Source organism: Marmota flaviventris, chromosome 9, assembly GCF_047511675.1.
Source record: "Marmota flaviventris isolate mMarFla1 chromosome 9, mMarFla1.hap1, whole genome shotgun sequence".
Taxonomy (NCBI): domain Eukaryota; kingdom Metazoa; phylum Chordata; class Mammalia; order Rodentia; family Sciuridae; genus Marmota; species Marmota flaviventris.
Genome location: NC_092506.1, coordinates 48,991,505 through 49,568,220, shown reverse-complemented (window position 1 = coordinate 49,568,220; position 576,716 = coordinate 48,991,505). Strand labels below are relative to the sequence as shown.

The 576,716-nt window shown below is 40.7% G+C and overlaps 2 protein-coding genes, 1 long non-coding RNA gene, 1 other non-coding gene and 1 pseudogene across 4 annotated transcripts; 3 read left to right on the top strand and 2 right to left on the bottom strand.

Moving 5' to 3' along the window:
* The first annotated feature begins 134,451 nt into the window (after nucleotides 1-134,451).
* Spon1 (spondin 1) lies at nucleotides 134,452-398,633 on the top strand. The gene is made up of 16 exons (XM_027942322.2): nucleotides 134,452-134,689; nucleotides 153,324-153,430; nucleotides 203,071-203,204; nucleotides 243,393-243,466; nucleotides 248,211-248,333; nucleotides 288,779-288,927; nucleotides 372,524-372,588; nucleotides 383,003-383,204; nucleotides 384,344-384,484; nucleotides 384,914-384,989; nucleotides 386,525-386,707; nucleotides 390,093-390,263; nucleotides 390,353-390,520; nucleotides 391,287-391,451; nucleotides 393,407-393,670; nucleotides 396,471-398,633. The coding sequence occupies exons 1-16, from the start codon at nucleotides 134,452-134,454 to the stop codon at nucleotides 396,632-396,634; spliced, it is 2,424 nt and encodes an 807-aa protein (XP_027798123.2). The 3' UTR covers nucleotides 396,635-398,633.
* Nucleotides 267,449-270,239, top strand: LOC139706925 (small ribosomal subunit protein uS5 pseudogene; annotated as a pseudogene).
* Rras2 (RAS related 2) lies at nucleotides 366,369-489,639 on the bottom strand. Its single transcript, XM_071616374.1, has 5 exons — nucleotides 489,489-489,639; nucleotides 425,686-425,773; nucleotides 424,501-424,603; nucleotides 424,226-424,334; nucleotides 366,369-367,272 (listed from the first exon to the last, which is right to left on the bottom strand). Exons 1-5 carry the CDS (start codon nucleotides 489,594-489,596, stop codon nucleotides 367,204-367,206), a joined length of 477 nt encoding a protein of 158 aa, XP_071472475.1. The 5' UTR covers nucleotides 489,597-489,639; the 3' UTR covers nucleotides 366,369-367,203.
* Trnav-cac (transfer RNA valine (anticodon CAC)) lies at nucleotides 439,204-439,277 on the top strand. The gene has a single exon. It is a non-coding gene; the product is annotated as a tRNA-Val (tRNA).
* An 80,127-nt stretch (nucleotides 489,640-569,766) lies between the features above and the next one.
* LOC139706873 (uncharacterized) lies at nucleotides 569,767-575,010 on the bottom strand. The gene is made up of 3 exons (XR_011708550.1): nucleotides 574,622-575,010; nucleotides 571,339-571,403; nucleotides 569,767-570,613 (listed from the first exon to the last, which is right to left on the bottom strand). It is a non-coding gene; the product is annotated as an uncharacterized lncRNA (long non-coding RNA).
* Between the last annotated feature and the right edge of the window lie 1,706 nt (nucleotides 575,011-576,716).

Below are 576,716 nucleotides of genomic sequence, written 5' to 3'. Positions count from 1 at the left end.
CACTTCCCCAACCAATGGGAACTCTCCGGGAGTCCCGCTAGAGCTCCAAAGTAGCAGACCGAGGCGGACAGCAGGGGTCTAATATCCATTTGAATGCAGATCTTAACATAATCATATCATCTCAATGGCTTGCTGGCGTCATCTTTCAACCAAAAATGCCATGCATCATTCCTACTTGGCTATGGCTCTCAGCATCTCCCCCCTTCTGTTTAATTAAGCAACAAGCAATGTGGCTTAGGGACCGTGCCTGTTAGGTTGTCCAATACAACATATGGTACTTACCCGTCATCAGATGAGCTGACCTCTAGGCATCAGCCACCTTTCTTAGGTTGGTACCACTGCAATTGGATCATACCCATCACTGACTACCGGTCCAGCATACAGCCATACTTGTGGATAGGCCTATGTACCAGTGGGGGGGTGAGGTTCTTTGCCTCACCTCTGTTGGCCCCCAAATTTTAGACCATCACTAGTAGAAGGGAGGAGGATACAGAAATGCCACGACACCAAGCCAATTGACAGCTCCTTTGGAAAAATTGTATCACCGGTGACACCATCAGCAAAGATACGCCAGCATTACCACAATTTGCTGCACCAACAGATAGTTCACAATGCATACAAGTGATACATAGTCCAGGCAAGTTCTGCAAGCAGTTCAAAGTGGAGGAATCTATCAATATGTCCATTTCCTCCCAAAATAAATCGACTCCTTGATTGAGCATTACTTGTTGAGTTATTATTCATAGATGCATCAGTTTATACAGTTTACTGTGATAGCTATCAAAGAAGCTGTAGTTTGGTTTTATCTTTGTCTTCACCGGCACTGGGATGAAGGTAGGAATTCTGACAATGATGGCTAAAAAAAAAATTATGTAACATTCCAACAGGCACTAAGAAAACAATTTTCTGAACAATTTACATTATTCTGAACAGAATTATTAAATATAATGAGAAGGAAAGGTGAAAGTAAACAAACAGATCTGTTAACCTCCTTATTTGTTCACATATTAAAACAATCCTCAACAGCTGTTTACCCAATTAAAATTAAACCATTTAAATCATGTGAATAATAAAAAATATTTGGATCCATTTTTTCATGAGTGTTCCTCATAGATGATTTATGGACATACGCACATACAGACATACAACACAAAACACAAGTGTGCACACATAACATACAACACATAAGACAATATAAAGGCCTTGTAGCTTACACAGGTGAAATCTCCATTGCAATGTTTAAAAAGTCCACAGTCAAAAAATAAAACTGATCAGAAAAACATTAACCTAGGTCTGTATGAGCTTAAAAAATAAAATAGAACTTTATGATGTGGGGAAAGGCAATAATAAAATAGATATTGAAAAAAGCATCCTGGTTAATCGCTATCGCAGATGTAAGAATAGCCAAGCTGGAGCTCTGGATATCAGCTGTTATGGATTTGAGTCAACTTGTCTTCTTTTTGGTCTGTAGAAATCGCTTTGGTTAGTCTCTCTGGAATCCAAATCGGCTGCTGTTCTCCCTGTGGAAACACACAAACAGAACCCCAACTCCAGACAATCACTGGGTCAGGACCTTTCCATTGTCCTGTTAGAATATCCTTCCAAAGTACCTTAGGCTTATGTACATTTTTTGGATACATATGCCTTTCCGCAGCACTAAGCCCTCATGAATCCAGATTTTAAAAGTTTAGAGTAAAAAGGGTTATTTTAAGTTTATCTTTGGGGGATATATACCCCTTTCCAATTCCCTCTTTTTGCTTTAATAAGTACATTTTAATAGTTTGATGAGCTCTTTCAACTATGCCTTGTCCCTGTGGATTGTATGGGATTCCTGTTATATGAGTAATGCCAAATGATGAGCAAAATTGTTTAAAAGAGGTAGAAGTATAACCAGGACCATTATCTGTTTTTAGCTGTTTTGGAACACCCACAGTGGCAAAATTTTGTAAGCAATGAGCTATAATATCTCTAGTTTTTTCTCCGGCATGAAGGGAGCCCATCAAAAATCCAGAAGAAGTATCAACTGTAACATGCAAATATTTTAATTTTCCAAATTCTGGCAAGTGTGTGACGTCCAATGGCTTGCTGGTGTCACCTTTTTACCACAAGTTAATCTTGGAGTCAATCCTAGAGGATTGATACCTATCCATATTTGGCAGATGGACGTCACCTTTCAACCAAAAATGCCATGCATCATTCCTACTTGGCTATGGCTCTCAGCAAAGAATAAAATCAGTATAGTCAAAAACAGAGAAGCTTCATTAATTTGGAGCTAATTAAGATTTCAGGGTTTACAAAATGGTGGCTGCATTTACAGCTTTAAACTGCAATGGGGGATTAGTCAGGAATTATGATTGATGTTGGTAAATAATCTGTCTTATAAGAAAGGAATTAGGTGCTGTCTCAGTCTCTAGATAGTTTGGATAAGGTGGCCATTATGCAGAAGTTCAGCAGAGGCTAACAAACAATGTTTCAGGAAACTGCATTTTGGTCCAGTTCAAAGGTCAGCTCACATCAGTGTAGCCAGCCCAGTTCAAAGATTCAGCTTCAGATAGGTGTGAGATCTGATTAACTATGGCCTCCCAATTCCATTTTAAGTATCCAAACCAATACCATTGCATTTCTATTGTTTTGAACCTACGTAGCAAGCTCTTTACTTATTTCCACAAAGTAAAGATAATTAGAGGGTAGGAGGTCAGGAAACTACAGGTCAGGATTTTAGAATGATTACATAAACAGATCTTAAAGTAACCTAAGACTCTGAAGGAGAGTTGGAGGGAGGGACATGGAGAGGAGCCCAAATATGGAAGAAACAAAGTGTGTGGGGGTCACCCAGCATTCAGTGTATAGGCCACAATGATGCACAGCAGCTGATAAAGTAAAAATATGAGAGTCAAAGCCATAACTTTTAGGGGAGGTGAAAGGAGAATGCCTGTGAAAGAACAGGAAGGAATAGGGAGGAGCTACCCCACATCAGCTCACTGATGTGGGGAATAAAATGGCCACCCCTTGAGAGGGCTTCAGAGGAACAGCATCTTCAGGGAAGATCCAGGTTCAGTTAGAGCCGGAAGGTGCAGATAGACCTTAGAGAAGGGTCCAGGGTTTAGAAGATATTGCTTATTGTGACTTGTATTCTTGATGGTTTTACAAATCAAAGAGGGTTATGAGATTGGATCAGAATGTACAGAGCGTCCTGGGGATTAGATCTGGAGGATTTGGGTAAACTGAGGGACCTGGGTTTCTATCAATGCCTGACAAAAGGGAGATGATGGGCATGCTCCACTTAGATCTGGTGTCCCAAGAGAGATGATTGGGGTGAAGTTGTAGGTATTGAAGGGGAAGAGAGATTGAGGATCTTGTCAAGATTTCTGATTTCTGCTACTCCTTTAAGACAAGTCATTGAGGTATGGAGGATCAGTTGTCCAAGAGTATGTGGGGCTCTGTTTTTGTTACCAGAGTCCTAGGATAGACATTTGATGCTGGAGGTGCCAACAAATTTGGTCTATCCCTTGTCCCAAAAGTCTTATGGAAAAAATAATGATGAAAAGCAGGAAAATGTAACTGAAAGCTTGGTCCTCATCCTCAATGCCAATCCAATAGTGAAGACAAGGTCTTGAGAAAAAAATTTATAGCTTTGCTAGCAAAGGAGAAACACAGAGGACTCTGGTCCCAAAGGCTATGATGCTGCCCATCTGCAGGAACAGGGGCCTTTATAGAGGTGATTCAGAGAAAATGAGATTAGGGAGGAGAGATCGGGAATAAGATGATCTGGGAAAAGAAGATCAGGGAGGAGAAGTTTAGGGAAGATTGGGAAAAAGAAAAAAAATGTAAGTTTCAAAGCCACAAGGGATATAGTCAAAGCATCAAGTGAACCCCTGTTACAGAAAGAACTTTAATCAATAGGCCAACATGGGGAAAACAAGGGGACCAGTATTTCCAATCCTATCTTCAGGGTACTGATATAAGATCATAGAGACAATGCAGCAGTTTTGGCCAAACTGTGGCCTGGCTGATGGTTATCTCAGGATTCCTCAGGTGAGGTCTTGTCAGAGATAAGAAAGTTGCTGTTGCCTCAGGGGTGGTTTTGACTCTTATCATAAGGTATTGATCAATCATACTTATCCCTGTAATCCAGGGTAACTCAGAGCAAAGGAGAAAGATGAAAATGGTGGCAAAGGTGCTGAAGTTTTAATCCTGAGAAGGTGACCTTACTCCAAATGTGAAGGTTTCCCATGTTGGAATTAAAAAATGCCCTGTGAAGAGTGCCTCAGTTGCCTCAGAAGTACTACCAAGCCTTGACTCACAGCCACTTAAATGGTTGTTGAATGAATGAATGAATGAATGAATGAATGAATTTTTTCTTTACTATATTGAATACTTAGCATTAGCAATCTGAAGAATCTGTGTTAAAATTACTTCTTGGGTGGATACCTGCCAAACTTCTACACAATTAAAAAAAAAATAACAAAAGCAGAGATTGCTTTAAGGGCAAATTCTAGTCTCATTCCAAGAACGAAGGGAATTCTTACAAATCCTAAAATAATAGATTTTTAAGTCTAATAATTTAAAGATACAAACTGCATAGAGCATAGGGCAATATTATGGAAGAGGGAAGAAAAGACAGACATAAAGCAAGAACAACAACAAACTAACAAAACAAAACAAAAGCAAAAAAACTTTATGGAGGTGGTAAAGAAAGAAAGATGGTGAATTTTCCTTTTTTTAAAAATATATATATATATTTATTAGTTGTAGTTGGGCACAGTATTTTTATTTTATTTATTAATTTTTATGTGGTGCTGAGGATCGAAACCCAGGGCCTCACACATGCTAGGCGAGCACTCTATCGCTGAGCCACAACCCCAGCCCAAGATGGTGAATTTTCAACATCAATTTGAAATAATAGCTGAGAGGAAAGTGACCACGACACTCGAGCAACCCAGAGCTCTGTATTGCAGAGATCTTTATTGCAGCAGTGTCTGATCAACCGGAGAAAAAGAGGAGAGGAAATAGTTTTTATAGCCCTTTGTTGTGCTGCTTAAATCGAACAGGGTCTCTGGGTCTGCAAGCTGCCTTGTTGGAGTCCAGTGATTGGGTAACACAGTAGTTGCTAAGGTTGTCATCTTCTGCCTTCAAGCGGATTGGACATGGGCTAGGCACAGGTTTCAAATTGAAAAACAACAAGAGGAAGTAAAGGGAAAAGGCACCAAAGAATCATCCCAAAAGGAAGGCTAACAAAGGGTGGGGGTTGGGTACTCAGTTTACCCTGCAGCTAACATTTATTTATCCTGTTTTTCAGCTAACAATAGCCAACACTGGATGACGGGTCAAGTGAGACAGGTATTTCCTCTGTTAAAAAATTTAGACAAATTAAATTTAACAGTATTTATTATTTAAGCAAAGAACCATTCATGAGTTGGTCAGTGCTTAGAACCCAAAGAGGTTCTGAGAGCTCTGCCCCAGCAGCGCGAGCAGTGAGCTTGTGCAGTGAAATGTGGACGTGAAGAAACTTCTTGATTGACTACAGTTAGCCATTTGCCTTATGGGGGTATAATTTTTCTAACTAGGAACTCCCTAGAGTTGGTTGGCAATTTGTGCTGGTGAAGGATAATTTTACTGTTAACACTGAATTGGATTTTGATTTGCTTACATAGGAACCCTAGACCCTAGGGCCATCTCAGCCTGATATCTTTCCTATTATTTTAATACCTTTAATCCATTCCAGTCTGGGCCAAATAGGGTACCAGTAATCAAGCACTTCTAATAATATTAGTTATTTCATTTCCCTTCATTCACCACCCCGTGGAATCACTCATCACTACCTAGGTCTTTCCTTGCAATGGCAGCCAAGAGTAACTCCTTCTGAGATGAGAGCGTCCCTGGGAATGTTCTGTTCTAGGCTTCTGTTTGTTCTAGGCTTGTTCCAGATGCACAGCCTTGCAACAATTTCTGAAGAATCTGTATTCTGATTCCTAGTTAGAGTGTTTGCCCCTCATGGCCACATTCATAAAGTGACACATTAAAGGAATTTTAAGGTATTTTTAGTGTAATTCCCTACTTGATGCCTGAGGCCTTTCAGAAATGGCATTCTACTTCAGAGTGACATGACATTTACCACCCCAGAGGCAGCCCATTCCATTTTGGTTCTTTTCAATGAATAGAATGATCAGGGTCATTGGGCAGAAATCCCCATAGCTTCTTTAGAAGCATTCCTGCCAAGATTTGTAATTAGTTTAATAAGTTCAGTGGCTGCCAATTATATACCATAGGCTATATTACTGGTGACCAGAACTGTCTTTTAGAAACAATTGATTCAACCTCATTCAACCTCATCCAATGGGCTTAGGTTAAGATGGAAATAGTTAAGAGGAAGATATTTTCTAATCAATTTTTATATGCATTATTTACAAATGCCCCTCTTTCACATTATTAATTAATTAACTCAATCATTCTTTCATCCTATCCAGCAAGTGTTACCATGTGTCCATCACAGTGGTAATATTAGTAAATGAGTTAGAGAACGTCTCGCTTTCCAAGTCTTTTTGGCTAGAGGGACAAAGAGCCTAAGAACAAGCTATAATTCTCAAAGTGAGCCAACTGCTGTGCTGTGGGACTTATTAGAGTACATTGGAAATTCATGATTGAGCCACCTAATCTAATTTGAATTATAATACTGGAAATCAGGAGGGTGGTTTTTTAGGTGCATCCAAGATTTGAATGTAAACCTTACTCACCTTGGATAAATTTGGGTGGATCTCCTGTTTTCATTAACCTTCATTTTTAGACCATGTCCTGTGGATATATGGATAGATTATTTCTGGTGGGCAAAACCAATGTTGGGCAGTCATAGAAGGGATAAGTGGCTGGTGGGGTGAAGGGAGGAGATGGGCCCTGGGTATTTTTTACTGTTATCAAATGCCCCATTTGCCTGATTCTCTCCAGATAGAGAAACTCACTCTGTTACTTCTCAGAGTAACACAAATTTCTGGGCTTCTGCTGATAAAACAGAAACACATTTTGTTCATTAACCACTCAATGAAGGAGCAAGGTCAGAAACATTAAACACAAATATTTCAAAAATATATATAGGGATTCATTGATTTCTTTTTTCTTTTCTTCTTCTTCTTTTTTTGAGGGCATACACAGATCCAATGGGCTTAGGTTAAGATGGAAATAGTTAAGAGGAAGATATTTTCTAAGGAAACTATTACATATTTCAAGACAAAAGTGATTACTAAATATATTTCCCAGATGTCAAATCACATAAGAGCCTCATTTCCCTGATAGCATTCGGAGCCTCAAGCCATGTTCATAATTTTTACATTTTCTTTAACTTAATGAAATCTGCTCTGATTTAAAAAAATCTCCATAATTATATTCTCAGTTACAGCTGAGGGACAGGGACAGGCAGAGAGCAAGCAGGTGAATTTGCTGACCAGAGTCCAGTAGCTTCCCTTAAGGATGCCTGAAGTGGTGGGCTGAGGGGAATCTAAATAATCCCTGACCACTCCTTTCCCCGGGTTCTGAATTGACCTCTGTTGCCCCCCAAAGAACTTGAGCATTCAGAGATAGGTGGGGACAGCCACAGTTATGCTTAGTCCCCAGACCCTAGTGGCTGGATTTTGGTCACATTTAGATACTGGACCATCAGAGTATAGTGTGACTGTAAGAATCATGATTACCCCACTCAGTCCCTGTCATGTGAATTGGGGGGAAAATCTCTAATTATAGAGATTCTATAAGATTGGATGCAGGAAGGGTCTGCAGGGAATAAAATGGGTTTGGCTTTAATCCCACCTCTTCATCCTCTTGTTTTGTAATATCTAGGAAGTTGCTGAACCTCAGGAAAGGGAGATGAAAGGAGTTATACCCACCATGGGATTGGGGAGAGAATCAGCCAGGTAAACAGCAGGCCACACAAATATGTAAGTACTGAGCACCTACTCTGAGGTCCAGATCATCAGGCATTGTTCTGTGTGCTTGGGATACAGTGGTAAGAAAGACGTGCAAAGATTCATTCTGCCATAGAACTAAACATGGTACAGGGGATAGTGGTAGATGATAAGTATATTAATAGACATATTACATAGAATATGATAAGTACTATAGAAAAAGAAAATAGGACCAGTTTAGAGGAAATCAGGAGAGCAGGTTGAGGCTGTGCAGGTCCCAGTGTTAGGGCAGTGAGGCAGGCCTTGTTTAGACTGAGATTTGAGCAGAGCTTTGAAAAAAGTAAAGGAATCGCATAAGTGGTAGCTAGAAGAAGACCCTAATGAGCTGAGGAAACAGCTAATGCTCAGGACCCAAGGTGGCATGTTTGAGGGTAAAGAAGATAGCATAAGAGAATAAGGAAAGGGACTGGAGGTGGTGAGAGTTGGTGTGTCAGGGGATCACCTCTCCCCATCAGGAAGCAAGGGAAGCTAGCTAGGAGGCAGTCATAGAAGTAAGAGATAATGGTGAACCAAGGTAATAGGAAGACATGGTAGACTGGAGGCACAGATGGCACAATTTCCTGTCAGATTGGATTCTGAGCCTGAGCATGTATGTGGAGAAATATCAGGATCTCAAATTTGTTACGTGAGATATCTATTAGATATTAAAGTAGAAAGGTCAACAGTCATTGTACATTTGATCTACAGTTTGAGAAGAACTTTCAGAATAGAGATAGTTTTGGAAGTCATCAGAGGACCACTAACATGTATAGTAATTTGTATTTTGTTGTGATTATATTTTTCCTCAACATCTCTGTCCCTGCAGGACAAAAAAGGAAAGCCAGCCCCCCCCCCCCTGCTTTTTTTTCTCATGGGGAGTTGGTTTGGCATTAGAAAGCATCCATTGCTTGAAGGCAACAGTCATTCATCACTTCTGTCTTCAAAAGCCCAGGGTTTCTGGAAAGCTCCTCCAGAGAGATGTGTGTGACAGGTGATTTGCATGAAGCTAGTTTTCTGTGTTATAGTTCAGGTAATGTAGGGCTTTATCAGTTAACACAGGGTATTCCCCCAATCTCAGGGATTGATTCAGGGGTGGCCCAATTTACCAGAAGTTTAAGGTATTTGCTGGGATTCTGAGATACCTATGAATTCTATCCTCTTGGGCAACATAGTGTTTGCTTGTTGGACTTGGAGCTGATACAGCCATTTTACTCACATAAGGGAATTATACTTGAGAATTAAGTTGTCCTGTGAAGAAAGGCATAATGAGATTTTTGTTTTTTAAAAAGAAAGAATGAAAGAGAAATAAATAGCAGAGATGGACACATGAATTATCCATTCTTATATGAAAATTGCCTCCAAACTAAGTAATTTAAAACAATAGACAGTTAATGTTTCACATAGTCTCTTTGGATGAGGAATTTGGGAGTGGTTTACCTGGATGGTTCTGATTTAGGCTGTCTCAGACATTGTAGTGAAGATGTTAGACAGGGCTGCAGCTGTGGTGTTACTCAACTCAAGTCTGTCTGCTCAACACTCAAAACTCCAAACGGGGCAGACAAGAGTGGGTGGGAAGGAAATCGGGTTTATTTAAGGACTAGCACACTGAGAAGATGGGAATGGGTTTATTGTACTCTCCCTCAAGACTATTTTAGGGAACTCAGGTATGTGAAAGGGCTTATATAGGCATTGTGAGCTAGCTATGTCATTTACATAGACCAAACATGTTTGTGTCTTTCCACAATGTCAGAATTTATTGAGTAAAATATTCACAGCCATACCAGTTTTAGAGGTGGTAATTTACTGAATACTTATGGGTCGCCTGATAGTCATAAGCCAGGCAAACACAAGTTCTTTTATTCCAACACTCAAGTTTGTATATATTGTTAGGTTGGTTTGAGGTGATTAAGGAACAAAGCACCAAGCAACCCAAGCTTGTGCAAGAACCACTAATCAGGTACCATCAGAACCACCTGTCAATCAGCAGGGTCTCCTGACCAATCCTGGATCTCAGCAAGCTCCCCTTACCCAACCCCACTAGGACAAGGGACTCTAAAAACCTCATTTTCCTGTCCCAAGCCCTCCCTTCCTGCCCTAAGCCCAATAAAAATTCTGGTGTGGCTGAGCCCTGCGTGATTCCCCTGGACCCGCTCTGTTGGTCTGGAGGGTCTGGCCTGGGAGCGAAATTAAATAAAGCCTGTTCAGCAGCCTTTTAATCTGCCTTCTTGTGGTCACCGGTGCCTGACCTTACATGTGTGGGTGTTATAGAAAGGTTAACAAAGGGTTACAGCAGCAGCATAGGGGGTCTGGAGACTGAACTGAGAGCAAGTGCAGAGAGCAGATATGCAATGCAGCGGGATTCACTGTAGGTGGTGAGATAGGATTACCAGGGAAGAACTTGTTCAGGGCATAGAGCTGTCAAAGTACATGAGCTTATTTAGGCCAAGATCCAGATTAATGGCAATTTCAGAGTGTCATCTTGAGATGTCATTTCAAGGTGTTAGTTTCGAGTGGTCTGTGTGTGTCATCATGGGCTAGAGAAACAGCATTCTGTTGAAGCCCAAGGACAGAGATTTGGAAGTTTATCACTGTGGTAATTTTCCTGGGCAAGTCTAGTGGCCAGTGACCAGGTGCCATCATGCTGAGTCTTGGAGTGCTCTGCCTGTTTTGGGTCTTGGATGAGGGGGTTACTTCATTCAGTGGTCTGGTGTGTTTAATAAATCACAGGCCTGTTTTATTTCCTATATAAGTTTGATGCACTCACGCATCCATGTGATTTTGATTAATTCAATAAGTTCTCAGGTGGTCATTTTATTAGCATGATTAATTTATCAGTTTGTGCCAGGCAGATGGTGGTTGTTTACTTGTACAAATAAGTTGTAGAGTCATTCTATCTCAGCACTTAAATTCAGAATGGAGTAACTCATGGCAAACTACCACTTTTTAAAATGTAGTTAACACAGGTTTAGGTCAGTCTGAGAACTACTCTCCTATACATCAGGGAGTAATTCAGAGTAGGGCACAGTCTGTTCTCCACAATAGGGAGAGAGAGAGGAGATGCCAGGGGCCAATGGTCAGGAAGACCCTATGCCAGTAGGGTCTTCCTTATCCAGAATGCATGTCTTTCTTCCTTCCTTCCTTTCTCTCTCTCCCTCCCTCCCGCCCTTCCTTCTTTCCTTCCTCTCTTTTCTGGCTGGAACATAGCAATTGACCTAGACCTCTGGGGTCTAGTTCCTGTAATTCTTTTGACAAACATATTACTTTTCTGCAAGTTAAACCTCAGCAATTTACATGCTTTGTGTTAGTTAATAGGCAAAGCTAACAAATAAAGAAAGGCATTACACATTCTGTTGTTATCTAAAGGCCAGTAGATGTTCTAGGTTCTGTAAGTCTAAAGAAAGATTATTTAGCAGTTAACATCTTGATCATTTAGGTACAGCTTTTCTTTAGAATTTAGAATGCCAGGCAAGGGAACAGGAAGTAACTCTACACAGAACAACTCCCAAAGGAGCAGCCCCTGTTACATTTAGGAGGTTTGTCTGGGACTGGAGGACCTTGCTATAGTGGTAATCACAAAGATGGCAGGTCTGTGATGGCTGTGGATGGTCTTCTCTGTAGGACTGCCTGAGTGTCCTCATGCTGTGATAGCTGGTTTTCCTCAGAGTAAATCACCAAAGAGAAAGGAAGAAGGACATTTCAATGTCTTTTAGTCTCAAAAGTCATTCATTCTGTTCATTAGAAGGGAGGCACTAAGTTGAGTCCCTATTCAAAGAGAGGGGAAATCAGCCTTTACTTTTTGAAAAGAAAAATGACAAAGAATTCATAGGAATGTTTAAAAAACACACACAAAGGGCCAGAACTCTTATATAATGATGGCTGACATGGATTTCATGAAAGAACAACTCCTAAACTCAAGAGGGTGGCTGTCGTAGCATCTAATTCATCTGGGGCGTTTCAGTGATTAGCCATCCGATGAATGTCCTGGTTTTTAAAAATGAAAAAACAAAACAAAACAATGTCTGAAGATTTTCCTACCAGTAAGTGAGTCAATAATATTTTTTAAAGCCAATTTGAGTTGAAATAATAAAAAAAAAGTACTGTGGGAAGTTATCCTAATGATGTGGAAGTGTTTAAGTTGAAGAAGAATAAATATTCTTAAAGCTGAGAAGGAGATGATTTCTTGGGAAGTGATAGGTTCTCAGAGATGGAAAGACAATGCTTAGGAATCCCAGGCTCCACAAAGGTCCCTGGGCCCAGCCTTAGCACTGTAGTAACGATGTCCTTTATTTTCTATATTCTGATGTTTTGACAACCGGGGATTTGCTGAAGTAAATAGCTAATTTCTAAAGAGTAAATAACACCCATGAGAAAGGTTTTCAAATGCAAACCAATCAATCCAGAGTCCTTATCCTACCATCTTCTTTAATGAGCTTTCACACTCTTGGCCACTATCCATCTGTCTTCCCTGATCACCCCAGGGCCAACCACCAGACAACAAGATAAGGTCACTATGCCCCAGAGCCCACGGAAATGATTCAAACTCGCCAATGCTAAGCCTCCTCACTTAGCCAGCCTTGCCTGTTCTTTCCCGTGGTGATCACGATGAAGGTGCTTACCCACAGCCCCTTCACCTCCTGAGTGAACTTGATTCTTTCCCATGTGGTCCTCTGTGGTGTGGTGTGCACTCTCCTCTTGGCAACTGTGAGTAACAAACTACCTTTTGAATGGCAATCATCTCCTGATTCCTCAGTCTTCTTATGCATCAAAAATTTTTTTTGACTAAAGTATATTTTCAATCAGGAATATAATCCATGGAACTTCCTACAAGGTGTATGTATATCAGCTATTACTAGTATTGTCTCTTCCAGAATTGCTCTGGATCCAATAGTAACAAAAACAGCATGGTACTGGTACCAAAACAGGTGGGTGGACCAATGGTACAGAACAGAGGACACAGAAACCAATCCACAAAACTACAACTATCTTATATTTGATAAAGGGGCTAAAAGCATGCAATGGAGGAAGGATAGCATCTTCAACAAATGGTGCTGGGAAAAATGGAAATCCATATGCAACAAAATGAAACTGAATCCCTTTCTCTTGCCATGCACAAAAGTTAATTCAAAATGGATCAAGGAGCTTGATATCAAATCAGAGACACGCGGTCGGATAGAAGAAAAAGTTGGCTACGATCTACATACTATGGGGTCGGGCTCCAAATTCCTCAATAGGACACCCATAGCACAAGAGTTAATAACTAGAATCAACAAATGGGACTTACTTAAACTAAAAAGTTTTTTTCTCAGCAAAAGAAACAATAAGAGAGGTAAATAGGGAGCCTACATCCTGGGAACAAATCTTTACTCCTCACACTTCAGATAGAGCCCTAATATCCAGAGTATACAAAGAACTCAAAAAATTAGACAATAAGATAACAAATAACCCAATCAACAAATGGGCCAAGGACCTGAACAGACACTTCTCAGAGGAGGACATACAATCAATCAACAAGTACATGAAAAAATGCTCACCATCTCTAGCAGTCAGAGAAATGCAAATCAAAACCACCCTGAGATACCATCTCACTCCAGTAAGATTGGCAGCCATTATGAAGTCAAACAACAACAAGTGCTGGCGAGGATGTGGGGAAAAGGGTACACTTGTACATTGCTGGTGGGACTGCAAATTGGTGCAGCCAATTTGGAAAGCAGTATGGAGATTTCTTGGAAAGCTGGGAATGGAACCACCATTTGACCCAGCTATTCCCCTTCTTGGTCTATTCCCTAAAGACCTAAAAAGAGCATGCTACAGGGACACTGCTACATTGATGTTCATAGCAGCACAATTCACAATAGCAAGACTGTGGAACCAACCTAGATGCCCTTCAATAGACGAATGGATAAAAAAAATGTGGCATTTATACACAATGGAGTATTACTCTGCATTAAAAAATGACAAAATCATAGAATTTGCAGGGAAATGGATAGCATTAGAGCAGATTATGCTAAGTGAAGCTAGCCAATCCCTAAAAAACAAATGCCAAATGTCTTCTTTGATATAAGGAGAGTAACTAAGAACAGAGTAGGGAGGAAGAGCATGAGAAGAAGATTAACATTAAACAGGGATGAGAGGTGGGAGGGAAAGGGAGAGAGAAGGGAAATTGCATGGAAATAGAAGGAGACCCTCAGGGTTATACAAAATTACATACAAGAGGAAGTGAGGGGAAAGGGAAAAATAATACAAGGGGGAGAAATGAATGACAGTAGAGGGGGTAGAGAGAGAAGAGGGGAGGGGAGGGGAGGGGAGGGGGGATAGTAGAGGATAGGAAAGGCAGCAGAATACAACAGACACTAGTATGGCAACATGTAAATCAATGGATGTGTAACTGATATGATTCTGCAATCTGTATACGGGGTAAAAATGGGAGTTCATAACCCACTTGAATCCAAGTGTGAAATATGATATATCAATAACTATGTAATGTTTTGAACAACCAACAATAAAAAATTAAAAAAAAAAAAGAATTGCTCTGGATCATGTAACACACCAGGGTAAAGGAGACAAAGGGAGGAAGAGTCAGATTTAATACAATTTTTAAGAAAAAAGGTAACATGGTGCTTCTTTACCTAAGTGTGGTGATTATAAATAATCAGCTTAATAGCTTCTACATAAAAGTTTTATTTTTGAGTAATCTATGAAAATTCTAATAAGCTGATATCAAAGTTAATTTGTTGTTTTCAGTTTTGAAAGTAATTTGCAAAGATTTATTTTAAAAACTTTCTATGCCCTACAATCTCTCTGCCTTAGTGACCTCACAGCACATGAAAATAGTAGGAAGTGTGAAAGCATTTGGTGATAATTTGTGTATGCAGATGGTGCATACCTCACCTCATGTACATTAGCCAAGTACTTTGAATCTTACTACCTGAAAAAAATCATACAACTATTTTTATAGATTTAGTCATAAGTTCACTTCATTGGGTATTTCAATTTGACCTTTCTTGCAAATTACTGATTTCTCTAAAATCTGAATCTACACCATGTCTATTTAGTGGATAAAAGATTTCCATTTATTCTTTTGGATCTATTTCTTTCCTTCTGGATAAGAAGATGATTTTCCTTCTTAGAAGCTCCTTTCAACAACCTTTGCCTGTGACTGATAAGCCCAGAAATGTTTTCTCCTTTGTGTAGTCATTCTTATACCTTTCTTGCAATGGTTTCCCTGGGTACTTAATCTAATTAGGTCCCTATCTAAAACTCATCTTTAATAAATAACTATACATCCTTCATCATTGCTGAGATAGAGTTCCCTCACACTCAGGTTCCAAATTCTCTGTATTTTTATGTAATTATTTTATTTTCTTTCTAATATCAGAGGAAGAGGTTGTGAGAAGAAACCCTTCCCTTAAGCTAAGTCATTCCTTTTGGCCTTTTGCCAGAAAAGGATTTCTATATTCATCACCTTGTACTCATTCATCCATCTAGTCAGGTATCTCTCCAACAACTAATGAGTGTGCACCTGATATTTGGGGGGATCAGAGATGTTTAAGACACTGCCCCTTGCTTTTAAGGACTTGGAAAGAATACTAACTAATAAGCGAGCCAACAATTGCAAAAGCATGTACAAAAATACCTAAATACCTCAAATGAGGAGATGAATTACTATGGCATAGGGTAGATGGTGCTTCAGTTATCTATTGCTATGGAATAAACCACCCAAACACTTAGTGACTTAAAACAATAATAACTTATGATTTCTTATGATTCTGTAGGCTGAACTTGGCTTAGCTGGAAGACTTTCCTGCTTTATATGTTGTCTGCTAGGACAGAAAGTCCAATATGGCTTCTTCAGTTGCCTGCCTGCCGATTCATCTGGAATGACTGGAAGATCTGGGTTCTAGCAGGCAGCTCTCACCGCTGTGTGGAATCTGCACCTGGATTGCTTGGGCTTCCTCATAGTGTGTCTTTCTCAGGGTACTCAGACTTCATTTACAGATAGCTACTCTCAGGGTGGATATAGAATCTGCAAGTTCTCTTAAGGCCTGGGTTTGGAAGTCCTAGAATGTAACTTTTACCACATTCTATTATCAAATTAGGTCACAAGTCCAGACCAGATATAATGAGAGACAACTTATATTTTACTTCTTGATGAGTAAAGTGCCATGGGTGTATGTGGAGGGAAGGAATTTATGGCAGCTATTTTTGGAGACTACCACAGGAAGAAAGGTTAGGGAAAGCATCATAAAAAAGTGATTGAATTGATCAATGAAAAATTATCCAAGCATAAAGTTACTGTAATGTGCTGAATGTTTGTGTTTCCCTAAAATTCATTTGTTGGAATCCTAATCTCCACCATGATGTTATTAGGAAGTGGGGCTTCTGGGAATCAATTCGGTCCTGAGGGTAGAAAGAGACACCAGAGCACTTTCTCATTCCTTTCCTCAACATTATGATTTGGATCTGGAATGTCTCCCAAAAGCTCATGTGTAGAAGGCTTAATCCCCAAGGTAGCAATGTTCAGTGAATGGAGTTTTGGGGAAATGATTGGATTATGGGCACTCATTAGTCCATTGATGGCTTCATAATTAAATGGACAACTGAGAGGTGTTAGAAACTATAGGAAGCAGGGTATAAGTGGAGGAAGTAGGTCACTACTAGAGGTGTGCCCTGGAAGGTATCTTGCCTCTGACCCCTTCCTTTCTCTCTTTTCTTTTTGCTTCCTGGCCACCATGAGGTGAGCAGCTCTGCTCTATCACTTGTTCCCTGCCATGATGTTCTGCCCCAGCAAAGCCCCAAAGCTATGAGATCTAATGACCATGGACATAGACCTTTGAAACCATAAGCAAAAATAAATCTTTACTCTTTAAAGTTGATTTTGTTGGATACTTTGTTACAGTGACTGAAAACTGACTAAAACATCCACCACGTGAAGATACAAGGAGATGTCAATAGTGTACAACTGCAGCCAGGCCTCACAGAACCTGACTTTGCTGCCTGGCACTCTGATCCATTCTCAAGAACCATGATAAATAACTTTCTATAGCTGATAAGTCAACCAGTTTGAAACTTTGTTTTAAAAATCCCAAATAAGATAGTCACCTAATCTTTTGATTTAAAAAAAAAAACATTTATTTTTTAGCTGTAGTTGGATAACAATAACTTCATTTTATTTATTTATCTTTATGTGGTGCTGAGGATTGAACCCAGGGCCTCACACATGCTAGGCAAGCGCTTTACCACTGAGCCACAGCCTCCGCCCTAATCTTTTGATCTTTATGAATAAGAACTTCCCTTCTCTACTAACTTTTACCATGCCCCACCCCATTGCCAAGAGAACCAAGGATGTTTACTCTGGCATAAAGATAAAATGTGGAGAACAGCTGTTGAAGATGTAGCACTGTAGTAATGATGTCCTTTATTTTCTATATTCTGATGTTTTGACAACTGGGGACTTGCTGAAGTCCCTTCTTTTCATGATCCTGACCCATAATTGGCCTCTCCACCTTTATAGAATTTCTTCCCACCCCCTTGTGATGTACTCCAGCCAATAACAAATCTGTCAATAACCTGGAGAAGAGGTATGTCTTTCAGACAGGAAAGTAGGGCTGAGGGAAGTGTTCACATGGGCTCAGGAAGAGGAACAAACTCTTTCGGTCCCACCTAGAGAGGAAACTGGCAGGAACATAAATATGCCATGACTATTTATATATAATGTATAATAATTTATATAAGAGGAAAAAATGGTGCTTGCTGAAGGAGCCAGGCTGGGAGCTGGGCAGGAAAGCAATATGGCGATTTCAGGGAAGGCTGGCCAGCTCTCTGGGACCTCGAGTTTCCTACAAAGATGGGCTCAGGACAGCTGGCTATCTCTATTCCTATGGAACTAGCATTTTGGTAGCATCAGAAACTCTGAAAACCATGCTATTTCTTATGTTATTTGCACTTTGAAGAATTATTTCTTTACTATTCATTCTCTCTCCCCCACCATCCCTCCATCTCTCTCCCTCTCCCTCTCTCCGGATTTAGTGACTTTCTTTGCAATGTCATCTTTCACAGCTATGCTAAATGGAGCTAAGGGTTTAGCCCATACTTGTCCTAGAATCATAAAGTGGGAAGCATTCCTGTCCCTGCTGTATGGTGGCAGGAGAGAGTGTTCTAGGTGGAAGATGGGAAACTTTGGCCAGGAACTTTTTGTCCAGTGACCTCTACTTACCTTAGTTTTCTTCTTCTCTTCTCAAATCTGGAAGTTTCTGTTTTTACTTTCATTTCTTCACAGGAGACTGTTGCTGAAGTCCAGGTGGGAGATGGAAGATAAGAACTAAACTAATGTGTTATAAAGGAACAACTAGGCTTCTCTGCCCATGCCTACACACACACACACACACACACACACACACACACACACACACCCTGTCATGGGCCAAGGCAACTTGAAATTGCTTTGTTTGTATAGGAGCTCGTATTCCCCACCTGCCAGATCCCTGTACTTTTTCAGAGCACTGACAGCTCTGCCTGTGAGTAACCCTCTCTCTGGGAGCTGCCTGCCTTCATTATCACCATCTAAAACAGTCCCTTCTAAGTCAGATGGAGAAGTGTCTGGGAACACATTGTAACTTCAGAATCCAGATGCCACCTTATCCAGTCTAATGACAAATGGAGTCATACAGTTCTTAATGAAACAGAGGTTGACTTGGAAACCAATAGCATAAACTCTGAGCCCTGAAGGACTCCCCCTCTGTTAGGGCTCTAAGCTGGCCAGGACATCGCTGTTGCTCTTGGAATAGCTTACTCAGGAAGGATAAGGATCAAGCCAACTCTCCATATTTAGGGAATCTAGGTATGACTTGTCTTTTTTTTTTCCCGCCAATTATTTTTTGAGATCTCAGTATTTCTAAGAAATTTTGATATCAAGGCACGGAGAAAAAAATGAAGAAAAATAATCACCATAATATTAAGAGGTAGGAATTATTATCATGCTCATTTTACAAAGGTACAGCCCACATTGCCTAGCCTACGATGGCAGAGACTGAGTCTAGGATTCTTTGGCCCCAGATGGCTTTGCTTCCCTGATTAGACCCTGCAAGATGGCTAGTGATGTCAGGAGCTCTGGGCAGGGCATTTCTGCTGCTCTGCCCCTGGTGCTTTTTTGAGGCTTAGCCAGCTCCTAATCTCTTCTTTCCCTTTTCCTGACCCAAATCCTAGTGGGCCTTCCCACTTTTCTTTCCTACAGAGCTTTCGCTTGCTCTCCCCTTGGTCTCCTTTCCCCCAAGCTTGGGTGCACCATGGCCTGCAGTCTTCCCAATGGCCTGTTTCCTCCCTGCTCTCAAAGACAAGCACCCAGATCTTTGGTGCTTTAAAGATTCTACCGCAGGTCTCTATAGGGACACATAGAAAAGGTGACAGAAATAAGACCCCTGCAGAGTCTGTATAGTACTAGTCTTGGATCTAGAGTCCCTAACCCTTTATGAAATGGCTGCAAAAAGCCCTGGTAGCCATCGACCTTTTTTATTTCAGAAAGTAGAGTTCACTGGAGCCGTCCTCCCTCGCACTCTCCCCAGTTTAGGAGGAACACAGGGATGCTTTTCTCCTTGAGAAAGCTTCCCCTCAGCCCCAAGGCTCCTGGTTGAGCACTGGAGAGATCTCACCTGGGCAATGGAACTTGGATCAATTTCCTAGCTTCTGCCATTCCCACCTTGTCCTCTGCTCTTGACCCCAGTCCCTTTACCTGAGCAAGTCATGTCCCTGGCTGATGAGGACACCAGTGTCTCTGAAGGCCTCATAGGACACTGCAGATTGAAGAAGTCTCATCAGTCAGTTCACTATCAACAGATTACATATTTTCTCAAAATTAAAGCATTTCTTACTGCCCAAGGAAAGTTTCATAAGAGATTTGTCATGAACAAAGAGGTGTACTCATTTTCCCTTTTTTTCCTCCCTTTCTCTTCCCTCCGTCTTCCATTAAGAGATGATAAAATTAGTTTGAAAGAGAATAGGTGACTGTGTCACTGATTCTTAGGGGAAAGCAGAGATGGTGTACTTTGAAAATAGTGTGGCATGGGCCACAGCTGTGGAGCAGGAGGAGAGTCAGCATTCTCAGTAGGTGATGAAAGCCAGTTATTCATTACCACCAAGACTTGACAGTACACTGAACACCCGACATTATATTTATGCTACATAAAATAACGTGATTCAGTTTTTATGACCCAATTTAATCCAGTAGAGGGTATCGGTTTAATAAAGACAAGGTCAATAGAATTAAAATTATCCATAGATCTACATAACAAAAGGCTAATAAAAAAAGAATTGAACTAATTTGACAGGATAGAGGCAGCACTGTCGTAAAAATTTGTAAAATGGAGAGAAAGTACCTCACTCAGAATTTGTGTGAGTTAAGTTGACAGGTGCCAAGATCTGTAAAAGGAAAAAAGCAAACACCACAGTGTAGTCTTTTTAGAATTTCCAGGCCAAGTACAAGGCCCCTTCATTTATTTATCCCACTGATGGCAAAAAAGACTATGTGTGTGTGTGTGTATGTGTGTGTGTGAAAACGTTAATGTTTTGACAACTATCCAACAAACAAGCAAACATTTTTATGGTTGTATAAGATTTTTTCAAAGTTGAATTTCACTCCATTTGGTACCTTGCATCCCTTCTAGGTATCCATGGCAATTGACTGGGAATGGCTAATGTGAGTATAGAAATGTCAGTACTAGCTACTCCCTAGACCTGTGGAGAGCTGTGGGCTCAGCGCTCAGTGCAACTTTACAGAGGCAGGAAATTGCACATGCTGTGTGGGTGGATTTCAATTCTGTTTTACTCACCACACATTTATGCAGCTTCCCCTAAGTATCCACCTCAGGACTGGGTTCAATGGAAAAATTCAGTGGAAAAGAATGTGACCTGATCTCTATCCACAAAGGACTCACAGCCTTTAGGGGATACTCTGATTTATTGTCAATCCTTTTGAGAATTTGGGGTCAAAGGTAAATTCTAGTGAACTGCCCATAGTTCCTGGTACCAAGTTCCTCATGTTGGCCCCTCAACATTTTCTCCCATTTATTGGTCAACTCCCTTGAACCACTCACTGTTCCTTCCAGCAAGAGCCCAACATTTGAGCAATCCAACCACTGGCTTCATTACCCTCCTCAGGGTTACAAGGTTGGCTTGCGGGCATCAAGTGTCTGTTTTCAGACTGCTGTGAAATCCTGGGCTGTTTGGTCTCTAGAGTGATGTGATAGTTCATTTTCTGTGTCAACTTGTAAAGACCATGATACCGAGCTATTTTATTCTAGATATTTCTGCAAAGGTTTTTTTTTTTTTTTAGGTTTATATTTACAAATCTATAGACTTTGAATAAAGCAGATTCTTCTTCAGGATATGGGTAGGCTTCATTCAATCAACTGAAGGCCTTGACAGGAAAAGACTGACAGCCCCCAGAAGCAGAGTGATTCTGCCAGAAAACCACCTTTGAACTCAAACTGCAACTTTTCCTTAGGTGTTCAACCTGGTGGCCTAAACAGCAGACTTTAGATCTGCAAAGCCTCCACATTTTTTTTTTCTCTCTTTCCATATAGACACAGATATGTACATACATACACACATATGTATGTGTGTGTGTGTATACATATATATGTGTTGTGTGTGTGTGTGTGTGTATATATATATATATATATATATATATATATATATATATATATTTTTTTTTTTTTTTTTTTTCCCTCTGGAAAACATGGCTAATACAAGTGGTATTCAGTTACTGCTCCTCAGAGCTCCAGGGCTTCCCTGAACTTCAGGAAGTCCTGCAGTGAGGGAGAAGAACAAAGAAGACTGACTTAACTGGGTCGGGCCCTCTCCCTGCTAAAATCAGAGTAGTTCCATTTTCATCTGTTTTATATATTAATGCCACGTAGATGCTATCGAGTCAATGTAAGTCACAGGAAGGATGGAAGCTGAGCATGACCACTGGGTTTGACCGTGAAAGAATCTCTTGTAGGTTTAGCTCAGTTTCAGGGGAGGGCTGGGGGCAGAAGCCAGGCTTCAACCAGTTGCTAGAAGTGAGGAAGTGAAAGTGGGAAATACCAACTTCCCTTCTAGGGCTGGGCCTGGGGCTCAGTGGTAGCACACTTGCCTGGCATGTGTGAGGCACTGGGTTCGATTCTCAGAACTGCAAATAGATAAATAAAATAAAGATCCATCAACAACTAATGAAAATATTAATAAATAAAATAAACTTTCCTTTTAGAGTGGGGTATAAGGAAGTAGCATGGATGGAGGTCAAGGCAGGGCACTTCCTTTGAGAATTCATAAGTTTGAGGACAGAGACAAAGCTGTGCTCAAGTTGAGAAGGATCTATTGGGAGGGTGTGAGGGAAGGACAGTAGGTGGTCCATCATCCCTAGGAAGTGGGTGGGCAGAGGTCAAGAGCCCCACCTGGTTGCATAAACTCAGACAAGACACTTACCCTCTGGAACCTCCAAGCCTTCACTTGTGAATTGGAAATCACAGTGCCCTCTTCACTGGCTTATAAGGATTAAATGATGCATTGTGTAGGTAGCAGATAGTAGATAGTAGAGGGGCTGGTACACGGGGGACAGTCAGTTCTTCCTTCCCTCTCAGCTTCCTGATATCACTTTCCACTGTCTCTTGGATTCCACATCTCAGTCTGCGCCTGTGATTGGAGTTGGGTAGATCCAGGTTTAACCATACTGGCTGTTTAACTTTAGGTAGGGTATCCAATTTACCTAGACCTCAATACTGACATCTGTAAAAGGAGGATACTATTTTTATTTTAGGATTATTTGGAAAGGTTAAGTGAGATCATATGTAAAACCCCTAATGAAATGCCCAACTTTGGGAAGATACAGAGAAAAAATAGTTTAAGTGGCTCATTAGTGGTCAAAGTCTCCATCCAACTGATGTGCATCAGGGAGCTCCTGCCATTTTATGGGACAAAGAGAAGAGAGGAACAGGTGTCTTTGTGGTTTGGCTCATGTGTCCATTTCTTTCCTAAATGCCTTAAACCTGAGCTTGGCATTGTGTCTCTTGTCTCATTGTGTCTTCGGGATCATTGCTACAACCCTAGAATGGTTCTTTCAAGAGCTGTTTTTTTTTTTTTTTTTTCCAGTTTCTCAAACAGTCAAGCTTCAGGGAGGAGGAAGTGGCAAAAAAAAAAAAAAAAAAAAAAAAAAAAGGAAGGAAAAAAATAAAAGAAAACAGAGAAGAAGCAAGAAGAGAGACAAGGTTTGAGGCAAAGAAACCCTGGGGGATCTCTATCATGTCTGTTTTTTTTTTAAATTTTTTTTTAATTAGCTACATATGACATTACAATGATCTTGGCAATTCATACATTTAAATCAATTGGGGTATAATTTCTCATTTTTCTGATTGTACAGATTGCAGAATCACACTGGTCATAGAGTCACCTGTATACATACTCTATCATGTCTGTTTTAATCATCTTACAATATCATGTAAATGTGCTAAATGAATGAATTAACGCATGTCTTCTCCACAGTACATTTAAGTGAGATATAGAGCTATTCAAATACAAATTCCTCTAGCCCATGCTTGTTTTTAAAATGAGACTTTAAAAATATGCGTGACTCAAGCTCTCCACCTTCCAGTTACCCTTTTTAAAAATACCCAACCAAGACTATGGTTCAAGATTTCCTCCCTGGTGATTTCAGAAATTCTGGTCTTTCATGGGGTTTTTCTCCAAAAGTTTTTTTGAGATATTCTCCAAAGATGTTTGTATGAGCCGGAAATGAGTTCTGGCCATTGCTTGTCACTCCAGCTTGCGCTAAAAGGCTGTCTCCTGACCTTTGGGTCATCCTTTCCAACCTAATAGCCTTTATCTAGGTTCTGTGTTCTGTAAGTGGGCAGAGATCTTTTCCTTTGATCAGGTCATAAATTTTAGCAAAACTTAGTAGTGGATTTAGTGCCAATAGTTTCAACATATAGAGAATTAATCCTGAGTGAGTTCTGGGCATCTTAAGCCCTAGCCCCCATAAGGCATGGCTCCTGTAACTAAGGCCAGAACTTTCCTTGGCTCCATGCTATTACCTATTGCAGGCCCCAGCTATTATCTTTCCATACAAACAGAAATGCCTACAGTCATCCCTTCTGTCCAAAAATTTCAGGCCTCCAGTACCTTCGGGGGCCCATCAGGAAGGTGTGTAAGAAACTCTGTACCTGCCTCAGCTCTGTTATCCTCTCTGTCCTCCCCACCCCTTTTCCTCCACTGGGACAGCTATTTAAATAAAAAGTGGCTTGACTCCCTCTTGTGTCAACATTCAAAAATAGAAGAGACTTTATCTTTGTTAACCAAACTGCTGCCTCAAAGTGTTTTCCTTTTCAAACAAAAAATTAGTCTTGCCTCAGAGATGATGTATTAGTTTCCTATTGCTGCCATAACAAATGACCACAAATGTGGTAGTTTCAAATAGCATGCATCTATTGTCTCATAGTTCTAGAGATCAAAAGTCTTAAATGTGTCTCATTGGTCTAAATTTAAGATGATGACAGATCTGTGTTCCTTTTCGGAGTCTTTAAAAGATATTTGTCTCCTTGAGTTTTCCAGCTTCTAGAAGCCTCCTATATTCCTTGGCTTGTGGAATGACCTCCTTCCATTCTTAAAACCAGCAATGACCCATTGAGTCTTTCTTGCCTCTGACTGTCCTTCCCTTTTCCCTTAAAAGAACTCATGATTATACTGAGTCCCCTCAGAAAATCCAAAATGATCTCCCTATCCCAAGATCTTAAGCACATGTACAAAGTTGCTTTTGCCATAGAGGGTATTGTATTCACAGGTGATGGGCCTTAGGAGTTGAATTCTTTGGGGTATGTGTATGCATAAGTGATATTATTATGAAGTCTTTTCATAATTTAAACTTTTCATAATTTGATAACTTTAAAATAGTGGTTGTTCTGAGTATATGCATAAATAACTTATCATAAATGGAGATGTTTTTGTCGCTGAAATTCTTTGTGAAAAGAGCCCTATATTTGAAACAAATAAGTCAACCAAGGATGTTGTGGTATGAGTGGGAAGAATGGAGGTGGATAGGGAAGTGAGTCTTTAGACATTTTAAAGAAGCAAAAGATGATCACTGTAGTGTGCTCTAAGGATGGCGGAACTACAGGACTCTTTGCTTCCACAAAAGGGAAACAGAGTTAGTACATAAACTTTATAATAGGAGTGAGGATTGAGCTGCTTAACAGGAGAAAGAAAAAGCTGAGATTCTCAAAGGGAAATTTAAAATGAAAGAACCCAGGAACTGAGTACTAGTGGAAAAGGGGGAGAGAAAGAAATAAAACATCCCAACTAAACCAAGCAAAAGAAACAGCAACAAAACATAAAACTGATGGTCGGAATGGACAACGGACATGTGGGATGTGGGGAGCACCTTATTATATGGGGGGATCTTCATGCAAAGTCACATTGCTCGCTGATGCCTTGGGGCAGGTTGAGGTGGGAAAAGATGAGAAAAGATGTTGAGCTCTACAGCAGGGACCGCACAGGGAAAGGAAGAGGTCCCCGCAGGATCAGAGAAGATACTGCCACTAGTTGGGTTGCAAGTGACAAGAAGGTAACTGTTTCCTTCCATTATTCTTATCCTCTAACTACTTGTCTGGTCTAAGTGAGTGACCCTGCATTGTCTAGCAGCTGTCACCTCTCCACTCCTTTAAATACTCTCTTTCATCCCTACATCTTCTCTAAATTCCTTAAAGATCCTAAGAATTTTAATTTTTTAACATTTATTTATCTACAGTTCTAATTAGTCTGTAAACTAAACAATGGCATGCATGTTTGTTTTTTTCATTACTATGTAGTCAGTTCCTGACACTGAACCTGGTATATAGAGAGGTGCATGGTAGTCCTTGAATGAATGAATGAATGAATGAATCATCTCAGGCTCATTCTCCTTCATTTCAGTTTTCAGCTTATTTCTAAGTCCCAGTTAGTGCCTCTTTCATTCAATTCTGACATGACCTCTTCTTGTCTATTCCAGTTACTTTTGACCTTAAGGGGGTACAGAAGATAAATAAGATGAAATAGACCATGGCGAACAGACCTGCATACAGGGTGGAACAGGTCCTGGCAATAAGCCCCACATCAGGTAAGAGGAAACACGAGGTACCAGGCAGACAGATGGAGTTCAGTGCCCCAATCTCATGGTCCAGGCAGGTAATGTGGCCATATGCTCCTGTAAAGATGGAACAGGTAGGTGTTTTGACAGATGTTAGAATCAATTAGATATTGGGTAGTTGTCTGGGAAACTTGAGGTTTGGGACTGAAACTAAAGCATGTGTTTCCCTTTTTCTGTGTGGACATATTCACGGTCACATTCACCTATGTAGGAAGAAAAAATGGGATCCAGTGGAGAGAGGGTGGTGGTCACACACACAAGAGGATAGTAGGATTGGTACTAAAAGTGGCTCTGCAAATTGCTAACTCTTCTAAGAACAAGATGGGCCTTTAAGTTTGCAGATAGGTATCAAGTAGTTTCAACTATGGAAGAGGCATGTTTGCTGGGAAGGTGTTATGGTTTGAATGCAAGGTATCCCCCAAAAGCTTAAGCGTGAGACAATGCAAGAAGGTTCAGAGGAGAAATGATTGGGTTGTGAGAGTCTTAACCCAATCAGAGAATTAAACCCCTAATAAGGATCAACTGAGTGGTAATTGAGGTGGTAGGGTGTGACTGGAGGAGGTAGGCATTTAGGGCATGGGTTTGGGGTATACATTTATATCTGGCCAGTGGAATCTCTCTCTCTGCTTTTTGGTCATCATGTGAGCTCCTTCCCTCTGCCACACTCTTTTGCCATGATGTCCTGTCTCACCTTGAGCCCTAAGGAATGGAGCTGGCCTTCTATAGAGTAAGACCTCTGAAATGTGAGCCCCTAAATAAACCTTTTCTCCTTTACAGTTTCTGGTTCAGGTCTTTAAGTCACAGCAGCAGAGTAGCTGACTAAAACAGAATAAGTCAGACAGATTCATCCTTCACCAGAGGTTCATACTTCCTCAACTCCAGGCCTCTTCCTATTCTCATCTCAGTTACACAATGTATCTAGATGCACTCACCAAGCACTGATCCAACCCTGTCATTTTTGTTAAACTTTCCAGGGCACTCTACTGCCAGCAAAAGTAGAAACTTCTCACCCTGGCATTGAAGGTCACATAATTGCCCACTTTTCTTGCCATTTTAACCAGATTGCTGTCTATTATATGTGTTTTCCTTTCCTTCTTTGTACCTTTTCTTTTCCTGTTTCTTTGAAGACCTTTCCCATTTTTACTGCTGGAAAAGTCAGCTTGATGCTGTGGGGAAAGACATATCTGAGCTTCAACTTTTGGTTCTATCAGTTATGGTTTTGGGGGCATGCCGCCTAACCTCCTAGAGCCGCACCCTACCTATCAATTAGATGGGGACAGAAATGCTTGTTTGGTAGGATTGTTGGGAGAATTAAATGTGATAGCACATGCTAGCATCTGGCACATAATTGATGCTCAAAATTGTTGGCCACCCATTCTTCAAATCCATCTCAGTTGATATCTCCTGCAGGCACCCCTCAATGACGTGCAGGCTCCTTGTTTGCCCTCAACCCCACAGACACTTGTTGGGACCTTTCTCTTGGCATTCGTCATCTTTGCATTTTACTAAGAATGTTGGTGTACTTGTTCCAGCTCCCTCTTTAGGTTTGAAGTTCTTGAGGGCAAAACCTGAATTGTCTTTATCTTTGCAGCCTCTGCAGAAGGTGGTACCGAACTGGCACAGGGACTTGGCAGCTGTGCTCAAAGTATTTAATAAACATTTGTTGAATTTAATGGAAATGTCTAAAGCAACCTGCTCCCATTGTCATTCTGAGAAATTCCAGTCTTAAGTGCTGCAACCATCCTCAGCAATCATGTATTATTCATGAAAATGTCATTCTCAGCGCTCCCGTTTCCTGGTCTACCATCAGAGGGAGGTGACAGGTCAGCGGCGTGGGCTGGACACACTCACATTTCAGAAGCTCTGACTTTTCTCACCCTCAGCATGTCCCAGCCCCAGTGAGGTGAGCTCAGTATTGCCAACCACAGAGCCAAAGTCATTGTATTCTCTCTCACAGAAGCTCTGGCAGGAATATTGGTCTTTCAATGCAATGCCAGTTCAAAATATATTATCGGTTCTTTTCACATTTCTAATATTTCAAAAAAGTAAAACTAGCATTAAGTTAAGGCCCAGAGGGGATAAATTGTTTAATGAAAGAAGACATATATTTGGCATTTACAAAATGGGAAAGGAGGCACAGAAAATCTGGATATGGCAGGTGGATCCTCCATGAGAAGATGCACACAGAGTCTTCCTTTATTTTTATTTCCTAACTTGATAAAAAACTGGAGCTTTCTGCTGCCACCGAGCAGGGAGGCCTATGATGTTTGTGCGGTTGATTTCATGCATGTTGACGGGTGCATCACAATTCTGACAGTTAAAAAATCTATCCCCTGCCTCCCATCACACTGGGATGTTGATGTCATGTTGGTGTATTCTGGAAGCATCCTGAAGCTACATGCAGAGAACACAGGATTCTTGGTCTTTTTTAGAATTTAAAGCACACTTATTTTGAATTGATCTACTTACAGAATGATGTATTTCTGGAAGGACTGAACCATCAATGAGAGATCACTTCAAGTTGAGTCTTTTTGCTCAGATACATGTCAGGCAGGCCTCTGCAGTGGAGGCACCCCGTCTTTGAGGATGCTGATCCCTCTGTTTGGGATACTTTCTGGGGGATACAAGTTCCTCTTCAGTGATGATCAAATATTGTCTTTCCAGTGTCAGGAGGAGTGCTTTGCTCCCTCTTTTTGTTCCCACATAATATTTACATCTCTCTCTAGGGCTGTTTTTTTAAAAATTGCTGCAATTATTTGTTTATATGCCTCTTTTTTTCTGGATTGCAAATCCTTTAGTGACAGAAATGATTTTCTTTTCTGAGACCATTTTCCTGCCTCTCTTTGTATCCCCTGACCTGCATGAAAATTAAAACAAAACAAAACCCATGAGCCAATCTCAAAGAACTGGCAGTTATGAATACCAACAGAACAGCTGAAAATTTTGCTCTACAATAATTCAAATCATAGAAGACTGTAAAAAAAGAAAAATGGGTACTATAGAATATGATACCGTGAAAAAACAAGACAGATATGATTAAGATACACATGATACCTGAAAATAAGGCGTAAGGGGATTCAGGGTGTCTCCTACCCCCACCATCCGTCCATCTGGACTTCATGTAAACAAGAAATAAACATCCAGGATTAAGTCACTCCCTTCCCTTCTACTCCTCCAATATTTACTTTCTGTTCTCTTAGTAACTGCCCTTTTCCATTTTTAGGTTATTTTTACTTATATTCAAAATGGGTACTTGAAATAAAAATCATATTTTATATGGAATTGTTGATTTCAGTGTTCATTATTTACGCATTTATGTAGCTAAATTTTCTCCTTTTAATTTTCTTTGTTATTCTAGATAATGCCTCCCAAAGATTTTAACAGAAATATCTGAGTTGTATAGTTTCTGAAGAAAGCTGGTCTCATTACCTTTATGAAAAAATAGTTTCAATGAACACAGTCATCTCATATTACTCATTTTCCCTTCAAAAGTTCTGAAAACACAATTCACTGTCTTCTGACACTGTGTGTTGCAGTAGAAGAATGTGGACCTATTCTGATTTGGTCCTGTTGGAATTGTTTCTAGCTAATACACCTTGAGAAGATTAATGCATAGCTGGAGACATAATAGACAGACATTGCAAGATACCTATGTCTCCACCAGTTCTATTCCCTATCCAGCTGGTTCCACCCCAATATTACTATATCTAGCAAATAGATATAGTCACTGGGAAAAGTTTCTTATGTATGAACAAGTAAACATAAATAGGTATTCTTACAAATAGGCAGGAATGGAAAGAGTGGAAGTAGTTATTATTATCTGCTTGTAATAAAAGCTGAGTACAGATGATACAAAAAGAAGTAGATTATCTCTTAGGTTAGACCAATGACTAATGAGGAAGCATGGGGAAAGTAAGAAAATCCAAAAAGTTCCTAACTCCTTATCAGCCATAAAAGAAATTCTACAGTGATGCTGGAATGGATACATATAAATTGAAAGTTATGGTACATATGCTTTTTATGGAAGGTCTGAAGTTAATGATGAGTAATGTTAAGACAGAGTATTTACCTCCTAAATCATACTAGAACAAAACAATAAAAAAAAAAGAAAAAGAAAAGAATGCTGTGTACATATATCAAAAAAGCCATAATAGAAAAGACACCTCAAGGAAAAATAATGTTTAAAAGCATAAACTAGAATGACAGTTCTAGTATTTTGATGATCATCATACTCCCCATGAAATAGTGGTTTGATAAATTATAGTTTATTGGTCCTTTGGAAGATGGTGAAGATACAGAAAATAATCTTTTTAAAGACTGGGTGATGAGAAACCACATTTCAGATGTGAAGTTAAGTAAAAGAGAATGTGTTCACTAGGATTGCAGCTATAAAATAAATCTGTGGACAGGCAGAGGACCGACCATGGGGCAGACTGGAGGTGTTGCAATTACAGGATTTATTTTTGTTACTATTTTTCTTAAATTAAAATTTCATTCAGTTTAGTTTTGTATAGACTTTTTCTTTATTAAATTAAAATGATAATATCAATAATTATAACCAATGAAATTGTCCTAAGGCATATTTTTAGAAGTTTAAAAATCTCTTCCTACTGCCCTCCATTCTAATCCTCCTGAAACTGTCAATGTGGACAACTTGCTGCACATCTTTTCACGGTTTCCTTCATTCTCAAGCTAAAAGCACATATTTAGGACTCTTTTTGTTGGTATTGGCATTTGTTTTCATGGAATTGGAATTGTGCCATAAGTATAACTCTACAGATTATTTCCCCATTTGACAAAATAAATTTCTATATTTTAAAAAAATTTAGTTCATACTGTGGATGATTACAATTGAGTTAACAATATCCCTTGTTGCTTGATATTGAGATTCTTTTGATTTTATAAGCAACAATACAATAAATTTCCTGGTTCATATACACTTATATATTAGATTGGTTGGTCATATTGCCAACCAGAAAAAAAAGGTCTTGGACAAAAACACGAGTTTGTTTATAAATCCACACATATTTACTATTGCACTAATTTTTGAGATGATCACTCTTTGTAAGATCAAGGATAAAAGTTTCAAGTTGTTTTTTTTTTTCCTAGGCCCCATTGTGGTACACAATATGCGGGGGGCCACATACATGTTGAAAGAGAAAAGAATAATAAAAGACTCAGAGAGAGATGGTCAGCAGAAATGCTTGGACGGAAGCAAAGGAGAAGCATCCATTTTATGGATGAGAAAAATGGCCGTTCACAGAATCTCCATGTCTTTCTCCCTGGCAAAGGGAAAGATGGCACCTCTTCCATTCCTTTGACGCTAGACATGGCCATGTGGCTTGTCTTTAGTGTACGGAGCATGTACAGAAGCAGCGCATGTTTTGTGAGGTCAGAGATTTAAGAGCTGGTGCTCAGGTTTCTCTACCTCTTTCTCCCTATCACCATGACTTTGACATTCCAGATAATGGAGGTTCCATAAGGCAGAGTCCCTGAGTGAGTCATAGGACAGAGCTCCCTACCTTCCAGCCAGTGTGGGATGGACATATGAGCATAAGTGAGATATTAATCTTGTTTGAAGTCACTAGGATTTTAGGGTCATTTGTTAGGATAGCATAACTTAGTCCATCCTTACTGATTAGAGTCACCTAGAAAATAGATTTCACTGAGAGATACTGGAGTTGGATCTCAGGGGAGAAGACAGAATGTAGTTCAGGAGTCGAACAGTATGTGTATGAGGAAGTGGAAGTAGCAAGTGCTGCATTTCTTTCAAGGTTGCTTAGGGGAACCCAGTTCTGCCAATTAGTTAAATAAATGTTTTTTGGGGGAATCTAGGGATAATTCTGGAACACTTTTAAAAAAAAACTTAGAAAAAAATTAACTGCATAAATAACGACAAAACCAAGACATACATTATAAAATTCTTTGTATATAAAGATGCAGCAGCTTTTATGTGTCTCCATGTGTGCTGGAGATGTAATATCACACAATAAATTCCTCTGTGTACTTCTAGGAAAAATTGCGTTTCTCCTGATGAAATGCATTTCTTTTTATTATTTTATGAAAATTATGCCAACATTCTTACAAGCCCTTGTTCTCTGTTCTCCTCTTTGTCTTGACTGCCAGGGAATTCAGAACTGTGTTCAAGTGAAAAAATACCCTCTACCGAGATGGTTTGTGAACCTCTCTTGTGTTTGGGTCTAGAAAAGGAGCAAAAGGCTTTTGGTCTCTGATGGAAGATCTGGAGAGCCTGGGCAACCCGTGTGACTGAAGACAGGAAAGACTGTGACTGATTGTCACCAAGACAAGTTGGGATATGTTAAAAGTGGAAAAGATGCATTGGAAATACCATGGGAGCCAAAGAGTAGAGGAAGAGAGAGATTTTATGTTTATTCAAGATGACCCTAAAACCTGTAGTCACATAACTAGCCAAATCCAGCAGCACCTTGAGAACCGTTCGGCAATAGTTGGACTATTGGTAGAAAAGAAGGTAGGTGGGCTGTGGGTATAGACGGGTGGCAGAGTTCTTGTCTAGAATGTGCCAGGCTCTGGGTTTCATCCCCAGCACCACAAAAACAGGCAAACAATAACAGCAACAACAACAAAAAATGTAAATAAAGGCCTGGTTCCCAGTGAGATAAGATCAAAACTATGTACCACTCGACATCAGAGTTTATAAAACTGGGCCATAAGCTTTTAGTGGATTGTGAATTGACTCAGAGCATCTTAATCAAAGTTGTAAAAAAAAAAAATAGAAGAAAATGGAATAGAAAATATCAATATGGATTCCATGTAGTAAGGGTTGGTTTGTTTCTGTAATGAAGCCTTTGTTTCTGTGTGTGTGTATGTGTGTGTGTGTGTGTGTGTGTGCGCGCGCACACGCGCTTTGCTGTGATTAGGAATATATTTCTTACTGTGGATTCTGGGTACAGAAAAAGAAAGAAAAGAAAGCCACAGGTTTAGAGCCTGTAGGGAGATTGAGTTTATTTTGTGAAGACAGGGGCAGATCAGCAACTTCAAGTGACCAAAGATACCACAAGACAGGCAAAATCTGGCTATTGCTAAGGAAAGAACACCTTATGATGCTAAAGTCGGTGGTGGTGCTGCTGATTTTGAGTGAGACAGAACTGCCCAAGTGTGCAGACAATAGGCAGTGGTTTAAAGGAGCATGCAGCCTTGGCACAGCTGAACATTGTTGGTTAGAGTCAATAAATGTTTAAATTGGTATACGACGTTAGTAGCAATTTGTATTAAATCTCTCTCCTTGATCTTGGATCAATTTCCTCCTGCATAATAAGCTAGAGAGAGAAACTGAAGGTCAACACCAAAAGAATGGTGCTGAGCAGAAGGGCCTCAGAGGTGAGATGAGCAGGACTTGAGCTTGAGTTTGAAAACCTGGAGAATCAGGAGCAGGTCGAGTGCTGTGACTTCCCGCCAAGACCTGGAACAATGTGAAGGTGTTGCAGACCCATTTTAAATTGTTCTGCTGCACAGGGGGAGTGCAAACCTGAGACATTAAAGTCCCCAGGAAGGGCCAAAATGCCTTTCCCTTTGTTATATACTTCTTGGGGGGGGGGGGGCTCTTTTGCTTTAATTTAGAATGAGACTGTCTTTGACTCTTTCATTAAAAGCCACTTCAAATCCTTTTCCTAAACCCAGAGTATACAAATGGTAAATAAGGAAATGGAGATTGATAAGACTGTAGCTCATTTTATTTGATGTCATATCCTCTTATTTATGTTACTCTTTGGCAAATTTCTAGGCTGTAGTTGTTTTTCCTATCAATGGAAGTTTTACAGAGCATCCAACATGCCAAAAGTGATTACTGCATTTGGGATGCACAGATATTTCAACCTGCCACCTTGGTTTCTCTGATATCATTACTTCCTATATCCTTTTAAATTTTCCTTGCAGCCATAATTATCTGACTTCTGAAGATGGTTCTAGCCATAGAAACAGAATTATAACAGTATAGAGGTTCCCCCTGCCGTCCCCGCTCTGTTTCCAACATTGGCTGTGCCTGGCATGCTGCAAATACCATATCGTCATTCAGACTAAAATTGTAATTCTGGGCGTGCACAATGTCACTGCGGTTAAGTTGCTGATAGAGAAGAATTCTGTTCAGGTTATTGTCAGTGATAGAGAGCAGAGCTTGTGGTTGTTTGAACGTTTATCTTTCTCTCTTTGTTTTCAGGAAGATTATAAGGAGGAAAAGATCTTCATTAGGATAGTGGCATATTTTATTTAACCTAACGCTGTTTAATAAACAGGAACACATTTAAGGCAAGATACAACATAGAGAAAGATTTATGCTTTTTCACTAGGTTTGATTTTTTTAGAGCAATTTTTTTCCTCAGAAAAACTGAAAGGAAGAATATTTTTTAAAAATACAAATCTTTTTTAATAATTAACCTTTATTAGTGCTTAACTACACTCTAGTTTTTGTTTATTTATTATTTATTTACTTATCTATTTATCTACGTATAACTTGCAGAGAACACTGGCCTATATACGTCTTTGCCCCACCTCTGACAATCTGGCTCCCATTTCTGGATCCAGTTTGTATCCTGATCACTGGTCTTGTACCTGATTAATTCTAAAACTCTACCCCCCCCCCATTATACCACGTTGCTAATTTCATAAAATATGTAGATTTTTCAATAGTCTTATAAACATTTAAAACCTACAGGAAAAATCAAAACAAAATAAAATTTACAACCCAAACCACCCAACCCCATCTCAAGGTCTACCTTTCTGTTTTTAGAAAAAAAAATATTTTAATAAAAAGATACAAAATATCTAGGAAAAGAAGTACCTGCCTATCCATGTCCCTACTTTCTGTCCCCACTCTCTCCCCCATAACAATAGCCTACTTTATGCTTTGAATGTAGCCTTGTTGCTCTGCCACTGAGACTTATTTTTAAATGGACATGTTTCTTTCTCTTCCTCTCCACTTCACCTTCGCTAACCTTCCCTTCCCTAATCTGGGGGTCGGGGAGGGGAACCGATTACCTTTCTTCCCCATCCTAGGCAATTACACCCACCATAGGAACAGAAGGAAATAATTCAGACTTGGGGATGGCACCATATTATCTAAGAAATGACTATCTCCCGAATTAACAAGCGAATTACAACTCCAGACAGAGAACACCTGTAATGTAGGCTTGGAATCACCTCGTTAAAAATCCTCTGTTCCCTGTGATAGGCAGAATCACAGCCTCTGAAACCAGAGTCCCCTGTGTTTCTCCTTTGCTAGAAAAGTAATAAAACTTATTTTTCCTTTTTCTCAAAACTGGTCCTTGTTATTGGACTGGCATCAAGGACGAGGACCAAGCTTTTGGTAACACCCCTACAAACAAGCTTTTTTTTTTTTTTCTTAAAAGAAGATTAAATTTGGAGGTTCTAGGCTTGCTGAGATTTCTCATCATCCCTTCTTTGGCTGAATTAAAAAATTAAACATGCCGAGTGCCCTGTGTACAACCAGATGTACATGACTCCTCATTGCTTTGAACAGTTCCAGATCCTTAGTAATTTGAGTTTATCTCAAAAATTACTGAACTGCATGGCAAGAAATTAAACTAAAAATTACGTTCATCCATCACCTTTTATGAGCCATGAAAAACTACACAGGGAATAAATCTTTGCAAGCAAGACAGTTTCTGTTCTAAGTGGTTCTTCTCACTTCACATGCATTAATATTCAAAACTATAACCTATCTCGTGCTCAGCTTTGCGTGAGAAGGAGAACAAATCAATCCCCTCCTTCTGTTTATGTGTTGATTAACACTGTTCTTGTCTGTGCCTGGGGTATGGAGAGGTATGCTGCTTCTCCATTAAAGGAATAGGGGCTCTGGAAACCAAAACCCAGGGACTGGGTGCTTTCTGTGAGCCTGCTGTGGGTCACACCCAATCCTCCAGCAGTTCAAAGAAGATTTTCTTGTCCCCACTTTCCAAGGGAGGAAAATAAAGCCCAGAGAGCCTGTGGAAGGCTGGCTAGCTCACACAGCTTGGAAGTGTGAGTTAGGTCCAAACCCAGCCCCTGTAACTCCAAACACTTCTTGATTTCCTCCATGACACCCTTCAAAAAGCAATCAAAGGAAGTGAGAAAAAGGAAGCCCCCCACCCCCAGTAGCCACAGCCCTTCCCATGTCCACAGAGCCAGGAGTGGAGCATTCTGCCTAATCCCCATTCCTAAGGATAGCTCCTTCCCTCTGCTCCCAATTTGCCCAGAAGTCACAGCAGGCTGCTCACCCTCTTGGGAGTGATCGATGGAGTGTGAGTGGGAAGCTGCCCTGAGTGACTCATGCCATGTGCCCCCACACAGCCCTCACGAGGGTACAGAATTCTCCCCCCTGGATTGCATCTGAAGGAATTCATTCCTGTCTGCGTGGCACAGTCGTTTCCTGGGTATCTATCTGGTGGTTGATCCCCTCCTCAGCCTGCAAATAACTGTCAGAGTCAGAATCAGTGTCTTTCAAGCAGAAACCCACTCTTTCCCTTTTGCAGAAGGTTGAGTTGTAGCCTCCTTGGTGGGGACTGATGACAGGACACTGTGGCCTTACGAGCTCTAAACCAGGGAGCAGCTCCTCCCCTACAGTGTCCTGACATGGCTGCATGTGCAGCTGCTTCGGTTGGCACATGTACTTTCATGGCAGGGGGAAGAAAAAAGTTTCTTCATGATCCAGATGTCCTCTTTGTGAACAACTCAAACTGTAACTGACTTCCTGGCCCATCACTGAGAAACCGGATGCCTGCACACCCATGCCCTAGCAATCCAGCTGATCTTGCCCTCTGATGCCTCGTGAAGCTTATGTAGACAGCAGAATACTATGAGTGGCATTTGATCTCTGTCCACAGCCCAGCACCTCCTGCTGGGGTCACAGCCTTCACCCTGTGATCTCTTCATGTCCCTGTGTCTTCAGTCTCTGTGTGTCCACCGCATTCATCTTGCCAACCAGCTTCCTGGCACTGCCCATCAGCAGCCAACCCTTCCTGAAGAAAAATGGAAACAAGCAGGCCCACTGGTGACCCAGGTGGCACATTAGCACTTTGAGCAGGGCTCTCCACACAGCTTGGTCTTGTTCAGAGTCCATCCGAGGACACTCATCACATTCGCACCTTCAGAGCCTGACCTGCCCCTTTTACTGTCCCTGGGAGTACATCTCCCTCCCAGTCTCCCACCTCTTATTTCAGTAGGAAGCTTCCAAGCTGATGATTCTGAGCCCCTCAAGGGCCAGCGCCATGTTCGTTTGCATTTGTGGCAATAATGTGTTGAATAAATGATTGAGATGAGGAAACAGTATAAAGCTATTTAACCTGAATCTCCCCAAATTCAGTCCTCTCTTCCATGCATCTTAATTAAGAGGAAGGGAGGGATGCTAATTTAAATGGAGCACTTAACTATTTTTAAGCCTGGTGCTCAGCAGCACTTTCTCCTATATTATCCCATGGAATCCTCCCCCCAGTCTGTGAGGTAGGTTATGCTATTTCCATTTTAGATGCACAAAAAAGTAAGTGATCCAGATCCGTCTAAGTCCACAGTCACGTACTTTCCAATGCATTTGTCATCTGCCTCTCCACCTGCTTTCCCATATTTATCTCTTCTAATTCTTTAATAACCAAGAGAATTTACTAACAGTTGGCACGAAAGGAGGCAGCATTTGAGGTGGTTCTATAGATACTAAGAGAGAGAGGTCTCCCAAACTTTAACACTCACTGGTAATACTTGGCAAAGGAGTCAGGAAGGAACAGAGCCCATGCATTGGTTTGAATGTTTGATTTTGTTTGCAAGTGACAATAGCCCAACTTGAAATGGAGAGGGAAGGAAAGGAAATTGTTATATCAAGTACCTAGGAAATCCTGGGCACATTTGTCATATGTTTGGGAAGAGAGTTCCTGCAATGCCATGAGCAGGTTGTCATTCTCCTCTCTCTGTCTAGGTTTTGCTCCCCACTGCGTTGGCTTTATCATGAGGCAGGGTACTGTATGTGGTGCCAAGGCAGCCTTATCATTGCTGGGCTGGGAAGCCCATATCCACTGGTGCAGAATCTTATCATCAAGAGGAGAGAAAGAGCTGGGTGTGGTGGCACACACTATAATCCCAGCGGCTCAGGAGGCTGAGGCAGGAGGATCACAAGTTCAAAGCCAGCCTCTGCAACTTAGTGAGGTCCTAAGTAACTTAGCAAGACTTGTCTCAAAATAAAAAATAAAAAGGTCTGGGGATGTGGCTCAGTGGATAAGCACCACAGAGAAAATTCCCTAGTACCTCCCCACCCCATACACACACAAAGATGAGGGTGGTAACAGTGGCCTGTGTCACATAGGGTGGGTGTGAGAGTTAAAGGAAATAGAACATACAAAATGCTTCCTGGCATATCATCAAGTTGTCAGCAGCTATATCTTATTATTGTTGCAATTATTATTAATTTCATTATTTAGAAACCTTGTATAAGAGTAGCACTGGTGCTGTAGAATTGGCAAAAACTAATGTTACACTAGATAAAATTACAAAGATCAATAACTTGTCTACTCTCTATAGCAATAACCAAATGTATATTTTTATGGGAATTGAAGATCACATACACAACTTTTAGAAAGAGCCTGTCTCATGTTTAAGACACTTTCAAGAATGTTGGGGTTAAGATATTCCCAGAAAAGGTGGATGATGGCAACCTGGACTATCAGGAAGTAAACTACCTGGGGACATTTATGAAAGATGCTGCAGGTGCTTTCCTTTGGTAACAAACCTCTACTGAGCACCAACTGATTCCAATGGATTCCCTGGAGACCCCCACTTTTGAAAGTCCCCAGCTGAGAATTGTACCTTCTTTCCTGTAGTCCCCCCTAGCCCCTGGACCTGTGCCCAGAAGGAACTCCTGAATGTGTGTATCAATCTATTCTGTTTCTGATGCTAGATTTGGTATGCCCAGAGAATATTTCTCTGGAATAAGACACTGCCATATGTTCTAGTCACTAAGACCTTTATTTACACGAGTTTTTCACCCTGGTGGTAATGATTAGGGATGAAAATGCCCTGGAAATTAACAAATTTCACAAAGAAAGAAGCGAATTAAGTCAGTGCAGGCAAGAGGCCTCGATTAGATGGGAACAGCACTATGAAAACATTCGCCTGGTCTGCTGAGGAAGGTACACTCCCTGCTCTCAAATTAATGCCATCTGGTCACCCCCTGCGAGACAAAGTCCCCTCCCCAGGAATGCCAAGTGCCCGCATGAGGACATGTAATCTAATTCTCCACGACACTTCCATCTCCATGTTAATATGAAAAATCTCGATGAAATGGATTCTGCAAGAACAGATTTTCATTATTGAAAAGCCATGTCAGAATAAATTAGCATAAAGAAGAAGCAGGAAAACACTGGATTGGATTATTCAGAACAATTTGATTATTCACCTATTGGCAAAGTTGTTTCGTATGCATTTAGTAGGCGTTAGAGACACTAAGTATTGTTCTTTCTGCTAGCAAAAAAAAAAAAAAAAAAGGTTGAATTATCTGTCCTGTCCGAATTTCTGCATTGTTAACTTGAACACTTTCCCTGCTATTTCTTTGTCACTTGGTTATCTTGTGCCTTAGGTCAATAATGATAGTAGCAGAGCAGTGGTTGGAAGAGGAGACCTACCATTCATTTGTAGATTCAGCTCAGGTAGCATATCAGATTAGGTATCATAACTGAGCACACACTTAGCAAGAATCTGCCTGGATACTATTGTAAAAGAGAGGGAAAAGCAAAATGGAGGCAGACTGGCAAATTTGGGGCCTCTAGAACAAGGCTTGAGCTGCTCTTTCCTAACTGACCGTCTGTGGGTAGAGGTAAACTTCCTCTCCATTCTGGCTCATGCTACGTAATTACTAATCAATGGCAGTACCTTTTCCCTCCTGGAACCTAGACAGAGAAATGAAAGTGTTCTCAATGCTGTCTTCCAGGCACCCACTGCAAATGAGCAGGATTGGCACCCGAGAGCAAATCTGTTGGCTGTCCTGATTGTAAGCATGCCCTCCATTTCCTAGAGTGGGGAGAGGAGATCCTGTCATCAAAGTAACCCCAGTTGACCTTTCCTTTCTCTCCCTCTCCTGGTACAGGGAATCCACATACAGATAACCCTCCCAGTGGTTACTCATGAGTCCTCCACCCCTATTATTCCATCTTGCCCAAAGAGCAAACCTCCCCGGTTCCCTCCCAATAAAAACAGCACCTGTGGGTTTCTCAGCTGGTGTAGTCGTGAACCTTTGGGTCAGAGACAAGCTTTGATGCTAAGCTCTCTCAGTCTTTCACTAGTCAAGGGTCTGATTTTGCTTCCTTCACCAATCTCGAGGGCTAGCACCCGGTTTCTAAGGTTGCATCCAGGTAGCAGGAAGCCACTGGGGATTCTGCAGCCATTAATCAGAACAGCTTGTCACTAACAAAAGCTTCAAATTCTGTCCAAAGTTCCAACTGGGATTCCTTGGTTCAGAGAAGGCTCTCATCACAGAGCTTCTCCCAGGACTTGCAGAGCTCCAGAGGCCATGTGGGGTCGGTGGCTTCCCTCTTTCTGGGGCACTGGCCTGCATGACTAGGATTCTGTTACAAATCAGAGCCAATGCAGACTGTTGTCACCCATGAGCAGAGGCTGATGTGTGAGGAATTTTAAAGTGCAGTTTATTCAGCCCCAATTAAATCCCATTTTACAAATTCTATCCAACTCCTCCACAGGAGAAAGCTCATTAATTTTTCTCCCCCTGCCCTAAGCCAGACTTGGTGGCAGTGCTGGGCTGTTGCTGGTGGAAGGCTGTCAGCAGAGTTCTGTGATTTCTTAGAAATGGCAAAAGGATTTATGTGGTATAACTAAGTACCAGAAAGACAAGGTTATTTCTAAGCAGGTATCAGAAAATAAAGCGACGGGCATGAAATGGGGAAAATAATCTTTGAAGAGAAGCATTCAAGCAACTCAGGGCTCACAAATCAAGAGAAAAGGTTTCTTTTTCTTTGTCTTTACTCCTTTAAAGAAGGCCAATTCTCTCCAGTCAGGGATATCCAGTGAGCATTATGGGCTTTATAACAGCTCGTGATTAAATCAATTTTTAGAAGAGCATCACAGATAAAGCCTCCTGGGTTGTCTTTTAGCTACTGAATGGGTCATCAGAGGATCACCCTATTAGTCAATCAACACACATCCAGGAACTGGAATCCTTAAGATATCTTAATGTCAGGTTTACCTCCCTTCCAGTCTCCTTTTTATCCTTTTAGGTACCTGGCAAATCCAAACTAGGGAACACAGAACCAAATCCTTGCTCTTTATTCCTTACTTTGAGTCAGCCTCAAAACCACTCCCCACCGCAGTCCTGCTCTTCCCCTGTCTGTGTGTTAAGGGCCCCTCTGCACTCCTATTAAGGTCTAGGGCTGCAGCCATCTCCTGTTCCTCTTCCTTGGGTCTTGCTTGACCTCATCAGCTCTTCAGAGTCAAAGGGACCTCACATGCCAGACCCAGATCCGGCCACCAGCACGGCACCAGGTGAGGCAGAGGGTAGAGGGTGGGCCAAGGCATGCAGGGGGTGGTTCTCATTCTTGCACCTGAGGTTCGTCTCTGGGGGAGGTCCCAGGGATAGGCTTTGGCAGCCAGGGTGAGGGTTGACCATCTGCTCTCTTACTCCCTCCCTTCTTTCCTTCCTTCCGACTTCCTTTTTAAAAGTCTAATTAGGTGAGAGTGAAATAAATGAAAGATCCTGGGCCTCCACCCCACTTCAGAAACAACCTTGCTTTGATTAGTCATTCAATTTCCACAGATTTACTATTGGTGAAAGGAGACTTTAATTATGAAGAAAGGAAATGGAAAACTGTCCTTTCTGCAATGTTTCCTTTGGAACCAATGAGGCCCTCTGTAGAACGGAGTGCAGCAGCCTTTCATCCTGTGCAGACTAAAAGACAAGAGAGTGAAATGTGCATCTGTTAGAGAGAGGCGGAGCGTGTCTTCTCCACCCTTGCATTTTGTGCTCAAGCAGGAGATCTGGGCTCCATCAGCTGCAGACTTCTCCGTGACCTTCCAGGCCAGGTACTTGAATATGAGAAGATGAAACAGGACTGAGAAGGATGGTTGGAATTCAGGAGCTGGTCCAGGTGGAGGCAGGCAGGGATGAGCCCTTCCAGGGTCAATGGCAGAAATGAACCGTTCAAGAGAAGAATGAAAGTCAGGGAGTGTTATTGGTAGGCCTGCAGAGGAAGGTCACACAGTCAAATGCCTGTGAAGGTCCAGTAACTGAAATAAGCACAGTGGGCAGGGTGTCAATCAATAGGGAGTGGTGGGGACTGTGTTCAACTAGGAGAGCAAGGTTCTCAACACAACCTTTCCACACTGCCACGGGGCTTGTGCCGCCTGCCCTTTCTCTGCTTTACTCTTTGAAGATGGAAATTTGAGCAACTGCAGAGAGAATAGTTGATTCTGGTACCAAGGTGTTGCTGGCGTCATAGGAAGAGGGGTAGATTAGCATGGGGTCCATGAACAGGACAAGGAGGAGTGACAAAGAAAGAGGATCTAGACCCGAACCAGGAAATATCAGAATTCCTAGATTCTAAGACATCTTCCATTATAAAATACCATTAATGTGGAAATAGGCTATAGGAAAAATAGACACGATGTTAAAGAACCCTTTTCATGATTATTTTACACAATTATATCTATACACTACTTCTTTTTTTTTTTTAGTAATACAATCAAATCTTTTGTCCAAGCTTTTTACAAACAATGAATCTGACTTTTTTTTTCTGAGTTATTTTTGGACAGTAGCAGTGATGTTTACCATCACATGATATATTGATTTTTAATAAACAGTGCTTTAGACTGTTATTGTTATTAACATTTGGATTGAATACAATTTTTGAGTCATATAAAAAATAGAAAGACCTGTCTGAATTTCCTATTTGGCTACTGTTATCTAAATGACTAGACATTAACTGGATTCTAATAACCAGTGAAGAGTAGATAGGCTTAAACTAGGTGCACCAAAAGGCATTTCCTTGATACTCATGGGGCACAGCTTAAATAAAAGACTCATGTGGCTGAGCAGTGAAGGAAAAAACCCTTTCTCTGTGTGTGTGTATGTGAAATGCCACTGAGAGGTGCCCACCACATGCATTTTTCTTTATTCAAGACAAAGCAGGATCTTAAATCTGATTTTGGAAAAATCTTCAATCTTAAACTCTAATTTTTATAGGCCATTTTACTGTGGCTTATACTTTACACTTTACAGCAGTAGGGAATTTTTGTGCACCTGCTGAGTGCCAGGTGCCCTCATTGGGCTAATACCTTCTGCTATGGTGTGAATGTGTCCCCTCCAAAACTCAAGCCAGTGTGATGGTATTAAGAGGTGGGGCCCTTCATAGGTGTTCAGGCCACAAGAGCCTATCCCTCGTCAACAGAATGAAAGCCCTTTTAACAGAGGTTGCGTAAAACACTGGGCTCCTTTACTTACCCTTTTGCCTTCTGCTACGTGAGGATGCAGACCAAATGCCTGCACCTCTCTTGGGCTTTCCAGCTTCCACAGTAGTGAAAAATAAATTTCTGTGCTTTATAAATGACCCAGTCTCAGGTATTCTGTTATAACAGCACAAAATGGACTGAGATACCTTCTAACCATCAATTTTATAGACTCTTTACAATGATTCTGAAAGGTAGTTGGAGAAATGGAGAGGCAAGAAGTTAGATAATTTGTTTTAAGTCACACAGTAAGAGCTCAAACACAGACTTGATTCTGAAATCCATAAGGTTGAAGAAGACTTCAGTTGTGGTGGCCATCCTCTGCCATGGAATGAAAAATGGGGACCTGGGGGCTTTTCCGAGTAGAACCATGCCACGAACACACCATACTGTCCTATGCTGACCATCTGCCATTTCCTGTCTTGATCATTGAACTCTAGCTGGTGCACCAGTGCAGGAACTGTCTAATCCATGCCTCTTCCCTACGCCTTTCTTTGACTTCAGGGTTCTATATTTCCATCTTTGAAGACCCTTGAATTCTTTCCTGATTACATCCCTCCTCCAATTATCTCTTATTACTTTCTTCTGTATACATATATTTGTTTGTTTTGTTTTGTACTAGAGATCGGACCCAGGGGCACTTAATCCTCAATCACATTCCCAGCCCTCTTTATATTTTATTTTGAGACAGGGTCTCGCTAAGTTACTTGGGCCGTGCTAAGTTGCTAAGGCTGGCTTTTTTTTTTTTTTTTTGAGAGAGAGAGAGAGAGAGAGAGAGAGAGAGAGAGAGAGAGAGAGAATTTTTTTTTAATATTTATTTTTCAGTTTTTCGGCGGACACAACATCTTTGTTTGTATGTGGTGCTGAGGATCAAACCCGGGCCGCACACATGCCAGGCGAGCGCGCTACCACTTGAGCCACATCCCCAGCCCTGGCTTTTTGTTTTATTGGTTCTTTTTTAGTCATATATGACAGCAGAATCCATTTTGATATAATTATACAACAAAGAATACATCTAATTCTAGTTCAAGTACCATTCTTATGGATGTACATGGTGGTGGATTTACCATTTTGTTTTCATATATGTACCTCGGAAAACTATGGTAGATTCATTCCACTGTCTTTCCTTGGCTTACCCCAACTCCTTTTCCTCCATTCCTAACTTTCTACTCTACTGCACTTTTATTCTTTCTTTCTCCCAATCCCCTTATTGTGTGTTAGCTTCCACCTATCAGAGAAAACATTTGTCCTTTGTTTTTTTGGGACTGGCTTATTTCACTTAGCATGATAGTCTCCAGATCCATTAATTGGCTAGCAAATGTCATAAAGTCATTCTTATTTATGGCTGAGTAATAATCCATTGTGTATATGTACCACATTTTCTTTATCCATTGCATCTGCTGAAGGGCACCTAGTTTGGTTCCATAGCTTAGCTACTGTGAATTGAGCTGCTATAAACACTGATGTGGCTGTGTCACTGTGGTACGCTGATTTTAAATCCTTCGGATGTATACTGAGGAGTGGGATAACTGGGTCAAATGGTGGTTTCATTCCTAGTTTTCTGAGAAATCTCCATACTGCTTTAAGAAATGGTCACACCATTTTGCAGTCTTAGCATCAATGTGTAAGTGTACCTTTTTCCCCATATCTGAGGCTGACTTTGAACTTGCTATCCTCCTGCCTCAGACTCCTAAGCCACTGGGATTAAGGCATATGCCACTGTGCATGGCAACCACATGTATTTTTGATCCTTTCTTATGAAAATTATATTCTACCTTACATTATACAATTGTCTACTTTAAGCCCATAGTATATTGGGAGGCAATGAGATCTGTGTTCCACTGAGACCAGCTTCCACGGTTTTGTAGGCCCTTCAAAGAGGGCCTGTCAGATGGGCCTGCAGCACGATGGTGGTCTCTCTCTGGAGACAGCAAGAGTGGCTGGTTGCCTAATCCACCCACAACACCTTCCCCCAGAGCTGCTGCGGCTTTTTCCCCTGCTGAACTTCCAGCCCATGGCTACTTCAGTCGGTCCCAGAACACGGGCCATTCAAAAGCATAATTTAGGAAATCCTTCAATGTAACTAAAGACAATACAAGATATATTTCACATGTTTATTGTAAATTATATTTTATAAAACCAAGCTGGTGCTTACCCCTGTTTCTCAGAAAAATCTTAGCTCTAGAATTGCATGAAAGAAAAGAGAAAGGATCTTTTCTCCCTAAATTTATGCTAATCAAAAGAGAAGCGATAATAGGCTTCAAATCAAATAGAATACAAAAAAAAAAAAAAAGACTCCAGACTTTAGATAAGGAAATGCTTCTGTCAGAGTTGGCTTTTAGCCAAATGAATTAAATGGAGCAGAGGAAGGCTTTGCAGCCTTTGTCGAGTGGCTTGGCACAGCTAACGTGAATTCTGCTTAAAATCCCAACACTTCCCACCTTTCCACCTCAAGTAGTGCAGCCTGTGCCCTTCAGGGTAGCAGATCCTCAAAGTGGTGTCTTTGCTATTTACTTTCCCTCTTCTATGTGTATTGCCTCATTTTTAAATCCCTTCTTCAACCCATTACTCAGCCTTGATGGCTCTAGCATATGGAAGCCAGTTTATCATCAAAGAATCATACAACTACCACTGACACCCTGACCTATGTAGGTGTTTCTTAGGAAAGTATTGAGATCCAAAGGGTGGATATGGTGGTTCACCTCCTGCTCAGAAAAATCTCCAAATGCACGCAAACCCTGCAGTCAAGAAGCCTGTCTAAGTTAATTTAATAACTACATGACCAGATTTATTTTTACAGAATGCCACCCTCTCCCACACCCACCCAGCTTTTGTTGCTTGTTGTTCTAGCTCAGGGACTCTATCTAGCCTTCTTTGGAACACAATTCGAAAAATGTTAATATCCCCTTTCTGGTTGCGGGCTCTAACCCTTCCCACATTCTCCATTTTATCAGGGGCTTTCCAGGTGCTCTCACCTCACTCAACTCCCCTAAAGAAGTTCTATTTTGGGAAATAGAGTTTTACAACCAAGACAGTCCAGGGTATGGACTCTCGTGGTCTTTGCCAAATGCCGAGTCATCTGATTATACTTCAATAGTGCCTGACAATTTGGCACTCTAAAATTTCCATTTAAAATTAAAACTCCCAAAAATATTTTAGGTAAGAGCAGGTGGCTTTTTGTTCTGTGCAGCAGCTTCTATGGAAACCTATTTATAAGTGCACCGTTGTTTGCTGTATTTTATTTACTTAGATTTATTTTATTAAATTTGTTGTTTGGGAAACTACCTTTTTAATATGTTTTCTTTCATAAGTGAGGCTTTGTCTTTTGGAAATGCTGTATAATATACAGGATGATTTATATTAGAAGGAAATATCTTGTTTGAAGAACCTTGAGTGACTTCTTTTGTCAAAATATGTCAACCTGTCTACTGCTAAAGGTTCAAAGGAACCTGACCATATCTCTATCCAGAGCCTACAGAGGCTGTTGCAACTTGAAATATTCATTTATTCAGTTCTCAGTCAGTAAATATTTATGGCACACCTATTTGTGGCAGACCCAGTTCTGGTTGCTGGAGATAACACGGTGAGCAAAGACAGAAAAAGGGCCATGACCTCTTGGAGCCCACACTCTTGTTAGAAAGAAATAAGTAAATGAGAGCGTCTCAGAGAGTAATCGATACAGTGAAGGAAATAAGGCAGGGTCAAGGGAAAGGAGGCGGGAGAGAAAGGGCCTCTCCAGGCAGTGCCACGTGAACTGAAGCCTAGATGAACTGAAGGACCAGCCGTGACAGGGAAGGAGATTGCAGACAGAAGGAACAGTAGGCGCCAAAGTCCCGAGATGGGGTAAGCTTGAGGTTTCCCAGGCGCAGAAAGGATGCTTATGTGCTTGGAGGTGGATTGAGAGCCGGGGAGCCTGGTATGGACTTAGCTGGTCAGGACCAGACCAGGTGGGGTCTGCAAAGCCAGAGTAAGAAACTACATTTTATTCCAAGAACAAACAGGAAGTCATTGCTGAGGTGCACCTGGGGGGGTGACATTATTTAATTTAGACATCACCAGTGCTAAACCAACAAAGTAGCAGTTTATTTAGAAACCTGGACACCACCTAGCCCCACGGTGCCACATTCCTATCAACCATGTCCCCAATTCAAGCCTCTGCAGTCAGTTCTCTTCTGCAGGCTCCTCTCCCTCTACCTCCTTTTCCCCTCAACTTTCTCTACTCTGCTTTCTAGAACTCCATACTCAAGAATCAGCACACCTCGCTTTCTTCTCGGCATCTCACTATTTATTCCCTTCTCTGTCTTGCCTTAACTGGAATCTTGTTCTCCCTTGAAGGTGCTGCCTGTCTTTGCTCCCCTGAGCCTCATTGCCTTGTTCTGCTAAGAAGGTGAGGTAGAAGGTGGGCATCCTTTTCCCTTCACCCAGCTGCCTTCCTCTTGCCTTCTGCACAGAGGCTCCAGTCTGCTTTACAACTTCTCTCTCTGGTACTTTCTTCCAAGTCATCTTGCTAGTTCATTTTCCTCATCTGCCCCTTAAGCTTTGGCATGCGTGGGACTCTTTCCTGGACTCCCTTTCTTTTGTCCTTTACACACTTTTCCTGGGTTATTGAACCCCCTCCACCCAGATTCAATTTCTATCTATGACTTGAAGATACCTGAATCCATATTTCTGGTTCAGACTTCTTTGTTGAGTTCCAGACTCTTCGATTTGACTGCCTTTGGAAAACCTCCACTTGTATGTGCTCTAGATATTTTAAATTCATGAGGCTCAGGTTAGATTTATTAATCTCAACCACCACCCAAACTGCCTTTCTTCCAATAGTCTCTGTCTGTTGAATGATTCAACCCAATTGTTGAAGCTCAAACCTAGGAGTTATCTTTTTTTTTTTTTTAATTTTTTTTTTAGTTGTTGATGGACCTTTATTTTACTTACTTAATTTTTATGTGGTGCTGAGAATCAAACCCAGTGCCTCACACATGCTAGGCAAGTGCTCTACCAAGGAGCTACAATCCCAACCTGGGAAGTCAACTTTGACTCCCCTTGATGCCCACCCATCCTCCAAATTCTGTGGCTTTTACCCCCAAATCACTCACATTTCCACTGCCTTAGTTCAGGTCATCATCACCTTTTATATGACTAGGCTAACAAACAAATTGCTTTTCTACAGAGTTATACCAACAGTGATCTTTCTTAAAGCTATAGAACACATTTATTCTTACCTAATCAATATCCATTTATCCTTTTCTGGTGACAGTGCCCTCGTGTGGAGGGAATGGCTTCCCTTTTTTCCTTCTATGGAGTTTGAATGGGGTACCCTTCCCATTTATGGAGTGGAGCACAGAATCAGGTTGACCAATCAGCACACTGAGCTCCCTGCCACTGTGATTGGTTCAGATAGGTCACGTGACCAAGTTTGGTCTAATCAGAAAGACTCCTAGGACTTGAGCCAAAACTGGCAAGAAGAAAAACTTTCTTTCTACTGGATTCAACTCTAGGCAGATACAGGCCCAGATCTGCCATCTTAAGGAGCAAGAGCAGAACCCAGCATTCAGGAGAGCAGAACCAAGAGACGGAGAAGCCCTGTCCTGATAAAATAATTTAAGCTGTCTATCAATATTTGATAGAAATCAGCTTTACCCTTTGTACTTTTTAGTGATGTGACCAATAAATTCATGTTTTTGCTTAAGGTAGTTTGAGCTGAGTTTCTTGTTTCTTTGTTTTCATCATGTGCTACTAATAATCCAGGCTCATATCATCCCTCTGCTGATTTCTTGTATTCTACAGGATCATCCAAAGGCCCTTAATTGTCCTGAAAACATTCATGACCTAGTACCTGCTCACCTTCCAGTTTCCTCTCCTGCCACCACTCCCTGAATCTCCCCCTGGGCTCCCAACACACAGAGCTCCTTATAGGTCTCAGAATCTGTCACCCTTCTGCCTGCCATCATGTACTGTACTCACCAGAAACAATTGCACTCCGCCAAGTGTGCAACCTGTGAGCAACTTTGCCAAGAACAACCTGTAGTCTGTCTCTCACCCGTTGCTTCTATTTTTCCTTCAAAATGGGATCAGACATATTTTTTTCCACCACATCTTTTCTGATCTTCTTTCCTCAGTCTCAGGTTATCTCCTCTTGCCCCCTTGATGTTGTGTGTGCCTGGGATTATTCAATCTCCATTCACCATATAATAGTCCCATTTATCTTTTTGTGTTGTTGCTGATCTCTCCCCTTATATCATAAACTTCTTGAAGGCGGAGTCCATGAGTCTCATATCCTTTTTTTTTTTTAACTTAAAAAAGTTTTTTTTTGTAGTTGTAGATGAAGAGCATGCCTTTATTTTATTTATTTTTGTATGCGGTGCTAAGGATCAAACCCAGTGCTCATGCATGGTAGGCAAGCGCTCATGCCACTGAGCCCCAGCCCCAGCCTGAGTCTTGTATTCTTAAGAGCCTAGCATTATGCTAGGATCATCAATGAGGCTTGAATCTATAAAGGCCTTTTGATGTTACTTATGTTTATAGGCAGCAAATTGTAAGTCCTTTAAAAAGGGACAATATTTTACTCTTATTTATATGATTCATAGTGTGCATTGGGTTTCATATATAGCACATGCTCTGTCAATATTTGTTGAAGAAAATGGATGGGAGACACATGCCATCACACCCTGTTGCTACTTCTCCTGGTTGTTGCCATCTCCTGGTCTTCCTGTTTCATCCTTCACTGATGCCCTCTGCTCTCCACACGTGTCCTGACATCAGCAACCATTTTGTTAATATCGATATCTATGGAGAAAACACAACCAACAAGTGGCCTCAGACATTCAGCTTCTCACCTCCCCTGGTGAATTTCTCTACTCCACTCCAGCTTACAACTCACATGCTATGCCTCTATCCAGATCTTCTTGTTACCAATAGCTACACCTCCTCTTAAAATCTCAATGCTTCTAATCACCTCTGCCAATATTCTAGAATGCATCCTATAATCATTCTTCATCCCTATTTGGATTTCAGTCTATGGATCCTGTTGTTGTTTTTAGTCCCCTCAGGTCCACATCTCCCTCTCTTCCCACCATGCCATCCATCATTCTCATCAATCCTTCTGAGTTTAGATTATGTCCGAGGAAGTGTCAGATTCTAGGGATAGAGCAGAAAAAAAAAAAAAAAAAAAGGCCACCCTGTTCTGCACTCCCAAAATTTATAGTCTAGTGGAGGATGAGATATTAAACACATGAGGAAACTTACAGCTGCTATAATTAAACATTATGAGGAGTTCTTTGAAGGGAGAGTACAGGAGGCCATGAATTTGCATAACAGGCTCATCTAAGTCAATCTCAGGGGACAGGGGAGTATTTCCTGAAGAATGTTAAAAGAATTTCCTTGGAGAAAAAAAAAAGGAGAAGTATTTTAGTGGTTTAAATAATAATTTTAATTATTTCAAAAACCCACACAACTTTCACCTAAAGAAAGCACTAACAGTTTCCTTCTAATGAATCTCAGTATTTCTGATCTTTTTCCACACCCATCTGTGCCTATTCTTCTAGACATTTCCTGTGGTTTGTATTTTCTGCTTGCCTCTCCTCCTGCCTCAGGATGCTTCTGGAGCTAAATGATCAAAATGGAGAGGAAGTCCATTGAAGACTCTGACAAAATGGTTACTTTTCCTGCCATGTGCAGCAGAGAGACATTATGTGCTGTTTGCAAACCACAAGAAAGGTGAACACCTTGGATTTTGCAATTACGAAAGGTATATTAGCTCCCTGGCTTTCTCCCTCCATGCCTATCTCTGGAAGCTGTCTTACTCATTTTTTTTTTTTTTTTTTCACCAGAAGGCAGCTCATGCCTTCCCCACAATCTGGGAACCTGGCTTGACAACAGGGTTTCTCTTCCTTCAACCTGTCTTCAGTCATAATGTGACAGTTTAATGCCTGAGTCACTGAGCTTTCCTTCCTCCAGGGCAAGGGCGTCTGTCGGGTTTATTACAACATGCTCTGGTTCCTCTTTCATATCTATGAAGCCCATCCTACTGCTCCAGGGAATACATCATCCCCACACCATCCCCTTGTGGCTGGTTGGATCAAACTGTAACTGCTCTCAGCTGGCCAGGACAGATGCCTCACTGTGGCCCCCACTCGGTGTCGCCAAGTAAAAAAGTTCCAAGTCCTGTGATCTGCTCGCTTCTCTTCCGCTGGCCAATCATTATCTAAATTCCATCTTGAGCTTTTCTTTGGAGACAGGAACAAACTGACCAGAAAAGAAAATGAAGTGATTGGAGAACAAGATAAAAATGAACTTTCCTCGATTTCAGAGCTTGAAGAATAAAGGTCTTTGAACTGGTTACTCCACATGCTTGAATGGGGGTGCTATAAAGGATCTTTAGGAGATGAGTTAGCAAGGTGCTCAAGATGGAGGGGAGAGGACAGTGCGAGGAACAGGGAGAAGTAGAGCCCTGTGTGGAATACTAACCACTGGGAGACCAAAAAGCTATGATTTGCCTGGAGCTATCTCAGACAGCTCTTTTACTATTTGATGAATTCCTTCTTTCTGTGTTGAGGCTCTTGGGGCCTGTAATTCTTGACATAAGCCTTCCCGGGATCACTCTTGTGATGAGTGTGATGGGTGGATGTCGAGCTGGGTGGGTAGAGCTCAAGTCAGATAGACCTGTTAGAAGGACGCTGAGCACAACAAGGTGAGAGATGAGCTAGACAAAGGCTGTGTAGACAGGAGAGGGAGGATGGTTAAAAAGGTTGTGAGAAGGTAAAACTGGAAGGATTTGTGAGCTATCCATATCTAGAGGGAAATGAGGAAAGAGAAATCCGTGATAAGTTTTCTAGCTTGAGATTTCTAGGATTATGGAAGTGGCATGGGATGGGGATGGCAGAGAGGGTCCCACATGCAGACAAGCCCCCAGCCCTTCTCAGTCAGACCTCATGGCAGATCTCATTAATCAATGGTATCAGTCTCTCCCACTCTCTGAGCTTGAACCCAGTGTCACAATACCACAATACAATGGCTCCTGGTAGCCATTATCAATTAATCATGTTAGTTCTAAGAATGAAAGCTATTCACTTCCTCTCACAGTCCTAAAGGTTTAGAAATACACTTCTGGGTAATAAGACTGTGTTCCTCACTCAGTGCCTTCTTGGCAAACTCCCCACACCCAGGCTGCCTTTCACACATCTGCCCTGCACCTCTCAGGACACAGAGAGTCCCAGCAGCCGCTGTCTAAAGGTGAGCTTGCGTGTGGTCAGACCTGCAGTCTCCATCGGTGTGCAGTCTTCACACAACCTGCGTAGCATTGAGACTCCCCTCATATATGTGTGCCCCTTTGCCTTTCGTCCCCTCACACAACTGTGTGGATGCCAGTCTGCCTCATCCTGAAATCTGGAGCCTGCATCTTGGGAGGGTGAGTGACAGGCATTCCCCATCGAGGGAGACAATGGCAGTATTGACCCCAGATGGGAAGCAGGCCTGACCACATGCTCTGAGGACAGCTTGCAGACAGGCCTCTCCTCCCACACAATTGCTGGCTGTTTCCCATGTTCCACAAGAGAAGGGGTGCACATTCCAGACAAGGCCACTATTTATTTTCCCACCGAAGGTGACACGTGGCATCCGGAGGTCAGACCCAGGCCGGGGCCATGTTTGCTGGGCTAAGCCTAGCCTTTTCCCAGAGGCCTGGGTTGGTCTGACAACCTCCCCAGCTGTGCCCCCTGGGCTGGGAATGTTTCCTCAACTGCTCTGTACAAACACCCATACTGGCTACCCAGTCTTTCAGGTTTGTTTATAGACCAAAGTCAAGTAATGAGTACTGGTTCTCCAGACAGGGCTCTGCCACAAATAGGTGGGTGAGGGGCAGAGTTGGGACCCGCAGGCAGCTCTTTCCCCACAGTCTGAGCAAGATAAGCAGAATTTCAACTATCAAGAGGTCTTCACAGACAATTTGACCCCATTCAAAAGAAACTCCGGTGACTGTGCCTCTGTCTAGCAGGAAAGAATTGAAATGGCTGCCTTCCTAATTTCCTTTTCCAGTGACATAAAAATTCCTTAGTACCCCTTCCAGTAGTTTACTAACAATGATGAATTTTATTTGAAAAGCATCGGACATTTTAAGGGGCACTTTTATAAATATTATTTAAATTCCCTAAGAGATCAGTGTGAATAACCCCATGTGTTTCAGGCATGTGTTGAGATGGGCACGTGCTAGGTAAAAGAGTGAAGGGGAGACGAAGATGAGTGAGAGCCCCTGAGCTGTGGGCACTCACTGTCACGTGTATGAACAAGGAAGAGGGAGCAGCAGGATCTTTTGAGCCTGTCTCCAGCTCAAAGGGGCTCTCAAATTTTGGCTGCCCTCTATGGGAAAATTTGTTGAGAGGATTAGGATGATACTTCAGCATAACCATTGAACCTGACCCAAATCCACTAGTCCCAGGTAGCAACCAAATCTAAATAGACCGTCTCAAAATCTGGCTACACTTCACTCGAAGGATATGCTCATTGTAATGCAGAAACAGCATCCAGCTTCATCCCAAGGGGCTGTTCTGATGGATTTTGTTGCTTTATAACTTGTACAATCTTGGGAAAGTCGTTCAAGCACGTGGGTCAGTGCATGTTGGCTTCTTCATCTTTAAAGTGAGGTTGCCTTTATTATTTATTTCATATGTTGGCAGGGAGAATTAAATAAATGAATTAATATTAGTGAAGTGTTTTGAATTGTACCTGTCACATAATACATGGTTAATGCATGCTAGTTATTAATGTTATTCTACTGGATTATACCATATGAATGATGAACTGACTACTTCTTAGAAGTAACAATACAAGTCCAGGCACTGGTGGAAAAAGTCCAGAGAAGAATGGAGGGGTGGTGTAAACTTACTCTCTTTTCTCTGCTTCTTTCTTTTCTTCCTCTATTCCTGCCACTTGCCCTCCCTTATTCCTTCCTTCTTCCCCTTTCTTGGTGGAAAGAATGTGAAGAGAAAACTGGAAGAATTTGGGCAAATTGGGTGATCTTATTTGGAACTAGGGCAGAGGCAGACCCCAAACTTTGGGAAGATCCAAAAGGACTCATATAGGACTACCACCAGGGTGGAGCATCCACAAGTCAAATACTAGGAAACCAAACATAAAAATCCATATGCAAGGGGCAGAGGCAAGATTGGAATCTGAAGGCTGGATGCAGAGTCCCAAGATCACAACTGGGGGAATCAGGTCAGGGCAAGAGTAGGATGGAAACAATCACAAATATCCAAAGGAATTGCCACTTACAGACTCAACGGGTTTGGGTAGCTGTGTTTGGTGGTCTTAAAAGATCAGAGATAGGAAGCATAGAGTCACTACCACCACCAATAGCAACAGCAAGAATGGCCAACATCTGTCTATCCCTTCTTCCATTATGGCAATATGCTAATTCCTTTATGTGTGTTTCTCATGTCATTCTTCCACCATATCTAGTGGGTGATATCTATTATTTTTCTCATTTTGGAGACTAAGTTTCAGAAAAGTGAGCTTCTTGCTGAAGGTTCTAGAGATGAATGTGATGGAGGATAATCAGACCTGGGACTGTTTGACTGCCATACCCATGCTCTATGCCCTTTATTCAAAAACATCAAGTGGAAGTTTCTGGTGCCCTGGTGTCTGGATAAAGCATCCTGAAGGCAACAGAGGGAGACCAGACATGGTCTCTGTTCTCCCAGATGGCAGTGCATTAGTGGAAGCAGATAGAGATAAATATATCTTCTGGCAGAAAGTGATCTAAGTTCTCAACCTGCAAAACCAGGTTAACCGATTGTGAATTAAGGTAGGGGACCAAAAGAGGTGGCCAACTAGTAGGGCTCCATGGAGATGGGAGGGAATAGGAGAAGGGACTGGCCAGATGATCCTAGCTGCATGAGAAGCAGCCCAGGGAGCTGAAAGAGTGTTGGCTTTGGGATAAAAATAAACTACTTCTCACTGGCTCTGGAGGCTCCAATAAGCAAATCTCTCAACTCATGTAGAGTGGGGATACTGATATCTCTCTCAGAGAGTGGTGGTGAGGATTACTGGAAGTAAGTTTTATACAGAGCCTATTACAGTGTCTGACATTGTAGAATACTAATAAATGATGAATTGGTGGAGGAGGAGAGGGAGGAAGAAAGGAAGAAGATGGAAAAGAGAGGGCAAAAGGGAGTGGGACTATTTCTAAGTAGCCCCTGAAGGAACAACTGTGTTCACCATAGTGGAACAGAGTGAATTCCTGGTCCCCACATTCCTGCAAAACTATAGAACAAGGTAATTGTTCTCATGCCATCTCAGCAACACATTGATGATGACCCAGTTCTCCCATATTGGAAAATTTTACTTGTATACTTAAATATTAGTAAGTGAAACTGCAGTGGACATACTTTTTAAAGGAAAGGAAACTACTTAGCCAGGAAATGTAGATGGAGGCAGTGAGAAAAAGGGTTTGCCTCGTACCCCCAAACTATCCCCTTAATAAGCTTTTGTGAAGCACCTGCTGGCATGTGCCCAACCCTTGAAGGGAACTCAGAGACCCAATCCAAGGAAAAGACAGAGCACCAGGCTCCCAGGAGCACAGGCCCATGAGGAGAGGGCAGACAGGAGTATTGGGGGACAAGGAGGAAAGGAGCTATTTGGGATATAGAACTTGCAGGACTCTGTGGCTCACTGGGGGTGAGGATGAGGGAAGGACATTGTTACCCGTGTTTCCATCTGCAGTAGTTTTCCCAAGGATCTGGGGGCCCCTGCAAGGCAGAACATAGTCAGGCAGAGCTCCCTGGGTATTTGTTCCCTCAGTCCCACAGGAGCAAAGATAACTCCATGTTGGCTCCTCCCCAAGGTCAAGTGCAGAGAAGCTGGCTGCACATACCCACCATGGCTCTCTTCCTCCCTCTTGCCTTGGCATCTTGGGCATAGTCATCCCAGCGGCCTCCCTGACCCACTTCCCTAACCCAGACACAGCACCATCCTCCTGCACAAATCTTCCGTCTACGCCTGTAGCCTTGCCGTGTTGGCTTAGTTCACTGTCTGGATTTCCGGGAACTTTCTTTCTATTCTATTTTGCCTAAGGCTTGTTCAGGCCAGTGTCAGCAACAACTCCCTCTCCAGCCCCTCTATGGCCACAGACTCCTAATTTAAAAAAAAATCCCCTCCAGGCTTCACTTCCCTCAATTGCTCCTTGTTCCAAACTTCTTGTTCTGGTCAGTAATCTCATGCAGTTGTCAGCCACCAGGAGTCCCAAGCCCTCCAACCTAAAGGGGCATTTCCCTCCTTTTAATGGATGCAGAAAAGTAACTCAAAAGCCATCAGGAGGAGGAGGGAAACCCAGCATCCTCCTAGTCTCTCTAGTTTCCCACCTTTCCTGTATCCTTCAACCCAACTCTGTAACCGCCTCTTTGCTCATTTCATGCACCACCCCAATTTTCTTCATTTCTCTCTTAGTTACTGCTAACATAAGGCCGCCCATACAGTAAATTTTCTGGAAGGTTCTGGGGGTACCAGATACATTTGAGCACACCACATTCATGGTCACAGCCTACAATCCTGTCTGACTTGTCAGCACCTAGAGAGTGAATGCACTTTCCCTGCCCTGGGAAACCTCTCACTGACCTGGCTTCTCATTAAGTCCTGATGTCTCTTCTCTCAGCCTTATGAATCTCCTTCTCCCCTCCCCACCATGGCTCCCATGCTGCCAGCTTCCCACCCTAGCCACCAAATTCCTTCACACTGAGAATACCTCAACTACCTACCCTCCACCTACAAACTCTCGACTCCTTTGCTTATCCAAAGCTCATTAAGGGATTCTATTGAAATAGATTAGCTTTTCAGAAACTTCCTCCAAAGGCACTCCGAGGGTCTTTGAGATAAGTTTTCCCTTTATACTCCAGACTTCCAGGAACAAGCTCCCTCCTTTGTCAGAGGCCTCCCTTCCAGGGCTGCTGCATTTCATGGGTTAGTTTTTCCTTCTGCATCTGGCTTCTTCTCAAAGTCTTAGCCAGATTCCTCCACTCTACTTAACCCCTGGGTTGACTACGAGGCCATCAGGATTTGATTTCATCTTCTTCCTCACTGCTGTGACCACACAAGCTGCCACCCAGGCCCGGCACCCCACTCCAGCTGCACCATGTGCCACACACTTGTCCTCCAGAGGGAGGGGCTGTGCAGGCCTTCGTGAGGCCTCTTCCTGGCCACTAGGTTCATGTTATCCTGTGCACAGGGGCCTGAAGCAGGGGCTTGGGGCCACCCTCTAATGTTGGCACGTCAACATGAAGAGGACACATGGAGGACCAGGAAATGCATAACAGAGAGAGTGGGTGGAGGGGACTTCTGGCTTGGGGACTGGCTGCTTGAAGGTGACTTACTGGGAACACAGGCAAAGCAGGTTTGAGAAGGAAAGTTCCCTTTCGGGCACGTGAGGGCTGAGGAGCTGTGGAGAGGATGGGAGGACTGGGGGATTAAAGGGTCAGGACAATGGCTTTGGGGCCAGGAGCTCTGCCTGCTGGATGGCTTTGCTCTGTTGGAGCTCCTGGGGGACCAGGGGAGGCTTGAGATCCTAGATCTCCCCACACAGAGGCCAGCTGCACCCCTACACCTCAGCCACAGCAGCCCTCGCACTTCCCCTGCCCAGGCGGGCAGATAATGCGCTCTGGTGTTCAAGGACAATCAGACTCAGCAAAGCGTGAAATCAGTTTTTTCCAAAGAACTCACTCTGGGCTGAAGGAACAGTTTCTATCTTCAGAGAGAGAACAGCGACCTGTCATTCCCTGAAGCAATTTACCTGTTTCAGTGGAAATGGACGTTCTTTTTAAGAGCAGGGGCATCTGTGCCTAACCAGGGCCTGCCTGGATGTCCAGGTGCACCGGGTGGAACCATGTGCTGGAACCAGGCTTGTTCTCTTCTCAGCCTTATGTCCAAGGGTTTGTGAGGATAGCAGCCTTGCCAAGAAAGCAGATGTTGCACATCAGCATCCCAAGGCCACTGGGAGCCAAGAAATAGGTTTCCTTTGTTAGTTTGCTCAGCTTGCATTTATTAAGCACTTTCTGTGCATCAGGCCCTGAGCTCTATTGTTTCATAGAAGAGAAAAATACAGTATAGTGTTTGTTGTGTAGAATCTGGAGTCAACTGTTTGGGTTTAAGTCCTGGTTCCAGTGCTTACCAGCTGTTGACCTTGAACAACTTGCCTCCCTTTTTGGTACCCCAATTTCCTTGTTTTAAAATGGGAATATGAACATTTTATCCCCTATATGACAGTATTCCAAAGATTGTTAAAATACATATAAAAACTCCTATCATTGTGCTTTGCACACTGTGAATGCTTCATAAATGCTACTTTTAAAAAGAAAAACTTAGCAGAGTATGGTGGCACATGCCTGTCATCCCAGTGGCTCGGGAGGCTGAGGCAGGAAGATTGCCAGTTCAAAGCTAGCCTCAGCAACTTAGCAAGGCCCTAAGAAACTCAGTCCCTAAATAAAATACAAAATAGGGCTGGGGATGTGGCTCAGTGGTTGAGTACCCCTGAGTTCTATCCTGGGTACGAAAGAAGAGAGAGAGAGAGAGAGAGAGAGAGAGAGAGAGAGAGAGAGAGAGAGAGAGAGAAAGAGAGAAAGAAAGAAAGAGAGAGAGAAAAGTATTGAAGGACTGAAGCACCAAGGGAGGAGCATCTCATGGAGACAGTGGTGGCTTCAGAGTCTTGAAAGGTAATCAGGAGAGTGTATGTGTGGTGTGTTTGTGGGAACTGGAAATGGCTCCTCATGGCTGGCACCAGCACTCGCTCGTGGAAGAGGCAGGTAGTGAGGGAGGAAAGATTGGCAGGGACAGATCCAGGAGGCCTTGAATGCTGTGCCAAGGCACTTGGTGTTGGGTAATGTGTTGTAAAGATGATTCTGGAATCATTTCTGGGAACTCAAATGTCATGCTTTTATTCACTTGTCTTGGAAATATTTTCAAGTCAGGAAGGTGGAATTATAGTTTGCTTATTTTTAACAAAATTGATTTTTTTCTAACCTCCCATCCTTTGCCAATAAACCATTGTGCCGCTGCTGCCGCTTCATCAGCTGGTGACTGTGCTAGCTGGAGTGTAATAATTGTTTTTCCTCATGGACTGACTGAAGCATTGGTCTGTGAGGCTAAGTTCAAGTTCAAATTAGATGGCGTTTGTTCCGTATTTAGGCCCACCTGTTCTGAATATTTACCAAGCTGGAAGAAATCAAGGGAACAAGTGGACAGGCTGTGAGGGTCTTCCAGGCAGAGATGAGCTTGCGTCCACAGGTGCACGCCTCACAGGAGGGCCTCTCTGGGTCTGGAGTGCATCTTGAAGGAGCTCCCTTCACACCTCCCAGTAACATTTCCCCCTTGCCTGGCCTGGGATGGGGGCTCCCGAAGTAATGTCATTTGGAGAGTCACATGCAGTGCATTAGAAAACACATAGACTTTGGTGACAAAGGACCTGTCCTTGGTCCTCCCTCTGGGCCTTTATTTCCTCATCTATAAAATGGTTATCATGCCTGAGAGGGGAAGAGAAGGACACATAGAGCAGAAATGCAGGTAAAGTGGGAGACAGAAGGGGAGAAGGAAAAGAGGCTCAAATAAGCACCAGTGGGAGGGGGGAGCACTAGCCAGGGGCTGTGAGCAAGGTGCAGCTCCCCGACTGAGTTTCCCTCTGAGTGAAAATAGCCAGGAGACATGGAAAGGAGAGCCCTGGGTTCAATGTCTTAGGAAGCAGCAGCGTCTCTCCTCTGGTTCCAGATAGCATGGGTCAAGGTCCTGGCCCTGTGCCTGCCCACAGGAGGCCATATCATTTATCTTCCCAACTGGGTCACTTTTGAAAGTGAAGGGAGCAGCGACTCATAATTACAGCGACACGGCATGCCAATTTAAGGGCAATCAGGACTCTCCAGGGCAGATTGCTTCTTGTGATCCTGATGCCTAGTAAGCTTGCATTGTTATTCCTAGACTTCATTAACGAGAATCACAAATTAGAGAAAGCACTCATCTAATTTTTTTTGTTGTTGTTTTATTCCAAAAGGGTGTATTTTGTAGAAACAAGTGCCTGCTACCTCTAAACAGTGTGGCAGCTGATGAGAAGTTAGTGGTCAGGATGTAGAGCTACCACATAAAATGCAAGAAGTTCAGTTAAGTTTGAATTTCAGTTCAACAAGGAGTAATTTTTAGTATAAGTGTGTAGTGCACACACTCATTGTAGAAACCATCAGCTTATTGTCTAAAATGAAAACTGGACTTTCTGAATTTTTATTTTTTAAATCTGGCAGTTCCACTGGGATGGAACCCAGGAGTCTATGGATTTAATTGAATTAAAGACATATTTGGTGAATACCTTCTATCTGCCAGGCAAAGAGCTTGCATGCCAGGGTATCCCAAATGTACAAAGACAGTCTCTGCCACAATTTACAGGCCAATGAAGGGGAAAGTGGAAAGGAATTAAGTTGATGTTTACTGAGCACCTATTAAGGTCTGGGCACAGTACCTGATGCTCCCTATATTGTCTCAGTAAATCCTATAGGATTATTTAAATTTTAGAGATGAGAGAGTTAAGGCCCGAAGAGAAGATGTGGGCCCTATAGTCTTAGAATTGCTAAGTGGTGAGGTAAGGTTAAAGTTTAGGTTTATTTGACTTCAGAGCCGTGCTTTTTTTCAACATGAGAACATTTTCTGTAGAATAAATATGCAAATGCACATTTAGTTTATAGGGAAGGGAGAGATGGATTCTTCTCTGGGCAATCAGGGAGTGGCTATCATTTAGGCACAAGTCAAATGATAAGGAGGGGTGGTGTTAACATGAGGAAGACCCAGGGACCAGGATTGTGACATCAAAACTGCAGAAAGAGGTGGGGGGGAGGAAGACCCAGGGACCAGGACTGTGATACCAAAACTGCAGAAAGATGTAGCACCGCCGAGGACCAGCTGCTCTCTCCACCTCCCTCAAAGTCTCATGGCCTGTCTCTCGGCATCTCCCTCTTCCTCTCCTTGTCTGATTCTTTCTCTTCTCACTCCTGGCTGCCTTCCTCTGGTTAGTCATAGATTCTGTATTGTGACTTTGGCCTGTGCATGGTCAGCCTGGTTTTCTAGGGCCTCCATCTACATTCAGGCTTTCAATTTCAAATACCCACTCCCAAAAGGCTCAGTGTTTCAAAATTCCTCATTTTTTTTTAAACAAATTATTGAAGTATAAAATTTATATGACATAAAATTCACCTGCTTTCTAGTTTAATGTTTGCAAATAGGTTAGCTTATGAATGAGAGGTCCTGACCAGGGGCTTATCTCCAGGTTATGTACCCATCGCTGCTACAATAGCTGTGACCAGAGGACAGGCCATAGGATTGTCCTTGAGCTAGTGCTGAAGGTTGAGCAGCTTCACTTAGATAGGATCCTGAATCTTCTGATGGTGCGATTAACCTCTCTAGTATAGAATGTTCTAAAAGGAGATGACTTTTGATATGGGTCTTAAAAAATGAGTTAGTTTTTAAAATTTTTTTATTATTAATTAATTAATTTTAATTAGGTATATATGACAGCAGAATGCATTTTGATTCATTGTAGCACAACAATTGCAGCACAACTTTTCATTTCTCTGGTTGTACACGATATGTGCAATCATATGTGTACCTAGGGTAATGATGTCCATCTCATTCCACCACCTTTCCTGCCCCCATCCCCCTCCCCACCCGAGAGAGTTTTCACCATGAAGGAAAAAAGGAAGAAAGATGTTCTAGCTGAGGCACATCAGGTGCCAATAGAGCACTTAACAGGAATGAGCAGGAAATGGTGAGTGGTTTGAAAAGTGTTAGGATGCAGAGTCCTAGATGGGAAGGTAGGGTGGATGCCGACTTTCAGATTTCTACCTGGGTCATCTGGATGGACAGTGGGACCATACAATGGGATGTGCTTCTAGAAGAAGCACTAGTTTGGGAGGGAAGATAGATGAGGCTGAGTTTGAGAGGCCTTAGAGCATCCAGATGGAGAGAGTCTAGTAGGTAATTGGAGACACAGTTGGGAACCTACAGGATTACTTCACCACAGACTTAAAATGACGTTCACCAGATCTAGTCCTTGTTGGACCTTGGTGCTGGGCCATAAGATAGTTCAGCAGGAGAGTGAAGTCATTCCTCCAGAGAGACCTGCACAAGCCTCCTGAAGGTGGGCCACATTGAGTTCTGCATTGTTGATTCAGCCCAAACTCAACTGTCTGTGTACCTTATGAGGAAGTAGAGAGTGGCTGAAGTCTGGAATGCTCTATGTGAAATCTCTGCTTAGCCAGCAAGTTTAGATATTAAATGTTGTAAAGAAATATATGACCTGCCATAAATTTTCATTACCTACATTATTTCACTAATAGTAGAAGTACAGATAGGCCCCTGAAGAATTTTATGACTTGCAGTCAGTATTTAGTTTTAGCTTTTGATTTATTAATTTGTTCTTTTTTTTTTGCAGTTGCTTATGGTAAACATTTTAGAAAATATGGATAATGTTTTTAAAAAGGAAGAAAAGAAAAATCGCCATAGGTTCCACTACCTCAAGATAATGACCGTTAACAGTTTTAAGAATATAATTCAAGTTTTCTTGGTTTTTTAAATTAAATGTTAATCTCTATGTAATGCATACAGAGCATTGCACATCAAATAGTACAGAAGAGTTGATGATGGAAGCAACTTGGCTCTGTCTCCACCCCTTCATACTACCCCACTATCTAGGGGGGGAGGCTAGAGCTTAGTGGATTCTGTTTCCCATGGTGTTTGCCTCCATCATTCATGATTTGTGCTGTCCAATATGCTGTCCTCTAGCCAGCGTGTGGCTCTCTGATTAAAATTAAAGAAATTAAAAATTCAGTTTCTTAGCCTCACTAACTATATTCAAGTGCTCCATCCTCAGGCAGCAGGAAGCCGCCATGTTGGACAGAGTAGATATGGGACCCTTCCATCATTGCCAAGGGTTCTGTTGGACAGCACTGCTCTAGATAAAAATAAGCTTTTACTTTTATTTCTTGATTTATCAAATTTAGATAGCCTCAATTGTCTTAATTCTACTTCTATTTAAATATCCAAATATAACACACACCGAAAAGCATATCATTTATAAATGCACATTTTAACAAGATCACAGAATGAATAATCCAGGTGACTGTACTTCAGAGCAAATGAGCAGAATGTTACAGGACACCTGAATGCACTCCGAAGCCTGCTCAACTGATGCTCACCCAATATCTCAACTTCTTATCACCCTGGGCTGGTTCACCAGTTTTTGGTCTTTCAGACTTTTTTCATGCAAATTATGTATGTGGGATATATCCATATTTGGAAGTAAAAGAGAGTTTTTGGAAAAGTATTACTAGTTTGCATCATGTAAGGACACCCATTTTTTCAAAATGCATTCTACTGTTCAGAGACATTTAAGTTCCTGTTTGCTATTGTTTGAAGACAGTTTGTCCCTGCCCAAAGTCACGTTGAGGCTTGGCCCCCCAGTGTAAGTGTGGGGAGGTGTTTGGGCCTTTACAAGGTGATTATATTGTTAGAGGGATTGATGCTCTTATTAAGGGAGTGAGTTCTTGTACTCGTGGGACAGGGTTGGTAATTGCAAGAAGAGGTTATTATAAAACAAGCTTGGCATCGTCTCTTTCTTTTTCTATCTCTATCACACACACACACACACACACACACACACACACACACACACACCTTTCTGCCATGAGATCTTCACCTGAAATGAAAAAAATGATGGCACCTGCTTTCAGAATTTCAGAACCATAAGCCAGATAAACCTTTTTCTTTAAAAAGTATGCAGTCTCAGATATTCTGTTATAGCAACAGAAAAAATATGAAAATAAGGCTATATAAATAATGTAGCTGTGAACATTTTTGTGCATGATATGCATGAATACAAACACATTTCTGTTGGGTGTAAGCCTGAGAGGGGAATTGCTGGGCCATCGGATAAGTATGCTCAGCTTTAATGGCTCTTCCATTGTACCATTTATATCCAGAAGTGTTTGATATTATTATTGGTTGCTCTGCATCCTCACTAACTCTTGATATTCTTTTTTTTTTAACAAATTTTTTATGTCTTTATTTATTTATTTTTATGTGGTGCTGAGGATCAAACTCAGAGCCTCACGCATGCAAGACAAGTGCTCTACCATTGAGCTACAAACCCAGCCCCACTAACTCTTGATATTTTAACATATGTTTTAACTGTTAAATGAATGAAGTTTAATATCCTGTTAGGTATCTATCAATGATTTGGATATTCCCTTTTTGTCAAGAGTCTGAGTCTTTTGGCTAGTGTATTATTAGATTTTCTGTCTTTTTAAAAAGTGGAATTTTAGGCATTTTAAGTACTTTTTGGGTATAAAAGTATGTTCTACTTCAGTTTTATGTGTTTCTAACATTGTCTCCCAGACTGAACCTTACCAATACTTTTTGATAAATAAAAAGTTCATGGGCTGGGATTGTAGCTCAGTGGCTGAGCGCTCGCCTCACATGCGTGAAGCACTGGGTTCAATCCTCAGTACCTCATACAAAAATAAATAAATAAATAAATAAATAAATAAAAACAAAGATATTGTGTCCATCTACAATTAAAAACAAAAATAAAAAAAGTTCATAATTTGAGGCTGGGTCTGGGGCTCAGTGGTAGGGTGCTCGCCTAGCACGTGCAAGACGCTCGGTTCAATCCTCAGCACCACATAAAAATAAATAAATAAAATAAAGATATTAAAGAAAAAGTTCATAATTTCATTACAACTTAAAATACCAGCTTTTTCTTTTATGGTTAGTGCTTTTTGAATCTTATTTAAGAAAAACATTTGGCTGGGGGGGTAGCTCAGTTGGTAGAGTGCTTGACTTGCAGGCACAAGGTCCTGGGTTAGATCCCCAGAATCACACACACACTATATATAAATAAAATGGATGTAAGAAAAACATTTTTGTACCCCCAAATCATAAGTATGTTCTGCTATGTAATTTTCTAGAAGCTTTATCATTTAGATTTTTTTCACATTTATATCTATATTTGAAGGGGAATTTATTTTATATATATCATGTGAGGTAGGGATCCAATTTTATTTTTCTAATATGTCTAGCCAACTATTTTTAAAACCATCCATTCCCTATATTCTTCAATACCTTTTTATCACAAGTCATACCTATATGTATTTTGATATTGAGATCTGTGTCTGCCTATGTCCGTTTCTGGATTCTCTATCACAGGGATGGGCAAATGAAGGCCAGCTCCCTCTTGTGCAAGTGAAGCTGTGTTAGAGCCCAGCTGCGTCCATTCATCTGTGTATTACCTGTTGCAGTTTTTATGCTACCACAGCATAGTGGTTATGACAGAGTCAATGTTGTGTGCAAATCCTAGAGTATTTACTATCCTGGCTCTTTTCAGAGAAAGTTTATGATCCCTGCATTCTCTCTCTTTTTACAATTATTCTTGCACTGATGGTATACTTTCTTAATGGCTGCAGATTTGCAATCAATCTTGATTCTTGGTAGAGTACGCCTTCCAATTTTGTTCTTCAGGATTGCTTTGGCTATTCTTTGGTCTTTGTACTTACATAAAAATGCTATTCATATATATTTGGTTATAAAATGCTTTTATACAAATTGAATAAAATTTTTAATAACTTGTTTTATAAATTACTTAATATACTGTGTAAATCTTTCCATGATATTAAATAATCTCCTATAACACTATTTTTAATGGCTTCATAGTATTTAATTGTACAAATAAACTATAATTTATTTAACCAAATAAGTTGCTTGGTTACATGTCTTTCTTATTTTCCTATCACCCTATTAAATTGCAGACTGTTTCTTTAGATGTTCACATCTTTTGTTAAGTAACTCCATTTATGGGAATTGAACCAAAGTAAATGATCTGGAATTTTAAAAATGGATGAAGATGTTTATCATACCATCATTTATAATCATAAAAAATTGGAAATGACCAATACATTGACATTTTGTAAATCAGTGGTTAATGTACTTCCACTTATTGGAACATTATGCACATGTTTAAAACAATGGTCAAGGAGACTGGAAAGTTACTATAGAATGTTGTATGCAAAAAATTATGTTCTCTTTAATTATCAGTGTTAAGACATAGCCCCATACACTGATAATTAAAAAATCTAGAAGGACACACATCAAATTGAGAGTGAAGAGATTCTAGATTGATTCTAGATAATAGTATTTGTGAGGAGAAGAGAAGGGAAGATCCAGCATAATCTTTTGTCTTGCATGAATATTTTATAGAACTTATGTTATCTTATAATAAAAACATTTGAAAATCATTTTTAAAATAGACTGCATGATGCATGAAATGATAAAATAGCAATGCCCTAGGGAAAAGATAAGCCTTCTGTAAAAAGCAATGCTAGGAGATTTAGTTTTCAGCAAGTCTATAAACAGAGACTAAGATTTAAAGTGAGATTTAAAGTGTAACATCCCAGCTTGGCAGATGAATTTAGCCTAAGAGGCTAGAATTCACAGAGGATGACCCCAGTTTGATCATAATTATCCCCTGGGTCATACCAGATACCTAATTACCAGTCCCTCAGGGGAGATGAACCACAGACTGTTGGTCCTTAGAGACTGGAGTAAACTGCTTATGGTTTTCACTTGAGTGTGAGCTCAGAGTAATTGTGGAAGATATGGAAGATGACACTCAGAGATCCATAGCATGGGACTGTCCTGTGGGTCTTGTGGGGACTGCAAGAACAGACCACAACCTGGTGAGTGGGGAGGGATTTTTCTCTGAAGAGGACAAATCTCCCAGTAGCCAATCATCTTGGGAAATGTTCATGAGGTGGACCTTTGGACCGAGGGAGAGAAGAACATTCCTTCCATCCCCTACTGTACCAACCTGGTATTGCTGGCTCCAAACATGGGGAGACCTAGAGAAGTTTTGGTGATGGATATAAGCAATCTCTAGCCAAAGAGATGCAGGTAGTGTGATGGTTTAAATATGAGGTATCCCCCAAAAGCTCATGTGTAAGACAATGTGAGAAGTTTAGAAAATGAAATGATTCAGTTATGAGAACTTTCACCTAATCAGTGCATTAATCCACTGATAGGGACTAACTGGGTGGTAACTGTAGGCAGGAGGGAGTGAGTGGAAGAGGTGGGTCACTGGGGGTGTGACTTGGGGATTTCTATTTTGTCCCCGGTCAGCAGAGCTCTCTCTGCTTCCTTGTTGCCACATCCTGCACTGCTTTCCTCTGCCACCCCTATCACCCACGACGTTCTGCGTCACCTCAGCCCAGAGCAATGGAGACAGCTGTCTATGAACTGAGACCTCTGGAAACTGTGATCACCACATAAACTTTTCCACCTCTAAAATTGGTCACAGTGACAAAACAAACAAACAAACAACAACAACAACAACAACAACAAAAACCTTGACTGAAACCGGCAGGATGGTACACAAGGTGATCAGCTGGTGGAACAAGCGGCAGGCATAGACGAAGGACGCTCTTCACTAGCTGACATCCATGTGGGGAGGCAGTGTTTGCAGAACCAGACCTCTGACCTCAAAGGGCTTACATCCTATCACCAACACCGTTATGAAACACACAAATGCACAGATATCACTCCAAACCCATTTGCTCAGAATGTTTAAGGGTGCAGACCAGCAACTACTCATGTCAAAGCTCTAACACACCGTCTGAGAACCACGGCTTTTCAGCCAACCCTTCCGCTACCCACAGGTGTTGGACTCTCAGAACTGTGTCTCACTTGGATTGTGCTGCCCAGCAGATTAATATTGGGCAAGAGCTTCATTCATCAACAAGCCACAGAGTCCTACAGAATGACTCCATTAGCCCTGGCAAACTGCCAGCCCTTTCCTTTTCTCTTTGCCAGAAAATTAATGAAACCATTTATCGGAAGGTGGAAAACTAACCACCCCATTTTGTAGTGTTGTAGGTCAAACTGGACTCATTCTGCTACACTTACACTTCCATCAGAAAGGAGTAGAGGGGAAGGATTCTGGTTATGTGCCCGGAATCTTTCCATATGTTCCTTCTTCTAATGTTCAAAAAGCACCCTGGAGATTAAGTAATACTATTAGTTTCTTTTCATAAATAACAAAACTGAGACATTAAATGGCTAAGAAATTTGATCAAAATGGCTCAGGTAGTATGAATGGCAGACTGGAGATTTGAACAAGGTATATCTAACTCCAAAACTCTTTGCTTCTCTTTCTCTGTATTACAACCCTCTCCTTTCTTCATTTCATGGTTACGCATAAAGCATTTAAAGTAATGTCTGGCAAAGAGCAGGAGTTCAATAAATATTAGCAACTCCTCCTAGAATTTTATAGGGAGGAGGATAGGCATGAAATCCTGAGTCTGAATTACAGCAAACTTTGCTAGAGAAAAATGCGGGGTTGGAAGTTGTGATTGGGTGAAGATAATTTCCCAACCTGTGGCTGAAATCCTTCATCCATAATGGAGAGTTCTATCAAATACATGTATACAAAATCAAAGATTAAAACTTCACTTTGTTAAGCTTGCTTTAAAAATGCAAAGCAAGTTCTGAATGTATTGAACTCTTAATGAAGCAAATCCTTTATCCAGGAGAGAACAGGAAGGTTCATGAATTCCAAGTATCACAGTGATTTCCCCTCCTAATGGCGTCTCCTTGGCAGGCATGTGGGTTTCTCTGTGGTGCTGGAAAGAGCAGAACGAGCAGGTGAGAGCAGATCTGCACCATGACCAGGAAGGATGAGTCCATATGACAACCATCTCAGGATGGCTCATGTTAAAGCAGAGCAGCGGCCCTCCCAGGGTGGAGCAGGGGTCTGTTGAGGTCCTGAATTCTCTTTCCCTTAATTATCTCCCACTGGGCTCCAGCTGTCACCACTATCCAGTGATGCTACACAACTGTCATTGAAGATTGGCCTTGCAGTGATGGAGTTATCTTTTGAGATAATCTGAGTTTCCAAAATCAGATTATTTTACAAAATAATGAGACCTGAAAAGAAAAAACCTCTCAAATGTATAAGCAGCATAGACTTTCCAAATGATGTTCTGTATTGGTTTCTTTTATTTGACCACGAGTGGCTTATGTCCCCAAAGTGTTTCACATCAGGAGTCCTTCATGTTCTCCCTCATTCACACTAGCCAGATTTTCTTTATGAAGACAAAACCTGTCTCCCAGATATCCTTAGCCCCCTAGAAGAAATGACCAGCTTCCCCTGAGGGGCATGGCCTCAACTCTCTCCCCAGTTGAGAAGCAGCCCCTGGTGGCCAACACACACACACACACACACACACACACACACACACTGAAGATTGTGCTGCTCAGATGAGAATTCTGTTTCCTATTCACAAAGGTAGGCTTTGTCCATTTAGAGTTCAATGGAATGACATCTCAAACACTAAACAATACATTCTCTATTAGAGGCACAATCATAGAAGTATCATTTTTTAAAATAGAGGAATCATGAACATAGCAAAGACTTTTTTTCCCCTCCTGATTCAATTTCAGGTGGTGTATAATCACATTCTCATTCCTTAGAAAGTCCCTTCTAACCAAACACTCCCATTGCCAGTAGGCCTTGTTACCATGTAACAGAGTATCAGTTAATATAAGGGTCGATCTTTAATTTATGAGTTACAAACTACTCAGAAAATAAGTTTTCTGGGATTTTTCATCAAGAATTCCAAACTCTCAATAATACAATCTCTAGAAGCACATATAAGCAGCTGTGGAGACAGATGAGATATGCATTTGTTCATATGGTTTCATGTGTTCCATGAGCTCAGATAGTAAAGGATCAGCCACTATTGGAGAAAGCACCTGCTTGTGTCTTGCAAAGTCACACTAGATGGGTGTGTACTCTAAGGTAAATACCCATGGCCTCTGTGAACTGGTAAGAAGTGATAGTAGAAGATAATCTGTGACTAAAACACAATTGGAAGCTGGACACACGGGTGCACATCTGTAATCCCAGCTCCTCAGGAGGCTGAGACAAGAGGATCACAAGTTCAAAGCCAGCCTCAGCAACTTAGTAAGACCCTGTCTCAAACTTAAAAATAAAAAGGACTTGGGGATGTGGTCAAGCAGTGAAGTGCCCCTGGATTCAATCACCAGTACCAAACAAACAAACAAAAACTCCCAGCTGGAACAGATGCAAACAAAGATGACTGAATAAGAATGAATTACAGAGAAAATAAAAACACATCAGCAAAAGTAATAAATATCTAAATATTTACCTTGGAGAACTTATAAGCAGAAGAGGCATTGCAGAAAATCAGATTAATAACATGGAGAACAAATTATGGACGATCTCCAAGCATTCAGGAAAAAAAGAACAAAAAGATGAAAACAATAAGAGATAATATGATAGCTATTAAAAGTAGAAGAGAGATCCACAATCTAAGAACCATAGCTTTTTAAAATTTGTTCTTTTTAGATATATGTGACAGTAGGATGTATTTTGACATTATATATACATGGAGTATAACTTCCCATTCTTGCAGTTGTACATGATGTGGAGTCTCACTGGTTATGTATTCATCCGTGAACATAGGAAGATGAATGGATAAAGAAACTGTGGTACATATACACAGGGAAATGTTACTCAGCCATAAGGAAGATTGAAAGGATGGCATTTGAGGGTGAATGGATGGAACTGGAGAATATCGTGCTAAGTGAAATAAGCCAATCTAAAAAAAAAAAGGTCAAATATTCTCTCTGGTATGTGGATACTAACACATAATAAGGGTGGGGGAGGGAAGAAAAAAAGTTCATTGGATTAGACAAAAGGGAATGAGGGGAAGAGTGGGGGGATGGGAAAAAATAGTAGAATGAATCAGAACTTTCCTATGTTCATAACTGTTTTTTTAAAATAAAACAGTACAAAACCATTAGAATAGAAGCAATCATCTATGACACATTAAAGAAAACTTTCCTAAACTAAAAAACAAATATAAATTTATACTTTTTCAAATAAATGTTGTTTTGGAATAATTTTATGTTTGTAGAAAAGGTGCAGAGTTCCCACCTGTGCTTTGCCAGCTTTCCTCTAACATTCGTGCATTACACAGTCAATGCTGAGAAATTAGCTTTGGTACTTTACAGTGAACTACTCTACAGGTTTTGTTTGGTTTCACCAGGTTTTTCGCTAATGTCCTTTTACTGCCCCAGGACCCAATCAAGGATACCACCTTGCATTTTGCCTTCATGGTTTTGCAAAAATCAAATCGCAGGGGGAAACCTTAACACCAAGCTGTTCATTTGAGCTGCTCACAGAAGTCATTCCTACACCTCAGCCAGTCCACTTTCAACTTTCCTGGTCTCTCATTTTTCCATTCCACGCCTCCTCAGATTGGATGCACACCAGGGCCTCAGAACTTCTCTTCTGAGCTGTCCTACTGCAAGGGCGGTGTATAATGTCCCTCTCAGTTCCCTCCTCTAGTCCCAGGACACTCTCACTTTCTGCTGCCTCCTCAGATGGCACATAAACCCAGCTCCCCTGACATTTTTAAAAAAATTTTAATTTGTTCTAATTAGTTATACATGACAGTAGAATGCATTTGTGCACTTTAATATATCATACATAGCTGGGATATAATTTCATTTTTTCTGAGTGTTCATGTTGCAGAATCATTGGTGCAACCACTGGTGCAACCAGAATTATTGGTCATGTAGTCACATATATACATACAGAAATAATGTCTGTTTCATTCTACTATCTTTCCTACCCTGTATCCCCTCCCCTCCCCTCCCATCACTTCTATCTAATCTATGGTAACACTGTTCTTCTCTAGTGCCCCCCGCCTTATTGTGAATTAGCATCTGCATATTAGAAAAAACATTCAGTATTTGGTTTTGTGGGATTGGCCTATTTTACTTAGCATGATATTCTCCAATTCCAACCATTTACTGGCAAATGCCATGATTTCACTTTTCTTTAAAGCTGAATAATATTCCATTAGTATATGTATATGTATATATATATATATATATATATATATATATATATATATATATATATATTATTTTGGAATAATAATATATATTACATTTTCTTTTTCTTTTTTTTTTTAAAGAGATAGAGAGAGAGAGAGAGAGAGAGAGAGAGAGAGAGAATTTTTTAATTTTTTTTTTTTAGTTTTTGGCAGACACAACATCTTGTTTGTATGTGGTGTTGAGGATCAAACCCGGGCTGCACGCATGCCAGGCAAGCGCGCTACCGCTTGAGCCACATCCAGCCCAATATCACATTTTCTTTATCCATTTATCTATTGAGGAACACCTAGTTCGGTTCCATAGTCTAGCTATTGTGAATTGAGCTGCTATAAACATTGATGTGTCTGTGTCACTATAGTATGCTGATTTTAAGTCCTTGGTATAAACCAACGAGTGGAATAGCTGGGTCAAATGGTGGTTCCATTCCCGGTTTTCTGAGGAATCTCCATACTGCTTTTCATAGTGGTTGCACCAATTTTCAGTCCCACCAGCAATGGATGAGTGTACCTTTTTCACCAGAATTATTGGTCATGCAACCATTCTCGCTAACATTTATTGTTGCTCTGTTGCCATTCTGACAGGAGTAAGACAAAATCTTAAGAGTATTTTGATTTGCATTTCCCTAATTGCTAGAGATGTTGAACACTTTTTCATATATTTGTTGATAAATTGTATTTTATCTTCTGTGAAGTGGTTGTCCAGTTCCTCAGCCCATTTATTGATTAGATTATTTTTTTGGGGGTGTTAAGTTCTTTGAGTTCTTTATATATCCTAGAGATTAATGCTTTATAGTAGGTGCATATGATAAAGATTTTCTCCCAGTCTGTAGGCTTTCTCCTCATGTTATTAATTATTTCCTTTGCTGAGAAGAAGCGTTTTAATTTGAATCCATCCCGTTTATTGACTCTTGATTTTACTTCTTGCACTTTAGGAAGTCTTGTTAAGGAAGTCAGATCCTAAGCCAACGTGGTGAAGAGATGAAGAAGAAAATATCACAATAGACACATCTGAAATACAGAAAATAATTAGAAACTATTTTTTAAATTTATACTCTAAAAAAATAGAAAATATTGAAGACATTGACAAATTTCTAGAGGCATATGACCTACCCAAACTGAATGAGGAGGTCATACATAATTTAAACAGATCAGTTTCAAGTAATGTAATAGAAAACGCCATCAAAAGCCTACCAACCAAGAAAAGCCCAGGACCAGATGGATTCTCAACCAAGTTCTACAAGACTTTCAAAGAAGAATTAACACTGATACTCCTCAAAGTATTCCATGAAACAGAAAGGGAGAAAACCCTTCCAAACTCATTCTATGAGGCTAATATCGCCCTGATACCAAAACCAGACAAAGACACATCAAGGAAAAAAAACTTCAGACCAATATCCTTGATGAACATAGATGCAAAAATTCTCAATAAAATTCTGGCAAATCACACACAAAAACTTATTAAAAAGATAGTGTACCACGATCAAGTCGGATTCGTCTCAGGGATGCAGGGTTGGTTCAAGAAGTGGAAATCAATAAACGTAATTCATCATATTAATAGACTTAAAAACAAGAATCATATGATCCTGTGGATCCTGTCCTGTGGATTGAGTCCCTGAGCAGCCTGGTGGGACTCTTTCTCCTCGAAGCACTATTTTTTTTTTTTATTAGTTGTTCAAAACATTACAAAGTTCTTGACATCATATTTCATACATTTGATTCAAGCGGATTATGAACTCCCATTTTTACCCTATATACATGTTGCAGATTCACATCAGTTACACATCCACTTTTTTACCTACTGCCATACTAGTGTATGTTGTATTCTGCTGCCTTTCCTATCCTCTAATATCCCCCCTCCCCTCCCCTTCCCTCCCCTCCCCTCCCCTTCCTTCCCCTCCCCTTCCTTCCCCTCCCCTCCCCTCCCTTCCCTTCTTCTCACCCAACCCCATCTACTGTAATTCATTTCTCTCTTGTTTTTTTTCCCCTTTCCCCTCCCTTCCTTTTATATGTAATTTTGTATAACAATGAGGGTCTCCTTCGTTTACCATGCAATTTCCCTTCTCTCTCTCTTTCCCTCCCCCCTCTTGTCCCTGTTTAGTGGTGATCTTCTTCTCATGTTCTTCCTCTCTATTCTGTTCTTAGTTGCTCTCCTTATATCAATGAAGATATTTGGCATTTATTTTTAAGGGATTGGCTAGCTTCACTTAGCATAATCTGCTCTAGTGCCATCCATTTCCCTGCAAATTCCATGATTTGTCATTTTTTAGTGCAGAGTAATACTCCATTGTGTATAAATGCCACATTTTTTAATCCATTCATCTATTGAAGGGCATCTAGGTTGGTTCCACAGTCTTGCTATTGTGAATTGTGCTGCCATGAACATTGTTGTAGCAGTGTCCCTATAGTACGCTCTTTTAAGGTCTTTAGGGAATAGTCCAAGAAGGGGAATAGCTGGGTCAAATGGTGGTTCCATTCCCAGCTTTCCAAGAAATCTCCATACTGCTTTCCAAATTGGCTGCGCCAATTTGCAGTCCCACCAGCAATGTACAAGTGTACCCTTTTCCCCACATCCTCACCAGCACTTGTTGTTGTTTGACTTCATAATGGCTGCCAATCTTATTGGAGTGAGTTGGTATCTTAGGGTGGTTTTGATTTGCATTTCTCTGACTGCTAGAGATGGTGAGCATTTTTTCATGTACTTGTTGATTGATTGTATGTCCTCCTCTGAGAAGTGTCTGTTCAGGTCCTTGGCCCATTTGTTGATTGGGTTATTTGTTATCTTATTGTCTAATTTTTTGAGTTCTTTGTATACTCTGGATATTAGGGCTCTATGAGGAGTAAAAATTTGTTCCCAGGATGTAGGCTCCCTATTTACCTCTCTTATTGTTTCTCTTGCTGAGAAAAAACTTTTTAGTTTAAGTAAGTCCCATTTGTTGATTCTTGTTATTAACTCTTGTGCTATGGGTGTCCTATTAAGAAATTTGGAGCCCTACCCCCACAATATGTAGATCGGAGCCAACTTTTTCTTCTATCAGACGCAGAGTCTCTGATTTGATATCAAGCTCCTTGATCCATTTTGAGTTAACTTTTGTGCATGGCGAGAGGAGGGGATTCAGTTTCATTTTGTTGCATATGGATTTCCAGTTTTCCCAGCACCATTTGTTGAAGATGCTATCCTTCTCGAGGCACTATTTGAACAACCTTTCTTTTTGCTCTGCCTCCAAAGCTGACTACCAGACTTTTGGCTCCTCATACATTCTTTAGGTGGGACCACACTTCTTCCTTCAGTTCTCATCCAGGTCTGGGAACTATCCTGGCTCTTTTAAGATGACGATAGTTCTCATCAATTATTTTTAAATCCCAAAGGACTCACTCCCAAGTCCTGAGCGAGTGTTACTTATGGCCATGTATACTGTTGACATTTCCTTGAGTGCAGCTCTCCCTGACCCCAGCAAAGCAGAGGCAGGGGACTTCAAAGAGAAGAGCAAGACAGGGAGGACCCACTACTTGCCAGGCCTGTGCCAGGTCTTAGAGTTACAGCAATGATCCACAGAGGTCCTCCTACAGAGGTCTCTGCCCTCCTGGGGTTGGGTGGGGGTCATTTGTAAAATAATTGCACAGATAACAGAATCTTCAGAGAATGCTGTGAAGGACAAGGTTGGGGAAACTTATCTAGGAGAAAACTGCTCCAGAGCTGGTGGGCAGGGAGGGTTTTCTGGAGAGAGTTAGGCTGACGCTGGTAGCTCAAGCAAGAGTAAAAGGTAAGCAGAGGAGCTGGGGAGCAGAGACCCACTCTCCACACTGCTCCATCCTGCTCTCTGTTCCTGGAGGCTGACCCCTGGGGTTGCACCTCCAGTGTTCCTGCCTGCTCTGGCTCTCTGTGGGGAGTCCCAGATCCTTAGGAAGTCCAAGGTGGGGTGGGGGAGGGATATGAGGGCCAGGTATGCATTCCCTGTCTTCCTCCCTCAGTTTGATTGGCTGGTCCTTTAAAGAAAAGCCACTATTCCCATCCTCTTGTGCCAGCTGTGTTGCCCATTGGTGCAGCAGAGGAGTCCCCTGTCATGGACTCCTTCTCTTCTGGCTGCTCCACTACCCTCCGCTCAGCCTGGGCCTGACCCTCCATGTTGTGGGCATCTCTCTTCCACAGTGTGGACCACATCTGAGAGATTGGCCAGAGGGTGCATACTGTCTGTGTGGTAGGTTCTGAGAGCAGCATGGGCTGAGGGATGGATGTCCATCTGTATGAGTGTGGCTTATCAGGGTTGCAAGCAGAGGCAGTGGTGGTAATAGAAGGGAGTGGGCTGGGAGCCAGGGCTGGGGTCCAAATGTTTCCCCTCTACCATGCTCCTGCATCGAACAGTCTCTGACTTCCAACTTCCAATGTAGTCTTCCAGGCTGTTATAAAGGCGTACTTGCCAAGGTCAACAGTTAGAACATATTTCATTTAGTGGCTTGTTAGTTTACGTGATAACTTTTAAATATTTAGACATGTGGTTTGGAAAGTCTCCAACTATTCTCTCACCCTGGGCCCCCCAGATATGTGAATATGCTTCCCTACCAGGGTCCACTCCCTCCCTGCTCCCTCTGTGCCTAGGAGGCCCAGGACTACTGCATGCCCACACCTCTGTAATAGTCCTTTGTAAATAGGCTCTCCTCAAATGGTTCTGTTTTGAGAGGACCATCTGCTTCCTGTGGAGACCTGACTTGACTCAGCAGGTGTTTCAGGCAGAAGGAAGAACACACACACACACACAAAACACACACAACCATTTACTTGTACCTTTCAGTTATTCTGCAAGCCATTAGTTATAGGGAGCAAGGTGGAGAGCCATGCTAAGAGAGGCTGGAGGGCCCAAGGTTGTGGTGGCTGTTAAGCGAGTGAGAGTGTGTGTGTGTGTGTATGTGTGTGTGTGTGTTCTCTTAGGGAAAGAGGTGCAGTATCACAGTTTGTTGGTGCTCTTTCCCTTACCAAAAAGCAGTGCATGCTAAGCACCCCCTGCAGAGCCTGGCTAGCAGGGTGTCTTCAGATGTTTCAGGACCCAGGCTGTGTCCAACTGCAGAGCAGGGGAGGGTCAGCACTTTCCCTCAACCTTGTGCCCTTCCCTCTAGGAAAACTGGATCTGGTTCCCTCCTCCTCTTATCAGGGACACTACTTCTATTTTGCTTGCCTGGACTCCCTTTCTTCCCAAGATTTCTAGAAAATATGCCAAGGTGCCTCACTCTAAGAAGGTGTATAGAACCGGTTGAGATGAGGGGTCATGTGTACAGACATCACTGGGATGTCGAATAAGCACCACTTGGGATATAAACAAAATACAATTTTATTTTTGTTGCTCACCCACAATGCTTTAGCAATTTATTCAACAGGGATAAATCTCCCCTGCCCTGCATGAAATCTCTAGCCAGTTCCCAATTACTCTGCTCGCTGTCAGGTAATGGTATTCTTAGCTTTAAATTGAGAACATGCTCTAATTTAGTCATTAAAATGTCCAGCCCCAAACTGTAATCTTTTTTTAAAAAAAATACTTTTTTTGTAGTTGTACACAATAACTTTATTTTATTTATTTATTTTTATGTGGTGCTGAGGATTGAACCTAGGGCCTTGCACACGTGAGGCGAGCGGTCTACCTTTGAGCCACAACCCCAGCCCCACCACCCACCAACTGTAATCTTGATGTAGGCTTCTCCCTCTTCCCCAGCACAGGCTGACTAGTAGGATAGGAAATCGGGTGTGGTGTGGCTGGCAGCCCCAGCTTTGCCCCTGGGCTCCTCCAGGGTCCCATCCCTTCCAGTTGGGAGAGGGTGAAGGGTAGGAATGGCCTTATTGGAATGTTGGGTCTTACCTGGAACCGGGTGTCCTGGGCCTGGTTGAGCTGACTTTTTCTTTTCTGGGGTGTTTTCTTATATTTTTATTTCTCAGGGTTCCCATTGAATCTATCTCCCCCCATAAAAATGCATTTTTTTTAATGGAATGTAATCTTCTTACCCTCTGCCAGGTGTTAGAATCCTAGACTGTCCTTCATGATGACCCACAGGTGTTACATGGGAAAATGCATATTCTTGCCTGGACAGTCTCTAGAAATGCACGAGCCCAGAGGGCAGCAGCACCTCCGGCCCCGCTGTGGCAGCCCCAGGAAAACAGGTGGTCAACCTCCCAGGCTTTCCATCCTCTCCACTTCCTGGGTGTGCCATGCATGATTGTCCCTACATGCACACGTGTGTAGAGGAGACACACTAAGCTCTCTGGGTAGCCTGGAGGAAGCCCTTGCTTGCCACATTGCAATGAGTGGGCAGGCACCCCGGGACTCCCCTCTTCCTTACAAAATCATCACCCCAGAAGAGTGAGTGGGTTTGAGATAGAGAACAGTGGCCAACGACTCCTATTGGTAATCTGCAAAGGGTGACGCCCCTCACTTTGGAATTTCACACTTATTGCTGTGGTTTTCACGTGGTTTGTCCCCTAAAGGATCATGTGCTAAAAACTTAGTCCCCAGTGTAGTGGTGTTGAGGTGATAGAACCTTTAAGATTTGGGGCCTAGTGGAAGGTGATTAGGTCACAGGGGCAATCCCCCGTCCTTCCTGAAAGGGATTAATGCTGGTCTCATGGAAAGCTTGTAGGAGTGGATTAATTTCCATGAAAACAGGTTGTTACAAAAGTGTGAGACTGGCCCCTTCGGGTCCTTTCTTCCCATCTGGCAATATAACCTCTTTCTTACATACATCCCTGCCATGTGATGCCATCTGTTGTGGGTCCCTTACTAGAGGGGAGCAGAGACCAACACCATACTCCTAAAGCTTCTGAACTATGGGTTAATTAAACCTTTTTTCTTTATACATTATCCAGTGCCAGGTATTTTGTTATAGCAACACAAAACAGACTGATATCTATTACATTTTGGCATCTACTAATGCTTTAAACTTTCTAATAAGTGAAAGTTCTTTATTTACTCTCAACTGAAGAGTTGGAACTCTGACAAATCTCCTTTTCAATCACATAAGGAAAGTCCAGCTTTTTTCATTTCTACTTAAGAGAGAAAGGTAAATGTATGAAGGCAAGAATGAGAGTAGCCACAATAGAGGAAGAGACTAGAAGGACTGGGAAGGAAGAGAAAATCATGAGAGAGGGAGAGATAATGAGAGAAGATCCCCTCAGGACTTGAGAGGAATACTCTTACAACAGCCATATATCTGGGTAGACCTGTGTTCACTGATGACCATGCTAGGTCCTCATTCCACCTCTAAGAAGGGGCCCCACTCTTTCCCAGTGCACTCCAAAAGAATGCAAAAGGTGAGATAACTTGTGCAGTTTTAGTTCACGGACCAGGATAGAAACCCAGGAACATGGATTGAGCAAAATTAAAGTGAAGATGAGATTAACCGTGCCCAGGGTCATAGCAATGCTCTGTGATTTTACCTGGGTCTAATAGTTCCATTCTTTTTGTGGAGTTTACAAAAGAAGAGGGATCCATGTGGCCTCAGACTTCTCATCTGCAATTCTGGAGCTAGCAGGTGGAGAAATACAATCCATAGGTCATGAGGACAAAAGAAGAGCAACCCTGGAATCCTGTACCCATCCTTGCATACAGCCTTGCTAATATGCAAGGGTTCAGTGGGTACCCCAAGTTCTCCATCTGAGGAAAATACTCAAGAATCGGAGCAAGAGTCTCGAGATGGAGACCATGAGCAACGAGACTTCTAATACAAGGTTGAATCTGAGTTGATTACTAGCTCATTTTACAAGTATCTCTTGGGGACTATTAAGAATCAGGCACTATTCCATGCATTGGGTGGTAAAACAGATGGTGACCAGCACCCTGCTAGGGTTGAGAGCCCTCTGTGAACTGTGCATGAACCAAATCAGCATGGAAGACTTTGGGTAGGAAGGGGATAAGCCATCTAAGAAAAATAAAGTCTGAAATAGTTAGTGAATAAACAAGGGGCAGAATCAGAAAATAGGTTTTAAAAGCCGATCACCTGATAGGTTCTCCAGCCCTGGTAGGAGATAGAACTGAACAACTACAAACTGTCTCAGGTCTTTTGTCGAAAGGAGTACATTAAAGGCAGGGATAAGGTTTCAGCAGGAAGAGTCTTGCTTCTCAATGTGGCAGGGGACTTGCAGCCAGCACGTTGATTGGCATCTTGGCAGGCCACAACCATCTCTGAGAGGCTGTGTGTCTATGTGGCTCCAGTGGGTTACCCCATCTCCGGTGCTTGGTGGAACCTGGCAGAGCTGGATAGGAATTCACATGTATTAGGGCCGTCTTACCAGCAAGAGTGCCGCTGGGAATTCCCAGATACCAGACTTTCTTACCCAAAGGTTTGCGTGCCGATTTTGTTCATGCACAGTTCACAGAGGGCTCTTGATATACATCCTAGTGGAGGGGAGGGGAGAAAAGGTAGATTCATGATTTTTAGTAAAGTTCAATAAAACTAGCCAGGGTTATGGGAAAGGAAGGACGGATAGATGGGAGGGCTTCTGTTTCAGAGAGTGATTTGGGTTTGTGGGGAGGGCACATGTGAGCAGAGACCTGGGGAAAAGAGATAATAAGCCACACGGGTATTCAGGGGAGGAGAGTCCCTATCACAGAGCATGGGTGCAAAGGCCTAGAAGGGAAACAAACATGGAGAAAGAATCTGAAAAACAGCAAGAATATAGTGATTGAGGAGCATGGTGGGAGATGAGGTCAGAGGCCAGGAGGGCATGACCTTGAGCAGTCTGTAGGCTCTGGGGGAGAATGGGTTTCACCACCATTCCAAGATGGTTTTGATCAGAGCAGCAATGTGATGTGATGAATTTTTTAGCAAGATCACTCTGGCTCCTGTTCAGAGAATAGAAGGTAAGAATACCAGTCAGGAGGCTATTGCAGATGTCCAAGAAAAAAACAAAAACAAAAACGGTTTGGTGATGGACCTGGTGCAGGTGGTGAGAGATGATGGGATTCAGGATATACAATAAAGGAAGAGTCATTTTTCTTTAGCTATTCATATGTCTGTACATTAGAAAGATGCATAAAAGGATAGACAACAGCAAAATATTACTGATGGTTAAAACGCAATCAAATTTGAGGCAATTTTTAACTTTCTATTTGGTAGATTTTATATGTTGTTTAAATTTTTCCAAAGAGTAGGTGTCATCGACATAAGCAGAAGAAAAGAAGGAAGGAAAGAAAGAAAGAAGGAAGAAATTTTGTGATAAAAAGAGTGACTCCAAGATTGTCCCTGAATCCCTGGTTCTGTTCTCTTCATGTCCCCATCTTTTCTTAGAATGTCAGGAAGCTCAGAGGAATTGGAAATTTCCCTTTAATAATTACACAGCAGTCCTGGAGACTGAGCATCTGTGTTTTAGGTTTGCTGCTAGATCCTGACCAGCTTCTCTGGGTCAGCAGATTCTGAGAGGGAGATCCTTGTGCAGGGATCGCACTGGGGCCTACTCTTGGTGGTAGACCTGTGCAGGAAGGAAAGAGGCAGGACCAGGCAAATCCCTCAACACAGCCAAAGCCCTCAGCTGATTCTTGGAGAACTCTGGATCACAAATGGTCTTTCAGGGTTGTCTCCGGTTGGACCAAGTGCCTGGACTCTATTCTCCTACACTGACTGTGTTTTGGATGGATGGCCGGCTTAACTTTGGTGAAGCATGATTTTGACAAGGGACTTGACTGTGACAAGGGATCTAACACTCCCTTTAACTAAGGAAATGGGTCTCAGTCCTACACAACAGGGACACATGCAGACTTAGACTGAGTTTTAATTCTGGCTCAACACCCCCATTGGCTGAACAGCTTTTTGGCACATTTTTAAATATCCTCATTTACAAAATAGCGATAATGATAATAGGTACCTCAAGTTTTTTTTTTTTTTTCCAAAAATTCATTTGAGTCCATCCATGTGAAGCATTTAGATCAGTAGCAGGCCCCTAGTGAACAATGAATGGTAGCATTAATATTGTGCTAGTTCATACATTTTTTTGGTCCAAACTTTAAATTCATTATTTATATGCTTTTTCTATGGATAATGTTTTTAAGTTTCTTCCAAATCTCTGAGAAATGAGGCGGCTGATTCCAGGTCTCGGATCTGATCTGTAGTGAAAATAATATGAAGATTAGTTCCGGTCCTGCGCAGCTGTCAGCTCCCTCCTTTGAGGTGGGAGGCTGTTGCCGACTACTCCTGTCTCCCAGGTGGAGGCTGGGCTGGGACCCCCAGCAGGGCAGAGTCTGAAGGTGAGGCGGAAACAAGACAAGGTTGGCAGGTACTGCTCGACAAATAGTAACATCCTTACAAACCTTGCCTCCAAAATGTGACTTTTGAGTAAAGCCAAGAATATTATATTTTCTAAAATAAAGAAATTTTGTTTCCCATGTAGAACCCTGCCAGGCAGCTAAATGACATAGAAAAGACGGTGACAGCTTGCTGTGTTCCTGACCCCATTATGCAGCCAGTGCATGAAATGTGTCTCCTTGGAAAATAAACAGCTATTCATCAAGTTGTCTCTCTCCAGCATGGTATAATTATCTTCCCAAAGTTATGAATGAAATTATAGGTTCCCGACAAAAAGAGCATGATGTAAAGATGGGTTTTGGTGCTGCCAGTTGGCTCCTAGGCAAAGGTTGGACCTGCCTCTCCCTGGGCTGCCTTTGCCACAGATCACACTTGTCTCAGACCCAGGGATCCTGTGATGTACACAAGAGGAGGGGGGAGCCCCTCAGGGAGAAGAACTTTCAGGTGTACATCCAGTCTGTGGCCACAGTTGTGTGTTGCTGAGCTGAGCCCAGCCTGAGAGGATCCAACCTTAAGGCCTGATTTTCAGGAGATTGGAATGGGCCAAAGGGAGATGAGGCCTGATGAGAGGCTGAAGGATACAGGCATTGTCCATGGAGGAGACTGAGCATCTCAGTGAGGACCTAGGTGCTGGCCCTCATCTAGGAGCAGCACCTACCTGACATTGTTATACATTATTGAGAACCAGAGACCCTTCCTTCAGTCTGCATGATTCATGCTTGTTCACACCCAAAGTCTATAGGCAAAAAACACATCAGCTCTATTCAGTAATTTCTATCATAGAATATACTAGTGTCTGAGGGTTTTCTCTAACACGAGAGCTCCCTCATTCATACTGTCTCCTTTTTCCCAGGAAAATGAAGCCACTAACCTTGACCTCTGCATCCCCATCTGTATCAACCTTCCACCGAATGATGAGAAATAACCCAGCCTACTGTGACAATAGCAAAAAAATCATTCTGTCGTGTCTTCAACCCCTTCCTGCTGTCTTCTTGAAAGACTTTCACCTGGCTCCTAGTTCTCCAAATGAAGCCCTTACCCCAGGCTCTTTCTTGCTCTGTCATGAGGAAAATCTATATTCATGTTTCTCTTTTCCATCAACTGGTTCCTGCTCCCCCATTTGAACCCACTGGCCCTCCCCAAGGTCACCATGGGTCCTGGGACAATGGTACCTTCAGGATTTTTCTCCTGCTCTTCTGACTTCCCCTGTTAGTCTCTTTGTTGGCACCTCCTTCTCTGCTCACACTTGAACTTCCAAGGTTCTGTGCACAGTAGGGTTTCCAGACTTGGCAAATAAATATTTTCTCTGGCGACTCTAGCCTGCTCTCTGCTTACCCCTCTACTTTCTCCATGGGAAACCTTATCCATGGCGTCACTAGTGCCCCACCAGACGTGACTCACAACTTCATTTTTCCAACTCTATTTGCTGAAGCTCATACTGAAAAAGTCCAGGCATCTCCTGGATGTCCCCAAAGTACCTTTAGCTAAATTTTCATTCTTCCTCCTCCTGTGTTCCAATTTCAGTAGATAGTTGCCTTTAAAGGAAGGAGTGTCTCCCTCTTCTAAGTGCCTCCTTGCTTCTCCCAGAGAGAGAAAATTGAAGAATCATATTTTTAAAGATCTAATCAGGCCATGTTTACTTTGACATCACTATACTTTAGAATAGAAATTGGTAATTTTTTTTCCCATAAACCACCAGGTAATGATTATTTCAGGCTTTGTGAACTACTACTATGGCTTATCTCTCAAAAATAGAAGTAGTCATGGACAATATGCAATCTAGTGAGCATGACTGCATTCCAATAAAATTTTATGCTTGGACATTAAAATTTGAATTTTACATTATTTTCACTTGTCATGAAATATTGCTCTTTAATTTTTTTCCGACCCCGTAATAACCCACATAACAGTATGACAGTTGATGGTGGACCACAATATAACGATGGTCCCAAAGAGCCACACCATCTAGGTTTGTGGAAGTTCTCTCTGTAATGTTTGCATAACAACAAAATTGCCTAACTGCATTTCTTGGAGTATGTCCCTGTCATTAACTATAGCATAAATGTATTTTAAAATGTTAGAATTATTCTTAGCTTGCAGGTCAAATAAAAATAAAAGTGGGACATATTTGCCCTGTACCCTGCACTTTGCCAATCTCTGCTTTTAAAGGTCGCTGCATTGGTAAGATGCTCTGGATTGTTTTCCTTCTTCACGGCCAGGGCAGCTCCCTGAGCGTTCTTCAACTGAGCAGTTTGAAATGTCTGTCTCCTATGTGTCTGAAGCAGTAAGGGCCAGCAAGCTTCTTGTACCCTCTCCATTTGGTTTATTCCATCTGTGTGATCAGTGTGGCAAGAGTGGAAACATGAGTTTGGGCAATGAAGGTGGAGGAACCAGGAAAATCAGGCTTGGTAGACCCTGATTTGCTTGATAAATATTAAATAAGAACCTCAAATCCTAATACTATTTCTAATACTATTGCCATCCTTCTTGTTACCCAGGCTAGAAAACATAAATCATCTTTGACTTTTTCCCTGGTCTGTTACATCCGTACTCTAATTGCTGCAAACACTATTGCTGTTTTGTCAATTGCCTTCCACCCAGCACTCTTGATGCTTTGTAACATACAATCAAATGGGCATGAAATAATTTTTTTTTTAAAATTGCAGTCGGAACAGGAGGAGATTTCATAATGATTGCATAATACCAGAATTTAACCAGAAATTTAAATTGGCAGAGAGCAATTGTAAGTACAAAGTAAATGTTAGGAAAAAGGAGCCAATCTCCTTTATAATTATAAAGGGAAACAAGATGGTGGCTATGGGCAGCTACATGAAAGAGGCCGTGCACTTCAGAAGGAGAAGCTGGTACCACAAAGCCACAGAGACGCCTTATTATTTGCAATTCTGCGAGTTCTCAGAATACATTAGAGATTGTCAAAGAATGAAACACAGAAACACCTGCCAGAAACAGCTCTGCAGAAAGCAATGAAGAGGCTGCCAGGATCTGAGAAGTGCCTTTTTCCTCCCCTTTCTTTTCTCAGAATTTGGTGTTTTGAATATACTTATCCACCCAATTAGGGTAGACTTATTAGCCTTGGTAAGATCGACGATATATATATTTTTTTTCTGCGTTAGTTAGCTTCCTTTCTTTGACCTCATATTAAAAGTGATTACAAAAAACAGGGAAGACACAACTCTACTCCATCAGACAAATATTCCCCAATCTGTTAGGAGCAGCAGCGACACTGAAGACAACCTTTCTCAGAGGAGGTAGCTTTGAGCTGTACAGAAGGTGGTGCTGCCTGTGTGCTCTGCCATCCTGTCTCCTGCCTGGCTGTCCCTGACTCCGGCTCCTCCTCTGCAGAGGCATCTTTGAGGGGACACCCCTGAGCAATCCAGTGTCTCCTCAGAAATTCTTGGTGGTAGATTTCCATGCTGTCCACAGATCCTGTCAAACTCCTGACAAGGTATTCTCATGTGTCTTTGAGCTAGATTCCACAAGCTCCCCAGCCTCATCTCTATGCCCTCTCTTGCTTCCCAGAAGGTTCTGGCACCTGCAGAATTCGGGGACAGAACCTCCATATCACAGACTTTCAGATGACATCTCTACTCCCCCAAACCCGAAGGTCTCTGTCCAATTACCCAATTCCTTCCACTTGAAATGTTCTTATCCCTATCTCTGCCTGTTAAAATCCTACTCAGCTTCAAGGTCAAATCCTGTCGTCTTCCCCATGAAAATTTTTCAGATTGTCTCTGTCAGCCTCCCCCAGTACATCGACATTGCCTTTGAAAAAACACCTAGTTCCTTCAAACCTTTATTATGTTAGTTTGGTCATACATTTGTTCAGTCCATAAATATTTATGAATGACTAGGAGCTGGGCACTGTACCTGGGCATAGGAGATAAGACAGAGCTCAAGACTGAAACCTAGATACTCTCCCTGATAGTATGGGATGATGAGGACCACTGCTCCTAGGACCCCAAATAGTAGGGATGAAGGGATGAAGGGGGACATTCAAGGGTAACATGAAGTAGAGGAGAGCAGGTATTCTAGCTATCTTGCCTTGCTTTTGCTGAATAGGGTTTATAATTTGATGGGGAAAATGATTTGCTTGTAACAACAAGGGAATTTTCAGAAATGTCTTGACAAAAAGAGACAGAGAAAAGAGAGTTCTTGAAAATAGTTCTTTCTCCGAAAGGAAGAGGCTACAGAGGAAAAATGGAAACATCCAAGAGAAAGTTGTTTCATATGTTGCAGAACTGTCTGAATTAAATTAGATTATCTGTGGGAAGTATTCAGCACTGTGCCTAAAACACACGGAGGATCATTCAACTGTAGTTGTTATTATCATTATCATTTTGCCCCTTCCTCTGAATCCCCATAAAATCTTCATTAACATAGACATCATAGTAGTTAATCTTCATTATCTGTGTGGAATACCTTCTAAGACTCGCATTAGATACCCAAAACTACCAATGGTACTGACTGTCTATATAGATTTTTCCTATATACGCATACCTCTGATAGTTATTAGGCACAGTAAGATATTAATGACAGCAATAATAAAAATAAAACAATTACAACAATAGACTATAAAAAGTTATATGATTGTAGTTTCTTTCTGTCAAATGCCATGGGGTAGGTAGCATATACAATGTGGATACACTGAACAAAGGAATAACTCATGTCCTAGGCATAATGAGTGTGGTGGTGCAATATTTCATTATGCTATTTAGAATAGCAATTTCAAATTTATAAACTATTTCTGGAATTTTTTATAAATATGTTTATACTCTGGTTGACCTGGGTAATTGAAATAATGGAAAGTAAAACCCCAGAAAAGGGGCACTTACTGTATTTGACAATCTTTTTGGAGTTAAATTTTTTGGGGGTGTGTGTGTGTGTGTGAAAATTAATGTGTTATGGGGATGGGGTAAACTACTGAGTCTGGCCTTATATTGGCTGCTCAAAGAGGACTAGTCTTACCTGAGATATATACTACTTATTAAGTGTTTGCATATGATAAGAACTTGGCTAAGGAAGACCCTGTTGTGCATTATTTCACTTAATATTTCAAACAACCCTGTGACATAGGTATTATTATTATCCCCATTTTATAGATGAGAAAACTGAGGTAGCTAGACCATAAATAATTTGCTCAGAGTTACATAGTTTTAAGGGAGCAGAGCTAATGCTCAAATCTCCACTTGACTGTCTCCAAAGTTCACCTACTCCACCCCTGAGCTTCCACAAGCTCCCTGAGGGCAGGAGACGATAATACTGAAGGCGGCTTGGCCTAGGATGTCATCCCCATGTTATAGTAAGAGAACTGAGTCTCTGGAAGGTGAAGTGGCACAATCAGCACGTTTTGAAGTCAGGACTATGACCTCTGTCTTCTGTGCTCCCTCCATCATCCATGGTTGGCTTTTAAATGAGAACAATTCCCTACCACACAGGGCTGCTCTTCCCACTCCTGGGCTGATAGCACTCCCAAGCTCCAGCCAGGATTAGAGTCTTCTTTGATTTATGGCCTTATTCTTTTCTGGTCTGGGTTATTCAAAGGTCAGTTGGACTAATAGATGAGGGCCGTTTTGCAGTCTATGTTCAATTTGAAATGCACGACGCCTGTCAGACTTATGATTTTTAAAAGGGAGCCCTGATTGGAGCAGGGATGCTATTTTAGAGATGATTCTGTGATTGGTTTTAGAGAGTAGATCAGATATGTTTCAGAAAGATAGTGTTGAAATTCATGACATGTGAAAAAAAGGAACCTAAATTCTCAAATGAACTCCTGATAAGTACAAAAGGATTCTCTGAAATATTTCACTGAAGTCTTTTGAGGCCATTAAGAAAGTGCCCAACCAGAACTAAAAAGTGCATTAATGGTTATTTCTACACAGCAATTGAATTATAGTGTCAATCTCCACCTAACTTGAATCACTTGAAGCAGGTTATTTTAAAAATTAGATACAAGTGTTCTGGTTTAAAAGTGGGCTGGATGGTTACTCTGACACAGCCTCCTCTGAGCTCCCAGGAAAAGTCTATGAAGACAGAGAAGATGTTACAATTATGTTTTTAAAAATTGCAATTTAGGACTACAAACTACTGCTAGAATCTGGGACAAATTAACTAGCAACTTAATTAACAAATTAATTAACAATTTAAATGCCAGTGGAGTTATCCTAAGCAGGCAGATTTTGTACTACCCTTGCTCTGACATTAGAACAGGAAGTCTGTCAAGCTGAAAATAAAATAGGAATAATGTAAAGGCACAGCTTGAAGCATTTTACATTAATTCAGTCATTTAATCTTCTCAAAAATCTTATGAAGCAGGCACTATCATTTTTCCCATTTTACAGATGAGGAAACTGAGGCACAGAGAGGCAAAATATCTTGCTGAAGGTCATAAAGAAGAACCAAGATTAAAATCCATGTACTTTTTCTAGTTCCTCCTTCATTGTGCGCTTCCTGTTCAGAAATGCAAGGACTTCCTATCAGAAATCTAAGCAGTGAAATATCTACAATGTCTAGCAATTATGAAATATAAATATCATGAAATTCTAGTACCAAATTGCAAAGTATCAAATCAGATTTTTTTAAAAAAATGGTCACAAACATAATCCTTGGCTATGAAATTGGTTTCGCTAGTCAAAATTCTCCAGAGTCAGAGCTGTAGGGTATGTGCACAGATAAATCAGAGAAAAGTTCTTAGGGAGCTGACTCATACGATGATGGTTGTTTGCAGGATGAAGACATTGAGATGCAATTAGCCTGGCTCAGTCCCAGTCTAAAGGTCTCACAACCAGGGAAGCTGATGGTGTAACTGTCATCCAAGGCCCCAAACCTGAGAACCCAGGGAGGGAGTTGCTGAGGGAAAACAATCTGCCTTCCATATTGATCCTCCTCAGGCCCTGCCGATTGGATGGTGACACTCAGCACTGAGGGTGGCTCCTCACCACCTCCCCCACGCAGACTCACACACCAACCCTCTCTGGAAACACCCTCACAGAGCCGTCCAAAATGATGTTTTTCCAGGTTTCTACGTGTTCTTTAAGCCAGTCGAGCTGACACCTAAAGTTAACCATCACACTGGTAGCTGTCCAATTATTTGAGAGACTTCTGCAGATAAATTAGGACCAAAAATCAAATCAGACCCAAACAAAAACCTGGGGGTATAGAGAATTCAAACACATACAATACAGTTCTCAGGTTTCCAAGCCCCCTTGTAATACAGAGAGAGTGTAGAAGGAGTAGGAAGAGAGGGATGGTACTAAGCACAGCTGAAGTCCTGGTAAGTTTATTTTACTTTTAAATGTTTTATTTGATATTTATTTATTTGAATATTTTACTTTATTAAAGTCTATAATTTAAAAAAAGTCTATGCTATAGGCCAGGCACGGTGACACATGCCTGTAATCCTAGCAGCTCAGGACACTGAGGCAGAAGGATTGCGAGTTCAAAGCCAGCCTCAGCAAAAGCAAGTCACTAAGCAATTCATTGAGAGCCTGTCTCTAAATAAAATACAAAACAGGGCTGGGGATGTGGCTCAGTAGTTGAGCATCACTGAGTTCAATCCCTGGTTACCCCCTCCCCCCCACCAAAAAAAAGTCTATGCATATTTATATATGTATGTGTGTGTGTGTCTATTCACACATACATTCCCATGCTGCCATTTAACGGGACTCTCAAGCACTTCTAAGGAGAAGCCCACAGCATAGGGCCTCAAAGCCTGCTGCCAGCAATCATGGGAATGCTCTTGGAATCAGATCTTCCAACCCAGTCAAACCTTCAGATGACAGCAGATTCAGCAGACATCTTGACTGGAACTTCATGAACCAGAACCACCCAGCTGAGCTACTCCAAGATTCCCAATCCTCAGAAATTGTGAGATAGTGAATATGTTGCTAAATCTGGTGGTAACCTGTTACACTGCAATAGATAATTAGGCATGGAGAAAATAATATTACTAGACATAGTGAACATTTGAGTGGTGGAGAAGAGGCTTCCAGGCAAGAACTGTAGACAGCAACAATATAGTCATCACGAGAACCATGTCTGCTGTGCTGTAGGGAGAGATAGAAGAAAGCCCTACACACTCTCCTGCTGCTCTCAACCTCCTGCCAGTGTGCACAACAATCAGGCCCAACACATGCCAGAAGGCAAGCAAGCCCCAGTCTCTATCAGTTAGCCCACCGGGACACAGCAAGGTTGAGAAGGTCAGAGAACAAATCTTATGAAGCCAACAAAGAACCATCAGCACATATTTAGGCTAACCTCAATTACAAAACTGTGTTTTGATTAGGGTTTGATCAGAGAAGAAGAACTACTAGGAGATATATGAAATAAAAGATAAATATGATTTAGACCATATGCAATTGTAGGGGCTGGTCAGTTTGAACATGACTGTGTTTGGGGATAGAGCCTCAAGTCAGCAAGACATGCAGTGAAGGAAGAAAGTCAGACATGAGCGGAGGACAAGAATCGGAACCTGCAAAGATAGACTGGAACCTTCATTAGTCTGTCTCTAAGCTTTCACACAATGCAGAAATGTGTTTCCTTTCAGAACCATGTCCAGCTCAGGAGACTGTGAAGTGCAAGTCTCTGGCCCAGCAGTATCTGGAGGAGCTATAGGCCCAGAGTCAAGCCAGCAAAGCAGTGACAGTTCGTGAGCAGCCTCAGTGCCCCGGGCACTGCAACAAGATTGAAAATGTAGGGCACATGCGTCCTGCTTCTTCCACCTTCTAGTCTCACACAATTGTTTCTTGTGGCCCAGCTAACCCAGAACTATACACAGAGAATTCTGGAAACACAGACCTACCTACACGAAGTTGATTCAGTACAGATTCACCACAGAGTTTCAAAAGGACAAGATATAATAACAGCAAAGTGAAATATCAAGAAAATCACCAATCACAGCTATATTAGGTTTGTCCCAGAGAAGCAAGGATAGTTTCATGTGGGAAAGATCTATTAACATCATGACATCAATTCAATAACCCCAATAGGAAAACTCACATGACATTCTCAATAGGTGGGAAAAGATAAAATTCAACCTTCAAGCCCAATGAAGAAAAAGAAAATCCTCATAGGATACACAATAGAATATAACTTAGCCTTGAAGAAAAATGAAATTATGGCTTTTGCAGGTAAATGGACAGAACTAGAGAACATCATGCTAAGTGAAATAGGCCAATCCCCCCAAACCAAAGGCTGAATGTTTTCTCTGATACTCGGATACTGATCCATAGTGGGGCAGGGGTAGGAAAGAATGAAGGAACTTTGGATTGTGCAGAGAGGAGTGAGGGGAGGGGTGGGGCTGTGGGGATGGAAGGACAGTAGAATGAGACAGACATTATTACCCTATATATGTATGATTACAGTACTGGTGTGACTCAGCACCATGCAGAGCCAGAGGAATGAGAAGTTGTGCTCCATTCGTGGACAATGTGTCAAAATGCATTCTACTGTCATGTGTAACTAACTAGAACAAATTAAAAAAAAGGGGGGGAGACCAGTAGAATAGAAGAAAGAGATCATGGGGAGGGGGGAGGGAAAGGGGAGGTACTGGGGAGAAATTGATGAAATTATACTGTTTTATTGTGCATGTAAGAATATATTATAACAAATCCCATTGTTATATATAATTATAATGCGTCAATAAAAAGGGAGGGAAAATTTTTTTTAAAAGTATAAAAACAAACAAAAAAAGAAAACCAGGAGCAGGAAGCTACTTCCTTTATCACATGGTACCTCCTCCGGGCAGACTGAATCATCCTCCATGTTGAACCATCCCCATCAGAACCAGGGAGAGGCAGAGATGCTGACTGACTCCACCACCCTGTTGCATGTTCTAGAAACCACCTGCTGTAGTAAGATATGTGGCAGAAATAAGAGGAAAAAAATATGGGGAAGGAAGAGACTAATTTACTGTTCTTTGCAGACAAAATGATTATATATCTTTTAAAAATGAGGAGAGAATCAGCTGAAAGCTCTTCACATTAATTTGTAATATGTAAAAGAGTGGCATACAAGAAAAATGTACAGAATTCAGTAACTTTCCTCAATGCCAGAAATACTACACAGTCACATAACGCGGAAAGAAATTGGATCACGGTAGAAACTGGAAAACATTAAATGCCTTATGATGTTGACATTTTTGAAGAACACGGACCATTTATTTTGTTGAATGTCTTGAAATTTGTGTTTGTCTGATGCTTTCCTCTGATTAGGTGCAGGGTTTTTCATTTTAGGTGGTAATATCTAGATATGTCGCTGCATCCTTGCCAGTGCAGCATGAGAACACGATGCCAATTCGACCCATGACTTTACTGATAATCTCTTGGTTAACGTGGGGTCTCAACATAAATGATCACTTTTCCCTTTGTAGTTATTAAGTATCTTATGTGAATTTATTTCAAAACCAAGTAAATACCCTGTTTCTCCTCAAACTTTCATCCATTGTCAACTACTTTAAATGACAAAGGCTAGGAAGGGTGTGTTGAGATCCACATTCACAGGCAGCACTAGCAGGAGTATAAGCAGGTCACATTCTCTTAAAAGCAATGGAACAATCTTCAGGAGGAACATTAAAAATTGTCATTGTCTTTGATCTAATAATCTAATAATTCCAACTTCTAGGAATCTACTGTAAAATGAATAAAAATCACAAAAGTGACCAAATATTGTATTTTAGAAATCTGATAATGAAAATTGGCAACAAGGTAACTATCCAACAATAGACAGGTAGATAAATAAGTTGTAATAGTTCTGTATGATGAAATAATATACAATCGGTGATCAAATACTAAAAGACTAATGGAAATAGAGTTGCTAAATAATGTTTGTAGATACAGTATTTGAAACTGATATGTACTTACAGGACTTAGTCTTTAAAAAAATACACAAGAGTGCATTAAAATTTTAATAGCATTTGTTTCCAGGGTAGTGTTTTTCTTCCTCTCCTCCTCCTCCTCCTCCTTCTTCTTTTTTTTTTCCCAGTGCTAAGATGGAATCCAGTGCCTACTGTATGCCAAGCAAGCCCTCTACCACTGAGCTACACAACTACCTTTCCAAGGGTGGTTTGGCCATTAATTTTCATTTTTTTCTTTTTTATTTTTCCCAATGTTCTATAATAAGTTTTTGTATTTTTATAACTTTAAAAAACTTTAAAGAGATGTCACATGAAAACAAATGTTTCCATACATTTTCCTCACACAAACTTGTGATCAATGAGTCATCTCCTTTGGAGTCAGGAACAAAGGATCTGTGGAACTGCTGACAAAGCAGGTGGCATCACTTTGTTGTGGTTGAGAGCTGTTTAAATGTGACATCAGATACTGTACAGCGTGCATTCACCTGGTCAGGCCATTTTATTTAACCTCACTGACTTAATCAGCGGTCGATCCAGTTTTTAGGTGCTATTTTATGATTTACAACACACTCTCATGTACATTATCTAATTTATTAAGTGATGACCTGTTTTAGGTCATTTTAATCTCACCATGGAGAAAAACCTTTAAAGTTTCACTGAAGACTGAAGTCACTTAGCCTCTGTAGACGTGTCTTCCCTTGCTTTGAGCAGACCGTAGTAGAAAGAGCTTGGGCCTGAGACTCCGAACGTCAGGATTTGAGTTGTCTTTCTGTTCCTTATTAGCATGTGGCCCTCAGCCTGCTGTTTCATCTCTCTGCACTTTCTTTTCCTTACTTTAAAATGAAGGGTTGAGAAGTTTCCATTTAACTCTTATACGATGTATGGATTTCCCCCAGGTCTAACACACCCAGTTCCTTTGAGTCACTGAAATGCCAACAGACATCTGTGCCCTTGTGGTATATCTGCAAACATCACAATGCACCTTAACACTCACATCAGCAGAGGGCTGTATTTAATTTTGCCCTGACAATCATAAGCATTGAGTGAATCTGTATTTTCATTTCATTTCACTAGAGACCTAGGGCATCTAGCATGGCCCAGTTCTTTGGTGTCAACTGCCTTCCCATTCTAACCCCTTGAAAGACAGTCACATTGCAATAAAGGGAACCTTACAAGTAAGTGCCCAGTAGCTAGGCATCATGCAAGAGGGCAAGGTACAGTATTCCTGGCTCAATAAAGAATGTCTCAAATAAACACTTGACAATGGGCTGGGAAAATAGGTGGCCAGAAGAGTTCATGCCCCCAATTCCTCTGAAGGAGACCATGCCTTGAGCAACTATTTACGAGAATCTTCTTTCCAATTGACCTTCACACTAAACTCTGGTCCTCTTAGTAAGAACTACAGCACTTTTAAAAATGAACTTCTTACAGAATGTCATCTGATTTCTTCTTGAATTGCTTTATCTGACATCTGCTTTGGATTAGGTTTGATAACATTGCCACACTTTCAAGGATTCCAATTGTCTTTGTCAAACCTACAAAAGAGAATAAATCTATTGACCATTAACCACAGTAGGGTTAAAGCCAATTTGGTCAATTAACCCACAGCATTTTATAAGTATCTTATTTTCATTTTACCAAATGAGAAAAAATGTCTCATAGAAATTAAATAAGTTACTCTGTTCCAACCTCCACGCACAACGAGACCCTTCTGCCTTAATGAATCCATGATCTTTCTATTGCACCTTGACTTTCCAGACCTGGGAATTCTGGGTGGGTCCAGCATCCCTTCATTCTGTAGATATAGGAACATTTGTTCATTTGGTGAACGTTTAATGAGTGTCCCTTGTATGCACTAGGCTTTGGGATTCATCATAGAACAAAAAAGAAAAAGGTACTTGCATCTGCTGCAGATTTCCTTCCAGTGGAGAAGATAGATAACAAAAAATAAATAGAGTAAAATATGCTTAGTGTGTGAGTTGAGATAAGTGTTAAGGAGAATGTTGAGATTTGGTTTCAGAGGAGGTCAGTTTTGGACATGGTTAATTTTGAGACATATCTAAATGAAGATGTTTGAAAAACAGTTGGAAGAGAGAGCCTGGGGTCAAGGGAGAAGTGAATGAAAACACCTCAGTATAAAAAGAGTCCCGGGAGGAATACTAGAATTGTCCCTATTGTGACCGAGGAGCTCCTGTCTTGCCCTCGTTGCCTCCAGTGCAAAGACCTGGAGGTGTGAGAAGCAAGGTGCATAGCGGGGATGTGGAACATGAGGGGGAAATGGAAAAAGAGCCTGGCAGCACCCAGAGAGAGGATTAAAGAAACCTAAGGAGCTTGGCCTTGTCCAGATGAGAATGGGAGACTATGAAAAGGCTTAAAGGAGAGAACTAGTGTGCTTTAGAGAGAATTCTGGTTGCAAGGAAGACTGCATTAAAGGGCAAGCCTGGGGGTAGGCAGCCGGACAGAACTGCTGTAGCCACACCAAGTGAGCAAGACTGTGGCCTTAACCAAGGCAGAGGGAAAGGGGAGGAGAACAAGTGGATTCCAGTTACATTTGGACATAAACTCAGCAGGGCTTGGTGATTGATGGGCAATGAGGGTGAGCAAGGGTGAGAAGGGAACTGAGGGTGCCTAGGTTTCTGGCTTTGACACCTGGTGTATGGCAGTGCCACTTATCAAAATGGAGATGCAGGAAGAGAATGTGACTTTGGAAATGCCAAAGATAAGTTAATTTTAGCATATTTTATATTCAAAATGGCTGTGGAAATTTCAGGGAGGCAGTTGAGTGCTGGGATCTGAAACCCACAGGCGAAATCTGAATTGCACATGTTAGGGATACACAGACACACACACACAACAAAGTGAACAGGGTCACCCAGAGCTAGTGTAGAGCAGGCAAAGTGATGAAGACAGAACCCAAGGGACTCTACATCATCCATACGCACTATCTAATTGATCCTTTTAACAACCCTGTGAATCAAAATTTCTCTTCTGGTTTTTGTTTTGTTTTTCAGAGTTGAATGATTAAAGAACTATAGGCATTTCCCTGCTCCTAGCCACGGGAGTCCCACTTGTGTAACATCTGGGACCCTTGTCACATTGGCTATGTGTGGGCTTCACATTTATTATGTGAGGAGCACCGGCTTCATGCAAACCCATGGAGAAAATTTAGTGCTGAACCAAAGCCTTTTGGATGCTATTATAAAGTATCCCACCCAAGCCAAAAGGATAACCCTCACATTCCATTTTCAAATTTTGAGGGGCACAGATATTTGGGCTGATATCTCAGTTATACTAAGAGTCAGAAAAATTACTGACATGGTAAAAGTCAACTTATAGGAAGCCCAAAGTCAGATAAGCCAAGGAGATTTTAACACATTAAACTATCTGCATTTCATCTCCATGAAGGTGAGAAAAGTAATAAAATTCCCACATGTTCCTTTCAATAAAACAAGTGGCCAGGAGAAAATGTGGTTAAACAAAGAATCACTCCACAAGGGGAAATATTACAAAATGCAAAGTGTTTTGCTATTACTTTTAATACCTTTCTTGGCAGAGTTCATGGGAGGAAAGGGAAAATATCTCTATTGAAACTTAAGGGAAGCTTTCCATGTGGCCTGATCCAGAATACATAACACAGAATAGAGACTTTTGAAAGGAACTTTAAAAAATAATAGAAAAGTGGTTTTATTTTCTTTAGAAAGTTGTTATGCAGCGTGATTTTAAGTCTTCAAACAGAAACCCACTAAAATGCAATAATTTATTGTAGGATACACTGAAAACAATATTTAACCCAGTGACTGCGCATAATAGTGAAAAGAAAATACACGCTCAAATGGCACATGGAGCGCAATCCACAGTCTGCAGAGCTGACTGCCACAGAGCTCCTCAGGAGCAAGCTCCGTGCCATTGTGTACGTATTTATATGTAACTCAGCCACCAGATAGGGCTCCCACATTTATACAAAGGAGAAAAGAAAGTCATTTTTTCAAGTTTGTTCCCACAGCAACAGTATTCCATATTTTCTTCTTCTGTGCCTAAACATAAACGAACTTCAGCGAGAGGGGATGGAATGGAATCCTTGTGAAATACCAATTAGGAACGATTGTGAGTGTGAAAGCGTCAGGGATGACATTCATTGGCCAGGCATCCATTGGAATCCTACCTAGACCTGAGTCTGGGCTAGGCCCTGGAGATGCAGGGGAGGAGAAGACTCTAGACGTGCTCTGGAGTCCTGCATGTGTGCTGAGAAAGAGCCAGGTGAGGTTCAAGGTGCTGCAGTGGGCTCAGCACTATAATAGAGGCCCATCTGAGTATTAGGAAGAAGCAACTAATAGCCCCAGGAAGCTGTGGATATTTGACCTTGATCTTGATGGATTGATGAACTTATACCAGTGAACAAGGTGGGGCACAACCAAGGTAAATGAGAACTGGAGGTAAAAACCATACAAAAGCGGGTATGAAAGCAATATCCTTGAGAACGGACAGAGTGGAGGGAATGGAGAACATAACATGAAGCTATAAAGGTAGGTTGGGCTATGTGGGAGGGACCATACATGTCTCAGTAAAGTGGAAGAATTTGATCTTACAGGTGACAAGGAGCCATCAAACATACTAATGCAGAGGCACGCTTAGCTCTATGCTGGCAGAATGTTCACCCAGCTCCAGAATAGACAATGCAAGGATGGGAGTCGGAGGAATGGACGTGGAGAACCAACTAAGATCTCACAGTTGATCCAAAGGTTTGAGAGTTTACTGAGATGTTCAAACATATGCATATGGCACAGCTCCAAATAGATTAACATTAATTCACTTTCTTTCCATTCCTCTCCCTTCCCTTCTTGACCTTGTTTAACCCCAGAGTTGAACTGGAGCTCATTCCTTGCAGGGGTTTTGTAGAGGAGGAATTTGGGCATGAGAGAAGAATAACTAGCCCAAAGTTATACAGCAAGTAATGACAGGACTGGAATTGGAACCCAGTCATTCAGACTCCAGAGTGACATCATGGGAGGTTCCTTGTAAGGGTTAAGTGAGAGGATATTTGATTCCTTACTCCTCTCTCATGGAATGTCCTCCTGGCCTGTGACCTTGACCTGGTCATTTTCCATTTTTCAGAGTTTCACATTGGCTCTTGTACTTCTGAACATACCTTTATGCCAAGGTTAGAATTGCTTCCTATAGTGTTCAGTGTTCTCCCTTTTCTAATTCCAGGACCTAACACAACACTCCCATGTATTCTCATGAAATACCCCTTGCAATGGTTCTACGTAAAATGGTGGAAACTCTTCATGTAGCCCCTGGTTCTCTTCCCCCATTAAACAAGTCCCCAAAGTGAGATACCACAGAGCCCCTCTTGACCAGAGACCTTGCTTGTTACTGAGACATCAATCAGTGTGGCTGCCATGCTATCAATCAATGGTGCCACTCTACCTGGTTCAGGAGCATTCAGTCTACTGACTGGTCAGTGAGAGATTTCACTCTCTTCCTCTTCTCTTGAACATAAACTAAGAGATGCAGAAACTGAATTAGTCCGTCTGAGATGCTAAAATTACAAGTCAGGTGGAGTATGGTCTGCTCATGGACCTAGTGTAGCTGGACCATCCCAATCGCTAGGAGCCCCTTAACCTTGGTTCCTGACTTTAATCGATATTGACCCTCTGACTGCACTTCTTCCTCCAGAGTCTGAGACAACTGTGATGTCTGTATCCAGTAAGGTTCTCCTTTTGGGTTGTGTCATTTGGAGGGGGTTTCTGTTATTACAATCAGATATTCCCTGACTCTGAAATATAACCAGGGATGGTGTTCTTGCATACGAATTTTGTGTGTGCTCAATTATAAATTCCGTTAGAGCCAGACTAAAAACCTGTTGGGGGGGGATGATCAATCTACATTGAGACTTGGCAGTGGACTTAGATTTCTTTGCTCATAGCCTGTAACAGTAGGATAAAACTGGTCATTTCAATTGCCTCTTTTTTCTTTTTAGCATCTAGGTAGTAAATAACAAAGGGTTCTAAAATATAACTTTTTGCTTATAATTGGCTTAAAATATTTGGCCAGCTTTAGTCTCACAGTTTTGGCTAAATATGAGAACAAATTGTAACAGCTATTTAAAGTCCTAAGAATTGTGGTATTGGTGAGTTTATGTATGGAGAAGGGCCACTAACAAATTTTAGCATCCAGATGCTCCATCTGCTTTTAATTGTCATAATTTTGTCTCACCCGCACCCCACCCCCCCAACACCAGGATAGTACCTGTCTTTTAAAAAACGTGTCCTTTTTGATTTTGACAGTGAGCTATGCCAGGTGGTCGATTTGAATGCCTGTTAATCAGTGCAATGGGATGTCAAAGGAGGCAGGAATCATTAGGAAGGTATCGTCTTTGGAAAGTTTTGTAATTTTCCTAATTTATTTTTATTTGAAGAGACTCCCGAGACTCCACGGTGACATATGTGTCCCATTTACTCCATCAGAAGCAGGATGGCTGGGCACAGATGCACCAGATGAAGAATATGCTAAATTAACCTGGAGGGGTCTGCAATCTGAGGGGTCAGGGAAAGGGTTATCATAAGGGCAGTAGTACAAGAGCATGTCTCATCCACGGGTAAGTGAGATGGGGCACCCAAATGCGAGAGACTCCACCAGATCTCTGGAGATGTGTCACCGGGGAGAGCCCCGTCCTGGGAAGGCTAGCCAGGGCTTGGCAGTAGGATGGGTCGCATCCTCAACAAACAGGTTTCTTAGCAAAAAAAAAAAACAAAAAAAACCAAACTCCAGTTGTAAAGGGACATAGCTTAGCCTGTCACCCTCACATCTCTGAACATTGCGATTAAACTGTAAAACTGTCATAAAAAGAAGCATGAAGATTAATAGATAATATTCTTTAGCACTTTAATTTCGTGAAATTCAAAGTGTAAGAAAATGAATTTCTTGGTCTCTTGCCAAAGCCGATATAAATAAATAGTGATCGGGGTTCTAATTTCCTGAGAATTTTAATAAAGAGAAATATTTATGGTTTAAAATTACCTCTGAAATTATGCAGCAAAGAATAGATAGTTTATGACTTTGGAGAACAAAAAGAAACTTGCAAATACTTGATGTTGGCAGATCAATTAAGTGGTGATACGTGCTACATTATAATTTTAATCACCATGAAATTAAAATATGGTAATGAGTGTTAACATGACTTTATCCTTTCAAACTATGATTTAATTTATGGAACTTTACTTGACTACTTTCTTATTTCCTGGGTTATTTTTTTTCTTACTCTGCGTGCTACTTGAGATTATACACTTTCCAATGCATATTATTCAAGACAGTCCCCAACTAAATGAGTTCTTCATTCCTTATCAATTAAGGATCTTTTAGGCTATTCTTACTCATTTTAATTTAGTTTTTTAGCCTCCCTACATAAAATATGCAAAGAATTAGAATATCTTTCTTTCTTTCTTTTTAACAGAATGGTCTCTTTCTGGTTTTCAAATTGTGCATCTTTCCCAGGGACACTAAAGGCAGCCCACGTGTCCCCTTACTCTTTTCAAGGGTCACCTTCCTCTAACATATTCAAGGAAGAGGAGAGTTTGCTCCTGGCACCCAGGACTCCCTCCTTTCCCTTTCTGTGGATGCCCCTGTGATGTCACCACCTTCCCCACCTGCTTCCCCGCCAGGTTCACCTCTGCAGATGCATGAAGTGGCAAAGACCACGTTTGCTGCTCAAACCTCTAATTCCTGGGACCTCACTTCCAAAGATCCATGAAGGAGGTCTAAAAATGATCTCCATAAAAGAAGAAAAGTGTATAATAGCACACCAAAAAGTGGTTCTATGGTTGTCAGAGCACCAACCGGTGTCCGACAATTCAATTCAATTCTGACATGACTCATCCAGAGTTTGCACAGTTAAAAGTTAAGGGCTCAGTCCCACGAGACTGCCCTCACCTCAGATGCCAGGCACAAGTCCCAGGTTACTGACTATATTTCTCACTGCCAATCTGAGAGTTCCCACAACCCCTTCTTCAGTTTGATAATTTGCTAGAATGAATCACAGAACTCAGGAGAGCCCTTTATTTACTATTACTGGTTTATTATCGATACAGAAATCTCAGTCCTTGACCCCAAAGCCAATCCAATATCAAGGACAAGGTTTTGAGGAAAAGGAAGAAAATAATTTATTGCTTTGCTAGCAAAGGAGACACATAGGGCACTTCTGTTCCAGAGGCTTGATTTCGTCAGGGGGAACCGAGGACTTTTAAAGAGGTGATTCAAAGGCTGCACTCCAGCTGTGTGCCCTGTCAGGGGTCATAATTCATTTGCAGCCTTGACAAATAGCTATTTCTTAGATCCACAGGTGCCGGCTCTGAAGTCAAGACTCCTTCGTTCTTGCGGTCTGTGAGCTGAAGGACAGGTAACTCAGCCTAGGATGGAGAGAAGGTTAGTCTTGCTTCCCCCATGATTAGGGAGGGGCAGAGGGAGAAGAGGAAAGAAAAAAACAATGTCAGTTTTAAAATAAGCCACGGTGGCCAAGCAGCAGGGATGATGTTCAAAGCATAAAGTGGATCCTGTTACATTATCGAGGATACCACCCAAGAACAGCCAAATGGAGGAGATGCTCAAGGCCAGGTAGGGGGACCACACGGGGCTTCCAGGTCTCCCCATCCTCCCAGCACCTCTGTCTCCAGCCACTTAAAAACTCTGAACCTCATTGTTCAAGACTTTTTATAACCCCATCTGCAGCCTCCTTCCTATCCCCAGAGGCCAGGAGTAGGGGGTTCGTGGGGGTCACTGAGAGTTCTTACCCTGTATCATATGTTTGGTTGCTTGGACTTTCTGGTGACCAGCCTCCTTTCTGAAACTATCTATGGGCTGATATCCGAGTCACTGTATTAACCCAGCTCAAGTGTTTTCCAGGGAGCCTGGTGACTGGCAACAGATGCTCTTATCACTCCGGGAATTCAAGGGGTGCAGGAGTCCTGTGTCCGGGTCCAGGGACAAAGAGCCACTATGTTTTTTCTTATGCCATACCTTCCCAGGGAACCCCATCATTTTTTCCATGGTGTCCTTCTTTCAGCTTGAGGCGGGCACTCCTCCCTGCACCCCTCTTCCATAGCATGGGAGACCTCAGCCTCTACTCACAGCTGATGGCTGGTCTAACTCTAGACCAACTTTTCTCCAGTCAGGTAATCCCAGGATGAAAACAATCCTGTTTCCCAAATGCATTTATGATTTATCCAGCCAAAGGGCGTGGATGACATGGTTTGAGAGTAGGTGCTAAAGCAAGACTTGGATAGGTTTCTGCACTGAAACCAATATACAGTAATTTCTTGTCCTTGTGTTAAGCAGTGCTGGGACCATGAGGGACAATACAGGACCAAGCAAAAACAGCTTAGTTGCTTGTTCCAGGAAAGAGCAACTCATTCAAGGTGAGGCTGTGAACCAACTGAACAGTTAAATCGTCAAAACTAAGCATGGTCGTTCAAACTCACTTCAAAGCCTTAAGCTTGCTGCACTCACCTATCTAAAATCACCATGCCACGGACTCTACCCAACCCTCCCTAGTTCCCTGCCTTTCAAGATTTGCTTTACCCCCCCACACCTCCAAACCAGACTTTTGTTAGAGCCTTTGATGGCACCCTGTTAGGAATTATCGCCAGCTAGGACCTAATGCTGGGTTCACAAAATCTGACTATGCCAATAACTTAAGAAAGTGACAAAGAAAGCATGCAAACACACAGATGTACCTTTTCAAATCCATGATGGCTCTCTGAGCTTAAGGGTCTGTGGAAAGAGAGCGAGCCACTGGAATTCTTTATTCTTATATAGGAGACACACAAGGGGAGGTTCCATGCAACATTCTGTTCCAAAGAGGGCCAAGGGGTAGGATTACAAAGGAACAGGTGAGTGCCTACTCCTGGAGCCACACCTTGTCATCTGAGCTGGGGTAACTCCCAAGTTACTGTGACCTGGCACTGCCGTGCCAGACTGAAGGCAATAATTGATTGTTCAGAATCTGGTGCATCAGGACTTAAAGCTGTCTGCATCCAGGGCAGCTCCCGACAAGGGATAAAGTAAAAACTTATAAATTGATCCCTGTTTATCTGAGCAGGCTCATCTCCACCACTCCCAATTCGGCATGTTATTCAAGAACTCTGAACAATTGGTACCATCCCTACCCTACACGTCCACACCAAGATGCTTCACTTCTCTGTGCCTCTGTTCATTTTTCTCAGTGTTTTAAATGCCCCCTTCCTCTCCCCTTGCTGCCTTGGATAATTCCAACTCAGCTTTGATAAGCTCACGGCCTCTTTTTCAGGGAATCTCCCTGAACCCCAGGCCAACTTAAGGATCCTTTCTTCCTCTTTTCTCTTGAGCACCTTGTGCATTTATCCCGACCCTCCTGCTTACAGTTGCTTGCAATGGGCAGTGTTATTATGGTCTGGATATGTGGTGTTCCCCCAAAACTCATGGGTGAGACAATGCAAGAACCTCGGGAGCTGAACTGATGGGGTTCTGAAAGCCTTAACCTCGTCAGTGCATGAAGCCCCTGATGGGCTAACTGGGTGGTAACTGTAGGCAGGCAGGGTGTGCCCGGTGGAGATGGGTCACTGGGGGTGTACTTTGGGGTATACATTTTGTCCCTGGTGAGCAGAGCTCTCTCTGCTTCCTGATCGCTCTGCCTGCGCTTCTTTCCTTCTGCCATGATGTTCTGACTCATCTCGGGCCCAGAACAATGGAGCCAGCCATCTATGGATTGAGGCCTTTTGAGCCCCAAATAGACTTTTCCTCCTCTACATTGTTCTTGTCAGGTCTTTTGTCACTGTGACAAAAAGCTGATTAAAACAGGCAGTTCCATGCCCTGCCTCTCAGCCAAGCTCCGAGAACAGCAACAGTCGAGCATTATGCGGCTCCTGTACCTGAGGTCTTGTTACCTGGGGATGCACAGTTGGTGTGTGTCCAGATAAACCAAATCGGATTTTGCCCTCATGGCTGTGATGAATATTCTTCTCAGTTTATTGTTTGCCTTTAATTTGGGTTGTGTGGGGTTTTGACATGGAGTAGTTTTTAATTTTTATGAAGTCGAAACTATTGATCTTTGTGTGATTTCTTCTATTGATTTTGAGCTTAAAAAGTGAAGGGCTGGTTTTTGAGAGACTCTTCATGACTAAGCTAAGACACTCTGCCACTGTGCCCTTCTCGTGGGGAAGAGAGGACCGTGGGAGGCAGAGGGACAAAGGAGACACCATTCCACTCCTTCTCCAAAATTCTCAGCTCTTTCCTCTTTCCGGTGAGGAACAGCACATGGGTCAAAGACACGAGTTACATTTTCTCTCTCAGCTGTTATAATTTTCATCAACACGTGAAGGCACAAAGCTCAGCAATTTCATTTGTTTTTAGGCCTCAGAAGACAGTCTCTAAGTGTTTTCAATGAAAGAAAAATAACCTTGATCATTTTACTGTTTTCTTATTTCATTTTCTAAATGAGTATAATTCACCACGGCAATTGACCCTCAGGCTCTGCTTTCTTGGTGCTTTGCCCTTGGGTTCTCCAACGTCTGAAATGCTGGCCCACCCTCTGGGGGCCAGCTCAAATGTCCTGGCCTTGATGAGCCCCTTCTCCTTCTGTACGCCCCCCTACAGATTCGTGCTTGCATATAACATTCCTAAAATGCAAGCAACACAAGGGCACAACTAATATGTCCTTCATTTGCCCTTTTGCTGCCCTGCCCTCCTGGAACTTGCATCCCAGCAGAGGAGACAGACCTTTAACAACTAATTAATTGCACATTTGATTTGGAAGGGATAACAAAGGAAAAGTATAGGGGGGGAAAGGGAAGAAGTCAAAGCGGGTGAGGTACAGGAAGGTCAGAAAAAATTTCTCTGCGAAGTGATCATTTTAAGATGATATTTGAAGGTTGAGTAGGTGTTAGCTGAGTTTTGTGGAGGAGGGGGAAGCAGGGTGTGCCAGGCAGGAGAAAGCATGTGCAAAGTCCCTGAGGCACATCACCTTGTGGCTGGCTGTGAACATACCGTTGCATACAAAAGGGACCAGAACATACATAAGAAGCAAAGAAAATGATAATACTTCCTAAACAAATAAAATGATATTGTGTGCCACGTTCCTCTTCTATGTCTTTAGATGTTTAACCCTTAAAGTAGATGGATGCATCAAGAGTAAAATTAAGAACTGCCAATTTATTGGAGAGGCAGAAGAGGATTGTGTTGAAAAATAGGATTCTGGAATCAGACAGGGTTTAAACTCAGAGTCATCATTTATACCTGGTGAAGTCACTTGATTTCATTTGCCAAATGTAATGGTGACAACGGTGATGATGATAATAGTACCTATCTCACAGGTAGCTTCAGGGATGAGGGAGAGAGAACAGGAGAGGAGCCGAGAGCACTCAACAGAGATCAGCTTTTGTCATTTAGCAAAACCAACTTATCATCTGTGGATCTTCTTAGTATCATTAAATAAATATTTATTTGGGTTTAAATTAATAGCACTAACAGTTTATCATGAGAATCAGGAGAGGGAAGTGCAGTTCTTTTTTTTTTTTTTTTGCCTTCTACCCAAGGAATTTCCCTTGTGAGTATGTCTATATACAGCGTTGCTGGTAAAAAAGTAGAGGAAAAACGAGATTTCCAAATGATGAAATTATATTTCCGTTTCAGTCATAATTACATACCTCTGTAGCTCCTCTCATGAATTTCAAGCATAATTCTGCTCTGTTTTCACTTTCAAATGCCTATCAGTTTTGGAAAGCTTTTTTGGCAATCTTTTATAACTTTCCCAACTGGGGCAACTTGATTAGAATCCTGACCCCCTCCCCCCCACCCCTGTTTTTTTTTTTAATCAGCAATTGCTCAAGTTTGTAAAATACATCATTATTGGGCTTTTATTTGTTTCTGTGACAAAATCACCGAGAAGGCAGTGACTTGCGAATGATTAACAGACTTGATATTTAGACGCTTCTAGCCTGGATTTCCAGCTTTGGAACCTGCACTTCATTTTGAGAAAGATCAGGTTTTGTCTGTACTTAGCATTTCTGCCCTGGGTTGACCACCTACCAGCCTCTCTCCCCACCTGATGGAGTTAGACTCAAGAAGCAAAATGAAAAAGCCACTAAGGGGTGGCTGGGTTGGAGAAGAATATCTATGAATGAATGGTCTGCCTCCGCGAGGCTGTGTCTGGGGCAGGTGGCTAACGCTGCCCAAACTGGTGCCCAAACAGAAAGTCCGGTGAGATTGCTGAATTCACCAATTTCTCATTTGCAGACTTGTCACTATCTTGACTTTTTTTTTTTTAAACAACAGCTTTATTGAGATAAACACTCACACGCCACACAATTCACCCAAAGTATATATTCAGTGACTTTTCATATGTTCCCAGAATTGTGCAGCCAGTGCTACAATCTGCTTTAGAGTATTTTCATCACCCCAAAAGAAATTTCGTACCCTTAATTCTCACCTTCCCCATTGCCCCACCATCTAACCCAAGATAACAGCCAAACCACTTTGTCTCATAGCTTTACCTATTCTGGACATTTCTTATAAATAGAATCTTATAGTATGTGGTCTTTGGTGACTGGCTTTTTCCCCAAGGTTCATATACATTGTAACATGTGTTAGAACTTCATTTTTTCTTCAGTCCTGGGGATGGAACCCAGGGCATTATATATGCTAGGCAAGCAACCTACCACTGAACAACACCTCACTCCCCAGCCGGGAGTTCATTAATTTCTTAATACCTTTATTTTATTTATTTTTATGTGGGATAAGCATCAAACCTAGCGCCTCACACATGCTAGGCAAGAGCTCTACCGCCAAGCCACAATCCCAGCCCCAAGAGTTCATTATTTATTTGTTTTGGTACAGGGATTGAACTCAGGGGCACTCAACCACTGAGCCACATCCCCAGCCCTATTTTGTATTTTATTTAGAGACAGGGTCTCACTGAGTTGCTTAGCGCCTCACTTTTGCTGAGGCTGGCTTTGAACTCGCTATTCTGTCTCAATCTCTCAAGTCTCTCTGGGATTACAGGCATGTGGCACCACTCCCAGCTCAGTTTGTTATTTTTTATGGCTAAGGAATATTCTACTGTATGGCATACCATATTTTGTTTATCCACTTATCAGTAGATAGACACTGGGATTTTTTTTCTACCTTTGGTTATGATGAATAATGCTTTTGTGAATAATCATGTACAAGTTTTTGTACAGATATATGTTTTCATTTTTCCTGCTAGGTCAATTTTTCTTAATGCTTTAACTCAGAAACAAATCTTAGAGCAAATTAAGAAAAATAATAGCATTTTATAAGTAATAAAGTACTTACAAAACTGTTATAACTGTAACCGTCTTTTAGAATATTTAATATCTCCTGACTTATCCCAGTAATGTTGAATTAGTTTCTACAACAGCAGTCCCCCGCTTTTATCCAAATTTCTAGTTTCTGTGATTCCAGTTACCATGGTCAACCATAGTCTGAATATATTAAATGGAAAATTCTAGAACAAAACAATTCATTAGTTTTAAATTGTGTGTTATTCTAAGTAGTAGGATGAATCTCCAGCTGCCCCTCTGCTTCCTGCCCAGGACATGAATCACCCCTTTGTTCAATGTACCTGTGCTCTGAATGCTGCCCACCGTTGGCCACTTAGAAGCCACCTTGGTTACCAGATCGGCCTCACAGTGCTGCAATGCTTGTGTTCAAGTGGTCCTTATGTAGGAGCCTACCACTGCCTCACGATGCCTACCCCCCTCACCTCACCTAGGCAGTGTACCATCGCACAATGTCACAAAAAGAAGGACGAGTCCACTGCCATGAGAATATTTCTCAAAACACTGAGAAACCCCATTCACGTAGCTTTTATTACCATACATTGTCATAATTGTTCTATTTTATCATTATTGTTGTTAATTTCTTACTGTGCCTAATTTATAAATCGGACTTTATCATAGGAAGATTTATATTATGAATTGGTACCGTCTGCTGTTTTAGGCACCTACTAGGGGGTCTTGGACTGCATCTCCTCTAGATAAGGGGAGACTACTGTCTGTACCTTGCACTGTGTGGTGCAATGAGAGTAATATTGAGGACAAAAACATGGTCCTAACCTGGAGGGACTTAACTATTTATAAAAATAACTGAGGGCTGGGGTTGTGGCTCAGGGGTAGAGCGCTCGCCTAGCATGTGCGAGGCCCTGGGTTCAATCCTCAGCACCACATAAAAATAAATAAGTAAAAAAAAAGGTATTGTGTCCAACTACAACTAAAAAAAATAATAAATTAAAAAAAATAACTGACATGTATTGGTTTTTCACTCTGGGCCAAGAAGGATACTCAACATCTTATACATAGTAAATGCTTGATGAGGAAGGTACTATTATTATGCTCATTTTACTGACAGCTTAGGTAATCTACCCAAGGTCATGCAGCTAGCTGGCAAGTGTCAGAGAACTGCCACACTTAGTCACTCTCTCAGGCTGCTTCTCTAGCAACAGGGTAACACACAAGTGTTAGGAGTGTGTCATCTGCAGTCAGATATCCTGGTTTTGAACGTTGCCTCTCCCCATGTACCAGGTGACCTTGAGCAAATGAATCACACCTCCTACGCCTCAAATGCCTGATTTGTAAAGAGGGACTAATTCAAGTATCTACTTCGGAGGGTTGCTACAAGGATTAAGTGAAATAAACATATATCTGATACTTGGCTTCTAGTTAGCTGTGTCAATAAATATCAGCGGTTGTTATCATCATAAATAAACTCTATAAGCAAAACATTACAAGGGCATGTGATACATTTTAAGCAATGCCAAATGTGACGGTTTTGTCTCAGCTGGGAAAGAAAAAATTCAGGCTAAGCTGCAGAAATGCTAAAACGGTTTGCCTCCTTTTACCCAAATCCTATTCATTGACATTAACAACTGAAGGCTTTAAAGCTAGCTTCCACTTATCTCTTCTCCTTCCATCTCCAGAACTGCTAGGGAGCCTAGTGCAGGATGGCAATTTGTATTCGGTAAGTGTCTCTGGTCTCATTAAGAAAGGGGCCCATCTGGGCCTGTCATTGGGTGGGTTTGGAACCTGACACCCGGAAGATGGGGGTGACAGAGAAGAATCAATCCAGGCATCCTTAGAGGTGTCAGCCAGGCAAGATCCATCCCTCTTTGAGCTCCTGCAAGGAGGGGAAGTGGCAATACGATTATTCAAGGGAAGGGCTCAGAGAGATGTGGGATGCATTTCAACATGAATGCATTCTGTCCTTAGTAACTTGGGGGAGTTGGCATAGCATCAAGGTCAGCCTGACATAGGATTGAAGAGGCCCAGGGTGCAGTGTGACTTGTCACACTAAGTACACTTGTCTCCCACGGCAACAGGTTACTGGGCAGCAGGAGACGGCAGGGCTGGGAAAAGCATTCAGGGGAAGGGTCAATAGGGAGCCCTTCTTTGCATATTTATCCAGCCCCAGATTTGGCCAATGGTTTCAGAATGTGTGAAGTGGTCATCAGCATTCTCGGCTCTTCTTGGGGACATGACTGCTCTGGAGGGAAGGTCAGGGCTGGCTTCCTGATACTACAGGAAAGTCAGACATCTAGGGAGCCAGGCCACGAAGAAGGCCAAGCCCAAAGTATGTTTGTGGAGACACACTCACAAATACACATCACAGTGAGTCTCCTTAAGGATCCCTCTAACTCACACTGTTGAGTTTAATAAATATTTATTCCTTCTCTCCCTGCTGTCTCTGAAGAACTTCTCTTACAGATCTAAGTGCACCATAAGTACTTGCTTGCATCTGTTTCTGCTCACCTGTTTGTGGGTTTGAGGAGAGCAGGGACCGCGTGTTATTCTTAATATTTCTAAAGCATAGCACAGAATCCAGACCCCAATATGTCTGAAAAAAAAATGTGAGTAGAATCTGAGGAAAGTATACAAGCCTGGGTGGTGGTTTTATTATTCCTGCTTTAACAGGTGAGGAAACTGAGGTTAGAGAGGTAAAGCAACCTGCCCAAGGCCATGTGGTTGGTGGAGCTGAAATTGAGTCTCAGGTTGAACATCTGATGGGTGATTAAGACTCACATAAAAATCAATCAACCTGCCATCACATTAAGACATTAACTAGCATGACTGAAAGAAGATGCCTGAAGCTTTCAGGAAGTTTAATATCATCAAAGAGTTTAAATTAATTGCCTCTGGGCCCATGACACTGTGCTAAGTGCTGAAAGAAGTAATCCACACAGATGGCGTAGTTCTCTGGTGGATTTTTTTTTTTTTTTAAATAGAAAGCTATACATAAGTATGTGTAAGAGGAGGATTAGCACCACAGTGAACTTGAACCAATCTGAATATGGACCAGATGGACAAACGCTCTCTGAGAACAAGGACTCTGGGTCTTTGTCATCACTATTTTTCCAGGGCCCTACACAAAGCTAGTGACCAATAAGTGCTCTGAGATGGATTCAGTTCTAAGGTGGAAAGGCTGTGTAACTGCGGGGTCTAACACACCGCAGCACTTCAATCAGCAGGACTACGGTCAAAATAAACAGGTCTTTCTAGCTGGCTTCCCAAACCTGTGCATCAGGCCGCCTCTGAAGTATGTCATCTTGGCTTCACTGGGTTTGAGAGGAAAGTTTGGAAAAGTCATCTTAACTGGCATATCCTTAGGGTTAGCGCAGGATACGTGGTCCAGATTGAGTTTTCTGATCCTGGGAGGAGATAGGTGGAGTAATTCACCACAGCACTCAGACCATCTCTTGAGCAGAAGACAGGGATGGAGACAGAAACTCTGTTGGCAGAAGCTTGGGGTGAGGGGCCCCTCAGCCTCCCACAAACAGCAATGGGAAGGTGATGCTGAGCCAGGAACATGGAGCTTCAGAGGCTGCAGCTGGTCCAACTGCTTCTGCAGAAGACATTAGTTGTGGGTACAAGAGGGGAGCAGAACATGCTGGAAGGAGCCTGGGTTGTGGGCTGTGTAGAGGAAGAGAGTGCAGAGGAGGGAGGCGGGCTAGGAAGAGCACACACATTCCACAAAGATTTGCCATGTGATTGGGGATTGAGGAGAGTGCTGAGGAAAACAGGGACATACTTGGCAATATGGAGTTAGCTCCAGGATGTCACAGCCTGGAGAGGAAGACAGTCACAAACAAGGCTGTTTTAAAATAATTTTAAAAGGTGGCAGACAAATAAGCAAGGTATGAAAACCAGTATGTACCCCTAGTCAGAGAGGACCAGGTTTAGATCTCACAAGGTGTTTGACCTGGCCCAAGTCATATTATCATATCCAGGCTTCTTGGTCCCATCCATGAAATGGGTAAAAGATACTCCATAAGGGTGTGTAGGGATGAAAAGGAGATATAGATGGAGGGTTCAGCACATGGCGGGCACACCCCCACTTGCAGAATCGGAGTCACTAGTACAACTACTACCTCGGCTTCTGCTTGCCAAGCACTGCGCTAAAGGTTTGCGCTATGTGGTCTCAACCTCTCCTTTCCTAGCCAGTTATTTGTATCCTGATCTAATCAATAAGAATGTGGAAACTCTAAATGTGTAACGTGGGTAGTATACAGCAGACCCAGACTCACCGCCAGCCATCAGAAAATCCACTCTGTTCACTATCTTGCTGCTTTACTTTACAAAGATAAGTACCTACCGACATGGCCTAGGTTAATAGCAACTCTATAAAGATGTCATATTTATAATAATTATCATATTCTAGCATTGAATATATACATATATATATAATTTTAGTGATCATTTTAGATTATTATTGTAGTCATTGTTAAGAGCTGAACTTGGTACTTTTCATATAGTTCATTTAATCCTTATAATAATCCTTTGAATCGGGAACTATAATTATCTTTGATAGAAAAGATTAAGTGACTTGCCCGAGTTATGTATCTATTAAGTACATCAAGCTGTGTTTTGAAGCGGGTGAAGAGACTTGATTCCAGGCTCTATTTTGGATCACTCTGACCTGCTTAACTTTTTCCCACCTGGGCATTGGGCCCTCCCTGAGGTTCTGAAGAATCATGGCTTCATTGGGTTTGAGAGAAAAGCTATGGACAAGTCATTTTAATTGGCATAGCCTCGGGGGAGTGCTTTTCCCCTCTCTCTAGTTTTTCCTGTTTCTCTACTTCTCCTTTTTCTTCTTCTTTCTTATTAGAGGGGCAGAGAAAGCACTGAATGGATGAGCAGAGGACAGGCACTTTTCATTTTTATAATCCAGTTGTAGATTTACCCAAGAGGGAATGCAAAGGGAAAAAAAAGTACACAAGTCTGGAAAATGAGCACTTCATCCTGACTAATGAGCAAAGAAATGCAAACTAAAATAAAAATGGTATTAATTTTGCCAAAGATTTTTTTACATGAGAAAACCCTAGCCCACGAGGAAGTGGGTCCCATTTCTTGTGCGAATACAAGATGGGATAGCTCTTTTGGTAGGAATTTGCATTAGGCACTTAGAGACACAAAAGGAAAATTCCACTTAGTCATTTACTCACTGAACACAGTGGTGCCAGTGCTGCTTGTGAGTTTAATCACAGTGCCATGATGGAAATTAGTTTCTTCTCATGGGAGTTCCACTTAAAAAGGGGGTGCAGGTTACTAGGTATGCTTCCCCCAGCTGTCCATCAATCTATCTTTCTCCCCAAGGCTAACGGGAGAGGCCAGCTCTGCAGCAGGGTGGTACCCATTTTTGTTGCCCCCAGGATACTGTATCTACAGAGGGAACCTCGGTGAAGCCAGGGTCAAGAAGAACTAAGGGAAAGGTAATCTTTTTTTTTAATGTAGACAGGAAACTCCAGCATCCTGATTAGCAGGCACCTAGCTCTCCAGCCTGCTTTACTGGTCATAATTCACATTCCCCTCCTCTTCTCTTGACCTGGCTGTCCCATGTCTCCAGCCACAGGGGATCCTGGTTTCTCTTTAACATCCTTCATTCTGAACGCTGCTTCGGGAAGAAGGGATGCCCAGCACTCCACCAACGATTTAGTCCTCAAGACTATTCATCACTGCAACCCAGATCCTATCCCTTTCTCAGCAGCCTTGAGGCTCTGAGCAAATGAATCCTTGGTCATGACCTTTCCTTATGGTCTCCCTGGACTTGGTCAACTCCATTCTCAATGCCCTCCAGGTCTTGAAGAGCACACTTTTAAATCTAAGTACTGTTAGCTCTGACTGGGGCCAGGATGGGGGCAGGGAGGGAGGTCATGGAGCGAGGGTGTTCAACATTCTGCTGCACCCGCCATTGCCTGCTATTGATTTTCTCCTGTCCCTCACTCTTCCACTGCCCCATAAAGAAGCCAAAGTAGTAAAGCTGTCAGGACATTTTCTAAAAGAAAGATGTGCTAAATGGAAGTGTTGTTAGTGGCTCTTAAATAAAGAGGGACAGGATGGCTCTGGGAGTTTGTGGCATTGCTGTGGGTGAGTGGAGGATGGGGTTTGGGGACAGAACTGTGCTGTCCAGGGTGTAGTTGCTGTTGTTCCCACAGATAAGTGAACACCATGGCTAATTCCTCTCGCAGGTAAGAAGCACAGCCCACAGTGAAGCGGCTGTGCTGGTTCAGTTTCCCAAAGGTAAGGCTGGACACTTAAACATCACCGAGTCCCACATAACCATGTAACTCAGAGTTCCTGTGCCCTCCCAGATGGCGACTCCAGTCCAGAGGGGAGGGGAGAAAGGAAGATCTGAAGGTGTTTACAAGTGCAGACTTTATGCATCATGAAAAACATTACTGTCTGCCTGCACACGACGCAGAATGGTGCAAAGGTATTTTGTTTAATCTCAGATTAGGATCCATCTCTGCCGCTTACCAGTTCTGTGGCCATAAGCAAAGCACATAAGCTTTCTGAGGCTCCATTTCCTCATCTCTCAAAATGGGGAGACTTAATACCTACTTGCAGGGATACTGCCAATATAATAAAAGTAGAATCCTATGAAAAAATATCTGTCTCACACCTATGTGTTCAATAAATGCTTCCTTTGCCTCTCCTTCAGTCTTTGTCCGGAGCCCTTGACCTTTCATGTTTTAACAAGGGCTTATGGAACTGTTCTAGGACATGGTGTCTTCCTGGCTTCACAAAACTCCTCTAATGGCTTAAAAAAAAAAAAAAAGCACTGTTGTACCAGAGCACAAGGGAGAATACCAAGGTGACTAAAGCTGCAGACTAGCAGTCATTAGTAATGATGATTTCAAACAGTGATGAGGTTCAGGTGCTCATCATCACAGCAACTCTGTGTTCATAAAAGGATAGAGCATAGCACCTGGACCAGGGCAAGCATTCAATGAGTGTGTGGTAGGTAGGATTCTAGGAGAGACCCCTAAGATTCTTGCTCCCTGCTAGGGAGGTCCTGCATAACCTTTAACCTTGCTTCCCTGCCTCCAAATATGGGCAGGGCTTGTGAATATGAAGGTCAAAAGGCCAAAGTGAAGGGATTCTGCAGATGTAATTAAGGTCCCAAATTAGTTGATTTTGAGTTAATCATAAGGGATGTTTTCCTGGGTGGGGCTGACTCCGCTCAGTGAAAAGCTCTAAAAGACTGATCCCTTCTAAAGGGAGAGATTTTCTTACCAGTTTTGAAGAAGCAAACCACCACAAATTCTACAGCTTCAGGGAAATGAATTCTGCCAACAAAACCATGTGAACTTGGACCAGAACCCAAGACCAAAGTCCAGGCTGACACCTTGATGGAACCCTGAACAGAGGACCCAGCTCAGCTGTGCTGAGACCACGGCGACCTGAGTGAGGCAAACTGAGCTCATAGGTGCATCTTGTTGTAAGCAGCAATATTTCTGGGACTTTGTAATGCTTCCACAGAAAACAAAGACAAAGTGTAGGCTTTCAGAAAAATCACTATTACTAGTAAAATAATAAGACAAAATCATTTTACGTAAGACTCTTTGCCACTCTGTCCTAGGAGAAGGATCATATAAATAAGATATTGGAAAGACAGTAGAATGAATCGGACATAACTTTCCCACGCTCATATATGAATACACAACCAGTATAACACCACATCATGTACAATAAGAATGGGAAGTTATACTCCATGTATGTATGATATGTCAAAATACACTCTCCTGTCATGTATAACTAAAAAGAACAAAACTTTCTAGGGGCTGAGGATGTGGCTCAAGTGGTAGCGTGTTCGCCTAGCATGCGTGAGGCACTGGGTTCGATTCTCAGCACCACATAAAAATAAAATAAAAAGATATTGTGTCCACCTAAAACTAAATAAGATATTAAACCTTTTGGGAAATGACTACCACCCAACAAAATAAAACTCCATTCCCCCCAATCCAAAATATTATTCTGAGTAACTAAATACCTGCAACCTCACAAGCAGCAAGCATTTCAAGGGGCCCTGCTTGGTAGAAGAAGTGCAGTCTTATTCTGGATCCTCCGGTGGAAAGCAAGAAGCAAATGTACTGGGCTAAGTTTCAGAAGCATGACCATAACCCTCCCTCCCACTCCAAGGACACATCTTCTCCTGCTTTAATGAAACCATTCTGAGTTTCTTGTCTCAGGGAGGGAATAAGCCCAAGAAAGGGAGACAAGCAAGGCTTTTCTGTTTTGGTTTTCAGAAAGTCAGGCCTCAGGGGCAATATCGTTCTGGGTTTAAACAAAAGATTGGGAAGAAAACAGATGGTAAGATACAGGCTATGCTTACTTTTGTAGGGTAGAAGGAGAGGGGGGTCAGAAAGATGAACACAGAGACTGTCTGGTTCTCTGAAGAAAGGGCATTGTTTACACTTTGAACAGGCCAAATCCAGGGCAAGGCAGATTCTTCTTCAGAAAAGTATGGGGAAGCAGTGGAAGATATGGGTCTTGTTTCCTGTGTGGAAGCAAAAGGCAGCAAGATCTCATAAGATAAATGGCTGCATAGTATACAGAGAGGGCCTTGAACAACCTCAAAGAGATTGCCACAGTCCAGTGGGGACAAGAGCACAGAATAATTGACTGCACAACAGAGGAACAGAAAAAGGATCTGAGAGGAGGTGAAGCCTTCCGGGGGCTGCATGGACCCTCGGTGAAAAGCCAGAATATCTCCACAATTGCCATCATGCAAATATGACAGTCCAGAGCAGACCAAGCCTTCCCAGCCCTGGAACTTGGATGGAACTTCCAGGGCAGGTACAACTCAAAATTTAAGGTTCCATTTCTACCATCCGGTGAGAAGGAGTGGTCGCTTTCAGTGAAAATTAGACGGACTTCTGCCAAACCAAGTTTTTAAACTGAGATGCACAGTCATTGAATCATTTTTTTTTCTACTTCTGGGAAACACTATGAGAAGCAGGGAGTAGGTTTTCAGGAGGAGGGGGATGGTAGGAGATCATAGTGGGAATGACCCCAAACTCTCATTTTATATCCTTCCCCACTGCCTGCATGGGACTTGCTTAGGCCAATGGAACCTTAGCAAAGGGGAGGTGGGCTGAGTTTTGAGTTGGACTTTGGTGTTTACCCTCTCTTGTGCTGATTCTGGAACTCATCTACCATGTGCAGAAGCCCAGGCTAGAAACACCTGGCCCAGCTGTCAGCCAGGTCCAACATATGAGTGAAGTTGTTTCAGGGCATCCAGTTACAGAAGGCTGCCAGCTAACTCTAGCTGCACAAGTGAGCCCAGGCAAAACCAGCGTGCAAGCCATCTGCTCAAGTCCAGCCTCACTTGCTGATCCACAGAATCCTGAGTGAAAACAGTCTTTTCTGTAGACCACCATATCATGAGGTGATTAGTTAAACACAGCAAAAGACGATCGATAGAGGGCCACATGAAAAAAAAAATAATGATCTCTCAGTGAAGCATGTGAAACTCAGCTCCAATCAGATAGCTCAATATAAAGAAACCAAGCCCATGAACCAGTATCTCTTCACATTTATTTTGAACCAGGAACCTGTATTTCATTTCTTTTTCCACACTGGTGCCTCTGAAGTGAGACTGACTATGATCAAGGTAACTCAGACCAAAGCAGTTGTGTCCAAAGTCCCTGGTTTTCTACTGAGTCCAAATTGTGTGTTTGTGTCGTGTCCTGAACAGTAGCACTTACTAGATGGTGGAGGCAAACGTTTGATGGGACCTAGTATATAACAGTGGGGTTTTCTTTCCTTTCTGGTTCTTTTTAGGACCCTATTCCAACCTGCAGCCTATCAACCATGGGCCCCTTTCTTCTCCCAAGGCAAACAGAAGAGTTAGAAGAAAGAGGGAGGAAAGAGCCTTTGTAACACCCCTGGGTGAGAGCGGAGAATCACCATGGAGCTCAGTGATCTATGAGACAAAGGCATTTAACCCCCTCTGTTTGGACAGCTGAGACTTGCCGCCTGCTCCCCAGTGTACATGCCAGCAGACTCCGGCTGAATCCTAATTCTATAGTAAGAGGAGCTTCTCAAGAATGATTTTCAACAACTATAGGTGAACTCTCTCCAATGACCCAATACTGTCTTCCAGGAATGCTTCAGAGCATTTTTGGCTCTACTTGCTATCACTCTCAATTCTTTTTTTTTTTCCCCCCATCAGTCTCAGAAAGCAGAGTGACATAAACGCTGAGTGTGTGTGTTGAGGAGGAGGGGAAGGAGAAGTCCCAAGAAATCATTTAATTCACAGAGTTTTAGACTGGAAGAGTCTCCTGGCCTTATAAGTCATTAAAAAAAGCCAATCTCTGCCAAGAGGCCTTTTCTCCTGAGTGGTTCTGACCCAGCCTGTTGCCCTTGGAAGATGCTGTGGGCCCTGAGTCATCCAGAGACCATCAGTTAGCACATGGCAGCCTGTCTAGAAATGCTTTTAGAAAAAAGCATTTCATGTGTAGAATATGGTGAGGATCCTAGCTCTTTGACTCACCAGTGGATGGCCCTGGGCTTGAGCTTCCTCATCTGTCAAACAGGGATAGTATTACACGCCTTCCTGTGTGGGCGTGAGGACCACATGGAGTAATCCACCTGCACAATAGGAGTGGTTTCTCCCATCCTGGTTGCTCCTGGTACCAGCATTCCCAGCAGGCCATCGGTTCTTCCTGATCTTCCCACATGAGTAGTTTCTGGAGTGGTGAATGGCCAGCAGGTTATAATTTTTATTTTGCCCTAAAAGGCAGGAACTCTATTTTATTTACAAAGAGCAGAAACTCTTTGTTTGAACTGTCTTAAAAAACAAAAAAAGCTCTTTTTTTTTAAAGAGAGAGAGAGAGAGAGAGAGAGAGAATTTTTTAATATTTATTTTTCAGTGGACACTGACATCTTTATTTTATTTGTATGTGGTGCTGAGGATCAAACCCAGCGCCCCGCACAGCCACATCCCCAGCCCACAAAAAATCTTTACAAAGATCCTTTGAGTCCCCTGCTAAACTGGAAAATCCAATCGATCCCTCTGGGGAGGACTCATTGATTGCTTTCTCCCCTCTCCATACCTCTTTTATTTCCTCTTGCCTTATAGCACCCTGATTTCACATGAAAGTTCATGCTCCTCTTTGGCTATGTGCTTCAAAGAAGGTGGTCCCCACCTCAGCTCTAGAAGGTTTCTGATTGGTCTAAGGCCAGGTTTCTCAACCTCAGCACTGTTAATATTTTAAATCAGATATTTCTTTCTTGTGGGGAAGGCTACCTTATGCATTGTAGGATGGGTTAGGAGCATCCCCAGCCTCCACCTGCTAGATGCCACTACCACAGCCTTTCTTCATTTGTGACAATCAAATATGAATCAAGACATTTTGAGTGTCCCCTGGGGAGAATTGGGGAGCAAAATAGTCCCCCCCCCCAGTTGAGAATCCAGATCTAAGCTAATCATAGTAGTGCCATTCCCCTTACCAGAAATTCATTAAAGATTGTATGTGGTACATTTCTGGCCAATAAGACTGTGGAGAAATATCCTGAGGCTTTTAAAAAGGTTTTCTCTCTCTTAAAAAGTGACTCAAAGATATAGACACTTCGTTGCCTACTGTGGGACATTTTATGGTTGTTGTGACCAGAAGTATAAGAGTCATTTTGTTGTGGTTGCAACCACAGAGAGTGAACCTGAAGACAAAGCCAACTCATCAAAAGATAGACTGAACTTGAATCCCTGATGTCAACAAGCCACAGTGTTAACCAAGCCTGGAGACTATTCACTGCTATAAGAGATCTTTCACTTGTTCTTTGAACATATATTTACTGAATGCTTTCTGTGCACCAGCTACTGTTCTAGAAACTGGAGCTGGACTAGAAGATGAGATGGACAGATGTCCTATACTTATGATATTCACAGTCTAGTAAACTTAGTGCTTAAAGCACTTTGAGAAGATTTTCTATTACTTGTTGTAACCAAACTAATACACCCACCATGTGCTAAAGATCGCCAGCATCACTTGGTACTTAGTGCTACCTAGGAGGTTTTTTCTCTCCCTCCAATTTCTAACCTTTTATACTTTTGCTAAAACCTCTGGCCACCAACTCTTCTCTCAAACCTGGTCCTCATTCTTCTGTAGTCCCCAGTAACTCCCTGTGCACACATATCAATTTCTTTGCATTTGTCCTTGCAGATTGGCTTATCTGTGGTGACTCTGGACATAGAAGAGTAGCTGGTGCTGGACACAGTGGTGCACACCTATAATGCCAGTAGCTCTGGAGGCTGAGGCAGGAGGATTGCAAGTTTCAAGCCAACTTCAGCAATGATGAGGTGCTAAAGAACTCAGTGAGACCCTGTCTCTAAATAAAATACAAAATGGGGCTGGGGATGTGGCTCAGTGGTCAAGTGCACTTGAGTTGAATTCCCTGTACCTTTCCCCCCAAAAAAGAAGAGTAGGTGGCTGGACCTAGAGAATGAGTCAAAGCTGAATAATGCAATGAGGAAGAACACCTCTGACATATCATGGCCCTAATAACTTCCTGTTTCTCTTCAGGTTCCCATAAGTTCTGTAGCTTTACAGAAATAAAGTTTTCTTGAGACAGCCCTCAGGGTATCTCTGTTTCCGGGTTCAGCACACTGTGTCCTGAAGGTCAAATCCAGCCTTCCACCTCAGAAACTAAGAATGGTTTTTTAGTGGTTGAAAAACAGTCATAAGAAGAATATTTCATGACTCATGAAAATTATATGAAATTCAAACTCATATCCATCAATAAAGTGTCCTTGGAACACAGCCTCATTCACTTGCTCATGGATGCTCATGCTTTGCAGTACAAGAAGGGGTGAGTAGTTGCTTTGGAGACCAGATGACCTGCAGAGGCTAAAACATTTATCATCTGAAAAAGTTTGTTGATCCCTGCTCTGTTTCACACAACACAAAGAGCCCTTCCTAGAACAAGTACTTTCTGCACTGAGAGTTCGTGAGGAGCTTTAAAATAGAGAATGCTTAATAGATTATTCAGTGTCTTTTTGATTGGGTTGAGACTGGATTTGATGGGATCATTCTCTGCTTCTCCCCAAAATAGTTAGAAGACAAAAGTAGAGAAAGAATTTGGATTTAGCCTGGCGGAGTGGATGGCTAACTCAAGATATAATACATTCAGGCACTCACTTCTTTAGTAGGTTGTTTTCCAAGTGTGTTCTGCTAGTGTGTTGTCTTCCCAGTGTTTTTGAATAGCAAACATTGCTATACAAATACAGTCAAGAAATGTGGTCAGCCTACATTGTACATGTTGCAGAAACAAAACACAAAGCCATGCCTTCACTATCTGAGCGACTGAGCATTCCCTATTGAATTTCCATGGGTGAGTGAATTCATTAGTTTGTTCATAGTTTAGATACACACCTGTTTAATCTGCAAATATATATTAGGAATTGTATGAGGAAGGGTGTAGACCAAACTGAACAGAGATGTGCAAAAAATATCAAGATCAGCTGAAGAGATTTTTCTTTCTCTCTGGAAGGATAATCAGGGCAGAGTCCAGGGTTTGTGCTCAAGCAGAGGCTGCAGAGGTAGTGGACAACAGAAAATAGAACAACTCTTCTACTGGACTTTTGTCTTTATGAAGGAGAATGGTCATTGGATTGCGAGAGTGAAGCCAACATTGGCACAGGAGACCTGAAGTCTAAGAAAAATTATCAGAGAACTGAACAGCTCCAAATGAGGCTGTGCTGATTAAGGAGGTGACTGTGCTGGGGACCAGAGCCTCTGAATTTCGTGAGACAGAACACTCACATATGCAGCAAGTTCCATGAAGTGATTTCACTACTTACAAGTAGACAGTGGGCACAACAGAAGGCTAGCTGCGCTGACCAGTCCTTCCCCTTCCCTAGTGTCATGTTCCCAGTACATTCTACAATTCTTGGGAACTATAAGCCAGACATGGGGGAGAACTGGATAGGTCCAAGGCTACCCAGAGAGCCGCCAGGGCTTCTGGACTAAACAAATTACCTCCTCGGGCATGAATGTAGGTTTTCAATGAGATCACTGGCATGTGCACAGTGGAACTGTGGGGAATTGGGGGGTATAAGAAATTAGAATATTTTCAAGTAGCATCTTGATTTATATATTATGGAAGAAGATAAAGTCTTCAAACTACAGAGAACTGGGGTTGATCCTGGTCAGAATTCATGGACAGATGTATCATGTTTAAATATTAGTAACTGAAGCCTCAAAAGAGTAATTAAACCAATTTTGAAGCTTATTTTTCCATATATATGCACAACTAAACATTTGTTTAGTTTAGTTGCTCAAAGATGCCAGGATTGAATTCTCTAATCTCTTGGCCTTTCCCTAGTTGTAACTTCATGGTTCCAAAGTGACTCCTCCTCCATCACCAGCATAAGAGCCTGTCCATGCTCCAGGCAAAGGGAATAAGGACAAGAGCAAACTTGTATGTACCAGCTGACTCTGGTCCCACCTCCCCTTTTGAAGAGATTTCCCTGAAGCTCAAGGGAAGAACTTCCTCCTCTGCACCATTGATCAGAACTGTATCAGATGGTCTGCTGGTACCTGAAATAGAGGGAATTTGTCAGTGAAGAAGGGCAGAATGGATATTGAGTACACTCAACAGACTCTCCAAGAAACAGGTTATAGGTGTGTTATAAAAGAAATTAAAAAGAGACGATTGCTAGAAACTGCTATGAGTTTTTGCAAAGAAACTGCAAGCAGATTAACCTACTTTTTTGAATGAAAATGCTAACTAGGCTGATGGAAGAGGGAAATATGGTAGATATAATAGACACATTTGTCAGCCTGGAAAGCATTTAACAAGGTCATTTGTGATGTTCTTGTGGATAAGACAGAAATGTGGATAAGGTAAAGTAGAGTAAGGTAGATTTATAACTGGCTGAAAGACCATCAAAAGATGGCCGATGAATGTCAGCTGTATAGGCAGTAGCCATTACTACTACATTGTATTATTTTAATTCATATCCACCTTAAGAATAATACTTGTAACTGACAGAAGATTCAGTCCTTGTCCCAGTCACATTGTAGATCAATCTCTGACATGAAGATCTAGCAGACTTGAAGATGATGTAAATTGGATGACAGAAGCAGAATCCAAAATCAGATGGGCAGGAATAGTGGACCAAAGAGGATCAGTCATCATTCACCGAGTAGCCACCACATGCCAGATACCATGCTGAATGCTTTCCAGACACAATTTCTAGTCCTCTAAATACCCTTGCAATGAAGTTCTTCTTAGCATTCTCATTTTATAGATTAAAAAACCATGGCTCCAAGGGTTTCAGTTGCTTGCCTAATTTTGCACGAATGGGGAGTGAAAGAATTAGGAGTCCCACCTAGGTCTACCTATTCTTCTATACTTTTTTGTTTTTCTGTTTGTAAATGTGAAAAAAAATGTATTTTAGGAGCAAGCAGAGGATGGAAAGGAATAGACTGGGGGAAACTGCAAGTAAAGATGGGACTTGGTAATCTGGGTTGGATGAAAGGTCAATGTGGATGTTTTGAACTTTGAAATACATCAAACAAGTGAAGATTAAGAGCATGATAAAGAAATGGATTCGGGATAAAGCAAGTATAGTAAAATGTTCATTGTAGAATATAGGCAGTGGATATCTGGATATTGATTGTAAAATTCTTTTAACTTTTCTATGTGATTAATTTTTTATAATAAAATGTGGAGTAATCAAAGTAAAGTGACAATATGATGTGGGCATGTTTAGATGAAAGGTTATAGCCTCTCCCTTCTAGGATAGCACCACCATATTTTAATTCTCTTTTCAGTTCTTAGTATCAGACTTTTCCAGGGCTGGTGATGAGCTTCCATAGTCTTTGTGAGAGAGAACAGAAGGACGAGGGATTCAGAAACCATGCCTAGCCTGCAAAAGAGAAGATAGTAAAACATGGTGATTCTCAGAAAATACAGGGACTGAATATTCGCCTTCTATTGCTGTATAACAAATATTGACCATCTTCTAGTTTCTGTAGGTCAGGAATCTAGAAGTGGTTTGACTAGAGGCTGTAGCTCTCTATGGCTGCAGGTAGAATGTAGGGACAGGGTTCATCTGAAGGTTAGACCGGGGCTGGAGAATCTTCTTCAACATGGCTCATCCACACAGTAGGAGGCTTCAGTTTCTGTTATGTGAGTCTCTACACAGAGTTGCCTGAGTGTCCCCATGGCATGGCAGCTACCATTCCCAAAGCAAGCTGTCCAGGAAAGAAAGAAAGAAGCCCCAATGCCTTTCAGAACTTGGTCCCCATAGTCCCACACCATGACTTCTGTCTTACAGTCATTGAAGAAAGTCACTGAGTCCAGCTCACAATCAAGGGGAGTGAAGGGGAGTATGGATCTACCCTTGAAGGAAGGAATTGTGAAGAATATGTGGGCATGTTTTATAATCACAGGTTGCTTCTTGAAATAGAGTTAGTTCTTCTGTTCTGTACGGGCCATAAGGAGGAAGTTTTGACTAGTAAGTAGAGTCATTAAAAGAACAGGAAGGAGTTAGTGAGTTTCCTGTCACTTGAGGGACAAAAAGACTATGAAGAAACTGGAGATGTGAACCTCATTCTTTTACTCAACAAGTACCAATTGCAGATGGTTGAGCATTTAGTCTGTGCCGTGGATTGGGTGAAGACCCCAAAACACAACAGTTGGCCAGACAGGTGTGGTGCCTGTACCCATGGGGCTTACACTGTCCTAAGGCAAGAAGACCATGAACGAGTAGATTAACAAGTAAAATATTACAGGTTGTGATTACCATTATAAAGACAATAAGCAAGTAGGTGATGTAATAGCAACACAGTGTGGGGAGCTACTTTGGTTTTACAGCAAGGAATCGCACAAGGGATAAAGGTTTGAAACAGATCATCCTTTCTCTGACATTGTGGTGGTCACTCATTCATTCTTCCATCTGTTCATTAATTTAGTAGATATTTACAGAGCATCTACTGTGTACCAGGCATTGCGCACAGCACTGGGGATGCAAAGTTAACAGTTTCACCTTTTAAGGGTTCTGGCATCCTGTGAGAGGTAACAGGATGTATGTATGTACAGAAAGATGATGCTACAAGGGTTATGCACAAAGAACCTGATGCACACAGGAGTGACAACCTTGCCTGGGGCAGTCAGCAGCCTCCACAGAGGTGCCATTTGAACTGTGTTTTCAAGGATTAGAAAGGGGAATGACAATCTGCATAAGCATCTTTCTAAAAGGTCAGCATCTGAGATGCCAGGCCTTATTAAGGAGAACGCAGGAACAGAGACAAAAGTGAAATGTAAGTTTAATGAGTTAATGGAGCCTGATGAATGAATTCACTCTAATTCTGGCTCCGGTGCCACTGCATTAAGATGCACTGAGCTGAGAACTAAAGGGCAGTTCACTCTTAAAACTTCTCAAGAGGAACCCCAATATCACAGGCTTCTCACAAATCTGCCACCATTGCAACAGCTTCCCTGTGATTCCCTGCCACCGACCTTCTGCTTCAGACTGAGGGGCCCCTCACTACCACACCCCACTCCACTCTCCCACCATCCATCTGCACTAATTAAAATGTATTTTCCTTCCTCCCTCCAAATCCTACCCACCCACCAAATCCTCCTGCCTCTCTAAAGCCTTCAGACTACTCTAGCCTGTTGGAGATCTTGAGGGTACTAAGCATGGACACTAGACCATTTGTCTTGGTCCTTCATTGGCACTGAAGTATCTCTTTTTGATCTGCATTGGTTCTCAAATAGACTGTGACTTTGGCCAAACAAGTGATCTAACCTTATGCCTCAGTTTACTCATCTGCAAAATGAGGGTAAGAAAAGTACCCGGCTGGTAGGTTCTCATGAGAAAGAAATGAGCCCAAGTGTGGGAAGCATTTAGAACACTACTGGCCCATAATGGCATGTCACAACTGTCCTCCTTCATTACAGCAAGCTCCTTACAGAGAGAAGGCACACCTCTCCACCCTTCAGGGATCCCAGAAAGGGCCCAGAATTGTCAATATCACCACTTTCTGGTGAATGAATAAAATGTGTTTTATTCTCACTCTCTTCAAGCTCAAACCTATAGACTCAGCTCCAGATTTCTAAGAGAAATAAGTTTGGGGGTTGAATTATGTTCTGCCTCCTACACCCCCCTTCCCATCCTAGCTCATGGGGCTGCACATTTGAAGTAACAGTTGGATGAGAGCTTATTTAAAGTCCCATCCAATTGGTAAACCTGACACTTCAGCAATTGTATGTCCACATCGGGAAAGGTGCAAAACTGGGGCCACAGTTCATTGGAAGGCAAAATGTCCTTTATTTATTGCAGCAAATGGACACTTTGTTGTGGTAATAGGAGGATGGGAGCCTCGTTCCCTCTGCCCTTTCTCAGTTGCTCTTAGGTGTTCTTTTGTGCATTAAAACCCCTTCCTGGCCATCTCTGTCTTCTTCCTCATTTCCAGGTCTTTGTACATGTCCTTCCTGACCTGTGTCTCTCGTATCATTAGTCTGAAAAAGGACATGAGTGCTTATTCTCCTCCATGTCCTCTTTGGTGCTCCCTCCAGTTTCAGCTTTATGCAGCAGTCAGCAAGACCTGGCAGCTCCAGACCATAGTTACTGTCTAGGTTATGGAGTTCCACATCTTTGCTTACCCCAGGACACCACTGTGATCACAGACGTACCTGCTGAGCCAGGTAATTAACACAGGATTCTCCTCCTCCTCCTCCTCCTCCTCCTCCTCCTCCTCCTCCTCCTCCTCCTCCTCCTCCTCCTCCTCCTCCTTTTTAAATAACATACTGGTCTTTTGGTTTGGAAACAAAAGCACAAAGTTGAGAAGAAGCAACACAGGAAAGTGAAGCTTTTGGAGCTACTTGAAGGGAGTGTGGGGCTCAGTCCACACCAGCTGTCTGTCTCCTGCTCCCACCTTTCTATTGAGCTGGGAACTCGTTGCCTTTCTTTCTTTTTTAAACCTTTTTTTTTCAGTTTTAAATGGACACAATACCTTTATTTGGTTTATTTATTTGTATGTGATGCTGAGGATCCAACCCAGAGCCTCACACATGCAAGGCAAGTGCTCTACCGCTGAGCCCCAGCCCCCAAACCTGTTGTCTTTGATGGCCCACTATACAAGCCCCCTTCAAAAGACTCCTTGAATGTGACATATCCACAATTGAACATATCATCTCCCATTCCCATAAGCCCGATGGTTTCTCCTCTTGAATTCTTTAGATAACTATACCATCATTGACCACCCCCACCCCCTTGGCCGATGTGAGAATTCACAGAGCCATCACTGCCATCATCATGTATGACATCCCCCATGCCCCACCACAAACCACCTCCTAGGGAACCCTCTCATCCATCACCTCCTTCCTACCTTGTCCCTGGCTCTCCTCGGGACTATCACAAAGGCTCCTAATAATGTACCTGGTCCCAGACTCTCATGGGACAACCGTTCCTCTCACAGTGCTACTGAAATGGCCATTCTATTAACCTAGGACATGCCTTGCCTTTCATACCTGTGTACCTTTGTGCCAGTTGTTCTAATAAATTCTCTGCCTATACTACCCATGTCCCCTCATCTAGTTGTCAAGTTCTTATCTGTCTTTCAAGACAGTGTTGAGTCCCTCTTCAACTGTTACCATTACCTGGGCAGAAATGGCCACTCCCTTCTTTGAGCACCCATGGATACACATTTAGTACATCTGATTTGCTTCATTTTACAAATATGTGTCTTATCTGTCTCTGTAGTTTTTGAAGGCAGGGATTATATCTTATTTTTTCTTCATATTACCTCTTCCTACTTAATTCATACATTTGTTGAATGAATGAAAGGCTTAAGTTGCACAAAATTCATTGAGCACCTACTTTGGGCAGACATGTTATTCTAAACACAGCAGGAACCTCAGTAACTGTATTCTCAAAAGGCAGACAATCTAAAGAGGCCCACAGAGGTGACCTTAGAAGAGCACGAATGCTTCAAGTCCTTACTTAATTCTGCTGCACATTCAGAACACTGTCACCAGGTGGCAATAGTGTGTTGTGGTCATGTGGCCAAACTATGAAGTTCCCAAACTTCAAAAAGGTGGCTCTGCTTGTGTCTGGTTGCTAGGTTAACAGCAGGAGAAACACAGGGAATATGGGCTGTGTCCAGGTTCTGTGCACAACTGGCTTTGCAAGGGTTTGCTCCTGGGCCCAAAATAGCACCTGGCATGCTACGTTGCATCTGGACACAAGGCTTTTTCTAATCCATAAACCCAAAGCTAGGATACTGAGAGGTCTGGATCCAGGTGGGGACCAGATCTATACCTTGGAAAGCCTCTCCTGTGCTCTTCCTTTTAACTCCCTGCAGGGGTGAGGTTCTACTCTGCTCTGCAGTGATACGGCCCTTACTCACAACACTTGTCTATTTTAATTCAGACAATCAGTATGGCATTTTTGGAGGTGTTAGGTGATTTCTGTCAGAGCAGTTCTAATAAAGTGATATGAGTTGATTCCAAACTACACTGCATGGAAAAAAAATGATAGAAACTTAAGGAGCAGGGATGTCAAGAAAGGATACGGAGGGGAGATCAGGTCCTGTCTCAAGATGAGAGAGACATACCTATGCCTAAAGGCCAAGGACATGGATGGGAAAGAAATATAAATGAGGAAGGAAGGGAGGGAGGGAGGGAGGGAGGGAGGGAGAGAGAGAGAGAGAGAGAGAGAGAGAGAGAAAGAAGAAGGAGGAGGAGGAGGAGCAACAGCTGCTGCTATATTAGTGTTCAGCAAGGCCAGAGGGAATGAGGACAAAATGCAAATCTTAGATTATAAGAGAAATGGAGTTGGTTTTTTTTTTTTTTTTTTTTTTTTTTTTTTTTTTGAGGGAGTTAATACCCAGTGTCCTCTATTTGAAGGATGAAATAAAAGGGCAGGTTACCTCACAAAGAGTGAGAATAACAGCCAGCTTGAAAAATGGTAAGGACTAGAAGAGAGAAGGCACCAGGAAGGATGGGAATGGAAATGATTAGGAAAAAACTTTACGAGCTATTAGTTAGACACGTTATCTATGAGATAGTAGGAGAGAAATTGGAGAGTTATCAGGTTTTATGCAACACAACTCAAAAGACTGTTCCAATGTTTTGCTTGGTTGATCTTGAGCTGGGGATTAGTTAGAGAGGAGGCACAGAAATAAAAGGGGAGAGATAAGGAAGAGTGTTGCTGAAGATATGGTTAAAATAGTTAAGCATGGGATCCAGATGGGGTGGGGGGAGGAACTGACTCTTGGGAAAATCAGAAGCGATTAAGCTGAGCAACTACAGGCCTTAATAACCAAAAAGAGTGGATTCAAGGGGGTGAGGAATTGGGAGAAGGGAAAGTAGAATGAGGAAGGGCTGCTCAGCACTCAAGATTTCCAAAGCCAAGGGAATTCTGTGAGAGAGGGTTGCTGCTATGGAGGGAGGCCAAGCTCATTGAATAGAGGAGGTTAGAGCAATGGCTGGATCATCAGCTCAGACTTCCTAGTCTCCCAGGCCTGTAACATGTGTCAAGATGGGCAGCCAGCTAGGGAGCCAGTTGCAGAGTCCTCTCTGGCTGCAAGATAGTGACCTGGAGGCTCTAGATGGTAGAAATAAAATGAGGAAGTACAGATTGGGTGCAGTGAGTTTTAAAATAAGAGGGGCTCTTGAAGAATATTCTAGAATACTGATCTGGATCTGACAATAGAAAACAGATAGAGGAAAGCTCCAGGGAGCTGAGGGAAGTGCAAAACCGAACAGAGACCAAAGGACTGCAAAAACTAGGTGACAAGGCTCTCCCCCCTTGAGTTGAATTGCAGGTTGGACCTGTTCCACTTTAGAATCATACCTGACTTGGTCAATGCCTAGAACACAGCAGGTGCTGAAGAAGTGTGTTTTAAACTAAATTAATATCTTTTGCTTTTAAATTTTAAAATAATTCTTTATATTCATCTTCCATAGCTTAGTCTCAAAACTTGCTAGCTCTCTTGCAGAGAGCTTCTGGACTTCTCCTCATGACAGGTTGCCAATAGATTGTTCAGGGCAATTCAACTTCCTTCATTGACTATCTGCTTTGTTTTCCTAGAAATCCTTTCTAGATGCAGCATTTCTGGAGACTTGTCTAAATAAGTAAAATAAGAGTAACAACAATAACCACAGGTTGTTTTTTTATTTTGGTGAATTACTTTGAAGTTTACAAATTATTATAGCGGTTATTTATTTGTCAAAACTCCAGGAGATAGGGAAGATGGGTACTTCCTTTCCCAATTTTGCCCATAAGCAGTTTAGACAGATCATGTGGCTTCCCAGGACATCCCAGCTCTACACAGCCAAACAGGGGCCCCTGAACTTTAAGGATGAATCACAGACTCTAGGACAGTGATTCCTTAAACTTTATGGGAGTTTGTTCAAAGTGCACATTCGGGGGTCTGAGGTGAGGTTTTTGGAATCCACATTTGAAGCAAACATCTGATGAACATCCTCAGAAAAAAACTAATGTAGAAAAGGCTTTTTTCCTTGTTTCTTAAAGGGAAGAAAACAAAACAAGAAATGGCTTACCTTACCTCCTACCAATCCAAGGAATTTTTCTTTTTCTTGGAGAAATGGAGCCCCCAGCTCTTCTTTTCAGCAACCTACCCACACACACTGATAAAGTTAATTATCTGCCCTGGCTAAATGACTTTCCCTAGCAACACCCTAGCAACTAACATCAGCTCTGCCTTAGGCTACAAAACTGGAAAGAGATTTCTTGAAGTCCAGTGTATTTTACAGCAGAACAAAACATCTGAACAGGAAATTAAACAGAAAACAAACTGGATTCATTGCTAGGATATGAGACATGGACACAAGAAACGGTTCGTGACAACCCAGTGGCACACTAATAGTCAAAATAAGAAACTTTTTCTCCTCCTGAGCTCAATTCCAGTCTAGAGGAGGAGAGACTGCAGGACTTTGTTCCACAAAGGAGAGTTTAAACAGGCAGGAGGGTAAAAGGAATTCTAGGCACGAGGAAAGCTCTAAGCAAAGGTGTTAAGGCAACATTGATAAGCATGGGACCAAGACGACCTAGCTGGGCTATACTGGAAATTCAGACTGGGATCTATGACCCGATGGGTACAGTGAGATCAGTTATGGAGGACTTTGAAGGCCAACATGAAAAACTTGGACTGAACTTGTTAAAAGACTATGTCCAGAGAACAAGTACTTGTAGATCTGCACCCTGAGTCAGGTACTACTAAGACCATGGAGCACAGACAGAGTGGTGAGACTTTGATGTTCCCGCCCTGGTGCAGCATAGAATTATCAATGGAGACAGACACTAAATAAACATAAAATTTAGAAATCCAACAGACAAATGAATACAAAAATATAAATCTTGAGGCTATTAAAAGAAAAAGTACTGGGTTCCAGTAGAGCATTAATGGTAGGGTCTATTCCACAAAATCAGGAAGGGCTTCTCTAAGAAATTGGCTTTGCACTGAGATCTGAAGGATGCATCCTGTTCAGCCAGAGGAGGGCAGTGGGCTGGAGAAACTAACCAGCATTGCAGGACCCCAGGCAGAGAGAAGCTTACAGGCAAAATCTTCCAAAGTTGAAAAGCAGCAGTAGCTGGAACTCATGAGAGAAGAGGCACCTGGCTTGAGAGGCAGATCAAGCAGGACCCTGGAGTTCACATTAAAGAGTCTATCTTTATTCTGGGATCCCTGAAAGTCACTGTAAAAGGTTTTAACCTCAGGATTGACATTCTAATCTGCATTGTAAAAAAGATCCCTTGGGCTTCTGTCAGAGGATGGATAGATTAGAAGAATAGTTGGGGCAGACCAATTAGGAGACTGAGAGAGGATGACAACTTGGCCTGGGTGATTGGCAGAGAAGGGGGAAAGAAGCAGACAGATTCAAGAGGTAGTTGAAAGGTGAGACTGATGACGGGGTGATGGATCAGATGTGTGGAAGAGAGAGCAGAAGTTGGAAGTGGCAGCCAGGTTGGGACAGGGAAATCTAGTTCATGTAGTGAGGTTAGCATTTAGTGTGCTGATTGGAGCTGCTGTCATAACCCAGATGAGAGGGCCAACACTGGGTAATGAAAATACCCCCAGCTTGATACTGGAAAGGCCTATTTTAAGTCCTGGCTCTCTTCCCTTACTAGCATGGTACATTACCTAGATAGGTAATTTTATAGGTCCCTAATCTAGGAAATGGGGTGAAGGAATAGTGATGGTGGTGGAATAAATCCACCTACTTCACATAGTTTTATTGTCAGTGTCCAATAAAAAATTAAATATTATGTCCCTGCCTGTCCCATGCTGGCCCACCTCCAATTTAAATTTGGATGCATTGATGTAAATGAAAAGATATTCAAGAGCACACATATTTAAGCTATAGGATATGCAATAAGCTCCAAGATGATAAAAGTTAGATTTTATTTTCTATAATTTCCTACACTGTGAAATACAATCAGAACCACTGTCTTGAAGGACTTAGTTTACCAACACATATCATAATTACAACTTGAAAAAAATTTATGATTGTATTTTTAATATTCACTTCGCCATAGGACTGTAAGATCCACAAAGATACATCTTGGCACTGAGCACATGGAGAGCCTTCAATATGCATAAGTGAATGAATGAATGAATGAATTTTTGTTCTCTTCTGTGTCTACCATTCAGTACAGAGCCTGGCTCCAAATCTAAATGCTATGAAAGCTTGCTGAGTGATTGGGAGTAGAGACGCAACATGGGGTCAGGCATGAGCGCTGAGTCCGTAGAGTGGAGATGAAGGTATCTCACTCAGGACACAGTGTGGATCTGAGTGTCACCTCTGTGAAGGAGGGTTGGTCAACTGGATCGGAGGCTGCTGAAGTCAGTTCTCAGTCTTTGCCCTCAGTGCTTACAAAGGAGTAGTATAGGTTTTGTCAAGGGGTTACTCTTAGGTGATTCTTGGAAGATAGTGCCCAGTTAGCAGTGAAAATGGGAGTCACAAGCATGAGGACTAAGGAGCAGGTGGGAGGACCTTCAAGGCAGAGGATTTCCACAGACTGAAGTAATGTGAAAGAGAAAACCCTGATCTGGAAAGCAAAGGAGATTGAGGCACTGGGGGTGTTTTGAAGGTCCCAAGGAAGCAAGGGGTACAGGGAGCTTCTGAAAACATCTGGGGATGCTTATGTGCACTGAGGAGAGGTAGGAGGCAAAATGTGTCCCCAAGGAGGGGAGTGCTGAAGGTCAACTGTTTCATAAAAGGAATTTCGTTGAATTTTAGTGCACTACCCCAGGAAGGGTATAGTAGCATCTATCCCCACCTCCCTGCTCTGGATTGGCAGGACCTAGGCTTGACTCAGGTCTCTCCCCAGGGAGACACTGGGAGAGCTTCCTGCCTGGGTTCTTCTTCCCTCCAACCCTCTGGTTGTTTTGTAGGGCTGTGCCCAGTGAATTTTCATACTCAGCACATCTCCAAACACCTGTTCCTGGGTACAGCAAACTTGAACTAAAATCTAAGCCAAGAACACACAAGCTCTTCTTTGACTCTTTCAAAACTCCTTTCCAGATCTGGATGAGGACCTTCCTAGTCCTTAGGCACTTTTGTATTGGAAGGTTCCATTCTTCACAAAACAATATTAAACATATTTTGGCTGTTTGGATATAAAAATGAATATATATATAGTAAAACATTTTCTTCAACCTAAATGTTTTTCTCTACTGCTTTTAAAGAAAAAGCATAGATCTCTAAACGAATTGTGGCCCTAGGCACTGTGCCTGCTGAGCTCAGAGAATAAGTTCTCTGGCTCCTTTCTCATCTTCCAGTCCGACCTGTTCCAATATGCCTATGGGAAGCGCGATGGAGCCAGAAACTCACGCTTCTAACCCTGTCTACCTCCATCTGCTTGTCTATAAAATGAGTGAAAGTAATGTAGTGTTTGTTCATTGTGTGCGGTGAGAGTGGAGACCGTGAGCTGACACCACAAGTAAACCGCTCAGCATAGTAGGTGTGCAAAGTAGGTGTGCAACGAAAGTTAGTTCTCAGGCTTTCCCTCCTCGGAGCGCGGTGGTCCACGGGTCCCAGAGTGCAGTCGGGGGTTGGGGCAGCAGCCTCTCTGGTGGTGGAGAGAGCCCGCAGTGTCCCAGTCGCCTATAATTTCCCCTCCAGACCCTGGGAATCCAGTGTCGCAAAATAAACACCCCCGCTCCGCTAATCGCCGGCTCGGAAACAAAACAGCGCTGCGTTGGGGGATCTGGGCAAAATCAGCCCTCCCTCCTCCCGCTCCTTCGCCGCCGCCCTCTCCTCCTCGCGCTGCTGGCTCGCTCTGCTCAGCTCAGCGCAGCGCAGCTCGGCAGCCGCCAAACCGAGGCGGGCACAGTCTCCGAGTCGCCAGAGCTGCTCAGAGCTCCTTTCCTCCGCCTGGGCTCTTCCAGGTATCGCTTCTGCCGGGACCACTTCAGGCAGCAGTCGCTTGGTGAGAGCCGGCGACACAGCACAAAGTTGGGGACCCGCGAGGATGAGGCTGCCTCCTGCGCCCCTGAGGCTAAGCCGGAGTCCGGCGCTGCTGGCCCTGGCTCTGCCCCTGGCCTTGGCGCTGGCCTTCTCCGACGAGACCCTGGACAAAGTGGCCAAGTCGGAGGGCTACTGCAGCCGCATCTTGCGTGCCCAGGGCACACGGCGCGAGGGCTACACCGAGTTCAGCCTCCGCGTGGAGGGTGACCCCGACTTCTACAAGCCAGGAAGCAGCTACCGCGGTAAGTGGCCTGGCGTGGCGATGAGGGCACGGGACCTGGCCCCTGGAGGGCACCGATCGCGCGGTGCCAGAGGAGGGCGCGCGGTCCCTGGGCGCACAGAGCCGGCGCTGCCCCGCACGGGCCCTTCTGCCTTGGCTGCCCTCAGCCCATTGAGCCGAGCACTCTGCGCGAATTGCTAGCCAACGTCCGGGGCCGTCGCGGGAGTCGCAGCCAGGCAAAGCAGCCTGGATCCCAAGGGCGCGTTTCCCAGGCAGGGGCTGTAGCTGAGCCACGCGTCACACCGGCCTGACTGTGAGGGAGCCCCGCTCCAACCCTAGCGGTCGTCAGGAGGGAAGTAGACTTGACTTTTTCCAGATCGGTCTCTGGAGAGGAGGGGACCCTGTCTTCTCTCAGTCGAGTCACAAGCAAGGCAGTGTTTTCCGCTTCCATTCCTTAAAGAAAGGGTACCAGTTTCTAGCAGACCCCTCAGAGCAGGAGGGTCACTCGGGCTTCCCTGGATAGATCTGTTCCGGAGAAGAGACTTCGGCTTCTCACTAACCCGTCCCTGGGCGCGAGGAGAAGGGAAGAAGCCTGAAGCTCTTCGAAAGGGTCCCTACGAAGATGCCCAGATTATTCTTCCATGGTCCCAAGCGATAGAAAGGACCTTGGATTTCCAGGACGGGTTCCCAGTGAGAACGGGTCCCCAAAGAACCCAGAATAGCTCCCAACGGGAGGGGAAATCGATAAAGACCGAAAGGGGAGCCTCGATAGCTTATAGTCCAGGCCTGCTCCCTGGAGGCTGTGGGACTTTGTCTCCTGCAGCCAGGAGGCTTGGCGCCACCGAGATGTCGCACCTACGCTGATCAGCTAAGAACAGGTTTTCCGGAGCACAGGAGGAGGGTATCCAAACAGGTGAGCATCTCCAGGGTAGGATAGGCAGCTGGCCTGGCATCGACCCCAAGACCCTTAACTCCATTCCCAGCGCCCACTGCTTCCCTCCTCAGCTAAACGTCTCCCCCAAACACCTCTTCCCCCGCTGCTGCTTTTAGGGTGGGACACAGGACATCAGTCAGGGAAGGAAGCCTGCTTAGCCTTACCTAGTGTCCCGCCAGGGCGCGAGTCCCCTCAACTCCGCCCCCTCATAAGTCAACTCCAGTACCAAGCAGAGAAGAACGGGTCATTGGGGCACCTGAGGGACAAATGGGTTCCCAGTCATATCCCTTCCATTCCCGCCTTCCGGGGTCCCTGGAGCCTCAGGAGAAAGAGGGGGGAGCAACAAGAGAGAAAGTTTGGGACCATGTCAGCGGACAACCAGTCATCCACGCGCAGCGCAGGACAGAACCAGGGGCCACCCTTTTCCCCCGGTTTCGCGTACCCGACTTTCGGAGCTATGGGGTCGGCTCCAGGCTCCCCGCGCGTCCGCGGGGTCTTGATACCCCAAGAAGAAAGATGTGTGGAGAGCACCGTGCCCATCCGCCCATCTGCTCATCCGGGGAGGGAGCGTGCGGGTTACAGCGGCGTCAAGGGGGAATTGAATCGATTTGTGGGGACAATCACCGGGCAGAGGCGGGAGGTAGCCAGTTCTCTCAGCCTACAGGAGAGAAGCAGCGGTAATCTCAAAGGCCTCTCCCGTCTTCCCCCAAACCCAGGGCCAGAGTTCACTAGGGAACTGACCCAGCTCCAACAGGCAAGCAAAGAGGGTGAGGAGACAATTGATGGGGAGGGGGAGGTTTTAGCACCTGTATGACCTGTGCAAGTAATTTAATTTCTCCGAGCCCATTTCCCAGCTGTAAAAATAGCCATTTACCTAACTTCTCTGGGTGGTTGTAGAGAGTAAATGAGCTTACCAAGGTCAGTGTGTCAGAGAGAACGGGTCCCCAATACACTTTAGTTCAAGTTGGATTGAGGACTTTACTGGTTTAATAAGGTATGTGCCTGGTCAGAGGGGTGTGTGTGTGTGTGTGTGTGTGTGAGAGAGAGAGAGAGAGAGAGAGAGAGAGAGAGAGAGAGAGAGACTTCCTTAGTACTGCTCCAAGTCAAGTCAATCTAACAATGAATGGCCATTATCTGGGTCCTCATGAACTAATTGGATGTGTGATGATTTGATTTCTCCATACTAAGAGCCTGTCAAAGACTGTTCCTAATTTAAGTCCAGGAAGATTTTGAGTGGTATGATTTAGGTCAGTCTGGGACTCTGGCCAAGTGTCCTCCTGGCATCTCTTCCCCACACTAATGCTTCATGTTTGCCTGAGTGTTGGATCAGTGGTCCCAGCACATCCCATATTGACAAGACCAGAGAATTTTCCCCAGGCCCAACTGGGAGGAACTGGGACTGGAAGGGGAGGGCCCTGGACTTTCCAGCCTAAATCATTAGGTTTTTGGAAACTGACCCAGCTCCAAGGGACAAGCAAAGAGGTTGTAGGTAGGGTGATAATCTTTTCTCCTTTCTTGTGGCTAAGAGATCTTGAAGGAAAGATCTTTCAGAAACCATGCTAAGGTCTCCTGTGTAAATATTCTGCAACTAAAAAATCTTGTTCTGCCACTCAAAGTTTCGAAGAAAGGGCACTGACCTAGTTTGTGACATTTTCTGTGGGCTTAGTCTTTCTTAGGATAATTATGTTGAAAGTAAACCTAATGCACTTTGCCCGGTGCATTGCCTTAGAGTTGTGGAAGTTCACATTCCCCTGCTTTTCTATTTACTTTAGTTTTTTTTTTTTTTTTCCTGAATTGGGATCCCTTACAATCCTTGGGATCAATAACTTCTTTTCTTCTGTATTCCAGTTCATCCCCAAGTAATAACCCTGATGTGAGTACTGCTGTTAGGTATTCTGAACTGGAATAAAATGGTCATTTTTAAAAAATTGAATCATGAGGTTTCTTCCCCACAGCCTGGGCCTAGTTGAGATTGTTATTCAGCCTTTTAGTTAGTTGTTAGTATTATATTGACTTCCTTTTCTCCCCCACCACTTCTCTCTCCCCCTCCCTCCCTCTCTCTTCCCCCTACCACCAACCACCACCTCCAGCAATAATTGTGTTTTAGAAAGCTCTGAAAGGCCTGCTCTGTTTCTGACCAGGGCCTCCTTTGAAAGGAGATTACAGTGATTAAAAATAACAAGTTGAGGATCCTCAAGGGGCTTCCCTTATAGGAGGACAATTTGCAGGACCAGCCTTTCCCAGATCACTATTTCAAGCCAAATAGAAGAAAATCAGCTGAAACATTCAAGAATTGATTGAAAATAAAAGAGGCCCTTTTGTCTAACCAAAGTTCTGTTTATTAGGAAAATAAAGTCAGACCCTGGCTAATGAGAATGGCTTTTCCTAGATGCTCTTTAAAGGGAAATTTCAAGGAACTTGATGGGAAAAGAATGTGCAGTTGAGTTTTCAAAAGCTGGTCTAACTTCAAGCATAATTGGGGGATTTATTCAAAATAGGGAGGTTTGGAGACCTCCGAGGTTGCCTTGCTTTCTCTCCTTTGTCTCACTCTGGGACACAGTGCCTGTAGGAGTAGCCATCTCAGCCTGGTGTAAAGAGCACAGGATTTAATGTTTGGATGAGTCAGTTTCAATTTGTGCTCAGTCACATATTCACTGTGTGTTTTCAGGAAAGCCACTTCACCTCTCTGAGCTACAATCTCTCCATCTGTAAAATGAGGGTATTTGTCCCTCCAGCTCCCCACCCCCAGCATTGCTGTAAGAACTGGAAATAATCCAAGTTTAAATGATTTGTAACATAGTAGTCACATAGCAAGTGTAAATAAATAAATATTATATATTATATATCCATATCATATATGTGTGTGTATGTGTATATATATTATATATAGAATATATTATATATATAACAGAAAATTTTATATATATATATATATATATATATATATATATATATATATATATATATATAATTTTTCTGTTTCCAAAATAATTATCTCATCTTATGATCCTATGATGACATAATTATTTTGGAAATAGGAAAACCCTCAGCTGCAAAGCACTGGATAAGACATTGTGTTAAGTTCTTTTTCTATTCAGCTCTCTTGTTCCTTATGATACTTTGGGGCAACTTATTATTATTATTTTACAGATGAGGAGACTAAGTCTCAGAGAGGTCTAGTTCCTTCCCAAGGGTCTCACAGCTAACAATCAGTGGAGTCAGGATACACTGTCAGGTCTAATGTGACTCGTAAGTCTGGGCAAGTAATCAGTCATCTGTGCTCATCCAATAACATGACTTGGGAGTAGAACGCATTTTCTCAGTCTTCTGGATGGTGAGTCTTCCTCAAAGGAGAACAGGATCAACAAATCAAGATAATAACTGACATATCACAGGACCCGAAGTAATAAAGAGATGGATCCTTATTTACATTTGCTTTTTTTCTTTTTATAGGCTTCAGTATTGCCTTTCCCCATAAACCAGAGGATTAATTTAGAAACATGAAGAACCTTGTCAGTCTTTCCGCCAACTCCTCTTGTTTGTAGGGAAACAGAAACAAATTGGATAGGGAACAGAGCCTGATTTGATTATTGCTTTCTTTTCACATGCAGAAGTTATACCACTATGCCTGTAAAACTGTATGTTTGAACAGAATATATATATATATATGATGTGACAAATTGAACCTGGGTGAGGTCTTTCAATAAACTCTTTCTGATATGGTGTTTTTATTTAAAGTACTGCTGACAAGAGCATAATGTCACTCTTCCTCCCTTCTTAAAACATTCTCTTCTTTTTTTTATTATGTCATTTTAATTTTTAATCCTTATCCCTTTTAGTAAATATTTAGTTCAAATTTATAATAAGGATAAAATATGCATACATATGCATAATGGTTGTAGAGATTGTTTATTGCTCTGAGATTCATGAAATGAAAAAAATTCAAAATATGAAAAAAATGAAGACACATTAATTGATGTTTTTCAAGGTTTAAAACCTGGGTACTTTCCCATACACAGGTAAGTTGTTGGGTGACAGGTAACTGGGCCGGAACAACGGGCAGTAATTGCTGATTTGTCAACAAACCTGGACTAACATCAAGGGCCTTTTCCTGCCACACTCTCTATTTGCCTTCCATACAGAATGTCAGATGTGGGTCAAGAACAATTCCTGTGGGACAAAAACCCCCTTACCCTGTTCATGGTGCAGGCAAATCTCATGTTACAAAGAGATCCCCAGATACAGTGTTTTAAACAAGTGGTAAGCTGGAGATCCAATGTGATGGGAAGTGTTGCTCTCCAAGGTCATTCAGAACCCCAGGTTCCTTTCATTCTCTTGCTTTGCCATCTTCGAACACAGCTGTCCAAGAGGTAGCCACTAGCCAATGGTCAAGCATGACCATGACATAATCGGCATGAGGCAGGTCTGACTTGAGATATCCTGAGTTATTGAACAATCAGTATTAAAAGAAGACAAACTTCTCAATAATTTTTATATGGATTCCATGTTGAAATGATTATTGTGTACACTAGGTTAAATTAAATAGATTGCTAAAATTAATTTTTCCTGTTTTACATTTATTTCTATTGGATACCTATTAAAATTCATTTCACCTGGCCTGAGCGTATTTCTGTTGGACAGCACTGTCTTGGGATAGTTACAGTCAGCTCACTGCCACCATATCTGAGTTTTAGTCGGCATGTGGAGAAGAGAGAGGGATAGAAGTAGAAGACAAACACCTTCTTTTAATGATATGACCCAGAAATTTCACCCAGCCCTTCTAAACGCACTTCTCATTAGTCATGCAGCTGCATCTAGCTGCAAGAGATGCTGGGAAAAAACAGCTTTAAGCCAGGCAGCTACATGCACAGCTAAAGCGTGAGGGTGGGACGTAGTTTTCAAAAAGATGAAGGGAAAAACGTATTCGGGGAGGCAATTACCTATTTCTGTTACATTTTGATGCCTGTCTTATGAAAACACAATATTTCATTTTCTGTCATCCTGTGAAATGTCTTGTGAATGGGTCCTCTCCACAGCATGTGAACTGGTATTTTGCTAAATGAGTTGGTAGAGGAAGGGGTCCTTGGGTGTGTATGTGCAAGCATGTGTGTGTGTGTGTACATGTGCAAGCTTGTGTCTATGCATAAGTATGTGTGTGTAAGCATGTGTGTTTACACAAGGGTGTATAGGTGGCCTATTCTGTCGTAACTCTCTCCTCAATAAAGGAGGGATCAGCAAAGAAAGAACAGAGTGGGGGAAGGAGTGCATCAAGCAAGGGAGCAAGGGGGTGGTGTGAGAAGAGAAAAGGGAAAGAAAAAGAAAAAAAAAACGCTTGGGTAGACATGCAGAATGAAAAAAAAAATAACTTGAGTTCTGTGAAGTACCGTCCTCCTTGAGGGTTAGATTCAAGAGGCACCCCAAAAGTGAAAATCATGTAAGTCCAAATTATTCCTTAAAGATCTTTTGAAATTGTACATCAAATATAACACAGATACCAGTTTCAATCTGGACTGGTTTATGCAGCACCCCCCCCCACCCCAGATATTTTTGTTAGGAATAGAAACAAATTGACATTTCTCAATAAGTCCAACACTTCTATTTTTCCTGCAGCATTGGAAGAGATCCATTTTTCTGCAGTTGAAGAGCAGATAAAACCATTGGTTTTCTCCCCCTTAAACACTGACTTACACTTACAAAGTCCTCACTGTATGGTGGATGAGGGGACTGAGGGCCTGCCACATGCTCTCTTAGGCATATCCATGCATTGAGTGGAGTGGCGAGGCCATTGACTTTAAATGACTCCCAGGTTTAAAGTGTTTAAAGATTTAAACTGTTTCTTCCAGTCTCCCCCAGCCCTCTCAAGCTTTGTGCATTTGTGTTTGATTATGCCAAATGCGCTTCTCTTGAAGCACAGTAGTGTTGGGGAGCTGACCACATCACATACAAGCTCTTGGTGATGCCAGCCAGCTCTTGCTGATATAAAATGTCCCATTTTTACAAAAAAAGTTTTGCCTGGGCTTGAGCTGAGGCTCAGATAGGACAGAGCAAGGAGTGAGATGCGTGCCCTACATGGTCAAGGCTCCTAACTCTCACAGAATATTCAAAACTGCCATGAGAAGTTTAGGAAAACCTAAACAGGGCTTAATCCACATGAGCCTTGAGTACATAGAAGAGCAGGGCAGAGTGACTCCTCAAGCCCAGATACAGATTACCAAAGTGAATTTCCCTGGCATCATTTGCTGTGCGTGCCAAACCTAGCTATGGGTTAGAATCACTTGGAGAATTTAAACCAACAAGCCAAAGTTCCCCGGGGCCCTGACAAAGGGCTAGACTCCAGGAATCTGCATTTTTTCTTTTACGGCAACATGGTGAGGCTCGAAGAGAAGGTGGCCAAAAGCCATTCCTTTTGGGGGGCAGGGGATTGAACCCAGGGGTGCTTGCTACATCCCCAGCCCTTATTTATTTAATTTTGAGACAAGGCCTCACTAAGTTGCTTAGGGCCTAAGTTGCTGAGACTGGCCTTGAAATTGTGAGCTTCCTGCCTCAACCTCCCAGATCTCTAGGATTACGAGCACGTACCGCCACACCCACAGATATTCCCTTTCCTATGAGCATGTTTCCCATCACCTCCTGTCCCAGTCTCCCAACCACACATCCTTTTGCACCTGATCCTATCACTGCCCTGTTCCATTACTGAGGGACACCTGTACAGTGGAATGCCCCAATACCAGCATGATTTCTGCATTCCGCTGCCTTAGCAGATGGTGACACTCATAGACTAGCAAAGATGGGGCCAGAGCTGACCTCATGGTACTTCTCTGCTGCTGAAGCCTGCCTCCCCTGGACCTTTCACACCTGTGTCCAGGTTCTGGCCTTTGGAGTCAAACAAAATGAGTTCCCCTCTGGCCATAGGTCAGCCCTTGAGGTATTTGTGGGTAAACAGATATTGGGGCTTCTCTTCTGATTAAAATGCCCATTTCTTCAACGATTCCCTTGTAGGATACTGTTTCTTGTTCCCTGTACTTTACAATCCAGATGTGCACTGATGAGGCAGAACAGGGTGGAATGGCTCTCTTCCTGTCCTGGACTCTGTGCTGTGTTAAGCTTGCCAGGTTTTGTGCTTGCTGTTTTGGCCAACATGTTGTTCTTTGGAATTGTACTTAGTTTGCAGCCAACTCAAATTCTTGCTATTTGCTATAAAGGCCTGATGCCTTCCTTAACTGCTATGAAGGGATATGGATAGTGTCCCACGAAGATCCATTTGTTAAAGGCATGGTCCCTAGGGTGTACTGTTGGAATGTGCTATGGACCTTTAGGAGGGTGGGCCTTATAGAGGTCCCTAGTTTACTGGGGGTGGTGCCCTCAAAAAGGAGTGTGGGACTCTAGTCTCTTAGTCGCTCTCTACTTTCTGACTCAAGATGTAAGTGGTTTGTTCCTGCTGTAATTTGCTGCATTCACAAGAGTCCCCAAACTGTGGGGCCGCCCAATCTTGGACTGAACTTCCAAAAACATGAGTCAAAAGAATCCTTTTCTCTTTGAAAATAACTGCCTCAGGTATTTTGTTATAGTAACACCAAACTGATTAACACATTAACCTACACTGGTGTAGCTGTTCTTGGATGTAACATTTAACATGATTCCCCCATTAAACTTAATCTGATATATAATTTGGTTCATCCCTGTAGCTGTCATATATCCATTGACTTCTGTCAATGAGTGTCTTACCCACATAACCAATTTTGGATTATCCACAATTTTTATAAGCAGGACTGATAAATCTTTATCTAAGGAGTTGATTAGAATGTTGAGCAGGTCAGAAGTTAGGACAGAGCCTCAGTCAAACCTTGGAGTCATTTCTAAAACTGACATTCAGTTACATAGTTTTGAAATCAACAACCTATCAATCCAATGACCTTGCATACCAACTGCCACCCCAGCTCAGTCTCTCTTCAGTTTAGTGGTGAGTATGGTTTCCTGGGCCTGGTGATGATTCTTATAGTTCAGGCAGAATTATTTGCTTCAAATTATTCAGGACTCTTCACTCCAAATGACAGGAACACAGTCTAACTAACTAAAGCAAAGAATGGAATGCATTAATTCCTGTATTTAGAAAGTCCAGGGGTGGGTCTGGCTTCAGGCATGAATGGATCTAGGAACACATCAAGAGTTGTTTTCCTTGGTCCTGCCCCAGCCCCCTCCACCTTTTTCCCTCTCTACCCTTCCCATTCCTCCTTTCCACCTTCTCTGCCTTGATCCTTCCATTCTTTATTTCTTGGCTGTGTTTCTGTGTGTTGTCCTCATTTTTTCTTACTACAGATAAACTTTCTCCAAATGGCATGGAGGATAGCTGCCAGCAACCTTCAATGAAGAGCCTGTTAGCTGGTTCTGTCACTAAAAGAAAAGCCCTTGTCTCTCTAACTCCAACCCGAAACATCTCAGGGAAGTACTTTCATTAGTCACACACCCAGGGGAATGGGGTATGGAAATAGAGCAGGTCTGGGCATAGTCATTTTTATGGCTTCATGTTTTAGGAGGGAGAAGGGGAACTGTGATTGGCAATCCTCATGATCATATGGTCAGAATAAGGGGAGTCATCAGGTCCCCTCAAGTTTCTGCTCCTTATCTGTATTGGCTGACATATTGCCATTTCCCCCAGAGTATCTTTACTATTTGTATTAGTCAACTTTCCATTATGTAACAAAATACCCCAGATAATCAACTGTAAAAGTGTTTTTTTTTTTTTTATTGTTGTTGGTTTTTAATCTTATGGTTTCAGATTATGGTTGCTTGGCTCTATTGCAACATAGCATATATCATAGTGGGAGCATGTAACAGAGGAGACCTGTTCACTTCCTGGCAGCAGGGAAGGAAAAGAGAGAAAGGAGGGACTTGGAATCCCAATATCCCCTTCAATGCTCCCAATGACCTAACTTCCTCCCACTAGGCCCCGCCTCCCAAGGCTTCCACTATTTACTAAATAGTCCCATGGTCTGGGAACCAAGTCTCAACTTGTGGCCCTATGGGGAACAATTAAGATCCAAACTGTAGCACCACTCTTCCTTTTCCCATCCACAGATTGTTTAGCCCAGGACTCTTCCATTTGGCTCTAAGCTATCCTGAGATGAAGGAACCCATGGGGGAAAGAATTAACTTTTATTGAGCTGTTGCAATGTGCTCACATTCATTATCTTCTCTAATCCTCCTGACAGGTTCATGAGATGATAATTATGATCTTTATTTCATAGAGGAGGCCAAATTATTTTTTAATATATCTTATTGATTTAACAAACCTTTTTGTATGAATTATAGATTCACTAGTGATCATAATAACAACACAAGGTAAATAATATTATTGCTGATTTATAGGTAAAGACACTGGGACAAAGAGAGGGTAGATACCTTATTCAAAGTTATACATAATAAACAGAGGGATGTTTGAATCCAGGTCTTTTAGATATTTCCACTATAGGACAATGAACCTAGCAATTTTAAATGTGCAAGACCTTTCATTTGGAATGGGAGACATTTCCTGAACACTGAGAGCACTGGGAGAACAGCACAAGCCCACCCTACCACCCTACCATACACACTTGCTTTATTTCTTGGCTGTGTTTCTGTGTGTTGTCCTCATTTTTTCTTACTACAGATAAACTTTCTCCAAATGGCAGGGAGGATAGCTGCCAGCAGCCTTCAATGAAGAGCCTGTTAGCTGGCTCTTACCCCTGGGACTATTACCCCTGCCTTCCTATCTGCAAACCCACCAACAACAACCCTTCTTCTGCTTGGTCCTAGCTCGGTGGACTGAATTGCACCCATTTCTTAATGGAGCATTGGATTTGTAGCCCCCCTGAACTCTGCAAATTGTGTCGAATAGGGCTTATGTAATGCTCCAGCAGTCTTTATAACTCCATGTTGTAAATCGAGGCAGAAGCTGAAGTTCACTGTGGTTGAGGTGTGTGGCATGAAGCACAGCAGGTGGATGGGAGGGGCTGCTAAGGTGATGGAGCTGATACTTGATTCAGGACCTCCCTACTGAGGTTAGAGTTCTGATTCTGAAACCCAAAACGCAGAGTAGAGAGGGTGATGGAACTGGACAGGAGCTAATAAACATAATAGTAATAGAAGATGCAGAAGTCACAAAAGACAGTTCATCTGGGTTTTTGTTAGATTGTTGACACACGGTCACTTGAAGGACCCAGAAATCTGTTTGGGAATGGTGGGGAGGCTGGAGTTTCCATATGGCAAGTGTATCCAAGGATGGGGAGAACTCTGCCCTGGGTGGGGATTTAAGGCCAGGCTCCTCTGTGAAATGAAATATCAGTCTTCACACCAACAAAATGGGCCAGAGAGTCCTTGCCACTGAGGTGGCTTTTAGGGCAAGGGCATGACTCAATAATCACATAACCTCCAGCCTGTTCTCCTTAAGTCCCAAGTTTGAATATGACATTCCCTGGCTCAGACTCTATAGTGACCCCTCAGCACCTTCAGGGTGGTATCCACACCTAATTAGCCAGGCTTCAGAGGCCTTCGACCATCTACTCCCTGCATGTCTTCCTAATCCTGGCTCTTAGGACACCTTCCTTCCCAGCTCGCAATTTACAAAACGCAGAATGTGTTCTGGTTTTTGGACCGAGGCTAGCCCACCCTGCCCTTCCATCTGCCTGGCATGCTCTTACTCTTTCTGTCCACTGGCAAACTCCTGCTCCCCACTCACCTTGCAGTTCACCTGCCACCTCCTCTTCCAAGTCTCCTCTACCTCACTTACACGGACTCAGATGTTCCCCCTACTGGGATCCCAGAGGTCATTGCTCATGTGTCCTTAACACCCATCACATTATAAAGAATCTCTTGATATAAATTTTTCTTCCAGCAATTAGCTTATGTGCTCCAAGAGGGCAGAGGCTCTGTCTTTTCTTTCCAGGAACACAGAACGGGGATGGCACAGAGCAGGTGCTCAGTAAACAAAAACATGGGACTGGTAGAGTAGTTACGCTTGTCTAGCATAAGCAAGGCCCTGGGTTCCTTCCCCAGCTCTGAACACAAAACAAAAAGAACGAAGGAGGTTGGCATATTATACAAGGAAACCCATGAGAACTTTAGGGGAGAAACCAGAGCAGAAATGGGCAAACCATGCATTGAAGACCCAAAGAACCCTGTTTCATTCATTTATCCAATAGGTATTTCTTTGAGAATTTACTACTTGTTGAGAAATATACTAGATACTAAAGATGCCATGGAGCTCAAGACAGACTTGGTCTCTGCTCTCATGAAGCTTATAAGTTTATAGGGAAAATAGATATTTGTCAAATATTTTACATATTAAGATTGAGTGAAAGGTATTCAAGAAAAGAAGTTTTGAGAGGGTATATTGTGTGGTGGTAGAGGGGGCAGGAAGATCCTCCTGAGTATCATGAGCTGCAGGTAGATTCAGTTTATTATGAGGCCTTACCCAAAGCTCCCCACAACCTGGCCCTGTGAGGATCATCCCCACAGACAGTTATCTCCTTTGCAACCCTCCCCAGGGGTTCTTCACTGGTGCCATCTAGAGTTTTTCTTTGGAGGTTCAATCCTCCCTGAGGAAACTCATTTTTCCAGTTAAGCAGCCAGCTGAGTCTCATGGTTATCATGATCATCTTCGTCGTCACCATTTTCCTCATCACCAGCCTTACCATCAGCACTGCCACCACCGCCATGGCCAACACCATCATCGTCTTTTGCCATTCTTGTCTTCTTCACAAGTGCCAGGCATTGTGCCATGTATTTGCTTCATCCACTCTCTATTCCTATGAGAAAGGCAATATCATTAACCTCTTTTTCAAAATGAGGAAACAGGAAGGTTAAGTAACTTGCCAGAGGTTGCATAATTAATAAGTGGTAGCTCTGGGATTCTAATATTAAATCGTTGCTCTTAACCAGTTCCCTGTATGTGCTCACCGGATGACTCCAAATAGCCTTTTTTTTTTTTTCTTTTTAAAAATCCTTTGTAAGCACTTTTCTTGAGTTGTTTTTTTTTTTTTTTTTTTTTTTTGGATCTCTTAATGGCCTCTCTTGGGAGGCACTTGGGAGGCGTCATTAGAGAGAAGATCCTATTATTTATTGCCAGACAGTCATCCTTGGTTGTTCCTGGGAGTGAGAACACGCTGTACATTGTGTCTTACAGGAGGAAGTCATATAATGATGGAGTTCTCCAGAGGGAAAGGGTCTCCTGTCTTCCTTCAAATTATACTGTGTAATAACATCATCACCACTGATAATTATGAATTGAAACCCACACTGAGTTCAGCCTCTATCTTACTTAATAAGGTACAGCACAACCTTAGTTTTCTAGAACCTACAGAAGTGCAGCATTCTGGAAAACTGAGTTTATGGTAAGCCCTTTAAGTGCAGTGCCAAAACATAACAGGGTATGGATATTTATCATGCAGAAACACAGTTCAATAATCTTTTTATCAAAAGATAACTTACATATTTTAATAATCTAAAGTCCACAAAAATCATATAGCTTAGTGATCACATGTTGGACCCACAGTAAGAAATGGAGTATGACCACTCTTCCAATAGCACCCCTCATCTCCAGCCCCCTCGCCTGACCTCCGTTTCCCATGCATCTGACTACCCTAACCTCTAGCACCATAGATTCCTTTGCCTATTTTTGAACTTTCTATAAATACAAATGTATCCACACCATTTGTATTCTTTTGTGTCTGTCTTCTTTCATTAGGGATTATGTTTTATGAGATTTTTCCACGTTAGGAGTAGCAATAATTTGTCCATTTTCATTATTGTAAGGCTCAGCTATATGCACATGTCACCATTTATATATCCACTATACAGCCAAAATGTGAGTGTTTCCAGCTGGGAGCTACTACAAATAATGTCACTATGAACATTCTTATAAATGTCTTCTGGTGCACGTAGGTATACATTTCTGCTGATTTAGGAATGGCATTGCTGGGTCATAGGATATGTGTTTGCTAAGTTTCAGAAAATACTGCCAAAGAATTTTCCATCAAAATTTGCTAATGTTCATCTCACCAACAGCATGGGAAAATTCCCATTAGCAACATTTGATATTGTTAACTCTTTTTCAAACTTCATTAATCCAGTGGATATGCAGTAGTATTTTATTGTGTATTTAATTTTTATTTCCCTGTTGGCTAATGAGGTTGAGAGCCTTTTTATGTTTATTGGTCATTTAGGTACCTTCTGTGAAGAAGTTCATGCCTTTGGCCACTTATTTTATTTTTTTTTCTATTGGGTGTTTTGTATTTTTCTTTTTGATCTGAAAGTGTTCTTTATATATTTTGGATAGAAATCAATTGCTACCTATATGATTGCAAATATCTTCTTTCACACTGTGGCTTATTTTTTCACTCTTAATGGTGTTTTTGATGAGCAGAAGTTTGATATCACCCCATTTATATAACTTGTATTTTATGATCAGTGCTTTTTTATGTTCTATTAAAAATATCTTTCCTCCTCCAAGGTCATTCACATTTTATCTTATGTACCTTTAAAACTTTATTGTTTTACTTTCACAAGCAGTTCTATGATCTATGTGCAAGTTATTCTGTGTATGATGTGAGGCATGGGGCCAATAGTCACCTTTATCTCTGTAGCTACCATTTGTCTTGGCATAATTTATTGAAAACATCACTTTCCTCCAATTGCTCTGCAGTACATTCTTTATCATACATCAAGTTTCCATATATTTGTGAAATTTCTTTGAACCCTAAACTGTTCAACTGGCCTATTTTTCTTTTCTTGCTTTAGTGCACTGACTTAATTTCTGTGATATCTGGTAAGATATGCCCTCCAATTTTGTACTTCTTTCTCCAGATTATCTTGGCTATTCTTGGACCTTAGCATTTTCATATCCATTTTTAAAATTTGCTTGTCAATATCACAAATACATGCTGGGACTTCCATTTAGATTACACTAAATCAATACATCAATTGGAGGAGGATTGGCACTTTCAACAATACTGAGTCTACCTACCAGCCCCTGAACACTGATCATTGAGTTAAGATGCAGGTGAACACTGTCCTAATCACTGTGCTGAGCTCAGAGGTGGTTCTTGCTCTGGAGAGATTTACAGATAAATGTGTAAACAAATACATAAACACAAAATATAATGGAAAGTAATAGCTTCACCATTGTTATAAAGTATTAATATTTACTAAGTGCCCACTATAAGGACTTAATATGTATTAATTCATTTATATTTTGAGGTAAGTGTGGTTATTAAGCAAATAATGTAGATATTTTTATGTAAAAGTATATTGTGTTTTTGAGCTTTAATATAGATATGATTTCTGACAGGCCTTTGCAAATATGGAAAATAACTTCCAGATCTCTTTATTTTTTTTTTTTTGGTAATGGGGATTGAACACAGTGGTACTTTACCACTGAACTGCACCTCCAGTCCTTTTTATTTTTTATTGTGAGACAGGATCTTGCCAAGTCGTTGTGATTCTCCTGCCTCTCAGCCTCTGGAGTCCCTGGGATTACAGGCATGCGTAGGTCCTCCTTATTCAAGGATCTTTGGAGACTCAAGAATTACTGAACTTGATGATTGCAGGTTACCAATGAGGAGGAAGAGAATTCAATGACTTCTCAAAAAAGAGTGAAGTTACAAGTCTCAATTATTTTTATTTACTTTTCAAAAAATGCTCAACACACTTTTTAAGAGAGCTGAGAGACACATTTAGATAAGCATCTTAAAATATAAGGTAAGACTACAAAAGCAGTGTAACAGGTTTCCCTGCATCACTTGTAAACTGGATTAGAAGGCAATCCCCAGAATTTCAGAAATGTTAGTTTATATCAGGATAAATGCCTTGAACTATAAGCAAGGCACCTGGATTCCACTTGCCATCTTGCGTGGTCTGATCATGAAGTCTCTCCACTTCCGGATATCAGAAGCCCCATCCCAGAAGGCAAGGGGTTCAATCAGGTCATCTTTAATATCCTCTCCAGCTGTTCTGTTGTAATGCCAGGAAATCAGAGTAACAAGTTCCAGGCTGCTTGGGGTCAGGGGATTTTCGAACCTTTGTTCAATGTATGCAATGTATGGTACTTTAAAAAATTTGTCTTCCTTTTTTGAGTCTTTTTTATTTTTTTAGGTAAAGAGTTTTTATTGTAAATCTCACAAATCAATCTCATTTCCAATTACCTTCCCTTTCCCTCTCCCTGATCATTTGCTCATATATATATATGAAATATATATATCTCCCATCATGTTCTTCTGCATATTTAAGTATATTTTCCTATTTAACAGTGTCTTCATCATTACATTTTTTATTTCTTACATTTATTTACTTATTTAGGCTTCTGTTTTAAGTTTCTTCAAGGTCTCTTTGGAGTTGTAGATGGTAAAAGCTTCACCCCCTCTCCACAAGATTTACCACCCTGATCTAAACCCCCCTACCCTGGCTGAGTTCTAGGACCTTGGAAAGATGGGGGGCAGAGCCCAGCTCCAGCCTCCCCTTCCCTTGGAAGTGCTGGAGCTTCAGGTGTCAGATCTATCGCAGCATTTTGTTTGGAGCTGAGTTTGGCCTGGATGGCTATGGTGACACATTCATATGGCCACAGGACTAAGGTCTCTGGTTCTTGGCTCTGGCTTTTACCCTTGTTCTTGGCACCAGCTTTCCTCAGGCATCTTGGTGCCAGAAGAAAGCCAGGCTGAGTGGGTTCCCACTCCTGCCCTGGGCGGCTTCAGCCAACAATTGCAGGGCAACATCTCTCCCTGGGAGGCCTGTAGGTATGTTTAACCTTGATGGGGGTCCCAGAAAAAGAGCACCCAGACTTTATGGAGAAGTCAGAGGAAACATCACACAAAAGATGAGAATCTAGTTGGGTTCTGAAGTTTGCCAGGAACTGAGCAAGTTGGACATTCCAGACATATCAGCAGTATATGAAAAATCCTTTAGGGTGAACGGATCGGGCTTTCCAGGAGACTGCCAGTGAGTGAGTCTCAGGACCTCTGTGGTGGCTGGGAGGGGGAATAGGGTAGGTGAAGCTGGAGAGGTGGAGCCTGGGCCCTTTTGGCCTGTGGAGTTTGTACTGAAAGCAGAGGCTGCTTGTCCAGCTTAGGTTGGGTTTCCCAGAAACTGCCTATATTCATTTTGGAGGGCTGTCAGATGCATTACCACCAACCAATGATTTAAAACAACAGAAATTTATTTTCTCATAGTTCTAGTGGCTAGAAGTGGAAATCAAGATGTGAACAGAGTTGGTTCCAGTTTGAGGAATTTGGAAGACTAAATGCTTCTCCCCATTTATATATGATAATTATGTAAGTGATATAGGAAATATTTTTTAAAGTTTAAAAAATGAATAATCAGCCAATACTCACAGAAGATCCATATCATGATGATATATCCAGTATGTGAACCATGGGTAGAATATTAAACTGGAGGGGAGGGACTTTCAATTTTGGCACTAAATTGGCCCCTGGATGGTTTAATGGCTCTGAGTATGTCTGTGGACCTCTTGGTTTCGTATCTGTCAAATTTGGATTGGAAGACCAGACTGGAGGATACTTGGGATCCACTGAAGTTCTAATAGTCTATAAATCCATAACTAAAGTCCAGCATCTTAGCACTTTAATTCAGGCAGCAAAGTAACTTATACCCAAATTTACATCGTTTTGAAGAAATTTGAATTGAACATCTATTCGATGCTTGGTACTGGGTAGTAAGATACAAAGGTAATAAAAACACTAGCCACTCTCCTTCATTCACTCACTATCCAGTGGGAAAGACAGGTTAGCAGAGAATTTCAATTCAACAACAACAACAACAAATTACAATAAAATATTTCCATCTCAAGAGTTTGAAAACCTAACTGGAGGGCAGAGGGTGGCCATCATTGCCTTGCTGAGAAGGCCCTTGAGCTAGATTTCAATGGAGAAACAGTTTTCTTAGTAGATATGGGAAAGAGATGTATAGTATAGTCACAATGCCAGTTGTTATAACAAATGGCCCCTCACAATGTAAGTGTATATTCCATTCATGCAAAATATAATATGGATATTTTTGGTCAGTGGGTGATTCTTTGAATGCTAATTTAGAAACCCATTTTCCTTCCATCTCTGACCACTTCCCTGGGCCATCAGAGTCCTCTGAAGGATCTCCTGAATTCAGCAGGCAGAGGTGAGAGAGTGAGAGTGGAGGATCATGGGAAAGTCTGTCAGGGCCAGACTTGGAAGCAGCGTCTATCATGTCTGTCCATGGCCGACTTGGACACATGCAGACCTACCTGCAAGGGAGGCTGGGAAATGGAGTTAGTGGTTTCCACGAGAAAAAGGAAATGTGTTCCATAGAACATGGAGTAGCCTGCGCTGCAAAAGGCATACTAAAGGAGTTTGTGAGAGTCTCTCAAGCCAATCTAATGGAAGCATAGAGATCATTGTCCAGTTCCAAGTTTCCAAGGAGGGATTATCAGTATCCATCTGGGGTTACTGAGAGAGAGCTCACCCCAGCCATGGTTGGTTCAAGAATTTTCAGGTGAGAGAGCAGATCAGGCATTAATCAGGTTCTGAAATGTCTGAGGGAGCCAAATGGCAGTAGGTTTCTACTCCACAGGTAAGTTCCATTGTCCTCGGCCCCTCAGCCCCACAGGGGTGAACGTTGATGGAGAGCCCCGCCCATCCCATTTGATAAATGAAGCCCAATTGATCCCTCTGCTTATAAGATGCTCTTTTTTTTTCTCTCACAGTGACACTTTCAGCTGCTCCCCCCTCCTACTTCAGAGGCTTCACATTGATTGCCCTCAAAGAGAACAGAGAAGGTGATAAGGAAGAGGACCATGCTGGCACCTTCCAGGTAGGAACCCCTAGGGGGTTTCCAGCAGTCCTCCTGCCCTGGCAGGTGGGCGCCAAGTGAAAGGCGGACACACTGAGGAGTGAAAGGAGAGGGGCAGTGTCTCCAGTGACTTCTCACACAGCTCTCTGACTACTGGCCCGGTGGGCCAGCTCCATGTGAAAGACCATCACGGAGGAGGTGGCACAAACCTTTCTTAGTGAGGTTGGCCACCCACAGGGTTCGCAGTGTCCTGGCAGATCACGCTGCTCTGCTGCTCTTCTCTGGGCTCGCGGTGCCCTTGGCAGCGGGCAGCCAGTGCATTGAGTGCACTTGGAACCCTGGCTGGGCCCTGCGGTTTCCCCTGAGCAGGCATTTTATGATTGACTGGTAATTCTCAAGTGTAAACGGAGCAAGAGCCCAGGACAGCCAGACTGGAGGGAGTTCAAAGCACAGGAGAAGGACTATTAAGGGAACGTAGGGATTGATTTATGAGGGAAGATTAAAAGAATTACACATGCTTTGCTTGGCTAAATGAACAGGGCTGAGTTTAAGAGGTGGTAATAGTCTTTGAATGTCAGTCCTCGCAAAGCAGTCTCCTCAAGGCAAGGCTTCCTTTGACTTTGTACAAAAGGGCACAGCGAGAAGAAAGTGGGTCAAGAGAAGAAAGGGAATCTCAAAGGCAAGGGCCTGACAGTGAGTCATATTTCACTGTGGAATATTCTTCCAAGGGAAGTGGCGGGAACATCAGCCCTCTCACAGGCTTAGGAAGGGGCCAGCAAGTTGTCAGAACACATCCCAGAAGGACTGGGGTAATCCTAGCGGGGAGGCTTGGCCAAATTTGCTGCAACCATTTCTGGTCTCTGATTTCCATTGTTCTGGAATTCATTTTTGTCTGGTATTTGCAAATTCAGAAGGGAAAAAGAAAAACCTTTAGGGAGAATGCTTACACTCGTAGCTGGCTGCTGGGAATACTGGTACCATTTATGGGTTCCTCAGAGGACACTACCTCGAAATATCTTCCCATCCAAAGGCATCCTTTTAATCCTTGGGGCCAGGTTATAATTTTTCATCCTATGATTTAAAAACTTTTTTTTCTGTTGTCTGGGATTCTAGGCTTTCTGGCCTAGTGAGACTGTTAATTTTGTGTTTAGTGTCACATCCTCCTATGGCAAGGAAATTCTTTTTGTGTATCCAAAAGAGCACCTGGTAATACTAGTGACAGCCTGTGCTTGTTGAATACTTACTATATGCCAGGCACCATGCTAAGGGCTTTACCTTGTCTTAGTTTGTCTTTACCTTAACTTAGTTTAATTGGCTTACCTTATCTTTGTTTAATTCTCAAAACAGCCCTAGTATTATAGGAACTATTATCCACATTTTCAAACCAGGAAATTAAATCACTTGCCTAAGCCTTCAGCAAGCAACATGGCCAGCTCCATCACACTGATTCCAGAGACGATCTGCTCCCTACAATACCGAACTCACTCCTGGCACAGGTGTGTTTGCACAGTGTATCACCGAGGTTGCCATTACAGGGAAAGGGAGATGCAGGCCTGCTTCCTACCTAGAATTCATTAAAGTATAATCCTTCTGGCTTTGTGATAATTTGCCTGGAGGTGTAGGTAATTTATCAGATTTTGGTAGCTGAAAGACCTATGTACCTGAGTAGCAGGAGAGGTAAAGGTCTAAGAAAAGAATACATGTATTGGGGTGGGGTATGAACTTAATCTTCACCAAAGCAAAATTGATTGGCTTTATGATCACCCTTACCATATAGACCCAAAAGAATTGAAAGCAGATTCTATTGCCGAAGTAAGAAATTGTTTGATTTTAGAGTCAATAAGGTAGTTTTTCCAACAAATGTTCATTATAAAATAAATAAATAAATAAAAGAATTGAAAGCAGGCACAGGAACAGATGTTTGTACACTGATGTTCATGGCAGCATTCTGCACAGGAGATGGAAGCAACCCAATTGCCTGCTGATAGACAAAACCTAAGTCACTTGTTCAGTGGAATATTGGCCTCAAAAAAGGACGGAAATCTGATACATGCTACAATGTGGATGAACCTTGAAAACATGATGCTTAAGTAAAATTAGCCAGTCATGAAAAGAACAAACATTATATGATTCCACTTACATGAGATACCTAGGATTCTTTCATAGAGACAGAAAATAGAATAGTGGTTGTCAGGGCCCAGGAGAAAGAGGAAATAAGGAATTATTGTTTAATGGGTATGGAAATAAAGTTTGGGAAAATGAGAAAGTTTCTGGAGATGGATGCTGCATAGCAATGTGAATGTATTGCCATCTCTGAGTCATATCTTAAAAAGAGTAAATTTTATTATATTCTAACACACACACACACACACACACACACACACACACACACTAAAGATACTTAAGAGCAAGGCCATATGGAGACCTGGCTTCTTTCTTTAATGCTGTTTTGGTTTAATTCAATAAGTTGTTAGTCCCTTAACTCAATATTGTTCTGCTCGGATTTATCCTTGTCCTTGCAGCTGATAAGTGAATCCTGGGTCTTGCGCGTGGTGCACAGTGAGTAGATATTTGCTGAAGAAATGAATGAACAAATGCTTCACTTGGTGGTTTCCACAGCTCAGTTCTGTGCAGGACTGCTTCAAAGCCCCTTGTCCTTAAGGTTCCTCCTTCCTCCTCCTCTTGGAGCTTCTGTCATCTGTTCTTGTTACCTGACAGGGTACTCAGAGAATGGTCTCAGCAGCAGCAGCAGCATCACCACCTGGGAACTTGTTAGAAATGTAAAATCTCAGCCCACCCAGACTCCTGGATCAGCCACTCTGAGGGTGGAGCCCCACGGCCTGAGTTTTAACAAGCCCTCAGGGTGAATCTGGTGCCGCTGGGGTTAGAGAACTGTGGTTGTAATGAGCCGCAGACCAGCACCCTTGGACACACCTGTCTGTTTCTATCTATCCTCCCGTCACTTCCAACCAGCCCGAGAGGGATCAAAGTGGGAGAAGAGCACGGAATGCTTCGCATGCAGTGATCACGCCAGCTAACACTTCCTTAGTGCTGGGGTGCCCAGCGCTGTTCTGTGTGCTTTCCACTCATTAGCTGATCTAATCCTCGGAGCAGCAAACCGAGGTGAGCACATTATCATCCTATTTTTCACAGCTGAGGAACTTGTGGCACAGAACAATTAAGTAACGTGCCTAAAACCACCAGTTAAGTGATGAAGCTGGGATTCAAACCCAGGCAGGATGGCTCCGGGTCCCTGGCTGGCTCTCAAGGTGTACACATTAAGTGAAACAACAAAGGCCTACTATGGCCTTTTATGATAGCAGTCTCTGCACCAAGGTCTTTGTACAATTTTTCCTATTTATTTCTTATGGTGGGCTTGTGAGGTCAATTGTGTTCTCCTCACTTTTTTCAGAGGATAAAACTGAGCCTCCAAGGAGTTAAGTAAATTCAGCAAAGCAACTTAACATTGCAAGGGGCCAAAGGCTATGATGGATTTTTTCCTCACACTCCATCTTCCCACCTGAGCTGTGCCCTTGTGCACATTAAAACTCACTCCACTTGGATCCCATTGCCCCACAGACTGTGGGGGAGGAATAACAGCCCCCGCCCATCATACTTCTCCTGTCTCTAAAAGAAATGGCCACTATCTCAGGCCTTCCTGCTCTAGCAGACAAGTGTCTTCTCTCTGTACCACAGCTGTCATCTCTGGGCCATTCATGTATTTAGCAGCACTTACTGAGTGTCTCCCATGTGCCAGGCACCACGTGAGGCAGGATACAGTGGCAAGAACATTAGACAGCATCCTGTGGTCACAGAGCTGACCTGTCCTCCTCTAGAGTATCCCTTCTGTTACTTCTATTCCTGACAAGTGAGGCAGCTCACAGGCCACCCACTAAGACAGGAGCAGCCAATGGAACCACAAATCCATTGTAATTTAAAAGAAAATAGGGATCGACATATAGTTAGATACACTCTTTAACATCCTAATTCCAAATATGACAACTTCGAGGACTTAGCCACAATAAAATTCAAATACTCTTTGAATCTGGGTAGATTACATTCTCAGCTCTAGAAAGGCCTCTGAGAATGGGTTGTTTGCTTCTACATGAGCGAATCCTTACCCAGAGAACCAAGTATTAGCTCAACAAAAACGAACTTCAGTGCTGCCTTCGACTTGGGGGGAAGGGAATGAGCTTCCTGGCACAGGGGAGAGTAAGGGTGAGGACCCTCCACCTCCCACCCCACCTACAGACTAGGGAGAGGGGGTGGACCAACTTCACCTCCAGCAGTGGGTTCCAGGGTAGCGGCATTGGCAGGCCAAGGTGGTTGTCCCTGGCTGCCAGAGAGTCTCTTAGAGCTAGCTGGGTGTACCCATGGTTAGTTGGAAGAGGAAAGGAATTCAGAGACTGTGCAAAAGTACCCACCATCCTTACATTTTGTGCTACTAAAAACTAAGTGCTCCCTGGACTGCTCTGGGCCAGCCAGCTGCCCCACTCACTGTCTTCCTTCCTCCAGGTCTCTGTTCTTTCCTCCTTTCCAAGGAAATCCTGCCCTGAACACCCTGTGTAAACCTCCACCCCGCCTAACTGAAGTAAATTAACTAGTAATCTAAATTTTACTAGTGTAGGTAACAGTCTGGCCCCTGGACTCACTCCCCTCTCCCACTCAGTTTTTTTCCATTGCAGTTACAGCCTCCTGACATGCTATTAATTCCACTTATTCTTGTATACTCTCAGCCCCCTTCTGCTGAACCATAAATTCCATGAGGATTTTTATCTGTCTCATTTGCTGCTACGTCCCCCACCCCAGCAGTGAACACACCCAGCATAGCATAGGCACTCAAATATTTATTGAGCTGAGCGTGGTGGCACACACCTATAATCTCAGCAATTTGGGATGCTGGGGAAGGAGGATTGTGAGTTCAAGACCAGGCTCAGCAACTTAGTGAGGCCCTAAACAATTTGGCAGAGCTCTGACTCAAAAAATAAAAAAGGCTGGAGATGTGGCTCACTGGTTAAGCACTCCTGGGTTTCATCCCTGGTAGCCCCCCCGCCCCTGCAAAAAAAATTTTTTTGACATAATTTAAAGTGGATTTTCACACTAAAATTCAAGCTGCTGATTTATAATACTATTGTCTTATTTTATTCTTAATTAAAGGCCTTTATTATATTTTTAGTTTTAGGTGTTTAATTTAAGGCCTAACTGTAGTAAATTAACTAGTAATCTAAATTTTTACTAGTGTAGGTAACAGTCTGCCAATTATAAGAATACAGTCTCACAATAAAATGATATTTTTTTTTTCTGAGAAGACCCCTATAACACCATACAAACAAGTATCTTTCAGTAACTAATTCTTCTGTGTGCTTAACTACCATTTTTTAAACCCTTGTTGCAATCTCTTCATTAAGGAATGGTAGCTATTTATTAGCATCTAATGGTTCTGAGCCACGTTAGAAATTGAAAGTGTTTTTGACACATTTTCTTGTAATAAAACACTATTGCAAGCTCGTTTTCAGGAATTCTCTAAGTTTATAAGAAAACATGTTCTCATTAATCTAGTTTATCATGGGATTTTAAAATTTACCATTCACTATTAGAAGTAATGGAGTAACCTTTTCTTGCATAAACTTTTATTTGGTATTCATTTGCTAAGATAGATTTCTGGAAGTGTAACTAAAATACAAAAAAATATGGTACTTTTTATGGTTTTGACATACATTGTCAAGGTGACCGCCACCCCATATCACCCCAAATTTCTCCCAATACTTTTTTTCAGCACCTTTAATGGGCATTCCATCGTGTAGCTGCAGCTTTGGATGTAAGGGGAACATGCATCGAGGTCAGGACTGAGCATCACAGGATTTGGGCAGGCTAAGTTGATGAACCACATCTAGCAAAATGGAAGCTAATGAAGGAACAGAGAAAGTCACTCACTTAGCTCTAAATGACCAATTGCACAAGTACCAGATGGGAGATTTGGATTTATAGCAGCACTTTAAACAAACAAACAAACAACAAAACTACCCTAGGACTTTTAGTGGCCTGTCAGTTCAGAATGAGTTATTCATGAGCTAGGACCACAGAAAACTAATGAGGTCTCAGGGTGCACCCTAAGAGCAGGCATCCAGAACACAGGAGTTACATCTTCTAATGGGATGTTTAATCTGCCTTGAGAGAGCCCACAATCCTCTTTCATTCTCTGTAGAGTACACCTTTCCAGAGAGTGAATATCAAAATATAAGATACATAAAGTATATTCTTTCATTCATTTTTTCATTTAAGTATTTTTCCTTTGCAATAATCATTTGTTTGAAGCATTATTTGTTTAATATTAGCTGTGCCCCACCAAAATGTAAGACAAAGCCAAATCTATTTTGTTCACTTCTGCATTTCTGACAACTAGCACCAAGTCAGTAGATATTTTTTGAAATGAATAAATGAATGCATTAGTTGCCAGCTATGTGAAAGACACCATACTAGCTTCTGAGCATAAGGAGATAAATAACTAAAACATGGTCCATATTGTCAGGTAGTTAAAGTCTGCAGCAGAATCTGTATTCCATTGACATTATTGGGCCACAAATAGGTGGCAGGTGAACCTAGATATTTATTTACTTAGATAGTGGGGAGGCCTTATCTGTGGGGAAATACTATCGTTTCCTACATGTGGAATAGAGAAAATAGATCTGTACAAAAAACTGCAAAGAACTATATTATAGTACTTAACATGCTAGGTACCAACATGCGTAGAAAGCAAGTAGGAAGGATCTGGAGGTCTGCAGGGCAGCTTCCTCTACCTGCTCAGACCCCTGGAGTGGAGGCTTTTGCCAAAACATGACTTGAACCTCATTTTTGGTGAGGCTTCTACATAAGAGTAATTCATACAAAACCTAGTAATAGAGCCCAGCCAACCACCTCACACCCACATCGAACAGTTTGGGTGTATGTATCCAGTAATGTTTTATGTTTCACTGTATCTTCTTTGAGAAATCCATAGAGAGTTGCAAGGGCACAGTAATATTTTTTTTAATTAAAAAATAAATGAGCAGGAGATAAATGCCATGCTGGGCCTGGCCTTTCCCTTCAGGAACTCACTTGGTGTCAAGTGCTTCTGCAGAGCTAGGATGCTAAAAGAACCGTCACAAGGACACATTTTAAAAGCGATGTCAATACCTCTTGTTTGATGCTGGATTTTCTTAAAATTTCCATGTGGAATCATTTGTAAGAATGGGAAATGCTGGGGTGTAGCTCAGGTAGAGTGCCTGCCTGGCAGAAGGAGTGCCCGGCTTCACAGCCCCGGTCTCTGGTGCTTGCTACCACAGAAGACAAAGAGTGGTTTTCCTTCCAGCAGCAAGCCCTGAGTCTGGGAACCACCTGCCCTCTCCAGACTGAAGTGCCAAGCCACACAACAGAGCACACCTGGGTTTCATGCTGAAAAATACAGGAAAGGATAAATACAGAGAAGAATAAAGAGGGAATAAAATGTACTTCTTTATAATATAAACACTATTAACATTGGGGTATATTTCCTTCCAGATATTGTTAGATAATATTTCTATATACAAATATAACTTTATATAAGCACATATAATTTTATATTATTTATGAATTTTCTAGCAAATACTGAAACCATACTATATAAGGCCATATATCCTGTTTTTAAATGAATATTATGAGCATATACTAATACAATTAAATATTATTTCATGACATGGTTTTAATAACTTTGTAATACTCCATTCTTTGGACTGTGATATGATTGGGATGGATATAAAGTAAAATGTGGCATTTAAGCATTACTGGTACATGATACCCAAACTGTTCAATGTGGGTGTGAAGTGGTTGGCTGGGCGCTATTACTAGGTTTTATATGAATTACTCTTATGTAGAAGCTTCACCAAAATGAGGTTCAAATCATGCTTTGGCAAAAGCTTCCACCCCAGGGGTCTGAGCAGGTAGAGGAAGCTGCCCTGGAGACCTCTAGTTCCTTCCTACTTGCTTTCTATAGTTCTTTGATTCTTCCCGCTCTGCTGGGAGTCCCTGAGAACGGGAACTCTTTCTTTCACAGCAGCACACCCGGCACTAGGTGCCGTGCCTAACACACAGTCAGAGCTCAGTCAATAATTGTCACATGAATACATGTGTCAATCTTCCATCAGACCTCCTCCCATCAGGTAGGCACATATCCCACTTACAGGCAAGGTAATACTGAGGGCATTAAAAATTTGAGGGCACAGAGCCAGTAAATGGCAGTGAGCAAAGATTAAAGCATCTGAAGTCTGTGTGATTATTTTCTGTCCTTTATCTTGTCACTCCAGGGGGAGAAACTGAGACAGAAATCAACCTCATGGTCCTCTAAAATCCTTTGTGTGTTGTTCAAAGGACCACACCAGGTTTTTCATTGCACAGATCTGTCATCTTCCAGGTCTCAGCCCTTAATGCCATCTCCTGTCTTTTCAGATGTCCGTGTTTTCTTTTCATCCCACCTTGAACCTGTGCCTCTGCCCCATCTCTGAGTTCCCAAACGGTTGGCAAATCCCTCTGTTCCAGTTCTTTGCACACAGTGCTGCCCTGATGTGTTAAATCCCCATTCTCCTGCAAGACTGCTCAGAGGCAGAAAACTGGGCTGTGGCCATCTCTGTATTCCCATGGCCTCATCAAGGCCTGCCTGGCACATGGGCCGTTGATAAATGTTTTCCAAATTGATGGATGACTGCCGCTGGAATTTCTGGCCCTGCCCACTTGTTGGCTGGCATTAGTTGGTCTCATACTTTCCTGCATGGGAACTAGCATTATTTCCACATCTGTTTTCTAGAGGCCTGGAAATCATTTTCAAATTCATGATAGAATTTTTCAGCCGTCATCTATAAGTTTTGTTGCCAAAATGAACTTTTATTGTATATAGTATTAAGTATTTTTTTTAAATGCCAGTAAGTCACTGTGTGACACTTGGACACCTGTGAAATGAGATTGATGTGCCTCTACTCCAGATCTAACAACGTGGTGGCATAGGTGTTCATTCTGATTTTGCAAACATTGAAAGCCATCATGCTTGTTTTTAAAAACAGAGTTACATTCAAAGAGTGACTGGATCATTATTTACTGAAACAGCAACCTATTTTCAGATACTAGGTAATTTTAAAATTGTAATTAATTTAGCAATGCATTTTTAAATAGTAAAGCCTTTAATTTCATTTATTTGTGAATATATAAGTGAGCCGACTCATGTTCTAGGCTGTGAGGATATGGCTGTGACTACAGTAGACATAAATGCCTGCCTTTATGGACATTGGGCTTCTGTATTTTAGATCATTTCCATGAGATAGTCACAAGTTTCTGGATCAAAGAACTTTCAGGTTCTCACTATATACTACCATGTCGTTTTCCATTGCACCTAAACAGGTAAGAGTTTGAGTAGAAGCCTGATTCAGAGCTTAGAGAGTATAGAACCTTTACTAAGATTTTGTCTTGGTTTCCTCACTGGATTCAAAGCTATCCCTCCAGATGCTTCCCAGCAGGTACCTGAGTCCCACAGTCTTTGCTGTATGGGAGTCCAGGGTGTTGGCTGCAGGGAATTCCCATCAATATGCCATGTGTTACCAAACCAAATTCAGCAAGTCCTTTTCTCATGCAACTCCGTTTTTGCCCTGATAAATTAACTGTTCAACATGGTCCATGCCTCTGGCATTTCAAGGTTCTTCTAGATTGGGCATCTTTTATCCAACACAGTTGATCACTGTCTTCATAGTCTTAAGTCATACGAGTTGGGTATCACATGGTGAGATAGGAAACCGGGCAGCAGAGAATGGCTCTTTTATAATAACTAGCTCTCAGGGAAACTAACTCAGGGTACCCTGAGAACTACCTGCCCACAAGGACCCTGCCAACTCTTCTACCATCCACCTCTTAAAGTTGCCTTCATTTGGGGGACCAAGTTTCCAACATATGACCCCTGAGGGGACACATGAAATCATAGCTGAATCAGAGAATTGGGCAAAATATTGTGTTCCCTCCTCCTCCCCCTCACCCAAGAAAACCCTGAAGAGACAATGAATATTGAGAGTCACAGCTTATCGGGAGCAGAAGTTTCTGGAAACAGTAACTGGTAGGAACACATAAATGGTAATTGGTGAATAGCTAGAGACTGTGTGGACTGGTTTGAGAGTTCAACTCTTGAGAGCCCATTCCTAGAGGACCCCACACACTTTCACGAATTTTATTTCCAGGAACCACCCCCCCACCACCACCACCACCAGGTTCTCCCAGTGAAAGTCAGAGAAAAATACCCTTCTGCTTTGGTCATGAGGAGGGGAAAATGCATTTTTAATTTACCAAGTTTGTTCTTCATAACAAAAATCTGCTCTCAAGGGAATCAACTTCACCAAAGCCTTAGCCCACCCAGAGGAAGAGTGATTAGCCCATGAGCCTTCCTGTCTCATATAAGGGGAGGAGGGAAAAGGCTGGCAAACTCTTCTGAAGGTCAGAGACTCTGGTCCAATAGAACACTGAGATGTGATTATAAGACTGTGTCCTTATGGGTTTGGAGCCCTTCCCAACACTTTACCACCATGTTACCAGGGCTCCAGCAAAGAACAATGGATTACAACTAAGAGCTGCAAGGCACAAACTGTACCTAGGAAGGAATCTAGCCATGTCGTCATAAAATCTCACATTCAAGACCCATCTATCTCAGTCCCTGTTACCCCAGATGCCATGTCTGGCTTTCATCAAAAATGCATGCGATATACAGACATGCAGATAACAAACAAGCAACAAAGAGGCAATGGACCAAATTCAGATACAGCAGAGATTTTGGAGTTATCAGACTGGGAATTTAAATAACTACAACTAATATGCTAAGAATCTAATGGAAAAGATGGACAGCATGCAAGAACAGATGGTAATGTAATTAAAGAGTTTGGAACCCTAAGAAGAATCAAAAGGGAATACTAAAAGTCAAAAGCACTGTAATAGACATGAACAAAGACTTCAATGGGCTCCAGCAGCTACATGCAGCCAAGGAGTAGAGTTTGAAGATGTCAAGAGAAAGTCCAAACTGAAATGCTAAGAGAAACAGAGGAAGTAAGCAAATAAAACTAAACCAAATAGCCAAGTGTGGAAATTAATAAGATGTAGCATACATATAATGGCAGTTTGTGACAAAGAGAGAAAGGAGTAGAAGTTGTATCTGGAGATTAGATGAAATAATAAACTTAAAAGGCTATCTTAGGGGCTGGATTGTAGCTCAGTGCTGGAGCATTTGCCCAGCACGTGTGAGGCCTTGACTTTGATCCACAGCGACACACACACACACACACACACACACATTAGAAGCCTATTATTTCAAGTAGTTGGCTCATACTAAATGATTAATAAATGATACTTCTATCATTGTTATCATTGACAGATCAAAATAAAAGTAAGCTGTAATCAAAGGCAAACCTGCAAAGAGGACCCAGTCTTGATCAGGGTGAGAGAGGGACCTCTGTCTTGAGATGGGGGAAAGCATAAGCTGATGATGAATAAGAAGGAGGGTAGGAGAGTTCACTGAATACCCTCCATGCAATTCTGATTTAATTCTGACATTTTTTTTCGTCTTTTTTGCAGTGCTGGGGATTGAACCCAGGGTCTGTCTGCTAAATGCTAAGACAGTTCTGTACCATTGAACTATATCCTTAGCCCTAATTCTGATTTCTATAGTAATATTTCCCTCACAGGATTATTGAGAAGATTAAATAATATATAACAGTAGTTTTAAAATTGGAATGAACATCAAAATCTGTAGAGTGCTTATTTATAATGTACCTCTCTGGAAAGAGAAAAAGAAAGGTCACGGGGTGAGGCTGGGGAGGATTTCATGAAGGGAGACCAGTAGAATAAAGGAAAGGTATCAAGGAGAGGAAGGAAGGGTGGGAAAGGGGAAATACTGTGGAATGATATTGACCAAATTATATTGTTATATTGGGTACATGTACAAATAAATACATATTTATATACATACCCCCAAACCAGAGAATTTAAAAAATTTGTTCTAATTAGTTATACATGACAGCAGAATGCATGCCAATTTATTGTACACAAATGGAGCACAACTTTTCATTTCTTTGGTTGTACACAATGTAGAATCGTACCACATGTGCAGTCATACATGAATCTAGGGTAATGATGTTCTTCTCGTTCCATCATCTTTCCTACCCTCATGCCCTATCCCCAACCCTCCCTCCCCTTTGCCCAATCAAAGTTCCTCCATTCTCTGCCCCAACCCCCATTATGGGTCAGCAACCACTTATCAGAGAGAATTCCATCCATTTACCTGCAAATGCCATAATTTTATTCTCTTTTAATGCTGAGTAATATTCCATTGTGTATATGTACCACAGTTTCTTTATCCATTCATCTGTTGAAGGGCATTTAGGTTGGTTCCACAGTTTAACTATTATGAATTGAGCTGCTATGAACATTGATATGGCTGTGTCACTATAGTATGCTAATTTTGAAGTCCTTTGGGTATAGATCAAGGAGTGGGCTAGCTGAGTCAAATGGTGGTTCCATTCCAAGTTTTCTAAGGAATCTCCATATTGCTTTCCGTAGTGGTTGCACCAATTTGCAGTCCCAACAGCAATGTATGAGAGTACCTTTTTCTCCACATCCTCGCCAACACTTATTATTGCTTGTATTTTTGATAATTGTCATTCTGACTGGAGTGAGATGAAATCTTAGATTAGTTTTGATTTGCATTTCTCTAATTACTAGAGTAGTTAAACATTTTTTAATATAATTGTTGATCAATTGTCTATCTTTGGAGAAGTGTCTGTTCAGTTCCTTAGCCCATTTATTGATTGGTTATTTATTTTTTTGGTGTCAAGTTTTTTGAATTCTTTATATATCCTGGAGATTAGTGCTCTGTCTGATATGCTGTAGTAAAGACATTCTCCCACCCTGTGGACACTCTCTTCATATTATTGATTCTTTCCTTTGCTGAGAAGAAGCTTTTTAAAAACCAGAGAATTTGATTCTGTGCACCCAAGGGACTGTGGTCCCTGCCCTTCTTGAGAGCATCCCCTGTGGATTTGACAGAAGTGGTTCACAGGCCATCCTTTAAGGAACATACAAGGATGTTAATCAGAGTCTGGCCTGAAACATGCTCAATAAGTGTTTTTCAAGTAAGAGGCAAGCTGATCTGCAGAGGGCTGTGGACTGAGGAGATGGAGGAGGCTTGGAACAAGAGTAGAGAAGTTGGGAGGGAATCCCTGAGAGATGGATGGAAGAATTGCCTGGCAACAGAGAGACCCCGTTTTAGGAAGCACATGTTCCTAGGGAGGACCTTGAGACTGGGCTTGTAACTTTCTCCATCAATTCTGAAGAGCCTGGTTGTAGGAGTCAGTTGGACAGATGGTGTGGTTTTCCTGGAGCTGGTGCTGTGGTTTGTATATGGTGTGTCCCATCCACAACCCCAGGTTCACGTGTGAGAAACTTGATCCTAGTGTTGAAAAGATGGAATCTTTAAGAACGTGGCTTAGTGCAAAGTAATTAGGTCATGAGAGAGTACATCACCCTTGGAAGGGATTTGTGTTGATTTCACATAGTGTGTTACTGCTCATGAGAGCATGTTGTTATAAAGTGAGGCCATCCCTCGCCCTTGGTCCTTTGTGCACAAAGCCTCTTCTCCAAGGACTTGTGGCCTTCTTATCAGAGATAAAATCAATGAGGATGCCTGGTCTTGGACTTTCAGCTTCCAAAATTGTGAACCAAATAAGCCTTTTCTTTATACAGTATTCAGCCTTAGGTATTTTGTCATAGTAACAAGAGCCAGATTAATGTAACTGGGAATCCAGGAGTACAGTGGCAGATGGGAAAGCATAGGCATCTAACCAAGGGAAAAGATAATCAGGGCACTTCTGAGAAAGTCAGAGATTCGGGCTAGAAAAGAGGGCAGTACTCCACTATCTACCTACCTATATTTTTTATGTCCTAGGACCCCACATCTCCTCCAATCATTGACTCATTCCTTATCCCCCTGTCAAAACCACACAGAGTTACAGAATTGCACCTACTTGTGTCTTTTCCACTACTTCACTGTCCATCCTCTTCTCCATCCCACCAGTCTGAATTTAGCCCCATTATTCTACCTATCAGCTTTTGACGGTTTCTGCAAAGGCCTCAATGTTGTCTGTGGTCACTTCATCTCTTGACTCTCTTCATCACAGTCCTGACCACTCTGTTTCCTTACACACTCTCCTCTCATGTCTTCCTATTTTATTTTTTCTTTCTGCCTCTGCTGGTGTCTTCATGTGTTTTAGGGAGACTTCTCTTTGACCTCCTGATCTTGTTTTTTCAAACTTGGCGCTATTGACATTTGGAGCCAGGTGCTTTGCTGGTGGTGGCTGTCCTGTGCATCCTAGAATGTTTGGAAGCATCCCTAGCTGCTACTAGCACTCCCTCTTCCACCCAATCTGCTAATCTAGGCCCTGGGCTGAGATGAAGGGTAAATGAACTGGGGCTTTTCAAATTAGCGTGGATGTAAATGGAAGCTGGAGGGGTTAAAGTCATAGTGACCCCAGCTTCCATTTCCTTTTCTGAAAAATGGAAATAATAAAAAAAATTTAAAGTTACCAAGACAACCCTGAGAGTTCTTGGCATAGAGAAAGTATTTCGTTATTTGTTATAACTTTCAGAGTCCTTATCACAGGGCTGTAAAGTTATGAATGACAGGCTTCCTAACACACAGGAAGAAGCTGTGCTCAAGGAACAGAGTGCTAAGTGCTCAATTCTAGAGCCTGGGAGTCCTGGATTCAAATCCTGATTCTACAGCTCTGCTCTATGGACCCTCTAAACCTCAGTTCCTTCTTCCTTGTATATTGGGAATAATAGTACCTACTTCCTTAGGTGAGTCAAATGAGGAATTTCTAGGAAAATCTTTTGACATGATACCTAACATATCAGTACGCAATAAACATTATTGTTTATAATAAATAAATATAAATGAATGCATAGAGGAACATGGGAGAAGCTCATCTGTAACTGAATCTCGAAGTCTAAGGAAAGGGCAGCCAGGGCGGAGGGGGGAATATGGATAATGGGCTGGAAGCATGGAGAAGCTTGCTGTAATCAGGGAATGGGGAGAGACTCAGGGTTTCTCGTGTAAAGGTTAGGGCATGAGATGAGACTGAGGAAGTCATAATCTAAATGCCCTCCCATGCCACTTCAGGACTGTGGGACTCATCCTTTCGACAACTGCAAACAAAAATATGTATGGGAAGGAGGCAGTGAAGAGTCTTACACTAGGGACAGCATGTTAATTACCTTTGTACATTAAGAAGAGAATTCTCATCAATCTAGAAGAGTTTGGAAAAGGAAGTATTGTTAGGAGATTGTGGCAAAAGCCCCAGTGACAGATGATGAAGGCCACCCATCAAGAGATGAAGGTCACAGATGTCAAAGAGCTAGCGTGGATGGGGTTCCTGACCAGTTGACTGCAGAGGGAAAAATGAAAGGCTGAGTAGGACTCTGAGGCTTTTGCTTGGCCACAGGCAGTGGACCGCTAGGCCATTAAGGCCCCTGATACCTTTCTATCTGCCACTCACCCTCTCCCCTCTTCTCTTATCTTAGTATTTGAACTCATCATCACTGTAACAACATCTGCCACATCCCGTAACTTCCTTTTTTCCTTGTCTTCACACCCATGTAAGAAAACTCCAACCCTCAATGGATGTGTGTGTGTGTGTGTGTGTGTGTGTGTGTGCGTGTGTGTGTACACATGCCTGCATCTTAGCTCTATAGCTGGAGAAGGTCATAGTTCAGGGCAGATTGGTAGACTAACATCACGTAAGTTTCCTAGGACTGCTTTAACAAATTACTAGAAATTCGGTGGCTTCCAATAACAGATATGTATTCTCTCACAGTTCTGGAGTCCAGAAGTTCACAATTAATTTCACTAGACTAAACTCAAGGTGTCAATGGGACCACACTGCCTCCAGGAGCCCTAGGGTAGAATCTGTTGCTTCTTCCAGCATCTGATGGCTGCCAGCAGTCTTGGGCTCGTGGTCACATCTCTCCAGTCTCTGCCCCATTTTTACATGGTCCCATCTCCTCTGTCTTTCTAAATTCTCCCTTTCTACTCTCTGATAAGGATGCACATGATTGCTTTTAGAGCTGACCCAGATGCTCCAGGATAAATGCCTCCTTCTCAACATTCTGAAATTAGTCACACCTTCACCATGTTAGTTAGTATTCAGGAGTTCTGGGGATCAGAATGGAGCCTACCTTTAGGGAACCCTTTTCTGCCTACCACACACATCCATGCAGGATCACTGACCTTTGAGGAATTGCCAATATGAATTACTCTGGAAGGTTCTCTCTCCCACTTCCCCCAATGTTGATTTTCTTTCATTTCAGACACACATAGATGCTCAGTAAATGTATACTGCAGGAACAAATGAAGAGATAATAGAATAATGACAGAGCTGAGATCCAGGAATAGAAGAGGGCTCAGGAGAAGGGCCCCAACTCAGTGTTACACATGTTTGTGAGCCCAGCAGCTGATTCCGCTGGAGAGGTTCACTCTTAGTTGGAAATTTGGATTGGGAACTCTGCAGGGTTCAGGCTGGTGGTACCATGGTAGGCAGGAAAGATTGGAGATAGGAGATGATTCATGTTTGGAGGTGAGAGAGGGACAGGATTAAGAGCAGACTTGGGGCTCAGTTTAGTAAAGGAGGAGATATAGTCATGAAAGATGGAAGTGAACAAAAATAATATGGAGATGGAAGGGAGGGATGGGGAGAGCATGGAGATGAAGCAGAAGGTGGAGTCAGATGAGGGGGAAGGAGAGACTAGAACAGGTGGAATGAGGGCTTGGGTAACATGGGAAAAGGTTTAGATTTCCTGAGAAGAGGAAGATCTTGATGTCATAGCCAAGCACACAGGTGAGTGCACTTGTGCATGAGGAAGCGCTGCACAGTGAATCCATTTCTCAATTAAATGCCTGCCTCTCTTCATAGCAACCCACGCTCTCTGAGGCAGGCAAGGCAAGTGGAGTCATCTTTCTTTCCTGGATGCAGTATGAAGCTGATCCGCAGCCTGTGCCTTCCCTCTTTCCCTTAGACCACACTCTCACTCTTCTCCAGCTTAACTATCACACTGGCTATTAGGTTCCACCATGTGAATCTGGGTCAACACCTGAATCGTGGTCATTCAGACCATGTCCATGAGGACATATATTCCCAGTGCCTGGCATACCATGTGACACACTCAATAAACACGTACTGCAGAAACATATGAAGGGATAATGGGATAATCCCTTTAACTGCCTGGAGCTGGAAGACATGTTGCTGTAATCTTTCAACATTTCTATCTACTGCAGATGAAGCTGGCCTCTAGCCAGGGGAAAGTAAAATGCTCTTGGTAAATGGCATTTTAATAGGATCTTCACTTTTAGAAATCCTAGTGTTTTTTCTAACACCTCACCCTGCCTTTTTCCCTTTATTGGGACCTCTTAAGAATCAATTACATTCTCTTAATTAGCAGAGCTGATCAGGATAGACCAGGACTAAACTACTGTGCATAAAATGTGACTCTAGTCCAGGGCAGCCTAGTGTGAGCAACTCCAAGACAGAAAGGTGAGGGAAGATTATAATTTTAGTTTCTATGGTCTGCCTTGGGGAAGAGAAATAATAGTTTTTCTGGTCTACCTTGGGGAGGAAAAAGAGCAGGTAAAAGGAGGGAAGAGAAGATGAAAGACAGAGAGATTTTGCTTTCTGAGTCTGTTTCTGAGACCTAAGGTGTCCCAATATTATTCCAGTCACTCAGGAAATAACAAGGGCTGTGAGAATTATAAGCAGAAACCATGGATGAAAACCAATATATATATATAAATAATCTTAATATCACAGGCTCCCCCCTCTATGAAGTTGTGAAGTTAGAAAATCTCCTTTTCTGATATTTCAAAATTCCCCTTCCCTATAGCTTCCACTCTTTAGGGCAAGTTTTAAAGACAAACATGGCCCTCTTCCATGTGACAGCCCCTTTACACATGTTAAGACAGAGCCTGCAGACTGCTCTTCCTGGCTCCTTTGAGGGTCTTTACATGGCAGGGCAGGGGTCAGACCCTGCACTGCCCTTTTGCACTGGGGTCTATTTTGCCTCTGCAGAGACAACCCTGTTTTAGCATCCTTTTCCCTGGTACTGGAAACGAAAACTGGTTTCCCTAGAGACCAAGGCACTCACTCTCTTAGAGACAAAGTACCAGAATGTATTTGAAGAGCAGAGCAGTAATTGCTTATCTTGGTGTTTCCAAACTTGGTCTTAGGAGATGAACTCTATGCACCTCCCAGGTGCCCAGACACATCATGGAAGTCTCCTCCCTACACCTGGGACATAAATGGTCAAATATCACTCCTGATCTGCATTTGGGTGATCTGCCCTCCTCACTGAATGAGACCAAAGTTTTGTATAACTTTGTCCTAAATCAAACCCAAATCTATGACTCCCTTACCCCAGGAATCCAGTACTGATGGTCACCAAGAACTCAGCCACAGGTAGAGCAGCTCTCCTCATCAGATTCCACCACATAGAAGCATTTGTTCTATGTTCAAGGCACTACGGTGGTCAAAATAGTAATTATGACATGGGTATTCCCTCCTGTCCTAAAGATTGAGGTCCCCTGGGTCAACCAAGAATTAAACAACCAGCTAGAACACAGAAGGATCATGCAGGACTTAAAGAGTGTGGCAGGCACATAGGGGCAGGGAGTGAAAGAAGGCTTCAGGAGAACCTAACTAAGGATATTCTAGACAAATAGAAGTCGGGGGTGAGGAGGATGCAGAAGGAGGAGTGTTACTTGTGGAGACATGGAGGTGAGAGGGAACCACAGAGAACAAGGGAACACAGGCTTCAGAATACAGTCTCTCAGGATTTGATTCCTGGCCCCACTTCTTATTAACCAGATGACCTCAGGCAATTCTTCAAACCCCAGTGTCCCTGTGTATAAATGGAAAAAAATAATGTCCTTCTCAAAGGGTGGGTGTGAGGCTACAGTGTACAATATGTGGAATGTGCTTAGCAGAGTCTGGCAAGTGAATAGTAGAGAATGGCGGGGTTACCCACTGCCTCTCAGACATGATGCCCTCATAGGCCATGGAGGTGGGTGGTGTTGGGTGCTGTTCCCTTTCTTTAACAGTCGGGGATTGCTGGGAAGCCTTCCAGAGGCCCATACTTGAGTGTACTTAGCTCTGGATGGTCATAGGTCATTTCCATCCTCCTCAGACCATTAGCGACTACATCCAAAGTGACCAAGCCTGCTAACTGGTCCTAACACAAACTCTGGACTTTGACCCAGAGCCACAGGACTAGATTGGGGAGGCTGACTCTGTGCCATAGTGGGCTGCCTCGGGTTGGCTTTTGACTCTGATGAGATATATCTGCAAAGAAGACTAGCACCTGATCCTTTATAAAGCAACTTACCTGTGCAGTGGAGACGTGCAAACCATATTTTTCCTGCGTGCTAACCCATAAGGCCCTTCTCCATCAATGCAGCATTCACATGGTGCAGACTTCCGGAGTAAGAACAGCCAGTTCATCTGTTGGTGTGGCACGCACCAACTCCTCTTCTAAGACTCCCTTAAAGTCACTTCCTCAGCTAAGCCACCACTGTCCCTCCTGGCTTCCTCTGGCTTCCCAGGGGAATTCCCCCTTACTTGTTTTCTCCCCCTCCTGCTTTCCTCTCTAGACTGGAAGCCCCTTGAAGACAGAACATGTTTTCATCATTGTGGAATCCCCAGGGCCCAACCTAAAAATTCGTTCTTGGTAGTTAATATGTGCTTGTTGAGCAAAAGGATGACCACATTGCACGCCCCTTTCTTTATGAAATAGGAAATGTATCTTTGACATATCAGTCCCTCTGAAGAGGCATCGCTTGTCCCTGCACAGAATAGTCTCTGGCGACCATAAGCATCTTCTCCCTGTGGGTCTGTTTCCCACTGCCACCCAACCTCACGCACCCTCCACACGTTCTGCATTTCTTCGCAGACTATGCAAGGTACTGAATAGATGGCCAACTGGGGATGATTGTTTAAGCTCTGTTTAGCCTGTGTGTGTGTCATCAGTGAGGATGGGCAGGGGGACAGAGGCTGGGTGAACAAAACCCACAACACACTGTTTCTACTTGGCCAGGTTTTATCTGAGTTTTGGATTTGGGAATAGAAAATTTAATTCTATTAGTAAACGAGCGATAATTAGTCATTTTAGAGCCACTCTCTGAGTAAAATGGCAAATGAATCCAATTTGGCTATTTTTGAAGAAAAAAATAAAAAGGAGGAAATTAAGGGGCTTTTTGACATTATTTCCCCAAATTCTCTGACTCACTGATGGGTTTGTGGCTGCAGTTGCCAGAAGCTCCATTTACTGTGCTGCCTGAATATTGAGTAGGATCTTCCTGGGACATGTTCAGCTCGAATGACGTTTGGAAGCTGCTCAAACTGTGCTCAGGCCATGTTGCTACTGTTGAAAACACTGCCTTTTGAGCAACCAGCTTACCCAATTGGGGGAAATCTCCTTCACGATGTTACATTTTTAAGAGCATTTTGGCACACTCATTCCTAAGAAAAAGACTGTAAGAAATAATTCTGAAATGCCTGGACATGCCAGAGGTTTTTATTTTAAAAAAAAATTTAATAAGCTTTTTTTCTTATCATGGTACCCTTTTTTAAAATTAATTTTTTATTTATATATAACAGTGGAATTACAATTCCTATTACACATAAGCACAATTTTTCATATCTCTGGTTGTATACAACTACAATTCTTGTTATAATTCTTGTTACACATAGAGCACAATTTTTCATCTCTGGTTGTACACAAAGTATATTCACACCAATTCATGTCTTCATGCATGTACTTTGGATAATAATGTCCATCACATTCCACCGTCATTTCTAATCTCATGCCCCCTCCCTTCCCTTCCCACCCCTCTGCCCTATCTAGAGTTTGTCTATTCCTCCCATGCACCCCCTCCCTACCCCACTATGAATCAGCCTCCTTATATCAGAAAAAACATTTGGCATTTGTCTTTTTGGGATTGGCTAACTTCACTTAACATTATGTTCTCTAACTCATCTATTTATCTGCAAATGCCATGATTTTATTCTCTTTTATTGCTGAGTAATATTCCATTGTGTGTATATGCCACATTTTTTAATCCATTCATCTATTGAAGAGCATCTAGGTTGGTTCCACAGTTTAGCTATTGTGAATTGTGCTGCTATAAACATTGATATGGCTGTGTCCCTGTAATATTCTATTTTTAAGTCCATTGGGTGTAGACCAAGGAGAAGGATAGCTGGGTCAAATGGTGGTTCCATTCCCAATTTTCCAAGAAATATCCATACTGCTTTCCATATTGACTGCACCAATTTGCAGTCCCACCAGCAGTGTATGAGTGTGCCTTTTTCCCCACATCCTCGCCAACACTTATTGTTGTTTGTCTTCATAATAGCTGCCATTCTGACAGGAGTGAGATGAAATCTTAGTGTATGTTTGATTTGCATTTCTCTGATTGCTAGAGATGATGAATATTTTTTCATATATTTGTTGATTGATTGTATATCATCTTCTGAGAAGTGTCTGTTCAGGTCCTTGGCCCATTTATTGATGGAGTTATTTGTTTTTTTGGTGCTTTGCTTTTTGAGTTCTTTATATACCCTGGGTTTGTTTGTTTTGTTTTTTTTCCAGTACTTGGGATTGAACACAGGAGCACTCTACCACTGAACTGTTTCTCCAGCCTCCTGTTTTACTTTTTATTTTGAGACACAGTCTTGCTAAGTTTCTGAGGCTGGCCTCAAATTTGAGATATTCCTGCCTCAGCTTCCCAAGTCACTGGGATTACAAAGGTGCTGCAGGTTTTTAAATTATGCATAATTGTAGAGTTAGGCTCCATTTAAGCCAAGCAGATCCTTTGAGCTTCACAGTTGCCTACTGTGTTCATCACCACAGTACTCTTAATAATGACCAGCATTTACTGAAACCCACTGTATACCTGGCTCTACACAGGGTGCCCTGTCTACTTTAATCTCAATATTTGTGAGCAATCTGTGAGAACTGTTACAATATTTTAAAGGTGAGAGAATAGACTTAGAGAGGTTGTTTACTTACCCAATCCCACACAGCAATGATTCCCAAACTTGAGTGTTTCTTCCTTTGGCTGTTTTGTAGGGAAGAGAAAGTCAAAGCCTGCTTTCAGTTGTTGTGGGTTTAAGAGAAAAGCATAAGCATAGTAACCTGAGAAAGTCAGATCTTTTGAAGCTTCTGACTGTAATCAAATTAGAAGCTTATGCTAGGGAGAAGCTCTGGGTGAGAGACCCACATCCTCCTGTGCCTGTCCCAGCCCAAGCTGCCTCTGATCTACCTTGTCTGCCAGTGACATCTGGGCCCTGGCTCTTCTTCCCTTTTGAGCCAGATGCATTGAGCAGGCCCTGCCTTAGTGACTATGTCTGTGCTATAGCTTTTTAGCAATGAGTGGGAGGCAGCAGGCATGGGAACTATCAGTAGGAAAAGGAGGAGGTGTTGCCGCAGGCCAGCGAGGCCAGCAGCATACCAAAGATTTCAAAATGCCCACTTTTATGAGGGTAGTGTTTCAGGAGTCAGAATGCACCTTACAATTGATCTGCACCTAAAGTAGAGCTGGTTGCTCCATATAAACTGTTTTGGTATCATTGATGCCTCTTATGTTCAATGGCATCTTAGATTCAAGGACCTAGGGCAGGTTTTAATTTAGGTGTCAGATCTGGTCAATAAGTGGGGACCAAAGTTTGGGAAAAGAAGGGTCTGCATTATGTCTACAATAGTGGGAAGAATGCTAGGCTGAGTGGGTGTCAGTATGCACTGGACATGGCATGAAATCGGGGTGTCAGGCATTCGCACCCTTGTGCTGTAGCTTTGGGAAAACCTGGAGGAACACTTGTCACATCTTCAAGAATAAGATGCACAAAGCAGACGGAACATTTCACAGGAACAGGTCAGAGGCCTGTCTCTGCTGATACAGATTTTGACTTTTAATTTTTTAAAGAGATTTTTAAAAAGTATTTGTTTGACTATCAAAATAGCGCATGCTTGTTATAAAGGAAAGATGAAGAAGTTTATGAAACATAAAAATCCCAGTGCATGGATATTAGTATTTTCCTATATTCAGATGAGAAATTTAATTTTACTGTCCAGAAGTATTAATTATTGAGAAAAATATTACAAATAGCTTTTCAAGCTTAGACTGAACAAATGACCATGTATAACTGTTTAAGACCCCAAAATAATGTCATTCCTTTTTAAAAACATATTCATTGAGTTGAAAGTCATTGAGGTCACAAATAAAAATAGTCAAAACCTTTTTTTAAAAAAATCTCAACCCTTTAGTTAATAGGGACAGCCAAGTTTAAAAAAAAAAAAAAAGAAAGGAATTACATTGATTTTATTTATTTATTTTTGTACTAGGGATTGAACCTAGGAGTGTTTAACCACTGAGCCACATCTGCAGCCCTTTTTATATTTTATTTAGGGTCTCACTGAGTTGGTAAGTACCTTGCTAATCTGCTGAGACTGGCTTTGAACTCGTGATCCTCCTGCCTCAGCTTTCTGAGTGGCGGGGGGAACAGACGTGTGCAACCATGCCCAGCTGAATCACACTGATTTTATAAATCAGTGTTAAAGTATTTTATTTTTCAAATTAAGGTCATTGTTTCTATATTAAGCATTAATTAAAAGATTGCTCCCTCAAGTGCTTTTATAAGGTCACTAATCCCATTCAGGAGGTCTCTAACTTCATGATCCAATCACTTCCTAAAGGCTCCAATACTGAATAATATCATATTGGAATTTAACCTATGAATTTTGAAATACATTCAAACACAGCATTCAGAAAATTTATGTTTTAGATTAGTTCATCAAGATGGTTACCCACAAGTGGAATTACTGTATAAAAGGATATAAGCATGTTTAAAAATTGTTGATAATTTGTGAACTGATATTCCAAAGACTTGGTTGTTTTGTAGCTATGATAAATTTAAGCTCAGTAATACAGACTTTTTGTTTTCACTGCCAAAGAACAAGAGGTATTGGAAACATCTCAGCATGTGTCTATGTTGGCTATCCCACAACCCCCTCATTAGGATCAAGTCATGTTGTCTATGTGCAATGTGACGCAAGGGTTCAAGAACTGAGGGACGTCTCTCCCACATTTGACTTTAGGTCCGCTTTAGCTTTGCCTATTTTAACTGACATGCTCATAGCTGCCAAGACTCCAGGAAGGATCTCTGAAGTATCAAACATGGCTTTCCTTTTCATAGTTGAGGTGCTTCTCCAGAGAGGGCTAGGTAATTGATGACTTATTCCCTGAAGTCATATAATCTTAGGACTGATTCTGTTGTATTCTTCTAGAGGTGGGGGAAAGGAAGGGGCAAGGGCTCTGATAGGAGAATCCTCTTCCTGGATACTCTGCTGGTGATGCCTCAGGGATTCCATTTTCTTGGGGTTATAATAACAGCATCTAGTATTCATGAGGGGATCTGCTAAGCTCTAAGCACTTTTCACACATCTCATTTAATGCAATCTATTTTAAATTAGCTGAGCTACCATTAGTTTTGTTATGTAACCTGTGAATAGAGCTCAACTTCTCTTTTTCCTGCTTTAAGATGGACTGACCTTTTGCAAAATGCATCTTACAATTTTAGACAACTTAGAAGTGTTTAAATTATGTTCATTTTCTTCCTCTTGTTTGAGCTCCTCCACAGTCTGTGAAGGAGACAGAATTTTACAGATGAAGCATCAGAAGTTGAACAACATGTGTCAGGTCACCCAGCAAGGACGTGGTAGGGCATTTCACCTCTCGTTAGGCATATTTCATGAGGGCATGCTGCCTGATATTTGCAAAATTAGATCTCTGCATGGAAGACCTTCACCAGAACTCTACTTGCTATTTAGCTATTGTACACATTAATAACTGGATTCACCAGGACTAGCTAAATAAACCTAAAAATATGGGCATTCTGATAATGGATGCAATACATCAACTGAGTATTTTTAGGCTCCTTGTGATTTTACATTTGTTATATCTTTGTAATGTAATGATCAAACTCATGAGTCATAGACTATTTGTAATGAACAGCTCATTTTTATCCAATGCTGTATTTGTTATATTTTATTGATCACTTGCCTAATTAATTAACTTATTCTGTGCTGGGTTTTAAGAAGGCTTTGCCACAGCTACTGAACTATTCTTTAATTTGTTTTTCCTTATTAAATCACCTTTGGGCAGAATGCTATTTAGAGTAGTTGGACCTTATTGCTAATTTGTGGGTAAAAAAAAGTCAAGATGTATTATAATACATGGATATAGCCAACCAGCCAATAGCTAGAGAGCTTCTGTTCAAATTTAACCACCTTTCAGACAATCAGCACCACCTATCAGCTCTCTAGAAAGCCTTTAGTGGGTCCCAAAAGGAAATGCAAACTACTTTTTCATAACCACCAAGTATAACATCTTAAAGCATCCAGATGGTTACTTGGGAATGGAGAGGAGAAGATAGATTCAAATGATATTTCAGAGGTGGAAGTTGTGGAATTTAGAGATGTCATGGAAGTTTCTAGTTTAATGATATCAGTAATTGAAATAGAGAACAAAGGAAGGACAGAGGCTAGGGAAAGGGGAGGGACCAAGTTTGAGATATTGTCTCCTCCTCCTGAGGAGCTTACAAACTGGTTTGGGAATACAGGGTTGACAGGGGAGAGAAGTAGATAAGTAAAGAAATTATTGAACTACAGTATGATAAGGGCTGCAGTGGGGATCTTCAGAGCATGCTGGGAGAACAATTGGTGGAGGTGGGGAAACCAGAGAAGTCCTCCAGATGGGCATGACACTGGAGCTGTTGAAAAAGAATTAATTAGGGAAGGGTCTCCAATGACAAGGAGACAATATACACAAAGACCTCCAAAGGCAAGGGAAGAGTCAGTAGACCAGTCAAGTTCAGTGGGTGGGTGGGTGGGTAGGGTTTAGTAGGGTGACAGACAAGACAAGCAGAAACAGGCCCATGGTGAAGAGCTGGGTAAAGCATTTAATGTAAGCCAGGCACAGCAGAATAGTTCAGAATATGATCAGGAGGCAGAACCACCAACATGGCAGTAGAGGAGAAAGAGAAGCACAAGTCCAAGGAAACCCCAGGTCACTTGGCTTTGGTCTTCTTTCAGCTGCTCATGGAATGTCAGGTCCTGGGGAAACTGTGATTCTCTTGACCTTTTTCTCCTGTTTGATAGAACAGCTGTGCTAGATACAGCTCCTCATAAAATGGCTGTACAAGCTCAAAGCAACTCATCACCAATAGTGTTCCAAACAGGAGGAAGTGTGGTTAGGCAGGGGTGAAGGGAGGGTGCTCTCCTCACAGGCTTCCATTCTTTCACCGTAGAGCACAGGCCAGAACCCCACCAGCAACACCCCACAGCGCCCCCCCCCCCCCATACAAAACTGCCCTTACATCTCATTGGCCAGAACCAGGTCACATGGCCACCTGTAGCTCCAGGAAGGGGAACAGGATATCTGTAATTGACCATGCATAATTCAATTTCTGGGGCTGGGTACAGGCCATAAACAAAATTGGGATCAATTTTAGCCAGGGAAAAGGGAAGGGATGCCTGTCAGACCAGCGATTAAGAAAGTCTGCCACACTAGGGAGAGAGGGAGGGCAAGAGAACAATTGGAGAACCCAGGACTCCATGGTGTTCATAGATCACACAGGAAGAAGGGCAAGGGAAGAGATTTCAAATACCAAGGAAACAGGAAGAGAGGAGACAAAAGGCCCCAAGGGAAACCAGGAAGAAGTCCCACGGAGGCATGTCTACTGGGGTACACATGCCAGAGCTTTGAGTAGAACAAGGCTGTAAAGAGCTGTCAGATTTGGCAATGAGGAGGCACAGTGACCATTGCCAGAGCAGATTCAGTGGTGCCAAGGGTTGCGAATAGACTGGTGATCTCCATCACATGCAGTTGGTAGGAGGGTGAATTGATCCACAATTTCTGTCAGTTTGGCACCATGTACCAGAATTTTAAATGCTCATACCCTATAATTCTAAAATTCCACTTCTAGGAATTAATCCAATCTCCAGATTTAGACAAGTGGAGGCTGATGTAGGTACAGGATGTTGATTGCACCCTTGCTTGTTACAGAAAAAGAGAGAGAGAGAGAAAATTCATCTAAAAGTCCATCATCCAGGATTAATTAAAACAAATGACAGTAATCTTGGCAATGGAATCCTGGGCACAGTAGATAAGAGCTGAAGTACTGGGGTTCTAACTGGGCTTGAATTCTGGCTCTGCCACTTACTGCCTGTTACCTCAGCTCTCCCTGGGAAACTTTCTGGGCCTCAGTTTCCTTGCTGTAGTTGTTATATGGGGTGCCTATGGTACTAATTCTCAGAGCTATGGAGGTTAAGGAATTTGATGTAAGTGAATTTCATTGAATATGTCTGGCACATATTATTAGGCAGTCATTTAAAAAGATTCAGTAGCTCTATAGGTATGGAAATGGCTGTTTATGAGATATTAAGAGGAATAAATGGAATTATAGAATAGCAAGATAATATAGTTACCATCAACCAAGCCAGGGACCCTGCCTGGATCCTGGCTGAATGGATTCAGTCTCCTCCTCTCTGAATAAGAAATAAGCAAATGATGTAAAAAGAAGGAAAAATGAATTGACTTGCAGTTTTGGCCAAATCTGGGAAGAAGCAGCTGAACTGTCCCCAGCAGCTGCTGGAATCTTTCCTGAAATTCCAAGGGTAGGTTCAGCTATTCATGAATGCTGGAGTCCTTTCTTCCCATCTCTCACCTTCCCTCAGCAGAGACTGCTCAGGGATGGGACTCTCCTGGATGGTTTCACCAAAATCTGTTACTAAGAAGATTTCACCACTGGCTCCACTAAAATCTGGGGACAAACGTTGGTGAAGGACAACAGGTTTATTCAAAGCAGATCTTGAGGGAGATCAGGGAGACTTTTTTTTTTTGTCTCAAATCTCCATATTCTAGGGGTTCATGGCATAAACAGTTTTTACAAGAGGACAAGGGGACACAATGGGACAAAAGACAGAAAATATACATATGCAGATTTAGCTAGACTGTGCTGGTCAGAAATATGTTACAATTCCTTGGTGTCCACATGAGCTAGCAGGTGGTTTCTCAGTTTCCATTCTGAGTAGGAGGAAACTCCAGATGCAGAAAAGCATTTGTCAGGAAATTGCTTTTAATTTTAGTTGCTCTCTTTCAGTTTGACCTAAACTTTGCATGGTTGGTTTTAACTGGGAGGTACAATCATGGACACAATTCACTTTCTACTTTATACACTTAAATACTTCTTGCCTTTAAAACAATGGTATTTGAAGCTGGTGACGTAACTCAGCAGGAAAGCACTTGGCTATTTGACTCTCATGTTCAAGGCCCTGGGTTTAATTCCCAGTGCTGAATAAAATAAAATAAAATAATGATATTTAATAGCTGATCCACCTGGCCAACAGTAAGCCACAGGAGAGCTAGTACCACTTTGTTTTGTTCACCTTTCTATATCAAATAGCTGGCACATTACAAGCAGGCAACAAATATTTGTTCAGTGAATGGAGAAAAAATAGGAAGTTGTGTTTAGAAGGAAATTTCATAGATCAAGAGTTCAAAGATGCAGCAGTTCTGTGCTGACAAGGCTCAGGGTACACCTTAAGAGTAAGGTGGTAAAAAAAAATCCCAGAGGTCAGAGCCAAGGGCCATATGTGGGTCATCATTGCAGCAGCTGCAATTTCCTGAGACATGAACAGCTTGAGAGGAAGAGAGGGAAACAGCCCCAGTGCACCAGAGTCCAGTCTCTGACTCTGTTTAGTGCTTCCCAATCAAACTGAATCTGAAAACAGAATCATAGTGTTTTAGAACTTCATTTTGCTGTCATTGGGTCTTTTTATTACATCAGAAAACCAAGGCCCTAAAAGATCAAATGAGTTCTCCAAGCTGTAACAGGGCTTAGGATTTACCACTCAGACCTGAGTCTCCCAATTCCTACTCTAGTGCTGGTTACTTTGTCCAAGGAGGGAACAGTGTGGATATTTCTGATATAAATGAAGTTGTTTTGAGAGAACAGTCATTGGATCCCTAAGAAACCCATTTTTCTTAAACACAATCCAGAGGCTTGCATCTGTAAGGTTCACTGACCACCCATAAGCTTTTTTTTTTTTTTTTAAAGAACAAAGGGACTTGGAACATAATTAACTCACCTACATCTCCCATTGTCCTTAAATCTTTTGTGCAGGCTTTGATGGTTGTTTCCATTATTGAAAGCAGGATTGTTCTCTTGGCAACACACATCCAGAGAGAGAGAGCCCACTGGGAAACTCAGCAGGTGATGGTGTTGAAGTTTGACCTTAAGGTTTGCAAGAATAAAAGGAAAAGGCAGAAAAGCACTAATTGAGCAGATTGGTCAATCTATACCATAGATGCTTTGGGAACAAAGACGTGGTTATTTTCAAGTGCATTTAGGAATTAAAAATATTAGCCTACCAAGTCCCCAGATAGAGACCGTTAGGGGATTCAATTTAATGAATTTTTAAGGACAACTTGTTGCTAAAAGACTACAATTAGCACAGATAAATGGAAGATTCTGAAGTGCTTTTGGAAAACAGCCTTTTCTTGTGTTTATGGCTTAATCACTACCTTATCTTTACGTTTGTTATGCATTTTGAGGTTGTTTCTTTCTCACTGGGAAGGAAGGATGTGCAAAGTAAAGAAAGATGCTGTGCAGAAGAAAGAGCCCGAGGCTGGGGATTGGATACCCCTGGGTAGAATATTGGATGTGTCCATTAGTGAAGCTATGTGCTCCTCAGGGCATTGCTCAGCTCTCCTAAACTTCCGTTTCCTCCTATATAAAATATGGATTATAATACCTATTACAGAGAAATGTTCTTTTGATTCAACAAAATCATATTTAAAAGGTCTGAGACATAGCTTAATAAACTCTAGCTTTCTTGCCTCATCTGTTCCCTGGCCATCTAAAAATTCAAGTTATGGATGACTAAAATATTTCAATAGAGAAGAGAAGGCAGTATGTTTGGGTGTTTGGGTGTTTACCCACATTTTGTGCATAAATACAACTTTATCCCCCCCCCCCCAAAATGACTTGAGTTGCTTCATCCACCTGCACCCTAAGAAAACAAAGGTGAGGAGCAAAGCTAGAAGCAGGTTCATGTTTGTTGCCCTGGCAACTAGCTGCTCTGGAAGCCCCAACTGTGTCCAAATGTGTTCCTCTCTCTTTTCCCTCCTAATTCCTTAAGGTTTGGGGGTGGGACCAAGTAGGATGGGACAACCAAAGGGGAGTATTGAGGCCCTGGGTACAGCAAGCTTCATGTGTCTAAGGGACTGAGCTTGAGGGATGAGACAAAGAGTGACAGGAGGTGATATCTGGGAGGTTGGCAGGGACCAGATCCGGCAGGGAATGCTGAGCTGACTTTGTCAATTTTGTAAGTTTGAATTGATCTATTATTTTTTAATACACACTCTAGCTTCTGCAGGAAGGTTGGACCATAGGGGTTGAATATGGAAGCAGAGAGAGAAGTTAGAAAGTTGCTGCATGGTTTACAGAGTTTGGGTGCTCTAGGGTGCCAGAGAAAAATACTGTGAAGGTAAGAGCCACAGGTAGTCAGAGGTGAGACTTAAACCAAGTGAGACAAGTGAAGCACCAGGTGTGTAGTAGACATTTGACAAACACAAGTTCCCTCTGTGTGTATGTGTGTGTGTGTGTGCGCACGCGCACGCGCATATGCTACAACATCACCAAAGTGATACTTTCTTAGATTTGGGGAATGACATTTTATCAGCTATGGATTTGTTCTTTGGAGGAGGGCTGTTGGAGACGGGGGCCAGCTCACAGAAATTGAGATCTAGTGAGGAGATGCAGATAATGGTGGAGGCAGTGCTGGTAAGAAGATATAGTGGGGAAAGATGGATCTGTTAAGTAAGAGAGACTAGGTGGGCGTAGTCACTATCAGTAAGCACATGCTGAGCTCCCATGAGCATTAGGTCCAGTCCCGGCAATGGAAACACACACTGATGTCACTCAGACAGGCTTCCTGCTCCCTGAGCTGACCCTCTGGTTCCTGCTCTTACAGTACCCCACAACCATGGACCCATTATTTGGCTTCCATGAGTTGATTTCCTCTTCTCTCTGAAGGGAGGAGTCATGCTTCTTTCATTTTAATGAATTCATTTATCCATTGTACAAGTATTGACTAAGTATAGATGATACCAGGCATATGGTACTAGGTGCTAGGTGTCCCAAATGTGAGCCAGTTCGACCCAATTTACTTTCAGATATGATGAACTGGACTTGAGATGCTCATCATCTTAAATGTCCATCACAATCACCTGGGGCCCTGAAAGAGCTTCTGCTCCCTGGCTCTGCCCAGACCTTTGGATTCAGCTGGTCTGGGATGGCGCTGGGCACTAGTATTTTCTCAACTCTTTTGGTTATTCTCACAGTAGGGGTTAAAAAGTTCTGGAGAGGGGAAGATCAAGGGCCAGGAGTGGCTGGGTGGGCAGAGAGTGCAGCACATCCAGACTAGCCACTGGCCCTTGGGGAAGTGATATGTCAAGTGAGGCCCTGAGAAAGACCAAAGCAGCAAGGACAAGAGGGACAATGTCTGGGAACCAGAGGCCCTCAGAGGGGTACCCTGGGGGTTAAAGGAGAAGCAAACATAAAGCCAACCACAGTCCATGGCAAGATAAGCACTCAAGGTGTTGTCCCTCTTGAGCCTGTTATTGCTGTCCCTTTGTTCCTCTGGCCCTACACCCTTCCCCCAACACATTGTGTCCTGCAACACACTGTGCTGACAGGAGCCTGCTGATCTTCCAGCTTCTAATGATTATCTGAAAGAGCTTCCTCCTGTCATCCATCTCACATCTCCTGCTCCTCAGCAAGGCAGGAACAGGCTCCCTGCCCACGGCTTCTGCTCACTGGCCTCAACATAGCTGACAGAAAAGCAGTTTTCTCCCTGATTTGATCAGTGTATTCCTCGCTTTCTCTCCACCCCCCTCCCCAGCCTACCACCTTCAGGAGCATAAAGACCAAATGCCCTCTCTTCAGATATTTGATTTGTTTGGCAAGCGCTCAGCGCCCACTGGCTGATAAGTACATTGAGTGTTTGATAAAATGCCATTGAGAGCGCTTCTTAGTGTAGAAATACAATTAGGTCAAAGTTTGGCAATGCCCCAGGGTGTGGGGAAGTTCACAGGTACGGACCATATTCAACGAATTATATATCCATGGGCCGTGTCTGCCATTGTCACTCGAAAACAAGAGGGAAACCCCGTATGCTTTTCTGTCCTGGGGAATGAAGGCTCCACCGACCTCCTTCAGCCTCCTTGGAGCTGACCCCCAGCAGGAACTCAGCCCCGGCTCAAGATTAGGGTGGGAGAGAACTGGGAGCAGGAACGGTTTTGACCTGTGCCAATGCCTGCTGACTTAAGCAGAGCAGAAGTGAGCCTCAGGGTTAAGGAGGAGACAGGGCATGGGGAAAGAGTGAGCGGTCAGCCTGCTCAAAGTGTCACTGTCTCATGCCAGGATGGGGGAAGGAGCAGAGTCCTCCTCTTATATTTCTATTCTTCTAAATACACTGTTTTCAAAAGAAAAGGCTTATATTATTCTTCCTGTTTGTGAGGTACCCACTCTCCCCCAACTCCATCTTGGGTTATTTTGATGTGTGAGACCAGAAACAAAGGTTGTCATCTCATCCAGGCAGCCATCTGTCCACACTTGCCAGTGAACTGAATTTGCCAAGAACTCCCACTCAGTGGCTCTCAGGAGAGGCAAGATGATAAACTCGTGCCTCTGATAAAGCCTGAAGACTTGGCTGGCTAGTCTGGCTCATCTGGCCCGGGTTGGGAGGCTGGATCCATGGGAAACTGCATCCCTTGAGGAGACAGATCTGGATCCCTTCTCTGCAGAGCGGTGCTGACGTTGTAAGAAATGGAGGGAAGGAGTGGGGTGGAGGGAGCTTCAATAAACCCGAGGTTTAAGGAGCCAGAGTTGCAAATAAAATCTGGCTGGGATCACTTTTCTTTTGCATCTGACCTCATGAGATATCTCTTTCTAAAACTGGAAGTCCTCTCTATGCACACAGGGTCTTTCTGGAGACTTGTCATGTGGTGGTGAGGCTACCGGTTTGAAGCCAAATAGCCTGGTGTAAATTCACTATGAGCTTCAACAATGAAATCAAGTTCCAGTGTATTTTTTGTGGGCCTCAGTTTTCTTCTGTGAGATGGAAACCTAGTCTCCTCTCAGGACTGTTATGGACTTTAAACAAACCAACTTGGTTAATGGATATAAACACCAAGGACACAGAGGGGCCTTAGCAAACTCACTTTTCACTCCTAACTTTTTCCTTTGCTAAAGGAAGTCCAACTCTTGTAAGCCTCCTTCATGTATAAGAGCATTCATTCATCCATCCCTGAAAGTGTTAGCTCGATATTCAAAGGCCTCCTGAGCTACTCAGGCAGGGCAGGGTAGAGAGACATACATTTTGCTGAGCTGATCATAAATCTGAATGAAATAATTATGTAAAGTGTTCAAGAGCAATTCAGTGAGAAGATGCCTCATCTGCCTTGATGGGCTTTTCAATTACTCATTTTTAGTACTGCATTATACCATTCTCTGGCAATAATTATTAAACATTTCAACTGTACAGCAATATAAAACTTAAAAGGCTGATTTATTTCCTAGGCATTAGACTACCTAGTATAAAATCTCTCAATTATATGGTTCTATTTGTTTAAACCTATTTATCAGAGTGATTTGCTAGCACTGAGGGAAAGATAAGGGGTCAGTGAGTTAGGACCTGCAATTGTAAGCCTTGAGGTCTTGCAGGAGGTGAACCCAGGACCCCACTTGCTAGTCTCAACTTCCGAATCTATAAGATGGGGATTATTCCTACTTCACAGAATTATTGAGATAATTAAGCAAAATAAACACAAACTGTTAAGAAAACTGTGAAATATGTACTTAGTAAATATGAGACATTATTAGAATGATTGTGTGTTCTGGGACTCCCTGACTCCCACCCTCACCAGAAGAAAATCTTCCCAGCACAAGTCCTACTGGGCTGTAGGCACTGAAGGTGCGGTCAGGGCTCCTTCTCTGATTGTCACTTTGAGAACTCAAAAGGAGTCACAGTTGTGGAGTAACTAATAGCTCCAGGCACCCCGTAAGGCACCGGACAGAGAACATCTTCTTTCATAAGCATGATGGAGCCATTTTCCAGATAAGGACATAGAAGTGAGTGACTTTTCTCAAGGTCATTCAGAGACTAAGACAGAAATCAGATGCAGGTCCTCCTGACTACAAATGCAAACATTCTCTCTCACCACCCCAGGCAGCCTCTCGGAAAAGCAGGAGGCATATTTCACCTGATTGGAAGAATTCTTCCTTCTGTTTTCATTTTCCTGGAGGAACTCCCTCCTTGCTTAATGAGAACTTCCCACCCTTGGTAACTTACCAGTTTCCCCAAATCCATCTCTACTTTTGTTAGCATCTTCCAATTTTCACATGGAAGATGAAGCTTTCCCTTTTATCCAGGGCTATACCGTGGGTAAAATGATCAGGCATTGACCTGAGAACAGGTGCACACGTGTGCGCATGGACACACATGTGGGTCCCAGTTCCACTAGAGCCTGTCCATTGTACTTGAGATTCCTGAGCCAAGCTGGATTTAGGTGCAGGCCAGCTGGGCTGGTGCCTGAATACCAGTCTGTAAGGAGCACTCAAATATTGCTGGAAATGTAATGAGATAGAGAAAATGGTCTTTACCAGAATTGTTGAGAGGAAGCATGACAGGAGAATGATAATAATAGTATTTAGTATTATCCAGAATACAGTGATTATAATATAGCCAGTGATAGCTTTGTGCCAGGAACTTCTCTAATGCCTTTACAAATCAATTCATTTAAGCCTTCCAGCCCATTGAAGAAGATATTGCTATTACCAGCCCCTATTTTACGGGAGACTTGGTCCATAAAAGTTGAGGAACTTGCCAGAGTCATACCAATAGCAAAGTGGCTGTTGGGCTTGTCCAGACCCTTCACCATTGCCTCTAGTCAGGGATAAAATGACAAGAGATGATGTCTCAACTGCCTTCAGGCTTCATAGTTGCTGGGTGAGACGTGCAGGTTTAGGGCCAGGAGAGAGAGCCTCTAGGGGCAATAAAGAGTGCTGAGCCAGCAGTCTCCCAGGCTCCTTCCACACAGCACAAGGCCTGTCCTCCAAATGAATGTTGGGCAGATATTTAAAGAACATCATTCTGAATGGAGGCCAGGTCATTAGCCTGCCCAGGGCGCCCACACATCCTGGCCCAGCCCTCCTCCCAAGCCTGGCCTGCTCCCAACGTGTGAAATAACCCACACAGTGAGGAGGATTGATCTGCCTTTGAGGGGAGTGCAATCTAGTAGCTTTGGGGACTAAACCTCCTTGGACTGGAGGCCACATGTCCAGGCCGAGGTGCCAAAGGGATCACTGACAGTGCTCATGGCCAGGTCACTTCCTTCCCAGGTCCACACCTACTTCTCAGGTCTGGAGAGCAGAGGGGACTCCCCTGGGAAAGATCAAAGAAAGCAGGGAAAGTGAAAAAAGAAAAATAAAATAAAAAATGATCTGTTTGAAGAGATGCTGGTTCCCAAAGGAATGCTGGTGACTTTGTCAAAGGGGTGTGGGGGCTTGGAAAGAGGCCAGGATTGGGGGCTGAATCTTTACCTCTTAGAAGAAGGACCACTGACAAAAGCTACACTGAGTGATGTGGCCAAAGTGGATTTCACATGATGTTTCTGGGGAATTTAGAACAACCCGGAGAACTGCTGAGGCTCCTGGTGTACACACAGAACGAACACCGCTGCTTACAAATTTCAAAGTATAAATGAAGAAAAGGCTAGAAGAAAACAAGCTGAAATTACCAAACAGTGGGGGATTTTTATTCCCTTTTTTTTCTCTGTCTTTGTAAACTTTTCTATGGTAAACTTGCTTTTTAAAGCAATAGAGGCAAAATATTTAATTTTAAAAAATTTGTATTCTCTTTCATAAAAAACAAATGCAGCTGTCTTTCCTTCCCTGACTTTCAGACTGAAAAAATACACATGGGAAACTAGGAAGAGGTGATTTAGCGGCTGGGATTATTTTCTTTGGATTCCCTCTGATTTTACTGAAGTATTTATAAATCCCTATTTGGGCAGACTCAGCAATAATAACCTACATTGATTTCACTTCCATAAAAATTAAAGATGTCAAATTTAGCCATAAGGGATGATTGTAATAGCCCTAAATTGTAAACAACAAAATGTTCAACACTCTTAGGATTTGTTAGGTAAAGTGTGCACTATCCATAAAATGAGCTATTATGCAGCCATTAAAAAATTTATTGATGTGTGGTAGAATGAAAAGGCAGATTACAATCTAGGAAGTATAACATTAATCCTATTTTCTGGAGTTGCATATATGTGTGTGTTTGTAGATATAATCTGAAAAGATATATACTGAAATGTTAATTACCTTGGACTGGTAGAATTATGAATAATGTTTGTTTCATGTTTTTTACTCTGTTTGCTGATTTCCTTACAATGAACAAATACCTTTTGTGTAGTGGTAATAAGGAGTTTTCCCTTCTTCTCCTCTTCAGGTATCTTCCTCCTGGGTTAATTAGCTTCAGGTGTTGAGAGAATGCTTCCCCTGAGGATGTGGATCATAACTGGTTAGGAAGAAGCCTGCTCAACACAAAAAGGGACCCACAATGTGCTTTATAAATACTATCTATCTACTCCTTCTGTCAATCAAGAAAGATGGGTATTATTATCCTCATTTTTCAGATGGGAAAACAGAGTAGTTGGCGGGTTTGACCAAAGTCACCAGAGTAGAAAATGAGAGGCATGATTTATTCCAAATCTACTTAAGCATTCTTGTGTTTTCTACTCCATGACACTATTCAGGACACCTCTAGAGAAGTTTTTGAGATGATGCCTAACACATCTTTCCTTGTTTCTTATCCCTGTCCCTGACAGACTCACTGACTCAGCAATTCATTGGTATTTAGAAATACTGATGCCCTGTCCTTCAGACCCGGCCTGTACATTACCCAGACTTGAGGACAGTAGGCTTAAGCAGCCACCTCTACACTGGGAGACTGTCACATTGCTATTCCCAGCAGGCATCCTTGGCTGTGGTGCCCCAGCCATGACATGGGGCTCTGCAGTTGTTCTCTCAAACAACTCACATCCCCACAGCAAAAGCCCCTTTTGATCTCAAGGCCCAAGTTTCCAAACCTGACCTTTCCTGCCCCTCTGCTGCAAGCCCATATTCAAGGGACCAGTTCCTACTGGGAATACTGTTCCAACTTCCCCTCGGTTCTAACATGGGAATTGTATTCCTGACCTGACCACTATACCTGATCTTTATGTCTGGGACTCTTCTTCCTGAAGACAAATGTCCCAGATGCCACTTACGCAGACTTCTGATAATATTCATCCAGATGTACCACTACCATGGGTAAGAATCGGTCAAAAGGCTTCTAATCTCATCTCTTGAGTGGACCAGAAAAGATGAGATAACATAGCAGGAGACAGAATCCAGATCAGAATTGATGAGGGCAGCTAAGATTAGATTAGGAAAGAAGTATTGTGAGTCTGAAAAGAAGAGTGAAGCCAAAAACAGGTGAGTGAAGAAGAGACACCCTAAGGGTCAGGATGTAGACTTCAGAATGGGTGTAACTTATGATTCAGGACTAAGATTGTGATCAATGAAAAGTTTTAGAAACCTTGAAAATCAAGTTGGCCAAGGAGCTTAGAATGTCCCTAATATCTGAAAAGGACTATTCATGATGAAATACCCAAACCATTGCTCTCACTGTGGATTGACAAATATTCTGGAAATCAAACATTTTCCCCATTTGCAAACAACAGTGGATATCTGGATGTGCCTTACCTGGCCATCTCGCCTGACTGGATGGAACTGGCCACGGATTACAATCTCTCCTTCTCTTGCAGGGGGTTAAGCAGCTTCCTTACTAGAAAACTCACCCAAAAATGACTTTAAAGTTAAACTTAAATTGAGAAGACTTATTTTAACCTATATATAAAATGAAAACGTGTGCCTTGGAATGTTGCCCGTGAAGTCTTTACGAAATTCTTTATCTAAATTAATTCATCATCATTGAAGGTAAATTAGAAAATACAAAAAGTATACAAAAAAAAAAAAGGAAAATCACTCATAATACCATTACCAGACATAACTGCCTCTTATAGTGGGTTGTAACTTTCTCACCTTGGGTACCAAGAGAAGAGAGTCCAGACTGACATTCCTGACTATCATTTAATTGGTGGTTAACCCAGCAGGATTCATCTGGGGCTGGGAAAGGTACAAGAGCTGGTTCTGATAGGTCCAGAGCTTTTTTCAAAGAAGCTGATATTTTCTAAGAAGCAAACAATGTTGGGAGCATTCTCTGAATCCGAGGAAACAACCCCTTCTGTTCAATGCTTAATTACCATCTGGCAACTGAGGTTGTGGGTAAACAGCCATATTTACCTGAGGTGGATTCTGTGGCTTGGAAAACATTCCTCTTTGTTTGAGCTCTGGCCAAGGGTCTGAGTCTTCTCCCCCACTGGGATCTTTATCTGAGTTCAACTGGAAAGAGCCCAGGCTTTGGCTATAGACAGCTGGGAGTCAGAATGCAGACCAGATCCCTCTGAGTTTCATTTCCTCATCTATCCTACCAAGAACTCATATGGGACCATGTTAAATCCCTAGCACACAGTAGGAGTTAATTAAACATTTTCTCTCTTTGGCTTTCTCAGTATGACATTCACTCAGAATGTCCCAAGGATTTTTAAAGTTTAGGATGAAATGTACCTGATGAATTCTCAGTGACCACCAGGGAAAGAGAGTTTCACTGGAGATCTCACTGCGAAAGCCCAGGAAAATCATCCTCACACCAATAAAACTGCAGAAGGGAATCTAAGCACCCCTTCAGAAAATAGGAAGCAAGAGCGCTACTTACCTTCACCAAGTATTTGTGTGCATGTTGGAGTGGGGGTGTTCAGTTGCTGTCGGCTGGGCCAGTATTGGTGGTTCTACTAAACTGGGCTTCAGTAGAGAGAAACATCTTATTTAAGATAAGAAAAAGGGTGTGATGAGGAGGAACTGTAGGGCAGGGGAAGGAGCAAGGAGGGCCGAGCTCAAACCCTGGCTCTGCCACTGTGGGACTTTTTGTTTTTGTTTTTTAAAAAGATACATTTATTCAGCATCATGATCAGACATTACATTTAGGATGAAATCAACAGCATGGGTGCAAAAAAAAAAAAAAGTCTCCATTAAAATACTTTGTTGGAATGCTTTACCCTTTCCACAGAACAAAACTAAAATAACCTTTTATACTATTAATCACAAATACAGTGCTCGAGGTATTTTGCCCACACTCATATGAGTATTGTCTAAACCATGTCTTCTTTGTAGCATCTGGGACCTGCCACCACTATGCTGAGTTCATAAATCTGTTGTAACTTGTAGCTTCCCTGTCACTTCTCTGGCTCTCCTCTCCTACTAAGCTTTGTTTCCTGGCAGTATCAAAACCTTCTGCCTCCAAAGTTTCCACCCTTCATGAGTCCTAAAAGAATGAACAAGGCTTGTCGTTGGAGAAAATGCTCATTTATTGAGGAACAGCTCTGCATATTTATAGAGCCAGAGGTGGTTTGACAGTTATGACAGTTTAACAGTTTAATGGTTTGACAGTTGGCATGGGGTGTTTTCTGATTGGTGGATAAGGGTCATGTGAGTCAGCAGGGCTAATCTGATTGGTGGGTAAGGATCATGTGAGCCAATAGGACTAGTCTGATTGGTGGGTAAGGATCATATGAGCCAGCAGGGCTCACCATTGGATGGCTCTTCTCAGGCATGGGGAAGTTAGTCTTGGAGCCAGGGCGGCTCCCAACAGGTCCAAAACTTGATGGCTGATTGTTGTAATTGCCAAATCATTGTATTTCCTCCACCTCCAAAACTGCTTCTGTCATTACCAAATCCATTGTAGTCTTCCCTGCTCCCACTATATCCACCACCACCACCACAGTTGTCACTGAAGCCACTATGACCACTAAAGTTTCCTCCAGTATCAAAATTGTCATTTCCACTAAAACCACCTCCATGACCACCACCAAGGTTTCCAGAACCACTTGACCTCTTTGGCTAGAAGAAGCCCCAGCCATCTCTTGCTTTGCAGGGCTTTCCTCAGTTCACAGCTGTGGCCATTCACAATATGATATTTATGAATGACAATCTTATCTACAGTCAAGGTCGTCAAAAGTTACAAAAGCAAAGTCCCCCTTCTTTCTACTGCCTGGTTTAGTCATGATTTCAATAACTTCAATTTTCCCATATTGTTCAAAATAATCTCGTAGGTGATGTTCTTCAGCATCTTTTTTAATGCCACCAACAAAGACCTTTTTCACAGTGAAGTGGGTCTCTGGTCTTGAGAATCTTCTCCTGAGACAGCTCCTTTTGGTTCCACAACTCTTCATCCTCCTGGTGTGGTCTTGCATTCATAGCTGCACCCACTTCCTCCACAGTGGCATAAGTAACAAACTCAAAGCCCCTAGAACGCTTGGTGTTTGGGGCTCATTACCGCACAGTCCGTGAGTGTTCCCCATTGCTCAAAATGGCTTCATCAGTTGTTTTAAAGCTTAGCCCTCTAATGAATAGCTTCCACAGCTGTTCAGGCTCTTTAGGGGACTCTTAATTTAGCTGAACGTAGTATTCTGGTAAGTGAAACACAGTTTCCTTCCATGATACCCTTCCCAACTATGGGAATGATGCTTTTGCAGCACGCAACATATAATGAACATGCCAACCAAATGCGTAACTTCTCCCTCTAGGCTGTAGTTGCCTCGGATGGCGGTGAAGTCGTCTAGGGCTTCAGCCGCGCTCCCCTCGTCCAGGTTCAGCTCCTGGCACAGGGCCTCCCCGGCTGCGGCCACCACCGCCGCCCCTTCAGCGTGGGGCTCGTCCTGGAACATCCCTGTGAGCCCTGTGGGGCCAGCGCAGCCCCCAGCTCCTTTCTCCCTCCCGGGCTCACCACCTACCACTATGGGACTTTGGACAGGCTATTTAACCATCTGCATCACAGTAGCTTCCTCAAGGATAGGCTTACTAATGCATATTTTTCAGTGTTCAGGGAAAACATGAGAACAGTATTCCTGACCTGACCACTATACCTGATCTCTAGGTGTGGGCTCTTCTTCCTCATAGAAGGCTGGATGTACCTGCTTGGTACTCAGAGAAGAGGCCAATAGAGGAGGATGAGTTTTCCAAGGAAGTGGAAAGAGGGGGAAGGGACACCAAGAATTTGCTACAGCACAGAAGCCAAGGGAGGAGATATGTTAAGAAGGAGGACCACGTGGAATCTGTTGAACAACGCGGTTCAGAAGCCCTAGCTGGAGGCGTTTTGGTAGTGTGATGTGGCCTAAGATCACATGGGTTTCTAGGGTTGAGGAGTGATGGGAGGTGAGCTAAAAGCAATAACTTCAGCCAACATGGGCAAGGAATTTCTGAGGGAGGGAAGAGAGGTGGGACTGTGGCTGCAGGGGGTGAGGGGTTAAGCAGGAATGACTCAGTTGGGGCAAACGTTGAATGTGAAGGAGAGAAAAGGGATAATTGTTGGGGAAGGGATGAGACCAAAGCAGAAATGAAAGAGAAAGAAGGCTCCTCTGTGGTGACAGAAATGAAGGCGGGCAGGGTGGATACAGGTGAGGAAATGAAGGACTTCACAACTGATAACTTTTTTTTTTGTTTTTTTTTTTTTCTGTAAAGTAAGCAGGAAGGTAATAAGAGTGAAAGAAGAGATGAAGGTTGCAGGTTTGAGGAAGTGAGATTTGAAATCATCACTGTTGAGAGTAGGGAAGCAACTTGGTTGACAGAGAGACACAAGCAGAACAGCAGGGCAGACTGGAGGCCAGGAGTCAGTGAGTACAGGAGCCCCCTGGCCTCACCGTGGAGCACTTTGGCAGCCCGGAGTTGCACAGGAGTGAGCAGTTCATCTAGGGGTAGGATTCTATCATATCAGGATGATCAGAAAGTCAGGGATTTTGTTAGACTATTTATACTCCTTAAAAATAAATAAATGAAGGTCCACAAATAGCTGACACGTGTTGAGAAAGAAGAGCAAGGAAATGGTACGTATCCTTGCTCTTCCAGGTATTGAAATTTATTATCATGCAATATTAAGTTGGAGAGGGGAGAACAGACTAGAAAGTCTAGAAACAAAGTGAGTTTGGGAGAACCTGGTAGACGTTAGGTCACCCAAGTTGCCTGGAACGGTCTCAGTTTTTCCTGTTGTCCCAGAATAATTATAAACAACATCCCTTTTCATCCTTGTTGGTTAATAAATTACATGGTCAGTCTTTATATGAAAAGGCTGGCATCCAAAAAAAAAGTGGAAGAAGGATGAATTAAGTAGTACTCAAAGGAGCTCATGGTGTGGACTTCCAGGTTCTGCTCTGGCAGGTTAGGTCACCACGTCATCCAACAACAAGGAAAAAGCTAAACAAACTGGAAAGTCGACAACTAGCTTTAGATCTTCAGATAAATGAGGTCCCAGAATGCTGTCATGTGAATATTTGTGTCTCCTGAAAATTTGTATGTTGAGATCTTACTCAGCAAACTGATGGCTTTAGAATGTGGACTTGGGGAGATGATTAGATCTTAAGGGTGGAGTTGTCATGCATGGAATTAATGGCAATATAAAATAGCCTGAAAGAGCTTCTTTGTCCCTCCACTACATGAGGATGCAGGAAGAAGTTACCATCTTTGAAGAACAGACCCTGGACCTGCTGGTGCCTTGATCCTGAACTTCCCTGGCCCCCAGAAGTATGAGAAATAAATTTCTGTTGTGTACAAATTACCCATCTATGGAGTTTTGTTATAGCAGCCTGAAAGGACTAAGGCATAAGGCAGATGGGAGAGACAGATGGGTAGATACAGAGAATCACAACTTCTCCAAGCAGAAACCTCCATGGGAAGCTCTGCCGGAGCAGGAAAACCTGCACTGTAACTGATGCATTGCTGGAGCTCGATGTGGACAACTTTCAGAGTTAGGAACTCCCTAGGACTGGGTTTTTCTGGAGTTTTTAACATTGTTTTACTTCCCAATGGATGTTGGAGAAATGTCCTCTCAATTTTCTAGCAAAGGGAGAAGAAAAGGAAACATTTTGAAATAGCCAAGTATTCTTTTCTTTCTTCTTTTTTTTTTTTTTCAGTACTAAGGATTGAACCCAAGGGTGCTTTACCACTGAGCTACACCCCCAGCCCTTTTTTAATTTTTATTTTGAGACAGGATCTCACTAAGTAGTCCAGGCTGGCCTCAAACTTATGATACTCCTTGCCTCAGCCTCCTTTGTGGATTGGATTACAGGTGTTCATTCTGTTTTTCTTAACAAGACCTGACCTCAGAAGAAACTATTCAGCCAGAGGCTAGCCTATGGGGGTTTTATCAGAGCCTCACCTACCAGAGAGGGGGTGGGACACCCAACTCTAGACTCTCTAGCCATCCTCTCCTATCTAAGGAGGAAACAAACAACTGAGAAGCACTGGCGGAGTTCATAGTCCAGAAACATGGTCTCAACAAAAGACTGGGACCCAATCATAGGATTATAAACCATTTCCTCTCCTCCAACCTCATCACTACCTGACTAAAGGTCTACTTATAGTAGCTCCTTTTACCCAGCATGCCATGTCTGTCTTTCAACAGAAATTACAAGGCATATTCAAGGGTGAAAAAACACAGTTTGAAGAGAAGGAACAAGTATCAGAACAAATCAGATATGGCAGGAATTGTGGAATTATCAGACTCGGAAATTTAAAGCACTATGATTAAAATGCTAGGAACACAACATGCAAGAACAGATGGATAATGTAAGCAGAGAGATGGGAAATCAATGGAAATTTGATTCTAGGAAAGAATAAAGAAGAAATGCTGGCAATCAAAAGCACTGTAACACAAATGAAGAAGGCCCTTGATGGGCTTGTTAGTAGACTGACATGGTTGAGGAGAGATCCTCTGGGTTTAAGGGGATGTCATTAGGAACTTCTAAAACTGAAGAGCAGAGAGAAAAAAGACTGAGAAACAACCACAGCAGAATATCTAAGACCTGTGGGGATAAGTGCACAAGGTTTAAATATGCATGTGTTCGCCAGCTATTTTGTCACTGGAACAATATACCTGAGAGCAACAACATAAAGAAGGAAAGATTCATTTTGGCTCTTGGTTGCAGAGGTTTCAGTCCATGGTCTGCAGCTCCATTGCTTTGAACCTGGGGCAAGGCAGGAAGAAACAGCATGCCAGAAGCACATGGCAGAGGAAAGAAGCTCCATTTTTTTACAGCCAGAACTCAGAGAAAAGGAAAGGAGACAGGGACAAGATACAGTCCCCAAGGAACTACTCAGGTCCCACCTCCTACAGTTTCAAACCACCACCTCCCAAGAAGCCTACCAATTTTTAATCCAGTGATGAGGATAGATCCCTTATGATCCAATCACTTCCCAAAAGGCTCCCCACTGAACATTGCTACCTTGGGGAAATAAGCATTTAACACGTGGCTTTTGGGGGACATTCCAAACAGTGAATGTTTGGAATACCAGGAGGAAATGAAAGAGCCAAAGGAACACAAGCTGTATTTGAAGCAATAATGACTTAAAATTTTCCCAAATTAAAGTCAGACACCAAGTCACAAGTCTAGGAAGCTCAGAAAACCCCAAGCAGGGTAAATTCCCCCCACCAAAATAAAATAAAATAAAATAAAGTATATAACATTTAAACTTCATTAAATCAAAGACAAAGAAAAAGCCTTGAAAGAAGCTAGAGGAATATTTTTTTCATTATAAAAATTTATCAAAGTGATCAATTGAGTTTCAGAGGTTTGGTTTAGCAAGGTAAAAGACTAAAAACAAAACAACAACAATAAAAATAATTAAAATCATGTAAATTCATTTTCAACCTTCCAAGTAGAACCTAAGTTAAATAAATCCTCTGCTATTGTGAAGCGAGAGGAATATTATACCTTACCTATAGAGAAGCATATATAAGACTCCCACTCAACTTCTCAGAAACATGCAAGAAAGAAGAGTGAAGTGAAATATTTAAAGTTTTGAGAGAAACTTTAAATATTGAGTAAAAAAATCAACCTGGAATTCTGTACCCTAAAATTTTTTCTCCAAAAGTGAAGAGAAAGAAAGACTTTCTCATACAAATAAAAATTGAAGGAATCTGTTGCCAGTAGATCTGCTTTGCAAGAAACTGTAAAAGAAGTTATGCAGAGAGGGGGCAAATTATGTAGATCAGAAAGTCAAATATACATGAAGAAAAGGAGAGAATCAAAGAATGAATAAGTGAAGATAAAACTTTAAAAATATTGTAAGGTTAAAATCCTAAAGTCAATCACTCTTCTATCAATGAGCAAACACATAGAATTTGAGATTAAAGTCACATTACATTTATATTAGCATGCCACAAAATGAAACACTTAGGTAGAAATCTCAAAAAAAATATTAAAAGATCTATATAAGGAAAACCACAAAACGAATGATATAAAAAAATTAATAAAATAGAGAAGTATTTCATGTTCATGAATAAAAAGGCTCAATATTGTTAAGATGACAGTTTTTTTCCACCTTGATCTGAATTGAATGTAATCCCTCTCAAAATTTGAGCAAATTACTAGTCTAAAGTTTATATGGAGAGGTAAAAGTTCTAGAATAGCCAATTTAATATTGAAGAACAAAGTAGAAAGATGATGCTACCTGACTTTAAGACTTATAAACATAGTCATTAAGGCAGTACAGTATGGGGGAAAGAACAATCAAGTAAATCAAGGGAATAGAATAACTTAGAAATAGACCCACATAAACATATTCAATTGATCTTTGACAAAGGAACAAACGCAATATAACGAAGTAAAGATAATCTTGTAAAGTAAATGATACTGGAACAAATGAACACACAGAACTTACACCCATCACACAAAAAAAGGAATTCAAAATGAATCACAGACCCAAATGTAAAATGCAGAACATAAAATTCCTTGAAGATGACATACAAGAAAACCTGGATGACCTTGGGCATGACAATGACGTTTTAGATAGAACACCAAAGGCACAATCCTGAAATAAATAATTAATAAGTTGGATTTCACTACAATTAAAAAACTTATACAACTTCTACTCTGTGAAAGGCTCTGTCAAGAGAATGAGAGGACAAGCCAAAGACTGGAAGAAAATATTTGCAAAAGGCAGATCTGATAAAGAACTGTTATATAAAATATGCAAAGAACTCTGAGAACTCTATAAGAAAATCAACAACCCAATTAAAAATGGGCAAAAGGCCTGAACACCTTGCCAAAGTAGATATACGGATGGCACATAAGCATATGGACAGGTTTTCAACTTCATTTGTCAGTAGGGAATTGCAAATTAAAACAACAGTAAGATACCACTCTACACCTATTATGGTGGCCAAAAGCCAAAACACTGACAGCATGAAATGCTGATGAGGATGTGAACAACAGGAACCACCATTCACTGCTGGTGGAAATGCAAAATACTACAGCCACTTTGGGAGACAGTTTGGCAGTTTCTTAAAAACCTAAACATTCTTACCACATGATCCAGCACTTGTGCTCCGTGGTGTTTATCCAAGTGAATTAAAATTTATGACCGTATAAAAACTTGCACAGTGATATTTGTGGCAGCTTTATTCATATTTGCCCAAACTTGGAAGCAACCAAAATGTCTTTTAATAGGTAGGTTGATAAACTGTGGTACATTCAGACAGTGAGATATTATTTAGTGCTAAAAAGAAATGAGCCATTAATTCATGAAAATATGTAGAGGAAACTTAAATGCATATGACTAGGTGAAAGAAGCCAATCTTTTGGCAAAAGCTTCATACTGTATAATTCCCACTCTATGACCTTCTGGAAAAGGCAAAACTATGAAGATAATAAAAAGATGAATGGTTGACAGGGGTTGGTGGGCGAGAGGGATGAATAGGCAGAGCACAGAAGATTTTTAGGGCAATGAAACTAAACTGCATGATACAGCAATGAAGATATGTTTTCATTGTGCATTTATCAAAACCCATAGAATATGCAACACCAAGAGTGAAGCCTAATGTGGACCATGGTCTTTGGGTGATATGATGTGCCTATGTAAGAAATGTGCCACTGTTGTGGGTTGTTGATAGTAAGAAAGATTTCGCATATGCAGAAAAGGGATACAAGGAGTTTTGCTGTACTCAGCTCAATTTTTTTGTGAACCTAAAACTGTTCAAAAATAAATTTATTATTTTTTAAAAAGTCATAATTCGGACAAGTGTAATTGGATCCCTATTCCGTCTTATTAAAAAAAATAAACTCCAAATCGATTGAAAACCTAAATGCAAAGGTAAAATTATAAACCTAATGGAAGAAGATATTGGAGCATACCTTCATGATCTTAGGGCTGTATTTTGTTTGTTTGTTTTTAAAGCAAGATCACAAAAGGGAAAGCCATGGGAGACATTGATGAAATTGACTAGGTAAAAGTTGTTTTTCGTAAATGACATATTCCAAAGGTAAACCTCTGGGTAACAGATAGGAGAAGATATTTATTAATGATGAGGTGTTCACATTAGAAAATACTAAAAATCAGCAAGAAAAGGATAGGAAATGTACTGACAAAGATTCTGAGTAGGTAATTCACAGAAGGGAAAACTTGATACATTTATGAAAAGATGCCCAAATTTTCTAGTATTGAGTTAAAACAAGAAGATGTTACATTATAACTGTGAAACCAGAAACAATTAGAAAGTTCAGTAATAACAAGTACTGATGAGGATATAGGGAAACTGGGAATGCTTGTGCATATTTGATGAAATAAAAGTTAGGAATAACCATTCTGAGGAACAATCTGTTAGTACCTGGTTAAATTAATATAACTATGCCCATAATTTAACAACTCAGCAATCCCATCTCACGTTTTCTATTGTTGAAAAACCAGGATCACAGGTACAACAGCATGAGATTTTCCAATGCAGCAATTTGTGGAGGCAAAGAGCTAGAAGTCAGAGAAGTGCCCCTCACTAGGAGAATGAATTGGCAAAATGTGTTGTATGCATAGTAAGGGACAGTAGGCAGCATTTGGAAGCAACGGATTATATTCACATATAGTAACACTGACATAGCTCAAACACACAAAGCCGAGTGAAAGAAACATTAAAACAAAGAACTCTATAATTTCAAGTGTGCATATCCATGCACAGAGAAACACTCAGAAGGACATTAATTCAATACTTAGAAGTAGGTACTAAATAGAGGAGGGAAATGAAATTAGCATAAGACTATAATGGAAGATTGCCTTTCTTTGTCCAGGAATAAAATTATATAATGAATTAAGGAGTTCAAGTGACTTAATTCTATTGCTGACTATCTTATAAAGAAAAGGAATTTTTAAAAACAGAATAAATACAACACCAATGTACAATGTACAATAATCTTTCCAGATCATATTTTAAAATTAAATGTGTAATTCAGATAAAGCACTTAACTTAGTGCCCAACACATGCTAAACACACAATAAATGACATCTATTAATGCTATTAACAGTATTCATGACATAGCTTCAACCAACCAATTAAAGCTGGCACTTGAAACCAATTGGATGTAGGCGGCTTCCCCCCAAAGATCAGTATATACTAAACCATTATATATTAGAGGGGTGGGCAAGTACCAGGGAGACCCAACTGCAAGCAGGCAGAAGAGTTGAACCAGCCTGAAGAAATGAGAAAGGCTACGGTCGTATTTGTAGTATCCTAGGAAATCGTGATGATACATTTGGGAGAAGGATGATTATACACAGAACGCATAAATAAAGTAGAAACTACACAACTTTGAACAACTTTGAATCTGGGAGAGTATGTATTTTGCTGTATTTCCTCCAAAAAGTTATTTTTCTTTTAATATTTTAAGTGGCAAAACTATAGCTGAATAACAAAGAACAACTATATAGTGTTTTATTTGGATTATTTCTTCCTGTTCCTTCTCTGAGTGGGACATAGGTTCTCTAGTGAAACAAGCAAGATCATCACCTAGTGGTCAGTTCCTCAAAGTGCTTACACAAGGTCTGGTCTCTGAGAGTTTAGATGTGCCTGTGCTTGGCTTGGTGTTAATTCAGTAAGCATTGACTGGGACTCTGTGCTAGGCACTATTCTGGTGGTGGGATAACACAAAATGACAGGTTTCAAAATAAATTATGGGCTGAGTGCATGGCACACACCTGTAATCCTAGTGGCTCAGGAGGCTGAGCAGGAGGATGGCGAGTTCAAAACCAGCCTTAGCAAAAGCAAGGCACTAAGCAACTTAGTGAGACCCTGTCTCTAAATAAAATACAAAATAGGGCGGGGTATGTGGCTCAGTGGTCAAGTGCACCTGAGTTCAATCCCCAATTCACAATAAAAATAAAATAAATAAATTATGGAGGTATCACTATGGAAACTAAGTAGTCCAGCCTAAGTAATAATGTGTTTTAATATGTTTATTTTCCAATGGTTTTTTGTAGATCATAGATGAAGAAGAAACCCAATTTATGAGTAACTGCCCAGTTGCAGTCACCGAAAGCACCCCACGGAGGAGGACACGAATCCAGGTGTTTTGGATAGCACCACCAGCAGGAACAGGCTGTGTGATTCTAAAGTAAGTAAACACAGACTCCTTATGGTACTCCATACTCCTTTCCTTGGTCTCTCCAGGCTTACTGGTGTGTTTTCAGAAAGAGATGTTGCTTTACTAGGGCATTGGGCAAGGTGCATCATCTCTCCACCTTCTCGTATCTCCATACCAAAATGGCAGCCTAGGCCATCATTGGTGAAGTGATACATAATGATCCATTTGCCTGAATCTGTTTTCATCCTATTTTATCCAATAGGATGATTCTCCTGGCCATTCTCTATCTTGCTAGAGGTGTAATGCTACTTAGGGTTGGTTAGGAAAAATAACCACCCAGGTGAAGATAATCTTTGATTTCTCCATGTGGAATTAGCACTTTTTCTTTTTTTTAGAAATCCTAACAACTAGAATCCTTAAATTGTGCTTAGGTTAACCTCCTTTAGCCCCCAGCTCCACTTTGTATTATCTTCTTTCTTATCCATCAAAATTCCCCTCTACTGCCACCTCCCTTCTGGCCTCCTAATCCTCCTCTTGGTGAGTTACATTAGATGATAAGAGGTATTGACCAGCCCACATCACTTTATTCTGAAAGGTAGCATTGTCCCAAACCAGTGTCTCCAAAATTGTGTGCCACAAAAGAATACTCTAGGAGATATAAATAGATGAGGGGGAAAATAATTTCTGCTGTCCAATAAGTTTATCAAATGCTGAATACTGGATCCCCTTATTGCACATTCATAACATGTCTTAGCATATGAAAAGTTTTTCAAAGTCTTGCCCCACCCCGCCCCAAAAATATCTGCTTAACTTGGTTTCACCCACCATATCCCAAACTTATTTGACCTTATATGAATTTCTTACATGTGGGGTGTGTGTGTGTGTGTGTGTGTGTGTGTGTGTGTTGACATTGGTTAGCATTCACTATATTGAGAAACAGCCACAATCTATTTTAAATAGATTTTAAAGGCTATATGGAATGATGCTGTGAATTTAGGATTTCAAGCAGGCAAATATTCATGAGTAGATGGCAGGGTTCCAATCCTAGCATCCAAGAAGTCATTTTTTTCATGGAGGTGGAGGCTGGAAGCTTCCCAACCATCTTCCTCTTCTTTAAATCCCCTAACATCTTTTTTATGTATTTGGTTCATTTGCCTAATGTGGACATTTCAACAGGCTTCCCACTGTGGTTAATCCAGCCCATCCCTGAAGAGATGCTGATAAGAAAGTCTCCTTCCCAGGCAGTCCAGACACTGCAGTTTGCAGACTGAGTCTGGCTTATAGAAAAAACAAAAAAAAAACAGAGGTCTCTGGAAGCATTTCACCATAGCCCAAACTCAGCCCTGTCTTGTCTGGCCTCCCTTGACTGCCATCCATCTGGACATTATTTGTTTCTTTCTTAGTTTAATGCAAGTTGAGCATCCTTCCTCAGATTCATTGAGAATTTTGGTTCTTGACATTAACCTACATCAATTTTTTAAATTAGCAATAGAATTTCTTAAATCAATCTTATCTACAAGCCACATTATTGACATGTATCTTATTGAAATGTGGGAGAAGGCACTGTAGGGGAGATGAATAAAAAAACACTGAAATGAGTATAGAGGCTGGTTCAGAGCTTGATATAATGTATAGCAAAGACACCAGCTGCCATAACTGGCATTTGGCAGATACTCAAAGGCAGGCAGAAGAGTGAGGAAGCCATGTAGTGGAAAAGAAAGGAAGGCTTCAGTCTGCTCCGTTGGGAGTTGGGTGGCCCTGGGAAGCTGGAGCAGACTAACTAGAAGAAGAGCATCTTATGTGATGAGCAAGGAGGGAAAATCTGGCTTCCTCTGGTTGGTCCTGAGTTCAAACTGGGGTAAGTGATGAGGGCAAAAATAGAGAAGTTGGCAGTCATTGATTGGTTCTTGATTGTTGTAGGTCAACTGAGGCAGACCCAGGGGCTAGAGTTCTGTTGTCCTTGTTATATAAAGTATATTTTGTGTCTCAGCCTGAAACTGGATTTCCAGCTTGGCTCTCTAGTACCCAAACCTCTATCCCTTGTTAGACTGATCACTCCACCGAGCCAGGGGCTCTGAAGAAAAGTTTGAAATTGTCAGGTCTGTGCAATGAGATGTGGCCCATTTCTTCTGGCCCACATCTCTGTTTTTTGTTTTGTTTTATTTGTTGTTCTCATAAACCAGAAGTATTTGATCTTTCTGGTGGAATCCAGAAAGGCATGCCTTGTTTACCCACTAACAACCAACATATGTGAACATATGTTGATCCATTAACAATTAATATATGGGTCTTGTTCATTCACTCATTTGACAGATGTGACTGAGCTACTATTTGCCCAGCCATCCAGGATGTCCAGGCCACCAAGACGGGTTCTTGGCCCTGGAGTTCTCACAGGTCAGATGGAGAGAGAGAAGAAAACAGCCAACACTTTCTATGTGCCAGGAATTCAGCTGCACATCTAGCAGGCTTTGGCTAGTGTGGTCTTCACAGCAAAATATCCATATTTTACAAAGGAGGAGATGGGCCTCAGGGACTTAGACAGCTTCTTGAAGTCACACATCTATTGAATTCTAAATTCCTTGTTCTTCCTTTCTTTCTTTCTGAAGAAGTTATATCTATAAGCTACAACTCTTCATTAAAGAAATAATAATTGAATAGTTAGGATAGAAATACAGTTATGATGTAAAATTTCCAACAATACAAAAAGGAATGAAATACAGAAAAATATAGAATACAGGAAAAGTGAAGAGTCCCTGACATCTGCCCCAATAAATCACAGTTTCCCAAACAAAGCCGCAGTAAATGCCAATTTGGTGTGTATGCTTTAAACCTTTTGTGCATTTATATTCGTAAAGGTCAACATAGAAGTACAGTTTCATTTTTGTGGGAATTTAAATTTTCACACATGGTATTGCACTGTACACAAATGTCCTGAACTTGAATGGTTTTTCCCTAAATAAAATAGATTGAGAGATGCCCAGATCAGTCCATATAGATCTACCTTTTTGTTGTTGGTGGTGGTTTTTTGGTTTTTTTTAAAAACAACAGTTACCTATAACCTCTGGTACAAATGTGTTAATTATTACATAGTTCATAAATAGATTGTTTCTAGTTTTTTATTATTACAAATAAAGTTATGATGAACATCCTACATAAGCTGCCTTGTTGGACAAATATGCAAGCTTTTGTCCACAGTAGATGCCAAAAATGAATCATGGAGGATGAACATTTATCATTTCAGTAGACACTATCAGATTTTGTTCCAAAAGGCTTGCCAACTTAAATTCTCTCCCTGTGAAACAAGAGACTTTGTTCCTTGCTGACTCAATAGCCCTCAACATTATCAATCTTTAAGATGTTGCCAAAATGATTATCTTGTATTCATTTACATTTTCCCTATTACTTGTATATTAGGAATTTTTTCATATTGTAGTACTCCTTCTGTGAATGGCCCATTCACATTCTTGTTCATTTTTCTAATAATGTGTCTTTTAAAAATTGATTTTGTATATTTTATTTTATATTATAAAAATATAAAATTTTAAAGTATTTATAAAACATTTTATATATAAATATAAGTTGTTTATAATACATAATTTTAATTAAAACATTTATATTTTAAATTTATTTCTGTATAGCTCAGATAATAACAAACTTTTTATTATAAACTTCAAATATTTCTCTTCACCTCCCTTTTAATTTAGCTCATAGTTGTCTAATCATCCAAAAACTTAAGTTTTGATTTGACCAATGGTATCCATGTTTTCCCTATGGATTTTGATTTTTTTTTTAATCTTGGTCAAAAATTCTTCTACACTCAAGGTTATATACTCCCAAATTTAAAATATTTGTATAGATTTTTCAAATAAATTTAGGTCTTCAATCTTCCTGGCATTTAATTTTGTGAATGATTGGTATCTACCACAATAGGAAATGGATGGCATGTTCCAAATGAGGTGCCAAAGGAAAGCTGAGAAAGGGTCTATTTACAATGGTGTGGACAAAAGGGTAATGATGGAGGCCCATACCAACCAGGCCTGAAGGGGAATGGGGAGGGGATGCAGGGAACAGGGCGAAGACCACAGGAGCCATGAGCGGAGATCTTTGATTTAGGGAAACAGCTAATATGAGGCGACCACACTGAGGTCCCAATCCCACCCCCTTTCTCTGCTTGCTGTGGGTTCTCCGCTTTGGCCTGGCCCCAACCATGAGGATCATGGAGCACATTGACCCAGTCCATAGAGAGTATCCACTCAGGCAAAGACCAAGGTGTGGAGTGTTATGTCTGGAGGAGCAAACCCAAAACAACACCACAAATGGGAAATCTAAATCCATCTTGATCCAAAATGGATAATTGTCCCATCCATTTATCAGAGAATATATCCTTTCTCCAATGCTTTGAAATACTACAGTATCAAAAACAAAATTTTTATACAACTCTGTTCAGTTCTATTGGTCTTTTTCGAATCTCTTCTTCTATGAAACCTACACCATTTTATAGCAAAATGTTGTTTTGATAACAAGTCAGCTCTCATTAATCTTTTAGTTCAAAATGTTCATGGTCACTCAAGCAGACTCATAATTCCGGGTTAATCATAGAATAAGTCTATTATGTTCAATAAGACCTTATATTGGAATTTTGAATGAATTGCACTGAATCAATAGTTGGAGGAAAAGTTGGCATTTCTAGCTTATGGTTTTCCAGTCAATAACGTGACATACCTCCTTTTTTTTTTTTTTTTTTTTTTTTGCTCAGGTCTTTCATGTGCTTCATAAAATTTTATGATTTTTTTTTCATTTAGACTGTTCATTCTCATGAGGCTTCCCCCACCCCTGCCCCATGGTTGATTTACAGTCTTGTTGCTTTTGTGAATGGGATCTTTTTTTCTCTTATGCTTTCTAAACACTGATGGTTTGTGTTTAGGAAAGCCATTGACTTTTGTCCATGACATTTTGATCCAGACAATGCTGAATCCCCTGGGATAGTTCTCATAGCTTGTTCTTTCATGCTTTGGGGATTGTAAATGTAAACAATCATATCTAAAAGTGCATACATATACTTTGTGTTTCTTTCTCACCTTTTAGTTTGTTATCTTGCACCTCTAATATGTTAGAGGTATTATAAAATTAGAAAATGGTATTCAGGCTTATTCTTTTTTATTTGTTCTAATTAGTTATACATGACAGTGGAATGCACTTTGATACATTATACATAGATGGAGTACAATTTCTCTTTCTTCTGGATGTACATGATATAGAATCCCACCAGACGTATAGTTATATATGTACATAGGGTAACAATGTCTGATTCATTCTACTAGTCTTCCTACTCACATACCTCCTCCCCTCCTTTCACACCCCTCTACCTAATCTAAAGTAGCTATATTCTTTCCTAGCTGCCCCCCCCCTTCTTATTGTGAATTAGTATCCGCATATCCGAGAAAACCTTCAGCCCTTGGTTTTGGGGTATTATTTCACTTAGCATGATATTCTCCAGCTCCATCCATTTACTGGAAAATGCTATAATTTCACTCATCTTTAAGACTGAGTAATACTCCATTTTGTGTGTGTGTGTGTGTGTGTATACACACACACCACATTTTCTTTATCCATTCATCTATTGGAGGGCATCTAGGTTGGTTCCCTAGTTTAGCTATTGGGAGTCGAGCGACTATAAACATTGATGTGGCTGCATTGCTGTAGTATGTTGAATGGGAGTACATTGTATTTCACTTTTAAGTAAAATATGTAGTAGTGTAGGTTTAAAATTGATGCCTTTAATAAGGTTGAAGGAGACCCTTTATCTAGCTAAGAAAGTTTCCTTCTTTTTCGTGTTGAAGGCAGTATTTGAGAAACCTACCCATCAGTATTCCATGTATACCTACCATGGGCCAAAAATATATACCAGGCACTGAGAAAGACTCAAAGTATAAATGATGATCCCAACTTTGAAGACACTTTCATTCTGGTCATGGTATAAATAAAAATTTGTATGCAAAAATGAGCAAACCCAAGACAGACATGAACAAGGGACAAATTAAGCCTGGTTAGAATTTAGAGAGGAGATGAGTGAGGAGTGGAATAATCCAAGCTGCTTGGGAGCATTAGCATTTCTATCTTAAAGGCAGTGTTAGAGTTTGGCTTAATGGATGGAAGGGAAGAGGTAATTCCAGGTGAAGGGAATGGACAGAGTGAAAACTGAAGTGAGAACCTGAAGGTGAGTGTGAACGTGGCAGCCCTGGCAGATAGCGAGCAGAGATTAGAGGGTCTCTGGATGCCAAAATTCATTGCTAAATCATAGAGGTCCTCCAATGTCAACACAAAGACATTGAACTGGATTCAAGGACAGCCAGGGAACCATCAGTGGTTGTTAAACAGTGGACTGATGCACTCTGAGGAAGTTTCACTAACAAGTTAATAAGGATGTTTCAATCTGGCAAGGAAGTTCAGAACAGATGAAAGAAGAGAGACACCAGCTTTGTCACAGGGCCCTGGCTTGCAAGAAGCACCTTGGTGTTGCAATGCTTGGGTAGAGAGTAAGCTGCAGACTCTGCCTACTGTCTGTGGATGGCAGCTGTTCAACCCACTTGGTGGGTTGCGTCTCTCTGTCCAAGAGGGCTGGAAGGCCAGCACACAGTGATTACCGTTTTCCTTTTGGCAAACCTGACATCATTTCCATTTTCCATTTGGATGCAAAGGACTTGAACATTTCTAAATTGCAAGCTTTCCAGGCAGCCTTCTTTAAAGGCTTCTCCCTACAAATGAATGGCCTGGGATGTAAGGTTCCCAATAGTGTTCTATAACACTGCAATACTCTTGCAGCCCATTACAGCAAAATAGCAACTGATGAAAAGAAAAAGCCCCTGTGAGTAAAGTAGATGTTTACAGGCTCCCACCAGAAGTCCTGTTCCATTAAATCTGACACGTTTTGTCTCCTGAAGTGATCCTCTCTTTTCATGAATTTATTATCTCTGGGTAGATTTACTTCCTGGAAGGATTATTCTTCTCCCGAGGACACAGTAATTTGGTGAACCAGTTGGGAAATTCAACTTTATGAAACAGTGAACTGGTTACCACAGCAATAATAGCCAAGCGGTCCTCCAATGTATTTGTGTGTTACAAATACTTATTTCATCCTTTTAGCGACCTTGTGATATAGATGCTAAAGAGGAAGCTGACACACAGAGAGGTTAAGTAATTTGCCCAAGGTCAGAGTAGATGACAGATATGGGTTTCAAACAGAACCTTCTATGCTCCAGAGCCTGTGATCTTAATACCGCACTCTGCCATCTCAGACTGGTGCCAGGATTTGGTTGCACCCTGATGCCTTGTCTCCCTGTTTCATTAGCAGCCAGGTATTGGCCATGGCACTTGTAAAGGTCTCTGCTGTCACTTGCTTTGCACTGGGTTGCTTGTTCCTAGACACTTCTCACCTTTCCCTTGCAAGATCCTCCTAATCTATCACACTAGCTCCTGCCTGCTGGTCCCTCTCATTCTAGTTAAGACTTGCTGTTTTCCTTGGCAGCTGAGTCACATCACCTGCCTAACAAACTCCAACAGACCCTCCATCACCTTAAGATGAAGTTCAAGTCCTGGTGAGAACATGTAAGCCCCCACCCCATGTCCTGCAGCAGAGTCCCCAAATGGCCTCCACAGCACCCCTCCCTTTCTTCTCTGCTCATTTCTTTAATAACATGCTGCGTGCCTCCTGTATACAGGCACTGAAGACTCAGAGGCTGTCTTTGAGGTTATCACCATCTAGGGGTAACAAACAAATAAACCATATCAGGTTCAGAGACCTTCATCTGCAGTTCTCAAATCCAAAAGATTTTTCATTACTTCTTTAGGGACAAAACCTGCCCAGAACAGGGTAGGAAATCAGTAATGCAAGCATCTCTCAGGTGCTGCAGAGTGAGGAAGCAGCCCTCTGGCAGAACTGGGTTCCATAAAATGTTAAGAAACAATGTATTTCTTGCCAGTGAAATAACCTATTCCTGGCTGCAGCCACTATAAGATCTGAGAACCCATTCAGTGTTTCCTGTGGCTAAAGAAACAAGTCAGAAATCCTCAGCATGATGCTCAATGTTCTTCAAGACTTACTCCAAATGCTTTTTTTTTCTTTTATTCTTTTTTGCAGTGCTGGGATGGAACCCAGGCCTTGCACATGCTAGGCAAGCACTGTACCACTGAGCACCACCCCCTGTCCTCCTTTACAGGCTCATTTCTAGGAATTCTTGCCCACACTGGACTCTGATCAATTTCACCCCTCTTTGTGGCCCGAAAGTAGGGATTGGTAAACCACAGCCCATGGGCCAAATTCAGCTTACTGCTTTGTTTTTTTTTGTTTGTTTGTTTTGTTTTTGTTTTTTGTTTCATTTTATAAATAAACCTCTATTGGAACATGGCCACATTCCTTTATTTACATATTGTTTAGGGATTTGATTTTCACAATACAGCAACAGAGTTGAAACGCTGCAGCAGAGACCATGTGGCCTACAAAACCTAAAATATTTCTCATCTGGCTCTTTGTAGAAAAAAAATTTACTGGTCTCTGCTCAAATGCATACTCAAGTGCTAGGGATTTAGCAATTATTGATTTTTGGCCTAGGTTGTTCCTAAAATCCAGCTGAAATATAAAGCTTGTCAAAGGGAATTAATTTGGGAAGCCATTTTTGGGAGCCCGAGTAAGGGAGGGGAAGCAATTTAGTTAAGTGTTATGGACTTGGCCATCATTGCAGGCAACTGGTGCTTGATCCCACTGGGGCCTTTGAGGAAGTTTTGTAATGTGTGTATCAAAACAATATACCCAGGGCAAAGGGAGGAAGCCACTACCCAGTGCCCTCCTTCCTCCATGGAACCAGGGTGGATGGCTCTATAAGCATGAACTCTTCTGAGTTGCATACTTGTGTTAGGCAGATTCTCAATACTTGCTACAGTAGCAGAAAAGATCTGGGACATGAAGCAAGAGGTATAGAAGGTGGGCAAGGTACACATTATGCAATTACAGTGGGCAGAGCTATTCACTGCAATAATGGTAGACATCAGAGTTGGACTGAGAGGATGTGAAGAGGTGCATAGAGTGCCTCCTGCCTCAATCCCTATGTTAAATCTTATTTCTAATGCGGGTGTTAGGGGATGAGCCTTTGGGAGGGTAATTAGATAATGAGGGTGGAGCTTCATGAATAGGGTTGGTGCTTTCAGAATTGGAGATGAGAGCCTGCTCACTCTGCTCTCTACCACGGAAGGTTATGAGAAGACAACCATCTGTAAACTAGACACTGACTAGACACTGACTCTGCTGTTGCCCTGATCCTGGACTTCTGGCCTCCAGAACCAGGAGAATTAAATTTCTGTTGTTTCTGAGTCATCTAGTTTATGGTATTTTGTTACAACATCTCTAGCAGATTTTTTTTTTTTTTTTTAGTATTGTTAGGCACTGAACCCAGGGTCTTGTGCATGCTAAGCAAGTGCAATACTGCTGAGCCACATCCCTAGCCCCTGCCCTAACGGATTAAGTCAATGCCCAATATATTGATTAATCAAATAATAGCATAAGTAGCTTATATTTATGTCTAAGCTAGATGCATTGCATGGCTGGTCTGAATCCTTATAAAAGCCCCACAGGATCTTTACTATATCATTCTCATTTTGTTGAGGAGAAAATGAAGGTTTAGAGAGTTTATATTCAGGTCAATAAGGCAGTTAAGTAATTGAGTAATGGAGCTGGGACTTAAGCCCACTTCCACCCGAGCCCCTGTTGTTGAACTAATCATCAACAAATTACACTGACAGAGACTGACTCCCCTCCCCTCCCTCCTCACTTTATTCCTCAGTTGGTCTGTAGGAGTAGAGCAGAGTCCCTCCTATAAATCAGGGGTCCCTGGATTGCCTATTGGGGAAGATGTTGTTCCCTAAGTGAGGAAATTAAATGCCATTTAGAAAAAGGAAAATGAGCCCTGGGACCTGGCCAAAGAAAGACTTATTAGTAGGAAGAGAGGGTGAGTATTAAAGAGGATTAGCTAGGGCTCATAACTTCACAGGGCTCACCGATTCTTTTTATCTAAGAGAAGAACAACACAGAGAACCAATATGGGGTGACAGTGTGACTTAGAGAAAAATGGCAGGTTAGGAGGATCTGTGATTGGAGTGACACACCACAATGTTTCTGGCATTAGGTAGCAAGAAGAACCAGAGCCTCCTTTGTAGTAAGTCAAGGGGCTTCACTTGAGGCAGGCTAGAATCTTAGCCACACTAACCAACAAAGAAGCCAGGAACCTACAGACAAGGGGTGGGAAAGCCTGGTCCAGCAAACTGGCTGACTCTTGGGAGCATTTGGAAAGACCAATGCCGTGGCTAAAAGGCAACATGTTTGCTTCAGGAGACACAGATGCCCCAGGACCTATCATCAAACAGGTGGAATCCAGATGCTAGGGGTTCCTGGAAGGCCAGCTGTGGCACATGTCCAGGGGAACAACCCAATGACAGCAGAGTTTCATTCAGCAGCTGAGATCCCAGGTGCAGGATCCAGCCCCTGGGAGGAAACTGGCAAGGATTAAACAAGAAGTACCAGCTGCCGAGGAGCAGGCGCTAGACAGAACTCCAGGCACAGCAGCAAACGGAAGCTCAGGTGGAAAAACTGAAGCCCCAGTCTGTGGATGGTGCCAACATGATGCAGACCCAGGGGGTGACTGCAACTTGAGGAGCATGCAAAAGCCTATGGCCCACCCCAGTTGTGCACAAGGACCCCACTCTGTGGCAGCAAAATCAGGTCCAGTTCTCTTCCCTGGATGGAGCAGGGTTGCCAAAATATTCTCTGCATGTTTGACCCTGTAAATATATTTTTAAATTGAGGTTAAATTCACATGATATAAAATAAACCATTTTAAAGTGATCATTTCAGTAGCATTTAGTATTTCACAATTTACCTAATTCTTAAATATGTCCTTCACCCCAAAGTAAAGCCCATGACTCCCAGAGCAGATTTCCCCTGTTCTCTTCTTCCATCAGCCTACAGCAACCGCCAAGCTGCATCCTCTGTCTATGGAGTTGCCTAGTCCCAATTTTTTATATAAATGGAATCATATGAGACCTTTTCTGTCTGGCTTTATAAATTTAGCATAATGATTTTTGAGGTTCATTCATGCTGTAACATGTATCAGAACAGTTGTCTCTCAAGTATCCATGGGGGCTTATTTCCAGGACCCCTCACAGATGCCAAAATTTGAGGATGCTCCATCTTCTTACATAAAATAGTATGTTGTATTACCTGCATTTAACCTATGTGCCTTCTCTTGTATACTTTAAATCAACTTGTAATGCCCAACACAATGTAAATTCTATGTAAATAGTTGTTATACTGTATTTTCAGGGAAAATGACAAGGAACCAAAGTTTATGTGGGCTTGATATAGACACAATTTTTTTTCAAGTCTTTTGATATGCAGTTGATTAAATCTGTGGAAGTAGAACCCACAAAGGGCCAACTATATTTTATTCATTTAAATAGCTATATAGTATTCCATCCTATGGATATTCCTATAGCTATGGATATACCACAATTTGTTTATCTCTGTGAACATTTTGACATGAGATAATCAAAGGATAAAAATAGGAACATTGGGCACCAATGAAAAAGCACCAAATATCGTAACTGTATCCTATATTTTTTTAACCGGATAATAAACATAGTCAGCATGTTTTTTTTTAATTGGTTGTTCAAAACATTACAAAGCTCTTGACATATCATATTTCATACATTAGATTCAAGTGGGTTATGAACTCCCATTTTTACCCCGCATACAGATTGCAGAATCACATCGGTTACACATCCACATTTTTACATGATGCCATATTAGTGACTGCTGTATTCTGCTACCTTTCCTATCCTCTATTATCCCCCCTCCCCTCCCCTCCCATCTTCTCTCTCTACCCCATCTACTACAATTCATTTCTCTCCTTGTTTTCCCCCCCATTCCCCTCACAACCTCTTATATGTAAGTTTTTTAAAATTTTTTATTGTTGGTTGTTCAAAACATTACATAGTTCTTGACATATCATATTTCACACTTTGATTCAAATGGGTTATGAACTCCCATTTTTACCCCATATACAGATTGCAGAATCACATCAGTTACACATCCATTGATTTACATATTGCCATACTAGTGTCTGTTGTGTTCTGCTGCCTTTCCTATCCTCTACTATCCCCCCTCCCCTCCCCTCCCCTCTTCTCTCTCTACCCCCTCTACTGTCATTCATTTCTCCCCCTTGTATTATTTTTCCCTTTCCCCTCACTTCCTCTTGTATGTACTTTTGTATAACCCTGAGGGTCTCCTTCCATTTCCATGCAATTTCCCTTTTCTCTCCCTTTCCCTCCACTCCTGAGTCTCAACCCTTCCCTAGCAAGGACAATAATGACTCTAAGAGTAGAAAAGGACACAGAGATTGTTCTACACCTACAATCCTGCATGGCTTAACAATGGGGATATGTTTGGAGAACTGCATTATTAGGAAATTTGGGCCTGTGTGAACATCCTACAGTGTAGTTACACAAACTAATATAGCCATGACATCACTAGGTGATATATTTTTATGGGACCACTGTCATGCATGGGACTTGTCATTAACCAAACTGTCATTATGCAGAGTGTAACTGTATTTGGTCTTTCATGGTCATGAAGTAAGTGTGAAACAGCGTGACATATTTCATCCTGTCACCAAGATGTCTTGATTAGATCTTTTACACCCATATGTGACGACGGTGTAACAGTAATATAGCATTCCTTACTTCCCCTGGAAGAAGCAAGGGCTGAAGCTCAGTAAGATGCAAATGATGCTCGCAGATGAGCAGAGATCCTTGATGCTGTAGAAAACGCCTTTCCTCCATCCCATCACTATTCATTCTCAACCACTAATCAAAGAATTGTCCCTAAATTATTTGCATCTCTACAAGCCTGATTGCCACAGAGAATACCCAACCTCAAGCCAGTGAAGAAATGAGATTACATAACAAAAATGTTCCCTACTCCCTCCATGATTAATTATTGTGGGTTGATTTCAGCTCCATTTTTTTTTTCTTGGGCATTTCTCTAACAGTTCACATTTAACAGCTCCTGGAAGCTGGGAAAACAGAGGAGAAAAAGCTCCTTTATGTCTTAGTTCTGTGCTATTCATAAATGAAAATCATTGTTAATTTAGAGTTTGACAGCTGGGGTGCATTTGTAAGTCTGGGGCAGCTGTCATCAGAGCTCCAGCTTATTTTTCAAACAGATGTTTAATTTGACTTTAGTGCTATTGCCAGTTTTTGAGGAGAAAGAGAAGGGGAAGCAGAAACAGAAATAATCATGATATTCATCATTTGGTTTCTTTTCAAAACATAAATCGTCATGATTAACATTGACATCAGAATTGCTCTAATTGCAGTTTGTGGGGGCAGGATCAGTTAGCTATCATCTCCTACATGGACCAAAGTCCAGTTTGCATGTTTTTTGTGTTTTGTTTTGTTTTGTTCTTTAAGTCAGAGGCTGTTTTGTGGTCATTACACCCAGACTCTGATCAACATCCCCAGCTACCCAGAGAAGCCTCCCAGAGGGCAAGGGAAATTGGGGAGTGATAAAGGACGGGTGACCGGGCCACAACCCCAGATGTATGCTGCAGAGCTGATGTGCAGCTCTGGAATCAGGAGACCAGTGAAAGCAAACAGAGCCCCTGATGCAGCAGCCGAGCTCTCCCACTCTTTCATATCTACCCTGCTTATGCGGCCAGGCAGCTGGCTTTGTGCGTGCTCACAGTGTGCAAATTGGTCTCAGTGTATAAAATTAAACACATCTGTGGCTCTGGGTAGAAATCTGATGAGTCAGTATGTACTCGATCGGCCGGCTGTTCCAGTCCACAGTGCTCAGAGGAATCTTCCTGCACACCAGCTGTGTTGCTAGGTAAACCCACTGCCAGGGTCTGCTTTCTTTCCTCGTCCTGTTTATGTGTGTGGCTTTCAGTGGTCTCATTTGGCTTTGGATTTGACTTTTTATGTGTCCCATCCATTGACAATGCCTCTGTAGTGGAAACAATACACGTATCAGATTTCTATTTTGTTTCTTGTACATTGAGATGGAAAACTCACCTTTCCTTCTTCATCAGTTAACAGCTTGTTATGTGTCATTCTTAAAAAAAAGGGGGGGGGGGACAAACTGAATCCTAGCTCTGCAATCAAAATTTGATAGTCATGAACCTCAACCTCAACCTCACCCAACCAGTGCGAGAAGCCACAGTGGATGCTCTAAACAGAAATAGATATGTTGGACTCTGAAAAACAACTGACTCAAAAGGGTGGCCCGTGGGTCTTTTTAGGAAATGGATTGTTTGAAGATTTTTAGTTAGGAAGCATTTCTTCCTTAACTATAGAAAACCAGACTTCTGCTAAAGTTGACTTCCCAAGAATTTAGGAGGAATTCTTAGGGACTTAAAATGTAAACCCCAAACCACAGGCTATTGCTACCAGGGGTTTGATCCCCTGGGTCTGCACTCTGAATCTCTCCCCTGGATGAGCTCTGTCTCCACTTTTCCTCCAAGCTTTAGCATGACTTCAGGTCATCCCATAACACCCATATCACAGCTGAGGCCAAATGACAGTGGCCATTCAGATGTGGGTGAAAACTAAAGGAGTGCCACCAAACTCCCCAGAGGATCCCCATACGTAGGGTATAGGTTTTGCTGCTCTCGGGGTTCACAAACTCAAGCCCATCTTAGGGGTTCCCTGCTCTCAGCTCCTCACCTGTCTCAACCTTGGTGGACATCAGACTCCCTACCTAACCTCAGGGTCTCATTTTCTTCCCCCCAAAGAATGCCCCTGTTCAAGTCCCAGTTGCCCCAAATTCAAGACCCAACTGCCTTCTAGACTAGGCTATTTAACATCCTAGTTAAGAAGGTGAACTCTCAGGTCTGAGATGGAGTTCTGCACGTCAATGAGTAATTCATGTCAGGCAAGTCATTTAAATTTGTTTTGGGGGACTGGGATGTAGCTCAGTGGTAGTGTGTGCTTACCTAGCAGGCACGAGGCCCTGGGTTTGATCCCCAGCAACACACACACACGATAAGAAAATTTGTCTATTTTTAATAAATACCTATAAACTGTACCTATTAATGTGGTTTAATATGATATTTCCATATAAGCTTATAGCATGCATTGATCAAATCCAGCCTCTCTTTTTATACCACATACATACTTCCCCAACTTCTAGTGACCACTAGTCAATTGAACTTCCATATATAAGAAAGAACATGAAGTACGGATCTTTCTGTGTTTGACTTATTTCAGTTCTCATAATGCCCTCCAGTTCCGTCCATTTTCTGAAACTGATAAAATTTCATTCTTTAAGACAGAATAATATCCCATTGTGTACAAATACCACACCTATGTGTAGAGTGCTGCTATAAATAGGAGCATACAGGCATCTCTGTGCTATGCTGATTTCATTTCCTGTACATACATAACCAGAAGCAAGATAGCTGTATCATATGATAGATCTGTTTTTTGTTTTTAGAGGAATCTCCATACTGTTCTCCCTACTTGCTGAACTAATTTACATTCCCACCTACAGTGTATGCATGCAGACCTCTTTCTTCATATCCTCATCAGCATTTTCTCTATTTTGTAATAGCGATTCTAATTGGGGCGAGATGGTATCTCACTCTAGTTTAGATTTGCATTTCCCTAGTAGCTAATGATATTGAGCATTTTTGCCTATCTTTGTTGGCCATTTGTAGACACTTCTTTAGAGAAGAAGATCTTCTTTTGAGATCACTTGCCCTTTTTTAATTGGAATACTAGGTTTTGTGTGCTCGGTTTTTTGAGTTCCTTATGTTTTCTGGATATTAACCCTCAGTCAGATAAATAGTTAGCGAATATTTTGTTCCTTTCTGTAGATTATCTCTTCAGCCTGTTGGTGGTTTCTTTTACTGTGCAGAAGCTTTTCAATATGATGCAATTTCATTTGTCATTTTTTGCTTTGGTTTTCTGTACTTTTTGAATTCTATCTAGAAAATCATTGCCTGTCCCAATGTCTTAGGGCACTTTCATGTCTTGAAGTGCTTCCCCTATGTTTTCCTTTAGTAGCTTCTGGTCTTACCTTTAGGTTTTTGATCGATTTTTAGTTGACTTTGATACAGGGTGAGAGATAGGGGCCAAGTTTCAATCTTCTCCATGTAGCTACTTCAGTTCTTCCAACACCATTTATTGAAGAGCCTGTCCTTGTTTTTTTGGTGTCTTTGTTAAGAATTAGTTGGCTGTAGATGCATGTTTTTTTTTTTTTCCTGGGATCTCTATTCTACTGGACTATTTTTATGCCAATAGGGTGCTGTTTTGGTTACCTGGACTTTGTCTTGAAATCAGGCATTGTGATGCCTCCAGCTTTGTTCTTTTTGCTTAAGTTTGCTTTGGCCAATTTGTAGTTTTGTGCTTCCATATGAATTTTAGTATTGTTTTTTTTTTCTAGTTCTGTGAAGAATGACACTGGTATTTTGATAGGGAATACACTGAGTTTGTAGTTCACTTTGAATAGTATGGATATTTTAACAACCTTAATTCTTCCAATCCATAAATATGGGAGGGCTTTTATTTTGTGTGTGTGTTGTTTTTGTAGTTTTCATTTTAGGGGTCTCTCAGTTCCTTGATTACGTATATTACTAGGTTTTGTTTTGTTTTGTTTTTGCAGTGCTGGGCATTGAACCCAGTGTCTTGTATAATCTAGGCAATTGCTCTACCATTGAGCTATCCCCCCAACCTAGGAATTTCTTCCTTTTTTTTTTGGTAGTTTTTATGAAAGAAGTTGCTTTTATGATTTCTTGTTGACAAATTTATTATTGGTGTATAGAAAAGCTGTTGATTTTTTTATACTGCTATTTTTTCTGAATTTGTTTACCAGTTCTAATAGTCTTTTGGTGAAATCTAGGTTTTTCTATATTATAGATTATACATATAGAATATTATATGATTATACATATAGAATCATATAATCATATGTATAATCATATAATAATATTATATCATCTTCAAACAAGCATAGTTTTATTTTCTTTCATCCTATTTGCATGCTTTTTATTTCTCTCTCTTGTTCTAGCTAAACTTCTGGTACTATTTCAAGTAAAAGAAACGAGAGTGAACATGCTGTCTTGTTCCTGATCTTAGAGGAAACGTTTTCGGCTTTTCCTCATTCACTATGATGTTAGCTGTGGGTTTGTCCTAAGTAGTCTTTATTATGTTGATATATAATCTTTCCATATCTAATTTATTCAGAGCTTTTATTATGAAGACAGACATACTGAATTTCATCAAATGGTTTTTCAGCATGTATTGAGATAATTATATGATTTTTTACCCTTCATTCTGTTGATGTAATGTATTATTTGTTGATTTGCATATGTTGAACCATCCTTGCAATCCTGGGATGAAACCAACTTGATCATGATATTTTTACTGTGCTGTTGAATTCTATTTATGAGTATTTTATTGAGAATTTTGCATCTGTGTTCATCAAGGATATTGTTCTATAATTTTCTTTCTAATTTTTTTTTTTTTTTTTTTTTGCTGTTGTATCCTTTTTTGTTTTGGAAACAGGATAATGATATAATGCTGATCTCACAGAGTGAGTTCAGAAGGGTTGAAGTGGCCTTTCTTTCTTATTAGCACATATTAATTATACAGAATAATGGATTTCATTGTGGCATGTTCATACATGCATGTAACATACTTTGGTCATTCCCACACAGAGCCATGATCTACCATTAACCTCCCCTTCACCCTCCTCCAATCCCCTTCACCCTCCTCCAATCCCCTTCCTCTTCTCTAATAGTTTCTCTTCTACTTTCATGTCATCTCTTTCCCCCTAAATTCCACATAGGAGAGAAAACACACTGTATTTGCCTTTCTGAGTCTGGCTTATTGAGCTTAACATCATGACGATGATCTCCAGTTCCATCCATTTTCCTGCACGTGACATGATTTTGTTCTTCTTTGTGGTTTTCTCCCTTTCAGTTTTTTGAAATAATTTAGGAAGAATTGGCATTAGTTTTCCTTTAAAAGTTTGGTAAAATTGACCCGTCCTGGCTTTCTTTGTCTAGACACATATTACTGATTCAATCTCTTTACTTACTATTGTTCTATTTTTTTTTTTTAATGTCCTTGTGGTTCAGTTTGGGTAGGTCATGTGTGTTCAGAATTTTGTTGTATCCTTTTCTTGTTTTGGAAACAGAGTAATGATGTAATGCTGACCTCATAGAATTTGTCATTTCTTCTCTAGGCTTTCTAATTTGTTAGCATATAGATTTTGATAAAAACCCCAAATGACCTTTGGTATTTCTGATACTAGTTGTAATATCTCCTCTTTACCTGTATTTGTTTGGGTCTTCTCTTTTTTCTTGGTTATTCTAAAATGTTGTCTATTTTGTTTATCTTCTCAAAGAACCAACTCTTTATTTCACTGATCTTTTAGTTTATTTTAGCTTATTTAGTTTATTTAAGTCTCTATTTAGTTTATGTCTGTTCTGATCTTTGGCTTGGTTTGTTCTTGCTTTTGTAAGTACTGATGATACATCATTATGTTTTCTGAAATTCTCATTTTTTTATGTAGGCATTGCTATAAACATTTATCTTGCTGCATCATACAAGTTTTGGTATCTTGTGTTTCTATTTAAGTTTGTTCTTGAGAAATTTTTAAACTTCCTTTCTTACTTCCTGGATAATCCACTGTTTGTTGAAAAAATATATTATTCAGTCTCTAAGCATTTGTGTAATTTCTAAAATTTCCTTTCTTGTTGGATTTTAGTTTCATTTCTTGGTGATCAGAAAAGATACAAGCTATGATTTCAGTCTTTTTGAATTTGTTGCAATATATTTGGTCTATTCTAGAGAAGGTTCCATAAATTGATGAAAAGAATGTGTATCCTGCAGCTGTTGCATGGAATGTCCTATTATGTCTGCTAAGTCCATTTGATCAGTGTATAGTTTAACTCTGATTTTTTTGTTGTTGTTGTCATTGTTGGCTTTTTTTGGTCTGGATGATCATTCCATTGATGAAAGTAGGGCATTGAAATCCCTCATTATTATCATCTTGGAGCCTATCTCTCCCTTTAGGTCTAATAATGTTTGTTTTCATAAATTGTGTGCTCTGATATTAAGCACATAGAGACATACAATAATTTTATCTTCTTGTTGAATTGATCCCTTGATCATTCTATTGTAACCTATTTTGTCTCCTAAATTTTGTCTTAATGTCTATTTTGTCAGATACAAGTCTAGCTACTCCTGCTTGCTTTAAAGGTTTCATTTGCTTGGATTATTGTTTTCCATCCTTTCACTTTTTCTCTGTATGTTTTAACTGGAGAGGTGAGTTTCTTAGAGGCAGCATATTATTGGTCTTTTTCCTCGGTTCAGCTAGTCTATATCTTTTAATTGGAGAATTTATTCTGTTTACATTCATGGTTATTATTGATAAGTAAAGTACTCCTTTCATTTTATTGATTTTCTACTACTTGTTTTGGATATTCTTTTCTTGTTCTCTTGTTTATCTTTATGGTTTGATGGTTTACTGTGTTGATGTTTGATTCTTTCTTTACTCTTTCATGTGTCTACTCATCTAGTGGGATTTATACTTTCACATGATTTCATGGTGATAGTTATCTTTCTTTCACTTTTGGATGTAATGTTCCCCTAAGCATCTTTTGTAAGGCTAGTCTGGTCATGAATTCCCTCAGTTTTGCTTGTCTCAGAAGGACTTATATTTCTTCATTTCTGAAGGATAGTCTTGCTGGGTATAATATTTCTAGTTGGCAGAGGTTTTTTATAATTCTTGTTATCCTGCATTGAAATTTGCACATATGGTGAATCAGGTGTCACTAGCACTTTTATGGTGTAGCCACCTTAGTACGCAGCTTTATCTTGAAGGTAGGTCTTGGAGTATCATTTTGTTATGCAGTGTTGCCTTATTTTGGACTGGACACCATTCTGTAGACTCCCCCATAGCTTCTTTGGCTGTGATTAATGATTTTGAGCATGGTGTACACTGTGGTAGAGATGAGGAGGTCGGTTGTCTCTGTGACCTATGCAAGAGTGGGGGCACTCTTGTGGTTCAGGCATGCATGGTGCAGACAGCAGTGGATGTGGGGTACTCACTGTGTGGCTATTGCTACAATGAGAGTGGTGGCCCTGTCAGGCAATGGGGTTTCCTCAGACACTACTGATGCCAGCTCTGATTCTAGCAAGGACCTCTGGCACTGGCAGCCTCCGCAGTGGTGAGGGGTCTGTAGCACTTGTCCTCCAGCCAGTCAGTGGTGCAGGCCCAGATGCCACATAGGGAGAGGCTCAAGTCCACTCCTGACAGCAATGAGTGGTTCAGACAAGGTGTAGGGGAAATGAGGTAGAGGAAACTGACTTGGGGGGCAGGTGTTAGAAGAAACTGTGGTGCTCCTCTTTGCTGGTTGAAGTTCGTGGCTGGAAACGTGACTGCAACAGACATGAAACAAAGTTCCTCTTGGCCCTCTTTGGCTGTGCACAGGGATGAAGCCATATCTGGAGTTTCTCAAGGTTTTCTCATCACCCCTTGGGCAAGGCAGCAATGGGAACTGTGCTGTTCTCTCCCTGACCTGTACTGACAGGTGCTGGATGCAGAACAGGGAAAAGGAGCACTGGAAACTATGTGGGCACCTGCCTTCGATCCTGTCACTGGTATGAGTCCACACAAGGCTGGCCATGCCCTTGGTCTCAAAGGACAAGCATCCTGATCTCCTGGTTCCTGAAGGTAGTACCCTCCATTCCTCTACATGCTGCAACATGTGTCCCTTACAGTGCAGTTCACCTAGCAGGCTTAGGTGACAGTTACTCTGCTGAGCCTGGTGAGTTAGCAAGGCAGCTACCCACCAAGACAGTACAGCTGAATGTTCTGTGGCATCCCAGGGGTAAGAATGTGCAGGTGTTTCTGACCCTTAGAACAGCCCAGTTTCAGAAAATAGCTCACTTCTCAAGATGGCTTCTGGCTACAGAACCCTGGGGGTTCCCTGGGAGATGATGTGCAATCCTTTTCCAAGGCAAAGCTGCTGTGTACAGATTTCAGGTTACTTCTCTATGTGGGCTACAAGCCTGTGAGGACTATAGCTAGGATTGCCAGCATCATCACTAATAGAGTTTGCAGGGACGTTTTTCCACCCTTGTCCCTGCACAAGGGAGTCTTGTACCCCTGCAGCTGTGGAGTCACACTCTGGACTATTTTATTTCTCCTATGAAGCTGATGTCCCAGGTCTCTGAATCCTTCCAGTTTTTAATTTTCTCTCCAATTTCCAATGTCTTCCCATGCTCACTCACCTCAAAATGAGCCCTGTCCTTGTTAATTTGCTTCTTCTTTTAGGAAGAAGAGATGAGTGCCAGGTCCTCTCTTTGGCTATATCTTAAATAACCAAGCAAGCCACTCCAAGTTCTCAGCGCATCAGATGTCTCCCCTGTCAAATGGGGGTAATAACTGCAGCTGCCTCATAGAGTTGCTATGAGAGTCAGATGCATTAGTACATATAAAGTGCATGTAAAGTAGTTAGTACATTGTCTGGCACAGAATAAGCCCTAAACACAGCCAGATTATTATTGTTGCTATTATTATGATTGCTTTACATTTGCAATAAAACAAATATCATCATACAGATAGATGCATCTTATCCCCACAAGTGAATTTTAGTCCTCAGCACTTAGGACAAAAGCTGTACATTTTAAAGGTGTTCTGGAGCTTTGAAAACTGGTCTCCACCCCTTTTGCTTGCTTGCTTCTTATCAGTGCCCATAAAGAATATGAAATGATGTTAAGAAAAAGAGAAACAAAATAGTCTTTGCCAAATGTTTAAAAAATCAAGACCAGGGAAAACAAATATTAAAATGTAACATCAAGACAAGAGGAAGAAAAATAGTAGCTAAGAACAGAGTAGGGTCGAAGAGCATGAGAAGAAGATTAACATTAAACAGGGATGAGAGGTGGGAGGGAAAGGGAGAGAGAAGGGAAAATGCATGGAAATGGAAGGAGACCCTCAGAGGTATACAAAAGTACATACAAGAGGAAGTGAGGGGAAGGGGAAAAATAATACAAGGGGGACAAACGAATGTCAGTAAAGGGGGCAGAGAGAGAAGAGGGGAGGGGAGGGGAGGGGAGGGGAGGGGAGGGGAGGGGGGATAGTAGAGGATAGGAAAGACAGCAGAATACAACAGACACTAGTATGGCAATATGTAAATCAATGGATGTGTAACTGATGTGATTCTGCAATCTGTATATGGGGTAAAAATGGGAGCTCATAACCCACTTGAATCAAATTGTGAAATATGATATATCAAGAACTATGTAATGTTTTGAACAGCCAACAATAAAAAATAAAAAAAAAAAAAAAAAAAAGACAAGAGGAAGACCAAGAAAAAGTATACATGGGCTCTGAGTTCTCATGCACTTGTAAGAGTAGTGCATTACAATCTGTTAAGTAAAATAAAAAATAATAGATGGTCCAGCATAAATAAATAAATATGACAGTTAAATTAAAAGATGAATGAATAATTGTAAAGTTTGATATGGAACAGAATGTTTGTATGGTTTAAAAACAAAAAAAAAAACCTGTCCTCAAAATACTTAGTAACTACAAAGAGGAAAATAGGAACATTAGTGTGGAGAAGTCTGGCAAATACCTATAACAGAACAAATTTAAACATAAATCGTATGCCACCTGATAGGATGCAATGAGAGGAACACAGCATCCTTTCTCTAGTAATCCTGCTAAAGATGCATAAGCTCATTCTAATTATGAGGAAATCTCAGAAAAACCTAAGCATTTCAAAGAATAAACAAAACATAATCTTCAAAAGTTTCAGTCATACTGACTCATAGTTGGATAGGGAGAGGGAGCATGGGAGGAATTGATGAACTCTAGATAGGGCAGAGGGTGGGAGGAAAAGGCAGGGGGCAGGGAGTTAGCAATGATGGAGAAATGTGATGGACATCATTATCCAAAGTATATGTATAAAGACATGAATTGGTGTGAACATACTTTATATACAAACAGAGATATGAAAAATTTTATTCTATATTTGTAATAAGAATTGTGATGCATTCCACTGTCATATATTTAAAAAATAAAAGCAATTAAAAAACCACAATAATACTAACAATAAAAAAGTTTCAGTCATAAAAGTCAAGGGAAAATGGAGGAAGTATTATAGATTGAAAGAGAATTCTTAATACAGCACTATATCCAAAACTAGATCTTTTGGCTATAAAGGAACACTCGTGGACACCTGAATAGGGTTTGAGGAGTGGATGCGTCAGTTAACTTCTTGGATCTGATGGTGATATTGTGGTTATGCAGGAGATTGTCCTCGTTGGTAGGAAATGCACAAGAATGTACTTAAGGTAATTGGACATCATGTCAATCACTTCATTCCCGAATGTTTCCGGGGAAATGATTCTTACTGTTCTTGTAAGTTTTCTCTAAGGTTGAAATGATCTCAAATTAAAGTCTCAGTTCAAAGTCAGGGGGTGATGGGGTGCAAAGAAAAAAGAGAAGAACTCCATGTATATCTTCCTTCGTCTTTTTCTGTTTTCTTCATGATTTCTTCCTCCTAGAAGTTTGGGCTAAGAGCAGAACGAGAAGATATTGGGTTCAATGGAGAAGACAAGCAAGGACTCTGGGTCAGGCCCTAGAGACCAGATGGAGTTCATTCATTCACTGACTGCTGCCCATCATGTAGACCCTGCCCACCGCCATCCTGAAAACTGAGAATCCAGCTGGATGTTGGTCTAATTTTTTAACAACAGTAATAATAATGGCTTAACTATTTGTCAGCCATCCTATAAAGAAGATAGTATGATTTGAGGAGGAAACTGAGACCCACTTTGTTAGGCCTTATAACAGCTCATTTTTGAGCTGGGATTTAAACCCTAGCAATCTAACTCTACTCCCTCTGATCTGCCAGGTGCCTACATACACCCTAGTGAGGCTGATATCTTGAGAAGACTGTCTTTTAAAAGGGATCCCATGGACCTTAACAGTTCTCTCCCTGGAGACACAAGGTGGGAGATGCATGTAAACTGCCATCTGTTGGTACATCTTGCATTTAGGTGCCCTCGCCTACTCTCCCACTTGCTGCTTTTGCACACCGGCTCTGCCATCAGTTATATGAGACCTACTGCGGGTTCCAGGAAACAGGGATAGAATCAATAAACACTCCCCCCAAATGATTGTAATGACCAGCAGAGTTGAGTACCCCTGGACTATGTAAAATACTTACTATAGAGTGCCTGGCAAACAGTAAGTACTCAGTAAAGGTCGTGATTGTTATATGGCAGACACTACTGGGCACAAGGATTACCCCTGATGAACTGGTACAGACTTCCAATCGGCCACCATGCACTCTAGGTAAGCCCAGGATGAGCAAGAGAGACTTCCTATCTTGACAGGGTTTCATTAAACTTCTGATTGAGTAGACAAGACATAAACACATGAAAACTTCAATAGCAACACAAGATTCAAAGTAGAAAGAAAAAAAGGAAGATAACATTTTTCAAGCACCTACCTCATGCTAGGCCATTTCCATACCAGTTCAGCTTGTGAATGCTCACAGGAGCCCCTTAAAGTAGATATTAACCCCAATTTTTAGGGCAAAAAAATCTGAAGTTCAAGCAAGTAATTCACCTCCTACACCTTGAAGAGGTAGAGCCAAGGTCAAACTTGATCGTCCTGCCTACATGCTGATTCATGGTGCTTATGAAGACAAGGAATAAACTAGCTGGGATTAAAATTTAGAAGGTTGAAATCCTCTCCCGTATGGATGTACATATCTACCATCTCTCTATCATTCTATCCATCTCTCCACCCATCCCTGTATCTAATTCTGTTACCCTGCAAGGTGATAAAATAAGATTTTCAGCTTAATTAAATATTTTAGTTAACAGTCCAACTTTTGGGATAAATTTTAATTAATTCTTCATTTTCATGCCTGAAGTTGAAAAATAGCATTAAGCAAAACAACATATTGCTTCTGATAAATCAGAGGAACGGGATAGCGGAGGTCATTCTTTAAAGCACGTGAATGGTACCCGATTATTTAAGGCAGATTAACTACCCATCCTAAACAGCAGCACAAACAGAGGACAACAAAATTAATGTGATTAAATACAGGCTGAGACTATTTATTCTGTCAATTGTTAAAATTTAGTCAACACTCAGATTGCACCGAGACTTGCAGCTGCAGCTCCAAAATAAGCCCAGCCTCCCCTCAGCTGTTGCTAATTAATGTGATTTTCCTAATAACAGTTTTCTGATAGCAGACAGACAGTAGCAAATCAAAACAACTTCATTTTTATGCTGATGAGGCCTAACAACAACAACAACAACAGAAAGGGCCCAACTGGATCCAAATGGCAGTGCTGTTCACTACAGGCCTGCGTGTGGTCCTTCCCAGGCTCAGTTGACCTTCAGCACTCCAAGTCTTATTGCACAAGTACGTGGGCTGTGGGATACCATGGCAAGTTGCTTCATCACGCCAGCCATGGTTGAAGTGGGTGACAGTGGGATATTCCACAGGCTCCAGGAAAAAAAAATGCTCTGAACAATTGTTCCTTGCACAGAAGCTAGGCCTCTGTAAAGGATCTACCTTCTCCTAGTTTGTCCTACATTTTCCCCCACAAAGATAGAACTCAAGCACACCATTTTGTACCATTCCATATACAGAACCCCTACTGGGCAGAGTTAGCAAGAGAGTGACCCAGAGGTGGCTAGCATCACTCACATCCAACTTATCTGTGGGCGTCTTTGGCTCACATATTGGTCGCTTGTCTAATTGATTCAGCTAATTGGTCTCACCATAATATGTTGCACAAGTCATAATCATTTGTGAGTCAAAGTATTGATTTATATTTCCCGTGGAGGGTACCGGACATGTGGAAAGCCAGGGCTTATTAGCTTTTTCTACTGACAATCCAGTACAATAGCATTGCAAACTGGGTCTAGTTAGTGACTTTAGACCTCTGGCTGTGAGCGACTCATGCCCATCTCCAGAGCAGCTTGAACAGAGAATAATTCAAGTTAGCAGGAGATTGAATTATAAATTTTTAAAACTAGCTATGTCAGCCCAAAGAAACATTATGCATATCAGTGCTGTTGGACTGAGGTCACATTAAATACAGTGCAAAGCTTCATTACAGGAAAATCATTACCCATTATCCTCCTAGGTTGAGGATTTTGCTGGTTCACTTTCTTGTAATGTATCTTACTTTGTATCATAAGCATCCTTGACATGGAATCATCTAGAAAACTAGGGAAAAGTACAACTCAATCTGATGGCACACACTTTCATTTGCGAACACAAAACAAAGCACTGAACCTAGATAATGTTGATCCTTTTGTCCACCACGCTGTGAGGGTCCAACTCCCAGGAGGGCTATTGTGCGGCCCAGTGGAGGTGGTGACTATCTGTTTTCACTCGGGTTCCATTAGAGATGAAGAAATTGGGGCCTCCCCAACCCCTGCATCTCTTTCTTCTCTGTCTCCACCATGGCTTTTCATGTCCCTATTTTGTGAAACCTTTAAGCATTTCTCAATGACACATGCTTTGAAGTTCAACTCCTTCATCTCTCTGAGACATGCAGCATGTAAATGTATGTGTGGTTACCTTATAACTTTAGAATAGATATTTTTAAGATGTGTTGGGTTTTCATTTATTCCTTATCGCCTCAAAGAAAAAAATGATTTGTGGGTGGTACCTTATTTAACATGAACATCCCTATGTTCCCCTTCAGAAGAATTAGTGATTAACCAGTTTTTAAAAAGTGGTCATTTGCATTCTGCTCTGCATTAAAATGAGGTCTCATTGAGTTCTGCATTTTTCACTAAGCAAACTAGAGTTTTGGGTCTTCTTTTTTCTTCCCTCCTTCCTTCCTTCTCTCCCTTCTTTTCTTAACTAGTGGCTACAAGTATTTTCTGTGAGAAAAGCTAGAAAACAGGACACATTGTGCCCAGACTTTGTGGCTTATGTGTGGGCTCATGTTGTTGCTCCAGAACTTTGAGGGGGTGCAAGATGACAGTGGCTTTTCTTTGATCAGCTCATGTCATATAAGGAAGAGGTCAGATGCTACAAAAGGGGTGCAGACATTGAAAAGAAGAAACATGAGGCTCCTCGAGGGATGAGCAAAGCAGGAAGCATGAGGCAGCTGGCCAGGGTCCTTTCCATTCAGAGAGCTCTGCCCTAGGTTGACCCTCCCCCTGGTTAAACCATCCCCATCCTGCTGAGTCCTGACATCATGAAGGGATTTTGAATTTAGCCCCAGCGGTCCCTTTTGAGAACAGTGATTGCCATCAGCCACACTGCTGCGCCTGGACAAAACCAAGCACAGATGTGAGTGGCCTTCATGCAGTGGGAAATGTTCCCTGACTCAGCCCAGTCACGGTTTACATTGTCCAGCACTCTGGGTGGCACTGCTAATACAGAGTGTCTGCTTCTTGCCAGACCGAGGACATATGGAAGGCACTCAGAACTGTGCACTGGATCTAAAAGAGTTGAATTATGGGTAAAGTCAAGAGATTGAAAACATGTCGGATCCACACACCCTCCGTGCTTCCTGTCTGAAAGGCATCGTGCCAAGTGCTCAAGGGGCCCCAAGGGCAGGTCAGCCCCCACCTTCAGAAATCTCAGAATTCAGTCAGAAATACAACACGGAAACATGTAACAAGCCAAAGGGTAACTTGTTACTGAAGTGAAGTCAACAGCAAGAGTAAGCAATGCCTATTGAACAGCAAAGGCTAACCTCCATCTGCAAGTCCTGTGGAAGAACTGGTCACTTCTGATGGTGCTGGTTGGTCAGTGAGGTCTGAGGAGGTGAGACTGTGACAGATAAGTAAGGTCTAATATGGCACAGAGAGGGAGAAGAGCATCCCCGGTTGACTGAGAAGCATGTGTGAAAGCCAGGAGAGGACAGGGACACATGTTCTGTGCACGGTGAAAGCAGACCTGAGTTCAGTAGTTGGGAAGGGAGCGTATTAGTCCATTTCCATTACTATAATGAAGCGTGCGACTTATAAAGAAAAGAGGTGTATTTCTAACAGTTTTGGAGGTTAACAAGGGGCTGGCCCTGGTGAGAAACCTCTTGGCTACATCACATGGCAGATGGAATCATAGTGGAAGTACTTGTGAAGAAAGAGATCGGACGGCAAGACTGGGGTGCCCTAAGAACTACCTTAATCTTTTCTAAGAGCAGAGCCTCCTGACCTCTCACTAGGCTCTACCCCTTAAAGATCCCACAGACCCTTAACATTGGCACAATGGGGACCAAGCTTCTGACACTGGATCCTTCAGAGACAGACCACTTTGAATTCATAGTAGGGGGCTGTCAGATCTGAAAGGTGGCTGTAGCCCAGGGTTCAGGATGATGGCTGTTTCTCCAAGAGTTGGGGCTGTATGTGAGCGAGGAAGGAGCCTTTGCTTAGAGAAGACCTCCTCTGTGTCAGGCCCTGTGCTGAGATGGGGCAGGGGTAAAGGGCACTATTGCTGCCTAATAATCTCTTAAAGGAAGTGATAATGTGCTGGAGGAGATAATTAATCCCAAGTCAGGGTGCAGGTAAATTGGATGGGTGGCAAGGAGAGGAGATGGTTTGGAGGTGACTACAGTCACCACACAGGATTCCTTTATTTAATCTCCCAGGGATGATCTGGGGTGCAGATGGAGAGGGCTGGGGTGGGTATTAACAAGCAGGAGAATGATTGCTTCTGCTTTAGAGCAATGCACTGCACATATTTACAGTTTTGCATTCAGTTTCCACACAGGTTTTTGGGGATTCAACTATATTTTGAAACCCATCCATGAATCAGAAATCCCTAGCTGAAAACAATAACCACCCTCCCACACCCCAGTCTGGCCAGTTCTACTACTGTACGGGTTGCTCATTTCCACAGTAGAAACCCTGGAGGAACAGGGAGGCCCTCTGAGAAACAGAAAGGATAGCAGGTGGCCCTGCCCTGTCACCTGATGGTGTCCTTCCATCTGAGGGGACAGTGGTCTGGCTGTCACAGGAAGCAGGAAGACCACCAACCAGCAGGCTAACCGTAGGAGGCATTGGTAATCATGCTCACCAACATCAAGGGAACAGTGAGCCAGTCAGTCGTACCCAGTGGGAAAGCCACTGGGGCCAGGGCAAGGTGGGACCCACTGTAGAGAATACTGATGTACTGAAGCCAGCCAGAGTGGGCTTGGGTGGCACTTCCTCTTCCTTAGAGGCAGGGGCAGAGGCGATTATGTGACTACACCCACGCCCTGCTGTGGCTCAGCGAGGACTCTGCAGGCACGGGGAGGAACACCCGAGAAACCCAGGAGCAACGCTTCCCTTTCTATTTCTTGTTTCCCAGCTGAGACGGCTTCTATTTTGGATCAGAGCTTAGTCTGGAGAGAAAGCAGTTGAAGCCTTGGGTGCTTGGGATAAAAATTTAACCTTAATCTTTAGGGGTGGAGGGAGCACGTATCTTAGAGACTTTATTAACTAGAATGACAGTCACATCATTTCTTATACCTGCTATCATGCATTTCAGGCTTCATCATGATGCCTAAGCTTTTGGGGGGCCAGGAACCCTTTTGAGAAGCAGATGAACGCTTATGAATTCTTACCTTGAAAAATGCTCTTGAGCACATCACACAAGATTTCATCATCCTAAAACCCATCTGCAGACTCCAGATTAAGAACCCCAAGTTCAATAAACCCTGTCCAGACCCGTAGTCTCTGGGCTCACAGGGGTTCATAGTCTAGGGAGGGTTTATAGATGTGAAGAAGGTACTAGGGGAAGCCAGGCCTGTCACCACCCAGCGACCAGGGTAATAGATCCATTACTACTCATGGACTCAGCCATGTCAAAGAAACAGTGAAACTGCCATTTGTCCCTCAACTAGTCATACCCCAGGTACCAACATCATATTGCAAAAGGCCAAATAGCATGCTAAGGTTGATTGAAAAAGAAAAGTCATTTTTCAGACTCATCAAACCCTTCACCCCAGGTTCAAGGATCAGACATTTATCTCATTGGCAAGTTTAAGAAGGTCTGTGGCTAATTTAAGCTAAAGAGACCATTAAGAGTCAAAAGATGCTGAAAAATATCCTTAGTTCCGTTCAAAACAATTATAGAAAATGAGAAATGGTCCTGTTTACTACCCAGAATTGCCTACCTGTTAGAGCTTTCACAACTTGGACTTCATCCAACAATCTATTTATCTTGTTCATTTGAGTTTGTTTAAGAGTTTCTTTAACAGTTGACAACTTTACAGCCAGTGATCTAGCAGCTGCCCCTCAGGACTTGCACCGTTTCCTTCGTCTTGGCTGTGGGCATGTGAGAGCTGCCCAGGAGGAGAATGCTTCCCTGCCTGTGTCTCTGTCAGACTTCCCCTCGTCTTCTCCTTCCCTTAGGGCCATGTCTGTTTTCAGACTGGAGTGTGTACTTGGAGACCTGCCCCAGGAAAGGACAGCAGGGACCTTCTGGTTCCTGAATCTAAGGCCCTCTTCTAAGTCCCCATCAGGTTGTGCTTCTAGAAGACTCCTGACCTGTTAGTGTGGGTTCAGGCAGCACCTGGCTCCTTTCTCCCTTTTGAGCTTCCCAGGTCTACACTCCCACGTTACTTTATTCATACCTCTTTCCATTAGTTAGGCATGCTTTTGAGAGCAATGTTCATTAGAAAATGACTAATCATGCTTCAACAAATAGAGGTTTGTGTGTCTCATGTAATAAAAATGCCAGGGGTAAGTGACTGCTGGAATTATTTCAGCAGGTAAATGATGTCAGGAATAGTATCTCTGATTTTTCTTGGCCTTTTCCTCATGGTGGCAAAATGGCTGCCTTGCTACAGACATTGTGTTTGTTTTTAAGACTGAAAAAAAGAGGGACAGGCCAGAGTAATCATAGATTTCCTCTATCTGGAAAGCCAAACTTCCTCAGAAGTTTTTCCCTCCATTTTAAAGCCTGCCTTTGTTTTACTGAGATGACATGTGACTCTCAAGTCCCCTCCCCTCACTGCATGGAAGGCTGGAACGCAGAAGTGGATCTTCATGACTGGCTTGCCTGGTACAACCTCAAACAAAATGATAGTTCCGTGAGAAAGGAAGAGGGAGGGAATAGATGTTGCTAGACTCCAGGACTTGCCATGTAGTATTCTGATTCTTCTGATTTCATGTCTTTCAACTATGGGCCGCCAACTATTTGGAATCACGCTCAGTGCATCGTATTCTTCTCTACCTCCAAGTCCTGATGCAGCTCTGTGGCACCTGCCTTGTGAAATGAGTTCATGAGTAAATGAAATTCTGGTTTTAATACCTCTCACATTTAAATTAATTCTTTAAAAACACACGGGTTTTATTTTCTTTTTACATCTCTTTAATGATACAAAAATCAATTCCTTGTTAGTTTCCCATTGAATTTGGTTTGGGGATGAATTTTAAAGTGCTAGAAGAATAGTATTGACAAGTTACATGATAAAGATGAGGTCTGAAATTGAACAATAATGAGGGAAAATGGAGCTTGTTATCCCTCGGGCCATTTAAGATTCTATAGAACAAATAAACTGAGTGTTAAAACTGGTTCTCCACTAATTTTTGTTTAAATTGGAACCAGGGCTTGGTAGATGTAACTTTGTTCAATGATGTGAGTCAAGAGCTCCAGAAACCAATGATCACACAAAGTTCGGAATGGGTTGTGGTCTTGCTAAGAACCCAACCAACCTTTTAAACAGATTCTGGTCATAACTCAAGCTGCATGTGGTAGACAGCACTGGGTGAAGCTCATGCTCCTGAGAAAGGTTGAAATGTCTTCTCAGAGCAGATGACACAGTGTCCAAGGTCCATCTTGGGCAGAAGACCTGCCATAGGCATTTTTTTTTAATCTTTTTATTTGTAGCTCTAACTGCTGCAAAGTTCCTATCCTTGGTTACAGACCTGGCCTCTCAGATTCCAGTGCCATTTTTTCTGATAAGTTCCTTCTTATTGACCTCATTTCTGTCAACACTTCCCCCAGCTCCATCTCTACCTCCACCTTATCCCAGCCAGAAATGGCCTTTCCATGGCTGAGTCACCCCTGCACTTGTAGATGATTAGAGGGCTCCAATAGGCTGTACGTCTGAGAATCATTTGGGTCAGTTTTGTCCTAGAGAGTGGTAGGTTAGGCACATTTTCTACAGAATGGCATGATCTGGCTCTCTGCTAGGCCATCGTACAATTTTGTTACACTCTCAAGCCCAGGGGATTCTATCATCGTCAGCATCCCAGCTGTACTTATGACACTTATGTTGTAGTTAGCTTTTGTGTCCCTGTGGCCAAAACACCTGACAAGAACTACTTCAAAGAGGAAAAGTGTACTGGGGCTCATGGTTTCAAAGGTCTCAGTCCATAGACAACTGAGTCCATTGCTCTGGGCCAAAGATAAGGCAGCGCATCCTCGGGGAAGGATGCATCCAAAGAAAGCCGCTTAGCTCATGGTGGGGTGAGGAAGCAGAGAGAGGAAGGAGCCACAGGGAAGACAACATTGCCCCAGGCCATACCTCCAACCTCCTCCAGTTATGCTCTACTTGCCTACAGTTACCAACCATTATTCAAACTAGGATGGACTCATTATGTTATAGCTCTCACTGCCATCACTTTACCTCTAAACATTCCTCCATTAACACATTTTCTTTGGGGTGGGGGGAGACACCTCACATTCAAACCATAGCATTCTGTCCCTAAAAGATCATGCGCATCTCACAATGCCAAATGCATTTAATTCATCTCTAAGAGTCCCATTGTCTTAACAGTTTCAGCATCGCCCACAGTTCCAACTTACAAAGTCTTCTCTGAGACTCAAGGCCAACTCTTGACTGTAAGCTCGTATAAAAATCATAAACAAGTTTCATATGTCCAATATTCAGTGGCACAGAGTAAACATTTCCATTTCCCAAAGGAAGGAATGGGGGTATAGAAAGAAGAGATGGGACCAAAGCAAGATGAAAACCCAGTGAGTAAACTGTTTCCAGAACTCCACCTGCAACTCTGCATACAGCATCTGGGACATAAAGATGTTAGACATGCTTTTAGAAGGGCTTGCATAGCCCCACCCCTTTGGCCGTACTGGTTGCTGCTCACATGGGTTTTCTTTTTTTTTTTTTTTTTTTTTACTGGTTGTTCAAAACATTACAAAGTTCTTGACATATCATATTTCATACATTAGATTCAAGTGGGTTATGAACTCCCATTTTACCCCAAATACAGATTGCAGAATCACATCGGTTACACATCCACATTTTTACATAATGCCATATTAGTGACTGTTGTATTCTGCTTTAGCCTGGTTCTTTCCATAGCCAACAGCTTTTCTCAGCAGACAGTTACTGGTGTCTCTTAATTCCTGGGGTCTCCATTCCAGCTTTGGTTTCACCTTCACAGCCTTATGCCTTGCCCTCTCAGGGGCAGCCTGTAGGGACTCCCACCCTGCTACATTTTACCTAGCCTTCTACGTCTTCCTTTGAAATCTCAGTGGAGACCCCATAACCCCTTAACTTTAGCTTCCTGCATTCTTGATGCCAAGGCCTGCTGCCAGTTTGCACAATGCCTGGACCCCTGGAATCATAGCTGCAGGGACCACTGAGTACCTGCAGAGCTCAGCACAGGGAAACAACTTCCCAAGCCCCCTATCCCCATATAAGCAGGGTGCCCCCATGATTTCTTCCCAAAGGAAATTTTCCTTCTACATCCTTGAGCCTGTAATGAGTGTAGTTTTGCAAATTCCTGAGATGCCCTTGAGGCATTTTTCCTGTGATCTCTGTGCAAAGTGCTTAACATCTCTTTAGGAGCCGTAATCTTTTAAATAAGCACACCTTCCTTGGCCCCAGTTTTATATGCATTTTTCTGGCCAATCTACAAGTTTCTTAAATCCTCTGATTCTATTCTCTGCCCCCAATTCTCACTGATTCTCACAGTAAATCTAGCTAAAAAGCTGCCTATGATACCCATGCCATTGGATGCTAGACAGTCTTGAAATTTCCTCTACCAGATTAATTAATCCATCACTTTTAAATTAAGCCTCACACAAATTCTCAGAGTATGGGCAAAATGTAGCCAAGTTCTTTGTTACAGTACAACGTAAGAGGCCTCTAGTCCAATTCTCAATAGAGTCCTCATTTCCCTCTGAAACTTCATGAACACAGTCAGTCTGCAAAAGAGCAACTCCAAGGGCTTCTCAACCACGTGGTCAGGTTCATCACAGCAGTAGTCTGACTTCTCAGTACCAATTTCTTTTAGTCGGCTTTAGCATCAGCTTAGAAAAAGAAAAGTTTATTTGGGGCTCATGGTTTCAAAGGTCTCAGTTCACAGACAGCTGAATCCATTGCTTTGGTCCCAAGGTGAGGCAGTACATCATAGGGGAAGGGCCAAGACAAGGAGAACTGCTGGGCTTATGGTGGGGTCAGGAAGCAGAGAGAGGAAGTGGCCACAGGGAAGACACACCCTTCTAGGGCATATCCCCAATGGCCTACTTCCTCCAGCCATACCCCACCTGTCTACAGGTACAACCCAGTCATTCAAACTGGGATGGACTGATTAGGTCACAACTCTCACAATCCAATCACTTTACCTCTGAACATTCCTGCAATAACACAGGAGCCTTGGGGGGCCACCTCATGTCTAAACCATAACAAGTTAAGTTTTGCAAATGAGAACAATCTCTATGATAATTTTGTGTGAATCTATAATTACCTCAATAAAAATCCTAAAAAATTAAAAAAAAAAAAACAATTATTTTTACCCCTCTGTCTTTTGTTTCACTTACTGGCACCACTATGGGTACATTGTCATGGGCTTCTAGGATACCTGTTAGCTCAGGACACAGTTCTATTTCTTGAGGTCCCACCTGAAAGTTGTAAGAAGCTGCATCATGACATGCACCCAGCCTCTTGGTGAATGTGAGACCAGGGTCAGGTTAGCATTTGGCATCCTCATGAAATAAAATAACACAGAGACCCTCAGTACCCTAAGATACCATCACTATGCCTTCAATATTTTATTCCTAGGTCCTTCCACATTACTGTTATTTTGAGTAGATGGGAATAAACATTGCTGGTTATAAACTGAACCACCTCTATGGAAAAACATCCCTGAAATCATAGAGAAATTTTATAAAGTATTCCGAGAAATGTTCAGTAATAGAGAATTTACTGGAATTGGGAAGAAGGTTGGCAAAAAGTAGTCTGGAGACCACAAAACCAGGGTTCATTTATTATCTGTGTCTGAAGCAGCTGGCCAAGGTAGCACCCTCATTCCTTCCTCCCTAAGTGAAGGAGACAGACCTGACATCAGTCATGATAGCCACCTTTTATTAAGCACTTATTATGTGCCAGGAACTTCATCAAGGGCTGGTGATTTCACAACCAAAACCATAACAGCTACCATATATCGAATTGCTACTAAGTTCAACATGCTGCAGTTGGACCTTCTGCAAATCATCTTTGCATGGTGATAAACCAGCCACTGAGGAGCCAGGCATATTTTTTAAGTTATTTCATGGTCTGATCTCTCCCAAGTACTTCAGTGTCTGAGATCTCCCCTCTCCACCCTTTTTAACACTAGACAGGAAACCCACAACTTAGCAAATTTTAACTCTACCACAATAGGCAAATTCCCCAAGGAAAAACAACATTAGTCAGAAAAGGGCCCATCAAGCAATTTAAAGATTTAGGATGATACTTTTGGAAATATCCACTTTATTTTTAAAAGAAAACTTTTGAGATGATTAGTGAGTTACTTAGAACCTCAATATTCTGAAGTTTGAGAAGCTCACATACCGAGAACTTTAATTTAGATTTCCTTCCATGTTCTCTCATGATAAGAGAGCATTCAGCACATAAATGCTATGCAAAAAGACTGCCAAACTGCAACACGGAATGGGAGAAGATTTGTCATTTTGAAATGCTAAGGGAATTCTTACTAACAGCTTTCTTGCCTTATAAAACTATTATTTTCCTGAACTGTAGTATGATTTATAAGTCTCAGATGAGTTTTATACGTTTAATGGGAATAAACTCAAAGGAAAATGCATTTTCTCAGAATGCAAAATTCTCTCAGGAGGTGACCAAACAAAGAATAAAGAGAAGCATCTTCTACCATGAAGTGTTCCAAAGTCTTGTTCTCCGCTAGCATGTCTGAAGGTGAATGGCAAACCTCCCCGACATTCTAGGCTCAACTGGACCCTGTATTTCACTCTACACACCTTCCCTGGTGACATCAGCCACTCCAAATCCTTCAACTCTCACCTTGGCCCTGAGGAAGAAAGTTCAGAGGATCCATTACAGATGCTAGTGGAGGCCCCTCAGCCCTCCCCTGAGTTACAGGTCCCTACACCTAATTACCCACTAAATGACTACCATCATGTCCTACTGCCACAAATGCTCTCCTTCTTCACAAGCCCTCTTCCTCCTCCTTGAATCCCAGTATTAGAATGACACCGTCACCCTTAGAATCTAGCACAGGAGACAGAATACTAAGTAGTTATTGTTAATAAGTGTTGTGCTCAGAGAAGCCCAGAGGGTCTGGCTGTCATTGGAAGGACACCTGTTACAGGGTCAACCTCAAGGAAGAAAGATCTTCCTTGGGTATGCATTAGGTAACTGAAGTGTGTGTCTATATGTGTGTGTATGTGTATATATGTGTGTGTGCGTGTATGTGTGTGTGTGTGTGTGTCTGGTAGGTAAAGGCCTGGGAGGAAAGTATGGGAGCGTGGAGCTGGGTGTGGAGAGTGCCTGGAATGAGCACTCCAAAGGCATTGCGCAGAGATCATAGGAGAGACAGAAGACTGGTTTCCCCATTTGATCCACACAGGGTTTGAAACCCAAAAGGCATGATATAAGGGGCTGGCCAAGCTCAGCCTTTGCATAGAATGTTCAGGAGATCACGATTCAGGTTCTGAGGAGACCCACCACAGTCCTGGCCCTCCACAATGTGCTCCACGAGAGGCTTAAATCAATCCAAAGAAACTCAGTGTGGGGTGACGTTGACTATAAAGCCTCAGAGTAATTGTCCTTTGTATATATGTTATCAACTCCTTCCAACCCATGTGAGAATAAGACAGATCACAGATTTTGCAGGTAGACAGGGGAAACTTCCAAACCTGGACAAGTTACTGAACCTCCCTGTACCTCCCTCATACTCACCTGGAAGACAAGGGTGGAATAGCCACAGAACTTTATCTAAATCCCACTGAAAACCAGAGCATTTTGGTAATATTGCCCAACCTTACCTAACTGATATGAAGCCATTTATGGGGTTTATTTACCCTCAGTATGAATCATCTAAGATTTTGCTGCTAAATATTGCTGTTTGCTTATGGAGGGGGCATCAATGGGATATGTGCCATCTTAATTTTCTAACATCTAAAGAATTTTGAATTCAGAAGCATATCCAGCCCAAGCATTTCGGATGAAAAATTTGAGGAGATACATATATATATGGGGGTGTGTGTGGGGGTGGGGGGGTGTTTCCATAGTATAAACTGCACATAACAAGGGCTCAAAAATGACAGTGATTATTAAAAAGAGAGATTGTCTACCTTAGATTTTATAAAACCTTGAGGGGTGAGGCAGTTGAGACATTTCAGAGGAAATACAAGTTTTCTATCTCTGGTCCCCCCAAATCTTTACAATCTTATTTTGCAAAAGGTGGTGGCAATTGCTTTTCCTGATCATGCCTTTAAATTATAGATACTGCCATCGTCCTCCCATTCACAACAGGAGGAAGAAAGTTCAGAGGATCCATTACAGATGCTAGTGGAGGCTGGCAAGGGAGATTCTGGGAGAGAGAGCAGCTGTGCAAGGGCCCGGTAGAGCAGAAGAGAGGGTCAGACAAGAAAGTGAGCCTCAAAAGCCTGGGACCCAGCAAGCTCGGCACAAAGTGGTGACAAATGAAGACAGAGGTTGTTTGGGGGAATTGTAAAGAGCCTCGAATGACAGATGTTTGCATGTTATCCTCTAGATCAGTGGTTTCCAAAACTTTCAAGCGAGAAAACGTAAGTGAAACAGAATTCGATTTGCATGGGATCTCTGAATGCTTGCAGCCACGCTCCAACTCATTTTTATTTGGTGGCCCAAGTGCCCTTTCAAAAGAGCAAATCTGATCATCTCAGTCCTCAGGGTATGCTCTAGAAAGCTATCTCATTAAACGTGGAGTAAAATGCCATCTCCCTGCAGGCTCTGGCTGACACAGCCCTGCTCACCTCCACAGCTCATTTCACATCACCTCCTTGACTTACCACTCGTGTGTTCTCCCGTGAGCCCACGCCCCTTCCCACCTCAAGGATTTCCAAAGGATGCCCTCTGCCTTTCTTCTCCCTCCTACTTACCTAAGTAACTCCTACTCTTCCAAATCTGAGCCTGGCTGTCCTTTCTGGGGGGATCCTTTCCCAGCTTGGCCAGACCCCTGTGCTAAGCTCTGCTGCACTTGTGAATGTCTCCAGTGTGGCACGTCATCACGGGTGGGTTAAATCACTAGCTGTAGGTTTGGTTCTTTGATGCTTTCCCCTAGTGTGCTGTAAATTTTGAGAATGGGAAGTGCAGTCCTATCTGTCTTGTTTCAGACAGTGTCCCTGATACCTCCCCCAGTGCCAGCCACTAAGCAGCAATGACATGTTGAAAAAGAAAAAGAGAGAAAGGGTGGGGGGGATAAATAAATAAATAAATAAATACAGCAGGAAGACAAATGGAGAGGAAACTACTGTGGTTGAAATAAGGATGGCGCCTTTGGTTGAAGCAAGAGTGTGGGGCCTGGGGTACTTCCCACCAAGCCTGCTCCTTGTCCTCCAGGGGTCCTTCCAGGCACAGGGTAGGGATACTCTGAAAGGCTGGTAGATGACCAGTGCTCTAACAAAAGGCTTTGTTATTTGGCTTGGTGGTGGTGTTGGTGGGGGGTGAATATTATTCTCTTGGTCTGAGGAAACTTTCCCACTTAATGGTCCATAGAATGGATAATCATCAAAGTAGCTTTGTGTAGACAGGAAGCATATTTCATTCATTTATTTCAACATCTCATCTCTCTTGGGTGGAGAAAGACCATAAAAGACATCTGTAGGCTGGTTTGAATTGTGTTCTTTTGTGTAAGCCTGGATGTCAAGGAGACATTTCTTTGGAAAGTCATCTTGGCCTTGGCCTTGGCCCAGACCATCGGGGAAATCGCTTCTGTCCTCCACAGATTTCAACGCACACAGCCCCTCCCTCGGCATGGGGTCATGTGACCCAGGGCAGATCCTGTGAGTCCAGCACTCAGTCAGTGTGGTCAGCTGTAATGGAGTTGAGGGACGCCTTTATCTGTTAAATAGGGTGAATCGAAGTGAAAATTACCTTTTGATTGAGGACCATTGCTGAAGAGAATCGATAGAAATGGCCCGAGATTTATTGGCACCGTCTCAACTTTAAGTGTTGTAGACTTTCAAATTACTGGAACACTGGGTTTCAGGATTCAACCTCTTCAAGGCCAGCTGAAAATAAACAACAGAGTGAGTTAAAGAAGTAGAGTGTCTGCAATTTCAGATTAAAGAGAAAATATGTGCTGACCAAAAGTAAGTCGTCTTTCAACCTCAAAATATGCTTTCCAAATTCTAAGAGCCTGTGTTTGACATGTTTAAGAGGGAGAGAGATCACAGCTGAAGTTGTCTTTGTTCAGAATGTAGGAGACAGTTTTGTCTAGACTTTCAGGAAAGATATAGAATGACATTTTCAGAACAAATCAAAATATATTTTTAAGTTCCTTTTTTTTTCCCCTTCAGGAAGAGATTTGACATGCTTCTATAATTTGAATTCGGTTGATCTATAAATGGCCTCAGTGGTTTAATATGAAGAGTAGAGTAAAACGAACCATTGAGAAAGGTATTGAAAATGCTGTTAGTTCCCTTTCTTGCCTTATAATAATATTACTGACAACAACTCAATAACTAATATTGAGTGGCTTCTAGGCATGTGCTAAGCTCTTGACATACCTTCTCTGATGGTTCTCACAGCAACACTACAAGATAGTTATTTGAAATTGTGCCAATTTCTGTATAAAGAAACGGAAGCACAGAGACCTGGAATGACTAGCCCAGAGCCACAGAGCCCTGGTGGCCCAACAAGGACCATGTCTGACTGATCCCTGGCAACCATCCTCACCATCGTGCTATGTCCTCTTTCCCACAGGGCCAGCATCGTACAGAAACGCATCATTTATTTTCAAGATGAAGGTTCTCTCACCAAGAAACTTTGTGAACAAGGTAAGTTTTTGCAGGTGGGGAGGGGCAGATAAATAGAAGGGGCTCTTTCAGTTCAGGCATCCTGCTGCAGGAGTTAAGGCGATCGGGCTCTCTGAGTCCCCGTGGGTTCTACTTTCTCACGAAGCTCCGATTTTTAATCTGGCTGTGTGCTGTGGATAATTGGATCCGCCTTAAGCTCTAATTACTCAGCTTGATTCCCTGGGTAGGAGATAATGTACCTCGTATTGGTGTCGTCGTCTTATTTTTGTGAAACAGTGATTATTCTGGAGAGGTTCCTTGGAATAACTCACAGGACTTAATTAAGGAATGCGCAATTGTGTACCTTTAAAAAGTCTATAATGGTTCTCTGGGGAAAAAAAAATCACCCCAAGGAACTCGTTTGGACAATATGGGGGATTTTCCTCAGGAAAGGCCAGCAGGGTACAGGGATGCCATGGAGCCACTGGTCTTGTGATTACATCACATTCAAGATTCTGGGACTTAGATTTGCAAGCTCATCAACCCCCTCTCCTTTGAGACATTCTGACAAAGCTCATGGAGTCTAAGAAGACTGGGAAGGTTAAAACAGGGGCCTAGATTCAAATCAGGCCTGAGTTTGAATCTGTCTCTGTCCTTCCTAGCAATAAGACAACCTAAGTAAAGTGGTGCCTTGCCTCCTTGGCACATAGTAAATGCTGTCTATATAAGTGTTAGCTTTAGTTAGCAGATTCCAAAAGTTTGTTCATTAATCTACTGTAAAAAAGAAAAAATAAGACCTTAAACATCTGAATGTGTTTAGAAGTCATTAGATAACTAAATAAAAATAGAAGATGTTCTATAATTATACAGCTTAACTATCTCATTTCTATTCATTTCTGCAGAACTTTTATTTGCATTTGGAGCAATTGGTCTTTGGAGAATAAATAATCTTTTCCAACTCTAGCAAATCATAAGCTACTAAGAAAGGTTGATAAAGGTCATCTGGGGAAATAATAATAATAGCTAATATTTTCTGAGTGCTTGTTATATGCCAGGCACTATTCTGAGGATATCATAGGCATTAATCACGTAATCTGCACGACAACCCTATGTGGTAAAGATGATGATATTATTCCTATTGAAAAGTTAAAGAGCCTGAGAAACAGTCTAAATGACTCTCCTCACCTCATAAAGACAGAGGTAGAGGAAAGGTTTGACACAAGTGTCCTAAACTACCACCCTCCCATCAAAGCAAATACGTCCTATTTCAGTAGCTTGAATCCCCTTGGACAGGTCAATGCATTGTCTCCCTACAGATGAGCTGCAGCACAACCAAGTTCTATGTGGAGGATTGTGGAGTCAGAGGGTGCCCTGCCCTACCTGCCATTTCAGGGTCAGACCTTGCCATTAGGGCTCCTTGCTAGTTTCCAGGGGACACCACCATACATGGCTTTGAGGACTTTCCCTTCTTATACTTAACTAACCAAAGGGTCACTCAGCCTTTCTCCAAGCAGAGAGCTTTTTCACCTCTTAAGGCTTGTGGTTCCTGAGTGAATCCTATTACTGATTCCCTGGCCATGAAGGGAAGTCCAACTGAGGGGTGGAGTTGTGGAGGTTCTGTATCACACATTCATAGGCCACCTCTTGGTCTTCCCCCATAAGTGGCTGATCGCTCCTTTGCATGTAGTTCTGTTAGTCTGTCAGAGGACAGCTTTATTCCCAGGATTCCAGGGTTCTGAGGAGACACTTCGCTGACATCCCATCTCCATGTAACTGAAAGGAATCATTAACTAAAGGGACTTTCCAAAGGCTCGATTCAGATGTTGTGTAAAACCTTTGTCTAAGGTGTAAATGGGCTTAAGTTCTATAGATACAACGCCAATAAAATGGCATAGCAAATATTTAGTTGTTTCCCCTAGATAGAGAGCTTATCAAAATGACTAATCATGCATCTCTATACAGGGCCACTAGCCAGTGGCAACATAGTAGACCAAAGGAAAAAAAAAAAGGGTAGGGGCAAAGGTCCTGGGCCACAGACTCATCAGATATAGTTGTAGATGATCCCCAGAGTCAGCAGCCCCAGGAAGAAATCAGCCAACAAAGAAATCAGTCAACACACCTTAAGAAAGTGTATAAAATGCAAGCACAGAGCAAAGGGATTTTTAAAATATGTATTATCACTTAATTATCACCAGCTTTTTCATTAAAGTCTTGTATATTCTTTGCTTCCTTGTTGAGTCAAATCAAATCTATCAAGAAAGGGGATCGTGAAACTTGGAGTCATTCATTGTTTCCCCCCCAATTGAAGCCATTAATCCATAGGGAAAGAATTAAGTGCCATACAGATAAAAAGTAATAGAGATTGTTACTTTTTAAAAAGCAACATAAACATTAAGTTACTTACAATTAAGAAGAGAGGAACATAAAATATTCAAAAAGGTGACCTGTAATAAACATGCACACAGACACCATGTCATAAACAAGGAGAGAGACCAAGGGGAGGAAGGATAAAGAGAAACTCAGAAGACAGCGGCACATGAGCAGAGATGGGGGAAAAGAAGAAAAAGGAAAGAAGAACAAAGAATGCAGAGAAGGCAAGGGATTAAGAGTAGAGGTGGGGAGGAAGGGAAACTCAGCCTTGTTCCTGCCTGAAGTTACCTGCACCTGGCAGCCCTGCTGTGGTCCTGCAGGGAACAGACTGGGGCTCCTCCTCACCACCCTTTGAAAGCCTGGTTCATTATCAGTAGGTTTTTCCTCAGTAGGAAAGACTCGTTTTCAAACCTCGAAATTTAATTTTTAGATGAAGGCTAAATTTCCTTTGGAATTCCAAAAGGTTCATTATAAATGCATTTCTTTAAATCCTTGAAATCTCTTTAACTTTAGCACCTAAATCTGAAAGCCCTTTTGATAAGGTAACGCTACCAACTGGCCTTATTGGAGGTCCACCAGAGATGACTGCTGCCTTGTTTAACCATAGATGGTTGCTACAATCAAAACCCCAGCATGTAGCTCTTAGTTCTGAATTCATTTCTCAAAGCTAGTTTTGGTTTTTTACACTATAGTTGATCATAATGGGAATGAAAAAGTCTTTGAAGACAAAGTCTTCAGGAGTTACTTGTTCATGCTGCCTTTCCTGAAATATATTCTATGGGGTTTGTCCCTGAAAGATCAAAGTGGTTCACCCAGGAATTAGATCCAGGCTCCATGCACATATGGTGGGAGGTGGGGAGGTGCGTGTACTTGCTCCTAGGTGCTGAGAATGCTCTGGCCTTTCCTAAGTGTACAAAAAGTAGTCAATTATTTCCACTTTGAGTTTTTGCAGTCCTCATTTTGGGAGTTGTTTGGAAATCCTGAAGCTATAGCGGGAGGTAATTTTTTAAATGCACTGTTCCTCATTTGGAAAAAGCTAAACAGAAACAACCCCCAATTATTTTTTTAAATCTCATTGTTTATGTAGACAAATCCTGATGACTTTCCTGGAATGACAGAATACAGAGACTAAGGGAATGGGGTCTGGACCCCCAAAGACCTGGGTCTGCACTACTCGCTAGCTCTGGGTGATCTTGAGTACATTTCCTAATCCATCTCAGTTTACCAGTTGGTAAAATGGGGATAACCAAAGTACTTACCTCTTAAGATTATGAGAATAAATGAGACGACGTATGGAGAGGGATCAGCATATACAGGGAATCAATGCACGGCAGTTATTATTACCACATCCCATAGTTTTTTCTCCATCCTAGAACCTAGAATTCACATCAACCATCACTTATTTTGCATGTTCAAACCCAATGAACCCAGTGAATTCCCAAAGGAAGATCTGCAAAATGCTCTTTCTGACATTGAAAATTATTTTATGCTCTTTGTTGATGTTCTTTGTGTAATATTAAAGAATAAATGTCCAACTTGCAAAAAAAAAAAAAGACTTATGTGAATACTGCTAGGGAAACTAAAGAAAAAGCTATTGCAGCAAGCTGCATCTGTAGTCATTGTTTTCATCTTGTAGGAAGCAGAACAGACTAAAAGCAACAAGGCAAAGTTAGGAATGTGGGTTTGACAATCGGAAATACTGAATTTATTCATGTAATCTCTCCTTCCCTACTTATCAGCTATTCACAGCTAAAAAATGGGGGTGGAGAGAGAAGCTGAAGTTTTTCCTGGCTGCTTCTATACTCAGAAGTAAACCTGAACCTATGAACATATTTCCAACCCCCACCCCTCCCAGTACAGTCTCTGAAAGCATGATAAGAAGTGAGGTGACTACATGGCAATTTAAAAAAAAAAAAAACAAACTTTTTTTTCAGCTGTTCTTTCTGTCTCTCTACTTGTTCTTACTGCTGTCCTTCAAAGCCTCTCCCTCAGGTCTAGACATTTTGGCCCTGGATAATATTTCTTGGATAAAACACACATGTGTATCCCTCTGAAAATTTGGTAGGAAAATCCCATTAGAAGAGGGATGGAAGGATATCTGAGTACATTTTATCCCTAGTTTTCCAAGACCCCGCCTTTGTCTCAAAGATTCTGCCCTATTGGTCCCAGAGAGATCCTCAAAATTATTCAAACACAAGCTCTGATGTTATTTTTTTTCAAAATCTAGTTTTCGTTCTCAGAGGTCTACAAAAATCCTTTGTAGCCCAAGTACTGACCTGGTTCCTGAGTCTTACAAATCGATGAAAACTGTACTTCATCTTCTTTTTTTAGAAGTTAAAGATAAGACAAATCAAGATGGCACTGCCATATAGAAGGACCTTTTTGGCTTCCTAACTCGGGGATTTTTCTGTTTCAGATTCCACATTTGATGGGGTGACTGACAAGCCAATCTTAGACTGCTGTGCCTGTGGAACTGCCAAGTACAGACTCACATTCTATGGAAATTGGTCTGAGAAGACACATCCAAAGGATTACCCTCGTAAGTAGAGAGCTACTTTGTGGGTTGAGGGAGTACAGGTTGTCAGAGTTCTGAATGTGGGACAGACAAGCTGAAATGTGTCAATTCTGCTCACCGTTATCAATTGATTCATGAAACGTGCATTTCAAGTAAGTAAATTCATTAAGACAGGCAGATGGAGTAGTGATATGCTGTTTGCTTCTTTGCATAGCATTGTTGTGTTTTTAATCTGTGATTTAAAAACTCTTTCTAATAGTCATGCTACTTCTCTTCAGGACAGGCATTTGGTAATCTCAGTCTTCAATTATAATCCATAATTACAAACAGGCCTTTGTGCCGAAAACAGCTGGTAAAGTGACTTGCTCTTGACTCCACAAATCAACATCAGCAACATCCTCAAGCAGGTGACGGCTGGCAATCTGTCAGCCTCTTCCCTACTGGTTCCAGATGCCACCTTTCAATTTCTTCATGACATCATGCTCTAGATAGCCAATATCAATCCATGAGAGAAATCAGGAGACCCCAAAATTGCTAGTTAGGAGTAGATCCTTAATCAGGACCTTCCCTATCCCTGTTTCTGAGACAGTTGTCTCAAAAAAAAAAAAAAAAGCCCAACATGATGCCCAGTACTGCAAGATAAATAAGTAAATAAATTTTAAAACCATAACATGTGCCAGGCACTCTGTTAAACTCTGGAGATATAAGAGTGAATCAAAAAAGATTCCGTGTAGGTTCTCATTCCACTCAAAGAATAGTCCAGATGTTAATCAAACCATCACACAGAAGGAAGTAAAACGTTTTAACTATGAGTAGTGAACCTACCATGTACCAAGCATTTTCACATATGTAATGTCATTGAATTCTCAAAATAACTTGGTTTTGTGGTTAAGCTCACTGGGGACCAGAGAGATATCATGATTTGCCCAGAGTCAAATGTAAGTGGTGGGTCCGAGTCTCAAACAAGGGTTTGCCAGGCTCTTTGTCTTGCCTTCAGTTTGGGTTGTCTTTAGGCCTGAGCTTACCCGTTCTCTCTGGCTGTGGGGGGCAGAAGGTCCATGTGTGGCACTGAGCAGGTTTTTTTCTGCTCTTTGTCTGTTTTGTTCCTGCGCATTTCACTTTGGAGTTACCACAGCTGGGAAGGCCCCGTGGGAATGGCAGAAAGAGATTAAAAAGAGGAATTTGAGCCAAGCCCCAGAGGAAAAGGGAGAAAAGGGGCACATGGTTGGAACTTCAGAAGACCCAAGCCAGACCAGAACCTTCCTGGTCCCCAAACAGCCCACCCAGGGGGGACTCCAACATTTCTTGGCAGATCAAGAGCCCTATTGTTTAATTTTACCCACGTACATTCGAGGCTTGGGATCTTAGAAGCCTAGTTCAATCTTCTGACTCTGGGATTCAGCCTGATGTGCCTCAGCTGGTGTGGGAGACCTGTGTGAACAAACTTGGACTCTCTGCCTGGAGGAGAAAACCACTTGGAACAAGTATGTTGGAAAAAATTTCCTACAGGCCTCTATCCACTAACCAGAGGAAATAAAATGTTAGGGGGCCATTACTCATCCTTTGTGATTCTAAGATTTTTTTTTTTTTTGCCCTTTTCTATTCTGCCACCATCATTTCCCAGAATTGGTGGGGGGATGGGGTACAAAACCATTGTTTCTGGGTCTTTGGGGCAAATGAAATACAAATCTGCAGAGAATTTCAGTGGAGTTGCTGGAAGTTTCTTAATAAATATAGCAGACACAAGTTCTAGTTTCCCCAGATTGTTCCACTATCAGATATTACGTTATACTGTCAGATCGTATCCTAATTTTTGGTTGGACAATTTCATCACTATATACAGAATAGCATTTATCATATCATACTGCAGTTATTTCTTCAGGAGCCTTTCTTCCCCACCGGACTGAGAAGTCTTCCAGGACAAAAGCCAGCCAGGATGAGGACCAGGACCAGGCACCAACTTCTGAGCTCAGAGTGGCTTTACTATGTCCTGGGAAGCAAGTGTCTAGCCTTCACCTAGTCAAGATGGCCAGCACTGAACAGGGACTGTAGGCTGGACTGTCCTTTCCTTGGAGGGAAAGGCGTGAACTTGAACATTCAGAGAACTGGAAACACTTGGAAGAGAACAGGGAAGGTCACCTCAGGACCTTGAAATCTCTGTTCCCCAAAATGATTTCTATCAGTCTTAGGTAGCAGGTAAATTTCCTTTTGTTGCTGCAGATCCTGTCTTGATAACCAATCCTGTCACCAAACACAGAGAAGCTTCCCTACACCAGTGCCAACTGAAAGACACCAAATCCCCCTCTTCCTTTGTTAATCAGTCATCCAAAACACCACTTTTTCTGCAGGGATCTTACAACAGTGATTCTCTAGCATTTTATTCCCAGAACCCCTTTTATCTGCTTAAAAATTACTGAGAACTTCAACATATTTTTGTTTATGTGTGTTCACCATATCAAAAATTGAAACGAATTTTAAAATATTGATTAATTAGTTTTAAAAAGTAATATATAGTAAATTATTAATAAACTCATTAGAAGTTGACGTAAGTAAAACATTTTATAAAAATTACTATGCTGTCCATAACAAAAGAAAGTTAGTAAAAAAGCATTGTTTCACATTTCTGCCAGTTTTTTAAATGACTGGCTTAATAGAAGACTCACAGATTCTCATTCACCTTTGTTTCTGCTTTCAGTCTATTGTGGTATGTTTTTGGTTGAAGTACAGGGAGAAAATTCCACCTCACACAGATACATAACTGGAAATGGGAAGAGTATTTTAATAGCCTTTCCAAACAAATATAAATCATCTTTAATACCATGCCACATACTACAACCAACTCTACAAATGATTATTTTTAAAGGCCAATTATACTGTGGAATATGAAACTATGTCAATGGATTTGTACTGGGTTACACTAAAATGCATTGCTTACCTTCCACCTTGAATGGAATTTGATAACATCATAGATTGTTCATTTGGAAATTATTGGTTTATTGAATTATACAGATCATCCAAATGCCGAGACCGTTCATTAAACAATATGAAAACCCTCATCTGAAGAGTGTTTAGGTGTTGCAAAGCTATCAAATTCATAGAATGCATTCAGGTTGTCCAAGATTCTGATTTTTTATTGAAATCTTAAATTTTATCATTGTCAAAAAGTACCCATCAGCTGTTTTCCTTGAAGTGACAGGCACACTTCATTTTTGAGAAAATTTCTGCCTCATTCCCAAGTCTGAATAACCATGACTTGTCTGTCATTTGTTCTTTCATGTAAAAATTATGTTTTATTACAGAAAAAGGCAACTATTCCAGCTTGCACCTCAAAGAACACATAAGTGCTTTCATTTGGGACAATAAGAGTACTTCATATACAGCAGAAGTGCTTTTGCATATTTCCCAGTTAGTCACACAGAATAATAAAAAGATGTGCACTAAAAGGTAGAGATTTAATAAAATTAATCATTTTTATTGTTTCATCAGGGACATTCTTGTGTGAAACTAACTTTTCTGTTGTCTACTGTGAGTCAGTGGCAGTGAAGAAACATTGAGTGCTGACAGTTCAGGGCCACTACCTTGACCCGTGCTCAGTGCCAGCAGTAATGTCAGCACACAGCAAAAAGCAAATTATGTCTTAATATTACTATGAAAATATTTTTCACCTTTCAGACCTCCAAAAGCGTCTTGGGGTCCTCAGGGCTCTGTGAATCACACTTTAAGAACCTCTGTGATAGGATAAGATAGCAACTTAAGGTGCTCTTACTTTCTGAGAAACTTGAGATTCATCATGGAGGGTTGAGCAACAGGGAGGGTTGAGCACCACCTGTATTTTCAACCATTTGGTACAGTGGGCCACATCTGCAGGTGATTCTTCTCAATCATGGTGCAAAACATTCGTTCCAAATGCTATTTCTGGGGTTCCCTCCATTGGAGTACAGAGCACTCTGCAGTTCCCACTCTGGAGAGTAGATGCGGTGAAAGGGAGGTGGGAGAATGGCCTAAATGGCCACTGGCCTTCCTTTTAATGACCTAAATCTCTGCTGGCCATCCGGAAATAGTGAGATCCTCTTAATATATTCCCAATCAAGAAGATCTAGAAATCCTTTTTAAGCTTGGATCATATAAGTTTACCTCCTAATTTTGTAATGGGAAAAACAAACAAACAAACAAACAAAAAATGTGAAACACAAAGAAATCATGCTCAGATCACATAGCCAGCAAGGGTCCCCACCAAAATCAGAGCTAAGATCCTGATTTCCTTTTGTCTTCCTCTGGGGTCTGTCATGAGGCAATCTGTCCTCTACAGTAAAATTAAATGTCTTAAACACAAAGCATCTTTTAATAAGGGTTGGCTATACAGACACGAAACTCAACTGGTACCAAATTCTGTACCACACTGAACTGCTGGGCCCACTGTAGAAAGACCTACTCTGCGGAAATCCTAACTAGATGTCAGAAAGAGAAGGAGTAGATTTGCTGAGCCTGATGGAATTCCTGATTCCTGAAGCACTAGGAAAACTGCAAGCTCCTGCAGCATCTGCTCTAGGTACTGTCAGTCTAGTTCCCAGGCACAGGAACTATAGGAGCAGTTGCTTCCCAGGAACAAGGTGACCAGGCACATCAGGATGTCCCAAGGTCTGGAGATATGCCCAGTCTTTGCCACAGAATTGGGAGCTTCCTACCAACTACTGACTCTCATTGGTCTCCAGCTTGCATACAGCTCCTGGGTTTTTTTGACAAATGCTTCCATCTCGTAGAAACTCTGTCATCTTCCTAGACAATGGAAGGCATATGACCCCCAGCCATTCAATACTGTTTTAAAAGTACATATTGATGAAAAGAATATTTATCCAGAATCCCATTATTGTGTTACTTAAAATATTGATATGGCCACTGGGAAATATACTCTACATAATCAAAGTTAATTTTACAATGAAATTCAACCATCTTCTCTGTTGGGTCACTTACCTTTAAAATTTATTGCATCCAATCACTTGAAAAACCATCGCTTTAACACTTGGCAACTATTTTTATTCCTTTACATATCCATCCACTGACCGAGTACCTACTTCACATTCAAACATACTGAGTCCTACTTTTTGCACTTGATTTTCCTTTCATAATCATAATTTATTACGGCAGTTTACTCCAAACCATTTATCCATCTCTTCTTTTATTGACCTTTCAGGTTGATGTCAGATCTTTTGCTAGCTTAGAGAGTACTGCAGTAAAAACTTTGTCTGTAAAGTCTCCTCCACCCTTCCCCTTTTCTTGAAATTATTTCCTTGAAATAATTTCCCAAGAGTAAGACTGCTGGCTCAAAGGATGTGGGATTTTTTTTTTTTTTTTTTTGACTTGAGATTGCTTGCCGGATTCGTCTCTGAAACATTTGTATTGATTCACCATGTTAACCATAATGAACAAAATATCTATTTCTCAGCATTCAATTTAAGCTTTTCTTGTTTGGATTCGGCCAATTTGATGGTCATAAAAAATTAATCTTATTATTTTAAATTGGTCTTGGTTGAAATTATTAACACACTTGAATCTTTTTTTTTTTTTTTAATGTTTATTGTCCTTTGTCTTTAAATCACTAGGGAGGTGGCATGAATCAAAGTCTAATTTTGCTCATTATCTCTCCAGGGCCTTGCTCGTTGTCTGGCACATTGAAGTTCTCAATAAATTGTGTTGCATGAATGCAAGAAGCAGTTTGAAAATGAGTTAAGGAAAGAAAGAATGGAAGGAGATGAGCAATGAAAAGCTACTGAAGAGGTTAGGCCAGGGGAGAGAGAGGGGACCATATGTGGCCATCACATGGAGAGCAGATTGGATGGGGTCAGTGGTGTGTGAGAAGGTGGGTTAGGAGGACATTGCCATGAGTCAGCAGTGATGGCCGGGCTTGGACCGTGGTGGTGGAGCTGGTGATGGGGGAGATAGTAAATGGGCCTATCTGTCAGCAGCAGATTTTGTCATGGATTGGATGCGGAGGAGTAAGGGAGAGAGAGAAGCATCAAAGCTGATAAGCCACGTGTCTGGCTTAGAAATGGAGGTGCCTTTTCTTTTTAAAATATTCCTCAGTATTATTGTCTTTCTATTTTTACAAATGATTTTTGAAATCATGTCATCAAGCTTGTAAAGGATCCTGTCAGAATGTTAAGTGGAGTTGCATTAAATCCAAAAATTGCCTTGGGAATAATTGTTAGCTTAATAATATTTAGCTTGCTTAGTTTCTTCTCATTTATGAATAAAACCAACCATTTGTGGGCTTCCTTAGTACAGAGCCTAGAACAGTGATAACATGTGACTGACTATAGGCTTCCTTTCCCAATCTAACTTCACTATCCCCAAGCCACCTCCTTCTGTCCCTCCCTGTGGAGGCTGAAGGTGGGCAGTCCTCTTCCAGAGCCACAACTTCTGTCCAGCTACCCTCTCTTCCAGCTGCAGCTCTCCTTCCTGATTCCTGTAGGGAAACATTTCAAGTTTAGCGGTGCTGTTTTAGTCAGCTTTTTCATTTTGCTGTGACTAAAGGACCCAACCAGCACAATTTTAGGGAAGGAAAAGTTTATTTGGGTGCTCAAGGTTTCAGAGGTCTCAATCCAGAGATAGCAGGCTTCATTCCTTGGAGCTCAAGGTGAGGCTGAACATCATGGCAGAAGAGTGTGGCAAACTCGCATGATGATAAGAAAGGAGAGAGAGAGAGATAGAGAGATATCTCTCCAAGGGCCAGATATAAATATATATCCCTAGCTGAGGATATAGCTCAGTTGGTAGAGTGCTTGCCTTGCATGCACAAGGTCCTGGGTTCAATCCCCAGCACCACAAAAAAACAAATATATATCCCAATGACTGACCTCATCCAGCCACACCCCACCGGCCTTCAGTTACCACTCGGTTAATCCCATTAGGTGATCAATTCACTGATTTAGTTAAGGCTCTCGTAACCCCATCATTTCTCCTCCAAACCCTCTTGCATTATCTCACAGGTGAACTTTTGGGGGACACCTCACATCCAAACCATAACAGGTGCTCACCACCCCTGAGAGCTCCACCTTCCTTTACTGCTTTCCTTTAACCCTGCTGTGCCCTTGTAAATTGTCCCTACACCAATCTATCCTCTCTTACCCCATTTGATGATGCCATCTGTTTCCTGTGGGACAGCAATGCCCCACATTTTCAGGAATTGATTCTTAGACTCTGTATGTGCGAAATGAACATACAGTATGGGCACTGACTGCTCCAGGGTTCCTCTAGGGTTATGCTTGCCTGCTGTACTGCCACCTTCTCTGACCCACTCACCTTACTCTCCCAGATGGCTCCAATGCTGCTTCCCCACATTGCTTTTCCAGGACGTGGAGACATCCACATGGGCTGTCTTTTCTCTGGATCTGTGGCTAAACTCAGATGCCAACTCAGTTCCCATTCCCATGTCTTCTAAATCCCCTCTCCCTTTACCAACCTGGGTTCTCGTCTCACCCAGAACATTCACAGGAGCCTTGCTCTGGACGGACACCTCAGTACTTGCTTGTTAGGCAGGTGTTTTCTAGACTTTTACCTAAAAGGAGACTCTTTAAGAATGGGGAATGCATTTGCATGGATCATGTTTCCCTACTTTAAAAATATCTGCAATTTCTGTAAAAACTAAAACTTGAATAAATTATAATTTTTCATAAATGATTCTCTTTCTCCCGTGAAAGCTGTACAGTTTCTTTCTTATACATCCCTCATGAAGTTAATGCCTTGGACTACTTTGTGTTTGTTATTATTATGAATGAGGTTTCCAGTTTTCATTATGTTTTCTGACAGGTTATAATTAGTATAGAAGAATGTTATTGATCATTAGTAACTTTTATTGTACCTGTATGCTTTTTCCTTAATGCCTCTACCCAAGATTTCTCAGATTACATAAGTAATCAATCACAATTTGCCTGTAATGGGTTTGTCTTTTTATTTTTTTCTGATTACTCTTCTGTTATTTGTACGGTCTCCCTCTTATTCATTGACAAGAACTCCTTTACAATTTTAAATCATAATGGTAAAAATGGACAGACTTGCTTCACTTCTGTTTGTATTTACAATGCCTTTAATATCTCTTAATTACAGTGTTGACTGTTGGCTTCAATGTTAAATATAGATGCCTTCTTTGCATTTTTTAATGGATTTCGGAGTTTTCAAATGCCACTTATTGATATGAACATATAATTGTTACTATTTAGTCTCTTGTGAGTATTATAATTACTAGTTTTCCATTTGCTAGACTACTCTGTGATGAATCTGACTTAATTATGGTGTTTTATTCCCTTTAGTATACATGCATAATCAGCATCTTCCAATATTACGTGCTTGTGACAAGACATTATATTAATTTTTGCATACATTTTCTCCATATTTTTCTTTAGCCCCATGAGATGAATACCATGTTCTCTGTTTACAGAAGAAGAAACTGAGTCCCGGTAAGGTTAGCAATGAGCAAATCTGTGAGGGAAGCAAGCTTTGAATCAGGTCTATCTGACCCAGTCTTTCTTACAGGGTCTCTCCTTTGAAGTGGTCATAGGTCACAGGTCTCTCCTTTGAAGTGGTCACAGGCCTGTCTTGTCTCTAAATTCTTCACATCTACATGTAAGAATGAAATAGGTGTATATTTTCTGAGTTTTTTCCTCCATGCTGGGGATTGAACCCAAAGGTGTTCTATCGCTGAGCTACACCCCCAGCCCTTTTATTTTTTATCTCAAGACAGGGTCTCTCAAAGTTTCAAACTTGAAATCCTCCTGCCTCAACCTCCTAAATAGGTTGGATTACAGGCACGTGCCCCCATAGCCAACTTAATTTTTTAATTTTTCTTTCTACTCTTATTTGACTTTAGTCTCAAGACCATGGAATAAATTGGTTAGTTGTTCCCTACCCACTTGTATTCATTACAGATTCCCTGAAGGCGTTGTCCACACTCAGCCCTCCTGTCCTCACCGGCAGCCCTCTTCCAGTTTTTTCATTAACTTTTGGTACCTACAGGCTTTTTTGTGTTTGTTTTAGAATTTCTTTCCTTAAAAAAAATCATCTTTTTAATTCAGGTTTTCATAGTCTTTAGTATATGACCATAGACATAGTGAAATCATTCTCCTTTCTTTTCTGACTAAATTTACAAGGGTTAACTCTGTCAACTAAGTTTCAGTAGTTGGTTAAATAATGCTCTTGGTATCCCTTTCCTAATATATATATCTATCTGCTTTTCTATATCCCAACCTTTTCTATTCCTTTTGGACTGTCCTTTGGTTCCTTTGGTAAATTTTTATATTGTTTACTTTCATATTGATTTTCCTGCTTTTTTATCATCATTGTTTTTATTAATAACAGAGACACTTAGGGCTGGGAAGCTGCTTCTTTGTTGAGCCCTGAGCTTTTCCCAGAGATTTTCATACGTGTCCTCATTTCCATTGTTCCATAGAGCGCCTGTGTGCACTTTATCTTTTCAACATACCTATTTATTGGCAAAGTATTATAAAAATCCCAAGCAATCAGAGTTTGTTTGTTTGTTTGTTTTTTGTCAACTATTGTTGTTCTTAATTTTGTTTCCTCATTTTGTCTGGATTAGAGAGTACAGAGTATGTAATTTCTGCTTTGTTTACTGAGGATTTTTTTTTTTAATAACCTAGCGGAAATTTACTTTAGAAAGCCTTTTTCTCTTATTCCACCTCAGGTGCCAAGGGATATTTTGTTCACTTCATGACACATGAGCATCATTGGTCCATACAAAGCCCCTCTGGTTTTATTTGGTTTTTTTGTTTGTTTGATTCCATTTATCCCAGAGTTATTGTGATTACTGTCATACTATAATTTTTCTGCCATCTTATTTTATGTTTTCTGATTATATGATCTTTTTTTTTTTAAACTCTTTTCTTTAAAGTGCCTAAATTAAGTCTGCTTCTGCTGGTTTAAAAATAATCTGATTCATTTTTTGTGTTCTTATGGGAGTCGCCTTTAGCATAAGACACATACCCATATCTGTTCATCTCTGTGGACTTCATCAGTATGTTACAGCAACATCTTCTCCTAAATAAAATTAGTACTTTGCATGCTCTCAAATTCCCCTGGTCTCTACCATCCCTCTACTCAAATGCATATTTCATTTTGATTGGCTTGTATTTGTTGATTGTTATGGATATTTTTTTTTCTCTTTTCTTTCGTCTTTGCTTTTCTACACAACCACAAATTTTGCTACAGCCTTGATCACGCCTTGCTTTTTAACATTCCTCTTATTTGAGTTTTTCTTGTAAGAATGTGCTGACAATAAATCTTCCCCAGGCAAACCCCCTTCAGCTTTATACAACTGAGAATATTTGTATTACGTTCTTACGTTTAAATGACATATAGCTGGACATGAGACCTAGGTTCAAAACCATTTCCTTTTATATTATAAAACATCATATTCTGATATCCAGCTCTTTGAAAGTCTGATATCAGTCGGATTCTAGTTTCTTTCAAGTCGTCTCTTCTCTGTACTTTCCCATTTTTTCTACCTGTTTGTCTCCTTAACAGTCTTACTTCTCACTATTAATGTGACTGGGTGTGAATTTTTTTTTTCTTTTTTAAAAAATGGTTTTCTGTTTTATAGGTCCTTTCAGTATGAAGCTATTCCTCTTCTTTTAATTCTGGGAGAGTTGGGGATTTTTTTGAAGGTCAAATATTTCCTTTCCTCTTCTTTTCTCTCTTTCTGGGCCTCCAGCTACTCAGATATGAAATCTACTCATCTCTTCAAAACACATAGGTCCTACTTCATGTGTTCTTTCCTTTAGGAGGGTCCTCAACTTGGTCCCCCAGATCACTCATTCTTTCTTTAGTGTTAACCATCCTGCTTTTATCCCAACTACTGTGCTGTTTATTTCAACCACTGAGAGGGATTTGCCATAACCTTTTATTTTTAAATAACTTCTAATCCTGTAGGGAACTCTGATTATCCTTCACCCAGATTCTGCAATTGTTAGCATTTTACCACATTTGCTTCACCATTTCTCTCTCCACATAGTTCTGTGTGTTTCACCTCCATATGTCAACTCTTGCAAATAAGTGGCAGAATGTGCCTGCCACGTTACATCAGTACTTCCATGTGTATTTCCTAAGAAAGACATTCTTTTATAAAATCATGTTATGCTTAAAAGTAACATGATAACATACTAGAATCTATGTATGTTTTCTCAAAATACACAAATTGTATTCTCTACAACAATATGTTAATATTAATAATAATGTTCTCTACAACAATTCTGTACAATATCAATTGATGTAATCCACATATGCAATTTTAAATGTTCTAGTAACCACATTTAAAAAGTAAAAAGAAGCAAATCAAATTTGGCACATGCCTGTGATCCCAGCTATTCAAGAGACTGAGGCAGGAGGATGGCTAGTTTGAGGACAGCCTGGGCAACTTAGAGAGACTCTGTCTCAATAAAATTAAAAAGGGCTGGGAGAAATAACTCAGTGGTAAGTACTTCTCTAGCCTACAAGAGGCCCTTGGATCCATTCCACAGTATCATACATACACACATATGCAAATTTTAATGTTCTATTTTATTTAATCCAATATATCCAAAATAGTATCATTCCAACATTAACATGAAAATATATTATTTGGATATTTGCATTCTTTTTTAATGTAAAGACTCAGTATATAGTTTACATTTTCAGGACATCTCCGTTCAGACTCACTACATTTTAATCACTCAGTGGCCACACGTAACAATTGGCTCTCATATTACACAGCACAACTGTAGCAAAGAAAAAAGAAAAGATTGGATCTGGTCCAAGAACCAATCTGGTATCATACCCTACATTTTCTTGTCATGTCTCTTTAGCCTCCTTTAGTCTGGAACAGTTCTTTAATCTTTCTTAACTTTCATGTTATTGACATTTCTGAAAAGTACCAGACAGTTATTTTACAGACCTTTATTCAATTTGGGGTTGTCTGATGTTTTCATATGATTAGATTCAGGTTGTGCATCTTTGGCAGGGATTTCATAGCTATTAGGAATGTTCGTTTAACTTCTTTCTAAATTGCATTTGGTTCTTTTTCTCTACTTCTTGTGTTTCCTTCAGATTACTAATATCTTCTTGTCTTTGAGGATATAGATTGTGCTTGTGTTAAATTTTTGGTCCATCTGCTGCAGTAAGCAGCTTGGCATTCAGTTGTAGTCCTGGGGATCTACTTCTGTGGCAGGTGGTCTTATGTTTCTCTGGTGACATAACTATGCCTGGTAGTGTATGGTGGGGAAGGGGCAAATCTGGGGTGGCATCTTTTCTGGTGTCTTCAAAGAAAGGGAAAGAGATAAGGCCATGTAAGAGAGGCTGAGACATCACATCACTGTCACCGACATTTCTGTATGCTTCTATCCTACGCATGACTTCTCCAGTTAGGGATTCATTCCGATACCCAGAGCAAAGCAGGCTGAAGAAGAATCTTCAAGATCTCCTTAGGTTCTAACCCCCAGCCCTGGATTTTTGGAGGGGAAGGGATGGAGAAGCGTATACCCAATAAAAAGGGGCACCTTTCATCCCCTTCTCTTCTGTGGAGGAATTTGGGCTGCCTTGATATTACTTTGGCTGTAGAATAAAAATAGAGCTGGCCAGGTCCTGCAGATATCCGAGTCGTAGGACCGGCACTGACCCTCCCTTGGCAATGTCAGAGAAGAGAAAGAGAAGAACTATAACAATCCTCACAAACCCATCCTCCCACCACTGGACCAGAGGAAAGAGGAGACCCGCCACTCCTCTATCCATCTCCTCCTGGCTCAGGCCACCTCCACTCCATCCCCACGGGGCAGGTCAGGATCGCTTCTGACCTCACCTTTATTTCAGTATCTCTGTTAGTTGCTTGGATCTGTGCTTCCTACCATTTCTGAAATTTCCCAGGCTAAATTAAGAACATGAGGAGCATATGTTAATTCACCATCTCATGAGGAACCAGCAATAAAATGTCAGGGTTCTGTTGTTGTTGTATAATCTACCTAATTTTGACAATATCTGCACTTTCTGCTGTATTATAGTATATTCAATTATGTTTTTAATTCTATTGCTTCATTCTCCTCTCTGTTTATCACATCCTGATGATAGAGTATTAATACCCTGTTCTAAAGGCGTATACTTATTAATTTCTCTTTGATTTTTAACCGTGATTGCTTTCTATTTGTTGCTGTACTTAGGCCGGAAAGACAAAATATCATCATGTTCTCATTAACTCCAGCTTTTATCATCACGTAGTTAACAAATAAGCTTGCTTTAATAACTTGTGCCTTAAATTTCACCTCGTCTGAAATCTCAATTTTTTTTCTTTAATATATCTTTTAAGTGTTTTTTCAATTTATTTTTGATCTATTTAATCTTGCTTTAATCTATTTTTATTCTACAATTCTCCTAACCCCTAACTCCTTTCTCAAACATTTTTTTCTCTGTTATTATCCTTATTTATTTAGACTCCCTAAACCTTTTTAAAGATTTCCTAGTAAATTACTGCATTGATTCATTTGGAAGCATTCTTTCTGCTTTTGTGTTTGGTTTGGTTTGGCTTTCCAGATAGTTTAAATTTATGCTCAGAGTAATCCTGGTCCCTTTCAGGTTAGGTCATTCTACTTTTTACTTCTCGATTGTTACAGTTAATTTGTTTTGGTCCTAGATTTTCTTTGGTATAATGGAAACAATACCTTGGTTTTATTTGGTTATTTTTAATTTCCTTGGGCACTGGTCTTTTTAATTCAAATAGCTGTCAGCTTAAAATAACCAGGGACTTGGGGGGTAGGGGGTCTGAATTGGTGGTGAAGAGCTTGCCCCAGCATTACATAAATGAAAACAAATAAATTAAGCATAGATTTTTATTTCTAGTATATCTATACCCCCATGCCTTATTAGAACAGTACCTCTGATTCACTTTATGGAAAGCTTTCCTGTTCTTGGTTTTCCTCAACTCTTCCAACTGCCTGTCCACTGGGTTAATTTGCTGCTCAGCTTACTTGTTTTAATTCTACAATTCTCCTAACCCCCAACTCCTTTCTCAAACATTTTTTCCCTCTGATATTCTTCTTCTTTCTTTCTTCCAAAGACACTAATTCAGGATTTCTTACTGTCTTTAACAGTATCATCTTTTCTCAGGTTTGTCTTTTAAGATCAGAACTTTTTTTGTGGGAGACACTTCTCATCCATTAGTGGGTAATTATATTTCTTATGACTGAAAATTTTTGAAAGTATTTGCTTTTGGGTAATAACTGAGCTGAATTTAAAACCCAAGTTCTATAGCTTTTTACTCTAATATTTGGACATGGTTTTCCATTACAATGAAAGAAAATGGTCTTTTTTTTTTTTTTACCTTGTGACCTTATTCGCCACCTGAAATCTGCAGCCTAGCTCCTTGCAGAATGCTTTATTTCTTTTGTAGTTAAAATATTTGGTGATGTATATTGATCTCAGTTATTTTAAATGGATCTTAAATAGAACTCCATTTATACCTCTACTTTATTTAGTGGCATTTCTCTCCCAGTGGGTCTTTTCCTCCCCTTTTCACTGTGTGTTCTTTGTGGTTTGCTCATTCATTCCACAGATCCATTCACAGCTTCTATTGTGACCTGAACCATACTCAGGCCACCCTTACTCTTTCTTATCTCTCCCAGAGTGCTCCTTGCTTCGTATCCATCGTCTGCTTCCTTTCTTTCCACACTCTGCAGTTTTTTCCTGTGCCTTTTCTCTTCCTCTGTTTAGTTTCTGATGGCATCCAGTACCATAATTCACCTACATTCATTGATTACTCTTTCCTGCCCCTTCCTCCCATAAGGAGCTCTTCTGAAACAGGCGTAATGTCTTTCTTACACAATTGTAAATCCTGTTCTGATTTTTGTTTCATTTCATGGTTTACTGATTCCACACTCCTGTGTGCATCCCACCCTGCACCCAGGCTCCCGACGCATTTCCGTCTCTCATTCTGCCCAACATTTTTAATAGTTCAAAATCATGTTTTCCCCTTTACTCATTCTGCCTTCAGTTTTTCATGATGCTATGACTGCTCCTTCTGAAACCTTGGCTTCAGACTATTTTATTGGCATTTTAATGGACCTTGAAATTGGAAGGGTCAGAGCCTCTCATTCTGCCTTTCTCCTGAAAGTCCCAAAACTATTTATTGAGCCTCTCCTTCCTTAAATGAGATGCACCTACATTGGACTGACCATTCAGAATTATGTAAAGTATTGCTTTTCTTCTATCAAGGTAGAGTCCCCATTACAACTGAGAGGGGTAAGTTAATTTATTGATAACTTGCTCACCATTTACTCCTGCTGCCTGGCAGTTTAAAAAGCTCATGCTTCCTGCATCTCATTTCTGCAGCTTAAATAGTCACCTGTTTTGAACTGATTTCAGGAGGAAGAAAGATTGGATTCATTGGCAAGTCATGGACCAGTTATTATGTAGGCTCTAATGCTACCAGTTTCCCTAGAAAAAAATGGATGTGATTAACATTTACTTTTGACAACGACCCAGACATTTTTCATTTACTATTTTCTTCAAACCTGTTTGCCAGTACCTATGTTGTGATTCCAAGAAATGCAGACTTTAATAAGAAAGATTTAACTTTCCCTTTACATAAAAAGTATTCAAAATACCCAAAAGCCTTATAAAATCACAGGAGGGGGAATATACAAAGTTCACTGAACAACAACATTCTATATGGTTACCCAGGAATTTGCACCCAAAACTCTGTTAAAATGGAAAGCATTTATGTACTTAAGTTTTCCAAACACCGAATTGAAAAATGCACCCTCAAGAATTGTTTATGCCAAGAAAAGCCAACTATTTATAATCACAAGTAGAGTTTCTGCAAAGGTCTATGCCAGCCACTACGGTCCTGGCAAACATCCCTCCAAATTTGCAAGAACTCTACTGTTTTGGGTTGGAAGTGAAGCATGAGTCCAAAGAAATACTTGCCACTTTTTTCCTAGCCTCAGTTAAATTCAGAGTGCAAGAACAAACATAAAAGAGGACAAAGGGCATAGGAAATCTCAGCACCGGCAGCCCTGCCTTATTTTTAGTGAAAAGGATTAATACAGGGCAGCCCTGCAGAAAAGCTGATGGCCTGTGATCAGGGAGTGGGATAGTTGTAATCCCTTTACCATACCACTGAGTTGATTGATTAAATTGAAAGTTAGGAGCCAAATGCCCTGAGAGCATTGTGGAACCTTCCAACTCTGTGCATATTCATGTGGTCCTAATGACCTTCCATGGAAGGGAAAAGTATATACTACCTGCAGGGAACACATGAAACTAGGCTTGGGAGGAAGCGAAACTTTTTCACAACCACCAGCAAGAATTTAATTAAACTCTAACATTACAAGCTTTCCTGAATTTAAGAGGAAAATGTACCTTGTTTTCCCTGCACATGGAGCTTCCCAGAGTCTTGTGGCTCAAGTAGAAAGAACAATGGAAAGCAGAAGGCTTTCTCTTCACATCTGGCTCCTTGAAATGGGGCTAAGAGGTTTTCTGGAGGGCTTTGCTGGCGGGGGTCAGTTAGTGTTTACAGATGTGAGTGGCTTTCAGTCATTGAATGCAAATTGAATTTGCTTTGTTGCACACGCTCTGGGAAAACCAAAAGGAAGGAATAATGGTGCTTTATCCGCCCACCCACATTGAGATTTAGGACACAGTCTTTTCAGGTTTTTTGGGTCCCTAAGCAACCTTTGAAGAAAGCTGTACTTCTGTCTGACTGTCCCTTCTTCAAGGTTCATGGATGCCTTTGGCTTTGCTTTTCAAGTTTTTGGTTCCATCTTTTGCCCATTGAATTTTTTTCTGGTGAACACTTCTTGCATTCCGACCTGAGTGGCTACCCAGCTCCTGGGCTAATTCTGTCTCCCTTTTAAACTTTGATCTGTATACCAAAAGCAAACTCATCAGTAAAAATGAAAGAGGACAAGCTTTTAATGTGGAGGCTAGAAGCCAGGAAAAGTAAGCTGAGGCAGGGAGGTGGCGGAGAGCAGGATCTTGCTGGAATGCTGAATTTCAACACTAAATGTCAGGGCACCGGGACAGCTGAAAGGGGGTATCACTGAAGGGAGGGGCTGGAATCTAGGGTTCTCTCGTCTCAACAACAACAATGAGTGGTAGTGGTCAGTGCTGTCCGGAGAGACAAGATGGGCCACATATAATCGGAGATGATCATGGACTAATGTGGGAGTCAGGTCTATCTTGAAGTCTTGAGTCTGAGACTTATTAGAGGGCCTTGTGAAAATTACTTTGCCTCTGTGTAAGTCATTTCCTCATCACAAAGCAGCGATATGTAAAACACTTACCCCATGAAGCTGTGTTAAGGACAAGCCAGGTTCAAAGCTAACTACCGTTTTTCCAGATGTAGCACTGACTGAACTCTCTGAGCTCCAGGTTCCTGTCAGCAAAGCCAAACGTGCATCATTGTGTTATTACAGGGTTATGTAAGTTAATATTCTCAGCCCTTAGAACAAGCTTGGCATATACTGTGAGCTCACACAGTGTTAGTCATTACTATTTTAAAATGAGATAATGCATACATGGTTTTTAGCTCAATACCAGACACACAGCAAGTGATGTGTCCGCTATGGATATAATGTGCTTATTTCTAACCTTGTCACTAATTCTCAACCTTTAAATAAGGATTTAGCTCTGGTCTCATGTTGATATCTTGGACAAAATCTCCTCCTGTGTTATCAGGTGAGGACTTGCTCAAGTTCCAATCTAGCTTCTGGATTTCCTCCACAACCCAAATGGAGAGAGGGCTGAGTTCCAGATACAGTTTATCATCCTTAACTTTATAAATTTAAATTGAAAGACATTCTATAAAAGATCTTGTCATAGAAGACCTAGCCAGTAATGAGGAAAGACAGTTTGTATTTGTGACTTATTGCTCATCAGAAAGGAATTTAATAGCAAATATAGTATACATTGCACAACCACCTGGGAAAACACATAGAACTAGTCATCTAACTCAATTACAAGAAAGTAGTTACTGACTTGTCTGTTTATAAATAAGGGAAGTAAATGGAGTTTGGAATCCATGTGTTCTCTGATTTCTGTTGGCCGAGGTCAGTTTTACTTGGTTTCTCTCCCTTTCTTCCCTCAACCCCTAGGAACATGTGAGCCATTCTTGGGTGGGACCTATGTCTAAGTGTGCTAAGAGCTGAGAGACAACCAATTAGAGAAAAGGCAAAGCTGGGGTGAGGTTAGGGAAACTGACCTGTGGAGTGGAGTCAAGCAGCTACTACTCTCTGGATGGCCAGGTCTTATTGGGTCGTCTTCTTGTTTTTCTTTCTTTTCTTTTTTTTTTTTTTTGGTGGGGGGGTACTGGATTGAACCCAGTGACACACTTTACAACTGAGCCACATCCCCAGAACTTTTTTATATTTTATTTAGAGTCAGGGTCTCACTAAGTTGCTTACAGCCTTGCAAAGTTGCTGAGGCTGGCTTTGAAATCACAATCCTCCTGCCTCAGCCTCCCGAGCTGCTGGAATTATAGGCGTGTACCATGGTGCCCAGCTCACTTGGCCTTATTTCACCCTGTGAGACATTGCTTTTTCAAGGGGGCCCTCACTGGTATTCCACACTGGGCTGGGTCCAGGCTTTTGTGCACTTCTAACTATTTATTGTTAAGTACAGCTGCTGCAGGTTTCCCGAGGGTTATGTTCCTGAGGATATCCATAAAATTGAAAGCTTACGAAATTCAAGATTAATCCTGAAAAAGGATTAAGACTGCTCTTTAGTGCCAATTATGAAATGGTACAGCTGTGCCCCCAAACCATAAGCACAGTTTAAAACATACTCCCTCACCAGTTTTAAAGGGAATGATTCTTTGGAGGAAGAAAATTTGCATTGTTTTACATTTTGGACAGGGAGGGGCTTTATTAATATATTTCATTTTCTCTTTATATGTCTTTATTAATATTTTTATATATTTCTATGTCCTATGTTTCACAGCTATATAAAATGAAGCTGCTCTGTTATTACTTTCTTAATTAAATTAACCAGCTTCTCCACTAAAGGATAATTTCCAGGAATTATCACTACTCTTTGTTCATGGCAATACATCCAGTACCTAGAGAAATGTCTGGTACATGGTAGACACTCAAGAAACCTGGGAGGGGGTGAAGATGATAGAAATTGATACCTTCAAAGAATCTGAAAAGAGGAGCAGCAGTCTTTTCTCCATGAGTAGGAAGAACAGGCAAACTTTCCATCTCAAAGATCGAAAAGAGAGTTACCTCTTCCTCTGGGTACTATTAGTGTTATGGTTTAGATACGAGTTGTGGCCCAAAAGCCCCTGTGCTAATGCAGAGGGTGAAATAATCAGATTATGAGAGCTATACACTATTCAGTGGATTAATCCATTTGATGGATTAATAATTCAAATGGATTTCTGGGAGGTAACTGTAGACAGATGGGGCATGACTGGAGGAAGTAGGTCACTGGGGGGCATACCCTTGGGTATTGCATATTTTGTCTCTGGCTCTTCACATGCTCTCTCTCTCTCTCTCTGCTTCCTGGCTGCCACAAGCTGAGCCCCTCTGTCAATGCCCTGCAACCACTTCAGGTCCAGATCAATGGAGTTGGCCAACTTGTATGGAACTTATAAAACCCATGCACGAAAATATACTTTCCCTCCTCTATGTTGTTCTGATCAAGATTGTGATCATAGTGGCAGAATCCTAACTAATATAATTAGCAGCCTATCCACTCCTACATCACAGCAGAGATCCTAATTGGCAGTTATTTATCATGTTTCCTGCAGTAGACTATTATTTCCCTAAAGACAGCGGCCATGTCTGGCTCATTACTAGAATCCCAGCCTATATAAAACAGAATAGATACCTGTGACAAACAGATAGATGAGAGATGAAAGGATGGAAGGATGAGCTGGGTTTCTGGGGCCCACTCCATCTCTTATAATAATATTGAGGAAATGTTACAAAGGACAGGATCTAAACCCTCTTTAAAAATGCTTCCTTTCATTTATAAAGTGTGGAAATCTCTCTCATATTATTCTCAATCCTGGATCCTGCAATTGTAATTAGCATCTTCAAGATAATACGTAGAAATAGCATTGAACAAACTCCTTATATAATGCACACATCATTTTCCTTACTCTCCATTTCCCGTGTCCACTTTGCTCTTTTTCCTGTCTTCTATAATGGTTTTAGGGCTGACTCCAGAGAATAGCACGAGAGTCAGTGTGGACCATCCATATACCACTAGCCCTAGCACCAGACCTAATGCAGAATTGATGCTGAATATGTGTTACTGCAAAAAGTCTTTATTTTTAAGAAAACATTCTAAGTACTTAAAACAATTGTAAAAAGAGGGAATGTGTATTTTCTAAAAAATCTTAATAAGGTTACTCGAATCATATACACAAAACTCTGCTGAAGCTAACAACATTTATGTGCTTAAGTTTTCCAAACAATGAGTTGAAAATATACCCTGAAGAATTGTTTATGCCAAATAAGTCTGACTATTCACGATCATGACTGGAATTGCTGCATGTTTTGTGCCAGCCACTTAATTCCTGCCAAACATTCTCCCAATTTGCAAGGATCCTTGGGTTTTGGCTTGGAAATAAAGTAATGAAAGACTCCTTTGACCCTACTTATGTGGGTCTTATTCTTCATTAGTACTTAGGCGATACTGATTAGAGCAACATCTTTTAACTCTTTTTTGAAATGTTTATTTGGGTTGACAAAGTGACGTGAGTTTTCAACCAACAAGCATGGAAACAAGTTAATGGAGTTGCAAGGTCAGTTTGGATTCTAAATACACGTGGCTCCCACTATCTTTTGTGCCAGAGGCACCGAGAGCCCACAGAGAATGTCACTCAGATATTTTCATCAGCCAAAACAAGAAAACAGTTTCCCATCCTGGTGGCGGCTGGGCCAAAACTTGCAGAGTAAAAAGAAAAAATCAAAAAGCTGGCAACCAAGGTGTTAGATTGATCAAGGTCTTAATCACAGCTACTAGAAATTAGGTGCTTGGAAAATAACTCACAAAAATAGTGCTAGAAGCAGGTAAAAGTGAGCTTGCTTCTTTTCTAAGAAAACACCAAATGTCCCATGACACTCTTCCAGCAGGAGGGCCCCAAGGCTCCAGACCCCTGAAGGCCGTAGGGACCCTTGAGTGAGAGAACTCTGTGAAGACTTCCGCAGCAGCATCTGGAGCCAGGATCACAGAGCTCACAGAGCCTAGGGCCAAGGCCCAGGACAAAGAGTGGATCCCTGTCACCAAGTGGGCCACTTGCTCAAGGACATGAAAATCAAGTACTTGGAAGAGATCTGTCTCTTCTCCCTGCCCATCAAGGAGTCCGAGAACATTGACTTTTCCCCAGGGGCAGCCCTCAAGGATGGGGTTTTAAAGATTGCAGCAGTGCAAAAGCAGATCTGCTCTGGCCAACAAACCAGGTTGAAGGCATCTGTTGCCATCAGGGACAACAGTGGCCATATTGGCCTGGGTTTTAAGTGTTCCAAGCCACCACCATCCAAGGACCATCATCCTGGCCAAGTGTTCCATTGTCCCTGTGCAGAGAGGCTATTGGGGGAACAAGATAGGCAAGCTGCACAGCATCCCCTACAAGGTGACAGGTTGCTATGGCTCTGTGCCGGCATGCCTCATTTCACCCCAGAGGTGCTGGCGTCTTCTCTGCCCTGTGCCCAAGAAGCACTGCTGATGGTTGGTGCTGACCAGTGCCACACCTCAACCAGGGGCTGCACTCCACCCTGAGCAACTTCACCAAGGCCGGCTTTCATGCCATCTCCAAGACCTCCAGACCCCCATCTCTGGAAAGAGATCATGTTCACCAGCTCTCCCTGTCAGGAATTCACCGACCATCTAATAAAAGCTCACATTAGAGCCTCCATGGGAAGGACCCCATCTCCAATTGTGGCTATGAGGTAGAGTTTTTCTACAAGGAAAATTAATGTGAATTAATTAAGCCTGTGTTTAAAAAAAAAAATTAAAATGTGAGTCAGCTGAAGACACTTCAGACTCAGTCCAGCCCCCGGGTTCCAGAAGCAGCAATTTTCCTTGTTTGGAAGAATTTCACAAAAGGTTAGCAACTCAGTACCATCCCAATTCTGACACAGCCACCACATCCAAAGGTTAATTAAGCAGAACTCAGCAGACAGACTGAATCCTGCTTCTACTGTTTGCTGCTCGTGAAACGTTAGGCCAGAGGGTTAGCCTCTCTGTGCCTCGGGTTTCTCAGGTATAAACAGGGATAATAACAACACTGGCTTCATAGGACCAATGTGAGGATAAAATTAATTCATCTATGCACAGAGCTCAGAAGGGTATCTTGTATACATTAAGGGTTAGAATGGTTAGCTACAGTTATAACTCATCTTTTATGACCTATTTCTTGCTTTGAACTCCAGTTCTCCTAATTGGGTTTCAATCTTCATGTATTCCTTGATTCTGTGATATTTAGGGACTGCCTACTGTCCAGGGGACCTTGTCCTCTGTATTGCCTTTTTCCATAGGGACTTATGTGGGAGCCCCATCTTTGCCCATCAAAGAATGAGGTCCCTTCCTTGCTTCTTCCAATCCTTCCTCACCCTAGAATTTTGCCTCTTAGAGCTGCCAGACCTGCCTGATGCTGGCGTCTCCTGATGCCATCTGCTCCGACTCCTTGGTCTCTCCTAGCACCAGGGCTCCTTGGCATGCCTCCCCATCCCCACCCCCATCTTTCCATCTAGCCCTTAAGTTCAGCCGCCTGGTCTGGATTTGATTCTGATATAGCACCCTTGAAATTTGTTCCATCAATAACTAAATTATTCAATCTTTTATTTCCCTCTAAGGGAGAACTAGGAAGCCAAACCTTATCAAGTCAGAGGAATTCCTGCTGCCTCCTTATGGCAATAATTTAATCTCTAATATGCTTTAACAAAAAAACACCAAGGAAATATTCTTATAATCATAAACTATCCCTCTTCATCAAGAGAAAACAGATCTCTCCTGCCTAGAATTACATTAACATTACTCTTCTATTCCACCAGGGCTCCAGGGACCAGTAGGCCACCAGCTGCCACCTTGAGCTGCAGGTCTCAGGAAGTTGGAACAGGGAATTTTCCATCCTGATTGTTGCCTTCACAGTAGTCTCAGCTGCCAGCTCAGAGTGGTGGGTGTAGGTCTGAGCCAACTTTTGTGTTCTTAAATAATAATGCTAGGGTTCTGTCCTCCTTAGCTACAGAGCCCTAGACAATTAGCCAACTTTCCTGGGAGCACCTGCTGTGGATAGGCCTTTAGAAGACAAGTTATATCCCTATGTACTTTTAAAAGTCTTGGAGGGAAGCTAAAATTCAAGGCAAAGGTGATAAAGTTCTGAGGTTCTCAAGCAGAAGGACACAGAGCTCAGAAGGGGCAGATTCAGGATTGAGTTACATCACCCTGGGTTAAAACAGAAATTCTCTGACAAGTTCCTCTGGGTTCACTGGTACTTAGCCTACTCCAGCCTAATCTCTCTCCCTGCACAACTCTGCTCCAGCCCCCCTTAGGTTTCCAGACATCCCCTGGTCTTTCTGCTCCCCAGGCCTGAACACAGGCTGTTTCTCGTGTTTGCCGAACTCCCTTGCCCAGGCTGATTGCTGGCCAGCCTTTGGTCCCCAGCATAATCCCAAATGCCTTGAGAAGCCTCTTCCCTCCCTCATCCGCATTAGCGATCTTCCTCTTTTCCGTTCCATGGCTATTCCATCATGAAACTTTTCAGGCTGCATTGTGAACACCCATTCTCAAGTTTAATTTCCTTAATGTGCTGAGAGATCCTCACAGGGAGGGCCCTTGTCTGCTTTGTCTCTGAATCCCCACAGCCATGTTTTTACAGCACTTAGAGCATGACCCGTGACTGGTGAGTGAGTGTGGAATTAAGATGAACCAAACTTTCTCCCGCTACCATAGGGCCTCTCTGATAGGAGGACAAAATACTAGCAATTCTAGGCTAATGGCTCCAGGCAGGTACTCCTGGCCCAGCATACCTGACTTCTGATCTTTAACCTCTGACCTCCCACTTGTACCTCTTCAAGTTTACAGCTCATCGCTGTCGTTCCCCATCCCCATTACATGAGCATCAAGTTCCTGGTTTCCATCCAGTACAGCTCAAGCATAGGGTGGCCAGGAGCAAGGCTTGAGAGACCAGGAAAGAAAAGCAACTCAGCCTCTACCTTCACTTTCTCTTTTTTAAAAGAGATCATCTTATAGAAATATAACAAACATACAGAGAAGTGAGGAAATCACTAGCACACAGTTCAAACATTCACATGAACACACTCAAGTTACCAGGACAAAAATCAGAAAATGACTAGGACCCCCAAAAGCTTCCTTTGTATCTCGTTCTAGTCCAACTTCTCCCAAAAGATAACCAAACCATCTTGATTTCTAGTATAGATTAATTTTTTCATAACAAATGGAATTTTATAGTGTGTACCCATTTGTGTCTGGCTTCTTTCATTTAACTTTATAACTGCATGTTGCATGGTTGCATGTGATTTTGGTTTGTTCCTTCTCATAGCTGTCTAATATGCCACTGCATGAATACAACATCTTATTTATTCATTCTATGAATAAATCCATGATAGCTATGGGTCCATTAGATGCACATTTAAGTAGTTTTCCAATTTTAGTTTTATTATGAACAGTGTTGCTATATGCATTCATGTATATGTCTTTTGGTGAATTATGTGTGCATTTCTGTTAGTTGTTTACTGGATGGGCAATTTCTGGGTCATAAGTGTCCCAGCTTTAGTAGATATTGCTAAACAATTTTTCACAGAGCTTATTCTAGGTAATTGCCAATACTTGATATTGTTGGGTTTATTTTTTTAACTACCTGGTACATGTGTAGAAATAGTACATTGTGATTTTAATTTTAACTTTTTTGATTTTTGCTTAGTGGACTGTCATTAGCTACTTAGACAATGTGTTTATCCAGGTCTCCAGATCAGTTTTTTCCTATTTTGTTGTCTGCCTTTTTCTTACTGAGTTGTATGAGTTCCTTATATAGTTCTTTATATCGTCTTTATGACTGTATGAGTCGTATGAGTTCTTTATATGGTTCTTTGTACAGTCCTTTGTCAATTATGTGTATTCCAAATATCTTCCAATCTGTGGCTTGCCTTTTGTTTTTGTTTTTTTTTTTTTTTTTTTTGTTTGTTTGTTTTAGAAATCCATCCTCTGACAAAGGCTTTACTGACAACTTTCCATACAGTTCGTCAAAAAATTAAAAAAAAATACAGAATACAGCAGACAGTATCTTGTATACTAGAAGTCAATGTAACAGAGTCCCTTCTCATAGTTGTTTAAAAAAAAATCCCCCCCCCCCAAATCTAAGAACTTAGTTTTAGTGGTGGACAGAACTTTGTTCCCCTTCAAATAAACCAAAATAACCCAGCAGAGAATTCAAACCAAGGGAGTAGGGTTGAGAAGGGATCAGATTTTAAAATAACTGCTTTTGTGACACAAACATGGAGCTGGAAAAGACGGTTTTGGGCTAGGCAGAGTCTGTCACTGTAACTATCACCATGTGCTCTTCTTCTAGCTTGCCCAATGTCCTCAGTGCTGACTGGAGGTACTGCTGTGAAAAGTCGCAGGGAGGGAAGGCATAGAGCATGCCTGTGCTGTCTCTGCCCTTGGATCCACCCACTGGCAGCAGGCTGATCACCCCTGCAGCCTGCTTCTGTTTCAAGTAGGAGACCAGGTTCCAGAGAAGCCGCCTCTGTAGGCCTGGCTCCACCGTGGGCATCCCCTCAGTGCCAGGCCCAGTAAGGGTTGCCTGGGTGGCTAGGAGCACTGCATAGCCATTGGGGCTCCCCTGTTTGATGCGACGCGTGACCTCGTCCAACTTAGGCTGGTCCGGTCGAAGGCGCTGGGCAATCTTCAGTTGAGTCAGCTTGCTCCCGGAAGAGTGGTCTTTGAGGAGACCACTGATAACTCCCTGGTCCCCCTCCAGGATATGCATAGATGTTGGAAAGCAGCTGTTTTTCAACACTAGAAGCCCATTCCAACCTAGCTGCAGCGTCTGAGCATACTCTGAAAGAGTCTTTAGTTTTTTGGTCTCATGTTTTGGCTCTTCAAGAGGCTTGGTCTCGGCCTCAGTGGCCCAATGATTGCGGTCGCTCTCTCTTGTCTTCTTCCCATGAGAAGAGTCTGGGGCTTCATGGTGGTGGTGGTGATGGCCCCGCTCTTCAGCTTCGTGTCTGCTGTTGCTAAGGGAGTTGCTGCCGGATTCCTTGGTCCCTTCACTGGAGTGGTTCTCCCTGCAGCTGCGCTAGGGGTGCGGTCTGAGTGTGGCTTGCCTTTTGGCTTTTGTAATTGTTTGATGAACAGAGGTTTTAATTCTAATGTAGTCCATGTTGGGTTTTTTTTTTTTTTTTCTTTCATGATTAATACTTTTTGTATCTCTTATAGGAAATCTTTGTCTACTTCAAAATCATGAAGATATTCTATATTTTCTTCTTGAAGTCGTATAGTTTTTGCCTTTGGCACTGAGATGTTGTATTGATACATAATTGAATTTATGTATGGTGTGAGGTAGGGCTCGATTGTTTTTGTTTTTTAATGCAGAGCCATTTATTGGAATATCTTTCTTTTTTCCCACTTCATTACCCTGTCACCTTTGTTACATAGCAAGCTACTGTACACCTGTGGATCTATTTATGGACTCTGTTATTCTGTTCCATTAGTTTACCTATCTTCTTCCATGAACACACACTGCCTGAATGATGACCCCTTTATAGAAGGCCTTGATATCTGAAAGTGTTATCCAACTTTGCTCATCTTTAAGAACAAATCTTAAATAATCTTTAAGATTATTTTGGCTATTATTGATCCTTTGCATTTCTGCATCAATTTTAAAATCATGATCTTAATTTTCACATTTTAAAATACCTGCTGTTATTTAGATTGAGATTGTGTTGAACTTAGGAACAAATTTGGGGTGACTTAAAAACTTTACATTATTGAGTCACATAGATTATTGTGGAATTTTAACATAAACAGTTTTGTACACCAATAATTTCCATCTACTCCTTATGCCTTCTCTTTCCCTCTTTTGCCTTATTGTACTGGGTAGACCTTCCAGTACCATGTTGAATAGAAGTGGTGATAGTGGGCATTCTAGCCTCTTCCCAATCTTATGGGGAAAACTTTTAATATTCATCCCTAAGCATAACTTTTTGCTATGGCTTTTTTTTGTGGATATTTTTGAACCAAATAAAGAAAATCCCCTTCTGTTCTTAGTTTGATGAGTTGCTTTTGTGTGTTTTGGTACCAGGGATTGAACCCAGGGGCATTTAAACACTGAGCCACATCCCCAGCCTTTTTATTTTTTATTTTGAGACATGGTCTTACTAAGTTGTTTAGGGCCTCAGTAAGTTTCTGAGGCTACTAGGTTGCTGAGTTTTTTAATCATGAATGGATATTGAATGTAATCAAACACTTCTTCTATATCTATGAAGATATTTATATAAATTTTTCTGGTTATGTGATGAATCATATTGATTACATTTTTAATGTTAAATCACCCTTTTATTCCTGGAACAAACCCAATAAGGTACTATTTTATTTGGGATTTCTATATATATGGTAATGAAAGACATTGGGCTTCTACCTTTATTTCCACCTTCAATTTTGAGATGGATTTTTTTTTAGCCCCAACCTGACCCCTTTTTTATCCTATACATATATGGACTTGGTTAAACAGACTTTGCTTCTATTATTAGCTTAGGAAACTTTGCACAAACCCTCTGGCTTCAACCAATCATGAGTCAAATCCTGGTTTACCCCTCTACTGGCAGTGTGGTCCTCTGGCAAATTACAGACCTCTCTGAACCTACATCTTCTTCAATGAAATGAGACAGAGAAGCAAATTCACCAGTGCACAAAAAAGCACCTCGTACAAGTAGGTGCTCAGTAATTCCTATTTCTCTTCTTTCTATTGCTTAAAATCTTTTGAAAATAGAACATCAGCTTTCTTATTTGCAGACACAGCTGATAGAGTTCAGATTCAAACATGAAATATGTACTGGCAGAGTGGGAGAAGTCTTTTTTGTTGTTGTTACACTCAAACAACAACAACAAAAAAAGCAAAGTTATTTACTGCTCCTGCTAAGCTTTTAAATACAAGCTCCTAGAGTTTTAAAATTAGATAAACATTGCTAGAATCTATCATCCAAAATGCTTCAGTTCTTTCCCTGGGGCTTTAAACTCAGGTGCTAATGATATATTAAACATTTGGAAGCTATCCAGGAATATAGCCTCTTTCCCATATATAACAATGTTTATGTGGAAAAGTCAGCTTCGAAGAACACTTTTAAATAAAGTTCCCCTTTCTAGAAACACAATCCCAGTGTTACCTGTTAATTCATAATAACCCTTCAACCAGGCTATACAGGAGCGATGGGGATATGAGTTTGGGAGTGCCCTGAAATTATGCTCTTCGTCTCAGAGATGGGAATCAAGTAAATGCCTAGACTTTAGAGACATTCCAATAAATCAAGAGTAAGAAGTTCAGAAAAAATTCGGCTTACAGGGCCAAGTCCAAAAACTCTGAAATATATGAGTATCAAGAGCTAGAAGGCACCATCCTGCTACACCTCCTGTTTTCCCCACCCCATGGTGACAGCCATGGGTGACATCAGAATGACCTCCTAACTAAATATAGACTTGACTCAAACTATGGATCCTTTGTGGAAAATGAAGGGCATGGCCTTAAGTTCATCAAATCTATGGGAAATCTCAGCCCTGCAATTCAGTTCCTTCATCCACCACATGCTATGGTAACTGACCCACCTGGCAGGACCACTGTGAGAAGGAGGGACGTCAGCTAACACCTATGAAGTGTAGGATGCAGGAAACAGGCTCAACAAATGGTGGCATGTGTGAAGACCGTGATCCTGATGAATGATGATGACAGCAATGACGTGGTGATGATGGCAGTGGTGACGATGACAGCATCCTCAGCTTTGAAGGGAGGGGTGATGAAGGATCACCTGAATTCGACTTACAGAAACAGAAGGGGCAGCCCCAGCTGGCTCTTGTCCCATCCTCACAGTTATTTTAAGGATCCCTGGGCCCACACACATGAAATTAGTTGGATGAGCCATGTCTCAATTTGGGTCCCCCCGAAAACAGAATCTGAGGCAAGGACTGCAGCTATAAACCCCAAAGCCATACCCCTAATGACCCACTTCCTCTAGCCACACCATACCTACCTACAGTTACTACCCAGCTAGTTAATCCCTATTAGGGAATTAATGCACTGATTAGGTTAAGACTCTCTTAGCCCAGTTATTTCACATATAAACTTTCTTGCATTATCTCACACATGAGTTTTTGGGGGACACCTCATATCTAAGCCATAACACCTGCCTTTCCTGGATAAATGAAATATTAATATTAAAACAATAATTTGTTGATTCTTTTATGTACCAGGAACTGTGCCAAGTGTTTTTATATGGATTTCCTCTGTAACTCCATAACCACCTCAGTAGTTAGGGACTATAATTATTCCTATTTCACAGATAAGAAAACTGAGTCTTAGAGAACTTAGCAGGTTGTTCAAGGTTACACAGTTAGTAGATGATGGAAATAGGAATGCAAAGGTGGCCTTAAACCATAGGAGTTCTCCTTTGTCTTTCAAGACATTTGGGGGAAAAAATAAAGGACCAGTTAATGCAAGAACAACATGGATGAAACTCAAATTCATTACACCAAGTTAAAGGAATCAGACTTTTAAATGCTAAATACTGTTTGAGTCCTTTTATGTTATATTCCTGAAAAGGCAAAATTACAGAGGCAAAGAATAAGACCAGAGGTTGCCAAGGGCTGGGGTTGGTGGGATGGGACTGATTACAAAAGTCATGAGGAGGGCTGGGGCTGGGGCTCAGTGGCAGAGTACTTGCCTGGCATGTGTGAGGCAGTGGGTTCGATTCTCAGCACTGCATATACATATAAAATAAAGGTCTATCAACAACTAAAAAAAATATTTTTTAAAAAGTCATGGAGATTTGGGGGAGTCGTAGAGCTATTCTGTACCTCAATTGTGGCAGTGGCTACACAATTGTGTGCATTTGTGAAAACTTGCCAGGCTGTATATTAAAAAGAGAGAATTTAAAGCTATTGCCCTTCTTGGACTATTCCCTGAAGACCTTAAAAGAGCATACTACAGGGATACTGCTACATCGATGTTCATAGCAGCACAATTCACAATTGCTAGACTGTGGAACCAACCCAGATGCCCTTCAATAGATGAATGGATAAAAAAAATGTGGCATTTATACACCATGGAGTATTACGCAGCACTAAAAAATGACAAAATCATAGAATTTGCAGGGAAATGGATGGCACTAGAGCAGATTATGCTTAGTGAAGCTAGCCAATCCCTAAAAAACAAATACCAAATGTCTTCTTTGATATAATGAGAGCAACTAAGAACAGAGCAGGGAGGAAGAGCAGGAAGAAAAGATTAACATTAAACAGATACATGAGGTGGGATGGAAAGGGAGAAAAAAGGGAAATTGCATGGTAATGGAGGGAGACCCTCATTGTTATACAAAATTACATATAAGAGGTTGTGAGGGGAATGGGAAAATAAACAAGGAGAGAAATGAATTACAGTGGATGGGGTAGAGAGAGAAGATGGGAGGGGAGGGAGGGGGGATGGTAGAGGATAGGAAAGGTAGCAGAATACAACAGTTACTAATAGGGCATTATGTAAAAATGTGGATGTGTAACTGATGTGATTCTGCAATCTGTATTTGGGGTAAAATTGGGAGTTCATAACCAACTTGAATCTAATGTATGAAATATGATATGTCAAGAGCTTTATAATGTTTTGAACAACCAATAAAAAAAATTAAATTAAATTAAAAAAAATAAAGTATACTTTTATTTTAAAATGGGAAATAAAGACAGAATGTAATTTTCCCCTGATTGACCCCAGCCACTGTTCAACTGTGGGAATGAAGGGGAGCAAAAGGCAAAGTTGTAAAGACTTGTTAGCGGAGATGAGCTCAGGTGGGGGCTCGGGTTAGATTGCAAGGAGAAGAGTTCAGAGGGAGTTAGGCAAACGGTGAGTGCAGGTTGCTTTCCTGAAATGCCTGGGGGAGCAGGGAAGATCTGCTTCTGTGGGAAGAGAGCATTGATGAAGTCGTGTTCATCCCAAATGAGAAAGCTGGAGCCTCTTTACTTAAAAGAGGAACTCTTCAGTGGAAAAGAAATTGGAGGGCCACCTTACCCTCATATTTACCGTTTCTGGCACTCCTTGTGTCTTCAGGTAGACATGAGTTGCCTCTGTTTCCATTTCCCTTTGGCCTAAAGAACTTCCTTTAATATTTCATAGACAGCAGATGTGCTAGTAATAAATTCACTTAGCTTTCACTTATCAAAAAATGTTTTATTTTGCCCTCATAGTTGAAGAATATTTTTGCAAGGTAACAGAATTCTAGGGTGATGGGTTTATTTCTTTCAAATAGAGGTGTCACTTCCTCGTCTTCTGGTTTGCCTTGTTTTTGGAGTGAGCAGTCTCATCTTTGTTCTCATTTTCATGTGTCTTTTATTGCTGCTGGTTGCTGTTAGGATTTTTGTCTTTATCAGTTTATGATATGCTTAAATGTCTTTTTTATTTTGTTGGGTTCTTTTAAGTGTAATTTTTTTTTTACTTTTAACCAGTTTGGATCCATAGGTTGATATTTTTTCATCAAATTTGGGGAAATTTCAAGCATTGCTTATTCATATTTCTCCAACCCAATCTCTCTGTTCTCGCCTACAAGGACTCCATTCAAACTACTTACTTTTATTGCACAGGTCACTAGTAATACAGTTCAATTTTTTTTACGCTTTTTTTTTTTCTCTGTACTTCATTTTGAATTGTTTATATCACCCAATCTTTCAGCTTACTGATGTTTTCCTTTGCTGTGTCCAAATACAGATATTATATTTTTCAGTTCTAGAATTTCCATTTGGGCTTTTAAAAAAGTTTCTATTTCTCTGCCAGAATTCCCCATCTGTTCATTCATCATGTCCATCTTTTCTTTAAATTTTTGAACATACTGATAATACCTGTTTTACAGCCCTGATATGTTATACCCAAATAACAGTCATCTCAGCAACTGTTAGCTGTTTTTTCTCTTGTTTTGGGTCACATTTTCTTCTATACATATTTATATTTTTTTCATTGCATGATGGACATTGTTAAGGCTACATTGTTGAGTATCTGGGCTTTTTTTTTTTTCCTTTAAAGAATATGGAGTTCTGATCTGGCAGATGGTTAATTTACTGGTGGATCTGCTTGATTCCCTTTCAAGCCGTGTGTTTCTAAATTTTGTTAGGCTAAGTCTAGAGTAGCCTTTACTCTAGTAAGTTGATTGCTAGGTTGTGGGTTTTCTAGGCTCTCAATTGAATGTCCAAGTGGTCAACAAAGCTTCTCTAGTGCAGATAGTTAGAAGTCGTATATCTCTAGCATTGTGTCACCTCTGTGATCTCAACTCAACTCTTAGCTCCCCAGTAGCTATTCTCTGTGTCAGCCCTTGTGGAGTCTCACCCTGCCCTGGGCAGCTTAGTGTTTGGTCAAAATTTTAAGGGAATGGCTATGCATATTTCTGAAGCTTCTTCACTAGGTAGCCCCTGCCTTTGGGGTACTCTAACCCATAAATCCTACCTGCTTCAGCATCACCAAATGCCCACCCTTACCTCCTCAGCTCAGCCAGTTGCCCGTTCTCTTCTGTTCTCTGCTCTGCTCTACCGTCCTGCACTACAAACCAGAAAGTGTCCTGGCAGAAGTCCAGGGGTCATAGTCCTTTGCTGTCTGTTTTCTGACATCTGAAAACTTCGCATGTGTTTCTCAGTTTCACAGTTACTTCTGTCTACAGGAGTAAACCCAGCGCCATTTACTTCATCAGAGTCAGAAGCAGACGTGAAGTGAACATCTGTAGATGTGAGGATTGTCTCTAAATAACATTATCTTATTCTCTACTTCACATGGCCTTCAGGATGAAATAAGAAGTTTCTATTAAGATAGTCATACACCTTCCTGTTCCACCTGGCTTACTGATCTCACTAGTCCTCATTTATCCTTTATAAACACACACACACACACACACACACACACACACCCATGACCTACTACTCATAGTTCACATTGTACCTCTTCTTTTTCTAATGCCCCTGATTTTGCACCTACCTATCCTTCTGAAAAACAAAATTGCCTTTGCTCAATTCCCTATCTGTCTTGCTAACTTATACTTATCCTTCAGAATTTAACTCAGCTGTCATCTCCTCCAGGAGATGGTATCTCCTCTGTTACTATCATAGATAAATGTCCCCTTCTTTGTGCTTTAATATTCCATTTGCGTTTATCAATGTTGTGTCATACACACACACAAACACAAACACACACACAAACTGTGTTGTAATACCTGTTATGACCTGTCCTTTACGTCCTTCAACTCATCCTCTAGATAACTTCTCAAAGACAGGATTTTGGAGTTGCCACAGCCTGGCAGAGATTTTGGCAGACATTTTATACAATGGGTCACATAATAAATATTTTAGAGTTTTCAGACCAGACATCTTCTGTGGTAACTACTCAACTTGGTCACTCTACCATGAAAGCAGCCATAAACAATACATAGATAATCTGTAAAATTCAAAACTTCATTGGAATGAAAACAGGCAGCTGTAGCTTGATGATGTGTTGTTAGCAGAGTATTATACCAGTAAATGTTCACTGAATGAATCAGTAGAATAGGAGGCTGCAGCAACCCAGTCAGTAAGGCTGCAGGACATTCTCCCATGGAGCACTATGAATGGATATCAAGGAAATGAATGGGAAGCTATTTCAGGACTAAGGTTGGCAGGGGATTGCTGTCACTGGCCATGAAATCTGGGCAGTCACTGAACACCTGCTATATCAGTCAGGGTTCTTTATGGAAGCAGAACCAATAGGATGTGTTTGCACATATACAAAGATATTTATTATTAGGAATCAGCTCAACCAATTACAAAGACTGATAAGTTTGCAATAGGCAGTTAGCAAGCTGGCAACTGGAGAGCCAGTTGTGTGGTTTCAGTCTAAGTCTGAAGGCCTGAGAACCAGTAGAATAGATCATGTATTTCTCACCTGAAGACCAAAAGGCTCAAGACTCAGGAAGAGCCAGTATCTCCACTTGAGTCCAAAAGCAGGGGGAGAAATGATGTCCCAGCCTGAAGGCCATCAGGCAGCAGGAACTCCCTTGTACTTGGGAAAGTCACTCTTAGTGTTCTATTCAGGTCTTCAACTGACCAGGTGGGGCCCGCCCACTCAGACAAAGAAATCTGTTTTATTCCACCTACTGATTCAAATGTTAGCTCTATCCAAAACGTCCTCACAAAATCTCCTGAATAATGTTTGACCAATGCCTGAATCCCTCACGCCCATCAAGTTGACACTTCAAATTAACCATCACACCTGCCACATGAACGGCACATCTCACAGAATCTGCCTACTGTGCAACATCCCTCTTCCAACACAAGATGCGAGGCAGACATGGTTCTTCTTTGAAGAGTGATGGCATTTTAGGCAACTTTGTGAACAATGGTCATTTAGCCCCAGTGATGACAATAGAAAAAAAAATGTCAGGAAAGACATTACTATACATATATTTATGGTATTTCCATGGAGTCACTTTTTAGATAAATGTGCCTGGTTGAACGTCAGCATCTCCAACTTGCATGTCTCATCATTTCGTCCTCCCAGATTCCCATTGCCTCTGTCCCATGTAAGCTTATCCAAGCTAGAGAGAGTTAACACCTAGACCCAGAAATGTAGAGGCCTCTAGAAGCAGTGAGGGGCATGCTAAGTCAAAGAGCTGTGTCCTTCCCTAAGAGACAAAGGGGTTGGTGCCAATCTGCTTCTCTGCCTGCTCTGGTTTAGATCTGGAATGTTCTCCAAAGGCTCATGTGTTAAAAGCTTGGTCCCCAATATAGCAATGTTCAAAGGAAAGTTTTTTACAACATGACTGGATCCTGAAGGCTCTGACTTCATGAATCCGTTGAAGGGTTCATAATTGAGTAGATTATGGGGAGGTGGTGGAAATTGTAATGGATGTGATATAGTTGACAGGACTGAGTTCTTGGGAACTGTATCTTGTCCCAGGAACCCTTTCTTCTCTCTCTCTCTCTCTCTCTCTCTCTCTCTCTCTGCTTCCTACATCCCACAGATACCAGCATCTTCACTTAACAACTTCTGTGATATTGGATTAACTTACTTAACCTCCCCAAGTCCAAGTTTGCTCATGTAAAAAAAAAAAAAAAAAGAATGACGATAACATCAATATCAAAAGAGATTTCCTTTTGTGTCTACAAAAAATACACAAAAAATACAAATCACATCCTTGGCACAGCATCTGGCACACAGTAAAGTTCCAATACATGTTAGCCATTGTTATATCATTCTTACCAGAAGGAATCTTCTATCCTGTTTGCCCCTTCCCTAATGCCAAGGGCCATGATGGGCACTCAGCTGTCTCCACAACTGGTCCTGACCTTCTATGTCATCTAATCTCTTTGTGGTCTAACTCTGGTCCACCAAATGTCTCTTTCATTTCCTGCTTTCCTAGAGAGGTAAAGGGAAAAGTGTGAGTGTTCTGGAATCAGAGAGACCTAGGTTTGAAACCCAGCTGTGCTCCTTCCCAATTCTGTGAGTTTGGATATGTTCCTTTAACTCTCTGGGCCTCAGTTCCCTCATCCAGAACATGAAGATAAGGTTGTCATGAGGATCACACAGGGAAGCACAGTCCTATGAGGCTGTGGGTCTTCTTATCTGAGCTGTTAATAGGATTCCTGCTGCTCCTGTCCCGCCCATCTTTCTCCCTGGCCCTGTCCTTGCTTCCTTCTATTTCTCTGAATCTCTGGGAGCCCTCCTTCCTGTGGGAAAGTGTTCTTGCTCACCTATCTTCTTTTGGATTCTTGTAGATTCCCATAGTGTTCTATGTTTGAAATCATACTGAGAACTTTGTTTTACAGTGTTTTTACAGATTTCACAGTTCTTTCCAAAACTAGCCCAATTAATTTGCACAACTCTGGGAGACAGTCCAGGCTTGTAACTATTATCCCTATTTTTAAAAGGGGTGGAAAGGCTGGGGGTGTAGCTCAGGAGTAGTGTCCTTTCCTAGCACATGTTAGGTCCTGGATTCAATTATATATATATATATATATAAAACTGAGGCTCTAAGAGATTAAATGACTGATGCATGATCACAGTTGGAGGCCTACAGACAAGTCTTCCAGCACTGGGTCTCCATGCCTTTCTTTCCTGTACAACTGTGCACCTGTGTGACTGCCACTCACCTGGCATCTATGCCCATTCTAATGTTGCAAATTTTTTCTCCATGGGTACCTTGTCCTCTCCAGGGAGGATGTATTCTTGTCTCTTCCTGTCATTGAGTACATTGCACATTCCTGTTATTTGGACAATGTCATTAAACGTGTTGAAATTTGAATGAATGTGTCATGTTGCAAAATCATTGTAGGAAACTAACAACTGTATTGTATTGTCATGAGGATCACACAGGAAAGCACAGTCCTGTGAGGCTTTGGGTCTTCTTATCTGAGCTGTTAATAGAATTCCTGCCATTCCTGTCCCACCCATCTTTCTCTAGAGGTTGAACTGGTACAATGAAATTTTATTCAAGAGTAAGAATCATGCCAGGTGTCATGGCGCACATCTATAATCCCAGCAACTTGGGAGGCTGAGGTAGGAAGATCATAAGTTCAAAGCCAGCTTCAGCAACTTAGGCCCTAAGAGATGTATCGAGACCCTGTCTCAAAAAATGAGAAAGGGCTGAGGATGTGACTCAGTAATCAAGTGTCCCTGAGTTCAATCTCTGGTAAACCCCTGCACCCCCCCCCCCAAAATAGAGTAAGAACCATAAAGATAGACGCTGGTCTGGAGATACCTGCTTCTCTGTACTCAATTCCTTGGACTTTGATTCCTTGGATTTAGGGCATTAGGAATTAGCTGCTTCATTCCTGTAGCCTGCATTCTTGTTCTGTAATAACCCTGACAAGCTAGATTGTAATTAATCTGCTATCCATCTGTTTCCCCCACGCCCAATCTGAGAGTCCCTTCAGGGCAACTGCCATATCCTATTTTTGTCAGTGCCCATGGCCTGCCACTGTGCTTGGCACACAGTTAATGGAAGTTGAATGAATAAATCAGAAAGACCCATCTGGGCCCTTCCTCTGATCCCATGATGTGGTTATTCCCATTGTCCTGCTTATCACATTCCATATTATGCATAATTTCTTATCTCTTATTCTGAATTAAGGACAGGTTTCAGGTTTCATTTATTTTTGAAGCCTCCCTAACAACCATGAAAGAAGGAAAACATAATTACTGAATTACTGAATTCTCTATTCTGGGCCAGTAGTGATTCCACCTACATGATCTCATTTTTAAATAACATCATTAATAACATATTTATCATAATAGGTCAATAAGGTAGGCATTATCATTCCTGAATTATAAAAGAGAGAGCTGAGACCCAGAGAAATAAAATAATGGAATCTGACCAAACTTACACAGCCAATAAGTGGCAATGCTAGGACTCGAACCCTGTATGTTGGCACTCAGACCAATGTCTTTTCCTTATTGCTCATGGTTTGTTTTAATAACACACAAGATAGCTGAGCCCTTTAACTTAGCAGTGGTCAGTTTCTCTGCTGCACGGAGACTTAAACTTCATCACATTGAATCAAATCTCTGCAAGTCTGCTCCCTGATCCTTGGAGCACACGTACTGCCACCTTCCCATTGGATTGCCTGGATGAGCTGCTTCTGGAAACATACGGAGCACCCCCAATGCCTCAGGCCCAGTGCTGAAGACGGACGCCCTCAGAGAGCTTAAGTCTAGGGGGACAACAGCATATACCAGTAATAGAAAATAGGATCTGTGGATGGAGAGACAGGGGAGAAGAACTCACATATGCCTGAGGTGGTCTTGGGAGGCTTCCAAGTAATTCATGAAGGAGGAATAAGTGTTGGCCAAGCCAAGTGAGAGGTGAGCACAGAGGAACAGCATGTGCCAAATCACTGAGGTGCAGAATTACAGGTAGGACAGGCCTAGAATAAGGGATATTTTTGTGTATAGCACAGGGGATGCAAAAGATGATGAATCTGGTCTCCCTGTGTTCAAATCATGCGCCAAAGGTCAAAATAGGTACCAGCCCTTGTTTCTACATAAGCTTGCTGTTAGCTTAGATGACAGTTTGGGACATTCTTTCGACCGAGGAAATGAATTAGAAAAGTAGCTGGCAGCATCTCCACCTGTGTTCTTTAGGTATATGTGGGATAAATATGAAGTTTGTATTTCTCTGATGTGAAATGATGAGCAATTGGGCAGACCCACAAAGGTGATGTCATCTGCTTGGGGTTGGGCTCCGTTGTCCTCAGTGGGCCAGAAGGGTGCAGCCTGGCTTTATGCCCATGTTCTTTTTTGGTTTTGTTATTCTTTGTAGGTATACATGACAGTAGAATGTATTTTGACATATTATACACTCATGAAGTTCAACTTATTCTAATTAGGATCCATTCTGGTGGTTGAACATGATGTGGAGTTTCACTGGTTGTATATTCATATATGAACATAGGAAAGTTATGTACATTCATTCTGTCTTTCCTATTCCCATCCCTCTCCCTCCCCTTCAGTTCCCTTTGTCTAATCCAATGAACTTCCTTTCTTCCCTCCTGCCCCCTTATTGTGTGTTAGCATCTGCATGTGAGAGAGAACATTCAGTCTTTTGGTTTCTTGTTTGGGTTTTTTTTTTTACAGGGGGAGGGGTCTTATTTCACTTATTTCATGATAGTCTCCAGCTCCATCCATTTACCAGCAAAAGTCATAAGTCATTCTTTTTATGGCTGAGTAATATTCCATTGTGTATAGGTACCACAATTTCTTTGTCCACTCCTATGTTGAAGGGCAACTAGGTTGGTTTCATAGCTTAGCTATTGTGAATTGAGCTGTTATAAACATTAATATGACTGTAGTATGCTAATTTTAAGTCCTTTGGGTATATCCCAAAGAGTGGGATAACTGAGTCTAATGGTGGTTCCATTTCAAGTTTTCTGAAGAATCTCCATATTGCATTCCAGAGTGGTTGCACCAATTTTCAGTCCCACCAGTGCCCCTGAAGCAGAAGGCCCTGGGGATAGCAATGGCAGCTATATAAACAAGACCTGTTAAGAATCATTTTTGTAGATGGGATGGGCAGGGTGGAATGAAGAGATCTGCCCATTCTGGGTGTCAGTGTGGTAAAACAAAAACATCAGTTGTTTCACCTAATTCAAATTTTTTTCCTTCAGTGTGCCAAAAATTTCTTTAGCTTAAGACTTTGTAAAACCAACCAAAGAATGCCTGAGAACTGAGCCAATCCTGTGATGAACTATATGTGACTTAGTCAATGATAAATATAGATGCATCCATATTTATTGCATGGAAAAACAAGTCCAATATGGTGCTGATGTTGACTATCAGCTCTTTCTTCCTTGCAAACTTGGATAAAATCCTCAAGTTCTGTCTCCTCATGCTCTTATGTTGAGCATTAATTCCCTCCTGCCATCCTGCTACAACAACCACCTCACATGAGCATCACCAGACCACTGTGGACCAGTCACTTCCACACATCCTGTCTGTTCTATCCTTTGGATATGGCTAGCCTGCTTGCCCCTCATACTGCAGTGCATGCAAAAGCCAGATGAAGACTGCCACACTCAGTCCTGAGAATTGCTGCAGGCTGTTTCCACACACCCCTTAGCTTTTGCTCTTGCTCACCTCCCCATCTCTCCACTTCAGTTTTGCTCCCTCCAATGCATCCTCCAAGCTGCTGCCTGGATGATTTATCTAAAATTCAAATGCAATCATGTCCCTCCCCTGCTCACAGCCCTTCAGTGGTTTTCAGATCCTTTCAAATGACACCCAAATTTCTGAAGCATTTAGAGCAAGGCCATTCCTGAGCAGGCTCCTTACTACCTCCCTGGCATCTTCTCCCAACTGTCCCCTTGACAGCTTGTGACACAGCAATGCTGAATTACTGATGACTCTCCAAACACACCATGTTATTTAGTGTTTCTGAGTCTGCCAGAAATAGCCTTTCCTCTCCAATCTGCCTTACAAATCTGATCAGCCTTTAAAATTCTCTTAACGGAGGCCCTCCCAGACAGAGGGCATCCCTGGGCTACCTCTCTGTCTTGTGCGGACACCTGCTATTAGCCTGTCTGCACATTCCCCAGACTTGCTTGTTCATAGGGACTGTGCACATCACTGAACAGCAGTGAGCCTAACACAGAATAGGTGCCTCCTCTGTGCCCCTTGACTTACTGTTCAGTTATCTCTTCTCCCCATCATTTGAGGGTCTCCTGTTTCAGGCACAGCCACACTGATATCTCTGCATCCCAACTGACTTTCCCAGGTCGAGCCAATCACTGGTCTGCGATCATTGGTGGATCCCACTCCAAGAATTACGTGCTGTGGGAGTATGGAGGCTACGCCAGCGAAGGTGTCAAACAAGTTGCAGAGCTGGGCTCTCCCGTGAAGATGGAGGAAGAAATTCGACAACAGGTAAGAACAGAATCATAGACTAACCAAAATCCAGGAATGCAGTAAAGCATCCCTTAGGTTTCTCATCCAGGTCCTGAAAATCTGCAGTACAATGGGCTAGAAGAAAACCTATGAAATGAGTTTGGGGTTCTGTGTTAAGGGGAAGATAGGTGACAAGTGCCCATGTTATTGTCTCGGGTTTTTCCTGACTTCATTCTGTGTTCCTCAGCCTGTGCTCCATGCTGCCGCTGTGGCCATTATTGGGATACCATGTCTCTGGTCTCCTGAGAGTCAAAGCAGTGATTTACAGTTTTTTTTTACTATGATCCTTAGGGGATGGAAATGATGCTCAAGCTGTCTAAGCCAAATTGTCACTTCTGAAAATAAACCGTGGTGTATTGGCACATGCTTTTTGCAACTGTGACTTGAGGTATTTATTTGATAAGTTAGCTGGTCATCAGTCATGATCACAGTGTGCTGAAGCCTTCTCTGTGTGCCCTGTGACATGGGCCCAGGAACTGCTGCAGGAGCTAGCCCCCAATCATCCCACCTAGAGCTAAAGGAGGAAAGGTCCATCTTGCCAACTTGTTTGGCTGAAAATGCCATTGTTCCTCATCAAGAGCCAATGTGTCTGACACGAGAGAGAGAGGGTGAGGTGAGACTCTTGGAAGAGGTGAGCAGTTTGTCAACAGCTGTGTACTGTGGAGAGGCAACAGCCTAGCTCCAGCTATGGCTGCCCACCAAAGCCCCTCCAGCCTGACAGAGCTCTGGGAGCAGCCCCATCTCACTGCCCACCAGGAGTTCTGGAGGAAAGAGAGAAGGAGCAAACCATGCTTTGGAAGTGGTCATCTCACAGCATGGTTACTGAGAGGCCATCGCCCTCCCTGTGCTCCTGTCTGACGTCTCCTGAAAACATGCAGGAGGCCCCTCACACATGGATGCCCCATGACAAGATATGCAGGTGCTCAGAGGCCTTAGTGGTGCCAGGGCATGGGGACAGCTGAGACCTTCCCCTGGAAGCCCCTGTCATGACTCCAAGCTCTCCACAAACCTTACTAAAATGAATGTAGCAAAGGTCACTCTGACTCCCACTATAATCGCCAAAGAAATCCTTCTGGACCAAAGTTGAAAAATGCCCAAGAATGTGTTCCTTATTAATTTGATTTTAAGTCTTTTTTCTTGGGGGGGAAAAATGTTTGACCAGATGTTTTAAGACTGCACGCTATTCATCAAAAGTTTGGCCATCTACCTACTCTGAGGTTCTGTGACTCAGGCTGCCGTGCCTAACAAGAGATGCCACTCCAGGCAGAGTCACAAGGGGTCCATATTGATGCTAGTCTGTCTGGCCTGTCATGGGTGAGACTCTCTTTCTGGGATATGGAGAGTCCACGTTCCTGGTTCTCAAGCTTGGAACTATGACCAATAGACTTGTCCAACTCTGTGATGTGGGGTATTGAAAACCATTTGTTACAAATAATAGTTGAAATACTAACATTAAGGGGGGGTGACTCAAAATAGAGTAGGGAGGAAGAGCATGAGAAGAAGATTACCACTAAATAGGGAAGAGAGGTAGGAGGGAATGGGAGAGAGAAGGGGAATTGCACGGAAGACGAAGGAGACCCTCATCGTTATACAAAATACATGTATGATGATGTGAGGGGGAAGAAAAAAAAGAGAGAGAAATGTGTCACAGTAGATTGGGTAGAGAGAGGTGATAGGAGGGGAGGGGAGGGGAGGGGGGATAGGAAGGGCAGCAGAATACAATAGACACTAGTTTTGCTCTATGTATATACGTGGCCATATAACCAGTATGATCCTGCAACCTGTACATGTGGAAAAAAATCAAATGTATGATATGTCAAGATCTTTGTATTGTCATGAGCAACTAATAAACAAAAAGAAATACTAAAGTTAACAAATAAATTAGATCAAGGTCAAGGGCATCTTCATAATAATGTCAGTCTCACTTATTGGCTGTCTTGGGAGTTTCTGGAGAGAAGAGAAGCATGTGGGATTCATACAAACCTAGGATTCCATTGCACTGATGAACACTGTCCTATGTCACAAGTATAAAAAGGTTGGAAACTCTGGGATGGGACCCTAGCCTTAGGAGAGTGTTCTTTGCTTGGGGTGATTCTCACCAGCATGCCTGGGGCTGGCCTGTACAGCACTCAGGCAGAGTCTGCCTATCCCAGCGGGCTATCATCCCTGACACAAAGTCATATAATGGTAAGTTTAATTGTGGAGTCAACCCATGGGAAGGAGCAGCATGTGCCAGTGTCTATCACTACTGTGGAGGGTACTGGACATCTATTGTTAGCTCCCTGTACATCCAGTCTGACAGGACAATATTATTATCCCAGTTCTACAGATCAGGAAACCAAGGCCTGTTTAATTGCAGAAAATACCAGAACCCATGCCCAAGTCTGTCCATCTCCAAAGCCTATGCACAATACGAAAAATATAATTTGTGGGGCTCAGTGCAGACACGGGGTTCCTTATTCAAACTTAAGAATTTCAAAATGGTGATGCTGCAAATTTCAAAGCATGGGGCCCAGGGAGACTGCACAGGTCATAACACCCACAAAGCCAGCCCTGCCTGTGCACCTTCCCTGCCCACTCCGCTGCCCTCCAGAGGAACTCCTCTCACCAGCCTCTGGATGGGACCTCTGCTAGCAGCACGTCAAGTTCCGAGCTCCTTGAAAAGTCAGCTGGGCAGAGTAATTTCAGGGTCCCTTCACTTCTATACAATTCATGGCCCTGAATATTGTTCCCAACAAACACATGACTTGTACTTTTGTCTAAGTCAGGCAAGAAACAACATGAAAGGAAGCACGAATATGAATCCTCCTAGAATATAAAAGTGTCCTCGAGATACCAGGGGACTTGTTTGAAAACATCTACAAACTAACAGTGTTCTCAGCACTTAATACTTTATAGCCTACCAATGTTTCTATCAAAGAACTGGAGTCCAACTATGATGAAAATAAAAAGCCCTCTTTTCCCACAAAGGACTTTTATATGTTTACCAGCATTTCTTTTATTATAGACTTATCACTCATGGCAAGTTTCAAGGGCATTAAAAATCACAATAGGGATTGTTGGAGGTAAATTTTATGCTAATGGCTTTCAAAAGCAAATGAATAAAAATACTAATCCTATTAGTAGTAGAAAATTATGATACTATTGAGTATAAATCTTAATGTTAATACAACTGCAAAATGCCAAGAAAATTGATGAAAAACTATAGCAATTCTTGGCAGTAATGGTGCTGTGGCTGGAGAGGGTGGCTGGAGAGGGTGGGGGAGGGGCAGAACATGCACCCATTCTTAGGGAAATAGAGGTAATGCCTCCCGGTATAGCCACTGGGGCCTGGGAATTGGATATACTGAGCTGGGTTATTGGCCATTTGTGTTTTTTCTATTCTGACCATTTGCCTCCATTTTAATTGGATGATTTGCTTTTTTGAGTTTCTTATGTATTCTGGATGCTAATTCATTGCGAGATGAATGGCTGGTGTTCCCTCCCATTTTTCCGTAGGTTGTCTCCTCACACTCTTGATGGTTCCCTTAGCAGTGGAGAAGCTGTTGCATTTGCTGTAATCCCATTTGTCTATTTTTTTTTTCACTTTATTTCCTTTTGTGATCAGATCCCCAAAAATATTGCTGATCCCAATGCCTCAAAGTGTTTCCTCTGTGTTATCTTGTACTAGTTTCATAGTTTCAGGTCTTACATTGTGTTTTTTAACACATTTTTGATTAGTTCCTTTTAGAGATATATGACAGTAGAATCCATTTTGATATATTATCCAAGCAGGAATATATCTTATTCTAATTCAGTCCCCAGTACCTCTCCTTCCCCTTCCCTGTCCCCACCCCCTGCAGGGCCCTTCCGTCTATCGATCTTTCTACCATTTACACACAGTTATTTTTTTAATTAATTTCTTGTGATGTACAAGATGGTGGGAATCACTGTGGTGTGTTCATTTGTATGCACAGGAAAATTATGTCAGATTCATTACACTGTCTTTCCTTTTTCCACCTCCCTCCCTTCCCTTCATTCCCCTTTGTCTACTCCACTGAACTTCTAATCTCCCTTCTGCTTGTTGTGGGTTAGTTTACGCATCTCAGAGAAAACATTCAACCTTTGGTTTGGGGTAGGATTAGCCTATTTCACTTAGCATGATGGTTTCCAGATTCTTCTACTTACCTGCAAATGTCATAAAATCTTACTTCTTTGTGGCTGAATGATACTCCATGGTGAATATGCACCACATTTTCTTTATCCATTCATCTGCTGATGGGCATCTGGGTTGGCTCCATTTTTAGTTGATTTTTGTACAGGGTCAGAAACAGGAGTCTGGATGGGACTGAGAGTGAAGGCAACCAGACACAGGAGGCAAATACTGAGTAGTCTATCATAAATGGAAGCCAAAAAAAGTAGACCTGGATGTAGACGAGTGATTGCTAGAGGTTGAGAAGGGGAGGAGAGCTGAGGGAGGCTGAATTTGATTAGTACACACTGTATACATGTTTCAAAATATTACACAGAATCCTATCAATATATTCAACTCATACATGTTAATCAAAAATAAAGCATTTTTTAAAAAGAAATACTGAGCTGTGGCTAGTCCGGCAGGACACAGATGGTTGGGTAATCCAAGGCAGGCAAAGCCACAGGAAATGAAGGGAAGGAGGAAGTGAGCAGACATATCCTCATGCTAAGAAAATCCTTCTTCCCGCTAAGGCCTTCTGTACTTCAACAGGCACGTGTTTTTGGCATATTCACCAGGTATTTGCCCTCAGCTGGATACTGGCCCAAGACAGAGCCCTATCCACCAGTTATGCACACTAGAAACCCAGGCACCACCCTAGATCCTTCCATGCCCCAACTTCTGCTTCTCCTTTGACTTCAACCAGGTTGATTCAGGATCACCCCCCAATGCCCCCCGCCCCATCTAAGTACTCTCTCATGTTGCCTAAATTGCTGCTCTAGCCTCCCTGGTGTCCCTGCATCCAGTCCTCTTCCCATTAACCTCGGTGTCCAGACCCTTCTTTATAAAACACAAATCATGCCATGCCCCACATTAAGAAGTAAAGGCTTTGGGTGCAGTGGCGCTGGCTGTGATCCTAGCTACTGGATTACTGGGGCTAAAGCAGGAGGAGCACAAATTAGAGGCCAGCTGGGCAACTTAGAGAGACCCTGGTGTGAAATAAAATTTTAAAACAGGGCTGCAGTGTAGCTCAGGGGTAGAGTGCTTGCCTAGCCTGTGTGAGGCCCTCGGTGCAATCCTTAGTGCAGCACTTAAGACAGAAGAAAGAAAGAAAAAGAAAAAGAGAAGGCTCCTCTTTGACAGTAAGATAAAATCCAGCTCTTATAGCTTGAAAATGCTCCATGATCTGGCTTGTCTTTCTCTCCAATCTTATTTCTTGCTACAGCTCCAAGCTTTGTACAGGCAAAACGTCTTTCAGTCTCCCCCCAAAGCCTTACTCTTTTGCATCTGGGTGTCCTCTCAGCTGGGAACATCTTCCAGTTTATGTTATGATCTGCATGACGTTTACTCAGTTTCCCCGAACTCTGGATGATGAGGGGAGTAGAAATAAGAAATATAAGAAAGAAAGACAAGGACTCAATTAACATATAATAGTGGGGCATTGGTGGGTGAATCAGCCCTGGTGGGTTCTGATCTCTAACAAAGAGTGAGGGTTCATCTGGGTTCATTAGTGGGTGAATCAGCCCTGGTGGGTTCTGATTTCTAACAAAGAGTGAGGGTCCATCTGGTTTATTTTACAGGCAAAATATATATATATAGCAAAAAGATTTATTGTGAGAAAAACCTCTTCAAGGTAAACAAGAAGCGAAGTCAAGCAGGGACAGGCTAATTGGAGCTCACCTACTTGCTTACGGTATCTTCTCCAGCTCTGGAAGCTGGCACCTCAAGGCTATTGAGCCCCCCCCATATTTCTTTCACCCCAGGGTAGCAGGCATCTGAATTCAAAGTTATGGAACCCATAGATTCCACACCAAGTATGGAATCTGCCCCAACAGCGGTGGCTACCTGCAAATGGGTGTATCTTTTGGTACCTTCGCATAGAAAGATTCCCACAAGGGGCAGTCTCACTGTCCAAGGCTACAGAGTTCAAAGCAGTGATTCGTTTGCCGCTCCCAACAAGTGTCCCTTCCCCTGGCGGACTCCTATTCATTCCTCAGGACTTGCTTCTGCCTGAGTCTTACGTTAAACAGGTCCTTTGCCAGGGGCTCCCACAGCACCCTGAACTTCCTCTGTCACAGCCAACATCACATTTACCTGTCCTGGTTGGAAGTCTCTCCCTCCCCAGACTGTGAGAGCTGCCCTTCCCAGCACTGGCTCTCCTGAGCTGGGCATGTTTCTTGTGTGTAGAACTTTTTCATTCAGGGAGTTATAAATAGTTGAATGCACTAACTCCTCCATGGGATGACCGTACTGTAGGAGCCGGAGAGGCCGCAGTGATGGAGAAGACTCGGCCAGGAGCAGTGATGCATGCCCTCTGGGTGCATCCCAGTGACCTAGAGGCTGAGGCAGGAGCCCAGGAGGTCCGGGCCAGCCTAGGTAACTTAGCAAGATCCTGGTTTTGGTACTGGGGATTGAACCTATGGGGCACATAACCCCTGAGCCCTATTCCCAGCCATTTTTAACTTTTTATCTTGAGACAGGGTCTCACTAATTTTCTTAGGGCTTCACAAAAGATGGGAGGGAGGGAGAAAAAAGAAAAAGAAAACTCTTCTGTTCATGAACCTACGTTCTGACAGAGACGAGGAAAACAACTATTTTAAAAAAGAAATAAACATAAATAATATTAGTCGATTAGAAATTATGGTAAGTGAAAAGAGACCAACAGAAGTGATGGTAACATGCAGAGGGTGGGGAGGAGGAGGAGCCTGTTTTAGGTCAGGTGGTCAGAGAAGATCTCCCTGAAGAGTGGCCATTCACCTGGACCCAAAAGAACCTTGTGGTGGGGGAATCACATTAGATGGTGACAGCAGCCTGTGCAAAGGCCCTGAACCAGGAAACAACAGCTTATTGTTCTTAAAGAACAAAGACCAGTGTGTCAAGAGAAGAGGGAGTGAGGGCAACAGTGGCACAAAAGAAGAGTGGGCAGTTGGATGAAGGACCATTCACTTTGAAGAAAGTCACAGCTCAGGTGGGAGAGGCAGGTGCGCAGCTAACTATTTCCAAGTGGGAAACTTCATCTTTAGTGAAATATTCTCATCAGCTGATGAAACAGGGACCCAATTGGACGGTGGCAGTGCTTGGCTATGCCATTCTGAGTCACCCAGACTCTACCACCTGCTGCCCCTTTGGTGGGAAGACCCTTCCTCCTGGTCCTTTTGGCTCGTGGCTGCCTGTGGGATCTGCATCTGTGTGTGGATGTCATCTGGGGAGGCTGGGCCGGGTGCCTCTCTGGACCCCACAGCTCCATGTGCCATCCCTGTCCAAGACAGGCCCATGGCTGCTTGTTCCCTCCTATCTCCAGGGGACCTCCAGCCCTCAGAAGCAGGCTCCTTGTTGGTCGTCCTCACTGGAGTCTCCTTTTCAAATCTCCAGGCTTCTCTTCAGGCTGTCCATCCCCCATTGTGGCCACACAGTCTCTTCCATAATTATAACATGCACAGTTGTCCCTTTCTTTCTCTTGTCCCCGTCAGAGGGACTTCTTTTCCCTTCATTGAACCTGCTCTGTCCCCACGCAGCTTCCCCTTGATGTTGGGTTGGTTGGTTGGTTTCAGAAGGTCTTCTTTTTTCCCTGTGGCTCACACAGTGGCGCCTTCACAGAGTGACCTTGTTATTTCTTCTCCTGGTTCCTCCTAAGCTTTGTGGGCTCTGTTTGGGGCCACCCGCTGCACATTGGGCATACACCGGGACTCTGCACTCACACACTCACACCTGGGAGAGACAGTGGGTCCATTTGGTGAAAGTGCCCTGGACAGAGGGCGAGCTTCCTTGCCATGTCCCAGGTGACAGAGGGAGGCTCTTCTTGTCCCCTGTTCATAATCAGGGTGGCCCTTCAAAATTTCCAGTTTTGCGCCTGGTGCCTTCCCATGTCCCAGGTTCAAGTCACCCCTTCTTTCCATATATGCTTTCAACCCTCCACTCCTAGTGCCTGAAGTCATATACCAGTCCAGGGCCCATGCAGTGCTCCACTGACCAGCTCCTTCCTGATCCTCTGCTTTAGACTTTTCTTCCCCTTTCTGGCATTTGGGATATTTTTCTAAACCCAGTTGTATGTTTTTAGAGCTTTGTCTTATTTTATTTTTGTCCAGACTTTCTAGGAGTTTGTAGCAGGAGGGAGACTCCTTTGCTTGAGTTCACCCTGCCTCGCCTCCAGATACCCACCTGGTATCTCCAGCACCTATCAGTATCTAAATTGATGTATTGGCAGGTGAGCCATGAATAAAAACGTGAGCTTAGCACCCATTTATGAAAAATGCACCAGAGAAACCACTTTAGCTTCCGCATTTCTCTGAATACCAAGGCTTCCCTTGCTGTAAGAAGTCAGATAATGGCGGGTCCTAAGCTAGGCATCGATCAATTCATCCTGAGGAAGCTCTGCTTGGGTGGATTACTTCAGCCAGCCAGCAGGATTATCTCACCACTTGTGGCAGGACAATCAATAATCAAGTAGGTGTTCTTTCTCTTTAAAGTTGAAACAGCTTATTTGGTTCTGGGACCTGCAAAAAAGGGTTTGAGAGTTTTTGTTTTCTCATCTCCTTTGAAGCATTGGAGATATATGTCTATTAAACTTTTGGATTTTTCTGGGTTTTTTATTTTCTAGACTTTTAAATCATTTTTCTCTAATTAAAACCATCACCTGATTTCTGGTGTTTTCTATGGATCCCAATATGCTGCCTCATCACAGCTTTTATAATAATGAAGCTCCAATGATCTTCCATGCTTCTGAGAAGTCATGCTGTACAATGACTAAGAACATTGGCTCTGAATCAAGGTTTCCTGAGTTCAAATCCTGACTTCATCACTTATTTACTGTGTGACTTTGAGCTAGTTACTTCACCCCCTCTGCCTTGATTTCCTCTTCTATGAGATGGAGATGGTCATAGTGCCAACCTTGTAATAGTTATTATGAGCATTAAGTGACCTGATCAGTATCAAGTGCGTGGGGCAGAGCCTGACCAGTAGAAAGTGCTCACTAGACGTCACCTATCTTTACTATATTTTCGTTCCTTTGACTCTGTTTCCCACCATCAGTGAACTCAGTGAACTGAAGCCTTTGTCTGAAAACCTAAGAGTCCCTGCAGGAGCCAGAAAACCTAATGATTCTAATTCTTCAAGTTCGTCATGGCATTCCTCAGTTCGAGAGGATGAGGCCATAGTCCTTCTCCTGACCTTCCACATCCCCAGGCTCTCTCCGTCCCTCCTACCCCTGTTCAATGAAATCACCTCCCAGTATGCCCCAACAGTATCCTGTTCTAAAGTTGACCAAAAGCAACTGAAGGAGAAGGACATGACCTCCAACTTAAAAGGAGCTGAAGTAGAACTCAGCCCATTCCCAGCTCATCCTGGGTCGGAGCTCTCCCCTTTCCTTGCAAGAGCCTGAGGAGGGTGCTCACAGGAACTAGGTCACTGCCACCTCCAGAACCAGCCTGGGGGCAGACTACAGTGAGAGTACTTTCCACACAGCAGAGAAGACCAGGCAGTGGGTGGAAATGTGGGAAAGCCTCCAGCCTAAGGAAGGAAAGGGCTTGATTGTGGGTCACAGGAACCTACTCGACTAACTCAAATCCAAGAGAACTTTCATGGCACAAGAAATCAGAACTCGTGAGAACTATCAGAACAGAGTGCAGAAAATTCCCCCGAGAGCTAAAACTAGACGCCCTCAAGCTTAGACAGCCACCATCAAGCTCCTCCTCCTCCATGCCACCCAGGCTGCATGGTCTTTTGTGGTCTTCTGTGTGAATCTCTTCCCCCATCCTTTGTCAACAGGCCTGGTGGCCATGTGATCCTCCTCCTTGGCTGCCCACAGCCCACTGAGCAGCTTTGGTGGCTCTTAGTTGAAATATAGGAAAACAGGTTGATGGCTGCATACCTGTGCATTGTGCTCCTGCAGGGGACACCTACCCCGGGTCCACTCAGTGGCCACCCCTGTGTGAAGAACCAACTGTCATTACTGCACACAGGGCCTCTGGGCAGGACAGTTTATACTGAAGGGGGAACTGAAAGTAGAAAATAAACTACATTTCAGGGCGGCAATGAATGCTCAAGAATCAGACTGAGTTGCAGAGTCTCAACCTAAGGATAGGAACTCAGGGTGGGATGCAGGCCTGCAGAAAGGAGGGGCCTAATGAGACAGGAGAGATCTACAGAAACCCAGGATGGAGAGCTGTGCCAATCGGGTGAAAAAATGCTGGGTCTAGACAGTGGTTCAGCAATTGAGGTGGTACGGGGAACATTACTAGACCTTCTCCTAAGGATTTGGAGCAGCAGAGATTAGAGAAGGGACACGGGGTCCAGGAACACTGTCAAGACCCCTTGCTACCATGCATTATTAAAAAAAAAAAAAAAAAAAAAAACACAAAAAAAAAACCATGAAAACAGTCCAGAGCAAGAAGATAAACATGAATGCGGCTTCTTCAGTTTTTCACCTTGACTAGGTCACCAATTCTCAGAGCCTTGGCTTCTTCATTTGAAAAATGGTGGTACTGAGTCTGTGAGCTACATATGTCGGTTGTGAAATGATACACGTGCAGTGCTTGACTTGGAGTACGAGTCCATTATTACTCTTACTACTAGGATGAAAAAATAAATTGGAAGGGCTAACAATCCCACTTTCCTGTTGCCTTCTAAGAAGATGCTTTCATTTCATTGGGTGGGAACAACAATCCAACAAAGAAGTAGACTGTGCTACATAAAAGCTACTAGAGAATAAAACCAGAACACAGGAAAGGGACAGAGGACTTAGTCTCTTAGGAGACTAAGGCAGTATTGAAATTTTAAGGAGTGAGAAGAGACATACTTGAACAGCTGCTATTTGGAGTGGAAATCAGGGAGAAAAAGAAAGATCCAAAGAAAACTTTGAGTGAATTTGCTTTCTAAAAGAGGAAACATCAAAAGAGAATTTTTAGCAGGACACACTGAGGAACATTGTGTGATGTAAATTTCCCTTCGCTGCCTTGTCAGAAACTCAGTAAAGAACTGTAGTACTTCTTGTCTCGACTTGCTTTCTGCTCTTACAAAGAGTATACCCACAGACCGGACACCTTCTAAACAATCAAAGTCCATTCAGCTCACAGTTCTAGAGGCTGGGATGTCCGCAATCGAAGGGTTGTAACTGTGTCCTGGCATGGTAGAAGGGCTAGTGAGCACACCTGAGCCCGAGAGGTAGTGTAAAGGGACTCATCCTCTCCCTAGGACTCACTCCCACAATAATGGCGTAAATTCATTAATCCTTCTTAAAGCACCACCTCTCAGCAATGTCAGGGTGGCAATTAAATTTCAACATGATTTTGGAGGAGAAATTCAAGCCACAGCATTTTTCAAGACTTGGATCAAACTGGAGATATATATATAGTATATAAATTTATATTATTTATATACATATAAATGTATATATATATACACACATATAAATGTGTATATATATACATATAAATGTGTGTATATATATATTTTTTTAAGTGTAGCACCTGACTGGGGTTACATTTCCATTATTGTACACCCCTTCCTTGTCCCCTGCATCTATTCAAGGCTTGCTCTTGGGCTGTGTTTTAACTGAGCACCTGTGGTTGATAGAAATAAAACGATGCTCAGGGTGGGGCTAGGGAAGGAGTTAAATAAAGATTCTCAGTTGCAGACTCTTCATCCAGAAATTAAAACAGTGTGTGAAAGGTATAATTTGGGTCATGTGAAACCTCTTGGTTGTGTTCAGTTGAGTCTTCAGGCAAACCTAAATCACAGTAGGACAAGCAGCCATGGTGATGTAGCAATGCCTCTCTGTGTAATAAAACCATCACAGGCTGCCCTGGCAGGAGAGGGGCAGAGCCTATCTATGTGGGAGCAGCAAGCTCCAACTCCAAAGTTTTACACACAGAAACGTCCATCCCAGGGAATTTTGCTAAGAATCTCCGAATGAGAAAACTGAGACATTTATTCAAGACTTACAGGTTATTTAACTCACTAAAAAGAAATGTTTTTTTTATAGTAACTGAGCCAAAATATCTCAAATAGAAGGCAAATTTAAGTCAGAGAAAATAAATTCCCTTAAAATTTAGTGGGAAATTCATCAATATTTATCAAATATTTACATTTTTATTATTGTTATAAAAAACATATAACAGCAATTGTAGCCATCAAAACCATTTTTAGTTCAGGATGTTTACATTGTTGTATGTACATTTTCTTTACACCTGATTTTTTTTCATGTATTTATAAATTTATTTTTTTCAACATTTCATTTTTTTATTAGCTACACATGACTGAACAATGATCTTGACAATTCATACATTTGAATCAAATGGGGTATAATTTCTCATTTTTATAATTGTACAGGTTGCAGAATTGTGATTCTACACCTAGGGATTTATATTTCAGAAATACTCACAGACAAAGGCACATGAGAAGGATACTTGTTACCAGATTGTTTTAAAGACAGAGACAGAGAAACAAGCTATTCTTTTTATCAATAGGGGACATATGAAAACTTTGGGCTACATTTACAGTCAAATAAAAGGAACAAGGCAGATCGTTGGTACTGCTATAGAATGCTCCCCGGTGCATGTTGCTAGGTGGGGACAAGCATAGCAGTGTGTTTGACTTATAACCAGTGTGGGTAAAGGCAGGTGGGCTAGAGTGAAATTAGTCCATGCCAGTGGGATTTTATATGCATTTCTCTACAGACTCGTTGCCTCTAGAGTAAACTGCAAAGTACGTGTCAGAGCTGAACAGCTTGTTCAGGTTTTCCCATACGCCCTTGGTACTGTTTAAACTTACCATGTCTACACATTGTCTTCTTACAAGAGTAATATTTAAATGAACAAGAAAAGTTTTGATAATAAACTAAATAAGCCTCCCCTAAAATACTCTGTAACTTTACTAATAAGTCTACTGTGCTCCCACCAAAAAATATTAAAATATTTTGTTCACTTTTATCAACTGATTCTATGAAAATAGAAAACTAAGCAGTCAAGAATAGCCAGAAAATGCATGGAAAAGAATAGTTAGTAAGGTGTGGGGGAGACAAGGCAAATCAGATATTGAAAATGTATTAAAAAATAGCATTTAATAAAACTGAATCCTGTGACTCAAGAGGCTGAAGGAGGAGGATGGAGAGTTCAAGCCCAGCCTCAGCAACTTTGTGAGAACCTCAGAAACTTAGCGAGACCCTGTCTCAAAATTAAAAATTTAAATTTAAGGGGCTGGAGGTGTAGCTCAGTGGTAAAGCAACCCTGGGTTCAATCCCCAGTACCAAAAGAAAATGAAAAAAGGAGGAGAAAGAGGAGCAAGGGAAGAGGGAGGAGGAAGAGGAGGAGAAGGAGAAACAGGAATGTGTCCTCAACTGGTTCAAATACTTACAGTGCACGTAGGTGCAACAACACCTCACTTGACTTTCATTTTGGTACTTTCTTCCCTCACTGCTGAAAGAAAGGAGGCAAAAGCATCCCTGAAAATGTCACCCTAGTATATGTATTCATCCAGTGCACTGAAAAACTCATTCAATTGTCACCATTTTTGGTGTTTCTAAGGCAGTCTAGAGTTACACATTCCAATGAATACTTACAATCTAGTGGTTTAAAAAAAAAAGATGTATTCACTTAGTGTAGACTATTCACTCATTCATGGGTCAAACACGATATTTTGGAAATCACTTATACTTAAGGGGCTCATGGTCTCTTGGGAGAGATTGACATAGAAATAGGTGATACATACCATGCAACAAGAGCTAGGAAAGTCAAGTTCAGGGAACACTAGAAGCACAGAAGAGTGTCTACCCCTTCCTTCAAAAGTTAAAGGTGTCATAAGCAACATCAAGCTCAAGTTTTTTTTAACTCTCAGTAAATACTGTAAAAATGAGCTGCTTTCTCATCTTGCTCTTGATGGATTCCATCAGAAAGAACTAAGATAAGGGTTTTGCTGTCACCTTCTCTATGTCTGGGGATGGATTCATTAACTGATCTTGTGAGGAAAGCAGCCAGTGTTTTTGCCGTTTGGCTGAATAATTTAGCTATCCCCAGAGCCAAAACCACACCACTGCTGCCTCTGGTCTTCGGATGCATTGTTCATTTCCCACCGCTGATCAGAACCTGTGTGGCATGACCCTGGTCCCTGCCGTCCCTCAGCTCTGTTAACTTGAAGCTCTCCTCAGGGTCAGCCTGGCATTCTCTATGCAAACTAGTTCTTACAGCCCATAGGAGATGCCCTTCACTGAACCAAGAGCCAGCCACCCATGAGTACAGCTTGCCTGCAGTGAAAGTCACAGGACCCAATATAAAATTAAAAAGTCATGAAGTGATAAAGGATAGGCCTCTAAAGATAGGTTAGAATCATCTCAGGAATGAACGTGAATGCTGGGCAGTGGAGACTACACATAGGCCACCAGGGAGTGGCCCATGAGGGTTTCTGAGCAGGAAAGCATCAGAGACCTGAGCATTCATTCATTCAACAAACACTACATATAAAGTTCTGAGTGAGACCTTGTGCTAGAAACCTCGTATGGGGCTACTGTCATTCCCCTGATTATGATATTCTCCATGCAACCTGCTACAACTTAAAATCTCGGAGAAGAAAAGAAATTAGATTATCTCTGAAATTTCAGAGTATATGAAATTAGCTGCAGAAATTAACCATAAGTCACTGTTACAATTGTTCTTTAACTGTGTAAACATATCAACTTTTAGAATAGAAATATAAAAAGGAGAACATAGAATAGAAATATAAAAATATAAAACAAGAACCCCATCTCATAGAGAGATTGTTAGTTCATCTTTCTGTCACTGTAACAACATACCCCAGATAAATAACTTATAAGAAAGAAAAGTTTTTGGCTCAAAGTTTCAGAAGTTTCAGTCCATGGTCAGTTGGCCCATTGATTTGGGACCTACGGTGAGGCACAACATCATGGCAGGGAGTGCCTGGTGAAACAAAGCTGCTCACTTCATGGTGGCCTGGAAGCAAAAAGAGAGGAAGGAGCTAAATCCCAATAGACCTTTCCGGGGTATTTCCCCAGTGTCTTGACCAGGCCCCACAGCCTGAGGGTTCTACTTCCTTCCAGTAGAGCCACAGGCCCTGTTAACATATGGGCCGTCAGGGAACCATGCAGATCCAAACTATAGCACAGATATTCTGTCTCCTCAGATTCTGGCCCCTGCCCCCAGAACCAGTCCCCTTGATACCCTGTGGTACAAAAGCTTAGAAGGCCTGGCTTCAAGGGCTAAGGAAGACAAGGAAAAGCAAAGTCTTTACAAACTGAGGTTCACTTTAGAGTTCTATAAAGGGTTAGCTGGAACTGAGGAGGACATATCAGTTCTGATCAATTCTGCCTTGAAATGAATAGTCTCAGACAATCCTAAGCTAAGTTTTGAAAGATGAAGATTTTGTCAGGTGATTCAAAGGGAAAAGGCACATCAGGCCACCTGGGGTGAGCAACATGGCTGTACCTTCACCACAAGGTCCTCAATTTGGTGGGAGTGTTGGAAGAGCGCGAGGAGAGGGAGAAGGACTGGACTCATTCACTCACACGTCCTTCACGCAGAGGTTTCCTGTGTACCTACAGTGGCCACACCCAGAGGTAAGCCATGGGCATACTAAAGTATAAAACACAGAGACACAGACGTTTCCTTGAAAGAGCTCAAGACCCAGAGTCCAGATGCAGAAACCCAAAAAGCAGCACACCATTTTGGAAAGGAGGGAAAATTTCCTTCAGGATCACTTCTTTCTTCTACCCTGTATATACATATTCCTGAAAGAAAGGACACAGGAGGTGACCTGAGCAAGGGCATACCCTGGACTCATCCCTTCCCTTCCCAGGGCGCATGGGGGCAGGGTGCATATGGCTCCAGGTATGTTGAGAAGTGTCTATTGAACTGAGTTGAATGGTTTGGTCCTCAGTCCCCTGGCAGAAGAATTGCTGTAGCAAAGTCAGCCATTCTACCTTCTTTGTATCCATAGCTACTGACAGTTCTCCAAATGACAGCCTATTTCCCACTAGGCTCCAGTGACAGTACTTCTTAATGTGTCTTCCAATTCAAAACCAGAATTACTGCTTCATTAATCAATGCATAAAGAAAATCAAAAGTCTATTAACTGGCAAGCAATGCTATTCCAAAAAGCATTGATCCATATACATTAGGGGCAGTCTGTTCTCGGGAACTACAGCAACTGAAAGCAGCTCTCTGGGGTCATACTGGAGGAACTGTGGTTCTTTTTGAAGTACATGGAAACACATCCAATTCTTTATTTATTTATTTATTTATTTATGACAGCAGAATGCATTACAATTCTTGTTACACATATAGAGCACAATTTTTCATATCTCTAGTTGTACATAAAGTATGTTCACACCAATTCATGTCTTCATACATGTACTTTGGATAATGATATCCATCACTTCCACTGCCCTTGCCCACCCCCTGCCCCCTCTCTTCCCCTCTCACCCCTCTGCCCTGTCTAGAGTTCATCTATTCCTCCCATGCTCCCTCTCCCTACTCCTCTATGAGTCAGTCCCCTTATATCAGAGAAAACATTTGGCATTTGTCTTTTGGGGATTGGCTAACTTCATTTAGCATTATCTTCTCCAACTCCATCCATTTACCTGCAAATGCCATGATTTTATTGTTCTATTGCTGAGTAATATTCCATTGTGTATATATGCCACTTTTTTTATCCATTCATCTATTGAAGGCATCTAGGTTGGTTCCACAGTTTAGCTATTGTGAATTGTGCTGCTATAAACATTGATGTGGCTGTGTCCCTGTAGTATACTATTTTTAAGTCCTTTGGGTATAGACCGAGGAGAGGGACAGCTGGGTCAAATGATGGTTCCATTCCCAATTTTCCAAGAAATCTCCATCTTGGAAACTGATTCTTGATTCTTAATGGGAAATTTTTTAGTGGAGAATAGGGAAATGGAGATTTCCTTAGACTTCCTAAGTGTGAATTCACTGGCAGTAATATAGTATAGATACTATTTCACAAGATTTCGTAGGTACATATATTGAATGAAAAAGCACTAACAAATATGGACATGTTATGGGGAGCAAAATGATTTTATTCTTTAAAATGTAATGACCTTCCTGTGGACTGTATATAAGAAGCAATGCAAATATAAAAGGTGTGTTAACCTAGATTATGATTTGTGCTCTTGAATGCACATGTAGGGTCTCTTGAGATAAAGTTTTCCTCTACACCAATTTTGAAAGGGCTTTTTTACTCAAATGAATTTCCTGATAATTCAAAATGTACCCCATGTATATCAGTGACCTTCCAAGATGATCAAATATTTAATCAAGTACATATAATATACAAAGAAATGACTCTGAGGTAAGCCTCAGCCTCTCCAAATGTAGGCCCTAAAAAAATAGCAGTCATTTGTTTTGGAGCCGGCATATGGCCTGGTTTGGAGCTTAATTATTCCAACCTTCATTAGCTTCTTAGTTTTTCATTCTAATACATGTGTCCTTTTACAACATGCACCCTTGACTTATTGGAGTCTAATGTGTTAGCATCTAATGGACTCTTACTTCCTGGACAATAAGAAAGACCTTAAAACACTTTAATTCTCTACTCTGCTGCCATCTTAAGTATTATTGTTGCTAAATAATTAAATGTGACATGAATTTCAGCCCTAGAAGACATTATTAGTATTCTTGTGCACAGTCAAGATTCATTTGGCCTTGATGAGTTTTCACCCTTTTTTGTTGTTCTCCCTTCCTACTTGCATGTCCATTTTCCCTCAGCATCATTTCCTTCTAACCAACTCATTTAGCATTTCCTTTAGTAAGAATTTGCAAGCAAAGAATTCTCAGTTTCTGTTCATCTGAAAATGTTTTTATTTTTTCTTTCATTTTCTGGAGGCTATTTTTAAGAAGTTGACAATTTTTTTCAGTATTTTAAAGATATCATTTTCTGTCTTACGTTTCCGTAATTTCTGTTGAGAAGTCATCTGTCAATCTCACTGCCTCTTATTTGATGTTAACATATCTTTTGGTATAGCTGCTTTTTAAGACTTTGTCTGTTCCTGGTTTTCAACAGTTTTCTATATTCTTATGTGTGGTTTTATTTGCAGTTATTCTTTTACAGATTTATTGCATTTCATAAATCCCTGGCTTGATATCTTTTCTCAGTTTGGGAAAATTCTAGCTATTATTTCTTCAAACATTAGTTCTTCCCCAATATTCTATTTACTCTCCTTCTGGGACTCCAATTACACATAGATTACACTTTTTTTATCATTTCATATCCATATGTTTCTTATACTTTTTCTTATTATTTCCTATATTCTCTATTATGTTTTCCCTCAATACTTTAGTCTGGATGTTTCCTAACACTCTCTTCTGCTTGTCTAAACTGATATTAAACCTATCTGTTCATTCTTAATTCTAGCTATCATACTTACCAGTTTTAGGATTTTCATTTATTTCATTTTTATAAATTCTAGTTTCTTGTTAAAGTTCTTCATCTTGATTCTTGTTTCCATGAACATATTAACCAGAGTTTTTGTTTAAATCTGGGTCTGATGACTACAATGTCTGCATTATCTGTGAGTCTGTTTCTCTTGTCTGTTTTTTTCCATGTTCAGCTTTCTGATATGGTTCATCCTTTTTTTTATTATATACCATAAATGTATGTGAAAAATCATAGAGACCCTAGGTGACAGTCTTTCACAGAAGATTTATTGCTACTTCTAGCAATAAATAAGATTAAGCCTTGGGTTGGGCTGTTTTGAAGTTGGAATTCAGTCTTTGTGAAAGTTGTCTTATTTCTGGTTTACTCTTATTCCAAAGTTGTAGCTTCTCAGGGTTTCTCACAGGAAATATGAAGCGCTTACCAATGCCTCTCCTCCCACGCCAGCTTCTCAATTCCAGCTTCCACCTTCCCAGAATCTGAGCTGAAGCTGAATGCTCTGGTCAGTGTCTTAGTTTCTAGTTTGAACTCAGAGTTGTAAACCATCTTCTCCATGAATCTTGCAAGTTAGAAACTGCCTCAGAAGGAAAAGCAGTCCCAACTGTTGGGCTCACTTCTCTGTTCTTCCCTTCTCTTCAGAATCTTGGATCAAGCCATTTTATCTCCCCAGTCATGTGAGACTGCCAAAAACTATGCTCAGCTTCTCAGCCTTTTAGCCTTGTGTAGCTGATTTTTTTAAAAAGCCTAAAGAGGAAAAGCAGTTTGGAATATCTGACTCACCTCTATGCGTTTCCCTTCTCTCCAGGATCTTGGCCTCCAAGTCCTGGCTGCACTGAGTGCTCTCCAGTGCTTTAACCCAAGTTGTTTTATTTTGTTTTATTCATTTTTTCCTATTCTTTCTTGGCAGCTTGTTGGTCTGATACACGCTAGTTCATCATTGTTTGAGGTAAAACTAGAATCTCTCCTTTAAGCATTTGGGTTGTATCTCTCTGACATCATTCTGACCTGTGTCTCCAAACCAATCCCACTTTCTGATATCAGTTCTAACATGCTAAGTGTGGAGAATGCAGTCTTTCTGCCTAAAATTGTTCAAAGTTCTCCCCTGATGTTATAGCTCTTGATTTTTGTTTTTTGTTGTTAATTTATATTGGAAAATACAGTATTCCACCAGATGTGACTTCCTTCAATGTGAATACCTTGGCAAAATTCTGCCTTAGGGAAGGGGCTTACAATGCTCTGATACTTTGATTGGCAGGTTTTCCTCTGGGTTAAATGTTTCTGGGAAGTCTCTTTACCACTCAAAAAACTCTTCTTCTGTGTCCAACTTCTCACCACATAATCCTAAAAGTAAGAAACCACCTGTGCCTGAGTTTGAACTCAAACCAGCTGTCTTGAAACTTTGCCTTCTGATTTATGGATGCCCACTACATGGGAATGACAAACTTGTTCAATCTGTCAAGATAATGCTAAGAAATCTGGGTTTTGTTTTCCAAAGAGTCAGACTTTTAAGACTTAAAACACTCCATGGAGTTAAAATAATTACAGTAATAAACTAGTAGAACTCTGATCCTTACCTGATGTCATGAAATTGATACTGCTTTTTTTTTTTCCAATTTCTTAAGCTATTAATGTGAATCAGGCACTATTAGAGGTTTTTTGTGATGCTTGTGAAAAGAAACTCTGTTAAAATAATGAAGCTTTTGCTGAATATATGAAATTAAGTATAGTAGCTACATATTTAGTATATTTAACCAGTGTGTGTGTGTGTGAGTGTGTGTGTGTGTGTACATACAGGTACACATACCTATCCGTTCATGTATATGAATGTCTAGGTTGGTCAGTTCCCTCTACTCCAACTTAATTGGGAGCAGTAGTTGATTAATCTTAAAAGGATGTGTTAAAGCTGGGAATTATAAAAATTAATACATGTTAAATATTTTATTTCAAATTAGATGACTGTACTTTCGATCACAAATATAAGTCACATCAATAATTCATCATTCCTGATTTCCAGTTTAGGCTTCTTGAAAGTGGATCTGGTATTTAAAAGATAAGTTCAGAGAAATCAGAGAACCCCCAATTTTTGCAACTTTTCCCAATCTTTTAGTTATCTCATTCTCACCTAATTATACAACCTGTTTTCAGCAATTTGACTTTACTGAGTCCTTTCAAAGCAGTCATAAATAACACCTTCCTTTTCTCACTCAAACCACATCAGTTTCAACAATTTTAACTAGATTAAGTAAATAGAGTCTAAGAACAACCGGCAGCTTCCCTGGGAGCGCATCAGTGTGTGGCCATAGTGGAGAGTGGCTGAAGCATGGGGCATGCCACACGGTGTTGGCTCATTCTGCAAGGAGGCTGAGTGGGGTCAGTCAGGAGAGCTTCCACAGCACCACTCGTGAATACAGCTGTTTTGCTCAGTCTTGGGATGAATCTATGTCTGTTTGAAGACACCTTCTGTAATTACCTCTGCTCACATTCATCAGCATGATTGCAGAATGATTGAAAATAACTCAACAATCCGTGATTGCTGAAATTTAATAATACTAACAGTGAACTTTGTGTGTATTATCAAGTGCCAGACTGCTAAACACTACGTGAATCATCCCATTGAATCTTCAAAACCCTATAAAGTAGAACTATTATGATCCTTATTTTATACTTGAGGAAACTGAGACTCAGAAGAGTGAAATTATTTTCCCAGAGGCTCATAGGCAGTAATAATAGATGCAAAATCAAATCCACAACCCACATTTTACCACACCCTAACTGCATCCCTGTCATAGAACTTGGGAGCTGGCAGTAGGTCCTGCTGTAGCCCACTGCCTGCTTGTTCCAGTCAGCTCCCAAATACTTCCTTTCTGGTCCTCCAAATTCTCCCCCAAAGCCAGAGTCATTGGATTCATCCTAAATTCCCTCTTTCATTGTTTCTGAGGTTATCCTAGTGAGCTCTTAGTGATTTGAAGACTTTATTCTTATCATTATGGAGATACATGGTAAGAGAAAAACACATGCAGAAAAATGACAAGTCTCCAGAAACTTACAATATTCTTGAATCCTGGTTCCTGAGCCACAATTCTTCCTGTTCGTGCTGTGATGGGAACCAAATGCTCCCTGGGACTGCTGCCCTCTAGGTTTATCCCTAAGAAGAGGGCTCCCCAATTCCCTCTGCCCCTATGGCAACAGCCTTAGTTACCTCCAACCCCAAAAGGCTCCTTTTCTTAGAAAGATGCCCCTTGTTTATAGTGGGGCTCTGTGTTCTGAAGCCCTTCAGACTGGAGAACAGCTGTTTTCCAAGAACTAGCCCTCCCCCACCCACCCACCCCCACACACTAACAGTAGTACTGACTCCTCTGGGCATCACCTGATGGTCACCATTTTGGGCTAAGTATTATGACTTCTGTAAGAACTGTCAAAATGTCTAGTATTTTACCTGACATAAAGGAGGTGGAGTGGATAGGGCAGTTCCAACCCTGTTAACCACTAACTCTGAAAGCAGCCTGTTCATCCAAATAACACCCAGGACAGACTTTCTTGGCTGTACTGAAATGGCAAAAACCCAGAGAAAGTCCATGGATACATTTAAGCTTTCACTATCGAATATAGTATACTTAATGTTTACCCCAGGGTCAATTCTCCCACTCTTTAAAATTTCAGGATGCTAATTTTGAGATAGCTACATGCAAAATAAAATGAGATTTCCCAGCTTCACTTGAGTTAGCCATAATCATGAAACTAAGTTCAGACCAATGAAATGTGAGAACACTAAAGTGTGAAATTTCCTGGAAAAGTCCTAAAATAGAGGGAACATGTCCCTCTTTGTTTCCTAGACTGTCTACCTACAAGTATAAATTTTTACTCTTGTTTTAAGCCATGATATTTGAAGTTTCCAAGTTTTATTCAGTCCGATCTAATCCTAATTGACACAAGTAAGAATATCAAAAGTGGGGTTGTGGCTCAGTGGCAGAGTGTTTGCCTAGCACATGTAAGGCCCTGGGTTGTATCCTCAGCACCACATAAAAATAAATAATAAAGTAAAGGTATTGTGTCCATCTACAACCAAAAAAAAATTTTAAAAAGAATATCAAAAGTATCTCAGAAATTGAGAGCCTCGTTTCCTATTCCCTTTCAAAGTTCTTGTCACCTGAAGTACAGCCGACCCTCCATGTCTCACAGTTTGGTGTCCTGCATATATCAAAGTCTGCATATGCTCAAGCCCCTTAGATAAAATGCAGAGTGTTTACATATAAACTACATGTATCCTCTCATATACCTCAAATCACCCCTATATTCCTTATAATACCTAACACAGTGTAAATGTATGTAAGCAGTTGCTATACTATATTGTTTAAGGAATAATGACAAGGGGAAAAGTCTGTATATGTTCAGAACAGGTGCAATTTTTTTTTTGTTTTCAAATATATTCCATCTGTGGCTGATTGAATTCAGAAACATCGAACCTATGAACATAAGGAATATATATATACACACACATATGTATATATTTATTTTTTATATTTTTAATTGGTGCACTATAGTTCTTTATATAATGATAGGATTTGCTGTTACCCAACTATACATTTAAACTTAAGGCTCTCTGACTCTCTGACTTTCTTTTTCTATTCTATAAAACACACACATACTTTGGTCTCAGGGAAAGAGTCAGTTGCTCTCATAGTTCACTGTATTCTACAAATAATTCTTCAAGTAATCAAAGATGAGAAGTCAGAAGTTACACAAAATCCTACACAAACTTGATTTCAGTTTACAATCAACCCCTATCCACATTCCATGGATGGGAAAACAAATGAAATCAGCCCACTTTTTGATTCCTTGGATTAAATTGTTACATACGCTTCAAGGAAATGAGAGCAAATATTTCCAAGGCTGAACCATCATGCGCAAGAAGTTAGAAATAAATACAATAAATGCCTAAATAAATCAAAGCTACGGCAGGCACGGTAATTTTTCACCATCCCATGATTCCCGTAAGAAGCACTCAAGTGTCAAGTCTACAAGAAGCCCCCAGCCCCATTTCAAGTTATCGGTTAATTACACTGCCCTCATTTATCCAGTGCCTCCACTCTTGTGTCAAGTATCTAATTCATTGTATCCCGTCGCTCAATCGATTTTAATTGCGGCTGCTGCAGCAGACACCTTGAGATACATTTCCTAGAGAGACCATGGCAGCCTGCTAGACTGGCCCAATGATGATTAATTTCAATGACTTGAATCACTGAGGAAGAGGAAAGACACTTCCGTTTTAATTACATCTATAGGAGTGCAGCACTCTTGCTCCAGTTCACTGTCCTGAAACAAAAGAATCCCTGAAAGGAAAACAAAATGTGGGATGCGATGTTCTCCACTAACACAGATCTTTTTTCTGTTCATTGCGCCACGACTCAGTCCGCCTTGAGTTGGGAAATATTGGCAGGCCTTGGGGATTTGCGAGCAGACTGGAAACCACGAAGAAAGCATTGTTCGGTTTGTTTTTGTTTATCTTACTTGGGCAATTAAAATCCATTGAGCAGATTTAAGACATGAGACCGCATTTCATCCTCATTGCAGATGTTCTGCATAAAAGGGTCAAGAATAATTAACTCTGACTTGCATATGTATTTATTTATTGTCCCAGGGACACAGAGCCAAAGACATTTTTGGGTTTTTCCAGAACACTCTCTACTCATTCATGCCCTTGGACGTGGGCACATGCTGTTCCCTTCTCTCCCTCTTCCCATTGAAACAAATGGCTCAACCTCTACTTCTGTCCTGCCCTGGCGTGAGTGGAGGAAGTTAACTTATCTAACTGGGAATGCCAGAGTTGTGTGACCTTGGGCGAGTTACTTTAGCTTTCTGAGATACAGAGAACAGCTGTTCTCTTGAGCTATCTTCCTCCTCTTGTTATTATGTTTGCTAAAATGACTGCCAAACCCCTTGAGGTCTGATTTATTGCTGGCTGTTTCCTCATCTGTACAATGGAGGAGAATGAGCATTAGTTGTTGTGCAGATTATCATTAGTTGTTGTGCAGATTAAATGAGGAGCTTTATGTAAAGTAACCAGGCTGATGCCTGGTCATGAAGGGGTATCCAGGTACTTTACTCCTGCAGACCTCCCACCGCTGCACTTTTTTATAAATCTCTTTTATGATGCTAATTGGTAAGCAAGCCAGAAAATGGGCATTTAAATTAGTCTCTGTCCTTTCCTCCTTCTCCTCCTCAGGTAAAAGGGCGATTAAATTTAATTGTCTCCACTTCATATTTCACATTCATTCCCTCTTTTTGGTCCTCACTGCTGTTTGGATTCACACCTGGTTTCTTCAGCCCTTGCTGAAGAATCCACAGTCTCTTGACACACCTGCATGCCTCCTCCCTTACCCCATCTGCTGCATCTTCTGCAATTTCTTTCCTGTCCCTCCCCACTAAGTGACATGTCTTGATGGTTTCTCAAACATTCCAAGATACATTAGTCAGTGTGGCACACAAAACCCTTTGTGATGGAGCCTTGTCTTACTCTCCACCTTCATCGTCAACATGCCCTCCCTATTTGATGCACAAACACACACCGTGGCTGTGGCAGTACTGGGCTCCTAGAACTTCCTCCACAGATGTTTCCTGCCCTTTCTCAGCCCTTTGCCCTTGCAGTTCCTTCTACTGGCAATGCTCATTCCTCTCCTCATTTCATCTGGCTAATTTCTTCAGATCCTAACCCATCACCTCCACTAAGAAGTGCTCCCTGAGCATCTGCCTGAGAACACTGCTCCTCCATAGCACCCTGCACAGACCTCTGAGCTGACGTCTGCTACATTTCACTGTGATTAGCTCTGTCTAACCTACTAGACTAAGAGATCCCGAGGACAGAAACGATGTCTTCTTTATTCCTATAATCCAGGAGTTGACAGTCAGTGCTCATTATTGAATGAATGAACAAATGAGTTGTATACATTTGCCTTCTCGCTTCCATTGCTGTGTGAACTCTTCAAAGGAAGAAAGGACACATTCTTGATTTTCTCAGGTTTTTATTTTCTCCCCCAGCACCTAGGATACAACAGTGCCTAATTAAATATTATGAGTGAATGAATGAATGAATCTCTTTAGACATGAGCCATGTGATATGCTTTCATGGTAAAATTAATTTTCCCTCAGTTATCCCACTCCCTCATTCCCTGGAAAAGATACCAGTTGTCAGAATTAAACATGGCCCCATGCTGTCCCCCAGGTAAAAGTCATGACCTCTCCTATAGACATAAACTTCAGAAGGAAAAAGACGTCTGTCCAAAGAAAATGTTCAACTAGACTCCTTACACAACTGAATACAAAGGCCACTAGCACATGAGGAAGAGAGCTATACCAGATGGCGTTCCCACTACAAAGAGATGAAATATGTGTCATTTCCACTTCTGTAGTGGGTTAGTCTTTTTTGGAGCTCAGCATTAAACAGCTGGGAGTCCTTTCTGACAATGCAGATTCCACTGCCTGATGGCAGGAAGTCAGGCAGCAGGCAGGGTCCATCCATTTTCTCCAACCACCTTTCCAGCCAATAACCTATAACTTTCTCCCCTATAAAAGTTTTATGGCCAGTTGAGTAGAAAGCCTAGCAATGAATAAGACCTCAAGGGGTTTGGCAGATGGAGAAAATGAGAAAAGTTTGGAACATGAGGGTTCCTGGGGAAAAGTGTGGAGTGGAAAAAGATCCAAGGGCATTGTGGTCACATAGACTGGGGATCAAAGCTCAGTCTTCCATGTCCATGCTGCCTGACCCCAGTTCACTGGGCCTGGACCTCAGTTTTCTAAGCAGAGCAGTGAGAAGAATACAAAACCCAGTCGGCACAGAGGACATTCAGTACATTTTAGCTCTCTTTCCCTCTCTTGACTCCTCTTACATTTGCTAACACTTCTGGACTAACAAAAGATTTTCCCTCATTTGTAGATTTTTTTATAATGATAACTCTCATAAAGATTGTTTAAATGAAATCAAATCTAGACATAGATTTTTTAAATATCTTACTTTTGAATAGAAGGACAAAGCTATGTTGAACAGGATAAAATCAGAACTATCAAGGGGTGTCTGGAAAATGTGATGGCTCTATCTATGAGCCAGCCGTGACAACTAAAAAAAATGGCAGATGATAAGTCGCTGTGAGTCTCCAGAAAGTTCTAGAAATACCTATGTTCTACTTCAACTTACACTTGCCTTCTTACATCTCCCAGATGGAAAGGTATCATTAATATTCTTAAACTCTTACTTACCTCTACCCCTTGGTAGACACCTTACTTCTATACACTATTTTTTTTTCTGATAGTTACTAATTCACCTTTCAAGTCCATATCTCTTTTAAAATCATATTCAAATAGGCATGTGGGGTTAACACACTTTCAAGCCAAAATCCTCCCATGGAAAGCCTAGCAAGGCAAAATGAATGAGCATTTCAGAATCAGAGGCCTAAATTCTAATCCTGGCCACTTCCTCTTTCTATAGCATTGATGCTTACGTCTGTAAGTCATTGGATAAAATCTCCAAATGCCACATGTCCTATGAGAATCCCCTTCCATTGCTTCCCTAGCACACAGTCACCCCGCCTCTGCTTGAAACAGCAAACTTGTTTCTCTGAACTGCCATATAAGTTTATGCAATTTATATACTGCGCAAAGGTACCAAGCTAAGAAGGCAAAGGGAAGCTGAAATCCTGTCCCCATTCTGCTGCTGGTCAAGTTGGTTGCTCCTAAAGGGACACCTTTTTCTAATTTGTCCACAGGAGGTTCCTTTTATTAACATTCACAGAGGCATCATATAGACTAGCAGTGACCCAGTGAGGTCAACACACTCCAGCACACATTGAAAAGTAGAAGAGAACTCAGCTCCACCAGGAACAATGAGACTGTGACCTCAAACAAGCCCAGGTGTTGAGAGATCAGCAATTAGTTGGCATCCAAGCTAATGTTTCTGCAAGAGAAGAATATAACTAAATAAATAAGGACCTATGGCAGCTAACTATACTTGATCATTTATTAAATTGCAAAAATCTTACCCATGACTGTGAAATGCCTTTATGGTTAGGAAAATGTACTAATAATTTTATTAGGCAGCAATTAAACTTAAATTCCTTTTAACTATATTTGATGTCATCCTTTTTCTGGGCCCATTAGAGTAACATTAAGGTGTTTGTGCAGATAGCTCAGTCATTTCAAATTACTTTCCTGTCTAATGTGGGAGCCTTTAATAGCATACTCTTAGGTTGAATTCAATTTTGGAGACACCAGGCATGCTAATTAGATCGTCTCAGTGTTCCTTGCAGAAGAAGCCAACGAAGAGCTATTTTCCCACCGTCTTCTGCTTAGCAATGTTCGTGGAACACGGCTTTCTGTGCAATTAGAGGTATAGACCCTTTACTGCACAAAACCTGGCTTGATCGGTAAGTATTGCTAGTAGACACAATGTCTGGTTAATATGCCACTGTTGTTGACATGTTTTTTGGATCTAATTAGAGCTAGTAACTTTTCTCCTCCATTATTCTGAGTCTCGTAGTTAGTGTTTGTTTGGTCTCAGCCCCCTAACATTAGAGTTGAAAGAGAAAGGGAGAGGAATGAGCATTTATTAAGCACCTACCAGCTGCCAGCTACTGGGGGAGACATTTAATGCCTATAACAGCTCTGTGAGCTGTAGATTATTAGCTCCATTTATAGATGGGAAAACTTTGGCTCAGAGACAGGTAAGTTAAGTGCCCAAAGACACACAACTGGCAAGTTGTAGGGTTGGGATTAAAATTGAGATATGACTCCAAAGCACATGCTCTTCCCACTTTGGCAGCTCTGCCACTTGGTGGTTCTAGGAACTAAGAGAGTCGCCCTTGTAGAAGCTGGAGCAGTATCCATATGTGATAGGTATCGTGCCCTCATTTTGCCACATGATGCAGACCGATGTATGGATTATATGGGATAATACTATGTAAAGCATCCATTCCACTATCCAAATACAAACACCAACAAAAGAATAATTTGTTGCCAGCCACTGGCACCCTCGTACCTCTGTAATCTCTGCTCACTTAAATATTTCCTTTCCTAAGTCTCTTTCCTCATCAATCTATTAACATAAATTCTTTCTCCAGTCATTGCACAGGCCATCGATCCCCTAACGTACAACTATTACAATCATGATTGCAATTACCGTTTGGCTCTGTGCAATGCAATCATCGTTTTCTTTTGGTTGGCATGATAAATGTTACTAATAACTGTGGCCTCAGATCTTTTGTAGAATGAGGCAAGATAGTAATATATTAATTGATGGACTAATGACTCATAACTGTTCCGATCATCATTAATTGCTTTTACCTTCAAAGCACCAAAAGGTGGGGGTGAGGGTGAGAGTGAGACAAAGTTCATTCCCCTTGGAAGGCCAGCCAGGAGAATGGAAGAGCTGTCAGCAGACAGGTGGAGCAATGTCCCCCTGAGAGTATGAGAATAAGACTATCATGGCACCAACCACAGCTGTCTCAAACCATTCTTTTATCTGCCCTGGCTCTGATTTGGCTTTTCCTGTTTCTACTGTGATTCTTGCAACAGTATACACCAGACCTGGGCTACTAACACTTTCCTTCCCTCAAAACCATTCTCTACCCAGGAATTCCAGAGAGCCAGTCAGGCAAGAGAAGAAAACAATGGGGCTGTTTATCATGCCAGCCTCTGGGGTCTCTACAAGCCCTGGTCAAAGCAGCATGTAGCTACAATCTTGTCCCTATGAGCATAGTCCTCAAACTCTCAGAACTCATGGGACTTACGGGAGACAAGAGCTCCAGATGCTTACATGCTCCAGAAGGGCAACCAGGGAGATCCCAAACCTTCACCTCCCTTCACAGTCCCTTGAAGAACCACACAAATCTCTTGCAGCTCTCTTAGCCAGGAGGCCTTTCTGCTTAGATATAAGAGTAATAGCAATGCAAAGCACAGGCTTTTGCTGAATGATTCCCATCAAGGGTATCACACATTGTTATCACAGAGTCTGCCTATAATACCACCCCATCAGCAAAACCAGTTATTTTTCTCTTTACTATTATAATCATTGTTCATTGCTAATGGCTACAGAGTATAGTTTGTGGTTTTGCATGTGGCATATACCACATCCTTTACCATCCAAGCTCCATCTATGTGAACTATAAAGAAACTATATGTTGGGCTGGGGTTATAGTTCAGCGGTAGAGTGATTGCCTATCACATGCAGGGTGCTGGGTTCCATCCTCAGCACCACATAAAAATAAAATAAAGGTATTGTGTCCATCTACAACTAAAACAAAATATTTTTTAAAAAAAGAAAGTATATGCTTTTTCTTCATTTAGTATTAACGTTGACTGTAGCCTCACCCCTTTCTCCCAAAGAGCCTTTCTCATATAGACTGGCCACCAGCTTAACTCACAAATAGAACAGACCAGGGGTCCGAGTGTTAGTTAAACCTCAATGTGCATGTTAGAATGAATTTCATATAGTTTCCCAAACAGATAAAAGGTATACTCAGCTACCTCAAGCATCATACAGGTGTCACTGCAGAGAGAAGATGAGATTAACTATTAATCTGTCTTACACAGAGCTCCAGGCAAGCCTGGGCTAGGTGCATGAATCTTCCTGGGACCTCCATGATCTACCTCTGTCTTTATGAGATGGTTCTGTGGTTTCTGCTGACCCACCTCTGGGTCCAGGATGAGCTGTACCTTTTCTCATCAGACTAGTCACTTTCCTACATCAAAACTAATACAGTATAAAAAGGATTCTTCATGTTAATGTCAGTCCAGCTGATCTGACACGATATAAGAAGACTGGAGGACCTTTCAATGCCGGGTTTTGCATTTGTTCTTATAGTCAATAAAATTATTTAGCTGAGAGTAAATCCCAATAGTAATAATTATGATCTGTACCTTCCCGAGTTATAGAAGGATCAAATATAACATGCAAAATGAATTTGCACATAAGCCTGGTTATGATGATTATTATTTCTTAAAGAAGTCCTCCACTGTTAGTGAATTCTGGCCTATCCTTTGGACTCCTCTTTAAGAAAAACAAACCAGACACGCATGTGACAAGTTAAACAGGCGTAGAAGATATTTTTATCTGTTCAAGCCAACAACAGTAAATGCATCACAAGACAGTATGTGATTAATTGCCAAGTGAATTGTGAAAAGAATAATTGCCAGAAAAATATGAACAAGGGAGGGCTTTGCTCTAATTGGTGGAGGAAGGGAAGAATGAGGTTCACAGGGGCTACACAGAATAGAGATTTGTTCTGATCTTGTAGAATAGATAGGACTTGGATTGGAGAGGAGAGGGCATTTCAGGGAAAACACATCAGGTTGGGTGGAAACAATTAGGGACTGGGAGACTTGGGGGAACATTTGGTAACAAAGAGAGGAATGCATTGATGTAGTAGGAAATCATGAATGTTGTTTTCTCTCGCTGTATCCATTCAAACAAGTCCAACATACCTGAGGCACATTCTGCAAGCAGCCTCTCTGAGGCTGGCTAGGCCACCTGTCCAAACCCACCACTTGCTTCCTCCATACACACCCCTCACCAACCTGAAGCGTCTCAACTCTACTCCAGACTGCATGTCCCATGTCAGCCCTACTCAGGCTCTAAGAACTTGATTCTAATTTTTTTGATGGGTGAGGTTTATTTCTCAATTCCCATTCAAGTCTACAGAAGCTAACATTAACCCAGATCTTTGTGAGAGATCATTAAATATCCTACCTCCCTTACTCCTCAGACTAGCTCTGTGAAGTGGTATGGCTCTTACCCACACTTTTGCAGATGAAGAAATAGAGAGATGTTCAGATCCAAGGTCATGCCACCAATAAGTGCTAGCGTTTGGAGTGTATCCCCAAGTTAGCTGACCCCATAGCCTAATTCCCAGCCACTAGCCCAGTGAAACAGTTTCATTGCCTAAACCCATCCCATTGGGTCTTTCCTCCTTAGTCACCTTTAGATGGGATACTTTAGTCAACCTTTGGAATCTAGACCCTTCCTCAAACAGCCATCCTGCTCCAAACACATCCATGGATAGGAATCCTCAGTGGAACCCTTGGTTTGGGGTCCTAGAAGACATTCAACACCAAGATTTATGTCCAATTTTATTGAATATGCAAACCAATGAAGGCTTTAAGATACTTATAAGCATGAGATAACATGGTGAAATGCCACATTTCCACAAGATGATCCAGCACTCAGTTCAGGACTATCGAACTGTCTATTCCATCCTGGACGGATTATAGGAAGACAATAATTTGTGACCCTGTTTTGTGGTTCAAAGTGAGATGATAAGCATCTAAGTTAATGAAGTGATAGTGGAAGCAAACAGAACATGATAATAAAGGACCAACTCATTCCATTCCTAAATAAAATGAATTTCTTCTGAAAACAAACTTGCTCACCCACTGAGTCATCTGTAAAGAATCAGCTTACAGTTTCATAGCTCTCTGGAACCCAGAATGCATCTCGGGTGTGTTCTTGTTCCTTGGTTTGTGCTGTTAAAACAAATGTAAGCAGCATGACATGGAGAGAACTTCAGGGCTTTGAAATCAGGTCTAAGTTCAAATAGTGGTCCTGCCACTCACTCACCCATGTGACCTTGGGAAAGTACTTAATCTCTCTAAGTCTGTCTCCTCATCTGTAAAACAAGGATAATAATGTCTGCCACACGGGGTTGTTGTGGGGATTAAATAAGACAGTGGATAGAAAAGCTATGATTAGCACAGAATAAATGTCAGTTTTTGTACTATCATTTCTGAGCCAAACACCTCATTAAAAGCCCTGCATAATCACCCATAAAATCTTCTTTGAAATAAAGTGATTGGGTTCAACCAACCTTTTGGAAAGCAATTTGGCTTTCCAAATGCTTTCCACTGTATATTAAGACACATAAAAATGTTCCTATCCTTTGACCTAGTTGTTCCACTTCTCAGAATCTATTCTTAGGAAATCATCCTCAATACAGGAAGAGCCTAATGCACCAAGAGGTCCACTGCAGATGGACACAATAGAGGGAAATTAGAGGCAACCTGAACATCCAGGAGCAGATGTTTGCCGAGTCTCGGTGCAGCCTGCTTCTAAAATGCCTTACTTCGGTATTAAGCACAGAACAGCACAGAGTTTTAAAGTGAGTGAAGTAAATCAAGGATCAAACACACTCTTTCCTTCAATTTGTTTGCTCCCTCTTACATCCAGCTCCTCTTTTCTGAAGGCTTCCCTGCATGGCCCACACGCCAGCAATCTTAGCCCTTTTTCTCCCACTCACAGTTCTGCCATCTGGGCCCTGCCCGTGGGGCTTCATGCCTGAGCCCACCTGCACAGCCGGGGCTTCCCACCCGCTGCCTCCAGCTTTGCGGACACAGAAGTCCTCTCCAAGCTTGGGCGTCCTTTGGCTCAGCGCTCTGTCTCCCGGGGCTGCCTGGCAAGCGCTCCCTCAGCTCTGTCTTCACCTCCCACCCCTGTTGTCTTCCCACTTTCAACTTCTTGCCTGATTATTTCCACCAAAGTTTGTCATGTCCTACTAAGTTACAGAAGGCCCTGTCTAGGGTATCCAGAATTTGTCCATTTGAATCATCTTAATGGGAGTGGGAGGAGATCAACTTTTAAATTAATGATTTAGGAGCCCATTTTCGAAATCCCTTAAGAAAGAACTGAAATTTCATGAAACCACATCCTTTCAAAACTGGCATCCATGAGGTTAGAAACATGGGCAGTAGCTGAGGCGAACGAATCTAGGACTGTCTCTTGGAGCTACCTTGATTTGTAAGCTGGAATTTCCTTTTTAGATGACACCTGGAAGGAAGAATATTGAGTTTGTATAACTATGTGCATTTTGCAATGTCCTGGTTTTAATAGGCACCGGGTAGCATTTGGCTTCAGCCCTTTCAACTCCAAGGACAATTTCACAACTGTGCTTTTCCTGTCAGTTCTGACATCTGGACCCATGGAGGTCCAGGTCACCATGTGGTGAAACCCTATGTGAATTCCTCAGCAGAGTGCAGAACAAGCTGTCCAGGGCCCAAGTCTTTCCCTCCTTTCCAGAAACCTAAGAGCTGGCCTCTCTCAATGGCTGCAGAGACAATGGCCATTTTTAAAAATCAAACTAGGTAGTAGTCTTTTTTAATGTTGTTTTACTGGTTGAACAGCAAGCACTGTTTTGACTCGCTGTTTACTAAGCACTGTAAACTGTACCCCAATTCTCACACCGTGTGCTGGGATACAGAGGTGACTCCTCCTCCATCTTGGCCATCTGCCTGTCTTCCCCCTTCCTTTCTCCTCTGTTAGCTTTTTGTCACCACGCTAAATCAACTTAAAGGGAGGAAAGATTTGTTTTGGCTCTGGCTTTCAGAGACTTTGGTCCATGGACACTTAGCCCCATCTCGCGGGGTCTGTGGTGAGGCAGCATCATGGTGGAAGGCATGATGGAGCATCATAGCAGTTGGGAATCAGAGAGCAGGAGGAAGGGGTCAGAGACCAAATATACTCTCCGAAGTCATGCCCCTAGTGACACACCTCTTCCAGCTAGGGCCCACATCCTGGAGCTCCCATGACCTCCCAGAAGTACCACCAGCTGGGGACCAAGCCTTCAAACCATGAAACTTTGAGGGACACTCCAAATCCAAACCATAGCATTCCCTCTTCCTCCTCTGTGTTCTTCCTTCTTCTTTCTTCTTTCCTTGTTTCTTTTCTTCATTCCTTCCTTCCTTAGTTCTCCTCCTTTCCTCCCTTCTTAGAAACTAAGATAATGTTTAGATAATACTGAAAAACAAACAAAAATAACATGTACAGTCCTGCCACTTAGTACAAATATAAAAGAATGAAAATCACTCCCTTCTCATCCCACCTTCTAAGCTCTAAAGGTGGTATCTACTCTTAACAGCTTGGTGTACAGCATTTCCAACTTTTTATTACATTCATATAGATGAGGCTATCTATCTGTCTGAACATGCAGGCATTTTTTTACAGTAATAGAATGATGCTCTATTCCTTAAACCCCATACTTTTCTTTTTTAATTAATATATTATTGGCACCTTTCTAAACACACCCCATTTTCATTGACTGATATTACCATTCCATTAAAAAGAAGTTCTTCATTATTCAACATTCTCCTATTAATGGACACTTAGGTTGTTTTCAGTTTTTATACCGTTGCAGTTATGAAGAGTTATGCAGTGGATATCCATAAATATGTATATGTATATAATTATTTATTCATCATTGTTTATTTATAATTGATTGTGGGGTTAGTAAGTCAAAGAGTGTGTATCTTTTTCGACTATAATAGATATTACCAAAGTGCTTCCCAAATAGGTCACAGCAATTCACTCTCCTATCCACAGCATGTGAGAGTGCCCATTTTCCTTCCTACTCCTGAAGATTTTCTTCTTTATTTTTGCTGGTCTTGTCGACAAAGCATTTATTGTTTTAATTCACACTCCTCTGACTTGTCATAACATAGACCATCTCATATTTACTGTCATTGGTACTTATTTTTTAACCCAACCCCCATGGGGTTTGCTGTCATTGTTATTAACTCTGCCTTATTAAGTGCCTGCTAGACATGTATCAGTGTGTTCAACACTTGACAGGCATTGTTTTGTTTAATCGTCTAACCCCATATGAGGTTGATGCTACTATCAGCCCCATTTGACGGGTGAGGGAAACATCTGAGATCAGGGCAGATAAGGAGCCTCCTTGTCCATAATCAGAGTCCACACTGGCCCCAAAGCTTTTGCTCTTTGCACTAGTCCAAGCTGCCTCCCACCCATCTGTGCTCTTCATACTCTCCCAGTCTTCTGGGTCCTAGCTGTCTTCTCTAGATGATTTTGTTCATCTCCCCTCCCAAGGTCCTCTGCTGCCTCATAGATTTCATTTGTATACAAAGAACAGTGCATTGACAGTTTAAATTTTCTCTTTAATTTATAACCTGGTGCCTGAGTTTTCTGTCTCTCCCACAAGTCCTCCCACTCCCTCCTCCCCTCAAGGGGAACTCCTTAAATGTAATTTCCCTCTTCCTTCCCCACACACTTAAAACCGCCAGGCACATTTTGTTCTTCATGAACTTTCAGGACTGGGCACACACTGTGAAATCACAAGTGGAAAGGAAGAGACAGCAAGAGCAGCCTGACTTTCTGGCTCCAGAAATTTTCTTCCAGACTAAGTTAGCATCCAGTTCACTCTTATAGACAGTCCTGCACCAGAGAATTCCAAATGAGAGCAAAAATCCATCAAGAGAATTCTCATTTAAAACTTAAGAAAATAGTCTGTACTTATTTTTAGAACAACCCAGAAAAGAATACATCTGTGACTGGAAACAGCTGGAAATCCTTTTGACAGAATGATGCTGATTACAAAAGTGGTAATGCTCAGACAAGAGGCATTCAGGAACCACCCAGACCAGTATTTTCACATATTCAACTTTCAGATCATCTTTACTTTCATACGTGAAACACTGACCCCTGTAAGCTGCCTTTCAAACGCCAAATGCCAGCCAGCTGTGAAGTTTGTGCAGCAGTGTTTGTGTAATTATTTGAGGATTTTATTGTATTTTTGCCTTTGTTGGCTTAGTAAAAAGAGTGGTTAAACCAAAGAACAAAAGTAATCAGAAGCATAGGTCTTATAAATATAAGGTCTCATAATATACTTGAGAAAATAATATAATATACTTGAGAAATATACTTGAGAAAATTATGAGGCATGCCAAAGACAGAATAACATTAGCTTTGGATAGTCACTGGACGTAAGCCAGTCTACCATGTGCTCGATTCTGAAGGAAAACAACAAAATTAAAGAATATGTTGAAAATGTTGGTGGCAAACTGTGGAAAAAAGACAAGATATCCTTAGGAAGCTGCATTTTGTTTTAAAGATTACTGAAAATGGAGTGTTCTTCAACCTGACACTCAGTTAGGGCAGGTCTTTCTTTTTCACTGTTATGTCCTCAGTGCCTTGCACACAATACATGGTCCATAAATATTTGTTGAATAAATCAATAATAATAATTTGATTGCAGATTTAACATTTTAAGAATTCCATTGTGCATAAAAGTAGAGGTATGGTTGCCTTTCCCTAAATATTAAAAGTGAAGAAGAAAAGAAAGGATTCCTGAGACTGCCGTATTTCAGTATCTCATGGGGGCACAGAGGGTGAATTTGAGCAAAAAGGATGACAATGAGCCCTTTGTCAGCCTCTTGTTCAAGTACCCTATCTCATGGCATTTCTTCCTTCAAGCCATAGACACACACACACACACACACACACACACACACACACACACACACCTCTGACTGAAGTCAAGCAGAAAACCAGACCCAGCCAGGCCATGAGTCCCAAGAACAAAGACAGGGTTTGAGGTGTCTCTCACCAGAGGATTCTGTGTCTAGAAAGCAGGTAGAACCAGAAGTTATGCCCAGGAGAATCAACATCAAGCTCCAGGCCAAGGAATACAATGAAAATTCATAGCGAGGTTAAAGAACCACACCAGGAATGCTAGTGAGTGAACAGCTTTCAGATGCATGTATCTACAGGAATTCATGAGGTGGAGTGCAGGCATCCAGATTAGTGTTTCTCAGCCCTTTTCTTCAAGCAGCTACTGTGCAAACAATGGATAAATGACAACATGAGAAAAGAAAAGTCTAAACTTGTGCTCCCAGCAGAGCAAGTCTCTGGAGTGTTAGCTGCAAGAAATAAATGATAAAGACAAAAACTGCACACAGTTGAGGTTAGACTCTGGAGAAGTATTTCAGTGTTACTAAGACCACAAGCAAGGAGGGAAAGCAGTGACGGCAGCAGGTGAGGCCAGGGTCAGGGTAAGAGCAGGGTGTCCTGAGATTCCAAGCTCAGAGCCAGGAAGCACTGGAAAGAAGGTCTGGAGATGATCGGGATGGTTCTGCCTCCTTGGAAGGCTCTGGTCACACCACGCCAATCTAAAAGACATCCTGCTCTGAACTTCATTAGTGATAGCTTGTGAACATGTGTGAGGCCCACCATTCCCCAAACCCTAAAGCAGGGTTTAGGGTTTGGGGAATGGTGAACCCTACTTGTCCTAAAGGTAAAGGGAATGGCAAAAACTAATGGTAAGTAGTTTCACTTTGTATAACCCTAAAGGTCATCTTATTATTTTTTATTTAATGTACTCTTCTTTATTAACACATATTAATTGTACATGTGTGATATTTCCATGTACTGACCAAATACCACTATTCTTTATATAGCCCCACTCCCAACAGCAGAGGATATGAATGACACATCCACAGCCAACATCATACTGAATGTGGAAAAGCTGAATAAGACACACACATACGCACGCACGCACCTCTTTCCATTCATGGGTTGATGGACACATAAGCTGATTCCATCTTGACCATCGTCATCAGTGCCATAATAAACATGGGTGTGCAGGTATCTCTTTGATATGTTGATTTCATTTCCTTTAGTTATATACCCAGATATGGGATAGCTGTATCATAAGGTGTATCTATTTTTAGTTTTATGAGAAAGCTCTATGTTTTTCTTCATCATGGTTATAATACTTTACATTCCCACCTACAGTGCATAAGAGTTCCTTTTTCTTCACATCCCCACTAGCACTTTTGTTTTGTTTTATTTGCTTTGATAATAGCCATTCTAACTGGGGTAAAATAGTATCTCATAGTTTTAATTTGCATTTCCCTAATGGCTAATGATTTGGGTATTTTTTAAAAATATTTGTTGGTCAATTGGACTTCTTCTGAGCAGTGTCTATTCAGATGATTTACCCATTTTTAAGTGGATTACTTAGGGTTTTTTGTAAGTTTTTGGAGTTCCCTTGTTTCCTGAACATCAACCCTTGTTAGACGAATAATTGGCAAATATTTTCCCCATTCTATAGGTTATCTGCATTCTATTGATATTTCCTTTGCTGTGCAGAAGTTTGTAGTTTGAGTGAATCCCATTTCTCAATATTTGCTTTTGTTCCTATGTTTGGGAGGTCCTATGTAGAAAATTATTGCCTATACCAATGTCTTGAAGTATTTCCCCTATGTTTTCTTCTGGTAGTTTCAGAGTCTTGGGTCTTGTATTTAGGTCTTTTATCCGTCTGAAGTTGATTTTAGCACAGGTTTGGTGATAAGGATCAAGCTTTATCTTCTGCATATGAATATCCAATTTTCCCAGCACCATTTATTGAAAAGGCCAATACCCCTTCTCCAATGTATGTTTTTGGAGAATCAGTTTGGCCATAGAATTTATTTCTGGGATCTTTATTCTCTTCCATTGGTCTATGTAGCTGTTTTTTATGCCAATACCCTGATGTTTCAGTTAATATGACTGTATGATAAGTCTTGAAATCAGAAATTGTAATGCTTCCAGCTTTGATCTTTTTGCTTAAGATTGCTTTGACTATTTGGGGTCTTTTGTGCTTCCAAATGAATTGTTCTACTTCTGTGAAGAATGTCATTCGTATTTTGATGGAGATTGTATCAAATCCCTGGATCACTTTGGGTACAATGGACATTTTCACAGTATGAAGTTTTTACATTAAGTAACACGGGAGGTCTTTCTATCATTTTGTGTGTTCTTCAGTTTCTTTCATCAGTGTTTTGTAATTTTCATTGTAGGGGTCTTTTACTTCCTTGGTTAAGTTTATTTTTAGGTTTGTCTGTTTGTTTGAGGCTATTGTAAATTGGATTGCTTTCATGATTTCTTTTTTAGCAAATTCATTTTGGGTATATAGAATATCTATTGGTTTTGTGTGTGGATTTTGTATACTGTTACTTTACTGAATTCATTTATCAGTTCTAATAGTCTCTGGGTAGAGTTATTAGAAATTTCTATATAGAGAATCATATTGTCTTCAAACAAGGATAGTCTGACTTACTTCCCTTCTATTTGTATGCCTTTTAGTTCTTTTTTTTTTTTTAACTTTATTTTAGTTCTTTCTTTTGCCCAATTGCTCTGGCAAAATCTTCTGGTACTATAGTGAAGTAGAGCATGAAAGTGAACACATTTGTCTTGTTCCTGATCTTACGGAGATTCTTTCAGCTTTTCCACATTCAATATGTTACATAGCCTTAGTTGCATATAGATTTACATCTTATTGAAATTGACCTTCTATGCCTAATTTGTTCACAGCTTTTATCACGGTGGGATGTTAAGTTTTATCAACTGATTTTTCTGCATCTATGGAGATGATGATTTTTATCCTTAATTCTATTGATATAATGTATTATGTTTATTGATTTGTATGATTTGTGTATGTTAAAGCATCATTATGTTTCTGAGATGAAACCAACTTGGTGATCATTGTGAATGATCTTTTGGATGCACTGTATAATTCAATTTACTGGTATTTTATTAAGAATTTTTATATCCAGCAAGGACATTGGTCTACTGTTTGGGGGGGGGGGGGTTTCCTTGGTGTCCTTGTCTGGTTTAGTAATGCTGGCCCCATGGAATGAGTTCAGAGGGGTTCCTATCAATTCTATGGAATGGTTTGAGTAGAACTGTCATTAGTTCTTTTAAAGTAGGGTAAAATTCAGCAGTGAAGCCATCTGGTCCTAGGATTTCTTTTTGGAAAACTTTTTTATTACTGATTCAATATCATCAGTAGTTTTTGGTCTATTAAGGCTTTTTTGTGTCCTCATCTTTCAATTTCAGTAGCACAAATGTGTCCAGATATTTGTTCAGTTCTAGGTTTTCCAAGTTGTTAGCATACAGTTCTTCACAATAATTCCTAAAGGTCCTTTGTATTTCTGTGGCATCACTTGTAACATTTTCTTTTTGAACTCTAATTTTATTTATTTAGTTCTTTTCTTTTTTTTTTTTTTTTTTTTTTTTTTGATCAGCTAAAGTTTGGTTGTTGACATCTCTATTTATCTTTTCAAAGAACCAATTCTGTTTCACTGCTCTTTTGTATTTTTTTTGTCTTTATTTAGTTTATTTCTGCTCTTTGTTTATTTCTGTTCTTTGTTGTTTCTTTCTGCTAATTTTGAATTTGGTTTGTTATTGCTTTTATAAGTCCCAAAGATGCATAATTAGGTTGTTTATTTGAAATATTTCTATTCTTTTATGTAGGCACTTATTGCTATAAACTTGTATCTCAGTACTGCTTTTTCCTGCATCCCACAGTTTGAGTATCTTGTGTTTCCATTTTCATTTGTTTTGAGAAATTCTTTAATTTTCCTCTGACTTATTCTATGACCCTCTGGTTGTTGAAAGAATGTTGTTCTTGTCTCCAGGCATTTGTGTAATTTCTAAAATTTCTTGTTGAATTCTAATTTTCTTCCATTGGGATCAGAAAAGATACAGGATATGACTTAAATATTTTTGAATTTGTTGCAACTTGTTTTGTGGCCTATAATACATGGTGTATACCAGAGAAATTTCCATGTACTGATGAAAAGAATTTGTATCCTGCAGCAGTTGGATGGAATGTCCTATAAAATGTCTATTAAACCCATTTGATCCATGGTATAGTTTAATTCTGATGTTTGTTGATCTTTTTGGTCTGGATATTTCCATCAATGAAGGTGGGGTGCGGAAATCCCTCACTATTGTTGTGTGGAGCCTATCTTTTCCTTTAGGTCTTAAAATGTTTGTTTTATAAAATTGGGTGTTCTGTGATTAGTTGTGTGTAGATTTACATCTTATTGAATCGACCTTCTTTGCCTCTTCGGAATTTTTTTGTCTCAAAGTTTATTTTATTTTAGATTTCCTTTACATGGAATATCATTTTCCATCCCTTCCCCTTCAGTCTGTTTGTATCTTTACTGATGAGGTGAGTTTCTTATAAGCAGACTATTATTGAGTTTTGTACTTTTATCCGTTCAGCCAGTCTGTATCTCTCCATTACATTCATGGTTACGAATGTATCCCGTCATTTTGCTGCTTTTCTTCTTCTAATTTCAAATGTTCTTTGTTCTTTTCTTCCTTTCTTGTTCATCTTTGTGGTTTTATGGTTTTATTAATAATGTTTGTTTCTTTTGTATTTTGCTTGTGTATCTGTTCTTCTGGTGGGGTTTATACTTTCATATGCTTTCATGATGTGGTTACCTTTCTTTCACTTCTGGATGTAGAACTCCCTTAACCATCTTTTATAAGGCTGGTTTGGAGTTCATGAATTCCTTTTTATTGTCTTGGAAGGACTTTATTTCTTCTTTATTTCTGAAGGATAGCTTTGCTGGGTATGGTGTATTTAGGGGGCAGTTATTTTCTTTAAGGTTTGGAATGCATCATTGCATACCCTCTTGGTTTGTAGGATTTCTGCTGAGAAGTCAAATGGGGATAAATTTAAATGCAACTTGGCACTTTGCTAATGTAGATTTTTTTTTAATTCTCTCTTAAGAGAGTTTTAACTATAATATTCCATGCTGGAGATATTTTCTACTTATGTCTATTTGGGGGTCATATAAACCTCTTGCACTTTGAAATTCGTATTTTAGGAAAGTTTTCTGCTATTATTTTATTGAATAGGTTTTCTATGCTCTTAACTTTTTTTCTCCTCACCTGCAGGTGTAATGAAAATGTGTATATTTGTTCATTTAATCATTTTCCAAAGGTCTTAAGTACTCTCCTTTCTTCCTTTTTTTTATTTTATAAAAATGGAATATTCCAAAAAAATCTGTCTTCAAGTTCAGATATTCTTTCTTCTGTTTGATCTAGTTTGTTGAGATTTTCAATTATATATTTATTTGATTTGTTGATAAAGCTCACTTTAAATGAACTCACATTCAGTGTCCTCTTACCTTCAAAAGGTGTAATATTGGATGCTGGGGGTGGGGGGGGGTCTCCATTGTCCAGCCTTCCAAGGCTCTGCTGTCCCCCTACTTGGTTTGTCAAAAGAGCAGAGCTGAGGCGCACTCTCTAAAGCTTGGGTGTTGCCTGGAAGCCTGGAGGGAGTGCTAGATAGAAAATCTAGACACCTAATGCCACAATTCTTCTCTCGGAGTACAATTTTTTCTCAGGTTTGGTGACATGTTACATGGAAACCCAGAGAAGGAATGTACTAAGAGACAAGGAATTAGCCAGTGCCTGTATGGGAAGGAGGTTAATGGGAGGGAACACGTGTCCAGAATCTCACTGCTTCTCAGACAAAGCCCTCAAGTGAGGATCTGCAGTCTGGGTTATTATTAAATGTATCTCTCCTAGCGCAGGCCCCATCTGAGTTTCCAACCACATCAATGTCCTGGTAGAAAATTAGTATTCTCTCTTCCTAGTGAGAAGGTACAAAATACACTCTTACTCTGTACTTTACCCTCTGACATCCAGGGAGGCCCATGCAGAACTGCCCAAGCTGTAAGGCCTCATCCATCACAGGATCCTTGCAAAGGATTCCTACAAAGTCCTTTGACAGCAGTGCCATTAATGGCTTTTGAGGTAGCTACCTGAGTAGCTCTGGGAAGGCTATAATTCTCCCAACGGTTCATCTAAAATTCTCTCAACGGTGCATCTAAAGAGCATCAGCTTACAAAAAGACCCTTGTTGAGCCCTTGTGAAGCACAGCTGGCCCAAGGAACATCTTTCTTTAGAAACCCAGTGGAGCTGCATATTGAAAACAACATGTAGCTACCTCTGAGGTCCCTCATCCTGTGCCCAGTTTGGGTCAGTGCTTCTAGCCCTTCTACTTAAGGAGAAAACTTTGCCTTCCCCAACTTTTTATCTTCCCCCTCACCTGTCACTGGTGAGAAGAATATGCCTATTAATACCCTCCAATTGGTATCTGAGTATTTGCAGAAGCTATAGATTTCTCTTCATATAAGTCCTAATGAAGCATAAATCTGTGGGCATGTAATTAAGTAATCTGACAGTCCTCAGTGTCCTTCAGCAACCTAAGTGATAAATGCAAACTAAACTTCATAATGACTCCAATTTGAATGGCATATGCTAGTCTCTGAGTCCATTCTAAGCTCAAGGGAAATATCCACAGTGAGACACCAAGAGCCAACCCCCTCGTGATGGAATGCTAAAAAGCAATGGCAATGAACAGATGAGAATCCAGGCCTATGTCACAAAAACAGGGCCTGCCCTGGCTGCTACAATAAATGTGGTGTTTACTCACTCATCTCTGTCTTTACAAGGGACTAATCACAACGATATTTATTTGGTCTTCTTTCCTGCTCTGGTAAGCTAATTACAAAGTAATTCAATTAGCTACAGAGTAAATTAGTTGTTATCAAACCAGAAGTAAAGGCATTCTTCTAAAAAAGTTTTTAGGGTAAAACACTGGCTTAGATAATTACTCCAGATTGAGAATTTTTTCAACTTATTTTACTAACTAAATATGTGCATTATTTCAGAGGAAAATCCTAAATTTAAAGGTAAATAAATATTCTGTCTTTATTGAATGAGAAGGAAAGGAAAAAGTATATTCCAGTTCTTGGAAATACCAGAGGGGGCAGGCTATATGAAATGTGTGCATGATCAACTTTGTCAACCAAGGATGCTGAAAGTTGGAAATGTCTTCAGAGGTGAAGTGGGGTAGAAATTAGTGGTACTTGCTATCCAGCTTATAACTGGTTGATTTCACAGCCTTACTATATGGAGTTACTTGGTAGCCTGAAATAATGCCTTTTGCAAAATATGTACTCTGTCCTCTTTAAAATTACAAAAACAATCATTTGTTTGTAAGTTCTCAAATATGCTCCTATAAGAGGCCATGCAAAGTTCAAAAAAAAATTGTTGCCGCTGATCAACTGGGTTTGCAGAACCCTCAATGAAGTCATTTCTATTTGATTGCAAATAGGTCTGAAGATTCCTTGCAGTCAAGTATCAGGCTTTCAGCTCTCCAAAAAGATGAAAGGTACTTAGGAGTTGAAAGAGTATGGGATATTAATGGCAAAGGAAAAAACATGTGGGAAAAAGTCTGGAGTCAAAGGACAAAACCTGGAATTATTAAATATAATACAGCACAATCCCACCATCAAAAACACTGCAACATCATGGATTTCTTTGTAGTATGGGTCAAATCAAGTCCCATGATCATAATACTATATAATTGAGACGAAAAGTCAGATCCTGCACTTGGGCCTAAAAACATCAGCACAAGGACAAGATCAGAGAATAGTACTGGGAATAGCCTGCATGCTTTAGTGGACAGGAAACTCTGAGAGTATGTGCAGGGAAAGGCTGCAGAAAGGTCATCGTGAGCATGGACAGTGTTAGAAGATGACATCTGGGATAAAGGTGCCTACCTGGAGCAATTTGGGGGGAATTCAGAGGGTCATGCCCCTGTTATCAGGCATTTATTTCACAATTTTCAATATTAGCAACACTGTCACATGTACCTATATCTCTGCAACCATCCTCAATGAATGTGTAAGGATTATCCTGAAGGTGGAATTTCTGGGTGTGCACATTCTTAATATTCATTACCAAATGGGCCTCTAGGAAAATTGTCCAATCTCTTTTCCTAACAGAAGCATTTGAAAGTTCTCATTTCCCCAGCTAGAAAGCATTTGCCTCGTGCTTTTCACTAGCTGAAGAAAAATTTTAAAGTGGAATCTTTAAAGTAGAAGGGTACCTGAATTCCATCCCTTTCATATTTTAGGAGAAAAAAAATTGAAGCCCCAGGAGGATATCTGTCCTGTTCTCCAAGCTAACAGGAGACCTTCTCGGGGTGGAGAAGATACCACTTGCTATAGCCCCTGCTCCTGGGCTTAGGCCTGATTCAGAACAGGTACTTGGAAAGGTCCAGTAGAGGTGAACCTGCAGAAACCCTGAGTAGATTAGCAGTTGCCTAGGCTTAGGGAGGGGAGGAGAGACGGGGATGACTACTAATAGGCACGTGGCATTTTTGAGGGGGACGGAGACAATGCAAGTATCTAAATTGAGGGTGGTGAAAGCCACTTAAAGTAGGTAAACTGTTTTGTGCAAAATATATCTCAGTAAAGCTGCTATTTACAAAGAAGTGCTCAGGAAACTCCGGAAGGACAGACGGAGGGAGGGAGGGAGACATACAGCCCTGGACCTTGATGCCCACAGGGTGACTGTCCCCCTTCCTCACTTCTGAAGTGGAACAGATCTGTAATGGACCCAGCCCCAGCTTGATGTTTCCTCTAGGAATCTCTCTGTTGTTTGGTAAACTGTTTTCACTACACACTGATCTGTCTCTTCCAGAACTTTCAAATAAAGAATTAAAAAGCATCCTAGCTTCAGCCTTTGATGTTCCCCTGAGAATCTAGCTCAGGACTGATCACCAAGCAGGCACTTGATAAATGCTTGTTTACTAAATTACTGGTGAACTAGAAGTAAATTAAATATTAACTAATAAGGCAGTGACATAGCATTTTTTCCTAACACTGATGCCTAATTTTCCCCAGCTGTCAGCTCAGGCTTTATAAATAGGGCTGGCAGTTTTAACACTGTTTCTTTGGTGTTTGGGACATCCTGCTTTAACTCCTAATTTCACTGCACATAGTGGGTGGTCAGGGTGCAGGTTGCCCTTGGTGCCTGGAAGGGTAGGACTACATTTAGGGCTCAGGAGTGTTGACTGCTACAGGTAAGGCCAATACAGAACTCATGTGGCTTAAAGTTTATTTTGCAAATACAAAAACACGAATGCGCATTAAATGCCTGGGCTTATCAGGGGCATGTGCAAAGAGAGTCCCAAAAGCACAGCATCCAGTAAGCGCCTCCGACTGTATTCATGTCTCTGCTCAGTTTAATTGGATTTTATTTTGTTTTTATGCTTTGAAGCAGTTGAGCATTATAGGTCTCCTGGCCTTTCAATCCTTCTTTAAAATAGAAGGAATTTAAGTAATTGTTTAATTAATTCCGTGTGCCATCTTGATAACTAGAAAGATGGCACAACAGCCCATCTTGCAGGGAGGTCAAGCTGTAACATCAGTGCCTAATGTGGAAATCACACACAGTCCTAATTGCCCTTAAAATCCCTTAAACTGCCTGCACATACAGAATATGTAGTTTTATGTGTGACCCTGGCAGCCGTTCCTCTACACACTCAAATTTGAAAACCATTAAGCCAGACTGAAGGAAGGAAAGTCCACATGCAAATGTCTTTGCCTTTGACAGTTCTGTAAGCTTTGTCTTCAAAAGAATTTGCGTGTTCACCTGGGCTGTTGAATCCATCCTATTTTAATAGTGAGACTGTATGAACTTCATAAATGTTAACAGATTGGTTTGTTGTTACTGAATTTTAGAAGACGCTACACATATGAGCTGGTAAGATGGGACCTGGCACAGTGGGTGCTACATAAATGTCTACAGGATTTTTTTTTTTTTTTTTTTTTGAGAAAGCACATCTCTATGTTACCTAGGCTGGCCTCAAACTCTTGGACTCAAGTGATCCTCCTACCTCAGCCTCTTAAGTAGCTGGGACTTTAGGCGCATGCCAACTCATCCAGCTACCTATTGGATTTTAAACAACGCCACATTTGATCAGTTCTCCTGGAGTAAAAATAGTCTTTCAGGCTGGTGTTTCTGGTTGTCTCCATACTATGTGACCAGCACACTCAGGTCATTGGCCCTGGGCTCAGCATCTCTTTCAGGCTGGACCTGCTGCAACTAAAAGTTCCTTTATATCTGAGGGAGACTTGGGCAAGTCTCTCTGAAAAATCATTTATTCATTACAGCTTCTTGATAAACTTTGTACAAACAAGGTTCTTTGGAAATGAAATATTTATTTGGTAATTTGCTATATTTTCTCTTTTACTTGTTTTTAAAACTTAACCTTAGGGGAGAAGGATGTTTCTGTTTTGTGTTTTTAAAACCAACTCAAGTAAAGCGTTAATGAGGATTCCAAAAGACAGTAAGAAACCTAGTTAAAGTTGATCTCAGAATTTGAGTGAATTTTGTTCCTGTTCTCATTCTTAGTTAAGGATCTCACTGATGTCAGTAATAGCTTTTCCAGCATAAAAATTTTGTAATGCAATCTACTACTTTGGGGCAGGGAGTGAGGTCTTCAGGTACAGATCCACCAAGAACCTAAGTATCAGTCATGTGCGGTGCATGCGGGTTTCAGAAATGGGTCGCTAGTGCACGGACCTGACATGAAGTACACAGGTATGTGAAGCTATTGAGCAAGTGCTAACTTTCAATATATCTTTCAGGGAAGAGAATAATTTCATTTCTCCAGTGTCTTTATAATTGCATTATTTTTTTTTTACACAGTATCATTTCATATTAGCAGTACCTTCCACTCAGGTGCTCAATTCAGACCCTAGGAGTTAGCTCAGACCACTCTTTTTAATTCCCACAGCACTTGACCATCAAAGAGTAGTAGCTCTAAGTCCCAATACAACTCTTTTATTAATTTATTTATTTTAATTAGGTATATATGACAGCAGAATACATTTTGATTCATTGTACACAATTGCAGCACAACTTTTCATCTCTCTGGTTGTACACAATATAGCATCACACCATATGTGCAGTCATTCATGTACCCAAGGTAATGATGTCCATCTCATTCCACCATCTTTCCTGCCCCCATGTATCCTCCCCACTGCTCTCTCCCCTTGGCCCAATCAAAGTTCCTCCATTTTTCCCATGCCCCCCACAGACCCTTATGGATCAGCCTCCACTTATCAGAGAGAACATTCAGCCTTTGGTTTGGGGCACTGGCTTACTTCACTTAGCATGATATTCTCCAACTCCATCCATTTACCTGCAAATGCTATGGTTTTATTATCCTTTAATGTTGAGTGATATTCCATTGTGTAATGTACCACAGTATCTTTATCCATTCATCTATTGAAGAACATCTAGGTTGCTTCCACAGTTTAGCTATTGTGAAATGAGCTGCCATGAACATTAATGTGGTTGCGTTACTATAGTATGCTGATTTTAAGTCTTTTGGGTATAGACTGAGGAGTGGGATAGCTGGGTCAAATGGTGGTTCCATTCCAAGTTTTCTAAGGAATCTCCATATTGCTTTCTAGACTGATTGCACCAATTTGCAGTTGCACCAATCTGCAGTCCCACCAGCCATGTGTGAGTGTGCCTTTCCCCCCACATTCTCACCAACATTTATTGTTGTCTGTATTCTTGATAACTGCCATTCTGACTGGCATGTCACTGAAATCTTAGAGTAGCCCATTACACCCCTTAACTCTCTCTTATCCCTCCTCTGCCTTTTCCCTGGTTTGGGCCTCATTGCGTCTTGCAACAGCCTCCTAAACTTCTGTCACTGCCTCCAACCCCATTCCTGCTTCTTCCCAACCTCCCCTTGCCTTGCCCAGTTTATGCTCCATGATACTGTTAGTAAGAGCTTTCTAAATACAAATCTGACCACGTCACATTCCTGCTGAAATTCCTCAGGGCTGCCCCATTACTCTCAGTGGCCCTTCATGTTTTTCTCTTGCTAATTGCGTGTTCACATGCATGCTGGATTTGGAAGTTCATTCGTTCGGCTAGGTCACACATTATCCCAAGCCTGCCAGCTATAAGCTGGCCTTCGTCCCTCTGAAGTATGTGAGCCCTCAGAGGGGAACCCCAGATGTAGAGCATCAAGCACAGTCTCCTTGGCCTTGCTACAGGGTTTAAGACCTCAGTGCCTTGCATATGGCTTTACACCCTAGAAATTGCCTAATATTTGAAATTTTTAGAAGGAAGGGAAGAAGAAAGAGAAGGTTGAAAATCAGAGCTGTAATCATATCCTTTCCATCAAAATCATAAGAAAGAAAATAATATTTTAAACATCCATTTAATCAGTTCCTATAAATTTTTATTGTTGATTTACTGCACCTCAAAAGTCTTTATTTAAAGATCCTTTGGCTGTGTTCTTCTTTCTCCTCTTTGGTAATTTGTCTTAAAGTTATATAAAAGATTCATAGGAACCTGCAGTGGCTCAAATTCCAAAAGACAGTCCTCTAAGGAATGGTGGTCGGGTGTTTGGGCTCTGGAATAAAGCAGACCTAGGTTGGAATCCTCTTGACTACTAACCATTCGTGTGGCTTTGGCAATTTACCCACCCACTCTGGACCTCAGTTTCATCATCTATAAAACGGGGATAATAAAACTATTAGCTCCATAGCACTAGTTTGAAAATTAAGTGAGAAAATTAATACAATTGAGTAAATACATGTATGTGTTCAATAGATGATTACTATTAGGACCATCTGATGTAGCTGATCTTAAGTTAGGATTTCATTATCAAGTGGTGGGTCCTCATAAAAAAGAAAAAAAACATTCACTGGGACTTATATAATGAGATAATACAGAAACCATTTTTTCTAATCTGTTTAGTTCACTCACTTAAAATTAAGCTACAAGAGTATTCCTTCACCAACAAAGTGGATATATTCTTTATTAATATTGACATGTTTGGAAAGATAGTTTGCAATGGAATGAATTTCCCTTGGATATGATTTTCTGGAAAGATGAGTTTCTAATATTGGTTAATATCCTAAATTGAGAGCTCTGATTGAACTCTGAGAACCAAGTGTGAGTTGAAGACATCCCTTTACAAGAGCCAGTCCCTGAGGAGCTATCCATCGGTATGTCAGGGAGACCCCTGAACATCAACAACAAGGATAATAATAACAGACATTGAACAAATGCTTGCCACGTAGCCAGTATCCACGTCAGGCTCCCCAGCCCCACAGAAGGCTGACACCTGTTGCTGCCCTGCCATTTACAGTGAGAGATGCTTCTGCTATGAGCCAGCACTCCCAGCTGCTCTCTGGAGCATCTCTTTCCTGGGTCTGGGGAGCCGCACAGCAGCTTCTCAGCATAGATCCCAGCCGAGGGAGGGAGGAATTCTGCAGAGCTCTGTTGTCCAATCAGCATGACACCTGGAAAACTACTGCCTTACATCCTTTCTTCAGAAAGTACTCTCTCCCTTCGCCCAGGCACCTTTGATATTGTCTTCATAATACTTACCACTTCTGAAACTCTTTTGTGCCTCTGTGGACTTTTCAGGGTCACGCAGCTCCCGTGAACACAAGTTGTGTCCACTGCCCAGCACCTCCAAGCCAAGGATGGTGCAGGGTGGGATGGTGGTCAGTGAATATGTTGAGTAAAATTATGGAAAGAAGGTGGGGAAGGAAGGAGGATGAACTGTGCCTGCCTGACCTAACCCATGCTCCTCCAAAGTCTGTCTCTGGACTCCATTTTCCAAGTTTCTTCATCCCATCCCCTTCATCTGCCCCATTCCTCCCTTTGAGCCAAACTCACTGATTAGTCTTCCATTTCTTTCACTCTCAATCATGCCTGACCCTGTTCTTGGTGCTTAACACCAAGGGAGACCTCCTGCCTTTTACCATGATTTCTGCAGGTGGCTAATATCATCGATTATTTTACTCATTCAACTCTCAGAGGGTAATCTCTTCTTTAATCTAAGTTTCAAGGCCATCTCACCATGGTCTCCTATATGTCACTGATTAAGCCGAGCAGAATCAAGCAGAGGTGTTGGCTCTGCTCTTTACAGATTCATCTGGAAGTTATGCAACTGTTAATCTCTGCTGCATTCATGCTAATAGTGTCTGTCTATAATCAGCCTCAATCTACCCTTCACCATGCAAAAAAGAGAAATGCTAGGCTACAGGAAACAAATAGCAGACAACTCTAAAGCCCCAGGACGTCTTGTCTACCCCTTTGGGGTCAAGAACTCCTGTTTTAGGAGTTTGATCTCTCCTCTAATTTCTCCTTAAGATGTATTTCAAAATCAAAAGCCAATAGTTACATTACTTTGCAAAGGAGCAGACAAAAAAAAATGTTTTTGACACAGCAGTAATAGAAATGAGACCGTGTTTCTATTTTATGAAATCTCTGAGGGTAATTCATTGAGATCTTGACATTTAATATCACCTAATCACCTCTCCAGCAAGATATTTTCTTTGGCTCTATTAGCCCCACACACAGACATAGCTGCTGGCACTTACTGGGTCTTGTTGTTAGGTGGGCTGCTTTTAACACCCAAGGCAGGATTTGGCAAGAAGAAGCGGCACCTGTTTTATTGAGAGACATCTTCATATTTTATCCTCTGAAAGAGAAATGTGCAATATAAATGTCCTTAAGAGATGATTATCATACATCAAGATGTCCATTCCAAAAGGCATTGTACCAAATGCCCATCACACGCAGTCACCGGAATGAAGGTGGCAGATGGAGACTCTGAGCTTTGAAAGAAAACAAATTTGTAAGCTCTAAGTGCCTGCCTGCTCCTGGCCAACACACACCCAGGTAATTTAAGTAGTGCTCAAAGGCAAGATTCACGCCTCGGAGAGGGTTGGGGGAGAAGATGACCCACGGGTCCCTTGTTGCCCAGAGTCCATGAGTCAATACACACAGGACACACTGCCTTGGCCCAGAGGTTTTTATGCACTGAGTTAAAGAAGGGATTGAACAATACAATGTTGCCCAACACATTAATATGGGTTCCCTGGCATCAGGAGAGACATTAACGTAGAGGACTTTTCCTCTCCACTTTGCAAAAATTGGAACAATCATTCCAGCAGTGAGAGCAGGAAAGTCCAACACCCATAATACTTAGCAGCTCACATACAAAGAAAATGAAATCAGAAATCCAGGGTGTTTCACTATTACTGTCGTGGGCTGTCTTTGGTATAACAGCAATCTTTTACAGTTCCACATAGTTTGACTCCTGCAAGTCAGAGTGAGTCACTGCCTGCCTAAAATCCTTGTGTGGCTTCTATTTCCTACAGCTGTGGATTTCAAATTGCTCTCTGGGTCCCTGGAATAAGGCTTCCCCAGGGACTAAAAGAGATGGGTACAGCTCTGGGGCATTTCCCCTCAATTCCAATTAGACTAGTCCTTTTCTCTTTTCTCCAAATTGGGCTTCCAAGTAAGACTGTCAACTAACAGGGGTGATGGCCAGCATCTCGTTGAGGGGTTCTCCTTCCTACCAAGGAAGGTGCAAGCCACCTGAAAACTTCAAGTCTCAAATAATTAATGAAGAACAAAACACAAAGAGTCAGAAACATATTTATAAAAGCAGAGCCCCTGATACGTCCCTTCCACACAAGAGTTGGAACTAGACAAAGGAAAGATGGCTCTGGTGGTTTATTTAAGGGGTACATCAAAGGCAGAGATAAGGTTTCAAGGGCAGAGTCTTGCTTCATGATGTCTTACAGTCAGCAGGTTGATTGGCATCTTGGCAGGTCACATCCATTTCAGGTGCTGTGTGGGTCATGGCAGAGCGGGACAGAAATTCACTATGTCCCTGGGCAACTGACAAGAGAAAATGTCCACTGGTCATTCCCAGACACCAGATGTTTCTATTCACTAAGCTTCAATGCGTGGTGACCCACATGCTACCCATGGATGGCTCGTGACATTCAATAAAGAGTTTTTAGGCTTAGAAACAAAGTTGGAAAAGCACTAGTGTCCTTAGTCTATTTCATGTTGCTATAACAGAATGCCACAGACCAGGTAATTTATAAAGAAAAGAAATTTATTTCCCACAATTCCAGAGGCTAGGAAGTCTAATATCAAGGTAACAGTATCTTCCTGCTGCCTCATTCCACACCAAGAAGCAAGAGGACAAAGCGAGAGAGGATGGGAGAGCGTGAACAAGTGAGATCCAAACTGCCCTTAACAAAAATCCTTCTCTCATGGTAAGGACATTAATCCACTCCTGAGGAAGCCCTTTGACCTTGTCACCTTTTAATGGTCCCACTGCTCAACACTGCAGCATTGAGGATTCAGTCTTCAATACATAAACACTGGGGGGACACATTGAAACGTAGCAACAGGAGTGTGGGATAAAGTCCAGACAAGGTCCTCCACGTTCTGGTCCTCTCCGCCTCTCGGTCATACCCCAGCACACCCACATCATCCAGTCGTGCCAAGGACTTCCCTCAGTCGCTGTCTCAAGCCTTCCCTCTGTTCCCTTTGCTTGCTAGTCTCTCCTTTCCTCTTCTTTGCAGGTATATCCCACATTCCTGTTGTAAGATTCAGTTCACATTCTGCCTCTGGAGTGCTGCTCTTCCTGATTTTGCAGGGATGGGGCCCATTTCCAGGGCATTTGTGTATGTGCTGATGTTGATGCACATGGTGTTAGTATGTATGTCTGTATCTCAGTGTGCAGACTCACAGGGGAGAGTCCCTGTCTTATTTCTTTCCTTCTCCATCTTCCTTCAGGGCCTGGCATGCATTGGGCACTCAATAAATATTTGATGGATGGATGAGTATCTGTTTAATTCACCACCAGATAGCAACTTGGCATCTTTCCAGACAGCTTTATTCAGAAGGAATTCAAAGACACAGAGCCACAGTCTCATAACCAATTTAAGCAGCTCTGCGTTAACAAAACTTGACTTCTTTTAACTACCTCTGTTTGCCTCTGAATTTCACTTTTGTAAAAAACTGAAGATCATAAAACATTAAAAGAAGCAATATACAGAGGTCATATGTTCAAAGTCTCTCCACAGTAGTAGTCTTTTAAATGAGCATGGTTTGACCCCGCTAATCGGACCAGCTCCCCTCTCCTCCACTATTGCCCATGGCTTTCTAACTGTTCCATGGGGCTCCGAGGCTTCCCAGGGCATCCCTAAGGCTGAGGTGTCTGTGGAGCTCTGACTGAGTGGAAGTGACCCAGGGCTCCACACTGATTGTTCCACTCGGTGAGATTCCACAAATCTGAGGTTTTTTTGTGTGTGTGTCTTAGTTTTTTGGTTTTTTTTTTTAATTTGTTCTAATTAGTTACACACGACAGTAGAATGCATTTTAACACGTTGTACACCCATGGAGCACAACTTCTCCTTCCTCTGGCTGCACTGGGGATTCAGTCTTCAATATATGGACACTGGGGGGGGTGGGGCATATGGAAACCATAGCAACTGGCATGTGGAATAAAGTCCAGACAAGATCCTCCACGTTCTCCCAGGAGTCTGCACACTGGTCCTAGATACAGACACACATACTAACACCATGAGCATCAACACCAACACATACACAAATGCCCTGGAAAGGGGCCCCATCCCTGCAAAATCAGGAAGAGCAGCACTCCAGAGGCAGAATGTGAACTGAATCTTACAACAGGAATGCGGGATATACCTGGCAGAGAAGAGGGAACGAGAAAGTCTAGTAAGCAAAGGGAACAGAGGGAAGGAGAGAGAAGTCCTTGGCACAACTGGATGATGTGGGTGTGCTAGTTTTCTGTCTGACTGCCTTTGGCTCAGCCTGACCCTCCAGTTTGTCACCGTCCCCACTTCTTTCTTTTTCCCACTCATCTTCACCCACCTGATTCCTGATATCACTTGAGTTTAGAACTCAAAACTCACCCAAACCCAGACTCTGAAGGTGTTTTCATTTCTATGAACTCCTTTCCAGGTCTGGAACATGGTACCCATGTTTTTGTGTAGTTGTACCCATATTTCACCTTCTTCAACATCATGCACAGATACTTTTCTATTATGTGAGATACCGTCTTTCACGGTTAACTTTTTCTTTTTGGTACCAGGGATTGAACCCAGGAGCGCTTAACCACCAAGCCACATCTCCATCCCTTTATATATTTTTTCTTTCTTTTCTTCTTCTTCTTTTTTTTTTTTAGAGACAGGGTCTTGCTGAATTGCTTAGGTCCTCGTTAAGTTGCCAGGGTTGGGTTTAACTCAAGATCCTCCTGCCTCAGGCTGCTGAGTCGCTGGGATTATAGGAGTTAGCCACCACACCCAGCTCATAGTTACTATTTTTTTTAATATTTATTTTTTAGTTGTAGTTGGACACAATATTTTTATTTTACTTATTTTTATGTGGTGCTGAAGATCAAACCCAGGGCTTCTCACATGCTAGGCGAGCGCTCTACCACTAAGCCATAACCCCAGCCTCACAATTATCTTTTTAAAGAGCATATTTTTACATTAGTGGGCTCTAGTTTATTTAGGTCTTCCATTATTTATGCTCTTAGAAATTATGCTGTGTGGACTAGCCTCACATACTGTGATTTTTTTCTAGCAATAAATGTGTTCTTGACTTTAACAAGTTCCTTATAGGTTATAAGGAATATTTGAAGACAAATATTTCTCAATGTTTCTTTTCTTTCCATTTCTTATATTTTTATGATTAAAATATGCTACGTATTACCCAGTTGAATCTTCTGATTTCTACCCCTGTTATTTCTTCTCTTGCTTCAAGACATTAAAAGTTCTTCACAGTTCATTATGCATAGTTCCTAAGAGCTGATGCAATCTTGATTCTCTTTTTTTAATATAGATTTAAAAGTATGTATTTAACTCTTTCATTCATCTGAGCATAATTGGTACATGTTTAGCTAATAAATGGTTTCAAAATTTATAGCATCATCATTTATTAAATAAATTCTCCTTTGCCCACCATTTACCATATTTTATTTCAAATTGTAATGTATAAATAGATTTACTTCAGTGTTTCTAATTCCCTTCTGTTGTTCTATATGCCTGGTTTTACACCAGTAACGTGCTGTTTAATTATTCATGTTTTGCAATATATAGAATTTATACTGCTAATCTTCCCTGATCAGGTCTTTTTTCCAAAATGTAGTTTTATACTCTTGACCTTTTTTTTTGCTTAATAAATGTAGAACCATTTGGTCAGTTTCTTAAAAAGCTGGTGATTTTAATTTAAAATAACATCATTATACTTCTTAAGTCATTGCATGCATTGCATTCTAAGCACATTATAGTCTTACATTATCACATGTGTACTGCTTGTATGTTGTAATGTGTATAGTAATGTAGTATGCATACTGAATATAGTATAGTAGTGCATTTTTCATTTGAATGCCAAATCTTCCCTCTTCCTGAACTAATAATTTAGTTCAAAGTGTATGACAAAGTCTTTATAAATATTTTTTCTTCTTTTCCAGTGTTTATTGCTTTTTATATCTTTTGAAATTTGCCTAAAGCCACATTAAGCTATAATGGTAGCCATATTCTTGCTTTAGCCTATTTTTAAAAGAAAAGCTTTTAGTGTTATTCCATTGTTGGTTCAGGATTTAAAATAGGTATCTCTATCAAGTTCAGGTAGCAAATTATTTTACTTGAAGTATTAAAGGCTTTATCATTTCCTCTTTTGCTATATAGATTGAATCACATAATGTGGATGTTAATGTTATGTTAATCTTTTTTTTTTCTTTTGTATTCCTGGTAAGATCAAACCTGTCCCATAGATGAAGTAGATGGAGTGCAGTCTTGTCTGTTTTGGAGTGGATCTTGAAAATGATCCGTTCCTTGGGAGTGAGAAGGACATTAGGTCTATGTGCCTTTCTATTTTGGTATTCTGAGAAATTCTAAACTTCTTCATCTATTATTGGTTTAATGGATTTCCTACCTCATTGTTCCATTTGGGGCATTTAACATTTTTATTGTGAAGTATCCATTTATTGAGGTTGACTGGACTCCTGACATCATTTTCCCTGTAAATAGAGGTCAGGTTATTTACATCAGATTTGCTGTGAAGATTACAGATAATGTATTTAAGGTCCTTAGCACAGTGTCTATCTTCAATAAATAGAAGATATCACAGTGTTTGTTCTCTTTTCTAATGCTTGTTCATTTGTCTCCTTTCTCTGTTATTCTTTAATTATATTTGCATAATTTCATTTTTTCATAGTCTTTTCAGAAGCCATATATAAGTGATAGGGACACAGCAAAGGCTTTTGAAAGAAGAGCTTCAGCTCTGGTGATCCAGGGTCTGAGCTTGATTTGTGGGCAGATCATCAGAAGATGGGTCTATGCTGTGTGAAATGACAGAATTGACAAGGGGCCAGCTCGACTCTTCTTGCCAAGTGGGACTTGGAGGTGTAGATCTTACATTCAGAGTTAATGAACACAGGCTCCAGAGCTTGGGAGAGCCCCTTTCAGGGGCTCCCGGGAGTGGGAAATGGACCAACTGGCCCCCAATTATCCTGCTCCACCATCCAAGCCTTCGGGGCCTGGAAATAGAGATGCTGACAAACACCGTGACCCAGACTGAACCCGGCTTTTCAATGGAACAACAAAACCGGCTTTGTTCATCCTTTTGAAATGGGGCCCAATTATGTTTCATTAATAAATGAAACTCTGTGTCCAAATAGGAGAGACACTGTAGAAAAATGGCCAGAAAACACTTTGTGTAGGAAAAGGCTGGTGAAGTTTTCAGAGGGCATTCATTTGCCAGAAGCTCGTCTAAGACGCACAGAAACTTTCGGCCTCCAAATCCTTCTCTTGTTTCCCTATCTGCCCCCCACCTCTTGTGGTTTGGGTTTTTTGTTTATTTGTTTTGCTTTGGTTTTGTCTTAAATATGTTTAATCCTTCTGCTTAAGATTTATTTTTGGCTACCTGATGATGCATTTCTGTGTTGATTATGTCATTTAGAGAAAAATACACTATCAGAAATAGCCCTCATCTACTTACAAACATTTACGGGGGGGGAGGGGGGGGACAAAAGGTTGACAATAGTAATTAATCAAAAGACATGTATTGAGCACTTTCTATGTACCAAGCACTGTGCCATGAAGGAAGAATAAGAATCAATCCCTACCCTCAAAACTCCTTTGATCCAGTAGGGAAAATGGCCAAATAATTGACTAGCTGTAATACAAGAGAAATTGAAACAAATACTGTTTCATAGACAGGTCATAGGCCACATGGATCCATTGGATGGATTGACAAAGACTGCATGAGCAAGTTGCATCTTGGGATATAAGTAAGCCTTTTATAAGCCAGCCGGTGCACCCATGTTCTGTGCCCCCAGATGTCAGCCAACCCAAGCAGCTACTCTAGCCTATTCCACCAGACCCACTGGGTGCACATGAGCCCACAAACACATCATTCCCTGTTCACTTGTGTTTGCCTTCTTGTCCCTCATTACATTTGTCCTGCCCAAGATTCTTCCTCCCTGACATGCCCCTGGCTCCTTTCAGTTCAATGTCTTCATAGATCTCATCTTTTCTAAATGGTTTTTGGTTTTGCTCCCTTTTTTGACTTTTGGCCTTTCTTCCACCTTGTCTTGGGGAAAGAACTCTCAGCTTCAGTCCTCTGCCCATAGGGTCCACATTTCCCCCCAGATCCAACCGTACAATGAGGAAGCTTCTTGAAGAATTACTTTCATTATACCTCCAGGAGTCATGGAGGTAGCCAGGTTCTCCCCCCCCCCGCCCTGGCCTCGGGTAGGGTGATGCTGCAGAAGAGAAGCATGGCCTTGTTTAGACCGGGGATTCCCTTCACAGCCAGCTCATCGTCAGAATGGAAAACAGCGCTTCTAGCATGGAGCTCAGAGGCTTCCTTCCTGTATGGCTTCTTTTTTCAAAGATCTTAACAGGGGAAAAAAGACCCAGTGAATTTCCAGAGTTTTTCCTGAACCTGATATTTGATATTCTTAGCCAACCTGAGGGACATGCTTTCCTATCTCTCCCATGTGCTAGGATGTAAAGGCAAGGCAGGTCAGAGGGCGTGTTGTGGAATTTCATCTGCTATGTCAATCACTAGGATGGAATCACTGGAGACCAAGAATCTTAATCCAGAGAGCCTAATAGGGATGCCTCAGGATAAACCAGCCAGGGAGGTTGAAGCTTGGCATCATCCTCAATATGTAAATTTGTTAAAGAAGTCAGAAGCCTTAATATACACCTGTAATCCCAGTTACTCAGGAGACTGAAGCAAGAGGATCACAAAATTGAGGCTAACCTGGGCAATTTGGCATGGTCCTATTGCAAAATTTAAAAATTTTATAGTAATTTTTTTGTTTTGTTTTGTTTTTTGGTACCAGGGATGATTGAACCCAGGGGAGCTTAACCACTGATCTACATCCCCAGACCTTTTTTATATTTTATTTAGAGATAGGGTCTTGCTGAGTTGCTCAGGGCCTCACTAAGTTGCTGAGGCTGGCTTTGAACTCGTGATCCTCCTGCCTCAGCATCCAGCAGCAGTCATTGGAATTACAGGCATGCACCACCACTCCTAGTTCAAAATAAAAATTTTTAAATGAGCTGGGGATATAGTTCAGATTGGCAGAGAATTTACCTAGCATTCATTAGATCCCGTTTTCAATCCCCAGTAACACACAAATAAATAAATAAATGAATTTTAAAAGGAGTTAAAGAGTATGCCCTCAGGGCTGGGAATTTAGCTCAGTGGTAAAGTGCCTGCCTTACCTGTGTGAGACACTGGGTTTAATCCCCAGGACCAAAAAAAAAAAGGAGAAAGGAAAAAGTATGACCTCAAACCCAGCCAAGTCCTCTTGTCCTTGTAACAAAGTCCCCCTAAGAGACAGAGTATGGGGGGGGGTGTTTGTCAGAAGGATACAAGTAACAGAAAACTTAACCAAGAGTGACTTAAACAATATGGACTTTTCCTCTCTCACTGAATTAGAAGTTTGGAGATAAGACATTAGCACAGTGGACATTGATATTGTCAGAAACTAAGACACCTGCTTCTTTCCACTCTGCCAATTTTAATGTGCCGCTAATAGTTCCCTCCATCGCTGCAAGATCAGAATAGTGGTTCCACACATTGCCTCCTCATGTGACCTGGATGACTTCTTCCTAGAGTGCTGTTGGTCATGGTACTTGTGGTGTTCAGCTGGCAGATGACCTGGCCTAACAGGTGCAAGAGGGCATCGTTTGTATCTGGAAACTTGAGGGATATCTAGAAAACTTCATGTGGCCTCTTCCACATAGTGGTCTCAGGGGAGTTTTACTTCCCATGGGATGTCTCAGGGTTCCCCAACACAGTGTTACAAGAGACAGAAAGTGAACTCTACCAGGGTCATTAGGCCTGAGCCCAGAAATTAGCCAAAGCAGTCACAATGCCACCCACATTCAAGGAGTGGGAATATAGAACCCCATCCCCTAATGGGAGGGATACCCAACAATTTAATCATCTCTGAGCCACACATAAGCTAAACTATTATAAATAAAGAGACTAAAACTATGGTGATTTAAACAAGGAAGAAATTTGTTTTCCCCACACTCAACAGTGCAGAGGAGAGCAACAGGAGGCTGACCATCCACGTCCGCCAGACTAGGCTCATGGACCTGGGCCCAGGACAGGTGCTCTGGTCCTCCCACTTCTCAAGCAGTGGGAAAGGGAAACTGAGAATAGAGGACCATCAGCTCCCTTGCTTCTCACTGGCTAAATGTTTGTCCCATGGCCATACCTGCCTGTAAGTTACTACCACACAGAGGATAAGGAGAATGGGTCCTGGGAACCACCACTTCTTGGACTCTTTTAATGGCCCCCAAATAAATAGGTGGTGGTGAGTGTGACTCAACTCTAAATAAGGAAGTTGGCATCTGGGGTGTTTTGTGAATCAGTTCTGAACATGCCAAGGACCTCCATATGTGGATCTGGGTAGTGAATCTTAAGGGACCCTGAACACACCTCTAAGTACTCAGTTGTTTGCGCCAACAGAAGCAAATGGCATGCAGATGCCCCCTATGAGTGGCTGCTTGTTCAAATCTCTTCCTACAGTAGGATAGTCATAAAAATCATCCATTAAGCCCATTTGGTAGAGTCCTTCTCCTTTGAAATGTCTGATGAGGCCCCTTAACTGTGATCTGTACACAGACCACAAAAGAATTAGTTGATTCAAGGAATGAGCTAAACAGTTCACAGCGTGGCTCATCAACGGTAACTACAAGGCAGATCTAACCACAGTGTGGAAGCTGTTGCCCTGAGGCTAGGCTCACACCAGCATCAGCCTGCCCTAGCCACCAACCCCACCTCACCAAGGCGTTGGTGAAGCCCTTCCCTGGGAGAAGGTGGCGTATGTCATGAGTGACTCCCAGCACATGCCAGAATTCCTTGTGGATTTCTTCTGGTTCTGAGAAACAAACTGGTGCACATCTACAACCCACTCCACAGCAGGTTGAAGGGTTGCCCCACTTGTATCAGAGCTGAGGCTTGGGGCAGGGGGTAGTGCTCCGTGTCTCCTGCTAGCTCTCAGTGCATCTTTGCAGCCAGCACCAAGCTCTGTTCCACCGGTGGGAAAGCAGCCCTGTTCCTGTCTGCTTTAAATATTGGAGTTCTGAGCAGAGTTTGATTTAACAAACTATGCTCCATTCCTTTAAAAAAGGATTGATAGCTATTGGCTTAGACGGCTCCTCAGGCTCAGTGCATAGCCAGCCCTTGCTCCCTCATATATTTTTACAACTATTTTCAAGAAATAAATAGCCTTTGCTGGCTCTTGAGGGATAATTTTAATAATATATTTGGGGGACTATTTGAAATGGAGTAAGAGTATTATGGCTCTAGACTTCACTTATTTATTGTTGGATCACTTTAGCTTCTGTGTTAAAACAAAAAGAGAAAGAAAAAGGAACACTTCTTTACTGGAGAAGCATAACTGAGTGGCAGAAAATGCAGGGGGTTCTGTGCTCAAAAAGACTTGGGTTTAAATATCACCTCTGCCACATAGTAGCTCTGTGATCTTGGACAAAATATTGAGATCTCTGAGTCTCTGTTTTCTCATGTGGAGAGTAAAGATAATAATTATCACAATGTAGCACTACTAAGATTAGGTTAACTACTTTGTATAAACTATTAAATACAGCACCTAATACTATTAATAACTGTTACTTATGGACCCCTTACTGGTGAGCACTGTAGAGGTTCAGTGGTTCTCCCTGGGGGACTTGTTAGAACTGCAAATTCTCCATCACGTGCCATCCCGACCCACAGAATCAAAAACTCTAGGGGCGGGGCCCTGCGATCTGCTCTAACAAGCAGATCCTCCTCATGATGGATACACTGTAAATTTACACTTCACCATATACTCCAGCCAATGATTCATGCAAAAACAAATGCAGCAGTGCCCTCTTCCATTTCATTTAATGACAGCCCAGAGCCTTCACTGACTTAGTTGCATCTGTGACATCAGTGGTTCCCAGGACCCTTCCTTGTGAGAAGAAGGAAACTTGGGAGAGCCGCCTCCCTCCCAGGTCCTCCTTGCTGCCTCGGAGTCTCTGTGTCCTGTTTAGGTCAAGCAAGTTGTGAAATACTGGGGAAGAACTCCGTCACTCCTGAAAGAATGAGCAGCTCCTCCATAGTGCAGCCCCAGCTCCGGGGGCCCATGTCTCTCGGACTTGTCATCGTACGTTCCCATCTGTCCCCCTGATAAAATATGAGCTCCTCAAGGGCAGAAACCATGTCTAAATCATCTCTGTGTCCCCAGACCTGGTGCACATAGTAGACACCTAATAAAGGGGCGGTGAATGAATGAAGTGTCAGCCCCAAATCAGAGAGGCACTTGTTCCTGGAGCCCTCTGGTGTTAGTCGAGCCTTGGCAGCCAATATATTCCTGGTCCTGGTGACAAGTAGGGAATGGGATTGCCTAGAGACCCATGATATGCTACCTGAGCCATGCCCCCATCCATCCTTTGGCTCAGTCCAGTGCCGAAAAGAAAGCTGTGTGACAGTCTCACCCCAGATCCAAACCACTGTTAGGAACAGCCTAGAAAAACAAACTGCAAGTATCCATTTTATTTTTTTCTGTCATAATTTGTTTTCCCGGTTGCCTGTGAGGTTGAAATGAGCTCTGTCTATTGACAATTTGATTAGAATAACTTCTGTGTTTCGTGAATTCTGAACAGTGCAGGACTGAATGCTGCTCTGGGTTGTGGAAAATGAACAAGGCAGGCACTCGGTGGGAGGGGAGCAGATGGAGCATGTTCGTAGCTAAGGAAGAAGCTGGCCCTGCCCTGCGATTTTCTCTGAATTTACTCCTGCCTTCCAGGTCTACCCATGCTGGCTGGGTGTCAAAAGCTATCCTGCCCGTCACCTTGTTCCCCACCACCGCCACCAATGCTGGAGCCATTCATCTACCCACTTAGAAGAGCCAGGAGGATTACAGATTTCTTCCTCTACACATTAATTTATGGAACCTTCCCATTTCTTCTCATTGCAATGTTCCTACCTGCTATGGTCACGCTCCACTTTATTGAAAAGCAGCAGGAAATTCATCCTTCCCTAGAAAACTTGAACAGTTCAATTCAGACTATGAGGAAAAAGTTATCCTAGTTATGACCCCTCTCTAAATCAAAGTGTAGGCAGTATGGACAGGGTGATGGGCTATGGACATCCATGGCTATGGAGGGACGATCAGGCTCTCTCTGAGCTGCAGCAGGGAGAATCAGCCTAGAAAATACAAGCTCAACCATGTGTGGGCGTGACCCTGAGATCAGGCTTCTAAGCAGGTGATGACCAAATTCAAATCATCACAATTAGGACATCCTCTAAAGTCAAATGTGAATAATAAAACTGCCACCTCTTTGTTTTTGTAGCCCAGCTGAAGGAAGAAAATGTAGATAGAAGGAAGTGGTCCGCATGGCCTCTAGGAAAAGAGCAGTTGGAGAGGAGTTTGTCAGGATCCAAGATAGAAAAGGGGTGAGCACATGACATGACACTTTGATCTGCAAGGCAAGTCTAGCCCAGTAATGGAGGTACGAACATCTGATTTAGAGAACTCTGTGACTGTCCATTAAAGCAACTTAGCTAAAGCCCATTGCTTCAACCTCTGTGCTTTCCAGGCATTATCTGTTAAATTATAGTTTCTCCAAAATATGCCCCTACATGGGGAGGCTGTGCTGCCCAGCACACATGACTACCCGAGCTTACTTGGCTTTCCGGTCCCTCACTGTTGGGCGTGTTCTATGTCTGAGAGTTTGGGTAGTGTGAGCCAGTTCTCTGTTTGATTCGCTCTGCACATACCATCAAAATTAAGGTTCTGGGCCAGGAAAAGGGAGGATCATACTCTGAATGCTCATCAATCTGTAACGGGATGTTGGTTTGCCCAACATCTAGGGTGATAAAGTTCTTGAATTCTACTATACAGAGGTGATTTGTATTCCCCGTCTTGTCTTCCGATGGGCCTGTATAAAAGATAAGTAATAATCATAGTTTTTTTTTTTTTTAATTCTTACAAAGGTGACATTGGTATGCTGTTTTAAGTAAGCTTTTGAAGAGGTTTTCTTTCCAAAATTTCTAATTTTTGTTCATTATATATTTAAAAAGCAATTCGTATTGCCTAGTGTTAAAAAGTGAAAACACGACAAGCTATAAACTCTGACCTTAAGAACGTCTATAATATAGCATCATAAAATATAATTAGAAATCCATTTCAACATCCCATTACAGATCGATGACTTAAAGGTAATTTCTGTCATTTGCATATGATGGTGAGCTGATAGCTGAATTGGATTCTTAAGAGAAAAACAATTTCTCCTGCATTAGGAGTTATTACTTTAATTGAATAATATCTAGATCATGCTGGGGTAATGTTAATGTTATTACTCATTATCTTGGTGATGTTCACCCCACTGTTTCCAGGGAAAATATAGCCCATTAAATGGACAGAAGGATTAAAATAGAAAAAAGCTGCAAGCTTTTCATGGCTCATTATACTAAGGTCAGGCTAAAGAAATGGCCCTGACCTTGAAAATGGGATAGAGGACCCAGCCTGGATTACATGCTAAATTAGTAGCATTCCAAGAGAAGTCCTTTTATCCATGACAGAGTGCACTGGATTTCCTCAACAACATGTGGTTCTGAAAATTAGTATTCATTAATTAATTCACTTATTCATTCATTAATTACCCATTCATTCAACCAACACATTTTGCATACCTTCATGAAACTGGGAATAGTGACACATCGTGGAAAACCAACAATGATTTAGTCAAGGAAGGAGGGTCAAAGCTTAATTAAGAACCTACTGTATTTCAGACTTTATGGTGGGAGCTTGCAGACAATATCTAATTTATTCTTCACTAGAACCAACAAGGTAGAGTTATTATTACACCCACATTATACTTAGAAATCAGTCCTGTCTTATTTCAAGGCCTTGGCTGTTTCTCCTACACCCAGAATTTGGATTTAGGACATAAACACATTTTTTTAAAATTGTAATACAGTGTGATAAAAGGGACAACTGACATATAATAGTATGGAGCTAGATAGCTGTGGGGGCAAAAGCCAGACCCCACTCTGGGTGAGCTCATGACATTTGGGGTAGTGCAAAGTGTCTGGTGGTCCTAATATGTCCTCCAGCACTCCCCTCCCTCCTGAACCCCATCACACAGGCCTCCCCCGTGTCTCTTGTCAAACCTCTTCTCCACTCTGCAGCCCACCCCCAGTCCTCCCCAACAAGGGGCACACCCCACATAACGCAGGGCAAGAGGGAGGCTCAGGCGCCACTTTGTCCCCATCGTCCTCTCACGTCTCATCTTATGGAAGGGGACATACATGCTCCCTGCTCCTTTGAGAAACCCAGCATCCAGCCATACCAGCCTGTGACCCTGGTGTCAGCCATCACCAGTGGTCTATCTAGTCATTCCCAGCCCTCTGAAGATTTTGGCCCTGGGGTCACTGTCCTGTCCCCACATCAGCAGCATTTACTGAGAATAAAACCATACCAGCTCCTAGGACCACTAGCATCATGTTGGTGCCCTAGGTGTCTTATTGTCCTGTCAGTCGGGGACTCAGTGACAGGTGATACAATGGCCTAAGCCCATTTTAAAGGAGCATATCTGATAAAGCTTTGTGCATGTCCAAAAAAATTTTTCAAACTATGCTTTTTTCTGATGATAACTTTTCAGAATCTCTCTCATTTTGTACATACACCACTACCTCCATCAGCATCTTAAGCCAGATCTCCTCGGGCTGTGACAGGTGGCAGAGGCCATACATGGCAGGGACTGGCTTAGGAAATAAGTGTCCTCATAGGCCACACTTTATTATCTTCTTCCTGAAGTGTCTTAAAATCTTGAGACACACATCAAAGATTTCCATATGCTATTCCATTGACCAGAACCAACTTGAGGACATTTTTAAAACTATAGAATTCTGTGCCCAACCCAAAGATTCTAATTCAGTCACTCTAAGGTCAGGCCTGAACATAAAGTCTTAAAATGTCTCCAACCAATTCTAAAGCACCACTGATTTGGGGAGCACTGAGACACAGCACAAAGTAGATGACGTGAGTCCTTCCTCATCTGTATATTCATCAGAAAAATACCTTCAGCCTCAGCCAAGGGCTTCCTTTTCCACACCAGTAATGTGCTACTAAATGTTCAACTGTTGTTTTTTGAATAAGAAAAATATTTTTTAAAAACTCTGTTTTATAGTGTTTCCCAATTTCCCTGGTGTAAATACACCCACCATGACCTCACCTCGCCCCACTCCTAATCCATGATAGTCCCTGGACATAGCTTATTTTTTCTTCTGTCTTCTGTCCTTTGTCTCTTGAGAATTTCCAAAGCCAGGTGCCCTGCCACTGGTCCTTATCTGGGTCACAAAATAACCAAGTGACAAAATTAAACATAACAAAAAACCACTGGGGAGTCTAGCTCCCTTCTGCACCACTGAGGATCAGCAGTTAGTCACAAATGACAAGCTCTTTCATCTGGCTCCAGTCTGGCAAGAGACCGGGTGGAGAATTCTCTCTGAGTTTCATTTTCCTTATTTCTCTGAGCCACTTCTGGCAGGAACATTATAAGCAAATCAAGTTTTGATCCGTTGAAGCCTATTTGAAGGTTCTGGGAGGTGCTGCTGATTCTCTCATTTGTTAAACATTTATTTAATACTTCTCTTGTGCCAAATCCTGTATTAGACAGTGGGGAAGAGGTAGACAGAGAGGAGACAACCTGAGTTTGTCCCCTTAAAGCCCTCAGAGTGGGAGAGGGGGGTGAACCGTATGATAGGGGATGGGGATAGAGGCCAACACGGGGCACTGGGAAGCACAGTGCCCTAACTGAGAGGTCAGGAAGGCCTGGATGCACAGGACATTAGGCATTATCTAGGTGAGGCAGGGCATAAAGCCACCTCAGGGAGAGGGTTGCTTATGCAAAGGCACAAAAGCTAAAACTGTGATCCCTCAGATTTGGGGATGTGAATTGTAAGCCAGGTCATTTCACTCACAGCAGGGCAGACTGCAGGAAGGACTACAGAGTCCAGGCTCCCGTTATCATTGGAATTAAGCTGCTTTTGTGATTTTAGAAATGTCACACTCAGATACACCAAAGTGTCTTTTTTTCAACTTAAAATGAATAAGTAACAGTGGTTATCTGTGGGTGGCGAGATTATAAATTGTTTTCATAGGATTACTTTTGCCTAGCTCTGTTTTCAAAATGTTCTACAATGAACACATTTTGTAATAAGGAAAAATCCATTATAAAAATGCTTTAAAAAAAAAAACATGATTTCCATCAAAACAGCAATCCTTTCCTTACTACCTGAGAAAGGAAACTCTCACCTGAATTACAAATGGGGGAAATTTTTGTTGATAGGATCCAACTTTAAATTTCTAAGCGATCTATTTTGTTCCTATTGCTTAAGGAGATGGTGCGATGCCAGGGAAGACAGACTGAAGATGTGTGAACAGTCTTGAAAAATAATAGTCACTTTTATTGTTACAGCTTCAAGCATGATTATTTCCATGAGTTATATTTCAGGAAACTTTCAAGTACAGGAAAATTGTCCAATAGTTAGAGATGATTGGATTATCGATGTTGTCTTTTTAAAGAAAATAAAACATCTTATCGAGAGAGTTCCAAGTGACAAACATCACCATACTCAGCCTGCATTGTAAAAGTCAGGGAGGGGACATTCAAGATAATGAATAAATATAAGGAATTGAAGGTAGGCCCTGGTTTAAGTAAGTGGTGTTTTGTAAGAACTACAGACAGGGGCCTGACAACTGTGATTTCCAGGCCTAAATGAAATATTCATGAGATAATACATTTTTATGTACCCTTAGCCCATCTTCTTGAGAGGTGGCATCTTGGTCACTATCTCCCATTTGAATTTTTCAAAGAAAGTAATGATAATGACAATAGTTCACATAGTTTCATGATTCATATAGTGTTTTGACATTTGATCTTCACGACTTTAAATGTTAACTTTAGTTCCATTTTAGAGGTGAAGAAAGTGGGGCATGGAGGAGCTTACTGACTGGCCCAAGGTCACACACTAAGGACATGGAGAGACAGGATCAGGTCAGCTCTTCAGATTAGACTGGGAATTCCCCTCAACTCCTCCCTTCTCATGACTAGTTTCATTTCATTTTCACTAGTCTCATTAACTGTAAGGGCAAGTGGGGCTCATAGGAATTATATTAGTTTCTGTTGCTGTCACAACAAATTATCACAAATTGGTGGCTTAAGACAATATAAATTCATTCTCTGATAGTTCTGGACGTCTGAAGTCTAACCATCCTACAGAGCTACAATCAAGGTTTTGGCAGAGCTGATTCCTTCAGGAGGTTCCAGGAGGCCTCTTCTGGCTTCCAGCTTCCAATCAGTGGCTGCTGGCAGTCCCTGGCTTGCGGCCACATCATTTCAACATCTACTTCCATCTCACATTGCCTTCACTTCTTCTGCGGCCAAATCTCCCTTGCCTCCCTCTTATAAGGATGCTTACATGGGCCCACATGGATAATCTAGTTGTCCCCATCTCAATATCATTAATCTAATCATATTTGAAAAGTCCTTTTAGAGAAATAAAATATAATTCACAGGATCCAAGGGGTAGAATGTGGACATCTTTGGGAACCCATATTCAGCCTACTTATTTTGTTTGTTGAATGGTCTCTAAATGTAGAGTTCCCTGAATTTAAATTTAGGTCTTAACTCTTCATAGTTTTTTGTTTTGTTTTGGTTTGGTTTCTTGAATCTTTCATGTTTGTGTGACGTGGGGCTTCAGCATTTGCTGGCTTGCTAGCTTATAAACAAATTAAATTCTGATCCCCCTGTTGGAAGTAACTTACCTGAAACCCCATACTCCTGCTGTCTGTCAAGGATGGATGCAAGTAGCTGGCTTTTTCCAAGCCAGGCTGGGAAGAGCCTGAAGAGAGGCATATTCTTTACTGTTAGTGCTGTCCCACCTGCTGCCATTTATTCAGCAATTATTAGTATCAGGAACTGTGAGAGCATTCCACTTTCATTGCTTGCCAGCTCATTTGTATCCTGCAACAAGCCTGTAAGGTAGATACCATTATCCCCATTTTACAATGGAGAAAACCAAGGCTCAAAGACATTAGTAACAAGCCCAAGGTTACATAGTTAAACCACAGACTCCTAATACCATGCTCTACAAAATTGGGTAATTCCCAAGCCTGAGTCACAGAGGGGGCCTATTTTAAAGGGCAAATACAAGCTCACAATCTCCCAAGGTTGTGTTATAATTACTTTCACCATATTATTATTATTTACATATGTGCACAGATAATTAGATATTAACTCCTATGCTTATGGCTCTCACAAGACTATAAAAGCAAAATAATAATATTAAGAATAACATAAATAAAACTACAAACCCTTTAAAATGCTAATTCAGAGGATTACTTTAATGTAGAAGGTGATGCTGTGTTGTGGAAATTACATGAAATTCTCATAACCTGGAGGCAGTGCTGACCACCTGGCCTGGAGCCTTCAGCCTTTGGTGCCTGGACACCAGGGTGCTTTGTGCTAACTCGCCTCTCCCACTGGTCTCCCAACCACTGCCACGCTCTTCACACAGCAACACACATATCCTTTGGGCTTCACCTGGTGAGACTGACATTGATTTTTTGACTCTGCCTCTCTTTTCTTCCCCTAAATATAACTGCCGGGTGCTCTGGGAGGCAGACTCCAAGTCCAGATTCACTGCAGGGAGTTATCAGAGCATGTTCTTTGGAGCCACTGCTGAAGGAGGGCCGAGAAGGAAGCAGGAAGGTGCGGAGGGAGAAGTTGGGTCCCTGGGAAGGCCTCTGCCAACTCGCTCTGCTGGAGTGGCTTCTGCCAACTCCTCTGTTGGAGTAGCCCTGGTTTAGGGGTGACCCGTTGCCCCTGGATGATCACTGGGTGTGGGCCATCCCTGAAGGAGAGGGAAAGTGGCCTCACATGAGGCAGTTTTGTTTTGTTTTTTTAGTTGTTAATGGATCTTTATTTTATTCATTTATTGATATGCAGTGCTGAGAATCGAATCCAGTGCCTCACACATACTAGGCAAGCGCTCTACCACTGAGCCACGACCCCAGCCCATCATGAGTCAGTTTTATTCAGCCAAAGCAGGAGACTGACAGCTAAGAGCCATCTTTTCACATTGTTCCTCCATCTGAAAAGAGACATGGGCAGCAGCGGTGTCCACCATCCTGGCCCACAATAGAATTGTGTGGGGCACCAGTAGGATGTTAACAATGGCAGACTGGCTACTGAAATTGCCAGGGGGTCTTTGATAAGAAAATGTTTGCGATGATCCATAATATCCTTACACTGATTTTTTTTTTAATTCTCACAAAAATATATAATTGTGTAAATTCCCACAGGGATGTACAGAGACCTTAATAATATGCTCTCAGACCCCCAGGGTGCCTCAGACGGGCTTCTGAGAAAGAAGAACATTAGGAGACATCTCCTCTCATTCCGTCTGCTGTGAATCTGTATAAACCTGAGAAGCATCCACGGCATGACGGTCACAAAGCTTTATGAGGACTTCCTTGGGTCGTGGTCATAACAATTTCCAGATCCTCTCACAATGTGCATAGAACATTTGGGGATAGAAACTTTCCTTTAGGGTGCATTCATGCTCTGGATTTGATCAGGTGCATATTATGAGCCTTGCTAGTTGTGTTCTGGAGGGAAAGATACCCAAGTGGACAAATACCCAAGCAAATTATAGGGCAGCTTGATTGAGGTCATAGGACAGGATGATTGGAGAGTCAGGGGCATTGTGAATGTTTACCAGAAGAGGAGTACTGAGGAGGCAAGAGATAAAGGCAGAGGGATCCAGCACAAAAGCACCTTGGGCATGACGTGTAACGGGTAAGGTGAGAGATTTACTGAAGGCCGGGTTGGGCGGTAGTGATAACGACACCCCCTGAGAAGGACGGGTAGAATCTGCAGTCGTGACTAAGCCATCAGAGCTGTGCTTCTCGGTGCCATTCTCCTGGCCCTTTCCTTCCGTTGTCTCATCTTATCCTCATGCATAATCGTGAACCCACTAGAAGACAATGCCACAAGGCAGGGATGGTGTCCTTGTCTACTGCCCAGTGCCCAGTGTCCAGAACCTGGCCCATCAGGTGGTTCAGTAAATGTGTTTCCCAGATAGGGAATCAGGCTCAGGGTATAGCAACTGTCTCAAACTTGCCCACAGCACAGGGGGCCCAGCCTCCTCTGCCTGACTGCACCATACTGTTCCCTAACTCCTTCTCCAGGATGCTGCAGTGATGACCAAAAAGAGGATTTTACACTCAGGGAAACTTCTGTGACCACAGGAATGCTGGAAGAGGCCAGCTTGTGTGTGCATGAGATCTCAAATTCCTAGCAGGGACATAATTTTAGTGTCAGCCAGCAACACAAAAATTCTCTTATTATCTCCCAAGTCTCTCCTCAAATATGTGGGGTCTCAGGAATGGAAAGGGTTGAGCTTCTACAGCTTATAAGAGCTGTTACTTTGCATTTAAATGGCAGCATTTAAGAAAGCAGCATTCCCAGGAACCTTATTTGCTACTAATGTGCTGAGTACCTTAAGACACGCTTCCCCGTCCAGGTCATTTGGAGTTTCATTACTTAATAATTTGAAAGCTTTTTATGGAAATCAATGGATAAACGGAGATGATGAAGCGAAATGTTCTTGTATTTAAGGACCCAGCAAAACAGGCTGCCGGTACCCAGGTCAGATGCTCCTGAGCGGAGAAAGAGATCTTCAAGCAGATGAATTCTCATTTCTTTTGAAACTGCTTTTATTTTAAAGATACTCTTTGCCTAACAAAGCCTAACAGGCTTTGAAATTGTCAAGTAAAGAACCCACGGGCTGTCTTCTGAATTCCGGGCCCTGCAGCAGCTCTCCTGTCCCCTCTGCCCCCACTCCTGGCCACTGCGTGGGCTCCAGCCCCCCAGCTCTGCTCCCTCCCCAGCCTCGCACAGTGCCCAGCTCCAACCTTCGTCACTGTCTTTCTCTTTCCATATTTGTTCAATGACGATGTGGTTCGAAATTCAGAAGATACACAAGGGTACACAGGGCAATGTCTCAGCCTTCTCTTTGCTCCCTGTCTACTGGGTTCCCTTCCCTTGGGGCAACTTATTTTTTTTTAAATCTCTTAAAATTCCTTCCAGAGATATTTTATGCACTAGAAACAGACACACACACACACACACACACACACACACACACACACATACACACCCCTGTCATTATCTCCACCATGTCTTTGCTCAATGGTAGGTAGATTACTACACAAATAGATTAGTATGCAAACTCTTCTGTACCTTGCTTTATAAATTTAATATGTCTTAGAGAGAATGTCATTTGTGATGACTCTTCTAATGATGAAGCCAAAGACCATCAAGGTGAAACAAAAAAGATACAAAAGTACAGGTGGTAAGTGTGTGTGTGTGTGTGTGTGTGTGTGTGTGTTATGTGTGATGGCTACAATCTCAATGATGTGATGAAGACATAATAATGAATATAGCAATTGATGACAGCTGCCAAATAAAGATGATAGGATTTGGGGTAATATATTCTCTCTCTCTCTCTCTCTCTCTCTCTCTCTCTCTCTCTCTCTCTCTCTCTCTTCCCCTAAAATGTTTTATTTTAATTCTGAAAACCTCCTTTGAGGACGTAAGGTGTATTCTCACCTTGGTAGAGTTCCCTGGCCTTTTTCATTTGCATTGTCATCTCTTTCTGTAAATATTTGACTCCCTTCCTCCATGAAGCCTTCCCCCACCACTCCACTTAAAATCGCAACATTTCTCCCTCTCCCTCACCCTGGCCTTGCCTCTCGTTTTCCCCTGCTTTATGTTCCCCAGAGAAGCAATCAACTGTGACACAGTATGTGCTGTAGTTTGGACCTGGAATGTCCCCCGGAGGCCCATGAATTAAAGGCTTGGTCCCCAGCCTGTGCCTCTACTGGGAAATGGCAAAACCCTTAGGAGATGGGGCCTGGTAGAAGGAAGTTAGGTCATTGGGTTGTGTCCTTGAAGGGAATATTGGAACCCTGGCCCCTACGAGCCTCTCCCTTTTGCTTCTCGGCCACAGTGAAGTGAACAGGCCTCCTCTGCCACATACTCCCACCATGCTGTAGTGAGCATCAGGGCCTAGAAACCTCTGGAGCTGAGCCACAGTAAGCCTTGCCTCCTTGCACTCCTCAGGTATTTTGTCACAGTGACAGAAAACTGACTCACACTGTGTAACCCTCCCTTTGTTTATGGCTGCCTCCGCACTGTAACCAAAGTTTTGCAAGGACACGCCTGGGAGTCTCTTGTTAGGGACTCCATCAGTAGCTGCTGGGTGAATGCCTCTTTGCTGGTTGGCCCCCACAATGGCAGTACCCACAGGCGTCTGCAGCAGGCGGTGCTCTCTCCCCTCCTGTGTTCTTGCAAGGCTGGAAGGCCATCTCCCCGCCCCCCAGAGTCTAGGTCTGGCACTCACCTCTTCTCCCCTCCTCGAGACTTCACTTCGGCTAGGGCACACCTCTCTCTGGCCCTCTCTGCTTCCCTTCTGTGTGGGACATACAAACTCACCCAGATGTCACTCATCTTAAAAAAAAAAAAAAATACCTGTCCTTCCTGCTACTGCCCTTTTTCTTGACTTAGCTTCACAGGAACCTCCACAAGGAGAACTGCCTGGCCTTGCTGACTGCACTGCTCCACCTTCTTGCGGCTCCTGAACCTGCTTCCGTTGTCTTTCAGCACAGGTGTCCGCCTGTTTCCCTGGCCTTTTCTTCAGGGGTTGCTTGGCTCTTCCTCCATCCTCCTCTCTGCCTCCTCTCACTCCCAGACAAGCTGCCCTGTGACTCCACCACCTCCCTGCTGATAACTAAATTTTCTATCTCCAGCCTAGACTTCTCCCTTGAGTCCAGCCTGGTGTACCCAGCCGCCTCCTGGACACCTCCCTTTGGAGTCATCCTTGAGCCCTCCTGCTTCACACCCCACGTCTAATCCATCCTCAGAGCCCGCTGAGTCTCCTTGGACACACATACATCTGGCATTTCATGCTTCTCAGCCTTCTATTGCTCTTCCCTGTACAGTGTCACCTACCTGATCCCTGCATGGCTTTCTGCAAATATCTCTGTTTCCCCTCTTGTCTTACTACAGTTCACTCTCCCACAGCAGCCAGCAGAATCCCCCTACAAATGTCAATCACATCACATAACTCTTCTGCTCATGAGCCCCTTGCTGGGTCCCCATCCCATTGCACTCAGAATGAGGGACCCCCGAGGACCACTTAGGACTCCCCTGGGAGGGCAGCAAAGGCCAGAGGCTTTACTAGCTTGTCATTAATTAATTGTTTAATTCATTCATTCATTCTTCATCCCTTAAACATTCCCTACAGACCTCCCACAAGTCAGGCTGGTGCTGGGAATACAGGGAGGACAAGTCCACCTCTGGCTTTAGAGGTAGGACATGTCCTCAGGATGGAGGATAGAGATGGAAAAACAGCAAGGAGACCTCTAAGACCACAGATGTGCTCCCAGGGGAGGGAGGCACATCAGCCTGGCCCGCCCTGGCTCATCCTCCCCAGGCTCCTGTCTGGAAGCAGATGGCTCCTGCTTAGCACCTTCTCTCCTGTTCAGATTTGGCGTCATTTGTAAGATGTTAGACTCTCCCCAATGCCACTCTCTTCTTACTTCTCTGTGCTTTTTACTTCTTTTTTTTTTTTTTAATTTTTTATTGTTGGTTGTTCAAAACATTACATAGTTCTTGACATATCATATTTCACTGCCAGGCTCTGGCTTGGGCACTCAGGTTTTCCTAATCACTAGAGATAAGATAAAAGGTGGAGAAGAGCTGTGGAAGAGCAGCCCGAGACTGGAGATGGGAGACACATCCTCCTGATCTCTTCAGATTCAGATCAGAAGCAGGCTTTGGTGGACATTAAAAGGATACAATAAAAATCCAGAAAAGGAAGTTAGGCCTGAGATTGTTCTTCAATAACCAAGGGACAAACTAACTCAGGGCCTGTGACTGATGCCATTACAGAAGGGCATGGGTTGGTGCAGGACCTCAGAGCTTACCCCCCACCACAGCCAGTGGTGGCTAGAGGGACAGTGGGGAGGCCAGAGCAGCTCTGAGGGCCCTTCCGCTCCAGCTTCAGAAACACCAAGCTGCTTCCACAAAGCCGTCTCAGGAGAAAATTGTTATCTACAAGCATTATGCAATTTTCCCATTGGAATTACAGGCTGTGTTTGAAACGAAATAAAAAGAAATTGAATTTGAAATGCTTCTGTGCAAACGCATCCTATTCTTGTGGATCTGTTAATGGGCTTCAGATACCTTCTGTGGCTTTGAAATAGCTGATCAGACAGCAGCTTGTGATGGCTTCCCAGGGGACAAGGCTTAGAACGGGCACTTACACACAGCCAGCAGGCTGCTTGGATGCCCTCCTGAGGCAGACCCAGAACCCATGAGCTGGGACCGTGGTTTCTAACGTGATCTCTGCATGGCTTCCCTTCTCTCTCCTTCTCCAGCCTGACAGCACTCACAGTTCTGGGGCTTGTGCTCTCACCTGCTTCTCTGGTGCTCTCCAGATAATGCCCAGGTCAATATCATGTCACACATCTCTCGATCCATCCTAAGCCATGTAGTGCAGGCAGGTTGAAGCTCAGAAGGACACCAGCCCCTTCCTGGTCCTACCCTTTCATTCATTCAATAAATATTGATGATGTGCCTTCTCAGCAAGGATCTCAACATTGATAGTACAGCAATGAACAAAATGGACCAAAAATCCTTGCCTTCCTCCAGCTCCCAGTCCAGCAGGGGGCAAGAGGGTTGATAAAATATAATAAGCAAGCCAGGCACGGTGGTGCACACCTGTAATAGGGCTGGGGATGTGGCTCTGTGGTTGAGTGCCCCTGAGTTCAATCCCCAATACCAAAAAAAAAGTAATAAGCAGCATAAACAGTAAATTGTGTGGAGAATAGGTATTCAGATACAGGGAGGGGGTGCTGGGTTAAGGAGGGGACAGGTAACTGCTGTGGTCATCAGAGGACTCACTGAAAAGGTGACATTTGAGCAAAGACTTAGATGAGACAAAGGATCAGATGCTCTGATATCTGGGACAACAAGCCTTCCAGGTGCGGGGAACAGCAAGCACAGTGAACCTGGCATGTCTGGAGAAAAGTAAGAAGTCTGAGATGCTGAGACAAAGGGGGTGAAGGGACCAAGAGTAAGAGATGAGGTTAATGAAGTCATGGGGTTGGAAAGAGCCTTGGGGGCCATCACAAGGCCCCCATGTATTATGAGAGGCAAGGCCAGTGGACAAGTTTGACCAGAGGAATGTCATGATATGGCTATTGCATGAAGGGAAGCCTAGAGGAAGGTATATTAGTCTGCTTTTCATTGCTGTAATGTAATACCTGGGGTGATTAGCATTATAATGAAAAGAGGTTTATTTGCCTCACAGTTTTGGAGATTGAAGGTTCAGCCTTGGATTAGGCTTCATTTTCTGGATTTCTATCATGTTCAGAAGGGTGCGAGCATCCGCTCAGTCCTGGCAAGGGCCCTTTCAGTAGCATGAGGTCATGGTAGATAGCAATGGAGGAGGCAAGTGCAGGAGCCAGTGATCACACCTTGACCTGGGAAGCCAGTCTGGGCAGGGTCCCAATCTTTTATAACAGTCTATACCCAAGAACTAACAAGGGTCCCACAAGAAATGCCTTAGTCCTTTTAAAGGGCATGCTGTCAACTGACCTCCCACCTGGCTCCACCTCACAGGCTCCGCACCATCTCCCGACACTTCCCTGGGAGGCAAGCCTCCGACACATGAACCTTCAGGGGACACTCAGACCACAGCAGAGGGTGAGAGGGGAAGCAGAGAGACCTCTAGGAAGTAATGACAGTAATCCAGGTGACAGTGGTGGCTTGGGCCAGGACGGTGACAGGCCAATGATGATGGTGAAGATATTCTGGAACCAGAGGTGACAGGTGTGCTGATGGGCTGGGTGTGGGGTGTGAGAGAGAGGTGTCAAGGACACATACCTGGAACAACAGCATTGTCATTTAATGGGACGGGAAGAAGGAGAGACGCTGGATTTGGGGAAGGGGAGACCGGGAGTGTGGTTTAAGTCCCACTGTCAAGTTCAAGGCATGAGTTAGGCATCCAGATGAAAACATCGGGCAGCTGGCATTCAAGTTGCAGTTCAGATGTGAAGTAAGGACAGGAGATTAAACTCTGGCTGTGTCCAACTGCTGGCGGTCATGGAAGCCAAAGGCTGGTCACCGCCCTGGGCTTTGGGACAGGTCACGGGTGAGCGTACAAGAGCAGTTTGGGAGGAGAGGAAAGTCCCAGTGACTTCATCTGAGCGTAGGGGACTGTCCGCCTGACTACCTCAGAGGGACACCGTGCAGACCACATGAGATCATGGGCAAACTGTAAAGTGCCACCAAAAATGAGCTGTCTGGTCTTATTTACAATTTGAGAGACCCAGAGCCTGATGGGAGGCTACCGTTGAGCACTAGTGGTTTTAAAGGTGCTTATAGCCCTGTTATCACCTCATAAAATGGCTCATTTCCTGCTGCTCATCACCAGGACACTCATCAAGGGAGGGGAAAGTTACCTTCAGAGGTGGAAGCCATCTGGATTGGCATTTCTGTTGGATGGTAAGTGGGAATTCTGGGAAAGGGCAGAAGCAAATAATGGACCTAAACGGTGCTCACTGAGATCCGTGTACCCTCCCAGAGGAATCCAGGTGAGCCTGTGCCTCAACATAGAGCTCTCCACCAGGATCAGCCATGTTCTTGCTGACACACGAGGAACAGGAAGAATGTCAGGGGAGGTGGAAAGAGCATGAGTTTGGGGGTCAGACACACCGTCTTGGAATCATGGTTCCTGGGTGGTCTTGAATAAGTCACTTGATGTCTCTGAGCTTCAGTTTCCTGTCTGCAACAGCGAGGATAATAGCTGTTACCAAAGGTTTCTGTAAAAAAAAAAAAAAAAAAAGCACATGAGCTGTGTGCAGTGGCACACACCTGTAATCCTAGCAACTCAGGAGGCTGAGGCAGGAGGATCTCAACTTTGACGCCAGCCTTAACAACTGAGCAAGAGCCTATCTCAAAATAAAATTTTTAAAAAGTCGTTGGTGATGTAGCTCAGTGGGAGAGCACTTTAATCCATAGTACTGCAAAAGAGAAAGAAATAATCTCATAAATTAGAAAGCGTGTGCTGCAGGGGTGGGGTGGCTGTGTCTGCCTGGAATTGCACCTCTGCCTGGTCATCAGTTTCCCCCTCATTAGTAGTAAACAGTTTTCTCTCCAACTCTGTCTGGAAGCCTGTTCCTTCCCCTCTGTCATCAAAGCTGGTTCTCAGGACAGCATGAACTTCAACAGTAAGGTGAACACCGTCTGATGACCCTCCCAGAGTGGCTGCAATATACAGAACTCAGAATCAGCCAGGACATGCCTTGTGCTCAGCACAAGCATGAGAGATGGGACTGGTTCTCTACCTTTCCCCTCTGCCTGGGTTCTCTGGAGTCAGACCGAGGTTTAAACACTAGCTCAGCCTAAATTCACCATAAATTCAGTGAAATTAACTTGGACGAATAAAAGTGTTTCTAAGATTAAAAAATATGTATGTACCTGCCTTGCCAATGCGTTGTGAGGATTGAGATGCTATAGCTAGACAATTAGCAAGGTGCCTAACGAGTACATCTGTAACAGTTCTTTTTCTTATTTCAATCTGTTTCGATTCCTTTCCTTCCCTAATCAGGGAATCACATCCCACTTCTATTCCTGGGGGAAGAAAGCATGGAGAGGCTTCAGGCAAATTGGCTGAGCTCACTCCAAGACTGCATTCAGGGCAGCTTTGCCAGGAGCAAGGGACTTGTGAAGAGAAAACAGTTTTGCGGTTCATAACTGGAGATTGAAGTCAAAAGATCAGGAGCCAGGAAGGTGCAGGAATAGGGAAGTCAAGGATCCAGGCAGGGAGGAGGTGACAGACTCCAGCAGTCTCTGGCTTGGGGCACAGCTGAGATGTTCAGAACCCTCCCTTACCGGGTACTGGCTTTAGAGTCCATAAGAGGGCCAGTGCAGGGTCAGGCTCCCTGCCCTGACCGGATCACATTCTCACTCTCTACTCTGCGTAGACTTGTATCACCTGACTCTGTCATTTCCACCTCCAGCCAGTCCCAGGCTTGTTGTCACTCTGCATGAACCCTCCTCACTCAGGATCGAACCTCAGATGGGGGCTGTGCTGTTCCCATTTGGCACAGTGTGTGTGTGGTACAAGTACAGCTGACACATCTTCCAATATGTTTTCCAAAAGCAAAATAAAAGGTGGACGTAAATGACCTGTAGCTTCTTTTGGGTATTTAATTTTAATTGGCGTATCCTTGGGAAAGTGTTAACACCCTCCAAACAAGGCATGAACTGTGTGAATGCTTTGAAATACTTTGTTTGAAAAAGGTCCTATGGGAGATGTAAAAGGGCTCTGAGGATCCCTGGGAGATCCTATCTGTGCCTTAGAGACTTGTTAAAACAAGCTTTTCATTTAAGTCTAATGTGTGGATTGCTTACTCTGAATTTAAGTCCTACATTCTTCAGAATGTAAAATGCCTGGTGCCCCAGCAGCCCCATGCAAGGCTTGCCCAGCTACAGAAGCCTCCCATAGATGCTCCCGGAAACTGATATCTTGTCTGTAAATGAGAGAAAGTTCTTTTGAGGTTTTGTGGGTTTGTAGCAGCAACTCCATTCTCCATTCTCTGTACCTGAACAGGGCAACTCAATTCTAATGCCTGCTCCAGCTGAGTGTCCCTCAGAATAAGAATGATGGCTAACACTGATGGAGCACTTTCTATGTGCCAGGCACTACCACCTCCTAAACTATGTAATTTAGTCTCCCGACAACCACACATGGATCCCATTTCACAAAGGAGAAAACTAAGAGGGGTCAAAAGACTTGCCAGAAAACACAGAACTAGTCAACAGTGCAGTCAGGATTTGAACTCAGATCTTAGGCCTTCAACCACTCTACTTTCCTGCTACTGGATTAATAAATACTAAAAGGATACACAGGATCCAGTGTGCCCAGAGTTGTCAGGACCTGAGCACACATACATTCTTGCTGGTAGTATAAACTAGTATAGGCATTTGGAGGGCAATTTGGTAGGGCTTACCCTAATTTTAAGTTTCTTCATCCTTTGATCATTCCTAGCAATCAATGATGCAGGAAACTTTGGGTGTGTGAACAAAAAAACATGTACACAAATGTTCATAGAGACATCATTTGTGGAAAAAAAATATTAAACATCCACTAATAATGTTAGTTAAATGGAAAATACCCATGCTATGGAATTCCACCTGTACAATAACAATGGTGTTATTTGGTTTTTCAGCAATTTACAGGGCATCTGTGGCCACAAATAAACCAGACTCTCTCCAGTCTTGTATAACTTAGGCTGTATCAGAGAACTTTAATGTTCAACAAAAAAAAAAAACATAGTTTATTTTTGAGCAAATGTTCCAATATGCTCTTTTCCAATTCCACTGAATAATACAAAGGATCACAAAAAGCAATAATAAGCATTGATAAGACAGATGTTGTATAACCTGAATGAAATGACTTACAGCAGAAGCTGTAATGGCCACATATGTGGACTGCCCATCCTTGGAGACTTCACGGATCTCAAAAATGCAGATGGAATTTCATCACCATAAATAAACGCTAATGGAGGGTCTAAACTATTGTTGTTGTGTTATATACTGCAAAAGTAAAATCAATATGTCATTAGCTGGAACCTGAAAACCAAGATTTAATTGTAAACCAAGGTGAATCTGCAGGGCTAGCTCAGTGGCCACCTCAGCTCACTCACATTGATTTTATTTTTTAGTGAAGTATTTCTTCAAGGGCAAAAGGAACGTCAGCAGACAGCATCTCATTACTTGGATCTCATTTCATTTTTATGTCTTCACCTGTCTTGCCATAATTTGAAGATTTCCAATACTTCAAAAAAATTCAGTGAGGAACTATGATATTTAGTATATATTGTAAATGGCCTTCGGTATGTACTGATGGAAATGTTCTCGTGATATGGTACTAAGGAAAAAATGCTAAAGTCGTGGTGCAGAACAAGATTTTCAGTATGATGCAATTTTTTCATGGGAAAAGCTACATATAGTACATACGCACACACCCACAGAGTTGTGTAAGCATAGTAAAAGGTCTGGAAAGACACATACCAAACTGTAATATTCTGGAGAAGGAGAAGGAAACAGAAGGCAGGATAGATGTTGATAGAATGTGCTCAACATTTACATTGTGTGCTGCTTCAATGCTAATATTTTCTACAATAAGTGAACATTGTTCTGGAAAATCAAAGAAAAAAAATGTAGACCAGAGCTCAATGATGAGGAAATCAGAAGTGATCACGGAAGTTGTAGGCAGCCCTTGGTGGCTTTGGGTTGGGAATGGGTATGATCAGATTTATGGACACAAGCACAGAAGGTCTAGTGTGATGGGGTGGAAGCTGGAGGAAGGTGGTGTCACCCCGTGTCAGGATCAGGGAGTAGCAGATGTGTACTGAACCTAGACAGGACCTACTGGGAAGGAGCAGGGTTCTGGGGTCAGACGAAAGAGTCCATGTGAGACATGGAGGTTCTGGAAGATGCAGAGCTAGCATTCAGGAGATTGCTCCTGTTCCACATGATTTCATGGTAAACACCTTCTGTCAGTCACTTCTCAGATACCAACTAGGAAGAATCCACAATAAACAAATAATTCTTCCATGAGAAATGCAGCGACTCAGGTAGGGCTAGGAAATGTTTTTTTGTGTAGACCTATGAATATGGGAATGTATATCCATCTGAAGATTGTTTCCTCCAACCAAAGTGGGCACCCCAGAAAGCCTGCACTCAGCAGGGGGCTAGGAACTCTGCCAATGTGTTATGTGGGCCTGGCTTCTGCCCTTCTCCTCACCTGGCACTATCTACACAAGCCCAAGCCAAGCTGGATCTGGCTGTGCCCCCCTCCTCAGAGGCCCACCACCCAATGACTCCTTCCCTGGTGGCAGGAGAAGCACTTTGGACCAGAAGTTTATTTTATCATTTGGGGGCCTGGAAGACACCTCTGACCTCCTTTCTTCCAGTTACCTCAGGACTGTGGGTTTTTCTGAGCAAGTTACCCAACCAAGGGGAAGTGCACCAATTCATCCCAAACATGTTCTGCTGCCAGACACAGCTGGACTGGGGCATAGCCACATGAGTCTTTGTTCCCTGGAACTCAGGAATCTGTTCAGTTGGCAACAAAGCTCTTCCTTCCCCAGCTGGTGACATTCTGGAATTTTTTATACACAAAGGACAATGATGTCTGAACACTACTGGGCCAGGCCAGGTGAAAGGGGAATCCAGAACCAGATGATCACTCTGGGAAAAGCCCCTGCCAAAGCTGAATTTGGGGTTCTGTAGGCCTTAAGCCTTGCAAACATCATGATGCCCTCCTTTCAGTGTGTAACTGAAAGTAAAAACCCATCCAAACCTCAAAATCAAGCAACATCGACAACGTTCAAATTTTTGCCTTATGGTGACCATATAATGCTTTCCTTCGAAGTGTTAATTATCAAATTCTTTCTCAAAAAGATGTTTTAGTTTCCCTATGCTCTAATGGTGCTCTACACCCTGTCCAAAGCAACAGAGAGCAGTATGTCATGAATGCAGCAAAGTATGTAGGGCTCAGGCTCTGTTCTGCCTTCCATGTCCAAGGAGGGGGTCTCAATAGCAGGAGAGTGACACTGAGAATGACAGTGCTTGGGTTCAAGTGTTGGCTGCATTGTGGCTCCTACTGACCCTGAAGCAGGCCCCAACTCATGCCTGGATGCAGAGCACTTGACTTGGCCCTTCAGGTTGGACATGATATGGAAATCTGGCTCATCCAGGCCAAGTCCAGGTCAGAGCTCCAATACCAGTGGGGAGGGAATGGACTGAGCTGGAGACCAAAGGTGTGGCTCAGTGGGCTCATCAGTGTCCAGGCTGCACCAGGCACAACTGGACATTCAGTCCTACCTCCTGGTGTTGCTGAGGCTCTGTGGCAAGATGGCTCCACAATTGTACAGGTAGAGTCTCTAGCAGGTGAGGGAATGGGGGTAGATGATGTCACCATGTCAAATTCCTCACATGTCGATGAATCCAGCTTTGTTCACTAAATATCTCTGGTTCTTTTTTTTTTTTTTTTTTTTCCAGAGTGATGAGGTCCTCACTGTCATCAAAGCCAAAGCCCAGTGGCCAGCCTGGCAGCCTCTCAACGTGTAAGTAGCACAGACTCTGGCCCCACCCTGCCCCATCCTGCCTTTGTAATGGAAGCCACCTGCCTAATGGCCACAGTGTTGGTCTGCTTTTCATCACTGTGTCAAATACTTGAAAGGAACAACTTAAAGGAGGAAGGACTTATGTTGACTTATGGTTTCAGAGCTTTCAGTCCATGGTTAGCTGGCTCCAAGGTAGAAACATCATGGTGGAAAGGTGTGTGGAAACAAACCTGCTCAGCTCATGAAAGCTAGGATACACAGAGAGAGAAATGAAGGGACCAGGGACAAAATATAATCTCCATGGGTACACCCCCAGTGACCTTCCTCCTCAAAAAATGCCCTACCTGCCTAAGTTTCCACCAACTCCCAGTAGTCCGTTTATTATTATTATTATTATTATTATTATTATTATTATTATTATTATTTTGGTGGTGGTACTGGGGATTGAACCCAGGGCTTTGTGCATGCAAGGCAAGTACTCTACCAACTGAACCATATCCCCAGCCCTCAAATTATTAATCCATCAAACGAATTGGTCTGCTGATGAAGTTGGAGCCCTCATGATCCAATCATTTCCTAAAAGCTTCATCTCTGAACATTAATGCATTGGGAATTAAGCCTTTGACACATGAGAATTGGGGACATTCCAGATCCAAGCCATAATACCACCACATACCACTTGTGTCATTGGAGTAATAGCTATCAAGTGAGCAAGCAGGTGAGGTGCTGCCCATGTGCAGAGTATCAAGTGTGCCTCTACCTTCTCAGGAATGTAGGCTTGGTCTCTGCTTACCCCAGTGGCCCTCAGAGTGCATAGGTACACTCACTGTAAGCAAATAGGAACCATGGACATCCAGACTCACACCAGGTCCTATTCTCTATTCCTTGGAGATTTCATCTACCCTGGAATCTTTAGTGACCAGAGGTATGGTGACAATTCCCAAAATTAGCTTCCCCCAGTTAGATGTTTTAGATGGATGCATGCATGCATGCATGCACATGCATGGATGCATGGATTGAGGGATGGATGGATGATAGACAGTGGATGAATGGATGAATGGATTATGGATGGATGGATGCATGATGGATGGATGCATGATGGATGATGGACAATGGATGGGTGGATGGATGGATGTTGGATGGATAGATGATGGATGGATAGATGGGTGGATGATGGACGGATGATGGATGGATGGATAGGTAAGTGGGTAGATACATCTATCAGTATCTTGAACACCTCTCCTTGAACTCATCATGTTCAAAATGGAACCCATCACCTTCACATAAACCTGCTCTTCTTCATGTGGGGAAACATCAGTAGTACAGTGAGTCACGAAGTCCTATTGATTCTACATTTTTATCTCAAAAATCAGTCCTTACCTGGCCATTAGTTCAAACTACCATTTTTCTCCCCTGGACTATTTCACAACTCTTTCCTCTTTTATTATCTACCCTAATCTAATTTCTCATCAACACTGTTACTACAGTGATCTTTTTTTTTAAATTTTTTTCTTAGTTGTAGTTGGACACAATACCTTTATTTTATTTATTTATTTATTTTTATGTGGTGCTAAGGATCAAGCACCAGTGCCTTGCATGTGCTAGGCAAGTGCTCTACCGCTGAGCCACAACCCCAGCCCCCCTACAGTGATCTTTTAAGAATCCAAACTGCTGTTCCTTCCTTTCTTAAAATCTTTCTGTGACTCTTATCCTCCAGGATCACGTCCACACTTAGTTCAGCTTCACAGGCTAATCATAACACGCTTCAGCCCGTCCTCCTTTTCCTATGGGCTCCCCACTGCACCTCTCTTTGGCCACCCTGTATGCTATGCAGTTCCTTGAATAAGTTTGATTTTCACTCATTCTTTAAAGATGCAAAGTCTGGAAGTTCCTGGTCAACTATCAGAAAATGGTTTGTGAATAATGGCTTGACTAGCCCCTCTATGGAGTAGTCTGCATCCACTAACCATGATATTAATGCAGACAGCAACAACATGGGGAATGTGTAAGATCTTGCTCACTGGCAGAAAAAGCAAATGCAAAATGATAGATCGGAAGTACAGGACATTAAAAGGAAGACTCCCCGGGGTGGGACTGCAGGAGCAGAGGGAGGAGGAGCACTCACACAGTACCATTTGGGAGCAGGGAAGCTGTTGCCAGGCACCTGGAACCTACCCACTTAACCATTCAGTGAACTAATGGTTCATCCCCTACTATGTACCCAGCCCTTTATGCAGCTCCCAGTCTTTGGACCACCCAGCCCAGAAGGGAGACAATTAACAGAATTCTACCACTTCAAGTCCACACTTTGCATAAATCCAGATGGCACCATATACACAGAATGTATACAATATGATGTCACCATGGTAGCCCGGTACATTCCAGGGTTATCAGTTTTAGGATGAGGATATGAGCAGCTCTAGAAGCTCAGAGAAGGGGTGGAGAGAAGTCAGCAAAGGCTTTGTGCAGGAGGCACATGGTCGAGTCTGGAAGGATGCTCCTCACTCTGGTCAGGACCGGCCCAAGTCTGGGTGGCGCTGAAGCAGTTGGCCATGAGTAGCCCAGCTGGCTGCAGGAGGCCTTTATCTTGCTGTGATCTCCAAGACTGGCTCTAAATCCTCTCTAAGAAAGTTCACACCAGGGTAATGAAAAAACCTCCCCAGCCCAGGAAATGCCTTTCCCTCCAATGAGAAGCAGGCTCTGCTTACCCTGAGTTCTCCCTGGTGGGTGGGCATTTGCCTGTCTCATCAGTGACCCACCAGAAAAAGCAGTGCAAACTCACAACGGCCCTGGCTCCCTTTGCATAACCGACATCAATAAGCAATCAGGCTCCTGAATCCTGTTTGCTTACATCTCTCTTCAACTTCTCCTGGCTCCCAGGCCCCAGGGCCTCTTGTGAAGAACCTCTCCAAAAAGACAGAGGCACAGGGTAGGTGTGATTTAGAGACATGTGGGCCACATTTTGTGGATGCCAATTTTTATACCACTAAGAAGGTCTTATAGCTTGAGGAACCTGGGTTCAGAAAAACGCCAACTACAAAGCACAGGGCATTCAGGAAGGAAAAAGGGAGAAAGGGAGAGAGAAAATAAAGAAAGAAACCTAGATGTGGTGGTGCACATCTATAATCCCAGCAATTTTGGAGTCTGAGGCAGGATGATTGCAAGTTCAAGGCCAGCCTCAGTCTCAAAAAATAAAAAGGGCTGGGAGTGTGGCTCAGTTGTTAAGCGGCTCTAGGTTCAATCCCTGGGGAGGGAAGGAAGGAAGGAAGGGAGAGAGGGAGGGGAAATCCTTTTATTTTAAGCATCTACTATGCACCCAAGTACCCTGGTAGGCACTTACATTTATTATCCCACTTAATCCTCATAGTAGCCCCATGAGGTAGGCCCATTTTACAGATGAAGTAACAGAGACTAAGAGTTTCTATGACAGATCCAACAGCATTATCTAGTTCCATCAAAAGTGGAACTAGAATTCCAGCCATATCCAGCTGACTAACTCTGATACCTTTACTATAACAAGGTCCCTTTGGTTAAATAATAACTCATTCCTTTCCTCAGTTTTTAATGAATGAAGAAATATCTATCTTCCAACCTGATCAGCACGAAATCAACCATGTGGCCACACTGAATTGTCTGGCTCCAGCCTCAAAACAAAATGGAACAAAATCTTGACTTTCACTTACCCTGTTTCTCATCAAGGATGACTGAGATGTTTCATTCATTCAATACTTATTGAAAGTCTTGGAAGAAAAGTACTATGCACAGTGCTTAGGGATACTACAGTGAGCAGAATTCCTCGTGGAGCTCACAGTTTAGTGGGGAGACATTTACTCTATGATCACACAAATAAATGACTGCGAAGAAAAGCATAAGGTACCTTGAGAGTGTGTGACAGGGACCCTGACTCAGCAGGGGCACAGAGCTGGTCAGAGCCCTCCAAGATCTAATGAACCAGTAGGAGTTAGGTAGGTATAGAGGCAAAATGAAGGGGGAATATTCTCCAGACAGAATGTCACGTGCAAAGGCCACATATTAGGAAGAAGCGAAGCATATTTAAGGTACTAAGTGGCTTTGTACTGGATCCAGAAATCAAAGAAGAGCTTGGTGTAAGGCCAAGTCATGCAACACTAATTTTTGATTTTTATATTAAAAGTAATGGAAAATCATTGAAGAGTTTTAAACAGAAAGATGATACAATCAGATTTGCATTTTAAAAAAAGCAATAACAATACTCTGGATCCAATGTGAAAAGGTAGATGAGATGAAACCAGTGGAGAGGCAGTTGCAGAGAGAGGATTAATCGTGACTTCCAGGGCATGGTGGTGGTGGTGATGGAAATGGAAAGAAGTGCAGAAATGTGAGAGATGCAGGTAGGAGGTAATACTGACAGACTGCGGTAATGGGTTAAACAGAGAAGGTGGGAGAGACACAGCGATCCAGATGTGACTGGCCTAAGGAATTTGTGGTGCCATCCATAGGACTAGAAACATTAGGTAAGTCTGATGGGAGCACCAAATGACTGACTGAGCTACATTGTTAAGATGTCTTGATGTCCAGGTGGAAGTATTGAGTACCCAGTTGGCTACATAGCTCTGAATCTCAGGGCAAGAATTCCATGCTGAGAAATAAAATTAGGAGTCATTGAGGAATGGGAGATAATCTATATGAAGGGCACAGATGAGACAGAACTTGAGAATAAGAGTCAAGGGCTTAGGACTGAGTCCCAAAGAGCTCTAGCGTTTCATGCTGTGGAGGACTTGCCTGCAAAGGAAACAGAAAAGGAAGAGCAAAGAGATCCAGAGGGAAATTTGCAACCTGGAAGCCAAGGGAAGAGTGTTCCAGGAGAGCATTCAGCTCGGTCCAGTGCAGTGGAGAGATCGAGTAAGACAGGGCTGCAAGATGCTTCTTGGATTTGTCAACATGAAGGTCACTCTTGACCTTATAGAGAAGGCTTTCGGCTGGGGCACACGGGGAGGGAAACAGCACATCGTAGGTGAAGTGTGAACAGAAAGTGAGATCATGGAGTCGCCAAGCACTTCCATGAAGTTTGCTGTGAAAGACAAGACTGGGCTGGAGCTCCAAGGGGGTGAAAATCAATAGAACTCTGCCCACCACAAAGATGGGAGAGACTTTCTAAAAAATTGAAAGAAATCTTCTGGGACACATTTCCACACTTCGCTCATCCCTCAGACCCCCGGAGACACCAGTGGGAGAGAATCCATTGATGGCAAACACTCAGACACCCCGCCCCCCCGAAACACTCACATCCTCCACACTCAGAGCCACCAGCTTGCTGAGGGAGAGGAATTTTCCTTTGCTTTTCCTATACCCTAGGTTCCCCTTTCCTCTTCCAAATCTCATTAGGAAGTCAAATTAGGAAGCCTCCATGCAGCTAAGTTTTGTTTTGCCCAAACAGCCCTACCCCTCCTCCCAGAGCCTACTCGATTGAGGTTAATGGGATTCCAGCCTCCCTAGGCCCAGTGGAAAGCCAGGGTGACCTACTTTGCGAGGTCCTGCCCGTTGAAACTGACTTGTTTTTCAATGATCTTCATCTTTATCCCCAGCACCACTTCTCAAAGGACAGCCATGAATGAACAAATTAGTTGCTGACTTGTTTAGCTCAATAAATCAAGCTGTAGCTCCGACAGCCCAACCCCAGGTAGAGACAGGAAAGACAGATTCTGAACAAACTGCACATCCTTCACTAGTTCCTCTGGGGCTGAAGTGGAAAATGCCCAGGTTTCCTGCAAATCAATTCTGAATTTCCATCACCCAGTTCCTCCAGTGTGGTCTGAGCGCTAAGAATTATTGGAATTCTTAAAAATACTTACTTCCTTTCTTATAATGAATCTTGGAAAGGACTGCAGTCTCTTAAATTATTCCCAGGAACTCCCCTTAATGAACATTTTATTAGTCAATGTCCCTATGTGTGAGGTCAGTGGAGTAGAGACATGTTCACCTTCTCCAGAAATCCAAAGCCACCCTTGCCCAAGAGGCCAGAGACATCTATTTCTCTTAAATCCAAACTGGGAGTTCCAGGGCCCTCCCTGCCTCCTACAGCATTCCATGTCTCCAGGACAGAAAAGGAAGACACGCCTTGGACTAGAGGAGCAGGTGGTAGATCTGAGTCTGCAGGTGGATCAGGAGTTCCTGATACCTCCTGGTTACAGTTTCTCCAGCACCTTAGGAATCTCACTCAAACCTCTCTCCACCCACCCAGGACTAAAAGAGCCTAGTGAATGACTTGGGCGCCCCCTTGTGTCTGGTTGAGTTTCTGCAGGTGTGAAAACGAGGATTGTTTGGAATATATGAGAGACAGAACCCAGCCTATGAATGGTTTAGTAAACACTCCTGAGTCTCACTGGTGTATGTAATTTGCAAGGGGAGAATAAATCTCTAGAAGAAGAAAAACTAATTTCTTTTGCGATGTTTTCAGAAGTTTTGTTTGGAAAAACTGCACGAAAAGAAAATCAGCCTTTACCAAGTCCTATTATGTGTCAGTCACAATGAGAAGTGATTTCCTCACAATAAAACCCTGAGATAGGTATGATGGTGTTTCCATTTTGCAGATGTAGTAACTTCAAAGAAAGGTGGGATAAAGGCTGCTGTGTCAGCAAATAATTCAGTGACTGAACCAAGATTCAGATCCAACTGTCCATGCCAATGCCCTGGGGTTCTTCCCTGCACACCACACTACCTTCTAAATGTAAAAGGAGGAAATGTTTCTCTGTTCTCATTTTTCTGATGTGAATTGTCTGTTTGTAAATTTCCTTCACTGGGGTTGTGGTCTTTTTCTTAGAGATTTGGGTTATATCTGTACAATATTAACACTTTGTTTGTTACACTTAACAGAGACATTTTGCTAACACACCATTTTTTTTTTCTATAATTCAGGCACAGGTTGAAAATTCCTTGTCCAAAATGTTTGGGACCAGAGGTATTTGGGATTTTTTTAAGTTTTCAGGTTTTGGAATATTTACATATACATAATGAGGTATCTTGGAAATGGGATCCAAAACTAAATTCTTTTCTGTTTCAGATACACCTTATGCACATAATCTGAAAGTAATTTTATGCAGTATTTTTAGTGCACCAGCATTTTGACTGTGACCCAGCACATGAAGTTGGATGTGGAATTTGTCCATTTGTGGTGTTATGTCAGTGTTCAAAAGTTTCAGATTTTGGAGCATTTCAGATTTCAAACTTTTTGGATTAGGGATATTAAACATGAACTATTGTTTTCACTATAAAGATGTTTTGGCTAAAGTATAATTCAAGTAGTTAACTTTTTTCTTTGTGATTTCTTTTATAGTTTCAAAATTTAGAAATTTAACATTTATCTGTTGTTGTTTTTTTCCTTGAACAGTGGATTTTTTTCTGATTTTGTTGCTTTCTGTTGACTCAGGCTTTATTATTTGGTATATTAGATATGAAACCAATATTTTTTATAATTTAGCCCAACCCCACTTGTACAATATTTCCTTCCACTCTAACTTGAGTAGCCTATTTGTATAAGTCCTTACCTATAGTTTCTGGAATCTCCATTCTATGCCACTGACTTATATTTCCATTTTATCTTGAACATCAGACCATTCTGATTATCATGCTTTATCATATACTCTGGTGTGTGGTATGACTAGATCAACTCTGTTTTCTAGAAAATGGATTCAAATTTAATTCCCAGATAGAAAAATGAAACCGAATTAGCAAAAATATCATATCTTGGAAGACATGGTTTATAAAAAGGCATAAATAAGAACTTTTGTTATGGCTTGAACAAAGAACTCCAGTCCAATCTGGCATTTCCTAAAGAAAACTCACATAGGTTCTTATCCATTTCATTATTTTAAATAGAATTTTATAATAGAAGTAGTAAATACTGTGAAGTGATTTTTAATTAAATTTGAAGGTCAAAGGAAGAACAAGAGCTCTACATTCATCTCCAAGATTAATTCATTTATTTCAACAAACATTTGAAGAGAACCCACTGCATGCCAACTCCTAAGCTAAGCAGTGGGATATGCTATAACCAAGAAAAGAAGGTCCCTACTCTATTGGGACCTGATAGGGAAAACAGGGAGGTTGGACTGGGGTATAAAGCAGCCCCAGTAAGATGCCAAGGCTCTTGATTGGCAGTTCCTGCAGGACAGGCCAGAACTACATCCTGTAAATCCCTCTGTGAGCAACATCACAGCTCCCCAGACTACAATCTTTGGAGAAGCCTGGTCTTTAAGGCAGCTGCTGAAACCACTGATCCATATGCCAAAAAATGCACACACAGGGAAAGGATGTTTTTATCTGGCTAACCTCATAGCAGACTATGTCAGTGTAGTACTTCAGCAGTTTGTAAAATCTCCCAGAAATGCATCTCATTTGGCCCTCATGTAGGTATTGTTAGATGACAACACTGAGACTCAAAGACAGTGTGGGACTTGCCTGAGATCTAGAGCTAGTAAGGAGAGTAGCTCAAACCATCACATAGCCATTGGTTCAGTGGTCCACTGAGCAAGTACTGAGGTGCAGTTGTGAAATTTAAGGTCCCTGCCTTCAAGAAGCCCCCAGTGACCAGACAGTATAGAAGCAATTACAATCATAGGGTCTGGCTACCGAGACCTCACAGCGTGTGGAAATATAGACCAAGGATGCTTACCTCAGCTAGGTGATCAGAAAGGATCCTGGAAGAGGTGACTCATGAGCTGAGACTTGAAGTGCATGAAGAGCACCAGAAGGGATTATTAAAACAGATTGTGGGGACTAATAATAAGTGCTGGAAGGATGTGAGGAAAAGGGAACATGAGACAGTCATGGTGGGATGGCACATTAGTACAGCCAGGAAGGAAATCAGTGTGGAGGTTCCTCAAAAGACTAGAAATGGAACCATCATATGACCCAGGTATACTAGTCCTCAGTACCTACCCAAAGGAGTTAAAGTCAGGATACTACAGTGACACATGCATACCCTGTTTATAGCAGCACAATTCACAATAGCCAAGTTATGGAACCAGCCCAGATGTCCATCAACAGATGAATAGATTTTTAAAATGTGATATATATACACAACGGAGTTTTATTCAACCATAAAAGAAAGAAATAATGTCATTTGTGGGAAAATGGGTGGAACTTGAGCGCATTCTATTAATTGTTTAAATTTTCCACTGTGACATCCTGTCAGTGCTCCAAGTGTTAGATTTTGAAGCAGTTCAGATTTTAGATTCTCAGATTAAGGGTGCTCAACCTGCAATAAAAATGACTCAGGTGGCAGGAGCTGGGCAAAGTACTGTGTTCAAGTTGGCTCATTTAACATAATAACCCTTTGGAGCTGACATATGTTATCCCCATTTTAAAGATTTGGACACTGAGACACAGAAAGGTTTTGGGAATTTGCCTAAGGAGGTGCAGCTGTGTGAAGTGGAGCTAAGATGAACACCCAGGCTCCCCTCCTCCTACGCTTTCTGTCTGGTCCCATCTGGCTGCCAGAACCCGATGACGGGGTTCCACAGGGCCCACCAGATCTGGAGTCATTGCTTTCTGGGGCCAGGTGAGGGCCGCCAGAAGCAGCTGGTACCAACAGAAGGTTTTAAGACTCCGGAACAGCTGAGGTGGACCAGCTGCCAGCTGGACTAAATATACCAGTTGGTCCCCAGCCAGGGATTCCCCACAGTTAGCAGCCGAGGGGTATAAAAAGTGACACCAACTGACTTCAAGTCTCAGTCTCTGCTACCTGTGTCTCCCAGTTCACTCATTTCTGTTCACTCGCATTGCCTCTCCATAGAACAGGATAATAATTCTAACACCGCAAGATTGTCATGAGGGGAAAATAAAATAACAAGGGTCAGCCACAAGTAAATAGGATTCTTTTCCTCCCCAGACTTTTCAGTGGGCAGCCACCATTTATCTCATGAAGCCCAGTCCCTACTGGAACCTCCTCTTAGTAACCCAGGGGTGATGGAGGTTGAAGAGCTGCCCTTGGGGCTGTAGAGCTGAGAGGTCATTTTCTGCAGCTGGAAGTCATCAGCCAAAGGAGAATGGTTCTGTAACTGGACCCCTGCTTCCAATGGGAGAAAATGGCCAGGGAATCAGGTGTGAGTCGTTGGGTGTGTCCTGCTGCCAGACACGGCCTTGCCGTGGAAGGCCTCTTAAAGGGAATAGAGGCAGCAGACATGGGGACCCCTGCAATGGCCCAGTGGAGCTCTCAGAATGACACATTAAAGCTAGATAGAGTAACCACATGGGGCTCACTCACTTCGTGTTTCTCCAAGAAGTGGGCTCAGAAGACAGAAGAGCAAAACCCAGTAATGGCCAGAGAATCTGCCTCCTCTGTCCCTTGTGTCCTCGAGTCATGTCCCAACCACATGTCCCCCAGAGTATGCACCCTTTATCCCCTAATATACAGCCCTCTGTATTTGGTTTCCAGGAGAGCAGCACCGTCAGCTGAATTTTCAGTAGATAGGACACGCCACTTAATGTCCTTCCTGACCATGATGGGCCCTAGTCCCGACTGGAACGTGGGCTTATCTGCAGAGGATCTGTGCACCAAGGAATGCGGCTGGGTCCAGAAGGTGGTGCAAGATCTGATTCCCTGGGACGCCGGCACTGACAGCGGGGTGACCTATGAGGTAGGTGTGCCTGAGTGGTGAATGGCAGGCTTCCTAAGCACTTCTTTTTCAGTCAAGTTATAAAATTTGACCTAGAACTCTACCATGGATAGGACTGGTACAGAGTGGGCATTCAATTTTATGTCCTCCTTCATCTGTCCCCTGCACATTCCCTTCCTCGGGCTCACCCCTATTTGGGTGTCCTGGATCTGGGGGTGAGTCTGACCCTGCTGTTCTAGAAGAACTTAGTCTGGAAGGAGAGGTCAACATCGTCTCATCATCACATACACAATGATTCAGGCTCTGGACAGGATCCTTGCAGTGACCAGAGCACAGAAAGGGAATCTGCTAATGAGCAGATCACAGGTAAGCAAGGGCAGCATGCCAAGGACAGGGGCAGAGACACACAGACTGAAGGAAGTTGTGTTTGCTTAAGATTGGGCCAGATTTTAAAGTGTGAGGAGTTTATTCTTGCCTGGTTGTCACATATTTCTTAGACATGGTCAACATACCAAACTGCAATGAAATCTGAAGCCATCACAAAACCACTGGGAGAACAATCTAGAACAGGCATCAGCACACTATGGTTTGGAGATAATCTACCCTGTACCCTGATTTGTAAATAGTTTTCAAAGCCAGCTACACATCCAATTACATATTGTCTTTCTCACTAAAAGGGCTGAGCAGAGTAGTTGTGACAGACAATGTGACTCACAAAGCCTAAAATATTTACCATCTGACCTGTTATGAAAAAAAAAAAAATGCTGCCTGGTCCAGTAGAAGAGATTGGGATTCAAGCCAAACTGGCTTAGCCATTTCTGAGCTAGGATGGAACTTGGTTTCTTCATCTGGCACAATCCTGGTGTGTGTGTGTGTGTGTGTGTGTGTGTGTGTGTGTGTGTGATGCTGGAGTTTGAACCCAGGGCCTCATGCATGCTAAGCAAGTGCTTCACCAGTAAACCACATCCCCGTGGAAGAATTTTGAAGTACAGATCTACAAATTTCCAAGCACAGTAGATGGCATGAATGGAATTCCATAGCTACTGTTACATTTGTTTAAAATTCCTATCAGAGTTTTTCTTCTGTTCCATATAAACAATTTGCTTTGTGGTTTTTTTTTTTTTTTACTTCCCCTTTCTGTATCTGTGTTTTTTCTACAGTCACCAAACAAACCCACAATTCCACAGGAGAAAATCCGGCCCCTGACCAGTCTGGACCATCCTCAGAGTCCTTTCTACGACCCAGAGGGAGGGTCCATCACTCAAGTAGCCAGAGTTGTTATTGAGAGAATCGCTCGGAAGGTAATGGGTTTGAGCCCACCAGCATAGCCAAGGAAACCCAACACCTTTCTGCTCTAGAATTTTGGGGGTGCCTGGAACTCCTGAGCTTTCAAGTGTTTCAGTATGCAAATTATTTAATAAGATGTAAATGAGCAAAATGAACTCAGTAGTTACGCCTAGTGCCCAAATGAATGATTTGATCCAGGTGGATAGGTTTCATCATGATTCCCACAGTTGATTACTCATGTCTGCCCTGGTCAGAATTCTTCCTTTGCCAACTCTGCTTTTGTGCACTTCTTTTTCAGTCAAGTTATAAAATTTGACCTAGAACTCTACCATGGATAGGACTGGTACAGAGTGGGCATTCAATTTTATGTCCTCCTTCATCTGTCCCCTGCACATTCCCTTCTTTCTCTAATGTGAGCCCTCCAAATAAAATTCCTTTTGCAGGGGGAACAATGCAATATTGTGCCTGATAATGTTGACGATATTGTAGCAGACCTGGCTCCAGAAGAGAAAGATGAAGGTAGGTTATTCTCCTATGTTGTAAGTAGCAATACAAATGGCATGTGCCATTGAGAAAGCAACTTGCTAACATGGTTTAAGAACTATAAACACAGAGGAGCATGGTGAAGTATGGCTGCAATCCCAGCAACTCAGGAAGCTGAGGCACGAAAATTGCAAGTTCCAGATCAGCCTGGGTAACTTAGTAAGACCCTATATCAAAAACAAAAAACTAAATAAAAAGGTCTGAGATGACAGCTCAGTGATAGAGTACCCTGGGTTCAATCCCAGTACCATAAAAAATAAAAACAGCCATATCCTTTGACCTGGTTATCCCATCTCTGAGGATTTCTCCTTAAGAAATAATCAGGGGCTGGGGTGTAGCTCAGTGACAGAGTGCATGCTTAGCCCACACCAGGCCCAGGGTTCCATCCCCAGCACCCCTCTCCACAAAAAAAAAAAAAAAAAAAAAGCAAAAAGCAAGGCTAAAATTAGCCACCAATTATAAGGTAATTTGTGAAGGTATAATATTGAAATATGTATTCAATGGTATCACTCCTTTAAAATAACCACAAAGATGGAATTTGAATATTCAGATCACTTTCTGCTTGATTCTTGCACTGGCCTAGGAGGTAGACATGGGAATATCTACTCCTCAGCAAGGAAAAAGGCCCAGGTCCCATAGTCAGGAGGGAGTGGCAGAGCCAATCTTTGAACCTAGGTTTTCTCATGGAATCTGGAGCCGAACAATCTAGACTTTTATTAGCCTTCTGACCTTGGGCAAGAGGCTCACCTTTCTACCTCAGTTCCCTCACTGTAAAATAGGCATAATAATAGAACCTGCCTCACAGAAAGTAATTTAGTAAGATCCTGTCTCAAAAATAAAAACATAGAGCTGAGGCTAAATGGGATAAAACACATAGGTTAGCACATAATAAGTGCTCTACAAATATTAACTGCAGCTGGGTGCAGTGACACACACCTGTAATGCCAGTGGCTTAGGCAGGAGGATTATGAGTTCAAAGCCAGCCTCAGCAAAATTGAGGCACTAAGCAACTCAGTGAGATCCTGTCTCTAAATAAAATACAAAATAGGGCTAAGGATGTGGCTCAGTGGTTGAGTGCCCCTGAGTTCAATCCCAAGTACAAAAAAAAAAAAAATTAGCTGCCCTTACTTTTAACCATGTTTAAACTGTGTTTAGCAGACATTGGGAAGATGAAGCTGAAACAAATAAAATCTGTACTTTCCAAAAACTGTCTATGAAATGCCTACATGAGTTGGAAAACAACTTCTGCCAAGGTGAGGGACTGGTAATGAAAAGATGTGCATGTGTTGAGAGGAAGAGATAAAAAAGAGAAGTGTTCCTATCATTTGGATATTTACTAGCAAGATGTTGAAATTCGATTTTTAAAGACAAGGGAATGGCTGCTGCCATCCCTGCCATGAAGGCTGGGTGGACAGCAGGGCTTCTCCTGCCTGCAGATGAGCTTCTCTGGCGAGAAGGCCTGCTGCAGCTTCCACAGGCTCCAGGGAAAACATCTCAACCACTCTTTCCAGATGATACTCCTGAAACCTGCATCTACTCCAACTGGTCCCCGTGGTCCGCCTGCAGCTCCTCCACCTGTGACAAAGGCAAGAGGATGCGGCAGCGAATGTTGAAGGCACAGCTGGACCTCAGTGTCCCCTGCCCTGACACCCAGGACTTCCAGCCCTGCATGGGCCCGGGCTGCAGTGATGAAGGTAAGGAGACAACCCAGACCAGTGGGCAGAAGCTCAAGAAGAGAGGTCTGCCTGGCAACACAGGCCCCCTCCACCCAGGCAGGCAGTGGCCCTGAAGGGGGCAGTAGGACCCTGACTATACTGCATACCCACTTCTGCAACAATGCCTTCGGGGCTCTGAGTCTAGAATGTCTTATGACACCAGAAGAATTCTTTTTTAAAAAATATTTTTAGTTGTAGACGGACACAATATCTTTATTTTATTTTTATGTAGTGCTGAGGATCAAACCCAGGGCCTCGTTTGTGTTAAGTGAGTGCTCTGCCCCTGAGCCACAACCCCAGCCCAGAATTCTAGAGGTTGCATGACTACCCTCTTCCCTCCCCAGCCATGGAACAGTGCATGCATACACTTGACTGCAAAGCAAACAGACAGATGTGTCTTATGACAAATTACAAATAACCGTAGCCTGATTCTGGATCTTAACTCCCCAATGGAGTCCATGAAGAGGTTGATCAAGATGGAATCCAGGTGCACTGCCCTAATTCTGTCATTCATGACCCCTCATCAGTATTCCACCTCAACCCAAGCATTCGCATCCTGTCAGGATCTTCTCAGTCTATCTACAATTGCTTAAAGGTCAGGCTTGAACTACAAGCTTGCAACACCTATGTCACGATCAGACTTCAAGACTGCACAAAGCTGATTGCTGTGCAAAGGTTGACTGCCTGCTTCCCAGGGCATGACTCCTCTCTGCCTTGATAGACCTATATTCTCGCTCTCATCTTATTCTCTCAGAGGTGCAGTGAGGCTGCAGGAAGACACATACAAGCTATGGTGCACAGCAGGAAGAAAGCCACTTCCACGCAGAGGAAAAGAAACCTTACCCCCTACAATCATTCACTCCCCAGCTCTTCTTGGCTACAGGCTTAAATGCCTGTCCTTAAATACCTCTCTGGACTGCACTCACATATGGTTTATTGCTAACTAGTTTTTGCCCAAAATAAGGCACTTTGGAGGTGAACAAACCTTGCCATAGAGAGGTCATTCCTACAAACAGGGGAAGAATGTGACTGACAGATTAATGTTGAAGGTGCTTTCTTAGGGCTGTGGAGCTGAGGGCTACAGTGAAAATTGAGGCCTTTAATCTCCTGCTCCACAAAGAGTCTATCCTTATACCAGTTCAGGTGATTCCCAGCAGGTAATGACAGTTCTGGGCTGGGTCTGTTCTTTGTACCTGGGGTGTATGCACACTAGTAGCAACTCCTTATACCCACATCCCTTCTACACTGAATTATTTAAGGGAAATGGTTTAAATGGGGAGGAAGAAGAGATTCCTTTGAACATTCTTTAAAAATTATTTTTATAAGATGAATGTACATCATTATATTATAGCAACTGCATCTTCATCAAGTTTCTTCCTAATGATCCGGACCAAGCCATTTAGCCTAGCCTTTGACATCTCTCCCTACTTTCATACATCTTCCAAGGGACCATTTGAGGGATCTTTTGCAAATTAAGATGAGTCCTGTTGCTCATGTGCAAACTCCTTGGCTTAATTTATTGGTGAAATGGTCCTACAGAGAACCAGGGTAAAAGCATGGTTAAAAACAAGCACACACATCTGACACAATCAACATTACACTGCAGTACTGAAAGGCACCTTTTCAGTAAAGGCACCTAAGGACTCTGTGGAGGTGGGTACTTGAAGATGGGAGCTTCTTGAGCTCCAGCATGTCCTCTCAGAACACACTCAAGTTGTCAGTAACCATATTCACCCTGTCCAAGGCAATGTCTTGCCAGGCCATGGTAAGACTGAATTATGGCTTGTCAAGTCCTATACCCGCAACTGTATAACACCAGAATATAATTACCTAATTGGTTGTACCTGCTGTCTTTAGTTAGGTCCAGTGTATGGGGTTTCTGTGCATCATCAACACTGTCTAGCCACAGTCCATGAGCTAAATAACAATGTCAGACACCATGTATGTGCAAGTTGACAGTCTGTGGACGGGCACAGGCTGGCTGCAAACTTTGCACACTTGGACCTTAGTTCTCCTTTCTCTCTCTCTCTCTCTCTCTCACACACACACACACACACACATACAGTCTCTATAAAGGGGTGTTTGCAGAAGCCAGCCCCTCAAATGCAAATATCCTCTACTCAACAAAAGTGTTCTCAGATGTGCTTTCTGATATGAAATTTAACCCACAACTCAAAGACAGAGCAAATGTTCCCTCCTCTGTGCTGCCCCATTCCCTAGGCTTCTCTTGTTCCATTTTCAATACCTGGAATTACTGTCAAATTATGTATCCGTCTCCACCCCTACCGCCATTCTCTCATAGGACAATATCATACCACTAAGCATTCATTAAATCTTCATGAACAAATGTGTGAGTGGATGGATGGATGGCCAAATGACTTCATTTTCCTCTTTAGAAATAAGCAGCTTATATTATTTTCCTCAGCCTTCCTCTGTTCCTCTCTCCTGGCATTCAGACATGACCCCTGGTCCCCCACCTGGTCAGCAGCTGGGGTATTGTCTTTTTTATTACCATCCTCAACAGGGGCATTGAGATGTCTGTTCAGTTGCTGTAATTTGCTCTTTGGGCACAGATCAGCCCTGTGTCTCATAGCCCACCACGCTATCCTCAGAACAAAGTTCCTTCCTCTGGTTTTCTAGAACTCATAGCTTTAGACAATAATTAAAGTTTCCATTTCCTCTGAACAAAAGTGCTTATACCATATCTCAGAATGAATCATTTCTTCCAGTGCTGTCCAAAAGAACTTTCCATGATGGTAGAAATGTTCTATATCCACACTGTCCAATACAGTAGCCACCAGGCACACATGGCAACTGAGCATTTGATGTGATTAGAGGCTAAAGACATGGATTTTTATTTACTGGTGTTAGATGTATGGACACATTTTAGACTATAAATGAACTATGACTTAAATATGTACACTAAATTATATGTACATTTATATTATATATGCATTTGTGTGTATACAGTCTAGAATTTAAGCATTAAATTTAAGCATTTTTAAAGTATCCATAAATATAAATTGTGTCCACACAAATGTAATGAGTTATATAAACACTAGTGTGCGCATATGCATTATCACCATTCTATCCATTCAAGCATCTTTTAATTGTTTTCACAGGATTAAGAGTAATTTTGAGAGCCCCACATACCTGTAAAAGGGATATTTACTCTTAGAGAACAATTCTGGGTTTAGATTTAGACCTTTTATATTCTCTCCTCCACTACCTAACAAACCTTGAATGCCAGTGGTTCCTTTCTGGATTCTTGCTGGTGAGAAGTTCCCATGGCAAGGTCCCCAGCCAACTCCTGCCCCTACCCACCACACACGCTGAGCTTCCTGCACACTTTGGCATATTGCAGATGGCTCCACTTGCACCATGTCCGAGTGGATCACCTGGTCCCCCTGCAGCATCTCCTGTGGCATGGGCATGCGGTCCCGAGAGAGGTATGTGAAGCAGTTTCCAGAGGACGGCTCTGTGTGCACACTGCCCACCGAGGAGACAGAGAAGTGCACAGTCAACGAGGAGTGCTGTGAGTTGGGGAGCCACAGAGGGAGGATGGGCACGAGCAAGCAGACCCAGAAGCCACTGGCATGACTCCAACTCTGTTGTACTACCCAGCTCCCAGCAGTTGCCTGATGACCGAGTGGGGTGAATGGGATGAGTGCAGTGCCACCTGTGGGATGGGCATGAAGAAGCGGCACCGCATGGTCAAGATGAGCCCAGCAGATGGCTCCATGTGCAAGGCTGAGACATCCCAAGTGGAGAAATGCATGATGCCCGAGTGCCGTGAGTGGGTGTGGGGAGGGCACTGGGCAGAGGACCCAGAATGGGAGGTGGAATACCAGAGCACTCCTTACAACCACATCAAGGTCAGAGGTGACAAGCACAGGGGGAAAGCATGGCCCAACACCTTTGTAGGGTGCTGCCAGGAGTAAGATGAGAGCCAGACCCAGAGACTGGCCTTTTTTGGTGGATATTCTAAGCAATGCTAGAACGGCAAACTGGTGGCTTTTGGATAGAATTCTGTAGTTCTTTCACAGAAGCATCTTTCTTGGGGCAGCAGGGAAGAATAATAATTTAGGCAAGGCATGCACTCCCCAAGCCGGGTCTCCATTCTTGCTCCATGCAAAAATGCATTAGACCCACACATCAACACACAAGGTAAACACACACTCAAGTAGATACGCACCCTAGAGATTTCAGTATCAAAGTCCAAAAATGCAGTATTGAGCCTATCCTTTAGTGCATAATTCTTGGATGTGGAATGTTTTATCTCTAGTAAGATCCTACTCAGAACTTCAGTGCTGTTTCAAGTGGGAACTTGTAAGCTCACATCACTGACCTCATCTGATGTCTGGTCATGAACAACAGCTGGGCCACAGGAGATGCAGGAAAGTATCAAGAAGGACAGTAGAGTGCAGAGCCACTTCTTGCTCCAGGGATTCACAATTCCATTTTACTCCAGGGGCCACAGCAAGGGACAGGGTTGGGGCATTGTGAGGCCAAGATCAAAGAAAACTGTTCTCAGTGGAAAACCTGACTCTTCACCTAGACACCATCCCATGCCTGTTGTCTCCATGGTCTGAGTGGAGTGACTGCAGCGTGACCTGTGGGAAGGGCATGCGGACCCGCCAGCGGATGCTCAAATCTCTTGCGGAACTTGGAGACTGCAACGAGGAACTGGAGCAGGTGGAGAAGTGCATGCTGCCAGAGTGCCGTAAGTCCTGGGTCCTGGAAACCCCTCCCCCTTCCCCTCCTAAGTTCCAGAATCCAGAGAAGTCTGAACAAGGTCAGTGCTGTGATCATGCCGCTAGAATCTATAGTAAATGATTTGATGGGGAGTTAAAAGTAGGGTTTGGGTCTGTCTTGGCATAGTTATGTAACACTTCAGTCACTCTCATTACCAAAAACTGCAAGTGGTTATGATGTCTAAATGGGAGACATGTATATAAAACACACTCACTTCTTCTCCTCGTCCCATCTCCAATTATGGACTTCTCTGATCCATGAATTTTCTGAGCTATTTCATCCTGCTCTTCCTCCCTATGACTATTTTTGAACCCTTTGAACCAGACACTAAATCAATGACTCTAGCAGCCTGGTAAAAGACAGCAAGAAAACAAGCCAAGTTCTCTAAAACGTGCTATCTACCCCCATCTCCTCCAAAATCTATAGTCAGCTGTTTTTATGACACGGGGACAAATCTCCCAAGAAGAGAGATTTGTGGAGTTTTTCTGGCCAGCTTTCCACGACAGCTGCTCTCTTAGGTGATAAAAGGGCAAGCACACTTTGCTTGCTCTGATGTTTTCTGGCTTCCTCTAGTATGCACTGGCAGTCTGTCAAGTCTCCTCCCCTTTCTAGTACTCAGGTTCAAATCCCAGCTCTGTCCTTACTGGTTGCCTAACCTTCAGCAGACTGCTTAACATCCCTGTTCCTCAGTATCCTGATCTGTATGATCAGGAAATACTTCCTAGGTTGCTCTGAGGAATAAACCCAGTAACCAGCACAAAGTGTGCAGACATCAACTGATGATCTATGATAGTTCCTGAGCTGTTTTAGCTAGACTGGATCACATGTATGGATAACCTGCACCATCAACCAAATAAAGTATGATGTTTAAAATAACTACAATTGGCCTGATAAGTCAACCCAGCTCATCAGGTTAGGGCCCCACACCCTTTGACAGGGACAGTTACAACTGAAACAAGTCTTCATAAGGCCCAACGGAGAAAGGGTGGTGGAAACACTTACGTAGAACTTTGTTAACTGGGAGCATTGTCTCCTTTAATCCTCACAACCTAAGAGAGAAAAACACCATCATCCCCGTTTACAGCTAAGAAAGCTTCCTGAGCTCCCGCAGGTGAAAAGGCCTGAAACTACTTAACAAAATGAGTATTTCCTAGATCCAGCCTAGCTCTCATTCTGCAAAGCCAATAGAGTGTGGAATCATTTGCCTCCTACAACACATCCTGCAAATCAGATCACTGTTATTCCCCCTTTACATTCATGAGGTGCTGCCCAAAGAATTTGCTGGATCTTGCACTATGATAAACCATAAAATAGCACTTGCTATTGACCCTCTGCTGAATTTCCCATTTCTGACTCCTGTATTTTTTGCATAGACCACCATATATAGGACACGGAATGATGCTGAAAACTAGAAAAGCTGCCTGGGTCTTAAGAAAGCCACTATTCCTTCCTTTGTATTGGTCCCCAGGGGTCAAGCCACCAGTTATCTTGTTGACTTGTTCTTCCCAGGGAGGCAGCCTTGCTCCAAGAAACACCACCAGTAAATTATGTCTTCCTTAAGAAATTCTGAGTCCTTGCAGACTGTGGGAGGTTGGTCTGTGCCACTTTAGGCTGACTGAACAATATTCTAGAAGCTTATGCAGCAGGGCAAGAGGTTCTGAACATACCTTTAAAGTCCCTCAACACCTTCTTGAGTCAAAAACAAGATACAGAATGTGGGTCATGACCTGGCACCAATCCTGCCTCTATTTACTGACCATGTGGGATGGATAATGTCATTCTGCTTCATGGAGCCTATTCCTTTTGTACACACATTTTTAGGCTTGGTACAATCTATAGGCTTGGTAAGACTTCAAACAAGTATAAGTGACCATATCTTGTTTCAGATGTGAGATACACTCATGCCCATCTGTGTCTTGTCAGCCATTGATTGTGAACTCACTGAGTGGTCCCAGTGGTCAGAATGTAACAAGTCATGTGGGAAAGGCCACATGATTCGAACCCGGATGATCCAAATGGAACCTCAGTTTGGAGGCGCACCTTGCCCAGAAACTATACAGCGAAAGAAGTGCCGCATCCGGAAATGCATTCGAAATCCATCCATCCAGAAGCTGCGCTGGAGAGAGGCTCGAGAGAGCCGGAGGAGCGGGCAGCTGAGGGAAGAGTCTGACGGGGAGCAGTTTCCAGGTACATACACTTGCCAGTGTGCAGCTCAAAAAAAGAATGGGGGAAAGATTTCATTGACTTTTTAGATACATATTATTTACATGAATATTTGAGAAAAAAATCATAATTTAGGAGGGGTCTTTACCAAGGAAAGTTTTAGAAATGTAATGATAATCTGCCAAATATAAATTTTCAAAGAACAAGCCTTTAGAAATTGTATAATTCCTTCCTCTGCATATATAAAAACCAGAAGTCTTGTCGAACCTTGCTCAAAATCACATTTATAACTTGCTAACCCCATTTGTTTCTTCCAAAGGGGTGAAATAATGGCATAGGTTTGTCAGAAGTCTTGATCCTTATTTAGGAAATGTTTTCCAGGACCTCTTGGAATGTTACCCATTTTAAGGGTGTGGTTCAGCCAAGACAGCCCCAGCCTATGGCTCCTTGATTTATTTTTTTCAAGGTTAACCACCAAGTTTAGCAGCAGTATGTCAGCCTTGAGTTTTATTTCTTCAAATACCATGGATCAAGGCTGCCATGATAAATAAGTGATAAATGCTCCAAAGGAACAATGAACCAACTGCTAATGGGGCCAGAAATAAGCATCTTACACTGACTTGAATTTAGGGTGAAGCCAAAGCTGGGAAAATTAAGACTGGGCCTTGAAGAATGTGAAGTTTGCCAGTTCAAGAAACGTATTCCAGCCAGCAGAAATAGCAACTGCCAAGGCACAGAGATACCCAAGAGTATATATTCAAGCAACAGATGGTATACAGATGGAGCAGAGGACGAGGAAGGGAGGCAGGAAACCAGACTGAAGAAAGCCAGACCATAAAAGGCCAGTTGCTGACTGAGGATTTGGAACTTGATTTTCTAGGTGAAGGTCTCAAGCAAGAGTGATTTTAACAGACCTGTGTTGGGTCATTTGGAAGAGGCAAAAACAGAAGCACAGAAACCAGTTATTAAGTTTTGCTTGTAGCCCAGCAGAAAAAAAAAAAAAAAAGAGTATAGGTCCTCCTCCAGCATAACTTGAGGGAGTTCTAGGACTTAAAATAAATAAATAAATAATCCCTGCCTGGGGCTGCACTGCTGAATAAACTAACCCAAGCTAAGAGAGCAATACCCCTCACAAACCAATGAGACAGTGAGTTGGGAAGATCCACAATTAAGCCTTGGGCACAGACTGATAGTGTTTCTTTGGATTCCCTGGAAGGGTGAGGAAGGTACCTACAAAAAAGTTAAGACCAATTTGTCAAGCCATTTCTAATTATTTTTAAAGGTGCAGCTCAAATGACCCCTTTATGCTTCCGTAAGATACTCTACCTCATGCCAGGCATGGTGGCACAAGGCTATGATCCCAAGCTACTCAGGAGACTGAAGCAGGATTGAAAATTCAAGGCCAGCCAGGGCAACTTGGCAAGACCCTGTTTCAAATTTTAGAACAAATTAAAGGATAGGAGGGGCTAGAGATGTGGCTCAGTGGTAGTGTGCCCATGGGAGTTCAATCCCCAGTAAGGGGGAGGGGCGCTTTACCTCTACCTGAGATGATGATGAAAGAGGTGTACAGATGTGAGAAGCTACCAGTACACTGTCCTATCTTTAGGGAGCTGTTCACACATTAAGATACCTATTGCACATGGTCAACCAATCAACATTCATTAAAGCCATCTATATGCTAGGCTCTTAGTTTCACCATGAAACTTAACCATAGTATGGTAAACAGATATCTAATGCATGATCATAAATGTGATGGGTTCGAAGTAGGGTAGATAGTGAGCTGTGGAAGCATGAAAACAAAAAATCTGATCTCTAGGGGTTAAGAAAATTTATTTGAGAAAGGCAAGTTTACTCTAAGTAGAAAAAGCAAGTAATTGTTCTTTAGTTAGTATTTGGGAGGTTAAACTTAGGGAACAAGACATACAAAGAATTGTTTTGTGCTCTTTGAGTGGTTGCTGCCTCACAAGCAACTCCAGAGTCACCAATGGTTGGACTGTTTGCTTGTTTAGTTTTCACTTTTGCATTTTAAAAAAAAATTAGCTGTCAATGGACCTTTATTTATTTATATGTGGTGCTGAGAATCAAACCCAGCGCCTCACACATACTAGGCAAGTGCTCTACCACTGAGCCACAGCCACAGCCCCCCAAATAGCAGCTTTTTAAAAGATCATTTATTAACATGATGCTGCAGGTCAGTGACTTGAGCTCATTCAGCTGGATTATTCTTCTGAGGTCTAGCTTGTGTTCATTCTCATTCATGTGGCCACAATCAAAGAGCTACATGGGCCATACAGGCCTCAACTGATTTTCTGGGGCATCAAGGGATAGCTGGGCCTTTCTCTACATGGTTTCTCCCATAGGTTTATCCAGATTCAAACAGTGGTGGAAAGGTTCTTAGCAACTTTTCTCAAGCTGTTTCAATTGATGGGCTGCTTTGCTTAAATGTAACCAGTGCTTATACCACAGATCAAAGTTACTGAGTATGCAAAAAGCAGTTTTCCCTTGGTTTGGTTTGGTGTTTTGGTGCCATAATCCTCCTAGGAAGATAGCCACTGGTCAAAGCAAGTCACGTTGCCAAGCTCAGATTCAAAGGGTAAAGAACTGAACTCTGCCCCTTCACAGAAGAACCAAAAAGCATGAATGGTTTTGATTGTTTGTTTTGTAATCTATCACATATGAGTGAATAGTCCCTAATGAAGACTCTAACAATTAGTTAATTCCACAAATCATTAGATATAGAAGCAGAGAAGGAGTCCAGACAAATGAATTCTTCAGGTCAGCACTCCAATTCTCCTGATCTAACCAGGCATTCTCATGTTTCCAGGCTGTAGGATGCGCCCATGGACAGCCTGGTCAGAATGCACCAAACTGTGTGGAGGTGGGATTCAAGAACGCTACATGACTGTGAAGAAGAGGTTCAAAAGCTCCCAGTTTACCAGCTGCAAAGACAAGAAGGAGATCAGAGCATGCAACGTTCACCCTTGTTAGCAGGGATACAAGTTTCCCAGGGCTGCACTCGAGATTCCAGAGTCACCAATGGTTGGACTGTTTGCTTGTTTAGTTTTCATTTTTGCAGTGTTGTTTGCCCAATAGTCTTGTGGATACCAGGGATGTCCTTTGTGGATACTTTTTGGTGGGTACAGGCCATGTGGGGCTCCCTCAATTATGTTTGGCCCTCTTCCTACAGAGAAATTAGTGTCAGTTGCCTTGTACTAAACTGAAGCATGTTCCTCTGGAGCATCCACCTGGCCAGGCAGGACAGAGACCCTGGCCTCCTCCACATGGAGGGGGAACTGTGTCTGGAAATGACTGTGTGCCTGGGTGCCAGGGTGCAGCAAGTAGTAAACACACCTGTCAGATGAAAAGAACAGATTCCCCTCTTTCTTATCTTTGACCTGTTCATTCTTGCAGAAAACTTCCATTTGCCTATCTCTCTTCATTTAGTGGAACTTTAAGTCTCTTGTTAAGTCTACTCAGTCATTATAAGTTCTTGGGGGAAAATGGTCCGAAGGAGAACTGATATGAGTAGCTTTTATTCATACACTAAGAAACTCTATGTACATTTACCTTGCCTCCTAATATTGGCTCCTGATACCCCAAAGGATGAAAATGATGACTGTTGTATTTAAATGGAACCAGTTCTTACATCAGTGTTGAAGGGTATGGGTATAGAAAGTTGTCTTCCCTTGGTTTTGCTTTGGGTTTTGGTATCATAATTCTCCTAAGGAAGCTAGCTTTATGAATGCTTTGATAAAAGATCCTTATTGGAAGCAAGGCCAAGGCACCCAAATTTTCCTGCCAGTTCCAAGCCTTGAGTTTTCAAATCTTCCTATATATCTATCCAGACTTTGAAGTTTTCAAATCAGTTTCTAAAAAGAAAACATTTTAGTTATACCAACATTTTACTAAGTCTGCCCAAAGGCCCCCATATCATTTCTTCAACAAAACTACCATCTCTGAACCTAAGTTATTTTTTAGTCATAAAATTTTATATATAGAGAGAAAAAGACTTAAGACAAAATCTAGAGAAAAAAATATTATGGAATCAAGCTGAAATTCTGGTACAAAGATAAGCCTGTGTCAGCTTTCTACACCAGGGCTCTGGTTCTCATGGATATGAGAAATCTACTCCCTTCTAAGCCATTATAAGCACACCAAATTCAGGGAGACTGACTACCAATGATTAGTGTAAAAGCACTATTTTCTCAGTTGAGCCCACTGACAGTTTTTGCTCATGCATTTATTGTTAAAACTATAGTTTCACTTCTTTTGCAGGCCTTTTTTTATTACTGCTTAATCCAAATATATACCATGGGCGAGATGCATACAATGCTTTGGATATGCTACTTTTAAGAATTTGCATTAAATACTTCAGGATATTTCAAACAACACATATATGCTATTGCCCTGAAATATGTATTTTCTTTTAACACAAGAGAGACTATTCAATAAAAAACTCATTGGGTCTGTTGTTTGTGTTTTTAAGCTAACTAAATGTGCAAATGGTTGGATACTTTAACAATTGTTATCCAAATCAATCGTTTTCAGTAAGATATGGGTTTTACTCTATCTGAAGGGGCTATTACATCCCTGAGTTACTCTGGAGTTTTGAGTTGTTTCCAACATTATTTTTTAAAAATTCTTCAATGAATTGCTCTCTTCCCCCAAAGGAGCATAATATTAAAAAAAAAAAAAAAAAATAGGAGGTTTAATTTTCCACTTTGGGCAACAACAACAAAGTCCTGCTATAGAATCTGCCCACTTTTGCAACATCTAGCTATCTTGATATTCAAAGTTCTCTAAGATGGTGATGCCTAAGTAACTCTAAGACAAGCTGCCCTAGTGTCTCATGTTCTTATTTGGTCCCTGTTGGGTACATTTTTAGTCTTGATTTTGAAGATTTAAAATCAGGTAATTGGTTAATGGCTAAGAACAGGTAACATGCTTCTCTACACAAGTGTTTTTTGTTTGCATTGGGGAATTTATAAAAAGTGTCAAATCTCTTTCTTACCAAAGTCTTCTGTTAGTTGGTTTATAGTTTTTCTGGCTAATCATTTTGGAAATAAAGACTTTTTACTACAAAAATGCAATCCGTTTGAACTTCCACTTGAGATGGTAAAGATTATAAGAAAAACTGCCAAATAAAAAACAGATATAATTGTACATATTTTTTATCAGTGCCAAACCAGTTATCTTATTTACATCCACAAAAGATAACAATAAGAAGTTCAGAGATACATTTCCCAGTCAAACACTGGGTTACTTACCTGTTGCCTTGCCAATGCATTTTATTTGAAGAAAATCTGTTGTAGCAAATAATAAAACCTAGGCTTCTTTAGACCCAGAACTGAAGAAAAAAAAAAAAAATCAAAAAGAATTTGTGCTGTTTTTCACTTGAAGTTTGTGTACTAAATATGTGTTAGGCATACTCAAAGCCTTTGTACTCCCTTCCAAGAAGTAAGGGTACATTACACATTCTCACGTCACTTCAACTCTCCAGAAACTTAACCTACATCAAGATCATTGCTAAAAAGTCAATATACAAAAATTACTCACAAATTATCTGTGACCTATTTCTGTTTAGCCTATGTTTCCGGCAATGAAGGATAAAAATAAATTTTTAAAAAATCTGAAAACACAACTGCAAAAATTCCTCTCCAGATATTGTTTAATGGAATCTGACCTGGAGGGTTTTTTTTAGTTTTGTTTTTTAAACAGTTTTGGAAATTTTGTTACATGGTATTAGTTTGCTTAGAAAGGAGTTAAATATTTATACCCTAAAGAAATGGGTACTATTATTCAAACTAGATTAAACCATAAATGTTTAATCTCTAGTTACAACACAGAATCAAGGAAGACAGCCATTTCCACTACTTTGCTATTTGGTGCTATTAGTTTTAATAGAATGATTCATATTGTTCTTCAATATTGCCCAAAGTAGGGAGACTGAAAATAAATCAGTCCCTTTTGAAAATGATTGAGATGCAGTAACAAATTATAAATAGCAGCTGAATGTTAATTAGCATGAAGCTAATTCTTCAATTTAAATCCTTTGAAACTGAAAGGAAAAGATCTATTCTAAAATGTCACATTTAAATAACGATTTCCCTACTTCGGAAATCTTGTGGGTTCAGAAGCCTTATGTATTCCATAGGGTGGAGTAGCAGAAGCTGTGTAATGGTTAAACCTGGGGAATCCTAAGTTCAAACGACTGCTGCACCTGAATAGCTGTGAAAGCTGGGAACAGTTTACCTTTTCTGACCTCAGAATCAACACAAGTTTTCTCATACTAAGGAACTCCTCTACCTGACCTTCAAAATGGAGCAGTTCTCACCTTGAGTGCAGGTCCTTGTGGACTCAATGAAAGCCTACTCTACTCTGCCCATCCCTCACTTCTTCATAGACTAGTAAATGCCCACTTTGTGTTGAAGCGAGTTTGAGTTGCATTTCAATCACTTATAATAAAAAAGTCATGATAAAATAAGTATGCATAATCTTTACAGTTATCATCATAGCAAAATGTAATTTAAGACTTTCCACTTAACATTTATGGTATCTTAACATAGGACAGCATTAACATTTTCTCATAATGCTCTTCCCATATTTAGCCTACTGATAATAGTTCTCACATTTTTAGTAGTTACATACTTAAACATTTTTCTTTATCTCAAATAGTTTTTAAGTACTAACAGGAGAAAAAGAGCAAACATCTTACTCAAGACTATTTATTCTTTACAATTTACTTGGGAGTTTGTAAAAGTACAGTTTTTGTTTTTCAAAGTTTTGGAATACACAACTCCTGTACTCCAACAGGTGATCTTGGGTGATCCTAAACTAAACTTATTTGCCCACCTAGAGAGTCAGAGGGCCACTTGTGAAACATAGCTTAATCTCTTACTCCCCTCACCACTATACTGGTACTACTCAGAGCAAGACCAATAACCTGAAAACATTCACAAAAGAGATTTAGAAATGGAAAGCAAGTGTTTAAAAACTTTTATATTCATCTGACATTGCCACAATACCCAAGAAAATGGTAATTTTCCTAGTTAATTCATTTTTCATTACACTTAGCAAAAGGTTCAGCCCATAAAACTGGAGATTAAATGTTTCCTTAAACTGGAGCTTTAACAGATGCCTAAGAAGCTCTGCACCATGCCATTCTCCCCGATCAGAAAGGGATGTGAGCCTGCAAACCCCAAGCTTTCAGAATCTTTCAGAGGCTTCAGTATGTAGACAGTAACACCTAGTTCCAGATTTGGTACAGACATACCTGTGATTAAATACCTTGCACAGGCTCCCTTTCTTACTCCTCTAACAGCCTACCCCTAAAGCAAGATAACTGCCCCAGCAACCTAATTTTTACCACTGAATTTCTCAAAATAACTCACATTTAGTTTCTCCAATTACACAACTCATTCTTATCTAGTTTCCACAACCAGACAGCTAAAAAAAGAATCTAAGGAAGTCACCAGTGACCTGAAAACTACCACTGCTGCCTCTCACCCCGCAGTCCTCTGCATAGCACCCAATGCATTTTAATGCATTTTACCATCCCTATGTGTTCTCCTGGCCTCCTGGACAATACAGGCTCCTGGTTCTCTTCAGTTTCTGGCTGCTGCTCTTGGCTTTTTGCTGCCTCTTACTTTTCTACTCCCCAAAGTCTTTGTTTTCCCATAAAATTTTATCCTGGGATCTTCTCTGAAACACTCTCTAATGGGTATTATCCACTTCTCTCTCTTCATTCACTAGTTTAAAATTGATAAATTCCAAATCTGAACATCTACTCCTTCTGAAACAATAATCCCCATTTCCCAATGCCTCCTGACTAGCCCTCCTGTCACTATCATTAGAGTTGCCTGAGCTCCTTATTTTAATTAATAGGACTACTATCATTCTGCTCAACAAGATTCAATATTTTAGAGCCTTATTTCCAAGATGTACCTCTGATGTTCAGTCTCCTTCTCCCCATTCTACTCAGGTCTTCATCATCTTTTTCTGAAATCATTCATTTGTCAGTCAAGTTATTTTTCTGCACATGCCAAGCCATATGAGTAAGGTAATAAAAACAAAGTACATGACTCTGTCCTCACAAAGAGTTTATGATAATAAGAGGGCAGATTCCAGGATTCCAACAACCTCTTGCCTGACGTCCCCTTCTTAAATTTGCACTTCTCTGCATTCACACTACCACTAAGATTAGATCCAGGAAACTCCTATTGAGAATCCTTGGCAGTTTCCTATTACATACAGAGAGGCCATCCTGTTTAAAGCCCCCCCCCACAACCTGATCTCAGTCTAAGTGATGATATTTTTTTCCTTTGCACTAGAACCTTTTTAGACCAAGGTTCCAATCTCAGCACACACCCTGCATTCTGCCTTGGGCCAGGCTTTTCCCAGTCTTTCTGCCACATCACTCTTCTTTCCTTGCCATCTCAGATCCTACAAATCTGTTGAACTCCAGCAAAAACATCATTTCTAACTAAGATTTTTCCTTGAAAAACCCTCCCATCAGCTGCACTAGACAATGCTTTTAGCGTGCTTTTCATACTTTTCCTTGAAAGATGGAGACCCAGCGTGCGTTTGTGTCATTCTTAATCTTCCTCTATTAGACTCCAAGTCATCTGAATGAATAGTTCCATATTCATCTATTTTCCAGAACACCTAAATCCCCCAAAAAATATGCTCAGTCAAGTATTTTTCATTAAAATACCTTTTCTTAACAATTAAAATACCATTTTGCTTTAAAAAAAAAAATACTTGAAACTTTAGAGGCAGTCACAGGTTAAATAGCCTTAATTAGATAGTGATGAGAATTTGAAAATGATCACTTGATCGTCATCTCCTCCTGTTTACCTCCCAATTATCCGTTCAATAGAATCAAATGTTCAGCAATGAGAAAAAGAAGAAAATGAATTAAAACAAATCAAGTGGTGATGAAAAGTTAAAAAGAAGAGCAAAGCTAGACCTTGAGTATGTACAACCTTGTGATATCAAATTTTAAAAATCAAAGGATAATGTAAGAGACCAATTTATAACATAACATTCCAATCCTACAAATCTGTTAAAATTAGCAAATCACCAAAGCAACATGTGCACCAATTAGAGCATAATGTCCAATTCTGAAATACTATAAGTCTCTTAATAAGCAACATAGGGAGAAAACTCATAAGACAGAAATTCATCATCATACATTCAGGAAATTCTACTGAATTTCCACAAAAATAAAGAGACATAAGAAATTCTGAAGTTAAGTAGAAACCTCAAATGTTAAACGTGGCACAGACCAGGGCTGGCAAACCATGGCCCAAGAGTCAAATTTACCCTACCATCTGTTTTCATAAAGAATGGTCTTTACAATTTTAAATGAATGGGAAACTTATGTGAAAGATGAGTATTTCATGACATTTGACCATGACATGAAACATAAATTTCAGTATACACAAAGTTTTATTGGAGCTCAGCCACATTTTTTCTCTTATTTATGCATTGTTTATGGCTGTTTCACAGTGCTAGAATGGTAGAATTGTGTAGTTGGGAAAGAGACCATATGGCCTTCAAAGCCCAACATGACATTTAGTTATCTATCTCTTTAAGGGAAAAGTTTTCCAACCCCCAATTAAGAGAGAAAATAATGGCCACATAGACCAGAACTACTCACGACACATAAAGAGAAAAAAGTTTTCAAGTCAGAGATTCAGAGAACTAAACCTCTGACTCTACAAACAGAAATAAAATAGGAGCCAGACGTGGTGGTGCATACCTGTAATCCCAGCTACTCAGGAGGCTGAGGCAGGAGGATAGCAAGCCTGAGGCCAGACTCAGCAACTTAGCAACACCCTGTTCTCAAAGTAAAATGGGCTGGGGGTACAGTTCAGTAGTAGAGCACCCTGGGTTCAATCCCCAGTACAACAAAAAAGGAGTAGGAAGAGAAGGAGGAGGGGGTAGGGGGTAGAAGAAAGGGGATAGAGGAAGGAGGGGAGCAGAAGTAGTTGAAGAAAGAGGAGAAAGAAATCAAATGGGAGAACAGACACTTCAATTTTTTTATCATGAGGAAGTTATGAAACAGATTTATCCTCCTAATTTTGACAGTTAAAACATGAGACTAAACTGGGTGGGATAGTCCATATCTGTAGTATTGACTCAGGAAGCTGAGTCAGGAGGATTGTTTCAACTCAGGGTCCTGTATGATGCTGGCCTAGTCTATACAGCAAAACCCTCTCTCTCAAAAGTAAAACAAAGTAAAAACAAACAAAAAAACAGAATTGGCTGGATGTGATGGCCTATAATTCCAGTAACCTGGCAGGCTGAGGCAGGAGGATCACAAATTCAAGTCTAGCCTCAGCAATTTAGTGAGATCTCAGCAACTTAGCAAGACCCTGTCACAAAAATACTTTTAAAAGGGAGAAGGATTTAAGCTTAGTGGTAATGGACTTATGGGTTCAATCCCCAAGACTTCCCCCACCAAAAAAACTTAAGAGTACATGTACAAAACAACTGTTTTCAGACCAGGGAGTACTGCACTATAATCCCAAATGGAAAAGAAACAAGTAATGTAAGCCTTAAGATTGCCCTGGCTTTCTGCTTAGAGGCACATTCCAGACTGTAGAAGGGGCAGGAGACTCCAAGCAGGGCTCAAAAGTTTCCCTGAGCTGAGAAGACTGACACTGGAGCTCAGCATCTGAAAGTAACTGGACAAAGTTCTTAAGGGAGAAGGGATACCCAGAAAAGGAGATCCATGAATAGTACAGTCAATAAGTCTTTGCCAACTATTAAAGTACATAAGTGTAGGGTGAAGCTCTGGAGATTGATCAAAGAATGACCCAAGAGCTATGACTAGAATAGCTTGGGGCTGGGAATTGTTTGAATTCACACAAGACAAAGTGTAAAGTCCTTACTGATCACTCAGGGCTTTTAGTAGAGTCCCCCAAAGGGCCACATTTAAGTAGTGAAACTAAACTATCTTGAGAAAAAAGGCTACTTGAAACTATATTGAGCTTCAGAACAAGACTTGAACAGACCAGAATGAACAGCAAGTAAATTAGCTGACTACCAGAACAAAGCCTCAAAATCTGCAAATGAAGATAATACAATCTAGACACCCAACATAAAGCATTCAATGTCTCTCATCCAACCAAAATTTACGAAATGCGTGAAAAAGAAAATGTGAAATAAGAGAAACATCAGGCAACAGAAACAATTCCAAATAGTGAAAGAGATGAACAAAAACATTAAAACTATTAAGACCATGTTCAAATAATAAAAGCAGCCTTTCTCAACCTGTGAGAAAAGACAGCCCTGAAGAGTTTACTGAGTGATTAATTCCTCAATTGCCCAAAGATGGTACATAGCTAAGAACTATTTTAGCTGCAGAGATGAAAAGTTAATTTATAACACACAACAAATAAGACAGTAAAAGCTCAATTCTCTTATGAACCCCACTGAGAAGAGGAATACATGAACTTGAGGACTAAAATAGGATATAGAACTTGTAGAGAAAAAAACGTCTGAAATGAAAATTCAGTAGATAGGATGACTAGCAGATTAAACAAATGTAGAAGTAAAGGTTAGGGAACTTGAAGATTACAGCAACAAAAATAATCCAAAGCGAAGCACAAAGAAAAAAACTGAGATAAAATCTGAAGGGTATCCCATTAAATCTGGACATTATGTAAGCAGACTCTTATGTGAAGTTGCCTATGACAGAAATAAAACTTTACCAACCAAAACAAAAAAAGAAATAATAACAAAACAAGGCAAAGCAAAATTCCCAACTAAAAGCACTACGAAGGATATGTGATAGTGCTAGTAAAGTAGTAAATGACACAGGATAAATTTGGTATCTTCCTGGAGTGTAATTTTACAAGATTGAAACATAATTAATGTTTAATTATAAAGTACAATGTAAAACTGTAATTTTATTAATCTTCAAATAAATGTATCATCTGCCTTGCTTCAGCTGCTTTAGGCTTCATTTAAAAAGAAAAACACTGACCTACAAAACGAATCGAGAAATCACTAAGAACACCAAAACGTTTCATATCAAATTCACCTACTAAATAACCAATGTGACTTTTAGCTTCAAACCCAAAGACAATGTTGAAAAAGGCACAGAACTACTAAAATAAGTTTCTTCTAATACTTATTCACTCTCACAAAACCACTAAAATAACAAAATGAGTGATAGAATATCATCTTGTGATAACAGATCAACTTTAATTTCAGCACCTGAAGCTATCCAAGGGTATGCTCTATAAAGGTCATGGGACTGTTGTACACATTCAATAAAGTGACAACTGTGCAATACCACTTAGTATCTCAAAATCAGGAACATACTTTTGAATTGTTTAAACACAATCCACAGAATTAAAACAAAATCAGAAGCCATCCACAGTTATACTAATTGTCAATTACAAGTTTTACAATTAATACTTGATATAACAGTCAATATATAGCAGGGGATATTGAAATGATTTCAGAGTCTCATCCAGTTGTATTCGATTGGGAAGGTTTCTTGAATGGGGATAAAACTGGCCAAAGATAGATACAACCAGGATCAGACCAGCAAGTAAAAGTTCTACCACAGTTTCTGTAGTTTCCACTTTTTTTTCTTTGTCAGTTAAAAGTGAACAGTGAGAATTAAATACTTATCTTTACATATACACAAGGTATGCTGTGAAGCATATTTGCTTACAAACATATAAAAATACTTGTTAACTAGTTCAATAAGAAAATAATGTATAAAAGTATATAGCAAAAACATTAATCATCTCTGACTCTGGAAAGCTCAATTCCATATTTTATATTACAGAAAACAAAAACAACTTTAGTTTTTTTGAATCCCTTAAACCAGAAATACTTGAAAAGGAAGACAGACAGAAATAATTCATTCTTATCCTTAGCATGGCTGTGAAAGAGTTAAATTAAGAAACCAAGTACACATTGAGATGCCCAAGTCCAGAATGAGTCCAAATATTTGGCCACATAGAACACTATCATCTTCAAGAGGAGGAGTCATAACAGGCTTGATAAGCAGTTTTTAATCCATAAATACAATAGGTATTTTGGTATTTTGGCCACTGGGAAACAAAAGCTGTAGTATCAAGAAAGGTCTGATATGTCTCAATTTTGTAGACTCCATTCAGTGTATTTAAGGTTAACTAAGGTTGACATCAAAATCTTTAAAGATAGGCAAAAAATTCATATTAAAAAAAAAAAAAAAAACCCTCCTGTGGAGGTTAGAATAACAGTAGGTAATATGATTCCAGAAGTTAAAAATTATTTCACAACCTAAAACTTCAGCTTAGCAAACAGCTTAGGTTCCAAAACTGATTCATCCCTATTAAGATGTAAGCCCTTAAAAAAAGAATATGTCTGTATATGTAGACATGTATTTAGAAAGAATCAGATAATCTTTGAAGCAGCCTTAGTGTTTCCTTTAAATTGGTCTGGAAATAACCATTATATTAGCTTCATGGAAAGGATTAGCCGGCTTCTTGGTCTAAGGCTAACACGGTGATCATTTGTCTAAGGCTAGAAAGGTACCAACATGATGTAAACCATCAGGAGAGGAGGAGGAGATGAGGGCTTTTCCTGGCAGTTGGTAGCTAAAATTCAAGGGATTCTTAGAAAATGACACAATGGCAGCCTTTCTTGTCTTTTTCTTTCCGAGTTGGTTCCGGTGAAGGAGGACATTCTTGCTCTTGAAATTTCCTGTAAGACAAAAAAGTCTAAATATAGTTTCCTACTAGGTAATCAGTTTACAGATTCTTTTTGGACAAGTCTCATTTAAGTGCATTTGCTCTCCCATGTTCAACTGGGGATTCAAGCGTATCTTTGAAAGAAAAACAAAACAAGGGGGCACAAACACATCAGCACAAACTAAGCTGCCTTAATGGGAGAGCCCTGAATTGGATGAGATGCTGGACTCAGTAATCTCCATGTTCCCTTCTCTATTTGAGACTCCTTAACCCTATAATATACTTAAGGATAAACATACCTTGGAGCCTACCATATAAAATTACCTTCAAAAAGTATACTTGCAAGGCTGGGGTTGTGGCTCAGTGGTAGAGCGCTCAGTGGTAGTACATTCAGGGCCCTAGGTTTGATCCTCATTACCACATAAAAATGAATGAATGGAATAAAAGTATTGTGTCCAACTACAACTAAAAAATAAGTATTTAAAAAAAAAGTATACAGGCAGTTCTTATTCCTTTTATTAGAGTCAGTATAAAACAATTTAGTCCACCTCTCTAGGCCTCCTTAGAAGAGAATAATAAAAACTCAGCTTTCTCAGCTGTTATGAGGATTTAACATCTTGTAATGTTTAAATCTGCATGACAGTGTCTGGCATTTAAAAAGCCAAAAAGCCTTCTCTACCTCCCTTTCTCACTCCCGCTTGATTAATAGATAAGGATAGCTCTTGAGGGTCAAAAAGAAGGACAAGATATTCCAAAAAATTTTAAGAAAAAATCAGTTCACCAGTTGTTTAACACAAAAATAGAACTAAGATGGGGGATGGTTAAATAAAACATCAAATTTTCCAGCTTAATCGGTTTTTAAGTTGTGTAAGTCAGTGGCATTCATTTACATTCACACTGTTAAACAACCATCACTACCATTTGTTTCCAGGACTCTTCCATCTTGCAAAACTGAAACTCTGACAACAACAGGACTTAGATTTTTAACAAACTACTGAAAAACTAAAATCTATAACCTTCACTTTTCCTGCTCCATAGAAAGAATATCCAAGAAGCCCACAGCTCAGGTGTCAATTCACTTGAGAAATAGAATGAACAAGAGCCTACTTATTTTAAGTTCTTGTCAAACTGTCTTAACTAGAAAAAAAAAATGAAGAAGGAAAAAAGGAAGAGGAGGAGGAGGAGGAAGAGGAGGAGGAGGAGAAAAAGAAGAAGAAAAAGGAGGAGGAGGAGGAGGAGGAGGAGGAGGAAGGGAGGGAGGGAGGAAAGTTCACTGAAGCAACTTAATCTTTCTTTCTCTCATGCAGCAATATAGCATACACAGTAACTCCAGCAGGCACAACCCATCACCACAAGCTTCGGAATCCACAAACACTTTCTTTTTTTGTTGTTGTTGTTGCACATGGACACTATGCCTTTATTTGTTTGTTTATTTTTATGTGGTGCTGAGGTTTGAACCCTGTGCCTCACATATGCTAGGCAAGCGCTCTACCACTGAGCCACAACCCCAGCCCTATAAAAACACTTTCTTAACCACTAGGGACCTCTTAGACCATCTACCAGAAAAAAACTCTTTGTAGACTGGGGTATCATGCTTCACACTTCATGAGACTGCTGAATCTCTACTACCTCTCTTACTCTTAGAAGGTAGTAAGAAGTAAAAACCAAGAACACCAGCTCTGGAATCAGAGATTTGGATTCAAGCCCCAGCTCTGTCATTTAATATGTCTAAACCTTAAACAAGTTATTTAACTTATCTGTACTTCTGTTTTCTCATCTGAAAGTAAATATAAAATAAAGTATTTAGCTTCCTGGGTTTTATTGAGGACTAAATATAATAATACATTTAAAGCATTCAGCATAATATCAGGCAGATATTTGATTACCACTCTAATGTTAGCTGCTGTCATCACTACATCCACACCATCACCTTGGGAAACTGTGTTTATTCTTCTCAAAATCCCTAAATGTACTTTCTACTTTAATATAATAAATTACATTTAGAAGTACTCAGAATATATTGTATACTTAATCAAAATTTAACACCCCATGTGCATTAACCCCTAGAAAAGAACTACTCCTACATACAATTTTCTTTCTTACTAAAAATAACAATTTAATAAAACACTTCCAGCATATGTTTTGCTTACCTTATAACCCGGACAAGTTCATGAAATGCTTGATCTACATTCATCCTAATCTTTGCTGATGCCTCCATGTATGTTACTTTAAGTTGCCGTGCTAACTGCTGTCCTTCCTCCTGTGTAACCTGAAATTCCAAGAGCTGTGTTTAAGGTACAGTATTAATTTGCTCCATCTAATCCTGACTAAAGATTGTACTGTTATTCCAAAAAGAGGTCAGGCTCTTTTACAAGATGAACCAACAGACCTTATAGCTCAACACAAACTGAAGCCCACCTCTGTAGAACAACTCAGAAGAACATACTTGTGACAGAAATATAGTCAGCCCTCAAAATCTGTGGGCTCCAAACAAGTTATAACAACTGCAGATCAAAAATGTTTGATTCAAACTGTGCTAAACATATACAGATCTTCTGTTCTTGTCATTATTCCCAAACAACACAAGCTACTCTACATTATAAGTAATGTAGAGAGGATTTAAAGTATATAGGAAAACATGTGTAGGTTAGATGCAAGCTCTATCATTTTATAGAAGGAACTGGAGCATCCAAAGATTTTAGTGCCTGGGGGATATTATTGTGGGGGAGACCTAGAAGCAGTCCTCTGTGAATATCAAGGGTCAATATGCTACCATACAAGATTTTGGACTACAGAGTATACCAAATCTATTAAATACAACAACAATACATCCTAGGAAAGAAAAGCACAAAGTGCTATGAAAGTATCTAACCCTGAGGAGGTTAGAATAGAGCTTGGAGTGAGGAAGCTCTAAGAAAGGAAATGGTAAGTGTGAAGCTGTAAAAACAAATGGGATTTCTAAGTCCTGGGAACTGAAACAAGCCTCTTCTGGCTAGAATACAGCACAGAAAGAGAGAAAATGGCAAGACGTCTAGATGAGACGACCACATGCTTCTAGGGCCACAGGGTCTCCTCATCGTTGAGTTCACAATACCCAATACACAGGCAACACTCATGAACACATGGAGGAAATCAGTGACCATAGGAAGGGTAGCGTTGTTGACATAAAAATGATAGGCCAGAATAAGAAAACATGAATAAATAAAGACCATAGATAGATAGGATTTTGGTGGGCGGGCAGGGCGGTGCTGGTGATTGAACCCAGAGGAACTTTTAACACTGAGCCACATCCCCAACCCCACACAGGCTCTCCCTAATTGCTTAAGGCCTCATGAAATTGCTCAAACTGTCTAGACTGGTCTAAATTCTCCTGCCTCATCCTCCAGAGTCACTAGGATTACAGGCATGCATCAGGGCACCTGGCTACTCAATATATTTTAAATTGTAAAGAATTGGAATAGAGGGCTGGGGATGTGGCTCAAACGGTAGCGCGCTTGCCTGGCATGCGCTTGGCACTGGGTTCGATCCTCAGCACCACACACAAATAAAGATGTTGTGTCCGCCGAAAACTAAAAAATAAATATTAAAAAATTCTCTCTCTTTAAAAAAAAAAAAATTATCTTTAAAAAAAGAATTGGGATAGAGATTCTTACCAAAAATTATTAAACTATTTTACATTTACATAGTGGGGCTTAAAATTATGTTTCTGGGACAAAAGTCCTTTCACTGCTGTCATTACCACTAAAATAAACAAAGAATAAAAAATCAGATGGGGGCTGGGAATGAGGTTTTGTGGTAGAGCGCTTGCCTAGCATGAACTAGGACCTGGGTTCAGTCCCCAGCACCACCACAAAAAAAAAAAAAAGTCAAATGGGAAAAAGAAAATCTGTAAACCCATAACCCATACAGAACCACATTTTTCTGTTCACTTTTCAATGACAACTTGTTTTATATTATATAAACAGAATCATGATTTTGTGTATTTATTTTGTAGTCTGGAAACCCTCTAAATTCATTTATCTAAGAGCTCTTTTGCAAAATTCTAAAGGCTTTTCTATATAATCATGTAACTTGTTAATAAACATTTTTATTTCTTCTTTTCTGACATGGACGCCTTTGTTTCATGCCTACTACACTGCCAGAACATCCTATAAATGACAGAAGTGGTGAGAAGAGTATTCTTGCTGTGTCTCTGATCTTAGGGACAAAGCACTTCATCTTTCACCATTAAGTATGTAGTCAGTTACAGAATTTTACTATAGATAGATGCCTTTTATCCAGTTACCAAAATTTCTCATTTTTTCTATTTGTAAACAGTGTTATCAGAAAAGGATATTAAATTTTATCAAATATTTTCTTCTCCATCTATTGAGATGATCATGACTTTTTCTTTTCTGTCTGTTAACATGATAAATTATATGAATTCATTTTCAAATATTAAACTAAATAATAATAGTTTAATGCAATGGCATTCCTGGAATAAACCCATACTTAAGTAATGTATTGTTCTTTTCACATACTGCTAAATTCTAATTACTAACATTTTATTAAGAACTTTTACGTGTATGTTCATGAGAGACGGCAGACCGTTGTCTCCATGTCTTTGGTTCAGTTTCAGAGTAATTCTGATTTCATATAATGAACTGGAAAGAATTCTCTCTCTTCAGCATTTTAAAACAGCCTAAACACAACAGAGAGTATGCCTTCCTTAAATGTTTGGTATAATTCACCAGTGAATCCATCTGGACTTTCAGTTTTCTTTGAAGGAAAGTTTTTAGGACAAATCAAACTTATTTGATAGATAGTATTATTTAGCTAATGTATTTGTTTCTTAAATTTAGATACTTTATATCTTTCAAGAAACTCTGATACTTATGTTTGTTTCTGGAACAAACTTTGATACTTTGTATCTTCCAAACTTACTAAGTTTGTTGGCATAGTCTTTGTAGCATCTCTTTATTTTTATGCCTTTGTAAGATCTAAAGTAATAATCTTTCTCATTCCAAATACTGATCTTCTCTCTTTTGTATCTGATCATTCTAATTAGAGATTTCTCAGTTTGATCTTATAAACAATACTTTTTAGGTTGTATTTTTTCTATGATTTTTCTATTTTTTACTTTCATTTTGGGTGCTAGCTACTGCACATGCAAACGACACACTTAAATCACTGAAACCCACAGTTTTTCTATTTCACTGTATTCCATTCCTTATTATTTCCCTTCTATTTACTATATGTTTAATTTACTCCTTTTTTCTTCTAGTTTGCTTTTGTTTTGTTTTGGCGTTTGTTTTGGCAGTACTGGGGAATTAATCACAGAAGTGCTCTAATTCTCAGCTACATCTCCAACCCTTTATTTTTTATTGATTGATTGGTTGACTGCTTGGTTGAGTGATACTGGAGATTGAAGCCAGGGGTACTTTACCACTGAGCCACGACATCCCCAGTCCTCCCTATGTTGTTTTTTATGATTACTACTACTGCTGCTGCTGCTAATACTACTTGGAGACAAGATCTCGCTAAGTTCCATGGGGCCTTGCTAAGTTGCTGAGGCTGGCTTTGAACTTGCAATCCTCCTGCCTCACTCAGCCTCTGGAGTCACTAAGATTACAGGCATACACCACCATGCCCAGCTTAATTTTTTTTAAAATTTTGAGACAGGATCTTACCAGGTTGCCAAGGCTGGCAAACTTTCGATTCCCCTGCCTCAGCCTCCAGAGTAGCTGGGATTTCAGGTATACACCCTGCACCTGGCTTCTTCTTATTTCTTAAAACAGAATCTAAAGTTGATTAATGAAGATCTGTTTTCCAATACAAGTATTTAGTGTTACTAACTTCTCCACATATATGCATTTTCAGCAGCATCACAGATTTTGATATGTTTAATTTTCATTTAGTTCATAATCATCTGTAATCTTCCTTTTGATTTTTTTTCTTTGACCCAAGTGTTAAATAGAAATGTTAGTTTCCCAGTATGTGGAGATTTCCTAGATATCTGTTATCAAGTTCCAATTTAATTCCATTGTCATCAAAGAATAAGTGTTATCTAACTACAATCATTTTAAACTTATTAAAGCTTGTTGTATAATATATTTCATTTCAAAAAATATATATTCTATGTCATTCAATGACAATTAGAATAAGTTGATAGTGTTGTTCAAGTCATTTGTATCTCACTAATTATCAATTATTTAGAGGGGTTATTGAGGTCTCTACTAAGCATGAACTTGCCTATTTCTCTTTGCAGTTCTTATAACTCTTAATTCAGGAATTCTGAAGCTATTATTAGGTTGGATGAACCAACCTAATATTACACTGAATGTTTAGGACTATAATATCTTCTTGATAAATTAATTTCTTTATCATTATAAAATTACAATCTTTATCCCTGGTAATACTCAGCTATAAAAATGACTTTTATATAGCCACCTGAAATTTATATTCATTATGTTGTCCCATCCTTTTACTTTATTTATATATGAGAGAGAGAGAGAGAGAGAGAGAGAGAGAGAGAGAGAGAGAGAGAGAGAGAGAGAGAGACTTGCTAAGTTGCTTAGGGTACATTGGTGAGGCCTGGCTTTGAACTTTCTATCCTTCAGCCTCAACCTCCTAAATTGCTGGGATTACAGACACACTCCTAGCCCATCCTTTTACTTTTATCCTGGCTGTGTCTTTAAAAAGTAGACTTTTTGTCAAACACAATGGCACACACCTGTAAGTAATCCTAGCTACTGAGGCAGAAGGATTGCAAGTTCCAGACCAGCCTGAGCAATTTAGTGAGACACTGTCTCAAAATAAAAGGGGCTTGGGATGTAGCTCTTCAATCCCCAGTACAGGACGGGAAGTGGGGAGTAGATACTTTCATCCAATCTGACAACATGTGCCTTTCAACTGAGGTATTCACACAAGTTATGCTTAATCAATATAGTTGAGCACTTAGCTAAGTACTTTCTACTCACCCTATTTGTTCTTTGTCCTACTTATCCTCTTTTGTTGCCTTTTGGGTTAACTGAAATATTTTTTACATTTCCATTTTGTCTCCTCTGTTGACTAATTAGCTATGTATCTGTTATACTACCTCAGTGGTTGCTTTAGAGTTTACAGTATATATTTTCAATTTGTCACAGTTTTATTCAAATGGTATTATACCAATTAATGTACAGTTTAAGAACTTTGAGAGTCTGTTTCTACCTTCCTTTTTTTTTTTTTTTTTTTTTTACTATTTTAGCTTTTACCTCACATTATTTTTTCTTAAAATGATCAGTTATGTTTTAATTTAAATACTAAAAAGCTATTTTATTTCCCAATATAATTACCATTTTCAGTGCTCTTCATTCTTTCCAGTTGATTCAAATTTCCACTTGATATCTTTTCTCCTTCCACTTCTTTCCTTGTTTCTGGTTAGTAATCTCATACTTTATATGTTTGAGGGAAGTCTTTTATCTAACCTTCATTTTTTTTAAATAAAATTTTAGTGGATTAAATTCTAGGTAAGTTTTTTGCTTTCAGTATTTAAAAGATGCAGCATGTTTTTCCATGAAAAACAATGATGAATACAGTCCCTTTATCTTTATTCCTCTATATGCTATATTTTCTCACGCTACTTCTCAAAATTTTTTTTAAATTGATTTTTAAAAAAAATAAATGACAGCAAAATGCATTACAATTCTTATTACACATATAGAGCACTTCATATTTCTGGTTGCATATAAATTATGTTCACAACAATTCATGTCTTCATACATGTACTTTGGATAAAGACGTCCATCACATTCCACTATCCTTGCTAACCCTCTGCCTCCTCCTTCCCTCCCACCCCTCTGCCCTAACTAGAGTTCATCTATTCCTCCCATTCTCCCCCTCCCTACCCCACTATGAGTCAGTCACCTTCTATCAGAGAAAACATTCAGCATTTGTCTTTTTGGGATTGGCTAACTTCACTTAGCATTATCTTCTCTAACTCCATCCATTTACCTGCAAATGCCAAGATTTTATTCTCTTTTATTGCTGAGTAATATTCCATTGTGAATATATGCCACATTTTTTTTTTATCCATTCATCTATTGAAGGGCATCTAGGTTGGTTCCACAGTTTAGCTACTGTGAATTGTGCTGCTATAAACACTGATGTGGCTGTGTCCCTCTAGTATGCTGTTTTTTAAGTCCTTTGGGTATAGAACGAGGAGAGGGATAGCTGGGTCAAATGGTGGTTCCATTCCCAGTTTTCCAAGGAATCTCCATACTGCTTTCCATATTGGCTACACCAATTTGCAGTCCCACCAGCAATGTATGATTGTGCCTTTTCCCCCACATCCTTGCCAACACTTTTTGTTGTTTGTATTCTTAATAGCTGCCATTCTGACTACAGTGAGATGAAATCATAATTTTAATTCGCATTTCTCTAGTTGCTAGAGATGTTGAACATTTTTCCATATATTTGTTGATTTATTGTATATCCTTTTCTGAGAAGTGTCTGTTCAGGACCTTGGCCCATTTATTGATTGGGTTTTTGTTTTTTGGTGTTTAGCTTTTTGAGTTCTTTATATACCCTAGAGATTAGTGCTATATCTGATGTGTAAGGGGTAAAAATTTGCTCCCAAGATGCAGGCTCTCTACTCACCTCACAGATTGTTTCTTTTGCCGAGAAGAAACTTTTTATAGTTTGAATCCATCCCATTTATTGATTCTTGGTTTTAATTCTTGTGCTATAGGAATCTTAGTAGGGAAGTTGGGGCCTAATCCCACATGATGAAGATTAGGACCTACTTTTTATTCTATTAGACACTTTTAGATTTAATTCCGGGGTCCTTGATCCACTTTTGAGTTGATTTTTGTACATGGCGAGAGGGGTTTAATTTCATTTTGTTGCGTATGGATTTCCAGTTTTCCCAGTACCATTTGTTGAAGAGGCTACCTTTTCTCCAATGAATGTTTTTGGCACCTTTGTCTAATATAAGATCATTATAATTTTGTGGGTTAGTCTCTGTGTCCTCTATTCTGTACCATTGGTCTGTTTTGGCACCAATACCATGCTGTTTTTGTTACTATTGCTCTGTAGTATAGTTTAAGATCTGTAATAGTAATGCCACCTGCTTTACTTTTCCTGCTAAGGATTGCTTTAGCTATTCTGGTCTCTTATTTTTCCAGATGAATTTCATGATTGCTTTACCTATTTCTATGAGGAATGCCATTGGGATTTTGATGGGAATTGCATAAAATTTGTATAGTGCTTTTGGTAGTATTGGCATTTTGGTAATATTAATTCTGCCTATCCAAGAGCAAGGTAGATCTTTTCATCTTCTAAGGTCATCTTTGATTTCTTTCTTTTGGGTTCTGTAGTTTTCATTATATAGATCTTTCACCTCTTTCATTAAGTTGATTCCCAAGTTTTCTGGGTTTTTTTTTTGTTGTTGTTGTTTTGTTTTTTTGAGGCTATTGTAAATGGGGTAGTTTTCCTCATTTCCCTCTCAGAGGATTTGTCACTAATGTATAGAAATGCCTTTGTTTTATGGGTATTAATTTTATCTCCTGCTACTTTGATGAATTCATTTACTAGTCCTAGAAAGTTTTCTGGTGGAGCTTTTTGGGTCTTCTAGGTATAGAATCATACCGTCAGCAAATAGTGCTAATTTAAGTTCTTCTTTTCCTATATGTATCCCTTTATTTTCTTTTATATGTCTAATTGCTCTGATCAGTATTTCAAGAACTATGTTAAATAGAAGTTGTGAAAGAGGGTATCCCTGTCTTGTTCCAGTTTTTAGAGGGAATGCCTTCAATTTTTCTCCATTTCGAATGATGGTGGCCTGGGGCTTAGAGTAGATAGCCTTTACGATGTTATGTTCCTGTTATCCCTAGTTTTTCTAGTGTGTTGAACATGAAGGGGTGCTGTATTTTGTCAAATGTTTTTTTCTGTGTCTATTGAGATATATAGAATATCTTCTTGAATATATGGAATATAGTTAAAATAACTGTTTTATTGTCTCTGTCCTAATTGTATCATCTACATCATTTCTGGATCTGTTTCTATTAACTGCATTTTTCTGTTACCATAGGACATATTTTCCTCCTTTACATGCCTGGCAATGCTTGAGTGGATGTACAGGATTTTTACCAATTGGTTACCAGATATTTTGTATTCTGTGTTATACATATTATTCAGCTGTCTTCTACAATGCAATTATTTGAAAACAATCTGATTGTTAGAGGTCAGGTTTTAGGTTTTGTTATGGAATACTAAGAAAAAAATTTAATGCAGGGCTAGTTTTGCCCCACTAGTAAGTATACAACCCAACACCCCAAGAAAATTAGGTTTTTCATTCTTTGTGACTAGAATATGAATTATTCCTGAACTCACATGAGCTCAAATCTGTTCTACCAATTTAAAACTCCATTCCCAAAATTCAACAACCTAAATACAACAACATTTATTACATTAATGTACATATATCCAACAATCACTTCCTAATAGTCTGGGTCCTTATTGCACAACAAGATAGCAGACAAGTTCAGTTAAACATTGGTAAGCCCAAATTTATGTAAATTTTAAAGTTATCTTCTCTTTCTTCAGAAAAATATATCTACTAATAAGGACTATGAGTCTGAAATATAGATGAAATTATGCAAGCAATTAACAATAAGTATGGAAGTCAAACAAGAAGAACAATCTTTAAAAAGCCATCAAATTAGAAAGGATAATTTCTATTTTAAGAAAATTTAAGCTAGGTGTAGTGGCACAGGCCTATAATCCCAGCAGCTCCAGAGGCTGAGACAGGAGGATCACAAGTTCAAAGCCAGTCTCAGCAAAAAACAATGCTGGGGGACCTCAGTGAGCAACTCAGTGACATTTTCTCTAAATAAAATACAAAATAGGGCTAGGGATGTGGCTCAGTGGTTGAGTGCCCCGAGTTCAATCCCCAGTACCAAAAAAAAACCACATTTTTTTTTTTAACATGGTAAATTCCTTCCTATAAAAATAACCCCAATGTAGTCAAAATTCTGTTCTTCTTCCTAGGATGTCATCCCTTCTCTCTCAACCTTAATATTCTTATTTCTCACTAACCTTTCAAGACTCAAGCAACAAAAAACTCCCTCCTAGTGGCAATGATGTCCCATCACACTCAAAGATCACCACTGACAAAAATTCATAATATGTGATACTAAAAATTTTAGTTATGTTTTCTTGTTCTCCCACCACTTTAAGATATCCTCTGAGACAAGTATTAACAACACATTTATTTGTCTTTATACCTCTAAGGCTTAGAAGAATGCATGCCAATTAACTAAATAACTACAAGTAAATGGAGTGGGATCAATCAAATAAGTAAATCCGAAAATGAAACAGGATATAGGAAGAAAATTTAAATAAATACTTAAGATTTTTAAGTCAGCCAAGCACAGGGGCATAACCTGTAATCCCAGAGACTCAGGGAGGCTGAGGCAGGAAGATTACAAGTTCAAGGCCATACTAGGCAATTTAGTTGAGACCCTATCTCAAAATTTTAAAAATTAAAAAAAAAAAGGCTGCAAATGTAGATCAGTGCTAGAGCACCCTGAGTTCAATTTCCTGTGCCATGAAAATAAAGATTATAAGTTAATCTCAATTGTTTGTTATTGTAAATTTGACTTGGGGAGGGAAAAAAAATATGTCCTTAAGAATACTGCTGTCTTTCTGCTCAATTGTTCCTGAAAAAGTTATCTGGCGCTGAGCATGGTGGTTCGCACCTGTAATCCCAGCAACTTGGAGGACTAAAGCAAAAGAATTATAAACTTGAGGCCAGCCTCCACAATTCAGCAAGGCCCTGTTTCAAAATAAAAAAAAGGCTGAGGATGTGGTTCAGTCAACTGGGTTCAATCCCCAGTACAAAAAAGAAAAAAAAAAAGTCACCTTACCCTACCCATCATGCATAATGTAATATAGATCAAGAGGGATGGCAAATAATCTATCTTTGTACACAGTTAAGAAAATTAATGAATTCATAGTCTAGATGACAAAAAAAAATCTCATTGCTAAGACTGTTTACATGGGTCATCGTCCCCCTAGACCCCCACTGCCCTCCCCTGCCCCGCCTCGCCCCAACTGGAGATTGAACCCAAGGGCAATTTACCACTGAGCTACATCCCCACCTCTTTTTCTTTTTATTTGGAGACAGGACCTTGCCAAGTTGCTGAGGGTGGCCTCAAACCTGCGCTCCTGTGCCTCAGCCTTCAGAATCACTGGAATTACAGGCGTATGCCACTGTGCCCAACTCACTTATTTGAAGTCTGGTTTTACATCACTGTCTTCCAGGAATCAAGGAAACAAGAGTTTGTACATATATTTCTGGTCAAGAGATCTGTACCCACATATATGCTTACTAGAGGGCAGCATACTTTTAACTAAAAGGCACTGTGACAGCACTGCCACCACCAAAGCAAACAAAAAGAAAACACATTGTGAAGACCAAAATAAAAGCAGACTGATATCTACATAAACAAATATTTTCTAGAGTTCCTCAACCCAGAGAATTTTATAAAGACACAAATACTAAGCCTTATCACCTGGATATTCTATTTGGTTGGTCTGAGCTCTACTCAGAATTGTTTTGAACATCCAAAGTAAATCTGAAACAACGAATCCACAGACCTACTTTTGGGAACTTTGAGACTCAGTTCAAAGGCACAAATTATTCAAAATCCATAATAATATGAATTCAAGCAGTAATATATATTCCCAAAGAAAGAAAAGCAAAATGGGAATGATGAGAGTAATTTTATCTGAACAAATCTGGCTTAAAAGGAATAAACTACCTTTCCAACACTCAGGGATATGTCAAGTTAACCCATTAGGTCCCAAGTTTTCGATTCTGCAAATATTTCAACAAAATTGACATAGATACATTAGAACAGATTGAAAACCATGACCTACAGTTTATATAAACAGTTTATATATACATAAACAGACAGAACTCAAAAAGTAAGAGACAGGATTCTTTATCCTAGGATGCCATAGGGTGCACACTGTGTCAAAGCACTGACAGATGAAGGAGACTGAGTTGTATTTTTAGTAAAAGTATAAGGAGTGCCTTTCTCAACTTAATGGTAACCATTAGCAATTAAGTAACTTAACAAGGGGGAAAGGAAAGAGGGCAGCTAAGGTGAAGGAGGGAGGGAGTAAACAAAAAAGTGGAAACAGCTAGTTTCTATACAGCATAGAATCAAGGACGAGAAGCTTGAAATCAGATGATGTATCACAAAATCCACCATCCAAACCCACACACTGCCTCACTAAATTTCAGAATCGATATACAGTCATACTTACCTACTTTCATATTTTAGGAAGGTAAGCAAATCATTCATCTATATTTTCTTCCTATACCTTTGATAGGACAAACAAAATCAGCAATCACTCCGTAAGTGGTCAGATTAGTGATTACACTAAACCACCAAATTCTTCAGACCCTTTTTTATTTAATGTAAATCTTGGGGACTGTTTTATCTACTATTTCATCATGAGGGCCTAGAAAATATGATCAATAAATACTGGGTGAGCTGAGTGCAGTAGCACATGCCTATAATCCCAGCAACTCGAGAGTCTGAGGTAGGTTAATCCCAAATTCGAGGCCACTGGACAATTTAGCAAGACCATGTCTGAAAATAAAAAAATAAAAAGGGTTGTGAATATAACTCAGTGTTAGAGCACCCACTACCACAAAAATTAATACTGGGTGAGTAGATAGATAAAAGGATAAAATAAGTCAGCCAAATCCACAGGTACAGCAGCAAAAACACAGTAAACAAACCCTTTTCTGACTTATTTTTAATAGGTTTCAGAACTGAGGAGTTAGTGGTAGGAATGCCCCCCCTCCTCCCTGATCCACAAGTTCAAAGAACTAAGATAAAGTCTAACAGATTATATCTAAAACAAAGCTGGGTGGGGTAGGGGGTGATGGGGTCCAGGTCAGCAACATAGCAAGCCAGACTGGTTACTGAGAAAGAACATAGAGATGACTAAACAGTAGACATCTCTAAAAAAGGGAGGAGAAATTTTTGTAGGATACCTGTAGCCTATACAGGTAGAATGAGTAAAGGTTCAAAACATTCTAAGCATTACCTTTAATTCTGAAGAGTGACCTTTTATAAAGGCAAAAACCTTTAGTATATAACATTCTCAACTTAAATAGCATTGAGTATGCCCTTCAAGGCTTAGAGAGCCCAAAAGAGAGAACTATGGAGCCCTCACACACCCTGGAAATAAAAGAAAATGAAGAGAAGCCAACAAAGGACATCTGGGAGGAGAGAGGACGAGTAGGAAATGATATCACAGAGTCAAGGAGTGTTTCAAAAAAAGAGAAAGTGATCAACTGTGTGAAATATCATATCATCAACATTTACAGAAGTGGAGTCTTTGACAATGGCACAGAATGAATGATGTCAATATAGGCAAGAATAACAGATTGAAGGAAGAGGAGAAATTGTTCTCAGAACAGACTCAGTTTCTGCTGTTACTTTTTTGTTTTTAAGATGGGCAACACTGTAGCATGTTGTATGATGGTGGGAATGATCAAATAAAAGAAAAAAACAATTGCTAAGGTGTTACCCATAAGTTGGGGAGAAGAAATAGGATCCAGGGCCCAGTGGACAAGCCAGTCATAGACCGTGAAATTTATCACGTAAGTGGGAGAAGAAAAACCTCATATACCACATTCTGTATTAGTAAATGTGGGCATAAGACTATGTAGAAATAGGAAAATATCATGCACCATCAGCTGAGAAAAGAAAAGAAAGTATTACAGGTGAATAACAGGTAAGAAAGCAGGCAATAACTATCCAAACAAGTGAGAAATAAATGGAGTAGGGAAATATGGGAGGATTTCCAATTAGCTCACAAAGGGGTAGTAGTCATGACTTAAAAGTGAGAGTAATCAATATGCCTGACTACAGTGCAAAGGAACCCAGAAAACAGCAGACAGACAAAGCATCAGGAGTCATAAAATTTGTCTTTATGCTTGTCATGCAGAAAACAAAATATGAATGAGCAGAACATTGGCCACTAGATATCAGTCACTTGCTTTACTCTCTTCTGAGATTTTTGGTGTGAGGGCGAGGGCGAGGGCAACTTATGTCTACATATATGATTTAGGAAAAAAAAAAAAAAACAGAATAACTTACTCCAAGCTAATAGTGTATATCTTTAAGGTGATGAAAATAAAGAAGATGTATTTCCTATGTTGTGCTTAAGTTACTTTTTAAATTAAATGAAAAATTTTATGATCCCATGATATACAGACAAAGCAAATGCTACAGTATGTGGAATACCCACAAACCAATGAAAACTGCACGCCATATACTAGCAAATTCCAATACAGAGATTATAGACCTTACCCTAAGCTAATGATGGTAAGGGTTTGGTTCTAATGGGCCTATATCCTCCTGCTCTCCCTAATCCACCACAACCTACACAAGAGGAGACTATTCCAGAGAGTCTTCCACCCACTTCATTACTGCCACTGAAAAAGTTTGAGAAAAGATCCTTTTATACAATCAAGGCGTGCTGGGAGCAGAAATTAGCATGAGAAAGGGAGAACCCCTTCTTCACTGCATATCTACTTTGCCATTACTTCTCAGAACCCCCAAGGAAATAAAAAGACCAAAATTAAAGTTTATATTGATTTAATATAAAGAGCACTTTTTTTTTTGCCTTAACTTTATAACAATTCTGATTTAAAGGAGACAGAGCAGGAAAGTTTATTCTGCACTTAGTGTCATCAAGAAATATTTCTAAATCTTAGCATGAGAAGAAATATCCTTCCTCTTGAATATCTTGAATTTTGTGTGTGTCCAACAAAATTTTTACAAATAAAGCACAAAGACTATGTTTTAAACAGTTAACTACAAAATAAAAGCCTAGCATCAACATAAACTGAGCTGTTTATCAATCAACTTTTCTTCATGTTTATACTGTTCCAATAAACTCTTTCTTTTCCCAGTACTGGGAATTAAACCCAGGGGCACTCTACCACTGACCTACATCCCCAAAATTTTTATTTTTTATTTGGAGACAGGGTCTCAACTAAGTTTCCCAGGCTGGCCTGGAACTTGGATTTTCCTGCCTCAGCCTCCCAAGTGACTAGGATTACAAGGCAAGTACCACCATGCCCAACCCAACAAAAATCTTTTTGTCAACCTAAGGTTATATAAAAGCCAACAAGAGAAACAATTTAAATAATAATTATTCCAGATGTGAACAAGAAACTAAAGACTTAAATACACCCCAAATAAAGTAGGACTGCATCAATTTACAGCCGACTTTCTTCCTCTCCCCTACAAAAAATGAGTGAACAACACATACCAAAAAAAAAAAAATTAAATAATAAATTTTTCAAAAGTGAGTAAGAAAACAAGTGAGAATAAGTTTGCAACTAAATATATTCTTATCTTAAAGGCTACTAGTGTTAGAGCAGGCCAGTGTGAAGAATTAATAGAAAATTCAGTTGCTGAAGTTAGGAAAAATTCAAATACTGTAATTTACATTAAAGTCAGTCTCTAAACAAAGAAAATTTCATATTAACAGTAAATAAAGTAGGCATTTGAGATTGTCTAACTAAATTAGAGTTCTTAGATATTACCCAAGAAATTACATGGGACTGGAACTAGTACAAATACTTGTAGGCTTATAGAATCTTCTGAAATTTTGTGTAAAACCATGAAATTTAAATTTCTCTAAATCTCCTTTTTATTGTTTACCTAATGTAACTTCTCCAAGATCCAGTGTACTAAATTCAGCAATAAATACTGAAGTGACATCAGCACAGTTGTTTCTTTTTGATCATAGGACTTTCTATTATTTCATTAAACTCATCACTTCACTTACATGATTTTCCAGCAATGAAATTCCTTCTTACCTGTCTTTGATGATCCAGGTCTGCTTTATTACCAATTAAAATCATTGGAAACTCATCACGATCCTTTACTCTGAGAATCTGTCTTTGAAACTTATAGATTTCTTCAAAACTTAAAAAAATAAAATAAAATAAATTAATTGATTTGACCAGGAATCATAATTCAACGAGCTCCATACTCCAGTTAGTATTTTATTATTAAAAACAAGAGAATCTAAATTCAATAAAATCATGATGTAGACAGGACCAATGGCCTACATTTTAATATTGCTACTAACCTGCCTCTATCTGTGACTGAAAAAACCAAAAGGAAGCCTTCACCAGTCCTCATATACTGTTCTCTCATGGCACCAAACTCTTCTTGTCCAGCTGTATCCAAAACTAAAGGGAAAAAAACAAACAAACAACAACAAAAAAAAAAAACCCCGTGTTTTCATTTTTTATAAACTGCTCCTCTACAAGGATAGGCTCCTTTCGTGTGGGTCCTCTAGAAAGCCTTATTCTTGGTATAAAAAGGAAATGACATTCCTCTCTCTTAATACTTTGTTCTCAATATTAAAGACAAACATATTCTAATGGCAGACAGTTACAGAGCTTATTTTCATCAGCACAGATCCATTTTACAGTTAGAATATATTAGCATACCAATTACAAGGTTAAAAATATCAAACACATCTATGCAGATAGAATCAGATAACCTCTGAAATCACTTGAATATTTATCTCCTCCATGTAAAGATCTGAAAAAGATATTATAAATTCAAGAAAGAAATTGCAGTTGTTACCTGTCCTCATGCCACACAAATACCAGACTTTGGACAGGTGCTAATACATTTCTTAATCTCTATGAATAAAAGAATCACACAAATTAAAAGAACAGGGTTTTGGGCTGGGGTTGTGGCTCAGTGGTTGAGTGCTTGCCTTGCATGTGTGAGGCACTGGGTTCAATCCTCAGCACCACATAAAAATAAACAAACAAAATAAAGGTATTTGTTCATCTACAACTTAAAAAAAAAAAAAAAAAAAAAAAAGAGCAGGGTTTTCTCCTGTGTGGAAGTGGTATATTTAACCAGGCACAGTATTTGTTAAAGCCTCTGGGCTTAAACTCTTTGGTCACTTCCCCAGTGTAGCCTTTGCCAAACAGCAGGAAGAAATGAGACCTGATTTTCTATTTCCAGCTGTACCAATAAATACATTTCAACAAATTATAAGACCAGTCTTAGCAGAACAAGACCAGTTCAATTACTGTTTTACCTTTCATTTACAGAGACATATTTAAAATTGACCAATATGAAAAAAAAAAAAACTGACCAATATAGAGACTCGTCAAAACTAATGAAAAAGGCAGGCTTATATTGAAGACCTCATCTAATATTTCCATTATACTATATAATCAGCAAAATACCAGAGGTAACTTTTTAAAAATAGAACAGATGAACTATTAAAATAAATAAGTTTACTTACTATCTAGTCGGGCTGCTCTGTCATCTATCACACACTGCTTTGTGTAGGAATCTTCAATAGTTGGATCATAATCTGTTACAAAATAGGACTGTAAAAAAGAAAAAGGAAAAGAAAAAAATTCATGCCTGTTTGTTAACTTTATAGAATTCCATTTAGTCCAAACTAATCAAATGTTTTCACTGTATTGGGGTTTATTCTACTATATGTTAATTCCCTAATAAATGAGTCTCTTTAGAGCACCTTCCAAGTGAAGAAAAGATACTAAATATCTTTGGATTATCATATAAGAAAAATGCCAAGATTGCAAATCATCTGCTATAATTTTTTATAATTAAAGCTAAGAATCTAGAACTCAAGTTCTAGAAAAACTAGAAAAATCCAATAAACTGTAATTCAGACCTACTTATATTTCACATAAACATCAGTCCTAAAGATAAAAATAGATGCAAAGAAATTATAAGAAAGAGGGCTGGGATTATAGCTCAGTTGTAGAGTGCTTGCCTTGCATGCACAGGGCCCTGGGTTCAATCCCCAGCATCACAAAAAATGAATATATCACAAAAAAATACATACACACACACACACACACACACACACACACACACACACGAATGAAAGAGGCCTGGAACATTCCTTCCCCCACCTTCTTTTCTCATTATTATTCCCCTTTCAGCAGAAATGATGCTTCAGAAACATCATTCAGGATTACTTCATCTGTAGGAATCTCAAACTTCATCTAATCTTTTCATTTTTAACTTAAATTATATTTCTGTTTATCAAAGCTTCACAATTATTATCTTTTAAATCATCATCAAAAGAATGGCAGTTAGAATATCATACTTTTCTTTTAAAATGTTCTAAAAATAAAGCAATAATCTAAAAGAAACCATTTCTCATTTCTTATCAGAAGGCCAGTACCTGTGATACTGACTTACTCTTCTTCTGGTCTATCTCCTTTGCTCGCCTAGGGATCAACTTCCTCACAGTCCACTGTCCCACTGACTCATTTTGACTCATTTAACAAAACCTGAGAAAGGACTCAGAGGAAGAAAGCTTAATGCTAGCTAGGATCCAGAGCCAACTGTTTTTGGCCATTCTTCAGGAAAGGGTTCCTGCAGAAAGCCATTGCTCTAGGAGCACAGAGTTCTTAGGTAACATCCCTCAACTTGGTGGGCTATGCTCAGAAAGCTACTCAATAGGTACTCAGAAAGGAGTCAAGAAAACCCTAATTTGGGGAGGATACTAATCTGCCTGCTACTATGGCTTTACATATTTATTTTATTGGAAAGGTCTTTCCCACAATTTATTTTTATTTGAGGAATAACCTTAACCATAGAATTCATTACCCATAACTGTATTTCCCTCTTGATGGTCCCATTTAAAATGTATGACTTACTAAGAAAAAAAAAGAAAAAAAAGTCTGTTAAAGAATCATTTACCAACAGTAGCAGCCATCTCCACCATCAGCCCCCATGTGCATTTAAACTAAACAGGTATCAAAACAATCCTGAACTAAATGTTGGCACTCACACCCCTTCAAAAAGTAAATACAACTGGCAACAATTTTCTTTGAACTTACTACTCTTAAACAACATCAAACTGCAATCTTACACCAAAGAAGTTGAATAAGCATATTATTCATACTTTGAAGATGAGTTTCTCTTAAGATATGTCTCTTTGCAGCCACCTGATATTTCTGGACATCCCTTCATCTTATAAAACCTGAAATTCATTAGCTATTCCCATTATATGCCTGAAAGTATTGTACCATCCCTACCACTTTGATTGAAAATAGAATGAATAAGCAAATATTATTAAATATATTTTTACAAATGTGCAAGTTATACATGATAGCTGGAATTCTTCAAATATGATGAACTTTTATACTGTGATACTAAATTACGACATTAACATGCTGAGCCCAGTGGCATATACCAGCTACTCAGAAGGCTAAGGCAGGAGGGAATGTAAGTTCAAGGCCAGTCTGGTCAACTTAGTAAGATCCTACCTCAAAATAGAAAAAAGGGATGGTGATGTAGCTCAATGGCAGAGTGCCCAAGTTCAATTCCAAGTACAAGTACTGGGGGGGGGGGGGGGGGGGGCCGCGGGACTTAACATGTATCATTCATTGGTTTATGTGACTTTGAAGTCTATTATAATAAATTATTTGTTTTTCTTTTTAGTAGTTGTAGAAGTTTCATATTTCCTTTGAATGTCAGTTCTTTAAATACAATATTACAAGACTTCCAAAACTCTGCTAACACTGGCATGGTTTTGTTCCACACACATTAATTTCCACACACATTAATTTTTAAGGTGAACTAACTTGGGATTTCTAGATATTAGTTCCACATCTCATCTTTACTACATCCTATTTTCAAAATTTGTCTAAAGACTATCATCATCTTACTACATGCAACTTTAAAAAGACATCCTCATTGAAAGATTCTTTCTAGGGAACTCACTCTAGGGTCTGTCAAAAAATTAAAAAACCCTTTCCTGGGCTGGACATAAAGCCCAGTGGTACAGCCCTTGCTGAGTATGTGTGAGGCCCTGGTTCAATACCCAGTATCGGGAGGGGCACTTTTCTGATTAGGGGAGCAGTTCAATGGTAGAACTTGCCTAGTGTACATAAGGCCATGGTTCAATTCCCAGGACTGCAAAAAAAAAACTACCTTCCCTCTTATAATTCATTCAGTAAGCAACAGGTCAGAATGTGCCTAAAATAAGCATTCATTGTACCACAAAAACATAACATTTTTGTCACTTTAACTCAGGTACCAGATATATGAGGCAGCAGACCACCAAAAAGTAATCAGTCTCTGGTGATGGTCAATCCTGAATTCAATTCTAACTCTGCTACTTTAGATCTGTGGCAAATCACTTTACTTCTCTACCTTTAGCATCTATAAAACAAGAAGAGTTACAGAAGCTTGTGGAGCAGATAAAAAGAAGTAATGCATATAAAATGCCAAGACATGTTGATGATTAATCAATGACAACCATACAATAACTGCATTACTTTTCTCATGCAATTATATATCTGAACTGTTGTTCTTATTCAATTATAAAGACTTCAACTATAAAGACAGAAGCAGCTGTAACAGTTCCAGTCCTATTTATACCACAGACCAACCATGTGATCTCTGGTACTTAGTATCTCAATGTTGTAATTCAAGATAAAATATTTTCTAGATATAAGTAGTAATCACACAGGTATATAAAAAAGTAAAAATCCATACAATTAAGATTTGGGCATTTTTTATGTACATGAATTATACCTCTAGATTATACAAATTAAGTAGCTTCTTGTTTCTTATAGAATTCATTAGTTTCTTTACACAGTACATAAAGCCCCACACAGTGTGATCTGTGATATTCACTATTCAAAGCATTATATCCCACTTCCTGAAACCCCTCAACACAGTTTTCTTGCTTTCTTGATTTCAAACATTTGTAGAAAATTACAATTCTAGCATGGATGGAGCACCCACTATGTACTCTATCAGTACAAGGTCCCTACTTTCATGGAGCCCACTGTTTTTAATACAACATTAGTAACTGAGCTACTCTTAGGGACAGGGGAGTTGGGGAGTATAAATGTATAGGAAGGTCAAAGGTCAAAATTATTATAAAGCACAATACCATTCTTGTTCGGAAGGCAACAAACTTAAACAGGTTAATACTGCAGTAATGCATGGGAACTATGTGTACATTTACTTTAAACACAGAACCTCAGTAACACGCCAGAAAAGAAAACAGACTCTTTCCTGAAGCTGAAAGTTACCATCCATAGTTCAGAAAGACTATTATGTGGCAGAAGTGGGATTGGGGGCAGGGAGCACAGTATTGCATTGAGCTACACAGAGGAGGTTCACTCAAGGGCAGGGAATAAGAATACAACAAAGGGTTCAGAAGAACACACTGAAGGAGAAAGGAATTGGAACTGGAGGAAAGCACCATGCTTCCCTGGTACCACACCAAAGTAGAAGGCTCCTAGCCAGAAGAAAGAGGATGCCCCATTCATGCTAGCATTGCAATTTTCAACAAATGTCTAAAATCAAAGGGCACAATGCCTCCCAGGTTGTTAAAGTAGCAAATGAACTTCAGTTTCTTTAATTTAGGGTAGGAGAAACTATTCCATTCAGATGAGAAATGTATTTCTCCTAATAAAATCTGGTTGTGTAAGGTTGTGGAAAACCCTTAATAGCACAAGCGTATTATGACAAGCAGGAATGTCATCATTACACACCTCTAGATTGCACAAGCAGCCCTCTAGTTGGCCTCCTAAAAGCTATGCCAACTCACTATCATCCTATTCAAACATTCTATGTTAAGGATGAAAAGAAGGGGAAGAGGAGGAGAGCAAATGAGTTGCCCTTCCTCATTCAGTAGGCAGGAGTGACAATTCACTTTCTCCTGACACTAACTAGAGGAAAGTGTAGTTCCCGAGTACGGCCACAGGGTGGTGTCGGGTCTAGGAACTAACAAGGACTGGGAGTTTATGGGAGGTTCTGGTAAACAGTGAATTCAGTCCATTGGTTAAGTCTACTACTCTTGCACAGAAGATATGAAGCTAAATCTGAGCGACCACAGAGGAGTTGTAAATATATGAGCATTTCAGACATTCTCAGGATTCTTGGGAGTCCTCAAAAAGAATAGGGGGTAGAAAGAGGAGGGAAAGGAAACATAAACAAGTGTGGGAAAACCGTGACCTGAGTCTACATAAAGTCTACATAGGTGTATGTTATACTGTTCTCTGAAATTCTGCATATATGACAATTTTTTACTAAGATTAATTTTTAAAAATCTTATAGACCATAAGAGCTATAGAGAGTCAAATCAATAAAAAAGGATAAGGGCTAAGAATGATGGTACCCATCCATAACAGCTACTAGAGAGGCTGAGGCAAGAGGATCACCAATTCAAGGCCAGCCCAGGCAATACAGCAAGACCCTATCTCAAAATAAAAATAAATTTTAAAAAGGAATGGGATGTAGTTCGGGAGTGGAGCACCACTGGATTCAATTCCAAGAACTGCAAAAAAAGAGAGGGAGGGAAGGAGGGAAGATGCAAAAAAAAAAAAAAAAAAAGAAAGAAAGAAAAGAAAAAGAACAAAGGATAAGGGATCCTTTGTCAATTCTGAGCTTTATGACCTAGAAGGCTGAGGGTCTGGTTTGGGGGGTTGGAGACTTGTTTGTTTGTTTTCCTTGCTCAGAGTATTTTCTGGGCTTTTTTTTTTTTTTTTCCCCACTTTCCCTCTCCTTGTTATTATCTCCTCTCTTTCAACAACACATGTATCTTACTATACTGTTTTATATTTTTACTGCCCCTTCCTCCCTCCATCCAACTAGAATTTAAACTCCTTAAGGGCAAGGACTTTTTAAAAAGGTAAGTAACCTGCCTAGAGTGCCAACATCAACTCACTGATAGATCCAGGACTGAAATGGAAGATTCTGAGCCCCTGCAGCTTTCCTACTGGGCCTCTCCAGAGGGTTCAGTCAAGGGCAGGAAATAAGAATACAACTTCTTTCCTGCTTCCACTGCTCCCATAAGAAGTAAGATATCCCCAACAACATCCACCAGGGATTAAGTATTTACCATATGGCAGGCAGTTTATAACACTTTATTATTGGTTTCTTATTTAATTCCCACAATGAACCCTTCAACAGATAGTCCCTTTTTACAGACTTTTTTAAAATGAGGCACAAAATTATGTTACTTCTTCAAGGTCACCCAACTAATAAGAACTATTTTATTTATTCATTTGTTTGTTTGTTTGTTTATTTGGGGCTGGGGATGTGGCTCAAGCAGTAACGCGCTCGCCTGGCATGCGAGGGGCGCTGGGTTCGATCCTCAGCACCACATAAAAATAAAATAAAGATGTTGTGTCCACCGAAAACTAAAAAATAAATATTTAAAAAATTCTCTCGCTCTTAAAAAAAAAAACTACTATTTAAATTTAGATCTGATCTTAAGCTCATATTCTAAGACTATATTATTATTGTTCTCTTAAGCTCATATTCTAAGAATATATTATTGTTGTTCAATAAAATTCATACACTATTCAAATTTTTCACTCCTTTGCTGGCCTATAAAATGAATAAAAATACCATGAAAAATAAGGAGCAAAAAAAACAAGACTAACAAATTCACATTCCTGCCTCCTTCAAAAAACAAACAAGCAAACAAAAAACCATTGTGAAATAATCTAGAGGTAAAATCCTATGATTTTTTCTGTCCCCCCCTTTTAAGTTAGCACTTCCTTATTATCACTTCTATCAACATAATATGTATGTTTTTAAAACCATGATACAATAAACCAAAACATGAGATTTCATAAGGACTTGGTTTCTCTGAGGAGACGCATTTATAAAGTCTTTGTTGTAGACAGCTCAATAAGAAGAAAATACAAGGGCTCTGGAGTCAGACCTGGAATTCAAATCCAGATGCCATCCTACTTGCTAGCTACCTGAATTCCTTGCAAATTAAAACATCTCTAACCCCCATTTCCTCAATAGGGGAAAAAAAAGTAAGAACTGGGCTAGTTTAAGGAGAGCATATCCCAATGCCCACTATAAATGTGGCAAAAGAAAGACAGCAGACAACAAAAATCTTCCTGAAAGCAGAAAGAATGAACCGTGCGGGTGGGGGACAGCACACAGTTGCCCCTACGGATTTTAAGGTTGCAGATCACCAGTTCCTGCTATGTATCCTCCATTCTCCTTTTCCAGCCAGGAGCACTAGATGAGATTACCCTATCCCTGTCCTACCTGTAATTCCAGTGTGTGAGAAAATCTAGGGAGGCTGCAGAAAAAGAATAGGAAGAGACTGAACTGTGCAAGTAAGGCAGGCCAGAATACAGCTCTACAGTTGTACTAGCTATGGGAAACTGAAATAACTCACTTAACCTGTCTAAATCACAATTGTTCTGCCTATGAGATGAAGAAACACCAACTTTAGAGGATCACTGTAAAAAGTAAAAATATGTACAAAGCACAGTATATGACACACAGAGGCATTAATAGATTTTGGCAAATAAAACCCAAGTCACATCTTGCTTTCTTTGCAAGGCCTTCAACACTTCAATTAGAAAACTATCTCAATATAGTCTCACCTTAATATTCTGTTACCCTAGGTTGGGGAGTATAGCTCAATAATGAAGCGCTTGCCTGGGATGTGCAAGGCCCTGAGTTCAATTCCCAACACCACAAAGAAAGATGAATTCTCTTACCCTTAAGGTGTTGACAGTCTGAATTTTCCCAACCTCAAAAATTCCATCTTATTATTAAAAGTTGTGATTTGAAAAATATGAATGCCAAGCTTTATGTGTGCCATGTGACTGGTAGGCAATTTTAAAATGAAATTATAACTATCTTTTCATGTATGTGTACATAAGAATATATAAATAACTCATAAATGTATAAATAACAGACTGAGCTCAATAGGGCTCAAAATAGGGCATAAAATTTTTCTGCCAAGTCCCTCTGTGGGCATGTTTTTTCCTTGATCCTGAATGAAATCAAAGAAAGTCTCAATTTTTTTCTAGTCATCCTTTGATTATAAAATCTTCTTCAAATCACTTTCAACCCTCAGAACATTATAATTCTAATAATCAAGATGTCTAGCACAGTGTCTTAATTACATTAGTCAATACTCATCTAAATTAAAGCTGATTTAAAGCTTATTCCTTTTTCTAGGTTGCCTGAGAAGTCTGCAACTAGGCTGGAGGTGGAGGGATGTCATCTTCCCTCCCTGTCTCAACCTCTTATAATGCATATCTTCTGTCCCCACAAAGGCTGTCCCTGGTTCCCTCGGGGTGGGAGCTGAAGAAGTGAAGAGGGCTAAAGTAGGAGGTGGGGGGTCAAAAGGCCACACCAATTAAATGTGATGTTCGGGCTTTCTTGTGAGAGCCTATAGATTTCCTGAGACAGTGCCCAAAGTGAGGCCTTTGACATAAAATTCTTAGGCACTGAATGAAACTTGGCCATTTACACTTCCAACCCTGAATCTCTGGGGGTTTCACGGATCCTTCCCTCCTGACTTATGTCACTTTTTCGGTGACCATGTACAATGTCCCTTTTGAAATGTCTTTTAGCTGATTCCACTCAGGAAAACACTACCATCTTCCCAAGTGCAAAATACTTAAAACACAAAGCTTCTTCCTTTCCCTAAACTCGCTACCTGGGGGCTACTGAGCCCCAGATTTGCATACTAATTCTTATGACCCTGCCCCCAAACTCCAGGGGATACTAGTCAAGCTCTTGGACTGATTTGGTTAAAAGTACCACCCACCATTTGGCTTAAATGCAGGGGGCTTAAGAGAAACATACCTCATCTCTTTCCTCCACTATGTGTAGAGGCAAAAAATACTAAAAGTTCAAATACTAACATTTCTCCAAAAATGTCCTTGTCAGAGCCTTTAACACTGAATACTGACTCTCTAACAGTAAGTGTGAGCTAAGTGTACAAAACCAATTCAGGTCTACCCTTTATGCAAATCAGGGTAACTGGGCACCTTCTGTTTTGGGGGCTTCGATTAAACTAAAACAGATTACAGTTCCAGTAAAAATCCTGTCATATATGTCCCCGGGCACACAGAATTAGATTTGATGTGCCCCAGGAATAGCTCATGCTTTTTAGAACTTTCTTGGAGTCAAGTAATGTGCCACTTTGCACATATTTAGAATCTCAAAGTACCACACATATTTAGAATCTCAAAGTACTGACCAATAGGAAGCCCAATAACTGTGAAGATCATAATGAAAAGTTAAGAATTAGTTTCCCGGGTCTGGGGTGTTAGCTCAGTGGCAGAGTGCCTGCCTAGCATGTATGTGTAAGAGACTGGGTTCGATCCTCAGCACCACATAAAAGTTAAAAAAAAAAAAAAATTTTTTAAGGTATTATGTTCATCTACAACTAAATATATAGATAGAGGTGTGAGAATTAGTTTCCCTGAACACAACAAGGACCTAGTTAGCTATCAGCAGTCTCTATTTTCTAAAACAAGTGCAGTGCAAATTCCTCTGGTAACACTAGAGAAGACCAGAGTAACTTCAGGCAGCTGTGAGCCAAAGAGGAGATCTTCCTTGTGTCACTTTTTAACAGCAGCTGTCAAGTCACAGAGAACCTTTGTTCCCTACAACACCCTCCCTAATTTTTATGTCAAATGTTTCCAATATGCTTAATAATCCTAACTCAAATGTATATTTTTTTCCTGATTGAAATTAGTATTCCATTTAACCTAACATGTATAATCACAGATATCTCCATAATTTATGACCTGGAACTCTACTGCAGTACTTTAGAAGCTACACTAAATCCAGTATCCTTTTAGTTTCTTTTTAACAAAATTTAGTCAGTCAAGGTATATAATTGTCTCAGACTGCCTAAAGCAACCATGTGCCTTTCAATGGACTTCTGTGCAACTTCAGCTATTGTGTATACACCTCATGGTATGGTATATAATTGCAAATGAATGGACCTGGTATGCCACCAGCAAAAACACAGTACAAAGTCAATGAACAAACTGATTCTATTATAAAAGTTTATTTCTAAGTCAGTTATATGGTACTTTTTTCCCCAGGGAAATCTTTTTCTAAATTATAGTTGTATGTCCATAGCCCAGACCATAAAGCTAACATTAAATATGGTCCTGAACCAGTAAAAGGCCCACTTTCTAATCTCTAAAGCAAAGACATCTGGCCCAAGATGAAAATGGGAAAAGAATTTTTTCTTTTTCCAGAGCAAGCCCAAAGCAAGACTTAAGAAGAAAATCTTGTTCAGACACCCCGTATATATTCCAGCCTCCTCAACCTTCCTAACTTCTGACTACCACTGTCCTCTGGCTTTCGACTCCTTATAAAAACTTTACTGGAATAAAACACCTCACACCCACCTACCACTCTTCCTACTGTTCCTTCCTCTCCCAGTTTAAAAGTAACAATTCCCAGGAACTAAATGAAATATCAGTCTAAATAGAGTACATTGTAGTAAAGGAGAGAGAGCAGTCAAGGAGGAGGAAGGGAGAAGAGGTGGGGGAGGTGGAGCAGCAGCAGCAGCAAAATACTAAACCAAAATGAATCTTCAACAACATTTATGAACAGGTCAAAAAGAAAAGGCTTTGGGCTATGTGAAAGGAAAATTACTCGGGGTAAATCACCATTTCATGATGTCAGCTCCCCAAAGGAGGCTTTACTTAATCTGAACTGCTTTTATCCTTCCAAACTCATGAGCTTTTTTTTTCTCCTACTCCCTCCACAACCCAACTACAACTTACAAAACTATCCTACTGAGCGGATAAGACTACACAAAAATTTATAGTTCTTAATGCCAGTGGATTTTGACAACTGTCACAAGAGGAAAAGGGGCCAGGAAGGATACAGCCACTATTCATAGATATGAATTATTTGTAGGTAAGACAAGTTTAACTTAGTCACCACCTTTCATCCTTTTTTCATCTTCTGTATTCATCCTTTGGAGCTGACATAATATTTATAAGCCACTGAGCAATCATGAGTCAGTGGCCTGTTTTAAGCAGCCTGAAAATTTTATTTCCTTTGAACTATTAAACATTGGTTGCTTTCACATTGTATTATTGTATTCTCATTTCAAGAGACAATATGTAAAACCTAAATAAAGTTTTAAGGATAAGAATTAACAATTTTTTAAGAAAACAGTGATGACTATGCTAGCAGAAATAATTGATAAACAACAGAAAAGGATATCTAAGCCTAGTTGGTATGTTATGTAGACATTAACAAATACTTCACACTATCCCCATAGGAGGTTGGAGAAAATTCCATTACTGTCTTTCATACCAAGGCCTGTCTTTGTCTTTCTGTTCTTGCCTTGGCAGAACTTTGCCTTTCTAGGGAATCCATCCCATCCTTTCTATTCCTGTAGCTGCTGTTTTAATTAAGTTATTCTTCCTTACCTTCATCTCAAGTGGATCAAGAATGACCGAATCACATAATGCTAACCTCTGTAGCACACTTTAGATGAACCAGACAGTGCCTAGCCCTACCTTAGCCACCACCTCTCCCTACCAATATCCTTCCCACAGTGGGGTTCCTGGGTCCTGGTTCTTTCTGTAGGCTCAACCGCTCTACAGACCTTAGTGCCAGCAGAGATTGAAGGAAGAAGCATTGTTAGCTTTGATATTCATCTGACCCTGACAGGATACTGTGATGGCGAAACTGCTTTTATTTTACTTGTAAATCTCAATATCACCGTGTTTCTTCCCTCTTCTCACAGAGTTTCCCAGTCTACACATTTTCTGACTTCAGCATGATCTCTTATCATTGGGCTCTCTTTTGCTCTGAAATCTTTTCTTATATTGAATCTCCTAAGTAATCCACGCCCTTCCTAGAATCAGGGTCTTGTTTTTGTCATTTTTAAGAGCATTACTGGGATATAATTCAAATACTTTAAAATTCATTTAATACATACTAATGGTTTTTAGTCATCTATAAGGTTGTACAACAATCACCAACTCCAGAACATTTTACCACCCCAAAAAGTAATTCCACGCCCATTAGCAGTCATTCCCCATTTCCCCCAACCCTTGCCAGCCCTAGAGCCACTACACACTAATCTACTTTCTGATTCTATAGGCTTGCATAATCTAGACATTTCACCTGAGTGGAATGATACTATACATGGTCTTTGTGTCTGGCTTCTTTCACTTCACATTTTCATGTCATGTTCACAGCATGTTATCAGGACTTCATTTCTCATTTCTTTTTATGGTATACTACTATGGATAACTCTACTCATTAGTTGGGTTGTTTCCACATATTGCCTATTTTGAACAATGCTACTATGAATAATCATATATAAATTATTGTGTGGACACGTATTTTCATTTGTCTTGGGTATATATAACTAGTAGCAGAATTGCTAAATCATATGGGAACTTTATATTTTAACTTTCTCAGGAACTATCACTGTTTTCCAACATGGCTGTACCATTTTACATTTACACTGGCAATATTTTAGGGTGCCAATTTCTCAATATCCTCACCTACACCTGTTATGAAACATCTGTCTTTGTATTATAGTCATTCTAGTAAGTATACAAATGGTATCTCTTTGCAATTTTGATTTGCATTTACCCAACAGGATATTGAGCACCTTTTTGTGCTTATTGGCCATTTGGACATCTTCTTTGTAGAAAGTTCTATTTGAATTTTGGCCCATTTTTAAATTGGGTTGTCTTCTTATTATTGAATATAAGAGTACTTTATATGCCCTAAATACAAGTCCTTTATCAGATATATGATCTATACTCATTTTCTCCCAGAGTCTCATTCTTATAAAATCTTCCTGCCATAAATAAGTACACAGTTCTTAAATTTCAACCTGAGACTGAAGTCCTGATGCTAACCAAAAATTTTCATAATTTCAACTTACATATATCCAGACTCTGGGTACTACTTGCTCCTATGCTCCACAAACTAGTTGTATTTTCTCTCACAGTTTTAGTATGATTGCTGCTAGTCTAGAATGAAACTTCCATTGCTATACCCACCCTTCTAACATCTCATTCACACACCCCAACAGTCTCCATCACAAAACACTTCCTCTGCCTTTATCATGCCCTAGCACAGTCCACTAGTTTCAGTATCCGAATTCGCCCTATTTCATTAAATCTGGAATGCCAATCATAAGACTTCATTTTATGTGCCAAGGGAAAAAAAATCAATGATATGAATCTTAGAAACAATGAAAAACAGTAGTTATACACAACAGCTCTGGAAGTTTGGTTATATTAACCCCATTTTACAGATGAGACCATTGAGACTCAGCAATTAGGTAAAGTGACAAAAGTCAGCAAGCTGGAAGAACAGCGATCCAAATCAGGTCTCACTCTGAAGACATACTCCTTTCATTATATTTTATTTAACCTGTTTTATAAACATCAAAGTTCATACCCTGCACAGGTTAAAAAATCCTAACCAGGCATCACTATCTGCACATATCGTCCCAAATACTCAAGAGGCAAAGGCAGGTGAATTGTTTGAGCCCAAGGATTCAAGTCAAGCCTGGCCATCTCCGATATTTATTTATTTATTTAGTAGTTGTAGATGGACAGAATGCCTTTATTTTATTTGTTTGTTTTTATGTGGTGCTGAAGATCGAACCCAGGGCCTCACACATGCTAGGCAGGTGGTCTGCCGCTGAGCTACAGCCCTAGCCCTCCAAAAATTTTTTTTTAAAAGTCAGTTTCATTCAAAGTGAAAACACTCCAGTGCTATGTTAAGAATAAAGTGTGTCAATTTTAAAAAAGAAGAACACTCTTTGATCCAGCAATTTCACTTCTAGAAATTTATCCTACCATTAGATCTGCACATATAAAAAAAAAAAATGATACAGGCAAGGCCAATTGTCATTGAATTATCTTTAATTTAAAAGACTGAAAACACCATAAAATGTCCTTCAGCAGACATCTGGTTAAATTATAAAAAGTTCATTCAATATGAATATACTCATTAAAAAAAAAGAATAACTTGGGCTGGGGATATAGCTCAGTTGGTAGAGTGCTTGCCTCACATGCAACAAGGCCCTGGGTTCAATCCCCAGCACCACCAAAAAAAAAGAAAAAAAGAATGACTTCATGTACTAGCATCATGTAATCTACAAGATATGCTATTAAATGCATACACTTTATGTTTTTGCTTTATATGCAAGAAACGGAGAAACTTCCATTACATGTTGAAAGAAGAAGTAAGTTGCTGTGAGACATGGGTGGAAGGAAAATAAATTTTTGTAATTTTTGAAATTTGAAACATGTGAATAAAAAAGGGAACACAATGGTTTTGAAAGACCCAAACAGATTAAATATAAGCTCTTCAATAACAAAAGCTAGGCTTTAGTCTACGCTCTAGAAGAGAAAACCTGTTTCTTGGCATTTAGCTATAAATAAGGAATTTGTTATTTATGATCACTCTTTGTAGCTCTATAATTTTATTATAACATATATAGGTCATTCAAAATATAACTTGCAGGTGCTAGAGAATTTCTTTGATTTTATGATACACTGAAAGAATATGGGGATTTAGGTGAGAAAGGCTTGCACACAGGCATAGATAGCCCTGCTCCTTTCTAACTGTAAGATTTGCAACAAATCATTCATCACTGATATCAAGGTTATCTACTTGCAAAGTTGAGTTGATATCTATTTTCAAAAGTTTGTTATAAGAAATGAAATAAGATACGTGAAAACTTTACTGTAAACTTTACGCCATCATAAAATGTAAATTATTGCACATAGACTACATCTTCAGTTTGCATGAAATAGTATAGGAAAGGGCATGAACTTGAGTCAGTCAGCCTGGATATCCCACTTAATTGCTACTATAATCCTGGGAGTGTTATTTAATCTCTCAATTTGTATTTCCTCCCCAATAAGATGAGCATAATGATTATTATTTGAAATGGCTATTATGAAAATTAAGTGATATTGCCAAGTACTCAGTACACTGCTTAGCCTAAAATGGGGATTCAAAAATTGGTTTTCTTTCTTTCCAAACTTAGAAATGATATTGACTGCCTCAACAGCAGACAGGTGAACAACTCATTTCTAGTTGTCACTTTTGCTCCCCCAGAGGCTGGCTTAAACTTGCTATTCTCCTGCCTCCACCTCCCTAGTCACTGGGATTACAGGTGTGTGCCATTGTGCCTGGCCCCAATTTCATTTCTTATATCTTCTAAAACAGAGAATGGTCTGTAAAAGAAAAACTAGAGTAAAGGGGAATGATCTTCACAGCCCACATTTAACTAAACTGTAAAATTTTCACATGAATCTTCCTTAGGTTCATTCACCAGCCCATTCAATCTAGTGTCAGGCACTGTCAGGAGCTGAGAATCCCAGGTGCTCATGAAGCTTATAGTTTCTTAAAGACTGATCATCACCAAGTAAACAAACACTACTATATCAGCAGTGATGTGAACTCTCAAAAAATTGCCAGGGGGACTGGCAATAATAAGAACTAGAAGAGAGGTTATGACATTGCATAATACTGTGAGATAATTCTTCTCTGACAATGTGACATTTGAGGAGGGAATCCTAGACCAAGTTAGGAAGTATGCCACACTATTTTACAGGGGAAGACAATTTCGGGCAGAGGGATTATTACATTTAAAGGTGAGAATACATGTAACATGTTTGAGGAACAGGAGGGCAGTAGTGGTTACAACAGAACAAACAGTATGAAGAGTAGTAACTGAGTTCATACAGGGAAACAAGCAGAGACTTTAGGCCACCGTGAGGACGCTAAATTTTTTTCTAAGCTAATGGAAAACAACTAGAGATTCTGAGACAGGAGTAAAACATTTTGCCTTTCATATTAAAAGTAACACTGACTGCTGTGGGTTATGGAAGCTGGTCAAGAATGAATACAGAGAGATGACTGGAGAGGCTATTAAAAATACAACAAGGATGGGCTGGGGTTGTGGCTCAGTGGTAGAGCGCTTGCCTTGCAAACATGGGACACTGGGTTCGATTCCCAGCACCATATAAATAAATAAAGTAAAGGTATTGTGTCCATCTCCAATTAAAATTCTTTTTTAATTTTAAAAAATAAAATGAGGAGAAAATGACTCCTAAAGAAATAGAGACGAAAACTGGCTAGATCTGCGTGTATTTCCAAAAGATTCAACAAAATTTTGCTGATGAACTACCACATCGATATAGGGTCTGTCAAAACTCGAAATGTTTTGCCTAATTAACTGGAAGAATGGTGATACCATTTATTGGCATTGGTAGGAGGGAGCTGCAGAGAATGGAGAAAAGCATAAAGAATGGTTTTGTACCTATTCTGTTAAAATACTTTATTAGCTACCTAACAGAGAAATTAGTCTAAGGATTCTTGAAAAGGTAGGGCTTAAGACAAATTTGGGAATCAACAGCAGATAAATGGTCAAGATCAAAGAGAGCTGAGGACTGGGACCTGTTGCACTCCAGTATTGAGGCGACAGAACAACAAGGAGCATCCAGGCAAAGAAAATGAGAAGGAACAGTGAAAATAGTAGGACAAGAACAAAGAATATGGTAATCAGGAGGCCAAGAAGAAAATATTTCAAGAAGGGAAAGAGAGAGGTCAACAGTGAGGGCAAACACTTTTATGATATTAGCTATATACCAGGCACTATTGTATCTCTATTATACAGACAAGAAAACTAAAAAATAAAGAGATTAAATAGTGTGACCTTATAACTTATTTATAAACTAGGACTGAAAGAGGATGCTAATGACACCAAGATAACAAGCATCAACCAGGACTACCCTAGGCAAATTGGTCCCCTTAAGGCTAAGTACCTGCTTAAACATGAAAGGAACTCTTCCTAATTTCTTATTCTACGCTAACTGCTGTTTTCCTTCCCACATTTTCTATGCAATAGCAAGAAGGGTTCAGATACTTCATTTCCAAAAAGGGATTAGCCAAGAACCATCACACAGATGCAATCAAAAGTCTGAATATTAACACTGCTTTTGATACTTTTTTCAAGATTTTATGGCAAGAGTTTCACTGATTTAAAAACATTTTAAATGTATTTAGAAAAATGTAATCTAGTTATACTTGAAAATTATCTCAGTAATACACTTTAAAATATGCTCAACTATTTCACAGGAGCATAGCTAGTAGTGAAGGCAATTAACATATAAACTATCAAAGATAAACACAAGAAAGATGTGTCCTAGCAGCTCTGTAAACATGAAAAATTGTTAATAACCTACATGTCCCTAACAGGGCACTGGCTATGGCATACCCATCATAGACTAGTAAACAGCCATTAAAAGGAATGAGGTAAGTTTCCATGAGTGGATTTTAAGTGTCCATGACATACAAAGTTCATTCATTCAACAGATTATTTGTGGAGTGCTTATTACTTAGTGGTAGGATATAGTTTCCTAAGTAAGAATAAAACTGGCATGGTTCTAGCACTTGTGAATGTAACACTTTAATATGGAGACTATATATCTAAACAAGCATAATAAAGACCGTTTTATATGCTACAAAACACCAAAACTAACGTGCACAGAGAATAGATAAGGGGGGAAAGAGGCCTGTACACTGTCAAACCATGGGTTTAAATCACAAATAAACTTTAAAACAACCTTGTTATTATTTCATTTCCTTAATAAGAATTAAATTTCTCATGCCTTCATCTCAAAATAGAAGAGCAGAAGGAGATAATGCTCTCACCAGTTTTCCTCTAAACCACCTGCCTGGAGGCCAGGCAAGGGATTCTCAGAAAGTGGCTGTCTATTCACACCAAGGACCACCCTTCTTCCTTCTGTTTAACCTCATGCATCCACCCAGCAATTCATAGTAGTTTTTAAAAAAATTCCTTTTTATGACACACATATTTAAATCAGACTAGATCACTAGATAAATGTAAAATCTTTTGAGTGAATAAAAACATTACTTATATAAGAAGGAACCACAAACATATTCATCTTAAACAGCAAAGTATGTATATTTTAAAAGTTAAGAGCTAAATGGCACATATTCATAGAATTTAAGACTCTGCTCACACCATTTAAAATAACAAATTATAACTTGTCTATGCGTGTTCCACTTAATCTCATAGTAAAAGAATGCCACATCAATTGGAAACCACATGAAGAGAAACTAAGCATGAAACCAAATTCTTAATCACATTTTTATGCATATAATATAGATCAGTTTCTATAACTATTATTACATTTAGTAAAAGTACTTTCACACACTTATTAGCAAATTCAGGAAGAGACTTATTTACTATAGTGAGACTGACTAGTGTCACCCAAAAAGACAATCCAACTCCTAATCTCTGGAAACTGTGAATAAGACCTTACTTGGAAACAGGGACTTTGCAAATGAAATGAGGTGAAAGAACTCAAGGCGAGATCATTCTGGACCTAAATCAAATGACTATCCTAAGAGGAAGGAGAGGGACATCTGAGGCACACAAAGAAAAGACCAAGAGGGGAAGGCCAAATGAAGGCAGAGATAGAAATTAGAATAAATACCTACAACCAAAAATACTAAGGACTCTGGACAACTTCGAGAAGTTAGGACAGAGGCATGGAAATGACTCTCTCTCTAAATCTTTAGAATAAACCAACCCTATCAAGAATTGGATTTTGGAGTTAAATTTCCTTTGTTTAACCCACCAAGTTTGAGATAATTTGTTACAGCAGCCCTAGGAAACTAATACACTCATCTACAAAATTTGGCTGCCCCCACCCCCCTTTTTTTGTACTGGGGATTGAACCCAAGGGCACTGAGCCACATGCCAAGACCTTTTCATTTTTTATTTTGAGAGAGGGTCTTGCTAAGTTGCTTAGGTCCTCTCCGTTGCTGAGGCTAGCTTTGAACTTGCAATCCTCCTGCCTCAGCCCCCCAAGCCACATGGCATGCACCACCATGCCCAGCTTGGCTGCCAAATTTTAAAGCCATTTCTAAACCCAAGATTAGAACAAAATAAAACTATTTTTTTCCTGTCACAAGTTACCAGAACTCAAATACAGAGCTGCTTAACAGTATCTACATTTCATTTTATTGCATTAATATATACATAGACCAATGAAACAATTGTTTTTATTCCCTGAACTAGAGATTTAGTAATTCAACAAAAACACAAGAAGAAAAAGTATAAATGGAAATGAATGAAATGTAACTAAATGATTGTAAGGTTCTAATACTTTTAGGAAAGTAGTCCATATAATCATTTGTTTCAAAAGGCAATACATCTGAAGAGTAATCCCTAAAAAATAAATGAAACTGGGTGTGATGGTAATCCCAATTACTAAGGAGACTAAGGCAGGAGAAGCACTTTAGTTCAGGAGTTCTAAGACCAGCCTGGGCAACATACATACATACATACACTGGTGTCAAAATTTTGAAAAGGAGATTAACTCTTTTTTTTTTTTTTTTCTCTTTTTTGGTACTGGGGATTGAACTTAGGGGTGCTTTACCACTGGGCGACATCCACATCCTTTTTACTTTTTATTTTGAGACATGGTCTTGCAAAGTTGCTAAGGATCTAGCCAAGTTGCTGATGCTGGCCTTGAACTCCTCCTGCCTCAATCTCTAGAGTCACTGGGACTACAAGCCTGTATCACCATGCCCAACTATTCTTTTTAATTTTTTTTCTTTAAAATCCTCACTGTAGAAAAACTAAAAAATCCTAAGAAAAAATTGTGAAGTTCACCTTTCAAACCAAAGCCCATTTGGGCATTTTCTCAACTTAAAATGTGAAACTAGACATCTACCTTGGAAGCTAAATAACCCTGGCTTAAATTTTTCAAAACAGGCTCATCATTGAAGATCTTTGTTTACAATCAAGTTCATATGGCAGTTATACAACTATGAAATTCAGAGTTTACAATGGAAATTCTGACCTAATTTTAACATAAGCTTTATAAAAGAAACACACAAATGGGAACTATAAGGAGAGATTTATTGTCATGGGGGTTTCCAACAAGGTGCTTTCCCTTGATCATTTTGGGTCCTGAACTGTTCTGGTCTCTAATCATAATTTACATATCAACTAAGTCCTCAATTTAGAAAAAAAAAAAATGTGCAAAAATAAGAAGTGCAGAAAAGCAATAAAGTTCAAAATATTAACAAATTTTATTCAAGAATTGTCTAATGACAAAAATTTCCCTTTCATCTGAATTTATGAAAAATAATTTTCAATTAAATGGCCTAAAAAGTATATAAAGAGAACCATCTATCAGCTGCCATGCAATATAAAGGCTAAAACACGGAGGAAGAGGAAAAGCTTGATAATTTCTGCCCAACCAAATCACTGAATGCATTTTTAAAGTATTTTGTTAAAAGTAAAAGTTTTGCCTGGTGTGGTAGCACACGCCTATAATCCCAGTGCCACAGGAGGCTGAAGCACAAGGATTGTGAGTTGAAAGGCAGCCTCAGCAACTAGGTGACATAGTGAGACCCTGTCTCAAAGCTAAAAAATTGAAAGGACTAGGAGTGTGGCTCAGTGGTTATACACCCCAGGGTTCAATTCCCAATTTAAAAAAAAAAAAAGTTTCACTAATTGCAGGTAAATTTCTAAACTAAAATTCTGTCATTTAAATGTGTATTCAAAAATACACAGTATCCCCACTCCTTAAGTATGAACAGCAAATAATGACTTCCTCTTAAAAAATATGGAAAAGTGGGGGCAGGGGTTGGAGAGTGACTTTGTAGTAGAAGACACACATTACCTCAGTCAGGGATTAGAGTCAACCTCAATAGTCATAAACCATATTGAAGTTTTATACCCTAGATATGATGTAATGAAAATGGCACTTTAACACTGGGTTCTTACTCTCAAAAAACCTGAAGACCAGCTGGGTATGGTGGCACATGCCTGTAATTCCAGCTACTCGAGAGGCTGCAGCAGGAGAACTGCAAATTCAAGACCAGCCTGCGCAACTCAGCAAGTCCCTGGGGTGTAGAAATTTTAAAATGGACAGACATGTACTTCAGTGGTTGAGCAATTGCTTTGCATTCATGGTTTCAATCCCCAGTACTCATGTACACAAAAACAAAAACAAAGAAACAACCCTAATCCTAGTCCAGTCATGAGAAAAATATCAGAAACATTCCAACAGAGGGGCATTTCACAAAATATTTAATGAGGACTCATAACAGGTTCATCAAAAACAAGGTAAGCCAGCAAAAGAAGCCTAAAAAGACATAATCCAACATAGTATCCTGATGGGATCCTGGAACACAAAAGGACATTAGGTTATCAACTATGTAAAACTCAATAGTTAATAATAATGTATCAGTATTGGTTCATTCTTTCTAGCAAATGTACTATGCAATATAAGATGCTAGTAACAGAAACAGTGTCAGGTTTGCAAACTCTATTATTTCCTCAAGTTTTCTATAAATCTAAAACTATTCTTTAAAAAATAAAGTCTACTTTTTTAAAATAACACATAAATCCAAGCTACTTAGGAAGGCTCAAGCAGGGGGATCACAAGTTCAAAGCTGCCTCAGCAATTTAGCAAGACCTAGTCTCAAAATACAACTTTAAAAGAAAAGGCGGGACTAGGGATATAGCTCAATGGTAAAGTGCCCTGGGTTCAATCCCCAATACCTTTAAACAAACAAACAACAAACAAAAATGCAATAGTTATTTCTAAAAAAAAAAAATACTTTAAGACTTCTCTAATCACTTAAATGTTTAAAAAAAAAAAATGAAAGAAAACAACTAGATTCACTAAGCAGTTTCTTTTAGTACTAAGATTAAATCTAGGTTTTAGGGTACCCAGAGGCAACAAACTGACTCCACCTTTTCAAGCAAACATTTAATTTACTGTGATAAGAGAACCCAAAGTCTCATTAAGTACAGAGCTATTTATATTGGTAATTTTAAACTAACAAAAATTCTGAAAAAAAAAATTCTAAAGGGTATTCTTCTAAAACAGAAAAAAAAAAAAAAAAAATCCAAAGCATTAGACAAAAACCTGAATAGGAAGTCTGACCCTTCTTCCACTACCACCAACTAAAATCTATGTCCCTAAACATAGTCATTGTATTTCCTCATTTACATACTGCAAAGGTGACAGCTGCACAGTACAATAAAGGATACTCAAAAAACAGCATACGATAAGTGACAAAATACAAAATGTACTGTTTCATTTCAATGGCATCTGCTAAAACCAATGCCTTGTTGATGAGGTGTGCATTAGTACACATTAGGCAAGGGCGGGGGGGAGAGGGAACACACAACGGAGGTGAAAGTCGAAACTACATTTCACTACTATTAGCACTTACCAGGTTCTCCTTTTCAACATCTCCACCTACAAGTGTTCCAATGAAACTCATATTTCAACTAACATTTATCCAGATGAACCTAAAATTGCTACACTGTAATTCATCAAAAAGCAAGTCTCTGAAGTGCACACAAGCTACTCAAGAGGCAGGAGAATTACAAGTTCCAGGCCAGCCTTGGAAAATTAATGAAGTCATTTCCAAATAAATAAAAAGGTCTAGGTATGTAGCTCGGTGGTAGACTGCCCTGAGTTCAATCCCCAGTACTATAAGTAAATAATAAACCAGACTCTAAATTCAAATCAAATATTGGAGATTACAAAAATTAATATCAATACCTGCCCTCAAGGTGTCTACACACAGGCCAGTAGGAGACAAGACAGAAAAAAATTATCATTTTTTGTTGACTTTTAAGATGCCATCATTAAGGGCCAGGCACCTATAATCGATTATAATCCCAGCAGCTCAGGAAGCTAAGGCAGGAGGAACCCAAGACTGAAGCCAGCCTCAGCAATTTATTGAGACCATGTCTAGGGATGTGCCTCAGTGGTTAAGTGCCCCTGGGTTCAATCCCTACTACTACAAAAAAAAAAAAAGGCAATAAATATATACCTTAGAATGGAAGAGATATAGTTTTGTTTTGTTTTTGTTGGGGGAGGGGGCAGTGAGGTGTTTTGTTTTGTTTTGTTGTAGTACTAGGTTTGAAGCCAGGGTGTTTTTACCACGGCTTTTTATTTTTTATTTTGAGGCAAGGTCTCACTAAGTTGATGAGGCTGGTCTTGAACTTGACATTCTATTGCCTTAGCCTCCCACATAGTTGGGATTACAGGCATGCACCACTATGCCAGGCAAGACACCATAATTTCTGTGCTACTACAATAAGTTTAGCATAACAGTCTATGCAAGCACAGATGTGAATGTGCTACCTTTTGATATCACTACCGTTACAGGAGTTAGGGACAGGAGGAGATTCTGTCAACTCTTCATCATCTAAATTAATGGGAAAACAATTCAAAATTTATGATACCAGGAACAGATTTATTGCAAAATGCAAGATAGACTTCTAAAGATATAGAATATCTTTACTTTAAAAAAATTACATTCCACTAAATTATTTAGGAAACAAAATTCACAGTTAATGATTTATAAGAAATATAGATTTTTAGCCAACTTAACAATACCTATTCTCAAAATGTAATTTTAAAAGGGCTAGGTATGTAGCTCAGTAGTAGAGTGCTTGCCTGGCATGTTCGATGCCCTGGGTTCATCTCCAATACAGAGAAGAGAAAAAAAAGAGAAGAGAAGAGGTCAGGTCTTTCTCTACAAAGCAAATCACCACATGAAGGTAATCTAAACTACATTTGTAAAGAAAGAATCAGGTCATTTTCAAAGCTAGCCAGAAGAACAAAGCAATTTTCATTGTTTTCTCCTCGGGACTACAACTCTACTTCAGATAAGAAAAACTCCACAAACTTCATATAAGCCCTGGGGAAATATTTGTTGAATGAATGAATCACAATTCCTAATAAATCCTATATGGACATTTACTTCCTTTAATAATACTCCAGTGTCTAAGGATGAGCCAGCACCTGTTTCATCAAGGACCCTTGTTAAAAGCAGCAAAACCCTTCTCTCACAGCAGGGACTCTGAGCTCAGCCAGGTGGGGCTCCACCCAATCTCCCATTGCTAGGACCACTCCAGCTCAGCTGGGCAGTGGAGCAGTTGAGACAGCAGAAATGCTTCCTGAAGAAGGCAGACTGTGTACAGTAAAGATAATCCAACATGAACATTTTGTTGGTTCTTTTAGTCCCAATTTTGGAGGCTCTTCAAAATTAACTATAAATTAGGCTTTTACACCAGGCCCTGGTGGCATAACCCCAGCAACCTTGGAGGCTAAAGAAGGAAAATTGCAAGTTCAAGGTTCAAGGCCAGCCTGGGCAACTTAGGGAAACTCTGCCTCAAAATAAAATAAAAAGGGCTAGAGATATAGTTCAATGGTAGAGTATCCTTGGATTCAATCCCCAGTGCCAAAGTGGGCGGTAGGGGGTATATAAATTAAACAAAAATCAAGTTCTATCCTTTACATTCCTTCAGGGAAACATACACCCTGAGCCATGCATACTGACTTGGCAACAACGTATCTACAGCTTACTATATTCCAAGTACTATGTGCACCAGATTTTATATATTTTTTTTTCAAAGAAACATCACAATAAGTCCATGAAGTAGGCACTCTTAATATCATCTCCATCTTACAGATGAGAAAAAGGAGGCATGAAAGGTAAAGTAACTTGCCTCAAGTCTCAGAGTTAATAACTGTAGGGCACAGATTGATTCAGAGCAGTCTGGCTCAATTCTGTGCCCCAAATCAGAATTACACTGACAGCTACCTTCAAAAAACAAAATAAATGTATTGCCCCTGTTTGGTATAGCCCAGTTGTATCTAGTAAAATGTCAAAAGACTGTGTCAAATCCATCTCCCCACACGCTTCAGTCAATACTAACATTGACAATAATGCCAGGTGATAGCTGGTAAAATTTTTCCCAGGTATGTGAGTATGGCTTGAACTGCAATCAAAAAGGTATAAACTTTCCAGGCTCTGTCTGTCTTCTAAGAGCATAAATAACTAACTTCAAGCTAACCACACATGATTAAGGATTTCTTCCCCTTTCAAAAATACCTGATATCCAATACTCAAATGATAAAATTCCATGAACCTACCCAAAAGACTTATAGAGGACAGAAACAAAGTTAGTTTTATTTTTAGAATATAAATGGCTGTGTGATCAAAATAGCAAAAACTTACAGGATAAACTAGCAAAAAAGAAATCAACAAGATAAAAGGGGATTAGTTCCAGTCAACAACAATGTGAAAGAGTATGATTTCAGACATACAAAAATAGATTACTGATAAAATAAAATTATAAAGCTACTAAACAATTCAAAGATAGTTTTGTTACATGTTTACAACAAGCTAATCACTGTAAAAAAAATGTTTAAATAGCCAGTCACACTCAGGGAGGCTGAGGCAGGAAGATTGTAAGCTTGAGGCCAGCTTGAACTACTTAGGAAGACCCTATCTCAAAATAAAAAATAAAAAGGTCTGGGGGTATAGTTCAGTGGTAGAGGATCCCTGGGTTCAGTAACCAATATCTAAAACAAAAGTTTAAACTAACAATTATAGCAGAAAAAAAAAAAAAAAAGTCCTGTGAAGAGAATATAAAGATGGGTTAAATGAAGGTCTTCTTCCTGAACAATTCAATTTGTTTATGCAGTTGTAGCACTGCTCACCCACCACACCCCACAAAAAAGCCACATTCATTTGAGGTCCTCCTGCTATTTCCTTTGCAGTGAGTCTGCAAAGTTGTGATGCATGATGGTGATCTTATTCATTAAACAGAAAGTTACTGAGTGAAAAACACAAGCAACCAAACCTCTGGTACCCTGTAAAACCACAAAAGAGCAAGATCTTTTTTTCCCATGTTCTAACATATCACTTTAAAGAATTTTTTTTTAAGTGGCAATATGCCTAGAATGACTACATACTTGTCTAGAGTCATGTGCTCAGTACCAAAAGGCAGAAGATAACTAAGACTGTAAATTAATCAAGACAAAATTTTTAGATGGACTTTTTTTAAGCAGCTCTCACTCACTTAAACTTTCATTTAACTAGTTTCAATCTACGAACAATAAAAGCAATAGTTTTCCCTATAGAAATTCATTTAGCCTTCAGAGCTACACTTCAGATTGACCCAGAGATTACCTTAATCAATTTTCTATTGTTTCTAGAAAGGGTCATGCAAAAATATTAACTAAAAATGGTTTAAAATAAAAGCTCCAGGAAGTGACTTTCTGAAAGGCATTAAGCATACTGTCAGTTTATGTTAAATTGCAAGATTGGTAAAAATGAAAATGCAAAATAAATTTATTTCAAAATTTATTTTTTTAAAGATTTTTTTAAGTTGTACATGGACACAATACCTTTGTTTTATTTATTTATTTTTATGTGGTGCTGGAGTCAAAATTTATTTTTAAAGAACCTGACAATCGGGCTGGGGTTGTGGCTCAGTGGTAGAGCGCTTGCCCAGCACATGTGAGGCACTGGGTTTGGTTCTCAACACCGCATGTAAATAAATAAAATAAGATCCATCAACAACGAATAAAAATATTTAAATAATAAAAAAAGGACCTGACAATCATAGATATAAAGTCATGGAAAGAAGTATCATATAAAAATATAATAGTCAAAGGTGGTGGCACATGCCTGTAAACCCAGTGATTCAGGAAGCTAAGGAAGGAGGATAAGAAGTTCAAGGCCAGCCCCAACAACTTAGTGAGACCTTGTCTCAAAAAAAGTTTAAAAATTTTAAAAGTGGCTGGGGATATGGCTCAGTTATTAAGGGCTCCTGGGCTCAATTCCCAGTACCAAAAAGGTGGGGGGGCTATGAAAATGTGAATTAACCTTTACTTAAGTAACATAAACTGACTGTTAACAAGTAAATGTACATACTTCTAAGCCTTTGGGAAATGTCTATGATCCAAATATGATTCTTTAACACTAATATGACAGATAAAATTTTGGGTGCCCTCAATAAATTTCCACTGGGGAAAGGGTGGAAGGATTGGGCAAGGTACTCTACAGGTGGCACTAAAATCCCTCCTTCTTTATACTTACACTTTTAAAGAATAATTTTAAGAGTATCAAAATATTTTAAGTCCTTGTACTGAACAGGGGGTCAGTACTGGGGAATTGAACCCCAAACTTCATACAAGCACTCTAACATTGAACTACATTCCCAGACCACATTGCACATTTCTTGGATCACCTGGGAGTGAATGAATTTTTTTTATTTAAGAAAAGCTTAACCATCCATCTAAGCAGCTCCCTAGTAACATACAGTGTATGTTACTGGCTAATTGCCAACAATCTAGTTCTGTGTATCTATGTGTTCAAGTACTCACAATGTAATTTATTTTGAACTTTCTTATTATGGAAGTACATGATATCTGTTGCTAATAGTTCTGATCATTCACATCCATCAAGATCCAAGATTTAATGTTAAAAAGAGATCAATGGCTCAGGAGTAGTGGTGGTGCTCTCCTGTAACTCTAAGACTCAGGAGTTTAAGGCAGTAAGAGTCAAAGTTCTAGGCAAGCCTGGGCAACTTAGCAAGATTCTGGACTGGTGGGGGGAAGAAGGATTGGGGAAGGTAGGGAATAGGAGTAGAAAAGAAGGAGGAGGGAAGAGGAGGGAAAATAGATGGGGGTGATTAGAGAGCCTGAATAGACCTAGGATCAATAAAGGAAGAAAATTAAAAAGCAAAAAAATTTTGTCAGAGATGGTATTATATAGTCTGTAGTCTCAACACTCAGGAGGCTGAGCTGGGAGGACAGTTTAAGTCTAGGAATTCAAGACCTGCCTCTGCAATATAGCAAAACCCTGTTTCAAAAACAATAACAAATTTTGCCGCAGGCACAAACAAAAGTAAGTTCACAAGTTATAAAAGCAAGCTCTATGAAACTCTGGAAACAGGTTAACTCCAGCATCACACCAATTATCCTAGAGAATAGAAAAGAAAAAAATATTCCTCTAAACTTATTTTATGAAGCCAGTATAATCTAATACTAAAACCAGAAAAAGACATTATGAAAAATGCAAATGCCTGGTCAGTTTCACTATCAACATAGTTTTGGGGGATTTTTGCTTGTTGGTGTGGTGTTTGCTTTATGCAGTATGGAAATCGAACCCAGGGCCTTCAGAATGCTAAAGAGGCACTCTACCACTGAGTTCCAGATTTTTTTTTTTTTTTTTTAATTTTAAGGCGGGATCACTAAATTGCCCCAGCATGATTTCAACCCAAGATCCGTCTGCCTCCCAACTAGCTCATATACAACTTACAGGTGTACACTACTGTGCCCAGTTTAATATTGATGCCCATACACAAAACAGTAGCAAACAGAATCCAACAGTATATAAGCAAGAATATAAATTACAACCATGTATCCCAGAAATCTAGGAATAGGATGAGCAGGCTTTAGTTCATAAATATAATTTTATAAACAGATTAAAGAAAATCTGATGAGACCAAAAAAGCATCAGAAACTGCCACATTTATCTTAAAATTTTATAGCAAATGGGACTAAAAGGCAATAAAAAACCTACAGCAAATAACATTTTCCAAAGTGAAACTCTAAAAAATCAAGAATAAATAAGGATGTCTACTATTACTACATTATTCAACATTATATTGAAGGGTCCTAATTAATATATTTAATTAATTAAAGATATATAATTTTAAAAATGGAAGAAAAACCACTTGTTGATCTATGGCTATCCACATAGAAAACCCATGGATTATACACAATAATTACCCAAATTAATTAAAAGTTCAGCAAGAGGTGTCTGGATATAAAAATCTACATATTACTCACATCCAAATCAATACCACATCTGTATTCACTATCACCTCTGTATACAAGCCATTAGAAAACTTAAGTAAAAATTAACATTTATAATAGCAACAGCAAAAAATTTGGTAAATAGGAGTAAATCTAATAAAATATATTCTAGTCCTTTATGGGAAAAAAGTATAAAGATTTTTTTTTTAATGCCAAAAAAGGAAAATATGTAAGACTATAAAAGGGTTTGGTCACAGCAGTTTTCCAGCTAAAACAATAAGCAATAGAAAAATCTCAATAGCCCTAAATCTATAAAAGAAATTGAATGAAAGGCTGGGGGTGTAGTCAGTAGTAAAGTACTTGCTTAGCAAGCATGAGGCCCTGGTTTTGATTCCTAGCACCACTGGGAGAGAGGGAGGAAGGGAGGAAGGGAGGAAGGGAGGAAGGGAGGAAGGGAGGGAGGAAGGGAGGAAGGAAGGAAGGAAGGAATTGAAATTTGAGATCTCCTCTAAGCCCAATGGTTTCACAAGTGACTTCTATTCACTAGTGCATTTTAAAATTCATCCAAAACAAATAAACAATTTTACACTTGCTTGTTCAGAAAAAAAAAAAAAACTCCCAAATCATTTTTAAGAGGCTAGATGACCTAGTGCTAAAACCAAACTAAGACATACAAAAATAAGAAACTACATGTCAAAATTTCTCAAAAACCAAGACACAAAAACTTTCAACAAAATACAATGAATTCAGGTTGGGGTTGTGGCTCAGTGGTAGAGCATTTGCCTCGCAAGTGTAAGGCACTGGCTTCAATTCTCAGCACCACATATAAATAAATGGATAAAATGAAGGTCCATCAACAACTAAAACAATATTTTAAAAAATATATATATGAGTTCTTAGAATATAAAAAAATCTAGTCATAAGAAGTTCTCAGGGCTGGGGATGTGGCTCAAGCGGTAGCATGCTCGCCTGGCATGCATGTGGCCCGGGTTCGATCCTCAGCACCACATACAAAGATGTTGTCTGCTGAGAACTAAAAAAAAATAAATATCAAAAAAAAAATTTTTTTAAATATATAAAAAAAGTTTTAAAACTGTTAGTCCCACTATGGAAATAGTCTTTCTGCAAGTAAAATAGTTCATTTCAATGTTTCTACAACAGTGTTATTTTATTTACAATAAAGATGATGCTATTCAAATATTTTTAAACACATTAAATTAGTTTAACTTTTAAACATAGGGTCTTCATTATAGATCTCATGAAAATCAATGTAATAATCTTTTCTTCTATAGCATTAGAAGAATGATTAGGAAAACTTGAAAGACATTCATTTCCCTAGGTGAAAATAGGAGGAAGGAGGAGGGAAAGGAAAGGTAGGTACAGGAGAATGAAATTGACCAAATAACACTGTTGCACTATATATATAGTATACTGTTATATCATATACATTGTATACTGTTGAACTGTATATATTGTACAAAGTTACATTGTGTGTATGTATGACTAAGGAACAATAAATCCCTCTGTTATGCAACAACAAATAACACTGTAATGCATAATTGCAATGCTCTAATAAAAAGGAAAAGAAAGAAAAAAAACATAATGAGTGGGGCTGGAGTTGTAGCTCAGTGGTAGAACACTTGCCTGGCATGTGTGAAGCACTGGGTTGGATTCTCAGCACCACATATAAATAAATAAAGGCCCATCAACAGGAGATATATATACACACACACATATATATATATATTCTTTTTTTAAAAAATTAGACATTAATTGATTAATGTTAAACCAAACTAATTATTTAACATTAAAAAATAATTCACTGTAACAGAATAAAAGGGAAAAATATAATTACTTCAATGGCTATAAATTGTTAATAAAGTTAAATGCTTATTATTTTTTAACTTTCAGGAAACTATAAATAGAAAAGAAATTTTAAATAAAGTGTTAATATTTTCAGGGATTGTCAAAATGTTAGTTTTTCCTTTACTGACCTAATTTTAAGATTTTTTAAATGCTATCAGATTTTTTCACAGAACTTGACAAAGATGATTTAAGAAATTCTGTCACTGGGTATGGTGGTATGCATGTAATTCCAGCTATTCAGGAGGCTGAGGCAGGTAGCTCACAAATTTAAAGCCAGGCTGGGAAATTTAATGGAACCCATCTCAAAATTTTTTAAAAAAAGGATTAGGGATGGGGGAGTGTGGTTCAGTGACAGAATGGTTGTCTAGCATGCAGCAGGCCCTAGGTTCCATCCCCAGTACCTTAAAATAAAGGTAAAAAGGAAATGGAAATTCTGAACAAGTGTAAGCTCCATGAGAATTGCTTTGTTCCATACTATTTTTCCCAGCACCTAAAAAGTTCCTGATGTACAGCAATTAATTAATACACATATATTGAATGAAATTTTATTCAAGGAACATAGCAGGTAGGATTTGTCCTACCATTTATTAAATTAAGAAAGGAATTGACACAGGAATAGGCAAAGATGACTAGCGGAACAAAAGACCTAGAAACAAATCCACATGTAAAATATTTGATCCCAGGAACTCAGAAGTGGTAGGCTGACTCAAGAGTTGCAAATTTGAGGCCACCCTCAGCAATTTAGTGAGACCCTGTCTCTAAATAAAAAATAAATAAATAAAAAGGACCAGGGGAACATCTCAGTGGTAAAGCTAGGTCCCTTGGTTCGATCCCCAAGGCCTAAATAAATATATAAGCAGAAGAGCAGATTATAAAGAAAATATAGACTAGTCAACAAATCATGCTGGGCAAACTGCTAACAGATGTGGAAAAAGCAGATTTGAGGGAAGGGTATTATAAAGGGCAATCAGTCTATAAATTTAGTCTGCATTATCTCTAGACTCTCCCTTAAAAAGTCATACAGGTTTTGAATTACTAAACATATACAAAGATGCTATTCTAATTGAGAAATTATACTGCATTTTTACCTAGAACAATGATGCTTAATAATGTAAATGTTTACTAAATATTAACTATTACTCAATGAGCACTTGAACTCACCTTTCTGTGAAGCCTCACTTTACCCCTTCCTAGATTTTTAACTAAAAAAAAGTTAGTTAAATTCTCTGAGTTTTGTTTTACATATTTATAAAATGAGATTGCACTAACACTTAGCCCAGCAAGAACAACCGTCTGGTGGTTTTTGTTTTGTTTTGATTCTTTTACTATTTTTATTTTAAGATGGCACTAAGTTTGTTGACTGACTTTTAGAAATGGAGTGGGGATGAGAGAAGAAACAGCTACTGATTTTATTTTAAAATCTCACTTGACTTTTCTCAACTTCCTCGAATTTAAAGCTATAAATTCCGGCCTAGGAATATTATAGAAAATTATTCTGCACATAACTGACATATTGATCTTTTCAAGAGAATTTGTTTCTTTCCTTGAATAGCAATAAAAATTATCTCATTATCCTATGGCATGGTACCCAATAGTAGTGAAGAATGCTTTAATACAATATGAACAAATATGAAAATCAAGGCATACACCTAGTGCTTTTATTTATTTTTCAGAAAACAGAAAAGCAAAGACTTAAATTTAAAATAACTAGACTATTTACCTTCTAAACTGCTTGTTGTGGTATAGTGTTTAGCATTTTGTTTATCAAACTTTTCTGTCAGGAAGTATGTCACTGTTATTTATTTTATATAATGTTTAAATATTCTTTTAAATAAACTCAGCTACACAAATTACTGTAATAAACATTTCAGAGAAATGCTTTCAATGCTAACAAAGTTTTGGGAGACTCTAAATGCACAACACCAAATTTTATCAAGTTTTACCAACTCTAAAATCGGTTTAGTAAGTGAAGAAAGAGTTTTATAAAAATAAAAGAATTTTAAAGGGTAAAGTTCTAAACCTTTATTCCAGCTGACTGAACAAAATTAGTAATTCCAATTCAATTTCGGGCACAGTTCCACTAAGAGCAAAAATGTTTATCTTCTTCAGGGGAGAGAAGGGTTTGAGGGACAAAAAGCAACTAAACAACTGAAATTCATATATAATAACTTCAATCATTTAAAATGTTAAACAAAATAAACATTACAAACCTATTAAGAAAATGATTTGCTATTCTGTTGTGAAAAACTAGTCACTTGTTAGAAAAACTTCAGATGACACAAAGAGTATAAACCAAGGAAGCCAAATTAAGTCAAAACAAAATTGTAGTTTTAATACAAAATATGTTTTATGTATATACGCATGAACTTTACTGCAGAAGATGTAAAAGTTAAAATTCCACTGATGTACTCACCTAAAGTGGCACATCAAAATAAAATTAGCTGACCAGAAATCTTAAAACAAGTGCTCTAACCACCACCCAAAAGTGTAAAATAGAGGAAGTTGTCTTCAGAATTGAGGGGGGAAAAAAACAAAGTCTCACTAGTGTTTATACTACCCAGGGGGGAGGGGGAGAAAAACAATTCCATGTCCTTTCCTAAGGGCTTAACAAATACAATTTGCCATTACTAACACCAAGAAAGGAAAGCATTGTTATGTTCACTTCAGAAATATTTTCATCAGTATCCACAAGATTTGCTAATTTTCACCAATCAACTTAAGTAAACTAAGCTGCCTTGCCTGTTGTGAGTGTGCGTGGGCGCGCGCGAGCGCGCACACACACACACACACACACTGCCTAAAAGGGCCCAGAAAGATGCAGGGATTAAAATTTTACTCCAAGAGAATAACTGGTAATCATAGTAACTTTCACGTACTTTCTTTCAAAAGTCAAAATTATCAGTAAAATTTCTACTAGAATTGTGACAAAAATTCATGCAATGTAATGTAAACAACATAAATTTTTCCCTACTTAGCCAATTTCTAAATGTTTTAAAGGAAAAGAAAAATTTGTAGTACACACTTTTAATAACCAGTTCCATCAACTTCTCATAGAGTCATGGATACTTCTTACTCACAAGGATTCAGGAGAGGACAAAATTCATGGATGAAAGGTTTTATTTATCTGAGCAGTGGCATAGAAGAGCAAGAGTAATAGTATACAGATCACTATAATCCTAACTACTCAAGAGGCTGTGGCAGGAAAATCAAAAAAGTTCAAAGCCATCCTAGACAACTTAGAGACTCTCTCAAAACAAAAATAAAAACTGAGTGTGGTGGTGCTTACCTCTAATCCCAGCAACTTGGGAGGCTGAAGAAGGAAGATCCAAAGTTCAAGATCAGCCTCAGTAACTTAGCAAGATCCTGTCTCAAAAGTGAAAAACTAGGATGGGGGTTACGTGGGGCATTGAGTTCAATTCTCAGCACTGCATAAAAATAAATAAATAAAATAAGATAAAGGTATTGTGTCCACCTACAACTAAAAAGATGTTTTTAAAAAATGTTTTTAAAGTAAAAAACAACAAGGGCTGTGGATGAAGCTCAGTGGTACAACATCCTTGGGTTCAATTACTAGTACTACAAAAAAAATTTTTATTAAAAAAAAGGAAAAAAAAGAGAGACTAAGCAGGATTTTTCAAATGTAAAATCTAATACTGTAGTGCTTGCGAAACATGCAAGGCTAAAAATAATGAAAAATGAATCAAATAAAGAAAGGGATCAAATTTAGTCAACATGGGAAAGAGTAAAAAAAAATCAATATTAAATATGGCAGAATTTGACAAAAACTATACTGAGAATTTAAAATGCAAATACTCAATAATAAGAACATCACATAGACATCAAGAAGCATAAATCTGCCAGGCATGGTGGCACACACTTGTAATCCCAGTGGTTGAGGTGGATCGTGGGTTCAAAGCCAGCCTCAGCAACTTAGCAAGGCACTAAGCAACTCAGTGAGACCTTGTCTCTAAGTAAAATACAAACTAGGGCTGGGGGTGTAGCTCAGTGGTTGAGTGCACCAAGTTCAATCCCCAGCCAAAAAAAAAAGCATAAATTAGGGGGGAAAAAATGTTAGAAATATTGTCAGTTAAAGAAAAACATACCCATGACATATAAAGTAGTAAAAGAATAGTAGGACACACAGGAATGAATTAAAGAAGCCTTAGGCTCCTTCAACACTTGGATCTGTTCTAATTCTCCTATAAAACCCAGGGGTACTTTACCACTGAGCTACATTTCCACCTCTTTCTTTTATTGAGATAAAGTGTTGCTAGACTGCCTAGATTGGCCTTGAACTTATGAAAATTCTCCTGCCTCAGTTTCCAGAGTAGCTGGGATTATAGACATCACCACCAAACCCAGCTTTCTTTTCTGTGGGGAGTGTGGGAGGGAGGGGAGATGGGACACGGATGACACAGGGCTGCAGATGGATCCAAGGGCCTTGTACAAACTAGATGAGGGATCTACCACTGAGGTACATGCCCAGCCCTACCATTTCTAATATCTAAAACTCCCAATCTCTGCCACAATGCCAAAAATAAAAACAGAAGGAAAAAAGCAAAAATCAAGAAAGAATTAAATTATAAGCATGCACTACAATAAAGATTCAAATGAGGAAAAGATGTCTTAATTTAGAAAATTAAAACAGGATTTCAAAAATGTTCAGATAAGCCAGGCTCAGTGGCACACACCTGTAATCCCAGAGACTCAGGAGGCTGAGGCAGGAGGACTGCAAGTTCAAAGCCAGCCTCAGCAAAAGTGAAATACTAAGCAACTCAGTGAGACCCTATCTCTAAATAAAAAAACAGAATAGGGCTGGGGATGTGACTCAGTGGTGGAGTTTCCCTGAGTAAAATCCCCGGTACCCCTCACCCTCCAAAAAAATGTTCAGAAAAAACCTGAAGTACTCTCTAGTGAAATGTGAATGATGAGTTCATCAAAAGAGAAAACATGGGCTGGGAGTGTAGCTCAATGGTAAAGTACCTGACTAGCCTATGCAAGGCCCTGGGTTCGATCCCAGGCACTGCAAAGAGAGAGAGATAATAAGATTCCCTTAACCACAACTATACAATAAAACTGAAAATGTTAATTAAGACAATAATTTCACACCAATTTTCAAAAAGAAAAACACATTATACACAAACATCTCAAAGAGATAGAAAACTAAACCAACAGAAAAAGACAAATTTTTTTTAAAGAACTAATAATAGTGGTAAGTTCCAATATATATACATACATATGTATATATGTGTGTTTATAAAGTGTGTGTGTGTGTATACATGCACACATATTTTTCTTGTTGGGGGCAGTACTGGGTATTCCACTTAGGGCCTTTCAACATTAATGGACACCTTAAAATTTATTTACTTTAAATGGTAAATAAAACCAAACTCTATAGTTTCTGTAGATACCTAAAGAACATCTGATAAAACTGCATTGCTAATAATATTAAATGAAAACACTAATACGATACTTATTTACAATACATAATCAAGAAATTTTTAAAGAATTACTTATGAGATAGAAAAAAAAGTCAGTAGCAAAATAAGGATATCTACTATATTCCTGATTTGTTTTTATCTTTGGGAGTACTGGGGATTGAACTCAGGGCCTCAAGCACTCTACTGCTAACCCAAGCTTACACTCTACCACTCAGCTATATACACCCCAAACCTGCTATGTCCATTTTAACTATTTTGTGATTTTTAAAGTTGGTAGAGGGAGGGATGACAGTGGCAGAATGCTTGCTTATCATGCCTGCGGCCTTAGGTTCAATCTTCATACAAAAATAAATAGATAAAAAGGTTCTGTCCAACTACAGAAATAGAATGTGAGTATTAAAGGGGGTGGGGGGAGAACAAAACAAAAAACAAAAGCTATGAACTGAGAGAAAATATTTGCAACACAAATAGCTGACAAAGACTTTATATACCACATACAGGCTAGGCATGGTGGCACATAGGCACGCCTATAATCCCAGCTACTGGGGCGAGCCAGTTTGAAGCCAGGCTTGTCAGATTAGTGAAGACTCTATCTCAGTATTTAAAAAGGGCTGGGGATATAGCTCAGCAGTAGAATGCCCCTGGGTTCAAAGACCAATACCACAAAAATAACCCATATAACTCAGTAAAATCAACTCAAGTGCAAAACAAAAGATTTGAAAAGACATAAGGAACCTTTATGAATGGCCAATACATAGGTGAAAAGATCCTAAACAGAGTTAGTCATCAGGAAAAAGCAAATTAAAACTACAGTGAGATGCCACTATATACCCACTAGATAGGCTAAAATACCAAGTGTTGGTAAAGATTCAGGGTAACTGAAATTTCCATATATTGCTGGTGGGAATATAAAATAGTACCAACATTTATAAGAAACTGCCAAACACATTTCTAAATTAAAACAACAGCTGAGCGCGGTGGTGCCACCTGTGATTCCAGAGGCTCAGAAGGCTGAGACTGGAGGATCACAGGTTCAAGACAAACCTCAAAAACTTAGCAAGGCCCTAAGCAACATAGTGCACCCTGTCTCAAAAAAAATTTAAAAAGGGCTGGTTAAATCTCCAGTACCTGAGAAAGAAAAGACAGGCAGGCAGGCATACACTTACCAACTGATCCAAGAATCTACAACTTGATTTATCCAAGAAAGATGAAAATGTAAGTCTATACAAGATATGTACATGAATTTTCAAAGCAGCTTTATCCTCATTTCCTAAACGCTGGAAACAGCCCAAATATCCCATTAATAAGCAGACACAATGTGGTATATCTACATTATTACTACCAAACAATAATAAGGAACAAACTACCAAAACAATCAGTATCATGGATGGAACACAAATCATTGTCAAACAAAACATCCTGTACGCAAAAAAAGAATACATACTGTATAGTTCTATTATGTAAAGTCTGAAAAGAAGTCAAACGAAACTAGGTGATAAAAGTCATGGTGGTGGTTACCTTTGGAGGTGGACTAGAAAAGGGCACAAGGATCTTCTTGGAATTATCGAAATATTCTATATCTTGCTTGTGATAATGTTCACATAATGTATACATTTTGCAAAAGGTTAATTCTACACTAAAAATTGGTGTATTTTACTTGGTTACTATTACATACTGAAGATGTAAACAGGAATGGGAGGTGAGTCAGCTTTGGCTCTTCACTTGGCATACCTCTACACTGCTTGCATCTTGGTATATGATTAAAGCAAAAATTCTACACATTTAATGACACTTTCACAAAAATTTCACTGTTTTTAAGTGAATTTTTTTAATTCACATATCATCTGTAGTACCACCAAAAAGAAAATCCAAAGAAAAAAATTAGAACACCATAATTCAACCACCCAAGATGTCGACATTTGAGTCTTTTATTCCCTATGCATACATAAATAAATCTGTATAATAGTGTTTTCAGTTTTATAATTTATCACCCCCCTGTTTTTCATTAATTTGGGGAGATTTTTTCTTATTTTTTGAGAAGGGGGTCTAGCCATGTTACCTGGGCTGGCCTCAAACTCCTAGTCTGAAGTGATCTTCCTGCCTCAATCTACCAAATAGGTACAAGTACAGATGCCAGTCACCATTACCAGATTTCCACCCACCCACCCACCCCTTATACTGAGAACTATAGCCAGAGGTGCTTGGTACCACTGAGATACATCCCCATCCCCTTTATTATTTATTTGTTTGTTTGTTTGTTTGTTTAGGGCAGGATCTCACTAAATTGCCAAAGCTGGCCTAGAATTTGTGACGTCCTGCCTCTGTCTCCTGTATAGCTAGGATTACACTCATGTGCTACCATGCCCAGCTCTCTCCCTACTTTTAATACACCTCTCCTCCTTGCCAAATACTCTTAAAAATAATTTTAATGGCACAGGTCATTATTTAATTCATCCTTGTTATTGATCATATAGGTTATTTCCAAAATTAATCAAATAAGTAAGTAACACTGTCACAAAATTTTGTATTTATATCTTTGAACATATAACAAATTGCTTCATCAGGTAAAATTACTTGGAAAATAATTACTTGGTCAAAGTTTATAAAATTTAAGACATAATTTGGCGTGTTGATTTATAATTTCAACAACAGAGTAAGAGTACCCACTTCCCATACCTTCATCTACAACAAGGAATCTTTTATCAATCTTGGCAATTTGATAATTTTAAATGGTTTATATTAGCCATGTATAGTGGCATACACCTATAGTCCCAGTTACTTGGAAGGCTGAGGAAGGATGATTGCATAAACCCATAAGTTTGAGGTTAGCCTGGACTATACAGCGAAAAGCCAGCTCAAAAAAAACAAGGGCCAGGCAAGTAGCACGCCACTATAATTCCAGCAACTTCAGCAAGAGAATCCCAACTTTGAAGGCCAGCCTGGGCAACGTAAGTGAGACCCTGTCTCAAAAAAAATAAATAAATAAAACAGCCAGGGATGTAGCTCAGTGGTAAAGTGCACCCAGGGTTCTTCAATCAATATCATCAATAATCAATCTCTCTCTCTCTCTCTCTCTCTCTCACACACACACACACACACACACACACACCTTGTGCCATCAAATACCTCTTCCTATCAAACTAGCTTTTTTCCTCAGCATATAAATAACATTGTTTCTTTTAAAAACATTCATGTACCTCCTTGCCCCATCTGTATCCTCTTTTTAAAAAAAAAAAAAAATTATTTTTTAGTTGTAGTTGGACAAAATACCATTATTCTATTTATTTATTTTTATGTGGTGCTGAGGATCGAACCCAGGGCCTCACACATGCTAGGTGAGCGCTCTACCGCTGAGCCACAACCGTATCCATCCCTTCTACGTTTCTTCTTTCTCCTCCATCATTTTCCTTAACCTCACATTCAGTATCCCATGACTATACTACCATTGCTATGACGTATTCACTGCTGATTCAATCTCATAATTTTCACCATCAGATTCCAGACCAATGACCCTACAACCATTTTTTAAACTCTTCTCTTGAACCTAATTTTTGTATCTACTTCTAAATTGGTTCTCTTCAGCCATCTCAATCGTCTTTGTTTCCTGTCTTTTTTTGGTTTTGGGGACTGAATTCAGGGGCACTAAGCTACATTCCCAGCCCATTTTTATGCTGAGACAGAGTCTCACTAAATTGCTGAGGCTGGCCTCGAACTTATGATCCTCCTATGTCAGCCTCCCAACTGCACAGTGAATCTCAACATCATGTATATCCACAAGACACTAATTTAAAATATAGAGAAAAAAAATATATATATATATATAATTTGCAGAACGATCAGTAGAGGACAGGGAGAAGAGTAGGGGGAGAGAGAAAAGGAAGAAAGACAGGGGACTGAATTAGAGCAAATTATATTCCATGCTTCTATGATTATGCCAAAATGTATCCTAATGTTATAACTAAAAAGAAATTTTTTGAATATTTTTTAGTTGTCAATAGACCTTCATTTTATTTATTTATATGTGGTGCTGAGAACTGAACCCAGTGCCTCACACATGCTAGGCTAGCACTCTTACCACAGAGTCACAACCCCAACCCCACTAAGAAGAATTTTTTTTTTAATTTGCAGATATGTTTTAAAAATTGGGTAAAGAGCACTTTCCTGCAGTTGAACTATGAACTGGGATTTAAGGTATGAAAGTGTTAAAGTCTACAGGAAGTCAGAGTGTGTATAACAATGAATCCCACTGTTACATATAATTATAATGCACCAATAAAAATTAAATAGTCGAAAGAATGACAGACAGACTGGCTGAAAAGTTCTCCTATTTGGTACAACTCATAAACTTACACATTCAAGAAGCTAAGCAAAACCAAAAAGGAAAAATCCAATAAAATCCACACCAAAGCCAGATGTGCTGGGCACACACCTATAATCCCAGTGACTCAGGAGGTTGACAAGAAGGCTTATAAGGCAACTTAGTGAGACCCTGTCTCAAATCAAAAAATAAAAAGGACTGAATATATGGTTCAGTGGTTAAAGCATCCCTGGTCAATTCCTGGGAGAAGGGGGTGGGGAGGCAGGGAAGGACACAGAGGAAGGGAAAAAGAAAGAGCAAAAGGAAGAGAAAAAAATCATCATCAATATACAACATAATTAAATTTCTGAAAACTAAAAGCAAAGAAAAAAATCATGAGAGCACCAGATAAATAACACCTTACCTTTATAAAAGAAAGGATGACAGATTTCTAATCAGAAACCATGAACACCAGAAGTGGCATAATATTGTTCAGGTGCTGAACAAAAGGAACTATGAGCCCAGAATCCTATATCCAGTTTAAAAAAAAAAAAAAAAAAAATCCTTCAAGAATAAAGCAGAAATTGCCAGGTGCAGTGGTTCACACCTGTGATCTCCACTACTGGAGAGGCTTAGGCAGAAGGTTTGCAAATTCAAGGCTAGTCTGAGCAAATTAATAAGACTCTGTTTCAAAATTTAAAAAGAAAAATTAAAAGTGCTAGGGGTGAACTACTGTGGTAGAGCACCCCTGAGTTCAATCCTCAGTGGGGAGATGGAGTGGTAGAGAAATCAAAGGGAGATAAATATACTTCAATAGAAGCAATAAAATAATAATACTAGTAGAGCGCAATGCTATACACATGCGATACCTACAGCACTCATAAAAAAGCTAAAAATCCCACCAGATAAGTATTATTACCACCCCCTTACATTAACAAGGAAATTAAGGCTCAGAATTGTATAAAGATGTGGCTACTACTAAGTACGAAACATGAGACTTAATACCGAAGTCAGATGGTTCTATATCTTGATTTTTTTTTTCACCTCACTAAAATGGGGTTTTGTGATTTAAGAAGTCCTTGAGATGGAAAACATGAGCAGGCAAAAACCAAACAAACAAAAAATGTTTTCTATTAAATAACAGAAAATTCATTTAAATTTATTTAATTCCTATTAAATAAAAGTCTTAAGAGGCCACTGATCTGGATCAAACTTTTGCACTAAACCCAAAAGACAAGTCAATGTCATCATCACTCTGAAATTTCATGCCACCAAGATGAAACTATATTGTTTATCTGACCTTCTAAGAAATGGGGGAGGGGAGGGTGTAAGTCAAATACCCAAACAGGCCAGTTTTACCGACATTGATGAGGAAGTCCCCTCTAGTTCAACCTTTACAAATAAAGTAACTTCAAAATGACCACTCTGCTTTTTGTCCTGTATCTGCTTTCTTCAGCCCTTTGTGCCTATAAAACCAACCTGCCCTGCTCAGCTCTATTTTTTTCAGGTTAAATATATAATTTTATTTTTCAATTATACCTCAATAAAGCTGGAAAAAATAAATTTTATAAAAGCAGGAGGGGCTGAGGCTGTGGCTCAGTGGTAGAGTGCTCGCCAGGAATGTGTGAGGCACCGGGTTCAATTCTCAGCACCACATATAAATAAATAAAATACAAGTCTATCAACAACTGAAAAATATATATATTTTAAAAAAGACAGCAGGATTCAGAGAACTATTAAGTATTATAATCATCTTTTTTTTACATATCCCATAATCCCTAATACACAGAACTCTAAAATTCATTTAATATAAGTCTCAAGAGTAACCAGAAAATTCCTCTCAATTAGTGTCCATCTTAAAAACTTTTCAAAGAATGTTCTCTCTGCCTTTGACAGCATAATCTGGAACCAGCCAGCTGTCTTAGGTCAGTTTTTTTCCCAGAAGCAGATCCTGAGATGAAGATTTGTGTACAAATGACTTATTAAGGAAGTACTCCCAGAATAAACCAAAATATCAGCTCTATTTTATAGAAAGAGGTGTTTCTTGATCCAAGAATAAAAAATAAAAACCAATTAAATCTTTAAACTAAATTTGTTGTAACTTTAATCTCTGATACATCTTAACAGAAATTTAGCATTCCCTTTAACAAATCACTTTGATTGTCAACAAATCAGATATTTTTATATAATAGTTGTTACAGACAAACCAGAAGAGCAACTATGCTAGAAGAGTTTTTTAGTTTGTTTCTTTGGTCTCCACCCTCATGCAGGGGATTGAAACCAGGGACACTCTCACTGACCTACATCCTCAGTCCTTTTTATTTTTCGATACTGGGTCTCACTAAGTTGCTTAGGGCCTTGCTATATTGCTGAGACTGGCCTTGAATTTGGAATCCTCCTGCCTCAGCCTCCTAAATTGCTGGGATTACAGGCATGCACCACTGCACCCAGATATTTTTTAGTATTTTGACCTATGTATTTAAATGTAATCGGTTTCCTTTAAAATCATATGTATTTTATTTTATAGAATTAAAAACAATATTCTGGGCTAGGGACATAGATCAGTGGTAGAACACTGGTTCTGATCCCCAAAGCCATGCACACACACACAAAAAAAAAAAAAAGAAAGAAAAAAAAATTCTGAGAAGCCCACAGGTTTACCAGACTGATAAAAGAATCCTTTGCACAAAAAAATGGTTGAATCTAGCATACAGAAAGACCTGGGTTCATTTCAAAGCACTTCAAAAAGAAGAGGCGGATAAAAACTACCATGTGGAATGTTTTCCAAATTCAGTCCATTTCAAGATCTTAATGGACCACAGCTCTTCTTGCCAATAAAACAAGATGAATGGCTCTGCTTTTGAGAGGACACTGGTGAAAGAATACCTAAAAAAATTAAACCATACCAAAAGCAAAGTATTTTTCAAGTTCTCAAAAATCAATACAAAAGGGCTACGGTTGTGGCTCAAAGGAAGAGCACTCGCCTAGTATGCATGAGGCACTGGGTTTGATCCTCAGCACCACATAAAAATAAAAGTATTGTGTCCACCTACAACCAAAAAATAAATGTTTAAAAAAAAAAAATCAATACAAGAGCCCAAGCCTTAGATTACATACAACAGGATCTAGCCAATATCAAAGGACCTGCCCAATTTATACCAAGAGTTAATTCCTAGGTAACCCCCCCCCAAAAAAAAACGAAATGATTTAAATATCTAAATGTAAGAACAATAGTATTTAATCTACCTTCCCTAACCTTTCACCTTTCACCTACCCCAACCACTTCCTCTTAAACAAACATAATACATAAATCAAAAGATAAACTTGAGACAGGGGATGCAGCTTAGAGGACTAGCATGCAAAAAGCTGGGTGTTTGATTCCCAGCACTGGAAGAAAAAAAAAAGATGCCCTTAAATACATGTTTTTATCAGTTTCTTTTTGTTATTGGTTTGGTTTTTTTGTTTTGTTATTTGGTGCTGGGAAATAAGCATGCAGTCTACTACTGAGCTGCAACCCCAGCCCTCACCAGTTTCTCAAATATATAATTGAAAATGTACAAACCAAGCATTCCTAATATGAAAATCCAAATGTTCTCAAATCCAAACACTTTGAGCATCCCCATCATGTTGACACTCAAAAAGTTTTGGATTTTGAAGCATTTCAGATTTCAGATATTCAGATTAGAGATGCTCAACCAGTAAATTCTATGCAAATATTCCAAAAACTGAAACACTTCTGGTCCCAAGCATTTTGGATAAAATGTATTAAATCTGTACCTACTTTCACATCCTTGTTAGAAAAACACAGAATTCCTTTCTCCCTCTCACCCCACTTGTCCAAAAAGGCAGACATTCCCAAATAAAGACAGTCTGTATTTTTTAATATCTTGTTTTTGGTTTTCTTCTTTATTATTATTATTATTATTATTATAAAGGCAAAGCCTTTAAAAGAACAACTTCCAACAGCATTTTTTTCTAATATCATGATACCGGCACCTGGAAAAAAGACCCCTTTCATTCACAAGGCCACCAAAAGGGGAGTAGCATATTTTTAAAATAAATAATCCTACTCCCCTCCAAAAAATTTTCAACCCTCAATGATAATGTTTTTCGTCCGAAAGTTATCCGTTTAATAAATGGTCAATTTCATGAGCCAAAAAGCCGTAGCACAGAGTTTAGTATAAGATACTTAAGATTTTCTTTTAATTCACACTTACCTAAAACTACATTGTGTAATCTTTCACTTTGTACATCAACAATGTTAACAATTTTGTTCTGAGAAAAATCAAAGGCATCACTTCTTCATATAGGAAATACAAGGCAAAATTAATCACCAGTTCCTATAACCATCAAGATGAAATCAGATACAGAGCTTTGGAAAAATCTTCAGAAACCAAGTATAGTAATTTTAAAAGCAAATCACAGCACACACCCTTATACATACATTTACATAAAACTGTTTTACCCACAGGGACTGGGGATGCAGTTTAGTGGCACAGCATTTGCCTAGCATGTGCAAGGCTCTGTGTTCAATCCCAGTAAACACACACACACACACCTGACAAACTCAAATATGAACTTTTTACTGTAATAAGACTTGTACACAAGTTTTATTTGTTGTTTGAGTAGGACAAGAAGAAAAAAACATTTCCCACCCTAAAGGAAACCCCCAAAAGACACTTGTCAACCAAGTCATGACACCTTTAACACCAAATGAACAGCTAAGTTTCCATATGACTACATAGTTAAGTCAATTCAGAATATGTTCTCTAGCTCAACACAATAGAACATGCCTTTAATACCAGCCACTCACGAGGAAAAGGAGGATCTCAAATTCAAGAATAGCCTCAGCAACTTAGTGAGACCCTCAACAACTTGGTGAGTCCTGTTTCAAAATAAAAATACATAAATAAAAAGGACTAGGAGTATAGCTTAATAGTGAAGCATCCTTTGGTTCAATTCCCAGTACCAAAAAATAAAATCAAATGAAAAGAGTAAAGAGCACATTTTCTGTTCTTAGCTAACTATACAAGACCTCGGAATATGTTATCAAGATAAAATATGAAAAATACACATACCCACCTCCCTACTAATTATTAAAGATTCTTGTATAGCCCTCTACAATCATTTTCCCCCCAAAGGAAGGAAGGAAGCAAGGATAGGAGGATGGAAGAAGGGAGGGAAGGCAGGCAGACACCATATTTAAAAGTTAAGAAAACCAGTTTAAATGACAGCTTCACTGTTTATTTGCTATAGGTCTTAAGGCAGATCCACTCTTCCCAACCCTCACTTCCTCATGGACACAACAATGACCACAACAATGTCCAATGTCCAATGTCATTGCTGCCTTCCAATCATAAACAACTGGCATAAAATGAAACCAGTAACAACTTGTATAATATGAAAGAATTTGTGTAAAAGTTCTTTGAAAAGCAAAGAATTGTTGGGCACAATGGCACACACTTGTAATCCAGTTACTCAGGAGAGAGAAGAAGGAGGATTTACAAGTTTGAGGCCAACCTAGGCAATCTAACAAGATCCCGCCTCAAAAGGGGGGCTGGGGATGCAGGAATATAGCTCTGTAGCTCAACAGTAGGCCATCCATGTGTTCAATCCATGGGGGCGGGTATTACATAAATGTAAAACCTAGTAAGAATTAAATGTCAGTTATAAAAATTCTTAAGGAAAAAATGCTTCAAAATGCTAAATATAATCCAAATAATTTTGATAACTCTTTAAATTATTATATAAACCAATGTTTTTTTTTTTTTTAATAGGGGAGGGGCTAGGGACTAAACTCAGATTCGTCCAGCATGCCAGGTGAGTGCTTTCTTACTGAATTACAGCCTTTTTACTGTAACTTTCAGTAATTTCTTACTGAATTAACCTTTTTTGTTTTGAGAAAGGGTCTCCCTAAATTTCACAGGCTGGTCTCAAACTTTAGATCCTCCTGTCTCAGCCTCCCAAACAGCTGGATTACAGACATACATCACCACTCTTGGCCTCTGAGCTTTAACAACAAAACTTTAAAGTACAGATCTAGTATCTCTTATCTAAGACATTTGGGACCAGAGCATTTCAGATTTCAAATCTTTCTAGGTTCTGGAATTATCTGCATAGACTTTACTGACTAAATAATCCTAATCTGAAAATCCAAAATATAAAACACAATCAAAAACATTTTGAGCACTAACATTATCCAACCTTTATTAACAATCATACAACAGCACTTGATACACTCTACTTATAATGATATAAGTAATTTCAACTAAACACATTATTCTAAATTAAACAATGAATCAAGATTCTCACAGAATTTTTTTCCCCCCAAAGCTAGGGATCTTGTATATGCTAGGAAAGCACTCTACCACTGAGCTACATCCCCAGGCCCAGATTCTCACTACTTAACTTATGAAGCCAGGTGCAGTGGAGAACACCTGTAATCCCAGCAGCTCAAGAGACAGAAGCAGGAGGATTTTGAGTTCAAAGCCAGCCTCAGAAATTTAGCAGGGCCCTAGGCAACTCAGTGAGACCCCATCTCTAAATAAAATACAAAAAGGAGTAGGAATGTGGCTCAGTGGTTAAATGTCCTAGAGTTCAATTCCCAGTATCAAAAAAAAAAAAAAAAATTATGACAGAAATTTCATAAAACTCACAAAAAAAAACTATATGTAAATCGTGTTTAAAAAGATAATAAACAGCCAGGCATGGTGGTACATGCCTGTAATCCTAGCAGCTCAGGAGGCTGAGGCAAGAAAATCCAAAGTACAAAGCTAGTCTCAGCAATTTATCAAGGGCCTAAGCTACTTAGCAAGACCTGTCTCGAAAAAACATATGAAAAGGGCTGGGGATGCAGCTCAGTGGTTAAGCACCCCTGGGTTCAATCCCTGGCTTCAAAAATAAAATTGAATTTAAATAAATAATAAACAGGAGTTGGGTACAGTAATCCCAGCAAGGTAATCCCAGCAACTCAGGAGGCTGAGGCAGGAGGATTTCAAATTTAAGGCCAGCCTCAGCAATTTAGCAAGAACATATTAAAATGAAAAATAAAAAGGACTGGGGATGTAGCTGAGTGGTAAGTACCCTGGGTTTGATCCCCAGGACCAGTAGTAGTAGTAGTAGTAGTAGTAGTAGTAGTAGTAATAGTAATAGTAGTAGTAATAGTAAGTTCAGTACTGTGGTATACACCCTATAATCCCAATTACTCTGGAGGCTGAGGCAGAAGATAACAAGTTGAAGTCTAGCCTGGGCAACTTAGTGAGACCCTGTCTAAAAATAAAAAACTACATGGGAAGCTAAGGCAGGAGGATCCTAAGTTTCAAAGCCAGCTTCAACATCTTAGCAAGGCCCTAGGTAACTTAGTGAGACCCTGCCTCAAAATAAAAATAGATAAATAAAAATAAAAAGGGCTGGGAATGTATCTCAGTGGTAAAGCACCCCTTGGTTCAATCCCCACTACAGGATGTGGGGTGATATGCCAGTTTCATTTTCCAGATATTCAGCTACTTGTTTTGGAGCTGTCTCTCAAGTTTGGTGCCTTTTTCAATATCAATCACTTGTCTTATGTAAATTTTCACAACTACATTAACTCACAATAAAAAATATATATATAAATAGACCAGGCTTATTAAATCTGTTATACATAATCCATTGTGGCATCATTCTAAGTAGCTACTCATAGGCTGAAAAGTGAAGAAAAGTTGTTAAAGTAATTACTAAGATTCATTTAAGTAAGAAAACATAGAACATTACAAAAAGTTCTGTTTAAAAAAAAAAAAAAGGAATGCAGGGTATTTTCTGACAGGCAAGCAGGACAGCTGGAACAAAGCTGCTGGAGCAACAGCTGTGCACCATGTACTGCTCAGCTAAAACCACAAACTAAAGTAACCCATGTCAGACAACTTCATTTGATCAATCGACTCAGTCAATGGCTTCTTCCTGAAACTACTACAAAGAAATCTAAATTATATGTGTAATTCACAATGATTTTATTTGTTTATTTATTTATTTGGTACTGGGGACTGAACCCATGGGTGCTTTCCCACTGAGCTACATTCCCAGTCCTTTTCTTTTTTATTTTGAGACAGTGTCTTTCTAAGTTGCTGAAGGTCCTGTTATATGGCTGAGGCTGACCTCCAAGTTACAATCCCCCTGCCTCAGAATCCCAAATCACTGGGATTACAGGTTTACACCACACTCAGCTAATCTGCAATGATATAGGAAATTTTTAAAAAAAAAATCTATAAAATAAACATAAAAACTTTAGTTTTATAAAATTAAAAACTGAGAATCACAATCTAACATTTTAACAGAAGACAAGATTTCCATAATATTTTCAGACCTACTAAAATAATGATCATAAACCATGGTACACTATAGTCCCAGCTACTTGGGAGGATGATACAGGAGGATCACTTGAGCCCGGGTGTTTGATGTTTTATTTTGTGGTGCTGGGGTTTGAACCCAGGGCCATGTACATGCTAGGCAAGTACTCTACCACTGAGCTACATCCTCAGTACCAAGCCGGTTATGAGACCAGCCTGGGTAACACAGTTATACCCTATCTCACAAAAAAATAAGATTTCATAATGGCAAGGAACTTACAAAAACAAAAATAACATCACCATTTCGACTGGCATTCTTAACATTAAACTAAATGAAAAGAATTTTAACACCATAAAATAGTGCAGTGGTTATAAGAAATTTTTTAACATTAGTCAGGCATGGTGGTGTACACCTGTAATGCCAGCTACTGGGGAGACTTTAGGCACAACAATCAAGAGTTTAAGGTAAGCTGGACAACTTGGTGACACCTGGTCCCAAATTAAGAAACAAAAAGGACTGTGGATGGAGCTCAGTGGTAGAGCTCCCTGGGTTGGCTCCATGCAGTATATGAAAATAAGAATTAATGCAGTGCTTGAGTAAGCTTTACCATTATATCTACTTAAACATCTATAACTTGTTATTAAATTATCACAAACTTACACCTTTGTTTTACATTTTTATCTCCGTGTTTTTATTTTAAAAACTCACAAAGAACACTCTAACTTTAAATGCATTTTTTTCTTGGTTTGAAATACATGCCTATAACCCTATATTCAGTTCCCATAAGAGAGGGTATAAGGCTATATGGGCTTGTGCATATACACACACATACACACCTAAGGCAAACTCCCTACCTTATTTAGTAGATGCATCTTAAATTCAGAAGCAATAAGGGCAAAATTACAAATTTAATAGTCCACATTATTTTTCTACATTATTTCTGAAATTTAAATTATATTATTATCACAAATCTTCCTTTGCAGTTTGACTTGACTGGTTAGTATTCTTTCTCTTTCAGCTAACAAACTGCTGACTGTTATAATCTCAACCACATGTCATCATTTAACCAAAAACAAGGCATTAGGAGAAAACCCACCAGGAAATAAGACAAAAGTAGTGACTCCTTAAGACATTACCCTCAAGTCTGTTTCACATTTCCTGAGTCAGAATTTCCAGAAAGAAATTAATGATGACTACTATGTCCAAAGACTTTTTTGGATAAAACTGAATGCTTATGGATCAATTGCTAAAACTTCTAAAACTCAGGATTCAAATGTGCATCTGCCATATTGATCTTCTCATTTCAGAGATGCTCTGAAATTTAAAAATGAAAACCAGTTCTTTGCTCTCTTCATTAATAGGCTGCTATGAAGCTATCCTATAACAGATATTACTCATCTTTCCTAATATCTTTTCCCTAGTTATTTTCTATTTCCTATCTAAGGCCTAATATTAGCAATTAATAAACAGCAACAAATATTTTCCTGTGCACTTAGTTCTATGTTACAAATGTATTCCTGATCTATGATTCTCAAAATCTAAATAGGAAGAACAAAGTGTACAAACGAACGAAAAGGCATACATTCAGGCCAAGCAATCTAAAGATACAAAGACTTAGGTTGGGCACAGAGACCCTTAACACCTAGAATCCCAGCTGCTCAGTAGGCTGAGACAGGCTGAAGTTCCAGGCCAGCCTGGGCATTCTACTGAGATCCTGTTTCAAAATAAAATGTAAACAGATTGGGCATTAACTGCAGTGGCAGAGCACTTGCCTACCATTTGTAAGCTCCTGGGTTCAATCCCCAACCACACACACACACACACACACACACACACACACAAAAGATACAAAGTCCTACTAAAATACTTGTTTACATCCTTGTGTTTACAGGGTTTTAAATATTGCCAAGGTCAATCAGACACAGAATCTTTCCCTACTTCAAACCTTCCATTTGAAAAATGAAGAAACTGAATCCAGAAAAGCGAATTGACTTGTCCATGGCCACACAGTCAGACAGCAGTTGAATCAAGACCCAAATTTGACTCACAGGTTGCTGTTTCTTAGACAAACAATATAAATTTTTCCATGTCTAGAATTCTTTAAAAACAAAAACACGGAAGCTGTATTGTTTAATTTCATTAGGCGACTTAGGACTAACAAAAGCAATCACAAGAAAGAAGTTCCTTAGAAATAACCTCTACTTTTGAAATAACTTCCACTTTTATACCCTCAATACAAGGGAAATAAAATGATATAAACAAACTTGCTCAAGTCTGTATAAACAATGGTTAAAGGTTAAAAACAAAGAATATAAAGTACAAAAAAAAAGAATAAAAACAAATTTACACAGATTTCACAAATCACTGGATTCCTCCACTAACAGAGAATCTCAGATTTGATTTTTAAACATTATATACTATTCACAAAAGTGAAAAAAGAACTTAGCAAGGCCCTAAGCAACTCAGAGAAATCCCATCTGTAAGGGCTGGGGATGTCCCTGGTAAGCCCCTCTGGGTTCAATCCCTGGTACCAAAAAAAAAAAAAAAAAAAAGTTGAAAAAAATGTTAAATACAATTAAAGTCAAGCAAATGCATACAAACACAAAAACCAAGAATGGCAATATTAATATTATAGGATGAAATACAAGGTAAAATACACAAGAATGATACTACTTAATGATAAAAGAAAGATTTAATCATTCTAACTTTTATATAATAAATAATATACCATCAAAGAAAAGCAAAATCAGAAATGCATGGAAAAATTAGGTCTTCACAAAAGATTTAATAAAACTACTTCAGAGCCTCACAGATTTAACAGGCATAAAAAAGGATATAAAAAAATTTATAATGGGGCTGGGGATGTGGCTCAAGCGGTAGCGCGCTCGCCTGGCATGCGTGCGGCCCAGGTTTGATCCTCAGCACCACATACAAACAAAGATGTTGTGTCTGCCGAAAACTAAAAAAATTTTTTTTTAAAAAATTTATAATATTATTGACAAGTTCCATTTTAATATATTTGTGTAAAACTTTGTACTTCATATGCTACAAATATTCTCCACTTATATTCTAGGAATGGCTACAAAAATCAATTGTAAATTTCTTTTTCTTTTTGGTGGTGATGGGGGAAGAGTACCAGGGACTGAACACAGGGTGCTTAACCACTGAGCCACATCCTCAGCCCCCACCCTATCTATCTATCTATCTATTTATTTATTTAGAGGCAGGGTCTCACTAAATTGCATAAGGCCTTTCTAAATTGCTGAGGCTGGTTTTGAACCTGTGATCCTTCTACCTCAGTCTCTCAAGTTGCTAGGGAAGGGCTGTAGCATGTGACACTACATTCAGTATTTTTTTTTTTTTTTGGTCCTCCACCCTCCACACTCACCCCAGCAGGACTAAGAATTGAACATAGAGCAAGTAGTGGGGATTATAGGTATGTGCCATCCCCTGTGACGAAAAAAATTCTTAATGTTCTAAAACAGAGATTTTACATTTTCTTTTACTTTAACCCAATGAAGCAAGAAATCTATAATTAGAAGGACACAGTCAAACAGGTGAGGTGGCACAGGCATCTATAATTCCAGCTACTTGGGAGATGGAAGGCAGAAGGATCAAATTCTGGGCCAACCTCCACAATTTAGTGAGACTCTATCTCTAAATAAAGTTTTATACAGGGCTGAGGCCATAGCTCAGTTGTATAAACTTGTCTAGTATTCCCAAGGCCTTGAGAAGGAACCACTCAACCTTTTTCCAAATTTAAATTACTCAATATGGCACAATGAATTCAACTACTATGTATAATTATAATGCACCAATAAAAAATTAAATTATTTAAAAACTAAGGTGATATTCAAACTGAAATTACAAATTATTCTAGGAATAAGCAAAAAGCGCAAGATCTTATTTCCAAGTAAACAATACAAAATCAGCCTTCCAATACCTTTCCAAAGGTCATTAGTTACACTTCAGATTTCAGGCAAAGCACAGTGGCACGTATCTAAAATCCCAGCGACTCAGGAGACTGAGGCAGGAGGACCCCAAGTTCGAGGCCAGCCTCAACCAAAGCAACTTAGCAAGGGCCTGTCTCAAAATAAAAAATAAAAAAGGTCTGGGGATGTACCTCACTAGTAAATTGCCCCTAAGTTCAGTCCCTAGAACTAAAAAAAAAAAAAAAAATTACATCATAGATTACAGGGTGATAGTAACACATTTGGAAAACACTAGAATTCCTTTAAAATATCTTTAAAATTATAAATTATATTCCCTAAAAGTACTATAGTGAGAAATATATGGCAATTAATTCCATTTAGAAAATGAGGAAGGCAACAGCAAAGTTTATATATAAAATCATGAAAAAGGTAACTATTATAATATTCAATGCAATATAAGCATACTTCAGGTTACATCCACAAACACATACTATACACAAACTCTCTAAAGGATCTCTTTTGTTTCTAGGCCATTCCATTTTCTATACCTACAGCAAGAAAACCTGTGCTGTGATTCACATTTTAGAGATGTGTAAGCATGCACACACACAAACCTCTGTCTCCCCCGTCTCTTCCACTTGCCTCAGTGCAGAAAGCTAAGATGTAATGGATTTAAAAACTGGGCTGAAATGTACCTCACTAGTACAGCACTTGCCTAGCATGTGTCAGGCCCTAAGTCTGATCTCCAACAGTTTTTTTAAAAAAAAGCATCCCTTTCAACAATTCTCTAAAATAATACCTCTCAGCTAACAGCTCAGAATAGGCTGAATGTTTTAGAGGATTTAAAAGAATTTCTCATTTGTTGAAATCCTACTGATACTGTCCAAAAATCTGAAACTTTCCAGTATCCATCTGCCCTCCTACAACAGAACAGAATGGAAATCTCAGTCGCTTAAAGCAATCCTGAGGATGACCAGTTCTTTACTTCCAACACCAAAATCAACTTCATGAACAAATACATATTCTTTGCACAATGAAAAACCCCAATCTTTGTTTTACAATATTAAGATTCAGAAAAATACAAGTTTTGTGGCCTTAAGAAAAGATAAGAAAACATTACCATTGTTTAATATAAGACTTAATATCTTGACTTCTCAGCCAAGGGCATTAAATCTGAGATTTAAACAGATGTAAATTTTAACAAATTTTCCTAGAATGAATATAGCTTATTCTTTTCGTTGATTGACTTAGACAAACATGATATGAATATTATAGAAGACTGAGGATATACCTCTACATAGCAAAAAAAAATTCAGAGAACCCAAAGCACAAATAGCAGATATTTAAAAGATAACTGAGAAAAAAATGCAAAAAATGAAATCTTCCCAGACCTTAAGTGTTTCATCCTTTCCCTGGGGAAACTTGGGAACAGAGAAAAACTTCTAGTCATATCCTGATAAATGTTCCCATTTCCAGTGATAAGTGAATGCTGCAAGCATACAAACAGAACAGTTATTTCTGCAGAAGAGAAACATGAGGAACTCTGGGCCTCAAACATGCTAGCAAACACTCCCACTAAGTTACATCCTTGATTATTTTATTTTAAGACAGGGTCTCATCAAGTTGCAGAGACTGGCCCAGAACTTGTGATTGATTCTACTGCCTCAGCTTCCAGAGTAGCTGAGGTTACAGGGGTGTTCCACCACACCCAGTTCACATTTGGTTGTTTTAAATAAGAACACTAGCTGGGCATGGTGGCACATGCCTATAATCTCAGCAGCTCGGGAGGGGGAGGCAGGAGGACCACAAGTTCAAAGCCAGCCTCAGCAACTTAGGGAGGCCTTAAGGAACTCAGTGAGACTCTGTCTCTAAAAAAAATAAAATAAATAAAAAAATAAAAATAAATAAATAAATATATATATATATATATATATATATATATATATATATATATATATATAAAATAAAGGGGTTGGGGATATGGTTCAGTGTTAAAGCGCCCCTGGGTTCAATCCCTGGGAGATGGAGAGGATGAGGAGGAGGAGGAGGAGGAAGAGGAAGAGGAAGAAGAAGAGAAAATGAATAATTTTAAGATTAAATCCCAGTAGAAAAAAAGAACACAGAAAAAAAAATAAAATACATCTACATAGCAAAAGACACTTGATATAAAAGGAGAGAGTTGTTTTGCTAACATTAACAGTTCATGGCCAAGGGCTGGGGTTGTGGCTCAGTGGTGGAGTGCTCACCTAGCATGCATGAGGCACTGAGTTTGATCCTCAGCACTACATAAATATAAAATAAAGATATTGTGTCCACCTAAAACTAAGAATATTAAAAAAAAGAGTCCATGGCCAAAATGTATACTGTCCTAACCTATTTTTATCAATAGTTCCCTACCAAAATATCTGGCTACAAAATTAGAAGGTTTTCTCTTTATACCCCAGGTACATGTATGACTGCACATATGGTGCGATTCCACATCATGTACAATCAGAGAAATGAAGTTATACTCCATTTGTGTACAATGAGTTGAAATGCATTCTGCTGTCATATATAACTAATTAGAACAAATTTAAAAATAAAAAATTGCAAGTAGAAAAAAAATTTTCTCTTTAAACAGAGAGGAAGTAAGCCCAACTTGATGCCTCAACTTGATTCCTTGAAGCATAAATTCATTCAATACCCAGATAAAGTGATTAAAAAGACTACATCTCATTAGCATAACCAAGCAGTTAGGTTCTGTCAACAACAGATGTATATACAACTGTAATCCCATAAGATTAGACTACCTAGTGGGGCTGGGGATATGGCTCAGTGATTAAGCACCCCCAATTCAAAAACCCCAGTAACAAAACGGGAAAAAAAAAAAGAGAGAGAGAGAGAGAGATCATCAAAAGTTTCCACTGTATCCTGAATGTTTATTCACTAGACTGAATTCTACATCAAAAACTTCTCAATCATTTATCATCATGGAGTCAATTATCTCATTTCAATTATTAAATTGTCCCCTAGTAAGTCAATGGTAGTCCCCATCATCTCCAATTTTTTTTTTTTAAGTAATTCCTTACTTTCTGGAAATACAAGATGAGCCTGTAGTGTCTTGTATTATAAGACCCTTGAAAATACAAGATACTACAGGCTCATCTTGTATTTCTTCCTACCACAACCCTAGAATCAGACATTTCTCTAAAGTTCCTTCTAGTAGAGAATGGCATTTAGAAACCAAGATCTGGTGCTAGTTGGTCTCAATTCTAACAAGGTGTCCCTGTTTCTGGGCCCTGTGAATGGAAATGGAAGAAAAATATATACATGGGGCTGGGGTTGTGGCTCAGTGGTGGAGTGCTTGCCCTGCATGTGTGAGGCCCTGGGTTCCATCCCCAGCACCATGTAAAAATAAACAAATAAAAATGAAGATATTGTGCTCATCTACAACTAAAAAAAAAAAAAAGAAAAATGTATACATGTGTGCATGTGCATCCACATACCTGTACTGTATTTCTGTATCTACATACTTTTAAAAGGTTAAACCAATATCTCCAATTTCAGTCAAACAACAGAGTTCATTGTCACATTCACCCTTTCCACGTTTATAGCTCCCTTCCTCCAACAGTAAGAACCTGCTCCCATTTTTCAAAATATGTTTACTTATTTGCTAATCTCAGTACAGAAAAATACACACAATTGCAAACTCATGCCTCTGTAACCAAAAAAAAAAAAAAAAAAAACATCAACTACAGTTCAACCTTTGCTTCAAGTTCTTTTTGTCTTTATCCTGAGGACATAGTACAAATACTGGGTTCAGAAGTTATCTAAATAAGGTTCAGATCACTTGTTTGTATTTCACATAACACTTATTTCCTTCATCACCTGATTCTATTGCTATGTTTGCTATTTATATACAGTATGTAAAACATTAACATGGTTCCAAAAGTCAAAAGGATCACTGTTCCCATTTCTTCTTCCACCTCATTCCTACTCTCTCTCTCTCTCTCCAGGTAACCAATTTTATCATCAATCACTCATGTATTCTTCTTGTTTTAGTTTTGTCCCCATAAACAAATACATATGTATTTTCTTATTTCCTCTTCTTTTCTACAGTATTTATTAAAGCCTCTTGTTTATCATTTCCCACTTTAGTTTTTTCACTGAACTATGTACTTTAGAAAGCACTCCATACTTCAAGGCCTTTCTCATTCTTTATTACAGCTGAATAATGCTCCAGTGGGTGAATATATCATGTTATTCAACTCCTCCTACCTAGTAGGTTGCTTCTAATTTTTGCAAGTACAAATAATGCCACAACCTTGTGCCTATTATTTTCACACTGCTGGAAATATATCTTGAGGGTAAAATACTAGATTTGGGACTGTTGAGCCAAAAGGTTAATATAAATATTACCTCATGTCTCCTAATGTAATGCACTGAGAACACAGCATTTGTTATTCTTGCCCCCCAAAACACATAACCTGAACTTAATCACAACAGTAGTCAATAAAAATTAAGGAGACTCTACAAATAACTAATTTGTACTCTTTTTTTTTTTTAGTTGTAGTTGAACTCAATATGTTTATTTATTAATTTTCATGTGGTGCTGAGGATCGAACCCAGGCCTCTCACGTGCTAGGGAGCGTTCTACCACTGAGCCACAACCCCAGCCCTAATTTGTACTCTTTAAGAAACTAAAAAACTCTTCCAAATTAAAGAAGAAATGGATATAAAATGCATCATATAATCTTCTTATAAAGGCCATTATTGGGACAATTGGCAAAATCCAAAAAACAAAATCCACAAATTAGGTAATAGTAATATATTAATGTTAACTTCTGGTTTCGGTTTACTGTATGGTGTTTATGTAAGCAAATGCCCTTGTTCTTAGAAAATAACAACAGAGGTCTTTAAGGATGGAGGCGGGGAAAATGTCAACTTACAAGCCAATGGGTTTTTTTTTAATGTGTTTATATTGGAAGGAAAAAGCAAATATAGTAACATGCTGGCATTTGAGAAATGTAGGTTAACTTTTTTACAAAAGGATTATCAGATATCATTTTAACACTTAACATTCATAATTCCAGTACTCCCCTGACACATACTGGGTACTGAACCCAGGGATGCACTACCACAAGCTATATTTTTTATTTTGAGACAAGGTCTCACCAAATTGCAGAAGGCTGGCATAGAACTTGTGATCCTCCTGCCTCAGCCTCCCAAATCACTGAAATCGCATGCATGTGCAAACACACACGCTCACACATGCACACAAAGTTTAAAATCAAGAGATTCACCAGAGGCTAAGGCAGGAGGATGGAGAGTTCAAAGCCAGGCTCAGCAAAAGCAAGGTGCTAAGCAACTCAATGAGACCCTGTCTCTAAATAAAATACAGAAGTATCTTCTAATTGAAGAAGTGTCTTCAAGATGTAGAAATGGGAAGCTGGAATTCAGTGGCACAGCACTTGCCTAGCACTGTGTGAGGCACTGGGTTCAATCCTTAGCACCACGTAAAATTGAATAAATTAAAAAAAAATTTTTTTAAAGAAAGGTAAACTTTGAAAAAAGATGTAGAGGCCGGGATTGTGGCTCAGTGGTTGAGCACTTGCCTCACACATGTGAGGTACGATCCTCAGCAACACATAAAAATAAATACACAAAAATAAAGATATTTTTTAAAATATTGATGAGAAAAAATATATATAGTGCTAATTGAGAAGTGTTAAAAAAAAATTAAAAATAAAATAAAAAGACGTAGAAATGGAATGACAATTCAGGAATTTAAACTCACAACCTTGACACATGAATCAAGTAACTATTAACAAAAATAAGGGAGTCCTGAAATCTCTCCAGGATCTCTGCTCCCAAGGGGGAAAAAAAAAAAAAACAATGAAAACAATACTCTGCAAAAGATAAACTCTAGGTAAATAGTAATGTTTGAATCAAGTCAAGACTAACAGGTTTTAAGATTGACTAAAATTCAAGATGTGAGAAATTAGCTAACCCCTAGAGTTCAAACACAACAAACTGCTCAATAAAAAGTTTGGATGCTAAAAAAATAGAAACTGGAGCTGGGGACAGTGGCATACACCTGTAATCCCAGATCCTCAGGAGGCTGAGGCAGGAGGAGCCCAAATTCAAGACCAACCTGAGCAATTTAGAAAAACCCTATCTCAAAATAAAATAAAAGAGCTGTAGATATAGCTCAGTGGTACAGCACCCCCAATTCAATCCCCAATATAGGGGAGGAAAAAAAAATAAGAAACTGAGAACATCTAACTTTAAAATCTGTAAAACATGTAATATTCTCTTCTCCAAATTTTCAGAAGAAGCACTAATTCAAAATCCAATGATTAGTTCATTATTTCTTCTTCTTTTTTTTTTTTTTTTTTTGTCCTAGTAATTTAACCCGGGGGGACCTGGCACATGCTAATAATTAGCACATGCTCTACCACTGAGCTACATCCCAGTCCCATCATTTCTTAAAATTAATTCCCCACAAAAAAAAAAAAAAAAAAAGTTTTCACAACTCAAAATTAAATCAATATTCATCACCTAAATACAAGACAGAAATGAGAAGGAGGAGGTATATGGGTTTGGGGTGGGAAGGGTAGTCAAAACTTAATAGACTAGATTATGAGTTAGGGAAAAATGAAAAATTACAAATTTTGTTTTGGAAGAACATCGAGATATAGAAGTAAGAATAGCAAAGAAAACCAGATAATAATCATCAGTTACTTACTCAGTAGATGGCACTGTACTAAATGATTTGCAAGCATTTATTTTATTTACTCCAAAAATCCTACGGGTACTGTTTATTCTGCCTTTTCAAATGGGGAACTGAGGTTAAGAGAACCTAAGAATCCTGACCACAGTAAGAATTTCAAAGATGCAGAGATCTGTTCAACCAAACCCAATATTTTATGGAGAATTGAAGTCATGAAGAATTTAAGGGAGACTGAGAGACTACCAGAGTGATCTGGTTAGGGAGTCTAAGAATACAAATATGTGGTGATACATACCTGTAATCCAAATGACTTGGGAGGCTGGGTTAGGAGGATGGCAAGTCTAAGTCAGGGTCAACAATTTAGCAAGACCTTACCTCAAAATTAACAAAAAGGACTAGGGAGTAGCTTAGCTCAATGGTAAAGCACCCCTGGGTTAAATTTCCAGTACTGGAAAGAAAAAAAAAAAAAGACCCCAATATCAAACTATCTCTCTCTTCCACTCTGTACAATGTCAAAATTATGTCCTAACTGGAATTTACTCATCACTTAGGTATTCTATTTATCAAGAGAACTTAAAAATGTTTTTCAAAAGAACCTATAAACATCAGAAACAGGGAGTTCATGTAACTCTTAATAACAATACTTTACATTTTATCACATACACTATGATTTTTTTTTCTTGTTGTTTTTTTTTTTTTTTTTGGGGGGGGGGGGGGCAGTTAGGGATTGAACCCAGGAGCACTTAACCACTGACCTACATCCCCAGTCCTTTTTATTCTAAGACAGGGTCTCCTTAAATTGCTTAGGGTCTGGGTCTCACTAAGTTGTTGAGGCTGACCTTGAGCAATCTGTCAGCCTCAGCATCACTGGTATTACAAGCATGTGCAACCTCACCCAGCTGTTGTATTCATTTTTAAAGCAGAAAAGGCAACCAGGCACAATGGTACATGCCTGTAATCCCAGCAATTTGGGAGGCTGAAGCAGAAGGATTCCAAGTTCAAGTCCAGCCACAGCAATTTAGCAAGACCCTGTTTCAAACTAAAAAGAGTTGGGGATGTAGCTCAGTGACAGGGCACCCCTGTGTTCAAAAGCCTCCCCCCCCCCAAGGGGAGGGAGGATGGAAAACGCATTTCAATTTATTATTTTGATTTCCTAATTTTGCAGCTCTTCATATACACCGAAGATAACAACTAAATCTAGGGTCAAAGAAAGGGCTACAAGAGGGGCTGGGTTTGTGGTTTGGCGGTAGAGTGCTCGCCTAGCACGTGTGCAGTGCTGGGTTTGATCCTCAGCACCACATATAAATAAATAAATAAAAGGTATTGTGTCCAACTACAACTAAAAAAATAAAAAATAAAAAGGGGGAAGGGGAGTTACAAGAGAAGTTGTTTTTAAATTTGCCATTTCCAAATGTGTTTATTATACTTTTTCTGCTGAAGGTAACAAAATAGAGGGTGGGCGATATAGCACAGTAGTACATGAGCTACTGGGTTTCATTGCCTGCACTACAATAAATAAATAACAGAATAGAAAACATATATTGAAACATATAAAAACAATGTAATATTTCCAAAGTCTTTAAAAAAATATATAGACTTTGTAATGTTTTGAACAACCAATTAAAAAAAAAAACATTTCATCCCAATAAAATATTTTACAACAACAACAAAAAAAAATTATATATATATAAGCCAGCACAGTGACCCATGCCTATAATTCCAGGTACTCAAGAGGATCACAAATTTGAGGCCAGCCTGGGAAACTTGGTAAGGCCCTTTCTCAAAACTAAAATTAAATAAATGGCATAGTGGCGCACGCCTGTAATCTGGGAGGGAGACTGAGACAGGAGGATCTCTAGTTCAAACCAGCCTCAGCAATTTAGCAAGGCACTAAGCAACTCAGTGAGACCCTGTCTCTAAATAAAATACAAAATAGGGCTGGGGATGTGGCTCAATGGTTGAGTGCCCCTGAGTTCAAGTCCCAATACCAAAAAAAAAAAAAAAAAACCCTAAAATTAAAAAAAAAAAAAGACCAATTTGTGCCACCCTAATCTATAACTGATTTACAAAGAGAACTTCCTTGTTTAAAATGATTATTCTTCTGCTCTCTCCTCTCCCTCCAGTTTCTACTAATTATAATAGAATGAATTTTAACTCCCCAGTGTCAGACAATAAATAGCAGCTCTGTTAATATAGATGATAAACACTTCAATTACATAATCTAAGAATAATTTAATGCCAGGCTCAGTGGCACACCCCTTCAATCCCAGCCAGCAACTCAGGAGGTTAAGTGAAAGGATGGCAAGTGATTGCAAATTTGTGGTCAGCCTTGGCAATTTAGTGTGATCCTGTTTCAAAACACAAAATAAAAAGAGCTAGAGATGTAGCTCAATGGTACAGTATCCCTGGGTTCAATCCCCAATAGCCAAAATAATAATAACAATAATAAAAACATCAACATATGTAGTCTTACTATGAACTACACACTGTTCTAAGCCTTGGCATGTTAACTCATTTTAATTTTCACAACTGGATGTTGTACATTGTATTTCCCCAGTTTACAGAAGAGGAAACGTGAGGTACTAAGAAGTTAAGTAACTTGTCTGAGATTACCCATGGACCAAATGGCATAGTTAGGTCTCTTCTCCAGAAAGCCTAAACTTCAGAGCCTATGTGTTCCTATTTCACTGGCCCCAAGTCACCTATCTCACTCCCACCACCCCCAGCTGCCTCCTCTCTCCAAGCTAACACATCGTCATCCCCATACTCCCATATAACATTTCCAGTCTTCCTACTAAACTACACAGTGGTTTTTTTTTTCCCCTTTTGGGGTGCTGGGGATAGAACCAGGGTCTTTAACATTCTAGGTTAGCACTACCACTAAGCTACACTCCTAGACCCACACACAGTGTTTTATTAATCCTTCCCAAATTGACTTTTGCAAATCTGAATTCCCTTTGAATTTAAGCATGTTTCAGAACTGAACATACACTTATAAAAATGCCTACCATTAACAAAGCACATACTACATGCTAAGTACAAAATTAAGACCTTTCTTATAATTTAGAAGTTATACAGAATGTGTAATCAAACCTATTTTACTGACAAGAAAATTGAGGCTCAGAGAAGCTAAATATTTGGCAGTGTTCTCACAGCCTGCAAAACAACAGAGCAAAAGATACAACCTCATGTGTGTATGACAAAAAGTCCATACTTTATGTAATAATGTTGAGTGTGTGTGTGTGTGTGTGTGTGTATTATATATAGGTCTTTTTCATGCATACCTTTATCTGATATCATCTACCACATTCAGATACTATACTACTCATAAAGGAAGTATTTCTTTAACAAATGAATTCTACAAAATCATTAGGAAGATAACAATTACCATCATCTTAATGGTTTCTAATACTATTTCCAAAACCAAAAGTTCCAATACCTTGTTTAAATAATTAACTTATAGATCCAATTACTTTCAGATGATCCCTTCCTCAAACAAATTTAAATGTTTGGGTTTAAATTTTAACTAACATTAGTCACTGATATTGGAACCCAGATTGCCCTCCCATTTCTGGACTCCCTCCAACACCAACCATCAATCTAGTCATGAAGGAAAAGGGTTAGTTATAAATTATTTTGCTTTGCTATCAGTTACTTAAAAGTCTCTCTTGGCCCTGGGGAAACAGCGACGTGACAGCATCCCTGATTCTGTCTGCTAAACTCAAACCAATCTCACCTCTTACTCAGTGTGATTTTTTTTTAACTCACTAATGAGCTTGCTGTAAAGGCTCATTACATATCTTTCTGGACACAAAGGTTTTAGCAGCGATTTTTAATTCCATGGGATATTATAGCAGTAATTACTGTTCATTTATTCAATGACAAAAGTGATACATTTATGTTACCGTACTTGGCATTTTAATGTCACTACAAATATTATAGGTTTTAATGAAATAGCTATTTAACCCAATTAACGACAAATGGGTGAAACAAGAATCAGAAAAAATATTTTGTCATCTGTACTCTTGGCACAGTAAAAAATATCTTTGTTACCTGGTAGAGCAGGGTACCTTCGTTCTCTCGAAGCATATGCCACACCTTTTAGGTTGACAAAAGCAGAGAGAAGATATCTGGGTTTTCTTTTTTTAAAAAAAATCTCTAAAAAGATTACTCAAACCTCTCACCAAAAGCAATTTCTAAGAATGAAGAATTCCACCTCCCCTCCCTTTTTTTTTTTTTTTTTTTAACACAACCCGACTTTCCTCCTCCAGCACGGGGTGGGGGTGGGGGTGGGGGTGGGGGAGAGAGTGGTTAGAATACTGAACGCACGACTCCCACATCTCCTAGACTAGCTCGTCCCAAACTTCACCTTGGCACAGCGAGAAGCAGGAAGGCACCAGGAATTCCTAGGAAACTGTCTCACCCCTATCAAGGCACATTTTTAACTTCCTCGAAGCCACCATTTCCCTGGGGCATTACAAACACTCCCACCCGGACCTATTACCTAAGAGATCACTTGTAAGGAAAGCGCAAACACACACAAAGAAAAACACACCGCTTGAAGCCGGCAGCTCCGGCTCGAACCGCGCAGAGCCGCGACCAAGTGGCCACCGCGCTCGCACCGACGGCGCCGGAGGCGACGGCGTGCAGCTGAGAAGCGGCGCGCGGGGCTCGGGCTCCCGAACGCGCCCAACGCCGGGGCCCTCAGGGCAGGAAGCCCGGCTCCGAGGCGCTGCCGCTCCCGTGGGTCTCTGGCCTCCGTCGAAGCGATAAGGTGGAACGGCGCTTCCCACCCTGCCAGCTCCGCCCTCCCGGCCACATTCCTGAGAAGCCCGATTCTCGGGACGCCGCGCCGGGCGCCGGGCAGGCAGGGGCGCGGCGCCGCGGCCGCAGGGTAGGAGCGCAGAGCCGGCCCGGCGCCCGCAGCCCGCCCACCCCCGACCCGCGCGGCGCCTCCGGGGCGGGGTCGCAGCGGCCGCCCCGCCACAGGTATCGCAAGCCCCCGCCCGCCGCCGCCCCGGTGCCCCCGTAGGCCCGCTCCAGGCACCTGGATGAACTGGATGGTGAGCGCCGACTTGCCCACGCCGCCCCCGCCGACCACCACGAGCCGGTACTTCTCCTGGCCGGAGCCGTCTCGCCAGCCGGCCGCGGCCATGGGGACGCCGCGGAGCCCAGCCCGGCCGCGCCGCGCCGAGCCGCGCCGAGCCGCGCCGAGCCGCCGCCGCCCGCCCTAGGCCCGGCTTCGGGGACGTGTGCGGACGGCGGGCTGCGGGCGAGCGGCCGGGAGGGGGTCCCGAGCGCCGGGAGCTGCCAGGAAGGACTCTCGGCGCGGCAGCGCAAGCCCCGGGGCTGACTTGGTGCCGCCCGAGGCGCGGAGAAGCCGACTGAGCGCAGGGGTCAGGGGCTGCAGCGGCCGGCGACTCGCTCCTCTACGCTTCTCCGCAGCGCCTGCGGAACGCTGCCTCCAGCGCCGCTACAAATGGCCGTCTGGGGGCCGGGCTGCCGGGCCGAGGTGCTGCATATGCATGAGGGGGCGGGGCGCGGCCGCGCCCGCCTGGGCTGAGATTCCCCAGTCGACCCCAAAGACGTGCCGCTTCAGCCCTGGCCAGTGAATGCAGGCGTTGAGTGTGGCAGAGTGTTAAACGGGAGTGGGAGAAAGACTGTAAGACGGTGTGTGACCATAATTGTATATGTCAGGGGTTGTGTGGATGAAAAACACAACATGTGACAGCGAATGTGAAAAATAGAACTGTTGTCATATTAACTCAACTTGAAGGAGAATAAATATTCTGCTTTACCGAGTGCAGATGGTGAATATACTTGTGTAAAAAACAGTATGTGGCAGTGATTGTGGATTAGAATTGTCACGGTAATTGAGTGTGTGATGGACTAGTGGTGGTGACAGCATGTAAGGAATGTGACAATGACTGAGCATGGGGAATAAATCATAGTGATTGAGTTTGCTTGGACAAGAATGAAAATGACGGGTTTTGTGTGTATCAGTACAGTGTCTTACTGGCTATGTTTTTGTGTAATTGCATATGATGAGTGTAAGTTCAAAAGATTAGTTTGTACTTAGTGACATGAGACTACCTACCAGGCACCATGCTCAGTGCTAGAGATCCTTTCATGCACACATATGTGTCCCTGAGCTCAGGAAACTTAGAGTCCAATGGAGGACACAGTCAAAACAGTAAGATTATAATGCATAAGACAAGAGTTGCAACTACATAAACACCATGTGTTCCAAATGGAAAAGCACTCACACTGGGGTTGAGTAGTCATGGAAGCCTTCTGAAAAGACCTCGAATAAATAATATAGACAGAAGAATAATTGGAAGAAAGGCATTCCAGGGAAAGGAAATCACACAGGCCACCACAGAGCTGAGGAGGAAAGAATTGTGTCATATGATTTTAAATGTGTTCTGTGAGTTTACATGCTAGTGATTGTGAATGAAAAGTGAATATCTGTGTGTATGTCATTTTAACAAAATGTAACAGTAATCACAGCTCTGTGTAGGGCAGTGCAGATTAATGATTAAGACCATGGGTTCTGGAGCCAGACTGAATCAAATCCTCTCTCTTTCATTAATGGTGTGTTGGAGGGAACTTAACCTCTGTACCTCTTTAAAATCAGGACAGTAAGACTATCTCCTTCATGGGGATTTTAATAAGAAACAAATGAATTCATATATATAAATCATCTACAAGAGTGCTGACATGTAGTAAGCATTTATGGTGGTTTGGAACATGATATTAAGTTCTGGGACACTCTTAGTGACTAGCTTGGAACCAGTAGAATGTGGCAGAAGAGATGCTGCTTGATTTCTAAGACTAGATTAGTAGAGAGCATACAGCTTTCACCTGTTCTCTTTGGATTCTTGCTCTGGGAGAAACAAGGTAAGTAATTTGATTACTATATGACTCCTGTGCTAGACAGGCCACATGGAGGCATGCAGTCAGAATTCCTCTGAGCTCCCACCAGACCACCAGTATCAAGGGCCTGCCATCTGAGACTTCTGGGACACACCCACACACACACCCAAATCCCATCCAATAAAGGGAAAAGAGGAGGAGACAATTGCAAATCACATATGTGCCTGATAACTAGAGTTTTCAAAGAGAAAACTCAATTTTAGTAGGAACTATTTCAAGACCCTGTATGCTGAGCTGATTCTGGTCCTGAGTCTTAGCCAAGATTTTTTTTTTTCCCTTCTTCCTCTGTACCACTCCCTGTGTACAGGACAGATCCAATGCTCAAACCAAGCAAGCAAACCCATCCTGTAGAAAATATATGTTGATTGCCTCCTAGACATTCATTTCTCCTTCCCCTTTCAAGTAGTATAATTGTCTCCTTATCCTCCGCAGATACATTCCAAGAACCTCCAATGGATATCTAAAACCTTACATAGTACCAAACCCTGAATATACTATGTTTTTTCCTATATGTACATACCAAGAAAAAGGTTAATTTACAAGTTAGGCACAGTAACAAGCTATTAACAGTAAAATGAAACAATTAAACAATACACTTTAATAAAATTGGCAAAAGTGGAATGGGGCTGTAGCTCTGTGACAGAGCGGTTGCCTTGGCACATGTGAGGCACTGGGTTCAATCCCTAGCACCACATAAAAACAAACAAACAAAATCAAGGCATGCTGTCCATCTACAACTACAAAAAAATTTGTTTAAAAAAATTGGCAAAATTGCTACTCTTGTGTTTTGAAGTCATTATTAAGTAAAATAAGAGTTATTTGAACACAAGCACTGCCATACCAGGACATTCAATCCAATAACTGAAATGGCTACTAAGTGACTAATAGATGTGTAGCATATACAATATGGATACATCAGACAAAGGGATGAGTCATGTCCTGGATAGGACAGGGCAGGACAGCATGAGATTTTGTCATGCTTCTCAGAATGGCATGCAATTTAAAACTTATGAATTGTTTATTTCTGGAATTTCCCATTTAATATTTTCCAAATGAAATTCACCACAGGCAACTGAAACCTTACAACATGTAACCATGGGTAAAGGGAAACTACTGTATCTTCAAATCTCCCCCTTTATATTTTGAGTGACATATCCCAACCTCCAGCTCTAGGAATTGACCTGAATTCACTAAGACTGTCAATATCCACTAGCCACAGTAATTAGTTGATGGATGGTTATATGATTTAAAAAAAAAATAATCAGACCAAGAGCTGACATGGTGGCACTTGTCTGTAATCCCAGCAGCTCGGGAAGATGAGACAGGGAGATGACAAGTTCAAGACCAGCCTGGGCAATTGTGAGACCCTGCCTCAAAATCAAATAAAAGCCTAGAGATGTAGCTCAATGGTAAAGAACCCCTGGGTTTAATCCTCAGTATCAAAAGAAAAAAAAATCAGCGAAATATTCAATTACAGAATCAAAACCACAAGAATACCACTTGAAGTTTTCACTGAGATGCCACTTTACATCCAGTAGGATGACTTTAATCAAAAAGATAGGGCTGTACATATAGCTCATTGGCAGAGTGCCTACCTAGCAAAAGTGAGAACCTGGGTTTGTTCCCCAGCACTACAAATAAATAAATAATAACAAGTGTTGTTGAGAATATAAAAGAACTAGAACCTGCATGCACTGCTGATAGGAAGATAAAATAGTGCCACTGCTTTGGAAAACAGCGGTAACTATGTTTAACTCAATAATTCCACCTCTAGTTATATATCCCTATCTCCTAAAATATTTTTAAATAGTCAGTGGTTTTTAGTATACTTCTAAAATGATGTCATCAATACCACTATCCAATTTTAGAACATTTTCATCTCCCCAAACAGAAACCCGTACCATTATTACTCTCTGCTATCCTGACAACCACAATCGACTTTCTGGACCTTTTATAAAAATGGAATCATACAACACGTAGTCTTTTGTGTCGGTCTTCTTTCATCTAGCATAATGTTTTCAATGTTCATCCCATGTTGTCACATATATGAGGATTCCGTGCCTTTTTATTGACAAATAATATTTTATTATATAAACATATACCACTGAGCTACATTGGTAGCACATTTGTTTATTTATCAATTAATGGATAATTAGGCTGTTTCCATATTTTAGCTATTATCAGGAGAGGTCTCTTGACTCCTCTGCTCAGAGTACATTGGCCCATGCCAAACTGGTGTTATCCAGAAACCCAAGGAGCTTCATAGCACAGAGACAGCGGCACATACTCTAATCTCAGGTACTCAGGAAGCTTAGGCAGGAGGATCTTGAATTCAAGGCAACTCTCAGCAATATAGCAAGACATAATCTAAAAACAAACAAACAACACCCCCCCCCCCCGCAAAAAAAAAAAAAAGATGTCTCTGTGTGCAATTCCATCTACCTGAGAGGCTGAGCTGGGAGAACAATAGCCTTAGCAATTTAGTGAGACCATGTCTCAAAATAAAAAATAAAAAAGGGCTGAGTAATGAGCATCCCTGTGTTCAGTCCCTACTACAAAACACACACACAAAAGGTATTTAGGGTTAGGGATGATCTGGTTTCAATTTCCAGCACCAAAATCAAACAAACAAGTAATAAAGCTATTTCACAAACAAGTCTGTATTTCTAATTCTTCAAAAAAAATTTAATGGACTATCTGGCAACACTGGGCTTTCATTATTTAGCAATGTAAGTAGGACTGATTATCCTTGAGGAAAGGTATGGATGCTCCTATTCCCTTTTCCAGCATTTTTCTATCACACACCACCCATTTGATATTGCCTGCCTTGCTTCAGTCGGCTTTAAGAGTTTGCAGATCCAGGGCTGGGAGTGTATTAATGGAAGATTATATGCTTTGCATGCATGGAGCCCTGGGTTCAATTCTGAACACCGGAAAAAGAAAAAAAGGAAAACGAAATCCTGCTGCTGTATGTCAATGTTCTCTACTTGGACGTACATCTGAATCCCCTTTAGCTTCTTTTATTTATTTATTTGCAGCACTAGGGATTGAACCCCGGGGCATTCTACCACTGAGCTACATCGGTAGCTCTTTGCATTTTTTTTTTTATTTTGAGACAGGATCTTACTGCATTACCCAAGTTTGCCTCAAACTTGTGATCCTCCTGCCTCAGCCTCCAGAGTAGCTGAGGTTATAGGGATATGCCAATATGCTAGTTGTATTTGTATATTTAAATACCCAAAGTGACTCTGAGACACAGCAGGGGTTGACAACTTTTGGAGGAGGACTTATCCAAAGTCCACTCTTTATTTCAGGATAAACAATGACCTTTTCATTTGGAATGCTGATTACTCATTACCATCAAAACCCACTATTGACCAAATAGCATCCCTGACCCATCCCTGAGAAAGGATCTAAGGGTGGAGTGGAGAGGGAAATGCTGAAACCAAGATTCCCCTGACCTCATCTATAGCTGAATTAGAGAGAACAAAGGTCGGGTGACCAAAGAGGACCAAGCCCCCAGATGAGGGAGCCTGCAGCCTTTATCATGGTTGATGGAGGAGAACATCCACTTATTTCCTTAATGGGCTATTGCTTTTAATGTGAATGAATGGCTGGTAGAGAATGAAACAGCCCAGCAGGAGCTGCATGCATCTGAGATGAGACAGAAGCACAAATCTATTCCTTGTTTAAAGATCAAGCTGCTAAGAATAGAAACTGAAACACATGCTCAAGCGTGTGCTCGTGCACACACACAGCCCTAAGGAAGGCCATGATCAAGCTGGAGAAATGCATGGCTTATGGGAAAGCAATCTGAGAATCATAGAGCCTTATATCAGAAAGGGCACCTTGAGATCATTCCCTCTAACACTCTCCTTTTACAGATGGGGAAGCAGAATCCAGGAGAAGGGCTGTCCCCAGCATCACCCGGAGGCACAAGGAGGACATTCAGAATTTTTATCTCACAGCTTTAACTACATCTCAGCACACTGTCAAGAACTGACCAGGGCCAATATCATACCTTCCTTCCAGAGTATGGCTGGGAGGAAGAATCCAGCTTTATTTATTTATTTGCTTATTGCTTGCTTATTTATGTAACAAAAAAGCACAGAGATATCCTACAGTTAGTAAATGACTGCACATTTGAACCTAGGAAGTTAGAACTTCAGAGCTCTTACACTTAACATAGATTCAAAGAGAGAAAGAAAGAGAGAAGAGATTGGCAGAATACTCATTTATCCTAGATAGGGAGATCAAGTAAGTTTTTTGTCTTATTTCTCCTTGCCTGCCTTTCTTTCTTTTACCAGGTTTTTTGTTATTGTTGTTGTTTTGTTTTGTTTTTTGCCCCCAGCCCTTGATAACCTCAAACATACTTTCTGTGTCTATAAATTTTTCTATTCTAGGCAGTTCATATAAGTAGAATCATATATAATATTTGTCTTTTGATGTCTGGCTTATTTTATTTAGCATTATGTCAAGGTTTATCCATTTCACAGAACATATTCATACTTTATTTTTTATGGCTGAATAGTATTCAGTTGTATGGATATATAACAACTTGTTATATACTCATCTGTTGATGGACATTTGGGTTGTTTCTACATTTTGGCCACTATAAATAATGTTACTGTCAACATTCGTGTAAAAGTGTCTAAGTTACTGTTTTTAAGTCTTTTGAGTACATGCCTAATTGTGAAATTGGTGGGTCATATGGTAATTTAATGTTTAAATCTTTTTTTGTGGGGGCGGTACTGGGGATTGAACTCAGGGGCACTTGACATCCCCAGCCACATCCCCAGCCCTATATTGTATTTTATTTAGAGACAGGGTATCACTGAGTTGCTTAGCATCTTGCTTTTGCTGAGGCTGGCTTTGAACTTGTGATCCTCCTACCTCAGCCTCCTAAACTGCTGGGATTACGGGTATGCGCAACCGCGCCTGGCCTTAATGTTTAAATTTTTGAGGAAATGTCATACAGTTTGTCACATCTGCTACATCATTTTACATTCCCATCAACCATGTATGAGGGTTACCCATTTGGGTTACCCATTTCTTCACATTCTTGTCATCATGTTATTTCCCCACCTTTTTTGTTTTTTGTATGTATGTGTATTACTGGGAATTGAACCCAGGGACACTTTACCACTGAGCTATATCCCTATCCCTTTTTATTTTGAGAGAGGTTCTCACTGAATTGCCCAGGCTGGCCTCAAACTTGCAAGTTTCCTATCTCAGCCTCCTGAGTCACTGGGATTACAGGCGTGTGCCACCACATCCAGCATAAAAATTATATTTATGAACGATTTTTAATGATATAGGGAAAGCAGAAGTCAAAGTTGCACATACATGGACTAACTATGTAAAAACAAGTGCATAATTAGGTAATCCAGAGAGAAGAATTAACTATTCCAGGAAGATTGAGATTGAGGGTCAGTATGTAACAAGGATTTAGACTCTTCACTTTTGCCTACGAATGTCTAATGGATGGTTAGAATCAGGATTAAAGACTTGGCATCTCTGCCTCTATTTTGTAAACATCTTCTTTGCTCCTGAGTCAGCTTGGATTCCAGGAACAATCTTATGATCGGTCTGAACTACTCCCCAGGCAACAGCAACTTTCTTACCTGAGACAAGGTCCAGCCTGACCAATCCTGAGATAATGATGAACAGATAATGATGAACACACCTGATCAGCATCACCTACTTTGGCAGTTGTGAAAAGCTTCTAGCTATGCAAACCCCCACCCTTGCCTCATTTTCCATTCTATAAAGCCTCAAAGTCATTGTCAGTCCCTTTAAGTCAGGGCTAAGGACATGGGTCATTTTGTCTTCCCATTGTAGCTAGACTGATTAAAGTTCCTTTCATACTTTTTTGCCACTACCTTTTCTCTCTCTCTCTCTCTTTTTTTTTTTTTTTTTGTTGTTGTTGTTTTGGTGGGGAGGGGGGCAAGTGGTTAGACCTGATTCATTGGATCCCCAGAGTCAGGCCTCCAGCCTAGGATTCCAATAACAATTATAGAGAAGATACTTCTGTCACTTTCCATTGCTCAGGCTGAGCTGTGCTGGCTGCTTTGTCTTTTCCCTGTAGCAGTTTTTCAAAAAGAGGCAAGTCTGCCACTCTGGGGGATTGTGCCCTGAAAATCAAGCTTCCTGTAATTCTGGGCCTGGTTTTAAGAACTTGGAACAGACACTTGTTTTATCCCCTTTCCAGGGCTGTCCCTATGGCTACTGTAAAGATATGTGAAGAACACAGAAAAGAGCAAAAGAATAGAATGGAGAGGAGGGAAGTCCTTTCTTCTTTCAAGTGACAGGTTGACATTGTAGCCTCCCAGGACACAGAAGCGCACAGCTTTAGCAGCAGCCATATGAATTTAGGTTAGATAGGTGTCAGAACCTGGTAATAAGGCAAGCTCCTAGGAAGCTCTTTAAAATGCAAAGGTTTCTAAGTCCCATTCAGGCTCCCCAGGGTGACACTGTTCCCAGATAGAGCTGAAAGGAAATGCTCTGTGATTGCAATCATCCTGCCTGCATTCACAGGTACATCAGTGGTCTGGTGAGAACAAACAAGGTTTTCTTTACTAGAGCATGCTAGATCCCTGGAGAAAGAGTGGGAGACACAGTGTCCTCAGGACACACGATCCCAGAATTTGCCAGAATATGCCAATCTCCAAATATAGTATTTTGTTGGCATATGTGGGGCTGGCTATTGTGAGAAACTGGAGGCATAGGAATAGCTCTGAAAAGCTGTTCTTATATTTAAAAACATTTACAGGTGATAGAGTTGTAGCTCAGTGGTAGAGCGCTTGCCTAGCATGTGTGAGGCACTGGGTTCGATCCTCAGCACTACATAAAACTAAATAACATAAAGATATTTGTCTACAACTAAAAAAAATACTTAAAAAATGTACATCTGGAGAGGAAATCTATGTTAGTAATTTACTTTTACCTGGAGACTTTATCTGCATAACAAGACAACCTTTATTCACAACAGGTTTCCTCTCCTCATGCTCTTCACTCCTATATCTTGCCACATCACTGACCCACAAGCCCCAAGCCCCAATTCCTTTCTGAAGCTAAGATCCAACCATCTGACCCTTATTCTGAGTGTCTTATTTTATGAGGTTTCAATACATATGTATGTTAATTAAATATGGATTTTTTTTTCTCCTCTTAATCTGTGTTATATCAACTTATTTCACAGTCCAGCTAAAGAACCCAGCAGAATGGAGTGAAGCCTCTTTTCCTTTTCCTACAAATGTTAAAAGGGGAAGGGGCCTGAGAGATCTTCTACTCCATTCCTGCTGTATTAGTCAGGGTAGGGGCATTAAGGGACTCTCCAAATAAATAGCTCTCTTCTCAGCCAAATTCTGAAGCAATTGAGAAATAGGATATAGAAAGCCAACAGATGGGGATCAAAATGTCAGCTTTATTACTAAGAGCTAGACTGGAGGATACGGTTTAGATGTGAGGCCAAGCGAGCTTGCTTACACTATTCTGAGAAATACTACTTAGTTACAGACAGGGCTGGAAAGGCTTACACACCCTGTCTTACTGGGATCTGCTTCTGTAAAGCTCAGGCACACAGAGAAATGGAGTAACTCCCCTTTATCCAGGCTGGCTCCCACAGAGAACAAAGGGAGCAGTTGAACTGTGCATGCCTAGATCATTCTTCCAAACAGAAATTCCACTCTTGTGATATGCAAATTTTAGGGGGCATCAGAATTACCTGTTAGGGGGTTGTGGGTATGGTTTGGTGGTAAAGCCCTGGACAACCAGAGGCAATCCCTAGCATAGAGGGTCAGGCTGGGGGAATCACCTGATAGTCTTATTACAACAGACTGTGGCTGGCAAGGGCTCTACCACTGAGCCACACTTGCAACCCACTACTAGGACCCCCTTCCTAGCACTTGTTAGGTTGCCAAAGATATATCTCACTCAAACTGAAAAAAAAAAACTTCCTGTAGTCTCAGCTACCCAGGAGGCTGAGGTCTTATTACTGAGACCTGGGAATTATAGGCCAACCTGGGCAGCATAGTAAGACTTCCATTTTTTATCTTTTTTTTTTTTTTCCTTGGGTGCTGGAGATAGAACCAGGGCCTTGCCTTGCCTCCTAGGTTTTTTTTTTTGTGTGTGTGGTGGTGCTTTACCACAGAGCTACACTCCCAGCCCTTTTTATTTTGAGACAGGGTCTCCCTAAGTTGCTAAGTATCTCACCAAGTTCCTCAAACTTGTGATCCTTCTGAGATAGGAATTTGGGAATAAAGGGAGAGATGCTGAGTCTCAAAGAAGCCCCCTTGACCCACATGTGCCCTTATAACATGAGGGCAGTGCATAAGTGCAGGGAAAACTGATGCAAAATTGTGTAACTCCACTCTGGTTCCTGTCTAGTCCAGCCCCTAGCAACAGTCCCCTATTAATATCACCAACAGTTCGTGTCTCTTGCTCTGGAGACAGCCTGCATTCTCTCTTGAGTACATATTCCTTCTTTTACCCCCAAAGGCTTCTCTCTGGAAATTGCTCCCATTCTCCCTTGAATGTGTATCCACTTTCCTAAATAAATCTCTGTCTATGCCTTTGATTGGTGCTTGCTGAAATTCTTTTCCTTGACATTCCCTGAGAACCCACTGGTCCTGAGTCAATTTCCCCCTTTTCTCTAAGAGAACTCCCCAGACGTGGACTCTTCTTCAGAGACACTTCTCCTGTGACATTCCTGCTTCAGTCACCAAGTTGCTGGAATCAGAGGTGTGCCAACATTCTCTTAAAAAATTAAAAAAAAAAATAAGAGGGAGAGAGTTTATTGGTTGGTGTAACTAAATGCTACAACAGGTAATGTTAAGTTCAAGTATGACTGGACTCAGACTTCAATGATGTCTTCAGGCCTCTTTCACTCTCTGAATCTCTCAGCTCTCTTTGTTCTATGTAGCTCTAGTCTTAAACAATAAGGTTCCACTTACATTCTTTCGCCTAAGCTAGTGTTTCTCAGACTTCAGTGGGAATCACCAGGAGTGCTTGTTAACTGTTGCTGGGCCCCAACCCTCTAGTTTCTGATTCAGTAGGTCTGGAGTAGGTCTGGAGTAACACCTGAAAACTGGCATTTCTATCAAATATACAAGTGATCTGGGGCCACATTTTCAGAACAATGCTCTAGCAATTTCTGAAGAAAAGAAAGGGAGACTCCCTCTCCCAAAGGTTCTCTTCCACATCACTCAAGAAACGAAACAAAAACACATACACATGAAAAAGTTAAGACCTGGAATCGAGTTTCTTTGGCTCAATTGGCCAGATTTGAGCTGCATGCCCATCTCTGAACCAATAACTGTGCTGATGCTCTTTTGGGCCATGCTTGAGTCATGCATTTCCGTTAAATTCTCCAGAAGTATCTGGAGAGGCACGTGGGACTAATTCTACATGAGCTGTCTGGATTGAAAATGGGCAAGAGATAGAGCCATATGAAGGTACTAAGAGAATAATGGTAAATGGGGAGGCACAGACACAGATGTTCTCTAACCTTTGTCTTACAGATTTTTTTTTTCTTTCTTTCTTCTTCTTGTGTTGCTGGGATTGAACCCAAGACCACTCTACCACTGAACTACATCCCCAGACTTTTAAAAAAAAAATTTAAATTGTAGATGAACATAATATCTATTTATTTATTTTTATGTGGTGCTGAGGATCAAACTCAGTGCCTCACATGGGAGGAGCAAGTCCACTACCACTGAGTTACAGCCCTAACCCATCCCCAGACTTTTTTATTTTTTATTTTGAGACAGGGTCTCACTAAATTGCTTATGGTCTTATTAAATTGCTAAAGCTGATATCAAACTTGCAATCCTCCTGCCACAGCATTCCCAGTCTCTGGGATTATAGGTGTCTAACACCATACTTGGCTTCTGTCCTATTTTTCTTTTTTTTTTTTTTTTGCATTTCTGGGGACCAAGTCCAGGGCCTTGAGCACAGTAGGCATGCACTCTTCCACTGAGCTACATTCTTAGCCCTCTTTTCCAAGACAGAGTATCAATATGTTGCCTAAGCTAGCCTTGAATTCCTGGGTTCAAGCCATCTTCCTGCTTCAGTCTCCCAAGTAGCTGGGATTATAGCGATGTGCCACCACATTTGGATTTAAATTTTTTGAAAAGGTAGTTTGGCACATAGAGTATAGATGGATTTGTCTTTATTTCTTTTTTAATGGTGCTGAGGATTAAATAGAGGTCCCTAAGCATGCTAGGCAGGCATCCTAACACTGTGCTAAACTCCCAGCTCCAAGTCCAATATCTTTTTTTAAATATTTTTTTTTTTTTTAGTTGTCAAAGGACCTTTATTTTGTTTATTTATATGCGGTGCTGAGAATCGAATCCAGTGCTCACACATGCCAGCCAAGTGCTCTGCCACTGAGCTACTTCTCCAGCCCTAAGTCTAATAAATTGATGCAGGGGGAATTTGGAGTTAGATAGGGCAAGGGTTCAAATCCCAGAGTGACCCTTTGTTGATGGATATATCTCAAAATGCTATTGTGAGAATTAAGCAAGTTAATTACATTAAGGACCTAGCCCAGTGCTTCACTTACACTAGTTATTCAATAAATGTTTCTTCACTTCTCATTCACTGAGCCCAAAACTCTTGCCCCAATAATGTCAATAATGTCAGCAGGTAACAATGAAGAAAGGGTGCTGGGTGGAGCACTGGGAGGGGTTAGTAGGGCTAAGCTCAGAAGTAGCCTGGGACTAGAGGCAATGCTGCATGGGACACTGGCGTTGAAATATCTGGGTTACCCAGCCTCCATTGGTGGCCATTACAGATGATTAGTCTTTAGGATTTTGTCCTTCCTAAAATGCCTGCCTGAAGCTAGATGGGCGAGAAGGAAGACAAGGATAGGAAAAAGGAAAGACATTTTTCTCTGTGTCCCTGAAATCTCCCAGACTGGTCGATGATGGGGAATTTGGGATCCTCAAATGGTATGTGGACTGCCCGAGATCCATGGGACCACTAAAATTGGATGGGGACAGAAGGGCTCATCACCCCTGAGGCCCTCCTTTGGATTTTTGCTCTTTGTTCACTTCTCTGTTTCTGTTTTAGTCTCTTTCACTTTGTTTGTATCTGTTTCAGTCTTTATCTCTCTTTGTTTCTATCTCTTTTCTAAGGTTCTTTCTCCATTTTACTCACATTTCTCTCAAGAACAAGCCCAGAGCTCCCTAGAAAATTTTCTTTGCCTTTCTAAAATCTAAAGAAAAGCAAACAACCAAACAAAACAACAGCAAGACACCCCAGTGTCTGGCTTAATCACAAATGCATGTGAATCTAAAAGCCAGAGTTGACATGTAGATTCATTCACTTATACCATACACAAAAATAGATCTCCAGAAATATTAAAGAGTTAAATATATACAAGCCAAATCACAGAAAAGCTGGCAGGAAATTGAATTCACCATTTTTCAGATCTTTGGAGGGATAGTAAGTTTTAAAGCATTGAAGCAGAAGAAGAAATCACAAAAGAAAAAAATAAACAGATTTTATTATATAAAAATATGAAGCTTCTATACAAAGAAAAGTAACAAGATAAAAATAAAAATAGACTAGGAAAATGTTTGAAGTAAGCATTCAAAGAATGAATATATAAATTACGTAAAGTTCATATCATAAAAAGAGAGATTAAAGCTTGAATAAACAGCTATCTTCCATAAATTAAAATAAAACTATAAGCCAACATAAGAAAAAGTGTTTAGTTCTTATTTCTGAACATATGCAAATTAAAATGTTAATAGGGACCATATCCCTGTCATTATACTAGAAAAAAACTAAAAACAATGATGATACCCAGTGGTTGTGATTAGGTAAATTTGCAAAACACTTTTGGAATACTATTTGGCAATAATTATCAAGAAAACTTAAACTATTTGTACCTTCGTCCCTTAATTCCATTCCAAGGGATTTATCCTAAGGCAGCAGATTTTAAAATATGCTCTTTGCAATCCCAGAAATGCAGCAGAGTTGTCTGTGGAATTGCTAGGGAGGGTGCATAATAACCAGGATTTGGAGCTATAAGCAAGATAAACTAACTTTGACTGCTTAAGCAACAAGGCAATGCCCTGGGAAAACTCAGAAGCCTTAGAGGCTCAATGGGAAACTAGAGAACCAGGTTTTGAAAACAGGCAGAAACAAGAGGATTCCAGAGGGCTAGGCAGCTGGAACCACACCACAGGTCACAGAGCAAAAAGAGTCAGGTGCATGTAACACTGCTGCTGAGAGGAAAGTGACCTCTAATCACCTTCACACTGTCACATGCTAGTGATTCAAAGACATAGGAAAGAATGCCTGGTTGATGTAACTTAAATCACATGCTCAGGTTTTGCAAGGAAAGCAGGAGGGAGGGCTGAGAAATCTGGGTCTTTGCTTCCTGATGGGATTTGGGAACTACTTCCCAATTGCAAGATGATATGGATGCTGGACAGCTGAAATGCAGGAAGTATCTTCTATGGGGTGATAATTAGGAATGCCAAACACATAAAGCTCTAAGTCCCCATCTCGAATTTGACCAGAGAAATTCCAGTTTCAAGGGCTTTTCCAGGCAAGATACTGTTCAAGGGAAGATTTCTGTAGCTTCCACACATTTGAGAAGCCTTTGCGACAACACTAGGGAGAGAGGTTGGTTTTATTTTTTGTGTTTGTTTTGGTGCTGAGGATTGTACCCAGAGCCTTGCTCATGTAAAGCAAGTTCTCTATTACTGACCTACTCCTCTAACCAGGAATCCTGGTTTAATACACATTACCAGCTCTTTCCTTCCTTGCTTTCCTCCAAATAAAGAGATTGGAAAGGCACTTGTTCTTCTAGTCTCTCTAAGAGATAGGGTGGCCCTGTTATTAAAACAAAAAATCTAGTTAAAAGAGATATAAGTCTATGTCTATTGGGGTGGTTCAGGGATCATAAAAACAAAAGGCATGCCTAATACGTGCAAAGCTGTGGGTTCATTCTCCAGAACCATAAAAGCAAACACACAAATAAATAAAGCATACTTCACTGGTATTCTCTCTTCTTCTTTTCCACCTTGAAATCTGCTGTCATTCATAACTGGAAATTTAGCAGCCATTTTGAGAACATAAAAAATGAGAAAAAGACCAAGAGAACCAAACCAGCAACTATCCACTTCTAAAAATATGTCCCACCTACTTTTTTTTTTTTTTCAGTACTTGGGTTTGAAACCACTGAGCTAAAACCTCAGCCCCCCACTTTTGGGGACTGGATCTCTCTAATTTATTGGGACTGGCCTCAAAATTTTGATTCTCCTGTCTCAGTCTCCCAAATTACTGGGATTACAGTCATGTGACACTGTGCCCAGTGCCCCTTATTTTTAAAACAATTTATAGAAGCTTTCTGTTTCTTGCAACTAAAATAATTAATTTATTGGCACATCGCTAAGAGAAAAATACAAAAAAAAAAAAAGAAAGCATAAAATACATATTGATAAATTATATTTTCTAATATAACTGAATTTTCCAAACTGGTTAAAAAATGAAAAAAGCTAAATCTAAATGCTTATAGAAAATTGCTTAAATAAATTATAACCTATTCAATCTAGTCACTGGATTGGCTATTATGCCTAGATTAAGCTGGATAAAGTCAGTCTCTCTCTCTCTCTCTCTCTCTCTCTCTCTCTCTCTCTCTCTCTCTTACTTTTGGCAGTACTAGGGATTGAACCCAGGGGCACTCTACCACTGAACTACATTTCCAGCCCTTTTACTTTTGAGACAAGTTCTCACTAAGTTCCCAAGGCTGATCTTGAACTTGTGATCCTCCTGTCCTAGTGTCCCCCACATCCATTTCACTGGGATCACAGGTGTGTTCCACCACACACAGCTCTTTCTTCTTTTCCCTTTCCCTTTCCCTCCCTCCCTCCCTTCCTTCCTTCCATTTTCTTCCTTCCTTTCTTTCCCTTTTCCTTTCTTTCTTGAGATAGCATCCCACTATTTTGACCAGTCTGGTCCTAAACTCCTGGCTTCAAAGTAATTCTCCTGCCTCAACCTTCTAAGTAGCCAGGACTACAGGTTCATGCTTCTGAAGTCTTTACATGCACATGACATAACAATAATTAAAACTAACATACATAATAGTATCTATGTTATTTAATATATATAAAAGCATAGTTACCTGTAAAAGCCAGTATCACTTTTAAGGATACTGACTCACCCACAGCATCTGCTAAGCAAAGGGGCCCTAAACAACCATGTTCAATACCATGTAGCTTTATGACCCCCACCCTCACCATCCATGAAGCTGATTGGCTCAGGGGTGGGCAAGTGATCCAAAATAGCCAAGATCCTTTCAGATGTTTTGCTGCAAAACTCTATTCAAACAGGTATAAATTGGATAAATAAGTCTATTATCCTTCAGAATCAGAATGAGGGAATACTTAGAGAATCAGAAAAATTACATGAGGAGCTATTATTGTTTAAACAACACATAGATCATGTATTCAAGCAAGGGTTATAAGCAGCTAGCTATAACACATGTTATAAGGAACCAGAAAATATTAAGTCGAGAGAAGACTTGAGGAAGACATCCAGGAGAATGGAGAGAAAGAGGTAGACAGAGAAAGAAGTGAAAACACAAATAGCAGTTGACACATGTAAATCTCAGAATGTTAGAATAAAGTACAAGAGTTCTGCTAATAAGGTCTGGAAAGTGGCCTTACATCCAGAATAACATTCTAGGTCTAGTCCTATAGGCCTACCTGGACTCCACTAGTTGTACTGAATTTCAGTATGAATTTTTTTTTCTCTTGGCTAAATAATCTCAAGTAGATCCAGTAGTAAAGTATGTATGAATTCTTAGAAACTATAGTAGCCTAATATAGTAGTGAACATCACTATGTAAAAATTCTCTTTGCAGCCAAGTGAGGTGGCGCATGCCTGCAATTCCAGCAACTCAGGAGGCTGAGGCAGGAGAATTGCTAGTTTAAGGCTAGCCTGGGCAATTAATAAGACCTTGTCTCAAAATAAAAATAAATAAATTAAGTGCTCGGGATATAGTTCAGTAGTAGAGTACCCCTGGATTCAATCCCCACTATAAAAAGAGACCAATTTGCATACAGACAAGAATGTAAAGAAATAAAAACAATTAATTTGTTAGAGAAGGGAGTTTGTGGATGATAGTTCCTCTTTTTTTAAATAATTCTTTTGAAGAATTCATTATTGCTGTTCTGATGTCCTTTTTTGCTTTTCAGGACTGGGGGATTGAACCCAGGATCTCTCGTATACCATACAAATACTCTACCATTGAGTTACTCTACCATAGCCCCTTCTAATGTCATTTTTACCTTTAATAACTATGATGTTTTAAAACCATGGTGAAACTGCTAGGGTAAAGCCTTCAATGTTTACATACTGTTTGATCCTACAATACTTTTTCTATTTATTTATTTATATTTTTGGTGCTGGATTGAATCCAGGGCATCATGAATACTAAGCACATGCTTTACCACTGAACTTTAGCCCCAGCCCCTCAAGAATTTAAGAATACAATCAGAGAATGTATGAAAATATATGTTCTTTAATATATTCAAGAACACACAGCATTGCAGTAGGAAAAAAAAAAAAGAAAACCGCTTAAATGCTAAAAAACAAAGTATTGGCCAAATAAATTATGATATTTCCATATAATAAGATGCTGTACAACCATTAAAGGTCATATTGTGGAAGAATATTGGTTGTCACATAAAATGCTCATGATTTACTGATAAACAAAGACAACAACACACACACATCTCATACAAAATAGTAACTACAATGCAATACCTGTATTTAGGTATAGACAACAATGTAAGCTATCAAAGGCATAAAAAAACACTTAGAAGGAACATGTGTAATGGTGCAAGCCTATAATCCCAGCTCCTCTGGAGATTGATGCAGCTCAGTGGTAGAGTGTTTGTCTTGCATGTCTGACATCCTGGGTTCAAACCCCCAGTACCAGGAACAAGCAAAAACTAGAACAAACACTATCATATTAATAATAGTTGTTCTTGGGTGGGGAGAATGATGCTTAGAGTTTTTGCATTTTTCCTTTATACTTTTCTGCTGTTTTAGTATTTTTTTATCTTAAATATCTTGTTTATGTAATTTGGTGTTGGGGAGAGAAAGCATTTCCCCTCTAATTTTATTTTTTTAAGGAAAAACAGGCTGCATGAGTCCATTGAATAACAAAGTGGTACCTAAAATAGCCCCTGAGCTTTGGGATGCCTGGAGAAACTAAGTCAAAGACTTGTAGCTGGTTGCTGTGGGACACATCTGTAATTCCAGCAGCTCAGGAGACTGAGACAGGAGGATCACAAGTTCAAAGCCAACCTCAGCAAAAAAGAGTCACTAAGCAACTCACTGAGACCCTGTCTCTAAATAAAATACAAAATAGGGCTGGGTTCAGTGGTTCAGTGCCCCCTGAGTTCAATTTCCATTCACCACCCCTTAAAAAAAAAAAGAAAAAAAGACTTGTGCTCTGAGAGCCAAGCACGGAGGTAACGGTAAGGAGAGAGGACTGGAGGACAAAAGAGGAGTTGAACAGAGCTGAAGAAGGACAGGCTGGCTGCCCTATTGGCCCTCTCCCTGCCTGAGCTCTCCCCCAATCCCTGCCACCGGCCCAGCCCTGGACGACACGCTTGGATGTAACCCTGAAAGGGCACTGAACCAGAACGTGCTAGGGACTCAAATGACTGCGCTCACGGAGGTGGGAAGCTCTCAGCAAGTGAAAAGCCAAGCCAACCACGCAGAAGCGACTCTGCAAGAGCCTCAACCCAGGCGGCCCCGACCTGCTGAGTGCTGCTGCCAAGGAGCATGAACCAAGTGGATCTCTGGCAAGGCCGGTCGGGCAGCCAGCCCACAAGGCCTGCTGGCCAGGGTAATCAGGGCAGGCGGAGATCATGTGCTTCATGCGTAGGAGCCCTTGGCATTCCTCGCAGGCTTCAGTTCTCCCCTTTGCATCCACCCAGGGGCTGCTAGGTTTATTTTTAAAAAGTCAAAAACCACAAATAGTGACACTGAGGAATATGGAAGTGGGTGTTAGAGGACCCAGCTTTGATTTTCAATCCATGTGACCATAAGCAGGACATCTTGCTTCTGTAAGCCTCAATTTCCCCATCTGTGACTAGAATAATGATAATATTTATCCCAATAGGCAGCTATAAGTCTTATTAATGGAGACAAAAACGAGATAAAAAAGACGTGTGAAAAATACTTTGTAAATTATGAAGGACTGTGCTGGGGTCAGACCTTGCCCCTCACATCTATACTTTACCAACCCAGAACTTGTGCACATAGAGCAATCACTCTATCACTGAGCTGTATTCTCAGCCCTTTTAATTTTTTATTTTGATACAGAATCTGGCTAAGATGCCCCAGATGGCCTGGAACTTGCCATCCTCCTGCTTCAGCTTCCTGAGTTGCTAGAATTACAGGTATGCACCACCACCACCAGCCAGATGCATATTTTTTTAAAAAAATATTTTTAGTTGTAATTGGACACAATGCCTTTATTTTATTTATTTATTTTTATGTGGTGCTGAGGATTGAACCTGGTGCCTCACATGTATGTGCTCAGCAGGTGCTCTACCACTGAGTTACAACCCCAGCTCCAGATGCATGTTTTTAAGGACTTAATATTCTTTAATTTTTGGATGTTATTTGTATATACTGGTATCCCACCAATTTCTACTTTCCACAGCTTTCAATGGAAGTATGTAGTGAAATAATAATTTAGGAGTTAGAAGAAAATCAGGTCTAATGCAAGGAAATCACAGATCTGCCAACATTTAAAGATCTATAAAATTTCTGAGATCAAGATCTTTTTTTTTTTTTTTGTGGTAGTGCACACCTGTAATGCAATCCTCAGTACCACATAAAAATGAAATAAAAAAAGTTGTGTCCACCGAAAACTGAAAAATAAATATTAAAAAATTCTCTCTCTTTCTTCTTTCTCTCTCTCTCTTTAAAAAAAATAGTATTTTTTTAAATTTTATTTTTGATGTTAGCTCTTTTGGATAAATACCAAGGAGTGGGATAGCTGGGTAATATGATGGTTTCATTTCTAGTTTTTTGAGGGATCTCTGAGCTTGAGTTTTGAATTTACATAATAGTTGGATTCAGTTTGACAAAATTAGACATGCATGGAATTTGATTTACTCCATTTCAGTCCCCATTTCCCCCCTCCCACATTTCCCTCCCCTCTTCCCTTCCCCTATTTTCCTTCCTATACTCTATTGGTCTTCCTTTTACATGTTAATTTATTTATTTTTGATTGATGCTTTCTCCATATACATAAAGGTGGAATTCACCATGGTATATTTATACATGTACATAATGTGACTTTTAAAATTCATTCTGTGTTTCCTTCCTTTCCCATTCCTCCTCCCCTCTTCTGATCTCATTCTTCTACTCTTCTACTGATCTTTCTTATATCTTTGTGATATCTGATTCTCCCCACCTTCCCCCTTACCTCACTCTAGGTTCTGCATATGAGAGAAAACATCCAGCCCTTGACTTTCTGATCTGACTTATTTCACTTAGCATGATGTACTCCAGTTCCATTCATTTACCAGCAAATGTTATAATTTCATTCTTCTTTATGGCAGAGTAAAACTACATCGTCTATAGAGACCACATTTTCTTAATCCAGTCATCTATCGATGGATATCTGAGCTGATTCTATAATTTGATTATTGTGAATTGTCCTGCTATAAACATTGGTGTGGCTGCATCACTATAGTATACTGATATTAGCTCTTTTGGATAAATACCAAGGAGTGGGATAGCTGGGTAATATGATGGTTTCATTTCTAGTGTTTTGAGGGATCTCTGAGCTTGAGTTTTGAATTTAGTTCTGAGTTTCAAACCAGACAAGGTGTAGAAAGAGCCACTGTCAGGTATGTTGTACTCATTATTGGAAAAGAAGATTAGTACAGAGGAGAAAGTTAAACTGGTTAAATGCCTGCAGAGGAAATGGAATATTTTCTAAATCTGTATTGCTGGAGTATCAGTCATTTACATACTACTCACGTGTTTTTGCTGTATTTGTATGCACATGTACTTTTAGTTAATGATGACTTTTTTAAAACAGTCTAACAAAAATTATTTCCTAAGAAGAAATATATATCACTCCTTAAAGTATTTGTTATACATTTCTCCTAGAGTACTCTAAAATTAAAAAAAAAAATAGCCATTAAGTTAGAAAATATTCATCCCCAACCACCTGAGATCATATGCCATAGGAGGTTTATGTGTACATAATATGTACACTTTGGGAAAAATGTGCCCTCCCTATTTGATGAAACCCTTACAGAGCCCGTTATGGTATGTCACACTGACAGAGATCCCAACTCCCTTCACAGCTAACACTCACTGAGATGGAAGCTGAGAAAAGGGATCAGACCTGCCTAAGATCACACATCATGGGAGGGACTGTGTCCTCTGACTTCCAATCCAAAATCCTTGGCTACATTTTACTTACTCCCTATTTCTGGGTACCCTCCCCCATCCTGTTGACCCCTCAGTCAGGGTGTATGCCCACAGAATCCCATAGCATGCCAAAATCCAATTCTTAAGAAGGTAAGTTGATACAATTTGGGTGCTCCCCAAGTGACTTTAGATGTTTTTATGGTCTCTTTCCCTAGATTATTAACTCCAGGAAGGGAACAGATATAATTTAAAAAAAAAATTTTTTTGCAGTTGTAGATAGACAGCATGGCTTTATTTTATTTGTTTATTTTTATGTGGTGCTAAGGATTGAACCCAGTGCCTCACACATGCTAGGCAAATGCTCTGCTACTGAGCTATAGTCCCAGCCCTAGAACAGGTATAATTTAAGAGGTTGGTGTCGAACAATAAATATGGAGGTGGAGTTTAATGGACCTTGTTTTAACAAATAGGTGGTGAATGAGCCTTAGGAAAATTGCACAGGATAAAGAGAAATAGACAAGAGGAAAGGAAGAATTTTCAAAGCTTAGAACTTTTGGCAGGCAGCAATTTCTAGTGGGGGAAATTTGTGCTCTGAGGGAAGACAACCTGCAAGGGAGATGGCCCAGATCCCCCACCTTAGACTGAGCCAATCAATCAGAGGAAGGGCAGACATTTTAACTGGGATCCCAAAGGTATTCCCTTCCATAGTTTGTCCACTAGAGGAAATGTCTGTGTGTAATATACCTAAAGGTACTATATGAATGGCAGAGCTCCACATGGGCCCTAAGGAAAATTAAAGCATGCCTATAATCCCAGCAGCTTGAGAAGCTGAGGCAGGAGGATCATAAGTTCAAATCAGCCTCAGCAATTTAACAAGGCCCTAAGCAACTCAATGAGACCTTGTCAGAAAATAAAATATTTAAAAGGACTGGAGATGTGGCTTGGTGATTAAGTGCCCCTGGGTTTAATGCCAAGAAAGAGAGAGAGAGAGAGAGAGAGAGAGAGAGAGAGAGAGAGAGAGAAAGGAAATGAAAAGAAAGAAAGAAAAGAAATGAAAAGAAAAGAAAGAAAGAAATGAAATGAAAAGAAAAGAAAGAAGAGAAAAAGAAAAAGAAAGTTATGGCAGTCAAAGACTGAAAGCTTCCATAATGTGAAACCCAGTTGGATCCTCTGGGCCAGACAGGAATGTGTCTCCCTCACACAGAGTGGCCTCATCAAACATCAGGTTGGGATGGGGAGTGCAGCTACTCTACAAAATAGAGTTGTTGTGTTGCCAACTGAATGCAGCTAGTGTTTTTGCTCTGGCTCTGTATAACTTGGGAAAGTCACTTTGCCACTCCAGGCTTCAGTTTCCTCATCTACACAATTATTTTCCTAATTCTTGTCCTGCTGCAAAAATGAGGAAATTTAGGTTCTGAGGTTAGACCAACTTGGTTTCTAGCCCAGTTCTTCCCAAAGGACTCAGAGTTCAGTGGAGGACACAGACACATAAACAAAGATTTATAAGAGTGGCTGGCACAGATCTTGCTTCTTACCCCAGCCAGCATGAACAATGAGTGGAAGAGTGGGGACTAGAATGCAAAGCCCAGTCTTTAATGAAGAGACCACCAAACAAATAATCATATAAATAATTAATTCAAGGGCTAAGCATAAATGTGATAGGTCCTGCAAAAGAAAAGTAGAGGATGCTAGGCAAACATGACATATAAACTTTGGTAAAGATTTTTTATGTTCTCCAAGAATAACAGGAAATTTTCTAAGCAAAAGAGGGATGGTGAGAGTATGTTGCAATGAAGAGCAGATTGGAAGGATATAAGAGTGGAGACATGGAGGCTTGTTAAGTGGCTTTTGCAATAATCCAGACAAGGGATGGAAATGATGTGGACTGGGGCAGTTGGGAAACTTGACCAATGGAGTAGATCCATCAGCACTCAATGATGGATTAGGTGTGAAAAAAGGAAGGTAGAAGGTCACGTTAAAGACAAGTCCCATGTGGCTGGAAGGAGAAGCAGGGTAACTGATGGTGACATTTCATGAGATCAGGGTACTGAAAGAGAAGCAGCTTTCGTAGGGAAGATCTTTAGTTCAATTTTGAACATACCGGGTTTTCTAGTTGTAGCAGTTGTGTTTGGGTTTCGTTTAGTTTCAAGATCAAGTTTGCCTTTGAAGTTGAGAAAGCAGTTGAGAGTTTCTTGGTCAAAGAGAAGTTTGGGCTTTGGAAGCAATGGCATTTGGCAACTGAAGTTACAGGGAAGGCAAAAGCGGCCTCTCTGGCCCTGGAGCACAATAGGGAGTAAGTAGAGATCAGGCTTTGCAATGGCACTCACTGGCTTCTGTGCCTCCTTCACCACCACCCATTTGACCTTGGCAAGTTGCTCAATCACTCCAAGCACTCTCCTCATTTGTAAAATGGAAATAACAATTCCTACCTCACCAAATTGCTTTGACAGTTATACGATGTTTTAATTAATAGCTCAAAAGACTCATCTACTGTACATAAGGATATTCCAGAGAAGCACTTTGAAGTATATTTTATAGGCTTGGTGTGAAATTACTATGGTCTGAACGTTTGTGTGCCCTAACATTCTTACCTCTAAAGGGCCTTACCTCTAAAGGCCCTGGGATGCAAGGCCTTTGGGAGGTAATTGGGTAATGAGGGCAGAGTCCTTATAAATGGAATTGATGGCCTGACAAAAAAGACCCTAAGAGATCTTACTCCTTATACCTTGTGAGGCTAGAATGAAAAGATGAGTGTCTTAAGGAAGGAAGCTGACCCTTATTAGAACCTGTATGGTTTACATATGAAGTATTCCCTAAGTTTCATGTATTAGACAATGCAAGAAAGTTTAGAGGTGAATTGATTGGGTTATGAGTAGCTTAACCCAGTCAGTGCATTAATCCCCTGAAAAAGATTAACTGGGTGGTCACTGCAGGCAGGTAGGATGTGGATAGAGGATGTGGGTCCTTGGGAGCTTGCCTTTGGGGCATATAATTTGTCTGTGGTGAGGGGAGTCTTTCTCTGTGCTTCCTGCTGCCGTATCCAAGCTGCTTTCTTCTGCGGTACCCTTCCACCATAATGTTCTGCCACACCCTCAACACAGAGCAGTGGAGCTGGCCATCTGTGAACTAAGACCTCTGAAACTGTGAGCCCCCAAAATAAAATTCCACTGATCGTTCTTGCAGCCAAAAAGCTGAGTTACACAGAACCCAACCATGCTGGCATCTTGTTCTTGGACGTTCTAGCCTTTGGAACTGTGAATAATATATTTCTGTTGTTTAGAAGCACCCAGCCTATGTTGTTTCATTGTAACATCTTGAATGGACTAAGACAGAAGCCTAATATCAGTACAATTTATTTGAACAAAATAAATTCAACAAGCTTGTTACCATTTTCTAGCTGCATGACTTGTGGGAATTATTTACTGTTTCCATTTCTGAAAAACTGAGAGAATAATGGAATCCACCTCACGGGATCATTGTGGAGATTAAATGAAATAATGATGTAAAGTATCTTGCTTACTAGGTTTGCAAGATGCTAATTATTGTACACGTTGTTGTTATGCATGATACAGCATCTGGCACACAGTGAGTGTTTATTAAATGCTGATTCTTCTCCCTCCATACCTTCTCCAGCCTCCCCAGGTTCATTTGCACACATTTTAGGTGCATAGGCCCTTATTCAGGGACTGTTCACAGAGGAACCACAGCTCTCTGAGTTCTCATTTCTCACAATTCTTCCAATCCAGTCCTCTGCACAGTGATCTATTCTCCTTCACTCAATAAGTACAACAGATAATATAGGACATTGTCCTGTTGTTCTCAAGTACCAGCTTCTTTCCCTCACTGGGAATGTAAGAGACAGAGAGAGGCTCTAGCCCATATGCTCACAGCATCAGCTGTGTTTCCATGACAACCAGCCCAGTACAACTAGATGTTTCAGCAGAGAGGAGCTGTGACACCCAGCTTTCCAAAGAACATAGCTGACTAGCTATTATTATCTTCCTTGCACTGGCCTGAGGACTAAAACAGGCTGGATGTGGCCCAAAGGGGTGGGGAAGTCTATGTCTACACAAGAAGGAGACCAGATTTGAGAACGCACTTGGCTATATTCATTGCAGCAGAAACTGTTTTGACTGTTATTTATTTATTCAGATTCTGGGGATTGAACCCAGGGTGCTTTATAACTGAGCTACACTCCCGGCCCTTTTTATTTCTTATTTTGAGATAAGGTCTTGCTAAATTGATGAGGTTGGCCTTGAACTTGTGATCCTCCTGCCTCAGCCCCCTGAGTTCCTGGGATTACAAGAGTGTGCCACTGTGCTCAACTTTTGACTTTTGGCTGTAATTCAAAAGAAGTTTAAAAACAAATAAAACTTCAGTTCTAAATGCCACAACAGAGGAAGGTACCTACTGTATGTGGACAATATGAGAATTCAGTTCCAAGAGGATCACAGAAAACTTCATTTTTATAAAATCTTTGGTATTTTTTTCTATTTTTTTAAAAAGGAAATATACTATAAACGTATTAGGTACTTTCAGCTGCAAGTAACAGGATACCTGACTAAATTGGCTTAAATACAGATTATCCCTGACTCATAATGGTTTGATTTGCAATTTTTCATCTTTACAATGGTGTGAAAGTAATTCACATGTACTAAAAATCGAAGTTTGAATTTTGATCTTTTCTTTGCCTGTGATATGTGGTCTGATGCTCCTTTGTGATGCTGGGCAGTTAGCAGTGGGTCACAGTTCTTAGACTTGATCAACAGGTAAACAACTAATACCCTACAGTAGACTGTGTTGCTAAGTGTGATCTTCAGTAGATGAGGTGTATTAAATGAATTTCCAACTTACAATATTTTCAGTTTATGGTGGGAATGCTGGGATATAACCCCATTGTTAACCAAGGAACATCTGTAATTAGGACAATTATTATCTCATGCTCCAGAAAATCTGGAGGTAAATCATCCCAGGGCTGGTTAACTCAGTGGGTCAGGGGTATCAGCAGGACCTAAACACTTTCCATCTTTCTGCTCTTCTATCTTTGTCACATCTGCAGAGTATTTCCTCATGGTTAAGAGTCATAAATTTCTTGTTTCAGTAGATCATTTGGAGAGCAATATGGAGGATGGAATAGAGAGAGGGAAAGATGAGATGCAGGGAAAGCTGTTAGCACACTGCTGCCAAATCCACATGAGAAATGATGAGATCTGAACCACAGTAGTGATAATGGGCATTGAGGGTAGAATTAGGGAAGACAGAGTGAATTGGACATGTTAAATTGTCACTGGCATTAACAGAGATTGATGGACTAGAAGTCTACTTGGATTTTTTGATTTTGTGTCTGAGTGAAAGAGTTTTGATACTAATGAAATTGAAGATCATCACAGAAGCAAATTTGAAGGTACTGATGATTGGCTCAATTGGGTAACTATTGATTTTGGGGACCATGGCATATCCAAATTGTTGGACAATATGAAGGCTGGAAGCTCAGGAGTGAGATACGGAGCTGGGAGTTGTCAGCCTAGGAGAGATTGGTTAAAGCCAAAGGAATGAATGAGATCACCCACAGCAAGGAGGGAGGGGTGTCAAGGATGGATCCCTGAGTGAACAGTATTTAAGGAATGAGGTATTCATGAGAATTCTGTGGAAAAGTTGAATTCAGAGAAATCACAGAGATACAGAGCATCAGGAGAGGATTTCCATAGAGAACAGACCAGATGCCAAGGAAGATAAGGATTGGCTTCAGCTTTAATGACTTTGAGGTAACACAGTGAACACAGCTCACATGATACCTCTTTCTAGAAGTCTGACGGTGAAGAGGGTAGAGAGATGATGAAATGACTGAGGTACGTGAGGTAGAATTTTATAAATGCCGAATGGTGCTTGAGCATGTCTGTAGACTGAAGGAAGGAGCCCAGAGACAGGAAGGTGCAATAGTTACACTGTCTGTCCTAGATATAGTTCAATTTTGAAGCAAAACTCCAAGAGTTGGAGTTCTTTCTTTCTCCTGGGCCATTCCAAAGGATCCTTCCGGATAATCCCTAAACAGGAGTCACCAGGTGTCCCTTGATCTCTACTCTTACTATAATGACATATTAATCCAAATGCCTTTATTGTTCTTAGACTATATGAGGGGATCCATCCTGGAATCTACTTAGTTCTTGGGAATTATGCAAAATACTGTCTCTAGGCTCACCTTATTAGTGCCTCAGTATGATAATCTCATGGAAATGACTCTGAGGCAAAATTGAGCTGGACCAATTGTCCCCAAGCCAGACTTCTAGGGGCTGGTTGCATCCTCATAATCCCTGTTTCCTTCAGACTCAAAATACCTTTTTGTCCTGGCTAGTCACTCACTTTCCATCTCTTGGTGGCACAATTGCAATCAGGATCAAAGAGTACAGTCACACCTTTTGATGGTAAGCAGTGTGTAATCTGATAGCCTGAAGGAGACCCAGGAAAAGCTGTCAACACTGCACAGATCCCCACAGAGCCTGGGACATGCAGCCCTTACCCTCATAGTCTCAGTGGGACACCTATGGAGGTATATAGAAACTGTGTGCCTTACCCCCAGAATTTACTTCCAGAAGCCAGGTTGCTGCTGCAACTCCCTCTTCCTTGTCCCCACCATTGACTAACTGGTCCATGGTGGACGTCTGGCCCAAGAGTTTTTCCCTCAATCTTTTTCAATATAGAATGCTAGAACTCACCACTGTGTCTAGCACATAGTATGTACTTGCTAAATCAATCAATCTTCCTCTTTTTCTTTTCCTTCCTTTATTTCCTTCTCCTTTCTTTTATGGTTTTAGAGATCAAACCCAGGACATTAGTGCCCTACTACTGAGCTATACTCCAAGCCTGGTAATTTTTTTTTGGAGGGGGTGGGGCAGAGGCAGTACTAGGGATGAAACCCAGGGCCTTCCACATGATAGCAAGCACTCTATCCCCAGCCTTCCATAAATATTTCTTAGATATAAGGTTTTTATCTTTGCATTCACTGCCTGCTGTTTGCTTTATGAGGAATGCTTTTTTTTTTTTTTCCATCCTTACTGTTTAGCTGATTCTTACTTATCCATCAAAACTGACCTAAAACATCACTGACTCTGAGTGATTCTATGCCTCCAGTTTGTTCTGAAGCTTTCAGGGTTTATCATCGAAGTAGAACTTTACACTCTGTATTGCAGATATTTTTTGTTCATCCACTATGTTGGCCTCTGTACAAATAGATACATAGATACACAGATACATAGATGAGCTAGTGATAGAAATAGAAGTGTTCTACCTCTTTTACTTAATGGAATGTTTCAAGGTTAACTCATGTCATAGCATGTATCAGTATTTCATTCCTTTTGATTACCAAATAATATTTTTTGGTATGGATATGCCACATTTTTATCTATCCATTCATCAGTTAGTGGACATTTGTATTGTTTACTTTGTGTGTGTGTGCGTGTGTGTGTGTGTGTGTGAGAGAGAGAGAGAGAGAGAGAGAGAGAGAGAGAGAGAGAGAGAAAGAGCCTGGAGATTGAACCCTGCGGTATTTTACCACTGAGCTACGTACCACCCCTCTTTTTTTTTTTTTTTTTGACAGATTTTTTTTTTCTAATTTACTCAGGCTGGCCTTGATCTTACGATTTTTCCTGCCTCAGCCTCCTCAGTAATTGGGATTATAGGCTGTGCACCTGTGTTTGACTATGCACCTCCTTTTAAATTTCTTTTCTTTTTGTTCTTGAAATAGAGCCTGCCCACAGGGAACAAGAATTCTCTGCTCTTCCTTGTTGGTTTTTCATTGTTGTTTAGTTTAGTTTGTTTGTTTTCTACATTACTGGGGTTTAAACATAGGTCCTTGAACATGTTAGTTAAGCACTCTACCACTGAGCTACAGCCCCACACTTTTAAATTTTATTTTGAGACAAAATCTTGCTAAGTTGGCCAGACTGGGCTGGAATTTGTGATCCTTCTATTTCAGCCTTGCCCGCCAGTATCTGGGATTAACAGTTTGAGAGGGGTCTTGCTCTGTTGACTAGTCTGACCTTGATCTTCTGGGCATAAGCAATCTTCCTGCCTCAGTCTCTGGAGTATATGAGACTACAGATGCAGGCCAGTGGGCTCTGCTCCTCTTGATTTTAAGTCTTACCTGAGGAGGCCCCATATCGGGAGGCTGCAGGATCTAATGCTATCTTGATTGGATGGTAAATATGCTTGATTCTGGAGTTCATCAGCTGATTCATTTGGCTCAGTTTAACTGGTATCACCAAAAAGGTGAGTTTTTTGTTTTGTTTTCTGCTTTTGAATGCTATCTACATTATTCTCAGTCAGAGTTTCTCAATTTGATTAGAATGCATACAGTTGACAGGAGTTCTCTGAGTGGAGCACATCAGAGACTCTAGCACAGTCTTTTTCTGCTTGAAGCCAAAATTTTTTAGTCAAGTGGGAAGAAAGGAAAGGTCATATCCCTCCAGTTTTTTTCTATCCTAAGTTAGACATGAGATAGTTTGGTAATCCACTGCCTTGAGCAGATTTCAGGCTGTGGAATAGAATTATGGTCTCCTCCTAATTATGGTCTCATCCTAATTTCTACAAATGATTTTTCCCACTCCCAGTCCTAGAATTCAGGTAGAGAAAAATGCACCGATTCACTATGAACAAACCAAGTTCACTGCCCTCAAGAAGTCTCCCCTATCTCTCTTCCTTGTATTTTAATATATTTCAGAAGGGAAGGTAATGGTGATAGAGAGGTGGTAGCTGATGACAGCAGGACCAATATTCACCCTCTTGGTAGTCTGCACCCAAGAGAAGATTGATGAGTAGGAGAAGTTCTACCCCACCCTACCCAACACCCAATGTAAGCCATTCTTTTTAGGAGGTGAGATATTTAGTGTGTGTTTTTTCAACTATAGTATCAATCATAGAGTGATAGGAAAAGAGTTATAAATATTCTATTAAGGGGACAGGACTTAGCTAAGAGGTAGAGTGCTTGCCTAGCATGCATAAGGCTCTGGATTTGATCCCTCCCACCTTGCTGAAAACAAAACAAAAAAAGTGACTCTTGCTCTGGGTCAAAAAACTTACAATACCGTAACTATAGATATAATAAAGAAACTGAAAAGCTCTCATAAACTCAGCATTGTGGGTAGGAGAAAGCAGTGTGAGAAAGTGGATTGAGTTCCTCTAGACATTTTTAATGCATTTATTAGCTTTAAAAAGGGGGAGCTTGTAATATATATACTAATTTGTAACTTCCTTTGTCCACTAACAAAATATCCTAGTTATCCATAAGGTTTTTTACTGTCAGATGATAAAGTTAAAAATGTAAAAGGACGAAAACTAGATTTAATCTTCCAGAATTGGATTAGTAAAGTACTGGTGGAAATATGTATTTCAGTATGTATTGGTAGATTTAGAAATAAATATAAGTATCTGTATGTGAGTGTATACACAAACACAAACACACATACTTGTACTTCCCATGGATGTATATAGATATATTTCCTAGTTCTTGCCGTTCTTAGAGTGTGGAAACTGTTATCTCAAATAGCTAACACTGAGTCCTTGGTTTCTAAAAATTATTCTTCACTAAAGAAGCCAGAGCTTCCTGGAGAAATGCTGGATGGGGTCTCAGTCAGGGAAACTGCAGGATGAGCCTGGAATTATATCTTTTTGCCCCAGAAAGTAAAAGAGGGCTCCAAAATTGATAGGGACATGTCAAGAGCACATAGAAGCCAACTTGTGAGGACTTCCTCTGTCCAAATCTAAAATAATTTGCACATCAAAACAAACAATGGTAATAATGGATTACAATCCACTTGTGATAATTAATTTTCTGTGTTAACCTGACTGGGATACAGGGTGCCCTGAAATTTGGTTACTAGTAGTATGGGTATATCTATGAGAGGGTTTCTGGATGACATTAATATTGTATTGGCAGACTGAGTAAATAAGATTGCTTTCCCCAGTGTGAAGACAGTTCATCCAGTCTGTTCAAATCTTGTATAGAACAAAAGGCTTGGTAAGATAGAATTCATTCTGACTATTTTGATATCATTTGGACTGGACTTGGACTAGTACTTATACCATCAGCTCTGTTGGGCCTTTAGTTTGTCAAATGCATGAATTGGGACTTTGCAGCCTCCATACTTATGTGGGCAAATTCCTTAAAATAAATCATATATGCCATGATTATATAAATAATTTTATTTTGAGAGAGTTTTTTTTTAAATGGCTGAGGGTAGCCTTGAACTTGTGGTCCTCCTGCCTCACCTCCCAAGTAGCTGAGCTTGCAGGCATGTGTCATATATCCAATAAGAAAAAAAAAAAAAAAACGTGTGTGTGTGTGTGTGTTCTGCTTCTATGGAAAATTCAAACTAATACATTACTGAATAAAATAGGATATAAATAAGTTGGAAGTTAAATGAAGAGAGGTTTATTTATGGCTTCAAAACATTTGCCACATAGTACTTATTAATTACAAAGGAGGAAGAGAGTAAGTTTTTAGTAGAGAAATCTGAGAGATATCATCTTAATCAAGTGATCAAAGTGGACATAATTAGTAATGGTGCAAATTAAAACCATGTCCCACCTGATAGGAGGCAGTGAGAATAAAACATGGGTTCTGAAATTCATAACCTGAATCTCATTATGAGAAAACATTAGACAAACCTAAATTGAGAGACATCTATAAAATAACTACAACTGTAATAGTCAAATGTGTCAAGGTTATAGATGTCAAGAAAAGACTGAAGAACTGTATCAGATTAAAGGAGACTACAGAGATGTTGCAACTAAAAGCAACATGTGATGCACAACTGGCTCCTTGGCTGAAAAAGACCTCATCAGGATAATTGGTGAAACTTGCATGAAGTCTGAAGATTAGATGATTATAACGTGTGGAGATCAATTTTCTGATTTTGATGGTTGTATTGTAGTGGTTATGCAAGAGAATGCCCTTGTGCTTTGGAAATACACACAAAGTAGTCTATGGAGATGGGTAATCATGTCAGTATCTTACTCTCAAAAAGATGAGAACAGTTCTTTGTACTGTTTTGTGATGTTTTTAAAAATAGGTTTGATTTTTTTTAATTGGCAATCTTTTAGAAGAAGAAAAAAAGTAAATCACTAAAACACTGATTGTAATATGTGCATAGGCCAGACTTACTGACTCCAAGGATTCTTTGTTGCTTGCTTAGGGAGAGGGCTGACCTTTCTTTTCTTTTCTTTCTTTCTTTTTTTTTTTCATGGTGATGCTGGAGATCTAATGCATGCCATAGCTGTAGGAGAATCATAAGCTTGAGGCCAGGCCGGGTAACTTAATAAGCCCTTGTATCAAAATGAAAAATAATAAGGGCTGGGGATGTAACTCAGTGGTAGAACACCTGCCTAGTAAGTGCAAGGCCCTGGGTTCAATTCCTAGTACTGTTCCCCCCTCCCATACACACACACACACACACACACACACACACACACACACAAAAGCCCATGGCCTCAAGCATGCTAGGCAAGTATTCCATTGATATAGATACCTCCATTCCTAGCCTAAGGGCTTTTTCACTGGAGGCTCTTGCAGCATCCTTCCAAGGAAATCTGGTACTTTCAAATCCTGAGCCTGTCCAGTGTACTGCAGGAAAATTGACTTGCTTTTTGCCACACTCTTCCTCCAATATCTCCACACTAATTTGGTTTCACCTGAAAGTAAAAATCTGAGAGAATTTAGGTGAAGCTGTTATTTGGGAGAAGATCTCAGAAGTAGGGTTAAAGAAGTAGAGAAAAGCAAGCCAATGAAAGAAGGAAAGGGCAATATAAGGGTGCGTTATTAAGGCTGTCACTGTGGCAGTGGGGGCTAAACAGTGTAAAGCAAGCCTCAGAATTGTCTTCTAGAGCCTGGTATGCTGGTGTGCGCCTGTACACCCGGCTACTTGGGAGTCCAAGGTCAGAGGATGGCTGCAGCCCAGGAGTGTGAGGCCAGACTTAGCAACATATTGGAGATCTCATCTCAAAAACAATCGGAGAGGCTGGGTGTGGTGGAATGTGCCTGTAATCCCAGCACCTGGGGAAGCTGAAATATGAGGATTGAAAGTTTGAGACCAGACTCAGTAAGTTAGTGAGACCCTCGGCAACTTAGTGAGACTCTGTCTCAAAATAAATGAAATAAAAATAATAAAAATCAAAGGAATGGGATGTAGCTTAGAGGTAAAGCACTCCTGGGTTTAATCCTCACTATCAAAACCAAAATAGAAAGTAATAATTGGGGGGATGCTAGGAGGTTGTAGCTCAATTGTAGAGAGCATGCTTAGCATATATGAAAACATGGGCTCAATTCTTAGAATAAAAAAAAAATTTTTTTCCTTGCCAAAGCACTGTACACTGGAGATTTTCATCCACTCTTCCTATGATCCCCTTTAGTTGAGACTAATCCCAGTGGCAATAAATGCATTTTTCTCTTGCACATGAGCCAGAGTTTTCATAATATCGAAGAAGATCCAAGACAAAAAGAGAAAAGGTATGGGCTATATGCTTGAAGCAAGATGCTGTCAGTACAATTGTATTTGAGTTGTAGCCAAAGTCCAAGGTGGGCTGAGGAGATATAAATTGGGCACTAGACATATCTGTCACTACAGCTTGACCTTCTTCCATTTTCTCAAGACAGTTTTCTTACTTGCTTCCTGTATTCCAGATTTCTCCCTGTGCCTTCAAAGATGGAGTTTGCATTTTTATTAGTGTCCTTGTTAGTATAGGCTGATTTCTGGGTAAAGAAGGAGAGGAAAGCCAAGCGGGGTGTCACATGCCTGTTGTTATTGTTTAAATGTGAGGTGTCCTCCAAAAGCATGAGAGGTTGTAAGAAGGTTCAGAGGAGAAATGATTGGGCCATAGCCTTAACCTAATCAGTGCATTAATCCCTTAGGGGATTAACTGAGTGGTAACTGGAGGCAGGTGGGTGGTGGCTGGAGGAAGCAGTTCATTGGGGGCATGGCTATGGAGCATATATTTCGTATTTAGAGGGTGGAGTCTCTCTCTCTCTGCTTCCGGATCATCATGTGAGCTGCTTCCTTTTGCCACACTCTTCCTCCATGATGTCCTGTCCCACCTTGAACCCCGAGGAATGGAACCTGCTGCCTGTGGACTGAAACCTCTGAAACCGTGAGCCCCTGAATAAACTTTCTCCTCTACAATTGTGGTGGTCAGGTTCTTTAGTCACAGCAGCGAAAAAACTCACTAAAACACCTGTAATCCCAGCTACTCTGAGTCTGAGGCAAGAGGATCACAAATTCCAGGCCAGCCTCAGCAACTTTGTGAGATCCTAAGCAACTTAGACTCTGTTTCAAAATAAAAAATAAAAAGGGCTGTGGCTGTGGCTCAGTGGTTAAGCTCCCCTTGGTTCAATTCCTGGTACAAGAAAAAAAAAAAAAGCCGGGGGTGGGGGAAGACCTTGATTTTGCTATCTTGTCATTTGAAGTCCACAAATTGATGACTAATATAGTACTTATTTGTAATGTATTTGGTACTTGGCTACACTGCTGTGAACAGTCCCTAAACTCTGTCCCCAGCTCTTCATTTCCCAGGTTGTCTCATTTCCCAGGATTTCTTTGGCTTTGCCAATTAGTGAAGTGGGATTTGCTCATCCTAGGCGAATCACAGGTTGGACTCCTTCCATCAAGAAGGAAAGCGATTCAGGCTCTACAGTTCTCAAAGTAGCTTGACAGCTTTGGTGCCTATGGGTCTTATATTTAAAGCCTATCTTTAGTCATCAAATGGATGTCACAAGGCCTTGCCAAGAAGTAAAATTTGGAACTGAATACAAATTGACTTCTTACAAGAAGCACAGTTGAAATTTAAAAGCCCAGTTAAGAGAGACTGAGAAAGAATCTGCCACTCTCAGACAAGATCAGATCCTCTCTTATGCACTTTCTCCTTCGTTGCTCTTTATACTATTATGATTAAATAATTAATTGTGAAATCAATTGTTTAATGGTCAGCCCTCTTCCACTATACGTAAGCTAAGCCCTATGGGAATAGAAATGTGTAATCATTTAAAACTACTTCCCTCAGCACCTAATAAAGAGTTATATTCCAAAAAATTATATTTGTAGAGTGTGTGCTTTTAGGTGCAAGTGATCAAACCCCCATCTGAAATTTGGTTTAAAGAATGTTCTACATAAGAGGAAGGTTAGGTGTAGGGTAGATTTGTTGATTCAGCAACTAGACAATGTCATCAATAATTCAGGTTCTGGCACTTGCCTAGCACATGTGAGGCTGGGTTTGAGTCTCAGCACCATATAAAAATAAATAAAGGTATGAAAAATGTAAATGTTTAAAAAAAGAATTCAGGTTCTGCATGGCTGGGGATATAGTTCAGTTGGTAGAGTGCTTGCTTAGTGTGTTCAAGACCCAGGGTTCTATCCCCAGCACCCCCCCAACACCCCCCTGAAATTCAGATTTCACAGGTGCAGTGGTACATGCCCGTAATCCCATTGACTCAGAAGGCTGAAGCAGGAGGATTACAAGGTCCAGGCCAGGCTGGGCAATGTAGCAAGAGATCCTGTTCCAAAATATTAAAATAAAAGGAGATAAAAGGGCTGGGAATGTAGCTCAGTGGTAGAGTCCTCCTAGATTCAATCCCCAGTACTGATAGAGAGGGAATCCAGATTCTTCCAACTCTCTATATGCTATTTTTGGTGTTGATGTCATTCCCAAGCTGCAAGATGACTGTAAGAGTTCCAGGTATCACACAAAATCTACAAGAAGAACAGAGAGAATCTCGCCTTGTTCTTTCTTTGAAATGAAGAAACTTCCCAGAATTCTCCTCCAGACTTGTCTATTCCTGGACTAATCATGGGCAAGGTGAAAAGATTAACTCTAGACTTCCTCAGTCAAGTCTCCTGTTGGTCTGCTTCCCCTGATGCTCATGGCTGCCTGAGGGAGAAGCATACAGCTTCATACAAAATCCATACAGATCATACAAAATCCTGATTCTGTCAGTATGGAATTTTTGGAGGCTATACAGAGTGTCTACTGCAGGTTCACACATGGTGTAACTCTTCATGTGACATTCAAATCTGTTGGTCTGGGACAGCCAATGATCTCTGTAAGGGACACTGGGTTGTCCTTGCTATCCTCCCTTCTGATGCTGACATCTTCCTCAGGTGTTTTTATTCACCTTCCTGTTGAGTTCTGGAATCGGCCCCTCAGGCATAGCTGGGTTTTACCTGGAGTCTTTGCTATACCACCAGTGAAGACACTGTTTGGGCTTTTGCTCATATCCCTTATCTAAGAATCTATGATGAATTTCTTCTTGAATCACAAGTTTGTATCTTTGGACAAATATCCTCTCACCAAACAAGGACAATTGCACAATCCATAATCACTCTTTCTTGCAGCCGTGAAACTCAGAGCTATATATAGTGCTCAATAGCCATGATGATCTCATCCCAGGCTCTTGGTACCGCTATGTTTCTCCTTTCTCCAAAAGTTTGTCTAATATCTGTTTGTCTAATATTGTTTCTTTATTTTAATAAGCTGCTGCTGGGAAAGTCTGGATCCCAGATCCCTCCATGAGAGACCAAAAGAAACTGGACTTAGTTTGGCACATTTCCCCCCTGGGTCAGCAACTGATATTCCAGATCACATATTTTAATTTGATTTTGTTATCTAAATGTTTACTGACTGGACATGATGAATGCATTTGTGTCCGATTATTTTTTGAGGACCACAGGCCAAAATACACCCTGTGGGCATGCAGAAGATGCTTCTCAAAGGGAATAGATATGCCTATTGCTAATCATCCTGGAGAGAGTTCAGTCCTGTGGCTATAAATAAGGTCTGAGGAGCTACCTCATGACTGAAGTAAGGGAACACTTCTTTCTCTCTCCAGAGCCTGGGGCCTGTTTGGCTTGGACTCTACAGTGGGAACGTTCCTGGAGAGCTCCTGGTGGTGATGAATATTGACTCCTGCTACTGCGCCAGGCCTGGAACATAGCAGGAGATAGGTCAGTGGGGGATCTTGGGAGAGGATCTGAGTTTGTACAGTCATTGGAAGTTAGCATCTGTTATTATTCTTTCCTTTCTTTGTTCTTGAGTCATCAGTCATCGCTATTTACACATTATAAGCTGGTTTCTACTAGAATAGGGGAAACCAAGGGGAAGGTTTTCATCTCACACTTGTGCCATAGAAACCAAGAGAAGAGCAGTGCCCCCTGCACCAGTCACACTCACAGTGTCAGCAGAGTTGCAAGCAGAGGACAGGTAGGGCCCTGGGAGTGAAGCCAGATTTAAAGTTAGGTAGTCAGTGTTGTTAGGTAAATCGGGTCTAATATGGGTCTAATATCAGTGAAATCTAAAATGGAGGCCGTGCGGAGAATGACTCAGGGAAAACACAGGACAACTCATGGAATGTTAATGAAGTCCCGAAAAGGCCCTAGGCCAAAGTCCACCTCAAAGAAATGTTAATGAACAGCCCCCAGCAGAAAGGTGCTGACTCAGAAGTCCTTCGGGCCTTCCCACCTACATTCCATCACTGAAAGAACTATAAAAAGGGGAGACAACATCCCTTCCACGGATTCCACCTCTTGGGTCCCCTTCTTCCTCCGGGAGAAGTCTTTTCTGCTGTCCTTTAATAAACTTCTAATTTCTACTCTGACCTTGCCTCGGCGTGCTTCTTTGGTGTTATTCTTCAACATTGGGGAAGCAAGAACTCGTCACCGGTCAACAGCGGTAACATATTGGAGGTCCCACCGAGATTCTACACCGAGGTAAGTGCACGCACCCCATGTCTGTTTGAGGTGCATCTTTCTCTCTCTTTCTTTCTGGAGGGTAAGGTGGGCACCCGACGGCTACTTAAACGCAATTAGTGCAGCCGCCACTCTTCAAGACTCGGGTGAGAGGTTTCCCGGCCTAGGAAGCTCTCAATCACCTGTTCAATACAGAGCAGGCATGTTGGGTTCTGCCAAAGCCGCTTCCAACTTTTCTGTCTGGGCCTGGAGAGCAATTGGCGTAAGTACACAGTGTCCCGAATCCCGATCTGCCTCGGATGCGTGGAGGTGGAGGAAGGAGTTTGGAACAACTGCGGAATTCCGGTCTGGGCTACACTCAGATGATTCCTAAGGTTCCTTTCTCTTGAGCCCCCTTCCGACAGCCCTCAGGGGTATCTAGGGTGATCGGTAGATGAATGGCACTGAGGGAAAGCCCCAATCACATTTGCCTCCATATGGGCCATGCAACACTCCCAACCTCGCATCCATTCCTCCTGGATGCTCCCCTTCCTTCGCAGGTCAGAAATGTTAGCAATTCAGGTTGTAGGACTGAGAAAGGCATGAGATAATTAGTAAAATCTGCCCAGGTTCTCTAAGATGCATAGGTAAATTTCACTAGTCTGTTTTACCGCCCCAATGTTTAAAATGTGTTGTGTTCCTTAAGCTGCTAGAGAGGCATTTTTAGAATCAACTCCTCTGGTAATCTGCTACCTTACAGCCAGTAGATATGCCTTAACACTTAGGCGGCTCCTTCAGTCTACAGAGCAAAGGCAACAAAAGAGCACGTTTCTCTTTTGCAATGGGTTTTTAGTGGCCGGGAGGATAAGCAGTAATGCCCTTAAGTCTGAATCCTCCCAGGGTCTCTGGCACAGGGCAAACTGAGACCCTAGCACTTTGCTAAAAGGGACCAGAAACCCCTTGGCAAAGCAAGGTGAGAGACGGGTTTTCTGGACCGTTTAGGAAGCTCAAACTTAGGGAGACGTCCCTAATGAGAACAGTTTTCTCTGGCGCGGCGTGGGCGCCTGAGTCCTGTTTTCCTTCTCACTCAGACGGGAGCTTCTCTCTCTCCAATACGCCAGGTGCACCACTAGCCTGCGTATTGAAAAATTGGGATAAATTTGATCCTCAGACAATCAAGAAAAAGTGCCTCATTTTCTTGGCCTGGCCTCAATACAAACTCTCTGATGGAGAAACCTGGCCACCAGAGGGAAATATCAATTTAATACAATTTTACAGTTTGATAAAATTTACAAAAAGGAAATAGTGTGAGGTGCTGTATGTTCAGATTTTCTTTGCTCTAAGGGAAAATCCTAAATTATGCCAACAGTGTAAAGTAGACTTAGCTATGATATCTGCCATGAAGAGAGAAAATCTTGGACTCACTGAGTAAAAAGAATCAAGAGAAAAATTTGGGCCGATCAAAGTACATACCCCCTTCCCCCTTCAAGACCTAAGGCAGATAAAAACTGACTCTAGTGGAAAATTAGGAGATATGCCAGATTGCCTGGGATTGGATCTATCCAAAGGAGCTAATCCTGTAAGTAAAAGGGAAACTGAGGGACTCCCAGCAGCTGCCAGAGCCATTTTCGCTTTGGGGAATTTCCTCATTCTTCCCTGCACTGTAAGGATTGCTCCATCTCTGTCCACTTAAAAAGAAGGGACACTGAATGCAGTAAAGTCAGTCGCTGAGACCCTTGATTTTACACCTATAGTTGCCCCTCTGTGAAAACATCTGGTCCACTTATGGGGAAATCTATGGTGCCACTGATAGGAGTCATAATTAAATGGAAGTAAAAAACCTGGAGAGATTTTTCTCTTATCTGGTCTCTCTATTTTAAAGGTTATTATAGATTGTTTCTTGGAGATGATCTTGGCTCAATGTGTGTCTAAAAGATGATTTTTTATTGTAACAACCTGGTATCTAAATGAATTTGAAGCATTGCATAATCTTGCAGTTAAAAGTTGGGGTTAGGTAATTGTTTAGTTTTTGATTTCAGATAATTCATGCTGGAGAACTTAAATACTTAGGATAGAAAATTAAAAGAACTCTACTTCCAAGTTGGCAAGTAACTCCCAATCATTTAGTTTTATTTTGAACTGGGTAGCCTGAGATTTCACTAGGTGTACCAGTGCATTAACTTGGGCAAGGATAGTAAATTATGATATGGTATCTGTTCCCCTCAGTGTGTAAGATTTAGGAAAAATGTTGGTCTAGCTTATTGAAATAACATAGCAACAGTCTTAAATTTTTAAAGCTTAATTTTGGATATACATGGTAGTGTGTGGTTCTATTTTAAGATTTTTTTCAGGTGATTTAATGTAACTTAATACTACTTTAGAAACTTCAGAACAAAGGAAGTAGCTTAATGATCCTGAAGGAATTTCTTCTGATGGTGGCTTTTATATCATCAAGAAACATCCTATTTTCAGTTTTGTGTGAGCAGGTTTTTCTAGTGTAGGAAAATGTAAAGGTATGAAAATTTGTAAATTGTATCTTAAACTTGTATCATAATTTTCAACATCCAAACCCGAAAATTGTGACTTATGGTTAAAATGCCTTAGGCATGAGGTTTCTGCTCAGAATTCCAGTTTTCCCAGTTCCTTCCAGACCTCAGCCAGGACTTAAGTTGATATGCAAATAGAAGAAGCCTGGAGCACTCAGTATGAGACAGATCTGAGGCCCAAGAAAAAAGAGTAAAGTGTCTTTTTATGGGAACTCAAACTAGATTAAACCAAAGAGTAAGTTGTATGGCATTTACTAATTACTGGCCGGTCAATTTTTTCTAGGACTTTTGCTTTTTTCTTAGATTCTGTATTTTTTTGAGCTCGTGATTTTGATCCTACAGACAAGTTAATGTTTTTCTGATAAGTTCTATTTTTGATCAACTGGAGTTTTTTTTAAACATTGCAATGAGATTTCACCTGAGAAAGCTACAAGGCCTTTACTATTGTGTTGTGTTACACTTGTGTTACATGTTGTATGTTGGTATGTCTGTATGTGTGTATGTCCATATATCATGCAGTGATATGACAATTGACAGATGAGGAGCGCTCATAAAAAATTAAAAAATGGATCCAAATATCTTTGATTCACGTGATTCAAATGGTTCAATTTAAATTTGGCAAATAGATAAAAAAGAGGTCTTAAATTAAGCTTATAAGTTTTTCTAGATGTTCAAAAAGGCCCTAATAAAATGTTAAATCTGCTTAAATTCAAAAATTTACAAGTATTGTTTCAAAATGTGAACAGAAGGAGGTTAACAGATAAAAAAGAGAAACTAGAAGGTTCTAGATATGGATTTAATAGAGGGAAAATGTGTTTCTGGATAAGAGTCTATATGATTAAGTAATTAAGAGGGTTTAAGTAAATGATATAAAAAAGGTCTGTGTAAGTTGCTTATAAGTGTAGGTTTTTGAGCAAGTAATCTTCAAGAAATTAAACAGCTGGTCAAACAAGTGCTGTTGTTTTAGAGAATTGTGCTATGTTATTTCTTTAAAAAGCTAAACTTGATTAATATAAAAACATCAATGTAATTGTGGTGTTAATGTGTCCATATCTTCCAGGTATACAAGTCTGTAAGGTAGAAGTTTTAAAAGAGCATTATATCAAGCTGGTGTTCTAAAGTTGTATGGTAATTTTAGGCTTAAAAAGAAAAACATGTTGGAGATTTATTTATATCATTTGTGTTCTATAACTGGACTTGTTATCAATAAGATATGTAAAGTTCTATGTTACTTTTTACACTGAGATACAATTTAAATGTATTTTTAAGTTAATGAGAGCCTAATCTGTGTGAAGGTTTTATTGCAAAACACAAAAGTACATTACTACTTTTCTACAAAAGGTTAAAAGCTTTCAGCCTTTCTTTAATTCATGTTTTAGATGTGATATTATGTTGTGTTTGCTCAAGTTCACAACAATTTATGTAGGCTTTGTAAAATGATGTTTGAAAAGCAAAGATCAGTGATCAGTTTCAGAACTACAGTACTTAAGATTTATGAAGAGCCCTGCCTTACTTGAGATAAGGCTCTGTCCCATCTCACTACATTTGAAAGTGACTATGGAAGAAGTAAGCCAGATTTCAGTACATTTAAAGTTGTGTCCAAAAGTTGGTTTTTGTCACGATTACCAGGATCTCAAACAGGGAATTATGATGTATAACCCTGCCAGAATTCAAGGTAGCTATTATATAAGCTAAATGTTTTTACTCTTGATAATTTTATTTTGTAGTTTTCTTATAAATGATTTAGGATTGCCTGTTAATGTTTTAAAGAGGTACTGCTTTAAGAACACAACCTGGGTCAACATAAGATAAGGAGTTATCACCTACAGGATAGAGAGATAGACATTAAAGCCCAGTGCTCTTAATATAAGGCTGTTAACTTATTTGCTGGATGTTTAAGATTAAGTTTTAAAATTAAAGTTAAATTTAAAGGGCCAAGAAAACCAATATTTGGCTCTTGCCCTCTGAGTCAGTCTGAATCAGGGAATAGGGGACTTCTCCAAAGAGCTTTGCAACTCTAGGCCACATAACCTCCTGATCAGGGAGATTAATGAGACCAGTGGAGGACAGAAAGCCAATCAGTGCATTTGCTGTGAAGAGGAGGGTCATCAGAAAAGGGAGACATCCCTGATGCTTCCAAGGGAAACCACATGGTCAAGCAAGACCTGGACCCATCCTAGCGCAAATGGCACTAGCAGCGCAAATGGCACTAGCTGAACTGAGAAGCTGCTGTGAAGTTCCCGAGGACTCCCAGGGAAACTCAGCTGACTGTTAACAATAGATAGAAACAAAAGTCAGTTTGACTTGCTTCATCTTAAACACTTAGCAAAGACAGTCAAAGCCAAAGCACAGCTGTTCCTGGACATTTTAAATAATAATAATAGTTAAATGTAACTTCCAAAAATAAGTAAACTGGAGGCTACAAAAGAGGTTCTCAGACAGGAATGCCTGATAACTATCAAAAGGAACTGCCAGAGTAGTTTTTAGTTTAAAGGCCTTTATTTCTAACCTACACAGGTAGGCTTAGTGTTTGCAAGTATGGTTATCCAGTTCTAAGTAACAGAATTAAAGATTTCTCTATTAGACACAGAGGTCATACTAGTAAAAGGATTTTTCAAGATCAGATGACATTAAATTATTAAACTGTATCTTAAGGAAAAGGACATCTGTAACCCTAAAAGTTAAATGTTGTGTTTACATCCCTGAGATTTCTGGCAATGTGACAAATGTCCTTAAAGATTTACATGCTCAGATAGAAGCCGTGTCCTCAGCAACTTTGTCATGGAAACAATATCTTAGGTCCTGGTTCTTGGTACTTCCTGGTGGAAAACATTGTTAGTCTTTGTCTTTGCCATCATACTCATTGACATATTCCTGTGCTATGGCATTTATTGCTGCATCAATATGGTTCCAGTACTAATGAATTCTTGTTTCTCTTATAGACCGTCCATCACTCAAATGGCCCTCCAGCCTATTACTTCTCAATCAGACTCCTATCATGGACCACTCGATAGACCCGATTTTAAAGGGGGACTCCAAACTGCTTGCCCCACACCGTCCCTTTTCAGCCTGAAGAAGCCAGAAAGATCTTCTTCGCCCCCCTTCCTTACAGCAGTAAGGAGTTCCCAACTTAGAGGGGGGAATGAAGCCAGATTTAAAGTTAGGTAGTCAGTGTAGTTAGGTAAATCGGGTCTAATATGGGTCTAATATCAGTGAAATCTAAAATGGAGGCCGTGCGGAGAATGACTCAGGGAAAACACAGGACAACTCATGGAATGTTAATGAAGTCCCGAAAAGGCCCTAGGCCAAAGTCCACCTCAAAGAAATGTTAATGAACAGCCCCCAGCAAAAAGGTGCTGACTCAGAAGTCCTTCCTGACCAGATTACTTCTTCAGCCCACCTGTGTCCCACCCCTCGGGCCTTCCCACCTACATTCCATCACTGAAAGAACTATAAAAAGGGGAGACAACATCCCTTCCACGGATTCCACCTCTTGGGTCCCCTTCTTCCTCCGGGAGAAGTCTTTTCTGCTGTCCTTTAATAAACTTCTAATTTCTACTCTAACCTTGCCTCGGCGTGCTTCTTTGGTGTTATTCTTCAACATTGGGGAAGCAAGAACTCGTCACCGGTCAACAGCGGTAACAGGAGCAGCAACCTCAGGGGTCATTGTAGCCGAGGCAGGATGTGGCTGCATGGTGAGGAGGCCTTCTTCTTCCCTCCTCCCCTCTCTCCCTCCCTCCCTCCTTCCTTTTCTCTCTTTCTTCATTCCTTTTTATTTACTAATTTTTTAACTGGGTACTGAGGATTGAACCCAGGGCCTCACGCATGCTAAGCAAACTGTCTACCACCGAGCTACACCTCCAGCCCCCCTCCCTTCTTTTTAAAGAGACAATATATTCACATGGTCTAAAATTTTAAAAGTATAAAAATATGTATTCCATATATCTAATTTCCCAATTCCCTCACCTTCTTACTCTGTCACTGAGTTTCTTTTGAATTCTTCCAGGATTATCTTATGAATACACAAATAGATTTATTTTTATTCATCAAAAGTGTTTTAATATATTTATATAGTAGATATATTATTTTAACTCTATTCTATGAAAATAGAAGCATATTCTACATACTGCTCTACACCTTTTTTATTCACTTAACAATATAGTTTGGAGATCTTTGCATCATGGTCCATAAAAAGTTTCCTCATTAAAAAAAATGACTAGATGTTATTTTTGTTCTATGGGGATATCATATCTTTTTCAATCTTTTCCTTTTATCAACAGTGTGTATTTCATTTCCACTGTGAGCAAATGTATCTATTGAGGAAATTCCCGAACATGGACTTACAAGGTCAAAGGGTATGAGCATTTGTAATTTTTTTCTTTTTTAAATTTATTTTTTATTCTAATTTGTTATATATAACAGCAAAATGCTTTACAATTTATATTACACATATAGAATACAATTTTTCACATCTCTGGCTATACACAAAGTATATTCACACCATTCATGTCTTCATACAGGTACTTAGGGTAATAATGTCCAGCTCATTCCACCATCTTTTCTACTCCCATGTCCCCTCCCTTTCTCTCCCACCCCTTGATACATATTACCATCTCAAAGTGTGAATCTATTCTTTTTTTTTTTTTTTTTTTTTTTTGGTATTTGGGATTTAACTCAGGGATGCTCTACTACTGAGCTATGCCTGTAGTTCTTTTTCTTTTTTCTGTTTATTTTGAGACGGCTGGCCTAATGATCCTCCTGCCTCAGCCTCCAGAGTTTCTGGGATTACAGGCATGTGCCACTGTGCCCACCTAGGACCTATTCTTAAACACCTTTGGAAAAGACTCTTAATGAGTCCAGGTTTCACAGTCTAAAATGTTCCCAGAAATAGCTGGCCAGGGAATCCATGAAGAAAATTTATTTCAGGTAATTAATGGGTATAACTTACTTTTTGGGTTGGGTTAAGTTTAAATTTCCAGAGTAATGTTTATTATCACAGAACCCCTCATGACAGGACTGTCAGTTATTACCCTAAATCCATTCTTCCCTTCTTTCATAGTAATCGAAGTTCTCAATAGGCAACAGGCAAATGACCACCAGATGTGGTCTTGTGTCTAATTATCACCAATGGGCTGTGAGTGGAAGTAAAGGATTCAACTTTGCTTCAGATGCTTAAAAAAATAACTTTCCCTGGACTTCTACTATATTCCTTTCTTAAAGCTGAAACATATAGAGTCTGTGGTCCATCCTTGACTAGGCAGATGAAGTCAGTGGCCTTGGCGATGGCAGAACAATACCCTGCAGGGACTCAGGCCTTTCAATGACTGTGTGGATCAGATGGACTCTGCCATTCTGGGCCTGCTTACCTTGGGGTGCTTTGTGAAAAAGAAATTAATTTTGTTTGTTTCTTTCCAAGTACTGGGAATTGATCCCAGAGCCTCATACATGCTAAGTAAGCACTCTACCACTGAGCTACATCCCCAGTGCTGAATTAATGTTTTCTTTAAGTCATCATATTTGGGGCCCTTTTGTTAAAGCATCTTAGCCATTACCCTAACATACACACACACACACACACACACACACACACACACACAGAGATGCACACTTTAGGGAGCTAAGTAAGAGTCTGCCAAGTAAGGTCAGGAAATCCTTTCCTTCTTTTCTTTGGATAGAGTAGAAGGTCAGCAAAGTTGGCAGAGTTGAATAGGAAACTGTAGCTCTACACATTGACTTCTTTTTTTTTTTTTTGGTTCCAGGGATTGAACCCATAAATGCTTAACCACTGAGCCACATCCCCAGCCCTTTTTTATAGTTTACTTAGAGACAGGTTCTTGCTGAGTTGCTTAGGGCCTTGCAAAGTTGCTGAGGCTGGTTTGAACTCATGATCCTCCTGCCTCAGCCTCCTGAGCTGCTGGAATTACAAGTGTGTACCTGGCCACATTGATTCCTGAACTGGCTGTCCTTGCTGAGGCCTTCTCCTCTCCAGGGTAAGGAGGGAGCTGCTGCCATGTGCTCCACCAAGGTCTCATTTTAACGAGTCTAGGTTTCACAGCACTGATATAGCCTGAGTTTAAGGAAGAAATTCCCAGTTTGCTAGAGGCTTGTAGGTTCTTCCCCTACTTCCAGGGAGCCCTGACTCAAACTCACCTCTCAAAGATTTCCAGAGAGATCGAGGAAGATGCTGGATTTTCCATCAGTATCACTATTCAGAGAATAAATAGCAAGATGATGGAGTAGAAGGAAGACTGGCTAAGAAATTGGGTCACAACTCTGTGATATAGACAACTCACTTCCCTTCAAGTTCCTTATCTATAAGAAAGGATTCTGAGTTGGGGAGGGGATTAGATGACCTCTAAGACACTTTTCTCCTCTGAAACTTGATGGTAGTGATTTGCAACGTCTGGTCTCCAGTCAGGAACCATCAGCTTCACCTGGGAAATTGTTGGAAATGCTTATCTTTAAAGTCCACCTCAGACCTATTGACTTAGAAACTCTGAGGTGGGGCCCAGCAGCTTGCAAACTGTTGCCCTACGGTATGGTCTTTGAGGTGTCCAGTGCCTCCTGAGCCCACGTTCTGCCATGCAGAACACTATAGCACAGCAGGCCACTGCCAAGGGCTGTGCAGGTATGCTTTGCTCCACTCCATGGTGTGCCCTTCACATTGCACAAATTGCCATTTGGACAATTATTAAGACAGTTTTCTGGCAGGCAGCAGTCAAGTGACTTGAAGGGCCACAGTTATCTAATTGGATTGGGGATGAGACTGGCAGGGACTGGAATTTGGGGCTGAGCTGCGGAAGTCTGATCTTAGTTGTGAGACCTTCTATACTTCTCCAAGGTGTGTGTGACAGCTACTTCTTTGACTTGAAAAGCCTGAACAGAGAGATTCCAGGGTAAGCTGCTGCTTCTCACTCATTCTCCTCCAGGAGGAATTTATTTCAGGTCCCTTGATGCAGAACTAGAAAGCCCTTTGAACCATCTCTTTACTTTACATATGAGAAAACCAAGTGACTTGCTCCATCAAGGACACAGAGAATGAGTGGCACAGCCAGGCCAGGGTAAGATGAAGGTCTTTATTAGAAGTGTAGCTCTGGGGCTGGGGATGTGGCTCAAGCGGTAGCGCGCTCGCCTGGCATGCGTGCAGCCCGGGTTCGATCCTCAGCACCACATACAAAACGAAGATGTTGTATCCGCCGATAACTAAAAAATAAATATTAAAATTAAAAAAAAAAAAAAGAAGTGTAGCTCTGCATTTGGTAGCATCTCAGCCCCAATTCTGAGCATGCTTATTCTTTCAATCTCCCACATCTACCCCAACACACACACACACATACACCACTCCCACCACCACACACACACACATACACACACTTTACCTTGGGATTCCACTGCTCCCCCTCCACACAGTAGGAGGAAAGAAACTGAAATTCAGTCTTCCACAAAGCTTACAGGACTGATGTTACCTTTGAGGATAGTCTTGGACAGTCTCAAGAGTTGCATTTTAATTGAGACCAAAGCCTCCAGGTAAGAGAAGGGTCTGTGGGCTTATTTTAGGTATTCAGAGCATCTGGGGAAGGCATGTTGGGAATGGAAGATTTCCAGTTTCTCCTGTCCTGCCACATGGCCCAGTGAAGCCTATTCTGCCTGCCTAGGAGATTCCCAGGGCCCACACAGCCAACACCCATCCTCATCCCTGCCAGAACTGGGAGGTAGCAGACTTAATTCTTTAACTCAGCTCTGAGTCAGAGGTGGTCCATGTGTCGAAGCCCAAGCCAATGCTGTCAGGGGTGAAATTGCAAAAGTATCCCTTCAGGCTCCAACCACATCATCCCTGAATTACTAAGGCATAAAGCAGAAAATCAGAAATACTCCAGCAGCCTCTGCAACAGGCTTCCTCTCAAGGGACTGCACTGTTTTTGTGGCTCTGAGACCCAAGTGCGGGAAATGATGTCCTTCCCTTTCTTGTTCATGTCTCTGAATTGGGGGAAAGGATGGGGGAATCTGAAGGGGTTGAGGGAAGAATAGTGGGTTTCCCCCAACCAATCAACCATAACCATTTGGGAACTTCTAGCTGTATAGTCAATTCAAAGTCCCAGATTCAGGCCCCTCAAGGGCCAAAGTCCCAGAGGCTAACCGTAGGATCACAGATATGGGCATATTAGAGATGGTCCCAGCTAGTGAAGATATTGTAAGTTGGTATTCAATATGTTAGTTAACGATTATACCCACAGTCCCTCCCAAGGGAAAATCCTCTGTTTGTCATCTCTAGAGGCTAGAAGCAACTAAGGGTATCCCTGTTTTTACTATGTGGACCTATCTCCCCTTGGTCACAACTAACTGGACAGGTGGAAGTGGAAAGCTAAGCCCAAGTGTAACAAATCCATAGGCTCATCAAGGACCCACAATATGAATTAGCACAAGAAGATCTAGGATAGCCATATTTTTTTTCACTTGGGAATTTAAAAAGAGAAACACTGAGAGAATGTAATGTTTAGTAGTGGGAGCAGACATTCAAGGAATATTATTTGGAGGAAAGTGGGGCAACCATGATGAACTGTGAGCCAAAATAGTTTATAAGGTATCAGAGATTACCAGGAGCCAGCATATTAGTGGGACTTGTATTGAGAACATGGAGCAGACATGTGGATGGGTAGAATGAGAAACAGAGTCACATGAATAGTCCAGGGCAGTGAAGGTCCACAGAAACCCTGAGGTGTGGTTCCTTGGTCCTCCTTAGATCCAGTGTGATCTCTCAGCCATACTACAGTAGGAGCCCTCTCCTTAGATTCAGCCATTCTACAGTAGGAGCCCTCTCCTTAGATTCAGTGAGAAGTCTGTCTCCCTTATCATCTCCTTTTCTCTCCCGGTGTATTATTTGAGGTAAACTGAATGATACTTTCTCCCTAACAACAAAAGAATCAAGCATACCCTTATCTCAGATTTTAATAAATGTGATTTAGTACTAATGACAGTGTTGAAAGAGGAAAAGAAAGTCACCCACCATGCTTCCTCATTCAGCAAGATAATGATACCACATATCAATCATCCCTCTACATCCATTGTAAACATTGTGTCTGAACATTTATAGACTTTTTTCTTGTCATTATTCTCTAAACAATTCAGTAACTATTTCTATAGCTTTTACACTGTATTAGGTATTATACTTATTATTGTAAGTAATCTAAAAATGATTTAAAGTATACATGAGGCTGTATGTTGGTTATATGCAAATACTATGCTATTTTGCATAAGGGACTTGAACACCAACATGTATTGGTACCTGTAGGGTGTTGCAGAACCAGTCCCTCCAGGATATTGAGAAGCACATACTTCTGTGTACCCTGTACATATTTGTACACAATCGCAATTATGGTGAACATACATTTTAACTTTGGATGAACATACATTTTATTGGAACTTGATAGAGGTATATAGAAGGATGAGGAAGAAAGGATTCTGGGAGACCCCCACGTTTGAATGATTGTATAGAACTATGTTGTACCCCCCCACTGTACCTGCTAGCTACATGTGGTTATTCAAATTTGTTTTTAAAATAATTAAGATTAAAGAAGGTACAATTTTAGACTCTCAGTGACTATCACATTTTAAGTGCTTAATAGCCACATGTGGTTAATGGCTGCAATATTAGCACAGATATAGAATATTACTATCATTTCAGAAGTTCTATTGGACATTGCTGGGACAGAGCTTTCCCTGTTTACTCAGTAGTAAATAGCAGGAGGCAAATTTATTCTCTAAATGGCCAAACAGTAAATATTTTAGGTTTTGAAAGCCATAGGTAGGTCTCTGCCACAACTATTTAAACTCACCGCTGTACTATGAAAGCAAGCACAGACAACACATAGTAAATGAGCATGGCTGTTTCCAGTGAAATTTATTTTTGAAACTTAAAAAAAAAAAAAAGGCACTGGATCAGATATGACCTGCCCACCACTTCAGTGTGCTGACCGTGGCTCTGTCACATGACCCTATTGTGTTTCCTGCATAGCAGTAAGTGTCTTCCTATAATAGCATCACTATTGTTCATTGTCTTCTCCCCAATTTAGTTCATCACAGTGAATTCAACACAGACAGGTAGTGCATAATAATGAATTTTTGTTGACTCACTAAATGAATAATGGCTTTGCCATTTACTGGCATAGGGAATGATAGGGCAGAAACTGCTTTTGAGAGAGAAGATGATGTCTTCCTTAGAGACATGCTAGTTTTAGTATAATTATTTTTATTATTCTCTGTGGAGTCCCTGTCATCATTGGCCTCCTTTAAACTTCATTAGTTTTGAGGGTAGTGATGGTTTTTCAGGAGTTGGTCAGAATAACTGCTTTTTGAACCCACTGTAAGTAGAGGCCCAGCCATGGGAGAGATTTCCTGGGACATCAGTCACAAGTCAGAGTGGCAGGAAGAAGACGGGCCTGGCTGCCCCTGCTGCACATTTGTCAGTATTGGCTTCAAGAACTATGATTCTTTTCCCATGCTGTTTGGAGTGAACTGAATTAAAAAGATCCAATCTGTGGCCCAAGTAATTACTTAATGCAGAATTTCCAAAATTGCAGTTATGCGTTTGTCTCCTTCGTGGCTTGTACCTCATTTCCATACCACCTGAAAACATGTTTACTTAACATTTTCAACCTTTCCAAAAGGTTTAAATTAGATTGAGTCACTCCTTGCTAAAAACAAAACCAAAACTCCAGCAATTTCTTATCTAGTAAACTTCAAAGCTCCTACCACAGCCTGCAAGGTCTTACTTCTCTGACTTGGTTTCTGCTGTTCATTCGGTCCTCTCCAGCCACACTGACCCCCCCCCTCCCCACACACACACACACACTCTTGCAACATTCCAAGCAAGCTGCTGCCTCAGAGTCTTGGCTCAACCTGCTGGAATGCTTCACTCCTGACACATCATTCCTCAGAGAGGACTTTCCTAAACACCCTATATAAAATAGCAACCCTCTTTGTTCTTCCAAGTAACTTTTACCATCATCTTGAAAATTCTCACACTGAGAATATTAACTGGGCCCACACTACATCTTTAGAATAATTTGGGACAAATGATAGTTTTATAATAGTAAATCTTTCAGTTCATGCTTTAACTCTTCATTTGTTTAGGTTTTATTTTGTTTTTCATTAAAATGTTACAATTTGTGGGTATAGGGGTGGGTACAGGAGATTGAACCCATGAACACTTTACTACCAAGCCATATCTACCACCCCCAACCCTTTTCTTTTCTTTTTTTAAATTTTGAGATAGGGTCTCCTTAAGTTGTTGAAGTTGGCCTGGAACTTGCCATCCTCCTGTCTTGGCCTCCTGAGTAGCTGAGATTTCAGGCACACATCACCGCACTGGCATGTTGTTCTTGATAAAAACCAGAAACACATCTTTTTCTTTCTTTTTTTTTTTTTTCTTTTGGTATTAGCGATTAAACCCAGGGGCTCTTAACCACCAGGTCATATCCCTAGCCCTTTTTATTTTTAAATTTTGAGACAGGATCTTGCTAAGTTGCTTAGGACCTTGCTGAATTGCTGAGGTTGGCCTTGAACTTGTGATTCTCCTGTCTCAGCCTCTCAAGCTGCTGGGATTACAGGTGTGCACCACTGTGCCCAGCAGGGAAACATCTTTTATTAGATTTATTTCTAGATGTATAAAATTGTGTTGCTTTTGTGAAGGACATCTCTCAAAACAATTATATTACATTAGAGAATGTTTTTTATGACCCCATTTTTATTTCTATCATTTGTTTCTTTCTGGTGAGTCAGTGTTATTTAAGAAGTGCTAAAGATCTACTAGCACTGAATAGAGATATTCTTTTTTTGATGACACTTTCTGATGTAATAAAAAATACTGAAAAGGAATGAAAAAGGTAGTAATTAAATATTATTTAATGTTGGTGTTTGTTGGAAACCCATTTTATGTCCCACCCATACTACATGACTCTCACACTAAGAAACATTGATTTGTCAAATTTCACAACCACAGTGAAATGCCTTTTGGATTATGAGTTAGGCTTTGGCTTACTCCTGGGCCTATCAATGGCTCAGAGGGTGATGGAAGGGTGCTGAGTTAGGACAAATGAGTGTAAAGTGTGTCCTAGAGAGGAGGAGGATCCCAGAGTCTGGATTGGCAGAGGGATCTCCCTCCCCACGTGCTCCTGCTGCCTGTGGTGCTTCTGTGAGTAGCTGTGTACACAGAGGGGTCTCCAGGGTGAGGCCTGGAGGTGGAGAGAGCAGAGGGTAGGGGCCTCCCTGCCTTTCCCCACCAAGGGCCCACACTGTGGGTGCAAAGCAGGAAATGGGGGCTTCTTAGAACTGTCGAAGTTTCCTGGAAGCCTGTAAGTGTTGAGACCACCTGGTTTTCTAAATCTTACTTTCTGGTGGTGTATGGGACTTGCAGGAGGGAGCCCTCTCTGGGGACACAAGTTTACTAGTTGTAAACTTTGAGGCCCTGGTGGGAGTCAGTGTAGGGCTGGAGGAGACACTTAGCTCTGGTCTCTTCCATCTCCACTGCTATTTACAACCCAGCACCTCCCACCCTCGGCCAGCCTTGCTAGCTTGTGCTTGTCGAATCGAACTCTTCTGGGAAATATGAGTATTTTTCAGGTTCCTCCTTGTCTGAGAAACCCTTGAACTGAAGGAAGCAGGAAGCCACAGACTACTGGGTGGGCAGAGCCTACCTGGGGTTACCCACACCTCAGAGGGGAATGCAGCTGCTCTGAGTCATTGAAGATGCCGAACAAATAACACTTTCTTACATGTTCACACCATCAAAGAGGTGCTTAGTACCTGGAATGGAGGCATTGAAAGAGCATGGGCTTTGGGGCTACAAGACCGAGCTTCTGGTTCTGGCTCTTTAACCTCATGGCCATATTTTTGAGATAAACTCACTCAGTCTGTGATAACCAAATAACATAGCAGTGCCATGTGGTTCCCCTCTTTTAAAAATAATTTGTGTGGGTGAATATACTGTAATACAAAATAGTGTGCATTTGTATATGCTTTATTAATTATGTTAGTGGTAGCTGTTATAACAATTCCCCAAGTGTTTCAAGATTCAAACAGAAATGGAGATTATTTCTTACTCATATTGAGCTCAAGGTTGTTTGGCAGGTGGCTCCTTTCTCCTCAGCTATTCAAAGACCCAGGGCCCTTTCATTTTGTGGTTCTGCCATCCCCCAGGGCTTCAACAGGCAGAAGGAGAAAGAGGGCTTGGAGAAGTCATGCTCACTTCCTGAAAACTTGAGCACTAAACTGATACATATTTCCGCTTATATTCCACTGGCAAAAACTATATGCATGGCCACACCTGGAGGCAAGAGAGGCTGGAAATACAAGCCCTGCCTCAGTCGCTGTTTCCAAACAACATCTTGTACCACAGGGGAAATTGAGATGCTGGTGGTTATGCCACATATGCAAAGAAAAACCCAGAGCGCACACACCAATGTATTAATGGTGGTTATTCTTGAGGAGTAAGAATAGGGAAGATAGACTTTCACTTTGTACTTGAAACGAGCATACTCTATAAGCCCATATTTATTTTTAAAACTGAGAAGACAGAAATGGGTATGGTTCATTGTAAGGAACTGGGCAAATACATATTAGCTGTTATTTTTATCTTGTGTGCATATGCATGTGTGCTAGGGATTGAACTCAGGGCCTCAGGCAAGATAGGCATGTGTTCTACCACAAATCACACCCCCAGCTCCTTGTCATTATTCTTTTGTCCATACCTGTCATCATAAAATATCATCCAAGCCATGCAGTGACTCCCGCCTATAACCCCCCATGACTTGGGAGGCTGAGGCAGGAAGATGGCAAATTCAAGGCCAGCATTAGCAACTTAGCAAGACCCTGTCCCAAAATTTAAAAAACAAACAAACAACAAACAAACAAGAAAACATTGGGATATAACTCAGTGGTAAAGTACCTCTGGATTCATTCCCCAATATCAAAAACAGAAAGAAAATATCATCCTAGAAAAGAATGCCCTTTCCCTTGTCCTTCACTAATAACAAACAGGTTTTAGGGTGGGTGGTATGGGAGGAAGCAGAGGGATTTTTTTTCCTTAAAATTTTAAGAAATATTCATACCAAAGAAGGCTTCCAAGAGGATATAAATTCTGGAATGGCAGACTTAGAAGCACCCATAATGAAACACTCCATATGCATATCTCAAACATAATGCAAAAACACCAATGTAGTTCTAAAAAAAAAAAAATCCATGTCTTACATCTTTGCAAGACATAAGGAGTACTCCAGCTTTCTAATTGTATTTGAACACAAAATATTTAATATTTTGCAAGTAGAGAATAAGAGGGAATCAGCATGAAAAGATTTATAAGCAACACTATGTATGAAGAAGCAAAATTGCAAATTCTGGCCTACTCAGCAGATGGATATTAGAGAGACAGGGAGACAGACAAAGGGCAATAGAGAACAGGGAGAGGAGAGGAGGAGCAGTGATGGCTGGTGGCTCCTTGGCCCAGAGCAGGGTGACAGTCTTGAGAAGAACCTCAGAGTCTGGCTCTGGTCAGAATCATATGTTCATTAGACAAATTGTTACCATGTGCCTACTATAGGCTAGGACTCTTCTAGGTACTAGAAGTAGAGCCTTGAACAAATCAAAACCTCTACCTTCATGGAATTTATATTCTACAGGCAGGAGACATGATAAACAAGCAAAACTAAAAGTATATGACATGGTAGATGATGATAAGTGCTTTAGATTAAAAAAATAATAATAATACAGAGTAAGGGCACTAGGACATGCAAGGGAACGGGTAGGGAAGAGAGATGGGAGTGTGTGTGTTATTTCCTGTATCTGATCACCTGGCCAAGGAAGAACATGTAGGTAAAAAGCCATTTGAGCCAAGGCCTTAGGAAACCCATGTGAACTACTTACTGTATTTCACCACATAATTGTTGCAGACTTTATGCTAAATTATTTTGGAAAATAGTGAGGTGCAACCATTATGAGAAGCTTTGCTTTTTTAAAAATGAACAATTATTACTTTAAAATCATTTACCATTAAATTGTCTTTGGTGCAAGATCAGGATGCATAGAATACTCACAGATATACGTTAAAATTGAATAAGTCCAAATCCACACACATCATTTTTTCATGATAGTTTAGTGAATATTTTTTAATCTAAAAAAGTTAACACATTATTGCTATTAATTTGTGCATTATAGTCAAAATATTACACTTGAGAAAATTTGCTGCAGTATTGCTAAGTATAGACTTAACAAAATTTAACCTTCTGTATCTGTGCTACTGTCATTGGTTTCATCATCTGACGCGTCCTCCTCAGCACCACTCATATAAGATGTGCTTACTGTTAGACCTGCAAACAAACCATCCAGTCAACTTGACTTTCAAAAATACACTAACGACACGCAGTGTGTTGTGAATTCTAGGCTTGGGGTTTGCAGTGCACAAGAAAACAAACGTGTATCCAGATACCACTGGTAAATACATTGTTGCTCTGTTTACCTTTTAAGTGGCCTGACAAACAGAGTTATACCATGTGATGATTATGCAATGAAAGGTTATAAGCCAATTTTTGAACTGGAAAAACAGAGTGAAGTAATTATGCGGTGACAACAAATATGCAGTAAAATACGCTAGCATGAGAAAAATGAAAGTTATCATCTCTTGAGGATGCTATTGATTGTCCAGTCAACATCCAGTTATTTCTTTCTTGTGTCTAACAGAACCCCACCCCACAGACCAGGATGCAGCCGAGTGATCAGGAGAAAGCTGGACTCCATCTGTAACCCCAGGGGAGCTCCCAATTAGATCCAAGCTGTTTAAGCCAATCATGGCAACCTAGCCTCACTTACTAGTGACAGGTTCAGGAAGTCAACCTTAAGCCAGGTAATACACAGAGTCCCCCTGGTCACTCTAAGTAGGCAGGAGTAGGCAGATAACCTAAGTTACCCTAAAAAGTTGGAAAGAAGGAATTTAAATTTGTTTGGGGGAGGAGTTATTGTTGTTGGTTGGTTGGTTGGTTTATTCTTTTGTGATGGATGTGAACAAGGAAGCATGTTGTCACAGTTACTCAGGACATAGTGACACAGCCATCTCTGGACAATGCAGAGCCAACATAAAGAAGAGGGCAGACTGGGGACAACTGCAGAGTAATAGAGTCAGAGCCCTGATTATTCTATGCCTGGAGCCTGCTTCCCTTCAAGTCTCCCCATTATTTGCCACGAACAAGCTCCCTACTGTCTACATCAGTTCTGCTTAGGTTTTCTGTTTCTTGGTGCTATAAGGTTCTCAACTATGACAATAAAAATAGTAACAGCTAAATTTCAGAAGAATTACCTTGTGCCAGGCACGCTGTTTATATTTCTAATTTCATTTGTTTTCAACAACCTCATGAGGCAAATACAACTGTGTCCTTGTTTGTAAAATGTAAGCGATTTTGCTCCAGGTCACATAGATGTTAAGTGGCAGAACCAAATATTTCAAAGCTCAGAGCCTGTACTCCCAACCAGGATGATGTTTCTATTGCCATGTAAAGCAGAGGCAGAAGGAGGAAGGAGCATGAGAAGCCAGAAGAGAAGATGGTGATACTCTTATTAATTTTATAATTATATGTAGGCTTGTTCTCTCTGCCTGGAATACCCTCTTCCTGGGATATCTTTTCCCATGTCCACTTCTAGAAACTTCTGTTTATTTTTTATAAGAAACTTACTCAGATGTCACCTCCTCTGAGAAGGCTTCTGACATCCCATATCCCTAAACCTCTAGTCCTTTGAGATCTCACAAAAAAAAATTGTTTAGATTTCTATTAGATCCCAGGGTTATATTGTAATATGTTTGTTTTCATCTCTCTCTCTCTCTCTCTCCCTCTTTCTCTCTCCCTCTTTTTTTTTTTTTTTTAACTAAACTCAGAACTCCTTGAGGACAAGGACTACAACTAATTCTTCCTTGTGGTTCCAGGGCTGAGCTTAGCTCATGGTCAGTGGGAGTCCAGGATCAGGAAAAGTGGGATTGAATGAAGTACAAACACATTCATTAAGCATCACACTTTCTTGACGACACTCTGTCTTACCAGGTACTGTGCAAGACTTTGCAGAAATGAAAACCTATAAAGTCCAGGCCTTGTCTTCTTGAAGTTCATAAACAAATTGAGTATGTCTTGGTATCTTTTATGGAATCCCAATTCAAACTAACTTAAAAGAAAAAAAAATATGTATGGGTAAGAAGCATTTGTCCCTGGCAGATTACTTCTCAGTACAGTAATAGCTTCATTTAAGATTCCACAGCTTCCAAGATTGTTATCCTCAAAATTAGTTCTCCTTTGCTATGGTACAAGCCTGTAATCTCAGTGACTCAGAAAGCTGAGACAGGAGGATCACAAGTTTGGAGCCAGCCTGTGTAATTTAGTGAAACTCTGTCTCTGGGTTCAATCCCTAATACTGCCTTCTTTCCACCATACAAAAATAAATAAATAAGTAAAAATTTGAAAAAAATTAGCTGTCTTTCTATAATTTGGTTTTAGATGGCTTTAATTCCTAAGGAGGAATTCATTTCCCATGTGAAAACCTAACAGCTTCATGTTTATACCAATCACCATTTTAAAAAAAAGGAAAGAGAAAAGACACCCGGCCCCCAACAACAATTCCAGAAAAGCCCCAGGAGTAATTCTCAATGATTAAATTAAGTGACCTGTCATTCCCTGAACCAATCACAATGACTGATTGAAGAGGCGTCTCTGGATTGAAGAGGCCTCTCTCTGGGGGTGGGGTCAATCCCATCCAAGTAATATGGACTATGAATGAGGAAAGGTAGGTCACCAGAGCCAAATCAAGATGGTCTTACCAAAAGGGGGAAAGAATATTAGTCAAGCAAAAACCAGTGCATGTCCTCCACAGAGATGTCCTGTACATCAATTTTATGGCAAGGTTCTGAGCAATATGTGTCTTAAGAGCTTACAGTCAAAGACTAGGATGACAAGGCCAGCCATTCAGAACACATATGCTCTAGTTCTTTTGGATGTATAGGATTATGGTAGGCAAAGGTGACTTTCAGATATGTAGAAAGGGAATTTTAGGGACTCAAGATTGGAATTTTGGTTGGGGCCTAGATCCAGAATCAATCTAATAAAGCCTTAATCATTTATGCAGATTTATTCTATATATGATTTCAAAGAAAGGCATACTAATTTTGGCAGGCACCAAGAACAGGATTATTCTCCCCACGTTACTATTGGTGTAAGCAAGGCCCAACACAAGAGACCCCTGCTGAAGACAATTTAGTGGCGCAGCTTGCGATCCCAGTAATTTGGGAGGCCGAAAGAGGAGGATCACAAGATTTAGGTCAGCCTGGGCAACTTAATGAGAACCTGTCTCAAAATAAAAAAATAAAAAGGGCTTGGAATGGTGCTCATTGGTAGAAGATCCCTGGGTTCAATACCCAGAACCACAGGGAGAGACCAAAAAAAAAAAAAAAAAAAAGAAATGAGACACCTGCTAAGAGTCACTCACCCAGAGACTGAGAAGCCCAGCGTTCTACCTTCCAGGACTATGCACTTCTCCTCTCACCCACAGCAAAAAAGAAGTCTGGGGCTAGATATCACCAGGCAGCAGCTGTAGCAGAACCTCAGGACCAGCCTAAAGAGAACTTTGGATGAAGCTGTAAAAGCAGTCATCAAGGCAGAGAGCCTTGCATAATGGTTAAGAGCAGAGACTCTGGAGTCAGACAGCCTTGGTTTTGAATCTGTTTCGTGACTTAGCATGTTATCTTGAACAAATTATATAACTTCTCTGAGCCTTAGTTTCCTCATTAGTTTAACAAAGTGGAGAACAATACCTACTTCGCTGGATGGGTAATGAGGTCTGAATGAGGCAGTGAATATTAAGAAGGCAGAGCAATGTCTTTCCATAGAGATGATGAATAAATGTGATTTTGAGGACAGTACAGAATTCTGGTTCCATCACAATTATTGCATTTCATTAATTCTGCAATGTACTTTTCTCACTGCCCACCCCTTTATTTTAAACATCTGTGAAGTTAGGGTGCTCCTTAGCATTGTAATGTGGTTTTATTGCCAGTGTCTCTTTTTATCCTCTTTCTTTGTGGTGCTGGAAATCAAACCCAGGGCTTCCTGCTTGCAAGGCACATGCTCTATCACTGAGCTACATTCCCAGCCCTTTTTAAAATTTGTATTTTGAGACAGGGTCTCAAAGTTGCTGAAGACTGACTTTGAACTTGCCATCCTTCTGCCTCAGCCTCCCGAGTAGCTGAGATTACAGGTATATGGAACTGTGCCAGTGTCTCCTAACAATATATGAGATAATAGTGTATCTTTACAATCAGTGTCTTTTATTAGGCAAGTTGCTTAGTCCTTTGGTACCTTTCAGTTTCTTCAGTTGTAAAATGGGGATATTAATAGTATCTACTTTATGTTGGTTATATTGGTGCACACCTATTAGCCCAGTGACTTGGAAAGCTGAGGCAGGAGGATCACAAGTTCAAGACCAGCCTCAGCAACATAGCAAGACCCTGTCTCAAAATTAAAAAAAATAAAATTAAATAAAAATGTCTGGAAATTTAACTTAGCAGTAGAGTGGCCCTGGATTCAATCCTCTGTGCCACAAAAAAAAGAAAAGGATGTATTTTATAAACTTGTTGGGAAGACTAAATTAGATTTGCTTTGCAAGTTTCTGGCACATAATGAAAGCTTAATAAACTCTAGTTTTTCTTCTTCTTCTTCTTCTTCTTCTTCTTCTTCTTATTATTATTATTATTATTATTATTATTTCAGACCAGTTAATGTTAATGGGGATAGTGGGAGCTGCATAGGCTGAGCAGCCAGAGGCAGAGGTAATCTGAGAAGCTGTGCAGAGATGAAGGTTGATGTCCGTGGGGGCAGTGATTTAAAAGTTGAGTGTGAGGAATGGTAGTCAGGAATCTAACAAATGGCCATGAAGTGTGGGGTGGGAAAGGGCATATGGTTTTCAGATGGAGACAGCTACCATGTTAGGGTACCAAGTGTGTGAGCAATGGGGATGGGTTGGTGGGTTAAAAGGAGTGGTCCAGCTGGGCTAGCTGGGCTACATGTTCTCTTTGGACTTTCGTGTTCTTTGACTATAATAGATACCACCTTTTAAGTTCTTGCTATATGCCAGTGCACTGTGCTAAATGATAATTACCATGTCATAAAATTTTGTGATCAACCCTATGAGTTAGGTGATTTTATATTAGGTCAGTTTTATAGAAGAAACTGAGGTTTAAAGAGATAAGTTCCCATGTTCAAAGTCACATGGCTTTTAAGTGGCTGAGCTAGAATTTGAATAAGGTTTCTTTTTTTACATTTTTTCTGGCATCTAAGTCCCTCTGTCACACTGCTTCTTGAATTCAGTTCTTTGGCATCTCTCAGTATAACTAAACCAATTTTCCTCCCTCTTCCACTCTGCCCCCTCCATCCCAGGTCCCCACTTCCCAAGCCCACAAATGCCAAACTCAGAAGTCATCTGTTTTGCCAAAATTCTGTTCCGATTTGATAAACTCTAGCCAGGCCAGCTCACTCAGCATGATTCAGCCAGAGAGAATAGGGAGGCTGCATGCCCAGCATGCCGACTATCTGAGCTCAGGCAGGATGGGAGGTGCTCAGGAACCTCAGCCTGACAGATGGCTCCAGTCGGCTGTCTCCATGGGCCTAATGCCAGGGGCAGAGCTCACTCTCAGCAGGAGAGAGAGGCGGGAGCCAGGTCATGTGAGTTTCACATGCATAGATGTGTGTATGTGTGTGGGAACATATGTACATATGTACATATGCAGGAGTGAGTTGTGTGTGATCCAGATGCACATTTGTATGTGGCCAGTTTGTTCATGTTTATCTGTAGGTCTGCAGATGAATGTATATGTGCCTGCCTGCCTCGCGCGCGTGCATGTGTGTGTGTGTGTGTGTGAGTGATTGAGCTTGTATTCATCCTGGTATGTATGCTCATAAGCAGAAAAGAGATAGACAAAGAGAGTAGAAGAGGGTGGAGAGAGAAGGGTCCTGAGCTTTGAGGACTCAACATTTTGAACGTTCCCACCTGCAGTAAGAGCTGCTGCATCCCCTTCTTACAGTTCTCACCTCATCACAGGATTGACAGACAGCAGCAGCAGCATGAAGTCATCCCACTCCCAAGTAAAGTTTAGGTTCTGGCTGAGCTTCAGATTTCTAAAGCCAATTTCCTGGCCATAGCTTTTCCCTAAGGTAGGCATACTTAACTGCTTGTAAATCTAGGCTCCTCTGAAAATCTGATGACCAGAGTGTGTCTTTCCAGGAAAATACCCTCAAAACCCTGAAATATATATAAATATATATAAAAATACCCTGAAATATCATGGAGCTCAAGGTGCCTCCCAAAGACTATGCATGGACCTTGAGTTAGAAAACCAAGAATTATATACTTATTGGGTGCCTATTATACTGAGCCCTGGTTAGAGAGATACATACACAGAGGAATAAAATGTCCACTGTTTTTGAAGAGTGTATAGGAGAAACAGATATAAATGCATAATTACAGGCCACTGTGACAAGTGCAGTAATGGTTAGGAGGAATGAGAGGTACATTTCTTGAGGGATTCCAGGAATGGATTCACCAAAGAGGTGTATATTTATGCTAGATATTGAAATATAAGAAGGCATTTGGCAAACAGAATGGGAAAAGACTTTTTAGGCAGAAGGAAGAGTGTACAAAAGCAGAAGGGATGCTGTGATCAAGGAGCAAGGCAAGTGGGAGGAACAGGAAGTAAGACTGAAAGGGGAGTTTGGGAGGAGGACCCTGAAGGGTCTTATACATACTAAGCGAAATATTTTGGATTTTATCCTGTAATGATGGAGCTCTTTAAACAGGGGAGTGATATGAACTAATCGGTGTTTTGCAAAGACCACAATGCATCCATCATTTATTCAGAGACCAAATAAGAGGTTGTTGCAATAGATCATGTGAGAGAAGTGTGAATGACAAGAATATGGAGAAACTAGAGCATGGATTTGCAGAAAACTATTTAGGAGATAAACTAGTAAAAAATGGGTTCCCCATTAAATGTCTGGGGGTTAAGAAGCAAGAATGAATTGTTGTGCATGGCTTCTATATTTCTAGTTTGGGAAGAAGGGTAAACATTAGAGCCTTTCATTGAGATGGAACCATGATGCTTTAAAGTTCTTAGGGAAGATGGTGAGTTCCATTTGGGACATATGTGAAACATCCAAGTATAGGTGTGCCTTAGACAATTGGCTATGCAGATCTGGAGCATTGGGAAAGGAGATATGGAAATACAAATTTGTGAGTCCTGAGCAGATGGATGATAATTGACGTCATGGGTAATAGATGAGATTCCTGAGGGAGAGTGTAGATATTGAATGAGAAGAGGAATAAGAAAGAAGTCAATATTTAAGGACACATGGAAAAAGAGGAATTCATTAAGGAGACTTTGAGAGAGGATTCCTAGGATGTAGAAGAACTGGAGTAAAATCAGGAAATCTAACAACGTACAAAATGTTAAGAATGAGGAAGTGATCACTAGTGTCAAAGGCTAGAAAGAGGTCAAGTAAGCAGAAGACTGATGTAAAAACCACACAGCATAGAAAAAACATATAAAGAATAATGGAAGGAAATGTGAAATACCTAAAGTATGAATCCAAGTTGTTACCACAGGGAGATTATGGGTGTTTGTAAACTCTCTATCTCAATATTTTGGACCACACCCATATACATCAAATTTGAACAATAAGAACACCTGGGGAGATTTTAGGAGGCTGTTGGCATCAAGGACTTTTACTTTTAGTCAAGATGGAGTAATAGGTACTGGATTTAACTTCCTGCCAAACTAATTATAAAACCAGACAAAATATATGCAATAAACGTTTCAGACATTGGACAACAGGCCATGAAGAACACTGATCCCTGAAAGAGGGAGTAAAAATAAGAGTCCTAATACTATACCAGCTTGCTGCCTGGAGACCATTTCCAGACTTAGTGCATAGAGGGGGAACTAGGCAGGGCTGGCACATTCTTTGAGTTGAGGAGACAACTAGTCACTTAGGGAGGCCAGGATGGCTAAGGGAAGAGTACAAACTCCAGAGACCCACAGAGGGCTCCCTTTAAATTTTTACCCAAGTATGATGACTGTATGCCTACGAGGAAGCTACTAGAAGCCGAGGAAATAAAAAGATTTGGAGATTACATAAGTTTGGAAATAGTTTATATTACCAACAACATAGAATGAAGAAACTCATATTAAGCATGGGGTAGATACTCAAAAGGATATTGTCTCACAATAGAGCCAAATTATTCCTAGAATAGATTTTGTTCCCCAAACACCAACTTCAAAATAACCAAATTGTTTCTAAGTAAGTTAACTACACCCTGGAACAAAACTGAAAACAAGGGGGGAAAAGTACAATACAACAACAATGTGAAGTTCACACTGTTGGCACTAGATTAACTTTACCAGATATGAAAAGATGCACAGTGAGGAGAAAAAACAATCAATAGAAACAGACCCATAATGACACAGATGATAGAATTAGAAGATAAGAACAAATATACTTATATGGTTTGGAAGATAGAAGAAAACATAAGCTTATCCAGGAGAGAGATGGAACATAAAAGATATAAAAAGACTTAAATCAAACCTAAAAATGAAAAATGCAATATTGAGATTAACAACAACAACAACAAAAAACCCAAACAAATAAAAAAACCAAATGGGACTAATAGATTAGATACCATCGAAGGGGAATTTGAAGAGACAGTAATAAAAAATATCCAAAATAAAACTTAAAAAAAAAGAAGAATGGGGTATAATTGGAAATCCTGATGGATAGGATAGGGAGGGGGCAGAAAAAATATATAAATAAACAATAAACCCCAAATTTCCAAATTTGATGAAAAGCAAACCCAAGAATCTTGATGTAGCCCAAGCAGAAGAGCACGTAGACAATCAAGGCACATCTTAATTAATTTACTTAAAACCAGTGATAAAGACAAAAAGGTGTTACATAGAGAAGAACATAGAAAATAATATCAGACTTCTCAGGTGAAATTATGCAAGCCTGGTATTGCATAAAAACAGACACAGAGACCAATGGTATAGAATAGAAGACACGCAGAGAAACCCACACATCTGCAGTCATCTGATCCTTGACAAAGGTGCTGACAACATACATAGGAGAAAAGACAGTCTTTTTAACAAATGATGCTGGGAAAACTGGTCATCCATATGTAGAAGAATAAAAGTAGATCCTTATCTCTCAGCCTGCAGAAAAATCAACACCAAATGGGTCAAAGACCTCGGAATTAGATCAGAAACTAGGCAACTCCTAGAAGAAAATGTAGGGTCAACACTCCAGCATATAGGCACAGGCAGTGACTTTCTCAATAGGAGCTTCAAAGCTCAGGAAATAATGTCAAGAGGTGATACATGGGATGGCATCAAATTTAAAAGTTTTTGCACAGCAAAGTAAATAATTAAGAATGTAAAGAAAGAAGCTACAGAATGGGAGAAAATCTTCACCAGCTATTCTTCTGATACAGGATTAATATCTAGAATACATAGAAAACTCAAAAAACCTTGACACCCAAAACAACAACAAAAAGACTCAAATAACTCAGTTAGTAAATGGGAAAATGAATTAAACAAATATTCCTGAAAAGAAGAAATACAAATATCCAACAAATATATGAAAAAATGTCCAATGTCATTAGCAATTAGGGAAATGCAAATCAAAACTATCCTGAGATTTCATCTCACACTAGTTAGAATGGTAATCATCAAGAATACAAACAGTAATAAATGTTGGAGAGGATATGGAGTATAAAGAACACATTTGCGTGGTTGGTGGGATTGCAAATTAGTACAACCACTATGGAAATCAGTATGATCAGTATAATTTCAAAAGGCTAGGCATGGACTGGGGTTGTGGTCAGAGCACTTGCTTAATATGTGTGAGGCACAGGGTTTAATTCTCAGCACCACATATAAATAAATGAATAAAAGAAATGTCCATCAACAACTAAAAAAATATGAGGCATGGAACTATATCATATGACCTAGCTATACCAGGTATTTATTCTGAAGAATTAAAATCATCATACTACAGGGACATATGCACGTCCATGTTTATAACAGCACAATTCACGATACTAAACTATGGGACCAGCCTAGGTATTCATCAACAGATGAATGGGTAAAGAAAATGTGGTATATGGAGTTTTATTCAGTTATAAATAAAAATAAAATTATGTCATTTGCAGAAAAATGGATGGAATTAGAGACCGTTATACTGAGCAAAATAAGCCAAACTCAAAAGGTCAAAGGTTATATGTTTTCTTTCATGGAAACTAGAGAGGAAAAAGGAAAAGGAAGTCGGAAGGGTGGGGATCTCAGGAAAATCAAAGGAAGATCAGTAGAGGAAAGGCACCAGGAGAAGAGGAGATAGAAGGGAGGAGGCAAGTGCTAGGGAGTGATATTGGCTCAATTATAATGCTGTACTGTGTGCGTGTACAAATATGTAACAACAAATCCCATCATTATGTACAACTATAATGCACCAATAAAAATGTGCAAAGACAAAAAAATTAAAAATTAAAATAAATTCAGCAAGCCACAAAAGAGTAATGAAACACTTGAATTTATTTATTTTTATTTTTATTTTTTAGTCCTGGGGATTAAACCTAGGGCCTCACTCACTGAGAAACACCCCTAGCCCTTTTTATTTTTTATTTTTTTTTAAATTTTGATCCTCTCAATAACTCAGGAGGCAGCAGCAGGAAAATTGCAAATTCAAGACCAGCCTCAATAACTTAGCGAGACCCTGCCTCAAAATAAAAAATGAAACCAGGCATGGTGGTGAACACCAGTGGCTCAGAAGGGTGAGGCAGGAGGATCGCGAGTTTAAAGCCAGCCTCAGCAAAATGAGGCTAAGCAACTCAGTGAGACCCTGTCTCTAAATAAAATACAAAATAAGGCTGGGGATGTGGCTCAGTGGTCAAGTGCCCCTGAGTTCAACCCCAGGTATCTAAAGAAAGAAAGAAAAGGAAGGAGGGAAGGGAAGGAAAGGAAAGGGAGGAAGGGAGGGAGGAAAGGAGGAAGGAAGGAAAGGACGGAAAGGAAAGGACTCGGGATGTGGTTCAGTGGTAGAGTATCCTTGGGTTCAATTCTCAGTACCAAAAATAAATAAAATAAAGGAAGTCAAACTTAGGAGACATAGTAATCAACAGAGTATGGTATTAGTACAAAGATTTGCATATAAATCAATGGACTATAATAATCCAGAAATAAAACAGTTGTTTGATTTTTGACAAAGGAGCAAGGAAAACTGATTGAGGGAAAAGACAGTCTCTTCAACAAATGATACTTGGAAAATTGAATACACACACACACATACATATATACACACAAATGAACTCAGACCCTTACCTATACCATGTACAAAAATTATTTCAACATGATTATAAATTTTAAGAGCTGGGTTGGGGCTGTAGCTCAGTAGTAGAGCACTTGCCTTGCATGTGTGAGACCCTGGATTCTATCCCCAGCACCACATAAAAATAAACAAGTAAAGATATTGTGTCCATCTATAACTAAAAAAATATTTTAAAAAAATAAAAATAAATTTTAAGAGCTAATACTATAAGATGTTTTTTCCTAGTACTGGGAATTGAACCCAGAGCTTAGTGCATGCTGGGCAAGCAGTCTGCCATGGAGCTACAAACATTTCCAGCTTTTTTATCTTTGAGACATGGTTTCATCAAATTGCCCAGGCTGACTTCTAACTTTTGATCCTCTTATCTCAGCCTCCCAAGTAGCTGAGATTACAGGCGTGCCCCACCACTCCTGGCACTAGAAGATTTCTAAAAGAAAACAGAACAACTTGAAAATTAAAACCTCAATGAAATGCCACAATATACTCACCAGAAGGGAAATAATAATAATAATAATAATAATAATTATTATTATTATTATTATTAAAACAGTATCACGTGTTGGTGAGGGTGTGGAGATATTGGAGCCCTCATGTATTGCTTGAGGGAGTATAAAATGGTATAACACTCTGGATAACAGTTTGTCAGTCTCCTGAAAAGCTGAGCATAAACTCAATGATACAATCCAGAAATTCATTTTCTATGAATCTACCCATCATATGTCCACACAAAGACATGTATTCAAAAGATTTTACTATTATTCACAATATTAAAAAAGGGAAACAATCTAAATGTTCACCAGCTGGGGAATGGATGAACACATTGTGATATATCCACATTATAGAATATCATTGCATAACTTACAAGGATAAACTACTAGTATATACTACAACATGGATGAATCTAAAAACATGATACTGAGTAAAAGAAACCAGAAACAACAACAACAACAACAAAAACTACAGGTATCATTCTGTTTATGTGAAATATTTAGAAAAGGCACATTTAAAGAAGCAGAAAGCAGATTAAGTGGTTGTCTGGGTTGAGACAGGAGTGAAGATTAACTACTAAATGGGCATCAGGGAATTCTTTGGACTATGGAACTGTTCTAACACCAGATTGTGGTGAGAGTTGCACAGTTCTATTAATTTACCAAATCACTGAATTTATACGTTTATAATGGTTGGATTTTATGGTGTGTAAATTAGACTTCAATAAAACTGTTTAAAAGAAAGCACAGAAGAGTCAGACATCGTAGTGTATTTCTGTCTCAAAATTAAAAGGGCTGGGGGTGTAGCTTAGTGGTAGAGTGCTTGCCTAGCATGTGTGAGGCCCTAGGTTCAATCCCCAGTAATGCCAAAAAAAAAAGGAGGGAGAGATAAAGACTTTCAGATCCTTAAAAAAATGCTGAAAAAAAAATAAATAAAGGTTAAAGATCTATTCCAGGAGGGGATAGGGATGTAGCTCAGTGGTAGAGCATGTGCTTAGCAAGAACAAGGCACTGGTATGGATTACCAATACCACATAAAAAAGAAAAAAAGGACACTAGGCAAAAGGGAAATTAGAAATCTAGATGTACACAATGGAATAAAGAACACTAGGCATAAAAATATATGGGTATGGAGGCTGGGGTTGTGACTCAGTGGTAGAGCACTTGCCTAGCATATGTGAGGCCCTGGGTTCGATCCTCAGCACCGCATATAAATAAATAAATTAAATAAAAGATCCATTTACAACTAAAAAAATATTCTAAAAAAATATATGGGTATGTTAGTTATTTATTGCTATATAATAACTTATTAAACAACTCACATTTATTATCTCGGTTTCTATGTATCAGTCTTGGTAGACAATTCTCCATGCCATTTATATGTTCCTATATCACCTTTTAAATGATATTTTTTACAAGGATGTTTGTATATCTTGGAAGATGGGGAAAGTGACTATCTCCAGGGTAGAAGGCAGACTGATTTCCCTGGCCCATCTAATAAAGGTAATGTCTGTCTGGGATGAAGGTTGGCAAGTTGGTCTACAGCCTCAAACTTTTAACAATACATATGAAGATCAAAGTTGATCTCAGGGTATTTTCTTTTGTGTGGTCCAAGTACAATCTTAAGTAGTGACAGTTATGATGCTAAGCTTTAGAAAAGATCTCTCCTAGGGCAGGGGAAGGGAGTGTACAAAGATAGAAAAGACAGTCTAGTAGGAATGGGGTGAGGGTTGGAGGAGAGAACTTCGCAAAAGAGAAATATACTGCACAGCAGTACCTGGTCTGATAGAGGTTCTTTGGTGTGCAACTTGATTGCTAACTTGGCATAAGAGCCAGCACTTCCTGCTCTTTGCAGATGACACAAAGATAGGAGTCCGCTAAATACTGTGATAGAGGTAGTAGAACCCATAGCGGCCCATTGTAATTCAAAATTAAAGGAGACAAACTTACTGACGGGGCTTCAGACAAGTAATGATGAAAATGTTGTCAGGCATCTCAACAGCTTGTAGATGAACATTCCCAAGAAGTCAGAAAAGAGAGATATTACATTGGTTTTATTGTTTTTTTTTAAATTATAACTATAAAAGTAACATCTGTTAATTATAAAAATAAACAGTACAGAGGCTATAAAGTGGTAAATAAAAATCTTCTTCCTACCAATCCTATTCTTTGGAGATGCCTGATGTAACCAGTTTCTTGTATATATTTCTATACACTTATACTTTTTTTTTTTGATGCTAGTAATGAACCCAGGCCTTCCTGCATGCTAAACATGAATTCTCCCATGAGTCACACCTACAGCCTACACTTTCACTTTATTTAATGTTTCTCAAATTATTACATGCCCAGTATTTTAAAAGTGGTTTGTTTTTTATAGTACCCGGGATTGAACATAGGGAGGTTCTATCACTGAGCTACACTACCCCATCCCCTCCACCCCTGTCTTTTTTATTTTGAGACAGTCTCACTGAGTTGCTCAGGTTGGTCTCAAACTTACAATCCCCCTGTCTCCACCTCTCCACTAGTTGGGATTAGGGTGTATACCACTGTGCTGGGCTTATTTTTTATTTTCATTTTTAAAAAAGTTTATTTACTTACTTAATTTGTAGACCTGGGCATCAAACCCAGGACTTTTTGCACATGCTAGACAAGCACTGTACTATTGAGCTACATTCCCTTGTCTAAAAAAGTTCTCACTAAATTGCGCAGGTTGGCCTTGAAGGTACAACCCTTTTGCCTTAGCCTCATGAGCAGGTAGGATCACAGGTGTATGCCACCATACCTGGCTAGGATTTAGCTTTATTATATCCTTATTTTCTCTACTTCTCCCCATTCTCCCAAAAGAATGATAAATTTTGGCTAAATCAGTATTCAGTGTTTATATTATTATGCCTAAGTAAGTTCTACTTGCCAAATTTATTATACTATTACAAGTATGTCAAAATTATATTTGTTTTTCAGTTTTGTTTTCCTGAAGTTAGTAATTGTCTTGTTTTTTCACTTGTTTAATTTCCTTTGTAATTATTACCTATAGCTAATTATTCTGACATCTTCTAGTAATCTTTAACTAAAGGTTTTCTCTTGGTCAATGACATAAGTTAATTTGTCAGTTCCAGTCTTTCTCTTGAAGACGTTACTCCTGGGGACCTTCCTTTTTCCTGTCTTCAGTGTTTGCACTCGAGCCCTCTGCTCAACTCTCTTCCTGGCACTTTCCTTCTGTGTTATCCTGGGAATTCTTTTTAGCCTTTTATTGGGTTGGAGTCCTTGTGGCCTCCAATTTGTATGTGCCTCTTCCTCAGTTTGCACCCTGTGGGAGGCCACATATTCCTGTAGCTTTCTCAGGTTTAAGCTGAGGAGAATCCTCAGCGTCCCTGTCTTCAGTCACCTTGCTGTCATCAGGCCTGGTAATGCTTTCTGCCTAGTACAAAGCTGTGATCCTCAGATTTCTCATTATCATCATCATCCATCATGCTTCAGGGGCATTTTGTCTTTTTCCTTACTGGATCTTCTGTTGTCTTGCTTTCTTCCCATATTGTAGTGAGAGAGGGTGCATATCAGATATTGCACATTTGCAAATTTCCTCGTTCTGTGTTTACACTTCATTACAGTTGAGCAAAGTATTGAGTTATTAGTCAGAAATGACTTACCTACAGATTTTTCCCCCCTGGTGCTGGGGATCGAACCCAGGAGCGCAACATGTTAGGCAAGTGCTCTACCACCAAGCTACATCCTCAACCTTACCTTTCAGAATTTTTAAGGAACTGCTCCCCTTTCTTTCTTGCTTCTAAGTTCTTAAGACTCCTAAAGGTGGCCTGGAGATGTAGCTCAGTTGGTAGAGTACTTGCCTCATATACACAAGGCCCTGGGTTCAATCCCTAGCAACCCCCCCTAACACACACACACATTCCTACTGACATTCTGATTCATGATTGTAGATGAACTGTTGTTTCTTTTGAAAGTTTTTAAAATCATCTCTTGTCCTTGGTGTTCTGAAACCACACAATAATTGTTCTGATTTTCACCAAGTGTTGAGGTATGGGTCAGTTGTCATTCCATGTGCTGGGCATTCTGTTGGCTCTTCCAATCTGAAAAACAAAACAACAACAACAACACCTCAATGATCTTCAGTTTGATTTCTTTGATGATTTCCTTCCCTCAATTTTTCCTATATTTCCTATTTATGTGAATGTTGAAACTATGGACTGGTTCTTTAATCTTCTCTTTTCTGCATGGCTTTCATCTCTAATTTCCCTCCTTACTTTCTGGGAGATTTCCTTAACTTTCATTTCCATTTTTCACTTTTTTAATTTTTGCTATGATGGTTTTAATTTCCAAGGGCTCTCTTTGGTTCTCTGTATGTTTCTTTATTTTAAAATGGCAGAGAGTTCTTCTTTTATCTTTTTGAGCATAGCAATGGTGGTGATTTAGAGGTTTCACTTTGCTTGCATCATCTTCGTTTCCTCTGAGTTACTTTTTTCTGCTTGTTTGTTTTGGTCGTTACCTTTCCTGCTAGAGGTTTTACTCTGATGTTTGTCATCCTTTGATATCTGCTCTTATTTGAGAAGGGACACTAAAAATTGATTGAGATCTGTGAGCAGGTCAATGAAGTTTGTCGATATAGCAGTTCGCTGTGGGTGAATGTAGGCCATTTGTCAGGGACCCTCCGATGTTATGATGTTTTATTTGTCTTCCTTTTGACTACATGGATTCTTTAGGAAATGTTTAAATCATTGTCTGGAGCATAGATTCCTGTAATCTTGAGTTCTGGCATCCAGGAAGGGGAGGCAAGCTGGGCAGTATCAGTCTGTAGCCTCAGTCGACATCCATTTAATACTCTAAAACGGGGTCAGGCAGCCCTTACTCTAAGGACTTTTAAAATTTTTTATTAATTTTATGTTTCCAAAAAATAAACCTTCAGTCTTCTGCTGGAGGGCGGCTAGGAACTGTCATTCAGGGAAATAAGCAGTGGGGAGAATAAGACTCTGTTTCTAAAGCATTATCTATTCATATAGTTTTCCTAAATTTAGTTTCTACCTCCTTTGCCCTCAGTTCCTGAGATTTTCAGGAATTCTGTAGCATAGATCAGTCTGTTTTGCTGCTTTTCTCTCCTGTGTTTAGGAGGTAGTTTCTTGGATCTACCTTATCAGAGTTACTTGTCTACCTGCTTTCCAGATTCTGAAATTTTATTCCCATTATTTTTTTTCTCCTTTCCCCCCTATACTTATGGAATTCTGCCCTCTAAGCCACTTTACTGTGATTTTAATGGGTTTTTAGAAGGAAACAAAATTAGATGGGTGCATTCAATCCACCATCTTTAACTTAAAGCTCTTGAACACTTTCTACATGTTAATTCACAGATGTAACCCTAAGGGTTGGAATTATCATCTCCATTTTAAATATTTGAGGGAAAATAACCTTTCCAAGAACACAAAGCCAGTATAAACTTTGGTCGGTCTAAACACTTTTGATTTCTGTACAGATACAGACATTAGAAGTGGCAAACTGAAAACCTGCAGGCAGATGCAATTCATAGAGATTTTTGCTTGGTCCTCAGAGGATTTGTTTGTTTATTTATTTATTTTTTCAGTACTGGAGATTGAACCCAGGTACCCTCTACCATTAAACTACATTACCAGCACCGCCCCCTGCCTTTTTTTTCCTTTTGAGATAGGGTTCTGGTAAGTTGGTCAGGCTGGCCTCAAACTTGAGATCCTCTTGCCTCAGCCTCCTGATCACAGGTATGTGTTACCACACTCAAATACAATATGGAATCTTTTGTGAATTACTTCTTTCAATTAGTATGATGTTTTCAAGGTCCATCTAAGTTGTATCATGTATCAGAATTTCATTTCTTTTTATCGCCAAATTATATTCTATTGTATATATAATATTTTGATTATCTATGTTGATGGACATTTGGGTTGTTTCTACTTTTTGACAGTTATGAATATGTCTATGAACATGCCTGTACAAGTTTTTGTCTGGAAGTATTTTCATTTCTTCTGTGTTTATACCTAGGAGTGCAATGCTGTATCAGTGGTGAATCAATGGTGAGTCTACATTTAGCCTTTTTAGGGAATGCCAGACAGATTGTTCTCTAAAGCAGCAGCACCACTCTATATTCTTTTTTTAAAATTAATTATTTAATCCTAATTAGGTATGTATGACCATTCTATATTCTTATCAGCACTATACTTCTCTATATCCTCATCAACACTTGTTGATCAAGACATCTGTCTTTTTTATTATAGTTGTCCTAGCTAGTAGATTTGGTTTTGATTTGCTTTTCTCTCATGCCTAATGATGATGAGCATCTTTTCATTTGTATGTAGGTTTTGAAGAGATATGTATTCATATTCTTTTCCTATTTTTAATTGGGTTATCTTTTTATTATCGAGTTGTAAGAGATTTTTTTTTCCCCATATATCTTGGATAAAGTCCCTTAGTAGATATATGATTTGCAAATATTTTCTTGCATTTTAAGGGTTGCCTTTTCATCCTTTTTTCTTCTATTTTGGTTTGATATTGGGGATTGAACCCAGGGGCACTCTACTCCTGAGGTACATCCCCAGCCCTTTTTATTTTATTTTTATTTTGAGATAAGATCTGACTAAATTACCTGGGCTGGCCTTCAACTTGGGATCCTTCTGCCTCAGTCTCCTGAGTTGTTGGCATTACAGGTGTTCACAACCATACCCAGCCCAGCCACCTTTCTTAATAGTGACTTTTAAAGCTCAAAAGTTTTTAAAATTTTGATAAAATTCAATTTATCTGTTTTTTTCACTCATGACCATTAATATTTTGATTTTTTCCTCCAGATGTTTTCTGTTTTTTGACAAATATAAGATGATGTATATACTTTCTGCTTTATTTACTTAATAAATTGTGAATAACTTCCATAACTATACCCATTATTGCATGAATTCACTGTTATCTAGTTAATCAGTTACCTAGAAATGAACATTTAGATTATTCCCAGTATTTTGCTATTGTAAGCAATCCTTATTTGAACATCTTTGTTCACATCTAAGTTACATTATGGAGAAACAAGGACTGAAGCACGTGACAGGGGAACAGCATGAGGAAGGTCAAAGAGAAGGAAGAGCTCATCAAGCCCATATTGGATGAAAAGTAAGCTGCGTAATGGAGAAGAGTAGAAAATAAGCTGGATAAAAAAGGTGAGGCTAAATATAAAGTCTCAAAACTCTCAGGTTAATAAGCTTAGATTTGGAAAGCCACAGAATTTTTTTTTTTTTAATGGGGGCTTGGCTTGATAAAAGCCATGTGATTCCTCTTTGATAAAGTGAGGAAAAAGTTCTGTTCAACCTCCTAAACCCATGTTCTAGAGAAGTAGGAAGAAAACTGAGAGATGAAGAGTCATAGTAACCAGAGGAAAAATAAGCTTCTGCAAGAGAACAGTCTACTAGGTCAAATGATGCAGAGAGTAGCCAGGCACAGTGGCACACGCCCGTAATCCCAGAAGATCGGGAGGGTGAGACAGGAAGATCACAAGTTCAAAGCCAGCCTCAGCAAAATCGAGGTGCTAAGCAACTCAGTGAGACGCTATCTCTAAATAAAATACAAAATAGGGCTAGGGATGTGGCTTAGTGGTTGAGTGCCCCTGAGTTCAATACCTATTATATACCCCCCCCCAAAAAAAAAAAGAATTGTGGTGGATTTATCTGAGTAAGGTCAATGGAGAGGAGAAATGATATTACAGTATTACATCAGAAATAATGTATTCTTTTTTAAGGAAATTATCTATCTATCTATCTATCTATCTATCTATCTATCTATTTATTATGTGGTGCTGAGGATCCCAGTGCTGTACACGTGCTAGGCAAGTGCTCTACCATTGAGCTACACCCCCTGCCCAGAAATAATGTATTCTTTTTTAAAAAAAAGTACATAGGAGGTGAGGAAGTTTATTTATTAGTTAAGCTAGGCTACACTTTAGCTTAACCCCTGAATTTTGTGTCTTAACACAACAAAGTTTGCTTTCTTATACTGAGTCAAAGGTGGGTCTGCACCTCAGTCACTGATGAACTCAGAGATGGAAGTTCCATCATCTTGAAGTTGCAACTCTTGGAAGACAAAGCCTGCTTCACTTTTGGCTCAGCAAGAGATCATGCCAGTTCTTCCCTGCTTTGGTTCAGAGTGAGATATGAGTCACCTTGCCCAGCCTAACTGCAAAGTTACTGGGAAATATGGGAAGCAGAGGGATTATTTGATGAGCATCATTCTCTCTGAAACTGGGAGTGTAGACAATATAATACTTTTTTTTTTTTATTAGGGTAAGGAGAGTGAAAAGGTAGCAGCTAGGGTGAGCAGATGAGTGGATTTTGAGTTTTGCTTTTCTAATTAGAAGAGAATTGAGTATGTTTAGAGACTAGGGAGTAGCTAAGCAATGGACTATGGTATTGGTCTTGGAGAAGATGGAAGGAATAATGATGAGCCTCAGAAAGGAGACCTGACCCTCTTTCTCTGAGATTGGTAGGAAGGAAGTGAGGGAAGTACAGTTAGATAAATCTGTGAGTGTGATGGCAGGAAATTGAGGAAGTTCACACCTGATATTTTTAATTTCCTAAGAAGTAGGAAGCAAGTCAATTTCAAAAAGTGGTAGTAGTGGTGATGCGGTGGGGGAGGGGCCAGAGTTAAGTAACAGGCTTTTAGGAGTTTGGAGGAAGTTCTCAAACCTGTCTCCACTAAGCCATCAGCCTTTAAAGGGACAACTGTAATAGCTTCTTATATGGTTTGCTTACATGCATTTGACCTTTTTAAATACTCCAAACAGATGGACAGTTTTTGAAAGAGGACACATCAAGTCATGACACCATGTGCACAGAGTCCTCTACTTTTTGTTCAAAATCCTGAAACAAACAAATATCTGGTTCACAATATCTTCTCAGCCTTGCCCTCAACCCTCTCTGTGCATTTTTGCATGATCCCCTTCCCCTGTGTTTGCAGTACTGGCAATTGAACCCAGGGTCTAACGCATGTCAGCTAAGCGCTCTACCATATGGCCCCTTTTCATCCTTCCTCCTCCTGCCTCAAGACTTTCAGACACTCTTCCCTCCAGCTGCAAAGCACTTCCATTCCACCTTACTCCTTTCACTTAGCTAATTCAAACCCTTTAGGTCTCAAATAAAGGGTCACTTTCTCAGAGAAACCTTCCCTGACCTTCAGACAAGGTTAGGTCTTCCTACTGCATGTGCTTATGAATCTTGGAGTGTTTCCTTCCTTAGCACTCATTGCAATTATATATTTGTATATAACGGTCAAGGGCTCTCTCCTCTGGATTGTAATTCTATGAAGGTAGTCACTGTGTGTTGTCTACAATTGTGTGTTAAATATATCACACATTACCTGGCGTATAACATGTGAGAAAGAAATATTTGTCACATGGATGAATGGATTAATCAATTTTGTTAATTAATATAGTCTATTGTAAAGAGATGACCAGGGTTACAATATCTATAACAGTCTGGTGAATGATGGAGACCACAGAATTACTTCACAGTCAATCTGCATAGTTGTGCTTATCAGCCCGAGTATAGGGGTGGAAGGTTGGACTGATGCATGGTTGAGACTTCAGAGTGTGGAAGTGAAAAGACAATCAATGCTTGTCTTTATACTGCACTAAGTTCTAGGCAGAATAGGGAAGGAAGAAAAGAGATACTGGGGGGAGTGATGGACTTGGGTGGTATCTAGATTTTTTTTTTTTTTTTGCCCTGAAGCAGGGCCTTACTATGTTGTCCAGGCTGGTCTTGAACTCATAGGCTCAAATGAACCTCCTTAGCCATGAGTAGGTAGGACAACAGTCACCACCACTGTGCCCAGCTATGGTATCCAGGTTTTTAAGGAGTATTTATGGTGGCAATAAGAGTAAGAGAGGTAGGTAGCCAGGAGGTGGCAGACAGAGATTTAGTATATCAGATCTAAAGGTCTCTAAAGTAAAGCACAATTTAAGTCTTGACAAGTCCAGAATATAAAACCATGGAAAGGAGAACTAGAATGTCTCTGAGGTGGTGGTGGTTGTTATTATTATTATTATTATTATTATTAATTAATTTATTTATTTTTTACCAATAGTAAGGATTGAGGTTGAGGTGTTGAATGGTTCCATGTAATGAAGTTACCTGAGTGACAGCAAAACTTGAAGTGAAGACTATGAATCAGGCACCAAAATATTTATGGACTGAGGTAGTCAGAAGATGACCATTGTAAAGTTAACAGAGAGGATGACATGAGCCTCAAAACGCAGTTATCTCCCATCATTCTGTTCCTGGATTGGCCATTCAAGAGTCAGAGTTTCAGAACAGAGTCTCATGGGCTTAGCTTGATGGTGTAAACCTCAAAAGAAGCAAATTTGCATGTGGTAGAAATGTAATGGTGGATTAATGTTAATGAAAAAAGACAAGACTGCCAATAGAGGCCCTGATGGTATATAGGATATGTAAGAATAGGCAGCCAGCCCTTTTTTTTTTTTTTTGTATTTTATTTAGAAACAGGGTCTCACTGAGTTGCTTAGTTAGCACCTTGCTTTTGCTGAGGCTGGCTTTGAACTCTCCATCTTCCTGTATCAGCCTCCTGAGCTGTTGGGATTACAGGCATGCACCACTTATCCTAGCAAAATAGGCAGCTTCTAATCAAGAGATTAGAAAAAAATATAAAGGAGATACGACCTTGAGGGAAAGCCCAATTTCCATTAAACTGGAGGTGGGGATAATAATCTTTCATGAATTTAAAGAAAGCTTGTAGAAGAGGTTTTTGTTTATTTGCTTGCTTTTCAATAGATTGTTCCAGCATTAAAAGTAACAACACGTAATAGAGAGGACAGTCCCTGGTCAAATGTCAGGATCTATCACTTACTTGCTGAACAATCTTAGCCAATTACTGAACCTCTCTGAGCTCAGTTTTCCCATCTGTGAAATAATAATGACTGGATTATTGTGTGGATCAAATAAAATAATGGGTGCAAAATTGCACTGTAAACTATAAAATAATGCCCACACAAGTTATTGTTATTATTGCCACATGAGTTCACAGTAGCATTTAGACGAAAGATTGCAGAAAGGTGTGGCACTGGGGATTAAATCTAGGGGCACTCTACCACTGAACTACATCCCCAGACCTTTTTAAAATTTTTGAGATAGGATCTCACTATGCTACCCAGGCTGGCCTGGAATTTGTGATCCCCCTGCCTCAGCCTCCCTAGTCACTGGGATTACAGGCCTACACCACTATGATGGGCCTGGACCAAAGTTCTTGATTTTTGAATCTAAATTTAGAATGGTCTCAGGAAGAAGACAGGACAAATACCATCTCTACGTTATAAGTGGGAAAACAAAAGTAGATTCAATTATTAAAAACAACAAGGCTGAGGCAGGAGGATCCTAAGTTCAAAGCCAGCCTCAGCAACTTAGTGAGGCTCTGAGCAACTTAGCAAGACCCTGTCTCAAAATAAAAAATAAAAAGGGCTGAGGATGTGGCTCAGTAATTACGTGCCCCTGGGTTTAATCCCTGGAACCAAAAAATATACTATCTTATATATGTATATATAACTAAATGTATATATGAATAAAATAAACAACAGAAAAAAATAAATTAAAAAGGCATTTATTGAGTGCTACTTTTTGTCAGTAACTGAGCTGGTCAAGAGATGATTTGGAGGGGCTGGGGATGTGGCTCAAGCGGTAGCGAGCTCGCCTGGCATGCGTGCGGCCCCGGTTCCATCCTCATACACAAAGATGTTGTGTCCGCCGAAAAAAACTGAAAAAGAAAATAAATATTTCTCTCTCTCTCTCTCTCTTTAAAAAAAAAAAAAAGACCTCCTGTGCAGAACACACCCATGGTCTTTTTTTAAAAAAAAAAAAAGAGAGAGATGATTTGGAGGGCTGGGAATGTGGCTCAAGCCGTAGCGCACTCGCCTGGCATGCGTGCGGCCCGGGTTCGATCCTCAGCACCACATACAAACAAAGATGTTGTGTCCACCGAAAACTGAAAAATAAATATTAAAATTTAAAAAAAGAGAGATGAATTGGACACCAGCCATAACTTTGGTGTTCACTGGGAAATACAGTGGGATGCTATGTGGTTTTGCCACATGGTACAGTGGTGCCCTGGAGAATACTGTGTAAGCACTGAAAAAAGAACAATTTCAAACTTGAGTGAACTTTACAGTGGAAGCTCCAGGTGAACTGGGCCTTGAATGTCAATCCAGAGAAGAAGAGAGCTATTTAGTCCAAGTAGTGAGTGGTAGAGACCCAACTAGAACCCAGGGCCACAGATGTGCTGTTAAGTGTTGCTTCCCTAGTACTATCTGGCCAAAAAGAAGAGAAGCCTCTTTGGTCCCACATGGAAGCATCTTCTCCCTGTTTCTGCTAAAGGGCTGGCTGCCATAGCAACACCACATTGTTGATTAATCTCTTTGCAATTGACTGTCAACAGCTTCCTGTCAGGGTGTAAATACACAGCTCAGATCCCACCAGATATGAGGCATCGAGCTTTTTCCACCTCCTAACCTCTCCCCAACTGTTGGGTGGTGCTTTCTGTTGGCTGAATGCATGCCTTATTTGTGAACTAATGGGTGGCCAGTGGGTCAACTTGTGAGCAACTCTTCCAGGAAACCTGCAGGGTTTTAAAGGAATTTTGACTTGTCATACATACTGATTATTCTACACCTGAATGAGGTTGCTGGAGGTTCCCCCAACTCCCACCCTTTTCTCCTCTCGTTTTTTTTCAATAATCTTGGGGGAAAGCCATATTCTATCCAGTTTTCTTCTTTCCCAATTTCTCAGGTTCCTATACTCTCAACTGTTCCTTTCATGCTTTTACAAAGGGCATTGATGGGAACTCAGTAATCTAGCCTATTCCTGAAATCTTGTTTACCCAGGGTCAGGCTCTGTTGCTATTTAATAACCAAAAATAATAACTATGCTATATCTATTTTATAGAAGAAGGGTCTTGCACTTAGTGAAAGAGGTGAGAGACTCGGGGTGGGGATGCCGTCTTGGAGGGACACCAGTCATGAGGCAGGAATAAAGCCTAAGGCTGTGGAATAAAGGCATCTGTCCACGTTTGGCTCTTCAGTATTCATTTCTTCCTTCTAATTTCTGTCTACTTTATGTGCAGTCTGGTGGGAGTGGACACTATAGGTTATTGAAGGGCTACAGAATTCTGACCTGTGAGGTTTAAGGGAAATAGGAGAAGTCTGTCTGCTGACGCCAGCATAGTGCCTAGCCTACAATATTTCATGCTTAGCAAATGTCGGTTACTCAGCACTGATGCTCAGTGTTCGGTACTGTCTGTTACTATCAGTGTACTATTAGGTGGGTCATAGAACATTCCTTGCCTCAGAAACACTGTGTGTAAAATTACCAATGTTTCTAACATGTATTGAGTGCTTGGTGGTTACTAACTGCTATGATTGTTCTTTTGTCCTCCAAACAGTGAATGGTCTATCATTTTTAGCATATCAGAAACTATTTAAAGTCCTACAGAGGTAAGACAGTAATTTGCCCAGCTGGATAGTACATACCCATAATTTTAGCCACTCTGAAAGCCTAGAGCAGGAGGACAGCAAGTTTGAAGTCATCTTGGGCAACTTAGTGAGACCCTGTCTCCAAATAAAAAATAAAATAAAATAAAAAGGTCAAGGGTGTCTGGAACCTGTGAAAAACTATTTCACATGGAAGACAGGTTTTGTAGATGTGATTAAATTTCAGATCTTGAGATGATCCCTAATTACCCAAGTTAGCCTAGTATAATCACCAGGTCTTTCTAAGAGGGAGGTAAGAGGGTCAGAGTCAAAGATGTGACACACTGGAAGCAGAGGTTGAAGTGATGTGACTAAAAGCCCAGGAATCCAGGCAGCTTCTAGAAGGCATTGGAAGCAAGGAAGTGAAATTTCTCCTAGAGCCTCTGGAAGGAACACAACTCTCCTACCCGTTTTAGGTTTATGATCTCCTGTACTTTACAGATCATAAACATAAATTTGTATCTTTTAAACTAAAAAAAAAAAAGTCTGGGGTATAGCTCAGTGGTAGAGCACTGGTAGAGTACTGGTTCAATCCCCAGTACCTCAAAAAATAAAAAATAAAGTGCTACAGAAGCAGACATTAATTTATTGACATTAGAACTTGTTTATATCATTAAGATATTGTGATCATACTTTGATTAAAATATAAATGCACATCTGAATGGCATATCTCAAAATAATAACCAGTATTTATCTCTTTTGTTTTATTTTTGCCTTTCTTCATTTTCTGTCTTCAGTGAACAGACATTATTTAGTAATTAATTTTTTAAGCTGGGTATGGTATTGTATGCCTGTAATCTTACCTGCTCTGAAAGCTGAGGCAAATGGATCACAGGTTTGAGGCCAACCTAGGCAACTTAGTGAGACCCTGTCTCAAAATAAAATAAAAAGGGTTGGGAATGTAGGTTAGTGGTAGAGCATTAACCAAGCATGAGTGATGCCCTGGGTTCAATTCCCAGCACCACACACACACACATACACATATTCACACAGCAATTAATTTTTAAGTTAGAAAAGGTTACCGCTTTCAGACAAGATGGCATTACAAGATAGCCTGTAATTCCAGATACACAAGAGGCTGAGGCAGGAGGATTACAAGTTTGAGGACAGCTTTGGTTACTTCACAAGACTGTCTCAATAAATAAATAAATATAAATACAGAAAATAAAATAAAAATAAATAAAAAGAACTGTGAGGGTAGTTCAGTGATAAAGGGTCCCTAGTTTCAATCCCCAGTACCAAAACAAACAAACAAACAAACAAACAAACAAACAAAAAAAAAAAACCATTCAAAACTAACTTCCACTTTAGGAAGAATGCTAAGCAAGGAAAATGAAGTTAATGCCTTTCTGCCCTTACCTCCCTTTCTACCAGTCACTATATTTCCCATTATTCCATTAGCCTGCTTATTTCCTTCCTTGTACTCATCTACTCTGAAAATACCTTATTTGGTTGTTGCCATAAGAATGTAAGCTCATGGGCTGGGGCCGTGACTCAGTGGTAGAGTGCTCGCCTAGCATGCACAAAGCACTGGGTTCGATCCTCAGCACCACATAAATGTAAAATAAAGATATTGTGTCCACCTAAAACTAAAAAATAAATATTAAAAAAAATGTAAGTTCATAAGTGCAAAGATTTTGTCTGTCTTTTTACTATTTACATATTGCAACAAAGCAATTCTTGCACAAAGCGGAAGCTCCATAAAAAAAGACTGAATTAATTCAAAATCAGAATTCCTCATTAGGGAACAAAAATGTTAAGCAAGTAAAGGGGTGGGAGTGTAGCTAAGTGGGTAGAGCACTTGCCTAGAATGTACAAAGCCCTGGATTTGGTGCCCAGCAGTACCAAAAACAAACAAGGGTGAAAGAATGCTAAGCAAGGAAAATGAAGCAAAAATCAGAAATCTGCTGTGCTACTGGGACCCAGGAGTGTGGAGAATCAGTAACTGTGAGTTCACCTTTTGGGCTTGGTTTCAGAGTAAGGACTTTAAGAACATAAGTACCATTTTAACTGTACCCATCCCCCTTCAAAAGCAGTTATCACATTAAAAAAGAAAACGGTGATGACATTTCTAGGGTAAAATGACACAGTATATATGTATGAGCTTATTGGAAGTCTGAGCTAAATGAGTAATTTCCTGAATGATGTGAAATGTGATGAGACTTGTGGCATTCCGGAAAAACGTGACATAAATTGTGCCCAAAGCCATTCCGTAGAATATTCTAGTTTCAATATTCTAGATTTTGGCTTGAAGTTAGGATAGCTGAACATTTCTTATATACACCAAAATCCCCAGCATAACTCTGTTTTTTTCTGGGACACAGGAAATAGATAACTCTGACTTCTATGCCAAGTAGGAAAAATGAGGGAGAGGGGGCATATGGAGCAGTGAAGACTGACTTTTATTAAATGCCTTTTATATACCACATACTAACAGGCCAGGAATTTTCTCATTTAATAAGTCTAACAAAGTAGACATTATTTCCTTCCTTTTTCCAGATTAAAAAAAATATATAAGGCTGAAAGAGATAGACTTGCCTAAGTCATTGTTGATAAATTAGAGAAAAATCTAATCCTAGGTTTATTTGATTCCTAAGCCTGCACACTTTCTCTCTACCACACTTGCCTCCCCAGCATTCCTGGAAATCCCTTGATGAAATATATTGCTTATCTTAAAAAAAATAATGATATGGCCTTAAGTAAGCTGAAAAAAGAAAATTAAGTAATCCATATAAAATTGCTGATATATGACTTTTTTAGCCCATAAAAGAGGCAATTCCAATTCATTCATCTCATGGGTAGATGAAGATCATTCTGACAATACTATTAATAACTAATTCATTGTCCATTTGTGTACATCTTTACTGATTATATTTCATTGTTATTTCTATAACCCTTTAAGACAGGAAGGTTAAAGATAGTTTCATTTTATATGAGCAAAGCAGATTTGGCAACCCCACCTATTTATCAGAGTAGCATTTGCCTTTAGGGAGATGTAACCTTTTTTAAGGCTCCTATTGTCCCCTACTCCCTGTTCAACCATGTCCCACTCTCCATATCATATTCTGTCAAAATCAGCTTTGATGTGATTTTTACAACAGGCTCTTAACTGGTATCCCACACTTCTGATCTATTCTCCAAAGATTTTTTTTTTTCTAAATGCAAATCTGTCACTTATCTTCTTAAAACCCTTAGTAGTTTTTCTTCATTCCTTGCAAGATGTAGTTCAAATGCCTGTAATTAGATCCTTCTGATCTAATACTTGGCTGCCATCTCCAGTCTCACCATTGATGATCTCCCAGCAAACCCTCTGTTTAGGAGAACTCACCTCTCTGTCCTCATACCTCAGTGACTTCACTCAAACTGTACTGTGGTTGGAATGCCTTTCTCACCCTTTCCCTATCCCTTATCTGACATTCAGCAGGCCAGTTTATATTTTTCAAGGCTTAATTCAATGTCATTTCCTTATGAATCCATGCCTGACTTCTGAGAGCCACCAGTTTTCTGTGTTCTCACAGCAGTTGGTGTAAGACTTTTCTATTGTAAGACTTAAACAGTGCTCTGATTAGCTGTTTTTTTCCCCCTAAAATATTCACCTGACTCTATCTGAATTTAAGTAATGTCAGGATCATAGCATAACACTACACATGTAATAGACATTATCAGTCAAAACCCAAGGATCTTAGTAAGTTCCCAGCTTGTATTTTCAGTTAGAGGATGAGAGAAAAATCATACCTACAGGTTAAGTGCCAAAAACTAGGGCACACTCTCCCAGGACTTTGCTACAGTTCTCTACATTAAAGATATAAGCCAGAGACTACCTGAACTTAGATCTATACACTTCCATTACCATGGCCTTTTCATTAAACAGAGCCCATGAGCACATGATCTGAATGAATTAGATAAACATTTGGATTTTACAAATTCTATTTCACACAGAAACCTAGTACAGGATGGAGTACCTACAAGTCAAGTTGTCCTTGAAATAGTGACACATTTAATTCAATATGATGAATAAGGAATGATTTACTAGCAGAAAATACATGTATGGGACTGGGGAGGTGGCTCAAGCAGTAGTGTGCTCACCTGGCCCGGGTTCGATCCTCAGCACCACATACAAACAAAGATGTTGTGTCCGCCGAAAACTAAAAAATAAATATTAAAAAAAAAGAAAGAAAATACATGTATGGAATTAAAAAACCACCAGGAATATACACAGCCACAAATACGCAACTAGCCAAATATGTTTCTTTAATACTTTTAAAATTTGGTACCAGGTATTAAAATGTTAAAATATTTATAGAGAAGAAACAGAACTGACAAAATTCTTTTTTACTGACCTGTGTATTCTGGACTTGGGGAAAAAGACCATCATTCTCTGATTTTAGCTGTGGGAATGTATTGGTCTAGCTTGTGGAATACTAGCAGAGACAGTTTTGAAAACCATACTCTTAGCCTAACAGAAAACAGTCAAACCTTTACTCAAATCAAGGGCTCATAAAAAAAAAAAAAAAAAAAAAAGGTACGACCTTAAATAACTTTGTAGAAAGAGAAAATTTTGATTATAATTCATTAAATTCACTTTTTTATGCTGTTTGTCTTCAAAAAATAATTTGCACAGCTTAGAAAAATTCAGTAATTTTCCCAGACTGGCTCCTTGAGTCAGATGGGCATTTTCTCCACACCCAGGCTGGTGAAGTCCTGTGAAGTTGGTCAGTCCCCACCCTTTTCAGAGAATGCAATGCTTTCTCACAAGGGGATGCCAGCTCTCTGGGTGGGCCCAGAATAGGCTGAGGTTTCAGCTACTTTGAAGCCCAAGAGATCAAGATCACAGATCTAAAAAATCACAAGAGCTGCAATCAGAGATTACAGCAATGAGATATTTTAGCTAAACCTAGTAACTGGGGTGGGTAGATAGCATTTATTTTCAAGCTATCCTACTGATATGACTGATGTGATTTTTGATTTCTAGACAGTTGGAAAGACTGGCAGTGTATTCTTTTTAATGTGGGAGACACATTCTTACAGAGTGGTGTTATTCTCACTAACATTTCATAGGCACATGTCCAGGGATTAATTAAATCCATAGCCTTATTTATTTTAGGTGCTGGGATTGAGACTATGGCCTTTACTATGTGCTATACCGCTGAGCTATATATACCCCCAATGTCCCTTTTACCTTTTTTTTTTTTTTTGGTGTGGTGCAAGGGACCCAACCCAGGCTCTTGTGCACGCTAGTCATTTAAGTGTTCTACCACTGAGCTGTAACTTCAGTCCCCTTGTTATCTTTATGGTTACATGCCTCATTCATTTTGTCACTCAATAAATATGTATTCCGTATTTATTGTCTACTATGTACTCTAGGTACACTTTAGACTACACCATATGATTGTTAATATTCATTTTGGTGAGTACTGGGGATTGAGTCCAGGGACACTCTACCACTGTGCTACTTCTCTAGCCCTTTTTATTTTTTGTTTGGAGACAGGGTCTAAGTCACCAAGGCTGGCCTTGAATTTGTAATCCTATCTCAGCCATGAAGTCCTTGGGATTATAGGTATGCACCACTGGGCCTGGCCCCACATTTTGGTGAGTCTTAATCCTTTGTGATTTTTTATTTTTGCAATACTGGAGGTTGAACCCAGATGTGCTACCACTGAGCTACATCCCCATCTTCTCCCCCCCCCCCCCTTTTTTTTTTTTGAGACAGGGTCTCTCTAAACTGCTGAGGCTGGCTTCCAATTTGAGATCCTCTTGCGTCATTCTCCCAAATAGCCTAATTTTTTTTTTAATTAAAAATACAATTATTAAAATCTTTAGACTTTTTTTCCTTTGGTATGTCTCTCAAAATAGTTTGGCAGTGATGTTTGAGCAAGTTGATGAAATAAATAGTTACTATTTTAAAGCTTAGGCTTTCATTTTAAAATTATAGGTGGAATGCATGGCTAGGCCACTGTAATAGACCACAGTAAAGATGACAATACTATAAACCAGGACAATGGCAGTGGGTGTATGGGAAAAAAGATGATTAGAAAAATGTAGAAGAGAGAAAATAGGTTTTGGTATCTGATGAAATATAGGAGTGAGGGTACAATTAAGGGTGACTTACCAAGTTTCTAGCTTAAGTGACCAAAGAACATGGTACGGGAACAGGTTTGGGGGTAAGATAAGTTCCATTTCA

Bases quoted from the DNA above. Each gene is read 5' to 3' on its own strand.
- Spon1 (XM_027942322.2), top strand. From the start codon at position 134,452: ATGAGGCTGCCTCCTGCGCCCCTGAGGCTAAGCCGGAGTCCGGCGCTG. The intron at 384,485-384,913 runs GTAATGGGTTTG...TTCCTTTTGCAG, and splicing joins TTGAGAGAATCGCTCGGAAG to GGGGAACAATGCAATATTGT. The intron at 390,264-390,352 runs GTGAGTTGGGGA...TGTACTACCCAG, and splicing joins CACAGTCAACGAGGAGTGCT to CTCCCAGCAGTTGCCTGATG.
- Rras2 (XM_071616374.1), bottom strand. From the start codon at position 489,596: ATGGCCGCGGCCGGCTGGCGAGACGGCTCCGGCCAGGAGAAGTACCGG. The intron at 424,335-424,500 runs GTTAGTAGCAAT...TATTTTTTTAAG, and splicing joins TCAGTCACAGATAGAGGCAG to TTTTGAAGAAATCTATAAGT. The intron at 367,273-424,225 runs GTAAGAAGGAAT...TTTTTTTTACAG, and splicing joins ACCTGGATCATCAAAGACAG to AAACCTTTGGTAACAGCTAT.